Raw genomic sequence first — 546738 nt, forward strand, 5'->3', positions numbered from 1 at the left:
AACTCAGCAATGATGACATGAAATCCTAATTTTATTACATATCTTGGTCTCTACAGCTGTGCATTATGAAGATCTGATTTGGTTACCCTGCATTCCAGATTTTAGGATGAAAGTGCATCACTGGGGGAGGGGCAGAAATCACTGGATGCCCCTCCTCCTGTGAAAGACTGGAGGAAGATTTTGCTTTCATTTCAACAGCATCTCCAGCTCAGGGCTGGCCAACCTGAAGCTCTTCAGCTGTTGTTAATTATTATTTTATTTATTTATCCTATTTCTGTACCACTTGATATGTACATCTCTAGGCAGTGTACAAAATTTAAAATATTTAAAAGTTACAAATTAAAACACATGACAATAAAAACAGAATAAAATAGATATTAGAACAAGTATTAAAATTATTAAAATTCATTCTAATTAAAAGCCTGCGAAAACAGGAGAGTCTTGAGGTTGTTCCTGAAAACAAACAGAGAAGGAGATGCTCTCATTGGGGAGCATATTCCAAAGCCCTGGGGCAGCCACAGAGAAGGCCCGGTCATGGGTCGCCACCAAACGGCTTTCATAACTGGACCTCTCCAGAAGACTACTACAACTCCCATCATCCTCAGCTACAATTTGCTGGGGGTCATGGCAGATGTCTCCCAACAACAGCTGGAGCGAGTGCCTCAGGTTGGTCAACCGTGCTCTAATGCAACAACCCTACTCTAGGATTACAGCAACTATCCACTTGGGTGGGAAAAAATAAAAGATGCCCCCACTGAGGAGTCGGACCTCAATTTGTTCTCCTGGGTTTGTTTTTGTCTCAAGCTTGATCGCAGCAGGCAGCATACAAGGAACAAGCTCGCAGAGAAAGATTCGAAGGAAGTAGCCTGGCAGGCACAGGAAAAAAAAAGGCTGCCAGTTCCATGTTCGGGTTCAGCCTGCTACCCGAGCCTCTTCGCCTCTTCCTTTGCCGGCAACTGAAACTGCCTGGCGGCCAGGGACGTTTCCCTGCTGCGACCCAGGCCATTTTCTCTCAGGAAAAGAAACCACCTTCGCTCCATTTCCACGTGAGGAAACCTCCACCCGCCTGCGGTGGCAGGAGGAAAGGAAAGAGGAAGCAGCCGCCGCTAGTGACTCCTCTGCCGCGCGAGGGCGCGCTTCCTAGCAAAGGAGGAAACCACATTCATCACGTCCTGTGACTCTCTCCCGTCTGAGCCGGCCTTGTGGTTAGAACCCAAGGCTGATGAAGTGCCGCCGAGAATAAATGCTCTCGTTTCCACTCCCCTTTCTGTCCCGACCGCCCTCCTCCTGTGCGATCAGCGTTACCGCTTTCTTCGCTTCTCGGCAGAGAAGGCGCAGCTTCAGTTGCGGGGGCGGAGCACAAACCCGCCCGGACGGAAAAACAGCTCACCCAGGTGGAAGGCACCTCCACGAACGGGTGCGAAGCCGGCAAGGACTCTGGGCGGCTGGAAGAAGGTACCCCGCTGCGCCCTCATCCTCTCCCGAAAGCTGTGGGAAGCGCCTCTCGGGGGGCGCGCGCGCGCCTGGCTATGCACTCAGGTAGGCAAAGTTGGCTGGGTGGCTCTTGGCTTTCCTTGCCTCCAGGCGGGGAGTCCAGCCCTCGCTTCCCGTATCTGGCAGGCGCTGTGTTACGCGTGCCTGCCCTGTGGCCGCCGTGTCAAGGTGAAAGTCGAACCTCTCTCTGAATTTCAGGGGCTCTCCATCCAAGGAGAAATGAATGTTGGGGAGTTTTCTCAGATGGCGTGTCTACCACATGCCCTTAAGTAAACGGTTTGTATGCTGGTTTGTATGTTTGTATGTCGGTAGCTGCTTGGCCAGGGAAGCTGTGTGGTTCCTGGTCGCCCACGGTTTGCTGTCGTCCCTCCCTAATTGAACACCATTCCTGTGTCTTCAGGGCTTGGTCCGGGCTCCCTACTTCTTGCAGGACCGGTTTGACAGCGCCAAGATTTAATCTAAACTTGGTTTCCTACTGTATGAGCAGTGGGTGCAGGTGCAGCCCGTCCACAGCATCCCCCTTTGCCAGAGTTGCCTAACAGAAAGGAGGAGAGATGCATGGAAGGGGAAAATGAGAATAAATAGAAAAGGAGACAGACAGGAAGGGAAGGAGCGAAGGGGAAAGGAGACAGAGGAAAAGCAGAATAGAGATACCTTGCCAAGCAAGAAAGAGAGAGTAAGCCAGGGACTCATACTGCTTTTGTAAAAGGGTATTAAGGCTGGAAGGCAACTGTGTTCATCTTTATTTTCTCTTTCCTTTTTAACAACTTACTTCCGTATTACAAGGACATGGTTTCTACTACACAATATCTGTTTTTTGCACTGCCTGAAAGATGTCTGAGTGCACATTAGAAGAAACCTTGCATGGTGCCAGTAGCTTATAGAAGGCAGAGGTGCCCGTGAGCAAGTTAATCTGGAAGTCCCACACTCCCACCTGGAACTACCGTGCATATTTACATAATCACTTTTCAACCAAAGTTTTCAAAGCGTTTCACATAGAAAAACAAACAAAAAGAGGGTTCTGTGTCCCAAAGGGCTCACAGTCTTAAAAACAAAAACATAAGATAGTATCCCTCCAGTGGCTTGCTGGTATCTGTGTTGGTGCTGGACGGGGGTCCAGCACCAACACAGGGTTGTTGGTGCTGTGTTGGTGCTGGACGGGGGTTATCTCCTGTTGCTAAATATAAAGAGAATCACCACTTCCAAAGTTGCTTCTCTGCTCATTTAGCACCTGAAACCCCTGCTCACGAATCTCACCACCTGTTTGTGTGCGAGGCTTCTCAGCAGGCATGGAAATTAACTTCATTTAGCTGCATCTCTCAGATCAGAGTCCTGAAACTGACCATAAGTCTTCAGTGTTGAGCCCTAGTGAACCTTGTAATCAAGAAGTTTGAAATCTGGCACATTCGTTAGTTGACATGCATCCTCTGCTAACTCATGCTCTTTGTTACTAGGCAAGTCTCTTGCTGAAGTCTCTGGGAACTCCCCAGAGTTCCTTGCTACCTTTTAATTTTGCAGAAAACGTTTTCAAATACTGTATCTCAGTATCTTATCTGCACAAATATATTTGATCTGCTTTCCCCAGAGTTCAAATCAGTTTATGTAAACATTTCCTCATTGACTTTGCTTTCTTTTCACTGGTTTACCTTTTCCTTTTTAAAAAAATTCAGTATATGTTTGTTCACCTTCAGAAATTCTCCTGCTTTAATCTTCTTTGATTACTCTGTCTTCCTCCTGGGTCTCTGGGTTTTCCTGGTTAGCTCTTCCTCTTAAATCTCTTGTCTCTTCCTCTGTTTCCCATATTTGTGCCTTTTGCTTTTATTCAGTAGCCCATATAGCTAGGATTATTTGTTTGTTTGATTTCTATACCACCCTTCCAAAAATGGCTCAGGGCAGTTTACGCAGAGAAATAATAAATAAATAAGATGGATCCCTGTCCCCCAAGGGTTCACAATCTAAAAAGAAACACAAAATAACCAACAGCAACAGTCACTGGAGGTACTGTGCTGGGGGTGGATAGGGCCAGTTACTCTCCCCAGCTAAATAAAGAGAATCACCACGTTAAAGGTGCCTCTTTGCCAAGTTAGCAGGACTAGATCACTAACCAGCAGAGGCGTAACTAGGGAAAACGGCGCCCGGGGCAAGCACTGAAATGGCACCCCCCCGTGCCCCCCTGCCCCCCCAACATACTACATTATACTTAGGTTTTTCCTCACAAGTGCCCGCCGCCGCCAAGCCAGGCCACTGACTGGCTGCCAGGCGCCAGCAAAACAATGGGGGGGGCGCAGGCGGTGCGGAAGGGACCGCTCGTGGGGAAGGGGGCACCGACGTGCTCCCTTGACTGCTGCAGCGCTGCTGCACTGAGCAGGAAACATTTGTATTAACAAAAAATTAAAAAAAATTAAAAAAAAAATTGGTCATGGTGGTGCCCCCCACGTGACCAGAAAAGATGGCGCCCGGGGCATGTGCCCCCCCTGCCCCCCCATAGTTACGCCTCTGCTAAGCAGCCATTATTTGTGCTAGCCACCAACCTATCTCTTCCGCCAGATGTTTTCTGGTAGACAGGCTTACGAGAGAAGCAGATCTTCTCTCATTTGCACTACAATATGAAGAAGGTAAGATAAGAAACAGTGGAAAGGAGTTGTCTGGAGAAGAGATCCGTATGGTGCTTGGTGTCTTGATTACCACAGAAGGCTGGCGATGCTGTCCCCTGGTGAGCTGGAAGCGGATTTGTGGATGTCTGCTCTTATGGCTCATTATCTATGGAGATTTGTTACCAGCTGATATTTGTTTAATTGATTCTATTAACCTTTTAAAAAAACTACTTTAAGGCTGTGATCCTCCTATGCACAGTTTTCTGAGAATAGATGTTATTTAACTTGATAGTACTTAATTCTGAGTAGGCATGTTTAGAATTGCATTTTCCCCCCAGCTGGTTTATCTAATCATTCTGGCCTTATTGTCCCTGGACATAGGAGGGCTTTTACACTGGCTCACTGTGGTGCAGCACTGCCCTTTGCAGTGCTGGATGGAAGATACAAGAAAATTTCTCTTCCAGTATGTTTGTGCCCCTGTGGTTCGGGGGCAGTAGAAACTACAGGGCACATCCTCAGCAAGTGTAGGATATCACTTCATTAATACCAAAATATTGATCCCAAATACTAAAAGTCCTATCAAATATCCACACATTAAAATGTAAATTAAAACATGCATAGATGTTTTAAAAAGTTTAAAGGTTATATATTGGGGTGTGCCCCAATCCATGCAGTCAAAATCCACAAACTGACTTTACACAAATTACATAGACATGACTAAAGTTTCCATTAGAAAATATCAACAACATATCTTAGTGCTCACACATGTAGGCTCCCATTCAAATGCAAACCATGGAGGACCCTGCTTAGCTAAGAAGACAATTCATGATAGCTACCACAAGGCCAGCTCTCCTCTGGGTTTCAAATTTGACCTGAATCCTCCACAAAATGGGTTGGGACTCCCAAATGCAAATCTGCAATATCTCTAGATCAAAAGGGGCTTATAATAATTAAAGATTAGGTAGTGTCTATTTGTCCTTTTATATGTTTGGTGGATCACTAGTCAATAATCCAAGAGGACAATAATTGTTCCAGAATGCATTCTTCTACTACGTAAACTACTTTATAATTGTTGATTGAAAAGCCAAAAGGGATCCAGGGGGATCTGGGAAACTACAGGCCAATTAGATTAGCTTCTGTGCTGGGGAAATTGATGGAAAGCATACTTAAGGAAAAAATTGTTAACCATCTAGACAGAGCTGCTCAACTTCGGCCCTCATGCAGATGTTGGCCTACAATTCCCAAAGTCACTGGCTTTTGTCATTGTGGTTGGGGATTATGGGAGTTGTAGTCACAAAACAGCTGTGGGGTCTAAGTTGAGCAGGCCAAGAATAGGCCTTGCTGAAGGAGAATGAGCATGGATTCTGCAAGGGCAAGTCTTGCCTCACTAACCTTTTTGGAGTTCTTTGAGAGCGTCAGCAGGAATATGGATAAAGATGATCCAGTTGACATAGTATACTCGGGCTTCCAAAAAGCTTTTGACAGAATTCCCCACCAAAGGCTCTTGAGTAAACTTAGCAGTGATGGGATAAAGGGGACAGGTTCATGTGTCGATTGGTAACTGGTTGAAGGACAGGAAACAGAGGGTAGGACTAAATGGACAGTTTTCACAGTGGAGGGAAAGAAGATTGTGAGGTGTTCCAAAAATACCTCTCCAAACTGGGTTAGTGGGCAACAAAATGGCAAATGTGTTTCAGTGTAAGCAAGTGTGAAGTAATGCATATCAGGGCAAAAAGCCCCAACTTTACATAGACTGATGGGGTCTGAGCTGTCAGTAACTGAGCAGGAGAGGGATCTTGGGGTCAGGGTGAATAGCTCATTGAAAGTGTCAATTAGGTGTGCAGCAGCTATGAAAAAGGCAAATTCCATGCTAGGGACCAATAGAAAGCGGATTGAAAATAAAAAATGCTGATATTATAATGTCCTTATACAAATCTATGGTGCAGCCACATTTGGAGTACTGCGTTCAGTTTTGGTCACTGTATTGAGGACATTGTGGAACTTGTTTTGGTCACTGTATTGAGGACATTGTGGAACTTGAAAAGGTGCAGAAGAGGGCAATCAAGATGATCACAGGCCAGGAGCACTTTTCTTATGAGGTAAGGCTACAGCACCTAGGACTTCTTAGTTTGGAAAAGGGGTGACTATGGGGAGACATGATAGAGGTGTATAAAATTATGCACCAAGTGGAGAGAGAGAAACCTTTCTCTTTCTCTCATAGCACCAGAGATCATCCCATGAAACTATAGGCCAGGAAATTTAGGACCAACAAAAGGAAATACTTTTTCACACAATGCATAATTAATCTATGGAGTTCTCTGTCATGGAATGTGGTGATAGCCACTAGCTTCGATGGCTTTAAAAGGGGCTTAGACAAATTCTTGGAGGACAGGTCTATCAATGGATTATAGTCTGGTGGCTGTGGGCCACCTCCAGCCTCAGAGGTAGGATGCCTTTAGATATCAATTGCAGGGGTGCAACAGCAAGAGAGGAGGCATCCCCTCAGCTCTTGCCTGTGGGCTTCTCAGAGGCATCTGGTGGGCCACTGTGTGAAACAGGATGCTGGACTAGATAGGCCTTGGGGTGATCCAGCAGGGTTGTTCTTATGTTATGTTAGCACTATATAAATAATGCTGCATGTTATCTTGGCAGAGAGCCATTGAGAGTTTTTAATTATTACATTTCTCTCACCAATGGGCTGGCTTGAGAGTGTAAGGTGACTCATCATCCTTCCCCCACTAGGGGTGTCTGTGTGGTCAGTGAAAAGGAACTACTGACAAGCTAAATGCGAGATAGGGACAGACACAGTCTGAATTTTTTAGAGGCTGAAATGGAGAAGCACCTAAGGGTGCAGGATTCTCTCTCTCTGGGGATCCAATGTAGCCCACTGGTAACTTGTAGAAGTGTTTTGTTATTTCAACTCCACCCAATGCTCAACTTGTATGTTTGTAAATAAATCAAATAGTACAGACACCATAAGCCTCCAGTGATCTCTCCCACAAAGGAAGCCAAACTTCAAGTAGCACTGCAGTCCTGGAACTTATCATCACTCAGGGAAGTGGGCATGTAACAATATTTTCCATAGTGCTACCATATCACTGAGATGATGGACACCCAGATGTGTAGCCTCAGAAGTTCCCCAGTGGGTCTATGTTGAGCTAACATGGCTGCTAAAGTTGCAATCCTAAGCACGCTTGTTAGGGAGCAAGTCGGTTAACTTCTGAGCAGACAGGTATAAGATTGTGTTAAGAGAGTCAGGAGAACTACAGTTTAATCTCACTTTAGCCACAGATTCTCTAGATGGTTTTAATTTATCTCAGCTTTAGTCCCCTTATCAGCAATACAAGCATAGTAATGCTGGCTTTCTGAGTAATCCTCACAGTATACCTATAAGGAAAGGAAGCGTTGTATACAAGGATAGCCTATGATCTCAGTAGAGATGTGTGCAAGATAGTTTGAACATTTTATTTTTGTTATTTATTTATTTATTTATTCAATTTCTATACTGCCCTTCCAAAAATGGCTCAAGGCGGTTTACACAGAGAAATAAGAAATAAATAAGATGGATCCCTGTCCCCAAAGGGGCTCACAATCTAAAAAGAAACATAAGATAGACACCAGCAACAGTCACTGGAGGTACTGTGCTGGGGGTGGATAGGGCCAGTTACTCTCCCCCTGATAAATAAAGAGAATCATCACGTTAAAAGGTGCCTCTTTGCCAAGTTAGCAGGGGCTCATTTAGCAAGAGCTATCCAAATATTCACCATAAAGTTCTCCGGGGTAGAATGACTCCAACAGTTTATCAGTTATACCAAATTTACCCTTGTGCATAATGCACAAAATGAACATATCACATAGCTACAAGCTATGCAGACTCAATAGGAAAACACTGATCATCTGTAGACCTGACAATGCTGCTGCTCCTCATTATTATTTGTGAAATGCTTAAAAAGAAAACTAGGTAAATGCACCAAAAATCTGAGCCCTGCAATGTAGATAGAAAAATATACATAAAACATGAGAAGGAAAGGCCAAAATGATAGATAGAAATGATTTATTTTGCTCTTTGACCAGCATAAAGTACAACAGATTTAAACACAGTTTAAATGTATTAACAATTGGCAATACAAAAAGTTGTACTAAGACTTATGACACTGAAGCATTAAAATGTTAAAAATACTAAACAACTTAAACATTGGCACTAAATTAACCCCTTAATTACTGTAATCACAAATAATGCACTATATATACACGTTAGAGCTTTTTGGCAGTTAACTTGCGACATATTTTACACACTGCAGCACAGTACCTAGCAATGTAGGTACTACATTGAAAAGAGCTGGTCTTGTAGTAGCATAAATTATCCCCTTTGCTAAGTAGGGTCCACCCTGGTTTGCATTTGAATGGGAGACAACATGTGTGAGCACTCTTGCATGCAGAAGGCTCAAAGTTCCCTCCCTTGCACCTCCATGATAGGGCTGAGAGAGACTCCGGCCTTCAACCTACACAGCCAGTCTGTGTAGCAGACAGTACTGAGCTAGATCAGGTCTGACTTGGAATAAGGCACTTCCTATGTTCCAGAATTTAGATCTGACATAAAATGGGGCTCGCCTTGATGTTGACCAGCCCTGCCAATTTTCCCTTCCCGAATTCCAAGCAAATAACGCACATTTTTGAGATGAGGGGTCACTAGCAGCACCGAGAAAGATTGCTGGAGAGAGAAATGATTGTTCAACTGAAATTGGAAGGAAGATTAATGTCCCTTAGTGCTGCTGTCTAATTTTAAGAGTCCCCTCCCTATTAAAAAGTGTATTAAAAATAAATTGGGAGATTGCAGATGTCTAGTGTCTCATCCCATTTGTTCTAGCCCAGTCTCTTGGCTTTAGGCAACTGGTGATGGAGTGAGGTGGGAAATAGCTGAGATTCTTGGACTTCGTTACAGCATGTTTCCTCAGGAAAGTTTTTCTTTCTTTTTTTCCCTTTTGCCCAGTCTTGAGGGTTGGGGAGGAAACAGTGACTGGGAGGGAAACTCTGTTTCTGGCACATGGAAACATAGTGATAGCAAAAGATAGACTGTTTTTGTTGCTGCGATAGACTTTTAAAAATCAGAACACTGTGCAGTTCTGCATTACTATATTCCTGTGATGTCTGCATTACTATATTCCCTGTGATTCCCTCTTGCACACATAAACACAAATCTTTCCTTCCAATTATAAAAACTGATTTTTCTTTTAAAATGTCATCTGTTAATGTTTAAAAAATTAAATACTGTTTAATTCCTTCAGCTGCCTGAATTCATTTTTTATTGTATTGCAGTAGTGGCATTCATCTTCAGTCTGAGGAAATGCTGTTTGATTTTTTCCGTCATTCTTACCCCTGTAACCTTTATAGTAATACTACATTACTGCAATGTTATTGACATAGAGCAGTATTTGAACACTGTCTGGAGATTGCCTCCAGTGTGCAGAGCTTGGCAGCCTGCCTCCTGACTGAGGTCAGGTCACTGAGAATGAACCTTACTGTAGTGCTCCAGGCAGGGTCTGTACTGGATTCCAGGAACCTTGTGCAATGCACTCGTTCTGACCTGTAAATCTCTAAACAGCAGTCATCAGGCAAAGGACCTCCCTTTATCAGATTCTGTGGCTCCCAAGACTTTGGGTGTTGGTAAGGAGAAGTCTCCCTCTTCCTTAAACTTTCAAATCAAGTAAGGACAAATAATTTTGTTAGTCACTTGCTTTGTACATAGCAAAGAGTTAGTGATCTTTTCAGTATTTCTAACGGCAGGGGTGTAACTAGGGTAGGGCAGGCAGGGCACATGCCCTGGGCGCCACTTGAAGGGGGGTGCCATTTTTAAAAATTAATTTTTTTTAAATGGCCACCGAAAACAAAATGGCCACTGTGCATTCTCAAATGGCCTCTGTGAGACCCTAGGCCATGCCATTTGAGCATGCATGGCAGCCATTTTGTTTTCAGCAGCCATACCACCGCACATGCTCAAATGGTCCCTGCAAAGCCCTAGAGGCCAGCGAGGGGAGGGGGGACCTTTGCAGACCCACCCCACAGCCCTTAGGAAGCCCCCGAAGGGGCTACAGATATTTTTAAAATTTAATATAATATAAGTCACTGTATACGTATTCAGTTTGGCACTATGTACAGAGAATCAAGGCTTGTGAATACTGAGCTGAAGCTTATGAGCTAGGATTGTATTCATTTGCTCTTACTTTGCTTCTTGTGATAAGTGAGTTCAATGTGATGTCTTAATAACATGGCTATTAATGGTGAGTTTGTATTTGAATCAGTGTGAAATCCTTTGTATTAAGGCCCACTGGGAATTTCTTGCTCTCTTTCTCTCATTTTAACTGTCTTTCTGAAATACTAGAATATATTCCAAGCAGTGACACAGTTTACTCTGCATAGCCTTTAATGATTTTCAGAGTATCTGGGAAAAGTCAAATTCTCCATTTATTTTTAAAACTTAAGTAATAGTGATGCTACAATGCATAGTAGAGAATTAGACAGTAGTTTTCCAAGTACACCTCCACATAGTATTTGGGTATTTCATGAGCCCCAGCATACTGAAATTTGTAGTTTTCCAGCACTTTTTGGTCTGGCTATGTCCACTGCTAAATAATTTTTGAAATATTAAAAGAGTAATGAGCTTGACTTGTATTTTTCTGCTGATATTATGGTAAAGTTATCTGAAAGATAAGTGTTGGAAGTTTGGACAGGGGGCGCAATTTTAGTGCTTGCCCTAGGCACTATTTTCCCTAAATACGCCTCTGTCTAACGGTTGTATATAAATAGAGAGTTGCTTCAGTAAAATCAAAACTAAGTAAAGGGCAAAATCCTCCATACTAAATTAGTCTAAACAAAGCACCATTGACATAAATGAGACAGGTTAGTCTTGACTGAATAGTATTTCTGCCCTGATCAGCTTAGTCTGAGTCCTTCCAGGGTCTGTAAAGGTTGCCCCCTCAGCCACTGGCTGCTGTAGTTGCTTGCTTGTTTGTACAGAGGAGCTTTCAGTCCTGTGAATTCTTACCTGTAGTCTGAGGTGATGCATTCCACAAAAACAATTCATCACTTCCAAGAGTAGCTGACCTCTACTACTTAGTGAGTTCATGCCTCAGTTGAGATTTTTATCAGGGACTTTCCTGCTCATTATTCTATTGTGCTACAAGTGTTTAGAATGTATTTTTGGTGTATGTTTGAAAGTGCAGCCAATGATTAGAAGTATTTTTGTTTCATTTTTAAAATATTTCTCCAGCAACCTGGATTTTGTTTTAAATCTAAAACAAAAATTTAGTAACCTGGATTTTGTTTTAAATGCAACTTGGTGTTTCTGTACTGTGCTTGAAAAGAAGCAGTTCTTTAAGAGAAGATGGACAACATTATTTTAAGCAGCTTTGGGGGCTGGAATTGGATATAGGCACTTAACCCTGCTAATGCAGTTTCCCCAGCTGAAAGTCTTGCCCAAACTAGTAGCCTCATTGTGGGGGCGGGGGAGACTGATTTCTTCGCCCCTCCTCCCATGGAGCCAATAGCAGCTCTTGTGAGGGGTTGGATTTGACTGGAGAAACAGTGCAATGGGTAAAGGTTTGTTTTTTTAATTAAAAAAATTACCCTCTGCCAGTATATAACTGCGTTCACATTTTATTTGTTGTGAAGTCAGATTAGATCAATCTTTGCATCAAATATAGCTTGGCCCTCCAATTCTGTGATCTGGATAAATATACAAATTAAGTAGATTTGCATATTCTTGCTGCATTTAATGGTAAAGTACTCGGAAACAGACCTTGTTGTTGCTTCCTCCCCTCCTTTTTTGTTAACAATGTATAGCATTACACCAAGGTTCTTCCTACGCATGGTTAGCTCTAACCATGATTTGCAAACCAGCTCTAGTTAAAAGTCAACCCTGTTTAATGTTAGCATTGGTGCAGGTGTGATGCAGAAAAGAGAGGGAGGATTTACATGGGATGGAAGTGAAAGGAGCATTTGAGCTCACTGCATTCACTTCATTACAGTGAAGAGATTGGGAATGTTGCATCTGCACTGATCCACATAGATATGAGCATATTTTCCAAGGTTCTTCGCCCATCTTTTTTGATATTGGCTGTTTTCTTGTAAGTATCAGTGTAATGACGTATGTATCCACTTGTATTTCTGCTTGTTCTTGGTCCTTAAATGTGGTTGAAGATCTATATTCTGAAGACTCTCCATAATTTTTGTCTCATATATGCATAATAAAAACAGGGTGGAAGGAAGCTGACTTAAAGTTATGATATATAATCTGAGCCTGTTTAAGAGTATAGATGACCAAAAAAAAAAAATTCCAGTCTAGCAAAAAATTCCCTTGAAAGGAAGCATTGGGAATAAATAATCACTTTCAGGCAGCTGGGGTTTTTCTTGTGTTTGTGGTGATCTCAGCTGACACTGATCCTCCATATTGTCTCATACAGTACATCCCATATTTTCAACTTATTGGCAAAGTTTTGATTCTGAGTCTTTGGGCAGTTCAGCTCAGATTCATTATGGGTTATCTCTCTATTTACTGGAAAACTATATTTTTTATATGTAGATAAAAGGTGATCAGAACACTTGTCTATGTTGGTTAGGTTGACTGAGATGATCAGCTGTACTTTTTTGCCTGAGGTACAACTGAGTATTTATTAACTACAGTGTTTTCATTCTGGTCGTCTTCACATAATTATTTTGATGAATTTGCCAACAGCATTTTTAGTAGGTCTTCATCTATAAAGCCTGAATGGCTTGAACGGGATGAAATTTTCAGACTGAGTTTTGGACTCTATGACAGACTTTGACAAGCTTTCTTTTTTTTAGACATTTTTTTCTTTGATTATAGAAGGCAGCCCCAAAACTTAAGAGGCAAAAATGGACACTTGACAAAATTACCAGGAGGCTTTACACACAGGGCTTCTACCCCTAATCTACTTCAGAAGAGAGAGTGTGCGTTCACACGCCAGCCAAACTTACCCCGAAGTTGCTTTAAGATTCTTGGACCACTCTGCACGCAAATCAGGCTTTGTGATGCAAATTCTAGCTTATCTCAACATATTTCTGGATTTTTAAAATGCTGGTTTTAAGCTACTTTTTCTGAAAATGCCGGAGCATATAGGGAGAGGCACTGACGTAGAATCATTAGCATGATAAGAGGGATGTTCTCTTTAGATATGTGGATATCGCTCTTTAGGAAGCTCTCTCTCCCCTGCCCCGCCCCTGGCGTTGGCTAGAAGGAAAACACGAAGTATGCCATGTGAACCTGTTTCAAAACAAAATCCAAGAGCAAAGGGGAGGTGCTGCTTCCCTCAATGCCGCAAATATAGTTCGAAGTGGCTTTGCTCAACATTTACCCCGAAGCTTGGTTTGCTTTGTAAAGCCCTGCGATGGGTTCTTGCAAGGTGGAGAGCAAGAACAATATTTTAGGGCATTGGAGTGATGCAGTTGTGATTGTACACTGGAAAGGCAGATTCTGATCAGCTGGTGGCTTCTGGGCGGCTACATTTGCTGACTGGCCACTCGGTAGATGAGCCCAGTGTTCCTCTAACAGGTGTCTTAAAATATGTACCTTCTCAGACAACCTGCTTTTCCCCCTTTGCTTCTATGAAGATACCCCCAATTCTTGCTGAATGGCTTTGACCATTCAGTTTGCCTGGGCTTGCTTGCTCCTTAGCCTTGGAACATGCCTGTTCTGTTTTCTGAAGAGAAAGTTGATCTGATGTGTGAAAAACTAGGTGAAATGTGATCTGTGACAGGTTTGAGCTTGGTTTAGTGACCCCCCCCCCATCGCAGGAAATAACTACAGGGGAAAATGAGCAGAGCAAGCAAATTATCATGTATCTCGCTTTATGTAACCCTGTGTGGAAGTGTGAACAGCTGAGTTAGTTTCTTTTTCTTCCATCTTTATATGAATTGTGCAGCTGCTGCCACAGTGGTCAATGTATTAAGCAGACACTTTAGAGAAGCAAAAGTATGTTCATTTCCTCCCAAAAGAGGATAGGCCATTCAGAGCTTCATCTCTGGAACATTAAATCATGCTCAGTATAAACTTTTAATAAAGAAAAGCATGTGCCAGGTCAGTAGTGTGACCAGGTCAGTGTGTGGTTTGATTGAAGATATGTGCCATACAAGTGATGCTACCCTGAAAAAATTTTTTTTTTAATTTTCCCTATGTATGGTAAGAACAAAACATATTTTAACACTAGAAATAGCATCAGGGGTTAGCACCACCATGCTGTGCAATGCACGCTTGACAGAATCACCAGACTTAGTGATGGGAGGGTTGTCTTTCAGTCATACGACTGATGAGGCAGCCTTTGGGAGCATTGTTGGGAAACTAACTACAAGGCAAGGGGGTGGGGAGAATGAAGACAGGCAAAGTGAAGTGGTTGCAGAAGATCAAGGCTAGGGCCAATGAGAGACAAATTTGAGAATTCTGGGTAATCAGAGCAGGCAGCAGGAATTGGGGCTCCCTAACCAAAGGAAGCAAAGATGCCATTTTGTCTTGCCACTGTCACCAGGCCTCACCCAGTTTCAGAGTGTCTGGTTCCCTATTTGGCTGGCCCTGGCAGATCTTAATATTTTCCATGCACACTTGTGTCTGTATATGGACACATTGCTGATCACTGACAAGTATGATACTTGTGCTGTTGCTTTGTGTAAATTAAGTTTGTTGTTAACTGAGACAACTATTGTCTCCAAAACAAAAACTTTAAAAGAAGGAACAATGCAACCTTGTAATTAGGTGAGGAAATTTTGATACCTCAGTGGGAGATAGCTTTCGATTCTGAAACCTGAAGTTTCAGCTGTAGCTACTATATTTAGTAAAGTATGTCGTCGAGTCGGTGTTGACTCCTGGCAACCACAGAGCCCTGTGGTTGTCTTTGGTTGAATACAAGAGGGGTTTACCATTGCCATCTCCCGCACAGTATGAGATGATGCCTTTTCAGCATCTCCCTATATCGCTGCAGTGGGGATTCGAATCGGCAACCTCATGCTTGCTAGGCAAGTCATTTCCCACTGCGCCTCATTAAGATATGCCAATAGCACCCTATTTTACACTGGCACTTTAAAAATTTGCCACCTCATTGTAGTACACCGCTCTGGGCTCCTTGGAGGAACAGTGGGATATAAAATGTAGAATCATAATAATAATAATTAATGAATAGGGCTCACACTAAGTAATGCTCTGGGGTGTTTAAAGAAGATACCAACATAACAGATGATACAGCAGTCCCAGCTGCTACCTCCTGCAGCAGATTTGATGAGCAAGAAAAACTACAGATGGCTTTCCCTCACCATATGTATCCGAAGTTAGCTCCTAATACCGTATTTTATGGACTATAAGACTCACTTTTTTCCTTGAAAAATATCCACCAAAATTCAGGGGCGTCTTATATGTTTTAACAGTTTAATATGTTAAAACTCTGAAAAACTGGATTAAAATTAAGGTGCGTCTTATATTCTGTAGCGTCTTATAGTCCGTAAAATACGGTAAATAGTTAGATTCTAAGAAGCACTGTTTCCGTCTAACTGTTAGGGATGTGAACCAAACTGCGGCGGGGAGGCTTGAAGGCGGTGGGGGTGCTGCTTAAGAGCAGGGGAGGGTGCAGTTACCCGTCCCACCACTTCTCCCCCCCCCGCCAACATCTGTCTTTTAAAAAGCCCATGGGGGTGGCAGCGTACCTCCCTCCCACCCCATTGCCCCCATTTTTTGGATATGACCCAAAGACTCTGACACGCTTGGGTGCATACACATTGTGTGCGCGCACGTGCCGGCACACGCCGGAGACTACCGCTCATATCCGGAAAACGGGCAACGGGGCGTCAGGGAGGTGTGGTGCTGCGCCGTTGGGCTTGTTAAAAAAAAACCCGATGCTGGCATGGGGAAAGTGGCAGAAGGGGTAAGTGCACCCTCCCCCCTGTTCTTGAAGCAGCACCCCCACCACCTTCAAGCCTCCCCATCTCCGGCGCATTCTGGCACATGCGCACACACGATGTGTGTGCACCCAGGCGCGTCAGAGTCTTCTGGTCATATCCAAAAAGTAGGGGCAATGGGGTGGCAGGGAGGTATGCTGCTGCCCCAATTGGCTTTTTAAAAAATGGATGCCGGTGGCGGGGGGAAGTGGTGGGGGGGTAAGTGCACCCTCCCCCGCTCTTAAAGCTAGACACCTTCCGCTGTCGAATCGGCAGCATTGCCGGTTCTTCAAACCAGTTCGGAGGCCCGTAAAGGGCCTCCAAACCAGTTCCATGCACATCCTTACTAACTGTGAGAACCAGGAAGAGGATCGTGCCAAACTTAAAACAATTGGTACATTTTAAAAAAAGGATTTTCCACAATGCTGGCGGACCTCAAACTTGCTTATCTTTTGAAGCTGGTTGTCTTGATGTGTTCATATAATGGGGATATTTCATATTCCCAAACTTAATAGAGAAGCTAATTTATTGAAACTGTCCTCCCTCCCACCAGAGAGTTCGCGAGTAAGCTGCTGGGAAAAAGCAAATGGGCGAGAGAAAGAGGTGCAAGGGAAAGTGCCAAGGATGGACAGGCAAGAGAAAGCAGCACGGGGGAAAGTGCTGAGGGCGGACGGGTGAGAGAAAGAGCTGGGGGGGGAGTGGTAGCGGTGGGAGAAGGTGCCAGTGGGGGTGGGATGGGGGGAGAAAGTGGCAGGTGGCCTGAAATGGGCCAAGAACTGAGGGAGGAGAACCGAGGCGCAGATGCTGTGCACCCGTGCCAGCTAGTACTATCTTAATATATTTAAACACTTATATTCCATGTTCTGCAGTTGTTTTGACGTAGTTGAACATGAACTCAATCATCTCCTACATGAATACATTTTATAGTTCTTCCTCTTTTATGATTGTTTCATTATTACTCAGGAATAAAGAATAGCATTCATTTGATTGCAAATGGAAATACTCCCCCTCCCCCCCGGTCTATATTCTAAAGCTATGTTTTATAACTTTAAAATTTTTAATACAAAATCCCTTGTGGTTCTAGGCTTCACAGAAGACTAGACTCTTCTAGAACATTGAATCTTTGAGACAGCAACTTGGATTATCTATATATTTAAGTCTCTTAGCCGGCATGCGTGTCCTGGATTTGACAGTGGAACTCTCGCGACACATTGCGAGAGTTGTGAACAAGAGAAAATGGCGGTGGCTGTGGGCCGCCGCCCAACCTGAGATGGTGGTGGTGGAACGGCCTGGCCTGGCCAGGCCATCCTGGGTGAGAAGGAGTCGGAGGCCTCAGCTGGCCGCTGGGAGGTGAAGGCAGCGAGATGGCCTAGCCTGGCCAGGCCGTCCCGGTTAAGGAGGAGGTGGCGGCCTCGGCTGGCCACTGGGAGGTGGAGTTGGCGGCGGATGAGGATGAGGTGGCGGCCTTGGCTGGCTACTGGGAGGCAGCGGCGGCCCGGCCTGGTCTGGCCAGGCCGTCCCGAGTAAGGAGGTGGCAGCGGCCTCGGCTGCCCTCTGGGAGGCAGTGGGACGGCCTGGCTAGGCCGTCCCAGGAAAGGAGGCAGCAGCAGCCTCGGCTGGCCGCTGGGAGGCGGAGGCGGCGAGATGGTCTGGCCAAGCTGTCCCATCCTGGGTGAGGAGGAGGTTGCGACGGCCCGGCCTGGCTGCCGGGAACAGGAGGCAGTGGCGGGTCAGCCAGACACAGGCGAGGGGAGTGGAGGAGAGCCAGTGTGAGGGCGAGGGGGTGGGGATGCGAGTGAGGCAGCCTGCAGCGAGAGTAGGGCAGGGGGGAGGGGCAGGGGGGAGGGGCGGGAGGGAGGGAGGCAAGAGAGGGTGGGACAGGATGGGGGGGAACAGCCGGCCCCAAAGAGCGCACAGATGCTCTGTACGGGTTGGCTAGTTGTAGTAATTAGCATTTGCTCTATATACGGAGTGCAAGTGTGCCGAGCCACTTTCTTAAAGGCAAATGAATTCACTATAAAATGCATATGGGACTTGGGTCTCTCTCTACAGTGACAGATAAATGTAAGGATTTTTTAAAAAGACCCTAGACCTTTATTAACACCAGTGAGCAAACACGTACAAGGGTTTGTACGTTTTCTCCCCATGGATAAGCTGGAGTGATGCATCCCATTGTCTCCCCATGGATAAGCTGGAGTGATGCACCAGTACTTTGCTTGGTGCTTATGAGTATGGCAGGTAGTCCTTACTATGAGCATGATGGAGGAAGGGTACTAAAAGAAGACTGGGACGTTGTGGTGAATGGCTTTAAATTGGACAGCAGTTGCCTATAATCTTTTAAATAACTCTCTCTTTTGTCTCAGAGTCCAAAGCTGGAGGTGGGGGAACAGAAGTGTCATAGGATCCAGCTACATTGAAGAGGAGCTGGCATGAGTAAGGTGAGCGGGGGCGAGGGGAGTAAATTCCTATAATAGTGAGGGAGCAGAACGAAAAATTAAACTTACTTGCTTTCTTCCTTGAACAAGTTGGAAACTAGTAGGAAAAATGAATCGGAGTTTCCCCTTCTACAAATGTATTGCCTCTCACTTGTGGGAAATAATTTTGGAGAATTGAGCTTTGCAGAAAACTAATTGATGGGAAATGACCTTAGAGGGATTTGAGAGGGAGAATCTGGGGTGTGTGTGTGTGTGTTGGGGGAATTAACTTATTAACACTGAGAATATCTTCAGGGCAGAGGAATGGTATTTAGACTTTGTTGATACATAAGAACAAGAGACTCTCCTTGCTGGGTTGGGTCAGAGCAAGGCCTGTTGGGTCCAGCATTCTCTTTCCAACTGAGCAAAGAGGCACCTTTTAAAGGTGGCAATTCTCTTGTATTTAGCAGGGAGAGAGAAACTGTCCCTCTCCAACTCCAGCACAGCATCCTTCCATGGTTGTCTATCTTGTGTTTCTTTTTAGATTGTGAGCCCTTTGGGGATAGGGAGCCATCTTTATTATGTTTCTATGTACTGCTATTACTGTTTATATACCGCTTTTCAACATAAATATTCCCAATGATTTACATGGAATAAGGATAACAATAAGATGATTCCCTGTCCCCAAAGGGCTCCCAGTCTAAAAAGAAACACAAGGTAGACACCAGCAAAAGTCACTGAAGGAATACAATGCTGGGGTTGAATAGCACCAGCTGTTCTTCCCATGCAAAATACAAAGAAAATCATCACATTGAAAGATGCTTCTTTGCCTCAGTAGTACAGGGTCACTGCTCTGAGAATGTTTGTGTTGAAACTTCAAAAAGAACTAGAAAATTTCATAGTTACCGTCAACTGCTTTACCCATGATAGCTTAAGTGGAGCCTCCAGGTTCAGAGGAAGCAATGGAATCAGCACTGTCTTTATGTCCTGCTTGTGAGCTTCCAGAAGCATCTTAGTGGCTGTTGCTAGAACTACAAATAGAGTAATTCCAGCAGCAGCAATTTGAGATGGTGCCCCTTCCATTGCTGATTGTCTTCCAGCATAATATTCAGAGGTACACTGCCTCTGAACATGGAGGCTCCATTTTAGCTATTGTGGGCAAAACAGTTGATAGACTTTATGATTTTGTCTAGTGGCTTTTAAAGCTGTCAACACACGTTCCAGTGACAAATTCTGTAAGTAAATTATGCATTCTGTACTAACTGGAGTGAAGTCTGGTGGTTACCAGCATATGTACCACTGTTCTGTAGCCATTTATCTCAAAAAACAGATGCAGCTGGCATATCAGCTGAAGCTTATAGAAAGTACCTCTGAGACACCAGGGAGAGGTTTGGATCCAGAAGCACCCCCAAACTGCATACATGTTCCTTCTGGGGAAGTGTGACCCCATCTAGAAACGGCAGATCAGAATCATCCCCCGGGTTCCGATTCCACACAATAAGTACTTCCATCTTATCTGGATTCAGTCTGTTTGTTATCCTTCATCCAGCTCCTTACTGCCTCCAGGCAGGGATTTAGGGAGGCTATGCCTTCCGCTGATGAAGCTGACATGAAGAAAAAGATTTCTGTGTCATCAACATACTGATAACACCCTGCACCAAATCTCCTGACAATCTCTCCCAGCGACTTCATGTAGATGTTTGTTTGTTTGTTTTTATTAAAAGATTTAATATACTGCCCAATTCACAGACTCAGGGTGGTGTACAAAGCAAGAAGAGCATCTGAGATTTAAAAAATAATAATTAAAGGATAAATGCCTGGCAGAAAAGAAATGTCTTCAATAAGGTCAAAGGCAGAAAGGGAGGAGGCAGACCAAATCTGTTAAAAAGCACTGGAGACAAATGGAGCCCTGGGGGATACCATATAAAAGTTCAAAGATTGAAGAGCAGCAGTCGTCAAGGGGCACCATCTGGAGTCCTGTCCAAGAATTAGGCGTGGAACCACTGCAAAGCAGTTGCTCCACCCCCAAACCCTTCAGATGCGTCAGAAGGATACTATGGTTGATAGTATCAAAAGCTGCCGTAAGATCCAAAAAGACCGACAGAGTCACACTCTCACGGTCAATTCCTAATTGGAGATCGTCCATCAGGCTGACCAAGGCAGTCTCCACCCCATAGCCTGCCTGAAAGCCAGTTTGAAATGGGTCCAGATAATCAGTTTCCTCCCAGACTGTCTGGAGCTGAGAGGCCCCCACCCTCTCAGTTACCTTGCCCAACTGTGGAAATTGGAGACAGGCCTAACATTCCTAAATTCTGAGGGATCCAATGCAGGCTTCTTCAGAAAAGGTCTAATGATTGCCTCCGTAAGGCAATGGGGTATCCTGCCCTCCCTTAGATAAACATTTCTAATATCTACCAGGCCTTCTACAATAACCTCCCCACCAGATGGTATAAGCCATGTCAGACAAGAATCAAGAGAACAAGTGGTAGGCCTTACCGTTCGAAGCAGCTTATCCACATCCTTGGGAGTCACAAACCGAAACTGATCCAGCCTAACAATATAAGAGCTGTTGCTAGACACCTCTGCATCAGACACTGTAGTAATTGTGGGGTCTGAGTCTGTCAGCCTGAATACGAGATATTTTATCCACAAAATTCATTACATTAAAAATGTCATATTAGGTAATTGATGGTTCCAAATTCGGATTCAAAAGAGTGGTTTCATGTACTACAGGTTGGGTATCCCTTATCTGGACACCCAAAATCTGGACAGGATGCGGGGGAAGAAAAAAAAGCACCTCAACTCACTTTTAAAATGCGGTCAAGCCGCCTCAGGGCTGGGCTGGGCCAGGCCATCCCACCGCCGCTTGCCTACCCCCAGCACCACTGCTCACCTACCTCCACCGCCACTGGTGCCTCCAGCCCCCTCTGCTCGCCTCTTCAGCTTTCCGCCTCCTCCTTCTCGCTGCCACCATTGATTGTACCCCTGGAACTCTCATGTGCTCCCGCGAAAGTTCCACCTCACTATAGAATATACCAGAAGCTTCCAAAATCTGGAACACTGCTGGTCTGGAGAAGTCCGGATAAGGGATACCGGACCTGTAGCCCTCTGAACTAACCTTGAACAATTATGTTGGACATGAGCTTGCAGATGCAATATAGGCAGAAAAGAATCACTTCTTTGCCGCACGTATCACCTGAGCATAGATCTTCCAAATGTGCTTGTGTTTTTAATTTGTTGGGTTTGAGTTGAGACTTCCTCCATTTATACTCCCAGTATATACTCCTTGCCACTTCAGCTTCCATAGTTCTTCCATATACCAAGAACTAGTTCTGAAGTGGGTTGGAGAGGATGCTTAGGAGTGATCATGTCTACTGCCCTGGTGAGTTTGCTATTCCAATTCTCCCCCAGGGTCCCAACAGGATCACTGGCAAAGCCAAAACTAAATTTTTCCAAGGCTTTTTGGAATCCTATTGGATCTAATAAGCTTCTCGGGCTGATCATCCTAATAGGCCCTTCACCCCTGCAAATGTGGTGTGTGACTGTGAGTCCAACCTTAACCAGATGGTGGTTTGTCCATGACAGTGGGGAAATCACAGGAGTCCTCAATCATGGAACACCACCCTGATCAGAGTAAAATACCAGATCAAGCATGGGACCAGCAACGTACATCTGTCCTGAGACTACTTGGGATAGGCCCATGGTCATCACGGCCACTATGAACTCCTGAGTTACCCCGGACAAATTGGTCCCGAAGTGAACATTGAAGTCCACCACCACAAGCCTGGAAGACTCCAACACCAAGCCTGAGACCAAGTCCATCAGTTCAGTTAGGGACTCTGTTGGTCAGTGGGCTGTTTGGTAGACCAAAAGAAGCCCCAGTCACCAGACTTAAGTACAATATTCAATATGGTTTGACAGGGATCTTGGTAAGGGAGGGATCCCTGGTAAAGAGCCAGCATGGTGTAGTGGCTAGAGTGCTGGACTAGGACCAGGGAGACCTGAGTTCAAATCCCCATTCAGCCATGATACTAGCTGGGTGACTGGGCCAGTCACCTCTCTCTTAGCCTAACATACTTCACAAGGTTGTTGTGAGCAGAAATCTGTCGTTCTGTAGTACACCACCCTGGGTTCCTTGGAGGAAGAGCGGGATATAAAATGTAAAAATAAAATAAGGGATCCTGGTATAGATCACAGCCACTCCGCCTCCCCACCCACGCCCTCTCACCTGCTCCTCAACAGAGTACCCTGGAGGGAGAAGCTGGGACCAGACTGAGCCACCATCCTCCCCCAACCAAGTCTCTAGTTCATACCAGGTAGGTCCCTTCATCCATAATCAGATCATGGATTATTTCTGATTTATTCTGGATGACCTTGCATTTACAAAGGAGCAAAGTGAGGATCTGTGGTTGGTTGGCACTGCTCCCCAAGGTCAAAGAGCTGGCAGGACAGCTGGAAACAGCTAGTAGATTTGATTTCCTGTCTGCTGACTTGTCTATGTTACTACTTCTATCCCTCCACCGGAATAGCCGCCCCATAATCAACGGTGATGCCCTCTGTCTCCCCATCTCCAGACAAATCTACACACATTATAAACCAATTGCACCCAAGACTTTAAATAACAGAAGCTAAATTATAAAATACCCACCTACCACTACCACACAAGCAGAATGAACACACACACACACACACACACACACACACACACACACACACACAAGTTCCTGGGCTGGGGGGACTGGCCCTTTTCTTCATTGTCCCCCAAAGGGGCAACTCCTTTTGGTGTCACCCCTTCAGTGGCAAACTCCCCTCTGCAGGCAATGTCCCTATATAGGCCCAGAGATGGCTAGTCTGGGCAAGTGGAACACAGGAACTGCTGACTCACCCGAGCCCCAGCCCTGCTCAAACACGCCACGCAGCAGCAGCAGCAGCCATCAGTCCCCCAAGACGAGCAGCAGGCAAGTAGCAGCGGTAGACAGTCAGCAATGTAGGCTCTCACCCTGAGCTGTCTGGGAAGCAGCTCCTCTCTTCCTTACTGCAGCTTCCAGCAATGGTCAGCCAAATGCTTTGTAGCAGCTTACAGGGCATGAGGGTTCATCTGCCTTCAGAATCTGGGATGCAAGTAGGAGGAGCTTTGGGAAGGAAGGGTCTTGGTGTGTGTGTGGTAGGCATGGCTTAGCAGGGTGGGAGGGATGTGAGGCACCGCCACTTGTTTGGAGCACCAGTCGCCATTGTAGAAATGCTTCAACTGAGGAAGTTGTAGGTGCATATCTGAATCCTGGCTTTTCATAATCTTCTGGTATATAGATGGGGAATTTATGTAATTAGCATTGTTGGGCAAAAGAAAGCAGGAATGAAATATGCTGCTTCTCATTTCTAGTGACTGCTGCTAACTGTGAGAGAGACCTGCATATACTTTTCAGGTGAAGGGAGACTTGGTGTGTGGGAAACTGAAACTAATGGTACCTATATGCATCTTGTGATGGTGCAGCCACTGGGGAGGATACAATAAGTACCACTTGAATTAGCTCGTAGTTGATTTCAGGCACTGAAAAACATTGGTCCAGTTTTTCCCCAGTACAAGGCATGGGTTGTAATGACCTGGGAGATAATATACCACTGTAAGTGAAGGTCAAAGATTCTATGCATTTCATAGCAGTTCTGATTGCCTCTGGTGGCAGAATGGTCTCTTTGTTAAACTAGTCTGAGAAAATTAGAACTTGCAGATCAAACTGTATATGCTAAAAGAGCAGCAAGAACTGGGATCCACAAATCCCCTGTTAGAACAATACATTATTATGCTCTGTAATCAAGCAGTAGACTAAATGAAGAGGATATTTCATAGGGGCCATATTATGCACTTGATTCACAGTTGTGAGCACAAAGCCTGTAATGACGGAGATGGATCTGCATATGGATTTTGAGTGTTGCGCTTCTTCAAGAGGCAAGGCCTTGTACTTTATTTGTAGGAATAGTTTGTCCTTTCAAATAAAGGATTAATGAGCAACTTATAAAGACCAAAGTTCGCGAGGACAGTAAAGCAATATCTTTATTAGTACCAGACAGTGGTTGACATCCAAACTGAGTTACTCAGGAATGACTCTGAAAGTCTACTTAATTTCAATAGGACTTCTGTCAAGTAACTTGGTCAGGATGTCAGCCAGTGTTCCTAAAGCAATATGCAACCTTTTGAGTTGCACAGAATTGTTCTCAGGCTAGGTGTTAAAATGTTTCTGAGAGCACAGTATTAAAAAAAACCTTATCTGCAGCTTATTTCAATCTTGAGAGAGTAATCCAATGAGATTCTTGCAAACTAGTTACAGCAAAATTGTACCTTGTGTGCAAAGAAACCCACCAAAACACCTTAGTCACCTAGAGGCAGAGAAGCAGTAGTCTCTCTCTTCCTCTTTAATTTTTTGTCTCTCTTTCCACAATACAGAAATAAGCTGGGACTTTCTGCTTTCATTTTATTTTAAATACACTGCAAACTTCCTGGAACTTCTGACACATCTTAATACCAGGCACATTTCACTTAGCTCCTCGATTAATTTTCTTGAAGGTGGGTAAAAACCAGTCATAATAATCTGGACTGAGGCTTTTTGTCTCCTGTTCACCAGCCAGAAGCACTCCTGCAGCTGGAACTAGGGATGTGCATGGAACCGGGTGGGGGAGGTTAGAAGGCGGGGGTGGTGGTGTTGACTTTAAGGGTGGAGGAGGGTGCACTCACCCCTCCCTCCGCTGTCCCCCCACCGGTGCTCTTTGCAAAGGGGCCATTGGGGCGGCAGGATACCTTTCTGCTGCCCTGTTGCCTCCTCTGTCCCTACGTCACCGGAAGTACCTGATGTGCCTGCATGCAACGTGTGCAGGCACACCAGGTACTTCTGGTGACATAGGGATCGAGGAGGCAATGGGGCGGCAGGGAGGTACACTGCCGCCCCGATGGTCTCTTTGCAAATGGAGCACCGGCACGGGAAAAGCGGAGGGAGGGGTAATTACAACCTCCTGTGCCCTTAGTCAGCCCCCTGCCTTCAAACTGGTGGAATTGCTGGTCATTCGAACTGGTTCGGAGGCCTATAAAGGGCCTCTGAACTGGTTCCGTGCACATCCCTAGCTGGACCAGCTACAATGCTTGTGAAGATGACTGTTCAGGACTACTGTCATAGTTTACAAAACAGGACTTATGACGTGTCATACCAAATTGGCTGGCTAGCATGACCCTAGAACAGGGCGCTTTCCAGATTAGACCCTGCAATGGGGTCACGTCGTATCTCGGAAATGTGCTTTCACACTTCCTGCATTCCGACACTGCAGTCCCTACGGGGACAGCAGGGTGCTGTTCACATTGCCAATGCTTTGTCTTGAGTTTAATTACTGCAATATAGAGCTAGGACTTCATATATCCGCCATAAGGAAATCACTGTTTTTTCGGGTTGTTAATTGCTGCGAGACTGCTCCCCCCTGCTGTTTACATTTTCAGTGTGACTTGCCTGAATGGAGGCATTTTGCTGCTGTGGAGCAGCTAGTCTGGAAGGAACCCAGGAGTTCCCAATGGGGAGAATACTAGTATCCTAGGGTACTTGAAGGGCTCTCAGGAGGTACTTGGAGTCCTCCTGCCTCCCCATGCTGCAGCTGTGCTATTTCCCACCCCCACACCTGAGAATCGGCAACTTGAAGCCAGTGCATCCTCAGTGAAATGTCTGCTGCAGAAGGAGAGGAAGAAGACCCTCCTCTTCTGCTCCTGATTGACTGGCTACATCAGCATACACCTCCCCTCAGCCTGACTGACAGGTTCCAGAAAATTAGCACAGGACTCAAACTTGTCCCATCCTTGCTAAGTTATGCATAAGTTACTTCTTATGAGTAACTCTGACTCACATCTGTGACTGTATTAACCAGTCTTCCTAACTTGTGGACGAATTTGGCCTTCCAGCTGTTGCTGAACTAAAACTCCTATCATTCCCAGCCACAATTTATGGATGGAAATGATGGGAGTTGTAGTTCAACAACAGCTGGAAGACCAAATTTGCCCACCCCTTCCATAACACTTAAATTTGTGTGTTTATGTGTACACACTCTCTTTAAAGTTACAGTTAGATCCAGGCCATTCCAGTCACTGGCTTACATCCAGACTGTTACTCATAAGCAGTTTTATTGAAATTAATGGTAGAAGTAAAGTTGTCCCATTAGTTTCAGAATCCCTGCTGGTATAACACCTATATTGGGCAGCAGCAGTGATATAGGAAGATGCTGAAAGGCATCACCTCATACTGTGCGGGAGATGGCAATGGCAAACCCCTCCTGTATTCTACCAAAGAAAACCACATGGCTCTATGGTCACCAGGAGTCGACACTGACTCGAAGGCACAACTTTACCTATACTCATAAGTAACTTTGGATGTAAGCCAGTGACTGGAGTGGCATGGCTCATACTGCTAACATTCAAGTTTGTGTGCACATGCACACTAGAATTCTCTGTGGGGTACTTGAGCTGAAGGTTAGTGACAGAAGGGGTACACTTTTTTAAAAACAACAACACTGGGAACCTGACTTCAAATATCATTATTTTATCAAGGACAAAATATTTATCAATTTTATCAAGGTGATCCAGTTGACATAGTATACCTGGACTTCCAAAAAGCTTTTGACAATGTTCCTCATCAACGACTCCTGAGGAAACTTAGCAGTCATACTATGCATAAGGGGACAAGTACATGTGGGACAAGTACATGTGTGGATTGCTAACTGGTTGAAAGACAGGAAACAGAGGGTAGGTATAAATGGAGAGTTTTCACAATGGAGGGAAGTAAGAACTGGGATCCCCCAGGGATCTGTTCTGTGACCGGTGCTTTTTAATTTATTCATAAATGATCTAGAAGCAGGGGTAAGTAGCGAGGTGGCCAAATTTGCAGATGATACCAAACTCTTTCGGGTAGTGAAATCCATAACTGATTGTGAAGAGCTCCAAAAGGATCTCTCCAAACTGGATGAGTGGGCGACAAAGTGGCAAATGCGGTTCAGTGTTGGCAAGTGTAAAGTGATGCACATTGGGACGAAAAACCCCAACTTCAAGTATATGCTGATGGGATCTGAGCTGTCAGTGACGGACCAGGAGAGGGATCTTGGGGTCATGGTGGACAGCTCGTTGAAAGTGTCAACTCAATGTGCGGCAGCTGTGAAAAAGGCCAATTCCATGCTAGGGATCATTAGGAAGGGGATTGAAAATAAAACAGCAAATATTATAATGCCTTTATACAAAACTATGGTGCGGCCACACCCGGACTACTGCGTACAATTCTGGTCACCACATCTCAAAAAGGACATAGAACTGGAAAAGGTGCAGAAGAGGGCAACCAAGATGATCAAGGGCCTAGAGCACCTTTCTTATGAGGCTTGGCTACAACACCTGGGGCTATTTAATTTAGAAAAAAGATGACTGCGGGGAGACATGATAGAAGTCTATAAAATAATGCATGGTGTGGAGAAAGTGGATAGAGAGAAATTCTTCTCCCTCTCCCATAACACTAGAACCAGGGGTCATCCCATGAAATTAATTGCCAGGAAATCTAGGACCAGCAAACGGAAGTACTTTTTCACACAACGCATAATCCACTTGTGGAATTCTCTGCTACGAGATGTGACAGCCAACAACCTGGATGGCTTTAGGAGGGGGTTTGGATAACTTCATGGAGGAGAGGTCTATTGAAGGCTGCTAATCGGAGGGCTGTAGGCCACCTCCAGCCTTGGCGGTGGGGTGCCTCTGGGTACCAGTTGCAGGGGAATAACAGCAGGAGAGAGGGCATGCCCTCAATTCCTGCCTCTGGCTTCCAGCAGCATCTTGTGGGCCACTGTGCGAAACAGGATGCTGGACTAGATGGACCTTGGGCCTGATCCAGCAGGGCTGTTCTCATGTTCTCATGTTGGAGATAAATAATTTTATCATGCATTGCAGGTAAGCTGACTTTGATGTTAATAGAATGCTCACTTAGATGTAAAATGTGTGAGATGCCCTCGCCTCTTGCCTGTAGGTTTCTCGGGGGTATCTGATGAGCCACTGTGTGGAATGGGGTGCTGGATTGAATGGGCCTTGGGTCTGATTCAGCAAGACTGTTCTTATGTTCTTATGTATTATAATTTCAGAACAATGACTTCAGAAGAAACAACTTGGCGTGTCCCAATGAAAGCTATTGGAGCACAAAATCTACTGACAATGCCTGGAGGTGTTACCAAGTCAGGATACCTGCACAAAAAAGGAGGCACTCAGTTTCAACTCTTAAAGTGTGAGTTGGCGAGAAAAGATACTAACTTTGACTTGAGGCCGCCTCAATACTGTGATACAGCATGTATTTGTATTTACACTTAGGCTTGCACTTTCTCTCAGCCAAAGTGAACTAAACTACTCTATACTGGCATGTCTTACTAGTTTGTGCAGTAAGATTTCAAAAGAACAATCAATTTTTAATGTTTAAAATGGGCATTTGGAACTTATTTGAATCCATGGCTGTGCTTCTACTGCACCCATATTGAAAAGTCTGAATATTGGATGCTGTGTCTAATACATGGGGAAATGTGATTCTTTCCCAGATAGAATATCTATTGTTGTATTGCTTTCTAGAATGTGGTGGTGTTTTTATCCACCATAATTTAGTAACACTGCCTCCTTGCAAACTGTGACTTCCAAATCAGAAGCCAGGAATACAGGCTCCCTCCCATTCCCAGCACAATTTCTCCCTTTCTCTTCCCTGGTTGGCCTGACTGTTTCATCTGCGCTAATGTTAACCAGAATTTACAAACCCTGGTTTCCAATCTCTTCAGCGTGGTATAGTGGTTAGAGTGCTGGACTAGGACCGGGGAAACCCGAGTTAAGAACATAGGAAACTGCCATATACTGAGTCAGACCATTGGTCTATCTAGCTCAGTATTGTCTTCACAGACTGGCAGTGGCTTCTCCAAGGTTCAAATCCCCATTCAGCCATGGGACTTGCTGGGTGACTCTGGGCCAGTCACTTCTCTCTCAGCCTAACCTACTTCACAGGGTTGTTTCGAGGAGAAACTTCAGTATGTAGTACACCGCTCTGGGCTCCTTGGAGGAAGAGCGGGATATAAAATGTAAATAAATAAAAAATAAATAAATAAAAGTACTAGTCAGCATTAACTGTTGGTTAAGGGTGGTTCAGATGTAACACTATACCATGTTTAAGGCTGACAAGGTAAGGGAGGTGGAGATTCACACCAGAGAATAAAGGAGGGATTTGGGGGGAAGCATATAAATTTTCCTGAAACTGGCTTCCTATTTGCAAACTATGGTTTACAGGGAACCAACATTTTACCTGAATTGTGGCCCATGGAAATGATTAGCCACATGCTCTGAAGCATTTCAGATGGGAAGACAGAGGGCTGCCGGTATTTTAGTGGTATTACATATAAGTGGGAATGGTACAGACTTGTAGTTCTTGTCATCAGTCAGCGTCACTTGATGTTAACATGGGCTCAGCTTACTTCATAATTTGTTACTTCATCTGACTACCTCTTTCTCTTGCTTTGGCTCCAGGGCCACTGAGGTTTGTGATTATCCACAAGGGCTGTGTTTACTACTTTAAGAGTAGCACATCTGCATCTCCACAGGGTGCCTTCTCATTGAAGGGCTATAATAGGTGAGTGGTGCAATATGATACAACTGTATTTCCAGTGTCCTTATTTCATGATGGAATAATGTCTATCTACTTGAATATGTGTATGTATACATTCCCCCCCCCCCTTGGTGATTATTGTATGCAATCACTGACATTTTTACAAAATAAATAGTTGCGATGTGAGATTATTTGGGAATTGTAATTAGGTGCTTGAGCCCTCATTCATAAAGCAAAGCTACAGAACCTACTCTGATGTAGAGGCATATATTTATTCTTGTGTTCTGCTTGGGTTCAATAAATATGCTGGGTTGCCTGGAAATAACCTGTTGTAAAAAAAAACAAACCCATTCAAAGTGGCTTATAGGACAGGAATGATATTTCATTCAAATACTGCAATGTTTTGTGAGAAGCTGTCAAGACAGCTTTTTAGGTAATAGACACAGTAATTGCCATTGTTGTATCCAGATTTTTCTAATGATCTTCACTGTTTTTCAAGTGGGGGCAACTTGGGCAACAACTTTCAAAGTAAGAGCCATTTCCAGAGCAGTCAGTGAGGCTTGCTGCCCGGTGGGTAGTGAGGGCAGGGAAATACAACTGTGGCAAACTGACCTGCTGCCAGTACCTGGTCTGCTTTACACAGTGGTGTTGCATCCAGCAGAGAGTCTGCCCCAGCCGGACTCTTTAAATTTAAATTAAATCCTGCATAGATTGCTCTTTATAGTTGTAACCCACAGTTTGTTAGCAATGGGATTGAATACACTGGGCTAATCAGTAATATGCAAGAATATTAATTTTTAATTAAATGAATATGAATTTAAGTCAACATAATTCAGACAAGTACTTTGCAAAACAATAAATTGTTTAAGTAAGAATATACATAAAGAAGAAAAATCCAAACAGGAATTTAAACAAACTCGTTATTTTCCTCTTGACACAATGGCTCCAGGAAAAACATGAGTGAGCTCTGGCATTTGTAATCCAGCAGGCACCAAAAGGCTGTTGTCTAGCCTAGCAAACAGACTGCTTGGAGATCAAATTTGCAGCTGAACTTAAGCTCGGAATTTATTTTGCTGGCCCTTCTCCCTCTTTATTTATTTATTTATTCGATGTTTATACTGCCCTTCCAAAATGGCTCAGGGGTGGTTTACAATTAAAAACAAAACCATTAAAATCAGTGGGTTTCTTGGGTCTCTTATTACCCCATCTCTCGCAATTGCTCTTCTCCATTGACTCTCCAGCATTCCATCCTTCCAGCCCCTCCTTTCAGGTGCAGTGCAGGCTACTTCACCTCTACCTTACATAGTATTTCATTCTGGATTATAAAAATCAATGCAACATTCAGTAGCACAAGCCTGAAACAGATAATACTTTGGCACCAAATGTTTAGTATAGAGGCTTACTAAGCATTTACAGCATCCAAAGGTACTGGTCTCATAGATTCTCTTTAGTAGAATTAACAGGAGATGTGTCAGTAGTTCAGCAGGAATTTTTAAAATGACTGTTTCAATAAGATGACTTTTTCTTTCTCTTTAATGCGGAAGCCTTTTTTCCTTCTCCTGTGGGCAAAGCATTACAGGTATGGCAACATGGATTTTATTGCTTTAGGGGCAGATTTTCTGAAAAGGTTGGTGTAATTGTGATTGTACATTTTGCCACCTAAAAGAAAACAAATCCATGATCTAAGGTGTGTGTAATCCTTTTTCACTGCTTCCCAGAGTAATGCGAGCAGCTGAGGAAACGACATCAAACAATGTATTTCCTTTCAAGTTGGTTCACATTAGCAAGAAACATAGGACCTGGTTTTTTTCTGCCGCCTCCGAAGATGAAAGGAAGGTAAAATAATGTTTATTATCCTAATGATATTTAAATGAGCATGACATTTTAAAGGAAATTGAGGGGTTATGCCACATAAGTGACAGTAAAATTGCATCTGATACTTTCTAGTTAATGAAGAGCTAATTAATGGTGTTACCCTCAGGGAATATGTGAAATCAATTCACTGCTCTTGCCATCAAGCATCATGACTATTGGAAGAAAACAGTAGACTATATTCTTTTGACTGATGAGAAAGGCAGCTGGTGTTTGGTCCTGTTATTTGCTATGTCTCTTTAGTAGGATTGTGCAGAGACTTGGATTGCTGTTTCGATCCAAATTGGTTAGGCGGATTTGTTGGCAAGCAGGTTGAATTGTCCCAGTTTGGACTGGTTTGATGATGTGGAGAGTTCTTCTTATAACCTCCCCCCCCCCGCCCACTTACCAGGCAGGTAGGAGACATTCTTTTAACTTTATTTTGCTCCTGGCAATGAAAGAGTAGCATCTGCAGCAACTTCATTTTTAAAATGTTCATGACAGACTTTTAAAACCCCACGTCCCTTCAGTTCTGTGAAGCGCACAGTGTCTGTTGAGAATTGTAGTCTATTCAGGGGCTGCTGCAATGGCTGAGGCTTTCCCAAGGCTGCAGGGTGGGGTGGGGGGAAAGCCCCTCTGCTGTGAGTTGTTTTGAAATGAAGCTGCTGCAGATGCTACACCCTCACTGTCGGAAGCTAAACAAAGTTAAATAGTGACTGACATCCAGACTAAATTACTCCTGAGTAACTGAAATGAAGTAGTCCTTTCGACTAGCCCCTAAGTAGTACTATTCAGTAAGTTAGCCTGGATATTGGCAAATGTCTTTTATCCCTTAAGTAAAGGGGCTGGGAGAGTATGGGTTCAGGTCACAAAAGCACAGAATCTGATTTGAAGGGATGCCTCCAAATTGGTTTGAATTGAAATGGCCACCCAAAGCACTGAACTGGGTTCCCCCCAGAGTACCAATCTAGCCTCCAAATAAAACATAGTTCTATTGCAGAGCCCTACTCTTTATTATTATTTCTTATTTACACAGTCAGAGAGGTGTTATTGACTGGTTTGTTTTATCCAGACATCGAGTCCTTCCCAAGGTCCTGGGATGGCTGAATTTTATTATCAATGTTGTTGCTGTTATTATTATAGATATTGTTGCAGAATATAGGCTGTTCCTAGTAAAGTTGCTTTTTGTAATTGGCTGATGGTGATTTCTGTGGCCCCTGTGGTGTTGAGGTGCTCTTCAAGTTGTTTTGGAATTGCACCTAGGGTGCCAATTAAGAACATAAGAACAGCCCTGCTGGATCAGGCGCAAGGCCCATCTAGTCCAGCATCCTGTTTCGCACAGTGGCCCACCAGATGCCGCTGGAAGCCACAGACAGGAGTTGAGGGTGTGCCCTCTCTCCTGCCATTCCTCCCCTGCAACTGGTACTCAGAGGCATCCTGCCTTTGAGGCTGGAGGTGGCCCACAGCCCTCCGACTAGTAGCCATTGATAGACCTCTTCTCCATGAAATCATCCAAACCCCTCTTAAAGCCATCCAGGTTGTTGGCTGTCAGCACATCCTGTGGCAGAGAGTTCCACAAGTGGACCACACGTTGTGTGAAAAAGTACTTCCGTTTGTTGGTCCTAGACCTCCTGGCAATCATTTTCATGGAGTGACCCCTGGTTCTAGTGTTGTGTGAGAGGGAAAAGAATTTCTCTCTCTCCACTTTCTCCACACCATGCATGATTTTATAGACCTCTATCATGTCTCCCCGCAGTCGTCTTTTTTCTAAACTAAAAAGCCCCAGGTGTTGTAGTCTTGCCTCATAAGAAAGGTGCTCTAGGCCCCTGATCATCTTGGTTGCCCTCTTCTGCACCTTTTCCAGTTCAACAATGTCCTTTTTAAGAAGTGGTGACCAGAATTGTACGCAGTACTCCCAAGTGTGGTCGCACCATAGTTTTGTATAAGGGCATTATAATGTTAGCCGTTTTATTTTCAATCCCCTTTCTAATGATCCCTAGCATGGAATTGGCCTTTTTCACAGCTGCCGCACATTGAGTTGACGCTTTCAACGAGCTGTCCACCACAACCCCAAGATCATTCTCCTGGTCTGTCACCGACACCTCGGATCCCATCAGCATATACTTGAAGTTGGGGTTTTTCATCCCAATGTGCATCACTTTACACTTGCTAACATTGAACCGCATTTGCCATTTTGTCGCCCACTCCCCCAGTTTGGAAAGATCCTTTTGGAGCTCCTCACAATCCGTTTTGGATTTCGCTACCTGGAAGAATTTGGTATCATCTGCAAATTTGGCCACCTCACTGCTTACCCCTTCTTCTAGATAATTTATGAATAAATTAAAAAGCACTGGGCCCAGTACAGATCCCTGGGGGACCCCACTTCTTACTTCCCTCCATTGTGAAAACTCTCCATTTATACCTACCCTCTGTTTCCTATCTTTCAACCAGTTAGCAATCCACACATGTACTTGTCCCTTTATTCCATGACAGCTAAGTTTCCTCAGGAGTCTTTGATGAGGAACTTTGTCAAAAGCTTTTTGGAAGTCCAGGTAGACTATGTCAACTGGATCACCTTGATCGCACACTCGTTGACACACTCAAAGAAGTCCAAAAGGTTGGTGAGGCAAGATTTACCTTTGCGGAAGCCATGCTGGCTCACTCCCAGCTGGGCCTGTTCTTCTAGGTGCTTTACAATTTTATCCTTGAGGATGCTTTCCATCAATTTGCCTGGAACGGACGTTAGGCTAACTGGCCTGTAATTTCCCGGATCGCCCCTGGATCCCTTTTTGAAAATTGGTGTTACATTTGCTACTCTCCAGTCCTCTGGTACAGTGCCTGATTTCAGGGATAAGTTAAATATTTTAGCAAGGAGGTCGGCAATTTCACATTTGAGTTCTTTGAGGACTCTTGGATGGATGCCATCCGGCCCTGGTGATTTGTTAGCTTTCAGTTTTTCCTGCTTCTGATGTACTTAAAGAAGTTTTTGTTCTTCCCCTTGATACTTTTGGCTAAATGTTCCTCAAACTCTCTTTTTGTCTCCCTTATTGTCACCTTGCATTTCTTTTGCCAGAGTTTGTGTTCCTTTCTGTTCTCTTCGTTTGGACAGGCCTTCCAATTTTGGAAGGAAGTCTTCTTCCATTTTATGGCTTCCTTGATGGTACCCGTTAGCCATGCTGGCATCCTCCTGGACTTAGTGGTACCTTTCCTCCTTTTGGGTATACAATCTAACTGGGCTTCTAGTATTGTGGTTTTGAGTAAACTCCATGTACTCTGGAGCGAAGTGACTCTCCTTATTTCCCCCCTCAGCTTTCTTTTCACCATACTCCTCATTTTGGAGAAGTTTCATCTTCTGAAATTCAAAATGTCTGTGTTAGACATCCTTGGTGATTCTCTCCACACATGTATGCTTAATTTTATGGCACTGTGGTCACTGTTCCCTAAAGGGTCGATGACACTGACATCATGTACCAGGTCCTGGGTGTCACTCAGAATTAGATCCAAGGTCGCCTTCTCTCTGGTCGGTTCCATGACCAACTGTTCTAGGGCACAGTCATTTAGCGTATCTAGAAATTTGACCTCTTTGTCCTGACTTGAATGTGAATTTACCCAGTCTATGTATGGGTAGTTGAAATCACCCATAATTACAGCCCTGCCTCTCCTTGACGCCTCCCTGATTTCCTCCTGCAACTCCCAGTTACTGTCGGCATTTTGATCCGGAGGGCAATAGCACGTCCCCAGTAGTACATTCCCTTTCCCCCCTTGTATAGTCACCCACAGGGTTTCTGTGGAGGACTCCAGTCCACCTAGGTTTTCTAGCTTGTTAGATTCTATCCCTTCTTTAACATACAGTGCTACCCCTCCTCCAAGGCGCCCCTCCCTGTCCTTTCTATAGAGTTTATACCCAGGGATAACAGTGTCCCACCGGTTCTCACTGTTCCACCATGTTTCTGTTATGCACACTATATCTATTTCTGCGTTAGCAACCAAGCACTCCAGCTCACCCATCTTGGCTCGGAGGCTTCTGGCATTGGCATATAAGCACCTATACACTGAATCTCTCCCCTGATGTATGCTATTCTTTTGACTCTTTGACCTGCTGGCACAGGCTCCCGTCTGCTCTTTATACGGTTCTGCTCTGTCCCCTTCTGTTTTATCTGAATTCTTTGCAGCCTCACACTTTAAAGGATGGCTTTTGCCAAACGGGATACTGCCCAGCTCCCATCGGCTGTTCCCCAGGTGTCATTTTAAAAGTTGCTCTGCAACCTTTTTGATTTTAAGCGCCAGCAGTCTGGTTCCATCTTGGTTCAAGTGCAGCCCGTCCTTTTTGTATAGGCCTTGCTTGCCCCAAAATGTGTCCCAGTGCCTAACAAATCTAAACCCCTCCTCCCGGCACCAACGTCTCATCCACGCATTGAAACCCCTCAGCTCTGCCTGTCTCACTGTACTTGCGCGTGGAACAGGTAGCATTTCTGAGAATGCTACCTTGGGGGTCCTGGACTTCAAAATGCTACCTATCAGCCTAAATTTGGCTTCCAGGACCTCCCGACTGCATTTCCCCACATCGCTGGTGCCGACGTGCACCACGACAGCTGTCTCCTCCCCAGCACTGCCTAGGAGCCTGTCTAGACACTGCGTAATGTCCTCAACCTTCGCACCAGGCAGGCAAGTCACCATGCGGTCAACACGCGGGTCACAAACCCATCTCTCTATCCCTCTAATGATCGAATCACCAACTACCAGGAGGCCCCCACCCCCAGAGGAGTATCCCCTGTGAGAGAGGATATGGGCTCATCATCCACGGAAGGGGTCCCTTCTAAAGGAGCATTTCCCTCTTCCTCAGACCGATGTCCTCCTTGCCCAAGACCTTCATTCTCCCTGACAGCAGAGGAGCTACCAGCCCTGGAGTGGGATGCCTCTATCACATCCCTGAAGGCCTCGTCTACATGCCTCTCTGTCTCTCTGAGCTTCTCCAGATCTGCCACCTTGGTCTCAAGAGAACGGATTTGTTCCCTGAGAGCCAGGAGCTCCTTGCATCGAGCACACACCCATGACTTCTGCCCATGGGGCAAATAGTCATACATGTGGCACTCTGTGCAATACACTGGGAAGTGCCCCTTCCCCTGCTGACCTTCTATCTTCATACTGTTTTAGTTGGCTGTTTACAGTATTTAGGGAGCTTATTGTCTGTTTATTAGATAGTTTATTAGGATAGGTCTCAGCTGTAATGGTCAACTATTTAACTGTCCAAACAGTCTTTCCCAAGAATATGAGGGATACAAGGGAGGGATATGTACTTACATTCTCTTCTCCACCAGGCTCCTTGTGATCCTTGTGATCGCAGGGGCTTGTTCCAGGCTCCCCCGCACACTTCCCGCTAAACTCCTGCAAAACTCCTACGTTCTGTTTGCTATCCCTGTCCGCTATGCTCTCGGGCCTGCACCTCATATGTAGAGTAGCCTTCCAACTGTCACACAGGATGTGTTACCACTGGGATTATTTTGGTCTTTTTCTGCCACAGCCTTTCAATTTCAATTTGTAGATCTTTGTATTTTGTGATTTTTTTCTATTTCTTTTTCTTCGATTCTGCTATCCCCTGGTATTGCTATGTCGATTATTTTCACTTGTTTTTCTTTCTTCTTGACTACAGTTATATCTGGTGTATTGTGTGGCAGATGTTTTGTCTGTTTGTAGTCGGAAGTCCCATAATATTTTTACATCTTCATTTTCTACAACTTTTTCAATTTTATGGTCCCACCAGTTTTTGGCTACAGGTACCTTGTATTTTTTGCAGGTGTTCCAGTGTATCATCCCTGCTACCTTGTCATGCTTTTGTTTGTAGTCAGTCTGTGTGATCTTTTTACAACAGCTGATTAGGTGGTCCACTGTTTCATCTGCTTCTTTACAAAGGCGGCACTTGCTGTTGTTGACTTTTCTACTTTTGCTCTTATTGCATTTGTTGTTAGTGCCTGTTCTTGTGCAGCCAGTATTAAACCCTCTGTTTCTTTCTTTAAGCTGCCATTCTTAAGCCATTGCCAGGTCTTGGTGATGTCTGATTTTCCACTTATATTGTGCAAATATTGACCAGGCAGTGGCTTATTTTCCCATTTTTCGGCTCAGTTCTTGACTTGTTCGTTCTTGTAGGCCTGCTTTGTTTCATTGGTGTTGAATAGTTTCTCATTATTGACCATTTTAAGTGCACCTTCTTTACTGTCCTTTATATATTCTGCAAGGCCTCTTTTCTCCTACTCTACTGTTTGATGGACTTGCAGCATTCCTCTTCCACCTGAGCTGCGAGGGAGGTATAGCCTATCTACATCACTGCGGGGATGCAGAGCATGATTGATGGTCATGATTTTCCTGGTCTTACGATCTAGCATCTCTAACTCTGCCTGGGTCCAGTCTATTATTCCTGCAGTGTATCTGATAACAGGTATAGCCCAGGTGTTTATGGCGTGTATGGTGTTCCCGCCATTGAGTTTGGACTTTAAGATTTTTCTAACTCTCTCTAAACTCTAAAATTTTCTAACTTTGTTGTTGTTGTTGTTGTTGTTGTTATTAATTCGATTTCTATACCGCCCTTCAAAAAATGGCTCAGGGCGCTTTTACACAGAGAAATAACAAACAAATACAATCTTGGCCTCTTTATTCTTGACTGGGATACTACTTTCTTCTACTTCCTCTCTGTCACAGGGTGACTAAGAAAGGGATGGAGAGAAGAGAAGATGGAGAGGGTCTATGAATAGGATTTAGTCCACTGGCTGCTGGTTGTATTATATAGTCTTCAGTAAATACTAGCTAATTGATATGACTTAAGCTATAACTGTTCTAACTAAATAATCTCTGCTCTTCTAGATGCTGTGACTGTGAGCTTTAATATGTTAGGAATTACTACTGAGTCAAAATAATTAGTACATGTTAATTTTATCCAGGCTTTGACAGTGTACAGCATTTATTCTATTCTTGACAGTGTGGTTTCTGCGTCAATGATATTGAATAAAACATGTAGTCTAGGATCAGATGTTTATGGCAGGAAGTAGAGAAAGAACACAGAAAAAAATTCTCTGTAGAGAAAATACAACATGCTTCAGAACAGAATACAGAAACTCAGTAAGGTAAAATGTGCCGTCAAGTCAATTTCCACTCCTGGCGCCCACAGAGCCCTGTGGTTTTCTTTGGTAGAATACAGGAGGGGTTTACCATTGCCTCCTTCCATGCAGTATGAGATGATGCCTTTCAGCATCTTCCTATATCACTGCTGCCCAATATAGGTGTTTCCCCATAGTCTGGGAAACATACCAGTAGGGATTCAAACCGGCAACCTTCTGCTTGTTAGTCAAGAATTTCCCCGCTTTACTCAGACTCAGTACTACTGCCCAAAACTTGCAATGCTAAGTGCTGTATATGATACAGAAGTACAGAGTCCAGAAGTACCAGAGGGCTTACAGTAACGTCACACTTGAAGCATCTGCTTTGAAAGTAAGCATAGATGTGTTTAAAATCAAGGTGCCAATAAGGGTCCACTATCTTGATCTTGGCAAACACACAAAAAATGACAGTCCTCCCTGCCCCCTCCAAGTCAATACCTTTGAAGGCTTATGGTAGTCTGTTTGACTGTGCTCCCTGCATGCTAATGATTGGTTTATTATCCTGAACTTTTCATCTTTCCACAGGAAGGAATTTTCCACATGGTGCAATTTCTCTGTGTAAACTTTGGATACATACTTGTTCTGCAGAGATCAAATTACATAGAATAATTACAGTATTGTTAGATGATAGAATCTTAGGCAGTTCACAGCTTGAAAACATGTCTGTTTCAAACATTTTGCCTTGTGATTACCAAAGAAAAACACCTATGGAATAATATATGATGATTGTCTTTCAGGACTGGATGGCCTCAGTTAGGAAAGAAATAGATTACCACCATGAGAAGGAGGAGACATGCATTGACTTAAGGTCTGTACCTGTTAGCATATGGATCATGTTCATGATCATGCTTGTGACTTGCATTAAACAATTCTTTGTAAAGTAGCTTCCTGCTACTGGAAACTGGTAAAAGGCTCTCAAATTTTACAACTTAATATCTTTTATATGCTCAGTGTTTCTTTATATTGATAGTACCTTAGTTCCCTACCAGCATGCATTTGGTAAAATTGTGTACTTATAGTTAAAGAGCTGCTTTTCTCTTTTAGCTTGTTCAAATGGCGGTTCTTTGTCTGCAGATCTATAGTGGCTCCAAGGCCGCATAGCTTTCACCTGGGCTGCTCACAAAATGTTGGAGTTGTCATTTTTTTAAGTGTGCAAGTTTTTGGCATAAAAGTATATGAAGTTGTGGTTGTGTGGCCAACTCTCCAATCAATAGCATCAAAGTGCATATATCGCCACAGTATTTGTAATGTGCAATCGCTATCAGAAGTGGCATTTGCTACCTTTCATTCTCTTTTAAACCTCTTTTGATTTGTTGCTATGATGTTTGGGAAATAACAGCAGAATAACTTCTTATTTTTAAAAGTTACAAAACTTAAATTTCATGTCAGTAATAGAAGTAGACAGTTTTCCAGCTTCTGTAATTCAATGTGCTCTAGTTCCCTCCCCCCCATAAGACCTGCGTGGAAGTGTCATAACTAGTCTTTCCCTCTTTTTCCAGTGATTCTGGTTCAGATGTCGACAGCTTCTATGGCTCAATAGAACGACCAGTTAATATAAGCTATTCTCAGTATTCAACAGAAAATGCAGGTGAGAATATAATTTTGAATTATTTTCCCTTCAATAAAGCCAATGTGCCTGATAGGAACCCTCCTGTGGAACCCTCTGTATTGCTGAAACTTCTAGTAAACACAAACATGAGAAATAATCAGAAATGCAATGTTGTTTGCTGTCTATTCCAACCTTTAATCTGGAGTAGTGTCATAACTCAGTAAGTGTGTTGCAGAGGGGCCACTGGAGAATGGTTTAAGCCACTAAAGGAACAAGCATTGCCAAGCCACTCTTGAATTATCTGCATATCTCATACCATTTATTCTTATGCAGACTTATGATCTCCCTCATTGAGCACACAGGCTTTGAACATCCCAAATAACGTCTCCAAGTACTTCTGTGGACAGCGAACTCATTCTGTTTGGACTGGGAATGTATTATTGCTGTTTTAGCCAGACTTGCCCATAACGCTGCTGACGTGTGCCCCACACATATTTTACAAGGGCTAAGAATCAAATACAGATGAAAATTACATCTGATAAAAGCCTTCACTATACTAAGGATATTAGTAAAGTATTAAATTTATAAATGACTTTATACTACAACTTGGTCCAATAATGTTAATGTTCCTATAAATAGGCATTGATATCTACATGTAGTGGCATTGTACAAACCTTCTAGGATTTGGTCTGCAAATAAATAAGCAAAATTCTACACCATATATGTTTAGACCCTCCTCCTCCCAAATTTGTCATAAATACTTGGTCTAGAAATACTTTAGGATGCTGCTTGCTGCCCATTTAGAACTTTCCTTTTGTTGGAAAATGTTTGTTTCATGTGACATGATGGTATCCCACACACTCTGATTTAGCTTTAATGGAAAAACTGACTCAACAAATTAATTTGGCATACCTGTGTGTATGTTCTGTTGTGGAGGACCCATTCTTCTTCTTCTTCTTCTTCTTTTTACATCTCAGTTGTTTCAGCAGGTTCTCTTGATCTTGACTGAGAAATGTTGTGTTCATCTCTTATTTGTAAGTCTGTAACTTAGTCGGAAACAGGAGGATCTCTTGACTGCCACCATCCCATTTTACATTAAGGGAGATTGGGAGTTATTCTTGGGTGTTATATTTCTTCAGTATTATTTTCTGAACATTTTTATAGTAAATTTTAATACATTTTTTATACTTCCAAAACCAAGTGTCTCATGGTGACTTACAGAAAATAAGACCACAGTTAAAACCAAACAAAACAGTTTTTAAAAACAGTAAAAACCCACTTTCAGCTGAACAGAGTATTGGTAAATGCATCTTAAGAGCTCTTTTAGTCCATTGTTATGCTATCTATTATACAGTCCTGTTTCTCCTCCTTGCTCTATTTTCACTTATGTATTTTAATTTGTAGCATATTTGAGGCCTTCTAAGTTCTTCTGGTTTGCCACTGGGTGACTAGAATATGTAGTTCTTGCAATAGCCTGTCTTGAATCTTCTCATAGACTTGCCAGACATTTCAAGATTTCCCGTTGCTAAATAGAAACAAAACTTACAGATAAGAAGCAATCTCTTTGTTTAAACTTCCCTCTATTCCTGATCTTTTTAAAATGGCCCCCATATTTGGTTGTGGACTGGAATTTGTCTTGGATTACAACTACAATTGTAAGTATGCTAAATAATCAAAAACGTTAATTTCATCTGAGGTGGTGATTTGTTTATATAAGGAAAAATCATTTCATTTTTGGAAAATGGAAATTTGTATTCCAGCTTGGTCTGTTGTGTGAAGACATTAATTATTTGGCCTTATAGCCCTGGTCAGGCAGTAGCCCTTGGATGTCTTAGGCCGCTGGCTGCAAGCCCATGCTTCAGGCCTGCCGAGCCCCTCTAAGTAGCAGAGTTTTTCCTGGCCTTATCATTCCTCTCCTGCTCCTAGAATTGGCTGCTTTTTATAGGGGCTGTGCAATTCTCCCACAGTCCAGCAGTGAGAGAACTTGTGTAAGGATATGAGAACATAAGAATAGCCCTGCTGGATCAGGCCCAAGGCCTATCTAGTCCAGCATCCTGTTTCACACAGTGGCCCACCAGATACCTCCTGAGAAGCCCACAGGCAAGAGGTGAGGACATGCCATTTATCCTGCTATTGCTCCCCTGCAACTGGTATTTAGAGATATCTTGCCTCTGAGGCTGGAAGTTACCTATAGCCACCAGACTAGTAGCCATTGATGGACTTGTCCTCCATGAATTTGTTTAAGCCCCCTTTTAAAGCCACACAAATTAGTGGCCATCACCACTCCCATGGCAGATAATTTTATAGATTAGTTACATGCTCTGTGGAAAAAGTACTTCCTTTTGTTGGTCTTAAATTTCCTGGCCTTCAGTTTCATGCGATGACCCCTGGTTCTAGTGTTGTGAAGGGAGGGGACATTTCTATGTCCATGTGTTATTTTATACACCTCTATCATGTCTCCCCGTGGTTGCCTCTTTTCCAAACTAAAAAGCCCCAGATGCTGTAGCCTTGCCTCATAAGGAAGATGCTCCAGGCCCCTGATCATCTTGGTTGCCCTCTTCTTTACATTTTCCAGTTCCACAATATCCTTCTTAAGATACAGTGACCAGAACTGTATGCGGACGCCAAATAGATTTGTATAAGGACATTATAATATTAGCATTTTTATTTTCAACCCCCTTCCCAGTGATCCCTAGCATGGAATTTGCCTTTTTCTCAGCACATAATGTCCTTATACAATTCTATAGTGTGGCCATATTTGGAGTACTGGTCACTGTATCTTAAAGGGGACACTGAGTCGACACTTTCAAAGAGCTGTCAACCATAACCCTAAGATCTCTTTCCTGGTCGGTCACTGAAAGCACAGACCCCATCAGTGTATATGTGAAGTTGGGTTTTTTTGCCCCAATATGCATCAATTTAAACTTGCTTACACTGAACTGCATTTGCCATTTTGTTGCCCACTCACCCAGTTTGGAGATCTCTTTTTGGAGCTCCTCTCAATCTGTTCTGGATTTCACTACCCTAAATAGTTTAGTGTCATCTGCAAATCTGACCACTTCATTGTTTAACCCAAACTCCAGATCATTTATGAACAAGTTAAAAAGCACTGGTCCCAGTACAGATCCTTGGGGGATGCCATTTCTTACTTGCCTCCATTGTGAAAGCTGTCCTTTTATTCCTACCCTCTATTTCCTATCCTTCAACCAATTTCCAATCCACACATGACCTGTCCCATTAGCTCATGGCTGCTAAGTTTACTCAAGAGCCTTTGCTGTGCAACTTTGTCAAAAGCCTATTGGAATTCCAAGTATACGATGTCAAACAGATCACCTGAGCAAAATGTCAATGGCTTTGTGTTGGTTACAGCCCAGCCATATCTACTCCTGACTTGGCCAAACAGTGCTATGAAACTGCTAGTTAAGTCTGCTGCAGCAGAGCTCCTAACATGATCATCATTTAAAATACAATTCTTCCCAATTGGGTTAACTCCCTTGGTCCTCTCAGATAACCATCTGTCCAGGTGGAAATTGGAAATTACAAAGAAGTTACTGGCACTGGGTCTTTCAATTGAACTCCTTATTTCTTTAGGCTACGAGCAAGCCAAACAGATATTTTCTGAATGGGTAGATAGATAATCTAGAATATCAAAAGGATGTTAATTGAATACCCCTGTACATAAGGGACTGGGCAGTAAATCTTGTATGGGAACCTGTGAATTATTTAACGCCTTCCTTCCCCAGGCTGCAAAAGGAATTCTTCAGGGCAAAACATAATGTTCTTCCCTCCGTACTCTTGCAGGGTAGTTACTCAAAAGTGTCATTGGCTGATGCCCATGTGGGGCAGAGGAAACAGAAATGATTCAACATGTTCTGTTATACTGCCCTTTTTACAAGCACAAGATATATTTCCCCTCTATTGCACAGGTACCCAGACTGATTGGAGGGGTTTTATATCAAGCTATTGCCAGGGGCGTAACAAGGCTGGAGTGGGCCCAGAGACAAAATTTTTAAATGGGCCCCTCGCTGATACACACACACACACACTTCACAATATATAGTCATGTGACTTGCCTCTGGGGGGGCCCTCGAGGTGTGGGGGCCCCCAGGCAGCCGCCTCCCCTTGCCTAATAGTAGTTACGCCCCTGGCTATTGCTTTCTGATACAAATCAAGCAATAACCTGCACAGTAGCTAGATTTTGGGTAGCAGCAGTGAAAGTACGACAATTGGCACAGTCATGATCCAGTTGGTTGTAATATTTTTATGTATTTATTTGTTTTTAAACTCTGTATTTGATTGAAGTAAACATTGATTGATTGAACCCCTAACATATGTTCCAAGCAATCTAGCTGTATTAAATTAAATTAAATGAATTAAACTTATTTTCAGATTATGACCAAGATGAAGATGAAGAATACTTGCAGCCTGATAATGCAGATGGTATGTAGAACTGACAACAAATCAATGGTGGTAGAAATTTGAGTGTTATAGGATAGTTAAATGGGCAGTCCAATTATTTATTTATATAACATTTTCCAGCAAAAAAAGGGCTCAAAGCCATTTAAAAGCAGAATAATTTAGAAGATGGTTTCCTAGTGCCCCCCCCCAAAAGCCCTTGCAATCTAAAAAGAAATGCAAGGGAAGCCACAACCACTGGGCAGAAAAGGAGCCGTTGCTCTTGCCCTGCTCAGCATAGGAGCCACTACTTTAAAAGGTACCTCTTTGCTCAGTCAACAGGGATAAGTGCTGATGCATGGCTCTAAGGAACTTATGAGGATTTGTGATAGTGTGTACTTGTGGGGACAGAAAAAGCCTTACTGGATTAATGAAAAGCTTTCTGTCTCCTTAGTGTGAAGTACTATAACATTCTGTCCTCTTTTGGTCATGTTACTGCTCAAGGAATCCATCATTTGATTTCCTTATATGGTTGGCTGGTGCCCCTGCCCCCCAAATTGGCAATGCTTAAAGCTTGAGCAAAGAGGCACCTTTTTAAAGTGGTGGTTCTCTTTATTTAGCAGGGGGAGAGCAACTGGCCCTATCCATCTCCAGCACAGCATCTCTCCAGTGGCTGTTGCTGGTGTCTATCCTATATTGCTTTTTTAGATTGTGAGCCCTTTGGGGATGGGGAGCTATTTTGTTTTATTTACACCTATGTAAACCACTTTGAGAACTTTTGTTAAAAAGCAGTATATAAATATTCATTGTATTCCTATTTGTACCTCTCAAACTCTGCCCACTACAGATGTTTTCACGTGTTTGAATGAATAAATTATTGTGCCTGCATAGGGAATTATGTATCTCTTTCATTCACACAGTTTTGCTATCCAGAACTATACTCTTGCATTAGAAAGATTCAATGATGAGAGGAGTGGTTGAATGCAGACTAGTAGTTGCAGAAACATTTTTAATGGCAAGCATCCTTGTTTAAGGGGGGGGACTTCCTGAGCCCCTCCAAATATTATTTATTTATTCATCATATTTATGTACTGCCTGACATATGCATCCTTAGGTGGTGTGAAGGCATAAATGGCATATCTATCTCTCCTTCTGGATCATTGAAACTGCAGATTGTATGACTGATATTTGGGTGTTTGTGTACTTGATTCATTTCCGCAACAAAATATCACTTTTGAATGCATTCCAAAGTATTCTTCTAGGCAAACCAGACAGATTTTGGTCACTGGATTGGTACTTGTCAATTAGTTTCCGGAGCTTATATTCCATAGAATAGTTACACAACAGTATCCAGAAAGTGAACGGCTGTGTGGACTGGTCCAAACCTAAATGACCAGTAGGGTGGAAGTTGTTGAAGCCCTGGTGGAATTTCTCAAGGGCTTCCTGCTTATGGGTTCAGATAACTATGTTGTCATTTATGTACTTTGGATAAAGATGAGGTCTTTGGGAACCACAGCAAAAGAAATGTTGTTTTGAATCCTGCATATCCTGGCATACTGTGGAGACATGTGAATTGCTGAACTGGGGGGAAGAGGGTTCAGCTGCTCTGGATGGGGTAGCACTTCCGCTGAAAGAGTACGTTCCAGACTTGTGGATTCTCCTGAACCTAACTTTTCTCCTTGATGTCCAGGTGGCAGCAGTGGCCAGGAGAGGCTTTGTACGACTTTGGCTAGTGAACCAGCTGCGATCTTTCCTTGAGCAAGCTGATCTGGTCACTGTCAGCCATGCCTTGGTCACATTGCATTTGGATTACTGCAATGCTCTGTACACAGAGCTGCTCATCAAGACTATTCAGAAATGTGCAAAATGCAGTGGCTAGGCTAATATCCTGTGCCACACAGGGTGATCATATCACCCAGATGTTGAAAGCGCTGCACTGGCAGTTTGCTTCCAGATCCAATGTGAATTGCTTATTGTTTCCTTTAAAACTCTAAACAGCCTGAGCCCAAGTTATGTCCGAGACTGCCTACTCCCAGCTGAGTCTACCCACACTATAAGGTTGTGGGTATGTGTGCATGTGGGACAGGGCCTTCTAGGTGACTTGCCCAAGACTACACTGTACCCAGGGATGTCAGTTCTCTCCCTACATTTCTGACCTTTCACTAACACTTGAAGACTGTGCTTTTTATGCAGGCCTTCGGATATAAGGATTTTGAATTGGTTGTGGCCAAAGAGTTTCTCTTCCATTTTTAAATGCTGCTGGTGTTTGTGTTTGTGCCCAATCAGTTGGGCGCTGGGACGCACATTCCAGGGCACACCCAGGAGAAATAAATATATAGATAGATTTGCTATTATAGATTGTATGTGGTATACTGCCTTGAGGTCAATGATGAAAGGCAGTCTATAAAATAAAAACAAATAGAACTTAAGATTTTTTTTCTTATTTTAATCAAAAGAATGGTTTATTCTCTCTGTGTACAGATGTATCTGTTCAATAACTGCCAGCATTTCATGCATCTGGTAGAGTGGGCTGTAGTCCACGAAAACATTGAGACTAACTAGATTATTTATTGTTACAAACAAGAATTAGCTTTTGATGGCAGCAACCATCAACTGCTAAGTTGAAACTGGGGGAAGCATGGTAGAGAGTTCTGTTGAGGTTCTCTTTCTACCCCTCATATCTGCCTTTCAACTGATGGAATGTCAGTTATGCTTCTCCCAGTTCCTACTTAGCAGTTGATGAAATGGATCATTGCTCAAAAAATCTACTGAATGTGATAGAATTTTTTGATGGTGTATATATACTGTCTATTGCATGCCAGCTATGTATTGTATTGATTTATTTGATCCTCTGTGTAGAAAACACAGATATTCAGACTTTAATTCTCTGCATGTGTTGTTTGTTTTTACACAGATCATATGGTTTTCCCACCAGCATACCCACCACCTCCTGTTCCACAAGTCAGGAAAACATTCAGTTCAGAAACAAAAGTGCATTCGTTCTCTGGCAAGTGCAGTGTTCCTGTGCTTCCACCGCCACCCCCCGCAAAAACCTTGCCTGATACTAGACCTGACATTCTTTTAAGTATCAGAGGAGATTGCAGAACAGAGTATGATGTGACACCCCAAGCAATATGTCGACAAGTAAGTGGGCCAAGATCACCAGTGCCTCCAGTTCCTCTGGTCAGAAAACCCACCTGCCTCTTAAACACTATATCACCTGTACGTGTGCCACTACCTTGTGTGTTACCTGCTTCTGGAGAATTTGAGAAGCTTAAAGAGCTAAAACTTTCTGCACAGTCCCTACCTCCACTGCCGGGTGGCAAGCCCAAATTATCGCAATCTGTTGTGAAACCAGTGAACAACAAATCACCAAGAGATAATATTAAACCTGGACAACTGACACCAAAAGTACCACCTAAACCTCAAGTGTTTAGTAACAAACTACCTGTGCCTGTCTCCAAACCAGAGAAGCCTCCACCTCCACAGTAAGTTGGCAAACAGAATTAATGACATTATTATGTGGGTTCATTTTCAAATGTAGATTCTAATTCAATTAGCTGGTTGGAATAAACTTCCCTTTCCCTCATACTTGCCCTAGAATCAACAGTTGAAAATATTTCTATTCAGTTCAAGTTTATTTGTATTGGTCATAACCAAACTCAAAAAATAAAACTTATTAGCTACATTGTGTTCAGAATTTCAGATTCATGTAAAACTACTCATACAATGTGCACAAAATACTTGATGGATAGGTTATGCAGAAAGCACTGGGACCCCTTTTCCCACGTTTGCGGGACTTTAAAAAAGCGGGCAGTTTCCCAAGGAAATCTCAACCACAGGTTTAAAAGTTTAGAGTGAAATAAAATGTGTTATTGATAGTGGGGTGGCTAGTGGATGTTATTGCACACATTGGTCTACAAAGCATGAGATTTGGCAGAAATGTGTTCAGAGCTTTAACTAAAAACTAATTTAACCCACGCAGATCATCTGCATGCTAGTACATGATTTATCCCCCTCACCCCTGCCACAGCCCCCTTCACCTGAGTTGCACTCCTGATCCTCCTCTGTCTATTGGCCAAGCTGCAGCAGCGGTTGACCGGGGCCTTCCTCACTGTCCCTACCGCCATGGCTGCTCATCCCCCCTCAGGCCGCTGACAGGCTCGGGCCTGTCCCTTGCTCTTCCTTTTTTCTCTCTTCCCCCCCGCTCTCTCTCCCACCCCCATCCCTTCCTGAGTTAACAGATATTGTTCATCTTAACCATCACAGGCTCCTCCTCCCTATCTGCATATGGAATCCCCACTGCCCAATCACCACAGTGCTTCTGCTCGCAAACTGTTGCGATAGCTGCCACGCATGGGATTAGCCATGGGTATGCCTTAGGGAATTTTTATATATTCCCACGTTACAGTGTTGCCAGACAGCCTTATTTTGGGGGTAGCACAGAGAGCACCCCTCCATGAGAATGGAACTGTGGGATCACAGTCTTCAGTTCATGGGTTCATGAACTCTTCACATGCCTATATTTGGGCAAGACTTACAGCTGGTTGCTTAGCACGAGCAAAGCATGGGGCAATGAGCAAAGCATGGGGAAAAGCATGGGGCATACGACCCCGAGGTCGTAATAGCTAAGACCACAAGGGGCCATTCCCAGCTCCTCTCTTTTATCTCAAGCGAAGGCAATCAGCCAGCAAGTGGACTTAATTCAAAGGTACACTTCAAGGGAAGAAAATACTCCCCCTTTGCAAGAAAGATAGTATTGCTAGCACTCTTTGCAGCAACCCAGATAAGAGCATTTCCCAACCCACCATTTAATAGCTTACCTGGCTGTAAACGACCTGAGCGGAGGCAGCAGGTTGTTTACAGCCAGGTTCTGTGTTAGCAGAACGTACTCGTTACACTGGTTAGATGCTCCAACTGTACTTTTGGCTTAAAGTGGGAAAATAAGCTTGGCTAGAGGGAGAAGTCCTGTTAAAGTGTCAACTTGAGCAGAATTCTGGTTGTGGAAAAGATGAGGAAGCAGAAGTGCAGTTTAAAAGTTTTATTAAAGATAAAAAGGGATACGGGAAGGCAAAGGTTTGATTAAATAAGGCAATAACTCCTAACTAACATTCTAGGCAAGACTATAGCTGGCAATAACTTAGCTTAAAGATCTAATTATGAATCAGTCGGTTTGGCTAAGGTGCTAAGACCAATGCTTGGCTTGAGGTTTTCTGTGGGGAGACAAAGAAGAGAAGGGGACGAGAAGACTTGGCAAGGTAAGAGGTTAGATTTACTTGGTGGTGCGTTCAGTACACTTGCAGGTCTTCTCACAGGGAAAAGAGGGCAAGGAATGGAGGGCTACCACATGCATGCTTGAGAACCAGCAGGGTATAGATCAATATAGATTCTGAGGCCATGTGGCTTGGCCAGGGGTATATATGCTAAAAAACATGAGCGGAGAAAATTCACAAGCCCTTCTCCTGCGCCTGAGGGGCAGAAACTCAGGTAGAACAATGAAGTTCATAGTTGCATGAACTAGGCAGTCTTGGGTGTGACTTGCCAAACAAAAGGCAATAGTGGCTCATGGAAGAGTGTGTGTAGATGTGAATAGTTGGACTTAAGGCTTACCTTGATATGGAGATGCCACTCCAAATGCAAAGATATATGCTCTGATGGTTGACAGACAATTAAGCTGTTGACAGCGGGTTGGGAAATGCTGCTCTTATCTGGATTTCTGCAGAGAGTGCTAGCAATACTATCTTTCTTGTGAAAAGGGGATGTTTTCTTCCCTTGAGGTGTACTTTTGAGTTAGTTCTGCTTGCTGGCTTATTGCCTTCTCTTCTGATAGAGATAAAGAAAGAGAGGGGTTGGGAATGGCCCCTTGCAGTCTTGGCTATTAGGACCTCGGTGTGCATTGCCCCATGTCTTGCTCATGTCAAGCAATCAGCTATGAGTTAGGGATGTGTACAAAACTGGTTTGCCCGGTTTGGTTTGAGTTCAAACCGGGGTGAGGAGGTTTGGTTTTGGTTTTGCTCAAACCCCACTTTGGTTCAGTTCAAATTAGAACCTGGTTTGAACTAGTTTGAGCCTCTAAATCTGGGTCAGGGCTGCCCCCCCCCCGCAAGGCACTCCCAAGTTGATAGGATTTATTGTTGATCAGGAATTCTTAAAGAATTAATTTTTGTCTCCATAGACATGCATTGGCTCAATAGGAAACCATTGCCTGACCCTCCATTCAGAAAGAACACTGTGTTCCCTTTCCCCTTAATAGCTTAATTGCTTTGACATGAACTCAGAGTTCAGAGCAATAAGCAATTAAGGTCAGTAGGTGAATGGGCACTCTGTTATTTCCTATGGAGCTAATGCAGGTCTATGGAGCCAAAATTAATTCTTTAAAAATTCATAAATAAATAACAATAATTCCTATCAACTTGGGGGTGGCTGGGGGGAGTTGAGGCCAGCCCTTCTGTGCCCCCATACCCACTGTGGGGTGCCCTGGCACCCCCAAAGGGGGGTTGGGGCTGCCTCAAATCCCCATTATTCCCTATGGGAAATTGAAAAATACTTCAAAAATTCACCAATAACCAGAGAAATGTTCGATTGCCTTGGGGTTTGGTGAGTGGTAGGCACCCCTGGGTGCCTACCACCCACCCCAGTTTTTTGCCCCTAGGTACTCCACATAGTGAGTAATGGGCAATAGGCCAAGGGTGCCTACCACCCAATCCAGTTTTGGAGGCTCAAACTGGTTCGAATCGAACCAGGATCAGTTTGGTTTGAATTCGAACTGGCAGGTCGAACTCAATGCCTGATTCAGTTTGAATTTGAACTGTCAAACTGAACCGGTTCAAATTCAATCCGGTTTGCACATCCCTACTGTGAGTCTTTGCACATATGGGCAGGTGAAGAGTTCATGATCCCATGAACTGAGGTATCCAAAATGGAGACACTGATCCCACAGTTCCAATCACATAGAGGGGTGCTCTGTGTGCTACCCCAAAATAGAGCTGTTCTGGCAACACAGAAGGGACAGAAAAATGAGAAAGGAGACCCAATAGCATTCAGGGAGTAGAGGAGAGGTCTGGCCTGAAGAACCAGCACCAATATTGGGAAAAGGTGGGTGAAAAGTCTGAGAGCTGGGAGATGGTAAGGGAGAGGGCTTCCCAAGTCACTGGGAAGGCAAGGAGACCAAACAAATTTGGGCAAAGGAAGGTTAAGGACCAGTCGAGGGAACCAGCAGGAGACTGAGAAAGGCAAGGCAGGGAACCTGAGAGGGTTTGGGGATAAAGAATGGGCAGAGCTAATCAAAAGGATGGCAGGAGATCAGGATAGGTGGAGACAAGAACCCAAACAAGTTTGGGTAAAGGACAGAGGCAAATGCCAGTCCAAAGATACAACGGGGAGGAGTGAGAGAGGGGGGCAAAAAGAGAGTTAAAAAGCAAAAGGGAGACCAATGCAGGAAAACTGACTAGATCAAGCTAAGGAAATTGACAAGAGGGAAACTACTTCTTCTTACTAGACAAGGAGAACTGGCTGCCAGCTACCTGTAAGGGGCTGTTCTTTGGGATGGGCTATGCAAAATACTGGAGGGCTACTGGGAACTAGGAAGCGAAATAGGAGAAAATGGCAACCCCAGTGCCTCCAAGGGCTGCTGACACTGAGCAGATGGAGACAATGGAAGGGGAGGTATGTGGTTGGAGCCACTTATACTGGAAGGGACAGCATGCAGATACCCCTGGTAGAGCATTATGGCTGCAATTCACTCTGCTAGAACAATGTTGCTACTCTATTGCCCTGCCATGACTTGCACTCTCATGAGAAAATAATCTATCTGCAGATGGTTGAATTTTTTCATGAAACAAAATTCATAGCAGGAGTGCTTCACACTTTCGTGGGTTCTTTGCCTGGTGGAGGATTGATCTCTCACAAGCTCATGGTCCTTTAGTGGCTCCTAAAGATCAGGGCCCCACAAAAAGAGGCTGATGTTTTAACTCTAGAAAGGAGTTGACTGTCCTTTCCACCTATATATACCTGGTGAAAAACAGATAGACCCTAACCAAGAACTCACCTAATCTGGTGGAACTATAGGTGTGCTCTCACTCGCTCTCGTACCCAGGGCTGAATGGGGATGAAATATAGAAAATTATCAGGAGCAGAGGAAGGATGGAGGGATGGAGTGGTTCTTATTTCTCCTCCTGAACTTGAAGGAAGAGAAGTTGGATTCTTTGCACAGAAGATGGCATGGTAGAGGGTCATGATCTCAAAACGAAATACTAAAGATTGCAGTAGGTCGGAGTTTTTATAGGGTTAAAAAGGCACTAAATCAGTGTCCTTCTGGGTTAATAGTTTACTGGAAGTAGTCTCTGATAACGAACAATGGGATCCAGGAGATGAAATAGGGGGATGAGATTATCCTGGAAGTCAAATAGTGACTTGAGAGATTTTGGTCTGTTTACCCTTAGGCTTGGAAGGATTCGGGAGGTATGACTAAGTGGCTTAGCACCCAGGTCAAAAGTGCAAACTGTTGAGGGGTGTGAGGAGAAACATTTAAGTGCTCACACAGTAGAGCACTGGTGGTCTACTCTGGTGGTAAAGAAGTTTAGATATATTAAACTAAAAATAACATACTAAGAGAGAGCCATTGAACAACATACCCAAACAGCTGCAGCTAAGCTTCCTCCCTAGCTGGCAACCTAGGCTTCTCTTAGCTTCAGGAAGGAAACAGTGAGTCCCACTGGACACTCTCTCTCAAACACAAGCAAAGCCCGACTGGATGCCTCTATGGGGTGCCTGGCAGGGTGTATACAGGAAGCCACTTCTGCAACCCTTAACAGAACCATTTTGTGTTTAGAACAGACTTCTGTAATCTTCTACACCATTAGATCAAATAAATAAAAACTAGTCTGTCTATATAGATGGAGGCTTCCTATTATTATTATTATTATTATTACCACTACTGCCTCCCTTGAAGTTGCTGATGCAATTGGCCTGTAATCTTAAACAATATCACAAAAGATTAAAAACCATACACTTGAAAACATAGTATCTCAGACTTGCAAATCTTCCCATCTTTCAGTCAAGGAATCGGAGGCATTTAAGAGCAAAATTAGACTTGTGTGTATTCAAGATATTGTTGAATACTATATCTTGAATTTGTTTGGTAGGAGGCTCTTTTTCAGAAGAACTGGGATTTTAGATCTTACTTCTCTTACAATATCTATATGAATACAAACATTCTAAGATGCTGTTAAAAGAAATGTGTGTTACTATACAGAACTTGTGTGGTGATGTGATTATACATCAGGTATTCCTTAGATCCATGGTTTTCAAACTTTGCCTGGGAACTCCTAGGAAGCTTATTGGGTGTTGGGGAAGTTCAGTGGGCTGGTTTGGTAGGCACAACTTGTCCACTGTTGCCTGTAGTCTAGGGGGAGTACTTTGTATTTTGTGTAGAATGTTCTGTACTTGGTTCACATGGGTGAACTATGATACTGAGCAGATCTGTCCAGTACTCTGCATGAATTGATTTACACTCCAGAATGTGCCTCAGAATCTTCTGTAATGTTCAGGGATACTATGGTACAGGATTAGGAACATATTACTTACAGCTAACAAGTCTGAGAATCACTGGGAAAAGATTATTAAGGCAACCATATTAAACTGAACTATTACACATTAATTGACATCTCCTTTAACGGTACAACACATTGTTTCTCATTCCAGTCTATTAGGGTCTGTTTCTGCTAGGAGACTACCTCCAGATGGACAGAGTTTCCGAGGTGCCTCATTTGAGAAACCGACATTGTCTTCAAAACCAAATGTATCTGAAGATGGCTCTGATGATGACTATGAAAAAGTAAGACAGCACATTCCCAAAGATGACATGATTTCAAATGGATTTGGATATCTTGCAGGCTTGTATCAGATGCACGTGGTCCTTGGAATTGTTTGGTAAAACTCCCAATGACCAAGTGGTGCTGTTGTACTGGTTGCCCTATTTTCAGAGCTTCATCATATGTTGCAAAATGATTACACAAAAGGCACTTCGGGATTAAAGATCTGCAGAAAATCCACTTATAGATCACCATATAATTGTAGCTCTTTCTCCCACCTACCCCTTTTGACTGCATGGTATACATGGTAGGAACTTTGCAGTGTGTGCAGCAGCCTACAAATGTGTTTGCCCATGAATTCTTGGGTGTGTATATATGAAGAAGAAGAAAAGTCATCTGATTTTATCCAATACAGACTGGGGCACAGATATTGATACTAAAATGTCTGCTACTCAATTATTTTGTATTGAATACTGCAGCGCTTTCAGTACCAGTACTGCCCTGAAACACATTTCCTTGTGAATGTAACTTGGCCTTATTATGAAATCACATGTGTTGTCACTTGCTGCACGTGTCTGTGTGTGTATATATATTCACACACATGCATGCACGCGCGTATGTATGGAGCTATTGCCATGTTTTTGTTCTTGTTTTTCCCCATACAGGTTGAACTACCTAATTCAGTATTTGTCGAAACATCTGAATCCTTTGAAGTTGAAAGGTAAATTACTCTTCTTGCAAACACTTGTGGGATGTTGGAAGTTCCTAGAGTTAGCTGCAAAGGTGGATCAGAAACACTGATGGCAAGTGAGGCTGGAACAAAGGATGGAGACAAAGGTCCATCCTAGAAGCCCACAATCTGGGCACTTGAGTACTGGGTACCGACTGGATTATTATAATGAAACAGTGCTGAGAGCTTGGAAGAGAAGAGTTTGTGGCAGCTTATGTCTATGTTAGATTGAATTTACTGTTGTCTTGTGTATTTTTCTAATAATAATGAGGTCCATATCTTGGACATATGTACACATTTTTATCAGTTCAGAATAAGTGCTCAGAATTTGACTGGAAGTTTAGGCATAATTGCCCTATTGTAATTCTTTGGTATTTTGCTAAAGTGAAGCCTTCATTATTTTCACACAATTTCAGGATGTTCAAGTCTGAAAACCCCACTGGACGTCCGAAAAATGGGTTATTCTGTGTTAGGAATTCATCTACAAAAACTGGAAAGGTAATAATGTATACTCTATATAAAAATAAAGAGTAAAATATTCTATGCTTTTACAAATGAAATTGAATATGTTATTAATGCCAGATGAGACTAACTGCATGTTTTTGGTAGTTTAGACATTGAGTTGTTTCTTGGGGAATCTAATCCAACAAGGTTTATGTGTATTATAATGTATAGCTGCTTCCCTGAAGATTTTAAATCACAGTATTTGTAGCCATGGTGAAAGTACTGTCCCAACCAATTGCTTGCTTTTTTTTTTTTTGCAAGCTTTCAAACCCTACAGCAGCCTAGCAAAAACAGTTTAAAAACCAGTTGTTCACATTCTTCACTGCTGCTATGATGCAACTTGTGTAGCTTCACTCTTCAGAACTAGACCATGAAATATGTGTGTCGTTGGTCCTGAGAGGACACTATAGCCTGGTTCAGCCATCGAGCCAGGATTGAATCCTGGTTTTCTATGATATCCCCTTGCCTTGGGCACGAGTGCTTTTACTACCTCTTCCCATGCAAGGTTTAGAACAAGTCTGGATTTGTCTTGCTTTCTGAAATGGATGATCCTGGATTCATTTTAGACATTAAAAAACAAACAAACCTGGATCTGAAGCTGGAATTCGTCTAAAACAGAATGGAAGTAGAATCACTCCTCCCCATCACACATGAAGGAGAGCGCATACTTCTAAGGCTAGGGGGCATCATACAAAACCAGGATTCAATCCTGGTTCTGCATGATTCCTAAATCATGTCTGTTGAAAGATGCTGGACATGGTGCAGTATATTTATCTTCTCTTCCCCTCCCCACTACCAAAAAGCACCTACTTGAGGCTTTGTCCCTCTTCTGGTTTTTTAGGTTTTTGTTGCATTTATGTGCTATTTCCAAATAAAATGGAGGCTTCTGGTGCATAAATAAAATTCTTCCAACTTAGCCTTTTCTAGTCAAATGGTCTATACTCATTCTGAGCCATATTATACCATTAGTAGAGTTGAGATCATTGTTCCTTCTAATTTTTTATCATCAGTGAACGGAAAGAGGTTTTTGTTCTGGGCGGCAGTATCAAGGCAGTGTGTGCACATCACACACACACACACACACACACACACACACACACACACACACACACTCTGAAAGAATTAATGTGCTGCGGAAAGTGCGGTGCACAATTTTTTATCTCCCCTCCTTGACAGGTTTTAATTTTTTAAAAAATTTAAGCCACAGCGGCAGTAGCTGCGTGGGGGGGCAGGAGCTGCTGCAGGCGGAGGGATGGGCATGGTTGTGGTGACTGGCTGCGTGGGGGGACCTCTCAAAGCCCACCACTGTATAGTGTGATGGGATGGGGTTGGCGAGCTCCTTCCCCCTCCCCTCCCCTCCTCTCCTCTCCTCTCAAGTAACTGCATGGGCTCTGCTACTGCAGCCCGTTTCTGGCTTTCTGGAAATGGGGGGTGGGGGGAGGAGGTGGCGGGGCGGTCCGTCCAGGGAGAGGGGAAATGGGGTGCCAGGCAGTTGGGCGGCAGTGGCTGGTGCAGCAGAGACTACGCACCTGCCAGAAACTGCTGTGTGGGGGCCTGGGGATTTGTGTACACACGCACACACCTTGGAGGGAACAGTGGTTGAGATAGTGAACAGGAGACTCTCCACAGCAGACTTTGCTGTTTGTACTTGGGTACAGAGTAGAATATTATAAATAGGTGATGTGGGAAAGGCTCTAGTTTAGTGTTTCAGCTAGGTTGCATCTACTCTGCCCACTGGACTGAATCGATAGGACTACTGTTACTGCTTGGTTTACAGATAAGCAGCCTCCTTTTCTTCTAAATGTATATCTTCGTTGTGTTCCAAATATACTGGCTCGGAGGATACTTGGGACATAGTTAAATTTAGTAAAATTAACATTCTAATGCTGATTTCCTCCTCTACATGTTTCAAGGTGTTAGTTGTATGGGATGAATCCACTGAGAAATTGAGAAACTATCGAATCTTTCAGCAGGTAAGTAAACGGATTATATTTTAAAATGTGGTTACATAATACAATATGCAACTTCAAACTATGTGCTTCTGCCCCCATCCCACCAGCAGTCTTGAAACTATCTTGAGCTGCAGAAAGGCTTGGACCAATTTTCAAGCTTAGGTCTTCATAGATTTAAAGTTGGGAGATGCAGTATGTCAATCTGAAGATAAACATCAGCTTGCTAACATTCTGGAATGTAGCTAGAACCAACTACTAACATTTTGTTTTTTATATCCAAGTTGCTCTCACTTGTTTTGTTTTCATGAAATGTTTCTGAGCTGGTCAGTGACTTCAGATTTCAATTTCAATTTTGCAACAGGACTCAAAGTTTTACCTGGAGGCAGATGTTATGTTTGTGAATCTTGGAAGTCTCGTTGAGCACTACTGCAGCCATGTCTTGCCCAATCATAACAATCTGAAACTCCAGTTTCCATATGGCTATTCTCGACCAAGGTGACAGACATTTAATAATGTAAAATCAAGTACACTTCGTAAATATGGGGGCATAAGTTAAAGTGTATACCTTCTTTGTAAATGAACCATTAATATCCATATTGGTTTTGATTCTCCCCCATCCTGTACTTTCATGCAAAGCCTGAACCCATTTCAACTGCAGGTTTTTCAGATTCAGTTGCTGTATTCCATATAGTAAGCAATAGGACACACTAATAGAGGGCTGATGTTGGTTTTGGTGTAATGCTGTCTCTGCAATCTTGAGTATTCAGCAAAACTGCTGCTACACTTTGTAGAGTTGCTTACACCTAAGTATGAAGCTGAATGGATAATAATGGCCAACTGACAGAACTACTAAGAGAATTCTAAAAAGCAAAATGCTAATGACAACTCAGTATTCATTTGTTTTTCTTGCTGGCTGTTGAGTTGGCAGTAATGTTTGATGAAAAATATCACCATAATTCATAAATGAATCTATACATGTGGGGGGAAATGCTTATTTCATTTAATGCATATAAAGCCTGCTGACTTTATATTAAAAGTGTATCATGTCCTGTTACCTCACAAGACTAAAAATAGAAATCTATGCAAAACCTGCAACTTACTTATATAGTGCATTCTTTCACTATAACATGTAACAAACCTGGAGATGGTTTATCTATGAACTGCAAAACAGCCCTATGATGAATTGTTTGAAACTGCCATTCAGTTGAGAATGAACTGTAATATTTGGAAACCCTGCTGTAAGGGATATTGGGGGTGGGGGGCCGTTTTGCTTTTGGTATTGATGCCAAATACCTGAATTTAAATAAATGATTACCCAGATGATTAAAAACATTAATGCAAAGGTATTACTATGGTAGTAACTGTTTTTTTAAAAATATTCTGTTTAATAAGAAAAGTAAGTTTTGATGTCCTGTATTTCACAATATTTATAATGTAGTTATGAACTACGATTCCTGTGAACCCAAATGATCTGGGTTTAAGTACAGTTTTTGAATTGGGTATCTGTATTAAGTTCTGTGACATCTTATGTATTATTATCTGGTCCAATATTCAGGTCATTGGTTCATTAAAATATCTTCCATTATATTTTCATTGGAATCCTGTTCTTCAAGACATATAGATTATGAGCATAGGTCTTGAAGACAGACCACTTTATGCAAGTTATGCAGAATATCATAACAAGGAAGACTTTATGTTAAGTGCAGAATACAGATGCTTTGAGGGGTTAATTCATTTCTCAAATAGATTGTTAGCCCACATGACACTTTAGTCTTGGCCACAACAACATAACTACCTGAACCCTGGCTGTCAGTCCCTTGTAACCAAGTTGGTGTATCAGACTGAAGGAGGAATGGAGTGCTCAGCCATAATCCAGTTGTGAAACTGATTCAACTAACCTCTCATGTGCAAAGTCTAAACACCAGTGAGGTGATGGCTCAGGTATAAAACATTTTCTAAGTTACTTAAAACATGTGCGTACGCATGTAAACACACAATTGCACATTATCCCTATTTAAGAATCAGGAAACAAATTTGTTTTTGTTTTTTAAACTGTTATGTCTTGTCTTTGACATATACAATTGAACTGAGCAAAACTCCTAAACACTGGATAGTATGTGCATTATATTGCAAGTGTGAGCTATTTGTTTTCTTGTTGACTAATTTCATTGTAATTAAATCTATAAATGTATATTCTTTTGATGGAAATACTTCTATGGTTGATGTGTACCAATAAATAACTTATTTTTTGAAATCTATAAAAGCTGTTTATTGTGATCTAGCCAATAGTGACTTGAATGTGGGAATGCTTTCAGCAGTTAACTTGTGGTGGGGAGGAGCCTTGGGTGAGTCCCAGTTCTGCTTTCCAAAAAGGGTAAAATCAGCATTCCACATGGTAATTAAAGGGCAGGGTAATATGAAATATGAGCAGTTGATTGGGCAAAATCATTTTGCACTGACTAGACTTATAGGAAAGTTCAAGTAATTAAATACCTGTCATAGAATTTTTTAAAAAGATGTCCTTGCTCTTTTGCAAGGGTAAAAAAGAGAGTAAAAACTGTACAAAATTTGTAGAAACTTCACACATTTTATTGAATTGCCATATATGGTAAATTTTAATCTGAGAAAGATCTTCTGCTTTTCTTGGTCATTATGTTTTGGAATTATTGCTCTGGCTGAGTGTTAATCTGACAACAAAAACACTAAAAATATGATTAACTCAGCATTTCTGTGGAAAAATTTTTAAATGTGACCCCAAGCAGATTCTGGCATAAAAAGTAGTACATTCAGTTAACTTAAGTGGCAGGATTATTCATGCAAAATTTGGTATCTGTAGGTCACTGGAAACTATGACTTTATTTTTCACACACAAAAACTTTATTAAAAATATATAATAAACTGCCATATATGGATGCAAGCTGTGAAATATTCTTTTTAATGTTTCCTTTTATTTATGAATACAAAAACAAAAACTTAGATGTTGAATTCCAAAATCTAATAAACTTTTCAATTGTCTAAATTTAGGCAAAACCATTAAAAAAAAAATCCAAAAGAGAAAGGGAAGCAAGAAAGAAAAACAACTTCTTTTTGAAGTTTGAAGGTCCTCTGGCATACATGATTTCAAACTGACAAAATACATTTACAGTGCAACAGGCCTTGCCTTAAATTTCCCCTAATAACATGAATGACTGTGTGCTCGAGTTTTTTTTAATTCCAATAATGCATAAAAGGGTACCATTTTTTGTTCAATTGTCTTCCCTCTCTTGTACTAATACAGTTGGATAGCAGTCAGTGTGGGCGGGATGGTGTATGTGGTAAATGAGCAGCAAGTACAGCTCGTTCTTGATCTTCTCTCCTCTCCCCGCCCCACACTCTACCTTGTCTCACCTACTGTGGCACAAACCCCAGCCGCGCAGGCTGGTTATTCACCCCATTGGGAAACCAAGCAAATAACCATCCTGCACGCCAAGGAGACAGAGGGACAATTATGTCTAAATCAATTCCCATTTTGTTTTATAACCATTCCTTTTTGTACTTAGCCGAGTAAGCAATTTATAAATAATACTTAGTTGACTCTCTTTCAATCCTCCAAGTCAATACTTCAAACTGTGTTGAGTTTTATAAGTGGCCATAGTTTCAAATTAGTTTTTGCACAGCATGTTGAATCTGCAGGTATTAAAACCAAGGAATCTCTTTCTAATCCATATTTTGAGTGAAAACTCCTATTATTACCAGCTTGTATTGAATCAGTCCATATTCATGCCACAACTGAATATTACCCCAATTTCTGAATTTCAGCTAATTGAGATAAAGTGCTCTGATGCATGGATTAACTTTCACAATTGCTAAAGCTTTATTTGCACCATGCCACAGCATTTCTCTTAAAGAGATAGTGATCTGTCTCCAGCAGGCATGGGGTAGGGAGAGGCTCTCCCCACCTGTGTGGTCTTTGCTTCCCATGGTGGCATCTGGGTTCCAGGAGGTGATCTCTAGCAAAAGGAAGTGATATTGATGCAAGGAACCATTGGTTGCTTGCCGGGGGGGACTCCCAGGCTGACTGGTGGAAACCTAAAGTGGTGGGCAGAAAGTGGGTGGGGATGGCATCTCCCTACCCTGTGCCTGCTGAACAGCTGGCTGCTACCACTCTCTGCCCACCACTTTGGATGCCCACCAGTTAGCCCAGGTGTCCCCCCTGGCAAGCAACCAATGTTTTCTTGCATTGAGTTAAGTGGGCTGCTTGGTTTTTTTAATGCATAGTAATGCTGAATCTCCCTTATCCAGTGGTTTATATAAAGGTTTGTGTAGATATTCTGTGGGGTTTATGAGCCCACACAGTTTATCAGTTGCTGCCATTCTTTTAAAATTAAAATTGATATAAAAGAATATTTACATCAATCCAGGACAAAATATTCATCTTTAGAGTAGCAAACATTCCGAAGCAAAAAAAATTACATCTTAGACCATCGTACGAAATTCTTTTAGCATTCATTTATTATGACCAAACAGTACCAGGCTAACCATTGCGTAATCAATATTCCAAGCTATCAATATGTGTATCTGACCATGGTATGTGAAATAAACTGGCTACTTTATCTTTCACATCTCTAGGTAAGAGCAATCAATTGGTTTATTTGTTAAGCCATACTTGTGTAGTTAAAACAACATTAAAAAAATCTCATGGGACTCTAGGTAAGATAAATACAAACCATTCTAATTTCCCAAAATTAATTTGATACGTTGACCTAAAAGAAAAAACTATTGATGATCTTAATTACATGAGGAAAAGATTTTCTGGATCCAACAAAGATTACCACATCCTGCATATAGCTGGGTAAGTCTTCATCGCATAACTATTGGTCATTTAAACAAAAACAGCTTTACAATAGCTAAAACAAGAAAACAACTTAAACATTTTAACTTAATTTTTAGTGTAGTTTTATCAGTCAGTATCCTCAAACAACCAAGAGGATTTCTTCATCTTTCCAGCAGCATTTAGCAACCTGTATGATTTGGAAAATGAAATAATCCTGAAGCAAAAACAAATCTACTAATGTCATAATAAAACACAGAAGTCTGCATAAGAAAGAAAAGTATCTATCCTTATACTCAGTCAAAAATTGATTATTTATCAAATTTATACCCCGCCCAAACTTATGTCTCTGGGCAGCCAACAACAATTAAAAAACATAAAAGTTTTAAAAGTTCAACATATAACACTTATAAAAATTAAAACAATACAATAATTTAAAAACCATAAAATTAAACAAACAGCTTTTTTTAATTAAAAACTTGAGAAAGCTTGGGTAAAAAATGGGTTTTCAAAGGTTTTTTAAAAATAGCCAGAGATGAGGAGGATCTCAACTCAGCAGGGAGCACATTTTACAATCTCGGGGCAGCAACCGAGAAGGCCCGTCTCTGTGTAGCCACCAAACGAGTTGGCGGTAACTGGAGACGGACTTCCTTAGATGACCTCAAAGGACAGTGGGGTTCATAGTGAAAAGGACGTTCTCTTAAATACCCAGGACCTAAGCCGTTTAGGGCTTTATAAGTTATAACTAGCACTTCACATTTTGCCCGGAAACCTATCGGCAGCCACTGTAACTCCATCAACAAAGAAGTAATATGGTCTCTCCGAGATGACCCAGAGACCAACCTGGCTGCCGCATTCTGAACCAACTGAAGTTTCCGGACTATGTACAAAGGCAGCCCCACATAGAGCTCATTACAGAAGTCAAGTCTGGAGGTTACCAACAAATGTACCACTGTTCTGAGGTCATCGATCTTGAGAAACGGGCGCAGCTGGCGTATCAGTTGAAGCTGATAGAAAGCACCCCGGCCACCGCCTCAACCTGAGAAACCAAGGAGAGGTGTGGATCTAGTACTCCCAGACTGCGGACCTGTTCTTTCTGGGAAAGTGTGACCCCATCCAGAACAGGTAGATCAAAATCGTCTCTGGAGTTCTGACCCCGCACAATAAATACCTCCGTCTTATCTGGATTCAGCTTCAGTTTATTCTCCCTCATCCAGCCCATTACTGCTCCCAGGCAGGCATTTAGGGAGGATATGCCAGCTCCTGAAGAAGTTGACACGGAGATGTAGATCTGGGTGTCATCAGCATACTGATAACACCCAGCTCCAAATCCCCTGATGATCTCTCCCAGCAGTTTCATGTAGATGTTAAAAAGCATTGGAGAAAGTACGGAGCCTTGAGGGACACCATACTTAAGCTCAGATTTTGAAGAGCAACAATCTCCAATTGACACCATCTGGAACCTGTCCAAGAGGTAGGAGTGGAACCACTGTAAAACAGTGCCTCTCACCCCCAACCCCCTCAGATGCTCCAGAAGGATACTATGGTCAATAGTATCGAAAGCCACTGAGAGATCCAAAAGGACCAACAGAGTTGCACTTCCTCTGTCAATTCCCAATTGGAGATCATCCATCAGGCCGACCAAGGCAGTCTTCACCCCATAGCCTGCCTGAAAACCAGTTTGAAATGGGTCTAGATAATCAGTTTCCTCCAAGACCGCCTGGAGCTGAGAGGCCCCCACCCTCTCAGTTACCTTGCCCAGCCATGGAAGATTGGAAACTGGCCTATAATTGCTCAACTCTGAGGGATCTAATGCAGGCTTCTTTAGAAGAGGTCTAATAATTGCCTCAAGACAAGGAGGCATCCTGCTCTCCCACAGAGAAGCATTTATTATTTCTACCAAGCTGCCTACAACTGCCTCCCTGCTAGATAGAATACACCATGTTGGACAAGGCTCAAGAGAACAAGTGATAGGCCTCACCACTCCAAGCAGCTTGTCCACATCCTCAGGAGTCACAACTGAAATTGATCTAGTCGAATCACATAAGAGGAGTTGTTGGGCACCTCCAGTTCAGACATCAAATTAATTGTGGAGTCTCCATCTTGGTCGGCCCGAATCCGAGAGATTTTGTCTGCGAAAAATTCATTAAACACATCACAGCGGATGACTGATGCTTCTGGTTCAAGGGGGGGGGGCAGACTAGTCCCCTCACAACCCTGAAGAACTCTGCCGGACGTGAACTCACAGAAGCAATACAGGCAGAAAAGAATTGCTTCTTTGCCACACGTATCTTCTGAGCATAGATCTTTAAATGTGCTCTATGTCGTAATCTGTCAGATTCGAGTTGAGTCTTTCTCCATTTGCGCTCTAGTCGCCTACCTTGCCTCTTCAGCCCCCGTAGCTCTTCTGTATACCAAGGGGCCAATTTTGAAGCGGGTTGGAGGGAACGCTTAGGAGCAATCATGTCTACTGCCCTGGTGAGCAAGTTGGGCATCAACAGGATCACTGGCAAAACCAACATTAAATCCTTCCCAGGCTTCTTGGAATCCTACTGGATCCAATAACCTTTTCGGACAGACCATTCTAATAGGCACCTCTTCCCTGCGGAGGTGGGAAGTGGTTGTAATCCTAACCTTAACCAGATGGTGGTCCGTCCATGACAATGGACGGACAATCACAGGAGTCCCCACCCACGGAACACCACCCTGATCAGAGTAAAAGACCAAATCAAGCGTGTGACCTGCAGTGTGCGTCGGTCCAGAGACCACTTGGGATAGGCCAAGATTTAAAAGAACACATGTCATCCTTCTGAGTATAAGCACATTCACTTATTGAGGATTCCCTGTTCTGGAATTCTAAGCCTCTTTAGATAGATTTTACAATAAACTGCATGCATTCACGGGCTGTTCTTAAATAGGTTAAATGATGTTTCTGTAAATAAGGAACAGAACCAATAAAACTTAAAATTTGCATACCATTTTAAAGAGCTTAGTCATCTTAAATTATACAAATGGCCCAACATTGCTTTATTCTAAAATAGTCTTTATCAAGGTTATGGCAGTATCCTTAGACAGAGAGAGTGAACATTTATGCAACACAGAGAATTCTTCCAGACATTTTTTTTTAACTATACTAGCAACTCCCAGGGATTACAGTGATGAAATCTTTGAATTGCTTTCCAGATGTAACTTAATAACCAGGAATCATCTATACTATTAAGCTTTAACTAAATCAGAATTATTGTCTTTTCAACGTAAGAAATACTGATCTAGTTTCTGCTCTAGCTTTTGAATTGGCTGAGCCTTTATATAGAAAAAATCAGATTTAAAAAAAAATTCCTAGCCACATTCATAGTCTTCTCCTTTTCTTTTTAAATGCTCCAGATAGGCACACCAGCCTTTCTATTGCTGGGGGGACTACACCACTTCCCAACTCCTTGCTGAAACTTTAAGATTGTCGTAGCTCAGAGGTTCTCAAAACCTTCCTAACTTGGCAAAGAGGCACCTTTTAACGTGGTGATTCTCTTTATTTAGCAGGGAGAGAGTAACTGGCCCTATCCACCCCCAGCACAGTACCTCCAGTGACTGTTGCTGGTGCCTATCTTATGTTTCTTTTAGACTGTGAGCCCTTTGGGGTCAGGGATCCATGAGCCATTTTTGGAAGGGCAGTATAGAAATAGAATCTTCTATATTATTAATTCCTGTAACGGACCAGGGATGAGTGGGGATGTGTCAAGCTCCACCCCTACTGCAGCTGTGACCAATGGCGGGCCCAAATGGTGGCAACATGTGCAAGGGAGGGCGGAGTGTGTGCCAGGAGGCGGTTGGTGAGACTCCACAGGGGTTGTGGCTGAGGTGAACGGTTGACCGTCAGGGAGGAGAGGTGCCTTCAGGAGCTGCTGGGCCACCCAATGACTGACAAGCACCGGATGAAAATGGCGGCCCGCTGCCCGGTGAGGTGAGAGGCTGTGTGCAGGGTCAGCAGAGGTGGGGGGAGGGCAGGAGCAATAGGGGCAGGAAGTCGGGGGAAGGCAAGAGAGACTGGGGCAGGAGGAGGGAGGGCAGGAGTGACTGGGCAGGAGGTGGGGGGGAGGGGAATCACCGGCCCCAAAGAGCGCACAGATGCTCTGTGTGGGGTCGGCTAGTAATAACTTGGGTCCCTGGAAGTTGAACTACAACTTCCATAATTCCTAGTTCCAATGTCAATTGTGGCTGGGGATGATGGGAGCTGTAGTCCAATGATATCTGGGGATCAAAGTTTGAGAACTGATGCCATAGCTGCTGACTCAGCAATATCATCTGCATATAAGCAGATCTTGCATTGTTTAGATATTATCAGACTAAAAAACTAAACTTTCTCTAATAGCAATGATTGCAAGCTGTGAAAGATTCTAAATAGACACAAAAAGCTTGTCCTGCTGTTTTGACAGATTCAGGCAGCCAGTAGATAACTGCCTTATAAGTAAAACTCCTTGGCACTGTGTGTGCTAAGTAGCTTTGTGAGTCCCTAAGGGGACCACCTGCATTCTTCCAAATCTCTAGTAGGGTTCTAGTGAATTCTGCATTATCTCATTCTGCTTTTTAAAAACAGCATTGCATTGGTTTATAATGTTAATCATTCCCTTTCCTACCAACAATTAAGCAGGCTGATAGACAGCTTGAGCATTGTTGGTGGAAAATTTAGAATGAATGTGACTGAACACAAGCTAGAGCCCATATTAGGGCTTATTCTTTGGCAGTGATGGTGGCAAATAAATCCTACTTTTCTGCCACCATCAGGTCTGCTCAATGTTGTCCAGTGGAGCTTTTTCAAGTGATTCAGGGCCTCTTGTGTGAGGGCCCCAAAGACCATTATACAGAACTCTCGGTAGCCCACTGTGACCATTTTGTTACATTTTGAAGATAAAATCGCTCGTATCCATTCTGACTTGGATGCTAAGGTTTTTCCGGCATCAAAATTGGATGTTGCCAATGCACTGTCTGGTCTTGAGTCAGTGGGTGGCAGGGGGGGTGAATGCCTCTCTAAAGCAGGGGGTAGTGCCCCCTCAGCTGCAGGAGGCAGGCCCCTCCTTTTAAAAAAAAGCCCTCATTGGACCCAGATGATTTAAATAGCTTTTGGGCAGTTTCTCACCCCCTTCTTAGGCAAGGTGGTGGAGAGCATGGTGGCATCTCAGCTCCAGGCAGCCCTGGATTAATCTGATTACTTAGATCCTTTCCAGTCTGGTTTCCAACCTGGCTATAGGACGGAAACTGCCTTGGTCACCCTGGTGGATGACCTACGCCAGGAGATAGACAGAGAGAGGATGTAGATTCTCCTGGACCTCTCAATGGCTTTCGCTACTATCAACCATGGTATCCTTCTGGGATGTCTCTCTCGGTTGGGACTTGGGAACACATTATACAGTGGCTCCACTCCTACCTGGAGGGTCATACTCAGAAGGTGCTGCTGGAGGAAGCCTGCACCACCCCTTGCCTATGGGGTGCCACAGGGATCTATTTTGTCCCCTATTCTACTTAACATCTACTTGAAACCTCTGGGAGAGGTCATCCATAGGTGTGGGCTGTGGTGCCATCAATATGCTGATGATACCCAGCTCTACCTACATTTTTAAATCAGCAGACACGAGGGAGGCAGTGGGTGCTCTGAACAGCTTGGAGGCTGTTCTGGATTAGATGGGGGCAAACAAGTTGAAACTTAATCCAGATAAGACAAGACTTGGGGTTGGTAAAACTGATCATTCAAGCAGTGAGGTAAATCTGCCTCTGAAAGACACAGTCTGCAGCTTGGGGATGTTTCTGGACCTGACACTATCCTTGGAGGCACAGGTGGCGGCACTGAGCAGAGGTGCCTTTTACCAGCTACAGCTGGTACACCAGCTGCAACCCTACTTGGAAAAGTCGGACCTGACCTCTGTCACTCATGCTTTGGTAACATGCAGATTAGACTACTACAATGTGCTTTATGTTGGGCTGCCTTTTGAAGACTGTTCAGAAGCTTCCACTGGTCCAGAATGCTGCTGCAAGGATGCTCGTGGGCGCAAGTCGCTTCATGAGTGTCACACCCATCCTGCAGCAGCTTCATTGGTTACCAGTCCATTTCCAGGCTATATTCAAGGTTCTTGTATTGACCTTTAAAGCTCTACACAACTTTAGGCTGGAGTACCTGTCAGACCACATTCACCCATATGAACCTGCCAGGGTCGTCTGCTCAGCATCTCAGGCCCTGCCACTAACAGAGATCTGGTTGGTGGGGACTAGAGATAGGGCCTTTTCAGTTGTCCCCTCAGCTTTGGAATGTCCTCCCAAAGAGCTTCACCATGCTCCCTCCCTCCCTCACTGTTTTTAAAAAAATTAAAAACTCATCTTTTAAAGAGGCTTTCATCTGCTGCTTATATCTGGTAGATTCTTTAGTTTTTAATAGTGCTCAGTTTTTATCTTTTAAAAAACTTTTAATTTGATTCTTGTTTTTAAAAAATGTAATTGTGGTTTTAGCCTGATCTTTTAGCTTATTTAACTTAATTTGTTTAACTTAATTAGTCTTATTTTACATTGTATCTATTAAGGTTGTGAGCCACCCTGAGCAGTTATTTACTGGAGGAGCTTGGTATAAATATATATATATTTTTAAATAGATAAAGCACACAACCAGGCAGCTTTTCACATGGGGCTTTTGAAGCCCTTTAACTTGCGTCTCCTCACATATTGGCTAGATTTACCCCGAAATCCCTGCGGTTTATCGAGGAGCAGTTCACACACAACTCAGGTTTTTCACTGTGCATTAGAGTGTAACCCAATTTATATCCAGGATTAAAAAAACACACCACTATTTTTGTTGGTTTTTTTGGACAACTTCGAATTTGCAATAAAGCCTCCCTGTACATTTACGGTAAAACCTGCTGTGCGTAAAAGCCCCAGGCTGTCTCTAAATGTTCACAACTGCCATGGTCACCCCACAAGCTGGGAAGCAGAGAGGTTCTGAGCAGCACCGCAGCCCTTTTACCAAGAGAAATGTTAGGGAACAAAGAGAAAGAAGGGATGTTATTACAATAGTCAACCAATTCCATAGCCCTCCGGAGAGAAAATATTAATGAAGAGTCAACCCCCCTGCAGCCCCTAGAGATGGGTTCAGATATTGTTGTGAGGACAGTGGCTTTGTGAGCGTAGCAGGCTTTTTGCAAAGGAGAAGGAAATGAGCTCCTGGGACGAGCAACAATGGAACTAGGAGGACAAGTTCTCAGGAAGCAACTCTGAGCAGCCTTGCATCATGGTGATGACAATAATTGCAGGGGGGCATAGAGAAGTATATTGGGCAGAAGCTGTATTTACATTGCTATGGTATGAAAAGATTACCTTCTTGAAAGTCTGGCTGGGAACAGTATTTGTAAATGGCAAACACGGAGGCAGTGTAAATAGGATCTGCATCTTCTACTCCACAGAGCAAGGAGTTCTAGCCATTCAGCCACAGGAACAGAGAGAAAATAAGATCATGATACAGACTTAATACTCTCTGGAACTTGATCCCTCTCCCCACCCTACCCTTCTTTGAATAACCTTACATATAGCCTAGTACTAAAGAATCCCTATAATGGAATAGCACAGGCACAACCCACAGATTCAATTCTTGGCCATGGACTCCCAGGAGAAAGGGCTAGGACGGGACACACTAACACAGATGTATTATACAGCACAGCTGTATAATAGTTGGCAGTTTATGGTAAGCATCCTTAATTGTGGTTTTATATGAATATACTATGGTAGATTATTTTTGGCAGGCAAATTGTGTGTTTCATTGAGAAGGCTCTCCAAAAGATTTTCACAGCAAATTGAGAGCTGCAAAGGGCTTGGATGGTGGTGTGTTTGAAATTCCATATTTCATGGAATATGGCACATAGAAGAGCAACTATGGTGTCGAGTCTCATGTTTTCATAGAATTATTTTGACAAAGTTGTGGTATCTCCTCCTTTTTTAATCAAGTAGGAATCTCCAGTTCTTGGAGTTCTAAAAATTTGTTTAGTTTTTCACTTATTTTAAATTAAATACAATTAAAATTTTGAAATGTCTTAAGATTGCATCTATTTAAACAAGTACATATAATAGTAAAACACTTTGCCTCACTGTGATGGGGAAGATTATGTGGGAAGTCTAGTCAGGGGGCATAGTGATAATTGAATAAAGGGAACAAATGTCCCTGTGCTGCTAGGATGGGGGGCTTTGGGCAGCAGCTCATTCTTCACTCTCCCCCTCCAACTTCCCCAACTCACTGGCATGCTGTTAGCTTATGATCAGAGGATTATGTTGGCTCATGATGGGATCCTTCTTGAATTCTGCCTTTGTTTAAAAGGATCAAGGTAAAACAATTTCTCTGCTCTTCCTTGTACCCCGCTAATACACATTAGCAACTGGGTTTAGTTTATCCCTATCCTGGGGCAAAATCTGGACTCAGTTTCCCACAGAAAGAACATTGTTGATGTTGCATCAATGTAGGAAGTGATAGTAGTAGGTATAGAAGTACAAATAATGTTTCAGAGTCAGGGGAGTGCATATGCACAAGTGTGTTCCTGGGGAGTGTGTGATATGATTTGCATTGGAATGAGCATGTGTGCAAGAATTTGTTGTTCTTCACCATGTCCTTACCATTCTTCTGCAGCAAAGCCACAAGGATGGGGGAGGAGAAGAAAGTGGAAAATGGTGCATCTTCATTTGTTGTCCTAGGGCTTAGTAATCTAGCCTTGCTACACCTTTGAGCCAACTGTATTGATAATCTTGATGTCAACAGTATTAAGGATTATTTTATTTTTAGTATTTGAAAAATTCCAATGGGGAATAGCTGAGTTAGTCTGTGTGCAAAAACGTCTACCAAGTGATCTTTGGTGGCATCTTTGAAGAGCATTTACATGCTTGCATGCAGAAGGTCCCTGGTTCACTCCCTGGCGTTGCCAGGTAGGGCTGGGAGATAATCCTGCCTGAAATCTTAGAGAGTCGCTGTCAGTGGCCAGTTCTGAGCTAGACAGACCAATAGTCTGGCTCAGTATGAGGCAGCTTCCTATGTTCCTAATGTGTGTCTCCAGAGGCGTATCTAGGGAAAATAGCGCCTAGGGCAAGTACTGAAATTGCGCCCCCTGTCCAAACATCTGACACATCTTTCAGATGACTTTACCATAATATCAGCAGAAAAATACAAGTCAAGCTCATTAATCTTCTAATATTTCAAAAACTATTTAGCAGTGGATGTAGTCAGACCAAAAATGCTGGAAAACTACAAATTTCAGTATGCTGGGGCTCATTAAATACCCTAATACTATGTGGAGGTGTACTTGGAAAACTAAACAGAAGTGCCTGTCTAATTCTCTACTATGCATTGTAGCATCATTATTATATAAGTTTTAAAAACAAATGGAGAATTTGGCTTTTACCAGATACTCTGAAAATAATTAAAGGATATGCAGAGTAAACTGTGTCACTGCTTGGAATATATTCTAGTATTTCAGAAAGTTAGTTAAAATGAGAGAAAGAGAGCAAGAAACTCCCAGTGGCCTTAATACTAAGGATTTCACACTGATTCAAAGACAAACTCACCATTAATATCCATATTATTGACATCACATTGAACTCACTTATCACAAGAAGCAAAGTAAGAGCAAATGAATACAATCCTAGCTCATAAACTTCAGCTCAGTATTCACAAGCCCTGATTCTCTGTACATAGTGCCAAACTGAATATGTGTACAGTGACTTATACTAATTTTTTTTTTAACCTGTAGCCCCTTCAGGGGGCTTCCTGAAGGCTGGGGGGGGGGTGTCTGCAAAGGTTCCTCTTCCCCCTGCTGGCCTCTTAATTCACCGCCGCAGCCCGTCCCGGGCTGATTTTCAGGCCTGTTTGGGCCTGCAAAGATCGGTGTGGTGGCCATTTTGGAGGCTGCGATGCATGCTCAAATGGCCTCTGCGAGGGCTGGCATGGCCTAGGGCCTCGCAGAGGCCTTTTGAGCATGCGTGGTGGCCATTTTGTTTTTGGTGGCCATTTAAATTTTTTTCCCCATTTTTAAAAATGGCGCCCCCCTTAAAGTGGCACCCAGGGCACATGCCCTGTCTACCCCACCCTAGATATGCCCATGTGTCTCTTCCCCACGCTACCCTCTGGCTCCTTATTTACTGCTTTCAAAAATAGCACTGTTTCCTCCATTCTCAAAAAACCATTTCTTGACTCATTATCCAACTTCAACTACTGGCCATTTTCCCTTCTGCCTTTTACCTTCAGACTCTTCGACTGTGCTGCCCATTCCCACTATCTTGATTTCTCTCTCTCTCTCCTCCAACCCTGCTTCTGATCCCTGCAAAATCTGGCTTCTATCTTCAGCACTCTCATGAAATTGCCCTCACCAAAATCACTGATTATCTTCTCACTTTGCCAATTCTGAATGTGTCCATTTGGTCTTTATTCTCCATGGACTCTTTGTTTTTGATACAGTAGTTCACACTCTGTTGCTTGACTGGTTTTTCTTTGGTTGCTTTCCCTGGTCGTTGCTTCTGTCCTCAGTTGGTTCTCTTTCTGCCTGTCTAATCGCTCTTTCAATGTTTCCATGGGAGAAAGCACTTCCTCTGCTTTTCCTCTCTCTTAGGGTTTCCTGGGGTGCTCAGCTGCCCCCCGCCGCTCTCTCAACACTGTCAGTGGGTGATCTCATTGCATTTCATGCATTTCAGTACTACCTGTGCGTCCTGGTCACCAACTCTGTCTCTTCACTCCAGTTCTTTCTCCCTTCATCCCATTCCACATCTCCCAGTACCTTTCTGGTGTTTATGCTTCAATGCTTCTCCAGCATCTCAAACTTCATATTCAAAGTCTGAAGTTGTCAATTTCCTTTCCAACTCATGGTCTCCTCTCTTATCCATTGACAGCATCACCATCCTCTCTGTTGGGCCACTTAGCCTTGGCTTTCCCTTTGATTCCTCTATCTCTCCTCTGCCACTGTAATCAATACATCACCAGATCCATGTTGCTTCTCTCAAAATTACAAAAAAACAGAAACTTTCCCCCTCAACAGAAACTTTGATCCATGTTCTGGTAATCCCTTGCCTTGGCCAATGTAACCTTCAGGCTGACTTTCCATTGTTTTCACTTCTGTCCAGCATTGTCCTGCTAAAATAATTCATTTCTCTTGTCACTCTGACATGACCACATGATATCCTTCTTTAAACCGTTCACAGTGGTTTCCTGGATCCTGTATATGGTTCTCATCCTTATCTACAAAACCGTCTGTGGCTTTCCCCCCTTCCCCCATTTCTCCACTCATATCCCAGCACATCTTCAACTGTCCAGAGCTGTTCTGCTCCCTTAAACAATACTGCCCTTGTTGCTCATTGTGCCTGGAACTGCCTCTTGTATGCCATCTCTCATTTACTTTAAATTCCTCCTAAAAACTTACTCCCCCCTCCCCATGAAGCAGAGCCTTTGGCCCAGCTCCCTAGTCCCTATGCTCTGTTATGATTGCCAAGTATGTGTCAATGAAATAATTACACATTCTTCCCGGTTTCCTTCCTTTCCCCCCCTCCTGTTGATTGAGCCACTTGCAACAGGACCTATCTACTAATTAGTTGTAAAGTACCATACTCACATATTATTAATAATTGGATAGTTTATCACATTGTTAATAAAAATGTGATAGATGTGCTCACAGGCCAGAGTCTACACTGTCAGGTCCATGAATATTTGGAAAGTGTTTTTATAAACCCTCCAATAAAATTGTTGGTAGAAGATAAATCCAAACTGCTGTTTTCTAGAGACAAGACTTTCTGGCTAGGAACATGGGAAATAGCTTTATACTGAGTCAGACTACTGTTCGCTCATATTGGCAGCAGCCTCTCCAAGGTTTCAGGCTGGAGTTTCTCCAGGCCCTACACGGGATTGAACCTGGAACTTCCTGCATACAACAAAGATGCTCCAACCACCGAGATATGACCCTATTGTTTTTTTATATCTGGTGGTTGTTGTTTTGGTTTTTCCTAGGTTGTAGACCCATTGGAAACAATTGAAAAATCCATGACTATAATGTAGCTTTCATAACAGCAAGCTTTATGTGGAAAATGTAGGCTTATGTTTTTGTTCACTTTTGAACATTTAAAAAATGCTCTGCCAGTGAACATGTAAATGCAGTTCATTGTTGTCACAAATTTGCAGGCTTTTGGTGTGTCTGAAAAGTGACAGTACTGCAGTGTGGCTGATAATACATGTTATCAGTACTGCATGACAGTACTGCAGTGTGTCATGATAATACATGACAGTACTGCAGTGTGGCTGATAATACATGTTAGAGGCTGAGTTGGAGAGAGTAGTGTATGGCAATCCTGCAGTGTAGTCCATGGTTGCCTAATTTCTGTTTGTATGAGACAAGGAGGAAGAGAGCGCAGAATGTAAGCAGGGTTTTGTGAAGTTGATCACAATAGCAATGCTGGGGAAGGGAGTAATGAATCTCTTTTCTGTATACCATTTCTTGGCAAGCAAAACTAGCCCCACCTGCCTTTCCCCCCATAGGAGTTCCCTACTCTTCTCTTCTTTCAGGCTGCAAAGCAATGGGTAAAGTGTGCCATCAAGTTGGTGTTGACTCCTGGTTACCACAGAGCCCTGTGGTTATTTTTGGTAGAATAATACAGGAGGAGTTTACCATTGCCATCTCCTGTGCAGTATGAGATGATGCATTTCAGCATCTTCCTATATTGCTGCTGCCCGATACAGGTGTTTCCCATAGTCTGGAAACATACCAGTAGGGATTTGAACCAGCAACCTCTGGCTTGCTAGTCAAGTCATGTCCCACTGCGCTGTTAGATCCCGCTGCAGGTTATTTGATCAGAAAAGCAGTCTGCCAGAAAACGGTTGATTCTGCTTCCCTCTTGCATTGCTGCTGTGCTCAGTTTCACAGCCCCCATCCTTATGGGGCATTGGGATTAGCCAGGTTGAGCATTGTCCAGAGGCCATGCCCATGATCAAGCAGTCCATCTACCCAGGCTAGTGATAGAAATCAAATGAGTCGGCCGACAGACTTGCACCATTACTCTGTCTACTAACTGGAGCGTCCATCAGAGGCCCCTACATTGTCTTGGGGCCTCTACAAGATGTGCCCCTTTGTTAGCCAGAAAAGTAGGATGGAGGAAGGCGCCACTGCCAAGAGACTTGACTTAGCAGTAGCAGTGCTTCCTTTTCTTCCTACCCTCCCTTCTCAGTGGTTAATGGGGGGTGGCAGGAGCTACCACAATGAAGAATTTCCTTCGTTGTCTGACGGGAGTGTGGGAGGAGCCACCATTCACTGGTAACAATGTGCCTTGAGGCATCAATTGTAGGGGTTAGTCTAAGGGGCCCCCTCCCCATGACTGGCATCGGTAGATAATGCCCTACTGTAGTGCTGGGCATTTTAAAAATTGACTTATCATATTTTTATACCGCCTGATATGTAGGCGGTGTAAAAAATTTAAAATATTTAAAAGTCAACACAGATTAAAATACACGACACAATAAAAACAGTAGCATAAAACAGTTATTAAAACAAAATATTAAAATTAATTCTAATTGGATTAAAATTAATTATAATTAAAAGCCTGTGGGAACTTCCTGAAAACAGAGATGGCGATGCTCTTATTTCAGCAGGGAGCATATTCCAAAAAGCCTTGGGAACTTCTTGTCCTTTTCCTGGGGCGTTTCAGTAGCACTGCTACAGAGCCCGTCTCATCACTCGCTACCTGGTGTGCATGTAGCGGATTTGCACTTTCGCCCCCAGTGAAGCGCAACGTAAACATTCCAGGTCAACTCGGAAGCTGGTGAATGTGCTAGTCTAGGTTTTTTTGTTTTTTTAAAAAAAGATCTCTGTCAGCGATAGACTTATTCTGGGATTTGGGAAATCCACACGACAGAAAGCGACAAGCGCAGGGTGCGGTCGTCATTAACGGCCCCACTGCAGCATTTTAGAGCACGAAACTCTCCTACGAAGTATCAAATGGCAAAGAGCTTTTTGAGGCAGCGGGCTCTGGGGAGGAAAGGCATGCAGGATCGGGGCAGGTCGTCGCAGCTGTGTTGATGGGTGGGAGAAGGAGCCAGCAACCCTTCCTTCCTCCTCGCCCTCAGTGGGGGCCTCAGCCAAAAAATGGGGGGTTGAGGGAAGAGTGAGATATCAATGTAGTAACACACTGATGCGATGGAGAGAAGTGCGTTTGTGGGTGGGGGAGAGCAGCGCCCCATTCCTAGATTTCTGGAACAGAAATGAGGGGCAGGTGGGTGGGAGCTATTGGTCTGAGGGGGCGCCCCCCACGCCCTCCCGCCGTTGCCAAAATTACTTTCCACCCTTGGTTTCCCCCGTAGGGAAGTCTCCCTCTATTTCGCCTGGGTAGGGAGGGGAGCAGATGGGGCAGTTTGGGTCATAAATGCACACAGAGAATGGCTAGTCGTGCCACGCCGTGATAAGCTTTGTCGCCATTTAGCCTGCAATTTTTCTTATTTGAAACGATGACAACCACCCGCAAAACCCCCTGCAAATGACCGGACTACATTGCAGGGTTATCGTACGCTCGATTGAGCCACAGGTCTCTTTCCCACCCTACAGACAGTGGACGTCACTCCAGCGCTGTCCTCCTAGGCCAGTCTCCCCGCCGCAGCCCGCTCCCCCCGCCCCGCCTCAACCGTAAAATCCCGTCGATAGCGATGAATTATATTTGTATTACTTGTTAGGGCAACTTATTTTGAAAGAGGTTTAAAAACTGGACGAAAACACATTTCCATACACAATGAGACCCGAGTTTAAAAAGAGCAAGGACGTCCTTACGTAGTGTCACCTTTTATTTGGGTGAGACGGGGAGGCGGCGGCGGCGGCACTACTCTGTCCCCCCCCCCCGCCCGATTGTTTCCTTTGCGCAACTGACAGACACCCTTCTAACCCTGGAGGAGGCGGTGACTAAAATGGCGCTCAAAGGGAAGTCTCCTCCGCAGATAACGGAAACGCCAGTCTATGCATTTGTAAGTCTGCGATGTGGGCTGTGTGGTTTCTTTGCTGACCAATGAGCAACGCACTTGGTCGCGACGCAGACACTCGCCAATGGTCGCCGCGCTTATTGGCCTGCGGACCCTCCGAAGCCGCACCCTGGCGCGGAGTCTGGTGGGGTGGGGGTCAGGCAGGCAGGCAGGCGGGCAGGCAGAGGTGGCTTTGCACCGGCTCCGTGGGACGCATCTTCACAGCAAGCGCGGTGCTCCTTCCTCGCCGTTCCTGCAGCTGTGGGTGAGAAAGTGGTGCCTGTAATGTTGGCCAAGTTGGTGCTGGAAAGGCGGAGGGGAAAGGGGTGGTCTCCCCCCCCCGCCCGCCTGCAGGGGCCTCCCACCCCTCTCGGGTGCTTCTCCTTCGCTAGACTCGGGTGGGATAAAATAAGCCTGTCGTCAGTCAGCGAAGCTCCGTTTGGCTTGTGATACGGAGACCGCCGCGGCTCCATTGTGTTCTTTAATGTGGCGGCGCCTCGCCAAGATAGGAGGGGAAGAAAACACCCCCGGAGGCTCCGGCGGGGTGGTCTGCGCGGGGGCGCCTCCCCTCCCTTCTCTTCGGAGTGTTGCTCGCAAATAATTCTTGCAGTTCGATTCTGCGGCTGTTTACTCGAGAGGGAGCCGCACTAGGCGACGTGCCTCGGATTGTGTAGCCTTAGGCGGCATCTTTAGCAGGAAATAAATCCCATTGAATCCGAAGTGGCTTAATCTCCGCGAGCCGGGTTTGAACCGACCTTGTAAGGCCGCGTTGGTCGCCTTTTAAGAGTCTGGGGGACGCTGAAGAACCGGCCGCGGCAGGAGCCTGTTGAAAGGGCTGGTAACGGTCCCTTCTCTCCCCTTCCTCCTTTTTTTGGCTTTCTGCTAGCCATAACAGTGGCTTTTATTCTTCGAGTGCTGTTTTAAATAGCGTGCCGGTTGTCTGTAACTTGGCATGTTTCACGGAGCTAGAGGTGAAATCGTAGAGATGGTTTCGAAATTGGTAAAGCAAACGCTTCAGATTATTTGTATCAGTCTTTTGTATTTGTCTATGAATACATCTTGCAGAGTTTTTCGTTCCCTGTTGCATATCTTATCTGCATAAGAGTAGAACATAAGATGGTGGTCCTTTTTATTTTATGTAACAAGTAGCTATATTTGTCTGGAAAAATACAATTCCTGGGGGTTTAATTAACCAGCTTTTAACCCTCTGGAGATCAGTGGCCTAGTGCACACTGAACTGTACAAAATACAGTAGTGGCCTCTTGCCCATGCCTCTAATTTTCACTGTTCTAAAATAGGACATATTTTCTTACTGTATGCTCTTGATATTGTTCCAGGGCTTTTATTCTTGGGTGTATGGTCTAGAGCTAAGGTTTTCCTTTCAAAAGACAATACAGTATATAAATACGCATGTATGGCAGTGCATAACCATTCAGCAATCATTCACTCAAACTGTAGCAGGCCCAGCATGTAGTATAAAGGTCTTTTATTGCACTTGTCGGAGGCAATCATGTAGGCCCATAATTAAAAGCATGGTGCCAACATCTAGAACTAAGTCCTACTGAAATCAGTGAAACTTTGGGAGGATCCCCCATCCTCTAGACCAGGGGTGGGGAACCTTGGTCCTCCAGCTGTTGTTGAACTACAACTCCCACCAATAATTGTGGCTGGGGATGATGGGAGTTGTAGTTCAACAACAGCTGGAGGGCCAAAGTTCCCCACCCCTGGTCTAGACAATGACAGGCTGAATTAGAACATAGTAGAATTAACACTTCATTCTGAATATCTTGGTCTGCTTTACAAAAGATGCACCTTTGCTCAAGAGTACACATGATCATAGTTGGGTGACCCGCAGAAAATGAGTGGAAAAATTATTCTGCATGTGAAGAGGCTGTTTGCAGGTTAACATTTAGCATAGAGATTTTCAATATGTTTAATGCCAGCTGGCTGAATGAAATAAATCTCTCTCATTTGCCACTGTGCTGGGTCAGTTTGTGACTTCCACCAGGCATCAGTCTAGTCTGGATTAAGGTTCTCTGAGATTTCCTTTAATTTCTAGGCTGCTCTTTGGCTGGCAAAAATAACTGGACAGCTGTGTTCTGAACCCGCTGATGTGACAGAGCAGGCTTCAAGGACAGTCCACGTAGTCTGCATTAAAAATTAATTTGAAAGTTATCAAGGAATGTAGGACAACTTGTTAGATCCCATGTGTTAATTCATGGAGTATATCTAGTATACCAGCTGAAACTTGTATACTCTTTTTGCAAACACCATCCTTTTGAGAAGAACTTCCAAGTGACAACCCTTGTGAGGGGGATTGACCCCATGACTTCATCTTGAACTTGCTTGCCCCTTATTGTGGCCAGCTTCACACGACTGCCCAAAAGTAGTTAAACCAGCAGCCTGAGGTTCCTGGTAAGAGAGGTCTCCAGCTGACACATTGTCTGAACCTACCCAAGTCTGGTTCCTACTCTGCATTACAGAAATTCTCTCATCCAACTTCAAATCTTGCTTACAGAAGTTGGGAGAATTTTAGAAATGTAGCGCAGGGACTCTGGCTGATTTGGACAACGCGTTCTCTGGGGGCACACACTCACCAGGAACCTCTGGTTCCCTGCTTACCGTCTTTCCGGCAGTTGTGTAAAACTGATCTGTGAAATCAATAAGATCACTTGTAGCCAAGCTTCAATTTGTTGTGGACTGAGTTGCAGCTTAACCTTTGTTTAGTTCACTACTGCCTTTGGAAATCTCAGTGATTCCACTGTCTCATCTAGATGTAGAAAAATTGAAGCGAAGCAGGATATCATCCACTCCGCACTTGTCTGGGAGGTTTTGTTAATATATTTTAAAAGCATGCGAGAGAGCATTTAACTTTGTATCAGCCCCACATGGTAATTCTTGTTGCACCCCACTTTTCTAGTCTTTCTAAAAGGAGCTAGACAAGTATATGCTGGAACAGGCAGCCAAAATCTGCTGGGTTAAGCAACATAGAACGTTGTTGTTAAATTATGATCTAACCGTACTGCAGTCATATTGACCAGAGTAGAGTCCAAGACTATGAAAAGTTTTTAATTTGGCAAAGATTCTCAAGTGGATATGACTGCTATGTAGAACGTCCATTATTTGTACTAGTATAATCATATAAAGATGGACCATAGCCAGCAACAACTTTTTCAATGCCTTGCATTCTACTCTTTGAGCTTTTACAAGATTGTCTCTGCAGTATGTTATGAAGTGTATCCTTTCCCCCCTCCCCCCGTTAATCAATGTTTTGGACTTCCTTTTTGTTGTAGCTGAAGCCCATTCATGTGGCTTCTTACCCCCACACCCGGCCCCAATTATCATGGATGTATAAAACTTTAATTCTTAGTTGCCTTTAGTTTCAAGCAAGTGAATGTAATGAAATGACTGGAACTGGGAGGTGCTGAAGTCTGCCAAAATCACCTTAAGCCAGGGGTTGCCAACCTAAGGCTCTCCGGCTGTTGTTGGCCTACAACGCTCATCATTAAAGATTTTCATTTTATTGTACATCTAAGAGATTACTCTAGATGCATTGTTTCCCCATTACTTAAAGCAGAACCACACATCTTCGGCTCTCTTACAACTCCCGTAAATACAATGGGGTTTTTTGGTCCAGACTTTTACCCCATGGGGTTGCCAGCAGTGTTCCCTCTAACAGGGATTCCCAGATGTTGTTGACAACAACTCCCAGAATTTCCAGCTGCAATGGCTTTTGCTTGGGGATGATGAGATTTGTAGTCGTCAACATCTGGGAATGCTGTTAGAGGGAACACTGGTTGCCAGTCTCTCTGCTGTCCTGCTACTCTGTCTTTGCCTCTTTTTTTATTTTGGTGTGTTTATGGTTCATATTATGTTTAACTCATTTTAATGCTATTTTATGGAGTTTTATTATATTTTAATTTTTGTAAACTGCCATGGGGTGAATTTTATGAAAGCTGGCATAGAACTTGAGCCATAACTAAATAATCCCTTGCTATTGACCACTTTGGCTGGGGATTATGGGAGTTGTCAAAAAATTTTGGAGGGCCAAAGTTGTGCAGCCCTGATTTAAAGAGATCACCTACTCTGTGTCTTAACTACAGTTAAGGAATCCAGACTAAGTTAGTCATGACTAAGCATCATGGAAATCAATCCATTTCAGTGGGACTTAGTTTGGATCCTGCCCAGTGCCTTAAAATATTTATTTTATTATTATTTATTTATTTTATTTAAAATATTTCTATACCGCCCAAAACTTGCGCCTCTGGGCAACAGGAAAGTGGAACCTTTTTGACCTCTTGGGATGCTCCTATATTTGTGTGAATATTTATTTATTATTTATTAAAACATTTTTATACCGCCCAAAACTTACGTCTCTGGGCGGTTTATGTAAGATATGTAAGATACTGTACTACATACATATGTAAATACTTAAAATAGATTTATAGTTTTAAATAATTTTAATACTGGGTTTTAAATGTTTTTAATCCCCAGTATTAAAATTATTTAAAACTATAAATCTAATTAAAAGCCTGGGTGAATACATGTGTCTCCAGTGCCTTTTAAAAAGTTGCCAGAGATGGGATGGCTCTTATTGTAACAGGGAACGCATTTCAAAGTCCAAAATATTTCTGTAAACTTAGCAAATCCTTCTTTAAAAATGCTGCTGCTTTTTCTCTCTAGGATTCAGATCAACCCTGACTTTCCCAACAATTTTCACACACAACATTTTTTCTAGTTTAACTGAGAAATGTTTACTCTTGCTGTTTTGTTGCAAACGCTATCAAAAATGACAAGAACATTGTGACTTTCACAATGACCTCACAGTACCATATGAAAGTTGTAATTGTTGCTGGCCTAAAATGTTTACTACTTTCCCCTTCAAATTCACATCAGTTATCAGTCCTAAATCAGTCCTAACCTTTGCTGCATACCATAATGCATATTTAATGGTTTTGTCAGATGCATCTGCATTTTGTTAAACAGCATGTTCTGTGTCTGGAAAGAGCATAAGCCATGCTGCCTTGTAATTTAATATTTTCTCTTCCTTTGAGTTCAGTGTACTCTTCCTATTCTGGAGATGTAGGCGTTTTAATTTATCATTGCTCTTGGCCTTCATTCAGGGTGGGGCTTTTTGGCTGAAATCTGTAATGAAGCTGTATTTCATGCAGTTTCTTATTTCAAGATAAACTATTAAGTATAATGCTACAGAACTCACAGCCATTATTCCCATTAATGTAGACATTTTATCTTTGCCAGTTGGCATTTCAGGCTGCTGCAAAAGTTTTCCTAACCCCAGCTTTCTTTCTTTCTTTCTTTCTTCCTTCCTTCCTTCCTTCCTTCCTTCCTTCCTTCCTTCCTTCCTTCCTTCCTTCCTTTCTTTCTCTTCTTCAAAGTCTATTTGCACACAAAAAACAAATGCCTTTGTTTTGCTTAATTTTGTTCCATAACAAGTCATCATATTCACTCACACTCGCACACTCTTGCTACACATGGACTGATCTAGTTGAGCCAATGTGCTTTTCTTTTTTTAAAAAAATGGTATTTTCAGTTGACAAAAAAAAATAGAAAGGTCTGTATTGGTGGACAAAGTGGTAACAAGAGTACAATGGACAATATCCACACTTAAGTCCCATTGAAACTGATGTGACTTCAGTTAGGTATTGCCAACTTGTCCAATTCATTTCAGTGGTACTTAGTCATGACTACTTTAGTTTGGATCCTACCCAATGTTTAATCAATAAGCAGGGTTCATGTGTTACAATCTGGCATTCTGTCAAAATTCTGTAATGGTTTAATTTTGTGAATATTTAGATTTTTTGGAAGGAATTGTTTATAAAGCTTCACTCTGTTTTGTATTTAATGGAAAAAGAAAAAGATAAAAAAAGACTGATTTCAAAACTTCTCCAGTTTTTGCTATCTTTACACTGTAGTTTTCTTGAAGCCATTTTGTTAAAAATTGCCTCCAATGGACCTCTGGACTCTTTAAGATTTTCAAATTATCAGTTGATACTGTAACTTCAGTCAGTACAAATAATAATGCTCATAATTTGGTTAATAAAAACTAGGTTCTCATTTACCTTCCAAAACTAGGTGTTCAACAGTAATATTTACTCAATTAATAAGTAATTGGTTCCAGTTAATTGGGACAGACAAAATATCCTGCAACCCCTGCCTTTGCTGCAGAGCCAACCTGTGCTCATTAGAAAGCTCATGGCTTTTGCTTTCCACAGCCTGTTCCTTAGCTGGCTAAGCAAAAAATGAGGAGGTGCTGACTCTGACTCCATCCTGGCCTTAATGCTGTGAGCACAAAGTCTGGATTCCATGTGAAGGGAAATGCACAGGGGAGAGGGCATTGCTATTGCTATTGCTACTGCTGTTTAAACCACCTGCTTCTTAGACTATGAGTCTAACTGCATGCAGAGAGCAAAAATGAGAGGAGAAAGCTGAAGAACCAAAGCAAGAGAGGTAAAATAGCCTAGTATCTTTCCTTTCCTTTTTTTTTTTGTCTTCCCCCCACCCCCATAAAAAAGAGGGAGAGAATGGGATGGGGCACTGAGAACTAGAAGAATACTAGTTGCTAGGAGACATGAGCAAAAGAGAGCTGGTGCTTGTAGGCTTCTTGGGGACATCTGGCTGGCTGCTGTTGGTGTTATAACAGATGGATCTTTGGTCTCGCCCGATGAAGTAGGTAGGTCTTGCCTTGAAAAGAATGCATCAAGAATGGAACCTTCATATTCATAGGCAGTGTACCTGTGAAGACCAGGTGCATCTATTATAGACTGGATAGGTATGTAATTGTGAATTTGATCAGGTTGCATATTTCTTTGTTATTTCTGTATGTAAATTGCCCTGAGCCATTTTTGAAAGGGCGGTATAGAAATTGAATTAATAATAATAATAATTATTATTATTATTATTATCATCTTTTTTTTGCAGATAATGGAATAATTTATGAAAATGTGCATTTTTAAATCAACTGAAAAATATACCAATTGATCTTAAAACTTTAATCATTTTTGCCACCTCCAAAAAACAAATAAAACCCCCTAATCTTGGAACATGTCCACCAAACCGGGGTCAGGGTGTGTGTGTCCAGCATAATAGATTTGCCATCAGTTCTGCTAATATTTGTTTTAATGTCCAAGCTATATTATTCCATTGAAAAATCACTTTAAAAGTGGTTCTTGGTTGCCATATGAAGATCTCTTAAGAGAAGCTTTCAGTTAACATAAATCTCAAACATCTTGCCCCAGTTGCCTGAATTGTTCGTATTGCACTTAGTGTTCTCTATTTTGTGACCGAAATAGAGAACATTAACATGTGCGTCTCTAAACATGTTTAGAGAGGCACTACTTCCTTCCTGCTGCTGCTGCTGACCTTCTCTCTCTGCTTTGGCCTCTTTTCTAAGGCTGAGGCCAGGTTGGGGAGCCAGCCTGACTGGCTGTGTTCACTTTACATAGGATAGATAGGAAGCTGCCTTATACCCCAGTTAAATTATTGGTCTGTCTGTATTGTCTACACTGGCTCGCAGCCGCTCTCCAAGGTTTCAGTTGGCTATTTCTCAACCCTACCTGAAGTGCCAGGGATTGAACATGGGGCCTTCTCTATGCAAAGCTTTTTCTCTTCCACTGAACTACAGTCCTTCTTCAAGCAAAGAAGATTAAAGCAATACCCTGTCACACTGGTGCTCCTACAAGAGCACTTGCCATTGGTGAGCTGAGGAGGGGATGTGTGGCTGAGTCTGTGGTCTGCCAGCAGTTAGCCTACTCCCCTTTCTGTGAGTTCTTGAAGGTCTGAACTTGCCAGTCTTCTTGTTCTCTCTTTCTGGAAGGCTTCAGTCTGCATCTGTTTGTGCAATGTGTCTGTTGATCTGAGAGGAAGTTTAGGGCTGATCCAGCAGGTCTGTTCTTATGTAGGTAAGAAAAAAAATTGAAGGAATAAAAAAGACCTAGGTGGGTCCAACCAAAAGCACAAAACCAACCCAAAGGACCCGCCACAGTCAAACCACCTTAAAACTGCAATTTGAAAAAATATCTACACATGGACAATGGCAAAAACTGTCAGAGCTGCGCACAGTAAAGGTAAAGTGTGCCGTCAAGTTGATTGCAACGTTGCAGGACATTGGTCGGAGCTCTCCTAATGCCCCCCCCTTCTTCACCTTTGATTCGGTGCGCTGCTAGCGCGCTAGTGGATGAGAGTGCTAAAGCCACACACTCTCTGGCTTAAGCAAACTCCCACAGTTTAGGCAAGATGGTGGTGCAGGGGTTGCCCATTGTGGTGAGGCCCGTCAGCTGGCGGCTCTTCTCTCATAGTCCTGCTACCGTGGCTCCTGTCAGCGCCAAGCAACTGGTGCAGGAAATACGGGCTCAGAAACTGGGAAAGAAAAAGATTCCTCTGCAGAAAGAAGTGAGTCTGTTGACCCACCCGTTGACCTGGCCTGCCCGCCGGAAGGAGGGGGGGGGAAGAGGTGGTGTCGTTCTACCCTGGCCCTAGTGCCTCAGCCGGAGAAGACCTTACCGAGGATGGGTGGGTGAGAGGAGGCGCCGCCGGACAAAGCAGGCAAGAGGCGGCAGGGAGAGAAAGTGGTGCTGTAGCTGGAGCACTGGGGCTGATAAAGCACAGCAATAGGGAGGAGAGCATGGGCAGGGATTACCAAATGAAGTGGGGGTGGGAAGCTGGAGGGGGGAGTACTGTGTGTGTGAGAGAGTACTATTTTAAAAGCAGTATGAACATTGGAAAGAGGCCCCATTTGGAAAGGAGAGCACACTCCCCGATTCTGCATAGAGAGGAGAGATTGAACATCAGCCCCCACTCCCTGGTGCCCAATGCACCAAACCTGCCTTGAAGGAGCGGCTTTGCTCTCAGAATCGCTAATAGTGACTCAGTCCATTTCCCCCTTTCTTTTCACCTTTTGATCCTCTCCACTCTTTAATCTTCTTTTGCCTCAAGGGACAGTAGGCTCTGCTTTGGGAATGGGGGTGTATTTGGGTGTGTGTGCTGGAAACAGTCCCCAGCTTATTTCCTTTCCTCAAACCAGCCCCAGGCCCCCTGCAAACCACGGGGCCAGTAATTGCTTTTTTCAGGCAGCCCAGTGCGGACTGGCGAGCAGACAATCAGCACCTTGTTTACATCGGGTGATGGACAGCGGGCTGGAGAGCTGCCAACCAATCAAGGCGCCTCCTGGAAGTGGGGAAGGGAGGGTGAAAGGACAGGGGGGAGATAGAGAAGAAACTCAAGGCTATGCGGTTAACCTCAACGACGCCAGTGCAAAATCAGTTGGATTGTGTGTATGCCTGTGCGCACATATGTGTATGTGGAGTGTGTATGCCTGCGCACGCACCATCTACTTATTAAAAATAGATTTCAACAAATGTGTGAGAAAACTACACAGCAGAAAAGGTAGGATAAAACTATGTAGCCCTTTTAGCAGTTAACATGCTCGCAAGGCGATGCTCCCCGCACTCCCACCCCTAGAAGTCATTTCCTTGAGTTTTTAAAAGAGAAACCTTCAAGTGCTGAAGACTCAGTGAAGTATAAGGCAGGGCTTGGGACCAATGCGACCGTAAATCTCCAGTTTGTAAAAGTCTGTGCTGCATTGGACAGTGTGGGCCGAAGCAACTCTCCCTGCCTTTTGGATGTATAGCAGCTGATGTTGCTGTGTGGGAAAAGAAAATCCGAAGCTGCAAAGACAGAATTACAATGGGAACATGGAACATAAGAACCATGAATAAGGCAAAGCTCGACAAAGTGAAAGATGAAATAAATCGACTACAGATTGACATCTTGGGCGTTAGTGAATTAAAATGGACTGGAATAGGGCACTTTCAGTCAGAAAATCATACTGTTGACTACTCAGGACACAAAAACCAAAGGAGGAATGGTGTTGCTTTCATAGTCAGGAAGACTATAGCAATGACAGTACTTGGGTGCAATGCGGTCAGTGACCGGCTAATATCAGTTAGAGTTCATGGACAACCCTTTTAACATGACAGTTCATCAAGTCTATGCCCCAACAACTGATGCAGAAAAAGAGGAAGTTGATGAGTTTTATGCTCAAGTTCAGTCTGACACTGACAGAAAATGCAAGCAAAATGTGATTCTGGTGGTTGCAGACTGGAATGCCAAAGTTGGAAAAGGTAAGGAGGAAAACACAGTTGCCCTATATGGCCCAGGAAACAGAAACGAAGCAGGAGAACGACTTATTAGTTTCTGCCAAGCCAATGATCTCTTCATTGCTAACACATTCTTCAAACAACCAAAGCAGCGCCTATACACATGGACATCATCAGATGGAGTACAAAGAAATCAAATTGATTACATTATTGGTGCAATGAGGTGGAAGAGCTACACAGCCAAGACATGGCTGGGGGCCGACTGTGGAACCGATCACAAACTGCTCATGTGCAAGTTCCAAGTCAAGTTAAAGCAGAAAAACAAAGCTATCCAGTTTACACAATATGATCTTGAGAATGTACCCACCATTTTCAAGGAGAACATCAGGAACCGCTTTGAAGTTCTGAACCTCATTGATAGGGAACCAGAGGAACTGTGGAATGAAATCAAAGAAGTTGTTAAGGATGAATGTGAAAAGAGACTGCCAAAGCCCAAGACACAGAAGAAAGCAAAACGGATGTTGGAACAGACAGTGGAAATTGCCAAGAAGAAGAGAGAAGCCAAAGTCAAGAAAGATAAACACTTCAGGAAGGAACTTAATAGGGAATTTCAGAAAGCTGTTAGAAGAGACAAGGAACAATACTACAATGACATCTGTAAAGACCTTGAGGGTGGAAATAGACACGGAAAAACAAGGCAAGTTTTCCAAAATATCTCTGAACTCAGAGGGAGGTTCCAACCTTGAATTGGTATGTTAAGGGATGCCAAAGGACAGATAGTAATTGACTCAGAGAAGCTCAAACAGATGGAAGCAGTATACTGAAAATCTGTACAGCAGGGGGGTCAACATCCAGCATACTCTAGAAGGTATTCCCTACTTGCAAGAACCTCTAGTAGGGGAAGATGAAGTTAGATCTGCACTCCGGTCATTACCAAGTCGGAAGACTACAGGAATTGATGGAATAGCTATGGAAATATGGCAGGCAGCAGAAGAAGAATCAGTCAAGGCTCCAACCAAACCATGCCAGCAAATTTGGAGAACAACACAGTGGCCAACAGATTGGAAGAGGTCAGTCTGCATACCCATACCAAAGAAAAGAGGCATAACAGATTGTGCAAACCATCGCACAATATCCTTAATTCCACATGCTAGCAAAATAATGATCAGGATCATCCAACGCATATTAGAGCTGTATGTGGAAAGGGAAATGCCGGATGTTCAAGCTGGTTTCAGAAAAGGCTGAGGAACAAAAGACATCATTGCTGATGCATGCTGGATAATCGAGAAAGCCAAAGAATACCAGAAAGAAGTCAATATGTGCTTTATTAACTTCAGAAAAGCCTTTGATTACGTCAACCATATCAAGTTGTGGAATATCCTTAGGAAAATCGGCGTGGCAGAACATCTCATTGTTCTCATGAAAAACCTATACACAGGACAGGAAGCCACAGTCCAGATGGAACATGGTGTAACAAAGTGGTTCCAGATCGACAGAGGAGTAAGACAAGGCTGCATAGTTTCTCCTTCTTTATTCAGTTTATATGCTAAACATATACTGAGAGAAGCTGGATTGGAAGAAGATGAGCGTGTTTTTAAAGTTGGAGGAAGAAACATTAGTAACCTGCACTACGCTGATGATAGCTGATATCTCACTCTGATAGCTGATAATGTGGATGATCTGCAAGCTCTAGTAATGAAAGTCAAGGAGCACAGTGGAAAAATGGGACTACAATTAAATGTAATGCAATTAAATATCCCTTCTGGATCAGGCCCAAGGCCCATCTAGTCCAGCATCCTGTTTCACACAGTGGTCCACCAGATGCCGCTGGAAGCCACAGACAGGAGTTGAGGGCATGCCCTCTCTCCTGCCATTACTCCCCTGCAACTGGTACTCAGAGGCATCCTGCCTTTGAGGCTGGAGGTGGCCCACAGCCCTCCGACTAGTAGCCATTGATAGACCTCTCCTCCATGAAGTCATCCAAACCCCTCTTAAAGCCATCCAGGTTGTTGGCTGTCAGCACATCCTGTGGCAGAGAGTTCCACAAGTGGATCACGCGTTGTGTGAAAAAGTACTTCCGTTTGTTGGTCCTAGACCTCCTGGCAATCAATTTCATGGAGTGACCCCTGGTTCTAGTGTTGTGTGAGAGGGAAAAGAATTTCTCTCTCTCCACTTTCTCCACACCATGCATGATTTTATAGACCTCTATCATGTCTCCCTGCAGTCATTTTTCTTCTAAACTAAATAGCCCCAGGTGTTGTAGTCTTGCCTCATAAGAAAGGTGCTCTAGGCCCCTGATCATCTTGGTTGCCCTCTTCTGCACCTTTCCCAGTTCTACAATGTCCTTTTTAAAATGTGGTGACCAGAATTGTACGCAGTACTCCAAGTGTGGCTGCACCATAGTTTTGTGTAAGGGCATTATAATATTTGCTGTTTTATTTTCAGTCCCTTTCCTAATGATGCCTAGCATAGAATTTGCCTTTTTCACAGCTGCCGCACATTGAGTCGACACTTTCAACGAGCTGTCCACCACGACCCCAAGATCCCTCTCCTGGTCCGTCACCGACAGCTCAGATCCCATCAGCATATACTTGAAGTTGGGGTTTTTTGTCCCAGTGTGCATCACTTTACACTTGCCAATACTGAATCGCATTTGCCACTTTGTGCCCACTCATCCAGTTTGAAGAGATCCTTTTGGAGCTCCTCACAATCTGTTTTGGATGTCACTACCCGAAAGAGTTTGGTGTCATCTGCAAATTTGGCCACCTCGCTGCTTACTCCTGCTTCTAGATAATTTATGAATAAATTAAAAAGCACTGGTCCCAGTACAGATCCCTGGGGGACCCCACTTCTTACTTCCCTCCATTGTGAAAACTCCCCATTTCTACCTACCCTCTGTTTCCTATCTTTCAACCAGTTAGCAATCCACACATGTACTTGTCACCTTATCCCATGACCGCTAAGTTTCCTCAGGAGTCTTTGATGAGGAACTTTGTCAAAAGCTTTTTGGAAGTCCAGGTAGACTATGTCAACTGGATCACCTTGATCCACACACTTGTTGACATTCTCACAGAAGTCCAAAAGGTTGGTGAGGCAAGATTTACGTTTGTAGAAGCCATGATGGTTCACTCCCAGCAGGGCCTGATCTCCTATGTGCTTTACAATTTTATCCTTGAGGATGCTTTCCATCAATTTGCCTGGAATGGACATTAAGCTAACTGGCCTGTAATTTCCCGGATCTCCCCTGGATCCCTTTTTGAAAATCAGTGTTACATTTGCTACTCTTCAGTCCTCTGGTACAGAGCCTGATTGCAGGGATAAGTTATATATTATAGCAAGGAGGTTGGCAATTTCACCTTTGGGTTCTTTGAGGATTCTTGGATGGATGCCATCCGGCCCTGGTGATTTGTTTGTTTTCAGTTTTTTCAGACAGTTGAGAACATCATCTCTTGTCACTTCTATCTGACTCAGTTCTTTAGCCTCCATCCCTAAAAAGCCTGGTTCAGGAACAGGTATATACTCAGTATCCTCTACTGTGAAGACGGACGCAAAGAACTCATTTAGCTTCTCTGCAACCTCCGTATCCTCCTTAATAATCCCTTTCACTCCCTCAACTAAATGACAACTAAACTAATGACAACGGGTACAGCAACCAGCCTCAGTTGACAATGAAGACATTATTTATTTATTTATTTATTATTAAAACTTTTATACCGCCCTTCCAAAAGTGGTTGATAGCTTCTTCCTTTTAGGATCGACCGTCAACAGTAAAGGATCCAGCAGTCAAGAAATACGCCACAGACTAGCACTTGGTAGGGTTGAAATGAAGTCCTTGGAAAGGATATTTAGACATGTCTACATCTACAAAGATTAGACTTATTCGGACAATGGTTTTCCCTGTAACACTCTATGGATGCGAAAGCTGAAGAAGCAAGATAGAAAAAACTTTGATGCTTTTGAACTTTGGTGCTGGAGAAAACTTTTGAGGATACCATGGACAGCCAGGAAAACAAACAAATGGATCACAGAACAAATCAATCCAGAATTTTCACTCAAGGCACAAATGACCAGGCTCAAACTGTCATACTTTGGACACATTACACAAAGACCCAGCTCCCTTGAGAAGTCTACAATGCTGGGGAAAGTTGAAGGAAAGAGAAGAGGACGACCAGCAGCAAGGTGGATGGACTTGATAACGACAGCAATGAATGTACTGCTGAAAGAGCTTAAAGGCCAAGTTGAAGACAGATCATCCTGAAGAGAATCTATCTATGTGGTTGCTAAGATTCAACACCAACTTGACAGCATCCAATCAGTCAATCAGGTGATAGCCTTTAAAGAGCCAGATAGTTGCCCCAGGGCTGTGGAACACACTTCCTGCTGAGATTAAAGTTGCTCCATCCCTGGTGGCTTTTATGAAGCAGCTGAAGACACTTCTTCGGCAAGCTTTTTAGTTGAAGTTTTAGCTGATGGTTTTTAATTGAATTTGATTGTTTTAACTTTAAATTTTATATATGTTTTAAATATGTTTTTGTTTTGTTATTGTAAATCACCTAGATACTTTGGTAGTGGGCAGTATGTAAATGTATTTAAATAAATGTTAAATGGCGTTAGTGATAACACAGAGCCTCAGATATAAATAAGAGCTGTAATTTTTCTGACACTTCTTGTGTTAGTCTGAAGTAAATGAGGTTTTGGATTTGAAGCATTTTAAACAATAGTCTGAAGCTTTTGTGCAGAACTTCTTCTTTGTGCCTGACAGTACTAGGGCTTTGAGTATTGGCTGGCTACTCTAATCCTCCCAAACCACTTTGCTTGTGCCAACTGCATTAATTTAATTGGGGCATGTACTGATTTGAACAGTCCAGTCATAAACTGATTTTTATTAGCTCCCAGGCTTCCTGTTATGATGCCAGCTTTTCCTTTAGAAGTTCATCAGGAAGCATCAGAAATGGAAAGAACACAGTGAAGGGAAATATTGACAGAAATATTCATTCAGAATTTAATAAGCATGATAATAAAAGGCAGAAGAAAATTCTCCACAGTTCTTTGAACGAACTGAAGAAAATATCTGTGGGTTTTGAAACTTTAAAACATAAATTAATAAATACGTTCTTTTTATACACAAGAGGCCTAATTGCTTCAAATTACTGTAATTATGAATTAGAAACCATACTCTAAATTCTGTTCAGATATCTGTAACTCCATTTTGTATACTGTGTTGTGGTTGTGTTGCAAGATTACATTGGAAGAAAAAACCCAAACTTCAGAAAGAGAGGGTAGCGAATATGAAAGAGATGGGAAAGGGGACAATGTGGAAGTTTGTGGTGGCAATTTTTATGGCTTTGGGCAAATATTTGATGGGAAATGTAGATGAGGCTAAGGATTTAATTTTTCTCTCTCTTTTGAATCTGCGTACATCCACAGTAAAAACATTAGGAGATTGTCAACTAAGGACAGAGTTCCTTGGGGCTTTAAAAATATTCGAGGATGAACTAAAATCTACTTTGAGATGGAAAAAAGAGCCGATGAGGAAAGAATGTCTTAAATCATGATGTAAGATGATAAAATGGACACTGTTTAAAGTGCTCATGGTTGTGTGAAAATAATTTGATCAAACTAGATTGGAAAGGATTGCGAAAGTTACAACACCACTAGGTGATGGTGGCAGCAGACATAGGCCATAGGGATGTGCACAAAAACGGGTTCCCTGGTTTGGTTTGAGTCTGGGCAAGACTCGAACTGGACCTGGCATGTTCGGTTTTGTGCACCTTGAACTCCCCTTTCGTTCGGGGTGTTCATGAGTCTATTTTTAAAAAAAAATTACTTTAAAAAACAGAAATAGAATTTGCTGCTGCTTCTCTGAGGCTGAGGGGGTTGGAGGTGTGTCTCTAGAAGTTCCCTTCCAGCCTCCATTATATTCCAAATTGCCCACTTCGGGCAGTCTTTGCTCATTCTGGTGCAGTGGCCTCGAAAATGGCAACTGCCACAGGGGTGAGGCCCAGAATGGGCCAAAGACTGCCCGAACCGGGCAATTTGGGATTATAATAAAGGCCGGCAGGGGGAGAGGAACTTCTGGAGACCCCACCCCTGTGGCCTTGGAGAAGCCTCTGGAGTGGCAGTGGTGAGTTCTATTTCTGTTTTTAAAACCTTTTTTTAAAAAATCAACTTTTTTTTTTAGACTTGCAACCCCCCACAATATCAGACCGAAACGGAGGGTGGGGGTGGTCTGATATCGAGCCATCAAACTGAACAGGTTTGTTTCAGACCTGTTCGCACATCCCTAATAGGCCACACATTCTGGGGATGAAGAGGATAAAAGAGAAGGAATGACAGTTTAAAGCAAATGAGAGAAACTTTGGGATGAGCTAGTGGACATCTTTAACAAGAGTTTAGCATATTTTGTTAATGCAATTTCTCCTTTCTGTATTTTTATTTATGATGTGTGTACTGCCTTTCAACCTGACGGCACCCAAGGGTGGAGCCATGTAATTTCATGGTTTTAAGGTTTAAATTAGGGATGCGGACAGAACCGGCTGACCGGACCAGTTCAGTGAGGCACACCTTAGAATCCCCCTGGTTCGGTTCTATCCGGGGGCGTTTACGATTTTTTAAAAAAACAACACATTTTTTAAACCTTTAGCTCCTCCTCTAGGCTGCAGGGGTGGGTGGGTGTCAGTCCGCGAAGGTTCCCTCTCCCCCACAGGCCTCGGTCAGCACCTCCACGGCCCATTTTGTTGGGGTGGCAGCCGTGTATCCTGCCTCCGCATATGCACAAATGGGCTCTGCAAGGCCTGCCATGGCCCAGGACCTCGCAGAGGCCATTTGTGCATGCATGCCAGCAGGCAACATGGCTGCCGCGCCAACATACAGCACTAAAATGGGCCGTGGTGGTGCTGACCGTGGCCGGTGGGGGAGGGGGAACCTTCGCTGACCCCCCTCCCCCCACGGCCTAGAGGAAGCCCCCCCAAAGGGGCTAAAGGTTTTAAAAAAACAAAAGTGAAACATTATGCATAAAGAACAATTGCATAAATTACATGTATTAGCACTATATGAAATGATAGGATCATGAGAAGTTGCCTTATACAGAGCCAGACCAATGGTCCATCTAGCTCAGTATTGTCTACATTGCCTGGCAGTGATTCTCCAAGGTTACAGGCAGGAGTGTATCCCAGCCCTACCTAGTGTTGCATGTATGACTATCTGCCTGAGGGTCAGAAGTCAGTGTGTGCATTTGGTGCAAAGAGCGCCTGGCTCTCAGGAAACAAGTTCGTTCCCTTGAAGCCAACGTAGCTGACCTGAAGAAGCCCAGCGAGGCTGAGAGTTATGTGGATGAGACCCTCAGAGATGTGATAGAACAGTGTTTCTCAAACTTTTTGGAGTCAAGGACCGCTAAATTCTTCGTGCAGAGTTTCAAGGACCGCTACATTCTTCATGCGCAGTTTCCCGGACCAGCAGTTAGTAAAGGGGTTTCAAGTCTATCTATCTATCTGTCTGTCTGTCTGTCTGTCTGTCTGTCTATCAGACTTCTATACTGCCCAAAACTTGCATCTCTGGGCAGTTTAGAATGAAAATAATATAAGCATTAAAATAATTAAATTTGGAATCTTTTGCAAACATGGAATATTAGGGGTTCTTAACCTTGGGTCCCTCAGTTAAACTCCCATAACCCCCAACAACAATGGCATTTGGCCATTATGGCTGGGGATTATGGGAGTAGAAGTCCACCAACGTCTGGGTACCCAAGGTTGAGAACCCCTGAATCTAAAAGCCTGGGTGAACAAATTTGTCTCCAGTATGTCTGGAGTGGAGGTGCTTGTGATTACTCAATGGAGAGGGGATGTTGGGCCATTAGAAAAATTCAAAAGCTACATGGGGCCAATGAAAACAACATACAAGCAAGCCCCACTGATGCAAGAGGGAAACAGCGTTCCCTCTCAAGGCGCCTCGACCACAACAGGCAGCTAGGTTTCAATCAACCAACCTTTGGCTGCAAACAAGGAGCATGCAAGAACCAGCAGCCCTTCAAGTGGCGCCCACTGCCATACTTTTTCCTCCATGCCCCCGCATCGCATACAGTTTGAAGCTGTAAAGATAGGGAATAAGATAGCTGTAGGAAGATCTCAGCAGCACGTGGAGGCAAGGCACAAGAAGGGTCCCACGCCTCCGTGATACTCTTCTTCTTCCGTGCCATGTGCAAAATTGAGGAAGTGAGTGCCTTGATTTCAGTGGGGGGGGGTTTGACTCCCAGTCAGGGACCGGCACTCAACCCTTCGGGGACCGGCAGCGGTCCAGGGACCGGTGGTTGAGAAACACTGTGATAGAAGATTCCCACTCCCAGGCTGAAGGAAGGTCTCGGGGAAGGACATCAGTATGAGCAGGATGCTCCCTTAGTAGGGACTGCTTCCTTGGTAACACACATCCCATATCCTCCTGCATAGAGGATACTCTTCCAGGGGTTGGGTGCCTCCTAGTAGTGGGTGAGTAGATCATTAGGGGGATAGAGTGATTTTTTTTGACCCACGTGTAGACCACACAGTGACTTCCCTGCATGGTGCAAAGCTTGCAGATGTCACACAGCATCTAGATAGACAACTAGGCAGTGCTGGGAAGAAGTCAGCTGTCATACACGTCTGCACCAATAACGTTGGGAAATGCATTTGGGAGGTCTGGAGCCAAATTTAGGTTGCTAGGTAGCTTACTGGAATCTGATACCCCCAGTATAGCATTCTCTGAAGTGCTACCTGTTCCATACACAGGGCCCGTAAGACAGGCAAAGCTGAGAATTCTCAAATCTTGGATGAGACAGTGCTGGGGTTAGATTTGTTAGTCACTAGGATAAATTTATGGGCAAGTGAGGCCTATACAAAAGGGATAGGCTGCACTTGAACCAAGATGGAACCAGACTGCTGGCACTTAAAGTCAAAAAGGTCACAGAACAGCTTTTAAAATGACACCTGGGGGATTACCAACAGGAACTGGGTAGTATCTGGTTTGGTAAGCAGAATCCCCCCCTTCCCTAAGGTGTGAGGGTGCAAACATTTTGGAAAAACCAGAAAGGGACAGAGTAGAACCAGGAGTAGAGCAGAAGGAAAGACATGACAGCTGATAGTAAGGGAGATGGCACACGCCAATGCCAGGTAAGAGGCTCTGTGTATAGGTCTCTTTATACCAATGCCAGAAGCCTCTAAGCCAAGATAAGTGAGCTGGAGTCCTTGGTTGCTAATGAAAACATAGATGTACTGGGCATAATGGAAACTTGGTGAAATGGTGAGAACTAGTGGGATGCTGTTGTTCCTGGATACAAACCCTACAGAGAGGAGGTGTGGGTGTGGGTTGGGGGTGAAGCAGCACTGTATGTTAAAGAAGGTATAGAAACCAACAAGCTAGAAAACCTAAGAGGACTGGAGTCACCCACAGAATCATTATGGGTGGCAATACGAGGACTGAAAGGAAATGTGTTACTAGGGACATGCCATCACTCTTTGGACCAAAATGCTGAGAGTGACCTGGAATTGAAGAAGCCAATCAGAGAGGCATCAAAGAGAGACAGAGTACTGGTAATGGGTGATTTGAATTACCCTCACAGACTAGGCAAATTCACATGCAGGTATTGACAGTTTTCAAATTTCTAGACATGCTAAATGACTGTGCCTTAGAACAGTTGATTGCATAACCAAACCAGAGAGATGTCGACACTGGATTTTTTAATAATAAATATAAATATAAATATAAATATTATTTCAATTTCTATACTGCCCTTCCAAAAATAGCTCAGGGTGGTTTACAAAGAGAAACAATAAATAAATAAGATGGCTACCTGTCCCCAAAGGGCTCACATTCTAAAAATCCTGAATGGTGCCCAGCGCCTGGTGCAAGATGTCAGAATTGTAGAACCATTGGGGAACAGTGACCATAGTGTGATCCAGCTCAGCTTATATGCAAGTGGAGCATTGCCAAGGAAATCCAACACAAATGCATTGGATTGCAGAAGAGGAAACTTGTAAAAAATGAGGGGACTAGTAAAAAAGGAAGCTGAAAGGCAAGGTCAGAAGGGTCAAATCGCTCTAGAAAGCATGCAACTTACTTCAAACCACAATAATAGAAGCTGAGTTGGAATGCATACGAAGGAGGAAAGGTACCAGCAAGCTCAGGATGACACCAGCATGGCTAACATAGTCAGGGAAGCTATAAAAGGGAAGAAAACCTTTTCCAGAAAAGGAAGAGAACAGGAAGGAACATAAGCTCTGGCAAAAGTAATGCAAGGAGATGACAAGGGATGCAAAAAGAGTGAGGAGCATAGAACTAGAAGTTACAAGGGGAATAACAAAAACTTCTTTTAAAATATCAGAAGCAGAAAAACTGCCAGGGAGGCAGTTGGTCCTTAGATGATGAGGGTGTGAAAGGGATTATTAACCCATGCTAACTGAGCAAAGTGACACCTTTTTAAAGTTGTGATTCTCTTATATTTAGTAAGGGGAGAGCATGTGGCCCTATTCAGCCCCAGCATAGCATCCCTCCAGTGGCTGTTGCTGGTATCTGCCTTATGTTTCTTTTTAGATTGTGTGCCCTTTGGGGGCAGGGGACTATTTTATGTGTGTTTTTCTTTGTAAACCACTTTGGTTGAAGAGCAGTATACAAATATTCATAGTGGTAGTAGTATTAAAGGGATAAGGAGACTACAGAGAAGCTGAATGAGTCCTTTGCATCTTCACGGTGAAGGATACTGACCATATATCCACTCTGGAACTGAGCTTCTTGGGCTTGGGGGCTGAAGAACTGGGGCACTTTGAGGTGATGGGAGGATGTTCTAAACTGTCTTGAAAAACCAAAAATTAACAAATCACCAGGGTTAGATAGCATTGAATCAATAGTTCTAATGGAACTCAAACGTAAAATTTCTGATCTAGCAAAAATACGTAACTTGTCCCTACAGTCAGACTCTGTACCAGAGGACTGGAAAGTAGCTAATGTCACATCAGTTTTCAAAAAGGGATCCAGGGCTGATCCAGGAAATTAAAGACCGGTTAGCTTAACGTCCATTCCAGGCATATTGATGGAAAGCATCCTCAAGGATAAAATTGTAAAGCACATAGAAAAACAGGCCCTGCTGGGAGAGAACCAGCATGGCTTCTGCAAAAGTAAATCTTGCCTCACAAACCTTTTGGAGTTCTTTCAGAGTGACGAGAAGTGTGTGGATCAAGCCGATACAGTTGACATAGTATACCTGAACATCCAAAAAGCTTTTGACAAAGTTCCTCACCAAAGGCTCTTGAGTCATGGGATAAGGGGACAGGCTCAATTGTGGATTGGTAACTGGTTGAAGGGCAGGATACGGGGTAGGAATAAATGGACAGTTTTCACAATGGAAGGGAGTAAGAAGTGGGCTTCCTCAAGGATCTGCACTGAGACCAGTGCTCTTTAATTTGTTCCTAAATGATCTAGAAGTTGGAGTAAGCAGCAAAGTGGCCAAATTCAGATGACACTAAACTATTTAGGGTTGTAAAATCCTCAACAGATTGTGAGGAGCTCGAAAAGGATCTCTCCAAACTGGATGAGTGGGCAACAAAAATGGCAAAAGTGGTTAAATATGAGCAAATGTAAAAAAAAAAATTGCATAGTGGTGGCAAAATACCAAACAAAACCAACTACACAAATACACTGATGGGGTCTGCGCTGTCAGTGACTGCCCAGGAGAGAGATCTTGGTGGTCAGATCGTTGACTGTGTCAACTCAGTGCGCAGCTGCTTTGAAAAAGGCCAGTTCCATGCTAGGGATCATTAGGAACGGGATTGAAAATAAAAATATTATTATGCCCTTATACAAATCTATGGAGCCACCACATTTGGAGTACTGCATAAGTTCTGCTCACCATATCTCAAGGAGGTCATTGTAGAACTGGAAAAGGTGCAGAAGAGGGCAACCAAGATGATTGGGCCTGGAGCACCTTACTTCCAAGGCAAGGCTACAACACCTGGGGCTTTTTAGTTTGGAAAAGAGGCAAGTGCCGGGAGACATGATAGAAGTGTGTAAAAACAATGCATTGAGTAGAGACATGAAAGAGGTGTATAAAATAACGCATGGACATAGAAATGTCCCCTCCCTTCACAACACTAGAACCAAGGGTCATCCCATGAAACTGAAGGCCAAGAAATTTAAGACCAACAAAAGGAAGTACTTTTTCCACACAGTGCATAATGTTCAGTTCTTGCTCCTGTCCTCTTTAACATCTATATGGAGCCACTGGGTCAGGTCATTTCCCAGTTTGGGGTGAGATTTCACCAATACGCTGATGATACTCAGCTGTATATTGCCATCCCAGACCATTCTGAAGAGGCTGTTTCTGTGCTTACTTGATGCCTGGAAGCTGTTAAGGTCTGGATGAATCAAAATAAGCTCAGACTGAATCCCACCAAGACTGAACTACTCTTACTCAGCCCTCATACCGGCCAACAGCTGGATGTGAACCTTGTTTTAGATGGGGTGGCGCTGCCCCCGAAAGAGCTTGTACGTGATTTGGGGGTCCTTTTGGACTCGCGCCTCCTGCTTGAACAGCAGGTGGAGGCTGCAGCCAGAAGTGCCTTTGCCCAGCTCCATCTGATTTGTCAATTACGCCCTTACCTTGATCGGCAAGCATTAATGACAGTGACCCATGCCCTTGTTATCTCCTGCCTAGATTATTGTAACACCCTCTATCTAAGGTTACCTTTGAGGATGACCGGAAAGCTACAACGGGTCTAGAATGCAGCGGCTCGTTTACTTATGGGTGCCAGAAAATATGACAGGGTAACACCTCTCCTGCAGTCATTGCACTGGTTGCCTATTCGCTACTGAGTTCAATTTAAGGTCCTGGTTTTGACCTTCAGAGCCTTGCGGGGTTTGGCACCTGTCTACCTACAGACCCGCCTCTCCCATCCAGTTACATCCCGTCCAGTCAGATCTGCTCAGATGGCCCTTTTGTCCGTCCCCGATTTCCGAGAGGTTCGGGATGCTAGGACCCATGAAAGGGCTTTCTTGGTTGTCGCCCCACTTCTCTGGAATTCCCTTCCCCTGCAGATTCGTTTAGCTCCTTCTTTGTTGATTTTTAAAATCTTTATTGAAGACTTTTCTTTTTCGCCAGGCTTTTACCCTGTAGTTTATTTATCCGCCCCCCCCGCCCGCCGTTAGTTACTTTAGTTTTATTTAGAATGTAATTTTAATGCTGTCTTGTTTTGCATGTTTTTGTACACCACCCAGAGTCTTCGGAGTGGGCAGTATATCAAATGTTTCAAATAAATAATCTGTGGAATTATCTGATGTGCTGATGGACGCTAGTCTGAATGCAGAGTTCCCTCTAATTATTATTATCATCCATGAGCGGAAAGAGTTTTGTTCTGGGTGGCAATATAACGGCAGTGTGCGCACATAACTCTCTGACACACACCTCCACACACAAAAATAATTGCTGTGCCTAGTGCCGGGTGCAAACATTTTTGGGCTGCCAGGGTGGGGGTGGCAGCTGGGGCACTTTGAACCTGTGCCTAGCAAACGTTCCTCCCTGGCTGTTCACAGAAGATCTTTTGAACCAGCAACAGGGCAATGTACATCGCCTAACTGTCTTGTAACAGAAGCACATTGCAAATAACAGTATTTGGCAACCTTTGCAGCACCAAAAATACGAAACTATACAAGATGGGGTGAGGAATTAATGGCTATCAAACAGTATGTGAAGGAAGAGGGAGCCGGAAAGGAGGTGGAGCGGGGGAGAGAGAGAGAAGGAACACATATATGTTGGTATAAGTCCATCAGCTTAGATAGCACTAGGTTTTTTCCAGCATGCTTCTTTATTTACAATGTACTGAGATGTTACAGATGGCTGGGAAATGGATCATTTTGTTTAAAATGGACTGCTTGCATATGATCAAGGCCACTGTTCTTACATCTTTTTTTTTTTTTTAAAGGCTTTCTCTGGTTAGAAGTAGCTCTGCACATGCTCAAAAACACTCTCCACTCAAGGTTATTTTTAAGGGGACAGACTCAAAACATAGGAATAGGAAACAGAGTCTATACTCTGTATTTCCTGGGGGAGAAATTCTGACAGTGACAGAAAAATTAAGAGGAGAGGCTCTTTTGAGCCTGCCTCCTTCCCCTAACAACCAAGGTTGCAGCAGCCACCTCCGATCTTCCCACTCCTCAGACCAGCCAAGCCAAGGGCGGAGTCCTTACCTGAGCATGTGCCATCCCCATAGCCCCACAGCTTTGCAAAGCGAGATGGAAGGGCAGAAAAAGGCTTAGTCACTGCTCACTAGCCCCAATGCACGTGCACAGCAAATGCCTCAGACGCAGAACCTACACCAGGCAGCCATGAAAGACCAAACTTTCCACTCCCGGACATCTCCAATAGGCTGGACAAGGGTGGGGGCTCACAACAACCTCCCTGAGCCATTTTGGAAGGGCCGTATAAAAATCAAATAAATAACCACCACCAAGCTCGGGAGGAAAAAGTGCTTCCGAAAGCAAGACAGATGCACAAGAGATTTAAAAAACTGCGGGGACTCACAATGCTCGGGAAATATTGTGGGTGAAATATTGTGATAGGTATAAAGTAAAGCTAGGCTGTTCTCGATAATTCTCATCTCATCCCTTATATATTATTGCAAGTTAAAGACTGAACGGAAATGGTGCCCGCCATTGCACCCAGCGTTCTGTCTGCCTCGTAGAAACAGAAAAAAGTCTAGAGTCAAATTATCTGCAGGCATTAAAGATGCCCAGGAGGTGTCATTAATGCCTGCAGATAATTTGACTCTAGAGTTTTTCTGTTTCTATGAGGAAGACAGAATGCTGGGTGCAGTGGTGGGTGGGAAAAGCAAAGACAGAGGTGGAGGAGGGGGGTGGGTGGGAGGAGCAGTTGGAGCCAGGCAAGGACCAGACTCTGGAGTCTGAGGTGATGGGGGGAAGGCGGTATGGGGAGAGCAGCCGCTGCAGAGGAAGCGGCACTTTCTGAGGAGGGCCAGAGCAAGTGTGCAGCTCTGAAAAATTGCTGCATGGGGGGCTTGGTGAGTGTGCACGTCCATGCAGCTGCGCACCTTAGAGGGAATGGTGCCTGGGTGGCTTTAAAAGGGACTTTTTAAATGGAGGACAGGTCTGGTGGCTATAGGCCCCTTCCCGCCGACTTGTCTGGTGGCTATAGACCACCTTCAACCTCGGAGGCAAGATGCCTCTAAATACCAGTTGCATGGGAACAACAGCAAGAGAGATGGCATGCCCTCACCTCTTGCCTGTGGGCTTCTCAGAGGCATCTGGTGGGCCACTGTGTGAAACAGGATGTTGGACTAGATAGGCCTTGGGGTGATCCAGTAGGGCTGTTCTTATGTTCTTACCTGTAGATGCCACGGAATGAACTTGGGACCTTTTGCTTGCAAGCAGATGCTCTGCCACTGAGCTACAGTTCCATCTCCCTGTGAGAAATATCTTAGCACAGATAGTGCTCACATGTAGTCACCCATCCAAATGAAAACCAGACAGATTCTGTTTTTCAAGGGGACAGCTCAGGCTTGCTACCACAAGACTAGCTCTCCTAACATACTAAGATAGGTCTTGACAATTTTTTCCGTACATTTAGCAGCCTGTCAACGAACGTTTTACAAAAGTATCAGTCTTAGTAATGGAGATGGAGGATGAATGGGCTCCTCTGTATCCCTCTTACAGGGAACATACTTAGAATAGAAATAGGGCTACCTGGAGCAAATAAAGATTTTATTAAATAACTCTCTCTTTGAATATCCAAGTCTAGGCATCAAGGTTAAATTTCTAGTCACCATGGCTCTCTGGTGCTTGGGATTTGTCAAGCCCTATACTACAATCCTAAAAGCACGACGTTGTTATCGAACAGCTCCACTTGGCCTGAATCAAAGTCAGGGCTGCTTAAATCAATATACTGAGCTTCAAAGACCAGAAATCTTTACAGCTGAGACTGTTCTTACCGGATTTGATGTGAAATGCTAAAAGTGCTGTTGATATAGTGAGGAGTTTCAAAGTCTTATGAACTTGAAAAACTCAGTGGAAGGCTGGTCAAGTTTTATCATTTTTAATGATTGGGCTGGTTCTCAGGACCACAACAAGCCTGACGGGAGGAGAAGTGAGATTGCCGTGGTTTGCCTGCTTCTGATTTCCAGTTGTAAGAACCTGGGAATTTTCATATATGTTGAGCTGCACCAACCCAACATTTAATGGTGATGCTCCACCCTAGATCAAATCCCAGTTTACGGATCTTAGTTAAATATCAGGTTGGCACAGTGCCAACCTGACATTGATGAAAACTTTCCAGTTCTCATGATCGGAAATTTGAAACATGCAAATGCTCCCACTGTGATCATAAGAACCTGCCCATTATCTTAAATAATTTGCCAACTAGAAGCACACTTGAGTTTCCAGGGTTGGAGACGGTAACACAAAAACAGAGGAAGGAAAGGTTGAGAAGGAAAGGGTGCAGGATGGAAGTTGAAATTAATTAAAGAGCAAACTCTGAAATTAATAGTATAGAGTCAGCTAGTTTTTTCAGAATGGTTGATGAATAGGTAAAGAGGCAGGTGGGAAGGGAGAAAGATGGAGAGATACTCAGCTTTTGCTTGCAAAGGGAGGAACAGGCAAAAGTTAATGGCCAACTCCAGACTAGTCTTGCATTAGCACAAGGATGTTGCGCAAAGAAAAGAATGTCTGTCCAGACTAGTCCTTGCAGTAGCAGAATATGTTAAGTTGTACAACCTTGTATATGTCCTGGAGAAGGTCCTCCACTAGCACTTTCACAACACTGGGAGCACCACAGGACTGCAAACTTCTTATGTGTGTGCAATGTCTCTCAGTGTTACAACATTGTTTTGACTCTTGAAAGCAGGCATCTTCTCACCTGAGAGCTGTGTAATCTGCAGCTCCTAGCTCCTCCTTGTGACAGGGTGAACACATGTTTTAAATTTACTGATTTCATAATCTAGAACTTTCATGCCTCTTGAAAGTATCCTTTGGGGGGAGGAAGGAACAGAGTGCTTTCTGATGTTCTTTTACTAGCCAAATTCTCATATTTTCCCCATCGAATTGTGGGAGGTGAAAGCGAGCTAATCTTTGGCAGACATATTAGTAATTCTTGATCTTGTTTTTCTTCTGTAGAACCACTGAAATAGTGCTATGAATGGTGAATCTAGAGCAGAGGTGGTAACCTCACCACCTCCAACAGCCCCTCATAAAGAGAGGTATTTTGACAGAGTTGATGAAAATAACCCAGATTATTTACGAGAGAGGAATATGGCACCTGACCTTCGCCAGGATTTCAATATGATGGAGCAGAAGAAAAGAGTCTCTATGATTCTTCAAAGCCCAGTAAGAATAAACTCTTGATGTCATACATTCTAGTTTTTGTTTTGATTGTAGGGGAATCTAGCATAATGAGAAGAGCTGCGTGAATAAAAAGCAATGGCCCACATTCTCCACAATATTGCAAGGGTGAAGAATGCCATATTTCTGGTAGCAAAAGGGTTGTGTGCAGGAAGGGGAGAGAAGTGAAAATAGTTTCCCCATCTTTCTCCCCACATGTTGGGCTGTATGGGCAAGCCTTCACTGCAGCTAGTTTCCTGGTTCTCTGTGAGGGCGGAGCTCTTGCTCCACAATGCTGCAGAGAATGTGGGCCAATATATAAAAGTGTATGTCATAAGAATCAATGGTATAAACTTAGATGAGTGGCAATAATTTGTGTGCGCTTTTGCTTTACGTTTGAGATTTTTTTTAAAAAAACAGGCTTTCACAATATTATGTGTGGCTAGAACCAAAGAGTCTTAAAGCACGTGTAAGCACTTCTGTGGCAAACACTGGCCTTCTCCATTTTTTTTTTTCTGGTCACAACTACCTGTGTTGAGCTGAAGACCACTCCTGAAGTTGCCCCAAGTTTTAGGAATAATATATTGTGGGGGAGCTGCTTTTGGGAAGTGGAAGGCAAGTCTAAGCCCCATGTTGCATACCCTAAACAGCCTTTTGGATTTCAGCTATAGTCTTTGTCCAGCAAACATCCTTTCTTCAGGATGTGTTGGTTGAAGCACTATAAGAAACAGTTACCAAAGAGTTTGGCTCTGGTGTCATCGTGGTGCCTGGCTATCAGTTGCACTGCAGCTCGGGGCTTCTTTAGAATTGTTCTAGATCATTATACTACACAAAAATAACTTCCATGGAGGAAATTAAAGATTACACAGTAGCCTGTAGCAAAAGCCTCTGTTCTGTCATCTGTTCATATGGAAGGAAGATACAGTTGGTTATAGATTCTTGCAACGTAAGTATGCATTCAAACAGAAATGTTAGTTTTGGATGTCAATGTGATTTTGCTATACTTATGATAAATGTGTAGGAAAATCACCTTGTGTGAAACTGCCCTTATCAGTGTTGATTTTACCAATCTGCACTAAATCTGTTCCTCAGTTTATTTCCCCCCAATATTTTCTATGTCTTCAGTGTCAGTGTAGTAAAAATACACCCTTGTCCTTACAGAAGGCAGTTGTTAGAACTTAAGTGGTAGGAAGTCACAGTGCACTCTTGTGCCCATCTTCTCCCCTCCAGTCCCTACTTTGGACAGTGCACCTAAAAGATGACAGCTGGCTCAGTAGCCTCACCTGTAGAGTTGCTTCTGTGAAGTGCAAGAAGGAAGTATTAGGTCTGTCATGTTGTTGAAGTTCCACTCTATTGCAGTAAGTAACCATAATGTTTTGTTGTTAGGCATTTTGTGAAGAGTTGGAGTCAATGATCCAGGAACAATTTAAGAAAGGAAAGAACCCAACAGGCTTGTTGGCTTTACAACAGATTGCAGACTTCATGACAACAAATGTACCAAATGTTTACCCAGCAGCACCTCAGGGTGGAATGGCTGCCTTAAACATGAGTGAGTTCAAATGGATCTTTTGGGAATTGCTAGATATTTCAGTTTGTTCGTTCAAAACTTAAAGTGCTGTAATCAAAACTAGGATATAAACAAGGCAGTTACTTTATTTGTGAAGTAACAACTGTAATACATGTGTTTAACTTCCTAATTTTGTCTTGACTGAAAATGTTAATACATGTCAAAAAAGATAATGCTCAATGTTGCCATTAATATTTATAAAATTGATTTGTTATAATGTATTGCAACTAGGAATAAACGTCATTTATGAAATTTGGTTGCCAGTGGGAGAAATTTGCATTTCAAGAGGAAAGTTTTAAATTGATGTACCTCAGTCATTTGTGGTCAGATTATTCTGAAACTGTGCTAGTTTATAGTGTTCTCTGTGCCAAATTTCAAATGGTGAGGACAAATAATCTCGATTTCATAAATCCATCAGAACGTTCAGTGTTTATAATGGTAGAATGGTGAATGCTTGCTTCATCTTGATGATAAAGGCACACTTTAATATTATAAGCACTGGAAGGTACGCCACCTCTTGTAGTTTGCATAACACTGAATAAGCATGCATTCTTGTCTACAAACCAGCCTGGACTGGTTTTGGAGCACAATAATTTTAGATGCTTGTCAGTAGCATTTTTTCCCTACAGCACTAATTCTTGCTATTGATTATGGCTACAAGGCAATAATAACTTCTGCGTCTCCCTCCCTTGCATTCAGCATTGAAATATTTTGCTGAATGTATTCAAAGGTTGGCACACCTCTGGCCTATGTGATTTTCTGTTACTGGGGTGGTGGTGCTCAAGAACTCTAATAACTCAAGAAGGTAATTGAACAGATTGAAAAGATTTGGGAGTTTGTTTTTTATGTAGTGCCCTCAATGGACATGGCACCTTACAATACTTAAGAGAACAGGACTGTGTTGCCAGGGGCTCACCATGAAAAAACTGACACGGTGGAGACAACAGAGGAAGGTGAGGGAATTGGAAACAGGGTAAATAGAGTTTCCCCTGCTAACGGAGCAAAGATATACCTTTTAAAGTAGTGACTCTCTTAGAAGGGAAAGAGTAATTGTCCCTATCCAAGCCACCTAATGGCGCAGCGGGGAAATGACTTGAATAGCAAGCCAGAGAAGTTGCGGGTTTGAATCCCAAAACACCTATATCGAGCAGCAGCAATATAGGAGGATGCTGAAAGGCATAATCTTATACTGCATGGGAGGAGGCAATGGCAAACCCCTCCTGTATTCTACCAAAGACAACCACAGGGCTCTGTGGTTGCCAGGAGTTGACACCGACTTGACAGCACACTGTTCCTAATCCCAGCACAGTGTTCTTCCAGTGGTTGTTGCTGATGTTTACTTTTTAAAATAAGATGTTGAGCCCTTGTAGGACAAGGAATGTCTACTTATTTCTTTTTCTATGTTATCGATTCTATAGAAGATAGATGTCTGGTTTTTTAAATTGAAAAGGCATTTTATAAAGATCTGTAGTAATAATAATAGTTGGAGGAAGGATATGTGATTATTTCAGGAACAAGCACTTGGGCTTAGTTGCAGTGGGGTATGGGACTAGGTCATTGTGTTAAAGCTTTATAATGTGGTTTGACATGACTCAGTGTCAGCTTCCTCTTGGTTTGAGAGTGAGAATGCACCACTCAGGGGAAACTGTGGTTAAAAGATACTAACTCTTAGCTGCAATACTTGGCATGTCTTTCCTTTCCCCCCTCTTTTAGGTCTTGGCATGGTGACACCTGTGAATGATATCCGGGGATCTGAGTCCATTGCTTATGACAAAGGAGAGAAATTATTGAGATGTAAGCTGGCAGCTTTCTACAGATTAGCTGACCTCTTTGGGTGGTCACAGCTTATTTACAATCACATAACAGTGAGTATTGACTCATCTGTATTTCTCCTTTTATTCATTGTTTAGATTAGAACAGGGATAGTCAAGTTTTCCCTGGTGGTGGTGGTGAGTCCAGCCCCTGAAATGACCTCATCCTGCCTCCACTGGCCTACCAAATTTTAATCAAGAATAGTAGAAAAAATTATTCATAGTTCATTGCAATAAAAAGGAGGCATTTATTGCATATCAAATTGATTGTATTGTCATCTCATTTGCATTCTGAAAAGGCAAAGGGCTGCTGCCACTTTGCCTCCTTGAAGGGAATCTTACACAGAGCCCTTTCGTTAGTCAGTGAATGACCTCCTACCATCTGAGTGCATGTGTTCCATGCCTCTGAAGCTCTTACTGCTAATTGATGCGAGATTTATTATAAGTTCCGAGCATCCATGAGAGGTTGGATTGTGTTAGCCCCTAAACTAATGTCTGGAGAATATGGTGACTCCCACCCATATACAGAAATTGCCTGTCTCTTTTCAATAACCGATGAAAAGATAAGGGGGAAAGTATTCATTTCAGAAATTCAAATTGCAACTTGGAAATTTTGAACACCAGCCAATATGCCCCGAATAGTTCCATGAAAATGCAATTGAAAAGCCCTCCCAGAAACTGCATCTGAAAAGACCTCTCATTGAAACAAGAATTTTGGAAAGGTTTAAGCTTTTGGTTTCTTAAGCAGAAATGTAAGAAACAAGAACACTGTTGACCATACAATGGGCAGTGATTTATGCTTCTTTTCAGTGTAGTAGAACATCTGCTTTTAGTATGCCTCTAAAATAGAGTGTAAGCGTTAAGCTTGGACAGAAAGTCCTTGGTACCGTAGATCCTAAAGCAATGAGAACACTTAGCCTAACTGTCTGTGCCAGCTGTCTGCACTGTGCACTGTGAATAATGTATTGGTGTTCAAAGCAATAATGCTTGAGAGAATGACCAGCCTTACAATGAGCTTTCATATGCTAAGGGAACATTAAGCTACAGCTGTAGTGACAAATGAAGTCTTCTGTATTTGTAACAAAGCTCAACTGTGAAGGGGTTTCCAGACTTCTGAATTTATCTTCTTGCATATAATTTATCTTAACCACTTTGCTGCTTAAGTTGTCAGATAACACTATTGATAGAGATAGGCTCAAGAAAACAATCAAAGACACTTGGAGAGAACTAAATGAGGAGCTGTGCCTTCTCTTTGATAAAACACAACAGCAAACCCAGGTTTCCATGGCGTGACTGCGGCTTCCTGTTCTGTGAACAGTCTCTGTTCTCTAAATAGCATACATGTTTGGATGCATGTGTTTGCAAAAACAGATTAGTCTTAATCACACTTTGCATTGGGAGTACACTCGGATGTTTTGTTGAAGCAGCTCAGATATATTAAGGTTTGTGGTTTATATCAGGTAATAAATTAGCTCCCTCAGTATTACTGTTGGCCTTGGAATTAGAAATAAACAATTGAACTTGGAGGCTATGGGCCTTGTACCATCAAAACAGGAACATTCTGAGATTTAAAAAGATTGATTTATGGATAATAAAAGAATTGCGTTTGAATAAATGAAGTTAACATGACTTGTTTTATCAGTATATATTTATATTATTAAAGTAAATGTATCAATATTACTAAATATTAAAGGTTCATTTACCTAATTATAGCTACATTTTTATTAAATATTAAAATTCCTATACTTTTATATCTATATTTACTTTAAAGCTTAAATGAAAAAAAGTGAGAGAAGAAAAAGTGCTTTTGAATGAACCCATTATAAGGGAGTGGGCTGTATATTAGCAGACCTATAAAACCTGTTTCAGCAATTGCCATGTGGACCAGATTACATGCAGGTCAAACTACAGGTTGCATTAAAAGTGTAGATTTAATGCAACCCTGCGTTTCTGTTACTTTAAGTTAAAAAGTAGCCATAGTGGGGAAGACTGGGATTGATACTGTGGTGTGAAGGGATGGGGGGAATTTAACCCATTTCTCTTGCACTCCATTCCCAATGAGAAAAATGCCCCTGCAAATGCTGTTAGCCGCAAGAGGAAAGGTTCTGTTCTCCCATGGCTATGATTTAAGTTTTAAAAAAAGAAAACCGTAACAAAAGTGTAGGGCCATACCCCTCCTCCTCCTCCTCCACCACCACATTTAATACAGCATGGTTTAGCCCTCTGTCTTAAACTCCTTTCCCTCCTCCATTAACCCTTATATGTCCCTTCCACTAATTTCCATCACTCTATTTCTGTTGTCCTAAAAATTCAAATCTTATGATTGGTTCCTACACAAAGTCTGGAAGAAATTATTTCTCTCACAACCTAACTTCTACACAAGCTTAGTTGATGAATGACATCATTTCATAGCATTCTTTAAGTAGGCAGCCTACAGGCACATAGCTATAGGCAATCTGCTGATTAAGATAGAATTTAGATGCCTGGATTGAAGGGTGGGTGGAGGCAGTGGAAATGACTACATGGAATTATACTATTGTGTAATGTTGTGGATCTTGAAAAACTGTGGGTTTTGACTCTGAGACAGACAAGTCATTAGTAAACATTTCTTCAGTATTCCTGGGGATTAATAATAGAGGAGAGTTTTGAGGAATAATTGAAATCAAGCACTGAGGGGAAATAATGGAACCATATGTTTTAGAAAGCTATTTTTAAGACTAGTACTTTTTTCTTGTACCAGAATTTGCAAGAGGTTGCTTCCTCTACCCTCCAAATGAAATAGAAATATACTAGCTGGCCCTGCACAGAACATCCGTGTGCTAGGACTTCATTGCTCTCTTTAAAGTCCCGCCACAGCCCCTGCTTTATCGCTCAGTGTCAGCCACCCCCTCTCCTCCCCTCCACCACTTGCAGCCACCCCCTCTCCTCTCCTCTCTCATCTCATCCAACCGCTGCTCACTCCCTCAGCTCCAACCACTGGTCTCTGACATCCTGCCGAGTTTCCTCATGAGGAGAATGGCCAGGCCAGGGCGGGAGACAGTACCGAGGGCCATCCGGGCAGGCCGGATGGGAAGCCCCGGCTTGGCCGTCCTCTTTGTGAGGAGACTTGGCAGGGCGTCAGAGCCCAAGAGTTGGAGCGGAGAGAGTGAGCTGCAGCTGAGGGAGTGAGTGAGTAAGCGATGTTGCTGCTCTTTCTTTGGCCCTCCTGCTCCTCCTTGGAAGCAGCTGCCCCTCCATCCACTCCTCAGCCATCTCTTCCGTGCCTGTTTCACACTCTCTCTCTCACCGATGGTTGTCAGAACTCTTGCTAGATGTGCCATGTACCATGGGATTTGTTACATGTGTCCTAAGGCTTTTATATATAAAAAAAGACAGAAAAAGATATATTTGTTGGAATTGTTCCTACTATAGTGCCTACTTCTTATGTGGTGAGAATACCCAGCTGAAAACAAAAATTAGTAAGAAGTACTTAATGATATTTATTTGAAGCTAGCAAATAAATAGCCCAGCAATTTATGGTGGAGAGGAGTGTTTCAGCCCTTTTCTCCAATTCCACGTGCCACCTGTATTAATCACCCTCAAGTCCATAAGTTAGGCCATTTTTAGGGATATAGAAAGAAATCTTGCCAGATCTGTGTTCCAAGCGTGATCCTTTCCTCTATTCCTCCAAACTGACAATGGCTTCCTGAGAAGGTAGCAAAGCATCTTCCCAGCCAGAAGCTCCGTTTGTGGGTTGGCAAGTATGCTGAAACTATACCAGCAGTTTTCATTAATGAAGCTACAGTTCCTTTGAGTGGAAAGAGCAACTTTATCACTATTCACACTGGTTATGCTGATTAGATTTGAGACTGCCAGATATAGGTGAAAGGTGGCTGTTTCTGAAAGGCACATAGATTTGAAATGGGTGAATGCTGTGCTTGGCCTACACACTTTTTTTGTCCCTTCCCTTGCAGAACATCTGGACTAAGTTAACAGCTGCTTCCTCTGTAGATTCCATTGCCTTTCAGTCACAGAGCTAGTAATGATCAGAGTGTGGGTGTTGTGATTGTGATCCAGAAACTGAAATCCTCTTATTACAATTCTGTCTCAGCCTTTGATATTTGTTTCAAAATTTGTTTGATACTTTGCAAATATGTAATCTTCCAATCTGTCTGATGAAACTGAATCATCTAATCTATCTAAAATCTTCTGTTAGGACTTCACTCATCAGAATTTTAGTGGATAATTCACCCATTTGGTCTACCGTTGCACTTCAGCACTTGTAAGCAGGATCATTTAAAGTAATATTTATGCATATTCCATTTTTATTTGTAGGTCAGAGTAAATTCAGAGCAGGAACACTTTCTTATTGTGCCGTTTGGGCTTCTATATAGTGAGGTTACTGCATCCAGTCTGGTAAGTCAAACAGTCTTTTCCCCCCAAAGAAACCAAAATTCTTGAATATCTGGTTCATAATCCAGGTCAAGTTAATCGTGAATAAATCCCTTTGAAACCAACTGAGCAACTCAGTCACAGCTAACTTGAGTCTCTTATTTTTTTAATTTAAAATATGTATACCTCGCTTCTTCAGTACACTACTGCTTGGGGCGGCTCACTACAATAAAATAGATACAATGTAAAACAAAAGTAACCAAATTAAGTAAACAAGTTAAAAGTCAGGCTAAAACGACAATCAGAATTAAGTTTCAAATTAAAAGTTATTTTAAAAGCTAAAAAATTGAGAATGATAAAAACTAAAGAACGTACCAGTTGCTTTCAGTGGGTCTTAGTAACAATTAACATAACTGGAGGTGGATAGGAGACCTGATTTTAAAGTATTTTCATGTGTGAGGAGAAGGGCATATATAGAAACATATGCTTGGCAAATGTTCTTTCTTCTGGAGATCCACTTGATAAGAAATTTTTAATCTAGCATACGTTAGATCAAAGTTAAAGTAATTTGTAACAAAAATAATCTTATTAAAACTAGTGAGAGACTCCTGTGTGGCCAAGTTATCTGCAGAGATGCTTCTAAAAAACAATTGCGCTCCAAATGTGAGAGTGGAACCCCTCCTGATTTCTCCTACAAGTAGGGCCATTTGTGCTTTGGAAAAACTGCTGCTAGGGATGTGCACGAACCAGGAAGTTCTAAGTTTGAAGGCGGTGTGAGTCGCACTTTAAGGGCGGGGGAGGATGTACTTATCCCTCCCTCCACTTTCCCCCCACCAGTGCCTGGTACTTCCCAAGTTCGATGGGGTTGCAGTGTATTTCCCTGCCGCCCCATTGGCTCTTCGGCCGGAAGTGGCTAGAATTAGCTGGCACACATGTGCCCGACGAGTGCGCGCATGACACGAATGCCCCCATGTATGTTGGGCACGCGAGCGTTTGTGACATGCTCATGCCCACTGGGCACATGCGCCAGCTACTTCCGGCCGAAGAGCAAATGGGGCGGCAGGGAAGTATGCTGCCACCCCATCGGACTTGGGAAATACCTGGTGCTGGTGGGGAGAAAGCTAGGGGAGGGGTAAGTTCACTCTCTCCACCTTCAAGCCACCCAGCGTGATTCCGTGCACATCCCTATTTGCTGCTGCCTCCCGCAAAAGCCCAATAGAAAGAGAGAGAATCCACTTCTCCCTTTTCTCACCTAAATTATCCCTGCCGGAAAGGAGAGGCAGCTTCTCTTGTGTGCGGAAGGAAAGGGGGACTACTGTTTTCCTCCCCCAGGTTCTCCCTGAAAGAAAGAGAAAGTGGTTTCTCACTCATGAACAGGGCTTTTGCTGGAAGTGCAGGAATACTTGCTAGATGGCCAGGTGTGGGATACTTGCCCCTTATAAGCAGGTGGGTGTATTTATGGAATCCTGCCAATGTGTGGTTATTTTATTTGTTTCTGTCCTTGCTTAGTGTTGGTGCTTTTGTACACATTTCCTGTTTGTTTTCATTGAGGTGCATATAAAGGATCTGTTTTCCTGCTGCAACAGGAAGATATGACCTAAGTTTTTAAAAAAATCACTTCTAGGATTAATACTGTTTTCTATTGTTAGGTTAAAATCAATATTCAAGGTGATGTAGTTGATCGTGGAAGCACTAATTTGGGAGTTAATCAGGCTGGCTTCATGTTGCATTCTGCGATCTATGCAGCTCGACCTGACGTTAAGTGCATTGTTCATATACACACTCCAGCAGGTGCAGCGGTAAGAGATTCCTCCTTGTTTTAGCTGTGAAGTGGTGCACAATGTCATGGAGAGTTGTGCAGCTATCATTAGTGAAGGGGGAAGGATGTGTGCAATTCTTATTTCCCAATTCCAGAAAAGGAGGCAGACATTCAATATTCTTTGCCTTGCAGCAGCTAATATTAGAGCTCTGCCTCTGACCCTACAGGACAGTTTTCAGTCTTCCTGGAAAAGGGTCGTATTGTTGCTCCATATTGTTGCACACACCCCTCCTACTTGCTGTGAACTGTGACCAGGCAAACACAGTCACCAAATAGAGGATAATGGACACTGAGCGCCAGGTTGACCTAGGCAGGGTTCCTGTCCTCGTACAGGCCCCTATACTCTGCCGCCCCCACCACGTGCCTGTTGTTACAGTTGGAAACCTCAAACCAAAGAAAGGCCTTCACCCTTGCCTGTTGTCATGCCCTCCTCTCTGCTATACTGGAAGGCAAATACAGAAATATCCCAGTTGCAGAGAGACTTTGTCCCTGTGACACTGGGGAGATAGAAACCACAGAACATGTACTACTCTCTTGCCCCTTTTACAGAGACATTTGGGCCAAGCTTATATTTCTGCTAGTTCACAAGTACCTTGGCCACCCAAACCATGTCTATACCTGGTTGCTGTTTTTGGATGAAGACCCGAAGTAATATAGTTTTATGGTTCCATAATTCATTTTTATTATTTTGAATCATGCTCTACTTTTCTATCTTATTGCTTGTCTTGGACCATAATAAAGATGTTTGATTAATTTGCTGATATTAGAGCTCTGTATCAAACAATAGAAATTATAGCACGTTTTTTAAAAGGTTGAAAAAAAATCTTACTTTGTGATTTATCTAAGAGAAATATATTAAATCCTGTCATAATTAAAATTCTCTGAATTGTCTTGGAAACTAACCTAAAGTAAGACTAGGACTTAGTTTGAATTAGGTGTCTGTATTAGGTTGTATCCAAAGGATCTGGATTGTGATCTGTTGCATTCATAAGGAATGGGTTCTGCGCCTGCGCAGGGCCCTCACGGAGAGATCAACTAGCTCCTCGCGACGCCTCCAACTGCCCAGCATGTGCTTCGTGCTTCCGTTATTTTCGGCGGTTGGGGCATGCCTTGTTCACTTTCTATTAGACCGCCTATCCGTCTATACCTCGTATTGTTAGTTCCTTGGTGAATTTCAGAAATTGTTTGGATAATCACGGTAAACGACTACAGAAAGGACTCAGATAAAGTTTATTAGTTTACACGATCTTGGACTGAACGATACAAACAAAAGAATAAAAATATGGCACTTTTCCTTGGACTTGTCCGGTGGATACACAACTCGAAATTGCTGGATAAAGACCAAAGGACTGCTTAACGACTAGGGGTGTGCACGGAACCGTGGAGCTCCTGTCCGGCACTGGGTTGGGGGGTTCTTTTAAGGGCGGGAGAGGGTTTACTTACCCCTCCTGCCACATTCCCCTCTCCAGCTCACGTATTTTCTGTAGTAATCAGGGCGGCAGGATACCTCCCTGCCGCCCCTTCCCCCCTACTTGGCTGCAAAAGGCTTTTAGAAGCCTTTTGCAGCCAAGCTGGGGGAAGGGGCGGCAGGGAGGTATCCTGCCGCCCCGATCACTACAGAAAATACGTGAGCTGGAGGGGGGAAAGTAAACCCTCCCCCGCCCTTAAAGGAACCCCCCCCCAATCTGCCCGAACCCGAACCGCTCATGTCCAGACCGGTCTGGAGGCCTGTAGAATGGCCTCCGGATCAGTCCGGGCACATCACTATTAACGACTATTCTGCAGCTCAATGGACAGTATATTACTAAGACAACTTTCAGACGCTGCTCAGAGTGCCGGACGACGCTACCGACAACGGATAGCCATGACGCATGCTTGCTTTGCTTGGGGGAACATCATAACCCCACAACCTGTAAGATATGCTGCTCCTTCTCGAAACAAACTCTTAAAAATCGAGCACTGCGTTTACGAGCAGCTTTATATAATGAGGCACTTCGACCACCGACACTGGCATACCCATCGACGTCGAGGTCAGTGTCGAGCACGGTATTGTGCATGGAAAGGACTCCTTTGATGGATCCTGCAATGTTGCAGTCTAAAGCCACCAAGGAGCAGGAGTTCAAGCGTCCGGAAGTGGTAGAAAAGAAATACCATCGATGCAAGAAGCGTAGACACCTTTCATCAACTGATGAGGAGGAGGATGACTGCCCTCCTTGGAAAAGAAAGAAGAAAACGCACTCCAGAAGCAGCATACCCTCTCCAACAGGTTTGCAATCCGAGGTTGAAGAGTGGGGTTCCTCGGTACCAACTTTGGCATAGAGTAGGACACTGTCAGCACCGATGATCATGGCATCACTCAAGATACCTTCGGCATCGATGACTTTGGCACTGATAGGCACGACATCGACCAAGTCCCCTTCGGCATTGACGGCTTCAGCACCGATAGGCACGGCATCAAAGGAAGTGCTCCTCTCGGTAACTACAGTGTTAGAGAGAAGTAAGCCATAGAGTTGACACCAGCGCAGATGCCAACTCAATCACTGGCGGCACCCCACAAAGGGCTTACCAGCCAGAGGACTGTATGGACTTTGGAGAGGAGGCAACTGGAGAAGAAGAGATTCCTTTGGACCCCAAGACAATGACTTTATTATTTGTGATATTGGAGTCCACTGACAGTACTCCGTCAGGCTCAACATTTCAGGGCGTCACAGGGCTTGATGTTGAGCACGATACTGAAGATGTAGCACTTTCGGTGCCAAAAACTCCATCGATGTTGCCTATAAGAGCTCAACCATTGACATTGAACCCAGTACGCTTAATGCTTACAACAACTAACCCAATAAGATTAATATCTCCATTGAGGCAGTCGACTGATCAGACGGGTGTGTCCAAACTGTTGTCTCAGTTTGCACAACCAGGTGCAGCTTATGCCCCCTGGAAGTCGCGGCAATATACAGCCGCACAGGTCTTAGCTTCCACTGGTGTATCTGGTCAGATTACGCATAGTTGTGGCTTCAGACACACCCTGACTGTGGTTTACCCTGCAGATTATGCCGAATACAAGATCTGGAGGCGTTGCAAAGTGTGCAGCAAGCGGCGTGGCAGGCGCCACCACCTAAGGAACCTGAGAAAGTACTCACAATGGCATCTACGGCGAGCCAAACTCAACCCCCCCCGTGCAACCAGAAGTGCCAGTGCGGCCTATACAGCCAGAGGTGCCAGTGAGGACAAAGGATAAGACACTTCCGGACTTACCTTCAAGCTTACCTTTAGAAGCTGATGATGAGGGAGACGCTGATCAGTACACCACCTACTCATCTGAAAAGGATGATGACAACACTATTGAGCCTGATCCACCAATGGAAGTACCACCAAAGACTTCTGTATCGCCATCAGAAGAACTAAAGGCTAAAGAGCTAAAGGCACAAATAAGAGAAATGGCTGAGGCCTTGGGATTAGAATTGAAACCACCTAAAGTGGATCTAAAAGATCCAGTTTATAATACGATGGCTAGCACAAAGGTGACACACCCGGTGGCGCTTCCCTGCAATTACAAAGGCAGCTCGGTTGGCATGGGAAGTACTACAAACATCTACGCCGACATCAAAGAAATTGGAAGGGTTTTACAGAGTTCAGGAAGAAGACAACACTTACCTGATGCGACATCCTGTGCCAAACTCCTTAGTTGTTGAATGCGTGGCTTCATCCAAGGATGGTCAGTGTCACACTACTCCTTCTGAAAAAGAAGGGCGGAAAATTGATGTTTTAGGTCAAAAAATATATGCCACTTCCAGTTTGGCTATAAAGATTGTGAACTATTCCACATGTTTTGCAAGATACGGGCATCATTTGTGGGATGTGCTCTTCCATGACTCATCGACAATGACACCTGAGGAGTTCCAAGATAAATTTGCTCAAACTTATGAAAAGACGACTGCTGTGACTAGACAGCTACTCAGTACTTTTAAACATTTGGCGGAGACGGAATCAAGGGCAATGACTGCAGCAGTAACCTTTCACCACCATGCTTGGTTGAGGTCCACGAACTTGCAACAGGAAATGCGGAATAGAGTAGAGCATTTGCCTTGCTCTATGGCAACAATGGAGACGTGGAAGAAATAGGTACACCGCAAAGTCGTTCCTGGCTTCTACAAGCACTACAGGGCTGTCATCCCATAATCACTCTTTTGGTAGACAACAACACCGGGCCACGTACAGACGGCAGGATAGGAGAGATTTCAGAAGGCAATACAGGCGTTTTCAATGGAATAAAACCTTTGGACTGCGACAGAAGGGACAGAGCTCTAAACAGAGTAGAGAGCAGAACAAGCAGACTCTTTAATGGCCAGATCCATTGCAGGCACAACTAGTAACACACAAGCATCCTTTCCCAAGGACACACGGCATCAGATTTGCAATTGTTGGCAAATCCATCAAGCTGGCATATCATGAGCAAGCATGGCACACTATAACATTAGACCAGTGGATTCTAAAGATTATAAGGTCAGGTTACGCAATAGAGTTCAAAGCTTTGCCTCCATTTTCAGGGGGTGAAGTTTACAAAACCAACCCTAGTGTTGGAGGAAATACAAGTGTTACTAGAAAAACAGGCAATGTGCGGGTGCAGTGGATGGAGAGGATGTCTGGGTTTTACTCCCGGTATTTCCAAATCCCCCCCAAAGTATGGAGGTATAAGAGCTATTATGGACCTGAGGGAACTCAGTCGGTTCATAGAGACTCGCAAATTCAGGATGATCACCTTCTAGCCAAGGAAGAATGGGCAGCGACACTGGACTTGAAATACGCGTATTTCCATGTGGGAATACGCGAAGCTCATTGCAAGTATCTAAGGTTCACAGTAAGCCATTCAGCGTACCAATAAACGGATTTCCTGTTTGGGTTGTCGACAGCACCACGAGTGTTCACAAAGGTCATGGCAGTTATGGTGGCATACTTAAGAATGGAAGGAGTGGTGATCTTCCTCTTTTTGGATGACTGGCTCATGGTCAGCAACGACAAAGAAAGGTTACTTTCACAAATCCAGTTTGTTCTACGTCTCTTGGATGACTTGGGCATCAGAGTGAACTGGAGGAAGTCAAACCTAATGCTGCAGAGGCGATTAAGCTACATAGGGGCAGAGCTTGATATGCAAGCAAAGAGAGCTTACTTGCCACAAGACAGGTACCAGCAAATCAGAGATTTGATACTCTGGTTCACCATGGTGACTCGTCAGCCTGCAGAGGTAATTCAGAGGCTGATGGGATTGATGGCATCCTGCAGCTCCACCGTGTGCAACACCCGTGTGCGGATGAGAACGTTGCAGATGTGGTATCTGCAGAACTTCTGTCCCAACCAAGACAGCCAACAAAAGATGCTCACTCTGCCAAGAAGAGTGCTGGAGGCGCTGGAATGGTAGACAGTGAGATCGCATTTACAGTTAGGGATGCCATTCGAACCCCGGACCCCCACACGCTGGGTGACAACAGATGCCTCCCTGTGGTGATGGGGTGTGCATTGCGGGTGCCATCAAGCACAGGGCCAGTGGTCAAGGCAGCAAAGGAAAAGGCATATAAACTACCTTGAGCTACTTGCAGTGTTCATGGCGTTGAAGGCCTTCAGACCACTCTCACAAGGAAGCATAGTACAGATTCTCTTGGACAATACAACAGCAATTGCTTATCTGAACAAACAAGGGGGAACGGTGTCCTGCTCCCTCTGCCTGCTGAGCCAGCAGTTGTGGAGTTGGTGTGTGAATCTGAATATATACCCAGTTGTGATACACATAAAAGGAGAGGACAATATGCAGGCGGACGAACTCAGTCGAATGCTTCTAAAGAATCAGCACCATGAATGGGAGCTGAACGAGGCCTATCTGAAGGAGGTGTTCGAAAGGTGGGGTTGGTCGACAATAGACTTGTTTGCAACTGCTGCAAACAAACAAACAAACTGTTCATGTGCAGGGCACGGCAACAACTTGTTGGGTGATGCGTTCCAATATCTTTGCACCAGGGGCCTATTCTCTCTGTTCCTGCCGCAACCACTGATAACTCTAGTCATATCTCAGATGCTCAGGGATGCCACGAGGAGAATACTTGTGACCCCTTGGCAGCTGGTGGCCCAGGCAGCTGTGGTTTGCTCCCTTGCTGAGACTCTCACGCAAAAGACATAACAGGTTTCCAGATCGCCCGGACTTGCTAGGTCAGAGTGGCAGGATGATCCAGCACCCGCAAGTAGGGGTGTTAAAGCTAACAGCGTGGTGAGTTGGTTATTAGACAAAATGCTACTAAATACTAGAAGACTGTCAACGAGGCAAAACTATAGTAGCAAGTGGAAGAGATTCAAGCTATACGCCAAGCAGCAGGGTTTCTTCCCGAGAAAAGCTATGGTTAGACAAATCCTCCTTTACATGATAACACTTAAGATGATGGGATTGGCAAACACATCCCTCAAAGTCCATTTGGCAGCTATATCGTCAGAGCACAAGGAATGGGATGGCACTATGATTTTTTCCCATCCAGACTGTAAAAAATTCCTGAAGGGATTAAACAACTTGTACCCATCTATAAAGTAACCAATACAGCAATGGAATTTATCTTTGGTGCTGAAGGCCCTAACAGAACAGCCATTTGAGCCATTGGCTGAGGCCATATTATGCATACAGACTTTGAAAACAGTATTCTTAGTGGCACTCACAACAGCACGTAGGGTGAGTGAACTAGCAGCTCTACGAGCAGATCACCCTTATACGCAATTTTTCCCGCATAAAGTGCTGGTGCGGTTGGACCCACACTTCAGGCCAAAGATTAAAAAATTTCACATAAATAAAGATATAGTGTTGCCAACCTTCTTCCAGAATCCGGAATCGCCATTGGAAAGAGCCACGTACTTGTACTCCTTGGATGTGCGGCGCTCACTGCTGTATTATCTGGATGCTACAAGAAATATACTTAGGACAAATCAACTTTTTGTAATATATAAGGTGAGGTCTAAGGGGAAGCCAGTGTCAAGGCAGAGGCTGTCCCAGTGGATTGTCCAGGTAACTAAGCTGGCATACAGGGCTCAGGGGAAGGAGCCTCCTAAGGCCGTTAGGGTACACTCCACGAGGGCTTATGCGTCTTCGGCTGCAAACCTAGCAGGAATATCAATCACAGAAATCTGCAAGGCAGCAACATGGTCTTCACACCAGCTGTTCATAAAACATTATGCCATTGATTTGCGGCTGATGAGAGAGGTCAGTTTTGGAAGGAGTGTTCTTAAGCAAGTTCTGCCTTGATGACATGTTACCTGGGCTCACCACCAGTACCAGACCTGGCTAATCACTCATTCCTTATGAATGCAATGGATCACGATCCAGATACACAGGTTGCTCACCTGTAACATATGATCTGGAGGTGATCCGTTGTATTCATAAAACCCACCCGGACCTCCCCACAATTAAAAATAAATAAATACATGGACCATCAACATCTGACAATCTGCAAGAAACTGATCAAGGCACGCCCCAACTGCCGAAAATAACGGAAGCACGAAGCACGTGCTGGGTAGTTGGAGGCATCGTGAGGAGTTAGTTAATCTATCCAGGAGGTCCCTGTGCAGGTGCAGAACCCATTCCATATGAATACAACAGATCACCTCCAGGTCATATGTTACAGGTGAGCAACTTTTTCCCCCCTTTGTTTGATGGAAGGAGCTTTCTCCAGAAGGAACCATTCCAGAAGAAAGGAACCTTTGGATGCAACCCACTGAGGTTTTATATTAAAGAACATTCTTAATAGGGACAGTAATGGGTTCACTTGGTGAAGAGTGGGGATTGTACTGAGCCAAGACCTAATTTCCCCAGTCCAGCTCTTAAATACTCTGTAACATACTCCCTTCCCTCACCTGCCTAGATTTGGTCTGTTTTGCCAGTGAATGGTGTGTGCGCACACCAAAAACTTTAAATTTTCTGCACTGGGAAGGATATATCCAGGAAGACATGCGGGAATACAGTGACTTGCTGTTAACTGAAATGTGTTGTCAAATGTGGGCAGAGATTTCCCCCCTCAAAATTTCTTTGAATTTTTTAATTGTGGTCATGTTTCAGTAATAAAAATACAGCACAGGAGAACCCTGTTATTTGTGGAACTGCTGTTCGCGGTTCTGTTTATTCACAGGTCTAACAGAGACATACAGCCCCTATATCTGCAGATACGAAAGGGTTTTAAACCAGATTATCCGTGGATCTAGACATCTGGAAATGACCATGGAGGTCCTTTCCAGCTGCCGTTTTGCATTCAGGAGCCATTTTGTGGCTCATTTCATTGTTAAATAATAGGGGGATGAAAAAAAATCACAATTTCCCTGCATTTGGGACTTTAGGGGAGCATAGCTGGACACGTACAGACCTGCGGAGCATGTTAGGGCACTTGATTTGGCCAATTTTCACTCCCCCCCACTTCATTTTTACAGCAACTTACCAGTCCAGGAACCTAACCCCCGCAAACCCATCGACTCCATTACTCAGTATCCATGGTTTCGCTATCCATGGTGCCCCCCCCCAATGGAAGCCCTGTATAATGGGGTTCTCTTGTGTGTGCATATGTAATATCCATCACTGATTCTTCTTGTTTTGCTCTTAATTTAAAAAACATGTAATATTCTCAGGTGTCTGCAATGAAATGTGGCCTCTTGCCAATCTCCCCTGAGGCACTATCCCTTGGCGAAGTCGCTTATCATGATTACCATGGGATTCTTGTGGATGACGAGGAGAAAGTATTGATTCAGAAGAATCTGGGGCCCAAAAGCAAGGTGGGTAGCTAAACAATCCAATGCACCAAAGGTATTTTAAAAAACCATTATACTTGCAACACCTCTCTCTCTCTCTCTCTCTCTCTCTCTCTCTCTTTTCTGCCAAAGGTTCTTATACTCAGAAATCATGGTTTGGTATCAGTTGGAGAAAGCGTTGAAGAGGCATTCTACTATATTCATAATTTGGTGATTGCCTGTGAGATACAAGTAAGCATACTAGATTTTGTTGGTTTTTGATTATCGGTATGATTAAAACCAAAAACAAGAAGCTGGCAGTACCATTCGAAGATGGTGAAATAAAATGATTCTGCTGAAACGAATATGTGGCAAGTTTTTAGTTTAGCAGTGTAGGTGAATGCTCAGTTTTAAAAACTGTATGAATTAATGGTTTTAGCTAAAAACAGTATTTTGATTAGACAGATTATAATCAAGTCTTGAGGTGAATAACTGATTACACATTGCAATATGCTTGATTTTTAAATTACCCATTATAACAGAAACTTGGACTGTGTTGATTATTTTAAGGTACGAACTCTGGCCAGTGCAGGGGGACCAGACAACTTGGTGCTGCTGGACCCTGGAAAATATAAAGCAAAGTCTCGTTGCCATGAGTCTCCATCAGGGGAGGGGACAACTCCTTATCCAAAATGGCAGATTGGAGAGCAGGAATTTGAAGCTCTTATGCGAATGCTTGATAATTTGGTAAGACAGAATCTGTTGCTGCATTAAGAAATATATTCCAATATTTGCCTTGTAATAGCCAATGGTCTTTGGTCTTTGAAAATTTTGTTTCTATTTAAGGCAATTTAACTAGAGAAGAGGCAGAAGAAAATAGCTTTTTCTGAGGACCAGAAATAGAAAATAGGCCTCTTTTCCACCTTGGGGAACTTGCCACAAGGCTGGAGACCTAATAGTGTTGATAAACTATATTTTGGAATTTCAAGAGTAATATAGGGCATTTGCTAATGCCTTCCATATTAGGTTTGTGCTGTTGTCCTAGCTTTAACAGTTACCTTTCTGTCTTATTGTATGTTACTTTAATTATTCCATTTGTCAATTTGTAAGAAGTGAGATATGATGCCATGGAAGTAATAGAGTCCTAGGAGCAGGCTCACATCAATAACCAGATAGTCCTTATTAGCTGCTGTGTCTGCTGTAGCCTTATAAATAAAGAAGAGGCAATCAAAATAAAGGGCAAGTCTTCCCCTTGCAACCATTATTGCTTGTATAAGGCAAACCGCACAGTCAGATCTCCCTTCTCCATAAGGGTCAATTCTGATATATTTCCTAGTAACATGAATCATTCACATTTTAAACTGCAGAATATCTGAAATGTGCCTTCTCTGATATTTTCTGTTTTGCTTTTGTTTATTTAAAATATCACTGTGGTAAAACCTGAGGCTGTATATTGCAACCTGTCCATGTTAGGACAGCACCATGAACTCCTAACTGGAATGGAATGGCTGCAGGCTTACAACTGTTAGCATCCTACATCCCCAAGGGAGTACTGACAGTCCCAGTCAGAAAAGAACCAAGCTTTCTCCTGATTAGATGTCTCTAGTCAGGGTGGATATGAGTGATCACTTGTGTAACTGCAGTTGTCGTCTTAGTACTGCTGGAAACAGGATTAAGCCCCTAGACCTGAAAAGAGTCAACTTTGGGAACTTCTAGTCAGGAAACCGATTATCACCCTAACCCCTCCTTCTCTCCCATAGCAGAGGTGACCATACCTCATGAGGTGGGGTCAATCCCTTACCACCTAGTTCTTTTCTAACCATGCGAGCAGCAGCTTTGGAGAACACTTCTGCAGCATTACACTTGCTGTGACTATACTTAGGTTTTTCTTCTTTTTTCTCTGTAACATAGTACTAATTTCCCCCTCTAATGTACTTCAGGGTATGCTTCACAACTTGTTTAGATATTTGTGTAAATTTGTATTTTCATGGTTGTTTGTGGGGCAGAAGCGGGCATCGGCAGTGAGAAAACTTCTCATGACTGTCCATAGCCCGCCCTTAACTGTTGGTTTTGAGATCCAAAATGACGATGTGTTTTGCTATGGTGTTTCCTTAGGGCTACAGAACTGCCTATCCTTATCGATGCCCTGCTCTGAGAGAGAGATCTAAAAAATACAGTGATGTGGAGATTCCTGCTAGTGTCACAGGGTATTCTTTTGCTAGCGATGGGGACTCGGGCACTTGTTCCCCTCTGCGGCATAGTTTTCAGAAACAGCAGCGAGAGAAGACAAGGTGGCTGAATTCTGGCCGAGGGGATGATGCTTCTGAAGAAGGGCAGAATGGCGGCAGCCCCAAGTCGAAGACTAAGGTGTGGACGAACATTACACACGATCACGTGAAACCCTTGCTGCAGTCTCTCTCGTCCGGTGTCTGCGTGCCAAGCTGTATTACCAACTGCTTGGTCTGTGCCTACCTTACTGTTCATAGTTAGATGATGTAGAGCAACTTTGGGTGGCAGGCACTGTGAGGCTTTGGGAATTTAAAAAATACAACATTAACTCTTTCCTTTGCTCACTTTCTAATCTGGCTTCCCTGTAGTGATAATACTTTGTATTTAAGTTGCACCCTGCATTTTGATTGGTAGTTCCAGTGGAGAGGAGCAGAGCTCTATATTTCAGGCTATCCAAATAGCAAAAATTAACATATTAATGCAATACCTTTTTAGTTACGTTGTATACAATCTGATTACTTAAATAGCTTTATGTAGAATTGGGCATCTGACCAGCCAAAGAAGATGTTGTCCACTTGACAAGTCAAATAGTGCAGTATTCTTAAAGCATTAGTTTTAAAGAGTTGGTGTGACATAGTGGCAAGTAGGAAGTTTCCTGTTTTGAATCTTGCCTCTGCCATGAACTCACTAGATGATCTTAGGCATACCACTCCCTTCATTCACAGCCCCACCCCCACCCCCTTTGCCGTTTGGGGTTAGTAATACTTTCCTTACAGGGTGGTTATAAGGAGCATAAGATGATACATATTAAGTGTTCAAGACACTTCATAGCTCTGTACAAATGCTTATGAATATGATTTAGAATCACAAAAAAGATGCTGGCTGGTATCCTGCTAAATTACTCAACAGAAGTCCTATTGAAATTAGGCAGTTATTTATGGTAACTTCTGAGTAGTACTACTGAGTAACAGTCTGGGTGTCAGCCACTGGCCACATTCTGATGTAATGTCAAATCATGGTTTGGCATTATGTGGACAAGGAGAGTCGAGGCTTTTCTCCCCTTGCATACTGTAGTTTCTATACTGTTTGCCGTATGGTTTGCTTTTTAAACCAGGGCCAAACTGGTTTAGAATCCTGTTGAAGAACAAGTTAGAGTTTGGATGCAGCAGCGAGCTGTGGCTTGCTAATAAATAAGAAGTCAACTAGCAATCATAGTGTGCAAAGTGGGGAGAGGGAAGAAGGGAGCACAAAAGCCTGTGCTCAGCTCTGTTCATGCATGTAATGCCAAACTATGGATTAGTGTAGTGTTGTCTAGTTTGCCAGCTCATTTTGTATTTACATGAATTTCAAAAACAAATTAATTAGTTGTGAAATTCACTTAAAAAATTGCAATGAATTATAACTTATAATAGTGCTGGGTAATGTTTCCATCAATGTGAAAGATTCACTGAAGAATTATTCTCCTTGGCATTTATCCTGGAACATCAGAATCAGCCTAGAATTCGGGGGGGGGGGGGGGGAGATGAATTAAAACAGATATATAAAGCAAATAAATAGCAACTATTAAAAAGTTGCTATTTAAAAATCATATTGAAAGTTGACTTGTAAAAAACAACAGGTTAACTTTTGAAGGCTGTAGTGTTAAGTAGCAGCAAACCAGTTCTCCAAGCATCATCAGCATTAAGATGCGTGGGATATTTGACAATAATTGGCCACAATAAAATATATGGTCAGTTGATGATACTTGATCAGTAAATTGGCTGGCTCTAGTATTATAAGAGACAGGTTTTGGCGATACTTTCTGGAAAACATAATCAAAAGGTAAGCAAATCAGTATTTGTAGTTAAAGCATGTTTGTCTAAAACGTGCATTGCTCAGTGTAGTAACCAATAGGGCTGCAGGATTATAATCAGGTAGCCTAGTCACAGCCTAGAATATGTTTTGAGTGCTTGGCCAGTTACCCCCATTTAATGAAATCGGTAGGTTTGATTTGGCTTATGTCAAAGTGTATCTTGGCTGATCTGTGGATCAGCAAAAAAGACTGGTTTTTAACTCTGCAAACCTCATTTCCTCTTAAGCACTTCTCATTCTTAATACTTTGACCACTTTTGCTCCACTGTCCACTGTGCTTCTACCTATCTATCCTAAAGCCTCCCAGTGTTCACAGCCTTCTGCATGAATTGTTGCATGTAAGTAGATGGCCATAAATTAGAAATCTTCTCTCCAGTACCAGCTGGGTGTGGCATGACTAAAGTGCAGCTCGGGCAGCCATCAGGCACTATTCAGGAGCCTTAGTTTGATAGTGCTGTGTACAAAGTTAAAATATGCACCTTGGTGCTGATTAAAGGCTTTCAAATGCTATCATATGGATAGTGATAGCTGTTTGGAAATGCTTCTTGTTATAGTGTATACTACTATATTTCTAAAATACAGATTTTATGCATGATGCAGGCTTTGTAATGGCTGATTAATATATAGCTGACAATATAGCAACTTGGGACTTTAAATGGAGACCTCCATAGCCACTTCAGGGATAGTTACAGATATATTTCAAGCATGAAAAGTCATAGTGATCAAAAGTTTTGTTTGTTAATTCCTGTTCTCTTTGCATAACATTTTTTGCTCTCAGTGCAAAGTCAATATTCCCCTAAATTTTGGCTGCTATCTTTTCCCTTTCAGAATTATTAATGAGGGATTGTAGGTGTTCTTAGACAATGTAGTGTCATCTAGAAATCCATGAAGAAAACACAGGAGAGATTCTCTGGCCGTGCGGTGATTTTTTTCTTTTTGCTATTCTGTATTTAGTACTTTCAAACCCTGAAATACCACTTCTTTTGTTCTAGACAGTAATAGTGCCCTGAAATTGTTTACAAGGGTTTTGTGTTTGTTTGAACACACATAGAAGTGAATGTTAGTATACAGTGAAAGTATCCCTTGGAAACATATATTGCTTTAAATATTTTGCTAGAGTAATCTGTAACCCATATGAGGTATCCCTGGTCTGTGTGTTTGAAATTTAATGCATTTTAGGTTTTTTTAAAAACATTTCAGTAATGCTAAGGTTTTTTAATAATAATTGTCATTAAATATCTTTAATAAAAAGCTGGAGTTATTTTTATGTGAAAAGATAAGAATCAGTGAGTATCCATAGCTCCATGTTCATTCCATTTTTTTACTTCATACTTGCAAAACATTTTAAAATTGTGTTGCTTTTCTAAGAGTTCTATTTCTGGCTATCTTTTTGTCTCGAAATTACTCGATGGCGGGTGGGGGGTAGCATCTGTGTGAAACAGGTTTGTTTCAATGTTCAGTGCATTTTCTGTGCAATAACAATTGGTATTTAACTAATGAGACTGAGCATTTAATAGATCATTGTGAAAGACGAAAGCTCGCAGTTGTGGCACAAAGCCCCCTTCCAACATATTCAATGTACTGGCCATATAAAACAACCTCCTGCAACAAAATCATAAAGTGCTTTTGTGTATGGGACTTTTTGTTGTAATCTTTTAAAGTGTAAGCTTTATATAAACTATTTTGACATCACCAAACTCTTCCCTTAGGCTGAGCCATCTATTTGCCTGTGCAGAAACGATTCTGAAAACAATACATTCTTGAGTTTTGTTTTGAATTCAAAACTTTGGTGATGCCCACTCTTTCCTCATAGTACAGAGTCATTCACTCAACCTGGTTATTGACATCACACTGCTTCTCATATTCCTGTCATCTTGTGCTTTCTGTTGGCTTTGGTGTGTGTTTGACTATCAGTGAAGTGAATCAATGATGTGAAAATTATAAGGCAAATTAGAAATCCTTGTATCGTTGCCGGATGTAGATTGCAGCAGCCCTTTCCATCTGATTTAGGTTGTTAGTTGTAATTGTTTTTAAAAAGTATATTTTTATTAATGTCCTATTTAAGGTTGTCTGTGTTGAGCATTATAAGATCTCTATTGTCTTATTGCTCTTCTAGTTCTGTACTCAGTCACCTTTTCATATTTCATACTTTCGTGATTCTTTTGAATATACAAAAATGCAGTTTGTCAGTCTGTGTTAAAGTGAAGAAATAGTTGTATATTTACAAATGCTGCAATGTAATCATTGATTCAGTTCTCAGTTATGTATATGCATGATCTACTGTGCTGTATACTTGGTGCTCTGACTGTTCTAGCCATTTTAACAATTTTGATTTATGTAATTGTTCTTGATGTTACAGTGGACTAAAGAGGATGGACATAGAACTGCCACCTCTGCTGTCCCAAATCTATTTGTTCCATTGAACACTAACCCAAAGGAGGTCCAAGAAATGAGGAACAAGGTTTGTATTAGCGATCAGTGTGCCATAAATGAATGATTTTATAGTTCTTGAAATCGCTGAGAATACACATCTTTTTGTAGTTGGATCTCAAGAGAATGATATGTTTAGATGTCTCTGGTTGGATATCATTAATCTTAGATAATGTTGAAGTTGGGGACCCAGGTTTAAATCGCTTCTCAGCCATGGAACTTGCTTACTGACCATGGGACAATCATTATCTCACAGCCCATTGTGCTTCACATGGTTGTTGTGAAGATGAAGGTGAGAACCATGTACACTACCTTGAGCTCAGGAGGAAGTGCAGGATATAAATGTTACATATAATAACAACAATAAAACTGTCCTAGCAAGACAATTGGGGGACAGGAAAAAATTGAACTTCCCTTACTATTAGGGATGTGCCTGAAAGTACTTGGGCGCCGGCGGGGGTAGTACTTTAAGGGCGGGGGAGGGTGTACTCACTCCCTCTGCCGCATTTCCCCCGCTGGCGCTCTGTAAGCTTTAAGCCCCTCGGGGTGGCAGCATCCTCCCTGTCACCCCGTTCCCCCTGTCGGCCGGAAGTGGACAGAAGTTGCGAGCGCATGTGCGCCGACAGGGGGAATGGGGCGGCAGGGAGGAACGCTGCCGCCCCAAGGGGCTTAAAGCTTGCAGAGCGCCAGTGGGGGAAATGCGGCGGGGTGTGTGTGAGTACATCCTCCCCTGCCCTTAAAGTACTACCCCCGCCGGCACTGAAACGCCGAATAGCCCCCCTGCCCCCCCCGCGCACGCACCGAAGTGTCTCGGAGGCCTTTACAGCGGCCTCCAAAACATTTCAGGCACAAGCCTACTTACTATAGCATCTTAATTAAAACAAATACTTCTCTTATCTGGGATTTGATTTTTCAACTTGTAGCCAATAAGCTGCAGTCTAAACTTGCTTAAGAAAGTCCCCATCCCATCCCATTCCTCACATGGGCAAGAAACAGGTAAAATAGATCAGTAGCATTTATTAACTGTGCCAGAAAAGCTGTCTATGGTAGCAAATGGCTTTTCAAACAACTCCACAAAGCCCACCTTTTATCTCCCTTTCCACTCTCCATTCATACTCCCAAGGTTTCTTGACCTTTTCTTTGGCTCGAAAGCACTGCTGGCCAGAGATGCTTTCCTTCTCTTTGCCCCTACACTTAATAACCCAGCTCCTGTAGCTGTTCACAGTGCCCCAGCATCCCCCTTTTAATTTGTATAAATCTGTATATGCTTTTCTGTGAGCTGAACCTCAGGGTGTTTTTTTAAATGTAATCTGATTGCAACAGATGTAATACATGCTTGTCTATGCCGTACTGAAAGAGACTTAAATGTTAGAAGTTCTTCTGTGTTTATCAAAAGTTTTCCCCAGATATGAAAGCAGCAAAAGAAAGCGCATGAAATTAATGGTTGTCCGAGACAATCAACCAATTGGCATGTCTGGCTCTTGAGTTTTTTGTTGAAAAAACAAGTTTCTAGTAAATACTGGTTGCAGTGTAAAAAGGCATAGACATGTTCTTGGAAAGTAGGTGGGATCTGGTGACCTCCAGTAGCATGTTGTTATGAGATTCACTCAGGACAGGTCCTCTATGTTCATTTCTAGAACACTTTGTCCCTCTGCAGAACAAAGCTACTCCCCTACACTGTTGTAGGAGTCTTATCTCTTCCTTCTTTTTGTAAAACAAATGCCCTTAAATAGCACATTCAGACTAAGTGTATGGCAAGAATAAAATCTGCAAATTTTCAGTCCCAAAATTCAGTGTTTAGTGCAGGATCGTCCGGGAGCTTCTGAGAGAGTGACGTTTGTAGTCCAAAAAGTTTAATAAGGTTTTAAACCAATATTTGACAGAACTAATTCCTTCTACATCTCAGCCAACTCAACCAATGCTAAGATGTGAAATGGCCCATATTTTTATACACACAAACTAAAAAGATTTTATTTTCTCTTCTATTCATTTGCACTGGGTATATTTTCTCTTTCAGATCCGAGAGCAAAATCTGCAAGACATTAAAACTGCTGGCCCACAGTCACAGGTTCTCTCTGGTGTTGTTGTAGACAGGAGCCTTGTACAGGTGAGGGCAGAGGCTGCTTAAAATGCGAGCTTTGAGTTCATTTATGGTATATTCCTGCTGTTGCCTAATGCATCACTATGAAATTATTCTTTAATTGGCAGAAAGTAACTGTGTACAAGGTAAGTGGTCGAGGTAACATTTTGCTGTCTTTATAACCATGCTCAGAATCAGAAATGCAGTGGGAGCATGTCTTTAGCAGGTGTGTTGCCTTTCATGCTGGTTGCTGTGCATGAGACAATCAAATGATGTTTTGTTGTGAGCTGCAACCCTCTTGAACTAGTCAGGCTTTGTGTCACTGACTATGTTTTGATAAATTGTTGAGTACAAAACCACTATTGCTACAATTCAGTTTATTGGCAATAAAATTGGTTGCAAACTATGGATTTGTAGGGAAACATTAATGTGAAGACATTATCTTGCCTTATATCTATTTAAAAATAGATTTCATCTGCCTTCTCAGATGAAGCATAGAACCTAATGACTTGGTTCTGTAAATTTCAGTGTTAGAAGTGGTGCCCAGATTACCTCTTACTGTATTTTATGAAGTTTGACTAGTCGTCGTCATGGCCAGGGAATATTAAGATGGGGCTAATGTATTGATGCATGTTGCTTCATTCTCATTGCTTCTGTATCAACAAGTTACTGCCTTTCTGCATGCTGCTAGCCCGTGACATAATGCTCTTAGTTGATAATCTGAAGCCCGAGCTTGGTTTGCTCTGTTCACTCAATTTACTGTTGCAGGATGCTCCCCTCTCAGACTGTACGGAAACAATTGAAGGGCTCGATCCCACAGAGCAGGCCTTTAGTCCCGCTAAATCTGTCTCTGTTAGAAAGGTACTTACTGCCCTGTCCTACTGCTCTAAATGCTGTTGTTTTTACCTTTCACTTTTACCTTCTTCTTACCCTGGTTTGTAATTTCCACTGATTTGTTTGTAAATGTGAAAAAGGCTAGGTGGATCTACAAATTATGCATGTGTGTGTATATGCTTGATATAAACAGTTAAAATACATTTCAAAGGTGTGCTGTTACTTTCAAGATTGTGAATAACCTGTGGAACACTGTAAGCTTGTCTCTGTGGGGGCATTTTTATTCAGAGAGTCCACTTCCGGTGTGGGCAGAAGGTAGATCAGGATCTACTGGTAGATCTCTGGATGATTTGCAACAATGAAAAGGGTTCCCCTCCTAAATTAGGCTGCTAAAATGAAGAAAGCTTGTGGGGGAAACTAGAAGTGGACTTTTGTTCAAAAGGATTGTGAGCTGTCTTGGTACTAAAAATTCCTGGGCTGAGCATGTGACCAGAGGCATCTTGTTCCTTCAGTCTACGTGTGAATCTGCCCTTCTGAGCTGCTGTTTTGTTTCTGGCTCTTGCTGACAGACCTTGGGGTTCCAAATAAAAAACAGTAGATCTCACAAACCTGAAGTCTGCCCACCCTGGTCTCTGTTAACTAACTGTAATTTGAAATCCATTTTCTGCTAGCCTTATTGCAGTCCCAGTTGCATCAGTGTAATTCCCCAAATATCCACAGTTTTAATCAGCAACACAAATCAACTGATAATAAAAGTAGCAATTTTACAGGATTTCCCCCCTGTAAGGAGAGTTGTGTGTGGGTGGACTTCAAATGGTGCTGCTTTTAAAGAGAGGTTCATAGGTGACTGCTAATACAAACTGCACTGCTCAGATTTCACATGGAGAGTGGACATATGTGTTATACCCATGGGAAAAATCACAAAACATAGTGGGCAGCAGGCTTGAAAACTAGCCTATCTCTCTAGGCATCCATGGTCTCTCACAACTGGGTCTTCTGCAGGAGGGACTTATGTGCAGTAAGGGTGCTTCCTGACCGGCAACTCCTAATGTACCTAGCCATTCCTTTTCCATTATAAATACCACATTTGGATCATTAGTATAGTTTAATTAGCCATGAGGGTTTCCCGGGCATGAAAGGATGCTTGAACAGGTTGTTGGCATTGGGGGTAAGGGGAACAGAGAAAGTAGCCCTAAGTTTCATCTATTTACACATCCTGTACTCTCCAAAATTGTAGGGGAGGATCCATAAAGAGAATGGGACCTAAAGCACTCCCCCACATGCAGGTGGCCAGAGTCAAAGGCACCAGGCGAATAGTTCAGAGGTCTCATGGGGAGATGTGGCGAGTAATGGTAGCGTTCTTGCCATGGCATGGAAGAAGAGCATACTAGCATCTCCCATGCAGGAATGCCCGAGAGCGTCTTAGGAATTGGTAAAGGAGATCTAGAGTCGTTATTGTCTAGGCCTTGAGAGAGAGTGAAGCCTTTAAATGTGGTATTGGAAGGAGTGGAATTAGCTGATCCTAGCAATCTTTTTAGCTCCTGTCTGAGTAAGAGTGATAAAGCAGGAGATTCTTTGGCAGGAGTATTCCCTTTTAGCATTTGACTAGGAGACAGCCAAACAGGGGATTGAGCTGGCGAGATAACAATAGGCAAAGGAGATCGTTGGCGAACCAGTGAAAGCCCCACAGAAGAGACTTGGATAGCATCAGGTAAAACTGAGGGTGTCAGAGGCACCAGTGCCTGAACAGTCTTTGGCATCAAGGTTGAGGGTGTCGAGGCTGGAATCTTCAGCGCTAAAGAACCATTCCTCAAAGATCTCTTTGCTCCCGACATCCAGGCACCTGGTGTCAAGGTCTTTGAAGTCATAGATTTAGAAGTCAGTGCCTTGGAGCTCAAGTCTCCAGGGGAGTAGGATGTCCCTGGTTGCGCAGAGGACGGTGAAGGGGTTTTGGCTAGCAGCAAGACAGATGCCGATACTGGAGTTGATGCAGATTTGTGGGTTGCAGATGCAGAAGTCAAGGGTGGAGAACATGAAGCTCTGGGCGTGCTCTCTATATCAGAGGTCACTGACTTAAAGTGCTTTTTATATGCATGCCCGAAGGAGGGAGATCAGTCTCTATTGTGCTTATGTTTGTGAGAGGCCTCTTGTCCCCTATCCATAGGCTTCTTAGAAATGCCTTCCCCATGCTTATCAGGAGCTGAGCGAGACGACGTCGAGCTGGATGTTGATGGCATCAAAAGGCTAGGTGTCGAGGTTCATAATGGCAGACTCGGAGTCCCGAGACACAAAATATTTTCATAGAGAGAAGCTTTTAAATGTAACTCTCTATTGAGCTGGGTTTTTTCCTTAAATGAAAGGCAAATTCTACAAGTATGGAGATACAAGAAACTAGGCAAGTTGCTCCAGAGCTTTTGGATGGGGCTCTATAAAAATATAGTAAGTAAGTAAATGATTGTTGGAGGATAGGAGGTACAAATTATTTCTAGCTAGTAGGAATTTAAGGGTAAAAACAAAAATGGAGGGGAACATGCCCAGTGGAACTTTGCAGCCAGAAACAATTAGAAGATAGGAAACATTAAAATCTGAAACAATGGATTCTCCCCCCCAGTTAACTGGAGACACTTACTCAATTTACAAATATGAATTAAATTTTATTATTGCTTACAAATACAAGTTCTCTCCAAAAATGAATACTTGCACTTGAAAAAGGCATACGTATGATAATATAATGTTGATTTCAAATGTATGTATATTTAGTTCCCAGAAACAATTCACAGAAACTTGGACCAACAATTATTCCAACCAGAACTAGATTTTGGCAGTCGGGCCTCCATGCCTTTTAAGCATCTGGGTAGAGAAAAAACCATCTAAATGAATATATTTCCACAGTCTATGTGTTAAAAGGCCTCCTTCCCAAATACTGCTGTCCACAAAACATGGTACTACAGTCTTGGAAAGTTAGTTATAAGTTATAAGTTTATTCGGTCATTGACCAGCAAAACTTGGAAAGAACATTATCTGCTGTCAGCCCAGTAATTGATAGCAGACTTACACTGTCTGTATGATCTGGCAACATACTGAAGGAGCATATTTACCTGGATATCTGGTGCTATATCTTTGCTACATAATGCAGGCAGAGGCCAAAACTAGATGCTTTTAGCATCTTGAGATGTTCTTCCCTCCCCAGCTCATTTAAAAAACAAACAAAAAAGCCAGTTAAAGAAGTCAGGTATATTTATCCTGGAGGAGAGAAGAATATGCAGTGGGGTAGAGGAGATAAGATCTGAACAGCTGTCACACAGAAGATGGAGTGGACTTGTTCTCTGTTGCTCTTGAGGGCAGAATTAGACCAATGGGCTAAACCGCCTTGAGTTTTTATGATTTGGCGGTATATAAATGAGATAACATTAAAAGGAAGCAGATTTTAGGCTTGATGTCAGGTGGAATTTGCTAACTGTAAGAACTGTTCAACAATCTGCCTTGTTTAGTGGTAGGCTCTTATTTGCTGGAAGTAAACAGAAGCTGGACAGCCATCTGTCAGGGATACTGTAGCATTATTCTCTTCTGACCTCTCCTCCTATAAGAATTTAGCTCTTCTACATCAGGTTGCTACTCCTTGTATTGTTCATACCTATTGTGTTAGTATGTTAAGTTTGCAAACAGAAGTGGTGTTATAAGAAATGCACATTCAATTCTGATAAATAAAGGAAACATGTATGTTTTATACATGTTGAGTGTATATAATTGTAAATATCTGTAAGGTATTATGGGTTATCCTGACCCTACCTGAACTCTGCTGCCAGCAGCTCCTCCTGCCATGTGCTGGCACCCATGTCTGGCTTCCCTAGTTGTACTCAGTGTCATTGTTCTCCTCCCTGAGTTAGACATCGGCTTTCAGCCAAGCCTCAGGGTGTGTCTCCTGCCCTTTCAAATACGGCACAGCAAGCCACACATACCCTCTGAGGACCTTGTTGTCCTGTGAGACACCTGGGGCCTTCAGAAGTGCCAATGCTTACTGTGTGACATGAGGGCCCTGGTTATTCTGGTAACAGCTGAGATATGCTACATTTGTGGTCACATTCACAGACCACCCCTAATCTTGGGCACACTTACAAATATGTATAAACACATATAAATACCATCCGGTAAAATTACAGTAAACACATATATTAAAGATTCCATTAAAGAAATGCATCAAAAATGAATAAAGTGTTCAGAATGAACAGTATTAATGTTTTCTGCCTCAAATAATTGTAGAAAGTAAGGTTACTAATTATAGAACTTTAAAAAGGGTTCCTTGTGATCAGTTGGGGCTATTCAAAAGAGAGAGCCAACTCCAGGAAGCCATTTTGAGTACTTGCACAGAAACGTTTCAGTTCTTTAGAGCAATGGATACCTCCAAAACTATTAAAAAATCAAACAGACCCCAAAGAGATTCTCCACATATCTGAATGCAGAAGCAGTGCACCCTTAATATTACTGCTGTTGCTGTGAATGCAAGATTGGTATGAAACACCACCATGAATTAACTGGCTTTGTGTTAATTATGCATACCTAGCTCTGTCCTTTTCATTCAACCCAGATATTGTAGGCTCAGTTTCGAAATGGACAGTTGAACTATTTTGATACATAAAAGGCAAAAAGGGTGTTTTGAACATACTTTCACTTACCAGAACACATGTCCCAGAATGTGCAATTAAACTAGAGTTTATTTAGTCTCAAGAAATAAGCTGTTTTGAACATTTTCTGCTGCTGGATGAGGACATCTCATGTGGGTTATCATTCCTACATGCTCTAAGCCTTTATAAGGCTGGGAAGGAAAAGCCCCTCCCAAGTTCTGTCTGTCCTGCATCCAGCTCCAGAGAAGGTCTCCTTGCATTTTAGCCAAGCTCGCTCATGCTTTCCCTCTCTAGTGTTTTTCTTATTTCATAAGTTCTTGTTTTCTTGTGTACTTTGCCCTCTCTATCCCTACCTTTTTTTTCTCCTCCAAAAAATAAATCCTTTCCCCTTCTCCTCCCCTCGCCTCTTCTGGCAATGGAGGCACTCAGGAAAATTGATTCAACACATCCTTGTCCTGAAGGGGAAAAAGGCGTCTTCATTTCATACCAGTAGGATCTACCACCACTGGGTGCTGGTTCACACACTGGTGCTAGGCCCACCAATGACCATACAGTCTTTGCTGGAGCTTGTAGAAGGGAAGCTCGTGCTGAACCCATGGAAGGGCCTTCAGGTCCACAGCCCCAAGAGAAGAAAAGCATCAAGAAGCACAGCCACCCCGGCTGCAGGAGATGCACCCAGGGACAATGCTGTACCCAGGCTTTCCTATAACCACATGGAGACCATGCCAGGCCCTGCAGCTCCTCCAGCGCCTTCGAAGTGGCCATGCCACACTGCAACAAAAACGGCCCCCAAGACCTCCGGAAACAAGGTCCCTCCAGTGGGGCTTCCACGCAGCATTCCAGATCCTGGGGATTGGGGAAATCAAGGCCCCGGCAGGGGGAGTGCTCCACAGATGCTGCCTCCAGACCCAAATATTCTGCCTCAGCTGCCTTCCAACAACAATTTCTTCCACCCCAGACAGTTTGCCTAGGCCTGAAGGTGGAAATGGCACACCAAATCCAGCAGAACCCACCATGCCAGAACTGACATGCAGGGCTTGCATGTCCTGCTTCCCCCCACCCCACAACCAACCCCACGACCTGGTCATACCCACCTATCTCTGTAGGGATCCATGGTCCTTCACAACTAGGTCTTTTGCACCTGCACAGAAGTTCCGCAGAGGAATTTATAGCTCCGATTAGGTGTTCTCCAGCCCTTTAAAGCATAGGGATACTGAGCCTATAAAACAGGTTGGGGAGCGCCTCCCTCTTCAGTTCTTTCTTGTCCGTCGCATGTGCTGCCTCATGAAGGTTCTGCTTTTTTCCCCTCATTCCTGCAAAGAAAGATAGAAATTTTTGACTGTTCTTTCATCTTGACTTGGACCTGCTTCTGACTACAATATTTTCTCTGCGTTTTTGACTTGGACTGGCTGGCCATTTTCTGGTGTTTTTCCCCTCCAATCTTGTGACCTCGGACTGCTCTAAGGACATTTTTTCGTTAACCCCTCTGTTTTGGCAATCTTCCTATTGGTTTTGGCTGACCTTGGACTGTGGCCTCGAATATGTCTTCCCCAAAAACTTTCAAACAATGTGCTACGTGCAGAGGCACCAAGCCTTCTTCAGAGGGCCATGAGGACTGCCTGATCTGTTTAGGTGATGGCCACAACACCAGCACCTGCAGAGTTTGCCTTTCATTTAAGGAAAAAAATTATCTGAGTAGAGAGTTGCGTCTAAAGGCTTCTCTCTGTGAAAATATTTTTTGCCCCAGAACTCCAAGGCCAAATTCACCGTTGCCACTGAAAACCTCAATGCCTAGCCATTTGACCCTGTCGGCATCCACTTCAACATCATCCCGCTCAGTGCCTGAGAAACATGGAGAAAGCACTTTTAAGAAGCCAATGGATAGAGGATGGAAGACCTCTCGCAAGCATAAGCGTGAAAGAGATCGCTCTCCCTCCTCAGAGCAGTGCATAAAAAGTGTTCGAAGCCAGTGACCTCGAGTGTCAAGAGCCACCCTAGAGCTTTGCAATCTTCATACTTGATGTTGACGCCCAGCTCTATCCACAAACCAGCATCAACGTTGACCCTGGGACTAGCATTGGTCCTGATGCCTGCTAAGACCTCTTCACCTTCCACTGTGCCACCGGGAACCTCCTACTCTCCTTGAGATTCAAGCACCAAGACATCAGCTTCTAAATCTACGGTGTCGAAGACCTTAAACTTGAGTGCCCAGACATCGGGAGACGAGATCTTTGGAGAGAAGGTCTTCGACATCAAAGCATCTAGCCTCAACACCCTTGACCTTGACGCCCAAGACTGTGCTGGCGCCGGTGCTTACTACACCCTCAGCACCGAAGACAGCTGCTTTGATGTCAACAGCTCCAGCGTTGGCGACACCCTTGATGCCTAGAGTCCATTATACAGACGTTGACCAATGTGTTGGTACCCCTCCATGAAAAAAGAACAACCCACAATTGTCTCTGAAATAACTTGAAACTGACAAACATAATTGACACCCATCATTGTTTATTCCACATTTAACAAAAATCAGACTTTGCTTTAGAGTTTTGATGCAACAGAATATTTCAAATAATCACACAAATGAAAATGGCATTGACAAATATGATGGGACCCTGAACCTAATAATTTGTTGCACAACCTTTAGAAGCAATCACTGAAAACAAGCGATTCCTCTAGCTCTCAATGAGACTTCTGCTCCTGTCAGCAGGTAGTTTGGCCCACTCTTCCTGAGCAAACTGCTCCAGCTGTGTCAGGTTTGAAGGGTGCCTTCTCCAGACTGCATGTTTCAGTTCTTTCCGTAGATGTTCGATAGGATTCAAATCAGGGATCATTGAAGGCCCCTTCAGAATAGTCCAATGTTTTGTTCTTAGCCATTCTTGGATGCTTTTAGCTGTGTGTTTTGGGTCACTATCCTGTTGGAGGATTCATGACCTGCGACTGAGACAGAGCTTTCTGACACTGGGCAGTACATTTACCTCCAGAATGTCTTGATAGTCTTGAGATTTCATTGTTCCCTGCACAGACTCAAGGCACCCCGTGTCAGACACAGCAAAGTAGCCCCAAAACATAACCGAGCCTCCTCCACGTTTCACAGTAGGTATGGTGTTCTTTTCTTTGAAAGCTTCATTTTTTCGTCTGTGGACATAGAGCTGATGTGACTTGCCAAAGAGCTCCAGTTTTGGCTCATCTGTCCAAAGGACATTCTTCCAGAAGCATTGTGGCTTGTCAATATGCATTTTAGCAAATTCCAGTCTGGCTTTTTTATGTTTTTCTTTCAACAATGGAGTCCTCCTGGGTCTTCTTCCATTGAGCCCTCTGTCACTTAAAAGGTGATGAATGATGCGATCAGATACTGATGGACCTTGACCTTGGAGTTCAGCTTTTATCTCTCTAGAAGTTGACCTTGGCTTTTTGTCTATCATTCTCACTATCCTGCCCATTCTGGGGTCGATTTTCCTCTTGTGGGTGTGTCCAGGGAGGTTGGCTACAGTCCCATGGACCTTAATAATATTTGCAACTGTTGTCACAGGAACATCAGACTGCTTGGAAATGGTCTTATAGCCTTTGCCTTTGACATGCTTGTCTATAATTTTCTTTCTGATCTCCTCAGACAGCTCTCTCCTTTGCTTTCCCTGGTCCATGTTCATTGTGGGACACACGATGATACCAAACAGCAGAGTGACTACTTTTCTCCATTTCAATAGGCTGAATGACTGCACGATTTGAGACATGTGTGATACTAATTAAAGAAAACAGCTAATTTGAAAAAGCACTCTAATCCAATTATTTATTATCCTTTCTAGGGGGTACCAACAAATGTGTCCCGGCCACTTTAGAATATCTTTGTAGAATAAGCAGTACTTTATCTCTTTTCACACTTTCTTTGCTTTACTCGATAACATATTAAAGGCATGCAGGTATACATGGAACAATTGCTTTTCATTTATTCGCTTTTCAGGAGGCATAAAACACTTTTTCAATGAGCCGTAAGGGTACCAACAAATTTGCCCACTTGTGTAATATTTTATTATAATATCCATTCTAATATTATCCAAATATTATTGGCAAGGATCTTGCCAATTTGCTCACGACCTCCTTCACCTATTGTTATTTCGTAATCCTCTATGCCAGCTCCGTCACCTGTCAGGCTGTCTCCTCGCCAGATGCTGAAGGGAAATACTCCTGCCAAACAGTCACCTCCACCTTACTCAGGTAGGAGCTGGAAAGGATGCTTGAATCAGCTAACTCCACGCGTTACAATAACACATTTAAAGGCTTCACTCTCTCTCAGGGTTGATGACTTCATGATGACTTCAGATCTCCTTTGCAAATTCCTAAAATGCCCTCCGGCAATCCCACATGGGAAACACCAATATTCTCTCCTTCCATGCCATGGAGGGAATGCTATCATTTCTCGGTGCCACATACTCCCGTGAGACCTCTGAACTACAGCAGTTCTCCTGGCACTTTTGACTCCAGCCATCTGTGCGTGAGAGAGAGATTTAGATCTCATTCTCTTTATGGCTCTTCTGACCTCCCCTACAACTTTGAATAGTATAGGCTGTGGAAGTCAATGAGACTCGGGGGTAATCTATCTGTTTCCCTTTTCAAGCATCCTTCCATGCTCAGGAATCCCTCAAGACCAGCAACACTGGCCCCGAGGGCTCCTCCACCTACTCCAGAACCACCTGTGGTCCCTACAGACCTGGCCCATCCTAGGGACCCTACTCTTCCAAGGGAACCACATCCTAAGGCTCCTGGTCTGGAAGACCCTGACACAGATAACGAGTCTTCAGCTTCCTCTGCCCCAGACTCCATCATAAAAAAATAAGAATAGCCCTGCTGGATCAGGCCCAAGGCCCATCTAGTACAGCATCCTGTTTCACACAATGGCCCATCAGATGCCACTGGAAGTCTACAGGCAGGAGTTGAGGGCATGCCCTCTCTCCTGCTGTTATTCCTTGCAACTGGTACTCAGAGGCATCCTTGAGGCTGGAGGTTGCCTATAGCTTTCTGATTAGTAGCCGTTGATAGACCTCTCCTCCATGAAATTATCGAAACCCCTCTTAAAGCCACCCATGTTGTTGGCTGTCACCACATCTTGTGGCAGAGAATTCCACAGGTGGATTATGCATTGTGTGAAAAAATACTTCCCTTTGCTGGTCCTAAATTTCCTGGCAATCAATTTCATGGGATGACCCCTGATTCTAGTGTTATGTGAGAGGGAGAGGAATTTCTCTCTATCCACTTTCTCCACACCATGCATGATTTTATAGACCTCTATCATGTCTCCCCGCAGTCGTCTTTTTTCTAAACTACAAAGCCCCAGGTGTTGTAGCCTTGCCTCATAAGAAAGGTGCTCTAGGCCCCTGATCATCTTGGTTGCCCTCTTCTGCACCTTTTCCAGTTCTACAATGTCCTTTTTTAGATGTGGTGTCCAGAATTGTACACAGTACTCCAGGTGTGGCTGCACCATCGTTTTGTATAAAGGCAATTAGCAGTTTTGTTTTTAATCCCCTTCCTAATGATCCCTAGCATGGAATTGGCCTTTTTCACAGCTGCCACACATTGAGTCAACACTTTCAACGAGCTGTCCACCACGACCCTAAGTTCCCTCTCCTGGTCAGTCACCGATAGCTCAGTTCCCATCAACATATACTTGAAGTTGAGGGGTTTTGTCCCAGCGTGCATCACTTTACACTTGCCAGCATTGACGCACACTTGCCACTGTCACCCACACACCCAGTTTGGAGAGATCCCTTTGGAGCTCCTCACAATCTGTTGAGGATTTCACTACCCGAAAGAGTTTGGTGTCATCTCCAAATCTGGCCACCTCGCTGCTTATCCCTGCTTCTAGATCATTTATGAATAAATTAAAAAGCACCGGTCCCAGAACAGATTCCTGGGGGACCCCACTTCTTACTTCCCTCCATTGTGGAAACTCTCCATTTATCCCTACCCTCTGTTTCCTGTCCTTCAAACAGTTAGCAACCCACACATGCTAAGTTTCCTCAGGAGTCTTTGATGAGGAACTTTGTCAAAAGCTTTTTGGATGTTCAGGTATATTATGTCAACTGAATCAGCTTGATCCATACACTTCTTGTCACTCTCAAAGAACTCCAAAAGGTTTGTGAGGCAATATTTACTTTTGTAGAAGCCATGCTGGTTCTCTCCCAGCAGGGCCTGTTCTTCTGTGTGCTTTACAATTTTATCCTTGAGGATGCTTTCCATCAATTTACCTGGAACGGAAGTTAAGCTAACTGGTCCTTAATTTCCTGCATCGGCCCTGGATCCCTTTTTGAAAATTGGTGTTACATTTGCTACTTTCCAGTCCTCTGGTACAGAACCTGATTGTAGGGATAAGTTATATATTTTAGCAAGGAGGTTGGCAATTTCACATTTGAGTTCTTTGAGAACTCTTGGATGGATGCCATCCGGCCCTGGCGATTTGCTAGTTTTCAATTTTTACAGACAATTTAGAACATCTCTGAAGTCTCCCTTGGCACCTCCCCAGACGGCAATGTAATTAATTCTCCTTCAAACCCACCGGCTGAGGAGACGAAGTCTTACAGGCTTCAGATCCAGGAAATGGTGAAGGCTTTTGGCCTTGAGCTACCTCCTCTAGAGTCGTCAGTTGAGGACTCAGTCCATTGATGTCAGTGGCTCATTCTACAGCTTTGCTGATGCTCCATGCCTTAATTGTGGCTTCCAAATCTGCTTGTGACTCCTGTTACTTCCACACTCCCATGCAAAAAATTGGAAAGCCTCTACGGAATCCAGGAGGCTTCATGCCCATTTTTATTTAAACATCTAGCCCTCAACTCCCTTATTGTGGATTGTGATTTACAATCAAAGTCCTCACGTAAGTATCCCGCTTACGTGACAAAGTAGACAAGGAGGGCCTGAAGCTGGATTCAGTGGCAAGGAAATTCTATTCTTCCTCCTGTCTCTCACTGGAGATAGCCAACTATATGGCTTGCATGTCAAAATATCAATAGTCTCGATGGGATTCCTTGAAGGATGATGCTGATGACCTGCCTGAGCCTTTCAAACCCAAATTTCTGACCTCTCTTGCCAAGTTGGTTGACCTGACTCATCAACACCTAAGCACTGCCAAGCACCTGATGGAGACCAAATCCAAGGTGTTGACAGGCTCTATTGTGTTGTGCAGCTATGCATGGCTAGGCACCATGCCTTTAGAGGTCAATATGAAGGACAAGATTGAAAACCTGCCCATTGATGGTGACGGCCTCTTCTCCAAAGAAACTGATGACACCATGGAGAAGCTAAAGAAGTCTTGGTACACTGCCAAGACTTTTGCTCCACCTCAACAGGCTACATTCCAGAACAGGTACCGTTATGATTACAAGCAACACTACCAACATAAACCCTCTTCAGACAGGACAGCTGTTAGACAGGGCTCCAGGCAGTTTTCCAGACACACCTTCCAACACCAACAGAGAAACCAGCAAAGGTCCAAGCAACAGGATCAGCCTAAACAGGCTTTTTAACGTAGTGATCCTGGAAATATTTGCGTCCCTCCCCCTTGTTTCCATCCTCCTCCCTCCCTTCCTGGCGTTGTATAACATCTGACGCTTAGGTGTTGTGCATAGTTGCCTCCAGCTATGCCATTGAATTCAAAACACTCTCTGCGTACTCGACTCCTATCCTTGAACAAGAAGTCTCTGCACTTCTACAAAAGGAGGCCGTAGAACCTGTTCTAGCCTGTTCTAGCCTGTTCTGTGTATTCCGGATTTTACTCCAGATACTTCCAGGTTCCTAATCACGATGGAGGCCTTCACCCTATCTTAGACCTGAGCAGATTGAACAAGTTCATTCGAACTAGCAATTTCTGTATGATATCCTTACAATCTATCCTTCCGATCTGTGGGAAGATGAGTAGTTTGTTTTCTTTTATTCAAAGGACTCACATTTCCATAAGGCCCTGCCATCACCAGTTTCGGCGCTTCTGTCTAGGTACATGGGTATCTGTCTAGGTACATGGGCATACCAATACAAGGTGCTCCCCTTTGGTCTCTGTACTGCCCCCAGAGTTTTTACCAAATGTATGGGTGCAGTGATTGCACATCAGCGCATGAGGGGCATTTTGATTTTTCCATACTTGGATAACTGGCTTATCACTGCCAAAGAGAAATCCCAACCTCTTGTATAACCTTCAGCTCATTCTCTCTCTACAAACAGATCTTGGTCTCAGTGTCAACCTCAAGAAGTGTGTCCTGATCACTCAGCACACAATCCAGTATATTGGTGCTGCCCTGGATGTGGTCACAAGACATGCCTACCTACCCAATGAACGCATACAGTCCATCTCAGCCTTGGTTGCAGCTTTCCAGGCTTGTCCAGGCAGAGGTCCCGCTCAAGACAGTGTCTTCTCAGCCCGATGGCCTCATGCACCACAACAATGGCCAACACACATCTCTGTATGAGGAGGCTTCAGATGTGGCTGCTCTCCATCTTCTGACCGAACCAGGACAGCCAATCAACGTGGTTAGTGATCCCTGATGCTGTCCTTCAAGACCTTACTTGGTGGTCTATGCCTGACTCCCTATTGCAGGGTGTTCCCTTCCATGTCCTGACCCCCATGACCTCAGTTACCATTGATGCTTCTCTGCAGGCGCGCATTGTGATTCCATACGAACACAGGGCTTGTGCCAATACTTGGAACCTTCACCGACAGGGGCTCCACATTAATGTCCTGGAGCTCTTGGCAGTCTTTCTGGCTTTTAAAGCCTGTTTTCCTATCCTACAGGGACAGGTGGTTCAAATTCACCTTGGTAACACCATGGCTATTGCCTACCTGAAGCATCAAGGAGGGACCATCTCGAGATCCTTAAATAACCTGGCCTTGCAGTTGTGGGAATGGTGCCTATTGCCCAACATCCATCCTATTGACATTCATATTGGAGGGGATGATAATATTCTAGCTGATTCTTAGAGATATCTTTTTCTCAATCCTCCATGAGTGGGATCTGAATGACTCCATCCTCTGACATTTTTTACTCCTGGGGAACAATGGTCGCTCTAATTTTTTTCCATCTCTGTGTAGAATGAGTTTTGTTCTGGACGGCAGTATCAAGGCAGTGTGCACGCACCTGCATTCAGAGTGGGGCCTTCCTGATTCAACCTGATCGGGATCTAAAATGAACTCAGCAGACATCCAAAAACTTGTGAAGTGTGCACACGCCTTAGAGGAAACAGTGCTGGAGCATCACTACTGTTGACCTCTTTGCCACCAAACAAAACACAAAATGTGATTTATTCTGTTCCAGAGCAAGCATCGGCACAGACTCCCTAGGAGGCTCCTTCCAGTTACAGTGGAAGCACAGGCTTATCTTGTATCTGCTATTGCAGTTCAATTCCTATTGTAGTTCCAGCCCCTTTGGATGCACCACCACCCGTTGATCCATACCGACAACATCACGGCCAAGGCTAACGTGAATAGTCCGGGGGGAACCTGGTTGAAATAGTTACACAAACAGGCGATGCTCCTTCTACAGTGGGTCGGATCTCATCTCTCCTTGCTCATAGCACATCACATCAGAGGATCCCCAAACAAGCAAGCCAACTGGCTCAGCAGACAAGAAATCCATCCAGCAGAGTGGAGCCTCCACGACCAGGCATTTGAGCGTCTGACTCAAGCCTTGAGCCACCCACAGGTGGACCTCTTCACATCAACGGTCACTTTCCAAGAAACTTCCCAGATTCTTCTCCCACTTCCCCTGCTTGCGGGGGAGAGGCCATGGATGCCCTCTCATCACTGTGGCCCAAAGAACTCCTGTATGCTTTTCCTCCTGGTATCTAGTTGATTGCTCTGCAGGATCTAGCTGCTCAAGGCACAGGTGATTTTCAAAGCACCTTATTGGTCATGACACCCATAGTTCCCGGAAATTCTTCATTTAGCAACAGCAGGTCCCTGGTTTTTTCTAGTGTCTCCCAGTCTCCTCAGACAGGGCCCCAACTTAGACTACAACCCAGCGTGGTTCAAGCTTGTCACATGGCAACTGAGCACAAAATCCAGAAGATCCATGGCTATGATTAGAAGGTCCTCAGCGCCATCTTAGCATCCAGACGTGACTCCACCAACCAGATATACAATGCACATGGCAAGTGGTTAGTGCAGGAGGCACAAGCTTTCGTCAGCTCAGTGTGGCCTTCCAGAGCTACTGCTGTTCATTCAGGACAGTCTAGACTGGGGCCTCAGGGCTAATACAATAAAACATCAAGCTTGCCAGCACTCTCTCCTTCCAAAACACGAGGTCTACACTCGCACCCACACCTCAAGTGGTCACTTAGAGGTGTCACACTCTAGCAGTGCACAGGTTCCCCTTCTGGAATTGCCATGAGGTGCTAAGAATACTCCCTGCACCTCAATTTGAACCCATTCATTTGGTACCATTTCACATCCTGTCTTTTAAACTGGCATTCCTCATTGCCATTACATCAGCTAGACAGGTTTCAGAGTTGAGAGCTCTGAATTCGAATCCCAGTTTGTGTATTTTTCATCCGGATGCGGTCAGGTTGATTCCTGATCCTTCTTTCCTACCTAAAATCTCCTCAGTATTCCATTGTTCTCAAGACCATGTACTACCTTCTTTTTGTCGCAAGCTGAACCATTCAAAGGAAATGGAATGGCACAAGCTAGATGTCTTTCACTGTCTGAAAACTTAATTTTCCTGGACTGCTTCCTTCAGAGCTACAGAGGCTGTTTGTCTCATTCTTACCATCCTCTATAGGCCAGAAAGTGTCTTCTGCTACAGTTGTGTGATGGATAAATTGCGTTGGCATATGAGATGCACCTAACTCTACTTCTCAAACTGATGGCACATTCCATGAGATCTGCAGCTATGTCTGCTGGATTTTCCACAAATGCACCACTAATTGAAATCTGCAAAGCAGCCACATGGCTGTCCATTTTCACAAAACACTACAAGTTTCATATCCATTCTCAGGCCCCTTTCAGCAAACTTGTTCTCCAACATGGTCTTCCTAGACAGCTCTTCATAGCTGTGCATGTCCCATGTGAGATATCCTCATACAGGAGCAGGGAAAGGAGTGTTGGGTCACTTACCTTGAAGGCTTCTCACTGGTGCTGAATTTGAGAACATCTCAACCCACCCGTCTGGGTGTCCATGTCTACTGGTGTACTCTTCTGTTATATTTAATTTACCTTTCCTTCTGTACCTTGACTTGGCTAAACAGAACTGGGAGGGGCTTATCCTTCCTGGCCTTATAAAGGCTTCCTTAATTAAATTTGTCTTGCCCTCTGGAGCACATGGGAAGGATAACCCACGTGAGATGTCCTCAAATTCAGCACCAAGAAGAAGCCTTCTCTGTAAGTGACCAGTGCTCCTTTCTTCCAAAATCCTATTCATGTCACACTTTTTCTTTCTCTCTCTCCTGCTCTCTTCCAACTATTTTCTACTGCCAGGATCTAAACTTTAGGGAAAGGCTTTGCGGGTTCCTTCATAGCTAACAGGGGCATCCTCTTCCAGTGAGCTTTGAGCACCTAGTGAGATGAGAGGAGCCTTGTGAGTTTGATAAGAAGGATTTGAAGGTATCCAAACCCTCATCTGAAGTAAGCTCTTTGTGGAGTGTTAGTTGGTAATAGGATGTATTTTGTCTGGGGGTAACTGACTGAATGCCTGTCTCTTCCAGGGTCTAAATTCCTCCCATTTGTCTAGTATCCTACTGAAGTCCTTTTTCTAGCATATTGGCTAGAAAGAATTGCCACCTTCAACACTTCCTATTTCTCCGCTTTCTGTTTCTATAGGCTCAAAGGTGCCTGAAAGAGTAGATGAGCAAGGCACACTGACCCTCACTGCATGTCCTGAAAGAAATGTTGTACTCCTTAGAGGAAACAGAATTATGACTACCACAGGTCTACAAATAAAGGAGGATTTGGGGGCTGCTTTTTAACATCTTTATTTTTTTTGTTTCCCGCCAACCATTGGTGAACTTAGGAGTGATGCACTCTTAACTTTGACAGTCTTAAAAAGCATACATTTAAAAATGTGATGCAAGCATTGCTAACACTTCTTCCAGTAGTCATAACAAAGGTAGTTTCCAAAAGGAAAGGTCTTCCTCTCAAAGCTGAGCCCTTCTGGAAAGCCTGACTATTTCCTCTCACAGAGGAAGTTAGTCTGAAAGATCCTTCCCTCCTAAGTGGTTTCTGGGCAAAGTTATTTTGACTATTTAGTTAGGTCTTTCTGCTGAACAAAGCATGCATCTAAACACACCAAGTATAGTCCAGTCTTGTATCCGGTACTACATTTGTGTTGCTTAAGAGTGGATATAGTCTGGTGGAAACACTGATGTATGTGTGGTACTACTCCTGAAATTCCTGGTCTCATGTAATCAGTTGAGTTAGTGGTTGGTTGGATGGTTGGTTCATTTTTATTTATTTGCAATATATAGATCTCCTTCTAACAAAAAGCTGTTCACAGGGGTGGTTTACAACAATGTAGTCCTGCCCCACTGCTGTGAACGGGAGCTGGATTGGTGCCAGCATCATGTGGTAAAATGAATAATCTTACCTTCCCAAACTAAATGAAAATCTTACTTTTTTATCAGACTTAAATAATCACTTCTTCCACTGTGTTAGCCCTCAGGCATTGTCAAAGTTTTGTCAATTAATTGGTGAAAGACCTATTTTTCCTTCTAATAGGGAGAATTGGTGACAGCATCTAAAGCAATAATTGAGAAGGAGTACCAGCCACGAGTCATAGTGAGCACAACAGGACCAAATCCCTTCAACAAGCTCACGGATAGAGAACTGGAAGAGTATCGCAGAGAAGTCGAAAGGAAACAGAAACAGTCAGAAGGTTAGTATATCACAACTCAGATTTGTCTTACTATGGAATGAAGATGTATAGTGACCGGCCCAGTCACATTTAATTGGCGCATAACATTGTTTTATGTGGTATCTTTGCATAGCAGACCTCAATCTGCAAACAAAAATAACTAAGTTGCAATATGGGATTGTTCTTGACTAGCATGCGCTGATCCTGCTGCACCTTTTGGATCACCAAGTCACAAAGTCTGTTTCCCATGTAACTCCCTCTACATGTTTAGAGGAATGAGTTACATAGGTAGAGATTATATCTATTGTGTTACCTTCCCATGCCAGCATGTCTGCATTAATTATTAGAGGAGTTATAGTTTAATATCTCAAGAAAAGCTTTTCCATGTGTCAGGAAGTGAAATTTTATTTATGAAAACATTGGGGATCAAAGTAAGGGGCACCAAGAGCTTTTGCAAGAGCTGCTGTGCTAAGAGCTCTGAATACTTTTCAGAACTGGAAAATAGCAGCATTATCTTCATTTTGAGATAAGTCCTCAATTGTTGACTGAGAATTTTCTTTCATAGCTATCAAGAAAATATTCTGCATCTTAGTTGAGAGCCAGATGTACAACACACACATTCCTACACCTGTCAGCAAAGCAAAAGGCTGCAACTCTGACCTTTTTGCTGAGTCCAAAGGTCTGCTTGCTGTTTAGAGCACCTGGACTTTCACATGTTCCATTTCTTCCTTGACCTGCAGTCTTTGCTATTTGTAAATACTGTATCTTTAGTTCATCCATAGGAATGGCATTATTTAATTAAACTTGCTTTTTGCCTTGATGGGCTTATGCTGAGCAGATTTCATTGTGACAATTTCCATTTAACTGTTCCTCTAATATGAAACTGTTCATTTCCTATTACAGGAACAAATCTGGAAGCACAATGAAATCTTCCTTTGTTTGTGATGTTGTTTACCTTTCCATGTTTTGCCTGCTGTGAATGGGTTTCAAAGCACCTTTGTCATTAGCCACAGCAAATTTCTGAGCTGAAGCATTGGACTAGCCTGTCATCTTTAACACAGAGCACTGTGCTTGCAAATATGACAAGGGTATGGCCAAGTTGCTGGTTCCATTTTTCTTCTGTAGAAATTATTCTCTAAGCAGAAGTTTCCCTTAGCAAAAGTAAAGCCCATTCATGCACATCACATTATTTTCTTTCTCTTACCACATCTTCTTGTTGGAGTGATCTGTTTAACCTTTCTGTGTTGGTACATTTTTCTAGAAGACTCAGAAGATGCCAGACAGCAGAAAGAAAAGAGTTCCCCTGATCACACTGCTGCTCATACTCCACCCAGCACTCCAATTAAACTAGAGGAAGGTATGTCCCTTGCAGCTAAGGGAGTTCATTCCCGTAGCCACACTTAACGGTTTCATGCTTTAGTTTACATCAGCTAGTACTCATGGAGGGGGGAAAGGTCATTTATGTCCTTTACTCTATAGGGCTATGTAGCTAAATGTGCTAGTGGTTGTGTTCACAATAATAAAGAAATGTGCATTGAAAATATGAATTGCCTTGCTGGACCAGACCAAAGTCCATCTCATCCAGCATTCTCTTTCCAGTAACAGCCAAACAGGTACCTCTGACACTTCACAAGCAGGACATGAACAACGCCATCTCATGTTGTCCCTAACAATTGGAGGTATACTGCCTCTGGTTAGTTCTCATGACTAATAGGTTGATCAGTTGCTATCTTCCATGAATTTGTGAAATTCACTTGAAAAACATACAAGTTAGTGACTGGCACCACGACTTGTAATTATTTCCATCAGTTAATTATATGTTGTATGAGGAAGTACTTCCTTCTGTCTGTCCCAAATCTACTGATAGTTGGTTATGGTAGATGACCCTGAATGCTTGTACTATGAAAAAGAGAGAACATTGTTTTCATTCCATACACTATAAACAAAGCTCTAGATCTGGATCGAGATCCATAAGTATGGGTTCTGTGCCTGCGCAGGGACCACGCGGTAACCATGCCTCAGCTTGTCGAGGCGTTCAAGCCCTGCCCCCACGCCGGTAGCGTGCTATTTAAGAGCGGGCTGGACGCCATGTTCCCCAGTTCTTTTTCAACCGCTGTCGCATTTGGACTTCGGTCTGCTGCCTCTCGTTGGTAAAGTTACGTCGTGAGTTCATCTTCAAAAGTTGTTTATTTGGACTGATTCTTGTGTATGACCTTTTTCTTCTGGCTGATGGACTGTGTTTGGTGCTTTGACTTGGACTGACTGATGCGTTTTAACTGGCTTTCTGACCTACGGAATGGACCTGACTAACCAATTGTGAGCCCCGTCATGGCTGAGGAGAAAAATCCTTCAAACACCGTGGAAGCTGTAATGCAAAGCTCCCCTTGAAAGATCTCCATGGTCAATGCTTGTTGTGCCTGGGCGAAAAGCACAGTGTTGCTTCCTGCAAGATTTGTTTTATCATTCTCCAAACAAACTCGCAAGAATAGGGCGCTTTGTTTACGGGCTGCCATTTATGATGAGATTCTGAGTCCTCCGACACCTGGCGAACCATGCCCGTTGGCTATGGTGTCAAAAATGCCTCCTAAGTTAGCTTTGGCCCCTTCATTGTCGATTCCTCATAAGTCGAAGGCGACGAAGTCGTAGACACAGTCTTCGATGTTGGCACATCTGAAAACAAAATCGTTGACATTGTTGACGCAACAAAAAACCTCGACACCAACCTCGACATCGAGACCTCCTCGCTCAGCGTCAAAATTGCGTAGGCGTCGCCCAGCGTCTAAGTCTCCTAAGCGTCTGTTATTGGCATTGGCAGCCTCGACGCTTCTGCAACTTCGTTGCCTCCACCGCCGAAACGCCAGAAGATTGTTGACCTGACGTGTACACCGTCTTCTTCCTCAATGCAGGCTCTGCCCTCAGCTCCCGTTCACTCCTCCACATCAGAGCTGGCACTAGTCTCCTTGGCATCGACAGCAGTCCGCCATCTCCAGACTTTCCAACCCTTGACACTGATAGTCTCAACTTCAAAGGCACCGCTCTCATCATTGCCACCTTCGACACCGAGTGCCTGACGTACAGTTCATCCTGCGTCATCTCTACACACACCGGTAGTGTTGATGTCAACTAGGGTATCGCCTTTGTGCCGAACTCCGTTACTGACCTTTGACGTCGACAAAGACGAGTCGGCTGCTTCGGCGACAGCACTCGACCCGTCAACGGCTTAGACCTTACTTTCAATTTTGGACTCGACATCTAGCACACCATCGACCTCCACATTTAAGGGGTTTTTGCCTGCTGACATCGAGGCAGTTACTACTTTGGCCTCTGCATTACCTACATTGTCAGCTGGTCATCTCCATGATACTTCCACCTGGTACACCTGTGGGTTTTCACATATGCCCCTTATAGGTGCCACCACAACTACTTCAGCACTGGGTATTTGCTCCCCTGGAGCAATGTTTGTCCAACCCTGGAGGCCTTATACTCTGCTCGTTCCATTTTTGCTGGTCACTGCGTTGGCACAACTGCCTTCCAAGCCCACAGGGGTTCCGTCCGTTTCAAGGGCATCAAAGACCTGACCCAGATTGCTAAATCAGAAGGCCACACAGACTGTTGCAGTATCGTTCAGTACAATTGGTACCCAAATGTGTGCAACGTGTCCCTCTCTACATGCTACGTTGGAAACTCAGACGACAGTTCCCTCTTCCCCGGTAGCTTCGACCTCTGAACATTATGGCTCTTCCGACTTCGAGTCAGATCCAGATGATGTGGACAGTTGAGCAGATCCGCCTGTGGATGTGCTCCCGACTACTTACGTGTCCCCGAATGAAGAGATTAAATCTTACCATAAGCATGTGCATGCCATGGCGGAAGTACTGGGCCTGGATCTACAGTCGCAGCTCTCCACAATTAATGACCCGGTCTATAACTTCATGCTCAAAACTCAGACCACTCAACCTATGGCTTTACCCATGCTCCCGGTAATCACCAGAGCTGCTAAGTGTGCTTGGGAAATGCTCCACACTTCCACACCCACTTCTAAGAGATTGGAGAACCTGTACCGGATACAGGAAAAGGATAACACCTTCTTGCTGAAACACCCAGCGCCAAATTCTCTAGTGGTCAACTGTGCTGCTTCCTCAAAATCAGGAAGACATTACACAACACCACCAGAGAAGGAAGGATGAAAACTGGACTTACTAGGTAGAAAGATTTATTCCAACTCTTGTCTATCCATTAAGGTGGCAAATTATGCAGCCTGTACTGCCAAATACAGTCATAGCATATGGGAATCGCTGCAAAGCGATCTTGAGACTTTGTCCCTAGAGGACTTTAAGAAGAGAGATCAACAGACCCTGAAATGATCAGCAGAACTGATGAGGCAACAACTGAGCATTGCGAAGCACCTTGCAGAGTCTGAATCCCAATCCCTGACTGCTGCCGTAACGGTTCGCCGCCATGCCTGGCTGAGATCAACCAACCTCCAGTCCAACATGAAGGGCAAAATTGAGGCTCTGGCCTTTGATGGAGCTGTGCTCTTTAGTGAGTCTATGGACGCAACTATGGAGCAGAACAAGAAATCAAAGTTCACGGCCAAAACGTTTACCACACAGACCTCGACCTATGGCTCTAAGTATTGTGCCTACTTGAACAGGCAGCGTTCTTCATTTTTGCAACAAGATCGCCGTGAGTACAGGAGGCCATATCCATCATATAACAAATGCCCTTTCGAGGGCAAGGCTAAGGCCTTCAGCTCACAACGCTCCAAGCAACCTGAGCCTCAGAAGCACCTTTGAGCTTCAGGATCACCCACTGGCACTACCCAATTCCTCATTCCCGCCTGCAGGGGCCTTAACATCTGGACTGACACCAACATGCTATCGGCGCTGCCATGCAACCACATCAGACTGGCAAGCCATGCCCCCGCATGGCACCACATAACATCGGATCATTGGGTACTGAAGATTATATCTTCAGGGTATGCCATAGAGTTCAAGGAAACCCCTCGGTTCACAGGAATTAGGTTCACCCCTCCGTCAAAAGCATTGAAGCATGAGGTGGTGGTGGAGTTGGGGAAGGGTGCTATCACCCCAGTGCCATGGGTGAGCAGGCAGGAGGGTTTCTACTCCCGCTATTTTCAAATTCCAAAGAGGGATGGTGGAATACTCTCCATCATGGATCTCCGCCTCCTGAACAAACTGACCAAAGTAAGGAAATTCAGAGTGATGGTGTTGCAACAGATCCTTCCACTTCTTCAGGGGAAACAATGGCTTGAGGCACTGGATCTAACAGACGCCTACTTCCACATCAGCATCAGAGAGCACTACAGATAGTATCTCTGTTTCACCGTAGGGCACCAAGTGTTCCAATACAACGTCTTACCCTTTGGGCTGTGCACCGCCCCGTGGGTTTTTACCAAATGTATGGCGGTAGTGATCGCCCATCTGAGAACCTGAGACATCACTATTTACCTTTACTTGGATGACTGGCTCCTGACCTCCAGAGATAGAAAAGAGTTACATTCGCACATTCAATATGTATTAACTCTTCTCCAAGACCTAGGGATCCAAGTAAACTGGAAGAAGTCGCCTCTGGAACCGGTGCAGGTTACCACCTACATAGGGGCAGTGCTGGACACCATAACCCGAAGAGCATAGTTGCCAGAAGACTGATTCTTGTGTAACCGAGATCTGGTTTATCTCTTCCAACAACGGCCAATACAACCAGCGTGACAGATTCAGCACTTCCTCGGCCTAATGGCTTCCTGCAATGTAGTTCTACCCTATGCTTGACTAAAGATGTGGAAATTGCAGCTTTAGCTTTTCTCCGTTTTCTGCCCCACTGTGGACAGTCAGGGGAAGTTCCTAGTGCTGCCTCCACAGGTTCTGAAATTACTGTCTTAGTGGGCAGATCGCATTCACCTTCTAGTTGGAGTACCATTCCAGATTCCGTCCCCCACTATTTGGGTAACAACCGATGTGTCACTTCTGGGATGGGGAGCTCACTGCCAGGACCACCTTGTTCAAGGACGGTGGTCCCACAACCAGTCCCAGTTGCATATCAACTTTCTGGAGTTGCTGGCTGTTTTTCTGGCTTTACAGGCGTTTTTACCTCTGATCCAAGGCAAAGTTGTTCAGATTCAGCTGGACAATACTACAGCCCAGGCGTACATGAATTGCCAGGGCGGAACTATATCTCGAAGCTTGTGTGCCCTAAGTTGTCAACTGTGGCACTGGTGTATCCTGGATCAAGTGCCCCCAGTGGCGATCCACATCAAGAGGCTGGAGAACATCTTGGCCAACAATCTCAGTCGTGTATTTCTTCAGGAGCATCAGCACGAGTGGGCACTCAAAATGCAATATGTCGCTTCCCTCTTTGAACTCTGGGGTTATCCAACCATAGACCTCTTTGCAACCTCCCTGAACAGGAAATGTACTCGCTTCTGTTCGAGAGCGGGTCATGATCCCCGATCCCTGGGCGATGCCTTCCAGCTGGACTGGTCCCAGGAAACACCCTACATGTTCCCCCCACAGCTGATTATCAATCGGGTAGTTGCCCGACTTCTGGCCTCACCAACATCGGGCATTCTGGTGACACCATGATGGCCCAGGCAGCCATGGTTTCTGCAGGTACTCAAACTGTCTTGGAATCACTTCCGTCATCTCCCTCGTGTTCCAGACCTCTTGTCCCAGGACGAGGGGCTCGTCCTGCACCCAGATGTACCAACTCTCCGTCTGACTGCATGGTGAATTGGATGTTAAACTGGATTCTGCTCAATCAACGGAAGCCTTCCACCAGGCGGAATTACTATGGAAAGTGGCTCAGGTTCAAGACCTATGCGAAAGCCCACGGTTTCCTGCCAAAGTGTGCGTCCATTTGGGACATCCTCCTTTATTTCACTACCTTAAAAGCTCAAGGTTTAGCGAACGTCTCTCTGAAGGTACATCTAGCGGCCCTGTCTTCAAAACACTTGGGCAGTGAGGGCAAGACCCTGTTCTCACATCCAAAAAGTAAGGCTTTTCTCAAAGGTCTCTCAAATGTTTACCCAGCCATTGGAACCCTGGAGCATCTCCCTGGTGCTTATATCGCTTACTCAAGCTTTGTTTGAGCCTATGGCCACGGCTACCCTACAGCTGGTTTCCTTGAAAACTGCATTCTTGATTGCTATAACGACAGTGTGGCAAGTGAGTGAGCTCGCTGCTCTGCGGATAGATCCACCTTATACGAGGTTCTACCCAGAGAAGGTCCTGATGCGTACGGACTCAAACTTCTTGCCAAAAGTCATCTCTGATTTTCAACTGAACCAGGACATTGTGCTCCCTATGTTCTTCAGGAGTCCAACAACCTCGTTGGAGTGCACCATGCACTCCCTAGATGTATGCAGGGCACTCCTATTCTATCTTGCTCACACTAGGGACTTCCGCTTGTCCACCTGCCTTTTCGTGTCCTATAAAGGCTCAACCAAAGGTTCTTGTATATCAAGACAAATATTGTCACACTGGCTGGTTGAGCTCATCAAGCTCACCTACAACCTGGAGGGCAAAAAGCCCCCGGAAGCAATCAAGGCTCACTCCACCCGAGCCCATGCTTCATCGGCTGCACACCTTTCTGGGGTGTCTTTCGTTGACATCTGCAAAGCGGCTACGTGGTCCACAGAGATGCCTTTTATCAAACATTACACCATAGATGTGCATACTGCTGCGGAGGCTAGTTTTGGGAGAAGTGTACTGAAAAGGGTGTTGCAGTTACCACTGCTGTTCCCTCCTCGACACCCATACTTATGGATCTCGACGGATCTCGATCTGGATAAACAGGTTGCTCACCTGTAACTGATGATCTGGAAGAGATCCGTCAACATCCATGAGACCCTCCAATCCTCCCCTCTGCAGTAGAGCTCCTCTATATGTGTACTTGTGTGCAGCCCGCTCCCCGTTAATGCTTCATTGTTGATGAACTCACCTTCGTACCCGGATGGTCGGCGTCCTTGGTGGTCATCCAAGAACTGAGGAACATGGTGTCCAGCCCGCTCTTAAATAGCACGCTACATGTGTGGGGGCGGGGCTTGGACGCCTCGACAAGCTGAGGCATGGCTACCGCATGGTCCCTGCGCAGGCGCAGAACCCATACTTATGAATGTTGACGGACCTATTCCAGATCATCAGTTACAGGTGGGCAACCTGTTTTTCTCTGAACCAAAAAGCCCCCAGTGTGTTAGCCTTTCTTCCTGGTGGAGGTGCTCCAGCCCCTGGATCATTTTGGCTGTACTGTTCTGTGCCTTTTCCAGCTCTAAGCTATTCTTTAAAAAAGAAAAGGAATTCTGTATGCCAAGTGTGATCACACCATAATGGCAATAAGTTTCTTCCTTTTGATCTTGCAGCCCCTTTCCTAATTATCAACTTTGAATGTATCCTTTTCATTGCTGCAGCACACCGAGTTGAATTTTCAATGAACTTTCAACTGTGACCCCAGGATCTCCTATTTTATGGGTAATAACAGCCAATATAGACCCCAGTAGCTTTCTAAAATTTGTCCCAGCGTGCACCACTTTGCACTTAACTAATATGAATAGAATTGTTCTGCCCCAGAATTTTTTTGTGGGTATGGGGGCTCTGGTGAACACATAGAGATTCCATTCAGTAGAGAGGCAGCTCTTGGTATGCAGATGGGCAAATATGCAGAACTGCCTCTTCTGTTGAAGTGAATTCTGTTTGTCTATGAACCCCATGTGGCTTCTAGGTTGACCACAACTTCAGTGAATTTGGCTTGGTGGTTGCACATTTCTTAAACATTATTGTAATTGGATTACACCTCGAGACATATTTTTCTGTTCCAATTTAGATGAAAGTTAAAGGTTTGTTCCTTTAATGTCTCTGCATAATGACAGCAAGGCCAGAGACATCTCTTAACCATGTTTTCAATGAATTGGGTAAAAATAAGTCGAATGTACAAATGGGTGTAATCTAAGTTGTGTTCTGTGTTTTCCTTTTACCCTGGGATTTATCACTTGTCTGTTACAAAGTTGTCTATTCACTCCACCTCATTCTGTATTCTATAAGAATGGTGCTGACCATTCTTTTAATATAACACAATGGCTGTGATGGATGCATAGATTCTCTACTTGTGCTTTTTTCTTCTTGTGGCTGCGTTACAAACAGGAGGTGGATATGCTAAAGAGTACCTGTTGCCATAGTAAGTATCATCCCATACACTGACCTGTCCCTGCTGCTTTCTTGACTTCTCTGTGCTTTGCTTCATTCTCTTGCATCTTTTGTGATGTTTCCTCCTTGTGTTGGTTTGGTCAGTCAGGCATTTACACAGTTTAAAGTATGCATAACTATTTCAGTTGCTTTACCAGGACAAACAGATCAGTTATATTAATGAGTACAAAGCCTGTACTGTAAGTTGAACTTGAGCGTGGCTTCCAGATACATATGAATATTTTGGTAGCTATACATCCCTCCACTTAAGAAGTTCACGTACTGATTTTTACCCAAACTGCTGGTTTCTCCTATAATGAGAGGAGCAGTGTGCTGCGTGTTGCTCCTTACATCAAGTAACACAAATCTTAAATTGTCTTTAATATATTAAAAAGAGGGTGATTCAAATAGACCCATCCCATCGCGCTTGTGTCACCTTTCATGGCTCTCTCTTTTTTCTAAATATTTTTAGTATCCCTACCGGCTCATGGCCTGTTGTCAGAAAGAAAACTTGAGCCCTTCTTCCCCTCCTCGTCACACTGAACAAGTGATCATCTGAAGTGAGGCAGAAGGAAGAGAAGCAGTACATGCTGCAGACTGAGTGGTCTGCATCTCTTGCCTAAGCTGAGGCAAAGCGCCTGCACATTGGTGCTCGGCAAAATATTTGTGGGATGGGAACATTCTGTCTCCTCCCTCTGTTGAACCTGTGTAGTCTCACCAGTTAGTTGTACTATAGACATCTTTGTCTAATGAAAACCATATGTTAAAGGGTAACTTCGTAGTGCCATTTTCATGAGGCTTTTTGTACCCAGAAAAATTGTTTATAGCACTTACAGTGCTGCTTCTCATATAACCACTAAGCTTCAAATTCTCTGTTTTTTTCCATTTTTACCATAAAGTCTTTCTAATTAGTAAAATCTAATTAGAAAGTCCCATTTGAGAGATTTGTGTTAAACTTCTTTTTAAAAATCATTTTGCAGTTTTTAAGATATGCTTATATATGTCAATTGTAGTCCAGGGAAAGGCAGTGCTGTCTTCCTGTGTTAACTACATGGGCAAGCATATAAACATAACTTTCTTCCTAGGATGACTGGGTGTCCACTTTACCGTGTAGTAAAGGCAATCTATATGCCAGTAGCTTTTCATTCACTTCTAAGAGACAAGTTTATTAGTTATTTAGTGAATAAGCAAAATATTCTTCTGTGCACGCTGGCCAAAACGATCAGAAAATAACTTTCTTTTATCTTGAATGGAGGGGAAACGAAAGGACTTACCATTACTTGTAATTTCCTCAAAGGGTACCTGTAAATTATTTTCATCAGAATCAATGACAGTATAGCCGTGTTACACAGCTTGTAAACTACCAAATGGCTTCCCCCCCTTTTTACCCTGCTTTTAAATTATCTTAATCCAGTTTAAAACTTCTAACATTTTGGTTTGCTGATTTTGGAGTGATTGCTGAGCTAACAAACCCAAAATGATTCAGATTCAAAGCTTTATATTAAAATGCACCACCTACAGAGCTGTAAACTACAAATACAAAAGAGAAATGTGAACTTGAGATTGCCTGGATCTTAAAAGAATATATTTCAATTCAATGGTAGTGATAAAACACTGACCTGAAGTCACTGCTCTGAGATAGAAATTTGATCGAAACCTTATTAACATAACCCCACAGTCTCAAAAATAAAGTGCTATACTTTCTGCTGCCATTTTTCTTCTGGTTTGTACATTACTGTACACCATCATGATATTTGTGTGGAGCGAGCAGGTGCTATATAGATTAAAATGCTCAGTAATTAGAGAACGTTTATGTGAGAAACATGAGAACATATCCTGTTTTTCAGAGGAGTCTTGACTCCCTTCTTGATGAGGCCTGAATAGTACTAGAGATAAGGGTAGTTTCCTACTGATTTTTAATATTCCAGTATTGCGTTGTATCATGGAAGGAGGTCTGTGTAACTTGAAAACTTCCTAAAGTGGTCTTTTTTCTAACCGGGTTTTCTGCTCCAATATCCTTCCATCATTTGGGGACTAAAATAGTCTATAGATGTAGGTTAGCCAAATACAATAGCCTTCTACAGTTAGCGAGCAAGGGGGACTGTTAATGTGAATTGCCCAGGGTTCTGTACTATTACTGCAGTGGCTGAAGTGGGAGACTCAGATCTCCCTTGTACTTAGAACTTTGAGCCCCAGGAGCTACTTAGAAGATGGCTTATGAATCTCTTTCAAATTTTAACATTACAATAGAAGTGGAGGAAGCAGAAGCAGGGTTCGTTCATGCCTCTGCTCTCCCTACTTCTGTAACATTTGAATAAGCTCTGAGGAACAGTTCTGTGAGAGTTGGCATCTTAAATTCTGCATTCTTAACAATTGATGGACCATCTGAATAAGTCTCACCTGCTCTGTCTTTAGCTGTTAAATTTGCCCTCTTCCTCCCTTAAGAACTCCTCCTTCAGAAGGCTCTTCAACCCCTTGCAGAACCTTTTGACTGGCACAGTGTTCTTACTGAGTATATTGTGTGAACCAGTCTCTTGGGCACTGAGAGAGGGTCCCCGTTTATGCAGTGTTTCTGAAACTACATCATGTACTCACTTTACCGATACATGAGCTGAGTATTATTGGTGTTGCTGGCACTGGACACAGGGACATGGGGCATCTAGTCCAAATGTTTGGCTGGATGCCCCAAACCTCCAACCTGCCTTCCTGGTGCTCATGTTCTCTAGACTGTGTTTGGCCAAAGCAGGAGGCAGTGAGGAGGAAGTGTGCCTTGGGCTGTAATTTTTTTTTTTTAATCCAACCAGCAGTTGGTCCCTGTCACTACCTCCTCTGTTGCTCCATCCCTCCTTCTCTGGGGGAGGGATGGAGCAGAGTGCCTTCTTCCCATTTCCTTTCCACTCTGTCCCTTCCCTTTCCATTTGTGCACAAGGGGAGAGGAATGTGGTTTCCCTGGGGCTTGGCTCCAATATGTAGGGCCTTTCACCCTGTTGCCCAACAGCAGCCCAGGACAGGAGAAGCAGGTAGGTAACTCTCATAAAAACAAAAACAAAAAACCAACTGTTAATGTCCCTTTAGATGCTCTGTTGAAAAAAACCTGGCATAGTGACAAAGTTGTTGCAAAAGCAAACAAAAGCTTGAGTGGTAAGATAGTAACCCCTCCCCTCAAATTTCACACAGTAGCAAGGTCCCCACTAGAAGTAATTGCGAAGAGAAGGGAAATTGAAAAATAAATCAACTACTGTGGGCCAGAGACCCAGTCCTAATAAGGCCCCAGCAACATGCTAGATCTATAACGAGGATGCACTGGTGATTAATGGCTTTGAAAACTGGAAGACTGTGTTAGATTGCTTTAGAGAGCATGAAAAGGCTTAGTTATCAAAATAGGGAGAAGCTGGCGACCTGAGTCCTGAATCTTTTATGTGCCAATTAACGTGCCTCCTATTTATGAAACTTCATTACACCATCTGTGCTGCTCAGTTTGAGGCTTTGGCAAAATGAAGGGAAACCAGCACAAACCACCTCATTTTCAGTTTGTATATACTAAGCAATCCCGAGTTAGGTTAACTTCAGATTTTAGAACAATTATATTTGATTAATAGAGGTAAAAGTTTGTACATCACCATCAGTATTCTTAGCATAAAATTCATTTAAAAATAAACTTAGGAAAAACCAGTGTAACAGTAAGTACATGGAAAAACAGCCATTTCAGAACTTGCTCTATATAGCAATAGCACTATAGCAATAGCACTTACATTCATATACCGCTCTATAGCTGGAGCTCTCTAAGCGGTTTACAATGATTTAGCATATTGCCCCCAACATTTCTGGGTACTCATTTTACCGACCTCGGAAGGATAGAAGGCTGAGTCAACCTTGAGCCCCTGGTCAGGATTGAACTTGTAACCTTCTGGTTACAGGGCGGCAGTTTTACCACTGCACCACCAGGGGCTCCTTGATGCTATATTGATGCTATATAGACCTGCATGATCAAATTTTGATTGTGAAAAAGACAGAGCTCAGAGGGAGACTTCATGTACTTCTCCCTACCCAAAGGCCAATTACATCAGGACTTAAATGCCTGGCTCTGCATGTAGTTTCTCGCACAGAGCTGATTTCTGTTAAGAGCGCATTTCAACCACTGGCACACACTAACAGACCTTTTCCTGTTGGTTGTTTCATTAGAGAGGCAGCCTAACCAGACTTACAGAGATGACAGTGATGCTGCAACCTTTAAGCAAAGCCTCCCAGACCTCACCCCTGATGAGCCTTCAGAAGCCCTCAGTTTCCCAGCCTTTGGAAAGGAAGATGATGGTAAATGTGACAAAGACCTGACCCCAAGCCAGACTGAGTGCCGTCCTGAAAACCAAGAGCCCCAGCCCCAGCCTCAGCCTGGCGAAGAGGCAATGACTCCACTGGCTGAAGAAGGCACAGCAGCCGATGCAGGCAGTGATGAGTCTCCTGGGAAGTCTCCGTCCAAGAAGAAGAAGAAGTTCCGTACGCCTTCCTTCTTGAAGAAAAACAAAAAGAAGAGTGACTCCTAAAGGCCTCTAAAAATGCTGTCATGTTTTAGAATCCAAGTTTATTAACCACTAGAACGTATCAGTTCGAGTGTTTTTTTGTCTTGTATGTAAAAAGCAGAACAAGCAACGCCCTCGAGTTATAGCTTGATTGCTTAAGATTATAATGGAAAATTAACAAGCAGAAGGTGCTAATCCTGTATGTGCAACAGCAGCTAACCAGGGTTAATCCCTAGTATGTAAACGAAACTCAATGACTTCCATGGAAGACACTGATCCACTGTGTGTAACTTTTAAAGCCTGTTGCTTTATATATGAAGACAAGCATTTTTCACAAGGTCCTGCTTACAGGGTGTTGCTCTCTTCTCACCCTAAACTTTGTTCTTGTCCCAGAGCCTACTGTTGTTGCAAGTGGCTTATTAAGTACTGACCGCTTGGAAATGACTGCATTTATATTTTTGAGAGGTTATATTCTTGAACTGAGCATCTGCTTCTGCACTGTGTAATTAGAAGTAATGTTACACTGAGGCTTTAAAGAGAGCTGTTTTTCTTCCCTCTTATTCTCTATTGTAGCATAGCTGAAATTTAAACCTAATTGTGTCAAAGAATGACAAGATGTGTTTCCTGCTTATCCCCCACCTGTTTTCTAATGGAGTTTACTGTAATCTGTTCCACAAAATAATTCACTCTTTTACTAATTTATTTTCTAGCAGAAGGTTTTAGCCAACCTCCTGTGAATATTTGGAGGATAATTCTGAGCCCTGAGAAAGAAAACTCCCTAGTGGCAATCACAAGCCTACTGCATTTATTGTCACCAAGGCATGTGGCTTCCTCACTTAAACACCATCATATGAATTGCCCTGCTAAATTTGTACAGCAGCTGCTGTTATTACAGTATCGGCAGTCAATAGTTATGGAAGCTGGCCCACTCTTTCCCCAGCAGCTTCAAGGCCACGTAGCTCACTTCTGAGAGCCCCCAGAAGGTTTGTTGTACTCTGGCAGCTATTCGCTTCTACTTCTCTGGATTCATAAGATGATGACGATACAGAGACTACACACTGAGATGTTACTGTTTAAAGAAACAAGTTTTATTCTAATAATTTGGATTCCTGCAAAACGTAAAGTTGGTTTATTTCTGGTTGTAACAAACATGCACACATCACTTGAGGTCAGGAGAGCTAGGATAGTGGGCTTTATGAATTAGAACTTAGAAATGGCTGATGCACCACTTCAGGATGGTGAGTTTTTGTTTTGGGTTTAAAAAAAAATAAAGCTTGGTAAAATTGAACGCCTTACAATTTGTGCTTTAAAAAAGCACAAAGTAGTAGAATGAATTCAGTGACTGGGTGCAGCATCTTTCTAAACCTGGCCACTCTTAGGCTCTAAATAGATGCCTTGGAGCAGTTTAAAATGGTAAATAAACTTTGTCTCTGTAACAAGTGCTGAAGGGTTACAGGGAGATGAGAGTTGATAGCAGTATAGCACCATAACAGGATAATGGACAAGCAGCAAGCACTGCGAGAGAGAGAGAAGCCTGAACAGTGATGTTTTGTATGGACTGCATGGCACTATGGCTTTAAGCTTGTTTCCTAACTTTGTATGTCCTGTGAACACTAAGATGCATACAGTACGTACTTTGTTCAATCGTGTCTCATTACCAGGGTTGAAATTGCATTACAAAAGCCATTGCTTCATGTTTATGTTATAAAATGTAGGGGACTTATCTTTTGACCACATATGCAATGATTTCGAAGTTCTAATTTTGTAGTTCTCAATTCTTTGTATTACAATATGAAATCTAGTTGTGTAAGGTGTGCTAACACACTGCAATGGGCAGGGTAGGGTGGGAAAAACCCTGTATTTTTTTCCTCCTTTTGATGTCTCATTCAGTTCTACTCACAATAAAATTCTTTAAAGGAACCATGTCTTTGTCTGTGTCTATGCTCAGAGAGGAGAGCTGGTCTTGTGGTAGCAAGCATGACTTGCATTTGAATGGGATAGTACATGTGAGCACTGTAAGATATTCCCCCTCAGGGGATGGAGCCGCTCTGGGAAGAGCAGAAGGTTTCAAGTTCCCTCCCTGGCTTCTCCAAGATAGGGCTGAGATTCTTGCCTGCAACGTTGGAGAAGCTGCTGCCAGTCTGTGTAGACAATACTGAGCTAGGTAGACCAATGGTCTGACTTAGTATACGGCAGCTTCCTATGTTCCTAACTGTTGTTGGGTGACATCCAGACTAACATGATAGTGCTATGGGGGAGGGTGATTTTTGCCAATATCCCCTCCCATATTGAGGAACCTCACTGTGCCTCTCAAAAATGTCCCTGAGGGTCACATGATTAAAATTGCCCACCCACCCCCTTTAGTACCAGTGCAACATTAGTCTGGATGGCAGTAGTGATTAACTATTTTAACATTTTGGTACATCTGCAGAATTGTAAACACAGCCAATGCATCCAGTCATCTGTATACAGATAAACACTAGTTGGCAAAGGTAAAAGCAAAGAAATATTCTGGAGAATGTTTATTGCTATGCTGTAAATTTAAACTAATATTTTTTTATGTGTGACTTGTGAATTGTAGGTGAAATTTGCAGAATGGCTCTGTGTAGGCTTGTGGGTCAAGATAAATGATCTAATGGTCTGTGGCCCATCTTGTTTAGGGACTGAGGGTAAAGCTGAGGCTTGACCCCTCAAAGTGTTCAGTCTCAGTTCCTTATTTAAGCCTGTATGAAAGGAGGGAAGTAGTACCTTGATTTCTGCAATGATTTCTGTTTTTGAGAAGCCTAGCCAGCCTGGCCAGAAACAAGTCTTCCTGCCTTTTAAAACATGGAGAGCTGTTCCTGGCCGCGTTGGCTGGAATTTGTTCGCAAACGGGGCACGTGGCCCCCTTTGCGAGCAAAACCATGCCCCCTGCATCTGACATCAGATGCAGGGAGGCGAGGGTGCTGTTGGCAGGCTGAACCAGGGCGGGCATCCCTATGCCACTAGTACAAATAAGTGTGATACTTTCTGCTAAAAGCTATGATCAACTTGTCATGCCAATTTTGTCCATCACGGAAAGTAGTTAATGTGAGATGGCTAGTATGTTCCATCTCTAACTAATACAGGGTCACTTGTACACAAAGCATATAAATCTGAGTTATTTTGCATGTCTTGTCATTGCAAAATGAGTTAAGTGCCTGGTGTGGAAATATTGAAAGAAACTCATTCTCAAACCATGTTTCCCTGATGACTAAAACAAGTCCCTGATCTAAACAAAAGCAACTTTGGCATCCCACTTTTAAACACATCTAGTTAAATACATTCATATGTGTTTATTTAGTTGGATTAACTTCCAATACAGTAGAGATTTTAGACAGTTGGGACAAATTGTCAAGACTTAAAATTTTCAAGATTTAACATGGTAGAACACAGTTTGACTTTACTATTTTAACTATAAAACTTTCCTTGTATAGTTCACTAATTTGATTGTAAGATAAACACTGAGCAGCACAAACAGTCTTTTCTCGTCCCTGCTAATGTTTTCTGGTGCATTATACTTTTAAGCTTATAGGTGTAGGTGAATCAGTAATTAATTTGGGATCCCTTTATATATTTGGTAACCACCTTTATGCAAATACCATTTACAAGAAAATGTAATTAAATATTTACAAGGAGGTAGTATTTATAATAAATGAAGAATTTTATTTTATTTCACATTGATTCTACAGATTCCATTAATCCAGCCATACAGTTTTCAGATTCTACCCAAAACACACAAACCCGTAAGCTGCCATAACGCTTGGTTTTAACCAACTGATGCCTTAGCACTTTGAAGCAAGAGGCACAGTATTAAGCCACCTTAAATCCTAATTTTACTTCTACCCCTCAAGTCATAACTGTAGGCCAGAAATTGGATGACATTCTGCTCTAGTTTTAACTTACTTTTTTTTTTTAGTAAACAGAATCAAATCTAGGCCAGCATTTAGAAATGGTATTAGCCTAAGTAATATGTTATGTGCAGGAATTTCCACCATCATTATATTTTCCCGGCCGTTCGGATCTCTTTTATGTAAGTCAGTCTTTTTCTATCGGAGCAGAAAGATGAGATGTCCCTATACATTGTACATTGCCAAGTTTTGCTTGACTGCTAGTAAAAATCTGGCAACAGACATTAGCTCCTGCATAGTGAAAGCGGCTCAGACTTGCTCTGTATAGGTGGATATCAGATACAGTATTAACTATGTTACTGTATTGTTTTTCCCCCCTTTCCAACCTCAGTTGAGTTATTTGTTGGTCTGTAACAAAGACTGATTGATTATAATGTGCTTAATCAAAAATGATAAGAATGTGAAACTAGTAGATAGAATCATAATTTAAATGTCAGAAATGATCTTGGAGATCTTCTAGTCCAATCCCTGCTCAGTGTAAGAATCTGCTATGGCATCTGACAGCCATCCAGTACATAAGAACAGCCCTGCTGGATCAGGCCCAAGGCCCATCTAGTCCAGCATCCTGTTTCGCACAGTGGCCCACCAGATGCCGCTGGAAGCCACAGACAGGAGTTGAGGGTGTGCCCTCTCTCCTGCCATTACTCCCCTGCAACTCGTACTCAGAGGCACCCTGCCCTTGAGGCTGGAGGTGGCCCACAGCCCTCTGATTAGTTTTAAGTAACAGTAAGGCAAACTGTTCCACTAATGAACAGCTCTTAAAATCAGGAGACTTCTAAGGTCTAGGCTGAATTGACTTCCTTGTCATTTTAACCCATTAGTTCTGGTTCTGCCCTCAAGAGCAACAGAAAACTAGTCTGCTGTCAGAGGAGTGAAATAAATTGTAGAGTCAATAGATTTCAAGTTTTCTCTCTTGACGATAATGAATACAGCAAGCAGGCCAATAGATTGCAGTATTTCTCCATGTAAACCGCTTTGGGAACTTTTGTTGAAAAGTAGTATATAAATATTTGTTGTAGTAGTTCTTTGCTTTCCATAGCTAAATGTGGGACACGCCTATGCCCTGTCTTCTGATTTGCAACCTAAGTGTTTGGTTTAAGGCAATAGCAGTGCTCTTTTCCAGCCTGTTAAAGTTGAACATGAAGCACAATCCTGTGCACTTAGAAATCAAGTCCCATCATGTTCAGTAGGCCTTACTCCTTGGAAAGTGTGTACAAGATTGCAGCCTGAGACAAGTTTTATGTTCAAAATATACATCAGATACAGCTGGACTCCGTAGAAAAAAATAGAACACTGTATTTCATATTTGGCAAACTTAGAGTCTTTAGAAAACATAATACATTTTTTAACATACATATCAGGCCCCTTAAAATGGTTTCCTGGCCAGCCACTTCTGCATTGCCTCTGGAGTCTGGGGGAAATTGTAACCAGAGTTGTCTATTCTTCTTTTGTTTGCTCTTGAATGCATCCAAGCAGAATGAGAGGGAGCAGAAACAAAGAAGCACAGAGAGTGAAACAAACTTCAGCTCCTGCTAGCCAGTATACTGGAAAGGAAATACAGCATTTAAGAACATTGTTAACCATTACACAAAGTGGAAATTCTCCTAAATTGATTTCCATGAACTACACAGCTTGTACCAGAGTAAGAAAGAGCTCCATTATGCCCAAAAGATTCAGTTTTTCTTCATCTAGCAAAGGCAACATTTAGTTCTCAACCTTCTAGATGACAGGAGAAACTCTGCTCCTAGTCCAGCAATATTAATAGTGCTCCTCATTCACGGCTCAGAGTCCTGGAATCCCAGGACTCATTCAAGAAGCACATGCAGGGTTAGGTCTCCTACATGCCCCTAAGAGCAGCACAGAGCTAGGGAGAGTGGCTAGAGCATGATTTGGCCCTGCAGAAGGAGCCTCGCCGTTTTTTGAAGTTTTTACCCATATCTAGCACAAGTTGTTTGAGAAGGCTCCACTGAGCTAACGGGTTCAAAGATTCGCAGCTCTCCTGTCAGCAATAGAAACAAGTGCTACAGTCGTTTCAAGTTCAACACTTTTCAATAGAGACAATTCCCAGTCAGCTGAGCATCCGAGTGATACGCATACATGTGTAAATTACCCACAAGGAATCAAATGTGCATTGCCCAAATGTGTTCCCAATTTTTTCCTTTCAAAAGGGATCCCTCTAGAACCTCCAAACTGTACTTTAAGTGACCGAGGGTGGTTGTTTTTTTTAACCAAACTGAAGATTGGATTGAAAGTGGAAACTGAGGAAAGACTGGAGACTCATACCACTGGCATTGGCCTTTAGGGAGTTCTTTCACCAAATTGTCAAGCTGCTTTTTAACCTTGGGGAGTTCAAAGATCAGTTGAGGAAGGGTTCCAGGGAAGGCACTGAAGGGCTTTCCCCACCTCCCTGAAACGGCAGCAGCCAGTGAAGTGGAGTGTTGGCAGGAGAACTGTGAGCACAATGACGGCATGTATTGCAGACTGTGTTTCATTTCTAGGCATTATGGGGGAAGAGGAGGAGACAGGTCTGCTGTTCTGGGGGGCAAACCGCAAAACTTGGGTGTGCAAGCAGGTGGTGTATGAGGGCACTCCCTGTATCACAGCCACTCTCCAGAATATAGCAAAGCCCACTATGTTGCTGACATCCTTTTTCTGAAGTAGTATTTAAAATGGCAGATTCCATCATGACAGGAACATTTCCATGGTAAGTCAGTGGCCCTGATCAGGTGTTACAGGAAATCAGGATGCTATAAAAGAACGTTGCCAAGAGCATATTTGGAAACACTGCCCCTGTGATGACAGTTAGAAACTCTCACTCACTCTTCACGCCTGCGTCATCTGAAGAGGCAAAGGCTGCACTTGTGGAGAGCTCCTCCGCATGAGACAACCTGATGAAGAGCCCAGCCTTCTACTCACAGGGGGCAATCTCGGCATGAGCACCGCACGTGCCTTTTCAGACACTGCAAGGGTGGATGGGGTGGGAAGACTTCCAAGTGCATGCTCAGGGATTCTGCACACAGAGTTCCCTCTTGCTGTAACACCTGAACCAGGCTAGTATATTTCATATTAAACAGACTTCACCAGGGTGAAGAAGGGACAAAACAAAATCTGTTCAGAACAACATAGGGCAACAACCAGACTAGTCTGTCAAGACTAAGCACCATTAATTTCAATGGGACTAACTTAATCTGAGTATTGCCCAGTAAATGTAGGCGTGCGCACACACCCCCCTCATGCAATAGCCTCATTTACCTGTTGCTGACATTATTGGTCCAAATGCTCTTGCAAGGGCCCCCAGACTCCTTAAGATGCCCATTACGGTTCCTTTTTGGCTTACTGACCCTGTGAAAAGAATAGATGGATGCCATTCTCTTCTTGCCAAATGTTTTTTTGCATTCTACTTTGAACCAAAGCAATTGTGCATGCTTAAATCACCTCCAACTTTATTTTTCTTTTTGACTAAGGCGGAGGAAGTGATGCCTGAGCAGGACCAGGAGTGAAAGCAATCATTTACTGCTTCTCACTTTGTTCCTTAGCTTTTCCCAGCAAGACAAAACACTTGCAGAAAGGAAGTCTCATTTTAATTAAAGAAATTCAAAATACTTCTAATTAAAGGCATGTATAAACAATCTGAATGTTGAAGTCATAAAGCAGAAGGGTTTCAATAAGAAAAATCAACAAGCGGGCTAAGGCCACCTTCTCCCTTTCTACCTCAGGCTGATGTTCACCAGCAAACACATATCTGGAAATCCAGGTGTGGTGCCAAACAGATGGGGTGAGGAGATGATCTGCAGTGGAGAAGCAGCAAGGTCTATATGCTTACCCCTTTTCCCAGTTTGCTAGGTCATGGCAAAAAGCTGCTCATGGGATAAGTGGATGAGGTAAGAAGGGTTAAGCAACCCACTCCAGCCCACCTGTCAGATGCAAACGAACCCCTCACCCTATCACTCTGACTCTGTGGCTGTTCAGCAGCAATTTGGGCTCCCATGCCCAGATCTGCTTCAGAACATGTAGTACAAGCCTCAGGAAAATCAAGGGTTAGTCAGCAACATACCCAGAATAACTCAAAATGAGATCAAGTCCGGGCCATTAAAACCACAAAACCCCAAGCTATTTCCATTTCATTCCTTCCACCTGGGCTTTTGGGATGCAAGTGCACTAATCATATTAGATGGTTTTTAAAGCCATGGCTTTATGATAAATACAAATATGACCAAAAAAAAGACCTCTCTCCAGTCTTGTTTCCAGCATGTCTCTTTCTAGCCAGCCCAAGTTTGCTTTTATTTTTGTACTAGGACTCAGAGTCAAGTCTTCAGGCCAAAGTCAGGCTTTCCTAGGTGAGAATGGCCTCATACCCTGCTTGCTTGCTTGCTTGCTTATTTATTTATTTATTATTAAAAGGCTCAGGGCGGTTTACATTAAAACACCATTAAAATCAGTTAATAATTAAAACAAAAGTTATAAAGCATAAAACAATGGTTAACAATTAAAAACATCACAAAACAACAATTAAATAATCAGAACAATTTAAAAACAAATTTTAAAAAGCTGAGAAAGCCTGGTTGAAGATATGTGTTTTCAGGTGTTTTCTGAAAATTGCCAGAGATGGGGAGGATCGTATCTCAGCAGGGAGCGCATTCCACAATCTCGGGGCAGCAGCCGAGAAGGCCCGTCTCTGTGTAGCCACCAAACGAGTTGGCAGTAACTGGAGACGGACCTCCTCAAGTGACCTCAACGGGCAGTGGGGCTCATAGCGAAGAAGACGCTCTCTTAAATACCCAGGGCATAAGCCGTTTAGGGCTTTATAAGTTATAACTAGCACTTTGTATTTTTGCCCGGAAACCTATTGGCAGCCAGTGTAACTCCATCAACAAAGGAGTAATGTGGTCTCTCCGAGATGACCCAGAGACCAACCTGGCTGCCGCATTCTGAACCAACTGAAGTTTCCGGACTACGTACAAAGGCAGCCCCACGTAGAGTGCATTACAGAAGTCAAGTCTGGAGGTTACCAACAAATGTACCACTGTTTTGAGGTCATTGATCTCGAGAAATGGGCGCAGCTGGCGTATCAGCCGGAGCTGATAGAAAGCACCCCTGGCCACCGCCTCAACCTGAGAAACCAGAGAGAGGCATTGATCCAGAAGTGCTCCCAGACTGCGAACCTGTTCCTTTTGGGGAAGTGTGACCCTGTCTAGAACAGGCAGATCAAAATAGTCTCTAGAGTTCCGACCCCGCACTATAAGTACGTCCGTCTTATCTGGATTCAGCTTCAGTTTATTCTCCCTCATCCAGCCCATTACTGCTTCCAGGCAGGCATTTAGGGAGGATATGCGAACTCCTGAAGAGGTTGACATGGAGAAGTAGATCTTGGTGTCATCAGCATACTGGTAACACCCAGCTCCAAATCCCCTGATGATCTCTCCCAGTGGTTTCATGTAGATGTTAAAAAGCATTGGAGAGAGTATGGAGCCTTGAGGAACACCATACTTAAGCTCAGATTTTGAAGAGCAACAATCTCCAATCGACACCATCTGGAATCTGTCTGAGAGGTAGGAGCAGAACCACTGTAAAACAGTGCCTCCCACCCCCAACACCCTCAGACGTTCCAGAAGGATACTATGGCCGATAGTATCGAAAGCCGCCGAGAGATCCAAGAGGACAAACAGAGTCACACTTCCTCTGTCAATTGCCAATTGGAGATCATCCATCAGGCCAACCAAGGCAGTCTCCACCCCATAGCCTGCCCGAAAACCAGTTTGATATGGTTTAGATCAGGGATTCTCAACCTTGGGTCCCCAGATGTTACTGGACTTCAACTCCCATAATCCCCAGCCCCAATGGCCTTTGATTGAGGATTATGGGAGTTGAAGTCCATCAACATCTGGGGACCCAAGGTTGAGAACCCCTGGTCTAGATAATCAGTTTCCTCCAAGACCGCCAGGAGCTGAGAGGCCACCACCCTCTCAATTACCTTGCCCAGCCATGGGAGATTGGAAACTGGCCTATAATTGCTCAACTCTGAGGTATCTAATGCAGGCTTCTTTAGAAGAGGTCTAATAATTGCCTCCTTAAGACAAGGAGGCATCTTGCCCTCCCTCAGAGAAACATTTATTATTTCTACCAGGCTGCCAACAACAGCCTCCCTGCTAGATTGAACAAGCCATGTTGGACAAGGATCAAGAGGACAAGTGGTAGGCCTCACTGCTCCAAGCAGCTTGTCCACATCATCAGGAGTCACAAACTGAAATTGATCCAGTCGAATCGCATAAGAGGAGTTGTCGGACACCTCCAGTTCAGACATCAAATTAATTGTGGAGTCTCCATCTTGGTCGGCCCGAATCTGAGAGATTTTGTCTGCGAAAAATTCATTAAACACACCACAGCGGGTAACTGATGCTTCCAAATTCTGGTTCAAGGGAGAGGGAGCAGATACTAGTCCCCTTACAACCCTGAACAACTCGGTTGGACGTGAACTCGCAGAGGCAATACGGGCAGAAAAGAACCGCTTCTTTGCCATACCTATCGTCTGAGCATAGATCTTTAAATGTGCTCCATGTCGTAATCTGTTGGATTCAAGTCGGGTTTTTCTCCACTTGCGCTCCAGTCGCCTACCTTGCTGCTTCAGCCCCCGTAGATCTTCCATATACCAAGGGGCCAATTTTGAAGCAGGTTGGAGGGGACGCTTAGGAGCAATCGTGTCTACTGCCCTGGTGAGCAAGTTGTTCTAGTTCTCAACCAGGGCATCAACAGGATCACCAGCAGAGCCAACATTAAATCCCTCCAAGGCTTCTTGGAATCCTACCAGATCCAGTAACCTCTTTGGGCAGACCATTCTAATAGGCCCCTCGCCCCTGCGAAAGTGGAAAGCGGTTGTAAGTCCAACCTTAACCAGATGGTTTTCCGTCCATGACAACGGGGAGATTGTAGGAGTCCCCACCCACGGAACACCACCCTGATCAGAATAAAAGACCAAATCAAGCGTGTGACCTGCAATATGCGTCGATCCAGAGACCGTTTGGGATAGGCCCATAGTCATCATGGCCGCTATGAAATCCTGAACTGCCCCGGACAAATTGGTCCCAAAATGAACATTGAAGTCCCCCAGCACCAAAAGTTTGGGAGGCTCCAATATATACAGTAACTCAACAGAATACTACAGAGGATGTCTGTGGGTTACAGAGCAAGGGCCTATCTCAGTTTCTACTTGAGCCATTGTTGGATTACTTATATCATGAGTTTGAACTGAGCTCATGATCTCCTTTCATCTTCTCTTGTGTATCTCTCTCTTTCTGAAAACGAAACAATAGTTTTCACCCACAAATATCTGCAATTTTATTTAGAGATAATTTCTTGGACCCAAGCCCTCAATGTTTGCAGGTGACAGCAATGCCCACGAATAATTGGTCTATATATACAGGGCACGATCTAGCCACCGTTAAGCAATTTGAAGCCCCATTTATCTAAAATGGGAGAGCTGAGCACATCCCAAACCTCCCACTCAAACTAGGAGTACGTAAAAGGCTAACATTTTGGCTGGACAATACCCTGCCTCTTTATTGTCTATTGTTTGGTACATAAGTGGAGTAGGGAACACCTACTAGAAAACCTAACAAAGGGAGAACTTAAGGCAGTAGATGGAATGAGCTGCTTCTGGCTGGCTGCCAACACCACCCTGAGGGTACATGCCAGTCCTCAAAGCAGGCTGGCCCACAAATGCTTACCTCCAGGTCCCCTTAAGACCTGACCCCTCCCCCACCCCACCCCTTGACTATGGTCCCTGTTCTCTACCCAAGCACAACTGGGAGAAGGCAACAAGCCCAGTTTGAATATTGCTCAACCAAATGTCATTGCCTTTGTCTGACAGGTGCATGCTTTCTGTAATGTAGAGGACCAGGAACTTCTAAGTGCAAAATCATAATAACGACAGGAGGTTTCAACAGAGCTCAATGTGTTCCACCCTCTTCTATGTGCCACTGACCTTAGAGTCAACCTCATCATCATCATTCTCACTTTTCCAATAGTTCCAAGCAGACTATACAGATTCATCCTGGGCCTGAAAATGTTCCTCCACTCCAGGAGGGCAGGAACTTGGCTTCAGATTTTGTTTTAGTGCTCCTTAATTGTGTGGACTTACAGCACTCCAGATCTAAGGGCTCAAGATGCAGTACTAGAACTCTTCAGCTGAAAAGAAAGGAGTTGTTTTGGAGATACGCTCTCTGCCTCTCTTAAATAGCCACTTACCATAGCCTGATACCACTGTAGACATGCAAGGAACAACAACGGCAGCAGCTGAAAGCAGGTTAATAGAGATTAGAATATCATAAGCATAGTGATAATGCAAATGAATTATGAGGGCATCACCTTAAGAATTTTCAAGCATTGCAGAAAACACACCAAACAGCAATGTACTACACTGCATCATAATATTTAATGATATCATTTCTGCAAAGCCAAACTGCACAAACAACAGACAGAACTGTGTGCACATCTGGCAGCTCTTTTGCATAAAACTGTTCTCTCTTGCAAACTCTGGGACAAGGGGATACACTGTTCAGTTCTGACTGGTAATGTTCCAGTTCCATGCCAGCTGTGCTAAGACAGACAGACAGTAAAAGTTGTTCAATTAATATAGAAACCAGACATAATGGAAGAGAGAGTAGTACAGGGCAGAAAAAGTAAATAAAATGACAGTTTCCTAGTGTCAAAAACCCAGCCAAGATCTGTAACGTAGATCTGCCTTCCTGTTGAAACATGTCTCTAGGAGAACTGTAGCAGATATAAGGCTTTCCCATTTAGCAAGGAAAGGGCAGTCAGGTGGTCTGAGGCTTGAGATGGTACATATGCATGATAGAAATACAAACATTACTACTAATCCAGGTGGGGCCAGAGGACAAGGAACCATGAGTGCAAACAGTTGTTGCACATGTGGTTCCTGTTGAGGGGTATGAGGAGAAACATTAAAATCCTCACACAGCAGAGTATGCTCTGGTGGTATAGAAGTTTAGCTCAAGAGATTATATGAAGACAGTAGGTGGAGTTCAAAGAAACAAAGATGTATTAAACTAAAACATCACACACTGAGAGAGACATAGAACAACATACCCAAACAGGCAGTAGCCTTCAACAACAACTGAACAGCTCTAACTGACCAAGAGAGATATTGACATCTCATCATGCCTCTAGTGGCCAGAGGAGGTTACTGCAATGCTACAAGCAATGCTTTGAATTCTCATTTCTAATAGTTCCTTCCCGACTTCAGTCAGAAAAACAGCAACTGTGCAAACCAGCTTTTCAGCATGCGAGTGGGGATTGAATTTGGTTTCTTCCTCCTCCTGCTGTCTGGCATGACAGGACCACATGTGCTCAGTACCAACTGCTACACATATCTGGTTGGATTGGGGCCCTTTGTTGCAACTACGAGCTAGTTTAGACATTACATTTGTCACGAGGATGCTGATCCCTATAGTGAAGTTGTACCCACCCCCAGTAGCTCACTGTGAGAGAGTCACTGTGAATTTCTGTGTACCTGATAGATCAATGGAGGTAGAAAATTCACCATGAAAATGCTGATGCCTATGAATGTAGTGTCTAGACATCTGTAACCATAATATAATCATAAGATACAGAACTTGCTAGTCTTCTCAGCAAATGACTTACAAAAAAATCTGCATTTCCTTCAAGATTTTATTAAGAAAGAAAGGCAGCTTTGAAGCCTAAATTCCTCTGCATCAATGAACTCAAGAAAATCAATGGAGCAGATTTAACATATTAAGCTTAGTTGTAGCGCCTGAAAAGATTTGCTTGATGAACTCACCAAAAGAGTAAAACAACAGTCCTGCACTCAGGATGATCAAATTAGTACTCCAGCCAATTAAAAGGAAAGCAGGAACAGAGAGCATTATTGCCTGCAATAAAGAGTGAGAAGTTTCCAGTGTTGGAGTACACAAGTCCTATCAGATCATGAAAACTTAAAGCCTGACGCTTTCCTGCTCTGTGAGCAACTGGACAAATGTTAAGGAGGTGGATCTTGCACAGCTGAATCCTCGCTCCCACTCTGTGCTCTGTTTCAGTTGCTGAACTGTAGTTCAACTGATGCACAGATGAAGAGATGGTGATGAAAGGTGCCCCTATCCCTCCCCCTCCCCCCTCCTTGCCCCCCTCCAAGCCCCTTGCACTGAATAGTGCAGGGGCTTTCCTACCCTAAGGGGAAAGGAACAAAACAGCTTTGTAGGGAGGGACTGTATCTTTTATTCCTGGTGCATTTTGAATTTAACTCTTTTACCAAGGACAAGTGTATTATCACGGTGTAAGTGTGCTGCAGCTCGCTTCATAGTGTTCCGACAGAAAGATTTCATAGATACAGATTAAACTGATCTTTAAAATTTGCATTCCAGATCTTCATCTTCACTGAATTGCTAATGTAAACAAGGTTGGATACCTCCCTCACCAAATACATATCCAAGACATCTTCAAATTCAGTAATTTGAAATAAGAATACGAAGAGTGTGTGTCAAGGACTACAGCCTTTAAAAGAAACCCACTCTTTTTACAGTCTTGACTTCATTTCCTGGCTTGATCTGGCGAGTGTAACCTCCTTGGATCACAGCCATTGTAATTCCAATGAAGAAAAACATCTTCCCTTGCTCCATACTAAGAGAAAACAGAGAGATAAAAACCAAACAAACCAAATCAGAAGAAATACTTAATTCCATGTAAACTACTGATGGAGACAGGCAATGGCTTTTAAAAAGAGAGAGAGAGTGTGTGTGCAGAAAATCATTTAAGATTGTTTTCTTCCTGTGGTGTACGCATACTCTTTTTTTGTCTCACTGCTTCCTCTGGTCAAATGGAGTTTGCAAGTTTTTGTTTTTTAAACTATAGTGTGATAAGCATATCCACCATAAGCAGCCTTTCAACTGCCTTTAATTATCTGGAGAAAGAAAAGGGGGAAAAACAAGCAGGAACCTGAATTAAAGAATAGATGATCAAATACTTTTAGGTACTCCAATATTCTTCCCTAGTGGAATTTAGTAAGAAGTAGCACTTAGTCATGAAAAGTAACAGCTATATGGATTGCTTTTATGCCTAGTACATTTCTCAAATTTAGCATGGCACAAATACAAGGTAGCTTGAACTGTCATTGTTCATACCACACTGCTGCTATGGAAGATCTCGAGCCTTTACTCCACTTAAACTTGTATATGCAAGAATTGTGCTTAGGCAACTGTTGATCACCACAGTTAAACTGCCGTTCAAAAATTACTTTAAGCCACCCAGATATCTCCATGATCAAAATTAGAAGCTGGTCTGCAAGTAGTTTCTTCTGCTCCCTCTAACAGTGGTGCAAAGGAAAGCTTTATGGCAATGCAATCCGAATGTGGGCAGTTATGTCTCAAATGAACTCAGCAAGTCAATTACCTAAACACTGGGAAGCAAATTTAAACAGTGGGAAACAAATTCAAATCCCTGCTCAACCATAAAGGAGAAGAGAGCTGGTCTTGTGGTAGCAAGCATGACTTGTCCCCTTAGCTAAGCAGGGTCCATCCTGGTTGCATATGAATGGGAGACTAGAAGTGTGAGCACTGTAAGATATTCCCCTTAGGGGATGGAGCTGCTCTGGGAAGAGCAGAAGGTACCAAGTTCCCTCCCTGGCTTCTCCAAGATAGGGCTGAGAGAGATTCCTGCCTACAACCTTGGAGAAGCCGCTGCCAGTCTGTGAAGACAATACTGAGCTAGATAGACCAATGGTCGGACTCAGTATATGGTAGCTTCCTGTGTTCCTCTCTGGGTGGCCTTGGGAAATTGTCTCACTTAGTTTCCGCACCCACTCCCCCAACCTCTCTCTCTCTCACACACACACTCTTATTTGCTGGAAGCTAAAAAGTCAAATTGAGCTTAATAATAATAATAATAATAATAATAATAATAATAATAATTCTATTTCTATACCGCCCTTCCAAAAATGGCTCAGGGCGGTTTACACAGAGAAATCAACAAATAAACAAATAAGATGGAACCCTGTCTCCAAAGGGCTCACATTCTAAAAAGAAACATAAGATAGACACCAGCAACAGTCACTGGAAGTACTGTGCTGGAGGTGGATAGGGTCAGTTACTCTCCCCCTGCTAAATAAAGAGAATCACCACAGTAAAAGGTGCCTCTTTGCCCAGTTAGCAGGGGTATGGCAGAATATGGCAGAAGGGCAGAATATACATTTAGCTAGTAAATAGCGGGATTATGGGGATGTTCACTCACAAGAGACAGGACTGTCAATTGAGTTTTCACTTTGGGTAACTTCTGTAAACTAACAGGCCAAATATTTCCAAGGAAAATTGCTCTCTTTAAAGAAAGAACACTAGAGGAATTTTCTGAATCATAGTCTATATTGCCAAGAGAAGCAGGAAGGATTTAACATTGCATACAATACAGAGCTTAACTGAGCAAACACAACTATGTTTTTGTACATGTGTTTGTACTTGTGCCTTTTAAGGCTCAGGGTTTCTTCTGATACAAAAAAAATTTTTTTTCAATACTTAGCCATGAATCAGCACTAGCTGAGTCAGCCAGCTGAACTGAAACTGAAGTGGTTTGTTTTCCTGATGCCTCTGCACAGTTTTTTTATATGAGTATTTTCAAAACATTTCCATCCCTGATAAAGGCAGAATGCTTTTTTCCTTGTCGATATACTTTGGCTTAGAACAGAGAGGTATTCAAAACCTACTTTCTGCTTAATTTAATTCTGTTTTTGTCATTCTCACTCTTCTAAGATATACTGTACCAAAATTGGAGGGGAAGACATCAAAGGAGCCTGTTTGATACTGCAAGTAACTAAATAGGTGTTGCATTTTACACAAACTCTATACTACCATACCTGCTGAACTGGAAGTGTTGATGGACTAGGAAACTCAGAGTGTATTCCAGACCAGAGAATAGGAAGAGATATAAGAAATACACCAGACCTAGGATCTTGAGAGCTGTTAAAACAATACAGCACATGAGCCTCATTGAAACAATCACAAAAGAACTGTGGAAAAACATCGACAGAATGAGTGCACAAAGATCTCTAAAACAAGCACCCCTACACTTTGCTAACTTCACCTCAAACTCTGGCTCCAGTTGTGAGATCAGTTGTGCAAGTAAATCAAATGGTGATAACACATTCAGGACCAGTGCAGATGCACTGTTGATATCTCGGAAGCTTTAGTTTGCAAATCAGAGGCCTGTGTTGATAATGCATGTTTTGACCCCTTCCTTTTCCCCTTTGGAGTTAATTTCTTGTTGGTCTCATGTCTTAGATGTATATCATATTTAACACTAACCATAATTAATGCAAGTCAGGTTTCTTCTTCCAGGGTATGCTTATCCAATTCAAATCCTAGCTTAATCTCCTGATTAAAATAGTAATCCTGATGAGGATTGGGACAAATATAACTTTAAGTCATGATTAAGGCTCATAGGAGATGGTGGAAATGCACATCAAAGAGGGGCAAGGGAGAGTTGTTATACCATTCCTGAGGCTGGCTTCCAGTGTGCAAACCATGATTCACAGGGAGCCAGTCATATCTACAGCAGTCCTCAAATACTGTATTTTATTTCTATATGTCTATGTTTAGTTATATCTATGTTCATGTCTAACTATGTAAACTGCTTTGGGGACTTTCATTGAAAAGTGGTATAGAACTATTTGTCATATTCATAAACAAATTAATTCTCAGAAAATTTTAAACAGCCTTACGTCTGGCTCACTTGTTTTTACAAGTTTTATACGTTAGATTTTTAATAAGTTACAAGCCACCTCAGGTTCTGGCAGATATAGGATAATAATGTTTTAAATAAATACATTCATTTTAACAGCTGAGAGATAAGGAATATTCTCTACAAATTCCCTCACAGGAAGTACTTCACCCTGAAATAATTTGTTAATCCCTCCACCTAGCAGAGGTGTGAGGGTAGGACGCCAGCATTAGTCTTCAGTAATCCAGGATAGCTGTGTGATAATCCACCAGGATTATCCAAAAAGTATACCATTTATCCTTATATTTCATTCTTGTGTGTGGAAATATGCAGGCAGGTTGTTAACAGAACAGAAACTAACCAAGCAGATGAGAAATTTCTGGCACTTAAGAAATCAGAAATTCTGGATTAATATTACATAATTACTGTGGATACAGATAAGATATTCAATGAGAGAAGGAAAGTCAGGTCCTTCTGGCCCAATATTTTTGCCCCGAGTAGTCTCAGTGAATGGCCTTTTCCAGTCCTCCTAGCCCAGAGCCTTTAAGCAGAGTTACTGAAGACTGAATAGAGGCTTTATGCATGCAAAGCATATCTCTGCTCTAGTCCTTTTGTATTAGATGTTGTATAAATGCATAACTCAAAGTGATTTGCTCAATGGGATGACTGCCAAATGCCAACAGAAAATGCAGCAATGCAAATAACTTCAGAAAAGCGTGATTCCCCATTGTGAAGCAAGATAATACAAGCTTTGCACAGTCAGGGTTGGTTAAAAGAGGAAAAAACGTGTTCTGAAATACTCAAACAACTTCATAACAAAAGGAAGCTATGTATATAACATAACATAACAGAAAGCTTAAGGACTTGCTCTCTTTTGAAGGTGGATCCATTCTTTGGCTTACTGCAGAGAACTGGAACAAGGCCCAGGGACTGAGCAGGCCAGCTGCTGACTGAAAACCAGACATCACCGAGGATACCTAACAGGAAATAAGGAATTGTCTTGAGGATCATGGACCGGGAAGATAGGAACTGAAAGGAAATCTCAAGTCCCCCACACAGCAGAACTTAACTGGAATTGCAGGTTATAACACTTCAGATTTAGATTCTTCCAGATTTTTAAAACATGTACATGTTTTCATTAAAAGGTTGCACTATATCAAACACATACATTATATTCTACAAGGTTTCCGCATTAAGCAGGCCCAACACTGGCTTCATGCGCTGATTATAGGGGAAATTAATAAATATAACAAGCACAGGCAAACATGTTGGGTTGCAGTGCATACCCAGAGCCATCAAGAGGTTGTGTGTGAACAAAAGACTAGGGCTATAGCTATGGTATCTAGCAATGGTATAGAACCTAGACAACAATGGAGTATAGGCTTTCCAGCTTCTTGCAATATGTTTATACTCCCAAATATAAATATTAACCCAAGAAAATATGAGAGTGCATTGTGCATGTACACACACCCGAACCACTCCTTGGGCTCCTTTCTTAAAGACCAATATTTTTAGCAATGACTTTTGGGAACCTCACTTTACCTGCTTCTCCACTATCATCCAACCCCTTTATCATCCAACCCAAATTTAACACTGGTGTCAGCAACAGCCTGGGAACCCAAAATGGGAAAAAAAATATTCCGACAATCCGAAACAGGTTCCCTGACCCCTCTCAATAAGGCTGACCACATGGTTATTTCCAAACAAGCCTGAAGACTTCCCCAGACTCTGCCTCCATTGCCTAGTCCCTTCAGGACACTTTCTTCACACTGCATGCATTCCTACACATAAAGTCTAAACTACCCAGTTCCTCCCAGATCTGCCCTAAAACCCCAGGGGTTAAAAAATCTCCAGAATCCTCCAAGATATTCCTGACACCACCACAAATTCCCATCTCTTGTATGGCTTCTGTCTAGCACTCTTTGGAACCCTTTCCCCCAAAGCTCCAGTTTTATGGGTTCTCTTTTGGTTATGTGATCTCATTGGGCTACGAACAGACCAGATAAGTCTTTGAAGCAGCGTATTCTTGATATTGAACATCAAAATGATTCGAGTTCTTATATCTGGTCATTGTCAAAGAGGAGCCAGCCAATTATCTTTATAGCCTCACAGTGCTGAAATTTCGGAGGGCGTTTTCCTTAGCATAGCAATAGCAATAGCACTTACATTTATATACCGCTCTATAGCCAGAGCTCTCTAAGCGGTTTACAATGATTTAGCATATTGCCCCCAACATTCTGGGTACTCATTTTACCGACCTCGGAAGGATGGAAGGCTGAGTTAACCTTGAGCCCCTGGTCAGGATCCAACTTGTAACCTGGTTACAGGGCGGCAGTTTTACCACTGTGCCACCAGGGGCTCTTTAATGCATGCTTTAATGCCCTATAATCAGAAGTGATGGACATTACTTTCATAAAATCCTCTATTCAGAACATATATGTCCTTGTGGGTGTGGTGTTGAAATGGGCATGTTTTATTATATTGTTCCTATTATTGTGATTTTCCTAATATTCTTATTTACCTTTTATATCAACATTTTTAGGCCATATTGAGGAATTCTAAGCTTCCTTTCTCTTATCTGATGACAATGAAACTGTGAAACATAACGTCACTAAGTTTTGCACTGTGGCAATCAGAGTGTGGAAGGATTTTTGAATGTAAATTGATTGTTGAGTTAGATGTTAATCATAGCTGGATCAACTGGTGTAGCAATTTTTGTTATTAATTTTTATGGTTGTATCTAGAACTGACGTTTGTAGTATATATAGTTCAATTGTTGAACTTTTGTTGACTGGTCAATGACCATTAAAAAAAATCTAATACGAATCTTTGTGTTTCATTAAGCACCCCTATTGCCTTCCTATTGTAAGTGTTAATGGGCAGTCGTTAGGGGCACAGAGAGATGGGTTTGTGACCCATATGTAGACTTGCCAGGTGACTTGCCTGCCTGGTGCAAAGGTTGCGGACATCATGCAGCATCTAGACAGACTGTTAGACAGTGCTGGGGAGGAGTCAGCTGTTGTGGAGCACATCAGCACCAATGATTTAGGGAAGTGATAAAAAGGAAGCTGAAAGGAAAAGTAATGTAAAACCATAATAACAGAAGCTCAGTTGGAATGTATACCAAGAAGGAAGAAAGGTACCACCAAGTTCAGGAGGACGCCAGCATGGTCAACAAGCAAAGTCAGGAAAGCTATAAAAAGGAAGATGACTTTATCCAGAAAATTGAAGTACTGCCCAAGTGAAGAGAACAGGAAGGAACAAACTCTGGCAAAAGAAATGCAAGGTGCCAATAAGGGATGCAAAAAGAGAGTTTGAGGAGCATATAGCTAGAAGTGTCAAGGTGAATAACAAAAACTTCTTTAAATATATCAGAAGCAGAAAGACTGCCAGGGAGGCAGTTGGACCCTTAGATGATGAGGGTATGAAAGGGGATAAGATGATTGCAGAGAAGCTGAATAAGTTCTTTGCATCTGTCTTCATGGCAAAGGATACTGACCATATATCCACTATGGAACTGAGCTTCTCAGGCTTGGAGGCTGAAGAACTGGGCCAGTCTGAGGTGATGAGAGAGGATGATCTAAACTGCCTTGAAAAGCTAAAAATTAACCAGTTGCCAGGGCCGGATGGCATCCACCCAAGAGTACTGAAGGAACTCAAATGTGAAATTGTTGATTTCCTAGCAAAAATATGGAAATTGTCCCTACAATCTTGCTCTGTATCAGAGGACTGGAAAGTAGCTAATTTTCAAAAAGGGATCTGGGAAACTACAGGCTGGATAGTTTAAGTTCTGCACCAGATCAATTGATGGAAAGCATACTTAAGGACAAAATTGTTAAACATATAGAAGAATAGTCCTTGCTGAAAGAGAATCAGCATGTCTTCTGCAAGGGCAAGTCTTGCCTCCTTGTTCTTTGAGAGTGTCAACAGGCATGTGGATAAAGGTGACCCAGTTGACATAGTATACTTGGACTTCCAAAAAGCTTTTGATAAAGTTACCTACCAAACTTTAAGTTTCTTGAGTAAACTTAGCAGTCATGGTATAAGGGGACAGGTTCATGTGTGGATTGGTAACTGTTGAAGGACAAGAAATAGAGGGTAGGAATACATGGACAGTTTTCACAATGGAGGGAAGTAAGAAGTGGCATCCCCCAGGGATCTGGACTAGGACCAGTGCACTTTAACTTATTCGTAAATGCTCTAGAAGTTGGGGTAACCAGTGAAGTGGCCAAATTCACAGATGGGCTGTCAGTGACTGAACCAGGAGAGAGATCTTGGGGTTATGGTGGACAGCTCTTTGAAAATTTTGACTCATGTGGCAGCTGTGAAAAAGGCCAATTCCATGCTAGGGATCATTAGGAAGGGGATTGAAAGTAAAAATGCTAATATTATATACAAATCTATGGTGCAGCCACATTTGGAGTACTGCATACACTTCTGGTCACTGTATCTTAAGAAGGACATTGTAGAACTGAAAAAAGAGCAGAAGTGGACAACCAAGATGATCAGGGGGGTCTGGAGCACCTTCCTTATGAGGCAAGGCTACAGCATCTGGGGATTGTTAGTTTGGAAAAGAGGTTACTATTGAGAGAAATGATAGAGGTGTATAAAATTATGCATGGAGTAGAGAGAGTGGACAGAGATAATTTTTTATCCCTCTCTCACCATTCTAAAACCATTGAGGTCAGGTCTATCAATGGCTACTAGTCTGGTAACTATAGGACACCTCTAGCCATTAAATACCAGTTTCAGGGGAGCAAGAGCAAGAGAGAGGGCATGCCCTCACCTCTTGCTGTGGGCTTTTCAAAGGTATCTGATGGGCCACTGTGTGAAACAGGATTCTGGACTAGATAGGCCTTGGGCCTGATCCAGGAGGGCTGTTCTTATTAACAAGGAAAGCCAAGCTGGCTTTCTCTACAACCTAAAAGTATATCTATTTTAAAAAATTGAGAGGGCAGGAGCTCTGAGGATTCATTCTGGAAACTGCCATACCACTCTTGCATCCCAGCTTTGTTCTCATCCCCAAACCTTTGTGACTCATCTCGCCTGGACAAAGTGACTACAGAGGGTGATCCATCCTTTCATGATCCTCAGGAGTCTTTTACATTTCTGACCTTATTTTCCACTTCCCATCCTGAGTATGCATGATTAGGTATGCTTGTGAGTGTGTAAAGTTCCAACCAGTCAGGCTAGAAGCTTCAAATCTAATGTTTCGCTAAGATACTGGGAAAGGGATTTTTCATGTTCTGTGGGGATGGAAGCCAACTCCTCACCAGAATAAAAAGTGGATCTCCAAAAAGGGACCCTCAACCCAAAGGTCTGCCCCAAGACTGTGCACCACATAAAGGAGCTTCAATCGTTAGAGAATGCTTCGAGCACAGCCAGAAAGCAAATGAGAAATATCTTTCACTTCCTAGAATCACCAGACTTCTGATGGAGAACCACCCTTGCTGAGAGTGTGGAAGGCAGTCAGAGGACCTTTTGAGCTTACCACCCAGCCAGAGGTGAATTCTAGCCGGCTTCCTTTGTAACTGTTCCGATCCAGTGTCCTTCCAGCCACCGGGACCCATCTATGATGAATTCTGGTAGTTTAAACCCCTGCAGTTTCAAAACTGTCATCCATTCTCCTGTAGGTGGCTCCCTGGCAACACAGGGACTGCCATTTCCTCAGGTTTCCCTTTCCAGAAAGCAACACTTCCCCTCAGTCTCCATAATTCTGCCCATAAGTTCACCCATCAGTCAGGAGGGCAGGTCAAAATTTTCCCGTAGGAGAACAAATCAGATTCTTAATGCTCTTTCCTGATTTGTTCAAGCTCCCATTTCAAATTGGTTCCATTGGCTTCTCCAGAGGTCCGGATGGGGCCAATCTACTTCCTCTCCCTGATCTCAGTTGGGCTTTGCTTGCTCCCTTCCCTGTTCCCTTCTCCAGTTCCTCAGGACAAAGCCTGCTCATCCCTCCTCTCTGATTTTGTCCAGTTATGTCTGTCCCCATCTCTCCCTCTGTCAACCAACCCCCATTTGTGTTTTGCATCTGGGCTGGTCTTTGTTCTATCTCCACTTTACCAACCTCCACCCATTTCCCTTCTCCCACTCTTTAGTACACATATTTAATGAGACAGTATAGTGCACACATCAAATAATCCATATAGCAGAGGTTAAGTGTTAGTGTTCATACACCTGTCCATCTTGTGTGTTCTGTGACACGTGAGAATGCTCAGTGTATTTTATTCTGTCCAAGCCTCATTTTTTAATTCAATGAAGTATATTTTTATCTGGATTTAAGCCTGTGGTTGTCAATTTTCTGGAAAACTGCCTGTGTTATAATATGCCTTGGGTCCCCAGGGATATTGTTCAAAATACATGCATAGTCTCCCTTGTTCTCCATGTCTTGTTCTGTAAGACGAACATGGTTACTATCTATTTTTAGAACATCTTACCCTTTTTTCTTTGGGAAGTGTCTCTGGCAACAGGAACATGATGAAAACCAGGTCAGTAACTGCAAACATGACAGCAAAAATAGCTGAACGAAGATAGAAGATGTCTCCCTTATCTGTCTCCATGGCAAGGTATGCACCAAGCATAGGACCAATAGTAAAGCCCAGGGAGAAAGCCACACCAATCATTGCCTGAGGAAACAGCCAATACTGACATAAAACTGTTTCATATAGTTATACATTATTTTTTGAAAAAATGTAATACTTTGTTGGAAAGAGGTACTACTTTGAGTACTAGCCAGAGATATTTTTAAATGCTTTAAATGATATTGATTAATTTCATGCATTTTTGTTTTTTGTGAGCCACTCTGAGGGCATTGCTAAGAAAAGAGGTAGAAATTCAGTTAAATAAGGCAACAACATAGATCAGTGGATGATAACAAGCAGCTATGATATACTTTCCTGAAGCTGTTCACATACAAACTTTTAAAAGATAATTCCTAGCAATCATGATTGCAGAAGAAAGCTTGAAAGTGTGATGGCAGGAAAAACAAGCACAAATACAAAATGAATCTCATATTCATTAAGCATTTTAATATGCCTGCACCCTGAAAGCAAGATTTCCAAGAGATGAAATGTTTTTCACATTTGCAGATTGTAATTTCAAAGTAAGAATGCTGTAGAATAAATGCAATGCACATGCAAACAAAAACTTGGCCCCTGTCATATTACTGAAAACACAACAGTATGCTTAATTATATTAAAACACTTTAGGAAGTTTTTCATCTCTGGCCTAGTGTGACCAGTTATGCACCAAGTGAACCACTCCCTTCTAAAGTTGCTTTCTAAGAAGCCACTCTACAAATGTTGCTAGACCACAAGCCACTGAAGACGCACTGTAATGTAGGCAAGTACTGTAGTAAGAAAGGAAAATGAGAAAGTGGAGAAGAAAAAGGATTTTCATGTTCACATAGCAGTACAACTTGCAATTCTAACTATAATATTTGCATTGGAATAAGTGGTGAGCAGAAGGAAGAGTGCTCACTTAGAGATCAAAAGATCCTTACAATCTAGTAGGTGCCATGCAATTCTCAATTTTTCTATAGGCTAGAAAGCAATATGAGGTTTGGGCCACAACCAGACTAGCCTGGTTCTGAAAGGTTCTAACCCACTTGCCCTCAGATTCTAGGGAAATTGTGTCCCAGTGACAGCAGCTCAATGTTGTGCAAATGCATAAGAAAAGGCCACTGAATTGCAGCCATCACCATGCCGAATTACATTCCATCCAAGCCCAGTCATGTCATTGGGAACACATTCATGTACATTATTTGTTAGGGCGGGGGTGACCCTGCAGTCTTTTGATTAAAGACTAAAAAGAAAAGAAAAGCAGAGATCTTTACCAAAAGCACAAAGCCATTCCAGTGACTCACCATGCCTTTGCTTCGAGCTTTTGGACATTGCAGGTCAGCAATTATGGCAGTGGAGAGGCTGACATTCCCTTTGCTTATTCCACCAACAATTCGGGAGAAAAGAAATATCTCAAAACTCCTGGAAATTGCCCAGAGGGAGTAGGATGCTATCAGACCAATCTGCATAAAGAAAAAAGTATTTTCATTGCACAAGATAGTCAAGACCGTTTCATTATAAAACCATCTGAATAGGATGGTATTTCAAAAGCAAACAATGCTTTGGATCATTCTGCTTAATGCACATTCACACCCAGAGAGTCAAACCAGGCTTGACTGAAAATGAGGCTGAACTTTAATTCTTCTCAAGGTAAAACAGAACCATTATTTAAATCCAAATGGAGACAGAACCTCAAGAGAAAACACGGGTCACTGCTTCAGAATAAGGGTTTGACTGCAAAATCCTGATGTGGTACATTCACTTCCCACAACCAGTATGAATAAGGAGTATATAATATCATTGTCTAAATGACAAATATATTTTGGGGCTGACCAAGTTTCCATTGGCTTCTGACCATCTTTGGAGTGGGCGGGGTGTGTGTGTAAAGATTTCACATTGTTCCAATATATATATTTAACTGGGGTCTGTATAATGGGGAGAAATGGCAGCTAAGGCCTACAGTAAAAGGCAGAGATAAATTGTTGGAGCAGTTAATTACTGGGGGATGAACTGTTGGTTTTTGGAAGGCACTTGTCTGAGTTAAATTGTGAGCATCTCCAGATATGCAAATCCTATGCCTTGAAAGTGGATGATTTTGGATTGGATGGGAAATGTTAAAAGAAAACAAAGTTCTAGACAAATCAAATGGTGGATACACAAACCTGTCCTCCAATCAGCAGGGAGTCTCTGAGCGAATACTTTCAGATGAAGATAGAAGAGAGGAGATTCTTGGCGTTACCTCAGGAGAGAAGAAGAGGCAGCCTAAGAGAGCAGGAAGCACCAAAGTGGCCAGGAAAGACAGCGGGTGACTGAGGAGGAAGAGATCTCAGGCCCCAAAGGGCTGAGCTATCCCAGACCAATACCCAGCAGAAAGGGTGGGAGAAAGGGCATGAAGGTAAGAAGTTCCTCAGGAAAAGTAACCCTTCTGCTTTGTTTTGTGAGGGGTGAGCTCAAGGAGGCTGTGAGAGAAGAATCCTTCAGGTTCTGTGAGTTAAACCAGGGTGGAGTCAGTTCATTTCAATGGGATTGGTAAAGGGAGGAGAATTTTATCAGGTAAAATGATGGAATGTTCGGGAAGGTAATTGGGCTTTAGAATTTGTTTAGGGAAAGTACCAATTCACACCACTATTCCTTCATTTCTTCACTCGGTAGCTGTAACAAGCAAGCAACACAAACATATCCTAAAATAATTCAAAACTTATTCTATTCCCTACCATAAAATTATTTTGTTTTGGTTCTTTTATATCTTGTCTCTGCCAGTCTATTCCTACCCCCCATGCCCACACAAACGTCATAACCAGGGTTTTTTAAGGGGATTGTTTTTCTCTCTGTTCTAAGTGGGTAGATTGTTGTGACAGGCAGTTCTCATGATCGCCAAGAGCGGGTGGATGAGGAGAAGGCTCCAAAGAGCTTACCTTCCCCGCAGATGATCCAGTTTGGTGATGGGAGAGACGAGCAACCATTGGGAATCCCCCAGTGCAACACAGTGTGTTGCATTGGGGGATTCCCCTGTCAGATGGGTGCCCTGTGTGTCCATCTCAGCCCAAGGACACACACAATACACATCCACCGCATTAAGAGTGCGAGTGCACTCTTAACCTTGGCTATCAGCCAGGTTGTTTAGGAGGGTTAGGTGGGTGGGAAGTGTTGGAATCTGTAGAGATCCACTTCTTATAACCAGCCTAACCCAGGCTGGGCTCCCCCAGGCTGCATTAGGTTGGTCATGAGAAAGCTTTGTTAAGTAGGAACATAGGAAGCTGCTATATACTGAATCAGACCATTGGTCCATCTAGCTCAGTATTGTCTACACAGACTGGCAGCAGCTTCTCCAAGGTTGCAGGCAGGAATCTCTCTCAGACTTATCTTGGAAAAGCCAGGGAGGGAAGTTGGAACCTTCTGCTCTTCCCAGGGCGGTTCCATCCCGAGGGGAATATTTTACAGTGCTCACACTTCTAGTCTCCCTTTCATATGCAACCAAGATGGACCCTGCATAGCTAAGGGGACAAATCATGCTTGCTATCGCAAGACCAGCTCTCCTCTCCTAGACCAGCTCTCCTCTCCCTAAGTAATTTAGAGAGAGGTATTTTTAGGGAAACAGTGTTCCTAAAGGCCTTCCATCACAGGGAGAAGTAGGCAGTATAGATGCCTTCTGTTTAAAACTCCCTTAAAGTTGCAAACCATGACATAAGACGACAGACAGCCTAGGGCAGGCTTCTCCAAACTGCGGCCCTCCAGATGTTGCTGAACTACAACTCCCAGCATCCCTAGACACAATTTTTTGTGGCTGGGTATGCTGGAAGTTGTAGTTCATCAACATCTGGAGGGCTGCAGTTTGCGGAAGCCTGGCCTAGGGGAAGAAGGGGAAATGGACAGTCTCCCCTATCCTGTGGTGCTCAACCAGTCCCTGGAGCTTTAAAAATTGCCGTTAAAACCTTTGCTTTCTAGTCAATAAGTCAGCATTTGCATAGCTTTTTATTAAAATGTTAACTCCCTTATGGAACCAGCTGGATCTAAGGTAGCTAGGCCTGCAGGATTCAGGCAGAACCAAGGATAGCAGCCTTTTAGTGTCCAAGCTTGGATCCAAGTAGCTCCAAAGGACTAGAAAGGGGGGAATATGGATGGACAGTATGCAAGTAAGAGCATTGGTGTGCTTTGTTTTATTTTATATTTAAAATTTCCATCACATTAGGTCTTTCAACAATAAGTAATAAGCCAAAGATTATATGGTTTTCCTTCTATTCTTTCCTGATTTTCTGCACCACGATGTTCCACTTCTGTACCTGCAGAAGGCTTTTTGGCCTCAACATTTAACCATTTAAAATCACTGCGATACTGTATCCTTAAAAAAGGGTTACTTCTACAATAAAAAATTAGCTGAAAAGGGTGTTCTTAAACTTAAACCAGAAAAGTTAATAGGGCATAGCTCATCAGCACGGCATCTGCTTTGCATGCAAGAGGTCCAGGTTAAGACCTTTGCACTTCCAGGTAGGGCTGGAAAAGACTGAAACCTTGGAGAGCTGCTGCCAGCCAGTACAGACAATACTGAGCTAGGTCTGACTCAGTATAAGGCAATTTCCTATGTTCCTATGACACAACTACTCACTATACGATTGCTGTATGGAAAACCCATCTCATGTTGGTTCTTCGGTCAGTGGTGAATTCATTGTGGAAGCCCAACAGCACTTCTGGCCAGTTTGGGCACTTGATCACAACTGAATGAAACTCTGCAGGACACTCTGAATTAAGTGTCAAAACCTGATCCTTGTTGATGTTGGCATGTGGCATTGGGTAGCTGGCTCACCATGGACCGAGGTCAGGTGAATACATCTACAGTCAGACATTAGAAAATATTTCCTTCACTAACGGTATTTAATTTGTCACATATTCCACACTAAATGTTTATGTTCTGCTTCCTTCCCCATGTGTTCAGAACACCAGTAAACCCGATAAATAGCTTGTTGATACTTATCCATGGCTCTTTCCAGTCAAATATCTTCAGAGGTGTATACTGAAAACTGTTTCTTAATAAGAGAAGACTAAAGCCCCACTCGCATGTTATGTTCAGCACTCGTACAGGGTACAGTGTTCACAGGTACAGTTATTTACACATTATGCTGAATGCAGTAAACTTCCTATCTGTACCATGCATAGAGGGACCTGTACTGAGGTTCACTTTTAACATGAATGCAAGTACAGCCATTCATGCAAAATTTTTTTTTTAAAAATGTATGAGTGTATAGACATTTGTACACTCGTACAATGTTATGTCTGAATAGGGCTTAAGAAGCCAAGGAAAAAGAATTTCAAGTTAAGCAATGCTTCTACAGCTCATAGGTATATGAGCAGAAGGTGTGATTTAAGAGAGATGCTGTCAAACCGCTTAAACTGACAGAATATGGACTGAGTGAATCTTTAAACTGCCACAAGCTCAACAAGACTAGTGCAGTGAATTTAGGCTATAACGGGATTATCTGGATCCTATGCTATTGGTTATTCTCTACAACATATAACTAATCTATAGGGATGTGCATAAAACCGGTTTGCCCAGTTCAGTTCAAATTCGAACCAGGAGAGGGAGGTTCGGTTTTGGTTTTGCTCAAACCCCACATCCTGGTTTGGTTTGAATTTGAACCAGTTTGAACCTCCAGAAGTGGGTGGGGTGGTAGCTGGCACCCATGGGTACCTACCACCCAAACCCCAAAGCAATCGGACACTCGTACGATTTTTAACGAATTTTTAAATTTTATTTTTTCCTCATAGGGTATAATGGGACTCAAACCATCCCATTATTCCCTATTTTGGAGCGGGTGCCAACAACCACCCAAACCCCGAAGCAATCGGACACTCCTACGATTTTTTATGATTTGAAATATTTTAAAATTATTTTTCTAATAGGGTATAATGGGACCCGAACCAGCCCATTAACCCTTATTGTGGAGCACCTAGGGGCACAAACAAAACCCCAAGGCAAGGAACCCAAAAGGAAGGTTGCTCTCCACAAAGAAGCATGGAGGTGTCAGCAGCCACATAACTGCTCTTGGGGGGTGCTAAGGTGGCCCAGAGCGAGTGGTGATGTAGTGCACAGAGGGTGCCAATCACCCCCATGGGTTGCTAACCCATGGGGTACTGGTTTTTGTTGTTTCTGAGGTGTTCTGAGTGTAGATTCCCTGGTAGCAAATGGGAGTGAATTCATGGTTTGTCATTGAACTATCTCATATGCTAGCAGAGTATCTACACCCAGAACACCTCAGAAACAACAAAAACCAGTACCCCATGGGTTACCAAACCATGGGGGTGGTTGGCACCCTCTGTGCACTACACCATGACTCGCTCTGAGCCACTCCAGCATCCCCCAAGTGCAGTTATGGGGCTGCCGACACCTCCATTCTTCTTTAAAACACCTCCATTCTTCTTTAAAAACCTTAAAGACATGTAAACTTCAAAAATTACTTTAAAATTGCCCAATTCCTTTCAAATAATTCTGGTAGCTTCCTTGCCCCCCTTGGGCACTACCACTCACCACACTCTGCTATAGGCCACCCCTTTGCCCTCAATGTGAAGCTATACATTTGCTGACACCTCCATGCTTCTTTATGGAGAACAACCTTAAAGACATGTAAACTTCATGGGTGCTCCAAAATAAGTAATAATGGGCTGGTTTGAGTCGCATTATACCCGATGAGAAAAAATAAAATAAAATTCAAACATTCATAAAAAATCATACAAGTGTCTGATTGCTTTGGGGTTTGGGTGGTAGGTACTCATGGGTGCCAGCTACCACCCCACCCACTTTTGGAGGTTCGAATCGAATCAAATCCCCCCAGTTTGGTTCGAATTCAAACCTGCAGCTTGAACCTGATGGCTGGTTCGGTTCAAATTCGAACCATCGAGCTGAACTGGTTCAAATTCGAACCGGTTCGCACATCCCTACTAATTTACATCTTTCTATGATTGATTGATTAAGTGCCATCAAGTCGGTGTCGACTCTTAGTGACCACATAGATAGATTCCCTCCAGGATGATCTGTCTTTCTATTTCCATCACAAGACATACCACAGTCAACAGCATGATTGGCCTTCTCCCAAAGTAATCAGATGTGGCACCAGTGAGTGGAGAAGCAAAAAACTGAAGGATGGAAAATATGGAGCCAATCAGACCTGAAAAAAGATTGATACAAAGTACAGAACAGTAAGTACTGAAGTTAATTCATAGACATATGTGCTTAAGCCCTGCCCCTTTTAAGGAGCGCACCTAAAATGTTACAAGCATTACACCTAAAAATGTAAAGGGTGAATACAACAAACATGTGTATCATTGTAAGTATGCCCACCAGGAAGCTTTGATTGCCTTTCCTTTTTTGTGTATTAACATTACCAAAGTCCACATAAAAACAACAGGTCTCTGTGATAGGACAGACTTCCAGAGTTATTTAAGTTTTAGAACCCTCCCTATCCTATCATAATTATTTAACCCATGGAATTATCTGAGGAACTGGCTTTGGTCTGGGCTAACAGCTACTAAAATAATGTCAGAATTCAGACTGGTATAAGTCAGGACCCATTTCCACACAGAATGATTTTCTGCTCTTAGTTACCATACCAATAGACGTTAATTATTCATTTCTTTAGCAGGCTACCAAGCAGGCAGGGGTGGACCTGAGTGCGAATGATGCCCCCAAAGGACAGGATTATAACTTTTTAAGAAATAAAACTGAATCTAAGGAATTCAGAGTTTATAATGGCATGAAAAGAAAAATGGAAGAAAATGTTTTAAAAATAGCAAACACATAAGAACAACAATGCAAGTCTTCTACACAACACAACACTGCCTCTGATGTTTGTTTAACCAGGTGGGTCCTCAACATACTTAGCTGCAGAAAACAGTCCTTTATTTAGCCCATTTCAAAAAATGGAGTCCAGCACATGCCTCCTCAGAACAGATTGGCATGAAAAAGGAGGAAACACACCCACACCTGGGCTCTCTCTCATCTGGTATCTTAAACAAAGAAAACCTCCTTTATTTCATCCTTTTAGTAGGACTAACAACTCCTATAATCATTTGTTGGTTGGAAAGGATTTAACCAATAAAGAGTGAGAATTGACAAATTGACCCAATAAGGAAAATAATTACATTCCCAAACACAGAAGAGCATCAAAATGTGTAGGAATTACCTGTCTTGAGCATTAGCACACATTTTAGCATTTACTCAACTAACAGGAGAATCAGAGAAATCTGCTGCGAAGTAGCAGTGATAAACAAACAGAAAACCAAAGAGAATGAGATGTGCACTCACATTCATATGGCTGTTTCCAATGAAGTTTCAGGGTTAAGACCTCCATAGAAATATGGAGATGATCAAATTAAGTTGATCAGACTTTAAAAATCCAGCTAATTCCCTTCATATCCTGTCAGGAATCTCGCACCTTAACCTTTTGATATGTACAGGGACATGTATACTATTGCTATTCCAAAATTCCAAATAAGCATAATTTCCCCCTCATATATTTAAATTACAGTAAGTATAAATTTTACCAGAACAGATATTCCAAAAACTGGAAGGTCAGAGACAGTGATCTTCTATAATATTATAGCTAGTTCTATAAACAGCAGCGCCAGCATACTAAGGGGAAGGGGAGACAACGACTGCTGTCTGGCACCTGCCTTTTCTGCTGGTGTTTATGAGCTACTTTGTATCAAGATTCAATTTCTGTTTCTTAGTGAAAATGAGTGGAGCAAATGGCCCAATTTCCATTTACCCAGCCAAAGAAGCCAAATGCTATCACAAACCTTTAGACTGTGTGACCCCTTTGGGGACAGGGAATTATATTCTTATTTTAATATAAACTACTTGGCAAACTTTTTGTTGAAAAGCAGTATTGTCTTCTTCTTCGTCGTTGTAGTAAGACATTTTAGAGAGCTTACAGTGATCCTAAAATGTTCGATCTTATAATTAGGATCAATCTGAAAGCATCAGGAGATGACTCAATTGCATTTAATACCAGGTTAACATGGTTCTGTGTACTCCTATGAATAAGAAAAATCTAACTACTGTCCTTAAAACAATCCAGTATTGAAATGTGATTCATACCTCCAAATAAGACACTGTTGTACTTCCTTTCGGCAGGCATGCCAATCACTTCAGCAAACCAATCTACCCCATGCTGCAATGTCATGTAGAAACCATCCTGTGGAATAAAAGTACTGTAGTCAGGGTGGACTGACTCGGAAGTGATTCAGGGAGGGCAAGGGGATGTCCCCTGCTCCTGTGTTTCAGACCATTATTTCTCACTTCTATCTACATCTTTGATTATGTACTGGGAGGCATAAAAGGAAACCACAACTAATGCATGTTAAATGCACTCTTTGTTTTGCATTTTCAATTGCTCTTGAATTGATTCAAAGACAGGTATTTGAACCTTGCCTTCCCACACTAAAATTTCTTTGACTTTCCCCACACCACACTACTGAAACTAGAAACAGTACCCCAAGTGAACTCTTTCAACCGATTTCCTTAGAAAATAAATGCTAATATTTTCAAAAGTAGGCTTTGATTTTGTACAATATTGTTATACCTCAAAACGCAAAACTTTCCTGTATGGGGGAGATTCCTGAAGTTTAGCTCTGTTAGTCTATTCAGCAAAAAGAATACTCAGTAGCATAATAAAGACTAATACTTTGTGGCATGTGTCTGCTTTCATCAGATGTGTATAGACAGGAAATACAGGCTGACAGATATCAACTTTCATGACACACATGGAAACAGAAGGATTTGAACCCAAGACCACTCAGTGCCACTGTACTGCTACTGGCATTGGCTATAGACTACAATTGCCTCAAGCTGACAAACAATATTAATTGCAACCAGATTGGTCACCAAATGCTTCTTTGGCAGCATCTGCAAAAGCCAATACAGATTGTAATGGTTAAACACACACTTAAACAAGAAGCTGTACAGCTGAGTTAAAGGCATGGATTTACTCGGAAGTCAGCCTCACTTCTTTTAATGAGATTTACTCCATAGCAAGTGTGCACAGTATTGTAGCCTTAGAAGAAGGCCTGTAGTCACCATCAGCAGGAGACGTTTTGCAGTCTCTGGATCACTTATCCTCTCATCTGTTAACTTTGTAGCATAAGTGGTTCATATACAGACAAGCTAATAAAAATAAAGGAAACAGCTTAAGCACACTCCCAACCCTAGGCTCCCTCAATTATGTAAGTGTGTCAAAAAGCAGGAACTAGTCACATTTTTCCTTTTCTAATCATCAGGCCTCACACCCACTAACAGAATAGTAACATTAATTTTGTTTACTTTTCATGTTCTATATTGCCTTCCTGTTACCGATACCCACACCAAACTGCAAATATTTAAAAATAAAACAATCAGCACAATTATAAATCTGCATTATCCCTATTAATATAAACAGCAGCTAAATTGCAATTCAGAGTTAAAACTCACTGCAGTGTTCAGGAGCATAGCAAGCTTGGCGTGGGCCCAGAGACAAGATTTTAAAATGTCCCCCCACCCCCTTGCTGAAGTTCTGAAGCTCAGCTCATGAAGTAAAGAAATCTTAAATGAGGCTGAATAGTGGTAACCAACCTATGTGCCACAACAGAACATCATCCTAAATGATTTTTTAAAAGGCTTTGTAAATTAAAAGGTTTTGTAAATCGTGGACGATGCAAGTCATTTAATGGTACTAGAGAAAGTCATGCTGTTCTGGTAGCTCCAGGTTTTAACACTCACATCAATTTCGGAGGATGAATACAACTGAAGGAAGCCCGGGCGGGTGCACGGCTGGGGGAGTCAGTCATGTGACCTGCCTCTGGAGGCCCCCCCAAGGTAGTGGGCCCCCAGACAACTATCTCCCCTTGCCCTATTATAGTTACGCACCTGGCAGTGTTACAGTCCCTATTCAGAATTAGTTTTGGACCGCACATTTGAAAGACATGTGATGAGGGTCTGTGGACAGGTGGGTGGCAGTTTACCACTTAGAAAAGGAGAATTGTGGTTGGAAACATGGCATATAACCTTACCTATAGAGGCAAATAAGTGCAGGAAAATGATCTATCAAAAATCAAGGCAAAGTGATGTTCACAGATATGCTTCCCTGTTCAAGCCTCAATATTTCCTCATCACACAAAAGAAGGTTTGGCGAAGGGGAGGTACACACCCCATGCATATCTTTCTCTTCTGATATATTTCATTTCATGTTCATTTCAGTTATCATCTCTCCTTATGACTCTTCATTTAAATTTCACTTCTGATTTTTTTTCCATTTTGCATACAATCTAAACCAAACCACAATGTGGAGAGAAGGAAGGCATCTTCCGAAGGCTCCCTGCTTTCATGTGTATATGGGAAATCCTTCAGAAGTTGCTCTCCTTTGCAAGGTATCCCAGTAGAGGTGATTGCTGATTGAAAATGAAATTGTCCCACTATTCTCTCATAACTGTGTTCAAGTACACAAAACTGTAGCTCAGCAGGGGCTGGATTGGGTGGATGTGCTCCTCATACAACCTTCATGTGTTGAGAATCTTGTTGCACTGAGTCAGTGCAGAAGTGGATGTTCTCTGCTTCCCCAGGATCTCATACCTAAAAAGAATCAACTTTACCAGTGGTATATTATGAGCAAGGCTCAGTCTTTTTGCCCAGTCATAATTTCAATCAATGGAATACCAGTCACAGCTGAAGTTTATATGACAAAATAATATAGATGGTATTCAGTTACATTGTATATGTGGGGCAAGAATGTTTTGAGCAAATATGGCTTAGCTCTTACTTACATCATTCTTACTGTAATGATCAAGTATTGAAGGAAAGAGTGGCAGGATGAGGGTGAAACCCAATAGATCTATGAGGAGTGCAATGAAGACAATGGTAATCACACGAGTGGAACTCTTTTCAAGTGGCTCCTTGACAGGCCTCCTGTTTTCCTTACTTGCTCCCAATGACATCTTGTCCTCCTGAAATACAAATTGTTATGAGAAAGGGGGGGAGAGGGGAATTAGGGAAGGTTGCTGACTCGTCCCCCTACATCAAATCTTGCTACAGTTAATATAAGGAAGTATTTGTACTTATTGCTCCGCTTCTGATTTATGAAGCTGAAGGACTAGAACAGTAGGGAATTAAAGCATAACTAAACAAGACTTTCAAGTATTATTATGTACACACACGATTGAGCTTTTCTTCACAGAAAATAGCTGTCCTTACAATTGGCAGGAAAAGCAGGTCAGTTCTTGGGCATGCCTATGAGCCTTTCCATAATCCACATGAGACAGTTAAGTCTTTTTTTATAAGTAAGCCCAAGAAGAAAAATGCATATTCTCCTTGCTGGTATTGGTATGGCAGAAAGATACTGAGAAGCACAGTATTCACTTGCTATCACCATGTTATTCTGCCAACATTTGCATATTGATTGATTGTTAAATTTATATACCACCTTTCATTAAGAACAATCCCAAGGCAGTTTACAAAAGTTTAAAAATATATAATAAAAATGACAGTTAAAAGTATTAAGCTAAAAATATAAAAACAAATCTGATTTAAAATATATAATATACAAACACAAAACCTGTACATGGATAAAGACACACAGAAGCAGCAATAAAACAATCATGTCAAGGCCTGTATAAAAAGCCAAGATTTAACAAGCTTTCTAAAAACTGTGATGGAACGAATGATCACTTGGAAAGCATTCAAAAGTCTGGGGGCAGCAACAGAGAAGGCCCTGTCCTGCATGCACGACAACCAAGCCTCCCTCATTGTTGACACCCGGAGCAGAGCCCCCCCAGATGATCTCATCAAGCGGGCAGCAACCCTTGGGAGCAGGCAGTCCCTCAGGTATCCTGGGCCTAAACCATTAAGGGCTTTAAAGATCAAAACCAGCACCTTGAATTGGACCCAGAAACACACTGGTAACCAGTGCAGCTCTTTCAAAATTGGTGTGATATGATCACATTGGGCAACTCCAGATAGAACCCTAGCTGCTGCATTTTGTACAAGCTGCAGTTTCCCGATATTCTTCAAGGGCAGCCCCATGTAGAGCGCGTTACAGTAATCCAGCCGAGACATGACTAAGGCATGGGTAACTGTGGCCAGATCTGCCTTCATATGAGAGTAGCAGGCTATGGAAGAGATTTCCTACCTATCTCCTCCACTGGGTTACAGCAGTCCTATAATCAATTTGTTCAATGTAACTGTTAGTCTTGCTAACAGCCGTAAACATGGCTCTCCTACCTTAAACAGGGTCGGAGGAGCACCCAGCCAGGGTAGGAGAGCCATGTGCACTCCTGATCTGCAGTCACATGAACTAAAAAACCAAGAGAGGAGGAGGGAAATGTGATTACATAGTGCAGCGGTTCCTAACCGGGGTTCCTCCAGCTGTTGCTGAACTACAACTCCCAGCATCCCCAGCCATAACAAATTGTAGCTGAAGATGCTCGGAGTTGTAGTTCAGCAATAGCTGGAGGAACATAGGAAGCTGCCATATACTGAGTCAGACCATTGGTCCATCTAGCTCAGTATTGTCTACACAGACTGGCAGCAGCTTCTCCAAGGTTGCAGGCAGGAATCTCTCTCAGCCCTATCTTGGAAATGCCAGGGGGTGAACTTGGAACCCTCTGCTCTTCCCAGAGAGGCTCCATTCCCTGAGCTTACAGTGCTTACACATCAGGTCTCCCATTCATAAGCAACCAGGGCAGACCCTGCTTAGCTAAGGGGACAAGTCATGCTTGCTACCACAAGACCAGCTCTCATCTCTAAGCCAGCTCTCTTCTGTAGGGTGTGGGAGCTGGGTAGCATGGGTATGCCATACCCATATTCTGTCCTCAACATTTTACCTTGATCTTTGAAAACACACGAGCACCAATTGGGACAGTTCTCCTGTCCTGACTTGGTGCTCCTCCCACCCTGTTTAGGGTCATGTGAATAAGTCCAAAATTTATTCAATACTGGCTTCAACCAGTATGTTGAGTGCTACAGAGGTTATTCATTCAATTGATGTAGTCTCTCAGAGATCTCTGGACAGGGACTATCAGAAAGGACAATGTTGGAGGGAAAGACCAGTCAGCAATAGGAGCAATACAGAAAGAATGCAAGAGTGCTGGTGAGGCCTTGCGCTACACATACAGAGCTAATTGTAGAAAGTCAGCCTTATTGAGAATCTGCTGTGCTTGAGGGTAAGCAAGCAGGGATAGCTGATGGCAGTCTGCTAACTAGGCTCCAAACATCCCATAAGATACCACGAACCTGTGCAGTGTGTATTTCAATAAGGATTTTGTGTCAACATTGTTTATGGTGACTGTGTTCTGTCATGCCTTAAATTCTTGATACTGTGACAGAGTAGCAACCTTGAGATTTCTAGAAGAATCCAGATTCTTTGGAATTCCACAATTATCTCCTGTATCAGGGTTGCCACGCTATGCTGCTCAAAAATCTATTTTCCAGATTCCAGACATTCAATGCAATGCCTAGAGGCTAGAGGATTCTCAACATACTTCTTAAAACGCAGATTAAAAATGCTTCTACATGTTGCCCATATACTCAATAAAAACCACTTTTTCTCCCTCTTCCCTCCTTCATGCTGTTGTAGACAATAGCAGCAAAACCATAATTATGATAAATGATCATATATGAAAAAGAAGGCCCACTCAACCCACAAACATTCAGGGGAATGAATACTCTGTCATTTTAACTATCTAGATCATCAGCCCAAGGATGTAGTTCAAAAAGGTAAAGGACAACAAAGCTGTAGTGCTAAGGATTCATGTCATTATGTTGCCATCTTTTGTTGATTGCTGTGTGCACAGTAGTGAAAGAAATGGTGAACATGTCATGCTCCTTTTTCTTCCCAACCAGTCTCTGGGTGAGGTGGACTTGTGAATGGAACCCATTCCTAATCTGGGTAACAGCACCACTTTACAAGATGGAGGCTATCACGACTAAAGGAAAGGATAAAGGCCAGGCACAGGCACTTCTATAGTCACCTCCATTTTAGGGAAATACCTTGTGATCAGCTGGGACTGTTAAAGAGGGAAATTCATCTGCAAGGTATCACTTTGGACTAATTCAGGTGAACAAAGGCCCTGCAGCAGTAGCCTTATACATGATAACATTGGGGCTGCTGGCATGAATGTGTCTGACTCAATGTCACTCAAGAACATGCTGATGTGCAAATGAGGGGTGCTAATCTGAGTTGCTGCTCTGCACACGCTACAAAACCCAAGGTTTGCTGCAGGACCATTAGAACATAAGAACAGCCCTGCTGGATCAGGCCTAAGGCCTATCTAGTCCAGTATCCTGTTTCACATAGTGGCACACCAGATGCCCAAACATAGAAGCTCACAGCAAGAGGTAATGGCATGCCCTTGTTCTTGCTCACCTGAAATTTGCACCTGTCAGTGTAGGGTAGGCACACACTGAGCCAGTCAGTGTAGTGTGCGTGCAGCCCCAGACATCAAAGGCCATCACAGACTTGTTATTGTTCAATCTCAGGTGGCTGAATGCCACTTGTCCCTCTAAGAACTTGGGGGCACATAACTAGTTAACATGCCAGAGCCTCATTCATTAACCAGACAAATCACTCCACCAGCTAATAACAGCCATGCACCAACCTCACAGGAAAGAGCTATTAATCTCTCAATCCTTTCCATGCCCCGGCTGGTTGCAGTTTCCCATGTTGAATCAAATTAATCTGCAGGCTCCACTTCTGGTGGTGCCCTTCCATCAATTCCTTTAATTTTCAGCTTTGCAATATTACTCCCCCCAGAACACAAAGGCTTGGTTCCGGAGGTTCCGGAGTACTTCTGGATCCACACCAGGAGTGGCCAGGAGTGCTTTCTATCAGCTTCAGCTGATACGCCAGCTGCGCCCGTTTCTCGAGATCAATGACCTCAAAACAGTGGTACATTTGTTGGTAACCTCCAGACTGGACTTCTGTAATGCGCTCTATGTGGGGCTGCCTTTGTATGTAGTCCGGAAATGTCAATTGGTTCAGAATGCGGCAGCCAGGTTGGTCTCTGGGTCATCTTGGAGAGACCACATTACTCCTCTGTTGATGGAACTACACTGGTTGCCAATAGGTTTCCGGGCAAAATACAAAGTGCTAGTTATCACTTATAAAGCCCTAAACGGCTTAGGCCCTGGGAGTTTGAGAGAGCATCTTCTTCGTTATGAGCCCCTCCACCCATTGAGGTCATCTGAGGAGGTCCGTCTCCAGTTGCCGCCAACTCATTTGGTGGCTAAACAGAGACGGGCCTTCTTGGTTGCTGCCCCGAGATTGTGGAATGCGCTCCCTGCTGGGATACGAGCCTCCCCATCTCTGGCAATTTTTAAAAAACTTCAGAAAACACATCTCTTCAACCAAGCTTTCTCAGCTTTTTAAAACTTGTTTTTAAATGGTTCTGATTATTTAATTGTTGTTTTATGATGTTTTTAATAGTTAATTATTGTTTTATGCTGTTTTATTATTTTTGTTTTAATTAATTGATTTTAATGTTGTTTTAATGTAACCCACCCTGAGCCTTTTGGAAGGGAGGTATAAAAGTTTTAATAAATAAATAAATAAATAAATAGGATTTGGGGGCCCCAGGGGCCATGGAGGCCCTGGATTTCGACCCTGAAGTCCAGGGGTAAAAGCACCTCTGGTCAGGAGTGGATAATTTGCACACCTGCTTCCTTCCTTCCTTGGATATGGTAGCCATTTCTCAGATTTCCTCTCTGGAATTGAAACCTGATTCCCTATTACCAGTGGTCACCATGGTAGGCGCAGAAGGTACCATCGAAAGTTGATAGAGAAGACGTTTGAATGCATTGCTACTGTCACGGGGGCATGCGATCGGCCCAAGGTAATCTAGAATCACCAAAGCGGCAGGGTGAGCTCAGGTTGGTTTTGGTTTGATAAATGCATGCCTCTCCGGAGGTCAGTGCTCCTTAGTATGCATTAGTTCTAGAATTACCACAGTAATCCAAGTAACTGTTGGAATGACCAAAGGAACCATGACTGATTTAATGAGCCATTCACAGTTTCACTGTAATGCCCATGTGTACATGCATGGCTTAATCTTTGAGACAAGCATATGCTATTGCCAGGATCAACCAGGTAGCCACCCTGCTGAGCGGAGCTCAGGCACAGACCCATGGTTGGGGGTGTCTGGCAACACCACCCTGTATCCCAATGCCGGGAGGATGGGACCAGTGTTCCCTCTAACAGGGATTCCCAGATGTTGTTGACCACAACTCCCAGAATCCCCAGCTTTTGCTTGGGGATTATGGGAGTTGTAGTCAACATCTGGGAATTCCTGTTAGAGGGAACACTGGACGGAGTGCTGCATGGTGGGTCAGACAATGAAGAAGCCTCCCACACCAGGCAGGATGGGGGGGATGGAACTTCGGGAGCCAGAGAAGGTCATGTCTGCAGTGCAGCAGTCCTGGCGCTGACAAGCTGCATCGGCCCTGGCTGTTGGGGTATGGGAGGCCCTTTCTGCTGGGGATGGGGGAGGCCCCCTGGGATGCTGCTGCCAAATCTGGGTGCCACGTGAGGAGAGAGAGGCACCCACTCCACCTGAAGCACCATTGCTCAGCTGAACCAGCCCTTTGATTATTTCGACAGAGAGGGCTAAGAAGTTAACAGAGACTAAGAAGTTAGTCATAGTGATTGGAATTAGTGGGCTTTTACATTAGTGATGACTAACTTGCCTCACTTATTTCAATGACGCTAAGTCATGACTAACTTAATCTGGACCCTGCCCAGAGTTTTCACCCACTTCAATTCTCCAGATGCCGAGGAACCTAAAAAAAAAAATCATACAGGACCAAGAGAGAGATCATTTACCTGTCCAAACACATATGTAGAGTAGTCCTAATACTTCCCTGCTGTTGTTGAATGAAAGGTTGGTGTTGAACACCACCATGAGTAAACTGACGTTCTGTTAAGTATAGAGACCTAGCTGTCTCTCCACTTTTCATCCAACCCATATCCTGCAAGCTCATTTCTTATTCAATGTCTAGCTGTAGTTGGGGACTGGATATACACATGAACTGGTGGGTGATGGAGAAGGATTAATGCCAAACTTCCGCAAATGGCAGCGTGCTGCTCTTCCTCAAGGCTGTGGAGCCTTCATTTCTTGCTGTGCTTAAATCTGCTCAATAAAGAACACTGTGCTGCTAATTCTGCTGGCCCTGGATCACACCTGCTGCCATTTTCTGGGATTAAAATTGGGTGCACATACTGTGCCTGCCAGCTCTTTGCCATAATGGTTCTGGGTCCAGTGTCCCACATCTTACAAACTGATTGGGGGATTTATAAAAGATCCTACTTAACTTGACATGTAGGACTGGTTCACACAGTCTCAAGTCTAGAAATACATTGACACATCTGTTTTTTCAGGCTTTTAATTAAAACTAACTTTAAACTGTTTAATCATTTTACTCTGTGAAATTGTTTTATTTTATTCTGAAAGTGTTTTAATTATTTGGTTTTTATTTTTATATTGTGACTTGGATTATGTATACTATATACATACATACACACACATGCACACACATATATAAATATGATAAATGAATGAATGAATGAATGAATGAATAAAATTTTCTCTGCCTCATGATGGACTAATTTTGTTTCGTGCTGGAGCCTGTTCTGAGTTAGTGCTAGATCTTATGCTTTAAAAAAAAATAAGGCAGTGGCAGGGGAGACATCTTTGTGCAACCTAAATCTATTTTGCAGCAGCAGAGTGTAATCCAATTAAATCTGCCTAACATCTCCTGCATTTCATTTTAAGAGCATTACAAACTACAGACTTGGGATTCATCATTATACTTGTCCTTTTCCTCTCCCCAACTCCACCTGTTTTGCTTAATGCCCAGTTTTGTTGTTAGCATTGTTCTTCTGCGGGCTCCCATAAGCCTCTCTGGTTTTGTCTGAGACCATGGGCATGTGGTACTCACTTTTAACATGCTCAGGTGTCTCATGGGATCATGAGCTCTTGGTTTGTTGGCACATGGGTATCAGCAGGCAGTTACCCCCAGATTTAGCAGCTGCCAAAGCCAAGTTGAAAAGGAACTACCCTCACATATTTTCATATGTTTGGGAATGCCTAAGTAGACTTCTGAAGTTAACTTTCAAAAGCTAGCTTTTTGTTCAAGGTCTCTCTCTGCAGGAAGGTTAACCTCCTCTTGGTCTACCTCCCCTCCATAGATATCTCAAAGGAGCTAAAAACCAATTATCTCAGCAGGGAAGTCTGATAAGGCTCTGTCATGCAACTCCCTTCCTATCAGAAGCGAAGTAGATGATAGAAACTCAGAGGTGTACTCATTAAAACATGGATTAGCTGCTCCATCTCAGCTCCCTAATTCCCCACAAAAAGCCCGAACACAGTTTTGGGGTGTTCAACAATCACACCAGGGCAGTTCCACTAACAGTCTAGAGCAGGGTCTGGAGAACTCAAGTTTACTCATTATTTTGTAATATGTTAGTTGATTCTAATTAAAGTATAGTATTAGCCTGTAAAAATCAGCCAATTGTGATTTCTAGGTTTTCTTTTTTAATGAACTACATGCTTACCTTTGCTCTTCTAATTATAATGAAAGCAATGGTATTTTTTTCTTTTAAAAAATACAGTATGTATTGAACACTTGCCTGATTTGAGTGTTGAGACATTAATGGCTTTCATGGTTCTTCAAAGAGAAATTTTCAAACTGTAGCATACTGGATAAGGAAGGAAATAGATGAAAAATGAACACCTGGCTGGATGAAAAGGACATTGTGCATTATATCAGACATCTAGTTTAAGGAAATCTACTGTACTTCCTTAACACTTTTGAGTTTCATTGTTGAACTTACTTCATGTGTAAACTTTTCTCTAAGCACATATAGAAAAAATGATACAAAAAAAGTCTGAAAATCATAAAGTCTTTCCACAGCAATTACATATATGGAAACTGCTGCATTCTTGCAATAACAACAAAACCATGTTAAGTTGGAAAACAATTCTATACTGAAAGAGTGAAGGCAAGTATAACAATATATTGTAAGTGCAGCAGAAGTGAACACACTAAAACACGTTCTGGGACTTGTATTTAAGCAGCTTTCACCCCATTTAGCATGGCTATATCTTTAATTTGAGAGAAGACAGGCCTATGGTGTGTGCGAAACAACCCTAAGAAACAGGAGTTTCAAGAAAGTCTCTCCTTCTAGAAAATATCTCTGGAGTAGGGTATTAGTACAATAATGTCCAGGCTCTGTTCTGTGGCTTTTGACTTTCGCAACTCCTAGGAAGTGGCAGTTATCAAGAAGCCTACCACAAAACTGACTTGCCTCCTTTAACAGGTACTGCATTCCTGTCCCAAGACATTTCTATCTATATTATTTCGATACCAAGTAGTCAAATTATCCCTCCACAATGTATATATATTTTTTAAAAATTAGGCATCATTTTGGAAGTTCAAAGCAGTTTAAAAATAAAATATTAAAGATAAAAATAGAGATAACAGCATCCATTAAAACAAATGCTGCCTGACAAAATTCCTAGCCAGCTAAACCAAAAGAGTGGTACATAAATTTATTTATATACCATTTACATAGCACCCTTTGTCCTAAGACCCCAGCCCAGGGTGGTTAACAAGATAAAACAATAAAATTCAACAAACAACAAGAAGATGATAAAATTAAATATAAAACATAATAAACGCTCGCTGAAAATGTAAACACAAGTAAGGATGTGCACTAACTGGTTCGAGGCTCCCTTCCTGGAGCACCAAGCCAGTTATATCAGCTGAAGTTTGAACTGGTTCGAAGAGCTGGGGTGGGGTGGCGTGGGGGTGGGAGGTTGCTTTAAGGGACAGGGAAGGCACTGGCTACCTGTCAGCCCCTGCCCCACTGCTTTCCCCCCGCCCAGTGCTCTCCAAAACAGCGGGCACGCTGGGCTGCAGCATTCCTGCTTGTGCCCCAATCAGCGTCACTACGCTCATGGCCAAGAAGCACATGTGTGCATGTGCATGCCATGCTCACATGGGGAAATGTGTTCACATGGGGAAATTATAATATCATTGATCACAGGCAAACCAGCCTCTTCCAAGGCCCAAGAATGTCCCATCAGCATCACCTTTGGCTTATCTGGATTGAGCTTCAAGCTATTTGCCTTTATCTAATTGACCACCACCTCCAAGCACATATTCAGGGTAGAGATTACAGCTCCCAGATACTAAATCACAGAAGTTGGTGACTCTACTGGCAGTATTTCATTCTAAAGCTACAGATTCTTTATTATTATTAAGAATATTTATATATCACTTCTCAACACACACACCCTCAAAATGAGTTATATAACAAAAGTTGTTTACATAGCTTGTTCACTGGAGTCAACAGTGAACCCTGTGAAACACTCTCTCCCATAGGACTGAGCTGGCCTCCCCACCATATGCAATTTGCCTGGACAATAATGAATAGAACTCTGGCTCCTCAACCAAATCTTCTAAGCAATGCAAGATAATGTGGTCCACAGCCTCAAATGGCACTTGAAGATCTAACATGATCAAAAGAGTAGCATCAAAGAATAGGGGGAGACCTGGTCTTGTGGTAGCAAGCATGACTTGTCCCCTTAGCTAAGCAGGGTCTGCCCTGGTGGCTTATAAATGGGAGACTTGATTTGTGAGCACTGTAAGATATTCCCCTTAGGGGATGGAGCCTCTCTGGGAAGAGCAGAGGGTTCCAAGTTCCCTCCCTGGCATTTCCAAGATAGGGCTGAGAGAGACTCCTGCCTGCAGCCTTGGAGAAGCCGCTGACAGTCTTTGTAGACAATATTGAGCTGGATGGACCTATGGTCTGTCTCAGTATATGGCAGCTTCCTATGTTCCTATAATACATGAGGACAACTGAAGCCATCTCTGTCACATAACCAAGTTAGTACCCAGGTTACAAGGAGTCAAAGATAAGGTCACCCAGAAGCATCTGCTCTATCACCAGATATCTGAGCCCTTCTCACCTAGCAGAGAGAAATAAACATTTACAACAGAGAGCCAGTGTGGTATAGTGGTTAGAGTGTTGAAGTAGGACCAGGCAGACCTGGGTTCAAATCCCCATTCAGCTATGAAACTCACTGAAGCTATTCCCACGACCAGGAGATAGGGCTAAAGGAGCCTAACTCACACGGGGCATCCTGGAACTTCAAGGGGCCAAGCGGCCCCTGATCCCTGCAGCCCTCATCGGTTCAGTGACGGAGCCGGTAGTTGTGTAGGCGGCGAATCTGGCCATCCTGGATTTGGAGGCTGCTTGTGTGTAGGGAGCATGGGCTAAGCTTGCTCACCTTGCACAAACCCTCCTGGCGCTTCACACAGGTCGTGTGAAGCACCTCACTAGGCAATTCTGGGGCATTAACTTGTCTCTCAGCCTAACCTACCTCACAGGGTTGTTGTGACAATAAACATAATCATGTATGGGTTATGTATGGGTTATGTCTGGGCTCCTTGGAGGAAGAGTGAGACATAAATGTAGTAAGTAAATAAACAAACAAACAGCCTTTGGAAACACCATGTCTGGGCTCCTTGGAGGAAGAGTGAGATATAAATGCAATAAGTAAGTAAACAAAGAAGCAGCCTTTGGTCCCTGGAAACTAACTGCACACAGGTCTCCACCAGACTGAACACAAACCATTTCCCTCCCAACTGCAAATTCCTTCCTTTCTGTGTGCTCAGCTCACATTTCAAGTGATGCCATGCCCAAACTACAGCAGCTGCTCTGAGTCACTGGCTGTCGGTTTATAGTCTTTGTTTCTGTTTTTGATTGATTGCATCTACAATGCTCAAATTTATGTCAATTAACTTCTGGTAAGCGGCCTTAGAAAGCTGTGAAAACATAGGCAGGATAATATAATTCCAATTACAAAGAGAAATTTTGTATTTTGTATTTGTCGGTGGACTGGAAAAGCAGGAGTCTCATCGGGGATGGGGAGGGGAAATCAGCCCGGTGCGCCACCAGTACAGCTCCAAGAATAAGATGTGGGGCAGGACTGAGACCTTCCCGGCTTATCCCTGTCCCCCCACCCCACTGCTTCGAACTCCATCTCCCTACACTCCCCCGCGCGCCTTTTCAGGCATCTTAAAGGACGGAGAGGCCCTCTCCAGGGTGCTCTTTCCTCGCTTTTCCGCCGTGATGAGGGAGAAGCAAGCAAGCAAGCAAGCAGCGAAAGCAAGCCGAACGAAGTCCGACGACAGGTCCCGGTTTGTTGCCCGACGGCAAAGACAACGCATCAATCGCTTTGCTCTGTGTCCCGCTTCCTAAACTCCCTCTAGACTGAGGAACGGAAGAGCCTGAGAGAGGCGTCAAGAGCCCGGGGAGGAGGAGACAAGCAGACCGGAGGAGTCCCTACATGCATCGAAGGCAGCAGCGGCAGCATCTATCACGATCAGAGCCCTCTTCGCTGCCTACTACAAGCCCACCTGCGGCTGTGCAGAATGCAGAGATGGGCTCAGGCGAACAGGCTCTCCTCTGCCACTCGCCCGTTCTTCCTCGTCGGCTGCTGCCGCCGCCTGAAAAAAGAGCCGGGTGATTCTCCTTCTTCCCAGCCACGCATAGCACTCGCAAGCCTGTCTGGACTGGAGCAGCAATTACTGTATCGCTTCCTGTTCCGGGCTGGGGCCGCTCCCTGCTGCTGCCGTCCAAGACCTCGCAAGACAGCGAGTAGGATGTCCGTCCGCCCGCCCACCGGCCGAGCCGAGCATCCCACAATTCTTCTTCCCTCTGAGTCTGACGCAGGATAGGTGCAGACGCACCACAGTCTTTTGGATTTTTCAGCCTCCTCACCCCCGACGCCTTTGCTCTAGGAATTTAGGAAAAAACGCGGGAAGCAAAGTCGCGCGCACGCAGCCGCCCCCGCAGTTTGACGCCTGTGCCGACCAGCTTAGCAATGCTGCCAGGCCGGACTGAGGTATCTCTCTCCAGTACGCATGGCTGGGTGCTCATTTCATTATAGTCGAGAAGGGATGAGAACGAAGGCCTGTCAAAAGGGCAACCCTGGAGGACCACAGACAGCTAAGGCGAAAGGACAGTTCTCCCCGGCAGCTGTTTGGGGGGAATATAGCCCAGTTCAGGGCTCTACTGCAGCAGATGAGCCTTCTCAGACATTGTTGCACACATGCATGCATACATGTACATGTGTTTATTTTAAAAGTGAACCTGGGTACAGCCCCACCCACTGCCCTGAGATGCAGGATACAGATAGGAAGAATACTGCTATATGCATGCTGAATGTAACTGTGTGTGTGTGTGCGCGCGCAGATTTGTATGCACATAAAAATCAAAATAGGCCCTATCTGCCTATGTTCTGTACATGCAAGTGTATAAACAATCCCGCTCCCGCCATCAAAGTCTGTTCTAATTTCTGACTGAATGTGGAGGCCAGGAAGGAGGTAAGAAGAGGGCTAATAGGATGGCACCAAGTGTGAGGTTGCACACTCATGGGCCAAAGGCATATGGTACTATAAACTTTGTAAAACGGGTCGATGTCTGATTAGTCCCCAAATGGGAGATTGTCGAGACACTCTTTGTGTTACCCAGATTGCCACAGAAAGTAGAGTTGAAATGAAAGTAGTAAAATACTCAGTTTTGAGTCCCCCTTGTCATTATCATCTTTATCATCATAATGTTAATCTATCAACATTATTCTTCCCACCGCAATCATATGCAGTTCTCCTTAATCCAAGTGAAAGGAGGGAACCCAGTATATACAGCACCACTTTGCCTCCTCACTCACACAAACATTCATATCTGACTTTCCTTCTCTCCCATAGACAGTCATGTGAAGCAACACCTCATTCTCTTTCTCGTATTCTTGCAGTACCCTTGAAGCTTGACATTACCTATACTGGCAAAAGGGTGTGTGTGTGGTGGGGAAGTATTATATGCTCAAAGTGGGTAGAAAAGAAAAGCAAGCAAGCAAGTATAGGAATCTGACACCTCAGATTGTACTGAAATAGGCCCAAACTATACCCCTCCTCAGATCATTTTCAATGCCAAAGCTGAAATATGACAAACACTAATGATTTTATGATGAAAATAAATTTTAGGATTTTTAATTTAGAATGTTCTAAACCAAAAATGCTTCAAAGCATGGACCTGCTCCTACACACAATACATACACAATTCGACAATAAAGAAGTAATTTTGGCATCTAAAAACTTAAGTATCCTTCTTACTCAGTTGCTTCAGTTAGAAAACATGAAGTGCATTGACCAAAATATGATTCCATGTAGTACAGTATCCACAAGAGGAATGTACTTGCCAGTAATCCTTCAAAATCGGATACAACCTGTATCCAACCACTGAGAGTATGTGTATGCAAACACGCTTGTTTGTGGGCAGGTGGTGGCAGGGAGACAATATAGATGCTCCAATATTTCAAAATGGAGGGTATAAAAGATCTGCATTGTATCCCCTCCCCAATATAACTGCCTAGTAACAAGACTGATGTTTTGCAGCTCACTCTATCAAATTCCAGCCTGCTGTTCATGTTAGCTGTTTTGAATCCTCTCCTGCAGGCATTGAAGATGGCAGGAGACCTAATCCTCTCTTTGATAAAAACAGAACTGAGAAGGAAGGTGTGAGGAACAGCATGCAGAACAGTTAAGAGGAGTGGTGGAAGAGAATATCTTTTGTTAGTCAACTTCACAAATTCCCATGGCTAGCCTGTGTATGCAGGTTCCAATACAGAACCACACAGAGGCCATAAAGAGGAACAATTCTAGAATTTGGGATTTTATTTAATATCTTGTGAATTAATAATTCTATAAGTATACATAAGGCATTCCTAGATGAGTTGCATGTGTGTAGCACACTCTACAAATCTGTTTTTGTCAAATACAAAAAGCATGTATTTGATGCTTTTCTACATCTCTTGTTATGGTATCCACTTGCCATTGTACTAGTATATTCAAAAAAGTCAGAGCAATTTGGATGCAGGCTGTGGCATTAATCAGGGCTTATGTATGTGCTGCAATATCATGAAATGTGGCACTCAATACATAACTGTTCTGAGATCAGGTAAAGATATATTTGAGGTGGAAAAACACTCAGTGTTGGGCTACCTCTTGTTACTTCTAGAAAATTATCTTATAAAAGTAGGTGCAAGCTAGCTCATCTCAAATATCTCTTTATCTTTGGGATTGAGACATTGCTCAATTTGGCAATATAACCAGTCAATTATCAAGACATTTGAGTATGCTGACAAATGTCAATTCACAACACCAGTGTCCACTGGCACTTGACAAAGAAGTATCTCAAAACAGAGGTTCACTGGGTCACCATACCATGTGGACTTCTTCACTCATATTTGCACCTTATGCTTTATTTTGATAGTTTGTTGACTCCATCATCTATGTGTTGTATTCATTTCTACTATGGATTCCATTGTTCCATTCATATTCATTAACTGATCTATACTGAATACATTTTCTATAATAGTAATACTCTTATCATATTGTGGTTATTCTTTTCCTCACTGGAAAGTTTGTTGGGGGATCTTTTTGTGGCATTGCTGTAGGGAAAGCCATTTTATGTGTTAGCTGAGCATTGGGTAAGCCACTTTGGCATCAATATTAGAACTAGAGGTAACTGAATGAAATTGATTAGATAAAAAGAAGCACGTCACACAATACATAATTAATCAGTGGAATTTGCTATCCCGTTCCCCAGCCAGATATGTATCTCTTCTTACAGTACCTAAATTTCGTAGGGCTTTAACTTTGGCCCGTTGTAACGCCTTGAATACAGCTGTGCTGCAGGGGAGATTCCAAAATATTCCTTATCATTGCCGTGTTTGTCCGTGTGGATCGGGAGAAGTTGAGACGACGGCTCATGTTCTTTTGTATTGCCAATTTTACAGTGATATTAGGAAGAAATACATTTCACCTCAACTTATCCTGTTTCCAGGATTAACTGAAACTGATTATTTAAATTTAATTTTAAAGGATTGTAAAGAGGAGAACTTACTCAATGTTGCTAAATTCTGTTATATTTGTGGTGTTATTCGGAATGAAGTTGTTAATTCTAAATGATTTTATTTTTGTAATTCTGGCCATTGGCTGTATTAATAAAGACTGACTGACTGGCTATCCCAAGATGTGGTGATGGCCTCTAGCTTAGCTAAGATGGCTTTAAGGAGCTTACAGGTTCCTGGGAGGACAAAGTCTATCCATGGGCTAGTCTTGATAACTGCAGACTATCTCTAAGGAAAGGAGGTAGTATGCATCTCTGAATACCACTTGTAGGGGAGTAACACCTGCAGAGGGAGTATGCTTTTATCACCCCTTTGTGGGCTTCCCTGAGGCATCTGGTTGCCCACTGCTGGACTACACAGGCTGGCCTGATCCAGCAAAGCTCTTATGTTCTGAGAGTATAAAAAGACAACTTCCTGATATGTTTGGTTCCAGAATTCATATCAGGAGTTAATCTGATATTTGCTTAGATTTAGACTGAGCAAGTGAAGTGTCTGCATGCAATACTTTATTTGGCTACCGGCAGCAATGCATTTAATTTCTATTTAGAGAAGGAAACGCTTGTAATACTTCTGACTACCTGTTGTGTTAGAGATTCTTGCAACTAGTGGCACATTATAGAGGAAATGGTGGGAAAGAATGAGATCACTCTTAGTGTATAATGTAATTTAATGTCAGACATCACACTATTCTTTCAAGAAAGTATATCAAATGTAAATGTAGATTTTATTCAGAATGATTTTTCACTTAAGTACCTTTTTGTCTCTCTTTGTCTGCTTTCCTACTTGGATTGTATCAATGTGTAAGATCTATGCAACATTATAAAAATATTACTGTTTTCTAGGCTATGCTAAAGATATAAACAAACCAATAAAAGAAATGGGGCATTTCTGTACAATATATTAACTATTTAAAGCTTCTTTCTCTTCATTGCTTTCCAGGCTCCTTCCTGGTCAGCAAGACTCCTGAAGAGTTGCTTCACTTTTCTTTTTCTTTCAGAATCCCTGAAAACAAGAATATAAAAAGATTACATTTGTATTTTCAAGTATGCTTAATGGAACACTGCAATAGATTCCTTTAGTTTAATTCTTGATGCAGCTTGAGTTCTAAGAAACATCAAATATCCTATCCAGTCTGAACTTTAGAAGAACCAAACCATTACAGTTGCTTCCTATAAACTTTTCCTCACTCATGGTTTTCAAACCACCTCAAGCTTTCAGAACTGATAATAGGTGGCTTCTCACAACCAAAAACTATTTTCCTGGATTGAGGAAGCTGGGGGAGCTAACCTTCCACTTGCCTCTGCCAATATGGGCTTCAGCTGGGGGGTGGGGTGGGTTTGACATTACAGCTAATCTGCACCGTGGCCTTTTTAATCAAGAAACAGGACTTTGGGTGTATGCGATCCCCATCAATAAAGAAGGGAAAAGGGATGATTCTGAGTCAGATCATGTTGGGCACTGTTGTACATCCCTGCCAGCAGCTCCATAAAAGACTGACTGTACTCAATGCTAACAACCTATTGATCTGGGCCTGAGGAGTCCTCAGGGGTTGCGTCTGACTGATTGCCTGTGTTCCCTGGACAAAACTAGTCTTCACCACATTCCCCTGTATGCTTCCTTCTCCAGATGATTCAGGGAGGGAGTGCAGCTATTAAGTGACAGGGAGTTGAGTCAAGAATCAGTCTGTTCTGCTCCCAAATGCACTGTGTGGGGTCATCCCTCTGTTTGGCTCTGCTGGAGTTGTAACCTCTAGAGGTTTTTGGTGTGACTCCTACTTATGTTGGCATCAGCAGCAAAAATGAGGAGATAGGGCCAACAGGCCTAGGGCTCTGCAGCAGGTGCAGAGCTCCCATGAACGCTGCTCTCTCTTGTCCATGGCAGGCTGAGTACTGGGAGGGGGTTGCTTCCAAAAGTGGAGGAGAAAGTTTACAAGTTAGCCTTGCCTTCAAGGTCTGACAGGAGGAACTTCCAGCTACAGAATATCCTCCTTTCAAAGGTGAACTCCTCTCCCTCTCCATTTGGTCTAATAAAAAGTCTTATTTCCACAACAACTGAAACTGTTGTAAGGGAAGTTATTACACATACCAACTTCTCCAAGGACAACTAACATTAAACATGGGCCAATTCCAATAGTCACAAGCATAACTGAAACACATTATGCATCACCTTTCCATGGTTTCTGCAAGCTGTATTCTAGCAAGAAACTGGTTATCTTTCCGGATCTCACGAACAGCTCCTTTAAATTCCCGTTTGTGTTTATAAATCAAGCGCTTTCGTTCCTGCTCTCTCTTATTGCTTTCTTGTTTTCTCCCAAATTCGAGACTGAAATCAGAAAATAAATAATATCAAACATACTTCTGTGTGATGGAACCCTTTTTTGCATCGTGACTTCTGACCTCTTACATACAATTTGCATTCAATGTGCAAGATATAATCCTCATTACTAATTATTTTAGTGAGAGACATTTGATTCAAACTTACAGGATTTTGCTTAAAAGTCACATGATACAACTTATTCTGTGTATTAACAAAAATCTGATGATGCAGCTCTTGAAAATGCCTTTCAAAAACTAATTTAAAAGACAGTGAATTAAGATATCAAAATAAAGATACAAGTGTAAGCTGGTACTACACAGATGTTGACAATAGCAGCAGGAGCAATATCACACTGCTTTGCAATTTTATTTCATCAAATCTGTTTTGTTATTACATTTTGTTTTCTTTTATTTCCCAAGTAAGAAAATTCTCAAATAGTTCATTTCTCTGATTTACAAAGATGCTAATTCTATTCTGCTAGCAAAGCAATTAGTTTTTATGTGTTGCCCATGCTGCAAAGTTGCAATTACGGCAAGTAATTGTCACTAGCCTATGTCGTGTCCTCAGTGCAAAACGTGATGTAACCATACTGAAAACATAGTGTCGGAATCAGGCCTTAATTGTATTTTTTGAACCATTTCCGCTTTCCCACCCATATTCAACTCAACAAGTGCAGTCAGCTGTCAGCAATGTCCACATAAAAAAGGACCATCAATTCAACTGCTGTTTTTAAACTGACAAAGTATTTCATTTGCAACACGTGCAGTTTATTTGTATTGGGAGATCAGGCACAAAACTGTATGTGTACATTTTGTCTGTGAGCTCCGGCTTTATTTCTAGTGGTGTTAAGATACTCACACTTTCACTATTTTAGGTGTGAACAGTTTCAATGGTACCACTTTTTTCTTTTCACACACCAGTGGATGATAATGTTGGCCTTGTATCTCCAGCTGTTTCAGAACACTGCCATGCAGCTCCTGAAAATGCACCAGAATCAGCTTTAAAAGGTATGAGAACACACCCCAATTAAATAAAATGCAACAGAATCAGCTTAAAAAGGTATGAGAACACAAACCAATTAAAGATAAGAATCTAGTTGATATATACAATTAAATATTCAATGAAATGTGGGCACAATTATATCTAGACTGCAGTGCTTTAAGGCATCAACTTGTCACTAAAACTAGTAGCAAGTAGCTAATGCAATGCTGATTTCTAGAAAGGTTTCCAGGGAGAAGCCCAGAAATTACAAGCCAAGGAACCTAAAGTCTGTTCCAGGAAAATTGGCTGAAAGCTTCAAAGATAGAATTATTAAGCCTAAAAGAAGAACAAAGCTTATTGAGAAAGAATTAGCAAGGCTTCTCAAAGGATTCTTCCTTTGAGAAGTCTTGCCGATTCGTCCTCAACAAGCCTTGTTCTTTTACGTTCTCCTCTCCAACCTTTTGAGTACTTTGAGACTGTCAGCAAGCCTGTAGATATTATATACCTGGACTTCCAAAAAGCTTTTGGCAAAGTCTCTCCATCAAAGATTCCTGAATAATATTAGCAGTCATGGGAGAGGACAGGTCCATTTATGGATTAGTAATTGGAGACAATGCTATTTAATTTGTTCATAACTGGTCTGGAGTTGGAGTGGGCAGCAGGATGGCCAAGGAGGGGCACTGGAGTCAGTCACAAAGGCTGAGCTGGACCAGAAGGAGGTGGTGAGCAGCATTTAGTAGAAAAGAAGCCCTTCTGGTTACAAGCCCATATCTAAATAATGTATTCATTGCCACATGTAATTTCGCCCTCAGACTGCATCCATAATAAGGTGGAAGAAAGTCATTACCTGCAGTTGTATAGGATACTCGTTCACTGGCATGTGTTTACTAAGAAGTATATGGATGGGCTGCATTATTTCACAGAAGGATGGAAGTGGTCCATAAAAAACTGCACATTTCTTAACAAGATCTAAGCACACAGCTAGGCATGATAACCTGGAAAACAATTGCTGACACTCACATCAAAGTCTTCATTACAAAACAGTATGTTGAGACATCATTGCATTTTCTGTAGATTTAACACATATGCAGCATTCACACTTGCCCATTAAAACTTTTTTGGGTAAACCATAGACAGTACAATTGCAGGGAGAATGTTCAAGGTGAACAATAACTTAATAGTGCACAGTGTTGGGGGCTTAGTTCCTACCAAGGCACCAGTTTATTTATATCCCGCTCTTCCTCCAAGGAGCCCAGAGCGGTGTACTACATACTGAAGTTTCTCCTCACAACAACCCTGTGAAGTAGGTTAGGCTGAGAGAGAAGTGACTGGCCCAGAGTCACCCAGCTTGTATCATGGCTGAATGGGATTTGAACTCAGGTCTCCCCGGTCCTAGTCCAGCACTCTAACCACTACACCACGCTGGCTCCTTTTTCCCCTTGAAAATTTCTCCTTCTTTCCCTTGAGAAGGGAAGAGTTTCTCCAACCAACTGGACCAGAGGTCCATGAAGCATTCAGAGCTCTCAACTGTTTAGACAACAGTCATCATATTACATTTTTAATTCTCCTTTTCAGCCAAGGAAGCCCAAGGTATGCATCCTACCCCATCTTTATTATCTTCACAACCATCCTGTGAGCTTAAACTAAGAGGTAGTAGTGACTGGCCCAAGATCACTCAGTGAACTTCATGACAACGAGTCCTGCTTAGGTATCCAACACATGAACAAATTGAAGGATGTTTTGGGTCTATTTGCTCTCTCTTATTTCACTCCACCAAGTAGTATGGAGAAATTCCCTGCTCTTCACTACAGAAACTTATATCTCCTCTATCTTCATCACTGGAGGAAGGAAGTGGTCAACAGGGAGCCAAAAGAGTGGGAGAGTATACATGTGTGGTGGCTGTTTTCTTGTCAGGTATTAAGGTAAGGAAGAAATTCCGCAGTTGGTCCATCTGAATCCTTACCTTTTGGGTATACTCTTACTGACAAAGAAATGGACTACCCCATAAAAATTCTGCCCCCGAAGCATTATGACTAGAGCTGCTGTGAGCAACCAGGACAGTGCTGTGGTGGTTGCAAAGCTGCTTGATCTCTGCACAGCAGGGATGCATCTAGAGGCAATTTTTACTCATCACGTTTGCTAAATTATAAGGCTGCATCTAAGAATGAAAATAGCCAGTTCTCTAATCAATGCAAAATATGGGCAATCTTCTGCAAAAGATCTTCTGCAGATTTGCTTGACAGGACAGGGGAATCATATAACTAATATTCAGTACTTCTGGGGCACGTTCACCACTATCCCATGCTCTACAGGTTAAGGTAGGAAAGTATGAACAGAGCATGACTGTTCAGCTGCCACCAAGTCAGCACAAGAGACAACTCATTTACACTGGATGTTCCTGCAGTGGTATCTGGACCATCATATGTGTATGGTATACTCTTGCTATGGGACAAATCCAAAATATATACTTCCATTATTTTAAGCAACTCTAGATTTAGCAAACTAGGACTTTCAAATGTAAAGGACTGTTCACAAGGGCCTGATTATTCAAAACATTTATACCCTACATACACTACAGGGATCCTTTCGGACTGAACACCACCATCAAGAGCCAGTTAAGCCTATGGGATTATTATAACTGCCTTCCTTCTTGAAATCATGTAACACCACCACATATTTGACTGCTCAAAATATATATACAGTATTTCATTCAATTTATAAACTGAAGTTTTAAACATATCCAAATCACTTAACCCAACTCCCAGAACACTGCAACTGAGATTAATTTCTTATACTATTTTAGCTTGCTCTCATACCTAATATGATTCATTTCTGTCCTCTCATTTTCTTTTGATCTAGTTATAATATGGAGTGGAAGATTTTGCTTTTGCCAGCTCTCTGCATCCACCTTTTCACAAACCACAAGTAAGTCTGAATTTTTTCCTAGTGACTTAAAAGGATGCACCAGAGTATAGCCTGGAAGAGAAGAATGTATGCAAATAATTAATATTAATTAAAATTATCATTGTATATATTAAGATATGGGAAGAGAAAGAAATTTCAAAGGATATACAGTGGGTCGGTTCTTATGTCACATGGAACCACAGTTAACGCCTGGTTCTGCACAACATCCCCAAGACTTGGGAGCACATGCTCCCTCCTGACTGTGCAAGCACCCCAGGAATTCTACTTCCAATTTAAGTCAGAAAAACTAAGATCAGTCATGTCATCTTATCTTGGTTTATTCTAACCAGCTTGTTTCAAATAAACCTAGATATGAACGCAAGGTTTTAAGTGGGTTACATATCTAGCTTTATTTGAAGCAAGTTGATCAGAATACACCAAGATCATTCAGTTCACTTGTTATGACCTAAATCAGAAGTAAAATTCCTGGGAGGCTTGCAGGGGCAGAGGAGGGGGAAAGCACAGAGTCAAAGCATGGGATCCTGAGATTTGGGGAAGTCCCATGAAATCAGGCTTTATTCATTCATTCATTCATTTTTTATACCGCCCTTCCAGAAAGGCTCAGGACAGTTTACATTAAAACAGCTTTAACTGTGGTTCGGCATATCTGAACAACTGGTCCAGTGTAAACATGCCTCCTTCTTAATTATGAAAGCATGTAACTTGTGCCAAGAACACAAGACACAAGTAACACAGCCAGAAAACTCGGATTCTGTAACTATACTGAACTGTGCAACCTAAACACATTTGCATACTTTTTTTAGCTCTATCATTTGTATTGAAAAATATGAATCACTGAAGCAGAGCAATGGTAACAACAGAGGGGAAATGATTGGAATGCATTAAGTTGGGAGAATAAAATTACCCAAAATGAAATTAGCCCAAATATCCTGTGTACCAAGAGATACCATTAGGCTTTTAAAAGATTAAATCCTATGGAAAAACTGTGCTGTGAAGCTGTATGTGATAACTTCACTATCATGAAGCAGCAATTTCGATCCTTCAATACAACCACTACATGCCAGAACTTATACTTTAGTCTGCTCTCCAGCCCAATTATGCTGAAGCTATTGAGTTTAAGACCATTAATTCAATGGTCAACACAACTAAATTAATTCAAATACATTAATTTAACAGAATAGTGGTGTTAGGGAGAAAGTTATTGTGTAAGATGCAAATCAGTGGCACGAAGCATCTTTATGCAGATTGTACTTGTCTCTGGCACATAGTCTGCAAAGAGAAAGAAAGCCATATATGTTGATTTGGCCATCCAAATAAAAAGTCAGGGTGGGGAGCAGAAAGAGGGTTGTGTGTCAGTATCACTCTCTCACACACTCTGATACAAAAGCAAATGTACCTTTATGAACAACCACCCTAATAACTCTACCTTGGACTCCTCTCTTGGGTACAGCCATGTGAAGAATTCCCAGGAGAAAATTTACAAGTTCTGGGATGAATCTTTGAGACAAGGACACATATTCCAGGAACAGACAACAAACAAACAGTCCTTTAACAACGTCTTGTAATGTTGTTACTGGGCACTAAAAAAAAAAAAAAATCCACATGAAGAAATACAAAGTCAATTTTAAATTAAAATAAGCAGATGTAAATAATTAGCTGGTTTTCAGTAAGTGTAAAGGAGACAGTTGCTTTAGCACATTTTTTCCTCAAATACACTTAAAATATTACGCCTTATCTGAATTAAAAATAAAAATATTTTGGAATCCATTGAAAAAATATTACAAGATGCAAAACTTATTGACATTAAATGAATGAATGAATGCAGTTTATTTCGGTCTATGACCAGTAATCACAACCACCACCAATACAGTCTAATTAACGAAAAAGAAAGGAAGAGAAAAATCCATATCAATATTGTTGATAACATCTCAGATTTATTTATTTATTTATTGTTAAATTTATATACCACCTTTCATTAAAACGACCCCAAGGCAGTACATACATTAATCCACATAAGTCTAATATGTACTATTATAAACCAATTATCAACCCTTAAAAATCTTTCCTATTTATAGCTCATAAGCTCAAACAGGCAGCTGCACAAAATTTAGCTGTCAATTGGCATTAAATAAATTTCTTAAATGAATATTCTGAGTTCTTGTTGCAATAGGTCAATGATCACTTTTATAAAGGAAAAGTTCCTATAGAAAATGTTGGACGTGAGAGACTGTCTTGTACAACAGAAGTAATGGGTTTGTGCAGAACAAATTCACATAGAATCAATAAATCTAATGAGGCAGGGCCTTACAGTAGGTGCATTTGGCTTAATACATTTCACCTTAGATTATGACAGAAAAGTTGTAAAGTGCAACATTCCGTGACAGGAAAAATATTAACATGCCTTTGTAAGCAGCTGGCTCATATACGTCAATGATGGTGTTACCACTGGATGCCAGAAATCAGAAGTTGGGAAAAGTACTGCAATTATTTTCAAATATACAAGCTGAAAGAACAAAGATTCACTGTCAATAACATGAGTAGTAACTACCTTAATACGCTTCTACTAAAGCAGCTAGTAAGTTGCTTAGACCCAATGCAGCATTATCCTTGCAAGAAGAGAGCAGCTCCCTGTAGTCTGGCGCCATGCTACTCCAGTAATGCAACTAAATGGAACAAAAGTGCTGAATAAGCTCAACAACTTTCCATGCCTGCTCCCTGCAGTTCCCAGACCAGAATGGTACAGAATCCAACGACACAGTAACTCCTGCTGTGCCATGAGAATTGAATTATGTCCATCAAAGATACTGGGACCGATTAGTGTATAAGCTGTGTTAAGTCAAAATATTATGGGGGTTGTACCACAGGCATGCGTAATATGTTACACATAAGGCAGGTATGTTATTAACTAATGAACTCAAACAACACTGGGTGGGGGTGTCATTTTAAAATGTATAAATGAGCTCTTGTATTCAAAGAGAGAGAAATGAGCACCATCAGTAATACTAATGGGAAACATCACATCAACCAGACACAGTAATGGTAGAGTGAGCTACAGTAGGATATAAAAGCCATGAAGATGGGGTTAATATGGTAATGGACTTCAACTTTTATTCATCTAGGTTAGGTTAAAACACAATTTCATTTCTAGCAGCAACATACTATATTTTGAATTACTAAACTATTTGTGGGGGGAAAGGAGCATTGGTCGCTCACTGTGAAGGCTTCTTCTGGCTGCTGGTGTCAAGGTCATCTCATGTGGGTTATCCTCCCTGCATGCTCCAGAGGACAGGACAAATGATCTAGGCAAAGCCTCTAAAAGACGGGAAAGGATAGCTCCTCCCAGTTCTGTTTGGTCAAGCTGAGCTTCTAGAAGGTAGAAAAAAGCACAGACAGGCCCCCAAGACAACATGAAAAAAAACACCAGAGGCTGAAAAGGAAAAACAAACAAACAAACAAACGAACACTGACTAGTAGCTGTGGATACCTGAGGGTGGGTCAAGATGTCCTCAACACCAGTAGCCAGAAGAAGTCTTAATGGTGAGTGATGAATGCTCCTTTCTTGGCTGCTGGGTGAGGACATCTCATGTGGGACATGCCACAGCTGGAGACTCAAGGCGGGAGCATCCCTGGCACCTGGTACGGAAGGACCTGTTGTAGGACTTGCCTGCTGAAGGCGGCCTGGGAAGAGTTGTAGAGGTCTAACTTGTAGTGCCTCATGAAGGTGGAAGGGGATGACCAAGTGGCAGCCATTCAGATTTCATTCAAGGGAGCACTGGTGGAAAAGTATGATGATGTGGCTGCAGAACAAGTGGAGTGGGCCGTGACGCGCAAAGGAGGCAAAAGATGCTGAACCTCATATGCTAGGGCGATGCATGCCTTGATCCAGCGGGCTAAGGTTGCACATGACACTAGTTGACCCATGGTGACTGGGAGAAATGAAACGAAGAGAGACTCCGTGGGGTGGAAGGCAGCGTCCCTGGAGATATACATCTTTATGCAGTGACGTACATTGAGTTTATGCCACTGTCTTTCCCTGGGAGTGGTTGGCCAGGGGCAGAAGGGGGGGGAAGGACCACATCTTGCGACCTGTGGAATACTAATGAGACTTTTTGAAGGAACGACTGGTCGGGAATTAGGCGAATGGAGTCATGGGAAAACTTGCAGAACTGGGAACTCTAGGAAAGTGCCCGAAGCTCTGAGATTCTTCTGGCAAATGTGATGGTGACCAGGAAGAGGAGCTTGAAAGAGAGTACCTGCAAGTGGATAGATTTTATGGGTTCAAACGGGGGAGGGGTGTGTGGAGCACTTGCAGGACTTTGTGGAGTTCCCAGGAGGGGAATCTGTGGACCACTGGAGGAGAGAACAGTGTGGCACCTCAAAGAAAAAATCATAGGTGTGGATGAGACTGGATGCTCCTATCCGTGAAGGTGGGTAGGAGAGATGCTAGTGCGGCTGCATGTCATCTGATGATATTCGCCTTTAGCCCCTTGTCAAGGCTGTCCTGCAGGAACTGGAGAGTTGAGAAATCCCACAGTTTTCCAGTGCCATGCTGTGTTATCAGCACCAGCGAAGGAAGACCCTTCAGGTAGTCTGGTTAATGCGGTTGGTAGAGGCTCGCCTGGAGGCGAGGACAGTGTCAAGGACCTTGGAGGTGTAGCCATGCTTAACATGGGGGGAGCACCACCAGGGACATCTTGAGGGCAAAGGGGTGCTGGGGGCTCCACAGGGACAACTGGCTCTCCAGGGTGAGGGTCTGGGGAATCATAATCTGAGATGTCCAAAGAATGATTGTTGGCCCTCCTTGTGTTTGCACTTAGCATGCCTCTTAGACCTTTTTACTTTCTTTTGTTTGCTGGCCTTTCTTCGCCTATGGGACTTCGGTTTTTTAGGGGGACTCTCTGAGGAAGAGGAGGAGGAAGGAGACTTAGACTTCTCACTGCACTTGTGTTTCTTTTTGTCAGGCTGTTTAGTTTGGAGTTGCTCTAGGGAGGAATGTATAGCCTCCACAAACCAAGCCTGCCAGGCGATGGGCATGTCATCAGGGAGGGAGGGAGCTGCCAGATTGAAGAGAGGTAGAAGGGGCCCCCTGGGTAAGGCAGGGGTGTGGGGGATCACAGGCCCAGCTAGCTGTGGACTTAGCAAACCCCAAGGTGCAGGAAGAGCTGGGCCTAGAAGTGCACTGGTGCCTCGGTCCTCAGATGGAGCCGGGTAACTGAGGGAGGAGTCTTCGGAGTTTCAGTGTCCCCAGGAGTCACAGCAGGAGCGGCAACATGGGCAGTTGCGCTGGATCTCTGGGTCCCGTAGGCTGAGTTGGCAGTGGACAGTTGATGCTGGACAGAGGAGGGGGCATCTCAGAGGAGGAAGGAGCAGGCAAGCAATGGCTGTTGGTCTTTGTGTCCATTCGAACCAGCGGGCGAATTCTCTTCCCTCAGGAGGGTGTTGAGGCCTGTCAGAATGTAGGGAATGTCTTGCTCCAGGAGTACTATGTCGGGCTCTGGAGGGAACAAGGGCCGAAAGCACTTGTTGGTGCACATTACTGAGGCTGCCCAGTCGTCTGTGGCCATTGGATACTGTGGATGGGCCCTGCCCCCCCCCCCGGGATCCGATGCAGACTGCATGGATCATGGCAGTCCCGAAGCTGCAGTGTGTACTTGTGTGGCATGGATGAGCTGTTTCCCATGGTGCTGTGCTTGCTTCTTGCCTTGGGCATCAGCACGTGGATGATTCTGGTTCTCTTCGGTTCCATGAAGAACAGGCAGGTGAGGTAGAGAACAGTGAGGGGAGAACACAAACAAAGAGGAAATACAAAGATTCTTTTTTTGGGGGGGGGGGAGAAATAAGGGCCAAAAGGTTGGTAAAGTGAGAAGGAAAATAGGAAGAGGAGAATTGGAAGACACAACAGAAGGCCTAGAAGGCCTAACAGAGGGCCTAGAAGCTGGCTCAGAGAAAAATGATCTTCTCTAGAGCAAAGCAGGACAAACTGACCTGGGAGGGGCTATCCTCTCCCACCTTTCAAAGGCTTTGCCTAGATCATTTGTCCTGCCCTCTCGAGCATGCAGGGAAGATAACTCATGTGAGATGTCCTCACCCAGCAGCAACAGGTTTTAATGCCTCTGTAGCATCTCATTCATAGCCAAAGCAGCAATCCATTTTGGACAAAATTTGTCACATACCATGTCTAATCCTGGAAACGCCGCATGACCTTTCACTTCTAGAACTTCCTCCATGTCATGAGTAGCATCTTGAAGGACATGTTTAACATGACGACTTGCAGCTTCAGAAAACATCTGGCAAAGATCATATAAGGTCCTGAAGAAGAAGCTCAAGTCAGTGTTACATTGCAGCAGTTGCATTAAAACATATAATATTTTAAAAGGCTAAGCAATGCTACCGGACCCAAGATCACCTGAATACAAATACAGACTAGGTGACAAATCTGAACAAGGTCATTATTGTTTGATTAGAGCTCTGCTCAGGTAAAATGAGAATAATGGATAGGGGCCTATAGCAGATTATTTAATTGTTATTATTTCTTGTTTACACAGTCAGACAGGTGTTATTGACTGGTTTGTTTTATCCAGACATCGAGTCCTTCCCAAGGACCATTTATTATTATTATTATTATTATTATTAAAACTTTTATACCACCCTTCCAAAAGGCTCAGAGCGGTTTACATTAAAACCTTAAGCATTTTTGTGTCTAAACATACCTTCCATTTATCCTTTTGACAGCTTAGATACTGTCAGAAGTTAAAGAATATTGTTTGTTGATGGGGTATTTTTGCTGGTCTAGTAAAAATTCATGGTGTATTGCTAAAATCTTGGTGTTTAAAACCTCCAATCTTAAATTATTCAACTAAGGGCACATTATGGAGCACAAGTCTGTTTGGCAAACTGAAATGTTACTGGCATCATCTGTTTTCTAAACAATAAACTTGGAGTCCAAAGTTAGATTGGCAGTCTCAAACAAAAAGCTAAACTAAGCAGGAACAAGCAAGCTCATCCTTCTAGTTGAAAGGTAAATGTACTTAACACTACCTAATCAAATCAGTACTTAATCATGGGGAAGCAGGTGTTGCTTTATATAAAGATTGAATTCATTCATTTTAAACAGAGAAAAAGTTGAGAAGGCCAATTCTTTACATGTTTATATACAAATGTTTCCCCCCTCTTCTTGCCAACTAGTTTGTTTTCTGATTATGTTAGACATATCCACCCCAATATCCATCTGCCCAGTCTTGCTACTTACTAATATTGCTCAGTCTTGCTCAGCCACCACATATACAGCCCATTACCCCTCACATTTCTTAACTCTCTCTAACCCAAATGAAGGCAGCAGAGGGCGAATGTGCAGTGACCTCTATCCCCAGAGTGTCTTGAGCATGGGTTTCTCCAAGCTGTTCAGAAAGAGGCTTGGGGCTTAAAAAAATAAAATAAAGAGAAAGTGGAGGAGCATGGAGGCTAGAATTCGTTAACTGCTTGCTTGCATATGTATGTATGTATGTATGCATGCATTCATTTGATTTCCATACCACCCTTCCAAAAATTGCTCAGGGTGATTTACACAGAGAAATAAATAAATAAGAAGAATCTCTGTCCCCAGAGGGCTCACAGTCTAAAAAGAAACATAAGACAGACACCAGCAACACTCACTGGAGGTACTGTGCTGGGGGTGGACAGGGCCAATTACTCTCCTGCTGCTAAATAAAGAGAATCATGTTAAAAGGTGCCTCTTTGCCAAGTTAGCAGGGGTTTTGTGGCATAGAAGTTAAAGCTGGCACTTCCATACTTTTTAATGCACAAATAAGTTTTCAAACGTTCTTGCACTTCTCTTAAACTGGTTTTTTAAATCTTGGAATATGACATTTGGGTATTATTGACCTACTATACTTACGGGATCAACTTGTCAATTGTTTTTAGTTCTGGTGGCTCCTTAGTTGCCAGTTCACCAACATATTCTAGTATGAATCCAAACAGTTTCTGTGGGACACAATTTGACCATTTTAAATACAATTGCACTCTCTCTCCCCCTCTCCAGTTAGTAAATAAGCCCTTACATGCAAATTACACTTTGTTCCCTTTAATTAACAGCAGACATTTGTTCCAGACAGCTCTTTGAAAACTATATTTGATTACAAAGAACATACTTCTAGTTTTGCTTTGTTTCCCACAGCAAGGCTTGCATGATTTGACTTCTGAATCCTCTCTATCACCAGCAGCTGCTCTTCTATTGTTCTTTCCAACAATAAAGCTTTAAGTTGTTCATAAGATTCTGGAGCTATTGTGAAAATGAGACATACATACAAGTCTTATAAAGAAGTTACTTCAGAAGCACTACAATTCCAAATAGAAGACTAAGTAGTCTTCTTCAAATTGCTACAGAATAGCAATCACTATCAGAGGGAAAGAGAAAACCCAACCCTCCATTTTTCACCACTGCTGCCACCACTTTAAGACAGTATCCAATAGAGTGGGAATCCACATCATCAACAAGATTAATCTCCTATGTGAGAATATTTATATTCACAATGAATTGCTGTAACTGTTTCGTGCCATGACAATTTTGACAGCTATACCAAACTGATCAGGATCAGTTGGGTATAGTGGATGGAATGTTGCTTTTGAATGCACAAGATATTGCCTAGCCATACAACTAACTCACTTCCCATCAGTAACATATTTTCCATTTCACAGGGCATAATGCGAGTTGGTTACATTATAGCCCATTGTTGGAATGCATATTTATTTATAACACCAGCTACCGTTCTAGGCACTGTTATTTGGACATTTAAGATATTTGTATCCCAACTTTCAGTCCATACCCATGTACAAGGCAGCTCACAACAGAGCTACTATACATAATAAAAATATAGCACTGTATCTCAAAATACAAGATGATAAAAAAATGGTCAACAAGAACCAGCAAAGCCAATGTAATGTATCAATAGCAACACTCAGCTCAATTATCCCCACAAAACCCTTTGAAAAAAGTACTGTTTTTACTTGACACCTAAAGCCAAAGATGAAGCAAGGCCAAATGAAACCAATTAGGTTTCTTAATAGACTTTTTCTTGGGCAATGGGTTGGCTGCTACAGATATCAAAACAAGCCCATAAAATGACAGTAGAAGGAATAGGACTACCTTATATTGGTTGCAGAGGAACACATACAGCCCAAGTGTTTTATTCTGATCTCTAATTACACATTACCCCTATGCATATTTGTGAGCATCTGATACTACATTGGCATTATTAAAGCTAAGTGGGTGTAGAAACAATGATCAGTGCTTGGATGGGTGATCCCAGATGGAAGTAGTTTACCATTTTTCTAAAGGAAGAACAATATAATAAGCGACATCCAAATCTTTGGCAGTGGCACACTGCTGATAGTGTGTTGCTGCAAAGGTTTGGCTATCACCCAGTACCTAACTCTTCTGCCATTTGTATTTAACATAATGCAAGTTAAGCAAGGCTACATTATTTTAGTTTTAAGTCTCAAAATTTTACAATACTTGAGGAGTTCTTGATACACAGTCAAAATGAAAACTTTTACATAGAGCCAAGATGTCCCTTCTCTTATTCAAAGTTTATTGAAAGGGACATAATTGAACAATATTAACAATTACAACAATGTCTGTAAAAACAGCTCCCCATTACTCATAAAAACCAGCCTCCACAACTGAAGCAAGAATTGCAACTCTCCCTCACTAGTCACCTCAAGGGAGGACTTGTTTGGGTTGGGGGGGATGAGGTCAGCTGATCAGTCCAGTACTTATTGTTGCTAGCTCATTCAAATAGGGTAGACACATTTCCAAGGCAACTGGCTTGGTGGCAGTGGCAGCAGCTACAATTGCAAGGCCTCTGCCCTTTCGAGAGAGAGATAGTTTGTGTGCATGTACAGACACACATATGCTAGGAGTATGCACAGAACCGGTCCGGGGCCATGTAAGAGGCCTCCGGACCGGTTCGGAATTGGGCCGGTCTGGCGGAGAGGGGGAGTGTGGCTTTAAGGGTGCGTGGGGGGTAGTACTTACCCCTCCTGCCGCTTCCCCCCTCTGGCGCTGCACTTTGCTGCAAAGTTTTGGGGGCGGCAGTGTTCCTCCCTGCCGCCTCTGCCCCCATCATTGTCTGGAATAAGGAAAAGTGGCCACCACGCACGTGCCCATCGTGGCATGTGCGCGGTGGTGGCAGCAACGGGTGCGTCTGCACCGGATGCATGCAACTTATTTCCTGTTTGTTAACTGTTGAGTATGTGCATACGTACTCTGGCACCATCACTCATTCTGAAAGTAGCTGGCAGTTTTAATATTTCATAGTCATTTTGTAATATTTAGATTTTATTGGAAGCAACATTTTAAGCAAAAGGTCTGGTTCTGGATTTCTCAACATTTTGGCACATATTTATTTATTTATTTATTTATATTTTATATCCCACTCTTCCTCCAAGGAACCCAGAGTGGTGTATTACATACTTAAGTTCCTCCTCACAAAAACCCTGTGAGGTAGGTTAGGCTGAGAGAGAAGTGACTGGCCCAGTCCCCCCCACTTTAAAAAGTACAATGTTATGGTGTCCAAATAATGGGGAGGAACACTAAGAGAGTCTTGCACTCACCACATTTTATGATTTTTTAGTTCCATTCTTTGCTAAAAAGTAAGCCACACCATTTTATATTGGAAAATATTTAAATATTGAAATTGTTAAATACTTTTGTTTTAATTGTGACTTTTGATTGTTTTATTTGTTTTGAAGATTGCCAACTGCCTAGATACTGACTAAGCAGTATATAAAAGTGTAATGAATAAATAAAATATGAACTCAACAGTTCTTCTCCACAGAACACACACAACCAATCTGCATAAAGAGGCTTCTTCTTACCAGCAAAAGTAAATGGCAACTCTGATTTGGCAGTTTCGTTCTTGGCATTATGTTCTTTAATTTGCAATTCATTTTTGTCTCCTTTCCTTCTCTTTTTCTGTTCTTCACTTGCACTGGCTTCCTCCTCACAGTCCTCCTCAGATTCAAGATCAGAGTGACTGTCAACAGCATCATCTTCGCTATCAGACTCTTCTTCGTTTCCTTCTTCTTCGCCATCACCCTCTTTTCTCTTTAGATTTTCATTCTCCTCATCTTCATTATCTTCAATGTTCAGTTTTCCATCCTGTTTAATAGGTGGTTACACATAACCAAAGCAACCCATGGTAAAACTGAGGATTTGCTTACTTGTGTGTTCTCTTCTTGATTGCCTACCAGTTATCAAGGCACTGGCGGTGATCTCCTCTCCACTAAGAGGTGGGTTCTTTCAGAAGGCAGATTTGGCCAGGGAGCTCCCACTTCTGGGTCCCTAGAGCAAGCTACTATTGACATAGCTAAAGTACAGTCAACAAAAACTGAAATGTCCAGAGCAGGTCCTGGACCACTTCCTGGCAAACAAGTGTACGGGAAATTTACGGGTATTTCTTGTTGCCATTTAGTGGTCCAAACTCTGGAGCTTGACAAAGCAGTGCCTCATTACTTCTAGGGATGTGCACGGAACTGGCGGGGGAAGTTCGAAGGTGTGTGAGTGTGTGTCTGACTTTAAAGTGGGGGGAGAGTGCACTTACCACCACCCCGCTCCCCCCACCCCTGGCTGATGCTCCGTTATCAAAGGCTCCTTCGGGGCAGCAGCATACCTCTCTGCCACCCCATCTTCTCTTTGCCCGGAAGTACCAGGAAGTACCTGGAGCGCATGTGCCTGGTACTTCCAGTCAAAGAGAAGACGGGGCGGTAGGGAGGCAAGCTGCCGCCCCCAAGGAGCCTTTGATAATGGAGTGCCGGGTGGAGGAAAAACGGAGGGAGGGGTAAGTGCACCCTCCCCGCCTTTAAAGTCAGACCCACTTCGAACCAGCGGAACAGCCAGTTGTTTGAACCGGTTCAGATGCCCTTAAAAGGGCCTCCAAACGGGTTCGTGCACATCCCTAATTACTTCAGGGTGGAGAGAGTATGTCTGTATTTATGGATGTAGTACACACTGAAGCATCTCTCAACAGAAGGGGAAGTTACTGATTTTGTGGTCTCTGGGGTAAAGGTGTGGAGGGACAACCACACTGCTATCCCACATACTTCTTCATTACAAGCTGGGGAATCAGCTATCTTTTGAGCTAAGAGTGGGCAACCTTAACACTCGGGGAAATCCCATTCTCTGCCCTGATACCTGACACTCAAGAGCTACCACAGTTCCCTCCTGATTCATAGGCTGCCCTCTCCAATGTGGAGAAGATGTGGTCATTTGAATGTGTTCAACTGTGTCAGACTGTCAGGCCATTGGTCCACCTTGCACAGAATTAGTTGGAATGGACAAGTTCTCCAAGTTAATAGGTAAAGTTATTCTACACCCTGCTTTCAAATATCCTTTACCTGGAAAAGATAAGGATTCATTCAGGGAACGGGGGCATGTACTTTACCACTAAGCTGTGGACTCTTCCTGGGATTGAGTTATTTGGCAATGCAGGAGTCTCCCCGGATGCTGCCCCAGGTAGGTCCTGCACTGATCACACCAATTCAATCTCCGCTCTCTCAAAGCTTTCCAGATGCAGGCCTCTGGTGCACCTTCACATTGGTCTCTCAGCCCAACAGTTTGTGTCTGGCCAGTATGGGACTCCAAAATGGGAGGTAATTTCACTTAACTAGCTGCTCTTGCATCCTGAAAGAGACAAGATACCCTGCCCAAAGAGGCGGTGGGCCTATTTGCCCCACAGTGGCCAGCTGCACATGGGGAGGCAACATACACTTAAAGCTGCCAGAAGACTGACTCAATAGGCCAGCAGCACCATGTTCCCAGTCCCCACAGCAATTTATGTTTAAGGCCTCTGTAACTTGTCCCAGTGCTTGTCATGGCCTGGATTGTGACCCGATATTGTGTTTCAGCTATTCTGGAAAACCAGCGAAAAACATACCTTGTAAGAAAGCAAACGTCGGTCATCTTTATCCAGGATGAACCCATCAGCCAGATCATCAGCTGATATATGCTTGGGTTTCTTTTTGATCTCAGGCTCATCTTCTCCACGCATTCGACGTAATCTGTCAGCCTGCAATTTAATACACATCCAGGACAAATATCAAAACAAATATAAATAAAGTCCTGCCCTATTAGTGTTACTCACTAAATTGCAGAAGATGACAACATTAAAGGCATTTATAGTTTTGTTATTACTGATGGATCCAACTAAGACCTTTGCGAAGTTCTGCATGGAATTTTAAATTAGATGTTTATATTCTATTTTCCTAAGTTTATATTGTGACCTAATGGGTAGCCTTAAGTAAACAGTGGTTTCTTAGCCTCACCTAGATCTATCCCACTGCAGTTCCGAAGAGAAGGCATTTGGTTTTAAAGCACTCTGAACTATAGAAGTGCTATTTCAAGCAGGTTTTAGTTTTGATACTCAGCAGAACAGTCACCAATTTTTCATATGCTGCCTTAGCTAAAAGTCCTACTAAGAGGTTATAGAAATGCTCCAGAATCATAATTGATGCCTCATGATTGCAAATCACCACACCTCTAAGTACAGCTCCAATCTCTGTTGTCAGGGCAACTCTGTGATGGCTTACAAAAGGGGAGGGAAACTCATTAGATTAAAGTGGTTTGTTTCTTGCTCCCGTGATTTTTAACCAAGATTACTAATCCTTTGCTTTCATATTTCGCTGCTAGTAGTGCTAGTAGAATACTAGAATTTAGTGCTAGTAAAATAGATCCTTATGAACAGCATTTGATCACGTAAGTATTCAGAAAATGAGAACAATTGCAAGTCAACGACTTTTATTTCCAGCTGTTGGAATCAGAAGTACAATTGTTTTTTCCCTGATCATCGATACTAGACATAACACAATACCATTATATATTCTAGGACTAAGCCTAGAATATCTCATTTCTACTGCTTGCTTGCTATTTATTATTATTATTATTATTATTATTGTTGTTGTTGTTGTTGTTGTTGTTTACATTTCTATACCACCCCAAACTTGCATCTCTGGGAGGTTTACAATTAAAATAATTTAAAACATGAAATCACTAAACAATTAAAAACATTAAAATTTTAAAAACATTTAAAACCCAGTATTTTTATTTTTTTTAGAACCATTCATAGCTATGAATTTGAACCTTGAGCAAGTAATTTTTCCAGGAGCAATAATAATGCTTGAATTGTATTTTAATATGCTGAACTTGATTTACCAGTACACTATCTATTTGGGAATAGGTATCAACATAAAATTTGCCATTTCATTTCCAATAGCAAATCAGTTACCAAAATAGAAATCAGTTAAAATGCCTATCGCATCACAGCACTCTGCATATCCTACTTTTACCTAAAATAATTAGTTCAAGATAATAAAGCACTGAAGATAGAACTTATACCAAGAATTCCTTAGTTACGATACTCATGATTAAGACTGGAACACTGAGTTGATGTGATCAGCAGGCAAGATGACTCTTTTTTACCCAAATGAAGTCAGTTTCACAGATAATCTGGAGCAGTGTAGTTGCTTCCATCCCATCCCATCACATTGGGTGTGTGTCTTGCCCGCATAATACATACATCACGCAGGAGGAAATTGAAGATGTTATTGGAAGCAACCTTGTCACTCCAAGTAACGTATGAAGTAGGCTCAGTTCTCTGTTTTTCAAGTACCTGCTAAGCGGCTCCATTCCCACTATAAAATACTAGTCTACCATGGGTGGGGTGTATGTGTGGGATTACAAAAATGTATTCAAGAATTGAGAAAGGCATATTTTAATATTCCATTACTGACTATAACAAATCAGTTAGTGGTGCTTTTGTTATGCTTCACTGGATGTACACAAAAGACATTTTCAAGCAGTTGAGGTACAATAGTCTATGACCAAAAAGAAATTGGGGGGGGGAGCACATGCAAAAGCAGCACTATCCACTTCTTGCCTTACAATGAACCACACAAACTGCAGTCAAGCTAATGCAGACCATCTTAAGGAGAGGGTCTTAAAAATCTTAAGACTTCTAGTCACAGTCACATAGTGATCTTTCCCAGACATTGCAACATCTAATATTGCAAAACTGATAAGTGTGTGGTTATGGTTCTAGCTGCTTGTTTCAGGTCTATAATATACACAAAGTCACAGAAAGCATATTAAGAACAGGGGAAATGCAAAATACAAACATACATTACCTCTAGTTTCTGGAGTCTCTCATGTTCCTCTTTTGCCAACTCTTCTTCAGTTTTCATCCTAGCACATGGTTGTGCCTTCATTTCAAATCCAAGCTCCCGAACAATAATATCATATTCATCAGCCTGCAGAACAATTCAAAACAGATAGAATGTTTATGCTGTATTATGTAGCAAGTAAGCATATGAGATAATCAGACTATCAGACTGAAAATATCTAACCTTTAGCTATAATGCAAAGTAGAAAGGGTACACACTTGTGTATTTATAAGACCCCCTAATTTCACACCAAGAATCACAGTCTGCACTCCCTCCCCTCACATTGCTAAAGGATTGTAAGTTATTCACATATAGCAGAACTTACCAATGTACTCTAGTCCATAGTAGCAAAAAGATTTACACTTAACTTCCAAATAATGGCAAAAATAAATCAAGACCAGTCAGATGCTCCCAAAACGTAGTGGACTGTGCAGAAGCAAGATTTCATCATGGTTCCATATGTTGTGATGAATATTGGACATGATCCAGCCAAAATATTAGATGGCTTTAAATCTAATTGCTTTCAATGGAAGGATTAAGCACATGCCTAGCTCTTCTCTGCTGAATTAACAGGAACTGAAGAGCAGTTACCATCATTTACTTTAATGTTACATATCAGGGCACTAAAAGTGGTCATATTACAGAACAATGGTTTACAAACTAATAGATGGGGCAGGGTGGGAAGAAGAGAAGCAAATCCAGACAGCATGGATACTTGATGAGAATTTGGAGAAGGAAGGAGACAAATGGAAATTAATCCCAGCCAGGTCAATGGAAGGGAGGCCTCATGGTTTCAGGTCTCCCTCCAAAAATGCCAGGTGAAAATCTTTGGTAGGTTCATGTCTGTTGGATTTTATTAAGTCAACTTTTTGCAGTGCAATAGTGAACTACATAAATGCTTCAAGACAACTAAGTACACAATGTAATACTATTAGAGTTTGGGTCCAAAGTATTTAAGGGAGTGCCCACTTGACTAACAAGCAGAAGGTTGCCGGTTCAAATCCCCGCTGCTACTATATTGGGCAGCAGCGATATAGGAAGATGCTGAAATGCATCATCTCACAGGAGATGAGAGGAGGCAACGGTAAACCCCTCCTGTATTCTACCAAAGAAAACCACAGGGCTCTGTGGGTGCCAGGAGTCGGAGTCGAAATCGACTTGACAACACACTTTACCTTTACCTCTTCTTTGGGATTTTCGCCGCTTATTATAATGATATTCCTGAGAGATCTGCCTGCATTTGCCACCAGCTCATTTGGTGGCAATTCAGGGCCAGGGCTTTTCTATAGGTGCCTCAAGACTTTGGAATGAACTCCCTGTTGTAAGAGCTTCCCCATCTCTGGTAGCCTTTAAAAGAGCTCTTAAAACCCATTTATTTAAATCAAGCCTTTAACCAACTGTAGGTTGGTCATTGTTATTGGGGAGGAGACCTGGTCTTGTGGTAGCAAGCATGACTTGTCCCCATAGCTAAGCAGGGTCTGACCTGGTTGCATCTGAATGGGTGACTTGATGTGTGAGCACTGCAAGATATTCCCCTCAGGGGATGAAGCCGCTCTGGGAAAAGCAGAAGGTTTCAAGTTCCCTCCCTGGCTTCTCCAAAATAGGGCTGAGAGAGATTCCTGCCTGCAACTTTGGAGAAGCCGCTGCCAGTCTGTGAAGACAATACTGAGCTAGACAGACCAATGGTCTGACTCAGTATATGGCAGTTTCCTATGTTCCTATTAGTGCCATTTTAAAATTAATTTTAATTATTTTATTTATTTTGTTTTAACTGTGGTTTTATTTCTTGTAAACTGCCATGAGAAACCAGATTTTGGTGGTATAAAAATGTAATAAAATAAATAATAAATAAATTACAGAGTGAAGAAACTTGTGGGCAAAAATACTGTTGTTAGGGATACAACTCAGAACACTTTTTAAACATGTCAGACTCCCAGGGGACATGGTGGGCTCCTAGTATGTCTTGGACTCCAGAAGAACTGGGTCAGCACCAAAAAAGGTCAGTCTCAAGAGCAGCCAGGAGAGGAGGCTAGTTTGTCACCAAAGTCCTCCTCCTGGCTCGGTGCATTCAGTCAGTTCCTTCTCCTGGCTCCCATACTCAGAAACAACTCCTCCTTATCAGCTGCCTTGTCTTTAAATGCCCCAGTGCAGAGCTGACAGGGCTTAAAGCCTACACCCAGCCCCCTTTCTGACCCTGCTTCCTGTTTCCTGCTACACCCAGCCTAGCTGTTTCCCTGGAGCTTTTTCCTGCAGCTCTCCCTGCCTTGTCCTCTCAATCCTATTGGGATCTGACTAGCCTGAATCCTTCTCATCCCTACTGCCCCCTGAAAAGAACAAAACCCCACAGGAGAAATGCCATGTCTTCTCCAGACTCCACAGGGCCACCCAAGCAACCAGGTAACATGGCATTCTGACAAAGCACTTCTTTACTTGAGCATTTGGATGTATTTATTTTCTTTTAATTTTGTTTATTGTTTCAGTCTCTTGTGTATTGTTTAGAGATGTATGGGGCAGTATAAAAATGTAATAAATAACTACAGAGTAAAAAAAATATATTGTTACTCTATAAACAGGAGGTGCCCTCCATCTTAGCCCCTCTTGAGAAAAACCTGTCCCCTTATGCATAAAGACCTCTTCAGTATATGGAAGTTGGGAGAAATCCCTATTTTCTGAGCATCAATCCTGTTACAGGCTCTGTTGATGTCACAAACAAATGAAACTGCCTCCATGGAGTTAGACCACAGGTCCATTTGGTTTAGTACTGTCTACACTGACTGGCAGTGGTTCTTCATGGCTTCCGACAGATGTTTTCCTAGACCTACTTGGAGATGCTAGGGCAGGAGTTCCCAACTTGTGGCTTTCCAAATGTGGCTATACTACAATTCCCATCACCCCCAGCCACAATTGTGCTAGGGATTGAACTAAGGACTGTCTATGTGCAAAGCACCTGCTCTACCAGTGAACTATGGCCCTTCCCTCGTGTCTTCCTCAGAAAGCCTCTCAATGTAAATGTCAATAATCCAGACTAGTAGCTTCTTTAGGAGGAACACGTGCATGCCCAAATAATTGCCTATTGTAAAATACTTACCTTGGGCTTCTCTTCTACTTGTTTTGTCTCTGACTTGGAGCCTTTGTGGGATAGGAAGCCTTGAATTTCTTTCCAATCACTGTTAAGTTTTTCAGTGAGTTCTAATATATTTTCCCTCTGAGTTTGGCGCTCTCTCTTAAAAAGAAAATAGGAAATGTGCCAATAGATCTATCATACAGTGAGCCCCTAAATGAGGAAGCTCCTCCTTAATATACTAAGAGAAAATGAAATCATGCATAGCCAAAAATTCACAAACTGAACATTATATTTTGCAGAAATATAAGACACTTAAGCCTAATTCACACAGGCATGTATGGACATCACTTGAGTTTTTTAATTTTAATTTTTTTATTTTTACATTTATATCCCGCTCTTCCTCCAAGGAGCCCAGAGCGGTGTACTACATACTTGAGTTTCTCCTCACAACAATCCTGTGAAGTAGGTTAGGCTGAGAGAGAAGTGACTGGCCCAGAGTCACCCAGCTAGTATCATGGCTGAATGGGGATTTGAACTCGGGTCTCCCCAGTCCTAGTCCAGCACTCTAACCACTATACCACGCTGGCTAGGAGTTCTCTACATATGATGGTTGGCAGCTGAATATGAAAACAGACTTCACTGAGAAGCCTTGCATTCTGGGTGATGCATGGAAATATGGAAGTTCAATCTGATGGTCCATTCATATATGTTATTACTTCATGTTGCAATAATTAAGTGATGAACGTGCCTCTATGAATCAGCCCTGACTGAAGTTTCAACTGCTACAAAACCTGAGAATTTTATTTTCCTACTTAAGGCAAGAGAAACAATGTATGGAAAAGACAAATCGGTTAATGTTGCCTTAAAAAAATAAGAATCAAAGGAATTCACTTTCAGCCAAGGAAATTCAAGTTTTACCTTTTCCTGTTTGGATTTTGCAATCAGTTCTTCAATGAGCTCCTTCCGTGACTTAGGTTTTTGGTCTGCTTCATTCTGGTGACCTGTGGGGACTTTCTTACTAAGTAGTCCACCACCTCCAAAGTGAGCAGCTGTCAATTCCGCTAAAAATGGAAGATTGAAATGACTTGTGAAAAGGTAGGTTGGTCAATTACAAATACCAGCTCAGCACAACATTTTTGTGTATATTAAGATCTTAACTCCCCACTCCCCTTTTTAAAAATAACCTAGAAAAGATTGAGGGATTTCACAGATCTCCAGGGACAACATGCAAAAATGTCCAGCAATACCAGAGGCTGGTTCAGTTAAACCAAAGACCAAATTCAAAGTATTCCCTAACTCTCATAAGTGTCATCTTAAACATAACATCAAATCAACCTACCAAGTTCTGCTACACTTGGGTATTTGCAGATTCTTTACAGTAGAATGCTATCCTAACTACAATTCTACCCTCAATACACTGACCATGTTTTGAGCAAGATACATAATACACCATCATGCCTTCTTGACTCTCTTTACCTGATAGCATGCCTTTTTCCTCTGTGTCACTGTCACTATCAATGATATCATTAAGTTTCTCAATGTCTGCCAGGGACTGGCCATAATGGGTTAAGTCTTCCTCTTCATTAAGATTATAGATATTTTTCTTTTCATAATTTTTCTGTAACAAAAAAAGACACATTTTATGTGGTTAGAGAGTGTATTGGTCCTGTGGGGGTAAGACGACATTTGTTTTTATTGTATTTAGTCAATTGCAACTTCCCTAGCTCAGACCAAGTATCCGTTTTATAGCTGTGTGGAGCTGTTACTTATGCAGAGTGAAATCAAGAAATGCTCCAGCCCACAGTGAAGTGCTTGAACTCTCTTAGGAACAGAAGCCATATTTTCAAGTTGGCATCTTCTGTTTCCCCCATGATCCTTGAGAAAGACTTGCACTGCATTCCTCTTGCTTTTGGTTACTAAAGGAGGCTGTTCTCATGTGCAGCCAAGACCGGGCTAAGGCAGCCAAGCCCAGTCGTGGCTACATGTGAGAAGCAGCGGGACGCGAGCGGCTGCTAGTGAGCCTGCCTGCAGAGCCTGCCTCTAAAATGGGGTTAAGGGAGTGAGTGCTCCCTTAGCCCAGGGGTTTCTTGCTTGTCTGTCAGTGCTGTAGCAATGATAAGCACCTGCCCATTTCTGTAGGGATCCCCACAATACTCCAGTGCATTATGGGATGTCCGAAGGCTGGGATGATGTGTCCAGGGCCCCAAACCTCCATGCTGCCAGAGGCAGCTGGTGACCATATGGGTGTGCAGCTGCATACCCAGCAAGGACTAGGCCCTCATCTGAGGGGAAGGCAAGTTTCTTCAGCCTTCCCCACTGCCCACCCAGTAGCCCTTCTCACTGATTGTAAGAAAGGGCTCAATGTTTGCTCTCTGCAGCTACCTCAGTTCTAGTCTTTTTGCACATTAAACAATTTCCTCTCTCCCAGATCACCTAGTCTTTATCTTTTCAGATAGCCTTAACTACCAGCCACCTAAGCACCATCTATCAATCTTCCCCAATTTCTCCCTTCCATTTTGTTCCATACCAGTCACGTAACCTCTCGAGTATTCACCTATTACATTTTGGGCTAGTTTTTTTTTTAAACGACATACTGACACAAGGTACAAGAATCACATGTCCAAGAGGTCTTATGGGGTAAGCTGTGATTGAGACCTCATTATTTAATCCCTCTTCAAATACATTTAGGAGCTAGTAGGTGAATAATTATGTCTACAGAGTCTAGAACTACTCCAAGCACTTTATAACAATAAAAGAATACCAGCCCTGCTAAACTTCTTTACAATCCAGTGTCCATGACATTAGCTGCTTGACTCAATCTCACTTAGTTCAATGGAACCAATTTGAGAGCAAGCATGCATAGGATTGCAGCTTGAAATGACTGGAGTTGTGACCTAGCAAGGGAGATGGCAGGGGGTGGCAGTGTTTATAAACCTCAAGAGTCAGAAGAGACAGTAGAACTGAACAAGATTCTGGACATCAGAAGCAGAAATTATCTTTGGTGTTATTTAAAAGGCATTTTTATTTTGTAAAAATGCAACATGAGTATCAATTTAGACTGGATTAAACATCTGAAAAAACTTCAGGGAGTTTATGTATAAGAATAGGAAACTGTCAAACTCATTTCACACATTACCTTTTGTTCCAAAGCAAACCTCTGCATCATTTTCTCTTCTGGACTTATTTTGGAATCATATTCACCAAAACGCTTATCTTTAAATACATTGGTTTTCCCTTTTTCTTTGTATTCTTTTAGCAAAGTTTGAGTGCGCTGAAAAGCAGAACATAACAAGGAGTAAGACAGAACAGAAGCCTACTCAGACAGAGCATCACCAAGCAGAATGTGTAGATCTTACTACCACAACCAGTGTATTTACCATATTTTCTTTATGTAGTTGAGATTTCAGCCTCTTCAAATGCCCAACTCCACTAGGTTTTAGTTTTCTCTAATATTCTTTTTTAAAGAGACTTAGTAGCTTTTTGGGAACCTATGCAATCAACCTGAGTAATTACTCTATTCCAACATCACAATGGAAGGGCCAATGAGAATTGTATTGGTCTCTCTAGAATTTATTATCTTGGCCAGTTGCCAGAATTAGATAATACATGGGCAGAAATATTTCAGCTGAGCTAGTGCATATGAGTGAGTACACTATTCTAACACACACCTGTGTATATCATCACGAAATGAGATGGCCGTGAACTGCATTTGCAGTGTAGCGTAAACTTGTGCACTGTGAAGGTTATGTCGGCCGGGTCAATACAAGTGTATGCACATTGTGTTGCCACACAGAACTCTAAAAAGAGTTTCTTTGATCCAGAAGATCAAACAGCACCATTTCCCAGTATACACTTTACAAGAGAGAAGAACGCCTGTCAGCCAGCACAGAGATGGAGCCTGAACCTCACCCCCTGGTCCAGTGGCTACCTCTAGGGATGTGCATGGGACCACAGCAGGGAGGCTTGAAGGCAGCAGGGGTGCTGCTTTAAGAGTGGGGGAGGGTGTACTTACCCCTCCCGCTGCTCCCCCCCCGCTCCCCCCACCGCCAGCATCCTTTTTTTGGAAAACTAATTGGGATGGCAGCATACCTCCCTTCCTGCCCGTTGCCCAGATACGGCCAGAAGTCTCCGACACGCCTGTGTGCGCACGCAGGCACGTCGGGAACTTCCGGCCAACAGGGTGGGAAGGTACGTTGCAGCCCCGATTAGTTTTCCAAAGAAAGGACGCTGGCGGGGGGGAAAGCAGCAGGAGGGGTACGTGCACCCTCCCCACTCTTAAAGCGGCACCCCTGCTGCTGTCAAACCGGATCGGCAGCCCATAAAGGTCCTCCAAACTGGTTCCATGCACATCCCTAGCTACCTCTGCCTGAGCTACTGCTACTCCAAGTTGACAAGCAGTAGGCAAAGTACAGCACTCCAGATTACACAACATACCTGAGCCATCTCTGTACAGGCAAAGAGGCACTCCATTCCAGGGGCGTAACTACTATTAGGCAGGGGGAGGCGGCTGCCTGGGCCCCCCCACGCCTCGAGGGGCCCCCCAGAGGCAAGTCACATGACTACATATTGTGAAGTGTGTGTATTTGTATCAGCGAGGGTCCCATCTTAAGATTTTGTCTCCGGGCCCACTCCAGCCTTGTTACGCCCCTGCTCCATTCACACACAAAAAGCATTCTGTATATGCACAAGGGCAAGGTGCAATTAGATTTTTCAGAACTTTCTCCTTGGGGGCAAAGACACTCAGCTTATGTTCGGAGGTACTTAAGGAAACAGTAGAGACAACAGTGCCGAAGGAAGCGTCAGTCGGTCACTCACTCACCTTCCTGTGGGCCTTGGAGCGCGTTACGCCCGGCAGCCCTACATCGTGCTTGGTCTTCCTACCCAAGATGTGGAATTTCTGCTTGTTGATCTTCACTTCAAAAGGATTACTACGCGCCAAGCCGGCGGCAGCAGCAGGAGGACCCTGCGCTTTGGCGACGGTGGCCGGGCCGCCGGCTCTCCTCCGTTTAGCCGCCTTGCCCATGGTCGGCCAGGGGCACCTGGAGGAAACTGTGCCCAGAGAAACGTCTGAATGAAGGGAAAAGAGGCGAAGCGGCAGCAGAAACGGAGATCGCTAGGCTGGTCTGCTGTTCGGTGGCCCACGTGCCCCTGCAACATCCGACTCCATCCGACAAGGCTCCTCCCACCAACCTAGATTTTCTAATCTCGCGAGGTTTCCCTTCAGGGAAGACCGGAGAGGAAAAAAGAAAGTACTATGACATTAGCGGCTAACATAGGACAGCTGCTAAGTAGGCTAGAAGAAGAAGTCGCAGGGAATCTGGGCATGACCACACGCATCCCGACCCAGAATACCCTACACTGATTTGAAACTTAAGCGATTTAGAAAAATGTCATCAGTAATCCCTATAATATGTGCCCATTTTCTGCGGGTTGCCGCCGGTCTCTAAAGGACAAATGTTTGCAAAGTGTTAGAACCATAGGCTGCCTACAGGGTAGACTCGCACGTGCTGCCTAGCTTTCCAGTTAACTCGCAATTTTATTTTAAACGTTGCTAAGGGGCAAAAACTCAAAGCGCCTGAATGCAAGGAAATGGAGCAGGAGGCTCTTAAGAATGCAATTAATTGAGTGTTAGATTGAGCATGACAGTGGTCTCGAGAGAAGTATTAATAAGATTGACCGTTCCTGCAATCTAAGGTGTGTTTTGTGTGCGGAATTTATGCGTAGAAATCCAAACCAGCCACCGATTGAAAGTGAAGGTCAGGGGAGGAAGCTGGGCTTTAGCGTCCACTGAATACATGCAATCATTTTCAAGCAGAAAAAAATGAATGGGAAAGCCGGCGGCGGTGGTTTGGAGAGCAAAAATGATATCAGGGAAAAGATTAATAATGAACTTCCTCCACCAGCGCTGTTGCTGCGATCAGCTTCGGAGCCTCCCTTGCCAACTAGATTTCACGTTTAAAAATCAACAACTGGGAAGTTGAGTAATAACATTGGACCATACTACTGCCTTACACTACTTTCTCGGGTAGCGAACTATATAGTGGGGCTGTCGTAAACCATTCTCAACCACAGCCCACCCTACCTACCTGCAATTTGGGCATAATGGGACAATTTAAACAAAGTTTTTTAAAAAACAAATTAAACCCACATTTTCACAAGAAAAATTAAAAACACATTTTCACACAAAAAAATATCTAAATTTTAGAGCAGGGATGGTTGTTTTTGATGTTTCCTTTTGTTTATTTATTCCTTTTGTTTATCAGGCACGTCGCTGTCCAATCACAGCTACAATCGTAGTTTGGATTTCGCCATTGTTTCCTTTAGGCACATGTCATACTCCTCGTCCCCACAATCGCCATCAAAAGAACCCAGAAAGTCCTGTCTTCATATAACTGAATTATCTCTCTCTCTCTTTTTGTCTCTATGTACCGGGCATGGTAATAAGACTAGAGTAACAATTCAGTTGTTAAGAGACAATACTTGCTGCTTCCTTTTGACCCCAATTCTAACTGTCCATAGAAAATAGTTTTCTTCCTTGTTTTCCTCACTTCCGCTCCAAGGGAGTGGAAAGATGGCGTCGAATGCCACCCGGAAGCTGGTCACCCGTGTTAGTCTATAGAGGTAGGAGCTGTCAGTGCTTGATGGAATTATTGAGGAGAGGAAACGGCGCGGAGAGATTCCGGGAGTAGCGCCGCCGGGGAAGACGGGAGGCTTCCAAGATGGCGTCGGTGGCGGATTGAGCGCGGCACTCCGCTGTCGCCCTCCTCGGCTTCCACGCGCTGCGCGGCTGACCGAGAGAGTTCGAGCGGCTAATTTTCCGGGAGGGGCGGCGTCGGCAGGAGGAGGAAGAGTCGCTCCCTCGCAGGCCCCCGCGTGTGTGGCCATGACCACCATGGAGAAGCTGATGAAGGCCTTCGAGTCCCTCCGCTCTTTTCAGCAACAGCAGAGTCCCGCGGCCACAGTCGCAGCAGCAGCGGCGGCAGCAGCAGCAGCAGCAGCAACCACCACCGCGACCGTCCCCTCAGCTGCCGCGGCCGCTGTTCCAGAGGAGCCACCTCAGAGACCGTAAGTAGAGGGAGATCGGTGCAGGGGGGCAGGCAAGAGAGATAGCTCGGACGAGGGGGCAGCGGCGCCCTCTGGGGCTTCCCGAGGGTCCCGGCTTTCTCGTCCACGCGTCGGTGGAAAGCGGTGCAAGTCCGCAGCGTGATTTGCTTTTTAACGTGACTCGTTTCCTGTTAGGATCCCTTGTTCGATAGTGTGATGCGGTGACTTCAAAAAGGAAATCGAAAGAGAGGTTTTCGCTCTGCCCTGGCCTTGCCCAGTAGACGCATAAACGCACACTCTATCGGTGCAGCCAGAGACGCTCTTTTTAAACACAAGAAAAGGAGATTTGGGGGGATGCTCGGCACATTTTGTATCCCTGTGCTTGTCTCTAAATTAAACGTGTCGAATTCTTGGATGCTTTGCTCTGTCTTTCTCCCCCCGCCCCAAAAGAGGGGGAAAGTGCAGACGTCCTTAAGTTTCTGAGACTCTCTTGTGAGGGTCACAGCTAAGCTGTCAGAGCCCTTATTACAAATACAAATTCTTGGATAAACTTCCCTCACTGTCTGGGAATAGAGGGTGTACTAGACCTTACCATTTCCCTTCTTTTATGCAGTCTTCTGAATTTAACTTTTTGTCTAGCTTCTTTGTTGAAAGGCTCTAACAAAAGAGCATGTTGTGTTTTCTGGAGAACAGGTAGCCTTGAGTAATTGCTACTGCTGCATCAAAAAGTATATATAACAATTAAACAGTGTCTCTAAGTGTGAGTCAGAATGTGGAAGAAGACAGAGGTTTACCAAGTTTGTTTATCTTCACGGCTGACTTTTTACTGCTGTAACAAGCAAATGATTACAATATATCATTTACTAATTTAAGAAAACATATTTAAAAATTAGAGGAAGCAAGAGAGGGATTGCTTTTTTAAAAACTGCTTTAGTCAGAAAGTTAACTTTCCCATTTCTTTAAGGCTTGTGCAGATGCTCTAACTTTTTCTGTCTAGGGTCAATAGGTGATACGGTAACAGGAGACATGGATATGTCTCCCATATTAATGATTTCACTAAAATGCAACTTTGGGGTGTTAAATTTGATTAGAACTGGGGTGTGTAAGTGTGTGTGTTTGTTCGAGTTTTCCCCCAGACAAAATGGTCTACTGCAGAGGAAAATATCCAAAACCTGTAGCTTTGTTTAGTTTCAGCATCTTTGAGATTGGAGCTATCTTTTCCCTGTGACTAAGCCCTTGTTCTGGTCACCACCTATTGTAACTTCCTCTTCCTGTTTTTATATCATGTTTATCTTTTGGTTAGAATTGGAATACCGTTTGGTAAATGGTAAAATATATTGGCCAATATTCTATTGAAATTAAAAACAGCCTTGTGTGAGTGACAGCCTACTGTTTCCATTACTTTAATTGGATCATTACGTCATCTGATGGTAATGGCCGGAGCATTGGATGCTTGTTTGCTAGCCGTGCAGGGACAGTGTTACAGATGCAGATACCCCTAACTTAAATTGTGGTACACCTGCCTTGTAAGTCTCCCTGGAGAGTTTCTACCCTCTCTCCTCCAATTAAGTCACATAGTCCTAGCTTTTTAGTGGTGTGCTGTAACTCTGGATGAGTTGAAATAGGCTGCTGTTGGGTGGGGGGGAGAGACAGGATTTAGTTCTTGTTATGGGGCCTAAAAGTTGTAGCAAAGAGAGCAACAGTCTTAAATGTTGCTCGTTTTTCTCCTCAGAACCTCCCTTTTGAACAGTGCAACATTATGACATAGCATCACTCAGAGGAGGTTATGGGGGAAACCCACCAAACCAGCCCTCAAGATGGTCACTGCTGTAAAACTGGTGGCAACGGTGGTAGCAGTGGTGGGACAAACAATGATTAAATTGAGTCAGAGCTGCTGGCATTTCTAAACCGCATACCTAACAGGTATTAAACAGGGTTCAGAAGGAAGCATGAAGGAGCCCACATGGTACAGTTACCACAGTGCCCTAAGTTTAGGGCTACAAGGTGATCAGAAGTTTGTCCTTTTTCCCTGTTGCCAGAGTTGGAGGATGTGAAGCCCGAAAGCAGGGGGACGGAGCACTTTTGCAATGAATTTGGGGTGGAGTTGTAGCTGGGGGTAGGCTGTAGCTCAGTGATAGAGCATCTTCTTTGCATGCAGAGTCTGAAACCTTGGCATCTCTAGGAAGGGCTGGGAAAGACTCCTGCCTGATACCATGGAGAAGTTGCTGGCAGTCAGTGTAGGTAATACTGAGCTAGATGAACTCATGATCTGACTGGGTATAAAGCAGCTTCTTATGTACTTCTGTAATGTGTATTCCTGCACTGTTCTCGTGTGCACATAATAAAGGCCATTGTGACTGGGAATGATGGATGGGAGTTGTAGTCCAGCAACATCTAGGGATCCCAGTTTGAGAACCACCCCTGCTTAAAGGTGTCACAAGCGGGGATCCCTGCACTTTTAGTGTTGAATCTTTGAGAATACAAATGGATGTACAAGAGGGAACCAGGAAAGTGGCTGACACACTTTGTAGACTGCATTTGGTGAGAGTGCATGCAAGCTCCGGCTAACTGGGCAAAGAGGCACCTTCTAAAGTAGTGGCTTTCTTATGGTTAGCGGAGGGAGACCTGTCCCTGTTCCTTCCAGCATAGTATTCCTCCAGTGACTAGCATCTTCTCCCTGAGGGCATAAGAGCTGGTCTTGTGGCAGCAAACATGAATTGTCCCTTTTGCTAAGCAGGGTCCACCCTGGTTTGCATTTGAATGGGAGGCTACATGTGAGCCCTGTAAGAAATTTCCCTCAGGGGATGGGGCTGCTCTGGGAAGAGAACCTGCATGCTTGCATGCAGAAGGTTCCAAGTTCCCTCCCTAGCATCTCCAGATAGGGCTGAGGGAGACTCCTGCCTGCAATCTTGGAGAAGCTGCCACCAGTTTGTGTAGACAATACTGAGCTAAATGGACCAATGGTCTGATTCGGTATAAGGCAAGTTCCTGTGTTCCTGATGTGTCTCTTTAACCCTCTTTGGAACAAGGAATCATTCTCATTGTGATTGTTTTGTAAACCACTCTGTGAGCTGAAGGGTTGGAGGAAACAATCACACTCAATCCAAAAGCAGTGTTTCATGTAGATTCTTTTTTTTTTTTTTAAATCTAGGGTTGGGCTCCATCCTATATAATAAAAGGCTTGAGTGTGATCCCATGCGCCAGAGTCTTTTTCGGCAGTTCTGAGCATGCGCAGAGCGCATGCTTAGAACTGCCGAAAAAGATACGGCCGCCCAGATGCGGGCGGCCATATTAGCTAAGTTTAAGGGCCAAATCAGCCCATGTATTGGCCCCTGCGGCGGCGCCCGCCCGCCCAGCTGATTTTTGAACCAAGCCCCCCCCCCCCTTGATTAAGGGCCAAATCGGCCCATGTATTGGCCCCCGCGGCGCCGCCCGCCCGCCCAGCTGATTTTTGAACCAAGCCCCCCCCTCGATTAAGGGCCAAATCGACCCATGTATTGGCCCCCGCGGCGCCCCCAGCCCACCCAGCTGCTTTGTGATCCAACCCCCCCTGATTAAGGGCCAATTCGACCCAGGCACTTGCCCCTGCGGCTTCCGCCGCCTCACGCCCTCGCAGCTGCCGATACCTCCTTACCCCCGGACCACATCCTTCGCTTGATCGGAATATCTATTTACAGAAGGAGAGAGGAGCTCGCATGCAGAGCTCCACTCTCTTTAAAGTCTCTTCCCTAACTGGCGCTATGGATGCGAAGGACGCAATAGGCGTCCTTGGCGCCCAAAGCGCCAGTTCGTAAAGAGACTTTAAAGAGAGAGGAGCTCTAGATATTCCGATCAAGCGAAGGACGTGGTCCGGGGGTAAGGAGGTATCGGCAGCTGGGAGGGCGGGCGGGTGGCGGCGGAAGCCGCGGGGGCAAGTGCCTGAGCCGAATTGGCCCTTAATCGGGGGGGGGGGTTGGATCACAAAGCAGCTGGGAGGGCGGGCAGCTGGTCGGCGGAGGGAGGGGGAATGGTGGCGGGGGGCCAGGAACGCTGTTACTAGCGCCCGTTATTCAACGGGCCGAAATTCACTTGTGTTTTATAGAAATTCTTTTCTCTGTTATGAAACCAGTCTTAACTGAAAAGAGAAGGAGCTGTATCTGCTCAGCACCAGCCATTTGTTTACTGCTGGAAGAATGAGAGAAGCCCAGGATAATGCAGAGAACACCCATATTGCAGCTTTTGAAAAAACTGGGTTAACTCTAGTGCTGATCTGAAATATCTTTCCAAATTCTCTGTCCCATTTCAGGTGGCAAAAATGGGGAAATAATACTGGCAATTTTTCTGTTGAGTGGGGCTGAAAAATTCAGATCCATTTTTCAGTCCCCCGACAACTGGTATTTTCCCACAGAAGCCTTCTCACAATGAGAGTATGTCATGGATCATTTGGGGGCAGAAATTCATGGCAAGCAGTGGGAACTGACAATGGAGAAGAGCTGTACACTACTGCCAAAGAGGCAAAGAAAAAATAATTGAAAGGGTAAAAGGACAACCACCTGTCTAACCAGTAGAAATCTGTACTTGAAATATCTTCAAATTGTGGGCTCTCCAGAGGCATCTGGTGGGCCACTGTGTGAAACAGGATGTTGGACTAGATAGGCCTTGGGCCTGATCCTGCCGGGCTGTTCTTATGTTTTTAAATATCTGCAGCCCCCATCCTTGAAATCATAGCCAATTCCACCTCTTGAATTTTGTATATCGTCCCAGTTGCTTCAATTGTAATTTTCAGCTAAGTGTTTGTTAACACTGATGTAGGGATAAACCACAGCATGGGCTCCTCCTGTGTGCTCCGGGCCTTGTCATGTTGCCCTGGCAGGACAGGAAGGAGCTGTCTCGTCCATGTTGCTGGGGAAATGTAAGTTCCCAGCGGAACTCTTCTTCTGTATAAGTTAGTTTTTACAAGTCTGAAGTACATTTTTGATATAATTTTCCCAAACAAGAAGTGGGGCAAGGGAGAGCTGAATAATGGGGTGATTTAAAGAGTGTGGGAAGCAATAAATGTAGTGGAAAGGCAAAACCAGTACTGAGGCCCATCCTTCTAAGGTCACTATCACACATATGTATCTATATATGGCACTGAAATGGTGTGGTATACTTCCTCTGCTCCTGTTCCTGCTTTGGCCTATACACTTAATGAACTGACAGCGAAGATGAGTCCTCTATTCATGTGGTAATCAACTGTGGTATTGTTATGTTCCAGTGTTGGGCAATCTGACACTTTGCAAATTAGTGGGCCGAAATAAACAAATACATACATACATACTTTGCAAATTAGTGCCACTTGTAGGATCCATTTTTCTTGTCCTACTAAGTTTTAAGCAACCAAGAAGTATCCTTGGGAGCAGTGTAGTAACAATAAAGTTCAGTCATGTTTCCAGAATATATTAATCTAGACAATTATCCTAGACACAAATGTGACTGGAATAGAATGTCCTGAGAAGTGTACAAGCCATCAGCTATCCCTACTGCAGCCACTGTGGGACTTCGAAAATGATTTCCCAGGGGCTGGATTCTTACTTTCACCCCCTTCCTCCCTCTCAAGCCTTTTCTATTATCTCTGAATCCAAGGGTAGGACTATAATATGCCTTTAATTATGTGCCCTGCCCATGTTTAAATGTTGTTTTTCTGTGAAGTACACTAGCATGTCCTATGATAAACTAGATGCTAAAGAAGAAAAAGTCAATTTAGAATGTATACAAATATCCTTTGCTGCCAAGGAGACCTGCAGCCAAATATTTGATTGGTTAATCTGGATCAATATGTAACAGGGACAGACACACACACAATATTTCTCTTTTTGGATGGTCTGCTCCCTGATACACAGTCTTGCAGCCTGTCTGCTTTTTCTGCATAGCTGTTCTTCTCCGCCAAAGAGCTTTCACATTTTTAATAAAAGCTGAACTGTTTGCCAATATTCTATTGCTAAGAGCTTTTTCTTGAGCAAATGGTGTTTGTGAATAGTTGGGACATTCACGCAGTACATGATCAGCAACAATGAGCTTTATGCCTACATATAATGATGCCTGCATGACAGATTCCAAGGGGTTAGCTGTGTTCGTCTGTTGCAGCAAAAAACAGAATGTCTTGTGAACCTTAAAGCCTAACATCTATTAATAAACATCGCTTTAGATTATAAAAAGCCTAAGATTCTGGAGCCCACTTCATCAGATGTATGAAGTATACTCTTTAGTAGACAGTAGGGCCAAAAGGCCATGAAATGGAAGTGGTACAGTTCTTGTGGCACTAGGCCTACTATGCTGCTTGGTCTTTTGGCCCCACTGTTTACAGTTTATTTTTGCTTCTACCTATTTGTGTATAAGACTTAAAAATGTTGTGTATATAATCTGCCAACCATAAACAAACACACACACACACACACACACACACACACACACACACACATATATTCCTATATATATATATCAGTATTCTGTCTATCACAGTTCTTTTCATTAGAGGAAAATGTTCATTACTCTTCTAATAGGCACCACATCTGGTTAAGTATTTGCATCTGCTTCAAATCTTCATGAAAGGTGAAGCTGTTAACCATATCAAAGATATACAGAAAAGGCCAAATAGAAGTACCTGAGATAGGAATCTCTCACTAGAGATGCAATAGTGTGGTTGGTATTTATTGGAATGTCACACCAAAGAATCTGTGGTGGATATGAGAGAGAGTAAGGAATGTGCCTCTTATTTTTTTACATTTAAATCCCACTCTAAGAGATTCTTAGGATACATGGGTGGGACTTCTCCCACTTTTACAGCCATTGTGAATGGTTTGCCATTCATCCTGGGAAGGAAGTACAGATGTTCAAGAAACACAAGTCAAAATTGCTGTTGGACACAAGGAACTAGTTATTGATGCTTTTACAATCATGTCTATAATTTAATTTCTGATTAAATGTTAACGTTTATGCTGAGGTTTTTTTTGTTGTCAAAATGAATATATGCCTGATTTTATGACACTGCCTTTTGACTTTAGAGCTATGTATCGGGGACACAGGCATGTTGCTATCTTAAACATTTTATAGGAAAACATTATAGAAATGTTCTCTCTGTTCATTTTTTGGAATGATAGTAGTATCAGTAGGAAGTTTGGTGTGTGAAAGATGATTTTTATGCCTATTTTTAATGTCTGTTTATATTTTTATGTTGATATATATTCTCAAACTATAGATTCATTTTTCCTCAAGGGCTCTATCTTAAGAAATATGTAGCCAAAATATCAGTATGTTTTGTAATGGAAAAATGTACTCCCAATCTCAACTAGGGTTTGTGTAGTATTTACAGTGTAGTTTCTTTCTTGCTTCTTGGGTCTGTTATTAAGGGAATAAAGGCAAACTAGAGTTTATACAGGCGGCACCTGTGACAGAGGTTAGAGGCAATTAATGTTCTTTAGCTAAAGAGCCACTTACCAAAACTCTTCAAATGTCTGATGATATCTCTCTCCTCAACAGACATTTGGTTATTCTGTCCCCACCAACAGCTATATCATACTTCCCAGTCAGCAATGTGTTTTCATGCCCTGAACATCTTTCAATTGCTTTCTGTTCTTCCCAGGTGCACACTCAAGCCCATCATGTAGCTAAAGGGTGGCTATGGTGAAACACTGAAGAGTAGGGTAGGGGTGTATTGCCAAGGCATATGAGACTTGCTTTATTAATTCATTACGTTAGCTGTCTTGGGGTTTGAGCACCTAATTTGCTCTTGCAGTTTGGTGTTCCTTAGGATATACTGCTTTAAGTACATGTCTAGTGCAGCAAACTCATTATTCCAGATTCATACACATAATTGTGTATGTATGAATACACATAGATGGGCCAGTGTATGAGGTTTTTCGTACTATCAAGGGAGCTAGCAACTGTGTTGCAAAATAATAGAATTTTAGACAGGGTGGATTTGATTTAAATCAAACTGATTTAATTCACGATTTAAATCACGATTTAAATCACTAGTCAGTAAGGCTTGATTTAAATAATAGTTTTCTACATAAAGACTAATTCTTGCTGGTATAACTTTAATATGCAAGTAGATGAAGATTTTTAGAATAACAACTTTTCATATTAGTTTTTTTATCCCCAGTTTAATAGGTTAATCATTCATATTTGGACAACTTTTCTGTTGTACTTAGGAAGGAGAAAAATAATCATTACCTTAATAATAACAAGTTAAATAGATTTATTCAACTGAAACAATAACATTACAGCATATGTTATTTGCTTAAACAAACATCCATGTTTGTTAACTAATTTGGCTAAACAAAATATATATATTTTAAGAAACTTAGACTGTCAGCCCAGCCTACACATGAAAAACTTAAATTCTGTCCTCTGTAGCTCACTCGTCATCTTCATCTTCTTCTTTGTTCATAATCTGGAAAAGAAAAACAAGCTTTCCTGCTTTATCGGGTCCCAAATGATTTCTCAATTTAGAATGAATGAGTCCAAAGGAAGAGAATATTCTTTCAATGCCTGCAGAAGAAGCTACTGCTGTTAAAAGTGAAATCATTACTTGAACAGTCTCTAAATCCAAGTGCTTAAGTGACTTCCACCAGTTCACTGGTGTGACTTTCTTTAAAATATCTTCAGCAAACATATATTTCTTGAATGGTTCCCCCTTAGCTTTGAAGTTTATTATAGTTGGCATTACAGATGGATGATTGCTGGATACCCATGTCATAGCTAACTCCTCTTCCTCAGCACTTAAGTTTTGACCCTGGTACTGGATATTGACAATATTTGCCAAAAAATGAGCTGGAGACAGTACTTGTCCCATTCGTTTTTTTAATGCTTGTAATTTAATTCTGTCCATGTGTAGTTCTGTTTTTAAGTGTTCACTCAGTTCCTTCCAAATTTCAACAGCATCAGCAATAAAACAGCTATTTTTCTGTATTTTGTTTAAAGATTCAGAGATGGGTTTCAGGATGCTCAGCATATGTTCAACATTTCTCTTAAGCCCAATGTTGAGGATTTTGGCCGTGACAGTGCCATCTATTTTATCTCAATTTTGTTCACAAACTGTCATCAGACTAGGCCAGTTCTTGATATACTGCTCAAAACAGTCCACCACAGAGTTCCATCTAACATCTTGTGGGAGCGTTAGCTTGGTTCCACCCATCCTTTTCAGAGCTGCTGCAGCAAAGTGATTGTTACGGAAGTATTTAGCAATTTCAACAACATTAGTCTTTATTTCTGGAACACTTAAGTCTTTGGCTAAGAGGTGCAGCAAATGAGCACTGCAATCATATGTTATTAGCTTTGTATTCCCTTCCTGCTCTTCTAAATTTCTTCTCATCTTGGATACATTTGCAGCATTGTCTGTGACCAAACTGCGTACTAGACATTTGAATTTTTGTTCACATGTTATTATAGCTTTTACTGCCACTTCTTGTAAGTATTCTGCTGTGTGTGCATTTCCTGACGTATCAATTGTTTGTGCAAGGAAGACTTTCCTTTCTTCTGTTGTTATACAAGCACATACAATAGGATCATTGTGGACATTACTCCACCCATCAATATTTAGGTTAACAATTCTGCCCTCCAGAGCTGTTGCACATTGCTCCATTTCTCTGTCATACACTTTATCCAGCAGTTTCCCTGCAACATCTGCTCTGCTGGGTGGACTGTATCCTGGTCTCAGTGACTGAACCATATTAATGAAATGTGGGTTCTCAGTCAGACGGAAAGAAGAGTTCGTTGCATAAACAAACTGGGCAATTTTTTCATCAATTAACTCTTTTTCTAATCTGCTAGTTTTTATCACAAATTTATCTATGGTGGTTCCAGGAGGGAAGGATTTTTTCTTTCTTTTAGGTGATAGTGATATGTGGCTGTGGGTGTCTGATGCTGCTGCTAATGAAGCACTATCCTGGATGGATAACTCTGAAACTGTAGAACAGGAGGATGGTGATCTTGAAGGTGGATAGTTTCCAGAATCCATGAATTCCCCTAAACAAAAAAGTCAATGCTGTTATTTTATTGTTTATACAATTTCTGCTTATTGTACACAGCACTGCCCCAAAAGGAATATTTGCTTTTCTTCATAACTGTACCAAATGACAGTAACATGCAGTAATAATAAGAAATATAATTTTGATCAAACATGACAGTTCAAGGCAGTCTTTAGAAATATTATATGATTCAATAAAAATGTTTACCAACCTGAACATCCTGCCTGTTCAAATGTGTTTCTTTGGTCATCTTCATCACAGCACTTCTCATGATGTTGCCTCATTCGGGCCACCAGGCCTTGCATTTCTTTGTTGCAGTGTTTACATTTTGCACGCATGCCTGCCTTACCGATAGGTAAAGGAACTTCATTAAAATATTGCCAAACTGGGTCTCTTTTACGACCTGCTGCCATTATAGGTTTTTTCCTCCAAGGAAAGAATGTGATAAACCTCAGATCATACACACAAAAAGATCCAAAGACTTGTCTGTCTGTGGCTATGCAGTATTGTGCTCAGAAAGTTTCACTTTCATTTTGTACTGCTTGTCTGCTTGCCCCTCCCTCCTCACACTTAGTTTCACTTTCTTCTTGTGCAGATCTATTCCACTCCAAACAATCAGAAAAATATTGTTTCTATTCTATTTCACTGAACTTCTTGAAACTTAGCACTGAAGGGGTTGATTCTGTATTCATAGGTTTGTAGAACAATAGGATTAAGGTCTTTTTCTCAACTCTGTTCATGTCATAACATTTTTGCTGTGAAGAAGAGGCATGTGATCTCTGCTGAGTCAAATTCAGTTTTGAGAACTGCAAAAGTAAACCAAGCATCTGTGATAATATCTTGTAGGCAGAGAAACTGCCCAATAATCTTACAAAAACCTCTGGAAGAGCATGACATTGTGAATGGATTAATGGAATTTATTTACCAAAAAAATTAAACATATACAGCCTTATTCTACATAATTAAAAAACTAATCTTTATTTCATGATGGAATAACCTTTGGATGGTAATATATTTTCCTCAAAAAGCATTTTATTTAAAAAAATCTGATTTAAATTAAAAAATCCAATTTAAATCAAAAAATCTGATTTTTTTGATTTTTTTTAAAAAATCATTGATTTTTATTCACCCTGATTTTAGAGCTGGTTCAGTTTCTGTAATTGTAATGATCTGGATTGTGATCCATTGTAACGTGTAAGAATGGGTACTGTGCCTGTGCAGGGACCTCGCAGCAGAGTGCTCTTGCTTCTCTCCGTGTCCAGACTCTGCCCCCACGTGCTCATCATGGGAGTATAAAAGGCAGGGCTGGATGCACTTTGTCAGTTCCTTTTTGACCACCGTAACACTTCTGGTTGCTCTGGCTCCTCGTTGAATTGGTTCCTTGTGAGTTTTTTCTGTTGAAGAAAAGAAAAAGGATAGTATATATAATTTCTTTTGATCCGGACTGCTTTTCGACTACTCATTGGATTCGGGCTGGTTTTGCCTATTCGTCAGAAAAGGGACTATTTTGGTGTGATCTTGGATTTGTGGGCTAAGACGTGGAACAGACATGGCTTTGAAAACGGAAAAAAGTCTTTTAAATGTTATGGAGAATGTGGAGCTAAGTTGTCTTCCCAAGATAGGCATGATTCTTGTCTGATATGTTTTAGGGAGCAACATAATACTTGGACATGCAAGATACGCATGTCCTTTTTCATAGCAAACAAGATGAAACTGCGTCTTCAGGTTGCGCAATACGCTGTATGGTGAAGCCCTGAATCTGTCAGCACTGAAAGCTGAAACCATGGCAACACCAAAGGCATTGGGGTCTGTCCAACTAAAAAAGTCTTAAGACCCAGATCCCGGTGTCCAGATCTACAAGGCTCTCCTATGAGATGGGATCTCAAGAGATACAAATTGCACCCGGAGGACGGAATGACTATAGCACCGAAGAAGCACAAGCATCGAGATGAGCTCTCGAAGTTGACCCCATCGCTGACTGGACTCCAGGTGACTCCCCTGATATCGAAGTCTGCTCCATCTTCAAGGTCTTCAACGCTGAATGCACTCTGGTGCCCAAACCCTCAACTCCTTTGGGGATGAAACAAGCACTAACCTGCCCAGCGTTGATCTCTCCAGTGATTACACCCATCAGATCCCCAGCAGATTCGCCAGGACCTTCAACCCCGACAGCGCTGGTGAGGGCTACCTCTCCAAAGCTGCACACTCGGATTCTTTTGGCATCGAAGAACGTCACCCCTCCTCTGTAGAATCCTGTTCAGGGTACTCTTTCTCAACTTCATTGTGTATCTGTAGATAGTCATGTAGAGGGAATTGGGTAATGCGAACTGAGATAGGAAGAAATAGGTAGAAAGTTGATAGTCTTGGATACCAGGAAGTGTTGGCAGAATACTTGAGAGAGGCTAGATAAAGCTAATACTTTTGAAAAACTTACTTTAAATGTTGAGATGTGTAATTATGTAAAATATTCTATTTTGTTTTAGAAAGAAAGAACTTTCCACCACTAAGAAAGATCGAGTGAATCATTGCCTAACAATATGTGAAAATATAGTTGCTCAGTCTTTAAGGTAATCAAACATTTTCTGAACTCTCTGTTAATACAAATGCTGTGGTGTTTTCAATGACCAATTAATATGAAGATAATTTCAGTTTTCTATTGGAAGCATTTAGCATGCTTTGTAAGTTGGACAAGTTAGTTGCCCTTAGTCTTACAGACTTGCAGAATGAAATCCGTAGTCAAAGGTTGATACCAGCTTGCAAAATTTTCTCCTTCCTCTTGTGAAAGTGCTATAAGACACTCTTAATTGGAAGGGGAGGGGGAAGAGTTAGGCTAACAAATATGTTTCAGGCCTTACTATAACTCTGTGCAGCTGCTTAATGTATTTGTGTTAGTTGGGCTTACTGCCCAGATAAATAGGCTTTTGTCAAATATACTTAGCCACTCCTGCTTTCAGCAGTGAGGTGTACCCACCATTGATAAAGGTGTTTTAATGGTTGGTTTTATATGGTACTCAGTTTAAAGTTGCTTTTTGGTTCTGGTTTGAACTGATCCTGCTTTTATTTAAAGCAATTTTAAAAATTGTGTTTTATCATGCTAGTAAGGGGTCTTTTCAAATACTGGGAATATACTGATGTCCAAGCAAGCATGGTACTTACAAATATATTCAGTTTTAAAAAATGAATTATGTGAATAATCAAACTGCTTAAGTTATGGGAAATAAGTTCTACTAATTAACTTTACTGCATTGTAATTTTCTTTGTTACTTAAGGAATTCTCCAGAATTTCCAAAATTGCTTGGCATTGCTATGGAACTTTTTCTTCTCTGTAGCGATGATGCGGAGTCAGATGTAAGGATGGTTGCTGATGAATGTCTCAATAAAGTTATAAAAGTAAGTACATTTCTTTCATCCATATATGGGTTTTCTTGGAAGAGCTGTTGTATTCTTATAAGTTAGGATGGAACCAATGGCTGGGTCTAGCAAGTGGGGATGATTGTGCTGATCCCAGCATCCAGTCTCCTCTCTGCTTCTGTCACTGGTCTAGGGAGCTGTGTGCACAATAGCTAGCTGCTGTGTCTGTGGAACTCTTTGCACCTTCCTTCTATCAATCAATCATTTTTATTACTGTCATAGACCAGCATAAAATGCAGGGGTGATTACACAGTACAAAGTATAATACATAACAATACATTAAAAGGCCTAAGGAAGCATTAAGAGGAGGAGAAATAATGGCAGCACTTCCCATCTCCTCCCCAAATCCAGCTAGGAAACAACTGAGCATGTTCTCCTTCACTGTTTGTATTACAGAGACATTTGCTCTTCCTTTATCCACCCATTGCTATGCAAGAACCCAGGACGTTTGCGTCATATCTATGTCTCTGTGCTGCTTTCTGACTCTAAGCCCGCCATTACCCGCAGTGTTGCCAGGTTTTGTGCAGCAGCGTCCAAAATCCGTCAGACACTGGCAAGTGGTGGGTCCAAGCAGCCCTTGTCTGACCTACTGGCTCTTGTGTGCTATAATGTGTTCATCCAACACAGTGCACCATCTGAAAGACTTACGCTCCTCCCACTTTTATGTGCTATAGCTTTGCACTCTTTATATATATATATATATATATATATATATAGTTATATAGTCTCGCTGTATTTATCACAGGCTTTTATGCAATTATGCCTTTTTGTGCCTTTTATCTCTTTTAATCCTTTTTTATTTCCTTTATACCTTTATGTCTTGTATGCCTTTTTGTTTTATGCCTTTTATGTGGTAAAAACTGCTTCAGTGCAGGATACATCTTGATTTCTTTCCTTCTCAAACATTGACTTCGGCACCAGCTTGTTTGTGGAGCAACAAGAGGAGTTTAGGTAAAATGGTTTCTAGAAGCATCAGAATTGTATTGGAAAACAAAATAAACCTCTTTAGCCTTTGCTGGCCAGTATAAAGTTATGTGGTCTGACACATGGATTAGTTTGTGACTGAGGATAGAGCTTAGGCAGCAATAAATCATTTGAGTCAGAGGACTTCTTAAGTTCCACAGCAAAGATAGGATTAGCCTCAATATAAAAATTAAGATCTGTGTGGTATAAATCGGTAGTTTTTAAATTCTCCTTGAGGGAATCCTGAAGTTCCTTGAAGTTTCTGATGTTCTCACACAAAACAAACCTATAATAGTAGGCAAGCTTGCCTGCGGCACAGCTTGCCAGCAGCACAGCTTGCCCACACCCTTCTGATTTCCCCTGCACTGGGCGGTTTGTAAGGGCACACTTTGAGTTCATGTGCAGCAACATGAATTCTAACAGGTGTGCCCAGTGTCCCACATGATTTGAGTGTGAGTCCTCTAAGCCTCTGCAGTATGCTGGGATTCTGTGGTAGCTGAGGTAGTAGACAGAGAGATTTGTAAACAACTTGATGTGAAAAATAATGAAGTCCTAAGACTGTCTTTGTCACCGTAAGTGGCGCAGCTGGGAAATGCTTGACTAACAATCAGAAGGTTGCTGGTTTGAATCCCCGCTAGTATGTTTCCCAGACTAAGGGAAACACCTATATCGGGCAGCAGCAATATAGGAAAGATGCTGAAAGGCATCATCTCAGACTGTGCAGGAAGAGGCAATGGTAAATCCCTCCTGTATTCTACCAAAAGAAAACCACAGGGCTCTGTGGGCTCCAGGAGTCGAAATCGACTTGACGGCACACTTAAATACTGTCTTTATAGATCTGGAAGTCAACTCTTCAACAACAAAGATCAGTGTATCAAGTAAACCTATAAGTTGTTCAACACAAAATGTACAATTTTGAAGGAATGTATACTATGCTGACCTTTTTCAAATTTTCCACTTGGCTTCCTTCTAGGCTTTGATGGACAACAGCCTTCCTAGGTTACAGTTAGAACTCTATAAAGAAATTAAAAAGGTAAGGAGGTTTTCTTTGTGAGTTATGCATTTGTTTGGATTTGTTACCTACCTTGTCACAACAGCTGTAGGTGAATTAGATGATAATCAGTACTATTATTATGCTTTAGTAACGCTAAAATATTACTTGCAGTTTAAAGAGTAAATATTATTCTGAATTATAAATATTTAAATAGAAGTAAATATTCTCATGTTCGCAAAACTATTTTTTATTGCCAAGTTAAGAATGGATTGGGAACAGGACAATATTTGATGTAGATGATGCTGATGCTGGCAAGAATTATGAACAAGTGAGTACAAAGATAAGGAAAAATCAGTACAGCTATTGTTGGGACAACGGAGTGAAAGTACAGACCAGAAAAGCAAGGACAAGGGTACTATATTGATGGCAAATATTATCTGGTACGCAGATACACTGTGAACACTTGACGCTGACCATCAGATTTGGTATCTGAAAATTTTGCAGTAACAGGCAGTCTCTGACTTGGAGCAATCATTTATTCAGAATCTGCCTGCTGACTTGCAGTAGAATTTAGTAATTCTTCCACCAAGACCTCCTTATTATGCAAAAATAAAATACCAGATGTCTCTCAAGATAAGATCATCCCTGCCTACTGTTTATCTTGAGAGAGAGGAATTTAAGCAATGCTCTGATACTTGATTTGGTAAGCAATTGACGATGGTAGGTTTACATTGAAACCAGTTTTGTTTTAACTTATAACATCTGGTATTTTATTTTTGCATAAAAGAGTTTTTGGTGGAAAAATTGCTTAGAGCCAGTATGCACATAGCATTGCCAACATCAGAATTTAGTAAATTTTACTAACTGTGAAGCAAACTAAACATTACACATAAAAATGTTATTAAAAAAACAGATGGTCTGCTTCTTCACTGTGGGGAAGTGGTGAGCAAAGAAAAGATGAAGCACACCCTCCTCCTGTATTCCAAATCAACCTTTTTCTAGAGCTTTGCAGTTTAAAAAAAAGTGGGTTGTCAGGCTTTTATGTTTTTTATTTATCATTGATGTTAATAATCAATGAGCCAGTTAAAACAACTCGATCTTGATTTCAAATTTGAACCTGAAATGGCATTTTGGATCTGCCAAGATGTCAAGCTTCATGAACTACAAGATTCCTTAACAGTGATGACAGCTGCGCCATGAACAGCCTTTATGCCATCAATTTGGGTGTGAAGGTCTAAGGAAACAAGTTGGAAACATTAGGATTTTTTTCTCCATTTGCCCCTGCCCGGACTGAAATAAAATAATTTCAAATTTTTCCTGACATTTCATTTTTTTTTTAATGAAGTGCTTTTTAGAGCAGTGTTTTAAATATTTTTATAAAGCCAGCTGATACTGCCATGAATCTCTCAAATCACATTCAAGGATGCCAGTGGTATTGGCAAAAGCATTGCTACTGCATGGTGTAGTACACTATGCCAGCATGGTGTAGTGGTTAGAGTGCTGGACTAGGACCAGGGAGACCAGAGTTCAAATCCCCATTCAGCCATGTGTCTTGCTGGGTGACTCTGGGGCAGTCACTTCTCTCTCAGCCTAACCTACTTCACAGGGTGGTTGTGAGGAGAAACTTAAGTATGTAGTACACCGCTCTGGGCTCCTTGGAGGAAGAGCGAGATATAAATGTAAAAATAAATAAAATAAAATAATTTGAGTAGTTTGCTAAACAACCAGTACTCTTAAGAGAAGGATTTTCAAATAGTGCAGAATATATTTTCTGGCATTTGATGCAGGAACATAATTTGTCAAGCATATTGTTTTTGGAAACTTTAAATCTATAGTCTTAGAAGGTGCCTTAGAGAGAGTGCCGCCTTCTGCATAATCCCCACCACACATTAAGGTCATCTGAGGAAGTCCATTTCCAGTTAACACCGGCACATCTGGTGGCGACTCAGAGGAGGGCCTTCTCTGTAACTGCTCCTGGGCTGTGGATTGCACTCCCAGCAGAAATCCGTAGCTTGAGATCTGGGGCGTGATCCATTGAATCCATTAGAATGGGTTCTGCGCCTGCGCGGAAGCCTCTCGGTGTCGAGTTCCACAGCTCCTTTCAGGTGCCTGCGCCCCACCCCACATGACCACGTGGCTATTTAAGGCGGGATGAAGTGCAGGCACCTCAGTTCCTTTGTGACCGCTGTGGAGATCAACACACCGGTTTCTACGGCTCATCGTTCTGGTTCCTTACCTATTGTATTCAATTTCTACTGTTTTCAAGTGATATTTGACTATGGACTGCCTTTGGATTACGCCTTTGGACTTACCTTTTAACTGTCAATGGATTTAACTGACATTTGGCTTTTGGACATTGGATGGTTTTTCTGACCATGTTTGTGAGTGACTGCTTGTTTCTTTCGTAACTCCAAAAAAAAAAAAAAAAAAGAAGATACCCCAAAATCTAAAAAGAACTTTAAACGCTGCGAGAAGTGTAAAGTGAAATTGCCCTCTCAAGATGCCCACAATCTCTGTTCTGTTTGGGTGAGGCGCACAACACTACGTCGTGTAAAATTTGTCAGTCTTTCTCCAAGCAAACACGGAGGAATCGGGAACTACACTTGAGAGCTTCGTTGTATGATGATGTTTTGACTCCTTCAACTTCTAAGTCGCCCCATCATTCTCATGGCTCGAGGGACCTGGATGCTACCCAGTCTAAAACCTCGAAGCCCACTGAAAAACCTCCACACGCCTTGAAAAGGCAGGGGGATAAAATGGCTGCCGCAACTGATCCCGCCAAAAGGGCCAGAAAGCTGTCGACATCGGGCTCTACCCCCTCACCCAGCTCGGCCCAGGATGTACTGTTTGTCTCTGAATCGAAACCTTTGACGCCGACATGTCCGGCATTGAAACAGCCACCCTCTGGATCGAAGCCTTCTACACTGACGCGCCCGGCATCGAAGAAGAGAAAATCTTCTGTGTCGAAATTGTTGACACCGACACAGTCGGCATCGATACAATCACCCTCCATGCTGAAGCCTTCGACACCGACCCACACGGAATCGAGACCGGAGGTGTTGACTTCGATATTGAGCGGGACAACATCGAGAGAGCCCTCCACTTCAATGCAGTCGGCTGAACCAGCGATACCCGATGCGTTACCGTCGACATTGACATTCTCGATACCGGTGGGAAGGGATTTGATGCCAGCACCGATGCCGATCAAGTCCCCTTCGACATCGGGAAATGTTGAGCAGGCATCGACCCTGAACACACCAACCCTTATGTATACAGTCACCCTCGCTTTAGGGCTCCTATGACATTCGCCCTTGAGCATGAGGATCTATCCAATAATGAGGGAGCTTCATTGGATCCAGGCACAGCTCAGTCTCTTCTGAACATGCTGGAGTCCAACACTACCACGCCATCTACCTTTAAAGGTTTTCCACGCTCGGAAGAGGAAGTACCTCCCGAGCCCGTGGTTCCTTCGTCATAAATACTGACTGCAGCACAGCTTGCTACACCTACACCATGGCACACCTGTGGATTCAGCCATGAGGTTTCTCCATCAAATGAAAAGGCTTTGCCTGGCACATCATCACCTGGCTTGGACTATGACTTTGGTGAAAGCAGGGTTTGCCGTGTAAATGCGTTACCAATTCGTAATCTCTTGGCAGGTGATGCACCTTCTGCCCCACACCGGAAACAACATTCTTCCGTTGCTACACAGACGCGAATGGCATTACAACATTCTTCCATTGCGACACAGACTCGAGTGGCATTGTCTACAACACACACACAAACTTCCATGCCACAACTGTCTTCCAAGGCAGTGCAAACAGAGGAATACATCCCATCTAGCCCACTGCATCAGCCAGTAACACCTATACCGCCAGCACCTCACTCTCCATCACTGCATGAGACAGAAGACAGTCACCACGGGTCTTCTGATTTCGAATCTGACGTCGAAACCGTGGAGGCAGATCCCTCACCGGATGTGGCTACACCTTCACATGTCTCCCCAACGGAAGAGCTGAAAGCTTATCTCCATGTCAAGAACATGGCTGCAGCCCTAGACCTGGACTTAGCCTCTCAGGTCAAAACAATTGATGACCCAGTGTATAATTTTATGGCCTGGTCTCAATCGGCCCAACCAGTCGCCCTGCCTCTCCTGCCAATTATTTCAAACACTGCTCAATGTGCATGGGCAGTTGCTCATACTTCCACTCCGACATCTAAAAGACTAGAAGGTTTTTATTGAGTACAGGAGCAGGACAACACATACCTTTTTAAGCACCCAGTACCCAACTCTTTAGTTATTGACTGTGCTACCACATCTCGTTCTGGAAGACAACATACTACACCCGGGGACAAAGAAGGTAGGAAACTGGACGTATTAGGCAGAAAACTGTATTCAGCTTCTTGCCTCACGGTCAAACTGGCCAATTACTCAGCCTGTATGGCTAAATATAGTTACTACCTTTGAGAAAACCTAGAAAAGGACTTGGACATGCTCTCACTCGACCAACTAAAAGCCCAGTTCAGGAAGACTCTGCAGAGGGCAGGGGATCTGACCTGTCAACAGCTAAGCACAGCTAAACACTTAGCTGAGTCAGAGTCTCGATCAATTACAGCAGCAATTACTTTAAGACGTCACGCTTGGTTACGCTCGGCCTCTTTACAACAAGATATGAAGGATAAGATTGAAGGGCTGCCTTTTGATGGCAAAGGCTTATTCTCCAAAGAGACCGATGCAACTATGGAAAAGATGAAGAAATCCAAGTTCACCGTGAAAACTTTTACCTCAACTTCCTCTGCCTCTACATCTTATACGATTAAACAGAGGAACTTCTGTCGTCCCCGTGTGGGCTACAGACCACAGGAAAGAAGAGACTACCGAAAAACCTATCAACCCTTTTCCAAACAGATTGCACAACAAAAGAACAAATACCCCTCTGCCCAATGCAACGAACAGGGAGAGGGCAACAAACAGCGTCTTTGAGATTCAGGACAGCCCACCGCACACCAAAACAGCTGTTCAACTGCTTCTTCAGACCCCACACAACAACTGGGAGAAGACATTGTCGGCCTACAGCATCCATGTGCTGACTCCAATAGCCAACACCACCACCAGATTGGCAAGTCATGCGCAAGCATGGCGCCACATAACGTCAGATCACTTGGTCTTGAAAATTATCATTTCAGGCTATGCGATAGAGTTCAAGACCCAACCACAATTTCGGGGCCTACGTTTCACGAAGGCGACTCCTGCCTTACTGCAAGAAGCACAAGAACTCCTACAAAAGAAAGCAATAGCCCGGGCGATGGGCCCACCGGTGGGAGGGGTTCTACTCCCGCTACTTCCAAATCCTGAAGAAGGATGGCGGACTCCGTCCAATAATAGACCGGAGACATCTCAACAAATTCGTACAAGTGAAAAAGTATCGGATGACAACGTTACAAGACATCCTGCCACTTCTGTTTCAGGAGCGCTGGCTTGTGATGTTAGATCTAAAAGATGCCTATTTTCACATAGGAATCCGCCCTTCCTACCAGAAGTACCTGAGATCCACTGTAGGCACCTCAGTCTACCAATACCAAGTCCTGCCCTTCGGACTCTGCACGGCCCCTCGCATATTCACCAAATGCATGGCGGTGGTAGTGGCCCACTTCAGAACAAAAAGCCTGAAGATATACCCGTATCTCGACGACTGGCTCCTGGCATCACGAGACAAAGGAGAGTTACTTTTGCAGATAAAGTATATGTTATACCTTCTCAAAGACCTGGGGATCTAGATAAACTGGAAAAAATCTCATCTGACCCCAGTGTCCACCATATCTTACATAAGAGCAGTGTTGGACACTGATGCGGGTCAGGCCTCCTTGCTGGAGGACCGATATCTGACTATTACAAGTGTGGTTCGTCAATTTCAAACCTCCCCACTACAGCCAGCACAACAAATCCAATGCTTACGGGTCTGATGGCCTCATGCAGTTTGACAATTCGTTACACATGACTGAAGATGAGAAAGCTCCAACTTTGGTTCCTGTCCTTCCCTGTCCATTTGCACAGGGACGATCCCAGGAACAAATTGTTGATACCTCTATCAATTCTGAGGTCCCTATCTTGGTGGACACAGAGTACCAATGTGCTAAGAGGGATCCCATTTCGATTACAGCCCCCATCGGTGTGGTTAACAACCGATGCTTCACTCAGAAGTTGGGGAGGCCATTGCAATTCAAGAATGGCACAAGGTCTGTGGACAAAGGCCCAGTGGCTACTTCACATAAATTTCCTGGAACTTCTGACAGTTTTCCAGGCCATGAAGGCTTTCCTTCCGATGATCTGGGGTCAGGTAGTGCAATTGCAATTGGACAACACCACTGCAATTGCCTACATCAACCGTCCGGGGGAACGGTGTCCAGATCTCTTTGCGGGCTCAGCATTCAGATTTGGCATTGGTGCATCAGGAACAGCATCACCCCCATGGCCCTACATATCAAGGGAACAGACAACGTCCTGGCAGACGACCTGAGCCGTACCTTCTGGACAAACACCCGTCACGAATGGGAACTGAACGACCTCTACTTGTGGCCGATATTCGACCTCTGGGGGTCTCCAGAGATAGACTTATTTGCTATAGCACATAATGCAAAGTGCAGACGCTACTGCTCGAGAGCGGGCCACGACCCCTTCTCCATGGGGGATGCGTTCCAGGTAGAATGGTCGCTGTACCTGAATTACATTTTCGCACCATTACCCTTGGTGAGCAGGGTAGTGGCGAGGATTCTAGAAGGACCGATGAAATGCATTCTGATCACACCGTGGTGGCCCCGCCAAGCATGGTTTCCACATCTACTCAAACTCTCTGCTCACACCTACAAGAGACTTCCTACATATCCAGAACTGTTGGTGCAAGAAGACGGCCTGGTGCTTCACCCAGGGATCCTGATTCTACAACTCACGGCATGGAGGATCGGGTTTTGAAAAAGATACTGCTAAATGAACGAAACCCCTCCACTAGGAAGAATTATGCAGGCAAGTGGAAGCGATTCACCACCTATACTGCAAAACATGGCTTCCGTCCATTGAAAGCATCTTTACGTCAGGTCCTTCTCTACCTTACTACACTTAAAACCACAAACCTTTCTAACGTCTGTATAATGGTACACCTAGCTGCACTGTCTGCTAAACATCCAGGATGGGATGACAAAATGGTTTTTTCACACCCTTCCTGCAAAAGCTTCCTGAAGGGTCTCTCCAATCTATATCCTCCCATTCGACAACCTATAGAACCATGGAGCATATCCTTAGACCTTTCAGCTTTGACAGAGCCTCCTTTCGAGCCTCTTAAGACAGCTAGTATAAAGTTAACATCCCTAAAAACTGCGTTCTTGGTAGCTTTTACTACGGCCCGTAGAGTGAGTGAACTAATGGCTCTCCACATGGATGTACCATATGCCCGTTTTTACAAAGACAAAGTGCTCTTATGCCCTGACATCTCCTTCTTGCCGAAGATTGTGTCAGATTTCCATATCAACCAGGACATTGTGCTGCCAACTTTCTTTAAGTCCCTTACTTCTGCTTTGGAAAAGGCCTTACACTCTTTGGACGTCCTCAGAACTCGGTTATATTACCTCTCAAAAACCAAACTGATGAGGAAAACAAAGAAATTCTTTATTTCTTACAAGGGAAAGTCAATGGGACAGGCCTTGTCCCGTCAAAGACTCTCTCATTGGCTAGTGGAAACCATCTTAATGGCCTACACGCCGCAAAAAGTTGCCCCCCCCCCAGTCCATTAAAGCACATTCAACAAAGGTGCGCTGCCGAAGTCCCATAGGCCCATCTGGCATATTGTTCCATGACATTTGTAAGGCCGCTACTTGGTCTTCCGAACAGCCTTTTGTGAGGCATTATGCTATTGATTTACGGTCTTCAGCGGAGGCAAATTTTGAGAGAGGTGTTCTCAAAAGGGTGTTTGTTACAAGAACTCTACTGCTCCCTCCTTTATGGAACTAACTAAACACCCATTCTAATGGATTCAATGGATCACGCCCCAGATAAACAGGTTGCTCACTTGTAACTGATGATCTGGCAGCAATCCGTTGACATCCATTAGACCAGGGCTGCTCAACTTCGGTCCTCCTGCAGATGTTGGCCTACAATTCCCATAATCCCAGGCTATTGGCCACTGTGGCTGGGGATTATGGGAGTTGTAGTTCAAAAACAGCTGGGGGAGCTAAGTTGAGCAGGCCTGCATTAGACCCTCCCAAATCACCCCTCCACAGTAGAACTGTCTCTACAGTAGAACTTACCTGCTACATCAGATGTCGCGATTGCTTCGGTGGTCTCCAAGGAACCAAGGTTCCTGTGCTTCCTCCTGCCTTAAATAGCCACGTGGTCACATGGGGCAGGGTGCAGGCGCTTGAAAGGAGCTGTGGAACTTGACACCGAGAGGCTTCCGCGCAGGTGCAGAACCCATTCTAATGGATGTCAACGGATCACTACCAGATCATCAATTACAGGTGAGCAACCTGTTTTTCATTGTTGACGTTCAGGAGAGCCCTTAAAATCTGTCTGTTTGGCCTGGTCTTCCAGGGTTTTTAAACCGTTTCAGATGTTTTAATTGTTAATGTTTTTATGGTTTTATGCTGTTTTTAAATTGTTTGTTTTTAAAGAACTGATTTGTGAGTTTTATTTTTGTTGTGCACCACCCAGAGCCGTAATAAATAAATAATAATCATGAGAATAGTGCAGCAATTTTGATGGCTAAGCAACTAATGATGTGAGGGTAGCATTATTTATTATGAGTTGCTGCTTTAAGAAGCTTGCATCCAAGAACGAATTCATGCATTGTTTGGTCTCTCATCACTTGAATATTCAACACTTCAAGTAGTTAGCTGAATGTTCAAGCTGAATTTCTTGAAAAATTATTGGTTTTCAAGTGAAATGAAACTGCTCTCTATGTGGTGTTTGGTCTGTAATGGCTCTTTCATACATTCCAGTCATTATATGAAGTTGCAGTTGACTTGTAATCAAAGCAATTACCGTATATACTCGAATATAAGCCGAATTTTTCGGCACCCAAAATGTGCTGAAAAAATCAGCCTCGGCTTATACTCGAGTCATCTATCTGCCCGTGCTAAAATGTCCCCCTGTAATAAAGTACTGTACATACTGGTCACAATATACCCCACTGATGGCTCAATTAATGTAATTTTATTGGCATTTATTTTGATTATTGAAACTCACCAGTAGCTGCTGCATTTCCCACCCTAGGCTTATACTCGAGTCAATCAGTTTTTTGGTTTCTTAGGTAAAATTAGGTACCTTGGCTTATATTCGAGTATATACGGTAGCCGTTGGTAATCACTGTGAAACATTTTGTTCTCTGGCTCTCGAGATGAGAAACCTAGAAATGTTAACATTTACTCAGTCCCATAGTTTGTTGCTGTCTGCACTAATTTGTGTTGTATTGCAAACATTGCTTTCTATTGTCTCTTCCTTTTTAGAGATGGTCTTCTCACCCTCAGACCACTCCCGCATTGTGCTGTGGTGGTGGCTGTTATGTTTGAATTCTGTAGTACAAGCAACAGACAGGCTGACCAGGCCACCTGAATGACAATTTACCTTGTTGGTAGGCCTTAAACCTGCAGGGTTTTAAAAAATGCTTTCCCCGATTTAAAATATAAATTGATGCTACAGTATCATTTGTTCTTCATAGAAAAGCAGCATAATAGCAAATCTTTTGAACTCTAAATCTTTGTTGCTACAGTATGTTCAAATGCACCCTTTGAGAATGATAGGAAGAAATTGCCATGGGTAGATTGAGGATTTGGCATCATCTCAGACAAATCAGTGTGTTTGAAGGGCAATATCCTAATGTTCTGTAATGGTCTTGTAGTGGCTAAGTATATTTTGCTCAAACATCTTTAGTTCTTTAATATTTATATATTCTACATTGCCTGTTATGCAATCAGTGTATCTAGTTGCATTCTTTGGTGAAAGCATGAATCCACATCCGTGTGTGTGTGTGTGTGTGTGTGTTCCCCCCCCCCCTCCATTTTAAAAGACAGTTATTTTCCTATTTTCATTTTGATAGCTTGCAGGAAGTAATGTACTATTTGGATCCTTGGATATGGTGTGTGGAATTTTATTAGGAATCCTGGTTTGGGATGGTGAAGAAAGGGGCTTTACAGAGCTCTACATCTTAAATTAATGGTTTACTGTGATTTTCCTGCTAGCTTTAATGCCAATGTATGTATTACATACAATGCAAACAGTGGAATAAAGTTAAGTGTGTGTGTGTGTGTATAAACCTTCAAATAAATTTTACCCTGGATTTGCTTCTTATATAGAACATGTCTCTACTGTAGCTCATATTTTCTTTTTAAAAATAAAAACCATTGTCTAAAATTGGTGTGGCTGATATATTTGTATTCTCAATTATATCTGTAAAGAATGGTGCTTCTAGAAGTCTGCGTGCTGCCCTTTGGAGGTTTGCTGAACTTGCACATCTTGTTCGACCCCTGAAATGCAGGTGAGATTTACTAATTATAATTAAATAATATCAAAGTATTCTTTCCTTTGGATAAATAGATGTATAACCTGTATTTAAAATCTATCTTTTAAGTCATTGTCTTAAATTTAGTCGACTTTTTGGGTAAATACTGTAATGTTTTGTGATCAAGCTCTTTCTTTAAAGCAGATGTTGGATTGGTTTTAAAGGAATATGAATAGCCAACAGTGACTGGCTCATAGTGTTGTGTCTAGTGTGTGAGGGCTACACTTTTTTTGGGGGGGGGGAGATGGTGTTTGAGAATACTTATATACTATATTGCTTTTTGACAAAAAGTTCAAAGAGCCGTTTACACAACAAAAAGAAATGAAAAAATAGTTTTCTGTCCCAAAGGTGACCCACACTGAAAATATCCTAGTCTGCCTGGCAACCAACAGAGAATCAACTTCCAGTGGATTCCCAGCCCTAAGCTGTTAGTCTCCCCTTTCCTTACAGTAGTTGCTGATCAGACCTCACTCTGAGGCCCCCAGGGAAGAACTGAATTCTCTCACATCCCTCCCCTACTTCACTATAGGCTGTTGTCCAGTAAAACATGCCCCTCACTCTGGACATGGGCCAGAGGGATTTGATACTTCTGGGCTTTCTGCCTTATTTGGAGAGGCCCACCTTCCAAGCAGTTACTCTGAGGCCTAGTTCTCCCTCAAGCCTGACTATCACTACAATATTCTATACTAATATCACACACACATACATACACACCACTGTTCAAAAGTTCCCAAAGCAGTTTAGATAGTAAGTAAGTAAATAAATATGACTCACCCTAACCCTTTTGACTCTCCCATTCTTTTCAAAGCTATTTGATTTTTCTGTTCTCTTCAAGGCCATATTTAGTGAACCTTTTGCCCTGCTTAACTCGAGTAAGCAAGCGAACTGAAGAATCTGTACAAGAGACACTGGCAGCAGCAATACCAAAAATCATGGCAGCTTTCGGAAACTTTGCATATGACAATGAAATTAAGGTATAGCTCACTAAATGTTTGTTTATTATACATCAAGAACTTGTAACAGGACATTTATCAACAGTAAACACATGATTTTATAGCATGCAAAACTTCATGAGCATGAAGGACAAATGGTAGCTTTCTAATCCTAAATGGGGGTGGTCTGATTTTCTTTTTTTCCTTTTCCTTTCTTGAATCAGTGCACTATAAACTAAACATACTATGGATATGTCAAGAGACATATTGGACATATATCGCAATTTTCAGCATTTCAGTTTTAGTTTTTTACATTATTTGTTGAACGAATATGATATATTTCTGTCTCTTGCTTGCATGTACAAGCCCAGCCCCCGCCCTTTTATATTCTGAACTGCTCATGCAAACTGGCAAACCTTATTACCACCTGTTTGATGCACGAATGCTTTTTAGAGTCCAAGTGGAAAATGCCAAAGGGTTGTATGCTTGGCTTGAGCACTGATACCAACACCAATGCGGATCATCCTTGTATACCTTTGATAACATTTTGATGCCGCCTAAAAGGTCAACTAGAGTTAGGTGATCAGTTGTGCCTTGTCAAACTGGAGCAGTGATATTCCTCTGCCTTTTTTGGTCTGTGATGGCCAAGTGGAAGCTGTATATCCTAGAATTTTTCTTTCCTTTCAGGAAAAAAAGGTTCTTCTAATTTATTGGAGGCATTGGCCAAATGAATAGGGACAGCTGAATTGCAAAGGAAATAGGAACAGGGTCGGATGTGGTCTGTAGCCCTTGGACTCCTCCATTTCTGAGGTGTTTCATTCAAAATATATTGTTTACTACTCAAATAATGCCCAATTCATAAGGAACTTGCATCTTTTTTCTCTCTTCTCTTCTGCTTCTGCAATAATGTATTCTCTGGCAGACCACTGTCTGCTTACCAGGATTGTTTTCTGGCACTGAGGATGGAAGCTGCAAGGTCTTTCATGTTCCTGTAAGGCAGGGCTGCACAACTTCAGCCCTCCAGCTGTTTTTGTACTACAACTCCCATTATCCCCATCCACAGTAGCCAATAGTCAGAGATTATGGGGGTTGTAGCCCAACATCTGCAAGAGGGCCTAAGTTGTGCAGCCCTGCTGTAAGGGCACTGTTGACATTAGATACTAAGGACCTGCTCTTTTGATAACTGCTGTGGTGGTGTTGGTTGTAAGATATTTTCTGCTTGTATGGCAGATAACTAGCATGGTTATTTAAAACTGTCCTTATTGCATACATTTTTATGCACAGTGTTTAAAATTGCATGTCTGTAATGGTTGGTCCTAAACTTTTCTAAACATTATATAGATTACTAACAAATATGACAAATATTTCTATACCGCTTTTCAACTAAAAGTTCCCAAAGCGATTTACGCAGGAGTAAGTAAATAAATAAAATGGATCCCTGTCCCCAAAGGGCTTGCAATCTAAAAAAGAAATATAAGATAGACACCAGCTACAATCACTGGAGGGATTCTGTGTTGGGGATGGATAGGGCCAGTTGCTCTCCCACTGCTAAGTATAGAGAACCACTACTTCAAAAAGGTGGCTCTTTGCTCGGTTAGCAGGGCGTAGATATCATTGTGTCTTTACTGTTAAATGAAACATTGAGAAAAGTTTATCTCATTTCAGGTTTTATTGAAGGCTTTCATAGCTAACCTTAAAAGCAGTTCTCCAACTATCCGTCGAACGGCTGCTGCTTCAGCAGTAAGCATCTGCCAACATTCTCGAAAAACACAGTATTTTTATTCGTGGCTACTGAATGTACTATTAGGTAAGATGACAAAAGTATTGCTTGCTTCAGATTTTACTATAAACTTGGAAAATAGGCTTTTTTTCTAATTTAATAGCAGTGTAAAGAGCACTTTGCACAGCAGAATGTTTCAGATGTAATGTGATTTGAGACTCAGGCATGTGTGCTTCTCCCTCATATTGTCCCTGGTATCTGATTTTATGGCAAACAAGTTTCCCATTATATCCAAATGAGGTAAACTAGATTGCACAAATGAGGCTTGTTCATGTAATGCCATGTAGGATTGCTTTACCATTGTCCTGGTAGGTGGGAAGCTGGGGAATATCTGGCTGTTCAGATCATTAGAAACAAAACTTTCAAAATAGTAAAATCTCTTTTTTAGGCTAACTTGGATAGTTTGAGGAGGGTAGAAAATGAAGGGGGAGAAGGTCCTAGATAATTACCTGATGCAGTATTGACTTGAAAATGTGAGAATTGCAGTTGGTACACACAGCTTTTTGGTGCAAGTGCTTTGCCGTTCACTTTAAAATGAGAAAAGCACTTTCCCATTCATATTCTTTTGTATAAAGAAGGGTGTGTATAATGTTGTCCACCATTAAAGCGAATTGGAAAACTTAGTTCTGTGGAAGAGTGTGTGGTATCAAACTGCTGAGGATACTAGGTTTAAGTGGCTACAGGTAATAATGGATATGGAAGAGATGCTACAGCCAGCTGTGTTCATTCCTGGCAACTCTGCTCAACTCTTTTCCGCACCCTTCCAGTTTTAAACATGGCCCATACATGTGCAAGCTTGAGCTATGTGCCAGTTCAAATACTGGCAGGCCTGGGAGAAGCTCACTTGTGATGTGAATGGGGCTCAGAGTTGCAAGTGTGCTGATGTGAAGAGTGGTGAGTTAACACACAGGAATGAACAATTCATTCAATCTCTGACGTTCTCTCTCTTCTCTCTCCCCACCTGCCCTGGCTACTGAATTGAAGCAAAGCAGAAATTGGGTAAACTCACTGCACATGCCTTTCTGTGTTTGCCTAGTTCTCATGTTGTTCTATGTGCAGTAATAGGGGCATGTACTCCTGAGACCCAGAGCCACATCATGACATGATGTGGCTACTAGTGAAAAGAGCTAGAAATGTGCTTCTCAGCTGCTTGGGTCAAGGACATCTCTATGGGTTATTCTCCTCACGTGTTCCTAGGCAGAACTATGGTAATTAGCGAAAAAGAACAGAAGCCTGCAAGAGCCTGAGGAGGATAGCCCTGCCACAGTTCCTCTAGTCCTGTGTAGCTCCAGGCAGCATATCAATCTTCTTCAAAATTTTGAGTAATTTCCCCTTTCTTTACTCGATTCCATTCTTTCTTCTTTAAGTTTTTCTTGCCTCTTTTCCTTTCCTTACTGTCTATGCTTAATTTTTTTTTTAAAAAAAATTTAAAATTCTAGTCTTCACCTCTTTTCTGCCAATCTTCCTGGCCCTTCATCCTTTCTCTGGTCTTGGAGTACACAGGAAGGTTTAAAATGGTTTTAGTCCCCAAGGGGAAGGGGCAGAGCGGCTTCCCCATGGCAGCCAGAGCCCTGGGATTGCCCCCACCGAGCTTGTCTCTGTTGGCCACGAAATCACTGTCTGGTTAGACACTCGACAAGGCCACGATGAGTTTCCTGCCTTCGGGATGTAAAACCCACAGTGGAGTGGCCCAGTGTGCCTCTGCTAGAGGCAGCGAGGCGGACAGGAGCGAGTCTTCAGGAGCCCCTTTGCTCCTCACTGCCAGGCTTCAGCTGGCTGCCGTCACCCCTCTCGTCTACCCCCTCCCACTGAAGCAGAGATGAGGGCTTGGATAACGGAAAAGGTGCCCGTAGCAAGGGTCAATACATTGGGCGCAGTGCAAGGGAGACAAGATTGCACCAGCAATGTAAATACTTACCAGTGGCCCATTCCTCTAAGAGGACAGAAGCAGAACCAGGGACCGACACGGACCGGGACCAGGGGTGCCCTCAGCCACGGGTGAGACCTCTCCTTGTTGAGGGTAACACCCCCACCCCCCACCCCCCGTGGGTACCTCAGAGCCAGATCCTAGCCTTCCCAAAACAGTTCCACCTGAATGGCAGGCTTGGTTGAAAAACACTATCGTAGAAACTGTACTGCTACTCAAGCCTGTAAAGAAAAATAAGGGGGGAAAGGATAGGTGAGCTTACTCTTCTTCTGAGGAATTTTCCTCATCCCAGTCTCCCAAAAAGGCAAAGAGAAAAAGAAAGCATTCCAAGGGTTTCAAGGAAGTAAGAATAAGACTATCAAAGGATCTAGATACAAGCACAGAGAGAAGTATGCATCTGAATTGTGAGAGGTAGACTGATAGGACCTTCAACCTGGGAACCCCAAACCTAATACTTTGGATAGGCACCCTAGCCCAGCAGCACATATAATAGATTTGGAAGCTGAACCTGATACAGCAGGTGATAGGGGAAATCAGGACCCAGACCATAATCCTGACAAAGAGGAAGGAGAATGGTCAGCGGGTGAGAAGCCAGACTCTGGGACAGCCTCACAGCGTTTATTTGTGTCTGAGGACTTTAACCCACTTATGACAATAACCATAGCCACTCGTGGGCTACAAACTAAATTAACAGCTGAATCATCACAGGCCTCAAAGGGAGACTTAGTCTTTTTAAAACCAAAGCCCAGAGACATGTTGTTACCGATACCTGAACCATTTACCGAAGTAGTAAATCAAGAATGGCTTCTCCCAGCAACAAATAGGAAGACTATGGCAGTAGCAAATCTATATTATTCCTTGCAACAGGAGCCATCAGACTTATTGAAAACATTTCCCACGGATGCACCTGTAGCTCAGCTCATTTCAGGTTCATTGTTACCCAGGGATGGTAAGGCCCCGCTAAAAGATCCCTCAGACAAACGGGCAGAATTCGCATTTAGGAGAGTACATAACATCTCCTCCTTTACAACCCGCTCTTCAGCAGTGGCCTCTGTGGTCACCAGGGCTTCCCTATTATGGGTGGATGATTTTACGGAACAATCTACCTTCTGATCCGATCAGACTGAGACAACAGTTAGTTAAGATCCAGAAGGCGCAGGCCTTTGTGGCAGATGCCACTTTGGATTCTATCATATTCTCAACTAGGGCATTTTCCACTTTTGTGGTTGGCAGAAGGCACCTCTGTCTTAAAAGCTGGCAGGTGAACTCTACATCAAAAACGAACTTCACAGCAGTTCTGTAAGACAGCATTAAATTATTCAGTGACACTGCCCTCAAGGACATTTTAGTTGAGTGCTTTAGGGCCCCCTTCGGGGCAGAGATAGGAGCTTTAGAACCCAATGTGGTTCCTGGAACCTCCACTATTTCTTCTCCAGAAGCTTTGGAGGCTACAGACTTCAACTGACAGAACAAGCAGATAAAACAGGAGTCCTAACTTGAGAATTCCCAGGCTGGGAGGCCTCCTACCAGCCCTTCCATGCATGGGAGGCCTCTACAAGAGACAAGGTTCAGATGAGGTACAAGATAGAATTGGATTCCGCGCCCCCCCCCCATTTCTCTCGACCCCGCGTTCTCTCTCTCTCTTCCTCCAAACACATAGAGCTCTAAAGGACCTTTCAACATCTTCTGGAAATAGGAGCAGTAGAGCCGGTCCCTCCCTGTCAGGAGGGAAATATATTCTATCTTGTTCACCATCCCCCCAAAAGGACAGTTCTGGATTTAAAGTTTTTAAACAGGTAGGTCAAATACAACAAATTCCAGATGGAATCACTCTGCTCAGTAGCGGAAGCCCTGTACCACCTAGACTTTCTGTCATCAATAGCTCTGAAGGAAGCATCCCTACATGTACCAATTCATCACAACAATTGTCATCTCCTCAGATTCAAATATGTGGGAAAGCATTATCAGTATTCAGTGCTGCCATTTGGCTTGTCATCGGCCCTTCGGGTATTTACGAAGGTATTGGTGGCACAACACTGATGGCACATCTTCACCTCCTGGGGATCCAGATATTCACATCTTTGGATGATCTTTTGATCCAATCCCATTCAAGAGAAACAGCAGAGAGTGATCCTCAAAGAACCCTTCAGTCATTACAAGAACATGGATTCCTAGTGAACATGGCCAAGGGTCAGATGGTTCCCGCTCACAGACTACAACATTTAGGGGTGGTGATCAGTACAATTCAGGACCTCCTATTGCTCCCTTGAGACAGGTCTCATACTCTCATCTCAGAGATCAGGGTGACCCTATCGACTCCTACAGTTCTACTGTTCACATTAGCAAGAATCTTGGGTCTCATGGTAGTGAACCTGGAAGCAGTTCCATGGGCAAGCTTCCACTTGAGAAATCTCCAGTGGTTTCTTCTACCTCACCAAGGAGCCATTGCCACAAGAAGGCATTTGCTGCTACATTTCCCTAAATTTTCCCTGCCAGGTCTATCAGTCTCTTCAATGGTGGCTACTACCACAAAATCTATTGAAGGGAAATCAGTTTTTGGATCCACCAAATGTGATAGTGACGACAGATGCCAGCACCATGGGCTGAAGTGCACACTGCCAGCAATTGTCTGCACAAGTAAAGTGTGCGGTGTAAGAAAAAGGCCACAGCATAAATTGGCTAGAGCTCAAGGCCATCTGCCTAGCTCTGAGAGCATTCCAGCAAACTCTACAGGGTCATAATGTGCTGATAAAAACTGACAACACCACAGCAAAGGCACAGATGAACAAGGTAACGATCTCTACATGTGGAAGCAGTCTTGTTGATGACTTGGGCAGAAGTTCATCTGGCATCCATGATGACACAACACATAAAGGGGGACCTGAACCAACTGGCAGACTGGCTCAGTTGGGAGGATCTGATGCCGGGTGAATGGGGTCTCAACCAGAAGGTGTTCTGACAAATAACTCAAAGATGGGAAGTTCCAGTGATGGATCTATTTGCGACACCTCAGAACACCCACCTCCTGAGATTCATCTCCAAGTTCCCCTGCAGGGAGGCGGAGGATACAGATGCACTGTCAGCCCAGTGGCCTGTGGTGTACTTTATGAAGTACAGTACCGCCTATTCAGCTGCCAGCAAGAGTTTTGAGACAAGTACGTCTACTAAGAGCTCAAGTGATACTGGTGGCTCTGTTCTGGCCCAGAAGGCCATGGTTTGCATTACTGTCAACTTCAGAACCATAGTTCTTAGCAGTAACAGAGGATCTATTCCTCCAAAGTCTGATCTAACACCCCAACCCGGGCTTGCTGCATGGAGACTGAGAGGTGACTATTAAAACAGAGTTATTCTGATAAAGTATTGGATACCCTCCTAGCCTCCAAAAGGTCAGCAAATAGGATCTATCAATGTACGTGGGGCGCATTTCTAAGATGTTTGGCCCTCCATTCTCTACCTTGTGGTGAGGCAGTTTCCCCTCTTCGAATCACTGCATTCTGTTCCAATACGGATTCTGTCTTTCAAGTTGGCCTTCCTCATAGCCATTACATCGGTGAGAAGGATATCAGAGCTTCAGGCACTATCCATCCACAAGTCATACTGCATATTTTCATAAGAGTCGGTTCGCCTTATACCAGATCCTTTCATCTAGCCAAAAGTGTAGTCCTCCTTCCATTGATCACAGGACAAGTTTCTTCCTTTATTCTGTCCTCACCCCAAGCATCCATTGGAAAAGGTGTGGCACAAGTTGGATGTTAGACAATGCCTCAAGAAATATATAAAGTGGTCCACACCTTTCTGCATCACAGATACCTTATTTGTTTAGTTCCTACCTCGATCCATGGGTAGGGCAGTAATCTCCTCTACCATTGCCAGATGGATCAGAGCTTGCATTGTGCTAGCATACGAGACGTAACATTTTCTTCTACTTACTTGTATCGTTGCACACTCCACAAGAGTGGCGGCTACATCCGCTGCCTTCTCAGTGAATGCTCCAGTCCATGAAATTTGTGAGGCAGCAACTTGGAAGAGTCCCTTGACCTTCACTAGTCACTATAAAATGGAAATGTATGCTTCAGCACAGACGGCATTCGGTAGACAGGTGCTACAGCAGGTGCTTCCCCAGGAGTACTCAAGGGCACTCTCTCCCAAGGTGATGTACACAGCTGTTGTATGTCCCACAGAGATGTCTTTGACCCCAGCAGCTGAGAATGGAGCATTGGTTCACTTACTGTGAAGGCTTCTTCTGGCTGTTGGAGTCAAGGACATTGGGCCCTCCTGGCTGAGCGCAGTTGGCTACCCATGAAACAGAAAAAATGTTAAACTTTTCATATCACACAGAAATTGTAGGGAACAAATTATTTGATGGACCCTGCCCCCCCCCCCCACCTCCGCATGCATATTGCATAGCTGGCACACAGTTATCAAAATTCCTTACTATTGTTATATGTATATATTTTTTGCTACAACAGAGTATGTTTTTAGTAGTAGCTTTCTCTACTTTGGCCTGAAAGAACTGAGGTAAGGCTATCCTCCTCAGGCTCTAGTAGGCATCTGTTCCTTTTAGCTAATTACCATGGTCCTGCCTAGGAGCACATGAAGAGGATAACCCATAGAGATGTCCTTGATTCCAGCAGCCAGAAGAAGCCTTCATGGTAAATGAACCAGTGCTCCTTTTTCTAAAGCAGATCAATTTCATTTCTCAACTGCTTGAGATTTTCACTTTTTTTGGTCTCCCTTTCTACTGTGTATGACAATGATTTACGGGAGTTGATCTGAATTAAACTATTGCATCAATCTAGGAGAATCCTAATATCCCAAGGCAGTTTCAGGCAAATATAGTATCTGTGAAAACCCAGAGTGTGCTTAAAACAAAACAGTGACTTTTAGGAGACTTGGAATGTTGATGTCTCTCTAATCAATAATTATTATGCTCTTTTCAGATTTACTATTTCCCATAGAAGATGAATATCCCAGTGTCTTAATTCTTGGAGTATTGCTCACCTTAAGGTATCTAATACCTTTATTGCAGCAGCAAGTGAAAGATACAAGTCTTAAAGGTAGTTTTGGTGTGATACGGAAGGAAATGGAAATTTCTCCCTCCTTAGACCAGCTCATACAGGTAGGAGTAGCACTGTAGATATTTAATACTCTTAGTTGATAAGCCAATCTTTTTCCTGTTTTGTAGTAGTTTTTAATGTATATGTTGGTTCTGAAATGCTCTGCTTCTTGTTACTTGAACTTGCTTGAGCTTAGATTAGGAAATTCTTGCTGCTCTTCCATTTATGCTATAACTTACAGCACACAATATTCTTGCAGTAGTTTTTGCTATCCCTCATTTTTGGGTCGTTCTTGACTTTTCAAGTTAACATGACTTTCTGTTTATACAAAATATTTCAGATTTGCAATGTTTACATGTTCAAGATTTTGGTATTTACTCCTGTGTAAATAAACCTATATTGTACTAAAGCTAGCACGTTCTGCAAATGAGATCAGAATATCTGAATAAGAGCCAAACTATATGCATACAATAGAAAATAACTGAAGTACAAATAGAAAAGTAAATCAAAATAACTTGTGTAGTGATCTTATTTATGTATGTTCTAAATTGGCCATTTTGGCATTCGTCTTGCAGTACTCCACTACACTAAAAACTTCTATTGAAAGCTTGGAGTATCCTCCAAAGCAGCGGAGCAGGGAGGGGGGAGGAATATGGAAGCCCACAGTACATGTAGAGAGGCATTCAAATACATGCACAGGAATCTCTGAATCCTAGACTAAGCATCCTTATTGAATCCTAGGTTTATGAATTGACTTTACATTATACTCAGCACCAGGATCATAATGTTGTGACTGGTGCCTTAGAACTATTGCAACAGCTTCTCAGAACACCACCTCCTGACGTCCTCCTTGCTCTGACTACTGAGGGTGGCATTGCACAAGTTAGTGTATCTAAAGATGAGACCACCAGCAGAAACCGCAGTGACAGCATAGTAGAACTTACAGGTAAGCTATAGATCTTGATTTCTCTCCCCACCCCCAAAGAATGTCTCCATAATAAATTACTGAAAAATCTAAAGTTAAAATTCTCAAGGATTATTCAATAGAATTCTGAATACAATATGCTTAATCAGAAGATCTAAATCACTTTCTGGATTAATTCCTTTAGCCTTTAGAACAGTGGTTCCCAATGTTGTGTGGCCCTAGTGGTAATTGGACTCTAGAAGATCTTGTTCATTAGCTCTTAACAAGAAATAAATTCTGTGGAGAATTCTATAATGCCACTAGATGTCAGTGTGGACCAATTAAAATTTTTTCAGTTGAAAGCCTTGCCCAGACACACTCTGTGTGAATTTAAGATAACTCAGCCAGTAGCTGGATACCTGGCAATATATCACAAGGGTCAATTTAAGACCTCTGTTTGAAGCAGAGACCTGCCCAGTTCCCATATCACAGAATTTATGATCCTTGCAGAGCAAACTCCAAGGACATTTCCAGTTCACAAATAAAGTCATCTTGGAATTTGTGTAAGCTCTGGAGCTACACCTGGAGTCAAAGAGTTAGAACACACTACCCTCTGGGGCTCTCTGGTTTCTTTGTGTGAGAGAGCAGTTTTTGGCAGAGGATGTAAAAAGCACAGACTGTTTTTTGCAATGTTTACTTAAGCTAAATAAAAGCATTATACAAGAAAGTTACATGAGCTAGCAAGGGGTGAGTGTTCAATGACTAATACATATATAGCATTGTAAAGAAGAAAGGACAGCCAGAGAGAAGGGGAGAAAGAGAGGAGAGAAACGGACAGGATGAGAGTAGAAGGGGATGGAATGAAAGAGAGCAGAGTCACAAATCTTGAAGAGGGCACACATATTGCCGAGTCCTTATGTGGCTTGATGAAATCTGGAGGCAGCTGGCTGGAGTTGATGAGAACATAGGCTATGGGTGTAGATGGGTCTTGGAATGCCTGTCTTGCACATAAAAATGTCTCCATACATATCACATGACCAGCTGTTCTCAAACCAGGGTGGCAAATCCAGAGAGTTTCATTGGCAAATCTTTATCAGTGCTTCGCTTGCTCAGGAAAGGGTCTCTATTTGTTCTACAGGGCAAAATGACCTCCAGATGTAAAACCAAGCCCACTTAGAATGGCAGTCTCTGGTCTTTTCTGTTTGAACTGCAAACACCTCAGAAGAGTGTGGGGAGCAGGGGAAGAAGAGATGGGAAAATATAGGAAGAAGGGAAATCAATCTATATGTCTTGCCAACTCAAGGCATTTGATTACAAGTTAAGCATAATACATGTATGTGCTTACAGAAGAAGTGCAGGCAATCAAAGCACTACAGTACTGTAAAACAACAGCAAACAAATCCCATTTGGCAGGCATTTTTCCAGGACCCAACAAGCTTACACAGAGTTCAGAATCTCCCCTTGATCAGGGAGTTTCTTGCTTCATGAACAGGTATCCTCACCACCTTAGGTGTTGGCCTGGTAGTGCTGATACAGATTCAGGCTAATCTAGTAAGCGCAGTTGTGAGGTGCCTCAAGCAGTAGTGTACTGGAGGGACGGAGTATAAATATTTTAAATGAATAAATAAAATAACGCCAACCTAGGGAGTTCCAGATGTTGCTGACCCACAACTCTGAACATAAGAACTATAACTCTGAGCTACAATAAATTGTAGCTGGGGGTGCTGGGTTGAGTTCAGCAACATCTGGAGGACCCCAGGTTAGGAACCATGCTTCTGGAGGGAGATAGCTCCCTCCTTGTGTTTAAAGCAAGCACAAAGAAGTCCAATGGGCACCTTAGAGAGTACAGTGAATTGATGCCACGATAAATCGGTTCTTCTTTGAGGTGACACAGGGCTCTTGTTGTGGTTTCTTTAAGTGTTGGTATCATGTGCTTAACTAAACTGGAATACAGGTAGAGTATATCTTATCCAGATTGCTTGGGACCAGCAGTGTTCCGGATTTTGGACTTTTCCAGATTTGGGAATCTTCTATATACAGCTATGTAATTCTGTTAGACGGGAGTCTAGAATTGGAGATGGAACTCTCACAAGAGCGCACGAGAGTTCCAGCGGTGAGAAACAATGGCGGCGGTGAGGAGGTGGACGGCTGAAGAGGCGAGCGGACAAGGCGGGAGGTCCCGGTGGCGGTGGGCGGGCAGCGGCAGAAGGGCCTGCAACCCAACATGCCATAACAATGTTGGCTGATACCCTTCCCTTGCGTGTGCCAAGTTTCCCATCTCAGAAAAAGTTTGCTTTTCAGCAGATCTTTCTGTTGAATTGTATACCCACTGACTCAATAAGTGGGTGTCTCCCAGTGCCAGTTTCCTATGTACAAAGTGAAGTTGAGGCATGGCAGGGAGGGACTTGGTGCCAGCGGGATGGCCCTGGTCCTGAGGAAGGTGGCTTGACTGCATTTTTAAAGTGAGCTGAGGCGGGTTTTTGTTTTTTGGTTACGGCGGGCGTGGTGTCCTGATTTTGGATGTCCGGATAAGGGATACCCGACCTGTATGTGAATTTAATTCTCTTATAGCTTTGCAAAGTGTCTTGGAAGGTTGCCTTGCATATTCCTGTTGATAAAATATTGCCTTATACTACAGTAACTCAGAGTAGCCCTTTTTGCAGTAGCAGCCAAAGAAGCTTTCAGTAGGCATGCTGACAGCCGTTTAGGCTTCAAACATAGATGGTTTAATGCTCTATTATATATACTGAAGTGAATAGTTTTTCCTTGCCTTTTACCTGTAGGATAGCTGTATAATTATTGTAAAAGCCTATAGCTAAATGCAGGAAAATGGAATTGATTAAAATATTTCTCCATTACTTCCTAAAATCTTACCAAATCATTAAAAAATGGTAAACAAAAACCATGGAGGATTGTGCTGGACTAATTTGCCCATGCAAAAAAAACAACCAACTTGCAGTATTAACAGTTTGCTGCTTTATATATTTATATATAATAATAATAATAATTTATATATTTATTTATTTATTCCTATTTGCAGAAGATAATATTTTAGAACATTATTCCTAACAGATTTATTCTTCTAACCTGCCTTTTGGAGACTTTTGGGAATTCCTTCTTGACATTCACTTTGATCCATACCTTGATTTGTTACTTTCTGTGATTTGCAGCTGAAGGGGTGTCTTCATGCAGTCCTGTTTTTTCCAGAAAACAAAAAGGTGATTATATATGAAATCAAAATCTGTGGCTTTACATTTTCTGATCTCCTTCATTTCTTTGACTTTTCATATTGGTTTTCATTAGCATTTCTTGATTGCCTCTTTAATTTCACAGTTGTCATTAAGAGAATTCTAAATGGTTTTTCTTGGCTTTTAACATAAAATCACAATTTCCCACTTTTTTTTTAATATCTTGCTTTTTGCTATTGTCAGTATGGCACTAGTCACTAGTACTAACCCTGTGACTTTGACTAAATGTCTGGCTCATGTATGAATACTGTTTTGCAATGGTACTTGTCTTTAGTGAACTGCACATATTCTTCTACCTACTTCAGGTTGTTAACTTTGATTTCAAATTCTGTGGTTTTTGCTTAATGCATGCCTTTGCATGACACATGGAAAATGCCTCTTTGTACATCATGTATCTTCAAACACAGCTATGCTTTCTGAAACTAAAAATTTGAATTTAATCTATTTTCACATGCTTTCAGCTCTTTATTTAATTGTTCATTTATGTTTAGAAATATCCTTCTATGCTTATTATTGCTACACTTAATATCAGAAATGTTTTCCCCACCTTAGATAGCAGATCTAGGTTACATTCCCTCCTGCCCTCACTCCCTAGTGTGTCTTGGCTTTTGTGCCATCTAGATAGTGGAGTGTTTTTGCCCCCTCAATATATTTCTTGAAGTGGATCAACACTGCTTGTTGCACATTATAATCTGGATCACTTGATTAGTCTGTAATGAACATAGGTTGATGTAGCAGATACTGCAGTGGGCTAGGAAATTGGATGATCTCTGGATACCTTGCAAGTCCTCTTTATTTTATGGTTTATTATGACTTTTCCTGCTTATTTCTGGGCAGTGGTCCATGCATGGATACTGATCTTCTCAAATAGAAAATAACCGTGCCTGTCTAGGAATATTTGTCCATCAACATAGACTCTTTTATCATTCAGAGTAGAGGACACCATCTACTTTTTGAAGACCTGGCAGAGGGGTAGTGCAAGCCATTCATTTTTTTAAAAATGGGATGTTTGTGAGAATTATTCTTTCTGAGTCTGGATCCATAGAACGGTGTGCCCAGCTCCAAATAACCAAGGGGGCTTTGGACTTAGGTTTTTTGAACAGCAGTCCCCATGGGGCATGGCAGACCATTTGTGAAACTTAAGGGACTTCCAAAAGCAGTTTGTTCTTTGGGTTTGCCTTTTTCTCACCACCCCTTGCCTTTCAGTGCAATATTGCACTGGCCATAAGCCCTTAGATGCACATAAATAAGCCCTTAGAATCCCAGCCCCTGTTGGACACCACCAGAGTTTTAAGTTGCTTATTTATAGTGTACCATCTGTGTCTCTTGGTAAAGAAAATGATGGCTTCAGTAAACTTGGTGAAAATCCTGGCTGCTACATCTATTCACAGCTAGCAAGATAAACTTGCTTCAGTCCTAAGGACTGATAGTGCAGGTGCCTGAAGAAGACAAAGAGAGATAAGGCCCCAGAAACTGAGTACAATAATCTTTATCAGCTTTCTCTCACCACAAATCTGGATGTAGAAAAAGTTGCAGAAAGTAAATAACAGGATACACCATTGTTCCTAAGGGTATGCAAAAACATGTCAAGCCTAAGAGAACTTGATTTATTACAAATACGACTACTTTTATTACAAATATGAATTATTGACATGGATAATATTTTAATTATTAAACATCCCCTACCCCCCTGCAAAGACCAAAGTTCTTTGTGTAGCTTCCTACAGCTCTGGAGGTAAGGGAGAAAAGAACCATCTTGTGGAATTTCCCCCATCTCTAGTGACAGCTATAAATTGCTAGTGTTTGTGGACCCGCACAGAGCATTACATTATTCTGAAAGATCCCAAGTAACTGCCCAACCCTTGTAACACTTTCCCCAAATCAGAAATATGTCTCCCTCCCCCTGGGAGAGCCAAGCAGGCAAATGTAGCCTGCAGATGTAGATTTATAAAACAGGCAAACCTATCATTCACTTATATCCTTGCCAAGTGCATGTTTTATATCTGCTATTACTGTTAAACATTGTACTGGCTTGTAGCCTCTACTCTCTTTCCCCATAATGGTATGTTCTTATATCTGAATAATATGACAACTGTCATCCTGCTGTATGTTAATTTTGATATATTTCTGTCTAAAACAACCATGTTTCCAAATTCATAGGAAGCTGCCGTATCCCAAATTAGACCATTGGTCCATCTAGCTTAGTATTGTCTACACGGACTAGCAGCGGTGTCTCCAGGGTTTCAGGCAACTCTGCCTGGAGATGCTGCCAGGGATTGAACCTGGGAACTTCTAACCACTGAGCTACAGCCACATCCCCCAAATTGCAAGTTAATGTAACTTTACGTGTTAGTCTGTAGTCTTTATATTGGTGGCACCTGGACACTTTTTCTCTCCTAAATTAAGTAATCGTAACAAAAACTATTCCCCTCTTTTTGTTGTTGTTGTAAGAGTTGTCTGAGTTCCTCATGGTAGTTTCATATGGCAGTAGTCAGAATAAACATCCTTCAAATACTACTTGCTGTTCCAGTTCCTACCTACTTCCCTGCCTAAAGCTGAATTGCAAACATAGTGGTCATTGATAATTTACCCACAGTAAAGTTGTTTAACTGCTTAGAATTAGAAGACCTACACTGCAAGTCTGTTATACAGGCGGCATAATCAGTTTCCGATTCATGGGGTGTTCATGCATGACATATGATGTAGCTCTTTGCAATCAATCAATCAATCAATCAATCAGTCAATTTTATTACAGTCTTAAGCCAACTAATAGCTCTTTGCATGGATCTTAGATTCTTGCTCTCTACCTGTTGCACTCTCGTGGACTAGGACTCTTGGATGCTTGCCAATCCATCCACTAGGAGGCAGGTTCTTCTGAAGAAAGACTGGTTTCTATGTGGAAAGGTGGCACCTACCATATCATCTCTGGAGCCAGACTTTCACCTGCCTTGACAGTGAATGAATGTCAGTTCATTTCCTGGCTAGAGTGTCTGGCTGAAGCCAGCCCCCCCGCCCCCCAAATTTTATTTTGGGTTGTCAATATAATGGGTATGTATTTGTTTACTGTAGGGCAACTTCTTTTATGAAAAGCTTTTGTTACCTGTTGCATTCATGTTAATAGACTTGAGTTTCAAGCTTAGCATCCTTGTGTTTCTTGTTTTAAAATTAATAATTGGAAAAACAAACAAAAAAGAACAGGAAAAATGGCTCTTTTAATAATCAGAAAAAAGCCTCTAAATATTTATATCCTGGCATATCAAGGGGGAATTTGTTTGCAAAACTGGATCCTCACCAATGTATTCCCCAGTGTCTGGGACTTACCTTAGCCGGGCTCAGCTGAGATGCAATCTCCCACTGCACTATGATGATGCCATCTTTCTCCGCGGAAAGAGTGACAACAACTGTCCTACCACTGCCCGAGCATGAGACACCAGCAAAGGGATAGGCATGCGCCCTAATGTCCAGCTAGTCAGCGGGTGGGCGAGGTTGGTTTAATGCACAGCTTCCTGGCTGCAAGGGAAAAGGGATCCTACTGCTTGCCTGAAAGCCCATTAGCAAGTGGAAGGGGCAAGATGAGGCTTTCAATGAGGGATGAGGCCTTGGCCCACAGGCCAGCAGGGGATTGGCAAGGCAACCGGGGGGTAAATCCAAAAGGGTGGCAGGATCAGGGAAAACTGCACAGTATGAACAAGTATTTAGAGTCTTGCACCACTGAGGAAGGTTGGTGGGGATAGGTTGGTGGGGATAGGCAGGTGAAAGAGACACCTTTTAAAGTGATGGTTCTCTTATATTTAGCAGGGGGAGAGCAATTGTCACTATCCACCCCAGCACAGCATCACTCCAGTTGCTGCTTACCTTATGTTTCTTTTTAGATTGTGAGCTCTTTGGAGATGGGACCATCTTATTTATGTTGTGTTTGTTTTTCAATGTAAACTACTTTGAGAACTTTGGTTGAAGACAGCTAAATATATATTTGTAGCAGGTGGAAGGCGAGCCTTGGTCTCCGAGGGAGGAGCAAGGCGTACTTTCTCCCTGGCTTGTGGAGGAGAAAACTGGGTGACTTAATCCCCTCCTCACACTTCTACAAGGTGTACAAGGACCAAGTGACACGGGGTGGGGTGGGGGAGAGCCAGAAGCACAGGACTTTACACCCAGATAGTAGTCTTGAAAGTCAACGTGAGATTCTGGACAAGCTGCTTGGAATGGTGCAGCCTATCGTCTGTTCTCTTGACCCTTGCCCGACATGGCTTATACTATCTGGTGTGTGTGTGGGGGGGAGTTGTTGTAGAAGGCCTAGTAGATTTCATAAATGCTTCTCTGAGGGAGGACAGGATGCCTTCTTGCCTTAAGGAGGCAATTATTTGACCTCTTTTGAAGAAGCCTGCGTTGAATCCCTCATTGTTAAGCAACTATAGGCCTGTCTCCAATCTTCTGTGTTTGGGCAAGGTAATTGAGCGCGTGGTGGCCTCCCTTTTCCAGGCAGTCTTGGGTGAAACTGATTATCTAGACCTGTTTCAGACTGGCTTTCGGGTGGTCTATGGGTTGGAGACTGCCTTGGTGAGACTGATGGATGATCTCCAACTGGGAATTGACAGAGGAAGTGTGACTCTGTTGGTCTTTTTGAACCTCACAGCGGCTTTTGATACTATCGACCTTAGTATCCCTTCTGGAGCATCTGAGGGGGTTGGGGGTGGGAGGCACTACTTTGCAGTGGTTCCACTCCTACTTCTTGGACAGATTGCAGATGGAGTCCTTCAGGGCTCCGTATTGTCCCCAATGTTGTTTAACATCTACATGAAATCTCTGGGAGAGATAATCAGGAGATTTGGTGCAGGGTGTTATCAGTATGCTGATGATCTCCAAATCTTTTTCTCTGTGTCAGCATCAGGAGAAGGCAAAGCCTTCCTAAATTCCTGCCTGGAGGCAGTGATGGGCTGGATAACAAACTGAGACTGAATCCAGATAAGACAGAGAGGTACTTATTGTGCAGGGTTGGAACTCAGGAGATTATTTTGATCTGTCAGTTCTGGATGGGGTCACACTTTCCCAGAAGGAACAGATATGCAATCTGGGGGTGCTTCTGGACATAAACCTCTCCCTGGTGTCCCAGGTTGAGGCAGTGGCCAGAGCTGCATTTTATCAGCTCCGGCTGATATGCCAACTACATCCATTTCTTGAGATAAATCACCTCAGAACAGTAGTACATCTGCTGGTCACCTCCAGACTTGACTACTGCAGTGTGCTCTATGTGGGGCTACCCTTGTACATAGACCAGAAACTGCAGTTGGTCCAGAATGCAGCAGCCAGGTTGGTCTCTGTGTCATCTCGGAGAGACCATATCACCCCATCTTAAAAGTTCGACACTGGTTGCCAATAAGTTTCCGGGCAAAATACAAGGAAGCATAATACTTGTTTATAACCTATAAAGCCCTAAACAACTTGGGCCTAGGGTATTTAAGAGAATGTCTTCTTTGCTATGAACCACACCACCCATTGAGATCACCAGGAGAGGTTCGTCTGCAGTTACCACTGGCATGTCTGGTGGCTACTTGGGGATGGGCCTTCTCCATTGCTGCCCCAAGGCTTTGGAACATGCTCCTTGCTGAAATAAGAGCCTCCCCATCTCTTACAATTTTTAAAAAGGCAATCAAGACACATTTGTTCACTCAGGCTTTTAATTAGATACTGTTTTAATAGTTTGATTATTTTTATTAGTTTTAACATTTTAAGTTTTAAATTGTAATGTTTTTATAGTTTTGTTGTAAACCACCCACTTGCAAAGACTTGCGTTTTGGGCGGTATACAAATATGTTAAATAGCTAAAGAACATGGTGCTCGCCTTGATTCATAGAACCGCAAGCACAGATTCCACTGCAGAACTTGCTTTTCAACAAAAGTTCTCAAAGTAGCTTACAAACATAAATGATTAAATAAATGTCTCCCTGTCCCCAAAGGGCTCACAATCTAAAAAAGAAGCCTGAGATGGACATCGGCAACAGCCACTGGTTGGATGTTGTCCTGGGAATGGATAGGGACAGATGCTCTACCCCTGCTAAATAAAGAAAATCACCAATTTTAAAAGGCTCAGCTACAGCATTTTACAGTCCAAGCATTTCCCAAACAGGTGATTAGAGCTCTGATCACCTATTTGGAAGGGCAAAAGGGAATGGTCACAGTTTTGTGGCATGGGGTTTTGATCCAAATTTTTGCCAAGAAACTTAAAATACACTTATGCAAATTTGTACATTTCTTGTAGCTACTTGTTCTTTTATTGAAGTTTTAAAATATGTTTTTGCATTGCTCGAGTAAGTATTGTTATGGTTCTGATGAACTTCTGATTTATCCAAATCATTGGTCTTTACTGACATAACTATCCTCTGTCCATTATTGTTCACTCTCTTTTAGGTGCTGTCTATTGTATTTTCTCACTCACATATATAATTTGAATATTATACAGAGTAGATAATTGAGTTGTTGAAAGTATGTAATGTTACAAGTTGTGTAAAATCTAAACAAATTACTCCATTGATTATCAGCTAAAGTGCTTCTAGGAGAAGAAGCTTTGGAAGATGATTCTGAAACAAGATCTGAGGTCAGCAATACAAGTTTTACAGGTAGATTAATTTTTATTTTATTAAACATAATTGAAAATCTGTTCATCCATTGCTGTTCTAATGAGTCATGACAGTGTGACTGATTAAACTCTTTTCCAAAGCTAAAAATTTATATTTCATGTTACATATGTTTATGTTAATCTCAAAATTTACAGATTTCACAGATGAGACTCTGGTGAAAAAATGCATATGCTTTACATATCGCCAATGCATCAACCTAGTTTTAGGGTGTTGTTTGTATGATTTTTTTTTCTCTGTAGTGTGTCTCTGATGCATGTATATCCCTGAGGTCATAGGATAATATCTTTTATATGGGAAAAATCAATATAACTGCTAAAAGGCACTGTCAAGCCTGGGTGGTTTTTTGTTTTGCTGTGGTATGGATTTGTCATACATAAGGGTAAGGGGAGCAATTGATGTGAGCATTTAGAACAGATAACTGGGTGGAGTGGGGAAGATAGCTGACTGTCCTTGGCTTCCTGCTGATACTAATTAAGAAAGAACAGCTAGCTACTCAGGCAGAAGTGTGTTTGTGCGTGAGCCTGTGTGTGTGTACACACACTGCCTACTCCCATAGCTGACGCTTTGGAAGACAGTGATGTGTCTTGCACTCAATTGCTGCTCAGGCTAGCTGGTTCCTCTGTTCTTCTCCAGCTCCTGTCTGTCTGTGTGTAACACACACACACACACACACACACACACCCCTCTTGACCACTGCCACGGCTGCATACAGCCCAGCACCTTGCTACTGAGCTAAGCAGTATAGTGGAAGCTCAGTTGTTTCTTCTGTCCACACTTCCTTCTTGTAAGCACACAAGAATGTAGGACTCGTTGAAAGTACATTTGGCATGTTGGTGCTGTGTAGCACAGTTGGGGGGAAGCACTACGCAGGATAACGCCTAGGACAGTCAAGTTGTCAACCTCATCATCTGACTGCTTTGGACTTGCAGCATCTTCTTACTTGACAGTTCTTCTCATCAGTGTTTTCTCTAATAGGGATTCCCAGATGTTGACTACAACTCCAATAAATCCCCAAGGAAAAGCCACTGCAGCGGGGATTCTGGGAGTTGTAGTCAACAACATCTTGGAATCCCTGTTAGAAGGAACACTGCTTCTCATCCTGGTTGCAGACCAGGCACTGGCTTATGCAGTGATGCACCTTCCCTTACCTCTTCTTTCCTCTCTGCAGTCAGACAGATCCGGTTAGTGATAGGGATTTTGTGATACCTATCCTCCAATACAGCCGATGGAAGTGCATTAAAGCATACAAGGGAGAAAGCCCTTCTCTGGTTAGTTAAGCTCATTAAATAGTGGGCTGGTTTAGGGTAGTTTGTAACAATTTCTGACAGGTTTTTAGCAATCTGGAGTCTCTTCGCTCCTGGGTAAATGTCTGGGTAGTGTCTTAGTGAAACTACTGCCCACCTGACTAGGCCTTCTGCCAGGGACTCCTGATCAAATTCTTCTGTTATATTTGGAGTGCTTCCAACAAAAGTCAGATTTCTCTTCCCCAAGGTCAGATTGACGTTTTGTAACAGCCCCAGCAGGGGGAGTATATTTCTGTTGAAGCAAGGGGAGGGCTTGAAAATTTGTATGGGCATAATGCCAAATTTCTTAAGGTGCTAACGACATTGAAATAAATTATCAGGAGCCTTGCGGGTTTTTAATATAACTTTTTTTTTTTTTTGGTAATAAGTACCTCTTGGTAGCAAGAAAAGAGATCTCATAGATAGTTGTGAAGCATTACAGCTTAACAAAAGACACAAAGACTGAGCAACTTGTTGATATGAATCCCAGCGTTTCCCATGCAAGTCCCCATGGGGAATACACAATACAATTTGATTCCTCTGCAGAACACGAGATGTTTTGATACTGCCAGAAACTGCATCTCAATTACTCAAATGATCAGTAGAAGAATGCTTCACTCGGGAGGCAGGTTTATAGTTAACTAAATCATTTGAGCGAATGTATAACACGGAGCGTTGGTTCACTCCCTTCATGCCACTCCTTAATAAATCAATTGCCTTATACAGGGTTTCAAGATTATCCTCCATTATGCAAAGTTTTTCAAAGACTTTAAAACTTATTTCAACCATAACAAAAGCCTGTCTGGAAAGCATCTCAAATATGCCTTTATCTAGTTATTCAGCAGGATGCTGTAAATTACCTTGTAAGGAGGGAGTTGGATCTGGTGGTAATGCTTGTTCTTCTCCAGCAAACAATTCCAAGGTTGAAAATCTTTTATTTGTGGGAAGAGAGGTTATAGTATAAGCCAGCTCCTTATTTGCCCAGAAACGATCTAATTTGAACTGTTTTCCTGCCTGGGCGTCCAGTGGTTGTTGGTGAACACAATCTTTTCTTTGGACCCATATCTCAGCTGGGCTAGGATCCCAAAGCATAAAAGAGGGCAGCAGCAGCTGGTGGCAATCTCAATCAAAACGGACCACTCTTATCACATCCAAGGAGAGGGTAATAGCAGTAAGATAATAAAATTTAACTAAAACAAATTAAATAAAACATTAATCGGCAGATACACTCTGGAGCATTTGGCTGGAGCTACTGCCTCACCACCATCTTTGCTCTTCCCCTCATGGTCTGTTGTAAACTGCCCAGAGACATTCATTTGGGGCACATATAAATATACTAAATAAATTTAGTGTATATTCAAATATTCTAAAAAAATAAAATAAAATGAGCTATTTAATCTACTTCAATTCTTGGTAAGACAGTAGTTCTAAACACTTTATCTCTTGTTTTCATGGTGTTGATGTTTAAAGCAAAAATTGAATATGCTGAATGTTTGCCAGCAATGGCAAGATGGTGTGTGGAATGATAAAAATGTTTCAACATGCACCTTTGGTGTGCTGTAGTGTGTTAAGCTGGAAGGAGCCGTTACCAAGGATTGAGTTACTGGTCAACGGCTGTTTAGATAAAAGTGTGAAGAATTGGTTAGGGATGTGCTGCTATTATTGACTCATTGTAAGACTCTTAACTTATTATCATTTTATCTGGTAGGCAAATAATGTTTACATGTTTTCCTGCATCTTTATGGGTTTCCCTTACTCTTTTCAGCTTCTATGAATAGTGAGCTAGCCAATGAATTAACTTCGTCATCAGGCGTGTCAACAGCTGCGTCAGTAGGAAGCTCAGTAGCTGATTCATCAGGGCATGACATCATAACTGAGCAGCCACGTTCTCAGCACACATTGCAGTCTGAGTCGGACTTGACAAGTTCTACTAACAAAGAAGATGCTGACGATAGTGGCGGTAGCAGAAGCTCCAGTCAAATCAGTGCTGTCCAGTCAGACCCTACAGGAGACATAAATGATGGCACTCAGGCTTCCTCTCCCATCAGTGACAGCTCTCAGACGACTACAGAAGGCCCAGATTCAGTTGTTACACCTTCAGACAGTTCTGAAACTGTAAGTGCTCAACCAGGGTGTGGAATTCCAAGTGACCACTGATAAGTCTTCTTCATTGTATCTCATAGTTTCTCAATGGAGGATCCAGACTTGCATATATGTGCTTTTTATCTTCTGCAGCACTGTTAACAGATTTACATTTTTGATAGCTTGACATCATTTTAACACTTCAACTGTAGCTTCTACAGTGAGGGAAATAAGTATTTGATCCCCTGCTGATTTTGTCCGTTTGCCCTCTGACACAGAAATGACCAGGCTATAATTGGAATGGTAGGTTTATTGTAGCTGTGAGAGACAGAATAACAACAAACAAACCCTCAAAAGCCCAGTGCCCAAAAGTCAGCAATGGATTTGCATTGTAGTGAGGGAAATAAGTATTCGATCCCCTATCAACTAGCAAGATTTCAGGCTCCCAGGTGTCTTTTCACTATATGCAGGTAACGAGCTGAGATGAGGAACACCCTCTGTAAGGGAGTACTCCTAATCCCAGCTTGTTACAGTACCTGTATAAAAGACACCTGTCCATAGAAGCAAGCAATCACTCAGCTTCCAAACTCACCACCATGCCCAAGACCAAAGAGCTGTCTAAGGATGTCAGGGACAAGGTTGTAGACCTGCACAAGGCTGGACTGGGCTACAAGACTATCGCCAAGCAGCTTGGTGAGAAGGTCACTACAGTTGGCACGATAACTCGCAAATGGAAGAATCACAAAATAACTGTCAATCTCCCTCGGTCTGGGGCTCCATGCAAGATCTCACCTCGTGGAGTTGCAATGATCATGAGAACGGTGACAAAGCAGCCCAGAACTACACAGGGGGAACTTGTCAATGATCTCAGGGCAGCTGGAACCCTAGTCACCAAGAAAACAATTGGTAACACACTACGGCGTGAAGGACTGAAATCTTGCAGTGCCCGCAAGGTCCCCCTGCTCAAGGTAGCACATGTACAGGTCCGTCTGCAGTTTGCCAATGCACATCTGAATGATCCAGAGGAGAACTGGGCGAAAGTGTTGTGGTCAGATGAGACCAAAATTGAGCTCTTTGGCATCAACTCAACTCGCCGTGTGTGGAGGAGGAGGTATGCTGCCTATGAGCCCAAGAACACCATCCCCACCGTCAATCATGGAGGTGGACACATTATGCTTTGGGGGTGTTTTTCTGCTAAGGGGACAGGACACCTTCACCGCATCGAAGGGACGATGGACGGGACCATGTACCGTCAGATCTTGGGTGAGCACCTCCTTCCCTCAGCCAGGGCATTGAGAATGGGTCGTGGATGGGTATTCCAGCATGACAATGACCCAAATCACACAGCCAAGGCAACAAAGGAGTGGCTCAAGAAGAAGCACATGAAGGTCCTGGAGTGGCCCAGCCAGTCTCCAGACCTTAATCCCATAGAAAATCTGTGGAGGGAGCTGAAGGTTCGGGTTGCCAAACATCAGCCTCGAAACCTTTCTGACTTGGAGAGGATCTGCAAAGAGGAGTGGAACAACATCCCTCCTGGGTTGTGTGCAAACCTGGTGGCTAACTACAAGAAACGTCTGACCTCTGTGATTGCCGACAAGGGTTTTGTCACCAAGTACTAAGACATCTTTTGTGAAGGGATTGAATATTTATTTCCCTCACTACAATGCAGATCCATCGCTGACTTTTAGGCACTGGGCTTTTGAGGGTTTGTTTGTTGTTATTCTGTCTCTCATAGCTACAATAAACCTACCATCCCAATTATAGCCTGGTCATTTCTGTGTCAGAGGGCAAACGGACAAAATCAGCAGGGGATCAAATACTTATTTCCCTCACTGTATATGTCTTTGGTAACTTACCTGTAAACCTGTTAGGCAACTAGACTGAGTAGTGAGCTAGTTTAGCCCGAACTCTGGGTAGATGCATCATGCCTCTTGTATCATCCCCACTTATGGTCCTTAAAACCTCTCCCCGATCCTTGGGTACTCATTGGGGTGAAAAGGACCAAGATTAATCACTGTTCTTCTTGCCATTGCTACCCCTTTAAATTAAAGGGTGAGAGCAACTGTAGTATAACTTTCCAGGCAACGTGATGCTGGCTGGACATAGAAAGTTGTTAAGCTTAATGTTAGAGGAAAGGGAAACGGTGGAATGAAGTGTGTAGTTGCTGGGCAATGCAGCAAGAATCTTGTTTTTAGATTTAGAATCAGAAACAGCACAGCTATCTTTCAGTTTTGTATAATTTTGAATAATAGTGAATAATGTGTATCAGGTATTCATGCAGAGACTGGAATTCAATTTAAACTTGATACCTACATGATTTTAGCTTGCATTCAGACATGCCAAACAGATTTCATTCACATAGCATTTAACTCTGGTAGCCCCATAAGTGCAGTAGCTTATTTTAATAGGATGCCATGTATGTAACTAATTACTGGATCTTGAGGGGGCATTTCAGTGTCTATTTGCATCATCAGTCCTATACAAATATTTACTTTTGTTGGCTTAAAGAGTAATTTTAAAAATCAAAGGGAGTAAATGCATTACTTTATTTAACAAAGCTGCTTGTTCATATGTCTTATTAAACTGTAGACATGGCAAAGCTCCAATAACAGTAAGAGCTAATTGATATTCAGTTTGTTCACCAATAAGAGAAATGTTAATCACTTCCTTGGTGGAAAGTGGTAAGTTGTCCAGCTATAACTAGATGTTAGTAATAGATGTTCAAAGAATGGAGGTGGGGAGAGGAAAGGCCAATTGTTGTATACTTTCTGCTCTCCTAAAGTCTCTAAGAATTGTACCTGAAAACCTGATTTTTCTTTGCAAGAGTCATTTTTAATTGTTTAAAAGTGTATTTATTACATACATACATGTTTGCATACATAAAATACAGTTTGGGGATTCAATCTCTGTAATACACTCTTCTGATCAAGGGATGAAGCTTTTAGTGGCAGTGTAGCAAAAACAACCCCCACAGTTCCCCAGACATAAAAATCCCTTCCATAATAGCCACTCTTGATTTTGTAGGAGCTTTACACAAACCTATGCATGTTTACTCATAAGTAAGTTTTCCTGAGTTGAATTAGATTTACATTGTAGCAAGTGAGTTTAGGATTGCTATAAAGTGTTCACGTCAGTCCTTAAGGCTTAGCTAATCTCTCATGTGCACAGCATGTGTATTAATGTGCAAGCTCTGGCTGGGTCCAGGTCCCTGGTAATTGGAATCAACCCGTTTGGCTCATGAAGTTCATTTCTTAAACAGTAAAGTAACGTTTCCTCTTCTCTGTTTCACTTTTTGCTCTGACTACTCTTGTCTGGCACTAACCTAGGCGAGGTAACTGCTATGTCTGTTCACATCATGGAAGGAGCATTTTTCCATTTTTACACAGAGACCATACAAAAGGCAGTCATTGGTACTTATTTCCACCTCTTAAGAACTGATTGGACATACTGCCCCCACCCCACTTCTCTTTCCCTAAGCCGAGAGAATTAAAAAGTGGCTTTTTCGTGATTTTATCACCTCTTTTACCTTAAAATAAAAAAAAAAAAAGAACATTGTCCCCCATGGTTTAGCAAAAAGCATTTTAAGGGTGACATACAGGCTTGATCTGGGTCAAGATAAAGTCTGTGACAAATACTGTGCAGTTAGGAGTTGGTTTGTTTCCCAGTAGCCCTTGCTGAGTTGTGTGAGGTGAAGTAAATAGACTATGTCCAGAACTGTTGTAGTTGCAAGGATTAAATTCCCTCCCTCTATGATGAGTCCCCAGTTCAGATACTCTACTGCTTGGCTGCTTCTCGGTTGCTGCAGTCAAAGCCATCTCGATGGGTTATCCCCCCTCGCGTGCTCCTGGGCAGGACTATGTAAATGAGCTAAAAAAGGAAGCCTTAAGAGCCTGGCGGGGGGGTGACCCCATCCAGTTCTTTCAGTCCAGCGTTGCTCCTGGCAGTTCCTCTTTATCTTCCTCCTGCCCTTTCCGCTTGAACTCGTCTCTCTTCCATTTCCCTAACGTTAACCTGTTGGTTTCTTCTCTCCTCTTCTTCCATCCACAGACCTTTTAAAAACAAAAAAACCAAAAAAAACACCTCTATCCTTTCCGACCTTCCTCCACCCCCCCTTCCCTCCTGTGTATGGAGCACGTGGGGCGCATTAGGACCATCTGCATCCCTGTGGGACGACCCCCAGCCTAATTCCTGGTGGGATCCAGACCCCCCAGTGCGCTGCTCCCGCCAGCGTCCTTGTCGGCAGCCGAAGAGCCTTCCGACCAGACGCAAGAAAACACGCTCGTTAGTCTTCCTCCAGAGGTGCTTGAGACATGGACCGTTACAAGAGAAGCCTCCATTAGTCCCCCACCGGCAGGTCACATGACGCCGAGTGCCACGGCAGTGAGGACTGAGAAGCAGCATTTGGCGGCAGAGGACTTCCGTGTCGGCTCCAGCAGCGGCTTCCATTTCCGTCGGAAGCGTCCCCTGGCTAATCCTCCCCCGACCCAGGCTGAGATACGGGTTTTGGGTGGAGCAGCGGCAATGGTGACAGCAAGAGCAACGCTAGGGTTGGAGGACAAACAAACAGACGCCCAGGCTGAAACGCCAGTGAAGAAGCTGACTTCCTCCTCACACAAATGGCCAGCACAGCAGTGAGCCAGGGGGAGGAGGATTCTGGCACAGGCCTCTCCATCTCAGCCCCTGCTCTGCCCAAATAAGTCCCCTCCCCCCGCCCGGAGTGGCAGGTGTGGTTCCGCAACACCATTGTAGAGACAGTATACCAGTTGAAACCGCCTAAGAAGGGTAAAAAATCTAAAAAACATAGACTTCCTCCTTCATCCTCTGAAGAGTCTTCACCAGAGCCATCTCCCAAAAAAGCCAAATATAAAAAGAAACACACCAAGCAGGCTACTAGCAAAGGGGTCCTTAAAAGCAAATTCAAGTAAACACATTCTTCGGACCTTTCTGGGGCAGAATCAGTAGACCCCACCTCTCAGGTCCTTGCTCCCCTTAAAATAAAAAAGCTTGCAGTCTCTATTTCTGGACACTATGATGACTCAGTGGGGATTCTAGGGGGCATGGGTGAGGACACCTTGGGGATCCTAGGAGGCACGGGTGAAGGTACCCAAGGTCTTGGCATAGCCCACGGTAAGGAGGATGGGGAGTGGTCAGGAGCAGAAGAACTGGAAATAGCACAGGTCTCTCAGCACCACTTTGTATCTGACGATTTTGACCCCTTAATGACTAAGGTCCTCTCTACCATCTGCAATCTAAACTGACCCCAGAAGCTGCTCCCTCTGGGAAAGAGGACCTGGTTTTTCCTAAGGCCAGACCAAAAGACATGGTATTGCCTATGCCTGACTGTTTTTCTGATACAATTAAACAGGAATGGTCCCTTTCAGCCATGTGCAAGAAATCACTGGCTGCCATGACTTGCTTCTACTCTTTTCAACAAGAACTGGCTGACCTTCTCAAAACTCCCAGTACGGATGCCCCAGTGGCGCAAGTGGTGTCGGGGTCTCTTGATTTCTTGCGATGGAGAAGCAGCCCTAAAAGATCTCGCCGACAGGAAGGTGGAACTGACTATGAGGAAAGTACATGACAATATCTCACTGGTGATCTGGGCATCGGCAGCAGCGTCCATGGAGGTGAGGGCCAGCCTCCTGTGGCTGGATGATTTGCTGAACAACCTGCCTTCAGACCCAATACGCCTGAGACAACAACTGATCAAGCTCCAGAAGGCACAAGCCTTTGTGGCTGTTGCCACGCTGGACTCAATAAGATTAGCATCCAGAGCCTCTGCGGCTGCAGTGGTCAGAAGACGCCACCTCTGGCTTAAATCCTGTCAGGCGGAAGCAACTTTCAAGTTGAACTTAACAGCAGTCCCCCACGACAGCTCCAAACTGTTTGGTGAGGTGGCACTCAAGGGCGTCTACGTGGAATCTCGGGACAAAAGGAAGGTTTTGCCCTCCACCCTGCGGCGGGGAGAAAGGGAAAACTTTCAAAGACCCACTCAGTCCTTTTGTTCCTTTCGCCCCTTCTACAAAGGCTGGGACAGAGAAAGCAAGCCGCAGCGCGGATCATGGCCCCGTCAATGCTTCCCTAGATACTCGGGGAACAGGCAGAACTTCAGTCAATCAAAGCAACGGTTCTGACTCGGGCCCAGCGGTCCTCAGAGGCCGTCTCTCGGACTTCTGCCATGCCTGGGAGCAGTTGACAACAGACAAATGGCTCCTCAATGCAATCCAGTCGGGCTGCAGAATAGAACTGAATGGTCCCCCACACTCTCGCTCTACTATAAAGCACATAGACTTAAAGCACACTATCCAACACCTGCTGGACATTAGCGCGGTAGAACGAGTGTCCCCAGACCAGGCAGGGAGGGGTGTTTATTCTGTTCACAGTTCCCAAGAAGGACAGTTGACCTGAAATTCTTAAACAAATGAGTCTGGCGCGTGAAGTTCAGGATGGAATCTCTCAGATCCATAACCGAAGCGCTCCAACACGGGGACCTTCTCTCTTCAGTGGACCTAAAGGAGGCCTACCTCCACATCCCAATTCACATCAACAGTTGCTCGCTTCTGAGGTTCAAGTATGCCGGCGTCAGTTACCAGTACAAGGCCATGCCATTCAGCCTATCATCGGCCCCCAGGATATTTACAAAGATCCTTGCCCCGTTTATGGCTCACCTGTGCCTCCAAAGCATCAGGGTCTCCGCGTACCTGCACGACTTGCTCATCCAATCAAAATCACTGGAAACTGCACAATCCTCCCTCACGCTCACCCTTGCCACCTTTCGAGAACATGGGTTTCTAGTGAACACCCAGAAAAGCCACTTAGTTCCCGCTCACAGGATACTACACTTTGGAGTTCTCATCGACACCCACATGGATCGCCTCTTCCTGCCACAAGACAAATTTCAGACCCTCTCCACAGAGGCCAACCGAGCACGGACAGCACCCTCAGTCTCCCTGCTGACGCTGGCAAGACTACGGGGCCTGATGGGATCAACCCTGGACTTGGTCCCGTGGGCGAGGTTTCACCTCAGGGAACAGCAGTGGTTCCTCATGCCACACCAAGCCAACATTGCAGCCAAGAGACACGTACTACTCAGTCTGATGCCACAAGTTTGCCTCTTCCTCCTATGGTGGTACTCCCCACAGAATCTACTGGCAGGAAAACGGTTCCTAGACTTCCCAAGGAACATCATGACAACGGATGCCAGCACAAGGGGCTCGGGAGCCCACTGCCTTCAATTCCCGGCTCAGGGGAAGTGGTCTCAGGAGGAGAAACAACACTCCATCAACAGGCTAGAGCTGAGGGCCATCTGCCTGGCGCTGCACAGTTTCCAGGAATGCCTCTCAGGACAAGATGTTCTCATAAAGACGGAGAACACAATGGCAAAAGCGCACGTGAACGGGCAGGGGGGCATGAGATCCAGATCCCTCCACATGGAAAGCGGTCCTCCAGACGTCCTGGTCAGAGAGTCATCTATCCTCACTGACGGCTCGCCATGTCAAAGGGGACCTGAATTCGCTGGCCAACTGGCTCAGCAGAGAAGACCTCCTCCCAGGGGAATGGACTCTGAACACCGCCATTTTCGATCAGTTGGCGTGCAGGTGGGAACAAAAAATCCTTGACTTGTTCGTGACTCCCCACAACGTGAGGCTTCCTCAGTTCTTCACCAGGTTTCCATATCAAAAGGCAGAGGGCACCGACGCTGTATCAGCACCATGGCCACAGGGAATCCTCTACGTATTTCCTCCAATCCCACTGCTAGCTCAAGTCCTGAGACACAGCAGATCACTCAGAGTGGAAATCATACTCGTGGCCCCATACTGGCCGAGATGCTCCTGGTTTGCAGAGCTATTCCACTTCAGCACGACTGACCCATGGCATATCCCAGTCATGCAGGATGTCCTGATGCAAGGCCCGGTCCCACATCCCAAACCTGGCTGGTGCAGCTAGCTGCGTGGAGACTGAGTGGTGTATCCTGACAGACCAAGGCATATCTGACAAGGTGGGCTCTATGACCCTCACCGCTCTCAGGCCCTCCACCAACAGAGTATATCAGTGCAACTGAAGGGCCTTCCTCTGCTGGTCAGCCCGCCATAACATCACAAAGCATCAACCATCTCCTACAATTTTTATAGGAAGGCTCGACAAAGGTCTCAAACCCAACACCTTGAAAAGACAGGCGGTCTCCCTCATGGGCTTCATTTCAGGACCCTTAGCAAGGTCCAGGACATCTCATCTGCTCATAAAATGTTTCCTGAGAGGGGCGATCCTCCTCTCCCCCCCTACAGCACATCACTTCCCAACATGAAATCTGAACGTGGTCTTGAAAACTCTTCAGCATCCTCTGTTTGAGCCCATCAGGGAAATCTCTCTCAGGTTATTGTCCCTAAAGCTCTCCTTCCTAATTGGCATCACCTCCTCGAGGCGTGTCTCCAAGCTAAGGGCTCTCTCAGTACACAGATCATTTTGTATTTTCACAGAGGACGCAGTTCATCTCATTCCTGGCCCCTTTATCCGCCCTAAGGTCCCTTCTCAGTTCCATATGTCCCAAGATGTATACTTGCCATCTTTCTGCCTGCATCCACAACATCCCCGGGAAAGGTTGTGGCATAAACTGGATGTGAGATGTTGCCTGAAAAGGTACATAGACAGGACAGTGATCTTCCGCAAAACAGACTCTCTATTCGTCTCTTATCTCCCGGCATCGATGGGAGAGGCTGTCACATCGATGACTCTGGCTAGGTGGATTCGGGTATGCATCACTTTAGCATATGAGGCACAGAGCAGCCGGCCTCCACAAAACATAATTGCTCACTCCACAAGGGCATCAGCAGCCTCCGCCGTATTTTCTACCAATGCCCCAGTTCACGAGATCTGCAAAGCTGTGACCTGGAAGAATCCTTCCACCTTCACCCGACATTATAAATTGGACTTGTATGCTTCCGCCCAAGTGGTGTTTGGCAGGCATGTCCTGCAAGGGGTGCTCCCCCAGGAGTAGGCAAGAGCTCCCTCCCTGAGACATACTGGCTTTGGTATGTCCCATCGAGATGGCCTTGATTGCAGCAACTGAGAACGGCACATTGGTTCACTTACCGTGAAGGCTTCTTCTGGTTGCTGCAGTCAAAGCCATCTCGGCCCTCCCAGCTTCAGACGCTTGCCCTACTTCTAGGTGACCATAGCAGCTTTCCCTTCGCCCCTAAGGGCAGCGGACAGTACCTGTTCAGACAGCCCTGAATTCCAGAATCTCTACAGCCTCAACTTCATGTTTTTTCTTTTCTCTAATGTGTCTCAGTACTGAACTATGGCTAACTTGGCCTGAAAGAACTGGGTGGGGGCATCCCCTTCAGGCTCTTAAGGCTTCCTATTTTAGCTCATTTACATAGTCCTGCCCAGGAGCACATGCAGGAGGGATAACCCATCAAGATGGTCTTGACTGCAGCAACCCCCATCAAGATGGTCTTGACTGCAGCAACCAGAAGAAGCCTTCATGGTAAGTGAACCAATGCTCCGTTTTAGCTCAAAAATGTGGAGATGTGATTGCATCTAGATCGGTTCTCAGTCAGGATCTGGAGGATATTTTGAACTAAGAAGTCTCTTCTCTGGGGTGGCAGGATGCAGGACCAAGAAACGAGTAACTGTAGTCATTGGGGAAACTTTCATAGGGAGGCCCTACAGGTACGCCTCTAACACTGGAAAAGGCTAAGCCCAAAAGATCTCTGAGTGAGGACAACAATTCAAGATGTTTTCCTGTTCTTAACTAGAATGGAAGCATGCTGAACTAAAGATTGTGGGTAACAGCTGGAAATGTCAGTTTGAGGATTTTGTGGTGTTATGAAACTGCAAAAGAACACTGGTGATAAATGGACTTTGAGTTGGAACTGACTGTGTACAAAAAATAACTTGGTTTTTAAAGTTCACCTCTTGTACTATTTTAGATTCTAGAGAGTGCTGACAACCAATATTCTGGAATGCAGATTGGACAGCTGCATGATGAAGATGATGAAACTGCAAATGTTCTCCAGGATGAGACCATTGATCCTTTCAGGAACTCTTGTCTTGGTATGTTAACTGGTAGAGGGAAACCTGTATAATATTCTGTATGCTTATTTGCAGCTAAAGAATCTCAGAACAAGAGTTCCTAAATTACCCATATATTGCTTTTTTCCTTTCTGAAGGCTTTCAGCAACCACATTTATTAAAAAGCATGGGTCATAGCAGACAGCCATCCAACAGTAGTGTGGATAAATTTATGTCAAAAGAAGAAATGGAGCTTGGTGATCATGACAATAAGGTAAGGCTGACATTCAAGGGTTGTGTTAGTTTGAAAGTCTTCTGCAATGCAGTATGTCGGCCAGAGTGAAAGACAAAGAGCAGTTCAAACTTTCTTCAAACTTGTTCAAGGATATTTCTCTCTGACCTGCATTGTGGGATCAGGAGTGGGACTTGGACTTGTGTATGTAATTCCCTTTGTTCATGCATCGTACAGAAAATAAAGTTCAAATTGGGAGATCCTGCATTCATTTGGATTTTCCTTGACTCTGTAATATAGAGCTAGTGGAATTCTGTGTCCAAATAGATGTACAGTCTCCTGGTTGGGGCATTCTCTTCTACATGTGGAAGAGAGATGAGGAAGCTCACAAGCCTAAGACTTGCTCCTGATTTCATTTTGTCTAGTGGGAGAAAGGCAAAAGTTTTGTCTGAAAAGATCATTTTTGTCTCTGGGTTTGATCAGATGATGCTACTGTTGTTTATGTACCACATTTCAACAAAAGTTTGTAAATTGGTTGACACAGAAAAAGAACAAGAGTTCCCTGTCTCAAGTGGTAATGCACAGTAACTAACAGGTTGAAGTTGGTAGTTCATATGCACTGCCAGGCACAACTATAGCTACACCCATGGGGGTCAGTGCAGCAGAAAGTGGCATAGCCCTATGATATGACCAGATTAAAGATCAGAGTATCTGGATGGCTTGGGGACAAATAAATAAATCTGGTGGATTCCTTCAAAAAGCCCAAGGAATTGGCTAGAACAGCTTCACTATCTTTTATTGGCACGCTGTGAAGCTCAAATTCTTATCGTTTATATAGGTTGGTTTGAGGCCATAAAAGCTACATATTCTGCTTATATACCTTCCCTTGACTGCAGCTGTTACAAACTATTTGCAGAATTATACTGCCAATGGGAAAAGTTCTCCAGTTTATTACAATTCCATTTGGCTTGGGTAGTGGCTGTGATCATCTCTTTGTTATTAGAAAAGGTAACATTCTCCACAGTGGCAATAATTTTTCACAAACCATATTTATTTCTGTTTTAGTTGTCTTAGAAACCAGAAATGTTGTACTTCTCAAGGTATGCTTTGAAAAGTTGCTCTTGTTGATATAGAGTAGCTTTAAACACTGACATCAAGACTATAACATGTGCATGGAAGAAAGTTTCACACATGCATTGGTGAGGAGCAATTTTTGCCAATCCTTCCTCCATGCAGGGCTCTGTGCCCCTCCCCTCCCAATATGTGCTTGAGAGTTGTGTCCCTCTGGGCTATAGTCCCACAGGGCTATATTTTGGGAGACAGAGTGAAGGGAGGACCGGCAAAGAGTCTCTTCCTCTATTGTGGTGTGAAACTTTTTTCCGTACATCTGTTGTTAGACTTTGTTGACCACTGTTTCAAAACTGTGCTAATTTGACTTAATATTTGTTACAATTTGCTTTTTGATCTTACTTGTTAAAAACAGCTCTCCAGGATAAAAGGAGATATAGGATGTTATACTGATGGAAGTGCTGCTCCGCTAGTTCACTGTGTTCGTCTCCTGTCAGCTTCTTTTCTGCTTACAGGGGAGAAAGGTGGTAAGTTGAAGAAAACTAATGTGCAAACAAAAACAGCATAATATTTTTCTGTTTGCTCTTCTCACCTGACATCTGATTGATTCCTTTTGTTATGTGTTTAAACTTTGAATTGTAAATACTGTGTCCCCAAACACAATTTAGATAATATTGTCTCAACTAGGTTATTGCCACAGCTGGAATTTGGACCAGATTTTGATGCTATGATTGGGAAGGAATGATATGGGTTGTGGTTCTAGACATTCATAACTGGGTTCTGCGCCTGAGCAGATCAGCTTCGGTTAGAATTCGTTAGCTCCTCGCGACGCCCATAACTGCACTGTGCACGTGACTGCAGTACCCTCTAGCAGCGGTTGGGTGTCCTCTTACTCAGTTTCCTGTTGACCGCCATTCGGATCAGTCCTCGGAAACAGTTTGCTCCTTGGAAAGTTGATCTGAGAATGTGGTAGGGGGCATATTAGAGTCTGTTTTAGGTTCCGTGGTTTCTGCAAGTCATACCCCAGTATACTAGGTCTCTCCTGATGTATTTAAATATTGATTAATAGCAAGAATTACTGTATCAATCCAGTTTGGAAGTCAAATTGTACCTAAAGTCATAAAACACCTTCCACCATTTGCAAATTAAAAAACACAGACCCTAAAGTTTCATTGAGTAGTTTACTTTTTCAGTAAAACAATATAGTTGCAAAGAGGTCAATAATGCTCTCTGGAGCTGCTCCTGGGCTGTGGAATGCACTCCATAGCTTGGATTCATGTTGGCTTTCAGGAGAGCCCTTAAAACCTGGCCTTCCAGGGTTTTAAAACTGTTTTAAATGTTTTAATTGTTAATGGTTTTATGCTGCTTTTACATTGTTCTGTAATGATTGTTTGTAGAAGTATTGATTTGTGGGTTTTATTTTTGTTGTGCACTGGCCAGAGCTGTTTGGATGGGGCAGTCAATGAATGAATGAATGAATGAATGAATGAATGATAAATACGCCACAGTGTATAGTGCATAATGGCCACAAGCACACTGTGTGGGGTCTATTTGACCACATTGTTTTTGTAAACATAAAAGAATGCCATTGCCACTATTTGATCATGTGGTTGGAAGTGTGTGGAGACCAGCTGGTCATAAATTTAGAGGCCTGAGAAAACACCTAGTGATGTGAGCTTTAGCTCACCAAGATATCTCTAGACAAGAGCCAGACAAATTCCTCTAAAGTAGAAGGAATGTTAGTGGGAATGTCCTAAAATCTTTATTTTCATGGCAAGTTTTCTGAAATGAAACTTGCTTTTGTTCATTTCCAGTTTTGACTATAGATTTGGACATTACTACCCTTTTAGCTTACTTTCCAGTAGCCTTATGAGATCATCCGTGTGCCCCCTCATCAACTTTGCAGTGCCTGGACCAATATGAACCAAATCAGGTACAGCTGTAGGGATACCCCAGTGGTTTCGTTAGTGATGATGTCATACACTCCGATCTAATATGGTGAATGCATGAATGTTTGAGGCACAAGTAGGCTGATTTGCAGACTTTCTAATCAATTTGAACCAAATTAGATACAGTTGTAGTTAGGCATGTGCAAGAACCAGTTTGGAAGTCTGGTGTTCAAGCCGTTTCGGTGGTCGCAGGTCCTTTAAGGGGCAGGGAGGGTGCCCTTACCTGCCCCACTACTTTCCCCTGCCGGCGCTCTCCCCCAAACTGCAGTTGAGGGGCTGCAGCATACCTCCTTGCAGCCCTGGTCAGCATTGTACCAGAACTGGCTGACCCCGCTTCCCGGGAGTGCACAAACAAGTTCATGCACATCCCTAGTTGTAGTGAGTGACACACATGGACTATTCAGTGGCGTAGTTTGTGATGTCATCCACCCTGATTCAAGATGGCAGACATGTAAACATTTGAGGTGCAAGAGGTATAACTTGTGGACCACCTAACCAATTCGAACCAAATTTGGTACAGTTGTAGGGATAGTGAAAGTAGGCAGGTTGATTCTTATTAGAACAACTTGTTTGATAAAGTTGGTCTAACTACATAGGAAACCATCCTCCACCATATTTTAAATAGATGCTCTGTAGACTACCTGTCATACTGCTGAGGTTGCATCAGTGTGATATTTATTATCCAGGTGAAGGTACTGCAGGCTGTGTTTGTAACAGAAGTCAGCATGATATTTGCCCTAGCAGGGCCCTTCGCAACCTGGTGTTTTCCCTAGTGTATAAATTTATCTTATTTTTATACTGCCTGATATGTACATTTCTAGGCTGTGAACCCTGTTGTGTGAAATTGTCATTCATCTTCTTTCATTTAGCACTGGTACCTGATAAAGATGTAAGAGTCAGTGTTAAAGCCTTAGCAGTAAGTTGTGTAGGAGCAGCTGTTGCCCTCCATCCTGAAGCTTTCTTCAGCAAGCTATATAAAATGCCTTTTGAAGCCACCAAAGAAGCATATGGTATGTTAACTTTTATATTGATGATGATGAGTGTGTGGAAAATCTTATTTCTGGCTTCAGAAATTGCCAGTGTGCTTGCCTGTATTGAAGAAATAATCTGTAATGTATAGCTAGCACACAGACATAAGTGTCAATTGCCGCCACCACCAGAAAGCAGTAAGTAACTTTTGCTCCTGTAGTACCCAGCAGTAGGTCTTGTAAGGTTCTGTCCTCACCACAGATAGTCTAGGATGTAGCTTTCTGTTCATCTGCCTTGATGCAAGAAGTGATTCCTATGAGGCTGTGACTCAGAATTAATATCTTTACAGTTGCCTTATTCTCCTTCTACATGTGAACATTAACATACGAAGCTGCCTTATACAGAATCAGACAGTTGGTCCATCTAGATCAGTACTGTCCATACTGCTTGGCAGCAGCTCTCCAGGAATTCAGACCAGGGTTTTTCCCACCCCTACCTGGCGATAGCAAAGACTCAACTGGGAACCTTCTGCTTACCAAGCTTATGCTTAACCAACTGATCTATGGTTCTTCTACAAAGGATAGGCAGTCTTTTTAGGCTTCATGTAATAGCTGCATATGGATTCTTCTTTGCCTCATGAGGTAGTACTGGATAAATGATACTTCATGCTCAGTCTGTGGTCTATATAGTATTTAGAACCACACACCATAAATCTTGGGCTTTGTGACCAACTGAGTGAGATTTTGGAACTAGAGATCGAAGTGTTTGAATTTCTTCATGAGTGCAATTAAGACATTGCTGTGTTGTGTTCACTTTTCACTATTAACAAGGAAACATGAGTGTGAATTATTTATTTTACAGATACTGTGGTCACTTTTCTCTGACTTTTCTTCATAGTTAGATGTTGGTTTTGCTGTTTAGATAACTGCTTGTCCTTTACAAAAAAATGTGCAGCAGATTTTAATAAGCATTGTGGGAAATGACATGAAACAGAAGGTTTATAATCAAGGCACAGAGCACTTATTATTGGTACGTAATTTATTTTTCTAGAAGAACAGTATGTATCGGATATTGTGAATTACATTGATCATGGTGATCCCCAGATTAGAGGAGCAACTGCTATACTATGCGGAACAATTGTTTATTCCATACTTAGTAAATCTCGCTTTGATGTGGCAAACTGGCTGGCAGGCATAAGAACTTCAACAGGTAACATGGGGATTTATTTCTGGAGATCTGAGTTTTGATCCATAGCAATAAGCTTTCAATTCTTATATTATTTTTGCTTCTCTTATTGCCAGGAAACAGTTTTTCACTGGTCGACTGTATACCTTTGTTACAAAGAACTCTGAAAGATGAATCTTCAGTTACGTGCAAGCTGGCTTGTACAGCTGTGAGAGTAAGCAGAAACTTCTCTAAAATAAAATATTTGAAAAGTGAAGTATGTATCATTATGGCCTTGCTTCAAGGCAAGGGACCACAAATGTAGTCACCAGATGGCAAGGGCAGCTACATATCTTTCTGGTAACCAATACTGTATACTTGGGTAACCAGTATAAACAAAGTGAAAGAGCCTTCCTGTTTCTTCACACAGTGCAAGAACTCAGAGAACACTGATATAACATTAGTGAAGATGCCAAATTTATACATTATTGCTTCCATCCTCCCCTTCAGAAGCTCCTCCTTTATTGCTTATCGTTTGTGGAGGACAAAAGGTTCCGCAAGAGATCCCTGTTAAAGAAGGAAAGGAGTATATCTGCAAATCACTGACTGGGTTAAATGCAGTGGTATAGTGCAGCAATATGGCTTGGAGCTACACGGTCTGAAAGTGTGAACTTGGAATGTACATGATTTGTAGTTAAAAAATAAATTAAGTTAGTCTCCTCTTTCTAATCAGTGTTTATAAAAGAGCATTTGGATGCCAAACTTAATGGATTTTACTGCTCTGAAATTTCAAACCATGCCCAAAAGTTAGGGGATTCCTATTCAAAGTTACCTGTTGACCAATGGCTTTCAAATATGAGGTTTTCTCCTATGTTGTCCAAACTTATCTCTAGGACAGAAATTTCTGACACTGATTTGGATGCCTGATGTAAATGATATGATAAAAATTAGAAACTTAACCACAACACAATACATTACTTACAAAGGGCCACATTTGCTGTAGCTGTGTATAAATGGTGATGTGCTTTTTTGCAAACAGACATGCTAAATTGTCAACCACCTTGAGACATGGTTACAGGCAGTATATAACTGTTAAAAATAAGAATTTGTTGATATGGCAGTTGTGTTTAAAGTTTTATTATGATTCCTGATGGGTGCTCTTTGTAACAATGGTTGGTTACACAAGAGATGATGATGGTTTCATCAGCTTGATTTGCCTCATTGGTGGTTCAGGGTAGGAGAGATGGATGTTTTAATTTCTCAATACAGTCTTGTATAAATGACTTGGCTCTGTTAACTATATTTTACTTAATGATAGGCAAATTCTCTAACTTAAAATTATACTGAAAAGTAAACTTGCATAAGATTTAGATGCCATCATTTATTAGTTATTATATTGGTTAAAGTGACAATCTTTTACCTTTTTAGCATTGCATCATGAGTTTGTGCAGTAGCAGCTATAGTGCCTTCGGTTTACAGTTGATTGTTGACCTCCTTACACTGAGAAATAGTTCCTATTGGCTGGTACGGACTGAACTCCTGGAAACTCTTGCGGAGATAGATTTCCGGTGAGTGTCTGTTTCAAAATTTAGTTCTCAATTTTTGTTTAAAAACATTTCCATGCTCTGCTCTGCTTAGTCTTTAACAAGGACTAGTAATATGGCTTTATCCAATTTGTCTATTAAGGTTAGTCAATTTTTTGGAAGGAAGGGCCAGCCATTTGCACAGAGGTGCTCATCATTATACTGGGGTGAGTAATTATTTTATTTAGCAGTTCATGTTTATGGTGGTTTTCAAATTAAGGATTCATTTTACAGAATGTGTATATTTCCCATGAGAATCTGGTGTGTGTGTGTTTTAATTTAAGAGGAGTACACTTCCATTATTGCATAGCATTTCTAGCTTGACCTTCATATCTCTGAAGTCTAAGAACTTTTGACTTGGTAGTTTATTGTGAATCCTTATGGTGTCTAGTAATATACCATCAAATGTTGTCTTTTTTCAGTGTGGAATTAGCTATAAATTGCTTGATAGTTGTAAAATGGGAAAAAATGCAATCTGTTGATCATTCTTTACTGTTGTATTTCCATAGTTATTGAAACTTCAGGATCGTGTACTCAATAATGTAGTCATTTCTCTGCTTGGAGATGAAGATCCCAGAGTGCGGCACGTTGCTGCAGCTTCTTTAGTAAGGTATTGGTTAAATTAAAGGATTTTTCTTTTAAACTATTACAAGGATATTTTGGTGGTTATATATTAAGCACCATCAGAAGGGATACTGATACAACTTGTAATATTTTAAACTTGTGTGCAGTAAAGGAATTGCTAGAATAAGTGTCAACATATAGTACATATATAGTGTGCATATGTGCACATGCATGCTCCCTTACCTCCTTCCCCAGAAATATCCCTCAGCCTTTGGACTTGAGGATCAGCGAAATTTCAGAAAGTTTGAATGTTTATATTATAGGATATAGAGAGATCCAGATATGGAGCATCTGGCTATTGGAACATACTCTCTCTCTCTCTCTCTCTTTTTTAAAGCAAAAACCTTCTAATCTGGATCGTGATCCATTGTAACCATAAGGAATGGGTTCTTCGCCTGTGCAGGGACCTCGTGGGTAGACTGAGTAGCTCCTCGTGATGCTCCACCCCACCTGCACGTGCTGTGCTGAGATCTTTAAGACTGGTGGTTGGGGCATTCTCCTTCCAGTTTCTCTTTGACTGCCTAAGCGTTTAAACCTTGTAGTGTAAGCTCCACAGTAGAAATATTTCTCTTGGTTATGACCTTGGATTTGGAAAACAGATTCTGATTGGGATAATGATTTGACTTTACTTGTTGATTTGGGGACTGGACTTTGGATTTGGAAGAACGGAATTGCTTTGCTTAATGATTTGGCTAGAAGAATAAAAACGGACCATTCATCTCCAGCAATGGAGATGAAAAACACTTTCAAATGCTGTGTAAAGCCCATTGAGGTCACTTGAGGAGGTCCGTCTTCAGTTACCGGCAGCTCATCTGGTGGTCACACGGAGACTGGCCTTCTCGATTGCTACCCCAAGATTGTGGAATGCGCTCCCTGCTGAGATACGATCCTCCCCATCTCCTTCTATTTTTAAAAAATGTCTGAAGACCCAACTGTTCACCCAAGCTTTTTCAGCTTTTTTAATTTGTAGGTTTTAATTTTATGCTGTTTAAAAATTGTTCAACTGTTTTAACCTTTTATATTTGTTTTAATTGTTTTTATGTCATTGTTAACCACCCAGAGATGAAAGTTTGGGCGGTATACAAGATCAATGAATGAAGGAATAAATAAAAGTGCTGGGCTAAACTCCCATCCACAGACCACCATGACGCTTGTCTGATGTGCCTTGGAGAGGAGCACAGTACTTCAGCTTGTAGGGTTTGCTGCTCTTTTTCTAAACTAACCCGGCAGAATAGAGCGCTTTGTCTTCGGGCAGCATTATACGATGATGCCCAGTCAGCATCGAAAAAATCAGTTGCTCAGTCGACATCAGCAGCAAGCCTGAGTGACCGCGGAACTGCACTTCAGCAGTCTAAAACCGCGACGGCTATTCACTCTAAGTTGGGAGACGGGGTCTTTAAGAAACTGATTGACGTCTCTAAGAAGAAGCATAAGCATAAGGAGCACAAGTGCCGTTGTGAAACTGGGAGTGATTCCTATGAGGACACTGTGCCACTGGTCAGTAAACAACAAACTCTCTCTCTGGTGTCGGCGCAGATTTTTGAGGGAGACTCAGATGGATCAGCCTCAATGCAGGTAGCACAGGCAACGTCTGCATCGGTGCAACAAACCATGGGCACTATTTCGACATTGAGATCGACAGCGTTGATGTTGACAGCAGCTTTGTCGAGCCTACTACATCAACATCGACATAGATATAGATAGCTGCAATTCCAACACTGGGTCAACAGTTTATGCAATCAGCTTCGACATCGACAGCTACTGCTCCAACATCAGTGTTGAGGATGTCGACAGGCATGATGCCGGAACAGTTGTCAGCATCAACAGCGAAAATCTACCATTAGCTGTCACCAACTCAGACCCCAATACAGTCACTTTCAACTCCAAGAACACCAAGGTACTGGGTGTTGGTTGAGGAACATGGTTGGCAACATGGAGAGCCACCTACTCTACAGGATCGAGGACTCGACATCGAGTACACCGTCGGGGTTGACATTTCATGGTTTCTTGAGCTCAGGTCTCGACATGAAACAGGATGATGATGCACCCGTTCCTCCACCAAAAACATCGTCCATATTGCCATTCAGAGCGCAGCACGTTCCAGTGCTTTCTACTGTGCAGCACCCTGTTTCAGCTGCATCGGCATCAACAGGACAGTTAGAAAGACAGAGTGTATGCTTACCCCCAACTCTACCATCTCACTCGTGTGGGTTTCACCATTCGCTACCTGATGACTATGCAGATCGCCTACGTTGGAAAGCCCAGCAGGTCCAACCTGCTGCTCACAGGAATTTACAACAGCCACTATGACTTCAACGGCCTGTGGAAGTACGTGCTATGGAACCTCAAGGACCTGCACTTCAGTTGCAGTCAGCACAACCCCCCTCTCAGGTTTTGTTGCCTGCTATCTCCCTTCCTCCAGAATAGCCATCGGGGAAGAGGAAGAGAAATTCTAGTCCTCCATCTCCAGATGAGCCCTCCTTGCCAGATGATGATTTGGCTGAAGATGAGGTGTCTGATGTTTCAGATTCAGATGTGGGTAGTCGGAGATCAGACCCACCATCAGATGTGCCTCCATGGCTCTCAACATCCTTAACCGAAGAATTAAAGCATACCACCATCTCATTAGAGATATTGCAGAGGCACTAGGTATGGACCTATCCTCACCAGATGCGTATGATGCAGACCCGGTATACTATATGATGATGAAGTCCAAGACATCCCATCCAGTGGCTTTGACAATGATTCTGGCTATTAGCAAGGTTGCCAAGACAGCATGGGAGTCTTTACAAGTCTCAGCTCCCACTTCAAAGTGATTAGAGAATTTATATAGCATCCGTGAAGATAACACCTACCTGCTATGCCATCTAGTGCCGAATTCTCTGGTCGTGGATTGTGCTTCCACATCACATGGTGGCCGCCGTCATACAACTCCTGCGGGTAAGGAGGGTAGGAAGATAGATGTGATGGGCAGGAAGATCTATACCACTTCTAGTTTGGCAATTAGAATAGCTAATTACGTGGCATGCATGGCCCGCTATACTCACCTGTTGTGGGATTCCCTCTTGCAAAATTCAACATCCATGACGCCAGAGGAATTCCAGCTGAAGTTCAGTGACATTTATGAACGGACAATGGCTGTAACAAGGCAACAGTTGAGGGCTTTTAAACATCTGGTCGAAACTGAGTCCCTCATAATGGTCATGGCAGTAAGCATGTTTCACCATGCTTGGCTTCGCTCAGCATCTCTGCAGCAAGATATGAAAGATAGAGTTGAGAGTCTTGCGTTTGATGGAAAGGGCCTGTTCCATGTCGACATGGATTCATCAGTGGAATCTCTTTTAAAAAAAAAGAAAAATCAAAGTTCACAGCACGCACCTTCATGTCGGCAACATCTGTGCCGGGAGGTGCGTTGAAGGGCCGCTCATTTCCTCGTCAAAAGCCCTACAGATAGGAAGAAAAGAGGGAATTTAGGAGACAGTACAGGCCCTATCAACGGTCTAAAGGATTCAACCAGAAATCAAAAGGCAATAATGCCTGCCAGAATAAGGACAATTCTAAGCAGTCCTTTTGATGGGATTGTCCACCCACTGCACAAACCAGCATTTCCCAGTACCCCAAACATCAGCATGAATACAACCAAAGTTGCTGATATTGCTAGGACCCCAAATATTGGTCCTGTAGTTGCCGCAAATACCATAGAACTGGCAAGCCATGCTCAAGCATGGCACAGTATAACATCAGATCGATGGGTCTTGCGCATTGTACAAACAGGTTATGCGATAGAGTTCAAGGCTATGCTGTCATTCTCGGGCATGAAGTTTACCAGAGCCATGCCAGTACTCCAGGAAGAGGTGAAGGTGCTACGGGAGAAATAGGCGATTGTTCCAGAGACTGATGGGATATTACTCCCTCTGTTTTCAGATTCTGAAAAAGGATGGAGGAATCAGAACAATCATGGATCTCAGGGGGCTCAATTACTATATCACGGTTAGCAAATTCAGGATGACAACGCTACAAGCAATTCTGCCATTCTTGGCCCAAGGGACATGGGCAACAATGTTAGATGTAAAGGATGCCTACTTTCATGTGGGCATTCAGGAAAACCAGTGCAGGTGTCTCAGGTTCATGGTAGGTGATCAGATATACCACTATACAGTCTTGCCTTTCGGCCTGTCAAGAGTGCCGAGGGTATTCACTAAGGTGATGGCTGTGGTGGTTGCCTACCTAAGGACACAGGGGATAATAGTCTATTCCTATTTAGGCAATTGGCTTCTGGTCAGCGACAACAGGCAGCAACTAATCGGTCAGATCCAGACAATGATACAGTTACTGCAAGGCCTTGGAATCAATGTCAATTGGAAGAAATTGAATCTGACTCCAGCAGGGCGACTGCATTACATTGGTACAGTCCTCAACATGCAAAAATAAAGGGCTTACTTACCCCGGAGTGCATCCAACAGATTCACCGGCTGATTCAAGAGTTTATGTGCAACCTGGTTCAGCCAGCCGTGCAAATACAGCGCCTGATGGGTCTGATGGTCTCCTGTACTACAACAGTCCGATACACGCGGCTACGGATGAGGACTTTGCAGCACTGGTACCTACACGACTTCCTGCCCAATGTGGACAGCCAGGGGTTGCATTTACATATTCCTCAGGTTGCTTTGGAGAGCTTCCAGTGGTGGTTAGGGCTGCACAACCTAACGCAGGGAGTCCCGTTTGCACCATTAACGCCAACCCAGTGGGTGACAACAGATACGTCACTGACTGAGTGGGGAGCTCATTGTGTGGGCCATTGTGTTCAGAGGCAGTGGACAAAAACACAGTCCCAACAACATATCAGTTACTTAGAGTTGATGGCTGTGTTTCTGGCTCTAAGAGCTTTCCAGCCAATGCTCAAGGGAAATGTAGTGCAGGTGAGGCTGGGCAACATGTCAACAATTGACTACCTCAACTGGCAGGGAGGCACAATCTCTGGGTCCCTTTGTCCCAGAAGATATGGTAATGGTGCATGGATCATGCCATCTACCCAGTGGGGATCCACATAAGAGGCAATCACCTAGCCGACAGCCTCAGTCGGCTCTCCTTCTACAACCACAGGCACGAATGGGAGGTCAAGTCATATATTGTGAAGGTATTCAACAAATGGGGAACCCCATCAATAAATATGTCTGCGACAAGTGCCAACAGTAAGTGTGTCAATTACTGCTCACGTGCAGGCATAGGACCGGGATCACTGGGGGATGCATTCCAGCACACCTGGAATGCAGAATTCCTGTATCTCTTCCCTCTGTTGCCAATAATAGCCTGGGTGCTGGCACAGATATTGCAGGACAGAGCAACTTGCATTCTTTTGACGCCATGGTGGCCACACCAACCGTGGTTTGCCCCGTTACTCCAGCTATCGAGAAGCCGCATTCACAGATTCCCACTAGCAATGGATCTGTTGCAAAGGGAGCAAGGAAGAGTTTTGTATCCTGAGGTCCGCATGCTCCGAATGACAGCATGGAAAATTGAATTTTAAAGACCACTCTGTCGAACAACAGTCGTCTTTCAATGAAGATGAATTATGCCAGCAAATGGAAGCATTTTGTGGCCTATGTTTGCGCTAATGGATTCAAGCCTTTGCATACCATGGTGCAACAAGTCCTGCTGTACCTGACTGTGCTGAAATTGAAGGGATTAGCAAATGTGTCAATCAAGATACATTTGGCAGCAATCTCTGCCAAGCACAGGAGTTGGGATGGGTCAACGGTGTTTTCCCACCCAGAGTGCAAGAGGTTAATGAGGGGACTTAACAATTTGTATCTGCCTGTAAGGGCGCCAATTGAGCAGTGGAGTTTGTCACAGCTATTATCGGCACTGACAGAGTGTCCATTTGAGCTGATGGCCACAGTGCCCCTCCATCTAGTCACTTTGAAAACAGCCTTCCTAGTGGCAATCACATCAGCATGACGTATAAGAGAATTGACAGCACTCAGAATGGATATGCCTTATACCCAGTTCTATCCTCATAAGGTGGTCCTGAGAATGGATCCGCATTTTCGACCAAAGATAATATTGGAATTCCATTCAAATCAGGAAATAGTATTGCCTACCTTCTTCCAAGGACCACAATCACCCTTAGAAGTGGTGCTTCATTCTTTGGACGTGCATCGGGCCCTTCTGTTTTACCTGCAGAGAATGCAGGAGTTTAGGAAAACGAGAAAGCTGTTAGTTGGCTATCAGGGTAAATGCAGAGGATGCCTTATATCCTGTCAGCATCTGGCGCATTGGCTGGTAGAGCTAATTTTCCAGGCATATAAGCAACAGGGTGTTGCACCGCCAAAGACAGTTCGTGCACATTCAACCAGATCATATGCAGCTTCTGCTGCACATCTGTCGGGCATCTGGATGTCATATATCTGTATGGTGGTAACGTGGTCTTCTCAACAACCATTTATTAAGCATTATGTGTTGGACTTGAGAATGGCATGGGAGGTGAATTTTGGAAGGGCTGTACTGAAAAGCGTGTTGCCATGAATGGGTCTATTGCACCCACGTCTATAGGAGAAGCTGGCTAATCACCCATTCCTTATGATTACAACAGATCACAATCCAGATAAACAGGTTGCTTACCTGTAACGCTTGATCTGAAGGGATTCCTTGTAGTCATAAGACCCGGCCATGCCAACCCCGCTGCTGTTGAAAGAAAGAAAGAAAATAACTGTGAAGCATGGTATCAGATCGTCTACACCGGCGGTCTGCAAAGAAACTGGAAGGAGAACGCCCCAGCCGCCACTCTTAACGATCTCAGCACAGCATGTGCTGGTGGGGTGGGGCATCACAAGGAGCTACCCAGGCTACCCGCGAGGTCCCTGCGCAGGCACAGAACCCATTCCGTATGACTACAACGGATCACTTCCAGATCAAGAGTGACAGGTAAGCAACCTGTTTTATCATGACTGGAGTGAAAGTGGTTCCTAACTGTCACACACTTAATAATAAAAGAAGGAAGTAAAGCCTGAATAGAAAACATTTTTATTCACCTACAAAGCTGTACTTTGTAGGAATAAACAACTTAAAACTCTTGGTTGGAAGCGTGAGTCACGAGTTAATTATCCTGTTTTCCCTTGGAAGTTTTTATTTAGCTGAGAATCAGCCAGGCTTGAGCAGGCAACCCTGCAAGCCTCTTTGCTGTATCCCAGCTGTGGGTCATAATCTGGTGGTGCTCATCTTGGAAACAGAGACTGCAAAGTGTTTGCAAAACTTTAGAACAAGGGTGTTTGCTTCTTGACAATGTCGAAATGTTTTCTCAAGGGACTTGGAGAATATTATGTGAAGAGGTTAGGAATATGTAATGGAGAATTTTTAGCCATCTCATACAACTTCAGGATAGAGGTCTCTGCGGGGGAAGTCAGGAAGACTATTCTGATTAACTCTTAGATTGTCCTTCAAATAAGAGGAAAGTGCATACCGCTAAAACTTCAATATTTAGAAAAGAAATGGTAAGTGAAATGACTTCTCATCTTGAGGACCAAAATATTAAAAAATTGCAGAATCAGATTTTTTTTTAAAATGTGTTGGTTTGCAAACTTGATGTGGCAATAGCACTGAAATAATTATTCAGTGTATTGTTACAAAAACTAGCCAATTAGAAATTGCCAATGAGAGAATGTCATTGTGTGCCCTCCTTTTTCAGAGTAAGCATACAGATGGTGCCAGAGAGATTATGTTGAGGTCTAGAGGAGAAAGATGACTTAAGTATATCAGTCTAAACTGATGCCAGGGAAAATATGAGATCTTTTTTTCTTGTAAAGAACTGCAATATGTTTTCTATGTTTTTTCTTTTTATTGCAGGCTGGTTCCAAAGCTGTTCTATAATTGTGACCAAGGACAAGCTGATCCAGTAGTAGCAGTGGCAAGGGACCAAAGCAATGTCTATCTAAAACTGCTAATGCATGAAACTCAACCTGCTTCTCATTTTGCAGTAAGCACTATCACCAGGTAGATCTGTGCTTTGTTCTTCTTGTTTTGAAAGAGAATCTTTGGAGTTAAATTCATACATTTAAAAATCTAGGCTCCATTTTTGCAAAGAATTCATTATAGACTTTATTGGTTTACAGTACTTCACTTTTGAAATAGGATATGTCTGTGCCACAGGTTTGTTTGTTGGTTCATTTAATTATTCGATTGATATACCTTCCTTCCTAAAGTGGCTCAGGGCGGTTTACATTAAAATTAAAAAAAAAACATAATAAAAGTTAAAATTTTAAAAAACCATTTAAACTAGATTAAAATTAAAATTAAAAAAATATATATCAATAAAGGTCAGGCTAAAAAGATGGGTCTTTAAAGCTCTCCTGAAGGCCTCCGAGGAAGATAATCCACATTGAGTACATTCCACAACCTAGGCTTGACAACTGAGAAGGCCTGATCCCAGGTTGCCACCAGATGAGAGACATTTAAGGGGCTAATACCATTTCCTGATATTGATGACTGGGAGAAATAGATTTGGGTGTCATCAGCATATTGATAACACACAGCGCTAAATCCCCCGATGACCTCACCCAGTGGTTTCATGTAGATGTTAAAAAGCATTGGTGACAGAATGGAGCCCTGAGAGACTCTATATAATAGCTCCTGTTTAGAAGAGCAGCTGTCACTAAGCGCCACCATTTGAAATCTACCCAAGACATAGGAACAGAACCACTGTAGAACAATGCCTCCAATCCCCAAATCCCTCAGGTGATCCAGAAAGATACCATGGTCGTGTGTATCAAAAGCTGATTGTGAGCCCTTCGGGGACAGGGTTCCATCTTATTTGTTTGTTATTTCTCCATGTAAACGGCCCTGAGCCATTTTTGGAAGGGCGGTATAGAAATCAAATGAATGCTGAGAGATCCAAAAGTACCAGCAGAGTCACACTTGCTCTGTCAATTCCTTTGAGCAGCCTGGTACAAACCACTAAAACCAAAACACTGCCCCCCCCCCTCAAAAACACCCTAGGTGGCGAGCACCTCTGACTTGCCTCAGTCCTTTTAAGCCAAATTGCCCAGACCCTACCTCTCATGTGGACTCTGGAGCCTGGCTAATAGATCTTGCCCCCACACAGCTGCAGCTTGTCAGGGCAATCGGTACCATGGTTCACGCTAGCTGAAGGAATTAAATTAAATTGAAATTAATTTCTCATAGATGCAGAGATTTGTTTTATGGCTTATATTGAAGGGGTTAAGACTTGTTTCAAGCTGCAACCAGAGGCCTGATAGTGATTGTAAAAATGGGTTGTGTGCATTTGGTTAGGGCAATTCCAGGCAAGTCGAAATAATAGGTTACTAGATTTCAGGCAGTAATTTCCCCTTTTTTGATGTCCTGTTCTCCCTCAGTGGGGGAGTGCATCCAATGCTGTGTTGCTCCTCCCATCTGCTCTGAGACAGGGCCGATCAAGAAAGGGTTTACCAGAGGCCATATGGGAGGAGCCACCCACTCAGCCTCCAGTTTCCGTCCTGTGTCACTCCAAAGTAGGAGCCTTTTTTGTCAATTGCTGGCAAAAGGGGAATCCTCCTTTTGGATCCCTTTACAAGCAGTGTCCCTCGCACTGGCTCGAACTGCTCCATATTGGACCAGGTCTGGTTTGAACCCTGATGGGCTGCTTTTTTTTTTGAGGCCAGCCCAGTTCAAGTTCGAACTGGTTGAACTGGCCTGGTTTGAATAGAACCCAGTTAAAATTGAACTGGTTCCACACACCCCTACTTAAGATAGACTCTGGATGTATGCGAAGTACAAACCCAGAAGTGACATAAGATATTAAAATATTACATATAGCAATAGTATAGGAATAGTAAGACAATTTACCACTGCTATGGGTTTTGCTTTGCTGCATTGAACTAGGTGCTCTTAAATTTTTTTATAGATTAATACATTTTGTTTCAGAACATACAGAGGATATAATGTGCTACAAAGTCCAACGGATGTCACAATGGAAAATAACCTTTCTAGGGTTGTTTCATTAGTTACCCATGCCTTGACAACATCATCAACAAGATCTCTAACAGTGAGTTTGTCAAAAACATTCATGACTTGGAATAGTTTTCCATTTGGCTTTCTAAATATATTGGGTTAATTGTTACCCTCTTGTTTTTGAGTATATAATGAAGGTTGACGGCGGGAGTTCTGTGATGTTCCATGTTTTCCTGTGTTAGTGATACTAATATGTTTTCTGTTTGGGGGTTTTAGTTTGGCTGCTGTGAAGCTTTGTGTCTTCTCTCCACATCGTTTCCAGTTTGCACCTGGAATGTAGGATGGCATTGTGGGTATGTTTCTTTCTCCAGTATACAATATTCTAGAGTTCATGTTTACAAAAACAGAGGACATTCATTCAGATATCGAAAGTTATGCTCTAGTTGGCTGCCATACCAAGGACTGATACTTCTGGCAATTAAAATTACTGTTTAATTAAGTGGTATGTAATGGTGTGAGGAAGAATTACTACTTTCAGTCAAGGCTGATGCTCAGTCTTTGGGCATGGGATAGGATTACTTATTTTCAGGAGTTTAAATGGTATGTGTTTAACTAATCCCCCAAAGGTGCTAAATTACAAGGCTGCTATCTAGCTGCATTTGCTTCTTTCTTTCTTTCTTTCTTTCTTTCTTTCTTTCTTTCTTTCTTTCTTTCTTTCTTTCTTTCTTAAAACATTTTTATACTGCCCAAAACTTATGTCTTTGGGTGGTTTACAACAGGATAAAAACAAAGTAAAACATTCATTAAGACAAAAATGGGGAGGGGGGAAACACACACATTACAACAATTTAAAAGTTTTAAAATAATATCTAAAACAGCATTAAAACCATTAAAACAACATTAATTAAAAGCCTGGGGGAAGAGATGTGTTTTTAAAGACTTTTTAAAAGCTGTCAGAGATGGGGAGGCTCTTACTTCACTAGGGAGCGCATTCCAAAGCCTTGGGGCAGCAGCGGAGAAGGCCCGTCCCTGAGTGGCCACCAGACAATCCAGTGGCAGCTGCAGGCGGATCTCTCCAGCAGATCTCAGTGGGCGGTGGGGTTCATACTGAAGAAGGCATTCCCTTAAATACCCAGGGCCCAAACTGTTTAGGACTTTATAGGTTATAACCAGCACCTTGTATTTTGCCCGGAAACATATCGGCAGCCAGTGTAACTCCTTCAGTACAGGAGTTATATGGTCTCTTCGAGATGACCCAGAGACCAGCCTGGCTGCCACATTCTGGACCAGCTGTAGTTTCCGGACTACGTACAAGGGCAGCCACACACAGAGTACATTACAGTAATCCAGTCTGGAGGTTACCAGCAGATGTACCACTGTTTTGAGGTCGTTAACCTCAAGAAACGGACGCAGCTGGCATATCAGCCGAAGCTGATAGAAGGCACTTCTGGCCACAGCCTCAACCTGGGACACCAGGGAGAGGCTCGGATCTAGAAGCACCCCTAGACTGCGTACCTGTTCCTTCTTGGGAAGTGTGACCCCATCCAGAACAGGCAGATCAAAATCATCTCTCGAGTTCCAACCCTGCACAATGAGTACCTCCATCTTAGCCGGATTCTGTCGCAGTTTGTTATCCCTCATCCAGCCCATCACTGACTCCAGGCAGGCATTTAGGGAGGTTATGCTCTCTCCTGATGATGCTGACATGGAGAAATAGATTTGGGTGTCATCAGCATACTGATAGCACCCTGCACCTGATCTCCTGATGATCTCTCCCAGCGGTTTCATGTAGATATTAAACAACATTGGAGACAATATGGAGCCCTGGGGAACACCATACAAAAGTTCAGATTTTGAAGAACAGCAGTCACCAAGGGACACCATCTGGAACCTGCCCGAGAGGTAGGAGCGGAACCACTGCAAAGCAGTGCCTCCAACTCCCAACCCCCTCAGACGCTCCAGAAGGATACTATGGTCGATAGTATCAAAAGCTGCCAAGGGGTCCAGAAGGACCAACAGAGTCACACTTCCTCTGTCAATTCCCAATTGAAGATCATCCATCAGGCCGACCAAGGCAGTCTCCACCCCATAGCCAGCCCAAAAGCCAGTTTGAAATGGGTCAAGATAACCAGTTTCATCCAAGACTGTCTGGAGCTGTGAGGCCACCACCCTCTCAATTACCTTGCCCAGCCACAGAAGGTTGGAGACAGGCCCGTAGTTGTTCAAGTCCGAGGGATGCAGGGTAGGCTTCTTCAGAAGCGGTCTAATAATTGCCTCCTTAAGACAAGGAGGCATCCTACCTTCCCTCAGAGAAGCATTTATAATCTCTACCAGGCCTTCTACAACAACCCCCTTGCCAGATAATATAAGCCATGTCGGACAAGGGTCAAGGGAACAGGTGGTAGGCCGCATCATTCCAATCAGCTTGTCCACATCCTCAGGAGTCACAAACTGGAACCGATCCAACCTATTCATACAAGACGAGTCGCTGGACACCTCCACGTCAGACACTGAGGTAATTGTGGAGCCGGAGTCTATGTTGGCCCGAATACGAGAGATTTTCCCCACAAAGAATTAATTAAACACATCACAGCAGGTAATTGATGGTTCCAGATTCTGATTCAAGGGAGGAGGGGCACTCACTAGCCCTCTCACAACCCTGAACAACTCCACCAGACGTGAACTTGCGGATGCAATACGGGCAGAAAAGAATAGCTTCTTTGCCGCACGTATGGCCTGAGCATAGGTCTTCAGATGAGCTCTATGTTGCAATTTGTTGGATTCAAGCCAAGTCTTTCTCCACTTGCGCTCCAGTTGTCTACCTCACTGCTTCAGCCCCTGTAGTTCTTCCGTATACCAAGGGGCCAATTTTGAAGCAGGTCGGAGAGGACGCTTAGGAGCAATCATGTTTACTGCCCCAGTGAGTTTGCTGTTCCAATTCTCCACCAAGGCATCAAAAGGATCACCAGCAGAGCCAACACTAAATCCCTCCAAGGCTTCTTGAAATCCTATTGGATCCAATAACCTTCTCAGGTGGATCATCCTAATAGGTCCCTCGCCCCTGTGAAGGTGGGAAGTGATTGTGAGTCCGACCTTAACCAGATGGTGGTCCGTCCATGACAATGGGGAAATAATAGGATTCCCCACCTACGGAACACCACTCTGATCAGAGTGAAAGACCAAATCAAGCGTGTGACCAGCAATGTGTGTCAGCCCCGAGACCACTTGGGATAGGCCCATAGTCGTCATGGCCACTATGAACTCCCAAGCTGCCCCGGACAAATTGGTCCCAAAGTGAACATTGAAGTCCTTCAGCACCACAAGCCTAGGGGACTCCAACACTAAGTCCGAGACCAAGTCCGTCAGCTCGGTTATGGACTCTGTTGAGCAACGGAGCGATCAGTACACCAACAGAAGTCCCAGTCTATCCCTGGTCCCCAAACTTAGGTACACACATTCTATATGGTCTGACACTCTAACAGGGATCCTGGTAAGGGAAAGGTGATTCTTATAGACCACAGCCACTCCACCTCCCTGCCCACGGCCCCTCACCCGCTCCTCAACAGAGTAGCCTGGAGGAAGAAGCTGGGACCACACTGGGCCCCCAGCCAGGTCTCTGTAATACATACCAGGTCGGCACCTTCATCCAGAATCAAATCATGGATGGTTTATGATTTGTTCTGGACCGACCTGGCATTGCAGAGGAGCAAGATGAGGTTCCAAGGATGATTGGCACTGCTCCCCAAGGTAAAAAGAGCTGGCAGGACAGCCAGAAGGGGAAACAGCTATTAAATTTCCAAGTCCCCTTCCCCTGTAACGGCCCACTGACCTGCTAACGTTACTTCTTCTGTTCCCCACCACAACCAGAATGGCTGCCCCACAGTCAGTGAACACACCCACTGTCTCCCCATCGCTAGTTAAGCCCAGACACATTCTAAGATTGTCTCACCCAGGACAAATTAAAATAGAAGCTCCACTATTAAATGCCCCCCCATACAAATACCTAGGCCAAGAGACCTGGCCCTCGCCCTCAGTATCCCCCAAAGTGGCTCCCCCAAAGGGCAACACCATTTGGTGTTACCCCTTTGGTGGCGACCCCGCCGGTAGTGGGCCTGCCGCCACTGGCAGAAGCCTATATAGCCCTGAGCAGGCAGCTCTAGGCAGATGGAATACAGGAAACTGCCAAGTCACCCTCCTCCCCGGCCCCAATCCTACAAGGCCTCACCTGAGCATGGCAGCCAGTCCTGGGGGGCAGAAAACAGACGGGGGCAGCAGGAGAAGCAAACAGGCAGGCACCCAGTCTCACACCCTGGGGTCTACCTAGGAGTAGATGTTGTCTCTCCTCTTGTCTCTCCTGCAAGCTTCTGGGGGCTGAAGTCACTGGCAGAAGCCTATATAGCCCTGAGCAGGGAGCTCTAGGCAGATGGAATTCAGGAAACTGCCAAGTCACCCTCCTCCCTGACTCCAATCCTGCAAAGCTTCACCTCAGCACAGCAGCCAGTCCTGGGGGACAGATAACAGACAGGGGGGCAGCAGGAGAAGCAAACAGGCAGGCACCCAGTCTCATACCCTGGGATCTACCTAGGAGCAGATGTCTCTCCTCTTCTCTCTCCTGCAAGCTTCTCCAAAATACTGTATATTGCATTGTACTTGCTGCATGTTGCTAGTTTTACCTCTTCTGGGAACTGACAATTCATAATTCAACTTGCAGCTCTTCCCTACTGGGCTCTGCAGAGGACTCTCAAAAGAGTTGCACTATTGGAATGGCTGGTTTGGTTCTGTCCCTTCTTTCATCAGCTTGGTTCCCACTAGATCTGTCTGCCCATCAAGATGCTTTGATATTGACTGGAAACCTACTTGCAGGTGAGTTTAACATCCAATGTTTAATCACAGTTAACAGCTTTATTGCTAGTACTTTGCCTGATAGAGTTTGGGTCACGTTTGTCTGTCCCACCCCATTTTCCTGTCTTGTTCTATGTATTCCAGGCATTCTTAATTTATAGCCAAACAATGTAATCTGAAGGCTGCTATGGTAACCCCTGCTAACTCAGCAAAGAGCACCTTTTAAAGTGATGATTCTCTTAAATTTAGCAGGGGAGAGCAACTGGCCCTTTCCAAATTCAGCACTAGGGATGTGCAGAATGTTCTGGAAATTGAACATTACAACTTGGAATGGGCAGTTCCAAGCCCAGACCAGAACAACTCTGCTCCGAGTTGGAACTTCCTGGATTATAACACCACCATGTCGACCACACAAATGGATGCTGCACACATGCAGCAGCCAGTATTAGCTATAGGCGGGCAGGCGGGATGCCGCTGCTCATTCACGAAGGAAATTACTTTTAAAGATAATTCCCCTCCACCCTTCACCTCCAAAATTTTGTATTATCTAATAATAATCTAAATTATTAGGGACTGACGGAACACCCTGTTCCATCAGGGCAATTGCCGCGGCCAGTTGTTCCAACGGAATGTCTCAAATTATTTGCATTCTGTTCTGAGCTTGGAACAGAATGCAAAAACCATTCTGTGTACATCTCTACCCAGCACAGCATCTCTCCAGTGGCTGTTGCTGATGGTTACCTTTATGTTTTGTTTAGATTGTGAGTCCTTTTGCATCAGGGAACCATCTTGATTGATTGGTTTATTGATTGATTTTTCTATGTAAACTGCTTTGGAAACTTTGTTGAAAAGTGGTACATAAATATTAGTGGTGGTAGTAACCTAGGTTGTCATTAATTGCAGCTGTTCCCCTTGAATCACTTGCTGTTCTTGCTTGATCTATACAATATGGATTGCGCTAAATCGTATAATATGGTTAAGATAAGTTGTTCAGAAAAGAACATAACGAAGATAAATTGAACTATCCACTATATCACTTGCAGAGACACCATAAGGACTTGGAAAATATTTGTTATGCCTTTTTAGTTTCTTCCCATATTATAACTTAGGCTTATCTTAAAATTTGACTGGGGATATTCCTGGTCTGTATGACCATGAGTTTCTGTCATACGTTGGTTATAACTAGTCTGTATATTGTAAACTCTTATTTCTTGTCCTAGTGAACCTTTAAACCAGTCTGTTAAAGAAGCGTGTGTAGCCTTTTTGTGCTTGTAGAATTTTATCCTTTAGGTGAAGGATGTCTCTGTATATTCGCAGTATGGAAAAAAAAGAAATTCTTCCTGTCTGTCATATTTATATATCACCTGATATATACATCTGTAGGTGGTGTACGCAATCCAAATTACAATATAAAAACAAACAAAGCACTTTCATACAAAAAAAAAATTAAGAGTGACAAAATAATTTCACAGGATAAAAACAGTTTAAAATTAATTTTAGTTAACAGCCTGAGAAAACAGGTGTGTCCTGTGGGTCCTTTAAAAAGCATTCAGAGATGCAGAAGCTCTTATTTTGACAGGGAGTGCATTCCAAAGCCCTGGGGCAACCACAGAGAAGTCCCAGCCCCGAGTCCACACCAGACAAGCCAACAGCAAATGTAATCAGACATCCACAGATTTTCTTAATAGGCAGCAGGGTTCATGACAAAGAAGGTGCTCTCTTAAGTACCCAAGACCCAAGCTGTTCAGACCTAACAGCTGGACCTGAGCTGTTCATTACCTAAGCTTTATGACCAGCACTTTGTTTTTTGCTCATAAGCATATCGGCAGCCAGTGCAATTCTTTCAGAATTAGTGTTATATGGTCACTTCTGGTTGTCCCAGAGATGGCCCTGGCTGCCACATTCTGTACCAGTTGTACTTTCCGAACTATGTACAAAGGCAGCCCCACATAGAGTGCATTACAGTAGTCAAGCCTGGAGGTCAGGCCACCAGCATATGTACTACTGTCTTAAGGTCATTTATCTCCAGGAATGGGTGTAGCTGATGTATCAGGCAAAGCTGATAAAAAGTGCTCCTGGCCATTGCCTTAGAGGAAGATGCACATGCAGCTGCAGTTTAGAGGAATATGCACATGTTCACAAATGTGTGTTCACTTGCTTTGTAATCTTTGTTCATAATTAATGATTTTTTAAAATGTATATTATTTTAAAAGGAAACTTGTTATGATTTCAGCTAGTGCTTCGAAATCTTTAAAAAACCCTTGGACTGCTGAGGATGACAGTAATGCTGGTGCTGCTAAGCAGGAGGAACCTTGGCCAGCTCTAGCAGACAGGACTCTTGTTGTCTTGGTGGAACAGATTTTTTCCCATTTGCTGAAGGTCATTAATATTTGTGCTCACGTAATGGATGATGTTGTTCCTGGCCCAACAATCAAGGTATGTCTCTATCTGATAGTAACATTGGGTAGCATCTAGAGCACCTCTAGTGCAACATGCACCAGTGCAAAGCACGTTCCCCCTCCTCTTCCTCTACTGAATGTTCCTGAACCCCCTAAAAAGCCATTCCCGATGGTCAGGTTGGCAACAGCATGAGATGGGGAGGCAGGGCTGGGCTGGGGGACTACCCACAAACTGCGAACAAAGCAGTGTCTTCACAAGCAATTTCCTTCATGGTTTCTGGGTATCTCCCGCTACAGCTTCCCTGCTAGTTGATTGGCTAACTACTGTTTGTGCTAACCATGGTTTTGCCTTGTATCTGAATGCATAAAACATGGTTAGGGCCATTGTTCCTCCTCAAGGGGTTGCTGCACCAGGAATGAACCTATAAAGCTGAGTCCTGAGCAGATAGGAAGCAGTCAAGCAGCTCTAAACCAGGGATTCTCAACGTTGGGTCCCCAGATGTTATTGGCCTTCAACTCCCATAATCCCCAGCTGCAGTGGCCTTTGGTTGGGGATTATTTGGAGTTCAAGTCCAATAACATCTGGGGACCCAGCATTGAGAATCCTTGCTCTAAACCATAGTTTGCCTACTTTATTTATGTCTAGAAGCCCAAATTTTGTAGTGTGGGTTCTTTACTATGGTTAGCATGAAGTCATGGTTTTGTGTTACATCAACTTAGCACGAATGTTTATGCATCAGTAGCATGAGAAAGAACTAGAACATGGTATGTCAAACTTACCCCGAGAGCCAGTCATCCAGGGCAGAGAGGAGGTAGTGCTGTGGCCACAAGCTTCTGTATGTTCCCCCACTCCTGCAGATTGACCCCATGGTTTGTGTAGCAGTTTAGGTGGCTGTAGTGCTAAATCTCTGCTGCTGGGATGAAAGTGACTTGGGCTTTGCTTGCTGCAGAATCTTTTCTCTCCCTTGAATTGTGTGGTCCTCCCTCCCTGTCCCCAAATGAATCTTGCTCCGCTCAAGGACCCACTTACTATTGAGAACCGCTAGTATCGATAGAGCTGGTGTAGCACAGTGGCTGAAAGACTGCACTGCAGACCAGAAAATGTCTGATTTGAATCTTGCCTTAGCCATAAACTTACTAGGTGGGCTTAGATAAGCCATTCTCTCTTACTTAGCCTCAGCCCCCCTCCCCGCTATCTTCAGCGTGATGCTGATCTGCCCTGTAGAGTGGTGATTCAGGTTATAAGAAGGTAATGTAGGTGAGAAAATCAAAAAGCACTGGATAAATACCAAGTATTTAATAATTGCTATTAATAATAAACACTTTGTTCCTTTTTACATTAGTGGCCTCAAACCTTTCTAAGCCCAATAATCAATTTAATCCTAGCTGCAGCATGGGACTGCTGATTACTTGGTTCTGAAGCAAAGGAAAGTATCCTGCATATGCTGAGAGATGCTCTTGTATCCCTCTCTGCTTTTCAATTCTGTCACTAAAAATTCCTTGAGCCTAGGTAACCTAAGTCCTGCAGGCAGATGATACTGGTCTACACCTCGATGTTTGGAGAAGCTTGCAGTTTCAGACCTCCTGACCCACAGTGGTAATCTCTAAAGAAAGAGGTGCTAGGTTTCAAGCCTGACTATCAGTCACACATGGAGATGTGTTAGTGTGTTCACTGAGTAACTGATATGGACTACATGTGCAGTCCTTAATTATTGTTGCATGTAAATATGTGAACTGAGCCCTGCTGTTAAAAATGAACTCTTTGGCACAAATTAAGCCCTGTGTGCCCCTTAAGTTGTGCAAAGAGGAGAGGGGCTTTTCCTTTTACTGGCTGACTCCGCACAGAGCATCTGTGTGCTTTGGGGGGCCGGCGGTTACCTCCCCCCCCACCATGTTCTGCCCCAGTCTCCACTTCCTAACCACGACCAGCCCATGCCAGGCCCAGCTATCTCTCTTCCCCACTGCCACTTCTGCCCCCCCCTTTCTTTCCCTCCTCCTGGGCCTTGCTTCTGTGGCCGGGCTGGGCCTGTCGCCACCTCTGGCCTCCGTGGCCGGCCCGCCACTGCCATGGCAACCAATTCTCCTGGGTGCACCTCAGCCAATCAGGCGCCTCCACCGCCCAGCCAATCAGCTGGGCACTGGGACACACATTCCAAGGCACACCCAGGAGAATTAATAATATAGATTCCTCCGGGAAGATTAAAGACTGTTCAGGAGCTATAGGGGTAAGCTTGATGCAGCCTCTACCTGTCCCTTCCGTGGGGAACTTATTCATGTGAGGCTGAACAGAGTAATTCAAGAGCTTGGGCTGTAAGCTGTGATTATTTGTAGTGCTGTTCAATGCCTGAAGCATTACCAGTCTGCTCTGCATTTTGGTGTCTTGGCATTGAACAGCAAGAGATTGTCTGCCCAGTGGAGCAAGCATTGCAATGAATGACTTTTCTCAGGACCTCATTCAATAGACCGTAGTTGTGGAGTAACCCCAGAGCTAAGGCCTAGTTGCTTCCAGCTTCACTGGGGACTTGTGCATAGCTCAGGTTGGTAGAAACTGCAAGTGCTCAGGCTACCTGTGGGGAATGAAAGAAAATATCTAGCATGCTTTGTGCACAATCTGTAAGTTCTGCTACATGGTTTCCTTCCTGAACACATCCCTAGCTGCTGTGACTCACCTAAAATGTAATAAATAAAATAAAAGTTGTGCCTTGTCCTGCCCATTGAACCCCAGGCTTTCTATAGGGATAGCAATGTAATTCTCTGTTGCTATGGGTCCAAGGGCATCTTACTGATGGGTTATCTTGACCCACATGACTCCAGAAGGCAGGACTATGTAATTAGGAAAGTTTTAAGTTCTGGAGGAGCAGGCCCCTCCACACTTCTTTTTGTCCTGCAAAGACTCCAGGCAGCTCCTCAGCGCTCAGTGCTGCTGCTTTCGCTTTCGCTTTCCAGCTTCGGTTTTATTGTCTTTTGCGTCCTCCCTCCTCTTCTCTTGGGCCACAATTGAATGGCAAGACCCCCCAGAGTACTCCACGTACACATTCTGAGGGAGTCTTCTTTGGCTGGCCATTTGACTCCACTGTCGCCTGCAACCCCTCTTAAGAGCCTGCAGTTGCGGGAGGGCTATGTGTGCCCCGCAGCACTTTCGGAGCCGGAGAACGGCGCTGATCAGCTGTTTGGGGGGGTTCCCACTCACTCGGGAGCTCAGCTGCTGAGCGGGAAAGTGGGCTGGGCAGAGCTCCCGCCTCCACGTTCCCTGTCTCCCTCCTGCCGCTCGCAGACACCCCAAGGCAGCCTGCCTCAACAGCATGGCCCCCGGAGCCTACCAGGCTCGCTCCGGATCGCGAACCGGCCAGAAATGGCGTCCACGCCCCCACACCCTTCAAAGAAGGCCTCAGCAAGGATGGCAGCGGCAGGGGAGGATATGGCCACGGATGCTGCACCTGCCAGGGCACAACAACAACGGGTGGTCACCAGGAGCACCACTTCAGCCCAGCAGGAGGTGGTGAGCGCGGCCCATGCCAGGCCTAGTCAATCTTGCGACCCTTCAACAGGGGATCCCTTGGGGTCATCTAGTCCAACCCCACCTAGCCCTTCTGCCAAAACCGTAACACAGTTACCATCTGATATGTCTGTCTCCTGGGGGTTGTGGATAGAGAACCTTCTCTCCACCGCTTTTGAAAAATATGATGCCTTGCAATCAAAAAGGTGTAAGCATTCTAGGCAGTCCTCCCGGGCCTCCTCCAGCGCTGAATCATCACCTTCTGAAACTCCTGCCCCTAAAAAGGCAATGAAAAAGAAAAAAATAAAAATAAAAAATCCAAGAAGTCCAGATCCAGGTCCAGACAGCGGGACCTCATGGCCCATTCCTCTGAGGGCTCTGATCAAGGGTCCCCTCTCCCTGGGCTCACCTCCCTCAGGGATATGGTGAACTTGGCTAGTGAGACTGCCCGGGTCAGGGCTCTGAGACAAACTCCTGGCTCTCCTGGGGATCCCATCCATTCAGCAGATCCTATAGGCCAGGAGGACCCAGACCATCCTAGATCCGAGGGCGAATGGTCTGACTCTCATGACCCAGACTCACCTGAGGCACCCCTCAGGCTTTTTCAGGTCCCAGATTTGGCCCCCCTGATGTCCAAAACTGTACTAGCCCTGGGGCTCCCCCCCCCCCCGCTTCTCAGGAGGCCCAGCCAGCCGGAAAAAGTGCTTTCGTTTTCCCCAGCTCAAAACAATCTGCCACGTCTCTCCCACTACCTAAGCAGTTTGTGGAAGTGGCCAAGGCCGAATAGTTGCTTTCCACCCCATATAAAACAGCTACTGCTGTGGCTAACAGATTTTACACCTTCCATCAAGAGGGCAGCGAAATATTCAATATGCCCCCTACATATGCCCCCATGCTCCAATTGATTTCTGTTTCAGTTCTGACCAGAGACTGAGTCCGCCCTCAAGGACCCAGCGGACAAGCGCATGGAGGGGTCCCTAAAACGCATTCATGATTCCTCAGCCTTATCTATGAGGGCCTCAGCAGCAGCCTCTATGGTAGCACAGGCTTCTCTTATCTGGCTGGATGATTTGATACAAAATCTTCCCTTGGACCCAATTAGACTGCGCCAGACTCTCTTAAAATTACACAAGGCGCAAGCATTCATGGCGGATGCCACCCTGGATGGGCAGCTACGGCCTCTGTTGTAGGCAGGCACCACTTATGGCTAAAATACTGGCAAGTAGATGCCACGTCTAAGACCAATTTGGCTTCTGTTCCATATGATGGCCAAAAATTGTTTGGGGATGCAGCTCTTAACGAAGTCCTTATCGAATCTAAGGACAGGAAGAAGGTTATGCCCTCTGCTGCTAAAAAAACAGGACCGTCCCCAAGGCAGATGGTACTTTCAGCCCTTTCGATCCTCCTTTGGTGGCAGGGACAGGGGGTCAAGGGCTCATCACCCCTACTGGGGTAGAGCCAGAACACCTAGACAGCAGTTTGGGAACCGGGCCTCCTTCTCATTCCAGTCCAAGCAGCCTAAACAGCAGGCATGACTGGGCGCGGGAGAGGTGCTCCTAGGTGGTCGCCTCTCCTCTCACTGGCATGCTTGGGAGGCCACCACATCAGATCTGTGGGTACTCTCAACCATGAGGGCTACTCCAAAGAACTGTCCAGCCAACCCCCCCCCCCCAGATTCCTCCCCACTCCCTCATCCAAGCACAAACAAAAGCACCAGGGCCTTCAAGAGGCAATTTGTCACCTTCAGGCCATAGGCGCTATAGAACCAGTGCCCATCCATCAGCAAGGCCTGGGTGTCTACTCGATCATCTTTACAGTGCCCAAGAAAGACAGGTTGTTGCGCACTGTACTGGACCTAAAGCACGTCAACCACTTCGTCTGTAAGCTCACCTTCTGCATGGAGTCCCTGAGACCCATTGCAGAGGCCCTGCATCACCTAGATCTGTTCATGTCCATAGACCTCAAGGAGGCCTACTTGCACTTAGGACAGTCACCATCTCCTCTGCTTCTTGTATGTGGGAGTGCACTACCAGTACAAAGCTCTTCCCTTTGTCCTCTCATCGGCCCTACACATTTTCACGAAGGCCCTAGCCCCCATGATAGCGTACCTCAGGATTCAGGGCGTAAGGATCTTTGGATATCTGGATGACCTTTTTCTTCAGTTGAAGTCACGTCAGTCTGCCCAGCTGGACCTGCAGACGACCATCCAAGTGCTCAACGCTCACGGGTTCGTCATAAAAGAGGCAAAGAGTCAACTGCTACCGGTGCACCAGATTCTTCACCTAGGAGTCCTGATAGACACTCAGCTGGACAAACTCTTCCTGCCTCAGGACCGAAGACATACCCTGGAATCACAGGTACGCCAGGTCCTGTAATCCAACTGCACTCCCATCATGGCCCTGTCTAGACTCCTAGGTAGTGAGCCTACAGTCTGTACCCTTGGGACGTTTCCACCTGAAGCCCCTGCAGTGGTTCCTCCTTCCATTTCATGCAGACATAGCTGCCAAATCCAGCAGAAGAGTGGGTCTTCCTCAGGAGGTTCGGCACTCCCTGCAGTGATGGATCACCGACCCACACCTATCGGTGGGAAAGGAGTTCCTAGATTCCCTCCAGAATCATTATGACTACAGACGTCAGCCGAAGGGGATGAGGAGCCCACTGTCAACATCTTTCTGTACAAGGCAAGTGGTCAGCAGAAGAACGCCAACATAGCATAAACTGGCTAGAACTCAGAGCCATTCTATGATAGCAAATTAGAGTGGATTCATGGTGTCTCATTGAAAATCTCATTTGCTAACATAGAATCCACACTCAGAAAACCTCAGAAACAGAACCCTGTACCCCATGGGTTAGAAACCCATGGGGGTGGTTGGCACCCTATGTGCACTACACCACCACTTGCTCTGGGCCACCCAAGCACCCCCTAAGTACACTTATGGGGCTGATGAAAGCTCCATTATGACTTATTATGAGGAAAAACCTTAAAGACGTGAAAACTTCAACAATTAACCAAAAATCAGCCCTCTGCCCAAATCCTTTGAAAAAATTCAGGTAGCTTCCTTGCCCCAACCCGGCACTACCACCAACCCCACCCTGCTCTAGGACACCCCTTTCCCCCCGAAGTGAAGCGATACACCCTTCACGGGGAAAACCTTAAAGACGCGTAAACTTCAGAAATTCACCAGAAATCAGCCCTCTGCCCAATCACTCTGTAATTGGGGTGGTAGCCTACACCCATTAGGCACTACCACCCCACCCCACCCTTTTGGCACAGATCCCACATTATGCCCCTATCTGCCCCAAAGACACTAAAACTTCAGAAATTCACCAGAAATCAGCCCTTTGCCCAATCCCTCTGCAATTGGGGTGGTAACCTCCACCCATTAGGCACTACCACCCCTCCCCACTATTTTGCCCCTGGCACCCGAAATTCGAGCAGATGTCACATCCAACCTTTTTGTATTGAAGTCAATGGGATGCAGAAAGGCGGGAAATTCAAATAGACGTCATAGCTCAAAACGGAGGGGGGGAAAGAAGGCAAAAAAATGGAGGTCCAAATCACCCGAATTTTCGGGCCTGAAATTCGGGTGATTCGGCTCATGCCCGAAATTTCTCGGATCTTTTTGTGGGTGATTCGGTTCGGCCCCGAATCACCCGAAATTCGCTGTTTCGGGCACAGATTGTTCTGTGCCCGAAACATTTTGGACATCCCTATCATCTACCCCACTTCTTCACGAGGTTTCCCTGCTGCCAGGCGGAAACAGTGGCTTATCTCTCTGCGCCTTGGCCGCGGGGCCTCCTCTATGCCTTCCCTTCCAACCCCCTTCTGACTAGGGTCCTTCGCAGAGTAAATCCTTCGAGCCCAGATTGTCCTGGTGGTCCTGTACTGGCCATGGAGGCCGTGGTTCGCAGAGCTTCTCAACCTCGCCTCGGAACTCCACCTGCTACTACCCGTTACACTAGATCTTCTGCAACAGGGACTGGTTTCCCATCCGGATCCAGGCTGGTTACAGCTAGCTGCCTGGAAACTGAACGGCGCCTCCTGAAGCGCCATGGATACTCAACATCAGTCCTAAACACTATGCTAGATTCCAGACGTTCATCCACCAACTGTATATATCAGTCTACGTGGAGAGCCTTCCTACACTGGTCAGACTGCCACAGGGTCCCAAGAGGGTCAGCCTCCATCTCTCACCTACTGCAGTTCCTGCAAGACGGCCTGGACAAGGGTCTCTCCACTAATACCCTGAAACGACAAGCTTCTTCCCTCATGGGTCTGATATCAGGTACATCTAGAGGTGCCGGCCATCACCATCCACACCTGAGATGTTTTCTGCAAGGTGCTACTCTCCTGTCTCCTCCAGTGGTTCATCATTTCCCCACCTGGACTCTGCATACTGTTCTTAAGGCCCTCCAGGGTCCCCCCTTCGAACCGCTGTCCTCTATCTCCTTAGGCATACTCTCACTCAGATTCGCTTGTCTAGTAGCCATCACCTCTGCACGCAGAGTTTTGGAGCTCAGGGCTCTTTCGGTTCACAAGAACCTCTGCATTTCCCCCCGAGGACTCTGTGAGGTTAATCCCAGACCCCTTTTTTCGCCCAAAGGTAGCATCTCCTTTTCATAAGTCCCAAGATGTAGTGCTACCCTCCTTTTGCCCTCACCCCGTTTACCCGGCTGAGAAGACGTGGCATAAGCTTGATGTCCGCAGATGCTTAAAAGCCTACATAAGGCGGACCAAACAGATTCGGACCTCCGAGTCCCTGTTCGTGTCATTTCTGCCATGATCTATGGGCCAGCCAGTAACACCCGCCACCTTTAGCTAAGTAGCTTAAGGTGTGCATTTCTCTGGCATATGAATCCTAGGGCACCCACCAAGGTTTTGGCCCATTCTACCAGGTCAGCGGCCACTTCAGCAGCTTTTTCCACCACCGCCCCCGTCCAGGATATCTGCCGAGCGGTGACCTGGCGGACCCCCTCTACTTTTACCAGACATTATAAACTAGATATATATGCATCTACCCAGACAGTGTTCGGGAGGCACGTCCTCCAGCAGGTGCTCCTTGCACGGTAGTCGCTGGTACCCTCTCTATTGGGACTGGAGCTTTGGTATGTCCCACCAGTAAGACACCCTTGGACTCATAGCAGCAGAAAACAGAGCATTGGTTACTCACCGTGAAGGTTGCTCCTTGCTGCGGGGTCCAAGGGTGTCTCAACCCTCCCTTGTGCCAGCTCCTACCGTCCAGGTATCAGGTTGTGCCTTATTTGGCCATATATTTTCTGTAGGTTGGCCTAGTTGGTGTTTTATCTGTTTGGATGTGGTTTTTGATTCGTTTTTTCACCTAGTTTACCTGACTTGGCTTTGCATCATTATACCTGTCGTTTCTGGTACTAAAAGAACGGGAGGGGCCTGCTCCTCCCGAACTAAAAGCTTTCCTAATTACATAGTCCTGCCTCTTGGAGTCATGTGGGTCAAGATAACCCATCAGTAAGACGCCCTTGGACCCTGCAGAAAAAAGGAGCCTTCACAGTGAGTAGCCAGTGCTCTGATCTATTGTAAAAATAGAGTCCTATAGTATCTTTTCATTTCCTACTTGCAAGAACCTCTAGTACAGGAAGATGAACTAAGATCAGCACCCTGGTCATTACCAAGTCGGAGGGCTACAGGAATCGATGGAATAGCTACAGAAATATGGCAGGCAACAGAGGAAGAATCAGTCAGTGCTCTAACCAAACTATGCCAGCAAATTTGGAGAATGACACAGTGGCCAACAGATTTGAAGAGGTCAGTCTACATACCCATACCAAAGAAAGAAGACTTAACACATTGTACAAACCATTGCACAATATCCTTAATTTCACATGCTAGCAAAATAATGGTCAGGATCATCCAATGCCAATTAGAGCCCTACGTGGAAAGGGAAATGCCAGATGTTCAGGCTGTTTTCAGAAAAGGCTGAGGATCAAGAGACATCATTGCTGATGCACATTGGATAATTGAGAAAGCCAAAGGATACCAAAAAGAAATCTATGTGCTTTGACTACAGAAAAGCCTTTGATTGCATCAACCATGTCAAGTTGTAGAATATCCCTAGGAAAATGGACATCCCAGAACATCTTATTGTTCTCATGAGAAACCTATACACAGGACAGGAAGCCATAGTCCGGACGGAACATGGTGAAACAGACTGGTTCCAGAACAGCAAAGGAGTAAGACAGGCTGTATACTTTCTCCTTATTTATTCAACTTATATACTGTGAGAAGCTGGATTGGAAGAAGATGAGCGTGGTTTTAAAGTTGGAGGAAGAAACATCAGTAACCTCCACTGTGCTGATGACACACTGCTCTGATAGTTGAGAATGCAGATGATCTGCAAGCTCTAGTAATGGAAGTCAAGGAGCACAGTGAAAAAATGGGACTATGACTAAATGTAAAGAAAACTAAACTGATGACAAGAGGTACAGCAAATATCTCAGAACTGATAATGAAGACATTGAAGTGATGAATAGCTTCTGCCTTTTAGGATCGACCGTCAACAGTAAAGGATCCTGCAGTCAAGAAATGTGCCACAGACTAGCACTTGGTAGGGTTTCAATGAAGGCCTTGGAAAGGATATTTAGATGCCATAACACAATAATACCTACAAAGATTAGAATTGTTTGGACAAAGTTTTTCCCTGTGACACTCTATGGATGCGAAAGCTGGACTTTGAAGAAGCAAGATAGTAAAAGCATTGACGTTTTTGAACTTTGGTGCTGGAGAAGACTTTTGAGGATACCATGGACAGCCAGGAAAAAAAACAAATGGGTAATAGAACAAATCAATCCAGAATTTTCACTTGAGACACAAATGACCAGATTCAAACTATCATACTTCAGACACATTATGCGAAGACCCAACTCTCTTGAGAAGACCACAATGCTGGGAAAAGTTGAAGGAAAGAGAAGAAGACGACGCCCAGCAGCAAGATGGATGGTTGATTACAACAGCAATGAATTAAAAGCCAAGTTCACCTTGGAGAGAATCTATCTATGTGGTTGCTATGAGTCGACACTGACTTGACGGCACTTAATCATCAATCAATAGTATCTTTTAAAGATGAACAAATGTATTGTGGCATGAGCTTTAGTGTTTTGTCAGCTGCAGAAGGAATGCTTCATCAGTTCTTTTAAAGCCGATGTTACTAAAAATTCTACTTTAGAATTCTACCCTTAGCAACAACTTGGGTCAACTGGGGTATAGGCCACACACCCCAAACCCATACAACTCCCTGTTTGTAGTGATGCGAGTTAACTAACAGATTTGTACTGCTGCTGTCTTTGCCACTGTTAACACTTCCCTCACCCAACACTGACCAGTGGCAGTATTACCCAGGCCCCTGGTTTATTGCTGGACTTGGGGAACACTCTCATTGGCCATAGGAACATAGAGAATTCTCTTATATGGAGACAGACCAGTTGGTCCATCTAGCTCAGTATTGTCTACACTGACTGGCAGTGGCTCCCCAAGGTTTCAGACATGTCTTTCCCAACCTGGGACCCTCTGAATGGAAGGCAGATGCTGTACCACTGAGCTATGGCCCCATCTCAGTCAGTGGGAGTGGGAAGAGTTGTTGCTAGAAGGAAGAGATGTTACTGCAGGAATAACATCTCTTCTTCCCATCCCAGCTTTGGAAGGTAGGAAGAAGTGGAACTGCTGCTAAAGAACCCGGCGGCTGATGTTGCTGCTCTCTTTTCATTTTCAGAGTGAGGAGCTGCCCAGTAAGCTGGAGTGCTGTATGGGCCCAGCTTAACTTGGTGCAGGCCCTGCTACTTTAAAAAAAAGGATTTTAAAGGCATGTACTCTTAAAAATTTTAAATCTTCTAACAAACAGTTGTTTACAGTTTGTGGTAGTTTTTCAATTCATATGCTGAAATTAAGGCTTATTCCTGTCCCACTTTTCTTGTTGGTTTATACCCTGTAATGCTAGCAGGGTTACAAATTCATTACAGGTCCTTCCTTTCCTGCGGCTTCATCTTAATGTGGATTATTTTGTGAGCCTGGAAGCATAGCCGACTCCTTAAAAACTGATTACATAAGCGACACCATTTTTTTGTTTTGTTTTTTAGACAACATTACCCTCCCTAACAAATCCACCTTCTCTGAGCCCAATTCGGCGCAAAGGAAAAGAGCGAGAAGTTGCTGAACAGACTTCTGTACCAATGAGCCCTAAAAAGAGCAATGAAAACAGTCCAGGTAGGAAGGATGAGGCTGTCTAGCTGTGCAGGTGACAACTGATCCATACTGAATTATGCAATCAGTTAATTTCTTTCTAGTGTTGTCCATTAATAGAGTGCTGTTTGGTAGCTGCAGAATGTAACCTCTTATTGAGTTGTCTTCCCAAACCTTTTGTTGTAACCTGATTTTTTTGCTAGACAAAATAGTGGTTGCACACAACAAAACTGACTAGTTTGATTTTCCCCACATTAAAATGTGAAAAGGAGGTAGTTGTGACTTCATAGGGAAAAGTCTGTGAAGTTTAAAACACTTCTGCTCACATTTAGTATTGTCTCTTGAGAGATTTAATTTGGTCCTTTTCTTATATTTCTATTTTATATCTTACACAGTAGTAATATCTTATGCAAATATAGATACTATTAAATATTCTGTATGTGTGTATTTGTTACAGGTACATGTATACTTGATTATCATTATATTCATCTATAGAATAGAATATTTATTTATATAATATTTCTATTTATTGCAAGTAAATAAAGTTCTGTCCTCTCTGTTCTCTTCTAAGATATTTAGCACTGTAAAATACTAATTTACTTAATTCAATAAGCTCCTAGGCAAACTGATGCTTCAGGTCCAGTTCCTACAAGCAAATCATCATCACTGGGCAACTTCTATCACCTTCCTTCCTATCTCAAGCTGTATGATGTTTTGAAAGCTACCCATGCCAATTATAAGGTACTATTTTCTGTTTTGCTCAGATCATTTGTGCATATGCATGTCCTAATATTACCCCCCCTTCCCCCTTCTCTCTCTATATATGAATAAATGAATAACATAAAACACTAAGGGTGTATGTAGCAAATCTCATAGTATGTGACACATCTCTCAAGAGTTCTGCCAACTCTTGGTGTGTGTGTGTGTGTGTGTGAGAGAGAGAGAGAGAGAGAGAGAGAGAGAGAGAGAGAGAGAGAGAGAAGGCATGGAGGAGGAGGGCTGAGGAGTGGATGGAGGGGCAGCTGCTGCCGAGGAGGAGCAGGAGGGCCTAAGAAAGAACAGTGGCATCATTCACTCACTCACTCAGCTCCAACTGCCGGCCTCTGACACCCTGCCAAATCTTGTGAGGAGGATGGCCGAGCCAGGGCTTCCCATCCAGCCTGTATGGATGGCCTTCTGTATTCTCTCCTGCCCTGACTCGGCCATCCTACTTGTGAGGAGACTCAGCAGGGCGTCAGAGGCCAATGGCTGGAGCTTGAAGGAATGAGCGGTAGTTGGCTGAGCTGAGAGGCAGGGTGGTGGGGAAGGAGTGGAGGAGAGGGGGTAGCTGCGAGTGGAGTGGCTGACACTGAGCAATAAAGCAGGAGCTGTCGGGACTTTAAGAAGAGCAATAGAGTCCTAGCGTTCAGGTGTTAAGAACAGGATAAGCTAGCTTAAAAAAAATAAATCTTTATTTAGACCAGTAAACAGTAGAATCATAGTGGCAAAGAACAACCCCTTGGATATTATAATTAATCTGGATGTAACTGTCAGATTTATTACTAATTCTAAAGCACTTTTATTTTACCAAGAGCCCTAGTAATTCATGTCGCTCTTCTTGGGTAGGTTAGCCCAAGGCCACGCTGTGAACTTCATATCTGTGGGACAGTTTGAACCTCCTACCTTTTGCCTAAACTTAAGTTGCACCCACGGTATCATACTGGCCCCTATAATCTCTATCCAAGTGACACATTCTCTGTCAAGCTTTCAGTAGCACTTCATGTTTGTATTCATGATGTCTTCTAGGGCATATATTTATTATAATTATGTTGCTGCATTTCAACAGCAGTATGAGACCAAACTACCTCTTTCACAACCTTTACCTATCTCCATGCAAGATTTTTTTTTAATGAAAGGCGGTATAAAAATTCAATGATTAATTAATTAATTAAATTCCAATGTATTTCAAGACCAGAACTGAGTTGAGTAAAAAATATTTTATTGATACAGAAGAGGGTAGCCCAACCTAGGGCTCTTGCTTAACTTGTCAGTTTCCCTTGAGAACAATGGCACTTGAAGGCTGAGTTGTTGCCAAAGACAGAGAGTGGAAGGCAAAGGCAAGCTTGCCATGCAGTGGGTCTCATGCTCACAGAAGAAGCCGGACTAATGTCACCCTGGACTTGCTTGATCTTTCTCCATCTGTGGTAGATCTACATGGCTACTTAAAATAAGTTTGTGAAATTTATTTACTGTCTCTCAGGCCTTTCCACTTCCTGTGGGTTTCCAAGTCTACAGCTTGAGAGAGCTTCTCTACTAGCATGTCTTTCACCAGATGCGGCTATTCTCACTGTTACGGTGATTGGAAACCTGGTCCCAGCTAAGTTTTCACTACTGTACATCTTTCAAAAGATATGTATAGGAGCACTCTCAAATTTGGACCGTGAAACGCTATGATCTGGATTGTGATCCATTACACTCATAAGAGTGGGTTCTGTTCCTGCGTGGGACCATTTGAGCAGAGTTGACTAGCTCCTCGAAGTTCTTAGCCTCGCCCCCTGCACCTAGTGCACTTGCTCAGTTTGGGCGGGCTAGAGTTCTCTCCTCAGTTCCTTTCTGACCACTATTGTGTCAGCACCTCAGACAGTGAGCTCCTCAGACTGGAACAGTTTTATTCTATGGAAAATGGAAATTCAAATATGATTAATAGCTTATCCTCTGACTAGGACCGGACCAGACTATTCTTTCTCTCAACATTTTAACTTTGTTCTATCTATTGGACTGTTTTTCTTGGACACGACTTTGGACTGTTTAACGGCTTATACACAGAACGGACTCTTGCTCAGCACTTGAGTATTATTGTCATTTTATTTACTTGCTATGGATAAGAAAAAGACCTTTAAATGCTGTCCACTGCAACACGAAACTTCTCTCAGCGGACTACGAGCTCTGCCTAACTTGTCTGGGGGAAGAGCACAATACCTCTACTTGTAAGATTTGTCTTACTTTCTCTCACCAGACCAGAAAAAATAGAGCCCTTTGTTTGCAGGCTGCCCTTTATGATGAAGTCCTGTGCCCTGGCATGCTGATGCCGAGATCTCCAGTGGACACCCCTGTACCTTTGACATCCAGTACAGTACTGAGATTGACATCGAGCTCAGTGTCGAATTTGGTGTTGGGGTCTGCCATTGCAGAATCTAAAAAATCACGCTCTGAATCCACTCATCGAAAGAGGCATAAATCTCGACATCAGGACTCTGATGCCAAAGGGGTGCCACCTTCCAAGAAGCATTGGGAGAAAGGTGTCAAGACTGGGCGTGAGCTGACTCCTGCCCCTTGGCAGGCTGTGCCTTCCCCAGTGACTCTTTAGTCAGCCTCGTTGATCCCTCAATCTTGCCTGTCAACACCAGAGGCTGTAAAGCTAGATTCTCCTGTATCTATAGCACTACACTCAGTTTCGACATCGACAGTGACAATGTGGTCGATGCCGACCAAGGTATTGACCTCTCAATGCCGTGAGTACTCCCTGTCACCCGCGATGACGCCAGTGCAATCTCCATCTCCAGCCACTCTCCAAACACAACATGCTCTCCATCCTGCATCTTCCCCAGTCTCTTTCGATGTTGAGGCTGATGATGACAATCTAGAAGCTGGCTTGGGACCCAGTGCTGCCCAACGCCTCTTGAATATGCTTGATTCCACTGAAGGTACTCCATCGGCATCGACCTTCTATGGGTTTTTTAGCCCAGGTCTTGACACCGAGGAGGACAGAACACCTTTTTCGATACCAACAACTCTGGGATCTTCACCATCTTGAGCTCGTCTCTTTACTCATTCAACGCCTTCGGCTTTCCAACCTTTCCAAACGCAAACATGTCCACATCCTTGGAAAGTCCCAACTGACTATGTTACCACACAAGGCTTAGTTCGTGGAGGTGGAGGAGGGGATGTATCACAGGCACAGCTGAGCTCCCCCAGACTACCGTCTGATTATCAGGAATATAGACTTTGGAAGGCCCATTGCCATGCCTCTGTCTCGATGGTATCTTTTGCCACACAAATGAGTCCTCCACAGGAATTGCTGAAGCCTGTGGCTGTAATGGTCTCAATGTTGACCCAGGTCACCCTGGTGACTACACTGACCACCACTGTAGTTTTGATGTTGACACAGGTTACTCGATGCTTAGATCTCCTATCCAGCTAACGTGCATGTCTACTCTCAGACAGTCAAATTGCCAAAACCTCATCTTCAAAAGAGTCAACCATCCCAGATGGTGGCCCTCGACGCCACTACTTTTTCAACTTAAATGGACCCTAAGAAGACGGGTTCTGCTCCTTCTGGGCCTTGTACTGTAATTTTAACAGATGATTCTGATTTATCTTCTTTGGGCTCCAGAACATCCTGACGACCCCCCTATCAAGGTGGTGCCCGGTGACAACATGTCGCCTAACGAAGAGATGTGTTCTTAGCATAAACAGATCTCTGAGATGGCTTCTGCACTTGGTTTGGAGTTAAAGAAGGAGGCTCAAGATGTGGATGAGCCGGTCTACAAGTTCTTTAACCCAACCCATCTCCCTATGCTGCCTGTCATATCCAAGGCTGCTGTGTCTTTGTTGGAAGCTCTCCAAACCTCTGCTTCCTCCTCTAAGCACTTGGAGAATTTGTATAGGATTCAGGAAGAAGATAATGACTTTCTACTAAACCATCCACTGTGGTAGTAGATCGTGCCTCGCCTTCTAAGACATGCAGGTGTCATACCACGCCAGGGGACAAGGATGGACAAGTTAGGCTTTCTTGGATGAAAAATCTACTCTACCTCCTGGCTGTCGGTTAAAATTGCTATTACACTGCCTGCTTTGCTAAATGTGCTCACTGCCTTTGGGATGAGCTTTTTCAAGAACAGGCCGACCTTTCACCAGAGGAGTTTCTAGTCAAGTTCAATGATATCCATTCCAAAGTTGAACAATGCCAAACACCTGGCAGAAACTGAATCTCATACATTGGCTACTGCTGTTTCTTTACGGAGACATGCTTGTCTGCGCTCTACTGCGCTTCAACGTGACATGAAGGATCGTGTGGAGAACCTCCTTTCCAACGGAAAGGGTCTCTTCTGTGAAACCACCATGGAATCCATCAGAAAGTCAAAATTTACAGCAAAAACCTTTTTGGCTCCTTCACAGACCTATAGCTCTAAATATCACCAGTACAGTAGAAGGCAATACTCCTACAGACAGACGGACAGGAGAGACTTCCGTAAGCAATAACAATGCTTTAATAGGAAGTCTTTTAACCAGAAATAGAGAGCCTCTCAAAGCGCCCACCTGAAGACCACAAATACATGCAAACAATACCTTTGATCACAAGGTCAGTCCACCAAATACCCTAGTCCAGGAGTCAACACCATCGACTTCTCTGCTACCTTCAATCCTCGCCTCCTCCAACATAAGGCTGGCAAATCATGCCTTCGCATGGCGCAACATAACATCAGACCACTGGATCTTTTGCATAGTCTAGATGGGCTATGTGATAGAATTCATGACCCTACCATCATTCAACGGGATCAAGTACACACCTGCATCCCAACTGCTAATGGAGGAAGTTCAAACTCTCTTGGACAAGGGGGCAATATCACCCTTTCGTTGGACAGATCAGTGGTGGGTCTTTTACTTGCACTACTTCATCCTGGACAAAATCTATCTATGTGGTCGCTAAGAGTCAACGCTGACTTGATGGCACCTAATCAATCAATAAATCAACTTCCAGATCCCAAAATGGGACGGAGGCCTACGACCAATTATGGACCTATGGTGGCTTGAACCGCCATGTGAATGTGTGCAAGTTTTGCATGATGACATTGCAGACCATCCTTTCTCTCCTTCACAGGGAGGAGTGGTTCTCCAAGTTGGATCTCCAAGATGTGTGTTTCCACATCGAGATCCAGCACAATCACAGGCAGTCCTCAGGTTCACGGTGGGCCACCAGATCTATCAGTACAATGTGCTCCCATTTGGTCTGGCAACGGTACCCCATGTATTTACAAAATGTATGGCTGTGATCATAGCGCACTTTTGACTGCAAGGATTAGTAATATTTATATTTCTCGATGACTGGCTCCTGGCAGGAAGGATAAAAAGATCTTGGCGTCCAGGTCAACTAGGGGCCATTCGCGATGCGGAAGCACAGCACGCATTTCTGCTAATGGAGCGCTTCTTGTGCATCAAAACCCTAATATCCACCTTTATGGTGCATCCCAGACAAAAGGCTCACGAGATACAGAAACTGCTGGGTTTGATGGCTTCGTGCAGCTCCACTGTGCACTATGCCAAACTTTGACTGAGATGTCTGCAACTCAGATTTCTGTCAGTTTTCCGACCCAATGTAGATAATGCTCAGATGCTGCTGACAATTCTGTACCTGATCCTAGTGTCACTTCAGTGGTGGACAAAAAAGGTCAATCTCCTGGAAAGAGTCACCTTCCAAGGACCGCAGCTGTCTGCCTGGATCACGATGGATGCTTCTTTGCAAGGCTGGGGAGCCCATTGCGGGGATCTTCGTGCACAAGGCCTGTGATATCTGAGCCAGCACCAAATGCTCATCAGCATTTTAGAACTCCTGGCAGTGTTCCAGGCACTCACATGCTTCCAACCATCGCTGATGGGAAAGGTGGTTCAAATCAGCCTAGACAATACTAAGGTGATCACTTATCTAAACTGCCAGGAGGGATGGTTTCCTGCTCCCTTTGCATGCCAAGCCTTTGAATTTGCAACTGGACCATAGCTCAATGAATGACCCTAACCGCTATCCACATCAAAGGTGTGAAAAACACCCTAGTGGATCATCTCAGCAGGTCACAACTTCTTCTGCAGCAATACGAATGGGAGGTCAATCTGACATACCTTCAACCACTGTTCAGAGCCTGGGGGACTCCAGAAATTGACCTGTTCGCAATGTCTGTGAAAAAGAAGTGCCCCCAATATTGCTCAAGGGCCGGTGTCAGCTCCAGCTCCAGAGGGGATGCCTTCCAATTCAACTGTGGTCAGAAGTTTCTGTACATTTTCCCTCCTTACCCCCTGTTGAACAGAGTTCTGGCGAAAATTCTACAGGAGTCTGCAGATTGTATATAGCTTGTTCCCAGGTGACCCTGACAGCCATGGTTTCAACAAGCACTCTGAGTTTCAGCGGGTCGCCACAGGTATCTGCCTCAACATGAGGATCTTCTGCTATAGGAGGATGGAAGACTCCGTCATCCTGATCTGAAAACTCTAAACTTGACTGCCTGGAGGATAAGCTTTTAAACGACATCCTCCTCAACAACAGGAAGAAATTGACTCCTGTCAATTACAATAGCAAGTGGAAGCGATTCAGGCTGTATGCACAATAGCAAGGTTTTTCTACCTCACTCTGCAACATCTTGCCAAGTCTTGCTGTACCTCACAAGCCTTAAGCAGCAGAAACTGGCCAACAAAGCGCCTTTTTGTTGGCTGCAAAGGCAAAGGTGAAAGGTCACCAAATTTCCAGACAAAGGTTGTCTCACTGGATTGTGGAACTCATTCTCCTGGCATACAAGCACCAGGAAGAAGAGTCCCCAAAGACTATACAGGCTCACTCTACAAGGGCTTGTGCTACTTCTGTGGCCCATATGGCTGGCATCAAGCTCAGAGACATTTGCACCTCAGCAACCTGGTCCTCTGAGCATACCTTTGTCAAGCCTTGGACCTTTGCGCTGCAGCTCAGGCCAATTTCGGGAGGGGTGTGCTGAAAACGGTCTTATCTTAGCATATTACAACTGCCTCCAGACTGACAGCTTGTTAGTCACCCACTCTTATGAGTGCAATGGATCACGATCCAGATAAACAGGTTGCTCGCCTGTAACTATTGATCAGGAAGTGATAAGTTGCAATCATAAGACCATCCTGCCGGCCCCACTGCAGTATGTGAAGTGACAAAACGTATGTTACAAGAATACTTCAGGTGACTTAACTTGTACTGTGGTCTGTTTCCATGCAATGATTGCATCCAAATGTTGGTCCTTCAGAAACTGAGGAGAGAATGCTAGCTTGCCCAAACTGAGCAATTGCACCACGTGCAGGGGGCAGGGCTAAGTGTTTTGAGAAGCTAGTCAGTTTTGCCCAGATGGTCCCATGCAGGCGCAGAAACCACTTTTATGACTGCAATGGACCACTTCCAGATCAATTAACAAGTGAGCAACATGTTTTCCCCTTAGTTCCCTGGCCTGTGGTCCTCCAACTTCCAGCACTCCCTTGCCTGTAGGTGTGCCAGATCCCCCCCCCCCCCCCGTTTCTGGTCTTTTTAAACTGCAGCTAATATAAATATATCAAACCAGTAGCATTTCCCCATCATCTTATCTTGCTGTTTGGGAAAGTGTGCACTGCTTCATGTCACGTTGCTTTTCTCAGTATTCGATGTCTCTGTTTCCCATGTCTCTTGTACAGTAAAATTATTCTTTTTTTCTTATTTTGTAAGGTTACATTGGATCTCCAGAATAGCAATGAAAAGTTTGGTGCATTTCTGCGATCTTCCCTAGATGTTCTCTCTCAAATTTTAGAGCTTGCAACTCTTCAAGACATTGGAAAAGTGAGTGGTTAATTGCTTATAATATTTAATTAAGAAGTTCTTTATGTTACATTGAATAGAGATAAAAGTACTAAAAATAATTTTTCAAATCTTCATTCTCAAACTTGTTAGTTTTAGAAAACCATTCTATGTTAGGATATTTGTGCTAAAACATTTTTTGCCCTGTTGGTGCCATACATTGGCTTTAAAATTTTGGTCTCTGTCCAGAGAACCTCTTATACCAAGCATACGGGTTTTCATTCTTCATTGAGGTGTTTGATTTATTTATTTCTAATGGCAGTTTTCTGTTCTGTATAGCAAAATGCTTTTGAATAGCCAAAAATGGCTTATCAAAATACGGAACTGTTGAGAGCGAGAGAAATAAATTAGAAGCCACAGTGCATGCACTAACAAATCTTGTCACATAGGCCACATTTTATTATTAATGTATTCCATTTCTATGCTGCCCATTCCAAAAAGGCTCAAGGTGATTCACAATAAAAAAAAAATAAAGCAATTAAAATTTTTAACATAAGACCATTTGAATACTGTTGGAAGACAAACTCAAAAAAATGAGTCTTTATGGTTTTTCTTGAATACATCTAATGTTGATATCCATTGTATTTATGTGGAGAGCACATTGCATAACTTAGGAGCACCAACTGAGAAGGACCAACCCCAGGTAACTATCAGAAAAGCTGGTGGCACCCAGAGATCAATCTCTCCTGATTATCTGATGACATGGCTACAATTTGCAACCAGAATCCAGTGTACACATGCCTGTGTCACTTGATTTCGGTTGAACTAAAGTATGCGTAAATCCTGCTGTGAATTACCCATCTTTCATCTCAATCAAAGGGGCTCTGTGGTAAAATTGTATGCAGCACTATGCAAGCGCTTTGTTTCCCCAGAGATTAGCCTGTATTGCATTCCACTCTTGGGACTCAGGAGACGAGCATGTTGTTCGCCAGCAATCTCCAGAGCAGTATGAAGAATAGTTGCTGCAGGGAGGGGTACAGATACTAAACATCATTGATTACCCTAAAGAGGCTTTCTGAAGAATGGGTTTAGACTTTGAGTAATAGTTTCAGTCCAGTTGTATTACCAAATGCCAGCACTGAAAGAATTTAAAACCATGGAACATTGATATGTGTTTTCACTGATCTACTTTTCAGGGAAAACTTGTGAAATTAAATACAAAGTTATCCCTTAATTTTTTAAAATTGAACAATATATACAGATAGTCTTTAACAATATATGTGTGAATGTTTAGATTAAGATTTCTGCCTTCCTAATTATTGGTTGAAGACAAAATTCGTTTAAATTGTTCTAAGGCTAATACAGCACTATCTGACATTTTGGGAGTGTTGTAGATTTATGCAATAATATCGTTATGAAGAAAGTTTGTTTAAGTGGCCACTTTTTTTGGAATTGTTTTAGTATGTTGAAGAAATTTTGGGTTATCTGAAATCCTGTTTCAACAGAGAACCAATGATGGCAACTGTGTGTGTACAGCAGGTAAGAAGCAAGAAAATGGCATGCTTTCTTTGATCATCAGTTCCTTCTTTGTTTCAGTAAAATGAATAATGGCAATATTTGTTCCAAGGCTTACAAAGGTGCTCTTTGAAATATTACAGGAGCACCATGAGGGGTAGTTTACTATGGGTCATTCCTATATTGCACCTGTAAGATTTTCAAGGCCTGCAATCATGTCAGTGCAGCCCAATTGTGGGACTTTACATGGAGCTGATATTTTACGTCCCAGCAAGTTTCTAATACCATTGGAAAGACCTGTGTGATCAGTTATGTTTGTATTGTAGTGTGCCTTAAATACTACACAACACCATGGGATAATAGGGAAAAGCACCTCATACTTCAGTAATGTAAAGAACTCTTGGGAGAAATGAAGCTTCATAGTCTGAGAATGAATCTATTTATTGAGCAGAATGAGGTAGTAAATTGAAATGATATGCCTGAGGCCATTTTAGGCTGCAATTGGGGAATGCTGTTTTTGAACCCAAATAAAGATCCCAACTTGTCATAAATCATTTTGGGATAATTTTATGCAAGGTAGTACAGGAGAACCTCATTACTCATGGGGGTTCTGTTCCTCACCTACTACTGTGAGTCAAAATGATGGACCCTCTAGGAAACACAGATACGTGGATTTTAACCCTTTTGTATCTGAACACTGGAAATGGGTGTCTGTTAGACACCACATGGATATGCAGAACCGTGAATAGTGGTTCAATGAATAACAAGGTCCTACTGTGTATAAATCTAACAAATAAGTTCATCAGGGAGAGGTTATAGCATAGCCCTCTTCCTATTGTTTTGGTTTACTATATCGAGAGAAGTTTTTGTTTTTAATGAGAGGACACATTTAAAAATGGCATCCCATACAACAATCTCTAGTACAATCCAGACTGTAACGATCAGTAAAGGTGCTCCCAAAATAAAAAACTGTTGTTTACAAAATAAAAAGAAAAGGGCAAACTAGGAATTTAATGTAACTTGTAGTTTGGCTAAGTGAACTAGAATGCTGAAACAGTTTTCACGATGGAGTAAATATAAGCTATGCTGGTTGGGACACTCTCCCTGCCCCCCCCCCACCACCACCGCCAAAGAACAGGAGTCTGTTTGCTCTTCTGTTTTGAAATGTATATCAATTTGCCTGAGTTAAGAATTGTTTTTCTTTCCTTAGTTGCTGAAGACATTATTTGGCACAAACCTGGCTTCACAATATGATTGCTTGTCTTCAAACACAAGTAGATCTCAAGGCAAAGTGCAGCGCTTGGGCTCTTCAAACCTGAGGCCTGGGCTTTATCATTATTGTTTCATGGCTCCTTACACACATTTTACGCAGGCGCTTGCTGATGCTAGTTTAAGGAATATGGTTCAGGCTGAACATGAACATGATACTTCTGGGTAAGAATAACTGTATATCAAATAGCCCACAACGGCAAGGTTTTCTGTGCATGTACATGGGATAAATACCAAACAGCAAAAGCCTAGTATCTTGAAGGCTACTGATTTACCTTAAAAATTGCTTTATTCCTGTTTGTCAGTTATCTCAGTGGCTTGGCACTCATAGGCCAAAACCCTGGAAGTTTAATTTCTTATATGGCAATTGGGTGGAATGCCATTTGTGCACTTTTCCTTATTTCCATTAGAAAATGGGCTAGAAAGGAGTGTGGGGAGGTGGGGGTTGTTTTTTGTGTTTGAGAACTGGAAATTGAAGGAAAGGACCTGGAATATCCCTGAAAGTGTCAGTCCCCTACAGCTCCTGCTGTGGCTATAGTCCTGATATCAGATGGAATATTTTGCTTTATTGTAAAAGACTACATGGAAACACACATTCTCAAAGATGATTTATATAGCAGCTTAATTATTGAAGTCTCAACTGAAATTATTTAGTTAATTTGTGGTGTTTTTCAAAAGTAATCTCATTTAGTTCTTGTGGTGTTCTTCAAAAGTAATACTGTGCTTTTTCTTCTTCTTTGTCTTTGAAATCAAAACTGTGGTCTATAAATAAAATAAAATTCACTGAGGGCGTTGTAGATTCTGTGAGATAGCACCTCTCTCTTGGAACAAGAGGCAGCAAAGTAGGTCCTTTCGTGCACCATATTGAATGCCTCTTGTAGATTTTTTGGGCATCCCCCCCATTCCAACCGCTTCTACTCAGCAGGGCCAGTGGACCTATAGCTTGGCATTTTGGTGCCCATTTAAATTAATTAGCACCTCTGTTGGTGGTTATTGCAGCTGCCTTGGTTTCTTGGGCAGAGCTGTCATTTTTCAGTGCCTATTGTTGCTTATCCTGTAGTGCTGATCCTGTCTGCCATGCCCAGCTTGCAGGGCAGGCAGGAACAATGCTATAGTCCTGCTTGGGATCAGATATCTGGATGGTGGCAACCTAAGGCACTGGAAGATTTGACAGCAGAAATGGCCAACTTTGTGGTGGTGGGGACAACTCTGATCATCAGACCCCAAAAGATAGATGGCCATATTCTAGAATATTAATATAACTATTAATATTTACATTTACAGCTGGTTTGATGTGTTGCAAAAGGTGTCTACGCAACTGAAAACTGGCATGACAAGTGCAACAAAGCATCGTGCTGACAAGGTACAAGTGAACATAATTCTTAAACTGCTACTTTCAATTTTATAATAAAGATACTGTGAAGAAAAATTATTTTGAATGTTTATCTGTTTGTCCTGTCTTACCCAGAAGGCACAGATTGAATTACAGTATAAAACATGTCTCCCCCACTCCCCATAAAAACAAACATAAGGACCAAAATAGACATGACACAGTAGATCAAGCTCCTTAAATCCTCATGTGATTGGGACATATCCACATTTATTAATATTTTTAAAATATGTATGTGCCATTTTCAACAATAAATGCTCAAAGTGGTTTACTTAATACAAAAATGAGAAAAGTGGTTTGTTGCCCCAAAGGGCTCACAGTCTAAATTTCTAAAAAGATTGGTGTGCCATTTTCCCTTATAGTTTGACTTAAGTATATTTAAAATATGTTAAGCTTACGCCTACATGAGCGCAACATAATTAAGACCTCAGTGTAAACAACTCTCCAGTAGCACCCAAAATGTCCATCACAAACCCATCCTCTCCCACCTCCTGATGCTGATGCAGCCAAACCAGCAGCTCCCTTGCTAGGACACAACCCATATTTTTAAATAAGTATGTTACCCGCTGAGCACTTGCTGGTCTATCAACCAAGAGAGAATCCTCCTCCAACAAAATTAACTCATTTTTCCAGTATGTTCCCTTTCCTTTGACAAAAGGATATTGTGACATTCTCCTTTACTCAGAATTTTCAGTCCACCTAAATAAGATGCACTATTTGTTCTCTGCACAGCTACCAGGAGCTACCCATAAGAGAGGTGGTCTTTGTGGTTCAGAATGATGAGAATTAAATGACATAGAAGTGGTTGGAGTTGGCACCACTTTACACAACCAATTAAAACATTTGCTTATGTTGATTTCTCTTACTATATTGCTTTCAAAATGGAATCCTTAGTTGAAGCATTTCCACCTTTTCTTTTTTGTAGAATGTCATTCATAATCACATTCGTTTGTTTGAGCCCCTTGTTATCAAAGCTTTAAAGCAATACACTACGACAACATCTGTACAGCTGCAGAGGCAAGTTTTGGATCTCCTTGCACAACTTGTTCAGCTACGGGTTAACTACTGTCTTCTAGACTCTGATCAGGTGAGTCTTTCAGTTTTTTGTTTTTTGGGTTTTTTTAGTTGTAATACTGTATTCCTAATATGTAGTTGATTTGCAGAAGAGTTAAGTTGGGCAGTGTGAATCTTAAGCTACCGTATCTGTTGTAAAATTAGAGTGGTATATATGTATGGAGGCATGTTTATTTTAATGTAGAAAAAAGTAACTTTACTATGAGAAACGGTGACATTATATTTATTTATAAATAAATATATTTTATTTATCATATTTCTATATTGCCTGATACATACATCTCTACATATTTATTCAAATATTTATTTTATAAAAACCTGTTTTAGTTGGATTCATATTTTGACTGGCTGACATTTCAATTCCTTACAATTAACTCCTGAAGTTTAGGCTCCTGATTCAGCCCAATCAACTCACTTTCCCAAACTTTCCCTTTCTGGAGGGTGGGGTGGCCAGGGGGTCTGTCAGCAGCCCTTACGGGCATTAGACAAGATAGTGAGAAGGTTTGAAAATCTGTCTCACTGCTGGCACTCACTTCCTCAAACCCCTGCCAAGGTTTCTCAAGAGTGCAAAAGAGTGCAGCTGTTGCCAGGTGATTTCTGGGCCTAATTTAACATGTTGGATCTGGGTCGTGATCCGGTAACATCCATAAAAATGGGTTCTGCGCCTGCACAGAACACTTTGGGCCGAATTTGTTAGCTCCTCACAGCACCGACCAACCTCCCACTGCACATGTCTCACGCTTGCTCATATTGGCCGTTTGGTGCCTCCATAGTCCAGTTCCTTTCTGACTGCCAGTGCGTTCGGTTCTTCATTAGTTCTTGGCTCCTCAAAGTTCTTTTTATTGCTAAATTTATTGGTTTTGACCTGAACTGTGACTGCAATAGTTGTCGGACTACCCTTTGAAAACCATAGTATGACTCGGACTGGATAAGGTTATTCTTTGTTTGACAGACGACGGTACCTCAGCAGTGTGATAGAAAGTGTATGACTGTGGACTGGTAAAGTTATTGATTTTTGAAATGTTGTTTGTGAGTCCAATGCCTAGGGAGAAGATCACCGCTAAGAGGTGCACACGAGCCAGGGGGAGGATCCCCTCTATGGATGGCCACGACCATTGTCTCCTATGTTTGGCAGAAGGAAATAATGCCGCTGTGTGCTCTGTTTGCAGCTCATCCGCCAAACAAACTTTGAAAAATAGGGCTTCACATTTGTAGGTGGCTTTGTTGGACGAAGCACTGACAACAAAAGGTGTTCGAGATCTACTGAGGCAGTGATTGCAAGTTTGAAATAGTCACGGGAACTGCAATGAAAACGTAGTCTAAATCCCTGATTCTGGGACCTTCAAGATCAAAGGACTCTCCCTTTAAGGATCCGTGAGTCCCAAAGGGGCATTCGTCTCACCATCGAGAGAAGAAGAAGAAGAAATGGAGGCAAAGGGACAGGTCAGACTCCTCTCCCCCTAAGAAACACAGGGAGAAGAGTGAGCAGGGAGAGAGACATCTATCGGTGCCCAGTGTTACAACCCCTTCCCTGTCTGACTTGCAATGCCTAGCACATCTGTCATCATCAAAATTAATGCCAGAGAGAGGAGGGGATGCTACAGTATCGGCAACGGCACCTCAGCATCGAGCGGCTTCTTTGCCACCAGCGCCTACCAGTGGTTCCTCTAATTTTTTTTCATCTCTATGCAGAACGGGTTTTGTTCTGGGTGGCAGTATCAAGGCAGTGTGCGCGCACATGCATTCAGAATGGGCAGGATTAAAAATTAACTGAGTGGACATCCAAAAACTTGTGAGCGCATGGATGTGTGCACGCCTTAGAGGGAATAGTGGGGCCTACCCCCATGCCTATCCCCATTAATACCGAGAACTCTGGTGTCTGTGTCAGTGTCAGAGCAGAGAGATCAATTGCTAGTGGTCTTCGATGTTGACGTCAATGCCGCTGATAACACTGAAGCAGTTTTCGATTCTGAGGCGGCACAGAACATCCTCTCTGTATTGGAATTGAATGAAAGCACTCCTTCGGCGTCGATGTTTCAGGGCTTCTTGAGCCAGGGTCTCAATGTGGAGGAGGATTTAGTGGAGGTGCCAAAGATATCTTCTATGACCCCCTTTCAATCCAAGATTTCTGTGACTGGCTTATTGCCTGTGGGTGGATTGTATGACGCGTCAAACTCCACCCCGATGCGCCCAGCTGACTATGCAGAGTTTTAAAAATGCAAGGCAGATAAGATGCACAGGGAACTGGTCCAGACTGCAACACAGATGACTCCTCCTAGGATTATGGGAATTCATACAAAACAAATCGCTATTCAGATAACTCCACTAAGAGTATTGAACCAGGATGCTGCTGTTCAATAGGGATGTGCACGGTCCGGAGAAGTCCGGACCGGCACCGAAGGGGGGCCTTGTTTTTAGGGCGGGGAGGGCTTGCTTAGCCCTCCCGCCTCCTTGCCCCCGCCAGCGCCCGTATTGTACAGTATAGGGGCGCTGGAAACCAGCCGCCCCCCCCCCCCGCCGCTGCCGCGGCGAAATAACCCCTAAAACCAGCCAGCCCTCCCTTCCTCCCAGCTAGCTGTCCGCCCGCCCACCCACTCACCCAGTCGCTCACCTGGTCGCTGGATAAAAAGCGAGAGGAGCTCCGGCACAGAGCTCCTCTCGCTTGGAAGGCCTCCAGCAGAATGGTGGCTTGCGTGCGCCGCAAACCACGCCGTTCTCCGGAGGCCCGGTCTACCCGCCGGGAAAGGGCCGGGTAGACCGGGCCTCCGATCGCTGGGTAGACCGGGCCTCCGATCGCCGGAGGCCCGGTCTACCCAGCGATCGGAGGCCCGGTCTACCCGGCCCTTTCCCGGCGGGTAGACCGGGCCTCCGGAGAACGGCGTGGTTTGCGGCGCGCGCAAGCCACCATTCTGCTGGAGGCCTTCCAAGCGAGAGGAGCTCTGTGCCGGAGCTCCTCTCGCTTTTTATCCAGCGACCGGGTGAGCGACTGGGTGAGTGGGTGGGCGGGCGGGCGGACAGCTAGCTGGGAGGGAGGGAGAGCTGGCTGGTTTTAGGGGTTATTTCGCCGCCACCGCCGCGGCGGGGGGGGCGGCTGGTTTCCAGCGCCCCTATACTGTACAATACGGGCGCTGGCGGGGGCAAGGAGGCGGGAGGGCTAAGCAAGCCCTCCCCGCCCTTAAAGACATACCCCCCACCCGGACCCGAACCAGGCAGGGCCGGACCGGTCCGGCAGTTCGGCCATTCTTTGGAATGGCTGCCGGACCGGTTCGGGCACACAACTACTGTTCAAGTTACTGCTCCTGATGCTACACAAAATATAAGGCAAATCCTATGGGAGTCAAGATGCTGGTATACAAGCATCTTTGCCTCAGTTGGTACCCAAACCAGCACGACAATCGTCTATGTCAACACAGACATGTTTGGAATGAGATGTAAGGAAGAAAGTGTGTACTGGGATTATTCAAACATCAATTCAAACTTAGTTGTGAGTCACTACAGGCTCAGGGACTGATAAGGGTGTAGGTTCTGGATCCCGTTCATCTTCCATTAATAAGTTGGGTGGACATTCTGCAGAACCAGTATCCTCAGAGGATGACTATGAATCTGATTCTTCAGAATCTGAATTGACCGGCCACAATTCAGACCAAAAGGACCATGTCCAAATAGAACCATCAATTTCTCCAGCAGAGGAAATGATCTCCAAATTGCAGGGATGGCAAAGGTGCTTGGCTTGGACTGGAAACAGAAAGTTAATGACCTGGATGATCCTGTATATAATTTTATGAAGAAAATAAATGTGTCTCAACTGGTATACTTAAATATGCTTTTGGTCATAGTGAAGGCTGCTCAAATGGCTTGGCAAGTGATGCACACATCAACACCAACTTCCAAGAGATTAGAGACTCGATACAGGAAGCGGAGAATGATTACCTGCTTCAACATCCTAATCTGAACTCCTTAGTTATTGACTGCGCATCCACTGCTGGATGTGTAGGGCCGTAAGGCGTATATAAATGCATGTCTAAGTATTAAGATCACCAACTATATGATGTGTTTATCCAAGTACACACATTCCTTATGCGACTCTCTCCTTCAAGAGAAAGATAATGTGACTAGGGATGTGCAAAAAATTTCGGGCACAGAATGATCTGTGCCCGAAACGAACAATTTCGGGTGATTCGGGGCCGAACCAAATCACCCCCGATATCCCCCGATATTTTTCGGGCACGAGCCGAATCACCCGAATTTCGGACCCGAAAAATTCGGGTGATTCGGTTCATGGTTGCTTTTTGGCGAATTTTTTAAGTTTTAGTGACTTTGGGGCAGTTCGGGGGCATAGCATGGGATCTGGGCAAAAGGAGTGGGGTGGGGTGGTAGTGCCTAATGGGTGGAGGCTACCACCCCAATTTCAGGGAGATTGGGCAGAGGGCTGATTTTTTGGGAATATTTGAAGTTTGGGTGTCTTTGGGGCAGATTGGGGGCAGTAAGTGGATCTGCCCCAAAGGAGTGGGGTGGGCTGGTAGATACTGCCTAATGGGTGGAGGCTACCACCCGTCCCCAATTTCAGAGTGATTGGGCAGAGGGGTGAATTTTGGTGAATTTATGAGGTTTGTCTTCATAAGGTGAAGTGTGCTAAATTGATTACTTCCTCATATTCATAGTGTGTGAAAAAGTGAAAGTGGGGTCATGAGAGTTGTTTAGTTGAAAAAAATCTCATTTGCTATGATAGAATGAGAATTCACACCTCAGAAGTTTTTTCTGAGGTGTGAATTCTCAATCTATCATAGCAAATGAGATTTTTTTCAACTAAACAACTCTCATGACCCCACTTTCACTTTTTCACATCTCAATTACTATGAATAATATGAGGAAGTAATCAATTTAGCACACTTCACCTTATGAAGACAACCCTCATAAATTCACCAAAATTCACCCCTCTGCCCAATCACTCTGAAATTGGGGATGGGTGGTAGCCTCCACCCATTAGGCACTATCTACCAGCCCACCCCACTCCTTTGGGGCAGATCCACTTTCTGCCCCCAAACTGCCCCAAAGTCACTAAAACTTCAAAAATTCTCAAAAAATCAGCCCTTTGTCCAATCCCCCTGAAATTGGGGTGGTAGCCTCCACCCATTAGGCACTACCACCCCGCCCCAATCTGCCCCAAAGACATGAAAATTTCAGAAATTTCCCAAAAATCAGCCCTTTGCCCAATCCCCCTGAAATTGGGGTGGTAGCCTGCACCCATTAGGCACTACCACCCCACCCTGCTCCTTTTGCCCAGATCCCATGCTATGCCCCTGAACTGCCCCAAAGTCACTAAAACTTAAAAAAATTCGCCAAAAATCAGCCCTTTGCCCAATCCCGCTGAAATTGGGGTGGTAGACTCCACCCATTGGGCACTACCACCCCACCCCAAAATTTTGCCCCTGGGCCCCTTTTTACCCACCCGAATCGATTCGGATTCGGATTAAATCCGAACCGAATCAAGGGTGATTCGGGTGACCCAGATTCGGGCACAAAACAGAACAGGGGTGATTCGGTTCGGGTCCGAGCCGAATCACCCGAAAACCCGAATTGCACACCCCTAAATGTGACGCCAGACGGGTTCCAAAAGAGGTTTACTGACATATTAACCAAAACGACTTTGGCAACGAGACAGCAGCTTAGTAATGCAAAGCACTGAACGGAAACAGAATCTCACTAGCTAGCTACAGCAGTCCTGCTACGGATACATGCATAGTTACACTCTACGAACTTGCTGCAGGACATGAAAGACAAGATAGAAGCCCTGCCTTTTGATGGCAAGGGTATGATCTCCAACGACACTTATACTACCATGGAAAAAATCTAAATACACAATGAAGACCTTTACGTCCACAGAGTCATCTTTTGAGACATCCAGATATCAACCATATGGTCGTGAACAAGGTAGCTACCACTAGAATGACGGGAGGGAATTCTGGAAACCTTTCTAGAAATATAATAAAAAGCCACACTACCAAATGAATAAGAACCAGGGGACCTGTGGTAAAGCTCCCCAGCAGTCTAAACAACAACTTTGATTGCTTAGTGAGCCCACATGTACAACAACCGATGGGAAGAACAACATCTCTTTCCTTTACAACATTGACATCAACCACACCAGTGATGTCTCCAATAATATCAAACATCAATGCTGGTCATAACATCAAACTGGCAAGTCATGCTAAAGCATAGCACCATATAACAGCGGACTGGTGGGTACTTCAGATAGTCCAGAATGGTTATGCCATTGAGTTCATAACATTGCCAGTCTATGTGGGCATGAAATACACACCTGCAACAACAGCATTGATGGAGGAAGTGGAGACACTGCTATAGAATGATGCAGTCTCTCCAGTACAGTGGGCAAGCAGACACGGGGGATTGTACTCCCGGTGCTTTCAAATCCCCAAACAGGACAAGGATATTTATCCTATAATGGACCTGCAGCGGCTAAATTGGTATGCTGATGTGAGAAAATTCTGTATGATTACGTTGCAAGCTATCCTGTCTCTTCTACATGGGGAGGAATGGGTTGTAGTGTTGGACCTAAAGGACGCGTATTTTCACATCGGCATATAGGAAAGTCACAATAAGTATCTGAGGTTCATTGTGGACAAGAAGATTTACCAATACAATGTGCTACTTTTGGACTCGCGACAGCACCAAGAGTATTTATCAAATGCATGGCTGTGGTGGTGGCAGACTTAGGCACACAGGGTGTGACAATGTTTCCTTTTTTTGATGACTGGTTTCTGACAGCGAAAACAAGAGAAGAGTTACTTTATCAGATAACTTGCATGACAACTCTCCTGGAAAAGTTGGACATCCAAATCAATTTGAAGAAGTCGCATTTAGTATGCATCAAAAGACTGCAATACATAGGTGCGGTTCTGGATATGGTTCAGCAGAGAGCCTTGCTGCCAGAAAAATGTTTTCTAAGGATTCGGAAATTGATTCTAGTGATGCAATTGAGTCCGGTACAAAGGGCTCAGACAATTCAAGGGTTAATGGGTTTGATGGCCTCATGCACGGCCATGCTCCGCTATGCCAGATTACGCATGCGGAAACTACAACAGTGGTACTTAGCAGCATTGCATCAGAATGTGGACAGCCAGAACCTGCAACTGTGCATGCCAGACGCAGTTCTGGATTTGCTGTTGTGGTGGACAAAAGACATAAACCTTCTAGAGAGGACTCCATTCAGAGTTTCGGTAATGGAAATATGTAATCGGATGCCTCTCTAACAGGCGGAGTGGGGGGGGGGGGGCTCACATGTCAGACTTGGAGGCTCAGGGGCTTTGGAACACTGCACAAAAGGCATTACATATAAATTTCCTAGAGCTGCTCACAGCTTCTCAGGCAATAAAGTTGTTTCAAAAACAGTTGCTGGGGAAGACAGTTCAACTGCAGATGGACAATACAACTACGATAGTGTAGGTGAACAAGCGGAGGGACAGTGTCCCGCTCCCTCTGCAATCTAAGCCAGCAAATATGGAACTGATGCGTACCACAGAAGATGCATCTGGTGGCAATACACATAAAGGGGATAAACAATACCCTTGTGGATGCCTTGAGCAGGTCTCAAGTGCTCCTTCAACAACACGAGTGGGAGATAAACTGCCTGATCGGCCCTTTCAAGTCCTGGGAACAATTCTCTGTAGATCGTTTTGCAACGAAAGACAATGCCAAACACAGTCAATACTGTTCAAGAGTGGGTCTAGTATGGCAATTGAAGGGCGATGCATTCCAGTTCCAATGGGCACACAGCTTATTCTATTTGTTCCCCCCATATCCACTGCTCAACAAGTTGATGGCAAAGATTTTACAGGATGGCACTCGTTGCATATTGATCACCCCATAGTGGCTAAAGGTACCTTGGTTTCAACAGGTACTCAAACTGTCAGCAAGGATACACATACTGTTGAAACAATTAATGGATTTGCTCACCCAGGAGCACAGACATCTGTTACATCCAAACCTGCAAACCCTGAGGCTTACAGCGTGGCAGCTGAACTTTTAGATGACATTTTTTTAAACGATAAAAAGGTGTCCATGAGAAAGAACCATAGTGCAAAATGGAAAAGATTCAGAGCACACACTAGGGCACAAGGCTTCAAAGCCAGGGATGCCTCTGTAATTTATTTATTTAAAACATTTATACCCTGCTCCTCCAGTTCACGACTGCTCGGAGCGGGTCACAACAATAAAATAAACGTAAAATAAAAGTAATAAAATTAACCAAATTAAGTAAACAAGTTAAAAGTCAGACTAAAAACCACAATCAGTGTTAAGTTTGTAAGGGACATCTTGCATTATTTGACAACTTTAAAGGCAGATGGCCTAGCAAATACTTCACTGAGGGTACATTTGGCTGCCATTGCCTCCTTTCCCAGAGATTGTGATGGGACACCTGTGTTCAGTCACCCTGGCAGTAAAATATTTTTGAAAGGGGTGAACAATCTGTACTCACTGATATGGAGACCCATGGATAGATGGAATCTTTCTCTGGTCCTATCAGCCCTAACAGAAAGGCCATTTGAACCCATGATTATGACTAAACTTAAAATGGTGGCATTTAAGACAGTGTTTTTGATTGCAATTGCTATGACAAAAAGGGTGAGTGAACTCACTGCTTTGTGTACTGATGAACTGTAGACAAAGTTTCACGATGACAAGGTAGTGATGCAATTGGACCTGGAATTCAGGACAAAGATAGTTTCTGACTTCCACATGAATCAAGATATTGTTCTACTCACCTTATTCCGAAATTCAGAATCACCACTGGAAAAAGCAATGCATAGTCTAGATGTGCAACATGCTATTCTGTTCTGTTTGCAATCTGCAATTAGAAAATCAAAACATCACTTATACTGTTGTCACTTATAAGCTGAAAGATGGGGGAAATCCAGTCTCAAGACAAAGGATTGCTCATTGGCTAGTAGAAACTACCTACTTGGCCTAGAAGGTGCAGAAGGTAGATCCTCCTAAGGCAGTGAAAGCCCATTCTACAAGGGCGTATGCATCCTCGGCAGCACATTTGTCTGGAATTAAGTTCGAGGATATTTTCATGGCTGCAACACTGGCATCAGAAGAGACATTTGTGAAGCACTATGCAGTAGACCTCCATTCAGCAGTAGCAGCTAATTTTGGGAGGGGTGTGCTCAAGCGGGTTTTGCAGTGGCTACATGCTCCCATCTTCAGGTATAGTGAAGCTTGTGAGTCACCCATTTTTATGGATGTTATCAGATCACCACCCAGATAAATAGGTTGCTTAGCTCTTAACAGGTGATCTGGTAGTGATCCGGTAACATTCATAAAACCTCCCATGCCTACATATTTAAAGGGAAGGCTGCATTGGAGCAGGTATCAAGAAACTGGACTAAGAGGCACCAAACCACCAATATGAGCAAATGCAAGGCACACGCAGTGGGCGGTTGGTCAGCACCACGAGTAGCTAACTAATTGTGCCCGAAGTGTTCTGCACAGGCGCAGTTCCCATTTTTTTTAATGTTACCGGATCACTAACAGATCAAAGCTCTAAACAGTCTGAGCCCAGGATAACATAAAAATAATGTGCTCCCATCTAAAGTTACCTGCGTGTTGAAATCCTCCTTGGAGTCCCTGCTTTGTACGCCTCCAGGCTTATAAGGAAAGGGTCTTCTCTGTAGTGGCACTGAAGCTGTTGAACTCTCTCCCTGGGGAAGTCCACCTTCCTCTTGTTTTATTAGCTTTAGATACCAGGCTAAGGCACCTATCTTCTTGAGGCCTTTTGTGTTGCTCTGATTAGCTGTTGCTTGTGTTTTTGCTTTTATGCTCAGTCATCCTGCTAATTGTAAACCGCCCTGAGCCATTTTGGAAGGGCGGTATAAAAACCAATCAGTTAGATAGATAGATAGTGTTTATATGATACAGTATGTTTAAATTTTGGTGTGTTCCTTTATGTAACAAGATTTTGCATTGGTTTTAATATGTCTTGTTAGTGGCCTTGGAGACATTTAGTCAAAAGGCGAGTTACAAATACTTAACCAAATAAAACATTTGGAGCCCTGAGCAGAATGCTGGGCTACAGCGGCAGGATGTTGATTTATAAAATAGCTTTGGGTGTGGCCAAGCACAAACTGCAGACCCACCAAATGAGATTTTCTGTTTCTGCATTCCAGGTGTAAAGACTGGCCTGTGTACTTTCAGAAAATTTGTTCTGTTCAAATTTCTATTGTCAATTCATATTCCTTTAGATGAGCAGTAGGCAGTCTGTGTTGCAAGTGTTTTGTCTGCACGTAAAAGCAGAGCAAAAAGCACTTTCCCACACTGGGAAAATATGGTAATGGTAAGGAAGAGGAGAGGAAGGCAGCGATGTTCTGTGTCTGTTTCTTCAGTGCTGTAGTGATAGTCAGGCTTAAGGGAGGACTAGGCCTCAATTAGAGTAACTAGGCCTCAATTAGAGTAAGAAAGCCCAGGAGAATCAAATCCCTGTGGCCCAATCCAGAGTGAGGGGCAGGGTTTACTGGACAATAGCCTGTCCAATTAGGAGGTGTACATTAGAGTTCAGTTCTTCCCGGGAGTCCTCTGAAGGAGGTCTGACCAGCAATTACTATAGGAAAAGGGGAAAGTAACAGCCTTGGGCTGGAAATCATCTGGAAGTTCCTTACCTGAAGGTAAGTAGGAACGATAGGGTCCAGTTTAGCTAGATGTGTCAGAGACTTTATTTTTGTTTAAGTGCTTGGATCTGACTGCATGGTTCTTTGTAGTTTCTGGGGAAGCGTTTTACTTGAATGGAAGCAGTGATTGTTGATGTCTCTTTAGTTTTCCTTATCCAGTTATTAATAAATCTTTGTTATAGAGTGTCACTCCTTATTGGATCCTGCCCTAGTCACACTCGTGAAGGCCTAAGACTGCTCAAGCCTACATAGAGAGGGGTTCCCCATTTTACACTCCCAGAATATTCCCTTGGAAGGGTGAATCTGCTTATGTAAAAAAGTGGGTGGTGGCAGCCTACCCGGGACTGCACACAGTTAGAGGGATTTTGTATCTCCACCTCAACCCTGCTTTGATCATTACAAGTGCTTATCATTTTTTATATATTCTCAGTGTTCTCTCTGAGTTTAGTTATGCTTTCCCTACCATTACCATATTGCTCCAAGGTAGAAAAGTGTTTCTTGCTCTGCCACTTCCAGGAGTGCTCTTCACCCTACTAAAGTTCTGCCTTTCTATGATCCTGTTGTCCTACCATGGGGATATGCTATTTTGGAGAGTGGGCTCTATACTTGTACAAAAATGGGCATTTGTTGTAAGTTAAATATCTCTTTTTGGTAGGCTTATTCCACAGGAGGTGCTGAAACACACATGGCTCTTGGAGCTCTGTACTTTGCAAGAATCATGAATTTCCTTTTAAATATATCGGTTGTGTTTTCTTAGTGATATTGGCTTTTGTGAAATAATCTATATGTGCAGCAAGTGACTTGTTTTAAAAGACAAAAGTCACATCACATTTCATTTTGGTATGTTGTATTAAGCATGGTGACTATTCAATATTTTTTGCATTGTTTATTGTGGTCATGTGCTTTTCTTGTAGGTGTTCATTGGATTTGTGCTAAAGCAGTTTGAATACATTGAAGTGGGACAGTTCAGGTACAAATCGAGTTTTGTACAGTTTCCTGAAATTGCATGCATTTGTGTAAAAACTAGGGCTGATCTGAAACAGGCACCAATTTTTTGAGAACATTTTCATGCCTTCTGAAAAATGCATCCTTCGTAATGAAGAGTGGGCTTGAAAGGGAAAAGAGATGTGTTTGTATGGGTGTAGAATTTATTCCTTTTACCAAGACAACCGGGCTGATGATCTTTTAGGCACTATGGCAGCTTCACTGCATAATGGCAAGGCAGAAATAACTGGCTCAATCACACTGCCCATGAATGCAGTGAGATTAATTTTCCCTGGATTTTGTGGTCATGTACAGTAGGGACAGAATAGTATTTCATTAACTAAAGTCTTAACACCCAGTTGAATATCTTCAAAAGGGTGAAAATATATGTATCAGGGATGGTCCTTCCAAAAACTTAGTCGCTTCAGCCCAATGCGTTCACTCCCTTTCTAAATTATCAAATGAGCTGCCAGACCTTTGCTCCAGTGAACTGGTAATGGAATTCTCCTATTATGCCTCGATTAGTAGCTAAGTCTTGCTACATGTAGCACTGTGACACCTTCACACCCAGTATGTGATCCCTGATTAGCTGAGTTGACACAATGGGGGAGGAGAAAATGGCATTGAAGGAACAGCAGAAACAATGGCTGCAAACAAATCCAAACAGGGACTCGATTGACTTTACTTTTTCATGGGACGTTTTGCACCATCTCTGAAAAAACCCTTTTTGATCCCCAGATTTTTGCTGGTGAATATTTGACACAGCCCAAATACAATTATATTAAGAATATTACATTTGACATATTTGGTTAAAATAACTAAGGGCCTGAAAAGACAACAGGAGAATGCTATTTTAGAGAAGACTTTTCTTCTTTGCCAAACCTCTAGAATCTGTTACCATGGATTAAAAATGCTTAGAATCAACTAAATGGGTAGAATGCAGTGGACCGTAGTTGCTGTGTCCTCTCCTTTGTATTACAATGTGTATTCTTTCTACCTCTGAACACATTTTATTTATTTTATTTATTTTTTACATTTATATCCCACACTTCCTCCAAGGAGCCCAAGTTTATCCTCACAACAACCCTGTGAGTTAGGTTGGGTTGAGAGAGACTTGACTGGCCCAGAGTCACCCAGTGAGTTTAATGGCTGAATGGGGATTTGAACTCGGGTCTCACCGGTCCTGGTCCAACACTCTAACCACTACACCACAATCTTAGGAGGTAGTGTATGTACTTTTTAACGTACATTAAACCAAGATGGGGTCTTACTGCTCCCTAAATGAAACAGCAGCACAGAAAGTTTTTAAAAAACCATTTGTAGGTTTTTGATCACGAGAAGTCATAGTATATGTACTACATAAAATATTTGATGAAATATTATTATTTGAGTATTTTGAACTTCCAGGCTTAATGCTGTTTTGCTAGAATTATGTAGACACATTTCCCACCATTTCATTCTGTAGGTTGATCATCTGTGTACTTTACTGCCTGTGAAAACAAGTGCTATGTGTGTGGCTGTATAATAATTTTCCTGCTCTAAAGTACCCATAGAGAAACATTGTACAACTGGACCCATGATTTTAGGAGCTTCCTCACAGTAGGATTGGATCTATGTGTCACCACAATTCACTTGATACTAATTAGTTTATTGTTCTTCTTAGTCTGATCTTTATGGGGGGTGAGGGGAATTAGGTATTTAACCTGTTGAATAATACACTAATTTCACATGTAGATTTAGTATGAAAAACCTGTTTTGGAGATTGCTAAATTCAGCCTAAATGCATGAAACTTGTTTTTTGTTTTTTTTAAAGTAGCAAAATCTACATAAATAAGGTTGTATATATTAATATTTCTCAATCATGGGAAGATGACATCCTGAAAAGGCAGATGATATTTCAAGGAGACCCAACTTTTGGAGGCTCCTGGAATCTCCTTTGGGAGAAGGAACCCTCTTGTTTTTTTTCTTCTCCACTGTGGATAGTTCTCCCTATCAACAGGGATAATTTGAATTTATCCTGATAAAAAAGAAAAATGAAACTTTGCTATGTGAAATGCATGAAGCCTCTGGGCTCACTGGATGTTTGGTCATAGCTGATTTTATCTTTGCAAGAGCTTTTGCCCTCTGAGCTGCAAATATTAGTGCAAATCTCTCCAGAGATAAAGTGTGTCAGAGAAGGGGTTAATAAACGATTTAAAGCTGGCACTTTTATGGTATACTAGTATTGATTCCTTGTGGTAAATTGAATTTGTGGCTTACTGCTGAAATGGGAGGAGAGCTGGTCTTGTGGCAGCAAGCAAGAATTGTCCCCTTGGCTAAGCAGGGTCTGTCCTAGTTGCATATGAATGGGAGACTACATGTGTGAGTACTGTAAGATATTCGCCTTAGGGGATGGAATCGCTCTGGGAAGAGCATCAGCATACTGCATGCAGAAGATTGCAAATTCCCTCCCTAGCATCTCCAGATAGGGCTAAAAGAGACTCCTGCCTTGGAGAAGCCGCTGCCAGTCTGTTTAGAGACAGTGCTGAGCTAGATCCAGTCTAGCCACTTTCATTTGAGACAGATGAAGTCAATCTGAGAAAATTAGAAAGTGATGATAATCTTTTTGGTGATATGGCCCCCTTCACATTTTGTCTTAAAAGAAATGCTCAAAACCTTATCATAGGTTCAGATAAAAACAGATGCTAGCCTGCTGATTTGCCAGATTATGAGTTAAGGGATATGATCCAACTATATCTTGGTATTCTTAGAGCCTTGAGCAACTGATCACTCTTCTAGCCATTATTATTATTATTATTATTATTATTATTATTATTATTATTATATCCCGCTCTTCCTCCAAGGAGCCCAGAGTGGTGTACTACATACTTAAGTTTCTCCTCACAATAACCCTGTGAGGTAGATTAGGCTGAGAGAGAAGTGACTGGCCCAGAGTCACCCAGTAAGTCTCATGGCTGAATGGGGATTTGAACTCAGGTCTCCCTGGTCCTAGTCCAGCACTCTAACCACTACACCACGCTTTAACCAATAGGTGGAGAATGAGCATATGCTTATCAGGAACCATAAGAACAGCCCTGCTGGATCAGGCCCAAGGCCCATCTAGTCCAGCATCCTGTTTTACACAGTGACCCACCAGATGCCCCTGGAAGCCACAGGCAGGAGTTGAGGGCATGCCTGCTCTCCTGCTATTATTCCCCTGCAACTGGTACTCAGAGGCATCCTGCCTTTGAGGCTGGAGGTGGCCTTTAGTCCTCCAACTAGGGCATATAATATAACTGTAAAGCCCTTGTGACCAGTCAGCAAGGAACAAGTTCATGCCTTCTAGAGAGCAGATCACATGCAATGATTTGTATTCAAGCAGATCAGTTGAGCTGCCATAAGCTGACAGGGAGAGTTAGTCTTCATTTTAAGGTGTTTGCAAGCATAGAAAACCAGGTAAAGCTTTTTCCCTTAAAGAGCAAACTGAGCTGCCTTTTCTTGAGATTCCATACCAGGAGCCCTGACATTGCCTTAGCTGGAGTGTATGCCATGCACTTCTTCCCTTGGTCTTTTAAAGCCTTATGAAAAGTGCTGCAGGAATGAGCAGGAGTGACATTCATTGCTCCCCTCTGGACTATGGCTGTTGAATATGAAGAATATGTTGTTGATATTTCTGGCATCTATCAGTCTTAGCAGACCTGCTCTCACAAAGTTCAGCAAATCATCCAGATCTGATTTGACTCTTCATCACCACTTGAAAGTTGCCCAGTGCAACTTGAGGGGGCTTATATACTATGATGCAGCTCTTGAGGTGGTGATGCCTTTGTTTAAAACTTTGATGATCAGAATGAATGAGATGATTTGCAAAATGTTTATGAGGTGACACAAGGGAAAAAGTGGTTCCAACCAGAGCTGGATTTTTTTGTAGGCCAATTTCTCTCTAAAACCACATTGTCATATTTTAAAGAGGCAGACTACATTGATTTCATCAGCGTAGCCAGGCTTTTACACCTTTCACCAGAAATCTCTGTTGGCAATTCTTGAAAGGCGCCAGGTCCATTAGCCCTTCTTGGCTATGCAAACTTTCTACATGGGATCTACGTCTGGCAATAAGATCATTGACAAAGCTACCTTTTGAGCTAAGATATTGTAAGATGTTGTTCAGTCATCTGGCACTAAGGATCCAGTAATAGCAACAAAAAACAAGGATAATGTCCAACCTGGGTGTTCTGTCTGAGAATAAAAACTTGTCTTCAATCCAGATTCAAGGTAGGTTCAGACAATACATGGGACCATGGCTTGTTTAATCTAACATGGTTTGTTTGTATGTATAAACCTATGCCATTACAAACTGTGGTTTATTTCAGGCAGTCAACCAAAGATCCAAACTTAAGATTTTAAGTTGGTTGGTTTGTCCTAGCCATGGTGTTGTGTAATATCTGAACCCCCAATCATGGTTTAATTTTGGTTTGTTTCAGTAGCTCCACCCTTCCAAGGCCCATGCATAGGGAGAGGCAGTCTAGAGCAGGGATTCTCAACATTGGGTCCCCAGGTCTTATTTGGCTTCAATTCCCATAATCCCCAACCAAAGGCCACTGGGGCTGGAGATTATGGGAGTTTGTCCAATAACATCTGGGGACTCAACATTGAGAATCCCTGCTCTAAAGCATGGAAGGCAAGGAGTAGAGGTGGGACCTAAACATACCACAATATGGCAAAACAAACCAAGATCTTGTGATAGTCTGTGACGCTAATCCAGGTTTTCTAAACCTTAGTTTAAATAATCCATGGCTCTGTGTAATGTTCTACAGTAAGTGGACATTACAAACTGCAGCTGCCCACACTGAGAGGACATAGCATAGGGACTGATGCTAAACATCCCATCTTTACAGGATGTCATCCACCCATGACCAAGAAAGGAATGTAGGACTTGAGGATTCTTTCTGGTTATGCAGAAGATGACATCCTGGGATAGAGTTACACATATACTAGGGAAACTGGGAGTTTCTTCATATAACCTAGAGGTGTTTCTCTGTTCAGGCATGTTTAAGTCATTATGTTCTAAGATTAAGTTTAGTCAGCTGTTGTAGCCTCAGAAACTGAGGGGACTCTTCTTCCCACACCTACCCAGAGATTTCAGTCTATAAGTCCTTCCTCCTTGAAGTATACAGGAAGAGTCACCTATCTTTACAGGATGTTTTCTTCTCTGACCAGAAAGAACTGTCATGGGTAAGTCCAACATTTCTCTACCTTTTTCCCCAGGGAATCGGAAGCAATTATTCCTAGTATTTTTTTCTTCCTGGTATTACTGTCTTATGAGCGCTACCACTCCAAACAGATAATTGGAATTCCTAAAATTATTCAACTCTGTGATGGAATAATGGCCAGTGGAAGAAAAGCTGTCACGCATGGTAATTAAAGAGCAAAAGTAGTAAAACACATTATACCAAGTGCTAAAAATGTTGTAGGTGTTTTGTGGTATTAAATTTGAGACTTAATTAGAGCTGAAAACCACTTCTGTAGTAGAGTTGAGGCGTTTCCTCTAAAAGTAATTATTTATGTCAATATGTTTGCTTTGTTTGATATCTTCAGGGGCCAGGTCTAAACTTTCTCTTAAGGAAGTCAAACTGACAGGTAGAGTTGTGGAGAGTAGAAAATGGGTTTTTCCTCCCAAGAAACCTCATAGTTCTTATTAGGGATGTGCACAGAACTGGGCGGGGGATGTTCAAAGGCGGGGAGGGTGTCTGTCTTTAAGGGTGCACTTAACCCTCCCACCGCTTTCCCTCCCCGCCATTGCTCAGGTTTTTGCAAGTCCGTTGAGGTGGCAGCACACCGCCCCGTTGTCCCCTTGACCAGAAGTACCCAACGTGCCTGTATGCGTTGGCTGCGTGCATGGCGCACGGATGAGCATGCAAATCCAACATGTGTGTCTATGTGCCCAGCGCACGCGTCTGGTACTCACAGGTGCATCAGGTACCTCCAGCCAAGGGGGCAACGGGGCAGCAGGGAGGTACGCTGCTGCCCCGATGGACTTTCAAAAACCTGAGCACTGGTGGGGGGTAAGTGCACCCTCCCCCAGCCTTAAAGGCAGACATCTGCCCCACCTTCAAACTGGCGGAACTGCCGGTCATTTGAACTGGTTCCATGCACATTCATAGTTGTTTTTTGTTTTGTTTTGTTACATTTTTTTATATCCCACTCTTCCTCCAAGGAGCCCAGAGCGGTGTACTACATACTTAGGTTTCTCCTCACAACAACCCTGTCAAGTAGGCTGAGAGAAGTGACTGGCCCAGAGTCACCCAGCTAGTATCATGGCTGAATGGGGATTTGAACTTGGGTCTCCCCGGTCCTAATCCAGCACTCTAACCACTATACCACGCTGGCTCATTTGTTGTCATTGCTATTCCAGTTCAGTTTACACACATCATCTATCTTCTTTTAATATTATGTTTTAGTCCTGATAAAGGACTGATGTCCTGATAAGGCCCAAGGAGCCTTACGTGAGATCCTTTGTCTACCAGTAATTGGCCTATTAATGGAATTGAATTATGTTGGAGTATTTTATTTATTTAAACTATGTTAGCTTGTTTCTACTCTTTTACTTTTCGAGGAATTTGGTTGATATTTGACAAGGATTATCTATTTCTATGATGAACCTGTTTCTTATCACCAGCAAGCTTTCAGCTCTCTTGATGGAATCTTAGTAAAGTAAATAAGAACATGGGGTCACTTCCACGAAAAACATAAGTTGTTTGCATTGACCCATGCTACTACTTCTACTTGTTGTAGTTGTATATCCACCCCTTCAGTATTCTACTGCTTGGGGCGGCTTACAACTTTAATAAAATAGATACAATATAGAATAAGATAGCATATTGAATACAATATAAAACACACATTTAAAAGGTTAAAAAGTTAAGACAAGGCTAAAACCACAATTAAAATAACAAGTTCTAAAAATTAAAAATTTATCAATAAAAAGCTAAGCACTGAAATGACTACCAGATGAATGCAGAGGATAAGTTAATAAAAAGCCCGACTAAAAATATGCATCTTCAGATTTTCCTTAACACATAAGGGAGGAAGCATGGCAAAGCACTTTTGGGCAGGCTTTCCAAAGTCAAGAAGCCACAGCCCAAAAGGCCCTGTTTCGGGTTCCTGCCACCCAGATTTCGGTTTAGTGGACATGAGCAGGGCCTGAGATGCTGGATGAAGGGCCCTGGCAGGTTCATATGGGCAAATGTGGTTCAGTAGGTATCCTGGTCCCAAGCCATGTAGGGCTTATAACATACAGGCACAATGTTTGCTATGGCTGGCCAAGTTAATTTCAGTGAAAATTGTGCCTCCTGCTTCTGCACACATTAGTTTTCCATCGGTTAAGAAATATACTGCTCCTACAATTAGAAGCTAGTCAAGTACTATTAAGTATCATTTGGTAAAAATGACACTTCAGAAACTATATAGATTGCCCTTGACTACTGGAGAGCATTTCATATCAGTTGGGATAGCAGCTTAACTTGATCCAGGAGGCAGGGTCAGACTTGTAACAATAGCTTCTCCAAGGAAAAGGGGTGACTCTTCTTAGATACCAACACCCACTAGTGACAGTGAAGTTTTTGTAACTTCTGTAGAGCTTGTCTCTTTTCTAGAATTTCTTATAAGCTTTTTCTTTTTCTCTGTTCTCCAGTGCACCTTAGAGTAGTTACTAGGTCCTAAATGATTAAGAGAAATTCATGTCATGTTCAAGGAGATGGAACCCTTACTATCGGAGGCAGGATCTGAGAACTTAAGAGGATGGGAATGACAGGGTGCAGGCCAGGGCAGCCCTGCCTTCCTCTGACCTTCCTTCTGAGGTTTCCTTCTCAGAACTCTTGGAAATGCAGAAAGCTCCCCAGCTATTCCAGAGCCAGTGCTTACTTTTAGGCATGGTTGTGCCTTTAAGCTGCAGTAGTTTGTGCATAGCGGGAGACATCAGTCTGATCACACAGTTATTTAAATCCTCAGTTGACTCCAGCTCATTACTGGAGCAACCTTCCAGCTTGCTGCTCATCCTTGTAGTTAGCCGTCATTGTTCTACCTGTCTCGCTCCACTCCCTCCATCAGAGCCTCCCTACAGTGCTTTGTACCTAGTCACCTTTTTCTGTCTTCTGTCAACAACCCTCCCCCCACACACTTTTTATATGTAATGTATGTAATGTTTTGATTAGAATTTCTGCTGGCTGCTTTTATGCTACTACAATTATAGATAGTTAGGGGTTGAGGGATTTCTTTTGCTCTTCCATTCCAGTCTTGGAGGGCAGGAGTTCCTCCGTCCTTTTGGAAGAAGCTTGACCCTGCCTCTTTATCAAAGGAGAGGTGCTGTCCCAAAGAATATGTCACGAACTTCAAGCGTAAGAGAATAGAAATTTAGAGAAATAAATCTTATTTAGTGGAAATGGCCATTAATCTGCTGTAGTGATCTAGATTCTTTATAATGCATGAGATAGCGAGCAGTGTTGCATATGTATAGATTCTGCATTGTGCTAAGCTGTGGCAGCTATACATCTTTGAATAAAGAGGGGGGTACATGCTATTTTTATGGTGTGAAAAATGAATCTTGAAATGCAAAATATTTTTTCCTTCAGCAATACCAGCTCTGCAACCCATTGTTCATGATCTTTTTATATTAAGAGGAGCAAACAAAGCTGATGCTGGTAAAGAACTGGAAACACAAAAAGAAGTGGTGGTCTCAATGTTGTTGAGGCTAATCCAGTACCATCAGGTAAACTGCATAGAAAGTGTTCCTTTTTATTTAGATTGGGGGGGGGGTTCATATATCATGTTGAACCATGATATATTTTAACTAAGACTTATTTATCAAACAGGGTTTGGCATCACAACCAGTCAAATCTTGTTTTGTCATATCATGAGTTGGTTTGGATCCTGCCGCTTATCCTTACCTCCCCATATCTAGGCTTGCCTCTTTCTGTCCAAGAGCCAAGGGTGAAGCTACTGAAACAAAATTAAAGTAAAATTGCAGGTTCAGACATGATTATTATTTCTTGTTTACACAGTCAGACAGGTGTTATTGACTGGTTTGTTTTATCCAGACATCGAGTCCTTCCCAAGGACCTGGGGTGGCTGAATTTTATTCAGTAAAGTTGCTTTTTGTAATTGGCTGCTTTACTGGAAACAGCCTATATTCTGTGACGATATCTATAATAACAGCAGCAACATTGATAATATTCAGCCACCCTAGGTCCTTGGGAAGGACCGATGTTTGGATAAAACAAACCAGTCAATAACACCTGTCTGACCTCCTCCTCCTCCTCCTCCTCCTCCTCCTCCTCCTCCTCCTCCTCCTCCTTCTTCTTCTTCTTCCTATTATTATTATTATTATTATTACATTTATTACATTTATATCCCGCTTTTCCTCCAAGGAGCCCAGAGCAGTGTACTACATACATGAGTTTCTCTTTCACAACAACCCTGTGAAGTTTGTGGAGAGGAGAGCTGGTCTTGTGGTAGCAAGCATGACTTGTCCCCATAGCTAAGCAGGGTCTGCCCTGGTTGCATAGGAATAGGAGACTTGATGTGTGAGCACTACAAGATATTCCCCTCGGGATGAAGCCGCCCTGGGAAGAGCAGAAGGTTTCAAGTTCCCTCCCTGGCTTCTCCAAGATAGGGCTGAGAGAGATTCCTGCCTGCAGCCTTGGAGAAGCCGCTGCCAGTCTGTGAAGACAATACTGAGCTAGATAGACCAATGGTCTGACTCAGTATATGGCAGTTTCCTATGTTCCTAAGTAGGCTAGGCTGAGAGATAAGTGACTGGCCCAGAGTCACCCAGCTTGTATCATGGCTGAATTGGGATTTGAATTCGGGTCTTCCTGGTCATAGTCCAACACTCTAACCACTACACCACGGTTTCATATTGAAACCATGGTTTCAGTATGAAACCATGGTTAGGACAGACAAAACTTGGGTTCAGATCATGGTTTGACTGCCCCAAATCATGGTGGAGTTGGGAACACACAAACTAATCAGAGTAAATAAGCCATGATTCCCTGTGATGTCTGAATCTGTCCATTAATTGGTTTGAGGATCTTGATTTCAATGCTTTTTAGAATTCAAAGCATTTTAATTCTGCCTGTTCATAAGCTTGAGGAAGGCTACAGCAAATCTAATTAAAAGTTGTTTATATTTTTTAAAGGTGCACTTCGTTGTTGTTGTTCCTGTAGCTTAACTGTGGTACAACTAACTGGAACTGGACCTTCAACAGGCCGTGTAGTACTAGGAGTAATTTTTAAAAATGCCTCACATAAGTGCAATGTGCAACGTGTATACACATTGTTCCAATCAATTCTGCATTATAAAACACAAATGTAGTCTCCCAGTACATGCTCTATGTTTAATTATATTTATGAGATTTTTTTGAAAATATTTTCATCCAGACTTCCAACTAATGTACAAATCAAAGCATTATAAATAATAGTTTAATAAAATACCACAAGATTCCATAATCAACAAACTAGTATAAGTATAAAATTAACGAATCCTATCTAACTAAATACCTGGGGCTCAGGGAGAAGGAGTCAGGGAAACAGCGTCTTAACCTGATGTCTAAACAGCTTAGGTAGAGAGACAAAAGCCAAACAAACGTTGCCATTGCTGTTCCACAAAAGGACAGCCCCCTTTGTTGTCATACCTCAAGTGGCATCATGTCACTTGTATCAAGGTCAGTGGAAAATAGCATCTTCAAGAAATCAGTTGTTCCTAAGGAATGGGCATCTTCTCTGCTGCTGTTGCTGATATCACACATCTCCACCTACTAATTCTCTCAGTAGCAGCAGACTGTAAGATATTAGCCAGTCCTTACCCTAGCCTTGATGACCCAGTTATGTTGCTTTCTCACTAGACATGTGGTCTAGTGAGAGAGCATTATTGAAACACAGCCCCCTATAGAAATCGGGGGATACCCATAGGGTCCTACAGAAGTCAGTTTTGCCTTTTTGATATAGTTGTTCATCCATATTATGTGGACAGAAGTACACATTATAAGAACATGGGTCTGCTGCCAAAAACATTAGCCCTGTGAAGGGTTCCTCCTTTCCCATGTTGTAACATGTAGTACAAAGTTACTTGTATCCTTACTGAATTTCATTGTTTGCGCTATTCCCCTCTCCCTGATCTACATAATTGGCTATTGCTGGTGAAAAAAATACTTAGTATGATGACGCAAGGCAATTTGTACTATGTGTTAGTAAATGGAGTGCATGAGATTTGGTGCATAAGATAAGACAAGCAAGAGAATAGGGAACTGACTTTACTAAAGAAATGTGATATATTCTGACATTTTTGTGTATTTTCAGGTGCTGGAAATGTTCATCTTAGTATTGCAACAATGTCACAGGGAGAATGAGGACAAGTGGAAAAGATTGTCTCGACAGATAGCAGACATAATTCTTCCAATGTTAGCAAAACAGCAGGTTAAATTGAGTTTTTAATATAAAAATGTGTATGTTTTGATTTGTTCACTGTGTGTAAATGAGTGTGTCTGTGTCTGTGTCTGTGTCTGTGTGTATGAATGATATGTGTCCCAGTGGGTGGTAAAATAGCTGTTTGTATGCGTATGCATATATAAATGTGTACACACACACACACACACACACACCAGAATACATAATTTTCATCTTCTGTTTGCATTGTGTGAAAAATATTTCAAATGGTGATAAGACAGTGCCTAATTTTTTCGAGCCATATTTCTGATTACGACACTACATCAGACATTTTGGCTAGCTGCGCAACCAGGCACCTGGGACTTTTTCCACCTTGCCTGTATGATTTGTAGTGAAGAATGTTAACTTGGTGGTTTCATGTTAAGCATCCTTAAGGGTGTTCAAATAACTTTTGATCTTTGAGGTGATTTGGGAGCTCACCTTCTGTTCTCTGGGAGAAAGGCTCTTCATTTGTGTGTCCAATATAGCCCTTATGTAGAGAATCCGTTTCTGTGGTTGGAAGTTTGACTTTTTCCAGCTGACCTGGAGCTCCAGATCTTGCAGTAATGTCAGGGTATATTGTATTTGGATACACAATATAACTCTGACTATGGAGGTTATTACAATATAACTCTGTCTGTGGAGGTTATCAATTGTCCAGGTATGGAAAGATAGCAATTTCTTAAGTTCTTAGATGGGCAGTGTCAGGAACCTACCCTGATGCCCCTCCTAAGTCCAGGGAACTGATTTGTTGTATATGATTTTTATATCAATAAGTTATTATTTTCTTTCGCTGCCACCATTTAACTGATTGAGTAGGTTAATTTTGTCTCTCTGTTAAGATTATAAAAGGGCTATGCTTATTTTTGATCCAGATGCATATAGATTCCCATGAAGCTCTGGGAGTATTGAACACTCTATTTGAAATATTGGCACCATCTGCCCTCCGTCCCGTGGACATGCTTTTAAGGAGCATGTTTGTTACCCCCAGTACAATGGTAAGCAAAATATTCCTACTTGGATATCTGTCCATTAGAATGCCTATCATAGCCTTTTAGAAAAATGTTAGGTAAGAATCATCCACCCCTTACCCCATTCTCCAAAGACCCTCTTTTCCTCTTCCTGTACACTGTTTTCCCTTTTCTCCTTGAGTTACTTAAAAGAGTAGAGCCTATAGTTAAATAAGTCACCTTTTCTGAGCACAAAATCTGCCACTGTTCTTGTTACTTCATATGCTGTGTTCTGTGATTTCCCTTTTATCTGTCTTTCAATAGGCCTCAGTGAGCACCGTTCAGTTATGGATATCTGGCATTCTTGCTATCCTCCGGGTTCTGATTTCACAGTCTACAGAAGACATTGTTCTTTCTCGTATTCAAGAACTCTCCTTTTCACCATACTTAATCTCATGGCAAACAATTAACAGGTTACGAAATGGTGAAAATGTAGTTGCCTCAACTGAAGAACAAATGGTGGAACAGGAAGGTAAATATCTGCCTGAAGAGACATTTTCCAGGTATGTACTCTTTTTCTCTTAATCTGTTTTTAAAAGATTCTCATATATTTTTGGATGAACTATAGGTGTCTGAGATAGTAAATGTGGGCTTAGAACTTTGGGTAACCAATGGATTGTAGCTCAACAAAATCTTGTTCAAGGCAGGTAGAATTCATTTTGTGTAGGGTTTTTTTTCCTCTGTGGCAGTGTTGACAGATAAATGTTAAGCGTATTTGTTCTTTGCTGGATGAGCGACATTAATGCTCTGTAAAACTCTGCTGTGTTCTTGTTTAGGTTCTTGTTGCAGTTAGTGGGTATCCTGTTGGAAGATATTACTACCAAACACTTGAATGTAGATATGAATGAACAACAGCACACCTTCTATTGCCAAGAGTTGGGCACGTTGCTTATGTGCTTGATTCATACCTTCAAATCTGGTAACTGCTTTTGAGATAATTGTCTCTATCATTTCAGCCAGTAAAATATTGATTTTTCAGCTCTATGTCAATTTTACTGAGATATAAATGTGCTGTTTGAGTAAGCTATTTCCCCCCACGAAATTGGAGCCCAAATTCTTTCTTCCTTTCTCAAGCTTCATGCATGTGTAATAACAAGGAAAAGTGTTTGGACCAGGGGGTTGCAGGTTCCTTCCACCTTTTTTTGAGTATTATATCATTATGTCGGATTATTTTTGACCCTGGTTCAGATGAACCAGAGGATTCATCCTAAACTGTGTTTCAGAACCCAGATTTTATCAGGTGTCTCTAACGGAGGTTAGCACCGTCTCCAAGTTCATGTTAATACAGGTTAATAATGGTCAGATATAGCAATAAAACCATCATGTAGACAGTTGAAAAAATTCATGCAAAAATGAGGATGCAAGGGGATTCTGCATGAAGAAACTACACATGAATGTGTAATTCTGTCCTTTAACTTCCATTAGAGCTGCATCTGCACTGTAATTCAGGTTTTGTGCATGTATGTACAACGCTTTATTTGTATGCCTGTAGATTAGACTTGTAAAATAATATTTTCTGATACATTTAATAGAATGTCTAGAATAATTCTCTGAAATGTTCTCCCCTATGCTAAATAATGCAGAAGAATATTCTTTTACAAGTCTGAAGATCTCATTCATTAATTTACTGAAGGGAATAGGCTTGATATTTGGAGATGATTGCATTTATCCAAAATATGGGGGAAACAATTTAATTTCAGTGAAAACTCCGCACCAAAAGTCAGACAAGAGAAAATACTGGCATGTTTAAGACTCTCTAGATGTATAATAGCTAAACAGAAATGCATGAATATTTAAAACTCAGTATTGTAATCCTTTGGTGGCCTAAACTATGCTGTTAGTTGGATCTCTGTGTTTTATGTCTAATTGTGTTTTGTTTTGTTTTTAAATAACTTTTTTAGGTATGTTCAGAAGAATCACAGCTGCAGCCACTAGGCTCTTCACAGGAGATGGATCTGGTGGTGGTTTCTATACCCTTGAAAGCTTAAATGATCTTGTTCAGTCCATGATACCCACACATCCTTCTTTAGTACTCCTCTGGTGTCAAATCTTACTGCTTGTCAATTATACCAACAGTAGCTGGTGGTCAGAGGTACATCGAACTCCAAAGTAAGGATGTCTTTCATTGTGATAGGAGTATAGTTAATTTAGGCCTTGTCCTCATGTACTACTCTTTTTGTGAGATACAGAATTATTTGAAGGACATCACAGCTCATTATATCCTAGCCTTTCAAAGCTAGGATAGCCACTGAGTAATTAAATCTTACTTTGGTCGTCGTTTGAGCAGTGTATCTTTTATCTTTTTGCATCTAATATACACTTTATCTTGATTGTCTTCCATTGCATGTTGAAACAAAATATTTTCTTGCAAGAATGGTCAGATTCTCCCCACAAGTTTATCCTTTCAAAAACTGCTTCGTTAACACTTTAAATCGGTGATTTTGTGCTGTGTTGGTTGGAACCCTGAGGTTCCTTGGAATCTTATAAGGGGTTCCTCAATGAATAGATTGGTAGTAGCATAAGGCTTCCCTGAAAGACAATTTGCATATCTTTCCCTTGCAGTGTGCAGCTGCAGGAAGATATTAGGCGTCTGTTAAGTTGCATGACGCAGTTCACACAGGGAAACAGTGAGGCTCAACAGTGTGCACCCTATAATATGAATCAGAATCCTCTGCAGTGTGTGAGGGTTCTGTGTCCGATGTACAGAGTTCCTCAACAGACAAATTAATGTGGGCAGGGTTCCCTGGAGATGGAAAGCTTGAAAAATACTGCATTAGAATATTACCCGTGGCTGATAGTTCATGATATGTATACATTTAGTACAGAATGCTGAGGGATTTTTCTTTAAAGCAAGATTCTAATGTTCCCTTGATCTTATTCACTTATGTGCCTTGATTGACTTGTGGGCTTGCATGACTCTTGACTGGCTTGGAGGCAGAGTGCCATATTAATCTCAACTTTTTTTTCAATATAAAAGGTTGTGCCCCATCCCCTGCTTTAGCTTTTACTGATGAGAGGGCAAAAATATATGGTTTGGGTTTGGATTTGCTTTCATTAAGACCACTGTCATGTGCTTGTGTGTTACTTGATGAATAATAGAAAAATTAACAGCAAAATGCAAATGGCCCCAAATGCAAGAATTTTCAGAAAGCATTTCTATAAAATGTCTGTGTTTAGCAGTAAAACAAATTTTATTTTTCAGGAGGCACAGTCTTTCTGCTACTAAATTGCTTAGCCCTCAGATATCTGGAGACAGTGATGAGACAAATTCTGAATGCAAACTTGGCATGTGTAATCGAGAGATTGTCCGAAGAGGGGCACTTATCCTTTTTTGTGATTATGTGGTAAATTCTGAATTAATTTCATTCCAAGTAGATTCTTTTCCCATTTGCCTTTGACATCCTTTAAATCTGTGTATTATTTTAGCCTTTGCTTATTGTAGTTAGTAGATACAACTATCAGATGTAGTATTGTCATCTCTTTGGCGCAGGGACCTGTTATCCTATGCTATAACAGACTACGTACTAGGGCTATACAGAGATTCTGCTTTGAAGCATTGAAGCCAAATCATTTTCACCTGCCCAGAGGTGGTTGCTCCCCCCTCATCACTGAGTGGTCCATGCACAGCACTTGCAGGGGTGGGGGTGGATTTAAGGGAACTGAAGCTGCTGGAAACCATACAGGGAGGCATGTGAGCAATGCTGGGGAAAGTAGTCCTTTTCAGTACTTTCCTAATAGAATTCTAGGCCAAAAGGTAATTCTCAGCCTCTTCTGCTTGATCTTCACTGCAGTGTTGCTGTCTTCAGTAAACAGAATGTGGATTCTTTCCCCATAGCTATCCAGTGGTGGGTATTGGTAGAGAAATTTGCTGTCAGGTGACAACATCCATGGCCATCACTTTTATGGTTTTGTAGTGATCCATGTTGTATAGTCAGGCTTTAGGGAGGACTAGGCCTTGATTAGAGTAACTGCTTGGAAGACGGTCCTCTTCAAATAAGGAAGAAAGCCAGGGAGTATCAAATCCCTGTGGCCCAAACCAGAATGAGGGACAAGGTTTATTGGACAACACCCAATAGGGAAGTAGGGGAGGGGTGTGTTTGAGATCAGTTTTTCTGTGAGGTCTGATTTGTAACTACTGTAGGAAAAGGGGAGACAGCCTTGCACTGGGAATCAACCGGAAGTTCCTCCGCTGGAAGTAGGAAGGAAGAGCCCAGTTTAGCTAGACACATCAGGGAATTTATTTTTGTTTAAGTAGTTGGATGACTGCATGGTTCTTGTAGTTCCTGGGGAAGGGTTTTACTTGAATGGAAGAAGCATTTGTTGATGCCTCTAGATTTTTCCTTATCCATTTATTAATGAATCCTTGTTGTTATCGAGTGTCATTCTATATTGGGTCCTGTCCTAATCACATGGCACTAGTGAAGGCCTAAGACTGCTCAAGCCTTTCTTGTAGGGAGGGGTTTTCTACTTTACTCTCTCAGAATATGGAAGGGTAAATCTGCTCATATAAAAAGTGGATAATGGCAGCCTACCAGGGACTCCTCACAACTAGAGGAGGGATTTTGTATCTCTTCCTCCACTTTGATCGTTACACATGTGGAACCACAGTTTAGAGTTGATAGATCAATTTCTTTTCCTTCTATAGTGCCAAAACCTGCATGATTCAGAACACTTAACTTGGCTGATAGTGAATCATGTTCAGGATCTTATTGACCTCTCTCATGAACCTCCCGTGCAAGACTTCATTAGTGCAGTTCACAGAAATTCAGCAGCCAGCGGTCTTTTCATCCAAGCAATTCAGTCACGATGCGAAAACTTTGCAGCTGTAAGTAGTTTGGTGTTATAAAGTTCTCCATCAGCTTTTCTGTGACTAACCCTAACTTAATAGAGTTCTGGTTTGTAGTAAAATGTAAGATGCTGAAGTGCAACAGAATTGAGACATTGAGGATAATTAAGTATGTTTGTAATTCAATTGAAATCACTCAGTCTAAATATGTAAGGGCCCTTTTATGCAAAGTATTGGTTTCAGGCAAGTCTGTCCTACAGATTCATAGGGTGGGGAGAGACAGCGAGCGCACTGTCTTAAACAAACGAAAAGCGTTGATCATATTCCAATGCCCCCACCCCAACCCAATGGTACAGTATAATGAAGTCTGTCTCACGTGCTTTAACAGACATTGTTGTGTATATTTGTGAGTAGTACATGGGATTAAGTAGTTTTGCACGTGAGGAAGGAGTAGAATATTTATGGCAGTATAATCCTTGAAGTGTAAATGAGAATCTTGTTTTCAACAATTATAGTGCTGAAATTGTTAAATTCTAAAGTAGTCTGTGTGAGAGAGCATGGTAAATGGCATAAGGGAAGAAAGTAGCAGTGGGAGTGGGGGTGGACCTAAGAGTTCATGAAAGGAAAGCTGCCTCTGATGTATGTACACACTAATTTTCTTTGCCTGTGAATTTTTGTGTCTTAGCAATTTAAGCAGAAGGTTTTAAAATGAAAACGCATAGAAAAAGTATATAATTGCCATGGTTTTTGTGTTGATGCCTCTGGATTGTGCTCTCTAAGTGATCCAAAACCATTCAGGAATGCATGGTTTTCCTATACTACCACTGCAACCCTTTATGTGAAGCTTTGATTGTGAGCCACCCTGAGCCATTTTATATGGGTGGTATATAAATGAAATAAATAGCTCTGCTTCTTGGTACTTTAAAAGACTCTAATTGTTTTTCCTCTGTTTAGCCAACCACGGTAAAGAAGACACTACAATGCTTAGAGGGGATTCATCTCAGCCAGTCGGGTGCTGTGTTAATGTTGTATGTGGACAAACTTTTATGTACTCCATTCCGTGTGCTGGCTCGCATGGTTGACACTCTTGCTTGCCGTCGAGTAGAAATGCTTTTAGCTGCAACATTGCAGGTACAGAAACGTGTAGTAATATATAAGTGTATTTTCAGTTGCTCATGTTTCCAGTTCAGTTTAGTAATTCTGTATAACTAAATAAATTAAAGATCACTCATTGTGTTAAGTCATTTCTGGGAACAAAACTGTTATCCATTTTTAACTTTATGTTATGGTTGTGTAAGTTAATGCTGCAATCCTGTCCATGTTCACATGTGACCAGTTCCAACTAAAAATGCATATGACTAGTCAGTAAGGTTATTGCACTGCAACAGTAACTTATATGGTGTGTGGTTCACCCTCTCTACAGCACTTGCCTCTTTGGAGCTGAGGGGTGCTGATGATACCTAACTCTGTCATTTCTGCTGCAACTTTGTGGGGATGTAGAAGCTCATTGAGGCTTGGAACCAGTATCTGTGGTCATTGATGGGCTGGATCAATGCTTTACCCCTGCTAACTGGGCAAAGAGGCACCGTTTTAATGTGATGATTACAGTACTGTATTTAGCAGGGGGAGAGAAACTGGCCCTATCCACCCCCAGCACAGTACCCCTCCAGTGACTGTTGCTTGTATCTATCTTATGTTTCTTTTTAGTTTTGTGAGCCCTTTGGGGATAGGGATCTCTATCTCTATCTCTCCCCGCCACTTTGAAAACTTTTGTTGAAAAGCGGTATATAAATGTTAGTGTTGGATGTGGCTTTTAGTGCTAGAGGATTTGAATGTCTGTGCTGAAGTGCATGAAGTCATGACCACCATGAAATCCTGGGCTGCCCAGATGTACATCTGGGGCAGCCCAGGATTTCATGATGGCCATGACAACCATGGTCCTCTCTCATATCATGTTGCAGAGTACACTCTGGATCTGGATTGTGCAACTGGGCAGGGATATGTCTATCTGGTAATGGAAGATATTAATATCATTCAATTGTGGTTAGATCACTTCCTGATAAGGTTTAGACTTATTGGAACTCCTAACCTGCAGGGCTGGGGAACCAATTAGGAAGGTTCACACCTGGAGAATTATGGATCCAGAGGGATTCCTCATAGAAGATTTTCCTGTCAATGTGGTTGGTGGTTCTATGGAGGCCTTGGTTAACTTCTGAAATGAAGAAATGTCCCAATTGATCCTGTGCATTATCTTGCCAGCCATAGAGCCAAGTTGCTCACTGGTTTATCAAGGAGCTATAGACAGTGAAACAGTGATAAGAACATAAGAAAAGTCTTGCTGCATTAGGCCCAAGGCCTGTCTAGTCCAGCATCCTGTTTCACACAGTGGCCCAGCTGATGCCTCTGGGAAGCCCACAGACAAGAGCTAAGGACATGTCCTCTCTCCTAGTGTTACTCCTCTGCAACTGGTATTTAGAGGCATCTTGTCTCTGAGGCTGGAGGTGGTCTATAGCCCTCAGACTAGTAGCCATTGAGAGACCTGACCTCCATGAATTTATCTAAACCCCTCTTAAAGCCACCAAGGACAACTGGAGCTCTGATAGAGGAAAATCCTCACCGACCAAACACAACCTAGAGTTAAGTGCCAGGCCTACTTTGTGGTGATGTTTGCAGCAAAGCAGACTTATGTTTCTGCCACTCTTGCATCTGTGGGAAGTAGAGGTGTGCACGGAACTGCACCTCCGCGGTCTGGCACTGGGTAGGGGGGGCTCTTTAAGGGTGGGGGAGGGTGTACTTGCCCCTCCCACCACTTTCTCCCTGCCGGCGTGCCTGTTTTTTAAAGCATTTGGGGCGGCAGGGTACCTTCCTGCCACCCCTCCCCCATTCCTCAGCAAAAGGCTTAATAAAGCCTAACTTCATGTGCGTGTCACATCTGCACGTTGCGTGCGCCCATACGTCAGACGTGTGTGCGCATGACATGCACACACGCAGTCAGGCTTTATGAAGCCTTTTGCCAAGGAACGGGGGAAGGGGCGGCAGGGAGGTACACAGCCCTTAAAGGTCTATTCCCCCTTCCCCACCACCAAACCGGCCCCATGTCTGGACCGGTCCGGAGGCCTTTAGAATGGGCTCCGGACCAGACCGTGCACATCCCTAGTGGGAAGTTGGTCAGCAGAGTGGCTTTGGGTAGTTTGAGGCTTATTGCATCTTGCCTCATGGAATGTTTGACAGTGTGTGAAGTTTTCTGCATATAAAATTGCTTGCAGCCAGCGTGACTTGGACTTAATAGTGGCAAAGAAGATTATATTGGCTTCTGCTTTCCCAATTGTTTTGAATTCTGTCCAGGTTGTTTGACCTGATGCTGGGGACAGGATTCTTAAGTTCATCCATCTCCACTCTTGCCCTTCTTGGCTGATAAAAGCTTCCAAAGGGGAACTGGCCAGATGAGTGGGGAGGGCAATTAATACTTCTTCTCCAGTGTAGGAAGCTATCCTTTCAAATGGGTTGTCATGCCCACTTGCTCCCAGAGGGCAGGATGAATTATGCTAATTCTGAATAGTCCCATGATTCCCTTCTGGAGACTCCTCCTAGTTCTGGTCCTGTCTTGCTCCTGTGTGCAGGACCTTTGAGAAGCTTCAGCTTTCTCATTGCTCCTTCACTGTGTGTTTTTCTCTTGGTTTTCCTTGCTCGCTGCCTCTCCTGCTTTCCTCTCTTAAAGAGATTTTTAAAAATCCCCCTACCCCACCCTGTTCTCTCTATCTTTCTGCCTTTTGTGCTATGCCTTGCTCTCTGAGGACCCTGAGCAAGACCTGGCAGCAAGCCTCACACAAGCCAGAGAGCAAACAAGAAAGTGTAACTACAACCATATGAACTGAAAAAAGACCACACAGCCCGCCTTCAAAGGATCCCACTGGCTGTGGGAAGTGTGTTCAGGCCCAACTACAGGCCCCTCAACCACGCCACACCCTAGCTGACCAGCCACCAATGATCAACGTGATAGCTACTGAGCTGCCAGGGAAGAAGCGCTCCTGACCCATCTGGGCCCATCCTGTCTATCACTACCACCACTGTGCTCAGTTCGCGGCCTCAAAATGCCGCACTTCGAGAAGGAGATCCAGCCATCCCAGGCACTCTTTAACGAGCTGCTAGATGAAGCTGGGGATCAGCTTCATCTAGTGACCCATCCTCAGTATCACTACCACTGCTGTGCTCAGTTCGGGGCCTCAAAATGCTGCACTTCTAGAAGGAGATCCTGCCATCCTAAGCACTCCTTAACAAGCCACTAGACGAAGCCAGGGATCGGACCTGCTTGCAGCACTCATTGTCCTCTGAAGCAGAAGAGTCAAACTACCCTTATACGCTAACTATTCTTGCTCTAATTTTGGCTCTGCCAGCATTGAATGTAATCATAATGTGGATGCTCTGATAACCCACCCACCACATCACCTCCTCAACTTCCCGCTCTGCAGAGACTTTCTCTACCTGTTGAACTTTCTCCTTCTCTCCCCATCCCTACATGGGGAAAGTCTGCCCCCACATTTGTCCCAGTGGATAAAGGACTTGGTAGCAGCTGAGCTGAGAATGCAGGAAACTCCACCTGTTGCACAACCCGCACCCCCTGTGCAGCCCATTCCCCAGTTGCCAGCTCCTCCACTGCCCACTGGCCATCCACAGAAACCCACTTATTATTCAGCCTATCATGCTTAGAGAGCGACCTGGCTATAGGAGAGAGAGCTCAATCACATCATTTTTTTCTAGCCCAGCCAGGCTACCTATCCCTGAATGCAAAAGGGCTAGGTTTCAGCCCCGGCACTGGGGCAGGTCCTCTAACAGTGATTGCAGTCATTCTCTTGCCCCAGAGTAACACACTAAGGGCATTGGAAGCCAAGATGGAAGCAGATCTCCCAGAAGAACTCTTAGAAGAGAATGGTCACCAACCTCTCACTGCCCAACCAGGCCTTGTCCGTTCATGTCATTCCTATCAGGCAGGACTCTTAACACTCACCCAATCCTCCTGTTCCAAGGCAGACTTTGCCTGGCAGGCCTACCTCCATCTACACTCCTTCTGATTTCTCCATGGGCAGCAGACATGGTTCTCACTCTATGGGTAGTGCAGCCAAGAGGGTTTTCCCTGACTGGTCCATCCAGACAGGTTCTGGCCTGCCCCTCCTCACCCAGGTACTTACCAGGCCACAGGCCAGTCTGATTCTGAGGCACATCATTCTCCTCACATGGTTCCCTCAGAAGTAGAATCTCATGAGATTTAGTCAAATAAAAGAGGAGAATGGTCCACTGATGAAAGTGCCACACATGCAGTGTCTGTTCCCAAACTCTTCAAGCACAAGGATTTAAAAATTCTTCACACTAACCCTGATTCATCTGCCACTACCTCTGAATCTGTGGCCTGAGAGGTTTTCCCCTCTTCTACAAAGTTTATATGTGTTGTGCCATTTCCACCCCTCTTCAGGGAAGTATTACAGGAGGAATTGAGTTCTCCAGCTTTGGCTAAGGGCCTTGGAACTCTCCCTAAGTGATCCTCTAACCTTCCCTTAGATGTACAGACTGGACTTTCAGTCCCTCTGGTAGATGCTCCTATGGCCTCGCTCATCTCGGGCACTGTTCCAGCTAAGCAAGGGGAAGAGTGTCTTAGATTTCCTGAGGACAGAAAGAGTGGTAATTTGTTACACAAATATCACGAAGCTTCTGCCCTCCATTTTTGCCAGAACCTTCATTCTGTGGGCCAGGAATCGCTAAAGGACACTTCTCAGGGACACACCAGACTAAAGCAGGATCTTAATAAATTAACCAAGGCAACCACCTTTATGGCTGATGCTAGCCTAGATAGCCTCGAATTCTCAGCCAGAGCCATGGCCTCTGATGTGGCAGTACGTAGAAGCCTCTGGTTAAAATCATGGAATGTTGATTCCAGATCCAAAATCAACTTGGCCTCCTCTGCATTTAAAGGTTCCAAACTCTTTGTTGACTCCTTAGACCCAGTCCTGGTGGAAACCCAGGGACAAAAAGAAAACCATACCAAAAGACGATTTAGACCTAACCAATCTAATTTTCATAACAGGAGCTTCTGGACCTGCACCAGAAACTCCAGATCCATAAGACCAGCTTGGCACACATTGGAATTCTAGGCCCAGACAACCCTTCAGACAGCCACAGTACAGCCGTGCGTATGGCACTGCCCAGTTCCCCAGGAACTTCAACAGAAAGCAACCTCAACAATGACTACTTACTTCCTCCTGTGGGAGGAAGATTAACCAATTTCCTGCAGACCTGGCAACACTCCACTCAGTACCAGAGGGTCCTTTCTACCATCAAAGATTGCTATTCTCTAGATTTCCAAACTGTGCCTCCAGATCACTTCACAATGCTGCTACTCTCCTGGAAACCCAAGAAACATGGCCTCATGAATCAGGCTGTTTATCACCTGCTCCAAATTAAAGCAGTAGAACCAGTATCATCAACCAACAGATGCTGGAGCATCTGTTCTATTTTATGCTTGGCACCCAAAAGAGACGACATCTGGAAAGCGGTACTCAACCTGAAACATCTCAACAAGTTCACCAGGAAGCGGAAATCCAGGATGGAGATGCTGCATACCATAGTCTGGGCCATTCAGACAAACTTCTTCCTCAGTCAGTTGACCTATAGGAGGCTTACCTACACATCCTGATCCTTCCAGCACACTGTTGTTTCCTCCACTTTGCCTATGTGACTCAGCATTTTCAATACAAAACCCTTCCCTTCGGCCTCTATTCGGCCCCCGGTGTGTTCATGGAGGTGATGGTTTCCTCTTGTGGCTCACACAAGGATCCAGGGACTTCACGTTTTCCCATAGCTAGAAGATTTGTTGGTCAGGTCAGCATCTCGCCAGAAAGCAGAGCCCAACATCAGTCATACCATCAGGATCCTGGCCCAACACAAATTTCTGGTGAACAATTCTAAGAGTTTGCTTTACACCTCTCAACAAATCGATCATCTGGGGGTAACAGTAAAAACACATCCGTGATGGTAACCCAGTCCCAAGAACGTGTGTCAAAACTACAGTCCCAGATGTTCAGACTCTTGCCTCTAACCGTAGTGGACCTCACTATGGCTTGCATCCTGGGGAGCATGATTTCGTTTCTAGACATAGTTCCATGGGCCAGGTGGCATTCCAGGCCCCTGCAGTTGCTACTTCTCCCTCATCTGGACAGAATCATGGCAAGGGACCACCTGAGTGCCATTCACCTTTTCACACAGTTTCACACAGTAGTGTCCACAAGCCGAAGGAACTAATGCACTAATGTCTCTTTGGCCTCAGGGTCAGCTATAAGTATTTATCCTGTTTGCTCTGATTCCACGGCTCCTCCGGGAACAGGAAACCAAACTCATCCTCCATTCTGGCCCAGGAGGCCCTGGTTCTCTCCATAGCACTGATGTGGCCCCTTGCACAGCATCCAGACTTTCTCAGCCAAAGGCCTCTTCATCATCCAGAACTAGCTTGGCTACAACTTCATGCCTGGAAACTGAGTGAACGCTATTAGCTGCTAAGGGCTATTCAAAGAGCGTCCAAGACACCATTCGAGCCTCACACAGCCAATCCATGGTGAGATTATACCAGATAATATAGGCAGTGTTTCTCTGGTAGTCAAAATGAGAAAAAGTCATCCCTCTGAAGGCTTCAGTTTCCCATGTATTATCACTTCTCCAATCTGGATTGGACAGGGGGCTTAAACCTTGTACCCTTCAGAGGCACACTTCGGCCCTATAATCAGTTCTCTGTCCGTCTGCCAAGTCATCGCTGGCATCTCACTCTGACATTAGAAGCTTCCTTTAGGGTGCAACTAACATTGCTCCTCTTATTATACACAGATTTCCATAATGGAACCTGAAAAAAGTACAGAATACACTTATTAGGGCTCCCTTTGTGCCACTTAAGACAGCTCCACTTAAGCTCTTACCATACAAAGTTGTTTTCTAGTGGCAATCACTTCTTTGCACAGGGTTTCCAAGTTAAGAGCCCTGTCAGAACATAAACATATCTGCCTTTTCCAACCTGACTCAGTAATTCTCAAGACAGACTTAACTTTCTGTCACAAAGTTAATTCTCTTTTCGACAGGAATCAGGACATTATTCTACCATTTTTCTACCCGTCACAACACCCAAAGAAAACCTTGGCATACCTTGTACGTCAAGAGGGCCCTCAAAATTTATTTAAAATGCACAAAGGACTTTGGCCAGACAGATGACCTGTTCATCTCTTTCCACCCTGCCTCCATGGGCTCCAAACCATCTAAAGCTATTCTGGTACATTGGATAACAGCCTGTATTTCTGCAGTATACACAAACATGAAACTGCTGGGAGACATCACCTGAGGGTGACATCCACTTCCAGGACTGGTATTGTACCAGTACCTCTCAATACCAGTTGCAGGGGAACAACAGCAGGAGAGAGGGCATGCACATACCTCTTGCCTTTGGGCTCCCCAGAGGCATCTGGTTGGCCACTGTGTGAAACAGGATGCTGGACTAGGTAGGCCTTGGGCCTTATCCAGCAGGGCTGTTCTTATGTTATTATGAGGATTTGGTTTGGGATGTTATCAGGATCCTGATAACATCCAGTTGTACATCTCATTACTAACCCCAGCTGTAGAGGCTGTGGTAGTTCTTAACTGGTTTTTGGAGCTGGTGGCAGGCTGGATAAAGGCTAACAAGCTGAAATTAAATCTTTCTCCTTGTCACCAATATCAGGAAATGACATTAGTCCCTTAATTGCCTGTCTACAGGCAGTAATGGACTGGTTGAGGGATAATAAACTGGAACTGAATCCAAGCAGGATGGAGGTGCTCATTGTTAGGGGTCGTAATCTGCTAGAATAGAACTTGCTGTTCTGGACGTGGTTCACAGAACAGGTTCGTAGCTTGGGAGTGCTCTTGGAACTGGGTCTCCTCCTGGTGCCTCAGATGGCGGCTGTGCTAGGAGTGCTGTTTGTTTGTTTTATCCGATTTCTATACCGCCCTTCCAAAAATGGCTCAGGGCGGTTTACACAGGTATAGAAATCTAATAAATAAAATAATAATAAATAAATAACAAATAAATAAGATGGAACCCTGTCCTCAAAGGGCTCACAATCTAAAAAGAAACATAAGACAGACACCAGCAACAGTCACTGGAGGTACATTGCTGGGGGTGGATAGGGCCAGCTGCAATTGATTTGACAACTCCACCTGTTCCTTGAGGAGAATGAAATGAAAACAGTGGTACACCAGCTGGTAACCTCCAGGTTTGACTACTGCAATGCACTCAATGTAGGGATCCTTTATACGTAGTTTGGAAACTTGCATTAGTGAAAAATGAGGCACCTAGATTGGTCTCTGGGATATCCTGGAGAGACTGCATCATGCCTGTGTTTAAACAGTTGCACTGGCTGCCAACATGTTTCCGGGCAAAGTAAAAAGTGCTGGTTACTACCTTTAAAGTCCTGAATGGCTTAGGTCTGGATAACCTGAGAGAGCACCTCTCTCTACAAGATCCCAACCGCTTATTAAGATCATCAGGACGGGTCCGTCTTCAGGTGTCACCGGTTCATCTGGGGCCAACCTGGGATCGGGGCTTCTCAGTTGTCACCTCTAAGTTGTGGGACACACTCCCCATGTATATGGAGGATTATCTTCCTTAGAGGCCTTCAAGAGAGCTTTAATGACCCATCTTTTTAGCCTGGCTTTTAATGATATCCAGTTTAAATTTTAACTAGCTGGGCCTGGCACAGAGCATCTGCACCTCTAGTTTGCTGCAGTCTTCATTTTCTTCCCTGGCCGGCCACTGGCCACCTGCCAGTGTCCCTGTCTCCCCCCCCCCCGCTGCCATTTTATTCCCGCACGCTGCTGTTGCCCCCACTTTCTTTCCTGGTGGTCGGCCATCCTTCCACCCCGTCTTCTCCCACCCGCTGGCTGCCCACTCACCCCCATCGCCATCCTGACCACCCGCCCCATCACCAGTTTCTCTGCCTGCCCACCTGCTCACTCACTGGCCGGCCAGCCGCCCCTGTTGGCAGTTTCTCCCGCCCGCACCCGTCGCCGGTTTCTTCCCCGCCCGCCTGTCTACCCACCTCTGTCACAGTTTTCTCCTTCGCCTGCCCATTCATCCCCATTCCTATTCGGCTGGTGAATCCTCGTGAGAACTGCCACGTATGGGATTAGCGACTGATACATTTAAGAAAAATATATAGAGAGAGATTTTAATCTGGTTTAAATGCTTTTTAAAATTTGTTTATTATTATTATTATTATTATTACTATTATTATTATTATTATTTTAATGTAAACTGCCCTGAACCACTTCAGGAAGAATGGTATGTAAATAAAATAAAATAAAATAAAATAACCAACACAACACAGAGATTCTCCTAGTCAGGAAACCTAAGATTCTGGATGGCATTGTACAACTTGAAAGAACAAATTCACAGCTTGGGAGAGCTGCTGAATGCAGCCTTATTACTGGATGCCAAGGTGTCTGTGGCTAGTGGCTCATTTGCCCAACTTCAGCTGGCGTGGCAGCTGTGCCCATTTTGGAGCCAGATGAACTTCACTATAGTTATCCATGATCTTGTCTTGATGACTGCAATGTGCTTTTCATAAGGCTGCCCTTGAAGACCCTACAGAAATTTCAGTTGGTACAGAATGTGGCAGTGATTCGATATGTGTCCATTACATCACAGCATTGTTGGCTGCACTGGTTACAAGTGCATTTCTTGGCACAACTCAAGGTTTTGACCTGTGAAGTGCTATATAGTTTAGGGCTAAGTTGCCTGAAGGACCACTTGCTTCTAAATCTGCTTGCCCTATCAAATCTTTTAGAGAGGCTCACTTGTGAGTTCCTTTGTCCTTTGAAGCTCAGTTGGTGGGACACATAAGCAAGCCTTTTTAATTACTGCCCCCAAGTTTTGGAACTTCCTCCCACTTGATCTTTGGGTGGCACCTTCCCTCATAATTTTTTTAAGGAATGTTAAAACACGTTTATTTCAGCAGGCCTTCCCCAATATTTCTTAAGCTCTGCTTGTTGTTAATCTTATTGACTTGATTATTCTACTCAGTAGCAATAAAATATGTCTTTATTATGGTAACATTTCAATCTTCTTTGGTTAGAAACCTTAAGTTTATGGGGAGAACTGATTTCTTAAAATACATAAATGTGGGTTAATGATCTTACGTTTAATCCAAACATGATTGGTTGATCTGCTTTGGGCTTGAGTGTGCTGCCTGTGTTAGATGAGATTGCATGCCCCCTGAAGCTTTAGGTTCATCGATTGGGACTGTACTACACTGCTGTTTTTGGATGCCCAGTGGATGATGGTGGCCCACAGAACCTTTTAGTAGCTTTGGCGGATGTGCCAGCTGTGTGTCTGCCTGAGAAAGGGAACTGGCTACAATCATTCACTCTGTAAGTGAATAATCCAAAATGGATTATTGTAATATACTCTGTATAAGCTGCCTTTTGAGTATTTGGAAACTGCACTTAGTTCAGAATGTAGCAAGCAGAGTGCTATGTCATATGAAACTCATCACTCTTGTGGTGCTTCACCTGCATTGGCTTTCCTTTATTCTCTGGAGACAATTCAAAGTGCTTTAATGCCAGAAGGCCTAACACTGAGATAGCTTAAGGGACTGTCTTCTCTCACTGTGAACATGCCTGTGCATTCAAATCAATAGACCTCATCTATCTTCCTCTGCTGTCCATTTCAGCAGACGAGCATATAAAACAGATTTATAGTTTTAATATCTTTAAAGTTTAAATGATTTTAATTATACACCGCCCAGACATGCAAGTTTTGGGTGGTATAGAAATATGTTAAATAATTTTTTTTAAAAAAATCAGGGCTTTCTTGTTCATGGTGCCTAAAATTTGGAGTAACTTTCCTTGTGCGTGGCGGGGGTCATTTGACCCTCTCTATTTACCTTGCAGCAGGCAGCTGAAAGACTTGGCTCTTTCAACAAGTACTTAGGCTGAATTCTGGCTGATCTTGTTAGGTGTGTGGTGGGGTGGGGGTTCAATTTTGTGTGAATCCTCTATAATAAAGACCCTGAGTGTGCGGCCGTGCTGCCCGTGTCTTTTTCGGTGGTTCTGAGCATGCGCGGAACGCATGCTCAGAACCGCCAAAAAAGATATGGCCGCCCAGACACGGGCGGCCATGTTGGCAAGGCCGAGGAGAAGCCGGCCGAGGAGAAGCGAGCCAGCCGAGGAGAAGCGGCTGCCGCCAGGTGGGCGGGCGGGCCGGCCGAGGAGAAGTGGCCGCCGCCGGGCCGGCCGGCCGAGGAGAAGCGGCTGCCGCCGGGCGCGCGGGCTGGCCGAGGAGAAGCAGCCGCCATCGGGCGCGCGGCCGGCCGAGGAGAAGCGGCCGCCGTTGGGCGTGCGGCTGGCCGAGGAGAGGCCCCGCCACCGGGCGGGTGGGATGGCCGACGAGAAGCGGCTGCCGCCGGGTGCGCAGCCCGGCCAAAGAAAAGCCCCTCCATCCCAAAACCAACTTGCAGCCGCCTATCTGGCTGCTGCTCCTGCGGCTGTTGTTGAGGGTCTCGGGCGACGGGACTCCGTCCTAGCAACTGGGAGGAAGGAAGTAGCAACTGGAAGAAGAAGGGAAGAGGAGCAAACTAGCACACACCCCCTAGAGCCCGTTATTATAACGGGCTTAAAAACACTAGTATATATATATATATATAGAGAGAGAGAGAGAGAGAGAGAGTTTCAAATGTGGTTTTAGCATGTTCTAGTTTTTGTTGCTTTTTATTGACCACCTGTGGGGTATTGTTGCTCTTAAATTGTTAGCCACCTTGGTGCAGTGGGGCGTCTACACATCCATAAGAAAGGACAGAAATATTTGTATAAATAGGCTGTAATTTACAGTCTAGAGTCCATGCAGCTGGTTGTTCAGCCCCAATTCTCTTCCTTTGTAAGGCTTAGTTTGCTAAGATAAACTATTATTTCTCTCTACACTTGAAATCTAAACCAAAGTTAAGACAACAAAAGTCAATGCCTGGCCTTTCTCTTACCTTGATATAGTGCATGCTAAAATGTATGTTTAATTCTTCATTCTTGAAACTATCAGTAAACCTACTGCTTTCTTCTGCTTTTGTACAGAACAGTATTGGTCAGTTACCAGTTGAAGAACTAGACAGAATTCAGGAATATCTTCAGAACAGTGGATTAGCACAAAGGTAATGTGTTAGTGATACTAACACATGTACTGCCATTTGTAATAAGTAATAGCTATGAATGTAATAACTATGAAAAGTGTGATCTTTTGTTTTAAGCTACTAACATGAAAAAAATGAGCTACACTAAACTGCTTCCTTTGAGAGAAGTGTAATTATAATAGTTCTTCCTCAACTTCTAACTGAATGGCCTTAAACTGTTTGCCCAAAAGACCAATTGAAATAATTTCTTTTAAAAATTGAATATTTATATGCTTTCAGTCTCAAAAGGGGACAGAAATAAGGCTAACAATCAAAGTGAAAACAAACCAAAATAAATAATAAAGCAAGACAATAAGACATCAAATAAATGTAAACAAATGAACAGAGACAGCAGCAGAAAATAACTTGGGGAGGAGTGATTCCAGTCCATAAACACGATGAATTAAGCCTTCATTAAATACCAAAACACCACTGAGGGGGGCAAGGAATTCTGTGATCTGGGCACTGCAAACTAGAAGGCCCTGTCCTGCACTGCATTCCCACCAGCTACATCTGATGGTAGTTGTGGATATGGAGCAGGGCCTCTGAAGATTACCTAAGTGTGCTGTGGGGTGGGGGCAGGATTACATGGGAGAAGGTAGCCCTTTAACTGTCCTGGTCCCAAGGTGTTCAGGGCTGGAAGAGTGATCACCAGCACTTTTGCTGAGAAATAGACTGGAAGCTAATGAAAACTGAATAAGTAGTTCTGAAAAGTGGGACCCTCAGAGCCTGGCGGCAGTATTTTGTACTGGCTGAAGTTTTAAACAGTTTTCAAAGGTAGCCCCACATAGAATGAACTGTAGTAACCTAATCTGGTGTGACCATAGCATGAGTTGCAGTAGCAAGATCTGCCTTCTCACGGAAAGGGTGCAGTTGACATACCATCCTTAGCTGAACAAATGTGCTTCTGGCTGCAGTTGCCACCTCACTATACAGGAGTGCATCTGGGTCCAGGAGCACTAACACTGCAAACCTGGTTATGCCCGGCTGTAGCAGGCTTTACAGCCTAAAGCAGGCTGTAGTCCTAACTTTGGATTGACTTTGCATTGACCACAGGCAGGAGAAGTTCCATACTCCTCATTGTCTTCATTGGGAAGACAGATCTCCTTAAGATCTTTGGAGGTCCTGTGCCAAGTGCCCTTGCTAAATGAGATGAGGTGGGTGCCTAACAGGGAGAGGGCCTTTTTGACAGTGGCACCCCATTTAAGGAAAGCCTCCTCAGTGAGGCTCACTTGACACCATCACTATGTTCTTTTAGCCATGTAGTAAAGACCTTCTTGTTGACCCAGACTTGTTAAAAAAAAGTTTTTGTATTGTAGCTTTTTGTTTGTAATGTGCTTTTAATTATCTATTTTATTCCATTGTTTTTTGTTTGTGAACCACCTAGAGAACGATAGTTATGGGGAGGCCATTAAATAAAGTTGTTTTTTCATTTTGCTATGTCAGTCGTAGGATTCTTAAGGCTACAATTCTTTGCATACCTACTATGAAGTAAATCAATTAAGTTATGAGACTTGGGACCAAGCTAGAAGATGTCACAGAGATCCTTGATCAGATCTCCTTAAATTCTCATAATAAGTAACCATAGTGTGTCTGTGGCGGGAACAGGTTACAATTCACATTTAGCAATATTGTACAGGTGAAACTAGGAAAATTAGAATATCGTGCAAAAGTCCATTAATTTCAGTAATGCAAATTAAAAGGTGAAACTGATATATGAGACAGACACATTACATGCAAAGCGAGATAAGTCAAGCCTTTATTTGTTATAATTGTGATGATCATGGCATACAGCTCATGAAAACCCCAAATCCACAATCCCAGAAACTTAGAATATTACATGGAACCAAGAAGACAAGGATTGTAGAATAGAACAATATCGGACCTCCGAAAAGTATACAGTATACTGTGCTTGACTGGCCAGCAAACTCGCCTGACCTGACCCCATAGAGAATCTATGGGGCATTGCCAAGAGAAGGATGAGAGACATGAGACCAAACAATGCAGAAGAGCTGAAGGCCGCTAATGAAGCGTCCTGGTCTTCCGTAACACCTCATCAGTGCCATAGGCTGATAGCATCTATGCCACGCCGCATTGAGGCAGTAATTGCTGCAAAAGGGGCCCAAACCAAGTACTGAATACATATGCCTGCTTATACTTTTCAGAGGTCCGATATTGTTCTATTCTACAATCCTTGTCTTCTTGGTTCCATGTAATATTCTAATTTTCTGGGATTGTGGATTTGGGGTTTTCATGAGCTGTACGCCATGATCATCACAATGATAACAAATAAAGGCTTGACTTATCTCGCTTTGCATGTAATGCGTCTGTCTCATATATCAGTTTCACCTTTTAATTTGCATTACTGAAATTAATGGACTTTTGCACGATATTCTAATTTTCCGAGTTTCACCTGTATATTACTAACTTAGTATGATGGAACTACTGAAGTTGCCTTTGGATAATGCCTGTGCTAAATACTGTAGACTTAGAATAGCCTCACATGGTTTACACAGTATAGAGTAAGCAGGAACTGAGTTTTTGGTTAGATATCAAGGAAAAGGCAATGTTCATTGGTTAGTGGGAAACTCCTTTCTCAGTTTAAAGAGGTAGAGCAAACCTAAAGCCACAACCACTAGTTTCTGCTGACCCTCTCTTCTTTCCGGACTGGTTCAGATGATACTCTCCACCACCCACCACCCCTCCCAGAACTGGCCCATACAATTAAGACATGCAGCGGATATGCTGAGAACATTCCATCCTCTTGTCCTTCCTGGATGTCTTGACTTCTTCCCTAGCACATTCCTATATCGTATATGGATTGTGCACCGTGGCAGTTTTCACAAGTGGCAGTTAGCATGGGAAAGAGGCCAGGACAGGCACCCACTCAGCATGGATCCCTGCTTAATCGCATGGGCCATTTCAGGGGATGGTGTTAGAACTGTCCCGTTCACAGTTCTGCATATCCTGGAAAGGAAGAAGGTACCAATAAGTTTATAACCCAAGGAAAGAATGTTGAGTAAAGGTTTTATTTTTCTCTGCAGCTCCTGCAGGTTGTGCTGCTTACTCCTTGAGCAGAACTTCAGGGCAACATTGAAGCATTTTATTATTTCTCAGTAGGAGGAAAGTCTTTGCATTCAATCTAAATTTGCCAAAAACCTTACCATATTTTAAGCACAGTCTTTTTAAAATTCAAACAAGAATGTGTAATAACTCCTTTCTTTATCAAGTGTACTTGATAAGTACTTTAGCTTAGTCTTTTATCTTTATTAGTCTTTTATTTTACATTGTATCAATTTTATTCATGTTGTGAGCCACCCTAAGAAGTAGTGTGTAAATAAAATATTGATTTAAATATTTAAATAAATAAATAATGTACCACCTACATTATCCCTTGTGGTGTTAGAATCCATTATTCACTTTTATCAGCTGAAAATATTGTTGAATATTTTTTTCTTTGTATCCCCTTATCCCTGTGTATGATCTGGCTGCATTTTTGTGTGTTTGTTTTCAGGCACCAAAGACTGTATTCACTCTTGGATAGGTTCCGCCTTACAGTAGCCCCAGAAACAATTAGCCCATCACGTTTGGTAACTTCACACCCACTGGATGGGGAGAACCAGCCAGCTCTAGAAACTGTAATTCCAGATAAAGTAAGTCCATATTAAGAACATCTCACATGAAAATGCTACATATACAGCAACAAGATGCAAGCTGTATATACATATACAGCAACAAGATGCAAGCTTTAACTTTCTGTAACAGCTGTATTTTAAATGTGCAGAAAGGAATTCTGAAGTTTGATCAGTAAATGTAAATTTCCTGTTCTGAATGCTAGTGTTGAAGGATTTATAGGATGTAAGTGTGTCTAACTCCCTGGATTATGCCCATTGTGTCGTCCCCTGAACAAAACATGATTTGGTCTCTTTTCCTCTTTGGACATAGCTTTGGCTAAGCTTTCAAATTTAGAATACTTCTGGAAAATTTTGAAGCAAGGTAATCTGCTTGTTTTTAACTATTTTTGTTCAATTTCAATTATTAAAGGGCTGGTATGTTTCACTAGTGAGCTCACAGTGCTACATGAATTCAACTTCAGCTCTGCTAGAAGGTGCAGAGTTGGTGAATCGGCTTCCTCAACCTGAATTGAGTTCTTTCATGATCCATAAGGTAATTAGCCATGCCAACATTGAAAAGTGAAAACTGCTTTAATGTATTTTTCTTTGAACTGGCTATATAAATTCATTTGCTAAAATGAAAACTCTGTGATATTTCCAGGCACAGCAAATGCTGCTGTTGAAATTATTATTCCACAGTGCACAAAGGTTCTAGCAATCACTAATCTTGCAACTTCTTTACTTTTAGTGTATTTTTTAAATACAGTGAGTGCACAAACATGGGAGCCTTAAAATTAGGCAATTGGCTATTACCTTTTGTTTACTACAGACATGAAACAGTTTTTCAGACTGATCTATTAATGAATCTTTTAGTCGGATACATGAAAACCCAAGAACGTAACATGTTATCAAAAGAGAAATGACTGCAACACTGTGCACACATATTTAAAAGCAAGTCCTATTTGAACTCACTGGGATTTAGTTAGCGTACAGCTTTGTGGCTGAAGTAAATTATGAACATAGGGCTGTTGGTTAATCCACTGCAATATCTTGGGTTGATACTCGATGTGATAATGTAAAATTTCCCCCAGTTTTGACAATGATTATGCATTGAGTTAAGTCTGATACTGCTGTTTAAAAATCATATTGTCTTTTATTCAGACTTCAGTTTTCTTTCTTGGTGTGAAAATATATTATTGACAACCTTTCTTTTGTTTTTTATTTTAGGACTTCAACATAAATTTGCTTGCTCCATGCTTAAGCCTTGGCATGAGTGAATTCTCTAAAGACCAGAAAAACCTTTTTGAAACTGCACGCAGGGTAACTCTCAGTCATGTGACTGCTGTAGTACAAAAACTTCCCATCAGCCATCATGTTTTTCAGCCATTGCAGCCAATTGAAACATCAACATACTGGAGCAAGCTGAGTGATATCTTTGGTAATAGAATTTAAGAGTGTGCTACATTTCTAAAATATGTTGTCATTTTATGTTAAGCAGTTAAATCTGTTTCATGACAAGTTTATCCAATAAGCTATTCTCTGATGAGTGTCCCTGCCTTGTCAGAAGAATCAAAGGATGACAGTCCTCCTGGTGCCCACTGTGGATTCTTCCTAGTGGAGTACATGGAGAAGGTATTTGACGAGAGTAACTATGCCAAGTGTGTGTATACAAAGGTGTGTTTTGCTGGAATGAGGGTTCACTTGTTCTCTATCAACCATCAGCCTGAGCACCACCATTTGTTAATGTTTCTAGTAGTCAAACCAAAGGATGAGTTGATCCCCTCTCTGCTGACTAGAGGAAATGAAACTTGCTGTCTGAAATGTGCTTGTACATGCAGAAAGTGACTGCAAGCTCATGTATGCTTGAGAAGAACCATGAGGAACAATTATTTATATGCTTTCTTTAGATAACTTGTCTAAATATAGCTTAAAGTTAGCCTGATGTTTTGCTTGCCTACCTAAAATATCTGTGTTTGCCTACCTAGAATAGTGGAGTATCATCTCAGTTGGGAGGATTCTGTGCAGTGCTGTTTTGCCCTAATGAATTCATCATTAGGATCAGCAATGCCTAGATCAAAGGATCCACTAGGGGTGTACACAAAACCGGTATGGCCCGTTCGGTTCGAGTCTGAACTGGACTCAAACGGAACCAGGCATGTTCAGTTTTGCGCACGCACACACACCCCGAACAGATCCCACTGGCTCAGCTTGAATTCGAGCTGGTCCAGGGCTTCTAACAACAAATAATTTTTTAAGAACTTGCCACCTCCAGGGGGTGCTGTCATGGTTGGGTGGTCTCCGGCGGTCCCCCCCCGGCTGCCCTCGCCTGGTCTTAAAACAGCTTGGTCATGAAGATGACCAGTGCACATGTACAGTGGTCTCCCAGGCCATATTGAGCCTGGAGGGAGGCTGGCAGGGGGGAGGGGGAACTGCAGGAGACTCCCCCACAGCTGCAGCAGCACCCCTCGAAGGCGGTAAGTTGTGTTTTTAAAAAATTCCATTAGAACCCCTGGATGAGCCAAGGGGGTTTGCCTCAATCTGAATCCAAAGTGGGTCTGGTTCGGCTCGAGGGCAAGCCCTCAAGCTGGCCAAATTCAAACTAGTCTGCACATCCCTAATCTAGGATCAAAATCTTCCAAAAAGAAATTTGTTGGACTTCCCAGAAAGTCTTATCTAAAAATCTTCCCAGAAAATCTTATCTATCAAGCTTATGCTTGTTTATGCAGGTGAGGTAGTAGTTCATCACCTAGGGGATTATTACTTACAGATGATGATAATGTAGACTGGTAATGGTCATAAAGGCAGAGTAAGCTCTTGATAAGCTTGAGTGACTATGCATACAGTCTGTTGTGAAGGAATTTAGACATTAATTGTATTAGCACAGTTAGACTAATTTGATCTGTGAGAATCAATCAGTAAACTTTTCTTTAGAGAATGTGATGTTGGAACTGGATTGATCAGAAAACAGAATAAGGCTAGAAATGTCCTCTGTCACCCTTGTTTAATTTTTATGTTGAAACATTGGTTGTTTGTCAGATAGAATGACATTATGAATTGAATGACTAGTTCAAGTGATAACATTTTGATGTTTGCAGATAACATTTTATTTGGATAGTGATTCCACAACAATCATAAACTATGGGTTCTGCATCTGCGCAGATCAGCTTCAGGTAGAACCCGTTAGGTCCTCAAGATGCCTTTAACTGCCTTCTGCATGTGCCCTGCAGTACCTTATAGAGGCAGTTAGGCGTCCTCCTTTCAGTTTCTTTTTGACCGCCTAAGCAATCACATCTTCGGTTCATTAGAGCTCCTCAGAATTAATCAAAAAACAAACAAACAAACAACTTAACAGCTTGAAATCAGAACAGACGACTACTCTTCCCTCTACTCTCGGATTTTTGGTATTTTGTAGATAAATCGGAATTTGACCTCGGCATGACAAAACAGTAAAAGAGACGTTCATCGATTTAAACTTGTTTTCGACTGGATTTCTTGGCTTGGCCCTGGACTGGATTTAACTACCCTTCAGTGTAACCCCCCCCTGCTGTAATACCTCCCATGAGTTTACTAGGGGTGTGCACGGAACCACACAGCTGCGGTCCGGCACTGTGGAGGGGGTTCCTTTAAGGGCGGGGAGGGTTTACTTACCCCTCCTGCCACTTGTCCCCCTCCAGCGCTCGTATTTACTGTAGAAATTGGGGCGGCAGGATACCTCCCTGCCGCCCCTTCTTGCTCCTCAATGCAAAAGGCTCCGACAAGCCTTCTGCACACGCGCACACTGTGCGCGAGCTTCACGTCTCCCCGACGCCGGAGGCCCGGTCTACCCGGCCTCGTCCGGGCGGGTAGACCAGGCCTCCGGCTGCTGGAGGCCCGGTCTACCCGCCGGCAGGGGCCGAGACCGGGTAGACCGGGCCTCCGGCGTCGGGGAGACGTGAAGCTCGCGCGCGGCGTGCGTGTGCACAGAAGGCTTGTCAGAGCCTTTTGCATTGAGGCGCAAGAAGGGGCGGCAGGGAGGTATCCTGCTGCCCCAATTTCTACAGTAAATATGAGCGCTGGAGGGGGCAAAGCGGCGGGAGGGGTAAGTAAATCCTCCCCGCTCTTAAAGGAACCCCCTCCACCCGGACCGGCCAGGTCCGGACGGTCCGGAGGCCTTTACAATGGTCTCCGGACTGGTCCGGACCCATCCCTAGAGTTTACAACCTCCTAGGGAGAAGACGACCTTTAAAACGTGCGAAAACTGCAAGGGGAAACTCCCTTCAACTGATGGGCACCAACTTTGTCTGTTGTGCCTGGGAGAGGGCCATAGTGCAGTAACCTGCCCAATCTGCTCAGCTTTTTCAAAGCAGACTTTTAAAAACATAACTCACAAAAAAAAAAAATCAAAGCCAATCTTCAGATAAAACCCCTTCTCCTACGGAGTTGCAAAACACCAGAAGCCCACTGGCATCTTTATCGGAACACTGAAAGGAGTCACGTCATCAGGCAGTATCGCTCTCTCCAGCACAGACTCCGCAGCAATCTCATTCGACGCCTTGCTCGATATCGACATCCTCAGTATCAAGGCCAGATGGGCAGACATTGGAGCCCTCTAACTGCAGAACCTCTTTCTCATCGGCACCAGAGACTACATCAACGTTGAAGGCTCTGCCTACTATTCCATCGCCAGCGTCGAAATCATCCTCGGCATCGAAGTCCAGCAGGCACCCGTCTGAAAAAAGCAAGAGAACATCAGTCTCCCTCGACACCCAACTCAACATCAGCCACAGTGCCGAACGCGGTATCGAATCAGCATTCAAAATTGATTTAAGCACTACCCTGGCACGGGACATTGTGCAACTATTGCAGTCTGGAGAAAGCACACCATCAACCTCTACATTTAGGGGTTTTTTAAGCCACAGACTGGGCGTTGAAGACAATAAATCTGACCAACATCTATTGATACCGAAAACACCTTTGATATCAGGCACAACTCTATATAAGACCACCCTAGTTTGGGGACTATTACCACATGGGGATTGGGGTGATACCATAACCTTATCCCCCGAAGAGTACTCTTTGTTTAAACAATGGCAAAGACATAAGAATCAGTTGATGCAGACAGGAACACAAGTTTCACTAGACAAGCAGGACTTCAGGGATAGGTCTGTACAGATGCTTACACTGCAAGAACCAAGGACACAGATTAGAACAGTCTCCATTCAAACAAGTTACCCTCCCTTGCCATTGGCACCTACTCAAATGGTACAGTACTTGACTACCCAGACCTTACGGGTAGCGGACAACAAAAGGAAGGACGCAAGGAATCTGCTGACTTCTTTGGCTGGCAGCGCTACGGATAGTCGTGCTACCACAATCCAACTTATGGAAGACCAGATAGACTCCTCTGACGGGGCTGAAAGTTACATCTCAAGATTCCTCGGGAGAAGAATCTGAGGAGCATGTCCCAGAACCAACTCAGGATGTATCAACAGCACCATCAGTTTCCCCAACGGAGGAGTTGAAATCTTAACATCAACAAATAGCAGAAATGGCTGAAGTGCTTGGCCTAGACCTCAAGCAGAAAACATCTGATTTAGATGACCCGGTATATAACTTTATGAAGAAGATTGCAGGACTGCAGCTGGTGTCCCTACCAATTCTGCCCGTCATCAGCAAAGCTACAAAGTCAGCTTGGGAGGTTGTTCAGACCTCCACACTGACATCAAAGCAGCTGGAGACTCTCTGTAGGATACAAGAGGAAGACAATGAATATCTCATGAAACACCAAACTCGCTGGTCATAGATTGTGCATCTTCGTCCAGAGGAGGAAGACACCATATGACCTCATCCAATAAGGAGGGCCATAAGCTGGATGTCCTTGGCAGAAGAACTGATTCAACTGCTTGCCTTACAATTAAAATTGCAAATTATATTGTTTGTTTGTCTAAATTCACACACTGCTTGTGGGAGAGTCTGTTTGAGGAACGCGCTAACCTGACCCCAGCTGAATTTCAAAAGAAATTTGAGAAAACCTTCATCAGGACAACAACGGCAACGTGTCAGCCGCTGGCTAATGTGAAGCATTCAGCTGAATCAGAATCTTGCACCCTAACCTCAGCAATAATGATGAAAAGGCATGTATGGCTGCGTTCAACCACCTTGCAGCAAGATATGCGAGACTGTATAGAAGCGCTTCATTTTGATGGAAAGGGTCTGTTTTCTGAAGAAATGCCACAATGGAGCAGTGGAAAAAGTCAAAGAATACAACAAAGTCTTTCATGACACAAAGATACAGTGAGGGAAATAAGTATTTGATCCCCTGCTGATTTTGTCCGTTTGCCCTCTGACACAGAAATGACCAGGCTATAATTGGAATGGTAGGTTTATTGTAGCTGTGAGAGACAGAATAACAACAAACAAACCCTCAAAAGCCCAGTGCCCAAAAGTCAGCAATGGATTTGCATTGTAGTGAGGGAAATAAGTATTCGATCCCTTCACAAAAGATGTCTTAGTACTTGGTGGCAAAACCCTTGTTGGCAATCACAGAGGTCAGACGTTTCTTGTAGTTGGCCACCAGGTTTGCACACAACCCAGGAGGGATGTTGTCCCAATCCTCTTTGCAGATCCTCTCCAAGTCAGAAAGGTTTCGAGGCTGATGTTTGGCAACCCGAACCTTCAGCTCCCTCCACAGATTTTCTATGGGATTAAGGTCTGGAGACTGGCTGGGCCACTCCAGGACCTTCATGTGCTTCTTCTTGAGCCACTCCTTTGTTGCCTTGGCTGTGTGTTTTGGGTCATTGTCATGCTGGAAAACCCATCCGCGACCCATTCTCAATGCCCTGGCTGAGGGAAGGAGGTGCTCACCCAAGATCTGACGGTACATGGTCCCATCCATTGTCCCTTTGATGCGGTGAAGGTGTCCTGTCCCCTTAGCAGAAAAACACCCCCAAAGCATAATGTGTCCACCTCCATGTTTGACGGTGGGGATGGTGTTCTTGGACTCATAGGCAACATTCCTCCTCCTCCACACACGGCGAGTTGAGTTGATGCCAAAGAGCTCGATTTTGGTCTCATCTGACCACAACACTTTCGCCCAGTTCTCCTCTGGATCATTCAGATGTGCATTGGCAAACTGCAGACGGACCTGTACATGTGCTGCCTTGAGCAGGGGGACCTTGTGGGCACTGCAAGATTTCAGTCCTTCACGCCGTAGTGTGTTACCAATTGTTTTCTTGGTGACTATGGTTCCAGCTGCCCTGAGATCATTGACAAGTTCCCCCTGTGTAGTTCTGGGCTGCTTTGTCACCGTTCTCATGATCATTGCAACTCCACGAGGTGAGATCTTGCATGGAGCCCCAGACCGAGGGAGATTGACAGTTATTTTGTGTTTCTTCCATTTGCAAGTTATCGTGCCAACTGTAGTCACCTTCTCACCAAGCTGCTTGGCGATAGTCTTGTAGCCCAGTCCAGCCTTGTGCAGGTCTACAACCTTGTCCCTGACATCCTTCGACAGCTCTCTGGTCTTGGGCATGGTGGTGAGTTTGGAAGCTGAGTGATTGCTTGCTTCTGTGGACAGGTGTCTTTTATACAGGTACTGTAACAAGCTGGGATTAGGAGCACTCCCTTACAGAGGGTGTTCCTCATTTCAGCTCGTTACCTGCATATAGTGAAAAGACACCTGGGAGCCTGATATCTTGCTGGTTGATAGGGGATCGAATACTTATTTCCCTCACTACAATGCAAATCCATTGCTGACTTTTGGGCACTGGGCTTTTGAGGGTTTGTTTGTTGTTATTCTGTCTCTCACAGCTACAGTAAACCTACCATTCCAATTATAGCCTGGTCATTTCTGTGTCAGAGGGCAAATGGACAAAATCAGCAGGGGATCAAATACTTATTTCCCTCAGTGTACTTGGGTTCTAGGTACCAACCTTACCAAAAGAGGCAGTACACTTACTGCCAGAGTGAGCGAAAGGATTATAGGAGGCCGTATCAACGTTTTAACTGCAAAATGTACACTCCTAAAAACAGACCAGGTCAGCAGAATCACAACAAGGCTGTCCAACAGGCCAAACAGCATCTTTGATTGTGGACAGAGCCATCTGCACCCAACAGCAAGACAACTATAATGACCATCTGTGCAAGGAAAATCATTTTTATGCCAGCCAGAGTCACCCTCAAACTGGCAAGTCATGCGCAAACATGGCACCATATAACATCCGATCAGTGGGTACTATGTGTAGTCACAACGGGATATGTGATAGACTTCGTGACTCTGCCAGAGTTCACGGGGATAAAATACACTCCCAAAACTCCGACTCTGAAGGAAGAGGTCAAGGAGCTTTTGGGGAAACAGGCAATCACACCAGTGAAGTGGGCTCACAGTCAAGCGGGATTTTACTCTCGATACTTTCAGATCCCAAAGTGGGATGGGGGCATGTGCCCTATTATGGATTTACGTTGATTGAACCTGCATATCAATGTGTGGAAGTTCTGTATGATAACGCTGCAAAAAATCCACCCACTTCTACACAAGGAAAGGTGGATTGCAACACTGGATTTGAAGGATGCATACTTCCACATCAGGATACAGGAGAATCACAGAAAGTACCTGCGTTTCACGGTGGGCGCAGAAATATATCAATACAATGTGCTACTTTTCGGCCTAGTGACAGCCCCGAGAGTCTTCACAACAGTTATGGCTACCTTCGATTTCACCTTCGATTTCGATTTCAGTTATGGCTACCTTCACCATGGCCTACCTTCGATTACAGGGCCTCTCCATCTTCCCATTTCTAAACGATTGGCTCATCACTGCAAAGACAAAGACACAATTGGACTCCCACATCCAGGTTGTGACATCACTGTTACACAACCTGGGAGTGCAGATCAGTTGGAAAAAGTAACATCTACAACCCACCAAGCGGCTACAATACATTGGAGCAATACTAGATATGGACGACCAAAAGGCCTACTTACCAGAGGACAGGATAAGTTGCATCTAGATAATGGTGAGACTTTTCCAGGATGCACCGCTACAAAAAGCCAGAACAGGGCTTGATGGCGTAATGCACATCCACAGTTCACTATGCCAAACTAAGAATGAGAAGACTACAGATGTGGTATTTGTCAGAATTTTGTCCCAGTATAGATCCTCAAGGGAAACTCCTGCATCTACCACAGAAGGTATTGTCCTCACTACAATGGTGGAGCAACAGCAAGAATCTCCAAGAGGGAATGTCATTCAAGACTCTGATGCCAGCGTGGTGTAGTGGTTAGAGTGCTGGACTAGGACCGGAGAGACCCGAGTTCAAATCCCCATTCAGCCTTGATACTAGCTGGGTGACTTTGGGCCAGTCACTTCTCTCTCAGCCTAACCTACTTCACAGGGTTGTTGTGAAGAGACACTCAAGTATGTAGTACACCACTCTGGGCTCCTTGGAGGAAGAGTGGGATATAAATGTATAAATAAATAAATAAATAAATAAATGCCCACACTGACTCTTACAATGGATGCATCCATTCAAGGATGGGGTGCTCATCTGTTAGATCTAAGGATGCGGGGCTGCTGGTCGGCTCAAGAAAGACAGTTACACATACATTTTCTGGAGGTGCCTGCTGCCTTCAAGGCTCTGAACTCGTTTCAGAACATCATCAGGTACCAGGTGATCTAGCTTCAGATGGACAATACCACCACGATTGCTTATGTAAACAACCAGGGATGCACTGTACCGAAACCAATGTGTCAGGTCAGTCTGCAGATGTGGAATTGGTGCATAGTGAGAAACATTCACATGAGGGGATGTGAGGGCCATCCACATAAAAGGGGAAGACATGATTGTGAACCACCCCAAGACTTTGGTTTGGGGTAGTATATAAATGTATTAAATAACAATAACAATATTAAATAACTCAAATCACGGATGCATTGAGCAGGAGCCTGGTACTCCAGCAGCATGAATGGGAACTGAATCCACTACTTCTGATAGCCCTCTTCACCTCTTGGGGAACACCAACGGTCGACTTGTTTGCAACCGCCCAGAACAGAAAATACAAACAGTGCTGCTCAAGGATGGGTGTGGGAGAGCAATCCAAGGGCGATGCATTCCAATTTCAGTGGACTCAGAGTACATTTTACTTGTACCCACCGTATCCTCTATTGAACAGGGTGGTAGCCAAAGTGCTGCAGGACAAGACCAGAGGAATTCCAATAACTCTCTGGTGGCCCAGACAACCTTAGTTCCCGCAGCTACTCAAACTTTCTGGCCGTAACCACAAGAGACATCCACAGCAGCCAGACCAGATATCTCAAGGAAAAGGCCAACTGCTGCACCCAAACCTCACCATACTGAATCTGACAGCATGGAGAACAGATTACTGAAGAATATTTTGCTTAATAACAGGAAAGGCTCAACCAGAAGGAATTATCGGAACAAATGGAAGAGATTTTGTGCGTATGTGAAATTAAAGCATTTTATACCCAAGGATGCAACATTAAAGGAAGTGCTGCTATATCTTACATCCTTGAAATCAAACTGGCTCACAAATGTCTCTATCAAAGTACATTTGGCAGCCATCTCAGTGCATCACAGTGGTTGGGGTGGAAAATGGTTTACACTTTACTTTACTTTACACTTTACTTTACTTTACACCCACCCTAGGTGTAAAGAATTTATGAGAGGAATAAATAACTTGTACCCGCCAATTCGGCAGCCAATGGACAAGTGGAGCTTGTCTCTCTTACTTACTACTTTAACAGCAAGATCTTTTGAGCCAATGGCTCTGGCCTCTTTGAAGTTGGAGGCTTTAAAGATGTTATTATGTCTAGCGGCCATAACATCTGCAAAAACAAGTAAGTGAGCTTCTAGCTCTATGCATAGATGAGCCATATACAAAATTTTATCTGGACAGGGTAGTGATCCACTTAGATCCAGAATTCAGGCCCAAGATAGTTTCTGACTTTCAAATGAACAATGATATAATCTTGCCAACCTTCTTCAGGGATCCATCCTCGCCACTGGAACATGCTATGCATTCTCTTGATGTTCGTAGAGCCATTCTGTTCTATTTAAAAAGGACACAAGAGATAAGGAAAACAAAACATCTTTTTGTCTGTGTAAGCGGCCACCAGAAAGGCCAGAAGCCATCACGCCAGAGGCTATCATACTGGTTGGTAGAGGTTTTAAAGATGGCTTACAATCTGCAGAAGGTGGTCCCTCCAGGGTCTATAAAGACCCACTCTACCAGAGCATACTCAACATGTGCTGTACATTTATCTGGAATTAGATTCAGAGACATCTATATGTCTGTTTCCTGGGCCTCTGACCAGACTTTTGTAAAGCATTATGTTTTGGACCTTAGCTCTGCGATGGCGACTGAGTTTAGACGGGTGGTGCTAAAAAGAATGCTACAATAGCTTGCGGCTCCCACCTCCTCTAGGGAAGCTCGTAATTCACCCATAGTTTGATTGCCGTGAAATGACTATCCAGATAAACAGGTTGCTTACCTGTAACAGATGATCTGGTAGTGATTCCACAACATTCATAAAACCTGCCTGGCCGTCTCCACTGCAGAGCGCAAGCTAAGCTCAATTCAACATTGATTAGGATGCGATACAATATGTGCTATGCTGCACTGCATAAAGGGAATCCGCTAGCTGACCAACAAACTGAAAGGAGGATGCCTAACTGCCACTATAAGGTACTGCAGGGCATGTGCAGGAGGTGGTTAAAGGCGTCTTGAGCTAACGAGTTCCACCCAAAGTTGATCTGCGCATGCGCAGAACCCATAGTTTATGAATGTCGTGGAATCCCTACCAGATCATCTGCTACAGGTAAGCAACCTGTTTTCTTTACTCAAATGTAAAGTAATTTACATTTAAACGCAAACTTTACTTAAATTTACATTTCAGTAATAAAGTATTTTTATAAAACATTTATATATATAAGTAATATATAAACTATATTTAATATTTCATAGGAGACACAGAGATGTATCAATCTACAATGATCCTGTCTCGTGCTTTAAGTCAGTATCTTGTGCTGCTTTGCAAACTGCCAATCTCTCTTCGCATTCCACCTGACAAAGAGAGTGACATTCTGAAGTTTGTTGTAATGTCATTAGAGGTAAGACTAAAAATACAGCAGACAGAACATTGCTTGTTAATGCATGTCATCTGTAGCGTGATCCATTCATAAGCCTCGGTTCTGTGCCTGCACGGGGCCTCACAGGTGGAATATCCAAGCTCCTTGTGGTGTTTGTGCACCACCCCTCACACTCCTTCAATTCCTTTCTGACCACCATTGCGTGCACCTCATTGGGCTGTACTACTGAGTTTTCGGTTTGGTTCTTTGAGTGACATTGGACTTGGACTGTATTTTGCTTATTTTTGATCTTATTGGATTAGAAATTAAGCAGCAGAGCTCTGAACTTAAAGATCCTATTTGGTTTTATGACAGCATCCCAGTCAGCACAGCCAGTAACTCTTCCTATGCTCCCAGTTTATATCCAGAGCTGCTCAGTCACTATGGGAACACGTCTACACCAACCTCTAAAAAGCTGGAAGGATTTTACTGGGTGCAGGAGAATGAAAAACAGCCCTGCTGGATCAGGCCCCAGGCCTGTCTAATCCAGCATCCTGTCTCACACAGTGGCCCACCAGATGGCTCTGGGAAGCCCACAGGCAAGAGGTGAGGGCATGCTCTCTCTTGCTAACACAATGGGAAAGTTTTTAATAAGTCAGGTGGCACTTGTTATCTGCAGTCCCAGCACCTGTGGTTTTGCATATCTATGGTTGCGCAATGGAGACTTGATCTCGTTATCTGTGGTAAAAAAAAGACAAAATTCACTTATGAGTGGTTCCTTGGTGGCCGGAAATGACTTCCAATGTTATTTCTGGCCACCATTTTGTTAGGTAGAGCCATTTTGTAGCTCTTCCTCATCTCTGTCTATGTCTGTCTGTCTGTCTGTCCGTCTGTCCATCTATCTATCTATCTATCTATCTATCTATCTATCTATCTATCTATCTATCTATCTATCTATCTCCCCCTGTGATTTCTGCCTCTTCCCTACTCTTTTAGCGCTTTTTTAATTTCTAGGAACCTAACCCCCCAATTCCCATTGACTCAGGATCTTGTTATCTGTGGTTTTGTTGTCACTGGTTGTAGCTCAAAATGGAACCCCTGTGGATAATGAAGGCCACCTGTACAATGAAAACTTCTACATCTACTGGTGCCAGTCCTATTCCTTTTGGTCATGCAAAGCAATCGTACAAGCCTTCAGAGAGAAGAGATTACAAAAGACCCTATCACTGGTTTCAACACAAGGATCATGGGCTGAAGGGCAAGCAACAACTTGGTTCCTGCAATAAACAGCAGGATCCAAACAAGCAGAATCTTTGATACTCCAGCCATCAAACTACCACCTCCAAAAGACTAGCACGTTATGCACCTGGAAAAATATGTAACATCGGACACATGGGTGCTACACATTGTCACTACTGGCTATGTGATAGAATTCAAAACCCTACCTGTTTATGCAGGCATAAAATATACTCCAGCAATTTTCTACATGAATTGAGGATGTGAAGCTTTTATTGGAAAAGGGAGCAATTGCCCCTGTACGGTGGATATCTAAGAGAGAAGACTTCTGCTCTTGATACTTCCAAATTTGAAAGAGGGATGGCGGAATCCATCCCATAATGGACTTAAGATTGATAACACTGCAAAGTATCCTACCACTCCTTTACAAAGCAGAATGACTTGCAACGTTGGATTTGAAGGACACATGCTTCCATATAGGCATCCAGAAGAGCCACAGAAAGTTAAGAACATAAGAACAGCCTTGGTGGATCTGGTCCAAGTCTAATCTAGTCCAACATCCTGTTTCACACAGTGGCCCACCAGATGCCTCTGAGAAGCCCACAGGCAGAGGATGTGCCTGCAACCTTGGAGAAGCCGCTGCCTGTCTTTGAAGACAATACTGAGCTAGATAGACCAATGGTCTGACTCAGTATATGGCAGTTTCCTATGTTCCTATGATGAGGGCTTGCCCTCTCTCCTGCTGTTGCTCCCCTGCAACTGGTATTTAGTGGCATCTTGCCTCTGAGGCTGGAGCTGGCCTAAGTTCTTAAGGTTTACCATAGGAAGTGCAGTGTACCGATACAATGTGCTTCCACTCAGATTGTCAGCTGCTACAAGAGTTTTTACAAAATGCATGAGTGCAATCCTAGCACATCTGAGAACAGAGGCGTTAAGATATTCCAATATCTCAACAATTGGCTCATAACAGCAAGGGAGGAAAATGAGTTACATTCTCAGGTAACTTATGTATTACATCTCCTGAAAGACCTTGGGGTCTATGTAAACTGGAAAAAATTGCATCTGGACCCTGTAAAGAGCATACAATACATTGGGACAGTCTTGAACACATGAATAGCAAGGGAATACTTACCACAAAGGATGCACCTGTTGATAAAATAATTAATTCAGAATTTCTGGGAGAAACCAACACAGAGCACATCAAATTTAAAGATTACTGGGACTTATCTCATGCAATGCCACTGTTCAATATGCCCAGCTAAGAATTCAGTCTCTACAATTATGGTTCCTCTGTTTTATATACCCAATATAAACAGTCAGCAGATAAACCTGCACATTCTGGAGTTGGTCCTAGACTTGGGTCGGTCCTAGATTTTCCCTGTGGTGGTGGATTTTGAACAGAAACTTTCTGGAGGGGATTCCGTTCAAGGTTCTACTGCCAGAGTTACAACAGATGTGTCGCTTTTGGGATGTGGGTGGGGGGTGCACTGTTGGGGTTGTCAGACACATAAAATATGGACAACACAACACAGAAAATTTCACATAAATTTTCTGGAGCTGTTAGCTGTGTTCCAAGCATTGAAATCTTGCCTACATTTCCTTCAAGGAAGATAGTAAATATAGAACTAGATAATACTACTGCCATTGTCTACTTGAACAGACAAGGGGTTACAGACTCCCAATCCCTCTGCACCTTCAGTGTCCAATTGTGGAACTGGTGCATTGCTCATTGGATTTACCCAACTGCTCTGAACATAAAAGGGGCAGACAATACTTTGGCGGACAATGCCACCCAGAGCCTTGGGATTGATAGGGAAGTATAGAAATGTAATAAAGAAATAAATTGTGCAGGGCAACAATGGGCTTGCAGCACCATGAATGAGAGATTCATCCAAAGTACATAACAAAAATACTCAAATCCTGAGGGAGTTCAGCATTGGATGATGACAAAAAGTGTCCCAAAAATTGCTCCAGAACAGGATTGAGAAAACATTCTAGGTGAAATGCATTCCAGCTGAGTTGGAAGAACGCATTACTGTACAGTACATGTTTCCTCCTTATCCTTTGCTGAGCAGAGTAGTAGCCAAAATTATCCAAGAAAATGTCATGTATTTTTCTGACCACTTGGTGGCCACACCAAGCGTGGTTTCCGCTTCTGCTCCATCAGTCAGCACTCAGGTACTGGTGCCTACCTTAATTTCCGGATCTACTGTCCCAGGACAAGGTCAAATTCTACATCCCAATCTAAGGACTCTAAAGCTGACACCTTGGATAATCGTCTTCTAGACAGAACTAGCTTAACCCACACAGAGCATCTGTGCACTAGTACTTGATTGCTCCCCTCACCCCCTGCCACAGCCCCCCTCACCTCAGAAATCTCTCCACCCTCACCTGAGTCGCGCTCCTGCTGCTCCTCCTGCTCTTCTTCCATCCAGTTATCTCCATCCCCCTCACCCCTCTTGGTCACGGTTGCAGTGTTGCTGGCTCCTGTTGGCCAAGCTGCAGCCCCCTATCCCCAGAGACCTCCTCACCCAAGCCCCGCTCCTGCTCCTCCCCACAGGAGCAACAGCAGTTGACCAGGCCCTTCCTCACTGCCACGACCATCATGGTCGCTCGTTCCCTTCAGGCCGCTGACAGGCCCGGGCCGATCCCTTGCCTGCCTGCTTCCCTCTGCTAATGGCTTCGGTAGCCCCTAACAGCAGCAGTGGTTGACTGGGCCCTTCCTTGCTGCCAATAGACACCACCATGGCCGCTTGTTCCCCTCAGGCCGCTTACAGGCCTGGGCCCGTCCCTCGCCCTTCCTTCTTTCTCTCTTTCCCTCCCTTCTTTTTCTCTTTCTCTCTGCTCCGCTCGCTTTCCCCCTTTCTTATCCTCCCTTCTTTTTTCCTTTCTTTCTTTCTCTCTCTCCCCCTCGCTCTCTCCCTTCCTGAGTTAACAGATCTTGTTCATCTTGTTTCCTCATCTTATTCACACAGTGGCAGCCTCCTTCTCCTGAAGGGGCTATTTCCTCCCTCATGACTCCTCTCTTCACAGACCCCTGCCCACTATCCTCTCTCTCTATATATATATCCCTCTCCTCTACAATCAAGAACATCTTCCAACCAGTAACAGTTGCATTCCAACTGACCTTAACCATCACAGACTTCTCCTCCCTATCAGCATATGGAATCCCCACTGCCCAATCACCACAGTGCTTCTGCTCCCAAACTATTTCAAGAGCTGCCACACGTGGGATTAGCCACAGTTTCACCTTAGAGAATTAGATAGATAGATAGATAGATAGATAGATAGATAGATAGATAGATAGATAGATAGATAGATACTCTGAAACAAAAGAAAGGTCTCCACCAGACATTATTATTCTTACAAGTGGAAGAGATTTAAATTGTATTCACATGTGCAGGGTTTTTACTCCTGAGGATGCAGCTATTAGACAAGTACTCTTATATTTGACAAGTTTAAAAAGCAGTGGTTTGGCTAATGTTTCCCTGAAGATCCACTTGGCAACAAGATCTTAAAAAGATATGGGATGGGATGGCAGGACTGTGTTTTCTCATCTGGATTGTAAAAGATTCCATGAGTTACATAATTTATATCTTCTAGTTAGACAACTGATTGAACTGTGGAGACTTTCAATGGTTTTTTCGACTCTGACTGAACCACCTTTTGAGCCAATGGCTACCATTTCTTTGCAATTACTTCCACTGAAAACTGCTTTTCTAGTAACCATAACTATTGCAAAGAAAGTTAGTGAGTTAACAGCTCTAAGAATTGACTTGCCATGTACAAAATCTTGTCCTGACAAGGTGCTTATGTGGATGGATCCTTTTTTCCATCCTAAGATGGTGTCAGATTTTCACCTACCTGCATTTTTCAGAAACCCTACAATGCCTCTGGAGACATCTTTACATGCATTGGATGTTTGTAGGGCACTCTTATTTTACTTAGATAGGACTAAGAGCTATCTTAAGAGTAAACAACTTTTTGTAGCCTGTAAAGGTAGATCAAAGAGCCTCCGTATATCAAGGCCTGTCCCATTAGCTGGTAGAACTAATCTTTCTAGCTTACAAGGTTCAGAAGATAGAACCACCACACACAATTAGAGCTCACTCTACTTGTGATTATGCAACATCTGCAGCATATCTTCCAGGTATCCAAACTGAAGACATCTGTAAGGTGACCTGGTTGTCTAAACTGCCTTTTGTTGAAACACTATGCAATTGACCTTCATTCTGCTGTGGAAGCAAACTTTTGAGAGAGGTGTCTTGCAATAGCTTCCTGCTCCTTCCACCTGGAAAAGCTTGCTAAACACCCAGGCTTACGAATGTCCTATGGATCATGCTTCAGATAAACAGGTGGCTCACCTGTAAACTATGATCCTAGTGATCCAAGCACCACTAGGAGCTTGATATTGCACCCACGAGGTCCTGTGCAGGCACAGAACCCAAGCTTATGAATGTCTACAGATCACGTACAGATTATGTTACAGGTGAGCAACCTGTTTTTTGTCATCACATCCTTAACCAGAAAGACAGCTTAAGTTCTAGTGATTAAGTTATAGTGATTTTTGAGTCTGCGAATTTATCCATTATACTTCAAGTGTGACTGCATGTCTGGACATCATTTGAAATGATGTTAAAGGTTATAAGAAAGAGAGTTACAAAGCTTGCTTGGAAAGTGAGTGTTTATACGATGGACTTTCACAGTCTTAAAACAACTTGGAATTTTGCTACTGACAATGCATTCTACTTATTGTCTTCCAAGTTAGGATGGATAGAATATAACTACAAGGATAATTTTTTTCCCCTTCCACAGATACTTTCATGGCATTTAATACATGAACATATTCCACTAAGTATAGATCTTCAGGCTGTTTTGGATTGCTGCTGTTTGACATTACAACAATTTAATTTATGGAACTTATTGGCTTCGGCATCATATATGACACATGCCTGCTCCTTAATCAACTGTATCAGATTCATCATAGAAGCAGGTATGTTAACCTCCTGGAAGCAGCATGGGAAGCTCTTAAAACAAACTGGTCATGCCAAAAGCATGCATCTTTGTTTTGCATGCATCTTTGTTCATAGATAAAACTTTAGTTTGTCTATGAGCTAAGTCATCTATTGTATTAAATCCCCGAATAGATCTAGCATCACATGCCATTTACTTACTTACCAGAACAGTCCAGGGTGCTTGAGATGTGTTAAAAATGGCATTTTCAGAATTTTATGGCATGCCATAGAATGCCAATGTATCACAAAGAGTGAGTGGCAGTGCCTTGCTTTTAGGGTCCTGTTTAGTATACAAAAACCCTGGAGATCAAAAGCTCATATCACTCATGCACCTAGGCAAAGGGTTATGTGACTCATTCTTATGAAACTATCATACTTCCCTTTTCACTCTTTAAAAGCTAAAACTTAAGCATTAAAATACTTGTCATGCTTGAACCTTGATAATTCCAGTGTTGGGAAATGCTTGATGCTTGTGTTTTTAATTTAGTGGCAGTTGAGCCTGGAAATCGGCTTCTTAGTCCAGAAAGGAAAAAAAATCTTGCAAAAGCTGCCAGTGGGGATGAAGTGGATTCACAAGCATCAAGTAAGGCTAAAACAAGCTCCAAATGAAAATGCAGTGGTGTTTGTATTTAACTAATATAAAGTTTGCCAGCTTTTGTTTTTATCTGTAGTTATTTTATAGTAGTAACTATAGTTCTATATTCTTGTTGCTAGTGAAACATGCAGGTGTCATTTCAATATTATATTGTTTTCAAAGTAGATTTAACTGATTTCTAAAGCATGCTGAGATGTTTTGTAGAATGCTTCAGTTCTTTATCTTGTTTCTATAAAATCTTTAAAGATTTCTTTAAAGATTTAAGGATTTAAAGTGTGTCTTTAAAGATTAGCTGATAACTTAAAGATTAGCTGATACCTGAAGAGTCCAGACATGAATTTGGCACTGTTTAGAATTTCGTTTGTTCATATGGGTTGTGCACCGCCCAGAGCCTTTGGATGGGGTGGTCTATAAATGTAATACATAAATATTTAGTGGAGTATTCTATAATGAATTGTTTTATTTCCCATTTAAGAACTTGAGCATATTACAGCAACATGTGAAATAGTAGCTGAATTGGTGGAGTGTTTGCAATCTGTCTTGGCTTTGGGACACAAGAGAAACAACCGTATCCCAGCATTCCTCACCCCTGTTCTGAAAAACATCATCATTAGCTTGTCCAGGCTGCCCTTAGTGAACAGCTATGCAAGAGTTCCTCCTTTGGTATGTGTTAACTGCTGAAGTTGATTTTGACAGTTATTGCTGCTCATTGTTGTGGCACGTTTAATCTCTTTATATTTTGACATTTGGTATAATGTGTGTCTCATTCTCAAAATATAGTTATGTGCTCTTAATGGTTACAAAGGTGCTTGCTTAAAGACTTTCTTCAAGATTCCACAGGGGTCCTTGGAAAGTCTCTTCTAAAAGAGAAAAGAACTGGAATGTGCCTCTGTTTTTGTTTTGCATACAAGTGTTCATGTTTGTAACACGCTAAGAAATCAGTCGGCCAGTTCAGACACATGGAATCAGAATTAAACCTTGGCTTTGCATGCTCTTGGGAGTAGGTGCTTTCCTCTCCCTTCATGTACAAGCTTCAGATTGTTGTCAGGAACAAGCTAGGATCAGTCATGATGTACAGAACAACTGGTTAGCTTATTCTAACCAGAGCTTTTCAAATCACAGTCTGAATTGGTCAGTTCAGATGTCATGACCAATCCTGACTGGTTTATACACAACTGGAAGTAGAAAACTTCCAAAGCTCATATGCAAAGTGGGCCGGGGCTGGGTGGGTAGGGATTACACACTCTCAAAGCTAAGAGATGGTGTGAGAAGCAAAGACTTAACCTTGGTTCTGTGTGACATTTGAACCAGCCCATATTGTCTTCCCTGTTGCCATCTGATTTCTGACAGAACAGTCAAAGGATGTTATTTTAAACATGAGACAGTTATCTTGGTGTCGGAAAAATGAGAGTCTCAAAATGGGTAGAACATGCAGATCTTTGATGTTTAAATGTAAACCTTAGATCTAGATAAGCAGTGAGAAAAGCATTACAAAAGTAGTTTGTTTTGCGCACGCCACACCCCCCCACTATTTGCATAATTAGTATTCTATGATATATTTAAGTACTAAGATGGTTGCCTGTAACTTTATTTCATTTGGAAACCAACCACCCCCAATTATTTTCCTCTAGAACTGTTCCACAAAACGGGTGAGGGCAAAAAATCTGCTGATTCTTTTCCTTCTAAGGCCTTAAGGAAACTGAGAAGATCAGCTGCTGAAGGCTGAACCATTGTAAAATCTGTGGAGTGCAGTGTTATGGCCACATTTCAAAGAAACTACACCAGTGCTTGTGACAATATGGCCTACTTGCTATTGTACCATAAACCCTGAACTTTGATGAAAGGGAGGAAGATTACATATGATGTGGGGACTGACCTTCACAGTGGCCATTGGTGGCCACTTCTATGTCTTAATCTCTCCTGCCTAGGGAATGTTTTACAATGTGGAAAAGGGCAAGGCTTGTCAGCTGTTACAGAAAAATGACGTGCCATAATAGAAGCCCTCATATTTTTTGCTACTTTAAAGAAAGAGTGCAACTACATTCAGTGACTTGGTGGACAAGTATGACAGAGAGAGAGAGTAGGTTTGGAATGAATGTGTCGTGCCACTGAGCTCAATAATGATCGTCTATGCTGCTTCTGAAGGCTTGCTGTTACCTCTGCTGAGAGGTAGACCTAAAATCTGATGGTTAAGCCATCCCACAAGAGGTCCAAGACTGGTCTACCTGGTGGTTCTTTTGTTTTTCCCTGGGCAGGCTCATTGTTGTTTTTTGTGTTTGCTTCCTCAGTCTGCTCTCATTGCTTTGACCTTAATGGAAGCTTACAAATTAAGACGAACTTCACTTGCTGAAACAGCTTTACGAATATGCACCATGTGAAACATGCAGCAAAGCACTGCCTCATCACTGCAAGATATTAATATTTCTATTTCTCTTTGTATTATAACAGGTCTGGAAATTGGGTTGGTCTCCAAAGCCTACTGGTGACTTTGGCACAACTTTTCCAGAAATCCCTGTAGAATTTCTTCAAGAGAGAGAAATATTCAAGGAGTTCATATATCGAATTAATACGCTAGGTAAGTAGATTTTAAAAATGAAATTGAACTGAATACTTAAATGGGAAAACGGTTCATAAAGGGTGAAATGTATTTTAAACTGCCTGGATCAAAAGCCTTGGCCATGAATGAAAGACCTTCACTTGTTTCTGTATTTTGAAGTCAGAGGTCTAGGTCTGTGTTGCATTGCTGATCTGCACAGCATCTGGGATATCTCAATGGATCAGCTTCTGAATACAATGCCTTAGTGTTATTGCTTTATCAGTTTTCAAAGCTAAAACTCAATGTGTTTCTGTACATGCAAAAGAAGCCTTTCACTTTTTTTATAGAGAAATGTTTAATTCAAAATTGAATGTATATTTTATGTTATCTATATATTAAAACACTTAGGTGACCCGTGGCTAATTTCGGGCAGTTCGTGGCACATCTCACGAGACTTCCAGCAAGAGAGAGAAGGCAGGGAGGAGGGCTCACCAGAGAGGAAAGGACAGGCGATGAGTGGGGGGGGGGAGAAGAAAAGGTGGATGGCAAGTGGGTGGCGGGGGGAGAGGAAGGCGGGCAGCGAGCAGGGGCAAATGCTCTGTACAGGTTCAGCTAGTTTTATATTGCATTTCATTTTCCATTTACCTGAATGTTAATTTAAAAGAAGGTCTTATTTCTACAAAAGTGTGTAGGGATGGGGAAAAACTTTTAATGAACCTGCTGTGACCGAACAGAACTTTTGGTGGGTTTTCCAGATGGAGAACTTTTTTCTGTTCCTGTTCTATGAGTATTGAACTGCATGTGGAAGAGAAATGGAGCTTGCATATGTAGCAGTTCCACCAGGCACTTTTTCTGGTACTGATGTTGTTTTTCTATCTGCACTAGAGGCTGAATGTTGCCCAGTTGGTTGTCGTTCTGTTCCCATAATGGCTTTAAAAAATAAATAAATCTGTCATATAGTTTGTGTGTAAATCTGTCATATAGTTCGTGTGTCAAGTTAATGAACTCTGTGGGAAAAGTTATCTTCTTTTCTTAGATATATAACACTTAAATACCTACATAAAATGTCCTTGATTAGGTGTGTAACATTTAAATATATAAACTACCCTTGGGGTAGGGCAGGATATACACAGATATACAGATTTCACTCACTTCTGAGTTGTTCATGGGGATATCAACATGGTTAGAGTATTTTTCTGTGAGCTAGAGCTCTGAAATTAGATATGTGCATAGACTTGGCATGCTAATTACTACTGCTACGTTATATACTGCTTTTCAACAGAAGTTTCCAAAGCAGTTTACGTAGAAAAATAAACAAAAAACAAATAAAATTACTAGAGAAGAAAATCTGGAAGTAGTATATTTTTAAACACTCCTTCCACAAAACAGGGAACTTGGTATAACCCTCCCCCTGCTCCCGCCAATTGGCCAGGTTATTTCCACACTATCTAGGAAGCTAACATCTGGTTTGTATAGCCCATGACATACTAGGAAAAATTCCTCAGGGCATGGAGGAAGAAGTGTACCCCTAAATAAGTAATGTACATCCAGACCACCTAGCAAACTGAAATTAATATACATGTAACCCAAGACACACAGACGACGAGAACAGTAAACAGGGACAGCTTTATACCTGACAGTCAAAACTTAGGGCATGAAGTTTAACTCATAGTAGAGGCCAGCATTCCAGCACAAAGCAAGCCAGAGCTGCAATTGGGATGAGATATTGGGGTATAGGAGTTTGGCTGCTTCTTCTCGCAGTTGTGAAACAGACTGTGACAGAGGAAGAAGTGCTTCCAATAATAGTCAGAAGCAGGTATCGCTGCTTACAGAATGCAAATTGTATATGTCAATAATACACCAAAAGCAGGGTTGTAGCAATCATTCTCTACTCCTCCACCAGCCAGATGGACATCCTTAATTGCTCAAGAGATCTGAGCGTCTATTTCTACATTGTTAGCAAATGCATGTAATTCTTGCTAACATGTCAATGATATGGTTCTCCCTGTAGGCTGGACAAACCGCATGCAATTTGAAGAGACTTGGGCTACGCTTCTTGGTGTGCTTGTAACCCAGCCAATTGTAATGGATCAAGAGGAAAACCAGCAAGAGGTAAAGTCATCCCTTGAGTGATTTTATTTTGCATTTCTTCTCTGATTTGTAATTTCAATTCTGTACCATGCATATGGTGTCTAATACATAGTTTTAGTTTTATTAATTTATTTAGGTGTTATTTCAGAATCCATATATCTGGATTGTGATCCATTGTAACCATAAGGAATGGGGTTCTGCGCCTGCGCAGGGACCTCGTGGACTGATTGATTTGCTCCTCTCGACACCCCTCCCGCCTGCACGTGTTGTGCCGTTAAGATTGGCAGTTGGGGCGTTTCCTTTTCAGTTTCTCTTTGACCGCCTTAGCGATCATACCTCATAGCTGTTGCTCCTCGTTAGAAAATTACCTTAAAACTACTAGATTTCTTGGCTTTGAACTTGGATTTGGACTGGATTATGCTTTACTCTAGACGGACAAATTTGTTAGAAAGATCGTTTGCCTTTTCCCCTTTGACCTTGGAATGGACTCGGGACTGAGTTTGCTTTACAGACTATCTGATTTGGTGAAGGGATTGTTTGCCATGGTTATAAGGCTATCGCAGTGGAAGTGAAGAAAACCTTTAAAAGATGTGTGAAATGTCGAGCAAAACTACCGTTGACTGATTACCACAACTCGTGCTTGATGTGTCTGGGAAAAGAGCACAGTACTGCAGCTTGTAAAGTTTGTTGCTCGTTCTCGAAACAAACAAGGCAGAATAGGGCGTTGCGCCTCCAGGCAGCTTTGTATGATGAGGGCCTACGCTGTGGCCGGGTGCTTCAACGGGCTCCCCTTCGATGTTGGGCACTCGGTCGGCATCGGGCTCCCCGGAGTCTAGTAGCAGTGAAACTGCACGAAAGCAGTCTAAAACCACGCTGTCGAGTGCTACCAAGAACACAGATGTAATTTTCAAAAAGCCCAAGGATGTGTCAAAAAAGGAAAGACACAAAGATCGGGACTGCCAACAGAAGGGAACTGCTAGGGGCTTGGAAGCACCAAAATTAAAGGGGCACTGTACCCTTTCCCTTGTATCGGCACAGGCTTTTGATGGCGACTCGGATGAGTCTGCCTCGGCCTCGACATAGACCACGGCATCGACAGCTCGTTTTCCGGCCTCGACATCGACAGCTCGTTTTCCGGCCTCGACATCGACAGCTCGTTTTCCGACTACGGCATCGACAGCTCGTTTTCCGACCACGGCATCAACGTCACAACATGCTTTTTCGATGCCAACAACGACATTGACAGTATCTGATCAGGCTTACAATGGACCCACGACGTCGACACTGGTGCCTGCGGGGGGAAGACTCCCTCATCTATTGTCTCCAGCACGGACCCCCTTTCAGTCCCCCTCTACACCTAGAACATCAGGCTTAGGTGTGCAAGATGGAGGGCATTGTGCAGGACTACATGATTTACTTGACTCAGCTTCAAGTACTCCTTCTGGATCTACCTTCCAGGGGTTCCTGAGCACGGGGTTGGATGATGAACATGAGGAGGAGGAGCCAGTTAGGCTGCCTAAGACTCCTTCCTGTGCACCTCTACATGTCCAGGGACAAGAGATATGTGTACCGGCTCCAACCTTGTTGCAAGGGGGAACCCTCTGCATCGGTGTACCAGGGTGTACCTTCAGGGCAACCTACCCACAGCTGCGGTTTCCGACATACTTTGCCAGGGGACTCTGCAGATTACCTGCTCTGGAAATCCCTACAAGGATCCTCTGCTCCACAGCCGGTGTTGCAATCTCAAGGGCCTGTTATTCAGGCGCTGCCAGAAGCTGTGCCACAGCTACCGATAATGCAACTTCAGCCTTCAGTAATGCAGCCCCAACCACCAGCTGTACAGCCGCCACAGAATCGACCACAGGACAAGCAAATTCCGGAAAAGCCTAGTAGCAAGAGGAAGCGGAAGCCTACTCCTCTTCCCTCAGAGCCGCCATCTTCCCCGGGTGATGCTAGCATGGGGGATGACTCTGAGGCTAGCTCAGAATCTGACGATGTCAGTCGGAGATTGGATCCCCCCTCGGATGTTCCGCCTAGACTCTCTACTTCGCCAACTGAGGAATTGAAGGTGTATCACGCCCTAATAAGGGATATAGCGGAGGCATTGGGAATGGATCTAAAATCTCCTGATGCAGATATTGTAGACCCAGTGTACAGTATGATGGGGAAATCAAGAACGTCCCATCCAGTTGCACACACTATGATTCCGGCAATCAGCAAAGCAGCCAAAACAGCGTGGGAGGTTGTGCACGTCACATCCCCGACTTCTAAACATTTAGAAAATCTTTGCAGAATCAGTGAGGAGGACAATACATACTGCTGCGCCATCCAGTACCCAACTCGTTGGTCGTAGACTGTGCCTCAACGTCTAAGGGTGGTCGCCGCCACATCTTCCTGCGGATGAAGAAGGAAGGAAGATAGATGTCATGGGGAGAAAAGTTTATAGTATGGCTAGTTTAGCAATTCGGATTGCCAACTATGCGGCCTGCATGGCCCGGTATAATCATCTCTTGTGGGATGCCCTATTGCAGGACTCCACATCTATGACACCGGAAGAGTTCCAGTGGAAGTTTAACGAAACCTATGAAAGGGCCACAGAAGTGACAAGGCAGCAATTAAGTGCCTTCAAACTTCTCGCGGAAACGGAGTCCTGTACAATGGTTACAGCAGTAGGCATGCGCAGGAATGCATGGCTCCATTCCACTACTCTCCAACCGGATATGAAGGACAGGGTGGAATCTCTGTCGTTTGATGGAAAGGGACTTTTCCATGAGGATACAGACTAGGGGTGAGTCCGAACCGGTCCGGCGGCCATTCTAAGGAATGGCCGAACTGCCGGACTAGTTCGGCCCTTGCTGGTCCGCGTCCGGGGGGGGGTATAACTTTAAGGGCGGGATGGCTTTCTTACCACTCCCGCCTCTTCGCCCCCTCCAGCGCCCGTATTTAACTGAATAACGGGGCACTGGAAACCACCCGCCGCCGCCGCCCCCCGAGCAGATTTATATGCAAAGGTACCCATACCCCTGCCGCCGTCGCCCGCCAGCCAGCCAGCCCTCCCTCCCTCCCTCCCAGCTGCCCGCCCGCCCGCCCGAGTCCTTACCCAATGCTTTAGGAGAAAACGAGAGGACCTACCGAACAGAGCTCCTCTCGTTAGGAAGGCCTCCAGCAGACTGAAGGCGCTTTGCGAGCGCCACAAAGGACACCGATTGCCGGAGGCCCGGTCTACCCGGCCTTCTCCCGGCGGGTAGACCAGGCCTCCGGTGATTGGTGTTCTTTGCGGCGCGCGCATGCGCGCGCTCGCAAAGTGCCTTCAGTCTGCTGGAGGCCTTCCTAACGAGAGGAGCTCTGTTCGGTAGGTCCTCTCGTTTTCTCCTAAAGCATTGGGTAAGGACTCGGGCGGGCGGGCAGCTGGGAGGGAGGGAGGGAGGGCTGGCTGGCGGGCGGGCGGGCGGCGGCGGCGGCAGGGGTATGGGTACCTTTGCATGTAAATCTGTTCGGGGGGAGCGGCGGCGGGGGCCGCTGGTTTCCAGCGCCCCGTTATTCAGTTAAATACAGGCGCTGGAGGGGGTGAAGAGGCGGGAGGGGTAAGAAAGCCCTCCCGCCCTAAAAGAAAGGGCCCCCCTTTGGTGCCGGTCCGGACTGGTCCGGACCGTGCACATCTCTAATACAGACAGGTCTATGGAGACGTTAAATAAGTCGAAATTTACGGCTTGCATTTTTATGGCACCCTCGGGTGGGGCCAGTTCTACATCAAAGGGCTGCTCTTATTCTCGGCAGAGGCCCAATAGATTTCAGGACAGGAAAGATTTCAAGAGGCAATACTGGCCCTATCAGCGCAATAGGGGGTATAACCAAAAGACAAAAGATAAGGATTCTTCCAAACAGAGCTTTTGATTGGATTGTTTGTTCACTGCACAACCTTGTGAAACCTTACAACCAAACCGTTGGCCTGATTCCACCTCCACCGGCCAGTCTATCCAGGACCCCCACCATCGGTCCTGTGGTTGCCAGAAATACCATCAAACTGGCAAGCCATGCCCAAGCATGGCACAATATAACATCAGATCGGTGGGTCTTGCGTATAGTGCAGACGGGATATGCGTTGGAATTCGAGACCAAACCTCCATTTTCAGGGCTGACATACATGCCCGCCACGGAAATACTTCAGGAGGAGGTCAAGGTGTTGCGGGAGAAGCAAGCAATTACACCTGTGCAGTGGGCGAACAGACTGACGGGTTTTTATTCCCGTTACTTCCAGATCCCGAAAAGAGATGGTGTGATCCGGGCTATAATGGACTTGAGGGGTCTCAACTGTTACATTCTGACCAAAAAATTCAGAATGATCACTCAGTCTATCCTGCCTCTTTTGGTTCGCAGAACATGGGCAGCAACATTGGATCTGAAGGATGCCTACTTCCATGTTGGCATCCAGGAAAACCACCGCAAGTACCTCAGGTTCACGGTGGGAAGTCAGATATATCAGTACATGGTACTCCCATTTGGTCTGTCAACAGCACCGAGAGTTTCTACAAAGGTGATAGCAGTTGTCGTAGCCTACCTGAGGACACAAGGGATGATGGTCTATCTGTATTTGGACGATTGGCTCTTGGTCAATCACAGCATGGAACTCTTGATGTGACAAATACAACAAATTATGCACCTGTTGGGAGACCTTGGAATCAACATCAACTGGAAGAAGTCGAATCTCAATCCAATGACTTGGGTGAGCTTCATCGCAGCAGTACTAGATTTGAAAATAGAGAAGATGTTCTTGCCATTGGAGCGCATTTGCCAGATACAATCACTCATCCAGCAATTTGTGGAAACCCCACAGCAACCGGCTGTGTGGATTCAGAAGCTGCTGGGTCTAATGGCTTCATGTACCACAACTGTGCAGTATACATGGTTACACATGCGCACACTGCAACTGTGGTACCTCTGCAATTTTTGCCCCAATGTGGACAATCAAAACATGCGTCTGACAATGCCACTGGTTGTTTTAAAAAGTTTACGCTGGTGGATGGAGGAGTGCAATCTAAGTCAAGGTGTGGGATTCGCGGCACGGGTTCCCACGTGTCAGGTGACAACGGATGCGTCCTTAACAGGATGGGGGGTGCATTGCTTAGGCCACTGCATCCAGGGAACTTGGACGCAACCCCAGACTCAACAGCACATCAACTACTTGGAGTTGATGGCAGTATTCCTGGCCCTCATGGCGTTCGAGCCATTGCTCACAGGGGAGACTGTGCAGCTGCAACTGGACAATACAACGGTGATTGCTTATATCAATCACCAAGGAGGAACAGTCTCCTTGACATTGTGTCTGCTCACCCAGAAGATATGGGATTGGTGCATACAGCACTCAGTCTACCCGACGGCAATCCACATAAAAGGGGTGGACAATTGCTTGGCTGACAGCCTCAGCAGAATCAATGACTATGGCCAAAGGCACGAGTGGGAGATAAAAACCGAATATCTCAGAGAGGTGTTCAAGGACTGGGGGGTCCCCTCGATAGACTTGCTTGCAACTCTTGCCAATAAAAAGTGTGTCAACTACTGCTCTCGTGCAGGCATAGGTCGGGGCTCCCTAGGGGATGCATTTCAAAACACCTGGAATGTGGGTCTGCTGTATCTGTTTCCACCGCTGCCTCTGTTAGGATGGACAGTGGCGCGGGTGATACGGGACAAGGCGAACTGCATTCCGCTGACCCCCTGGTGGCCACGCCAGCTGTGGTTTGCTCCGCTTCTGAAGTTGTCGTGGGGCAATTTCCGCAAATTCCCACACAGAGCGGACCTATTGCAAAGAGAAGAAGGAAGAGTATTGCATCCTGAGGTTCAGGCTTTGAAGATGACTTCCCGGAGAATCGAGTTTTGAAAGATATCCTGCTAAATAGCAGGCGTGAAACTACAAGGCGCAATTACGCTTGCAAATGGAAGCACTATTGGACTTATATGAGAGAAAGGGGGATCAAACCCTTGTGTGCAACACCACGTGAGGTTTTGATGTACCTAACTTCGCTTAAGGTAAAGGGCCTGGCCAATGTCTCTGTTAAGCTGCATTTGGCTGCCATTTCAGCAAAACATTAAGGCTGGGATGGTTCATCTGTGTTTTCCCATCCGGAGTGTAAACATTTCCTAAAGGGCCTCAACAACTTGTATCCACCTGTACGTCAACCTATGGAGCAGTGGAGCTTGTCTTTGGTGTTGTCAGCTCTTACAGAGCATCCATTTGAGCCACTGGCAACAATACCTATTAAGCTTCTGTCGTTGAAGACTGCTTTCCTGATAGCAATCACATCGGCGAAACGTGTAAGCAAATTGACAGAACTACGTATGGATAAGCCTTACACACAGTTCTGTCCTCACAAAGTTGTAATGCGGCTCCATCCACACTTCCGTACAAAGGTGGTAACTGAATTTCATTTGAATCAGGAGATAATCCTGCCTACCTTCTTCCAGAACGTAGAGACAGATTTGGAAAAGGCACTCCACACACTGGATGTGCGGAGGGCTCTTCTATATTTTTTGGATCGGACCCATGACTTCCGAAAGAGTAGAAAACTTTTTATCTCATATAAAGGGAGTTGTAAGGGCCGTCCGATATCTCGCCAACGCCTAGCGCATTGGCTAGTGGAGCTTATCTAAGGGAAGAGAGCTGGTCGTGTGGTAGCAAGCATGACTTGTCCCCTTAAGCTAAGCAGGATCCACCCTGGTTGCATACAAAAGGGAGACTAGAAGTGTGAGCACTGTAAGATGTTCCCCTTAGGGGATGGAGCCGCTCTGGGAAGAGCATCTAGGCTCTAAGTTCCTTCCCTGGCATCTCCAAGATAGGGCTGAGAGAGACTCCTGCCTGCAACCTTGAAGAAGCTGCTGCCAGTCTGTGTAGACAGTACTGAGCGAGATGGACCTATGGCCTGACTCAGTATATGGCAGCTTCCTATCTTCCTATGTATCTTCCAAGCCTATAAGTGTCAAAAGGTGACACCGCCCAAGATGGTGCGTGCCCACTCTACTACAGCTTATGCAGTGTCAGCAGCCCATCTTTCGGGCATCAAGATGTCAGATATCTGCATGGCGGCCACCCATCAAATATTACGCTATAGATTTGAGGATGGCACGAGAAGCAAATTTTGGGAGATCTATTCTAAAAAGGGTATTAGCATAAGCTACGGGTCATCTGCACCCACCTCCATAAGGGGGTAAGCTTGCTAATCACTCATTCCTTATGGTTACAATGGATCACAATCCAGATAAACAGGTTGCTTACCTGTAACTTATGATCTGAATGTGATCCATTGTAGCCATAAGTCCCTCCCGAACCATCCCCGCTGCAGAATCAGTTGATGGAGGGAGACTACTTGTCTTGTGGATCGTCCCTATGGGCGGTCTGCAAGAAACTGAAAAGGAAACGCCCCAACCGCCAATCTTAACGAACTCGGCACAGCACGTGCAGGCGGGAGGGGCGTCGAGAGGAGCTAATCAATCAGCCCGCGAGGTCTCTGCGCAGGCAGAACCCCATTCCTTATGGCTACAATGGATCACATCCAGATCATAAGTTACAGGTAAGCAACCTGTTTTTTCTAATAGTTATCCTTTTTATTAGTGAAATGGGTTTGAGTTTGCTAATGATCCTGGGGCTGGGGCAGGGTAGAAGCAGGTCATTGTTGAAGGTGGGCACTCCCTATTTTTACAGAAAAATATTGTGTGGGAGGTGGAATGACCATCCACCTCAAGCTCTGAAAGCTATCGGGGCAGAGTGCTGTGCATGCAAGCTGCCAATGAATGTTTGCAGCAGGGCACAGGTGCAAATCCACAACTAACCTGGCCTGGGAGTTAGATCGAAGCCCTCCCACACATGTATTCTAAGCCAAATCTGCCTCCCCACTCCACAGGTCACACCCTGTGCATCTCACCGTCACCACCACCACCATCAAGAGTCCTAATTGGTATTTCATACTAATAGCTACTGGAATTGAAGAGTCTGAATACAAAGAGGGAGGAGCTGGACTGGATAAAGTACTTACTATATAATCTTTTTAACACTTCTCTTCAGCTCGAAATTTGAGTTCTGCAAAGTAGTCTATAATGCTTTCTAGCCAGACATAAAGCTGTACTTCTTTGTCCATTTTACCTTTCTCATAAAGACCTATAACTTGCCTATAACTTGAGGTTCATAGGAAGTGTATGGACTAAAGTTTGGTTACACTTTGAACTTAGTATGTAGTTTGTTTGTTTTTCCCCAGGAAGACACAGAAAGGACCCAAATAAATGTTTTAGCTGTTCAGGCCATAACATCTTTGGTACTGAGTGCAATGACGATACCCCTTGCAGGCAATCCAGCAGTTAGCTGCTTGGAACAGCAACCTCGAAACAAAGCTTTAAAAGCCCTGGATACAAGGTATTTCATATGTTGGCATTTTCCCTGCTTGTCTTTTGACAATGTTTATCCCAGCTCTGCTCTTCCCCAATCCTTTTCCAATTTGAGCTAGATTTCGCACATCACTCCTGTCTTTCCGATCAGTAAGCTTCTTGCCACGCTGTTTCACATCACTCCTACTGTTCTGTCCAACTTCTCTCCACTTTTAAATACCTTCTTTTAAAGGTATTTTCATGTTCAGAGTGGTATTAAAGTGACTTTATTGAAATTAAGCCACTTTAATATCCCTTTGAACATAAAAAGAGCCCTGTTGGTTCAGGCCAAAGGTCTATCAAGTCCAGCATTCTGTTCCACACATCGACCAGCCAAGTATCTCTGGGAAGCCCACAAGCAGGACATGAAAGCAATAGTCTTCTCCCAGCAACTGGCATACTGCCTTTAAACATATTGCTGCCTCTGAACCAGGAGTTTCCATATAACCATAATGACTGGTGTAATCAATGACATTGATTCGTGTTCTCCATGAATTTGTCTAAGCCCTTTTTAAGCTATTTAAGCTTGTGGCCCATCAGTGCATCTTGTGATAGTGATTTCCATAAATTAAATATTCGTTCTGTGGAGGTCTATCTTTTTTTCTGCCTTGAATCTCTTGCCAATCAATTTCACTAATTGACCCTGAATTCTTATACTGTGAGAGGGAAAAACACTTTTCTATTCATTTTTCTGTGTTATGCAAAATTGTATATACCTCAGTCATATTCCCCTTCAAATAGTGGCCATTTTTTATTTTAAAATGCAGATGTTAGCTCTGTTTTCACCTTTTCCAGCTCTACAATAATCCTTTTTGAGATGCAGAGATCCAAATGGCGCATAATATTCCCCATGTGACTGCACTGTAGATTTGTATAATAGCATTACAATACTGGCAATTATGTTTTAATCCCTTTCTTAATAATCTCTGGTATGAAATTCATATTTTTCCACAGCTGCCATGCATTGGGCTATTTTAATTATCCACATGACCCCAAGATCTCTTTCCTGATTACTCATTGCCAGTTAAGGCCCCATCAGTGTACAGTATACTGTATGTAGAGTAACAGGTTTTTGCCTCACTATCCCTCATTTTACAATTACTTAGATTGAACCTCATTTCCCATTTTGTTTGCTTTTGTTTCACTCAGTTTAATTAGATCCTTTTGGAGTTCCTCATGGTCCACGTGGAGTCTTAACTTCCTGAGTAATATGGTGTCATCTGTATTGAAATCTGTAGTTATCTATAGTCTTGGTTTCCACAAAAGTAACCAAAACAGTTGTTAACTGGTCTATAATTTCCAGATCACTTTCTAAAAAGTGGTGTTATTGATTACTTTCCAGTCCTTTGGTATGGAGGCTGATTTTTAGGAACATTTCATACTTTTGTTTGATAAGCAGTTTCATATCTGAGGGTTTTTTAAAAGAACTCTTGAATGGATGCCATTCAGACTAAGTGATTTTTTTTTTTTAAAGTCCATAAATGCTGGAACTTTATCTCATAACCTCTGTTTTAACTCAGCTTTTCAGACTCCCTTACTTGAATCTGTCAAGTTCAGGCATGAATATCTGTCCTATGGATGTGCACGAATTTCAATTCATGTACTGATTCAAAGGACCGTTCAGGCACCTTTAAAAGTGAGGAGAACAAGTCCATACCTTCTTCTCCACCGCTCCACGCAGCTTCCTGCTGCAGCAGTGCGTCCCCCCCAGCATCCCTTGAGTGATGGCATGCATATGGCCTCAGTGCATCTGTGGTGGCTGTTTGCATGCACAGCAACCATGCTTACCACATAAATGGCTGCCACACATGCGCAGAGGCCATATGTGTGCTGCTGCCACATGAACGGTATGGGGGGGGGCATGTGGAACCACAGCAAGAAGCTGCATGAAGCAGTGAAGGAGCAGGTACGGACTTGCTCTCCTGACTTTTAAAGGTGCCTGAACAGTCCTTTGAATCAGTCCACGAATCTTGATTCATGCACATCCCTAATTGGACCTACATCTTCTGCAGTGAAGACAGATGCAAAGATTCAGCTTCTCTGCAATCTTATCCTCATTTTGCATGTCTTACACTCCCTTGTCATCTAATGGGCCAACTGCCTCCCTGGCCGGTTTCTTCCTTCTGATATATTTCCCTTAATATTTTTAGCAATATGCTCTCCAAACTCCTTTTTCATTTGCCTTGTCAGAGTTTGTGCTCCTTTTCATCCTCATTTGGACAAGATTTCCATTTTATGGAGAAAGCTGCTTTGTCTTTTATAGTTTCCTTAACTCGGCACGTTAGCCCATATCCACAGCCTTTTGGACTTTTTGGTCCAATATAGTATACATTCTATACTTTATGGTATACGTTCTAGGTGAGCACTGAGACGTGGGGAAAATCCCACCTGTGATCAGTTCATTGAGTGGAGGCCTTTATGCCATTTGCTGTAAATTCAGAGAAGAACTTTATTTAACGACATGTCGGGCTCTCAAAATGGAGACACCCTGGAAAAGGAAACTACAGGGCTAATATAGTAATACTGACGTCATTAGGCAAACAACCTCAGAAGAGGTAGTTTAGTCCAATCACAAAGCATAGCATCTATGGCCAATCAGAGAACTAGTTCAGTTTTATTGAATACAACAACATATTAACCATGTGCAAAAGGAATAACTCAAATATGGTTATTACATTCATTTCAGCACTTCCGTTCATTGCCAACTTCCGATGTGCATAGGCCAGAACCAGCCAAACCTGTTTTTCCTTCATCAGCACCTATTGTGGTTTTAATTAACGTCTGTGTATGTAGGAGAGATTTGACTATGTGAACATTCTTTTAACTAGTACTCTCATTTTTCAGAAATTTCATATTTTAAAGTAATGTGACTGAGCTTTCTTAGAATTTTCTTTACAACAAGTTTAACATCTCAGCATACCTTCACTATTTCTGTCAAGTACTGTATTCTTCCCCTTATACAGTTTGCCAGCCCTCTGTTTAGTAACCCTGCTTAGCTCCTCTCTACAGCTCAGCATGATATTTGAAGTAAATGGTTAGTACAAGTGATCATTCTTGATATAGTCTAGTTTTCTATTTATGACTATTTGATGGACTGTGTAAAATAAGTTCTATTATATTTTTATAGACATTAGATTATATGCACATCAGATGCCTTTGTCATAGAAGGAAACATGGCACTTATATGCAGTTAGCCATTTGTTTTCATAGTAACTAGCAAGTTTGAGACTTCTTAGTTTCAGCTCTAAGTAAAGCAAATCTGTTTGTTAGCTTAACACATTTTTGAAAGTATTCCTTTTTAAAATATATATATTCACTGATATAATTTTACTAACAAGACTTGTCTGATTGTAGAAAATGCTTTAACTATTTGTAATTATTTCTGCTGAGCTCCAGGTTTGGTAGGAAATTAAACGTTATCAGAGGAATTGTGGAACAAGAAATCCAAGAAATGGCATCTAAGAGAGACAATATTGCCACCCACCACTTGTACCAAACTTGGGATCCTATTCCATCTCTGGCCCCTTCTGCTACAGGTATGTGTCAGTTGCTTCTTTTATTTAGCCCTGAAGTTTCTGAAACAGCTTATTAACTTGCAAAGAAACCTTGGGCGTTGCCATATCCCAACCCATTACAATGGCAGAATTCTTCAGACAAACTGTCCATGACAAAATATCATCCACCACCTAAAGATTTGTAGGCAAGGGGCTTCCATTATTATTTCTTGTTTACATAGTCAGACAGGTGTTATTGACTGGTTTGTTTTATCCAGATATCGAGTCCTTCCCAAGGACCTGGGATGGCTGAATTTTATCATCAATACTGTTGGTTATTATAGATATCGTTGCAAAATATAGGCTGTTCCCAGTAAAGTTGCTTTTTGTAATTGGCTGATGGTGATTTCTGTGGCCCCTATGGTGTTGAGGTGCTCTTCAAGTTGTTTTGGAATTGCACCTAGGGTGCCAATTACCACTGGGATTATTTTGGTCTTTTTCTGCCACAGCCTTTCAATTTCAATTTGTAGATCTTTGTATTTGGTGATTTTTTCTATTTCTTTTTCTTCTATTCTGCTATCCCCTGGTATTGCTATGTTGATTGTTTTAACTTGTTTTTCTTTCTTCTTGACTACAGTTATATCTGGTGTATTGTGAGGCAGATGCTTGTCTGTTTGTAGTCGGAAGTCCATTTATTTATTTATTTATTCAATTACTATACCGCCCTTCCAAAAAGGGCGGTTTACACAGAGAAGTAATAAATAAATAAGATGGATCCCTGTCCCCAAAGGGCTCACAATCTAAAAGAAACATAAGATAGACACCAGCAACAGTCACTGGAGGTACTGTCCTGGGGGTGGATAGGGCCAGTTACTCTCTCCCTGCTAAATAAAAGGGAATCACCACGTTAAAAGGTGCCTCTTTGCCAAGTTAGCAAGTTTTCCCCAGCAGTTTCATCCCATGAGCCAACTGTTCCTATGCGTAGGGCAGTTTTGCTTTTAAATCTGAGTGGGTCTTCCTTCTACTTGAATTCACTATGTATTTTGTCTTTCATTGGCTCCAGCAGATTACAGTTCTTAGAGGCTGCTTTCATAGTATTTTACTAAAATCTGATATATCCCATGTTAATGCCATAGGTCTGAGAAATTTAGTCATAATTGCTCATTTTTTCTTAATTTATTTACTGTGATTATATTTAAAACATGATGACCAAATTAGGACATAATAATTTTATGTTCCTTGGCTGGTACATGTTAATGCAGCTCAAAATTGTAATAACACTTTTAAAATTGGTGTCTTGTTGCTGACTTAATTGGGTTGTGACCCAGTAGAATAACTAGATCAGTCTTATCCAGGCTTTAGTAGCACAAGCGTGCTCTACTTCAGCTTTCCATTTCTATGAAACTAGTCACCTTATTCTTACTGTTGATGCATTCTGCAGCAAGCCAAATCTTCCTTTGCTAGTTTCGGAAAAGGCAGGTCATGGAAGAAAAGCTGTCTGAAAAATATCTTGTCCATGATTGTCAGTCTTCTCATCATATAACCCAGTTTAGAAAATTCTGAGTTAAATGCCGATTGGCTGGGTTTGGGGGTGGGAATCTCCACTGATTACCTGGAAATGCTTTGTTCTGCAAGTTATAGATTGTTTAGAGTCTGCAAGTGTGTTTATGAGGAAGTTGGGAAGGACCTTTCTTGGTTAGTTTTAGATCAACCAGTTATTAAAGGGATACTGAGTGCCCCTTTATATAAAGCAAGTAGCGCAAAAAAAAAAAAAGAGGTTCTGCCATAATAAGCCTCAAAATCCTATTGCTTATAAATATGACAACTTTTGAGCTAATAACTTGAAACCTGGTGTATGTGATCTACTTGATGAGGTCTACAAATATGTGTAATTTGAAGGAGATCTGATAATTGCCTCAGCTACTAGAAGTCAAATACAGCTGAAAATTGACACTTTGGTTTCTCTTTCTTTCCAATCTTTAGAACATAAAGACTGCAAGCATAAATTGCTTGCAAATTTTTGTGAAAATGACTGGTGTACTCTGGCTTGTCTAGGAGCAATGCCCTTTAATGGTTTTGTTTAGTTTTGAGCAATGGTTCAAACACTATTAAGGTTTTTCTGCCTGATTAAAGTCTGTGGGGAAACAAGTGCTGGCAAAGTTAAGTACAGTGTAACTGTTTTGATAATGAAGCTAGAATGCTGACACCTTTTGCCAGTCCTCTAACATCAGCAGAGGTGTCAGCTAGTGGATTCTATTGCACATCCAGTGCCTATTCTTTTAATGATGGAAGGTGAACTCTCAGGGAAGGGTGGAGAAGACACATGGAATGGACAGTTGGGGAAAGCCAGGTGGGTAGTTAGAGCAGTGTGAGGGAGAAGCAGTTTGAGGTCTTATTCTGAGTAAGTCTGCCCAGAATTGTTGCATCCTTTTTCTTCTGCTCCCCCATCCTCTTATTTGTCAGGCAGAGTGTGTCTCCCTCACACCTTTTAGATTTAACTTCTATTGATATTGTCCTTGCTGCCCATCCCCCACTGTCAAAATGCTGACAGGAAAACTACATTTGACTTCTGCAGTAAGAATATCCCATTGACTTCAATGGAAGAGCCACTTTAATTATTTACACCTATTTCATAAGAAGCACTGGGGTGATCTCAGCAAAATTTAGCCTACTTGCTGCCTATTTACAAAGCTCAACTTATCCCACAGATCAGGATCTGTTGCATTCATAAGGAATGGGTTCTGCGCCTGCACAGGGACCTCGCAGATAGATTGACCAGCTTCCCGAGCCGCCTCCAACTGCCCTGCATGTGGGTTGTGCATCCCACAACAGTAAGCAGTTGGGATGTAATCAGAGGGGCACAACTCTGGCAGTTGGGGTGTGTCCTTCTCTGTTTCTTTTTGACCGCCGTTGCCTGCTCCTCATAAGAATAAAACTTGATTGTCTCTCGGTTAACTGACCTCGGAAAGTAATACAATCATGTACTGGAACTTCGACTCGGACTGCACACGGACACAGCTTTGAGAAATCCTTAAAACAACAAGAGTAAGAACGTGAGACTTCCCCAGACTTGTCTGGGGGATACTCCGATCAGGCTGTTTTCAGGCTAAAAATTGATTAACTTATTGAACCATACCAAAAGCATATGTTTTGCAACTTCTTTAAAATGGCACGACAAACTGGCAATGGCATCTAAGCCGCCAGTAAAAACAACTTTTAAACACTGCAGAGAATGCCAGGCAAAACTGCCATCAGCGGACAGCCACGAAGTCTGCTTAGTGTGCCTAGGGGGAACAACATAAACTAGCGACTTGTATGGTATACTGCTCATTCCCTAAACAAACACTCAAAAACTGAGTGCTGAGATTGAGGGCAGCTTTATACGATGACGCTCTCCGCCTGCTAACTTAGAGACCTTCGCCATCAAGGTTGGTGTCGAGCCCACTGGCATCGAGGTCGGCATCGAGTCCATCAACACAGAGACCTACAGAATTGAGGTCGGTGTCGACAGGAAAAGGCGCCACGAATGTGTCGGTGGACTCTGCAAAACTGCAGTCGAAAGCCACCAGGGAAAAGGAATTTAAGTAACCTGAAACTATCGAAAAGAAACGATATTGCCACAAAAACCAGAGGCACTTCTCATTGACAGATGAAGAGGCTGAATCCTCGCCTCCTAGAAAGAAAACAAAGAAGACACATGTTAGAAGTGGAACTCCATCCCCAATGGGCTTGCAAACAGAGTTGGAGGAGTGGGATTCCACGCAGCATATCACACAATCACCTTGGGTGCAGCAATCACCTACTTCTACGGAATCTCCCTTGGCATCAATGTCTACATCGGCGCTGACCCCGAGGGAGGTATCGAAGCAGTTTTTACCTTCGACATCAACTGCATTAGTCCGACGCAGCAGAATGTTATTGACTCTGGCACAGACCCCTATTCAGTCGCCAGTGACGACACCGACTCCGCAAACTTCGTACCAGCCAGAGGATTATTTAGACTTTGGAGAAGGAGCACTGCTGAACATGAGGCGGCGTTGGACCCAAAGGCAAAAACATCACTCATGGCCATTTTGGAGCCCAGTGGGAGTACACCCTCGGGCTCGACATTCAGAGGCTTCTCTAGTCTCAATGCTGAGCGCGCTACTGAAGATGGGATGCATACAATACTGAAGACACCCTTGATATCCCCAGTTAGGACACAGCCATAGAACCTGGTGCAACTGTCTGTTGCTGCTCCACTGCACTTAGTATCGGCTGCAACTTGTCCTATAGGACTACTAATGAACCAGGCAACTGACAGACTGGGGTTGGCCAGGTCTATATCCATGTTTGCTCGGCCAGGCACAACCTATACTCCATTTGCAGCAGCCCAAGGTTATTCTTCTTCTGCAGGACCTAGCCAAATTTCCCATAGCTGTGGTTTTCTCCATAACCCACCTGTGATTTACCCTGCAGACTATGCTGAATATAAAATTTGGGAAGCCCGACAGGAGGCACTACATCAGCAAGTAGCGCCACCACCTCAGAATGACCCAGTAAGGGTTACCCAATTCACGACCACGGCAAACCAGATGCATGCTTCAGACTTACCAGTAAAACCAAGAGAATGACCCTCTAGGAGAGCACCTAGTCTATGTAAAAGCCCACAGGAGCCGCCTTCTGAGGAAGCTGATGATGATACCTCTTATGTGACAGATACAGAGGAGGAAAGCATTGTAGAATCTGAAGTTGCACCTAAAACCTCTATTTCGCCAACTGCGGAACTTAAGGCCTATCATACACAGATAAGAGAGATGGCGGAGGTGTTAGGACTTGAGTTGAAACAGCCAGAGTTGGATCTTAAAGATCCAGTTTACAACTTGATGGTGAGGGCAAAGTTATCCCATCTGATGTCTCTTCCCATGCTTCCTGCAATCACTAAGGCAGCGCAGTCAGCGTGGGAGGTATTACAAACGTCTAGAGCCACATCAAGGAAACTGGAGGGGCTGTATTGTATACAGGAGGAAGAGAACACCTACCTCATGCAGCACCCAGTACCAAACTCCGTCGTCATAGAATGTGCATCCTCTAGAGGAGGACAATGACATACCACTCCTTTGGAGAAGGAGGGGAGAAAACTTGATGTTTTGGGTCGGAAGGTTGATGCAACTTCTAGATTGGCGATTAAAATATCCAACTACTCAGCCTGCCTGGTGTGATATGAACATTTCCCAGATCTCGCCTTTCCCAGATCTCGCCAACAATGTCCTCCTCGGAATTACAGGATAAGTTTGCGCAAACTATGTGGTAACCAGACATCTGCTCAGCACGTTTAGGCACTTGGCGGAAACTGAGTCATGAGCAGTGACCACTGCAGTGACCCTACAACGCCATGCATGGCTACGATCCACGAACCTTCAGCGGGAGATGAAAGACAAGATAGAGTACTTACCATTCAATAGAGAGGGGCTATTTGCAGAGTCCACTGATACTGCCATGGAGTCATGGAAGAAATCAAAATTCACCATGAAATCGTTCATGGTGTTGATGTCAGCAATGGGACAATCATCCCGCAATGGCATGTATGGAAGGCCTCAACATCGTCCTTCCTATAGGCAAGATGAGATAATTTAAGAAACAATATAGGCCTTATCAACATGATAGGTAATGGGCAAAAACCAAAAGGCCAGAAACAAGGCAGAGACCAGTCTAAGCAGTCTCTTTGAGGGGCAGGTCCACCATGTGTTATCACGAAAGTAGTGGCAGTTGTTGTGGCATACTTAAGAACACAAGGGATAGATTTATCTTTATTTGGACGCTGACCTCCTGGTCAGCAGCAACAAAGAAAGGTTACTTTCGCAGATCCAGTTTGTCTTACGACTCGTACAAGACTTGGGCATCCATGTGAATTGGGAGAAGTTGAATTTGGAGCCACAAAAACGAATAAGCTACATAGGAGCAGAATTGGACATGAGTGCAAAAAAGGCTTACCTGCCAGAGACCAGGTACTTACAAATCAGAGACCTGATACATCAATTTGACAAAGAACCGCAATAGCCTGCGGAAGACAGTACAGAGGCTGCTGGGGTTAATGCCTTCTTGCGCTGCCCCGGTATGCAACACCAGACTACATATAAGGGTGCTTCAGATGTGGTATTTGCAGAACTTCCGCCCACATCGGGACTCACAGCAGAAGACCATGTTACCAAGGAGTGTATTGATGGCTCTGAAGTGGTGGACAGTAAAAGGCAATTTCCTGTCTGGAATGCCATTTCAGCCCAGCACCCCCACTCAATGGCTGACAACGGGTGCTTCGCTTTGGGGTTGGGGGGCTCATTGTAGCCACCATCAGATACAAGGACAGTGGAAAGCAGCCCAGCGAGAGAGGCATATAAACTATCTTGAACTTCTTGCAGTGTTCATGGCATTGAAAGCCTTCAGACCACTTTTGCAAGTCCAGATGGACAATACTACAGCGATAGCTTATCTGAACAAGCAGGGAGGGATGGTGTCCCGCTCCCTGTGTCTGCTGAGTCAGTAACTGTGGAACTGGTGTCGCAGCATTACCCCATTGGCAATACACATAAAAGGAGAGGACATTGTACAAGCGGACAAATTCAGTCGCACACTACTAAAGAACCAGAACCATGAATTGGAACTGAACGGAACCTATCTACAAACATTATGCGTCAAATGGGGTTGCCCAACGTAGATTTGTTTGCAACTGCTGTGAACAAAAAATGTCAGAAATACTACTCATGTGCAGGACATGGTAGGGGTTCTCTAGGTGATGCATTTCAGAACCAATGGATCACAGCACTTTTCTATTTCCCCCCGGCACAGCCATTGATAATTCGGGTGGTATCTCAAATGCTCAGGGTTGCAACAAGGGCATCCTGATAATGCCTTGGTGGCCAAGGCAGCTACGGCTTGCTCCTCTGATGGAAATGTCAACAAGGAGAATACCACAGGTTTCCAAACAGGCCGGACCTGTTAAGTCAAAGTCAGGGACTAATACAGCACCCACAAATCGAAACGCTAACGCTAACTTTGTGGCGAATAGGCTACTAGATAAAATTCTACTTAATAGCAGAAGACTTTCCACTAGGCAAAATTAGAGCAGTAAGTGGAAAAGATTCAGAATGTACGCGAGAAAGCAAGGGTTCTTCCCAAGGAAGACAACTGCGAGACACATTCTCCTCTACATGACTACCCTGAAGATGTCAGGGTTAGCAAACACATCTCTCAAGGTGCACTTGGTTGCAATTTCTTCAGAGCACAAGGGCTGGGAGGGCACAACAGTTTTCTCCCATCCTGTCTGCAAAAGGTATCTCAAAGGAATGAACAATTTGTTCCCACCAATAAGGAAGCCAGTGCAACAGTGGAACCTGACTCTAGTGCTATATGCACTGTTGAAACAGCAATTCGAGCCCTTCACAGAAGTGACATTGAGATTTAAAACCTTGAAGACTTTGTTTTTGGTAGCAATTACAACTGCGGAAAGAGTTATGGAACTAACAGCTCTGTGAGCAGATAGGCCGTATACCCAAATATTCCCACATAAGGTCTGCTGTGCCTAGACCCCCCTTTTAGACCCAAATTGATAACTGATTTCCATATAAACAAGGATATTGTCTTACCAGCCTTCTTCCAAAACCCGGAATCACCACTGGAGAAAACCATGCATACCTTAGATGTCTGGCGGGCACTATTGTGCTATCTGGATGCTACAAAGGGCATTAGGAAAACAAATCAGCTTTTTGTGCTATATAAGGTTGGTCCATAGGCATGCCAGTATCAAGACAAAGGCTATCCCATTGGATTGTTCAGGCTATTAAGCTGGTGTATGATGCTCAAGGAGGCACAGGCTCTGAGTACTCTCAAGCACACTCCACAAAGGCCTATGCGGCCTCAGCTGCTAATCTTGCAGGAGTGACATTGCCAGAGATCTGCAAGGCAGCAACATGGTCGACACTCCAAACATTTATAAAGCACTATGCACTAGACCTACAGCAGTCTAGGGAGGGGGCATTTGGACGGAGTGTCCTGAAGCAAGTCCTACCTTGATTCCCGCTGCCTTGAAGGGGAGCTGGCTAATCACCCATTCCTTATGAATGCAACGGATCACGATCCAGATAAACAGGTTGCTCACCTGTAACAGATGATGTGGAGTTGTATTCATAAAACCCGCCCAGACCTCCCCGCGGAAATCAAAGCAGGATAATAGGGTTGTTGTTTTTTAAAAAGGAGATTGTCAATGATTGGCGGTCTACAGAAACTGAGAGAGACATGCCCTAACTGCCAGAGATAACGGAGGCACGACCCACGTGCAGGGCAGTTGGAGGTGGCTCGGGGAGCTGGTCAATCTATCTGCGAGGTCCCTCCACAGGTGCAGAACCCATTCCTTATTAATACAACAGATCACCTCTAGATCATCTGTTACAGGTGAGCAACCTGTTTTCCCCATATTGCTAATGTTTATGCAGACCTCTAGGGATTTAGCTGGTGGTTCTGCCTGTAGGATCTCACAAGCTGTCTGATGTGTTCTGTTTGCATAATAAAGGAGCTGGATTCATATCCAGTGTTTGGTGTGGCCTGCTGATTTAACAGTGGTGATGAGGATGAAATCTTCATGTGGTGGTAGCACTGTTGGATATTTCTGCACTGGAAATATCCATGAAGTATGAGTAAACTGTTGGTTGGTTATTTTATGCCTAGGAATAGGTCTGACAAGGCCTTTTGCAAAGAGGACACTTTGGACAGCTTGCTAGATCCTATAGAGAGAATCACTGCACAAGCTCCCTGGAGGCTTGACAGGAACATATACAACAGCTAATTTCTCTCTCCTATCTCCAAGGCCTTGGAGGGCTGGAGTGTTTTTTACAATGGAAAAACATCCATAGATCAGTGACCTGCACTATTTTTCAAGTGTGAGTACTTTGGTAAAAGATTTCCAGTGTGGGAGCCATTTCCCACTGTCATGCAGTGCTGTGCTTTTCTCAGCATTGGGGGGGAAGTGGGGAGGGCTATAAGAATAACAGAGCCCTGTAAAGCCCTGGCACCATCTTTAAAGGCACACACAGAATGCAGGGAAGTGTCAGCCTTCCCAACACTACAGAGTTCAGTTGTCAAAGTGCTGGGGAGGGTGACACTTCCCAAAGCTTTGCGTGTGCCTTTCAAATGGGTGCTGGGTCTTTACAGGGCTCTGTTGTTCTTATAGTCCTCCCCTCTGCCCTCCAGTGCTGGGGAAAGCACAGCACTGCATGGAGGTGGGAAATGGCTCTCACGTGGAGATTTTTTTTTTTTAACCAAAGTGGCCCTCACATGCACCTTCCAAGATTTTGTTGACCCCTAAGTATATTTTGTTGATGTTGTTTTTACATTTATATCCTGCATTTCCTCAAGAACCTAGAGCAAGTACATGGTTATGTTTATCCTCAAAACAACCCTGTGAGGTAAACTAGGCTGAGAGAAAAGTGATTGGCCCAAGTTACCCAGTGAGTTTTATGGCTGAATGGGGATTTGAACTCAGGTCTTCCTGGTCCTAGTTCAGTGCTCTAACCACTACACACACTGGTTCTGCAACAGCATTGTAATTCAGAATATCCTACAGCTGTTTCAGAAATATATAAAATATAAGGCAATTCACTGCATTATATTATACAGCATTTAATGTTGATTAGACAGAATAGACACTAAATGTCACATTGGGGAGGGTACTGGATTGCCAACACTGTAATTTTAATTTCTTCTCACAAACCACAGAAATTAGATAGTCAAAAAACCCCTGCCTGTCTAAGACCATAGTTAAGGCTATCTCATTTTGGTTCAAGCTCCACAAAGACAGGAAATTGGAACTTAAGACTGATGCTTTAACAGATGTGCCATGTGATCAGTAATGATTTGCAATGTCACCCAGTTGTGCTTGCTTGCAATTTGCCTTTGATGCACGCAGGTGGACCCCATGGGGTATCTTTGCTGGTGCCAGGCACTCCATCCTCCCCATTTTCAGTTGGGCCTCAAAGGCCAAGGAGAAGTGTGGGTGTATGAAGGGCCAGTTGTCAGCAAGCACGGTTGGTGACATTGCACATCATTACTTATCACGCAAGTAATGATCTTTTCCTCCCTCCCAGTGAGAGAGAGGGGACAGAAGCAGTGCATTCTCACTTGTTTTCTCTCTGCCTGGCCTTCACTCCTGGTGGTTGGCAAGTTTCAGTAGAGCCATTGGCACTTACTCCCATGACTCAGATTTCATTGTGTCTTTATTTCAGGTACTCTTCTTAGCCACGAAAAACTTTTACTGCAGATCAATACAGAGCGTGAAATGGGCAACATGGGCTATAAACTAGGACAGGTTTGTTCAACTGCCTCTATCGAACGAAATTCTCTTGTGTGCTTCACTTTCCAGTTTAAGAAGCATAATTGAATGACAACTTCGGGATTATTAATAAATGGGATTATTAATAAATGGGATTATTAATAAAAGCATGACTTAAAGCCTGACTGAAAACAAGATGAAGTAACAGAGCTACCAACATGTGATCTCAGAACTTTGTAGATGAAAAGCGGTAGCCACACATCCGACCCGGTGTCATTATTCAGGCTTTCTGCGGGGGGTGGGGGAGCTTCACTCCAGATGCTTCCCTCATTCTCCTTCAGGACAGAAGAGAACCATTTAAGCCCCCTACCACTGCCATTCCTAAAAAGAACACTGGTGCTTGGGATGAGAAGAGGAAATAAACCTTACTTCTCTATGCTTCCTCATACATATTGGCACCAAAGCATTGCAGTAGATTGTCTGGATCCTGAAACACAATTTGTACTTGTCAGGGAACAGAAAACACCAAAGTGTCCTGTAGAGGAAGCAGTGCATGTGTACTTTAAAGGGATGCCACATGCTGCCTGATAAAAGATGCATCAAGAAACAAAATATTAGTGATTGCAATAGAAATGTACCTATACTATGTAGATAATGTCTAAAATTATACAAATGTAATTGTATACATGTATATTCTAAGAGAAACTAGTATTTGAAAGATGGTGTGTGTCTGTTAGATTAAACTACATGGACAAATAGATCTGTGAAGGAAAATGTTGCTTAAAGTCCTGTTGTCTGCTGTTCAAGGTCTCCATCCACTCCGTGTGGCTAGGAAATAACATTACACCATTGCGGGAAGAAGAGTGGGATGAAGATGAAGATGATGAGAGTGAGATGCCCGCTCCTTCCTCACCACCATCCTCTCCCCTCAATTCCAGGTTTTTGAATATTTTTTGTTTGCCACTTGAATAAATCTTCAATTAGCAGCAATTCTTACATTTTGAAATTTGAGAAGAAGATTTGCCCATGTGAATTTGCCCAGAGTCAACCAGCAGACTCACTTAAATTAGTTTAGATTTAACAGTTGCTGATATATTAGCAAGCTAACCTTGTTTGTATGTGATTTATAGGAAACATCGTGCTGGTGTAGATATTCATTCTTGTTCTCAGTTCTTGCTGGAGTTGTATAGTCGGTGGATCCTACCATCAAGCCCAAGCAAGAGGACACCAGTTATTCTGATCAGTGAAGTTGTTCGATCTGTACGTATTAAGGTTTTCAGTGTCATAAATAATGTGAATAATGTTTTAAAATATTTTGAATACAGCAATCTGTGTTAAATTTCAAATGTCTTTCATACTTATATTTTTTTAATCATAGTGGTAAAATGCTAATCATTTTATTAAGAAATTCTGTTATTTATTTATTTTTATTTATTTTACATATTTTTATACCGCCCAAAACTTATGTGTCTGGGCGATTTACAAGAAGATAAAAACAACATTAAAACATTAGCTAAAAACAAAAACAAGAAATTTAAAACACAACAGTTAAAAAATTTTTTAAACAATATTCTAAAACAACATTAAAAACAATCAAAACAGTATCAGTTAAAAGCCTGGGTGAACAGATGCGTATTTAAAGACTTTTTTAAAATAGAGATGGGGAGGCTTTTATTTCACTAGGGAGCACATTCCAAAGCCTCAGGGCAGCAACGGAGAAGGCCCGTCCCTCAGTAGCCAACAGACGAGCCGGTGGCAAATGCGAACAGACCTCTCCTGATTATCTCAATGGGCGGTGGGGTTCATAACGAAGAAGACGTTCTCTTAAATACCGAGGGCCCAAGCTGTTTAAGGCTTTATAAGTTATAACTTCTGTATGTATGATCCCCATCACTCATTGAGGTCATCTGTAGAGGTCCGTCTCCGGTTGGCACCGGTACGTCTGGTGGTGACTCGGAACAGGGCCTTTTCTGTAGCTGCTCCTGGTCTATGGAATGCACTCCCAGCAGATATCCGCAGTTTAGGCTCGCTGTTGGCCTTTAAGAGAGCCCTAAAAACCTATTTATTTGGCCTGGACTTGCAAGGCATGTAAAGTGTTTTGTTTTAAAATGTATTTTAATTGGTTTTAAATAGTTTTAATCATTTTGAATTGTTTTTATATTGTTTTATAGCATTGTTTTAATTGTGGGATTTATGTCTTTTAAAACTTGTTGTACACTGCCCAGAACCTCTTGATGTGGCTGTTTATAAATGTAATAAATAAATAAATAATAACACCTTGTATTTGGCCCGGAAACATATTGGCAGCCAGTGTAACTCCTTCAGTACAGGAGTAATATGATCTCTCCTAGATGACCCAAAGACCAACCTGGCTGCCGCATTCTGAACCTTCTGTAGTTTCCGGACTACATACAAGGGCAGCCCCACATAGAGCACATTACAGTAATCCAGTCTGGAGGTTGCCAGAAGATGTTCCATTGTTTTGAGGTCATCTATCTTAAGAAATGGACGCAGCTATGGGGTGGAGACTGCCTTGGTCGGCCTGATGGATGATCTCCAATTGGGAATGGACAGAGGAAGTGTGACTCTGTTGGTCCTTTTGGATCTCTCGGCGGCTTTCGATACTATCAACCATAGTATCCTTCTGGAGCTTCCACTATTGGATAGTGAAGGTCTGGACACTGCTTGCTATGTCATGGCCTGCTCCATCACACCCATCACTTGTCTGATGCACTTTTTGTTCAGTGGATACTAATGTCCCTATTCTGATAACCATGTTTTCTTACAATATTCTATGTATCTGGATGCTGCCTTGCTTGATTACAAGCAGGGTATATTCCTCTGTATTCTTAATATTGTATAAGGATAGATGTTAAATGGAACTGGGATACTGGCAGACACCAAGGCAAATGGTGGAGAGACTGGGGCAATCGAAAGGGGAGGAAATGTAGTGTTCTGTGCTGCCAGACATCATACTAATTAAACTTGTTATAACCATGCATACTAAATGAAAGATTTGATGTTTCTGTAAAACCATATATTTAAAGAGCATTTAGATCTTTAAAAATAGTCAAAACTCAGGGTACACACATATTGTAAGCTCTGGCCTTAAACCAAAGATTTGGCTATTTATTTTCAATTAATACACAGAGTTCAGATCTCCTCACTTCTCCAGGTAGCAGCCAAGCAAAGAGGCTCTCCCACAGCTGCCTTAACAGTGTTCTGGTGTCCCAGCTTAGCTTTGAAGTCACTGGACTCCAAAGTTAGAAAGAATGAACAGACCGCAGACTGAAGGCCTGCAATACTGAAGTAATAACTTCCCTTCCATTAGGGACAGATAGGTACCGTTTTTTAACACTGGCACCACATTCCTAGATAAAATGGCTCTCACAGTTTGTTTGTTTATTTATTTATTTAAAGTTTTTTTATTATTGCAGAGAAAAATAGGAAATCCGTCTCTTGAAATCAAAACATACAAAATTTGTTTATGCCAGAAATCAATTACTAGAATAAAGTAAATAGAAAAAAGGCATAACCAAAAAAAAGCTAACTTCCACTGACTGGACTAAATCGTAACAATCATTGAACCAGAAACCACAGATCAAAACCAGATCTCGGAAATAAACAATGACCTTTTTGAACATTATATTTTATAAAAGGTTCCCAAATCAATAAAAAGGACTCTGAAGAATTATTCACATATGCCGAAACTTTAGAAACAGAAGCATAGTCCCATAATTTAATAAACCAATCAGCTAAGGAGGGAGTTATGGAGGAATGGCAATCAACAGCATAAAGAATCCTAGCTGTCGTAATCATATATAAAGATTGTTCAGTATACTTCTCAGGAATATGAGGTTTTGTCATACTTAAAAGAAAGGTTTCTGGTAAAAAAGGGAATTTGATATATAAGATTTGCTCCATTCTACAATGTATTTGCTTCCAAAATGATTGAGCAGTACCACATGTCCACCACATATGATAAAATGTCCCTATTTGATGGTTACATTTCCAACATTCTTTTGGAAAACTTCTGTTGATTTTATGTATCGTCATAGGGGTTATATACCACTGAAAAAAACCTCACAGTTTATTTTAAAATATATAAACATCTTCAAAATGCAATACTTTAACATGTTTTCCTCTTCAAGCTTTTCTTTGGTAAAATTGCATCTAGATGTTTAGCAGTTACTGCATTAAAACCACTTACCATAAACAGTTGTACAAAAACATAATTTTTATTGTGTGTTTGTATTTGCAGCTTTTAGCAGTGTCTGACTTATTTACAGAAAGGAATCAGTTTGAAATGATGTATACAACATTAACAGAACTGCGAAAGGTGCACCCATCAGAAGATGAGATCCTTATTCAGTATTTAGTACCAGCTATATGTAAGGCAGCTGCTGTTCTTGGAATGGTATGGCTTATTAATATTCATAAGTCATTTTAAGACCAGTTCTAAGAGCCAGTCTCATGACCAGAACAATCATGTGGTGCAGCTTGTGCTGGGCTGCACCATTTTAAGTTGCAGCCAGAGAATCGTATCTTTAAACATACACACAAACTTGGTGTGTGTATGTGAGAGAGAGAGAGAGGGCTTAGCTAAAACCATTCTCCTTGATATGTTAATTTTGTGTGTATTCAGTATGGGGAGTATATAAATGCATTTCCCCACCTTCAGCAATCTGAAATGGTAGAAGCTAACAAAAGCTCTTCATGACTGTCCAGGCTGTCTCTTTCAGCTCAACTCCAGCAAACAGTTGCTTGGCATGAAGTGTAAATGGAGTTGTGTCAGCACAATATAACAAAAGTACAAAATTTGGGTGATGAGAAACAGATGTGCCATGCAAATATTTTACACAAGGGCACCAGTAGTTTGTATTATTCTCTGAAAGCACTCCTAGAACTCTTTTACCCTTGCAGTACTGTGTTCATGTCCCAAAGCAGTGTTGGGTCAATTTTGATGAGGGGGCACTGAGCAAAGTAACCTCTGATAGGGCCCCCACCTACATTAGTGGGGCCCTCTATGTGAGTGAGTCCTGGCAGGTTTCATTGGACTCAGGCAGAAGTCCTCCCAGCACCAGCATAGCTTGAGCCACCATCCCCCACATTGCCCCCACCTCCAGAGCAATGCTTTGTCATGAGCGTTCTGGGGATAACAGCTCCATCTGTGCTTTCTCTTGCCACCATGGAGTGCCTGCGGTATTATGACTGTAGCAACAGCTCTCTGTGGAGGTGTGGCTGCAGCTAACATTTTACTTCCTCCCAGTGCACCCAACTTGGCATCACTATGCACAAACGAATTTAGCACACTCAAATTGGCATTGCTCCAGAAGTTGAAAGGATAAAGGGACAAGGCACCCAAGGAAAAAGGATGGGTGGAAGGAGAAGATAGGGCTCCGTGCTAAGAAATTGACACCTGGAGCGTGGGGGAGAGTAGGTCGATCACAAGACAACAGAGAGAAAAGGTGCAGGGGAGCCAGGAACTGAAGGCATGTGTTGGGAACCAATGAGAGAGAGAAGCTAGGAAGGAAGTCTAGGAAAGAGCAGCTATTGGTGAGGGTGGGGAAAGGAGGACAGGAACTAAAGGGGGATGGCACCGTTAGAATGATCCCTTGACAAGTGGTGCCATTTTTGTACTTGGTACCTCACATACCGTGCAGCGTTCTGCAGGCACTTTATGCACCATGGATGCTGCTGTGTCCTCCAAATGCAAGTTGTGCTAGAGGCACTTGCACAAATGCTGAAATCATGTGAGGGCGTTGCATGATCTTACAGCCATTGGAAATAATGGTTGTGTGTTTGAACAACTCTCTTGTGTGATTTCAACATTTGCATAAGTGCACTCAAGCACAATTTGTATTTGGAAGATTCAACAAGTGTCCATGGTATGCAAAATACTTGCAGAACACTACACGGTATGTAGTAATTCAGTGTAATCCTCTCTAAGGAAAAGTACTTTAGGAAAGCACTTTAATGAAAGTTGTATTTAGCTTTGTTAAACTATGTATTGTGATATTATAGCAATAAACAGAAACTTAAAAGTATAGTATAGCACTTTCTTAATTTAGACATGTTTTAATCATGGTATGGAATATCTCATGGTTTGGAGAAAAACGTGTATTACATAATTTATGCCAATAATTGTTAACTTGGAGCTGTAGTCACCAACTCACATACAAATTCATCTTAATTTTCCATGCATTATTTTGTGTCGGTTAGGATAAAGCTGTAGCAGAGCCAGTAAGCCGTCTGCTGGAATCAACACTACGTAGCACTCACATGCCAAGCCGAATAGGAGCTCTGCATGGAATCCTTTACATCCTTGAGTGTGACCTGCTGGATGAGACAGCAAAGCAGCTCATTCCAATTATCACTGAATATCTCCTTTCCAATCTGAGAGGAATAGCCCAGTAAGTATTATGTAATGAACTGTCTGCTGTGGCCTTTATTTTGCAGAACTTCTAAGTTGTGGAGTTAAAAATGCATTGATCTGGTTGAATTAGCATTTTAGTAAGATTTTGATGAGCATTAAACCATATGGAAACTTTAGAAATGGTTATTTCTTCCAGTCACACACAAATCTCATTGAAAAGAGCTTTAGTTCTTAGTAATCCTGTCTGTGTAGTAATGATAGCCCTTGCTTTTCAAACCTTAAGTAAAGACTTGTGTTCTATATACTGACAGTCGGGTTTTTTGCTTGTCCTTCTTATAGCTATGTGAATGTCCACAATCAGCAGCATGTCTTAGTAATGTGTGCAGTGGCATTCTATTTAATAGAAAACTACCCACTTGATGTAGGACCTGAATTCTCTTCAGGAATTATACAGGTATGTATGCTTGTACTTTAAGTTTGTTTTTACCTTAAGATATGAAATAGATGTAATAAATAAGTATAACTGAGCCTGACAGAATATAAACTAAAAGGAAATGGCATCTACCCCATAACAATGCCCTTGTGCATCTGTTAAGTTACTGTAGGCCTACACAACATATGGCCCAGGGGCCGGATCCAGCCCACAGGGACTTTGTTTGCTAACCCCCACCCAGGTAGCAACAGCAGGAGCCATGGAGAGCTTTTGGATTGTCCCACTGACAGGCAGCAGCCACTGAATGCATTTGGCTGCTTTAAACCAGATGAGATACATGTGGCAGCAATGGGCTGACGAGTGAGTGAGCCAGTTGCTGCTGCTTGAGCAGTGCCAGCGCCAGCGATGGATGGAATGGGCTGGAGCGGCAGGCAGAGGGTCAGTCTTTCAGTCAGTTTCCTCTTCTCCAAGGGGGGCCATCCTCTTGGGAAATTGTCTTACAACATCATCTTATGCATATCTGTTCATTTGTTTATTTATTTATTAAACTTCTATACTGCTCAAACTTTTGTCTCTGGGCGGTTAGTCCCCTTCTGACTGAGTAAACCACCCAGAGACGTAAAGTTTGGGGCAGTCTAAAAATATGTTAGATAGATAGATAGAGATGCCTTTTAAAAGTGGTGATTCTCTTTATTTAGCAGGGGGAGAGCAACTGGACCTATCCATCCCCAGCACAGCATCCCTCTAGTGGCTATTGCTAGTGTCTATCTTATGTTTCTTTTTTAGGTTGTGAGCCCTTTGGGTACAGGGAGCCGTATACGTACGTGTGTGTGTAAAAACTGCCTTGGGAACTCTTGTTGAAAAGCGGTATATAAATATTTGGCGTATTTGTATTGGAAGTATATCCCAGTAAGGCTTACTCCCTAGTATAAACATACCTAGGATTGCAGCTTAAAAGCAAAAGCGATTTAGAGAGAGGAGAGGACTTGGCATTTGTTTGCAGCTGGCATGCATTGCAGGTGCCCAACTGACTGAGCAGGGACAGGCCTATTTTCTGGCCACTATCCTTGGTTAAAATGTGGGTTCCTTGACAGGAAAAGATCCACAAGTAGCTAATAATTGCTTTCATTTAATATTGTTAAATGAATTTCATTTTCATTTAATATTGTCAACTTTTGTAACAGTGTGCTTTGAAAAGACCTTGACCCTTGCACACCAAGTCATGGTTAGTTCCCGCGCACCAGAGCATTTTCATTGTATGCCCCTGTGTTACTGTATAATAACAGATATGAATATAACATGCATTTCACTTGTGACATCCTCACAAAACATAGCTGAATGTTGCGAGAACCAAGTAACCATGTAAAAAGGTTACCATGTTCTGAATATAGGAGGGGTTGCATTTTCCAGTTGTGAGGTAGGAGATTTTTGTTGACTGTTGTGAAAGTTTCTGGTGCAGATAAGAGCTTGACCTTTTGTTGGTTGCCTTCTGGTTCCCCTGCAGCCTTTGTCCACTGACTGTTGAAGAAAATAATAGATGTACGCCACTCATCCTGCTTTGCACTGGATTCACAGAAGGTTTTGTGGTGCTGGGGAATTTTTGTATGTGTATGCTACAGTTGGTTATCAACACAATTTTGCAATTAACAGATGTATTAAATCTTTGCGGTGATACCTCACAACCTGGGTTCTGCGCCTGCAGAAAATTATCATGTTCCAAGAGGCACTCTTCGGCTCCGCCAAATCACACATATGGCACATCTTTTATTTTCAGCAGGAGAGCACCTTCCTCCTCAGTTCCTTCTTGACCACCATGCTGCACGGTTCGGAAGGTTGTCACTCCATTTGCTCCTCATTCCTTAATTGTTCCTTTCCTTCTGGTACCCTGACCCTTGTACTGATTTTTCAGCTACTTTTTCTGTTCTTGATTTCAACTTGTTTCTGAATACTATCAGCTGACTCGGATGGTTTTTAGACCACTCTTCGTCTTTTATCTCCAACTTGTTCTCTGTTCTTTCCAGCATCGACATGCTCCATGTACATTTTTCACTTCGATTTTGGTGCACCACTCTCCCCAATGGACATTAAAACAAATTCAAGAAGTATACTTCTTGTGGCTTGCACTCTTCCCTCTTCAGACAAGCACAGGGAGTGCCTGCTTTGTCTTGGAGAAGGTCATTAACGTTAAGGCCTGAAATATCTATTTGGCCTTTTCTCAGCAGACTAAAAAATGCTGGGAACTTCGGCTCCGAGTAGCCCTCTACAAGATGGTTCACAGGCCCCCAACACCAATGCTGCACTAAAATCTGCCATCGACTTCATCAGTGTTGATGTTGGCCAGAGATTGCCCTTTGAGCTTGGGAGCAGTATCAGGTTCCTCTGTATATTGCCCAAAAGGGGACTCTGGCTTCTCCATTGGCACCAATCTTCACTCTCAGCACCACAAGAACCAAAAGCAGGAATATAATAGTTCAACATAATAGTTCAGGGATTCTGAAGTGCTCTCAGCCCTCGACTTCAACTTCAAGAACTTCATCTTTCACCAGCTCAAGATCTCTTCCCTGATGTCCAGCCCATCAACATTATCAAGATCCAGCTCAGTGCTGATGCTGCTGAAGCGAACTACTGTTTCAACACAGACAGTTCCTCCGCACACACTAGCCCTGTCTACTGCCCATGGCGGGTATAAAGTGGATCAGCCTTCAATGTCTTCTGCTTCTCAGCCTCCCCCATCAAGCCTTTTATCAACACAGACACCAACTCTCTCCATTATCACCTCAACCTCACTCATCATGGGTCATCGATTGTCTGACAGTTCTATCCTATGTACCAAAGACTCTACCTCTCACTTCAGTGACGTTGACTTCTGCATCAGCTCTGCAAGTACCTACTACAGCGCCTTTTCAACCACCATCACCACTTCTTGCTGAATTTTCTCCTGCCTACTCCAGGGATTCTTCCCTGACTCATGTACACCCTGCTGCTGAGAAGGCTTTGGAATCTCTACTAGATTCTAGCAATAGTACTTGGTTGGCATCTACATTCAGTGATTTTCGTCTTCATGGACTTGATCACGATGATGACTCTGATATCCCTCCAGTGCCGAAGGTGCCTTCTGCGTCTCCAGTGAAGGTGACTCCTCAGTGCTCCCCTTTTCCTTGAAGGGAGCACCCAATTACACTTCGCTTACACATCCAAAAGATTACTAGATTACTAGGGTGCCCTGGATCCTGGCTATATTAGAAGTCTGTAGTGTTATCGTGATCCTTACTACTTACCATCCCCATGGGTGCCTTATGACTTGAGGAGTATAAACTAGGGAAGTCTAATAAGTTAAAAGATAATCTGACTTCTTCATCTACCAAGAACCCTGACACATAACCAGTACTGTCACATCTTTCTCCTTTTAAAAGGCCCTTGACTCCACCATCTCCAACTGCTCCTGCAAAACCATCTCAGCCAGCACCTACTTAACCTCCACCTAATCTAGAGTGTCCTCCTGCTGTTCCAGCTCTACTTTCTTCACCTGGGAAAGATAAGGATAAAGTCGCTTTTGATGGTGACTATGACTCGAGCTTTTCTTCAGATGTGAGTCTGTTCTTACCGAGAACCCATCTGACCCCTTGCCTGAGGCTGTGGCAAATGCTCCATCAAGTTCTCCAACTGAGGGGGCCTGTTCTTATGGAGTCTAAATTGCTGACATGGTAGCTGCTTTGGGACTCAAACTAAAAACTCCTCAGCTGGAGATTGGTGATCCAGTCTAGAGTTTTATGGCTAGTTCATGTGCAACTGAGCCCGCTTCTCTCCCCACGTTGCCCATGCTAATGAACTCGGCGAAGGTGTGCTGGGACACTCCCTTTGTGTCTTCTACCACTTCCAAGAGACTGGAGAATCTATATAGAGTTGAGGAGGACTCCTGTCACTTTTTATTGAAGCACCTCCCACATAACTCTTTGGTGGTTGGCTGTGTGTTTAGTTCTGCCAAATTACATTCAGCCCTAATAGACAAAGAGGGAAGAAAACTAGACTCCATGGTCCAAAATTTTTATTCTAAGTCCTGTTTGGCCCTTAAAATTTCTAAATCTATAGCATGTATGGCCGAATATTATTCAGAGTCCATCTGGGATCTCTCAGGGATGATCTCAAGGATGTTCCTGAATCCTTCCATGAAAAGCTCCAGCTGGCTTTAACCAATTCAGCAGATATCACAAGACAGTCGTTAAGCACCGCGGAGCACCTTGAAGAAACAGAGTTGTACTCATTAGCAGGCTCCATTACACTTAGAAGACAACGTGTGGCTACATTCTGCACCATTGCAACTTGACATGAAGGACAAAATTAAAACTCTTCTATCCAGTGGTGATCCAATGGACACCCATTTTCCTAAAGATATTCCACAACTTGACATTGAAGCAATCGAAGGCTTTTCTGTAGTCAATAAAACACATATTAACTTCTTTTTGGTATTCTTTGGCTTTCTCAATTAGCCAGCATGCATCAGCAATGATGTCTCTTGATCGCCAGCCTTTTCTGAAACCAGCTTGAACATCCAGCATTTCCCTTTCCACGTAGGGCTCTAAACTAGGGGTGTGCAATTCGGATTTTCGGGTGATTCGGCTCGGACCCGAGCCGAATCACCCCCGTTCTGTTTTGTGCCCGAATCTGGGTCACCCGAATCACCCTTGATTCGGTTCGGATTCGGTGAATCTGAATCGATTCGGGGGGGTAAAAAGGGGCCCAGGGGCAAAATTTTGGGGTGGGGTGGTAGTGCCCAATGGGTAGAGTCTACCACCCCAATTTCAGGGGGATTGGGCAAAGTCCTGATTTTTTGTGAATTTTTAAAGTTTTAGTGACTTTGGGGCAGTTCGGGGGCATAGCATGGGATTTGGGCAAAAGGAGTGGGGTGGGTGGTAGTGCCTAATGGGTGCAGGCTACCACCCCAATTTCAGGGTGTTTGGACAAAGGGGTGATTCTTTGAGAATTTTTGAAGTTTTGGTGACTTTGGGGCAGTTTGGGGGCAGGAAGTGGATCTGCCCCAAAAGAGTGGGGTGGGGTGGTAGTGCCTAATGGGTGGAGGCTACCATACCAATTTCAGGGGGATTGGGCAGAAGGCTGATTTTTTGAGAATTTTTGAAGTTTGGGTGTCTTTGGGGCAGATTGGGGGCAGAAAGTGGATCTGCCCCAAAGGAGTGGGGTGGGCTGGTAGATAGTGCCTAATGGCTGGAGGCTACCACCCATCCCCAATTTAAGAGTGATTGGGCAGAGGGGGGAATTTTGGTGAATTTATTTTTATGAGGTTTGTCTTCATAAGGTGAAGTGTGCTAAATTGATTACTTCCTCATATTATTCATAGTAAAGGAAAGTGTGTAAAAGTGAAAGTGGGGTCATGAGAGTTGTTTAATTGAAAAAAATCTCATTTGCTATGATAGAATGAGAATTCACACCTCAGAAAAAACTTCTGAGGTGTGAATTCTCATTCTATCATAGCAAATGAGATATTTTTCAATTAAACAACTCTCATGACCCCACTTTCACTTTTTCACACTTTCCTTTACTATGAATAATATGAGGAAGTAATCAATTTAGCACACTTCACCTTATGAAGACAAACCTCATAAAAATAAATTCACCATAATTCACCCCTCTGCCCAAGCACTCTTAAATTGGGGATGGGTGGTAGCCTCCAGCCATTAGGCACTATCTACCAGCCCACCCCACTCCTTTGGGGCAGATCCACTTTCTGCCCCCAATCTGCCCCAAAGACACCCAAACTTCAAAAATTCTCAAAAAATCAGCCCTCTACCCAATCCCCCTGAAATTGGTGTGGTAGCCTCCACCCATTAGGCACTACCACCCCACCCCACTCTTTTGGGGCAGATCCACTTTCTGCCCCCAAACTGCCCCAAAGTCACCAAAACTTCAAAAATTCTCAAAAAATCACCCCTTTGTCCAAACCCCCTGAAATTGGGGTGGTAGCCTGCACCCATTAGGCACTACCACCCCACCCCACTATTCTGCCCCAGGCCCCACTTTCTGCCCCAATATGCCTTGCCCCAAAGACATGAAAATTTCAGAAATTTACCAAAAACCAGCCCTTTGCCCAATCCCCCTGAAATTGGGGTGGTAGTCTGCACCCATTATGCACTACCACCCCACCCCACTCCTTTTGCCCAGATCCCACGCTATGCCCCCGAACTGCCCCAAAGTCACTAAAACTTTAAAAAATCGCCCAAAATCAACCATGAACCGAATCACCCGAATTTTTTGTGCCCGAAATTCGGGTGATTCGGCTCGTGCCCGAAAAAATTCGGGGGACATCGGGGGTGATTCGGTTCGGCCCCGAATCACCCGAAATTGTTCGTTTCGGGCACAGATCGTTCTGTGCCCGAAATTTTTTGCACATCCCTACTCTAAACTGCATTGGATGATCCTAAGCATTATTTTGCTAGCATGTGAAATTAAGGATATTGTGTGATGGTTTGCTCAATCTGTTAAGTCTTTGGTATGGGTATGTAGACTGACCTCGTCCAATCCGTTGGCCACTGTGTCATTCTCCAAATTTGCTGGCATAATTTGGTTAGAGCCTTGACTTGATTCTTCTGTTGCCTGCCATATTTCTGCAGCATCAATTTCTGTAGTCTTCCAACTTGGTAATGACTGGAGTGCTGATCTAACTTCATCTTCCCATACAAGAGGTTCTTGCAAGTAGGGGATATCTTCTAGAGTAACGTGGATGTTAACGTCCCTGCTGTACAGATTTTATTTATTTATTTATTTCACTTGTATACTGCCCCAAACTCATGTCTCTGGGCGGTTTTCAGTATACTCCTTCCATGTCTGTTCTATGGTCATTTTGTTGCTGGACTGATTTGTGGTTCTTGGGGAGAGGCATGCCATTCTCTCTGCTGCCCTCTTCCATAATGCTAACCACGGATACCTCCCTAGAGGGCTGGGGTACACATTGTAAAGGGCTTCATGTAAAGCGCACTTGGACTACATGTCAAAGAATTCTTCTCATCAACTATCTGGAACTCCTGGTGGTGTTCCATACCCTGAAGTCCTCCTTGCTTCTTCTAAAACATCGACTGTTCAGATTTTACTAGACAACACCACAGCAATAGTGTACCTGAACTACCGGAGGGGGAGGGCTGTCTCTCGCTCCCTATGCACTCTGTCACATCAGCTATGGACCTGGTGCCTGGAATATTGCATCCACCTGGTTGCATTGCACATCAGAGGGACAGACAACATTCTGGCGGATGCCCTGAGCAGAGATTTCACTCTGAATCATCAGCATGAGTGGGAACTGAATTGCAGAGTTCTCCATGCCATCTTCTATTTCTGAGAACACCAACAGTAGATCTTTTCATGACCAGCCATAACAAGAAATGTGTTCTGTATTGTTCTTGAGGAGGTATGGGGAAGTCCTATTTAGGGGATGCATTCCCAATGTCTTGGAATGCCCACCTGTACTACCTTTTCCCTCAGTTCCTACTGCTCAGAGTTCTGAGCAAAGTGCTAAAAGATCGGACACGCTGCATAGGGATGTGCACGGTCCGGCTCAGTCCGAACCGGCACCGACGGGGGGCCCTTTCTTTTAGGGCGGGAGGGCTTGCTTATCCCTCCCACCTCTTTGGCCCCCTCCAGCGCCCGTATTTAACTTAAAAGCGGGGCACTGGAAACCAGCCGCCGCCGCTACCCGCCGCCCCCCGAGCAGATTAACAATTAAGGGTGCCCCTGCCGTCGCCAGCCAGCCAGCCAGCCCTCCCTTCCAGCTGCCCGCCCGAGTGTGTCCTTACCCAATAGTGTGTCCTTACCCAATTGAAGTAAACGAGAGGAGCTACCGAACGGAGCTCCTCTCGTTAGCAAGGCCTCCAGAAGACTGAAGGCGCTTTGCGCACGCGCGCATGCGCGCATCGCAAAGGACGCCGGAGGCCCGGTCTACCCGCCGGGAAAAGGCCGGGTAGACCGGGCCTCTGATCGCCGGAGGCCCGGTCTACCCTGCCGGGCCGGGTAGACCGGGCCTCCGGCGATCGGAGGCCCGGTCTACCCGCCGGGAAAGGGCCGGGTAGACCGGGCCTCCGATTGCTGGAGGCCCGGTCTACCCAGCCCGGCAGGGTAGACCGGGCCTCCGGCGATCGGAGGCCCGGTCTACCCGGCCTTTTCCCGGCGGGTAGACCGGGCCTCCAGCGTCCTTTGCGATGCGCGCATGCGCGCGTGCGCAAAGCGCCTTCAGTCTTCTGGAGGCCTTGCTAACGAGAGGAGCTCCGTTCGGTAGCTCCTCTCGTTTACTTCAAGCATTGGGTAAGGACACACTCGGGCGGGCGGGCAGCTGGGAGGGAGGGCTGGCTGGCTGGCTGGCGGGCGGGCGACGGCAGGGGCACCCTTAATTGTTAATCTGCTCGGGGGGGGCGGCGGTAGCGGCGGCGGGGGCGGCTGGTTTCCAGCGCCCTGCTTTTAAGTTAAATACGGGCGCTGGAGGGGGCCGAAGAGGTGGGAGGGGTAAGCAAGCCCTCCCGCCCTTAAAGTCATACCCCGGACCCGGACCACCAAGAGCCGAACCAGTCCTGCAGTTCGGCCATTCCTTAGAATGGCCGCCGGACCGGTTCGGACTCACCACTAACGCTGCATCTGGATCACTCCTTCGTGGCCTAGGCAACCATGGTTTTTCTCCCTAGTACGTCTGTCCAAAGGGAATCACCAATGTTTGCCTCAACATTAAAACCTTCTATCATGGTTACTGGGCCACATCTTTCACCCTAACCTGGAGGTGTTGAACCTGACAGCCTGGAAGGTTAATTACTAGACACTGTCCTCTTAAACAAGTGGAAGGAGTCAACTTGGAGGAATTATATGTGTATGTGGAAGCATGTTTTCCTCCATGCTGCCGTGAAGGGTCTTGACCTTTTCTCTGCTACCTTTCGCCAGATCCTTCTGTACCTAACAGGTCTTAAAAGGTCAAGGCTCTCTAACACCTCACTAAAGGTCTATCTAACTTCCCTGTCTGCCCACCATACAGGCTGGGAGGGCCGTACAGTTTTTATCCAGATTAAAAAAGATTATTGAAAGGAATTAATAATCTCCCTCCCACCCATCCCAAGAACCTATTCAACCTTGGAGCCTGTCTCTGAGGCTCGATGTGAGCCACTACCCTCGGCCTCCTTCAAGAATCTTTCTTTGAAAGTGGCTTTCTTGGTGGCTATAACATTGGCTAGGAGGGTCAGCAAATTGACAGAACTTTGCACTGACTCCCCCTATTTGAGATTCTATCCCACTAAGGTGGAGCTCCGGACTGATCCCTCCTTCACTCCCAAAGCAGATTCCATTTTCACTTAAACCAAGATATAGTTCTACCTATCTCTTTTTCTGGATCCCTCAGCGTCACCTGACAAGGCAATATACTCCCTTGATGTCTGGAGGTTGTTGCTCTATTACCTGGAAAGGACAAAGCATTTTAGAAAGTCCAACCAACTTTTTATTTCCTACAAAGGAAAGAATAAGGGCCATCCTATCTCAAGGCAGAAGTGTTCTAATTGGCTTGTGAAACTCATTTCCAAACAGCAAGGGGTTAAGCCCCTATCTAAAATACGGGCTCACTCCACTAGGGCCATGGTGATATCTGTGGCCCATATGTCATGTTAGCACAAAGGACATATGTAAAGTGGCCACATGGTCCTTGGACTTCCCATTCATCAAACACTACATAGTAAACATTAGGGGTGTGCAATTTGGGTTTTCGGTGATTTGGTTCAGGACCCAAACCGAATCACCCCCGTTCTGTTCTGTGCCCGAATCTGGGCTACCCGAATCACCCCTGATTCGGTTCGGAATCGGATTAAATCCGAATCCAAATCGATTCGGGTTAGAAAAATGGGTCCCAGGGGCAAAATAGTGGGGTGGTGTGGTAGTGCCTAATGGATGGAGGCTACCACCCAAATTTCAGGGGATTTGGGCAAAGGGCTGATTTTGGGGGAATTTTTGAAGTTTTAGTGTCTTTGGGGCAGATTGGGGGCATAGCGTGGGATATGGGCAAAAAGAGTGGGGTGGGGTGGTAGTGCCTAATGGGTGGAGGCTACCACCCCAATTTCAGAGTGATTGGGCAGAGGGCTGATTTTTGGGGAATTGTTGAAGTTTACGCGTCTTTAAGGTTTTCCCCATAGAGAAGCATTGAGGTGTCAGCAAATGTATAGCTTCACGTGGGGGACAAAGGGGTAGTCTAGAGCAGTGTGGGATTGGTGGTAGTGCCAGGTAGGGTCAAGGAAGCTAGAGTAAGTGAGGCCCAGAGCGAGTGGTAGTGTAGTGCACATAGGGTGCCAACCACCCCCATGGGTTTCTAACCTATGGGGTACAGGGTTCTGTTGTTTCAGAGGTATTCTGAGTGTGGATTCTATGATAGCTAATGAGATTTTCAATGAAACACCATGAATCCACTCTAATTTGCTATCATAGAATCCACACTCAGAAACCCATGGGGGTGGTTGGCACCCTATGTGCACTACACTACCACTCGCTCCGGGCCACCCCAGCACCCCCCAAGTGCAGTTATGGGGCTGCTGAAAGCTCCATGTATACCCTATGAGGAAAAACCTTAAAGACGCGTAAACTTTAACAATTCCCCAAAAATCAGCCCTCTGCCCAAATCCTTTGAAAAAATTCAGGTAGCTTCCTTGACCCTACCTGGCTCTACCACCAACCCCACACTGCTCTAGACCACCCCTTTGCCCCCCGCGTGAAGCTATACATTTGCTGACACCTCAATGCTTCTCTATGGGGAAAAACCTTAAAGACGCGTAAACTTCAACAATTCCCCAAAAATCAGCCCTCTGCCCAATCACTCTGAAATTGGGGTGGTAGCCTCCACCCATTAGGCACTACCACCCCACCCCACTCTTTTTGCCCAGATCCCACACTATGCCCCCGAACTGCCCCAAAGACACTAAAACTTCAAAAATTCCCCAAAAATCAGCCCTTTGCCCAATTCCCCTGAAATTTGTGTGGTAGCCTCCATCCATTAGGCACTACCACCCCACCCCACTATTTTGCCCCTGGGACCCGAAATTCGAGCTGATGTCACATCAGACCTTTTTGCATTCAAATCAATGGAGGCAAAAAGGCGGGAAATTCAAAGAGACATCATCCCGAATCACCCGAATTTTTCAGGCACGAATCAGGGGTGATTCGGCTCAGCCCCCAAAAATATCGGGGGACATCAGGGGTGATTCGGTTTGGACCCGAATCACCCGAAATTGCTCGTTTCAGGCACAGATCAATCTGTGCCCGAAATTTTTTGCACATCCCTAGTAAACATCCATTCTGCAGTGGAAGCCAATTTTGGTTAGGTGGTTCTAAAGAAAGTACTCTAATTTAGGTCCTAGCACCCGCCTCCATCTCTGGGAGTGAGCTAATCACCAAGATTGTGAGGGAACATGGATCACCACAAAGATAAACAGGTTGCTTACCTGTAACTGATGATCTTTCTGGTGATCCATGTTCACTCACAATACCCATCTGACCGTCTCTGCTGCTAGGACAGTTTTGTCAATGTTAAATGGATTCGCCTGACCTCGTCTCACCTTCAATCTTTATCATCACTGCAGCTGACCAGGAACTGAGGAGGAAGGTGCTCTCCCGCCAAAAATAACTTCACACACAACTCAGGTTTTCCCTTCCTAACTTAAGCTTAGCCTGATTTATGTCCAGGGTAACATAAGCTACTTTTTCTGGATAAATCAAGACTGGCTGCCAGTCAAGCTTTTGAGATACAAATAGGAACCTGCCTTTTACAGATTAAAATAGTGGGAAAACCAGTTTTCAGGCAGCAAGCTATATTTTTCCCTGTCTTACTCTAGGAAGCCATTGGCTACAAGGAAAATAGCAAGCAGTACGAACATACACAAAAGAAAATGAGGGGAGCTGCTTCTGTAATGCTGCAGTTCCTATTCAAAGTGACTTTGCTAGTCTGATACACCAAGAGCTGAAAGCACTGTGAAAAAGCTCCTGGCAAAGGAGTAGATCTTGGGGTCCTAGATTTCATAGCACTTCATGCTGGAAACCAGTGTTGCTAGTACATGCCTGTAATTTGACATTTTATTTTTATTTTATCATTTATTTTATAATTTTATTGGAGCCTACTATTATATTCTAAATTGAGTGTTGTATATTGGCTACCTAGTGAATCAACTTTGCTATGGGTTTTTACATTTATTTATTTTTCAGATGTGTGGAGTGATGTTGTCTGGAAGTGAAGAATCAACACCATCCATTATTTATCATTGTGTTTTGAGAGGTTTAGAACGGCTACTTCTTTCAGAGCAACTCTCTAGACTGGATAGTGAAGCACTAGTCAAGTTGAGTGTAGACCGAGTGAATGTGCAGAGCCCCCACAGAGCCATGGCAGCACTGGGGTTAATGCTGACTTGCATGTATACAGGTATGGATGTGTTCATTTGTTTTCAGTCCTGAAAATACATACTTTCAATGCATGAACACTTCCCAGAAACTGTTCTTTTAACCATCTGGAATGGTGATTGTTTAGATCAGGGTTTCTTAACCTTGGGCCCCCAGATGTTGTTGGACTACAACTCCCAGAATCCCCAGACATAGCCTTTGTGGCTGGGGATTCTGGGAGTTGTAGCCCAACAACATCTGGGGGCCCAAGGTTAAGAAACCCTGGTTTAGATAATGCCCCACTAAACAGTGGAATAAATATTTCAACAATATGGGGTATATAATTAGTTGCATTGCCTCCCATCCCAAAGAAACGCTTTGGGTAAGGACTTGCACAATCCCTGTCCAAATGGATTAAATCTCTAGTTACTCCAGTCTTTACCTCTTTCGTGTCTAAAGGGCACTTACCATATCTTGAATAGCACCTCCTGGTTGAAAGGGAGGGTGAACTTCCAGCCCCATCATAAGGAGGAGCTCCCCTGGCTCCCAGACTAGCACTATGTATTGATGAAAATCTGCTTAGTTCTTCATGCTTATAACAGACCAAAAGTCGTGGGGGTGGGGAGGTTTATACAATTTTATTTTATTTTTTTAAAAAAAACTTTTAAATATCAGTAATGATAAGATCAAAGTTTTAGAATTTAAAAGGTCTTAGTGAACAAAAAGGCCATTACCTGGTATCTAAAAGAACAAAGTGATGAAGCCAGGTGAACCTCCCGGGGGGGGGGGGGGGGCTATTCCATAAATCCATTCCAGATGCCACCACTGAAAAAGCCCTCTCCCCAGTAGCCAGCCACCCACCTCACCTCATTTGGCAGGGGCAGCCGAAGGAGGGCCTCTGAAGAAGATCTTAAGGACATACGGGGCAGGGCGCGCTCTCAAGTAACCCAGTCCCAAGCCATTTAGGGCTTTGAAGGTTAGAATCAGCATTTTGAATGGGGCCCCAAAACAAACTGGGAGCCAGTGCAGCTGATGAAGCACTGGCATAATATGCTCAAAACATCCAGTCCCAGTTAATAATCTTGCAGCCCCATTTTGTACCAGCGGCAGTTCCCGAACCGTTTTCAAAGGCAGCCCCATGTACAACGCATTGTAGTAATCTAACAAGAGGTTGTCAGAGTCTGAGTAACTGTGGCCAAGCTATCTCTGTCCAGGTAAGGTCGCAGTTGGCATATCAGCTGAAGCTGATAAAAGGCACTCTAAGCCACAGAGGCCACTTGAGCCTCTAGAAACAATACTGGATCAATGAGTACTTTGATGAAGCAATGAGCACCCAAACTCTGAACCTTGTCTTTCGGGGTAGTGCACCCCCATCTGGAACGGGCTGAACATCATTCACCTTGGCAGAAGAATCACCAACCAACAGTACTTCTGTCTTGTCTGGATTGAGTCTCAGCTTATTCACCCTCATCCAGTCCATTACTGCATCCAAGCACCGATTCAGGACAGTCATCACCTCACCTGTGTCTGATGAAAAAGAGAGACACAACTGAGTGTCATCTGCATATTGATGGCACCTCAGGCCAAATCTCTGGATGACATCTCCAAGTGGTTTCATGTAGATGTTAAACAGCATAGGGGAAAGGATGGAACCCTGCAGAACCCCATAGCATAACTGCCAAAGGGTTGAGCAGTAATCTCCTAGCACTACCCTTTGGGAGCAGGCCTTGAGGTAGGAGCAGAACCCCATCCAAACCACCCAATTCTGCTCTTGTAGATGGTACTGTGTAGGATCCAGATGGTGATCTAATCCAGTCAGGTGTTCACCAGGCTTCTGAGGGACTGAACTGAGGGACTGAACTACACTATCACTCCACAAACCTTTCAGGGTAACAAGCAAAATCCAAACTCATTGGGGTAGTCTACTGTTGGCCAGAAAAATCAAGGAGCCAAAATCATGAGGGGGAGAATCCAATAAGCCTCCCTCACAAATTGGGTCTAATGAGTCAAAGAAAAAAGTCTTTTAAATCCCAGTCCCACCACCAGAACCACCCCAGTAGCAGTTAAAGGCATTAACAACATCACATTCTGGAGTCATATTTCTGTTTTTCATATTGTTGCCAAAAAATTTAAGACTGACAAAAGGAAGTTTTTTTTCACACAGTATGTAATGTATCAAATTATTTACCACAGAATGTGGGGATGACCAGCAGCTTGGCCGGCTTTAAAAGGGGCTTAGTAAAATTCATGGAGGACAAGTTTATCAATGGCTACTAGTCCTGATGGCTATAGGCTATCTCCAGGCTCAGAGGAAGGTTGCCTCTGAGTACCAGTTGAAGGGGAGCAATAGCAGGAGAGGCAGCATGCCTTCAGCTCTTGCCTGTGGGCTTCCCAAAGGCATCTGGTGGGCCACTGTGGGAAGCAAGATGCTGGACTAGATAATCCAGCAGGGCTGCTGTTATATTTATATACTGCTTGCAACAAAAATGTTGTCAAAGCAGTTTACATACCTAAAGATGCTAACTTGGTAACGAGGCACCTTTTAACATGGTGATTCTCTTTTATTTAGCAGGGGGAGAGTAACTGGCCCTATCCACCCCCAGCACAGTACCTCCAGTGAGTGTTGCTGGTGTCTATCTTATGTTTCTTTTTAGTTTGTGAGCCCTTTGGGGACAGGGACCCATCTTATTATTTCTCTGTGTATATGGCCCTGAGCCATTTTTGGAAGGGCGGTATAGACATCGAATAAATAAACAAATAAATAAGATGCTTAAAAAGTGTTTTTATGCTCCCCAGTGGGTTTACATGGATAGCCACATGTCATCTGTGGCACTTCGGGCCTAAGTGCGAGTACTCTCTAGATTATGACCCAGAAATGAATTATCGTGTTCTATATTACCTTAATTATTTTTGTTTAAAAGAACTTTGTTTAAAAGAACTGATAATCAATGGAAAAATATCTGGAAGTCCTACTCAATGCTTTCTTCTTCTTTAGACATCAGAGGAAAATTATAAAATATTAACCAGATGGCACCTTTCCCCCTCAAACATAGCTGCGGCAAATCCAGACATGCTCCACTTGTGTTGGAAAGGCTGCAGGAAAAATGGTTCTTTCTATCACCAGTTGGGGTCTTGTTCATTTATATACAAACTAGCTGACCTAGGTGCAGAGCGTCTGTACCCCTAGTTCTCCCTGACTCTTCCCCAGGCGTCTATGACGCCAGCCCAGCCTGCTTTTCCCTGCCTGCAGTTTCTGACCAGCTTTCAAGTCCTCTCCTGCTGCAGCCTCCTCTTCCTGGAGGCCAAGCCACCTCCTCACCCCACGGGCCGGGCCCGCCACCACAGACTCCTCCCGCAGGCCTGCGCAGCTTTGCCCGCTGTCCGTCTGCCGCCTCAGGCTGGCACGGCTTTGCCCACCAGTCAGCCGCCTCCTCAGGCTGGCGCGGCTTTGGACGGCGGCCGAAGTCAAGAACTCTCGCGAGAGGTTGCCACGCATCCCCACACATCCAATACCGGCCCGTCTTAGAGAATTAATTATATAGATTTTGGCTACAAGTACACAAACATATTAAAGCAATATTAAACATAAATTTAGAGTTAATCCCAATGAATTATTTACTGGACTTAGCACTACAGTCTCAACTCACCACTTCAAGCAAATACCTCTTTAGTCTCCTAACTATATCAGCAAAATTTGTCATCGCCTCACAATGGAAGAAAAAAGGGCACATTTCAATTAGAGCATGGTTCAACAGAATATGGTCTACAATGGTTATGGATAAAATTTCTTTACTGCTGAAAAAGATACTGATCCAGAACTTAATTGCACTATACTATGCCATGTGGAAATATATAGAAGAGGGTAAGGACCCAATGCATGACCCTAATGCTCTAAACTACATTTACTCTTGGTGAAACTGAATGTTCATTTGCAGAAACCAGCTGATTATAGTCTGTGTGTTCAAAACTGTTTATTTAATTGAACGAAGTAGGGGGAATTGATGTTATAAATGTGTCATTGTTATTCCATGATATGATACCTATTTGTCATTGTATTTTGAAAGGAAAGATTCTAATTAATAATAATAATAATAATTAATAGGTATATGTTCCTTAAATTGTTTTCAGTTTATTAAACTATTTTCATGCCATTCTGTTTGACTTTAGGGAAAGAGAAAATCAGCCCAGGACGAGTTACAGATCACAATCAAGTAGTCCCAGATAGTGAATCTGTGATTGTCGCAATGGAGAGAGTTTCTGTTCTTTTTGACAGGTAGGAAATGATAATCTGGAAAGCTTCTAGGCCTTGAAAAGAAGGTCTAGAAGCCTCTTCCAGAGGCAGTGGGGAGAGAGTTCCTTGTTCTGCATGTTTGGACTCCTTGCCAGTCAGAAAAATTAGGGACTTTGCCAGGAATTTACTTCCTGCACTTTGAAAGCTTGGTTATTCGGGAATTTTTTCCTTGCATTGTTCCCTTTCCCTACCTCACACACATGAATTCTTCATCTTTTACCTTAGCTAAAGCAGTCTTCTTTTTAATTTTTTTTAAGAATAATTCTAAAAAAGGCACACACTTTTGTTGATCAGAGGGCCTGAGAAGCTCAGTTTCTCCAAATGTGTGATGTGAGGGTTGCAGGCACCATTATGGATCTGTGCGAGAAAGAGATCTTCTTCTTTGTCTTTTAGCTGAGGGGGCCCTATAGGAACTTGCCCTCATCACTCCAAAAGGATTCTCGACACTGTTGGGGAGGGAGAAAGAATCCTTTTGATTCTGGTTATTGACTGAAATTAAAACTGATTATCTAGACACATTTCAAACTGGTTTTCAGGCAGGCTATGGGGTGGAGACTGCCTTGGTCAGCCTGATGGATGATCTCCAACTGGGAATTGGCAGAGGAATTGTGACTCTGTTGGCCCTTTTGGATCTCTCAGCGGCTTTCGATACTATCAGCCATAGTATCCTTCTGGAACGTCTGAGGGTGTTGCGGGTGGGAGGCACTGTTTTACAGTGGTTCCGCTCCTACCTCCCGCACAGATTCCAGATGGTGTTGATTGGAGATTGTTGCTCTTCAAAATTTGAGCTTAAGTATGGTGTCCCTCAAGGCTCCGTACTTTCTCCAATGCTTTTTAACATCTACATGAAACCACTGGGAGAGATCATCAAGGGATTTGGAGCTGGGTGTTACCAGTATGCTGATGACACCCAGATCTACTTCTCCATGTCAACTTCTTCAGGAGCTGGCATATCCTCCCTAAATGCTTGCCTGGAAGCAGTAATGGGCTGGATGAGGGAAAATAAACTGAAGCTGAATCCAGATAAGACGGAGGTACTTATTGTGCAGGGCACTCTAGAGACGATTTTGATCTACCTGTTCTAGATGGGGTCACACTTCCCCAAAAGGAACAGGTTCACAGTCTGGGAGTACTTCTGGATCCACACCTCTCCCTGGTTTCTCAGGTTGAGGCGGTGGCCAGGGGTGCTTTCTATCCGCTCCGGCTGATATGCCAGCTGCGCCCGTTTCTCGAGATCGATGACCTCAAAACAGTGGTACATTTGTTGGTAATCTCCAGACTGGACTTCTGTAATGTGCTCTACGTTTGGCTGCCTTTGTACGTAGTCCGGAAACTTCAATTGGTTCAGAATGCAGCAGCCAGGTTGGTCTCTGGGTCATCTCGGAGAGGCCATGTTACTCCTTTACTGATGGAGTTACACTGGCTGCCAATAGGTTTCTGGACAAAATACAAAGTGCTAAGTAAATACAAAGCCCTAAATGGCTTAGGCCCTGGGTGTTTAAGAGAGCATCTTCTTCACTATATGCCCCACCGCCCATTGAGGTCGTCTAAGGAGGTCCGTCTCCAGTTACCGCCAACTCGTTTGGTGGCTACACAGAGACGGGCCTTCTCGGTCGCTGCCCTGAGATTGTGGAATGCACTCCCTGCTGAGATACCCCATCTCTCGCAATTTTTAAAAAACACCTGAAACCCCATCTTTTCACCCAAGCTTTCTCAGCTTCCTAAAAAAAATTAGGTTTTAATCTCTGGTTTATTTTTAAACTTTTAAATTGTTTTAAGTTTTTTGTATATGTTTTTAACTTGTTTTATGCTATTGTTAACCGCCCAGAGACGAACATTTGGGGCGGTGTACAAATTTGATACATAAATAAAAATAAAATAAATAAAATATGTTGTGACTAAATCAATTTGAATATTGTAAAATCAGTTGGTTACTAATAATTATACTCTTTGATTTTTAGGGTCAGAAAAGGATTTCCCTTTGAAGCAAGAGTAGTAGCTCGCATCCTCCCTCAGTTTCTTGATGACTTTTTCCCTCCACAAGATGTAATGAACAAAGTTATTGGAGAATTTTTATCTAATCAACAGCCATACCCACAATTTATGGCAACTGTAGTATATAAGGTTAGATTTTTACACTTTTATTGTAAATGTAGTTTTTTCTTTAACACTACAGTAGTTTTCCTTAAGGATATTAAGCTTATGAAATCACTCAGCTTTGTTTGTGTGTACGTGTGTGTTTCCATGTCCCTATCAACTTTGTAATGCCTGGACCAATTTGAATCAAATTTGATACTTTTGTAGAGACATATAGGGACACCTCAATGGAACAGTTTGTGCCATGCACCCCATTTCAAGATAGTGGACACGTGAATATTTGAGCTGGGAGTAGGCTAACTTGTGAAGATGGTAATTTTCAATTAAGATTATAATAAAAGGGAAGTAGGCAGATTAGTTCTTAATAGAACTTCTTGTTGTCCTTCTGTTTAGTTTGCTTCCTTTTTATGCCTTGCCACTTTTCACTTAGCTTTAAACTTGTGATAGCTCTAAAGTTGAACCAAATAATAAAGTATTTTTTTCTGCAAAGTAGGTGGCAAATTAATCACAGCAGGCAGATTATGACTTGGTCTTGGAGGACCAATGCAGATGTCAGAAAGGTTCATACACTTAAAGTCTAGGTTCGTTTGGACTGTCCACCTCATAGCCATAGTCTTTCCTCCTAATGGAAACATTCACACATAGACTGGCATAGGGAGACTCCAGAAAGTCTAAGTAAAGCTTGGTTGACTTTATTCAGAGAATTTTTTCTGAATAATAGGGAAATGAAGCATTTTCCATAGACATGTCAGCTTTCAGATTACATATATAACCTTATAGTAGAAAACTGTCAAAGAACAGGAAGCATCTTCCTGAGTAAAAAGCCTTTCTGCTGACCATCATCTTTACATATTAATTTGTAAATGGGTTGTAAGCCGCCCAGAGACGGAAGTTTGGGGTGGTATACAAATCTGATTGATTGATAAATTAATTAAATAAAACTTGAAGATGTAGTGAAAGAGTCCTGAGTTAGCTGAGGAAGTTGTTTTGTTTACGGAAATAGTCCTGTTTCATTCTTGCACCCTATCAAAGAATACCTATTCCCAGTACATGGCCCATGAAGAGCTTTTGGTTTCTTCACGACAATGGCTTCTGCATGTTCAGTTAGAATAACTCTCTCTAGCAAACTCTATCCTTAGCTGAAGTAACCTTTGATTATAAAGTGTGGGGGGTGGGCACACTTTACTACTCTGATTTGTGGACAAATAGACCCCAAAAAGTCAGTTTTGCTTTGGTTTTAAATGACATATATCTGACAATTACTTCAGTTTAAAATATATGAATTAGTGTTAAGGACTTCTCCCTTGTTCAGAACCTCATAAGGCATTATCTACCATGAGAAACATATTTCTCATTTATGGAATCTCAGCACAATCCTCAGCTGGCTCCCCAAGCTAATTTGTAATCATACATATAATAATATGACACTTTCCAAGTGTTCAAAGTGCATTGCTTTGCATTTTAAAAGTAGCCCTCACCAGCCCGGAAGTTAGTCCTCTATTAGTAAGCCAGATAAAGTGGGGTTTGAGGTCAAGCAATGGTGAAGCTCCGTAATGAGATGCTTCAAATAAAAACTTCACAGTTCATAGCTCAAGGTCATCACCACTGCATACTTAGGTTACTAGTATCTTCCTTGAAAACTTATTCGTGGTTGCTGCAACCTCTGTGTATGGTTTTAGTGAAGATGCAGCCCTCCAAACAATTATATTCTCCTCTGTGCATAATGAAGATAAGGAGAACTATCTTTAGAAAGTGTTTCATGTCTTCCAGTTTAGTTGTATTCTCCCACTCTTCATAAAACCATGCACCTTTGATGTTAACCCCTTTTGCACCTGGACATTTAGTTGACTTCACCAATCCGTTCAGGCAAACTAATCGATAAACTGTAAAGAGGCTGCTCCAAGGTGCCATCAGGTTGCCCCTGCCATCTGACAGCTGATAACTTCCATCTACAAGTGCTACACCATGCCTGCTGGCATATTCTCTCAGCACAGCTTTGAGAGCTGCTTTCATTCCTATCCTCATCCTGGTTACTTACAACACAATATAGTTCTTGGATGTCTATATTATAAGACATAGCATGAAAAGCAGATGAGCGGAGTTCTTCTGGAGTGGTTTCCTCTTATTTGATTCTCCTGTCTTATGGAGGGAGCTAAATACTAGAAACAAGCAGGATCCCGCCCCATTAGATTTTTCTAATGTAGCTGTGACCCATTAGTGTGACTGGAGAGACCTACTCTAGAGGAATCTCACTTAATGAGAGAAGTAACACCGTAAGTGCTATTAATGCTACTGTTTCACATTTATTTAGTGCCAAATGTGTGGGATGCTCGGCGGAATATAGGAACAGCCACACAGATAGTGTTATGGCTCTGTTTATTTTAAGAGAGGCTTTAATAAATTGTCCATAGCTGATTAATTATATATTTTAACTTTTTGCAGGTATTTCAGACATTGCATACCACCGGCCAGTCATCCATGGTTCGTGACTGGGTGATGCTGTCGCTCTCCAATTTCACACAGAGAACACCTGTCGCCATGGCAATGTGGAGTCTGTCTTGTTTCTTTGTCAGTGCTTCCACCAGCCAGTGGATTTCAGCAATGTATCCTATGCAGTATATTTATCTGAGAGCCTTTTTCTCCCCTTGCCTGCCTTTAATTTAATTAGGGACTTGGTTGGGAGGGAGACCACTTGTAACAGTTCAAGTTTACTTACCTGTTTTGTTCCTCATTTTCTTTCCCACATCCCCAATGTGAAAAAGATTTCCAAGCCTACAAAAAACTCCAGTGCTTGGGATCACTTTCTACTGCTGTGTCTCACCCCTTCTCAGGGCCCAGAAGGAAAACAAGGGGCACAACCACTTCTGCTAAACTTCTGTGTTGCCCCGTGCTGGGTAGGATGGCAGGCAAGATGCCTTTGGATTGCCAGATTCCACACAAGGAATGTTATAAAAACCTTTGCAAAGGTCCAGTAGCTACTTGGATAGACCTAGGCACAAGCAGAGTTGCTTGAAGCTAGTTCCCCAGGACCCTCACCATGCACTCATAAGCGGAGTTAGCTTCATCTGCACTCTATCAGCAAATAGGTTCCACTGAAATAAATTGGATATACTACATTATTGGCCCCTGGTGCGTGTTTATTATTCCTAAATAGCAGCCATAGGATGCTATTTAGGAATAGCATAATTCGGATCAGGGCTGTGAGGGGTGAAAGAGGGGATCAAGCTCTTTCCTGCACCACAGGCCTTTATCTGGATTCTCACCTCCCTTACCCGCAGTGACTATTTGCACCAAGAGGGAAGCTGCACTTGGCACCTGTTGTAGAGTGGCCCTAAGTTAGTAAGCAAGCTTAGATTCATTCTCTTAAAGGCTATAAGCAGTTAAACCTCCTACATACTTGGGGCCATAACGTACATCAAAGGTATATTAAAATTTATCTTTTTCCTCTCCTTAAACCTTCTGCATGTATGCAACCATGCAGATTCTCTTCCCAGAACAGCCCTATCCTACAGGGCGAATATCTTGGGAGTGCTGCTAGTGCTCACATTTCTTCCTACTCCTTCCTTCCTGTTCGTAGTCTTCAGACAGCTGTGCTCTCCAGGCTATGACTGCTCTGTCCTCCTGTCTCTCTGTGGCAGCCATAACAGAAGGAAGGAAGGTTTGATTTTGTGGTTTTTTCAGCAATGAGTATAATATACTGTGCTCTTGCTGCTATAACTATCTGGCTTTGCTGGATCTCAGATTGACAAAGGCAGAACTTGGGTGCTTGCCTTCTTTTAGTTGTGGTTTGTTCTGTTTGTGAGATAGTGTTGTGGCTAGAAATGGACTGTGGCAGCTGTGCATGTGTGTGTGCGCGCTCGTGTGTGTGTGTATAGTTATAGTTATTAATTTCTTGGTGACTGCTGTGATGAGCTCCATGTGGCCTTGAGACTCTTATGCTTCACTCACTGCTTGCCCTGCTTCACAATCTGCATTGCAAGGCATACTCAGTCAAAATGTGGTTGAGGTTGCTCTAGTCGAGCTTATGGCTATGCCTGCTACTAAGAGTGCTGCTGTGGCAGCTGTTGCAATGCTAGGAAGTAATGTAAGGAGTCATGATTGTGTGTGAGAGAACAACTTGTACCAATGATGTTACTGCAGCGCAGGCACTGGCTGGCAGTGGATTCTGGGTCAGTGATTCTTTTTTTGACCATTTTTGGACTGTGTTTGAAAGGTGTGTACTGTGTTGCGAGGTACAGCTTCCATTTTACTATGTGCTACTGCTGAGCAAAGGGGCACCTTTTAAAAGTGGTGCCCCTTTGCAACACTTTACAACAAAGTGACTATCTTTAATAGGGGGAGAGCAACTGATTTTATTTATATCTATACAAACTGCTTTGGGAACTTTGGTTGAAAAGCAGTATATAAGTATTTGTCGTATTTGTATATCTCTTCCTATTTGCATGAGCAGAGTCTCTTCACTTTTTGGAACTACCAGGTCTGGATACTGCTCCCTATTTCTTATAAACCTTCCAAATATTTGTTCATCCTATCTTGTACTAATAGCAGAGGAGGCTCCTCATTTGGGATAAGGGTGGCATTGCTCAACCCCACATTCTTGCCAGCCCTCCATTCTCTCAGCAAACATACCATCTCTTCCTCTTTGTCTTTCTCTCTCTGTGTCTGTCTCTTACATGAACCTTGCTTTTGCATTTTCATTGCTTGCCAGTAGATGGCACCGGCTCTTGGTCTTTTTTCTAAATTCCTTTGTAAAGCCATTGCCTCCCTTTTAGGCTATTTAATGGGATTGGTTGCCCCCAAATGAAATAATTACCATACTTGGTCACTACCCAAATTGCATATTTAGTGCCTCAGCACCAATCAAAATATGCCTTACTTTTATTTTATTTTCCCTAAGAGTGGGTAGGGGCTAGCCCAGCCCCCAACCAATCAGGAGTCAGAATAGCCTACAGGCACCTATTGTTACCAATAGCCAGCAAACCAGGTTAGGCCAGTCATCTGATTTCTCAGGGTCCTTCAAAGCAGGCTTGAGATCTGTGTGCTAAATTGGAGTAATTAGTCTCAAAGCAAATGGAGTTCAGAACAGGTAGGAACCCTGGCTACCTTTCTCCAGCCTCCCCTTCTCCAGAGGGAAGCCAGCTCTTGTTCCCTCACTCAGCACCCTGACCAAGCCCTCGGGAGGCATTGGATTTCTTCCAGCATTTGTTGGGAGCTCTTTTTCCTTTCCTTAAAAAAAAAAAATGCCACCGACAAATCTTGACAAAATTCAGAGATCTAGAGAATGAGGGGGGAAGTGGGGGATAAGTTGGGCTGGCACTTCCTCTGTTAATTGCCAGTTAGTTCCTTTACTAACAAGCAAGCAGCCCCCAACTTCCATCTTCTTCTGGGACTTTAAGCAAAGCCTCTTGTTAGCTCCTTTGTCTTTCTCTTGCTTTCTCACCTCTCTTGAGGGTGAAAAGGTTATAGCTTCCAAATAAAACAAGGCATTTTTACTGAAATTACTAATGGGCAACTTCAGACTTATCCTGTTTGAAATGTGTGTGTCTTTAATGCAGAAATGTGTTGTTTATTGTTTAAGAATTCTGAGATTTTCAGTTCAATCTTTATTGAACTTTATATGAACTTTATTGAAAATGGGCAAGGTACAAGGTTTTGGTTATAACCTATAAAGCCCTAAGCAGCTTGGGCCATGGGTATTTAAGAGAACGCCTTCTTTGCTATGAACCACACCGCCCACTGAAATCATCTGGAAAAGTTTGTCTGCAGTTGCCACCGGCTCATCTGGTGGCTACTCAGAGACCAGCCTTCTCCATTGCTGCCCCGAGGCTTTGGAACACACTTCCTGCTGAAATAAGAGCCTCCTCGTCTCTTACAACTTTTAAAAGGGCAGTCAAGATGCATTTGTTTCACCCAGGCTTTTAATTAGATATTGTTTTAACTGTGTCGTAATTGTGTTTTAATAGTTTAAACATTTTAAATCTTAATGTGTTAATCTTTTTATTTTTACAAAGGAGAGTTCGTTTATAATATTTTATTTTAAAAAACTTTTCAGATTTCTTGGTTACATCCTTGACCATTTGGTAGTCTTCCACATATTATCAGCAGAATGGGAAAATCAGAACAAGTGGACATTAACCTCTTCTGCTTAGTGGCTGTTGACTTTTACAGACATCAGATAGATGAAGAACTAGATCGCAGAGCCTTTCAGTCTGTGTTTGAGGTGGTAGCATCACCAGGAACTCCATATGATCGCCTGCTAATTTGTCTGAGAAATGTACACAAGGTCACAGCATGCTGAAGAAGTGGCAGAGTGATAAAATGGATACATGGGATATTGAAATTTGCTGGCTTGTCTGGACTCTTGCATATGAGAAAATTTACAAATGTTCAGGATCTATCCTGAGTTTGTGCTTTTGTGTCTGTTTCCATCCTTTGCATGAAGCTGAACCAACTTCTGCCATGAAACTACTTCAAATGTGTAGATAGAACATGGTTGTTAGTGGGAGGTCATGCTAATAGGATTATGGGCCCATTTTCTGTAATGTTTGGGAGAAACTTGAGCATCAGCTACTGTGTAAGATACATATAATACTGAATGCAAAGCAAATATGTTCAACTGAAGTCACATTGCTATGGCTAATATTGACCCTGATGAATATTCAGTCCCACAATGCAAGCTGCATTCATTATAAAGCAAAATGCTTTAGTTTTATGTAGCTGTATATATTCAATTGTGGCATAATAGTAACCAGAGGTTCTTTTTCCTAATGTCTGTTATTAAAAAACAAAATGGGGAAAAATTAACACACCCGCCATGTACTAGTTTCTGTGTCTGGATACTCTCTAAGATACTGTGGTGTACCTGTTGGTGTTGGTGGGTGCAAGGATGGAGGAGGGAAAGGGTGGACATATAAAACCCACACTTCCTTTTTTGCCTCAGGATTTAAAATTTGAAACAATATATTGGTAAAAGAAATTTTAACTTCTATAAATATTTCTATATCATGTATAGTATGTAAAGTGGTGTGGCACAAGAAAAGCGCTTGCACTTTGAATTTAACAATGGCCACTCTGACTGAATGTCTTGACATCAATAGTTCTGCCCTCAGTTTCATATTGTTTGTTCCTTCTCATGTGTATATATATATATTTTTTAAAAATCACATTGATGTTCAGGTTACATTTTAAGCCCTATATTTCATCTTTTGTATGTTACTGTTTGAAAAACTGGAATATATATTGATTAGTTTAAATTGGATACAAGAGGTCATTAATTTTTTTTATAGATGCTTTGGGTTTACTCTGAGAAAGGACTAGACACTCGGAAAGCCTTTTTAAGTGCACTGCATGTTTTAGGAAAGAAAGGGTTTTTGTGGAAAGCCATTCACTGCTACACCTTTTCCCGATAAGTTCTCTGACTGTAATCATGCAGTCATCTGAATTGAGAAAACACTCACTGTGTACTGCATGTAGATTAAGGAACTGGAGTTTCTTTATGATGATTCTGGAGCTGACTCAAGTATTTGACAGCAGGCAAACATTTATTCTGTGTTGGAGCACTTTGCCTGTGTGTGTGTACAACACAAATATCAATACATCTTACAATTCTACATGAATGGTGCACTCTGGGAAAGAGACTGTTGACTTGATATATGGAAATAACGGGGCGGCACAGTCCTACATAGTATTGGTATCCATTTCTGGGTGTGGTGAGTTCAACACAACTGGTTTTCAGTAACATTACTATATCTTTATTCATCTCCTAACATCTTTTGCCAATAAAACTATAGTTTTATCAGGAAGAATATGAACTATATGCATTTGTGTATATAATGTATATGTAAAATTATACATGTGACTTCATTTCATGTATACAGATGTGTATATTTGTATTTATTAAACTGATGGATTTAAATGAATTCCTGTTCTTAGACAAGCCATTATTGCACCTGACCATATTTGATTAAAAAGCAATTGCTCCATATGGTGTAATTTCTTCTTTTCATTATTGTAAGAACAGTCAGTAGGGAAAAGACACTGACTTGGGTAGTGTCCCCACCCATTTCCAACTTTGCAACAAAATATAAGTGAATATTTATTTCTCTGTGGCTGACATACAAGGGCGTCTCCTTGAGTGGGTTATGTTTCTCCACGTGGCTCTCTAAGGTAGGACTATAGTTAGTATCTAAGAGGTGGAGTATGGCCCGATCCAGTTCTTTTAGTTTTGCGTGGCTCCAAGGCAGTTCTTCTCAATTTCTCTCTCTGACAAACTTTCCTTCTCTCTCTTGTTTCCTTCAGGCTTGTTGTGTGACCTAGATTTTAAAAAACAAAACTCCAAGCTTTAATTTGTTTCCCCTCTTCCCTCTCCTTTCCTTCTTTCTGCTGTTACTGGGCTCCTTTGCCTCTTCTTTCCCCTCCCTTGCATGGGACACGCCAGGTGTGTACTCCACATTCGCATTTGAAAGGGGAAATTTCAATAGGGCCTGCCGAAGACAGCCAGCAAGCTGGCCTGGAAGCTGCAGAGCTGTGCTTACTGATTAGAACGGGAGAGCCCAGAGCAAAATGTGTGCCTCGCCAAACAAATGCCAGGTGAGATTCTGCCCACTCTATCAGATTTCCATGCAACAGGAGAACAGAGCTCGGAACTGAGTGTGTGCCCCACTGAACAGCTGATGGGTGGCACTCCAGGGCTCCACCTGCTCAATCAGGCGTGTGTATCGGGGGGGGGGGCAGTGCGAACCAGGCCTCAAACTCATTCCTGCCCACTGCAGGAGTAAGTAAACCTTTCCGCCGCTTTCCTTCGTCGCCCGTACTTTTTCTAGTAATTGGGGCGGCAGGATACCTCCCTGCCGCTTCTTCCCCCGTTTCGCTGCAAAAGGCAACCAGAAGTCTTCTGCGCGTGTGCACATCGTGCGCACGCTTCACATCTCCGTGACATGCGTGTGCGCACAGAAGACTTCCAATTTCCCAATTACTAGAAAAACTAAGGGTGACAGAGGGGGAAAGCGGCAGGAGGGGTAAGTAAACCAACCTCCTCCGCTCTTAAAGCAACCCCCCACCTGAATCACCCGAACCCCGAGCCGCCCAGGTCCGGACCGTTCCGGAGGCCTTTAGAATGGTCTCCAGACCAGTCCGGCCACATCACTAGTAGACACCCCAGAGACCTTGGGGGAAACAGACCCTGACCAACCAGACAAGAAGGGAGAGTGGTCAGATGGTCAGGAACCAGAGGACTCCAAAGCCCCCCAGAGACTTTCCCAGTCATTAGACTTTGCTCCACTGATGTCCGACTCTTCATACATTCAGTTTGACCCAACCTAACCCTCAGGAATCCCAGCCTCTGAGTAAAAGTGCTATGGATTTTCCTAGGCCCAAATCAAACACTATGACCAGTATTCTTTCTAAGGCATGCACATGCATGTGCACTCACTATTTTTTAAATATCTGCTCAGTTCATTTTAGATCCCGCTCAGGTTGAATCAGGAAGGCCACATCTGAATGCACACACTGCCTTGATACTGCCGCCCAGAACAAAACTCATTCTGCACACAGATGAAAAAAATTAGAGAGAAATCTATGACACTCCTGCTCCCTAAGCACTTATCTGAGTCTGCTAAAGGGGAAATGGACTTTTTCTACATCTAATAGAAAGGCAGTAACAATAGCCAAAAGATTGTATTCCTTCCAGCAGGAGAGGGAGAGATGTTTAATATGCCCCCTACAGATGCCACAGTAGTCCAAATGATTTCTGGCTTGGTTCTCTCCAGGGATGGTGAGTCCACCCTCAAAGACCTGCAGACAGGCTTCTGAGACTGATGGTGGCAACCTTGGAATCAGTTCCGTGGGCATGTTTCCACCTGAGGTCCTTAACAGTGGTTCCTGCTGCTACCCCATCACCCGGAGATTGCAGTAACATCCACCAAACTGGTGAGCCATCTACCCCCGGTGCTACAAACTCTTCAACGGTGGACGGCACCCCTACACCCCTCTGTGGGGAAGGAGTTCTTGGACCCTCTGTGAGTCATCGTCACCACAGACAAGCAAACACAGGTGAGGTGCCCACTGTTTCCACAAATTGGCTTAAGGAAAGTGGTCAGCTGCCAAAAAGCAACACAGTGTCAATTGGCTGGAGCTCAGAGTGATCTGGTTGGCACTTCTTGCATGCCATCACATAGTACAACACTGGTCCTCACGTACAACACGGCAAAAGCACACGTGATCTGTCTGGGGGGGGCACCAGGTCAAAGTCTCTGCAGGAGGAAGCGGTTCTCCTGTCTAGTGGGCCAAACTACATGTGGCATCCATAACTGCCCACCACATGCAGGGTGATCTGAACATGGTGGCAGACTGGCTCACCAGGAAGGAGATTTTCCCAGGAAAATGGAGGCTGAACCCGGAGACCTTCAGGTTATCGGACCACTTCGGCCGGCTGTCCATGGATCTGTTCATGACTCCAGCCAATGCTCAGGTACCACGATTCTTCACCAGGTTTCTCTGCCCGCAAGCGGAAGCAGTTGATGCTCTGTCGGATCCATGGCCGGCAGATCTGCTATATGCCTTCCCACCTACGCCACTCCTTGCCCAGTGTCTGTGGCAGGTAAAACTTCTCAGGGCCCAGGTCATGCTAGTAGCTCCCTCCCTGGAATGGCACTCAGCTTTTCCATCTTGGGAAGTCAGTGTACTGGATGAAGAATACCTCAGATCTTACAACTGGCACATGAAGATTCTGGGTATTTTAATTTGCTTGCTTGCTTCTGGTACTTAGTAATCTAAAATACAAGGCACATGCCAGCGATTTTCACTGTTTTTTGAGCAGGGGCCACTTTGGCAAAAACAAACAAACAAACAAACAAACGTACTTTTCCATGTGAGAACCATTTCCCACTGTGCTGACCGCTGCACAGTACTGCATTTTTCTCGATGTTGGGAGGGCCCTTTAAGAGAAGGAACTCTCTTTTAAGAGCTCTATGGGGATGGCTCTGGGAAGGGCTACACTTCACAGTTCTCGATGCACATCTTCCAAGAAGGTACAAGAGAGCTGCGTTTTCCTTAAAGGACCACCCCACACACATACACTGATGCTGGGCAAAGCACCGTATTACATGGCAGTTTTCATCTTTGGCCAAAGCTTCACATAGGTCCAGTAATTAGGCATCACATTTTGGATTGATGGGGGACACCAGATAGGGTGTGTGGAGAGACAGGAGGAAGAGGGTAATTATGCAGCATGACTGCGGTGTGGTAGTTCCTCCCTCATGATTCTCTGTGTTCCCGGGCGGCTCAACTTTGGCCCTCCTGCAGGTGGTTGGGGATTATGGGAGTTGTAGTTCAAAAACAGCTGGGAGGCCTGGTGTATGCCTTTTGTGGGTTCCAAGCCCCATTTTGCAGGATAGAAACTGAGTCAGAGAGTGACTGCCCAAGGATTTGCAAAGGATTACCATGCATTACCACAGTGGAATGGAATCCTTTCCAGGTATGTTTAAACTCAATGTAGTGTTCTCCTACTTTGAAGGTGAATTCTCTTTAAAATAGTAGCAAAAATAGTACCAAAACAGTATAGGTAAGCCTATACTTACTGTGCAGTCCCAGGGCATATTCATACTGCAAACATATTGGTTTTATATCAATTTAACTTGTACCAAAGATTCCTCAGATTTGTATTTTGAGGGGAGGGTGCTGAGAACGCTCTGATAGGGATCCTTGGCCTCCCTCAAAGAACTAATTTCCTGGAGAGAGGGAATTGCTTTTAAGCCACTATATACACTTACCTGGGAGTAAGTCCCTTTGGACTTCCTTCTGAGTAAATATGCCTAGTGCTTCAATGTACAGCAGTAGCATAGAAAATTCCTTCAATTTTCAAGCCATATTACTGGTGGATAAAAAGAGACGAAAGTGTGTGGTTCTCTAAAATGCTGTCTCAGCCATGGTTCTCTTTAGCAGGAAGCAGAAATAATTGACAGTCAAGTGGTTCTTTAAAAAGTGCTTAAGACTAAGCAACTCTCAAGAGTGAGAGGGGAGAACTCAAGAGATTGGACAGTAGCAGGTGAAAGGAGAATGTGAGCTGTTTCATGGTGCACTAAGAAAAAAAGAGGACTATACTCCACACACTGCTCTCTTCCAGACTCTACCCTTCAGTACATCCTCCAACGGCTTGCCCCACAGCCTTGTTTTCTGATAAATTCAGAGCGAAGCCACTTATCTACTGCCAGCCCAGCTCCCCACTCGCAAGCATTACTTCCCCCCTCTACCCACTCCCGCTCTTCATTGTGGTGATGAATCCCTATTTTGCCATAGCCCAATCTTCCTGTCTAAGTTATATCTTAGCTTTGCACCAAGGAGATCAGCGCAGTATACAAATGCTCATTTAATTCTGTTTTATCAGTCCCAAGAGGTAGGTTAATCTGATGATGGGCCCATGGTCATCCAGTGGATTTTGTGACTGAGTACTGCTTTAAACCCCACTGTCCGTAGTCCAAGTCCAACACTCTGCCTACTGCACTACTGTCTCTTAACTCAGCCAATGAAGTTAAGATCTGATGCAGGCTATCATGGGATTGCTGCATTTGGGCTCCTTCTGCAGGTTGTGCTCATAATACAAACTTAATGTGTGCAGTCCTTTTGTCCAGCATGAAGACACAGTTGAGCAGGTCACCACATCAGAATTACCATTCCTTCATCATGGAGTCACAGGAGTCCCATATGATCTCTTGGTTTTTCATAATAAAGTCTGACAATTCTATTCATAATAAAAAACAAAGCATTTGTCCTACCATATTAAACTTGGTTTTAATACTAAAGAACATGAGCTACAATGTCGATTATGCGGAATCTTCATTTCTCCCACAGATTTTTGTACAACCCAAAATTTTGCTCTATTAGCTTTAGAGTGAAGCTATGATCCCAAGGGGTGTGTGCCTCTGTGTGTCTGCTGATTTCCTTCTCTAATGGTGCTACAATCCCCTATGAGTGCATCACATGAAATTCTGGCAGGTATCCTCAGGGACAACTTTTGTGGGTCTGCAACAGGAATGGTGCCCCTCCAAAGGCCCAGTGAATATGTGGAATCCCATACACGACTTTGGATCTTGGCTATATGGACAACTTGTTAATCCTCAGTGCTGTTTTTTCAGTGATGCTGAGACCCTGCATCTCAGAGTGATCTCCATCAGTGGTTGGTCCACCTGGTTGCATCGGAGGGAGAGGTGAAGCCCTATCCATTGGTGTCAATTGGCTTTTCCCTCCCAAAATCATTTCCTTGTAATGGACATGTCTTGGTTATGAAACAATATGATAGAGCTGCTACTTGAATTTGCTTATTTCTTCTTCATGGTCTCTAGGCATCACACTTGGGTTTGTGCCTGTGCAGAGCCAAGTTTTGGACCTTTCTAGAGCTTTACAAAATAAGGGGAAAAGTGAAGGGAAAAGACTCCTTCTAGGTGACAACCTACTCCTTTCCCTCAGTCTCTCACTGACTGCTGCAATGTCTCCACTTTGGTTATCTTCTTCTGCTTTGCCTTTTATATCTGCTGATGCTGACACAATTTCCAGTAATTAGCAAGTAGTTTGTCCCTCTTCTAATTTCTATTGTTTCTTTCTGTTTGTTCTGCCTGCTTGCCCCTCTCTTATTTCTTTCTTAAAGTTTTAGAATGTTGCCTGGCAAAAATACCCTCCTCAGATGGTCACTCCTTTTGCTTAGCCTGCCTGGGAGAAGCTCACCACACAGACTTGTGCACAGTGTTTCGCAGCTTCATGAACAATCCAAACACTCATTGTATCCCTCTAGTAATTCTTTTTGTAACCAACACCATTTTCAGCACCACAAGCCTACCAATTCTGATTCTGGCTCTAGAACTCAAGCTGCTCTCAGATCCAAGTCGTCCTGTTCAAAGAGACAATATACCACCTCTATCAACATACTATGAGGCATGGGCTGCTACAACATCAAGTGTATGTGTTCTGGCTAATATACAAAATGGCTACAAAATCTAGTTCCAGTCCCTACTGCCATATTCAAGAATTTGGATCACGTCCACCTCTCCAAATCTTTTGCAGGAGGTTTGATCCCTTCTGCAAAAGGGAGCCATAGAAAGGGTATGTCACAACTAACTTGCAGGTTTTTACTCTTGCTACTTCACAGTCCCCAAAAGGGACGGAGGGTTAAGGCTCATCCACTGAGATGTGTGAATCATTACTTATACTACAAAAGGTTTTGCATGGTTAACATCCTCATGATGCTACACCTCCACTTCCCCAAAGCCTGGTTTGCATCAATAGATCTGAAGGATGGCCTATTTTCATATTTTTATAGTACCCCATCACCAAAAATATCTGAGGTTCTGTATAGGTCCCTATACCTACCAATATTCTGTCCCCTATTTGGGCTAGCCTCACCTGCCTTCACAAAGTATATGTCTGTCATGTCTACTCATCTTTGCCTTCAAGACATCAGGGTGTTCCTATATATCAACAACTGGCTTCTGGTTGTGTCATCAAAGAGGTAACTTCTCATTCACATAAGACTGGCTTTCCACCTCCTCAACTCTCTAGGCCTGCAAAAAAACTACAAGAAATCAAAACAAACAACTGCTCAATCGATAGAATTTCTGGGCTCATTCCTTAACTTGAGAACCGCCTTTGCTTATCTTCCCTGCCAGAGAATTTAATCAATACATCTCACTGCATGCACTTTCTGCACCACATGCAGCGACAGCACAAGCTTTGTGCAATGACTGCTAGGCCTGATGTCTTCACTGACAGTAGCACTACCTCTTGCCTGCCTTAGCATGCAGACCTTACAATCCTGGTTCCTCGACAACTTCCATCCCCATAGGTACTCTCAACACAAAATCTTGCAGGTTCCCTGCAAGGTTCAGAATATTGTGCTCTGGTCGACAAAGGTATCCAACCTTGCCCACAGTAACCCCTTTTTACCCTGACCCAGACTAACCATCACCCTGGGTGCTTCCACCTTAGATTGGGGGCACACCAAAGAGACCTAGTTGTTGCTGGGACTTGGTCCCAAATGGAGCAGAAGCGGCCTACAAACTACCTGGAATTGTGGACCGTGTTCAAGGTGCTCAGGGCATTCCTCCCTGCATTGACAAGTAGTCACTGAAGGGTGAGATGTTTCTGACATGTCCAGGACTGCCCCTTCCAGTGTGAGTTCAGCTTGGAAGAGGTGTTCATCTCCAGGGATCCAGGTTGTTAGAGAGCTCAGGAGGAGAGACTTCTGCTACAGCTATAGTGGAAGTGCACAGATAAGAGAGCACTGCTAATTATTATTGCCTGGAAACATGGAGTTAAAGTTCCTAATAAAGTAGTTTATTTAGGAAACCCATCGGGCAGATACACTAAGACCTACGTGTCTCATTGGACCTCTTCTCTACATGTCTCATTAGACCTCTCCTCTACATACAGGAAGAGGGGAAGGGAGATGGTATATATTAGGTATGTATATATATAAATATGATAGATAAATAAATGCAATCAATTTCATGCAAGATATTTTCCTTTAAAGATCCTCTCATTGTTTGTCCCTGATGTAACAGTACATCTTTGAACTCTTTTCAATAGCCTCTGCACATGACATATTTGACTGAAATTAAACTGCTTTCAAGTTCAGAGACTTAAAGAGCTTCCCAATTCTGAAAGTTGTGCTCCTTCCCGTTGGCAGCTTGCATCTGATTTTTATTTTCCCTCTGCATTGATCTTTCTGCCATCTGTTAGGCTTACTGAGGTTTTATCATTCAAATCCAGCTCACTAAATAGTCTCTTGTGTTTAATAAGATTTGCAGTCGTGCCACTATCAGCAATTATATTCCTATCATCATTTAAAAAATAATTTTCAGCAAATTCAAAAGTTTCAACCATTTCTGAGTTTACTCCACCATATCCCCTTTTTGCTGTTTCTTTTGATTCTCTTTTAACTCTGTGTTCATGCATTGGAGTAATTTGAGCTCTGGGTACTGAGTCAACCCTCTTGGGTCAACTCTCTTGGGTTAACCCTCTTGGGGTTGACTTAGCAGGACTGTGGCTAGGGCCTTTGTTCTGAGAACAATTCACTTGCAAATGACCTGGCTTTCTAAACATAACATGCTCAGTTATTATTTATTTATTTATTGTTACACTTATATCCCACTCTTCCAACGAAGAGCTCAGAATTAATGTACATGGTTTGTTTTATCCTCACAACAACCCTGTGAGGTAGGTTAGGCTGAGAGATACATGACTGGCCCAGAGTCACCCAGTTAGTTTCATGGTTTAATGGGGATTTGAACTCGGGTCTTCCCTGTCCTAGACCAACACTCTAACCACGAACCAGTTAAATTATGTCCTTGTCTGAGTTTCATATTACAGAGTCTCACAATAAGATCAATACTAGTATTAGTTGTCTTTCTAGCATACAGGTGTTTAAACTTCCCTAGCCTGGTCATTTGTGCCTTGAGTGAAAATTCTGGATTTTGGTTTTTTTTCCTGACTGTCCATGGTATCCTTAAAAGACTTCTCCAGCACCAAAGTTCAAAAGCGTCAATACTTTTTCTGTCTTACTTCTTCAAAGTCCAGCTTTCTCATTCATAGAGTGTCACGGGAAAAACCATTGTTTGAACAATTCTAATCTTTGTGGGTATAGACACATCATGCCATCTAAATATCCTTTCCAAGGCCTTCATTGCAACCCTACCAAGTGCTAGTCTGTGGTGTATTTCTTGACTGCTGGATCCTTTACTGTTGATGGTCAATTCTACAAGGCAGAAGCTATCCGCCACTTCAATGTCTTCATTATCAATTTTGAGGCTGGTTGCTGTACCCATTGCCCAGGCAAATTCATATCCAGGTATTGACAGAGAGGCCAAATTTATAGACTTTCTAAAAGACTGTGCCTTAGAACAGTTGATCACAAAACCAACCAGAGAGAAGGCGACCTTCAATTTAATCTTGAGTGGTGCCCAGGACCTGGTGCAAGATGTCAGAGCTGAAGAAACATTGGGGAATAGTGACTATAGTGTGATCCAATTCTGCTTATATGCAAGTGGAGCACTGCCAAAGGGGTTCAACAGAGATGCATTGGACTTCAGAAGATGAAATGTAAAAAATGAGGGGATTAGTAAAAAGGAAGCTGAAAGGGACCCCACAACACATGGAACTTATTCAAAACCACAATAATTGCAGTGGAGGATACTGACCATATCCCTGCTCTGGAACTGATCTTCTCAGGCTTGGAGGCTGAAGAACTGGGCCAATTTGAGGTGATGAGAGAGGATGTTCTAAACTGTCTTGAAAAACTAAAAATTAACAAATCGCCGTGGCCAGATGTAATCCACCAAGTGAAATTGCTGATCTCCTAACAAAAATATGTAACAGGTCCCTATCAGGCTCTGTACCAGAAGACTGGAAAGTAGCTAATGTAACCCAATTTTCAAAAAGGGATCCAGGAAATTACAGACCGGTGAGCTTAACTTGTGTGCCGGGTAAATTGATAGAAAGCATACAAGGACAAATTTGTTAACCATTTGAAGAGGTGTTGCTGAAAGAGAACCAGCATGGCTACTGCAAGGACAAGTCTTGCCTCACTAACCTTTTGGAGTTCGAGAGTGTCAGCAGGTATATGAATAAAGGGTGATCCAGTTGACATAGTAAGTATACTTGGACTTCCAAAAAGCTTTTGACCGAGTTCCCCGCCCAAAGGCTCTTGAGTAAACTTAGCAGTCACGGGATAATGGGACAGGTTCATGTGTGGATTGGCAACTGGTTAAAGAACAGGAAACAGAAGGTAAGAATAAATTGAAAGTGTTCACAATGGAGGGAAGTAAGAAGTAGGGTCCTCCAAGGATCTGCACTGGGACCAGTGCTCTTTAACTTGTTCATAAATGATCTAGAAGTTGGAGTAAGCAGCGAAGTGGCCAGATTTGCAGATGACACTAAACTATTTAGGGTAGTGAAATCCAAAAGAGAATCTTAAGAGCTCCAAAAGGATCTCTCCAAACTGGGGAGTGGGTGACAAAATGGCAAATATGGTACAATGTAGCAAATGTAAAGTGATGCATATTGCGGGGGGAAACCACCCCATCTTCACTTATACACTGATGGGATCTGAGCTGTCATTGACTGGAGAGAGAGTTTGGGTTTGTGGTGGACAGCTCATTGAAAGTGTTGACTCAGTGCACAGAAGCTGTGAAAAAAGCTAATTCCATGCTAGGAATCATTAGGAAGGGAACTGAAGATAAAAATGCTAATATAATAATGCCATTATATAAATCTATGGTGCAGCTGCATTTATTATTATTTTTATTTGTTTGTTTGTTTTATTGCTTACATTTTTATACCATACAAAAAGTCCCTGGGCAATTCACAATCTAAAAACCATTAAATCAGACACAAATTGTGATATGTGTATATAGATAGATAGATAGACTCAGGTTGTATAACAACCTGAGTCTTGTATATACCTTGTATACCAACCTGAGTACACCGTGGATTGGGCAGTATATTAAATCTTTTAATAAATAAAATAAATAAATTAAAAACAATTTAAAGATACAAATAAAAATTCTTAAACCTGAAGCTTTAAAACTATAAACTAAACGTGTGGCTAAACAAGTATGTTTTCAGATCCTTCGTAAAATCATTCAGAAAAGGGAAAACTACTATTTCATTAGGAAGCGTGTTCCAGGACAACTCTAGAAAAGGCCCGGTTTTGAGTCGCCACCAACCGAGCTGGTGGCAACCGCAACCGGACCTCCTCAGGTGATCTTAGTAGGCGGCAGGGTTGATGAAGAAGAAGAAGGCATTCTCTTAAATACCTCGGACCCAAGCTGTTTAGGGATGGATAGATAATAACCAGCATTTTGTATTTCGCTCGGAAGCTTATTGGAACTCAATGTAGTTATTTTTAAATGATTGTAATATGATTTCTTGAGGCAACCCCAGAGACCAACCTGGCTGATGCATTCTGTTCTAACTACAGTTTCCCAACTATGTACAAAGGCAGCCCAACATAGAGCACATTGCAGTAGTCAAGTCTAGATGTTACCAGCACATGCACCACTGTTTTAAAGTCATTGATCTCCAGAAATGAACGTAGCTGGTGAATCAGCCAAAGCTGATTGAAAGCACTCCTGGCCATTGCCTCAACCTGAGAAATCAGGGAGAGATATGGGATCAGAAGTACTCCCAGACCAAGTACCTGCTTTTTCTGGGGGAGTGCAACCCCATCTAGAACAGGCAGATCTAAACCACTTCCTAAGTCTCGACCTCCCACAATAAGTATCTCCATATTGCTTGGATTCAGCCTCAGTTTGTTCTCCCTCATCCAGCCCATTACTTCCTACAGGCAGGCATTTAGGGAAGTTAGGGCATTTCCTGATGAGGTTGACATGGAGAAACAGATTTGGGTTTCATCAGCATATTGATAACACCTTGCACCAAATCCCCTGATGATCTCTCCCAGAGATTTCATGTAGATGTTAAAAAGCATTGGAGACAGTATGGAGCCTTGTGGGACTCCATACCGGAGTTCTTGGTTAAAGAGCAACAGTCTCCAAGAGATAACATCTGGAACCTACCTGAGAGGTAGGAGTGGAACCACTGCAAAGCCGTGCCTCCCACTCCCAACTCTTTCAGGAGCACCAGAAGGATACCATGGTTGATGCTACTGAAAGCTGCCGAGAGATCTAAAAGGATCAACAGAGTTATAATCCCCCATCAATTCCTAATTAGAGATAATCCTACAGGCCAACCAAAGCCATCTCAACCCCATAGCCTGCCCGAAAGCCAGTTTCTGCATTGGAATCCAATACAGATTTCTTCAAAAGCTATAGGCCACCTCCAGCCTCAGAGGCAGGATGCCTCTGAATACCAGTTGCAGAGGAGTAACAGCAGGAGAGAGGGCATGCCCTCAACGCCTGCCTTTAGGCTCCCAGTGGCATCTGGTGGGCCACTGTGTGAAACAGGATGCTGGACTAGATGGGCCATGTAGGGCTGTTCTTATGTAAAAGTGGTCTTATAATTGCCTCCTTGAGACAAGGAGGCATCCTGCCCACCCTCAGAGAAGTATTAATTATATTAACAAGACCCTCTCCAATAACCTCCCTGCTAGATCATATAAGCCATGTTGGGCAAGGTTCAAGAGGATAGGTGGTAAGGTGAAGTGTCCCAAGTATTGAGTCAATTATTAAATTTCTGATCTCCCTTCCTCTATAATGGTCTGCTGCCCTGCCAACACCACATCTTTCTCTATTCCCCAATACCACTGGAATCATCCCAGGAACAGTAAACACATACCTGCATAAAATCTAACAAATAAACATAGAAGTTTTTAAAGCAACAGCATAACTTGCCTCAGCCCTCTGTCTCACCCTGAAGCCAGCCCCCTACAGGTGGCCCACCCAGAGGCCTGCCAACGGCTGCGCCCTTGGCACAGCCCTCACCTTTATAGCTGCAATGGCTGCAAACCTCTCCTTCTAGCAGCACACCCAGATGGAAAGGTTTGTTACAATTAGTCAGAAGCTAGGAGGCAGCCCACAGAGTAAATGAGGGAGAGGATCTATCTAAGCATGTAAATAAGATGTAGACTTCACAACAGTTGCAAACCCATAGAGTAATTTTGCCTGATACAGTTCAAATTGGATTATTTAATAGTCTTCCTGAGCATTTTGAGCCTATTGTAAATGTATTGGAAGCCAAAGATTATTTGGGTTTGGAGTCTGTAATAAACTGCTTGGAAGGCTTCAATTTGTGCAGAGGCAATGGGCAGTGATTAAAGTGAAGTGAAGAAAATGCTTTCAAAGAACAAGAAGTGTGGGAGTCCCAGTCATATGGAGGCTCAATGTCCTCAAAACAAAGAATTTGACACTAAAAACGAGGTGATGCCTAAAAAGGAGTGAGTCACCTAGGTATACAAAGAAAAATGCATGGAAATAAGGAAAGAATAAGGCTGACAAATGCTGTTGCTAATACAGAGAGGGATTTAAGAGTTAGCTGTAAAAAACATAATGCTGGGATTTGTATTGATTCAGGCTCAACCAGCAGTTTGATTAAAGAAAGAGAAAGATTTACTAAGTAGGACACAACTTATAAGGTTCCCATTTTTCTAGCAGATGGGAAGCAGATGTTTGCTGCAGGCAGAGGTTCTGCAAAGCTACACTGCAAACTGCAAAAAGGAGAAACAATGAAATGGACTGTTGAGCATACATTGTGCCCACACTTGAGTCCAGCCTGATATCAGTTAAAATGCTCTAGAGAAAGGTTACGAAGTGAAATTTCTGTAATCTGTAACATTCTTCAATGTTACATAAGTTCTTCTTAGGGATTCATTATGAGAAAAAGTCATGAAAGAATCTGAAATACATAAATCCCACCCCCCACAAATCACCAGAGTGCCATATTTTCTGAAAAATTACACAGAACCTATGCCCAAAATGTCATCATGATCAGCAATAAAAACTCCTCTGTATATTACTTCTAAGAGAAACAATAATAAACAGACCACCTATGCACAAACAAAACAATATTCAGTTTCACGCAATCCTGAGGAATCTTTGTTGGAGTTCAAATATTTTGCTGAAGTTTAAATTCTGTTAGTGTGTGGATCTGAGAGATGCAAACAGCCAACAATGAAGCCTGGCTGCATGAACGAAACTGCTTGCAAAGACCAAACTAAGTGTGCCTGCCTGCCTGCGCTGCTGAACAAAAAGTTACCCCAAATACAAAAGACTATGGTTAAATAAAACTAAGGCACTTAAATTAAAATAAGCACACTACAAAAATACACAGTGAAGAATAAGGAAAAGAAAATCAAACCTGTGCGCGCGCTGTGCATAAGGGTTAAGAACATAAAAACAGCCCTGCTGGATCAGGCCCAAGACCCATCTAGTCCAGCATCCTGTTTCACACATTGGCCCACCAGATGCCACTGGAAGCCTATAGGCAGGAGCTGTGGGCATGCCCTCTCTCCTGCTGTTACTCCTCTGCAACTGATATTCAGAGGCATCCTGCCCCTGAGGCTGCAGGTGGCCTGTAGCCCTCAGAATAATAGCTGATAGACCTCTCCTCCATGAAGTTATCCAAACCCCTCTTAAAGCTATCCAAATCTGTTGCCCACACCACATCTTGTGGCAGAAAATTCCACAATTTGCTTATGTGTTGTGGGGAAAAGTACTTTTGTTGTTTGGACCTAAATTTCTTGGCAATCAATATCATGGGATGACCCCTGGTTCTAGTGTTATGTGTGTGAGAGAGAAATTTCTCTCTATCCACTTTCTCTACACCATGCATGAGTTTATAAACCTCTATTATGTCTCCCTGCGCAGTTGTCTTTTTCCTAAACTAAAAAGCCCCAGGTGTTGAAGCCCTGTCTCATAAAGATAGTGATCATCTTGGTTGCCCTCTACTGCACCTTTCCCAGTTTTACAATGTCCTTTTTTAGATGTGGTGACCAGAATTGTAAGCAGTACTCCAGGTGTGGCCGCACCATAGCTTTGTATAAGGGCATTATAATATTAGCAGTTTTATTTTCAACCCCCTTCCTAATGATCCCTAAAGGCCATGGAATTGGCCTTTTCCACAGCTGCCACACATTTAATCGACACTTTTAATGAGCTGTCCACCAAGACCCCAAGATTCCTCTCCTGGTCAGTCACCAACAGCTCAGATCCCATCAGCGTATCCTTGAAGTTGGGTTTTTTTGTCCCAATGTGCATCACTTTACACTTGCCAACGCTGAACTGCATTTGCCATTTTGTTGCTCACTCACTGAGTTTGGAGAGATCCTTTTGGAGTTCCTCACAATCAGTTTTGGATTTCACTACCCAAAAGAGTTTGGTATCATCTGCAAATCTGGCCACCTCACTGCTTACCCAAACTTCTAGACCATTTATGAATATATTAAAAAGCACCAGTCTGAGTAAACATCCCTGAGGGACCCCACTTTTTACTTCCCTCCATTGTGAAAACTCTCCATTTATACCTATCCTCTGTTTCTTGTCCTTCAACCAGTTATCAATCCACACATGTACTTGTCCCCTTATCCCATGATGGCTAGGTTTTCTCAAGAGTCTTTGATGAGGAACTTTGTCGAAAACTTTTTGGAAGTCCAAGTATACTATGTCAACTGGATCACCTTTATCCACACACTTGTTGACACTCTCAAAGAACTTCAAAAAGTTGGTGAGGCAAGATTTAGATGTTAACAGAGCAAAACCAACAATGCAAATGCCAACATTACATAATGAAAATCAAATCAACCCTCCTGCCCACTCTACACCACCGCCTCAGATGGGTGGGTGCTGCTTGGTCATGGCACCAGTACATCCACCATCATCATTGGCCTCACTGTGTGATGCATGTGTGCGTGCAATGCAAATTAAATAACATTCAAAAATCAAAACCCTCTGGCCTGCTCCACACCACAGCCTCTGATGGGTGGGTGGTACTGGGCCATGGTGCAAATCCATCCACCATAGTGGGCCTCACAGTGTGATGTGTGTTTGCCAGCAGCACTAATGGGCAGGCTGTAACACATCATGGTCAGGGTGATCTGCCAGTGGTATAGGAGGTGGGGCATGGGGCATGGGATGGTGAACATGAGTTACTCAATCTCCATGGCCAGCTCAGGGTAGCCCAGCAGGGGAAGGTTGACCTTCATGAAGACCAGCTGCTCAACTAATGTAGCAAACAGGCATGAGGTCATGAGTGATTTTATACCAGGGAAAAACCCAGATTAATAATCTTTTTCTTCTCTTCCAGCGCAGAAGGAATCAAATCTTCTTCAGTCTTTTTCCCAAGCAGCAGCAGCAGGTCAGTCCTCTAAGAAGAATCTTCCACAGCCAGAAGTTGAAGCCAGTCACAGTTGGTTCTTATGCCTTCTCTCTCGAGGCAGAAGCAGCTGTCCCAGAGGACGCTCTGTACTTAAGTACACTTGAAAGTGCCTCCAAATGCTTTCCCCCTCCTTTATCCTTCCCCCCAGCCAATTCTGGAATAGTTCTCCCTGGCAACACAGGATTTGAATGACAACAAGCCAACCAAGAAGCATAGGGGATTACTAGCCAATCATTGCACACTGCAACTGACCAACCAGAGTGGCAGAGAAGCTCGGAGGGCTGGAATTTTAAGGCACATGGAATGGAAGCTTAAGGACACTGAGAAACAAAGTGATGACTCAAACTGCTGAATCAATTCATGCTAGAATCAGGGTAATGATTCTAATCTAGCCACTGGATTGCAGGCTGATTCATTTTATGGCTGAATCACTCAAATCTGCAAGATTCGAGTTGAATCTATTCGGCCACAAATCAATTTGCATATCCCTAGAAAAAATCCACAGAAGAAGAAAAAATCCACAGCAGCCTCCTGCTAAAGTCATTGGAGCAGCTGGTACAATTTTAAAAAGGAGGCGGGGGGAGGAGCAAAGCAGTTGGTTGGCACTGCATAAAGTGGCACTCCACTGCCACTGCCACCACCAGTCTGCTCTCTGCTACTAGAGTTTCTGATCCTTCCTCCTCTCCTGATGTATCCTCTTCAAGAGAGGCACACTATAATGACTCTCTCTGCCTCCCAATCCCTTTAAATACATTTTGAAAATTCCTCCTTTTGGCTTCTTCCTTCCTCCTCTCATCCAACGAGTCACAGTTGCCCATTACAACACTTGATTTGTATGATGATAAGCCAACCAAGAAGCAAGGAGATTGCAAGCCATTTGGAAGCCAGTGTCAGAAAACCAATCAGTAAGGGGAAAATTGGCCTTCAAAATGGCACTTGAAACATTTTGAATCAAAATAGGGTTGTTTTGTTCTGAGTGCAAAACAGGCCCTTTTTAAAAAGGGTGCCCACCCCCAGGCTCTAAACACTCGAAATGGTCCATTTCAACATCAAACTGTTTTGACATAAAAACGGTTTGCACATCCCTATTGCTGCATGTTATTACAGTTATGAGAGTAGCTGTATCAGAGCAGTTTCAGACAAACTGGCCCATGTGATTAGAAAGAGGATTCATTAAGAGCATATTGATCATGACGTCTTCCACAGATTTCTTGATGCTCTCTCAGCCTCTTTGTCATCTGAACAGCTCTACATATGCTCCAAAGGTGTGTTTAAATTAGTACCTGCAATGCGTATAGAATGGCCATTCAGATGAACAGCTGCTCCGCCCTCACATAAAAAAGATACATGCTTGGAGGGTGTAAGGATGTCTATGAATGTCATGACTGATGCATTCTGAGCACATGCCCCTTCTAACAGCGTAGGCTGGTAATGTATTGTCTGAACCAATCCCTCAGTTAACATGATTGTGCCTGACACATTCTATGGGCAATCAGGAACGTAACAGAGGACTTTAATGGTCTCAAATAGGTTGGATTCTCTCTCCCTCTTTGGGAATGTGACATTTCTTAGAGTTTGGGGGAGGGAAAAGATATGACTAGAAGCCATTCAAAATTCCAGTTTGAATTTATCAGAGACATAAAGAGCTGAGAGTTTTTAGCAGGAGTTAGCTGGACTGGAAGCAGCCTGGGAGGTTGCATCTGGAGAATCTAATTCAGGTTCTGTCGATTTGCTGACTGCTTCTGGAGTCTATTTGCTTCCATTACCATTACTTATTATTTTCATCCATAAATGTCCTTCCATATGTTCCAAAAACTAAAACTAAATTTCCAGAACTAAAATAACTGTTTGGATGAATGTGTACTAGTTCTGCAAGCCAAACATAGGTTTTCCTGCTCTACCGTTCCTCACATTCCTGTGCCTGAGCAGCAAGTTGATGCACACCAAAATCCTTCCCAAATTTAGATTACTGTGTTAGGAATGGCTTCTCAGAGAGCTCTCCATAAAAAAGAGCTCAAAGTGGGAAGTGGCCTTATTTTTTGGCCGGTGATGGGGTGGGGAGAGAGGGAGATTCCTGATCTCCTCCCTGAAGTTTTTGTGCTGGTCATCTGAATTTAGGCGTAATGATTGGTGTAGTTTGAGACAATATGACTAAAGAAAAGCATCTGAAATATATACAAAATCAAAAGGAGAACCTGCCGCCAATTAATCCTCCTCCTGACTGCCATCTGTCTCCCAATCACATGATGCTTCCCTACTGGGTCTCTAGGAGATGTCCCCTGCCAGCATATGGTGCAATTCACCAGTCTTAAAAGGGTCATTCTACACAGTTGTACACTAGCTGTTCAAAGGGTACTTTTGTTTGGGTGCCAGATTCTTCTATAGAAACCTGTGACTCAGCAAGAGGGTTTCATTAGTTTTTATTTGGAAGGCAGTTCATTAAAATTTCCAAAATAAAGAGATTCTGACTTTCTTCCCTTAAAATGCTGCAGTGGTGGAGAAAGGATGTTTAAAGGGAATGGAAGCTAGGCAAGAAGAGAAGGTCTGTGTTTGCAGCCTGAAAGAGGCATTGTGTGAGCTCTCATTTCTTCCATTTTCTAGGATCCTGTGCAGTTGTTCAGACTGAGAATGTAATTAGTTGATAGGATACTTAAGTATGGACTAAAGCACATGAGAACATTTCCTGGGGATTAACAACCTGCTGGGTCCATTAACTCGTGCTCATCATTAATCTCTAGGAAACACCCTGCACCAATGTCCTTCTTGCTATGATATGAAAAATGAAAACGCTTGCACACACAAAAATTAGCCCTTCCTCCCTTCTCCTACTGCCTGGGATTTCTTTTAAAATATAAGCAGTCTCTTATCCATCAGCATGGCTTCAATGCATAAATCCTATGGATCGTAGAGTCGAGCCCATTTTGTTTAGCACAGCACATGCGATGGAATGATGCGTCAGGGAAATTAAATTGCGTTTTGCCATTGCAACAGTGAGCAGGATTTAGCTTTCTATGTAGAAAACTGCCACAGAAACCCAGCAATTTATTTACAGTTTCTAATCCTCATGCCATTCTCCTCTCCCCACCCCCTTTTACACAATAAATAATCTTTATGGGTTCACCATAAGGCAGGTTTAAAATGCCTCAGCGGCAGTCCTGTGGCAGCAACACAGGGCTGAATAAAAGACTCCAAACAGCATCTAAATTGCTCAGAGTGCAAATACATACATGGTAATATGAACCTACAAAAGGCAAATTCATGCTGACAAGAGCTGCAGGATGGGCTTGCTTAGCAGCAGAAAAGCATCTCAGAACCCAAACTGGTTGTGGTGTCTCTTTCATATATGCACACGTACTGTATACTGACACACAAATGTTCTTTCTGTGGATGTTGGGGGTGGGGGGATGCATCTAGCACTATTTTAGCTGCTTAACTCTTTTCCTTACTGCTGGAGCCCTTCAAATGTTAACTATGCTTTCACAAAGGTGTGAGAGAGACTTTATAGAAATAATTGTTGTAAAGGGGTGTTTTTGCATACATGGCCTCAGTCTTTGCCACCTCCTAGGGAGTCTGTCAAGGCACAACTTAAAAGCTCATTCAGGCAGCCATGACCCCCTGCTTGCAGCAGATTGCCTAAAAGGTAAGACAAATCTAAAAAGAAGTAAAAACTTAAAAGCAGCCTTCTCAAAAGCTGCATAGTGTGTGTCTGTGTTGTGTGTGTGTGTGTCTGTGTGTGTATGTATGTGTGAAACCTAAAGTGTTTAAAAGCTTTAATATTGATGGCCTGTCAACTTTGTCCTGATTCTTTGGCTTTCAGTTAAAAGGTTTTTGTTGTTGTAGCTTATGCAGTTGCTCTGTTGCTATGGAAACGTGACATCAAAATGACGTTTCTCTGTTTAAAAGCTTTTAACTAAATTCCTGCCTGTCAGATGTAGGCCCCATTTTGTGCACTCAAGCTTCAAGCTGTTGCAAAGAGGTTTCATGTGTTCTGTTGTCATTCAAATCCTGTAGCTTCATATGCATGCCTTGCACTGCAAAATCCTAAACTAAAAACTAAAATCTATATTAAGTGTTCTCTTTTAAAACCCTTTTAGGTCTCTCAGCAATGGCTGCAGCAGAAATCCCCAGTTATATTGTTTCTTCTCAGACTGAGAAGCACAGGAGGGCCAGGAACTGGACTGATGCAGAAATGAGAGGTTTAATGCTGGTTTGGGAAGAATTTTTTGATGAACTGAAACAAACTAAAAGGAATGCCAAAGTTTATGAGAAAATGGCAAACAAACTCTTTGAAATGACTGGAGAAATTCGCCATGGAGAAGAAATAAAGATAAAAATTACAAACATGACATTCCAGTACAGGTAAGTTTCAGTTAATTCCTTTTATTCTGAGAATTTATTGACATTAATTAGGTTCTTGTCTTTCTGGAAAGATCTTATAAAGATAGTCCATAGATGAAAGATTAAAGGCTGTTCATAGTGCTCTTAAAAATCACTCTTACCATACCATGCTATCATTCCTAATTTTTCTCCTGTGTATTTCAAAATGCTAGAATAGCTTTGGTTGTTAATATAATTACTGCTTTTATGAAACAAGGAAATACAAAGGTAGTATATTAAAATATTTTGTTTATATTCTCACATTAGCTTCTATTTACAGTTAAATCCAGAGCAGAGCAGCTTCATTGCAAACTGGTCTCCTCAATATAATTTTTTTTTAAAAAAAAGTAAAGTAAAAGAATTTTAGAAAGCATTCTCTAAATTTTGCCATTGCAGATTGAGGGAGTTACACTTCAGAGGACTAAAATAACTGCATGCCTCATCACTGAGTGACACACGTTGCTATAATTGTAACCAGCATTAGCAAATGAACAATTACATTTGCAGAAATAAATCAGTGCGCACTGTAAATTCTTTTCCAGCTGGGGGAGGCAACAGAGGTGTCTAAAAGGAGATAATGAAGTATAGTTACTGTCCATCAGGAAGGAAAGTTGATTTAGGAGAATGAAACGTTTGCTGTTGGGGGTGGGGGTGGGAGGGAACCCACAGAAAAGTATTTGCATGCTGTTGCTGAAAAATGGTTTCTTATATCTATGGCACAGAATTGCCAGATCTGCTTTTAGCTAAGTGATATTTTGAAACAACATGTTGTAACATGGAATGCATGAATCTCAAATATGTGTTTCCTTTATTTAATCTCTTCTCAAAGCATACATTAGTAACAATGAGAAAAAGTTACAGCAGGCATCCATGTTAAATCTTCTTGTTTCATGTTAGAGCAGCTTTCCTGTATTTAAATCATAGGCTATGCTATAAAAGGCAATCTGGGGAATCTTGATAAGCATTTTAAAATGTGCATTTTGTCTTTCGACTAGCCCATTTTAAGATGGTTTCCTCTTAAGTTGATTGGTGTTTTGCATACAACAGTGAATATTCCCCAAATGATTTATTTGCACTTACCTCCCACCTTGAGGCTCAGCCCTAGTGATTGTACAGATGTTTATACTGGAACATGGTGATTATTATGTGTTCAGACTCTGATAATGAGAGTAAGAAATCCAGAAAAAGAATGCTGATGTTTTTAATCTGAAGGCCTAGATTCAGTTCTTAAATTGTGATGGCTCCGACAAGATGGTGGCAGGGAATGGAATGAGCATGCTGATAAATGTCTATACATGTGCAAGTTTTGAAAATACTATGTGAGATGGCATTAAGGCCATCCTTGATGTACTTACCCCTGTTCCTACTGCTGATCCCATGATAGCATTATAGCTGAGAACACTATGATACATGTATATTAACACTTCTATTGCACTGTTTCCTCCCACAATTGCTCATGTGGGGTTGTGCAGAAGGTTCTACTTACAAGACCTTAATTTATTTGCAAAGGAGCTGGTATTTTGTGAAGAGTTCTGCTTTGGTCTTACAACTAAAGTTCTGCAAGGTTTATTAAATACCAAGAGTGGATTCAGGATCGCTAGTCAAGGATATTAACATATGACAGGAATGAAATACCTTTCTGTTGTTCAGTTTGGGTTTAGCTATGGCTTAGGCCTTAAACAATGGTAACCTCAGTGGGTTTAGCACACCTGAACCAGTCAGCTTTAGTTCTTGGAGAGAAAATCAAATATAAGGCCAGGTGGTATTATTTTGGCTTTTGTTGTTTTTAGGTCCTGGGTGTTTCAGATGTGTCTTAGTTTGTCTAGGGACGGGGAGACAGGGAGCGTGTCCACTGACTATGGGCTGACTATTCTGGTGGTGGTGGGAAATAGAAGAAATAAAGTTGGCAGGTCAGCGAGTTGTTACAGAGGAAGGGAAGTCAGAAATCTATTAGCTGTTTCCCCTTCTGGTTGTCCTGCCAGTTCTTTGACCCTGGGAAGCAGTGCCAACCTCCCACAGACCCTCACCTTGCTCCTCTGTAATGCCAGGTCTGTCCAGAATAAGTCAGAAAGGGGCAGACCTGGTATGTATTACAGAAACTTAGTTGGGGGAGGGTGGTGGCCCAGTCTGGTCCCAGCTTCTCCTTCCAGGATCCTCTGTTGAGGAGCAGATGCAGGGACATGGGTGAGGAGATGGAGTGGCTGTGGTCTATAAGAATAACCTCTCCCTGACCAGGATCCCTGTTGAAATGTCTGACCATACTGAATGTGTGTACCTAAGTTTGGGGACCAGGGATAGACTGGGACTTCTGTTGGTGTACTGATCGCCGTGCTGCTCAACAGTCCCTAACTGAGCTGACGGACTTGGTCTCAGGTTTGGCGTTGGAGTCCCCCAGGCTTGTGGTGCTGGGGGACTTCAATGTCCACTTTGGGACCAATTTGTCTGGGGCGGATCAGGAGTTCATAGTGGCCATGACCACTGTGGGCCTATCCCAAGGGGTCTCAGGACTGACACACGTTGCTGGTCACATGCTTTATCTGGTCTTTTACTCTGATCATGGTGGTGTTCCATGGGTGGGGACTCATGTGATTTCCTCATTGTCATGGACGGACCACCATCTGGTTAAGGTTGGACTCACAGTCACAACCCACATTTGCAGGGGTGAGGGGCCCATTAGAATGGTCCATCTGAGAAAGTTATTGGGTCCAATAGGGGTCCAAGAAGCCTTGGAGGGATTTAGTGTTGGCTCTGCAGGTGATCCTGTTGATGCCTTGGTGGAGAATTGGAACAGCAAATTCACCAGGGCAGTAGACATGGTTGGTTCTAAGCGTCTTCTCCAACCCACTTCAAAATTGGCCCTGGTATATGGAAGAACTATGGGGGTGGAAGTGGCAAGGTAGACTACTAGAGCATAAGTGGAGGAAGACTCGACTTGAATTCGACAGATTACAACATAGAGCACATTTGAAGATCTATGCTCTGGCAATATGGGCAGCAAAGAAGAGATTCTTTCAGCCCATCCACAAGTTCACTTCCAGCGGAGTTGTTCAGGGTTGTGAGAGGCCTAGTAAGTGCCCCTCCTCCCTTGAATCAGAACTTGGAACCATCTATTACCCGCTGTGACGTGTTTAATGAGTTTTTTTGTGGATAAAATCTCTCATATTTGGGCCGAATTGGATTTAGACCCCACAGTTACTGCAGTATCTGAATTGGAGGTGTCCAGCAACTCCTCTTATGTGGTCAGGCTGGATCAGTTCCAGTTTGTGACTCTGTTGATCTTTTTGGACCTTGCTGCGGCTTTCGATATTATTGACCATAGTATCCTTCTGGAGCATCTGAGGGGGTTGGGGGTTGGAGGCACTGCTTTGCAGTGATTCCACTCCTACCTTTCAGGTAGATTCCAGACAGTGTCCCTCGGGGACTGTTATTCTTCAACATCTGAACTTCGGTATGGTGTCCCTCAGGATTCCGTATTGCCCTTATGTTGTTTAACATCTACATGAAACTGCTGGGAGAGAAAATCAGGAGATTTGGTGCAGGGTGTTATCAGTATGCTGATGACACACAAATCTTTTTCTCCATGTCAACATCATCAGGAGAAGGCATAACCTCCCTAAATGCCTGCCTGGAGGCAGTGATGGGCTGGAGGACAGATAAACTAAGACTGAATCCAGATAAAATGGAGGTACTTATTCTGTAGGGTCGGAACTCAGGAGATTATTTTGATCTGCCAGTTCTGGGTGGGGTCACACTTCCCCAGAAGGAACAGGCACACAGTCTGGGGGGTGCTTCTGGACACAAACCTCTCCCTGGTGTCCCACGTTGAGGCAGTAGCTAGAGGAGCCTTTTATCAGCTTCAGCTGATACACCAGCTGCATTAGTTTCTTGAGATAAATGATCTCAGAACAGTAGAGGCTGCCTGACTACTGCAATGCGCTCTATGTGGGGCTGCCTTTGTACGTAGTCTGGAAATTGCTGTTGGTCCAGAATGTACAGGTAGCAGCCAGGTCTCTGGGTCATCTCGGAGAGACTATATCACTCCTATCTTAAAAGATCTATACTGGTTGCCGATAGGTATCCAGGCAAAATACAAGGTGTTGATTATAACCTATAAGGCCCTAAACAGCTTGGGCCCTGGGTATTTAAGAGAATGTCTTTTTTGCTATGAACCACACCGCCCATTGAAATAATCAGGAGAGGTTTGTCTGCAGATGCCACCGGCTCATCTGGTGGCCACTCAGGGATGAGCCTTTTCCATTGCTTTGGAACACATTCCCTGCTGAAATAAGAGCCTCCCCATCTCTTACAACTTTTAAAAAGGTAGTCAAGACACGTTTGTTCACCCAGGCTTTTAGATACTGTTTTAATAGTTTGATTATTTTTAATAGTTCTAACGTTTTAAATTTTAAATTGTTGTAATATTTTAAATTTTTTATTTGTTGTTTTTATTGTTTTGTTGTAAACCGCCCAGAGATCCTAGCCACTACCACAAAGCAGATTCTGGCTGAGATCCACCTTGCCAGATGGAGAGAGCCACCCTGAGGGTTGGCACCAAGCATCTGCTTTATGGGAAAGATGCAACAAAAGAGTGTTGTAGCTCTTTAAAAGCTAAGATTTATTGTGGCAAAAGCATCCCTGAACTAGAACTCTCTTCAGAGATTATCACTGAGGATTTAGTTACACAGTATGTAGTGAAAATCCAGTTTGCATCTGACAGAAGTGGGCTGTAGTCCATGAACACTTCTGCCACAATTAGTCTTTGAAGTGCTACAAGACTCTTGAGTCTGTTGTAAAGCAATGAATAGTTGGGCCTTAACAGGGCTTCCACTCTGGAATTTGATGGGGAAGGGGCAGTCTCTTTTTAAGACTCTGAGAGGTTGAGAGTGCATTTGAGACCTCCCTATCTTTCTCACTGCACCTTGTGTCAATTTCATTCATTCATTCATTCATTTGACTAACTCAGTTTGGGTGTGCTATTAGTCATTGTTAATTTGGCCCCCTCCCTATGTGAAACTGGAGCAATTGTTCCGCTTCTTGAAAAAGTGACTGGAAAGAAGGCTTCTCTACACACACACAATGGGCAGAGGGTTGTGCCTAGCAGCACAGTGGCAGAAGGCTGTGTGTGTGTGTAGAAAATGTCTTTTCCTCTGTTGATGAGCAATGAATATTTAAGCAACCACAGAAGAGAATGAAACAGGGGATTTCATGGGAGGCGGAGAAGCACTTGATGGGAGGGGCTGTTTGTTTATTTGAATCCCACTGTGGCCCCAACTTAACCAGTGGGCTAGCCCCTGTCCACACCACACTCAAAGATGTCACCAGCTGGCTTCACTGTGGTTATAAATGCCAGGAAGTGGCATCATCTGGGAGTACCAGCTAATAGTGGAATAGGACAGACCCATATAGGGCTACGGAGGCCCAAGGATAGCAGCAGGAAGGGGTGGTGGAAATGTTGCCCAGCCAGACACTGTAGGATAAGATGGCCTTCAGCAGTGGGAGGCATATGCAGCAGGGAAATTTGCAGAGTGGTGAAGCAAGAGGGAGAAGAGAGAGGCTGAGTTGTGCAGATCAAGGTGGCCAGATGGCTGGGGGAGGAGACCAAATTTCAGGGTACCAGGCTGGAAGGCTACTACTCCTTGCCATGGTTGCCAAGTGGCAGTCCAGTAGCCAAGCTGGGTGCACATGTACTCCTGAACTGAGAACCTGCTCTTTCAAATGGTTGTGCAACTCCATTCAGAACAGGTTGAATGCATACCACTGAGACAACAGGTCTCCTGACTACTGTATTTACCCAAATAGAATGCAACCCTCAGTTTAAGATGGCCTCCTTTTAAAAGATGAGTTAAATATAGGCTATACTATTTACCCAAAAGAAGAGGATCCTCAATTTAAGACAACTCCCCAAATTCTAACATTGAATCGGGGGAAACCTAGTAAATACTATATTGGTACTTCTGACTTGCCTGGATTAAGCCTCGATTTGTTGTTCACATCCAGTCCACTACAGCAGACAAACACCAATTCAGAACTTCCATAGTTACCCTGTGGAAACTAAGATGGAAGAGAAGAACAGAGCTGGGTCATCCACATATTGATGCTGCTGAATTTCAAACTTCTAGAAGTTTGAACTTCCAATTTGAACTTCCAGTGTTTTCATATCAATGTTAAACAACATAGAGGACAAGGTGGAACTCTGCAGGACCCCACTGACCAACAGTCAAGGGATCAAGAAGATATTCCTCAGCATTACCTTCTGAAAGACCTACCAGGAAAAACCAATACCATTATCAAATAGCACCCATAAGCACCATCCTAGAGACATGTAACCCAGAAGAGCACCATAGTAAATGATATTGAAAACCCAGGTCTTCTGAAGAACCAGCAGAGAAACACTTGCCCATCCAGTTCCAAGTGAGGGTCATCCATGATGGCAAGGCTGTCTTGGTCCCCAAATAGGCCAAAAACTCAACTGAAAAGGATTTAGATCAGGGCTGCACAACTCAAATGCCCTAGTGGGCCGGAACCATCAAAAACTTGGTGTGCAGGGGCCGAGGTCAATTTCTATCACATTACATTCAAATTAAAAATATTATTAGTTACTTGTGGATCTGTTCCCCCTGTCAATCGACCCATAGTTTTATCCTTTAAAGTTTTAAAGGATAGTGGCCAGAAAATGGGTCCTGTCCCTGCTCATCAGTGGGGCTCCTGGAGTGCATGCCAGCCCCAAACAAATGCTAAGTCCTCTCCTCTCCCTAAATTGCTGTTGCTTTCAGGCTGCAATCCTAGGCATGCTTATATAGGAGCAGGCCTCACTGGGAACACCATGGAGCATATTTCTGAGAAAACATGCAAAGAATGGTGCTATAAGGCAGTTCCCAGCTCCTGTGTTGCTGCAGGATACTTGAGGGCCAGTCAAACAGTCCCTGCAGGCTGAATCCGGCCCCCAGGCCTTATGTTGTGCAGGCCTGATTTAGATAATCAGTCTCATCCAGAACTTATTGGAGTTGGTTTGCGTCCACTCACTTCAGCATCTTGCTTGAAATTTTGGGAACTGACGACAAGTAACTATCCAACAAGGTGGGATCAAGGGAGCATTTCTTCAACAAGAATTTTATTATTGCCTCTTTCAGGCAAAATTTATTTTATTTATTTTTTATTTATTTTTACATTTTATATCCTGCTCTTCCTCCAAGGAGCCCAAAGCGGTGTACTACATACTTAGGTTTCTCGTCACAACAACCCTGTGAAGTAGGTTAGGCCGAGAGAGAAGTGACTGGCCCAGAGTCACCCAGCTAGTATCATGGCTGAATGGGGATTTGAACTCGGGTCTCCCCGGTCCTAGTCCAGCACTCTAACCACTACACCACGCTGGCTCCTCTCCTTCTCTTGAGCTATTTACCGCCCTCTCAACCCACTTGGCCAGCCCCGCTCTGGCGGCCAATCAGCTATGAAAGACAAGGGTTGAGCACACAGGTGGATGACATTACAGTTCCAAGCATCCTGTCTACATGCGTAGGCAGGATGTGTATCTTCAGTGCCATAACAGCTCAAACAATCATCCAGCACTGTAATCAATATAGAGTCTAAATCAAAACAGATCCGAGTGACTTAACTGTGAAGTATCTCATACATTGGTCAGAGTAAACCAGCAAGAACTTGTCACCTCTCCCTCAAGTGTCCATATGCGACAGACTTCTCTCTACTAAGAAAAGTTAACTGATTCTGCACAGATACTGTCCTGATTGGCCAGAAGATACTCTATCTGGGAACTTGGGGGAGGGGGAAACGGAGGAGAGTAAAATTTCAATTCTATGCTTATATATTTGGGAGTAAGCTCCATGGAATCCAGTAGTGCTTACAACTGAGTAAACATGCCTAGGATCAGGATGTACAAAAGAAGCTGTGTGCTTGACAGCACTGCAAAGACAAAACAGTAAAACAAAGCCAGCAGACAGTTTTCTCTCTCAAGTGGATGTCAAGTGTACCCCTCCTTTGTTTCCTCCATCATGCTGAAAAAACACCTCCTCTTCATTTTTTAATGCTGAGGCACATACCCCTAGAGCAAGCCTGCTTGTCCTTAGTGGCTTCAACTTTACTTGCTGCTCTTGCTGTTGTAATCAAGCAGTGGAGCCTCTGGATGCCTCCTAAAGATGAAACTGCACATATCAGATGAAGACACTTTTAAAAAACTAGCTGGATTCTGTTGTGCAGGTATGGATGGGAAGGAAGTCTGTTATCAGTTGTTCTCCTAGGACAGTTAATTACCCGGGATTATCACCTGATAGCCACGAAGATCGCATTCCCAGGTGATTCAATACAGTTGGAAGCTAAGATGTTTCCAACATTCCACATAAATAGGGCTGAAGGTTGCTCTGACCTATGCTTCCACAAATCAGTTTTTTAAGGTCCCATACATCTATTACTAAAAAAAACCCCCCAAATATACAGGTGGCCCTCGTTGTCTACAGGCCAGTACCTGTGGTTCTGCATATCCATGGTCAGGCCATGTACACTCGGCCTCGTTATCTGCAGATCTCAATATAGCTGAAATTATGCTATCCACGGTTTGGAAAACAAGAAGTTCCCAAAGCGGTTTACATAGAGAAATAAAAATAAATAAATACAGATGCATGGTGCAGTGACTAGAGTGCTGGACTAGGACCGGGGAGACCCAAGTTCAAATCCCCATTCAGCCATGAGACTTGCTGGGTGACTCTGGGCCAGTCACTTCTCTCTCAGCCTAACTTACTTCACAGGGTTGTTGTGAAAGAGAAACTCAAGTATGTAGTACACCGCTCTGGGCTCCTTGGAGGAAGAGCGGGAGATAAATGTAATAATAATAATAATAATAATAATAATATAGCCAGCCAGCATGTTGTTGTGATTAGAGTGTTGGACTAGGACCGGGAAGATCCGAGTTCAAATCCCCATTCAGCTGTGATACTTGCTGAGTGACTCTGGGCCAGTCACTGATCTCTCAGCCTAGCCTACCTCACAGGGTTATTGTGAGGAGAAACTTGTCCTGGGCTCCTTGGAGGAAGAGCAGAATATAAATGTTTTGAAGAGTGTGTAGCTGTAATAATGCCAAATCAAAGTTCAGCATTGAATATTTGCTTTGCTGAATAGACAAAGTACATAAGAACAGCCTTGCTTGATCATTCCCAAGGTCCATCTAGTCCAGCATCCTGTTTCACACAGTGGTCCACCAGATGTCTCTGGGAAGCCCACAGGCAAGAGCTGAAGACATCCCCCTTCTCCTTCAATTACTTCCCTGCAACTGATGTTGAGAGGCATCTTGCCTTTGAGGCTGAAGGTGGCCTATAGCCCTCAGACTAGTAGCCATTGATAGACCTGTCCTCCATGAATTTATCCAAGCCTCTCTTAAAGCCATCCAGATTGGTGGCTGTAACCACATCTTGTGGCAGATAATTCCATAGATTAATTATAGGTTGTGTGAAAAAGTACTTCCTTTTGTCAGTCCTAAATTTCTTGGCAATCAGTTTTATGGGGTGACCCATGGTTCTAGTGTTATGCAAGAGAGAGAAAATTTTATCTCTATCAACTTTCTCCATACCATGCGTGATTTTATCATGTTTCCCCTCAGATGTCTTTTTTCTAGACTAAAAAGCCCCAGGTGCTGCAGCCTTACCTCATAAGGAAGGTGCTCTAGGCCCCTGATCATCTTGGTTGCCCTCTTCTGCACCTTAAATGTCCTTCTTAAGATAAGGTGACCTGAACTGTATGCAGTACTCCCAATGCGGCCACAACATAGTCAGAGGCGTATCTAGGGAAAATAGTGCCTAGGGCAAGCACTGAAATTGTGCCCCCTGTCCAAACATCTGACACCCATCTTTCAGATAACTTTACCATAATATCAGCTGAAAAATACAAGTCAAGCTCAATAATCTTTTAATATTTCAAAAATTATTTAGCAGTGGACATAGCCGGACCAAAAAATGCTGGGAAACTACAAATTTCAGTATGCTGGGGCTCATGAAATACCCAAATACTATGTGGAGGTGTACTTGGAAAACTAAACAGAAGTGCCTGTCTAATTCTCTACTATGCATTGTAGCACCACTATTATATAAGTTTTAAAAATAAATAGAGAATGTGACTTTTCCCAGATACTGTGAAAATAAAGGATATGCAGAGTAAACTGTGTCACTGCTTGGAATATATTCTAGTATTTGAGAAAGACAGTTAAAATGAGAGAAAGAGAGCAAGAAACTCCCAGTGGGCCTTAATACTAAGGATTTCACACTGATTCAAAGACAAACTCACCATTAATAGCTATATTATTAAGACATCACATTTAACTCACTTATCACAAGACGCAAAGTAAGAGCAAATGAATACAATCCTAGCTGATAAGCTTCAGCTCAGTATCCACAAGCCCTGATTCTCTGTACATAGTGCTAATCTGAATATGTGTACAGTGACTTATATTAATTTTTTTTTAATTACCTGTAGCCCCTTCGGGGGGGGGTTCCTAAAGGCTGTGACGGGGGGTTGCAAAGGTTTCCCTTCCCCCGCTGGCCTCTAGGGCCTCGCAGGGACCATTTGAGCATGTGCAGTGGCCGTTTAAAAAAATATTATTTTTTAAAAAATGGCCACTGAAAACAAAATGGCCACCACGCATGCTCAAATGGCCTTTGTGAGGCCTGGCATGCCCTAGTGCCTCACAGAGGCCATTTGAGCATGTACGGTGGGCATTTTATTTTCAGCGGCCTTTTAAAATTTTTTTTAATTTAAAAAAGTTGTGCCCCCCTTCAAGTGGCACCCGGGGCATGTGCCATGCCTTCCCTACCCTAGGTATGCCCCTGAACATAGTTTTGTATAACAGCATTGTAATATTAGAAGTTTTGTTTTCAGTCCCCTTCCTAACAATTGCAAGCATGGAATTGGCCTTTTTCACAGCTGCCACGCATTGAGTTGACACATTCAACAAGCTGTCCACCATGACCCCAAGATTCCTCTCCTGCTCATTCACTGACAGCTCAGTTTATAAGCATATATGTGAAGTTGGGTTTTTTTGACCCAATATGCATGACTTTGCACTTGCTCACACTGAACCACATTTTCCATTTTGTTGTCCACTCCCCCAGTTTGGAGAGATCCTTTTGGAGCTTCTCACAATCTCTTGGATTTCACTATCCTAAATAGTTTGGTGTCATCTGCAAATTTGGACACCTTACTGCTTACCCCAACTTCTAGATCATTTATGAATAAATTAAAAAGCACTGGTCTCAGTACAGATCCCTGGGGGACCCCACTTCTTACTTTTCTCCATTTAGAGAATTGTCCATTTATACCTACCCTCTGTTTCCTGTTCTTCAAGCAGTTATCAATCCACACATGAACCTGTCTCCTTATCCCATGACTGCTAAGTTTTCTCAAGAGTATTTGAAGAGGAACTTTGTTGAATGCTTCTTCAAAGTCCATGTATACTATGTCAACTGGATCATAAGAACAGCCCTGCTGGATCAGGCACAAGACCCATCTAGTCCAGCATCCTATTTCACACAGTGGCCCACCAGATGCCTCTTTATCCACACATCTTTATCCACACATCTCTTGACCCTTTCAAAGAGCTCCAAAAGGTTAGTGAGACAAGATTTACCTTTACAGAAGCCATGCTGGTTCTCCCTCAGCAGGGCCTCTTCTTCTATATACTTAGCAATTTTATCCTTGAGAATGCTTTCCATCAATTTGCCTGCAAGAGACATTAAGCTAATCAACCTATAATTTCCCAGAGCCCCCCTGGATCCCTTTTTGAAAATCAGTGTTACATTGGCTACTTTCCATTCCTCTGGTACAGAGCCTGATTGTAAGGATAAGTTATATATTTTTGTAAGTAGGTCAGCAATTTCACATTTGAGTTCATTAAGGACTCTCAGGTGGATGCCATCTGGTCTGGTGATTTGTTAATTTTTAATTTTTTCAGACAGTTTAGAACGTCGTTTCTCATCACCTCTACCTGATGCAGTTCTTTAGCCTCTGTCTCTGAGAAGCCTGGTTCAGGCACAGTATACTCAGTAAATGCTCAGTATACTCTGCTGTGAAGACAGATGCAAAGAACTCATTTAGTTTCTCTGCAATATCCATATCCTCCTTAATAATCCCTGCTACCAGAACTGCACTAGAGTGCTGGCTAGACACTCCAACTCTGCTTTTTGCTTTAAGTGGGGAAATTAGCTACGCGTGGGGAGCAGTTTGGTTTCATTATCAATTTAAGCAAGTTTTGGTATTTTGGGAAAGATGAGGAGGCAGAAAATAGAGTTTAAAGCTTTATTAATAACAGCATGGGGATACAGAAGGTAAGAAGAGTTTTGTTATGCAAATGCAATAAATCTTGGATAATATTCTAACAGAGTCTTTCTGAAAACAATTTAGCTGAACTCCTAATGGAGAGTCAATCAGTTTGGCTAAGGTTCTAAATCATATCCTGGCTGAAGGCTTTTATTAAAGAGTGCCAGTGAAGCAGAGAGGGAGGCAAAGAGAGAAAAGCGGTTGAGGACTCTTAGAAGAGCAAGATGTTAGTTTTACCTTTTCCTTCCTTGGATTGTTGGTGTGTTCGTTGCACATTAGTTGGCCTCTTCACCAGTAGACAGGCGGGGAAAAGCAAGAAAGAAAAGTGTAGCAAAATATTACGTGTCTGAGAGACTGCCAGATAGTGTAATCCAGGGGACTCCCCTACATGATGTAAAGACTCTCTCTCTGCTGTGATGACTCTGAAAACATGTGGTGGGGTCAGGGCAAATATACTGAAAATCATACCAAGACTTGAATTGAATAAATCAAGGGTTCTCCTTCCCTGTAGGGCAAAGATGTTTGTGCAAAACAAAGATGTCCATTGCTAGCTGGACTGAGTCACTTTGAGTGGATTTTGCTCCACAAAAGGCAAAGGTAAAGCTATGCGATGTGCTGTGTTTAGTGAATGGAGCTGAACTTGGTTGCATATCTCAGGATTGGGATGTCTTCACATGTAAAAAATTACTAGTTGCTATTTTCTATGGGCCACTTCTCTACTAAGTCATCACCAGCCAATTTGTTATTTGTAACAAGTTGGGAAATGTACTGTATCTTTTCTACTCCAAGAAGGACTGTTTCAAACTGTTGTCTGACTAGTCAAGGAAATTCCTCCCTGATTGGTTTATTTCTTTGAAATAGGGTCTGCTTGCAGGCTGATGCCTCTATGTAAGAGAAAGGAGTGGGAGTGTCCTATTCAGTCAGATTGCTAGTAGGCTTGTGCATTTCGATTTGGGCACAAATCGATTTGTGCCCGGAAATGGCAATTTCGGATTATTTGTCTACAAATCAAAACCAGAATTAGACCTCCGATAATTTTCGTTTACAAACCGAAATGACCTCCTCTCTGATCCGAATTTTGTATACTTCGAGGAAAACCGGAACTCAATTTCAGCATTGCAGTTGCATTGCAGATTGTCCTTTTTGTCTCTCCAGCAGCAACTGACTGAGTGTTTGTCAGAAGGATTAGCATAGCAGAAGATAAGATATGCAAAAAGGGACAAATGAAGACAATGACATTCCCTTGGGCGATTTAGTTAAGAGAAATGCACTGTATTGTGATGCAATTGTGTGCTGAGAATGAAATGATTAAGTTGAGTTGAGAGCAGCCAATCCATTGTCAACTCTGTCTCGGCTGCTGAGATTGCAAGGCTTCCTTTCCTTCTCCCCCCCCCCCCCCAGTTTTCTCCCTCTTTATTATTTTGTGTGTAATGATTAAGATTCCACATGCCCCGTCCTGTTTGCATTTAAAATATCTAAGCCCGTGCAGAAAACAAAACAAATAAACAAAATGCCAGCAAGGACACCGCTCTTCAAGTCTCTTTCAAGGTATATGGGAGGCACAAGCTATTATCCTTGGTTAAAGCAAAAAGCATACACTTGCTGCTGGGTTATTATTAACACACTGGGAAATGGCTCTCTTTTACAATTGGACCAGCTCAGAGTGCACACAGTAATATTTTAATTTCTGAGCTCCGATGAGCTTAATTCCAAGCAGGTATTCAGTTTCTACACTTACAAGTGGGGCTACCAGATGTTCAAGGCCAATGGACTCAAAGGGGAAGCCCTACAAATATAATATTTAATATGAAATGTCAGTTTGGGTGTTCCACACAATTTCCTGGAGAGATCTTGAAAAACCTTCTTATTTAGGTTGAAGATCCAAACAGTTCCATACTTCGGCTCCTGCCCATTTAGCACATAACTAAGTTCTCTAATTGCCTGCCTAGCCTACTTCAAAGTGTTGTTGTGAAAAAATAAACTTAAGTATGTAGTACACTGCTCTGGGATCCTTGGAGGAAGAGCAGGATATAAATGTAATAATAATAACTAGCCAACCCCACACAGAGCTGTTTTCCCCTCCCGTTTCCTCCTGCCTCCGGTCTCTTCTCTCTTCCCCTTCCCTCCGGCCCGCGCTCTCCAGCCCTCCTCCTCTCCCATTCCTCCCCCCACACAGAGCCGCCGCCACTGTTTTTCATCCCTCCCTCCCGCCGCTGCCTTTCTCTCCCCTTGCCCACTGCCCCCCGCCGCTGCCTTTCTCTCCCCTGTCGGCTGCCTGCCGCCACCTTTCTCTCCCCCACCCGCTGCCTCCCAACTTTCTCTCCCGCTGCCCGCTGCCCACCGCTGTCTTTCTCTCCCTCGCCCACTGCCCGCCACCGCCTTTCTCTCCCCCAACCACTACCTGTCACTGCCTTTCTCTCCCCTTGCCTGCCACTGCCTTTCTCACCCGCTGCCCGCCACTGCCTTTCTCTCCCCCCTCCCGCTGCCCGCTGTCACCTTTCTCTCCCCCAGTCGCTGCCCGCCGCTGCCTTTCTCTCCTCTGCCCGCCACCTGCCGCCTTTCTCTCCCCGCCCGCTGCCCCCACCACCTTTCTCTCCCCCTGCCTGCTTCCCGTTGCTGCCTTTCTCTTCTCCCACTCGCTGCCCGCCGTCGCCTTTCTCTCCCCGCTCCTCCACCCACCAGCTGGCCGGAGGCCACTGCCAGCACTTTCTTCCCCCTCTCCTCCTCAGTCCTCACTTCGGAACTCTTGCAGCTTGTCGCGAGAGTTTCGTCGCCAAATCCTGGGCACGCATGTCCCAAGAGAATTAAATACATAGATAACAATGGCAGTGGGTTGGGTGGCCTGCCACAACCCAGACTCCCATGGAATTGGCCTAAGGGCTGCTTTCTTAGGAATTGTCAATGTTGGAGTGTCTTTGGGGCAGATTTGGGGCAGAAAGGGGTCTGCTGGGGCAGAACAGTGGGCTGGGTGGAAGTGCCCCAAGGGGTGCCTGCCACAACGCAGATTCCAAAGGAATAGGGCAAAGGGCTGATTTTTTGTGATTTAGGGAAGCTTTTCCCGCAGAGGGAATAATGGTGGTTTCAGCAGCCCCATAACTACACTTGGGGAGCATTAGTGTGGTGCTGAGTGAGTGGTGGTGTAGTGCACAGAGGGTGCCAACCACCCCCCTGGATTGCTAACCCATTGGGATACTGGGCTTTGTTGTTTCTGAGGTGTTGAGTTTAGATTCTCTGGTAGCAAATGAGATTTTTAATGAAAAACCATAAATCCACTCTCATATGCTACCAGAGAATCTACTCTCAGAACACCTCTAGAACAACAAAACCCTGTACTTCATGGGTTGGCAACCCATGTGGGTGGTTGGCACCCTATGTGCACTACACCGCCACTTGCTCTGGGCCACCCCATTGCCCCCCAAGTGGAGTTACGGGACTGCTGAAACCTCCATTATACCCTATGAGGAAAATCTGAAAGACGCGTAACTTCATTAATTCTTTAAAAATCAGCCCTTTGCCAAATTCCTCTGAAAAAATTGTGGTAGCTTCCTTGCACCAACTGGGCACTACCACCAACCACACTCCACTATGGGCCTTGTGAAGCTATACTTGTGAAGCTATACTTTGTGAAGCTTTGTGAAGCTAGCCTTGTGAAGCTATACTTTTCCTGAAACCTCCATTATACCCTATGAGGAAAACCTGAAAAACGCACAAATTTCAAAAATTCACCCAAAATCAGCCATTTGCCCAATTCCTTTGAGATTTTTGTGGTAGCTTCCACTAATTGGGCACTACAACCCCCACCCACTCTTTTGGCCATGTGACCCATTTTTAAATCCGAATTAATTCAGATTCAGATTCGGATTAATCAGGATACAAAACAAAACTGGGGTGATTCAGAAGGCTTAATTTCAGACAGAATACAAAATGGGGTTGATTTGTATTTGGTACAAATCGAAACAGAAAAAATACAAAACGCACAACCCTAATTGCTAGTTTGACCTGAGGCACATTGCCCCACACTTGCTCATGCAAGGGACCATTTGTTAATGCAATACTGCCTTTTTCACTTAGGCAGGGTGTTTGAAACTAAATGTTCCTCAGACTGTTCTTTTTCATCTCCCTTGTTGTCATCTTGCATTTCTTTTGCCAGAGTTTGTGTTCCTTTCTGTTCTCTTCATTTGGGCAGGCCTTCCAATTTCTGAAGGAATTCTTTTCCCCCTTGCTGAAGGAATTCTTTCCCCCCTTTATAGCTTCCTTTACTTTGTTTGTTAGCCATGCTGGCATCCTCCTGGACTTGGTGGTATCTTTCCTCCTTTTTGGTATACATTCTAACTGGGCTTCTAGTATTGTGGTTTTAAATAAACTCCATGCATTTAAACAAACTCCATGCATTCTGGAGCAAAGTGATTCTCCTGATTTCCCCTTTCAGTTATTTCTTCACCAAACTCCTCATTTTAGAGAAGTTTCCTCTTCTGAAATTCAAAGTGTCCATGTTAGACCTCCTTGGCGATTCTCTCCTCACAGGTATGCTGAATTTGATCACACTATGGTCACTATTCCCTAAAAGTTCCATGACACTGACATTTCACACCAGGTCCTAGACACTACTCAGGATTAAGTCCAAGACCATCTTCTCTTTGGTTGGTTCCATGACCAACTGTTCTAGAGCACAATCATTCAGCGTATCTAGAAATTTGGCCTCTTTGTCATTACGTGACTGTTAATTTACCCAGTCTATGTGTGGGTAATTGAAGTCACCCATTATTATAGCTTAGTCTTTCTTTGGCACCTCCCTGATTTCCTTCTGCAACTCCCAGTCACTGTCAGCATTTTTATCCAGCAGGAGATAGCACGTCCCTTGTACCACACTTATTTTCAGGCCTTGTATTGTCACCCTAGGTTAACTAGCTTGTTAGATTCTATCCCTTCTTTAATATACAGTGCTACTCCACCCCCAATTCACCCCTCCCTGTCCTTTCTATAGAGCTTATATCCAAGAAGAATAACAGTGTCCCATTGGTTCTCACTGTTCCACCATGTTTCTGTTATGCCCACTAAATCTGTTTTTTTCATAAAGTAAAATCATTGCAGAAAGTTACATTTGAATATTTTACCATTTTTCTCTTCCATTTGAATGATTCATTCATGACAGACACACAACTTAAGTATTGCACTTTTGCTCCTTTCTTTAGCCTTCAACTGGCACAAGAGTAGTGTTATTTATAATTTATTTTGAAAGCTTTTTTACAAGTCCCAAGAGATTAATCTTGTTTTCATTCAGCAGCTCAAATAGTAATAGTAAACAAAATACTGCCATAATAAAAAGAGACGCCAACAGCCAAGAGGGTTGGATTTTTAAAATGGAAATAAATCAAGATATGTATATTTTAAATTCTGTAGTGACTTGCACTCTGTGCACTAAAAATGTAAACTATACGGAAACGTGAGCTCTAAGGCCCCATAATTCTCACATATTTCAGTTTATGCATGCATGTAACATTACTTTATTGCTCACACTGAATGTGTGAACTCAGTCTCTTGAAATACACTGCATTTGAGATATGGTAGTTCCATTAGCAGTATATGAACAGTAGCAGCTCTTTCACACATGGAAATCATCCCTTGATGTTTTTACTATCAAGTGATGAATGGCAATGTGAATTCAGCCATCTATGTTGCAGTGTTAATAAAGGTGCTGTATAAATGGGGCAGTAAAGTTGTGTAGTCTACACTCATTTATCAAAATTGATTGTTTAACATCCAAAATACATAATTAAAGATTTGGATAAATATATGTGCTATAAACATGGAGTAATTTCACACACAGATGTAACTCTCTGACTTGGCACTTGTCCTCTGAAGCATACAATTAATATTTTATGTATAGTATTCTTAGTTATTTTTATTGTCAGTAATTTAGCCACAATACCAGATTTGCTGCAATTAAGCAAATACTTAATCTTATTGACTTCTTTTTGTTAAATCTAGTTTAAGGCTAAAAATTATTATCCTGAGGGCTCTATTTATTTATTTATAAGATGTATATACCATTTTTCTCAAAGCCACTTGCATGCAAAAGGAATGAGAGGTTGGTTCCCTGTCCCAGAGAGGATCACAGTCTAAAAAGAAACATAAGGGTGATATCAGCAGTAGCCTCTGGAAGGGATGCTATGCTGAGGAGTAGCTATCCGCCTACTAAATAGAAGACAGCTAAAAATGACCTAATGGCGCAGCAGGAAATGACTTGCCTAGCAAGCATGTGGTTGCCGGTTCGAATCCCTGCTGGTATGTTTTCCAGACTATGGGAAACACCTATATTGGGCAGCAGCGATATAGGAAGATGTTGAAAGGCATCATCTCATACTGTGTGGAAGGAGGCAATGGTAAACCCCTCCTGTATTCTACCAAAGACAACCACAAGGCTCTGTGATCGCCTGGAGTCAACACCGACTCAATGGCACACTTTACCTTTTATCTGTTTAAAAGGTGCCTCTTTGCTCAGTTAGCAGAGGCTATATACAAGGTTATCCTCTCTCCTCGTCGGAGCTGGGTAGGGTTGCCCTCTTTATTTATTTATTTATTTATTGCATTTTTATACCACCTAGCATAGAAATCTTATAGCCCTATATGAAAGATTACCACCTCGAGAGGGAGGATTTAAATCCTGCTCCCATTCATACTGTACCATTAGCTGGGTACGTATGTGTGGGTGGGGTGGGGTGGGTGGGGGCTGTGTCACAAAATTTATGTTTGAAAGAGAGTGTCTTCACCTTCTGCTCCCCTCTATAGATACAGTAGCTGCTATTGTTGCCTGTGTTATTAGTGTGTGTATGTGTGTGTGAGAGAGAGAGAGAGAGACAGAGACAGAGACAGAGAGGCAGGCAGGCAGGAGGAGGGTGCCTCAGTGTTTTTGTGTGCCTGTGTGACAGAGGCTTCACTCTGCATTGGTTCTTCACTCTGCCATGGTTTATTTGATCTGTAGTTTGTAACGTGGCTTTTTTTAAAAAAGTGATAAATCCCATATGGATTTTATTGTCTGCACCATATATTCATTGCTCTTGAGATTACAATTTTTGCCCGAGTTCTTGTTCTGTTGTGAGAAATGTCTTACTGAATGCCTTCTAAATTACTTAATATGTTGCATATATTAGTTATAATTGTGACTTGCAACTGCGCTCATTTGCTTGAGCTATCTGGTCTGCATGAAGTTTTAGTTCTTCTTTGGTGTCTTGACACAGATTGTGTTGATCTTTGGGGGCATGATATGTCTAAGTGGGAATGTCTTCTGTAAACACATTCAACAGTTGTACTCCATAGATGAACAGAATGATTTCTGTTGGTTCAACCACTGGGTTCTGATCCTAGATATGTATCAGTCTGGGGACCAGAGGAACAAATTGCTTCAGTGCTATACAAATGTTGACTTTGCAAATAAGTAGTATCATGAAATTCAGCAAATTTTCCTTTTCAAGAAACAAGGAATCCTAGTATTTAAAAGAGCCTTCCGTTTAAGAGAAGAATTATGTCTATACATCAAAAAACAAGGAAATTGTAAGCTAAGGTTCATGTTCACATGCCTTAACTTTGATTTCATGCAATCACATGCCTCATATATTGTAGTCACTTTTTCAAGATCATTTTATTTCAGGAAGCATTTCAGCCCCCTTGATAGTACAGTTATTTGCCCTTAAAAGATTTGCGGGCAGTGTGTGCAGTATACTTAAAACATAAATTAACATGCAGTGTACTCAAAACATAATTGAATAACCACTGCCATGAACTTAAACAGTTCCCTACCATGAACGTATACAGCAGATATATATCAATATTGCCATTTCACTGGTAAAGTAGTTCACCTTTTGCTCCACGTAAAATACTAAAAGTAAATTCATGAAAGAAGGAGCTTCAAATACCCACATATGTTTTCTTCTCTTTAGTGGCCCCAGTTTAATTAAAATACTAAGCTCTGAATAGTTTTACACACTAAAACATTATTGTTAATAGATTTTTTGAAAACTGCATGAAATGACTGAGTTTCTGAGTTTTCATGCATGAATGTGTTTCTTCCCCCTTCATTGCAGGAAATTAAAATGCATGACTGACAGTGAAACCCTTGCACCTGATTGGCCTTATTTTAAAACAATTGACAGAATACTATCAAAAGTGTCAGAGCACAATGATGTGAAAATGCATGACAGTCAGCAACCAGGCCCTTCAACGTCACAAACTGAGGCCTCGCAGTCACCATCTGCCAAGTCTACACCTCTCTATCTGCCATATAACCAGTTCACATATGAAGGGAGAGAAGAATTTTTCGAAGATGAGCATTCTGAGAGCTCGTCCAGCTTACTTTCTTATAAGTTAAGGTAACAGTTATATTCTACTGTGTATATGTTGTGTTTTGGGCTATCTGTGGTATAAAACATAAGCCACAGAAGCCTGTTTCCACAATGACCACTTACTTTAGGTTAAGGAGATGGTCCTGAGACCCTTCTAAAGAAGTCCTGTTTGGACCTTCAGACTTGTTTGGACTGTTGTCTGGTGAGATATACCCCTTTGGGGTAAGTTGCTTGAGCAGGTAGTGGCAATGCAACTCCAGGTGTTCTTGGGTGATACTGTTATCTAGATCCATTTCAATTCAGTTTCTAGCCTGGTTTTGACACTGAAACAACTTTGTGGCCCTGGTAATTCTTCTGGACCATTCAGTGGCTTTTGATACCATCAACCATGATTTCCTTCATTGGAGTCCACTTTTCAGTGGTTCTGTTCCTAACTGAATGCCAGTTTCCAGAAGGTGGTTCCAGGGGACTATTGTTCTGCCACATGGCAATTGATATGCCATGTGACTCAGTGTTGTTCCCCCCCGTGCTGTTCGACATTTACATCAGACTGCTGAGTGATGTCATCAGAGAATTTGGAGTGTGATGTAATCAATATGGTGATGACTCCAAACCTTTTTTCATCAATCTCAGATGAGGTCGTGCAGGTGCTAAACCAGTATCTATGATTTATATTAAACTGGAAGAGGACCAGTAAACTGAAGTGCATTAGCAATAAGATAGAGATCCCATTGGTGGGTACTTTCCCTGTGTTGGTAGAAGGTGGCTGGTCTCTTGTGGATAGGCTTGTGCTCCCCTTGAAACCCAAGATTTGTAAAGCTGGTGTACCAACTATGGCCTCATGATACACATGGAACATATCTCAACAAACTATATTGGCTCCTGATTTGTTTTCAAGCCCAGTGCAAGGTTTTGGTTTTAACTTTGGGCTTAATTTACCTTAAAGACTGCCTCTCCTTACAGGAGTCTATCCAACTGTTAACATTCTCCGTGGCATTTTTTGAGGTCTCTCTGCCTATGGAAGTGAAGTGTGTGAGGATTTATGAGAGGGCCTTTTCGGCTGTGGCTTTGGAGGTCTCTCCCCAGGGAGGCTTGCCTGGCCCAAGTCTGATGTCTTTCTGTTTCTTACTTGTCTAGGCCTTTTAGATGCTGTGTTCTTAAGTGCTGTTTCTAATCTGGTTTACACGATCTCTCCATTTCTCTGTCATTATTCTGTATTTCTGTGCATTCTTGTTGTGCTTTAAATTATGTATTAGCCTTTCTGAGACATTTCTGCCTGATTGAGTGGGGCATAAAAATGTTAAAAAGATAAATAAATGAAATGATCAGAACAGCAGCCTCACATGCTGCACAGTAAACTGAAACTGACGAGAATTTTCAAAGCAGTTTGCGATAGGGAATGGGGCTGCTGTTCAAAGAAAAAAATTAAGTATTCTGCTGAGTGATGCAGCACTTTGGGTTAGTTCAGATGTAAAAAGGAGCCATCAGCATATCCTTGCTTCACACAAAATCCCTTGAACCTCAGGAGCATGCATTCCCCCCTTGAGAGTAAAAAGTATTTGACATTCTGGTTTGTTTCAGACCTTTGTTCACAATAAACCAGGATTATTTGGTTCAAATGTAGCAAGTAATCCTGGCTTGTTCCTGATCTGAATCGGAAGCAGAATACTTCTGACTCTCAAACAGGCAGGTAACAGGGAGAGCACACAATCATAACAACAGCCCTGTTGGATCAGGGCCAAGGCCCATCTAGTCCTGAGGCTTGGGGACATTGTACAATGCCAGAATACAATCCTAATATTCTGCATTAAATTTGAATTGGCTGTTGACCTCTATGCTCCTGTTAACTTTTTAAGTATATTTGCTATGGTAGTTTATGTCCCCATGAAAGCTCTAAATATATTTTCTGTTGCATTGGGTGAGCTTCCAGAAGCCCCTTGTCCTCAAACATTCATTTCTGAAGACAAAAATAGGCCTGATTGATGCATGTTCAGGCATTCAACTTTTGCCTGTGCTGATTCTGTCAGCTATTAGTGCAGATACCTAATAGGTTTTGTGGGAATCCTGAATTCATAAAACACTGTTATATCCAGAAAACCCTTTTTTAGACATAGACATTTTTAGATTTTTAGATCTAGCTCAAGGACAGCCAAAGTGTAGCTGCTGTTGGACTACAGCTCCCGTCATCTCCAGCCGCAGTAGCCAATAGCCAAGGATGAGGAGAGCTTTGGTCCAACAGCATCCCAAAAGCCTCAGACTGGCCAACCCTGATCTAGGTTTTAAAATACAACTCACTTTCTACGCTGATTGATATTTGCCTAGTCCAGGAGAACATTACTGAGTCAGCTTGCTGAGAAGATTTATGACACTGGGCTCTTGATAATGACGCTGCAAGACCAGATTTGATGCTGAAACATTTGTATTTCAGAACTGAAGAGAGACCTGTGAAAAAAAGAAAAATGCAAAGCTGTAGCTTTCAAAAGAAGAAGCTAAAATTAATGGAAGCAATGCTAGAGGAACAAAAGAAGTTGAGCAGAGCTATGGAAGAAACATGCAGGGAAGTGCGAAGGATTCTGGATCAGCAGAACATAATCCAGGTTCAGAGTCTGCAGCTGCAAGAGAGAATGATGAACCTACTGGAGAAAATGATCTCCAAAGCCAATGTTTAGTCTCCTTTGCAATGCTCCTGAAAGTACAATATTTATCTATTTTTGAGAAATTGCATATTTCTAGGTACCTAGAAGCACCTAGGGTTGTTTCTTCCTTCCAGGTACATTAAAATTGTACTGTAAATATACTTAAATGAAGAGTCCAATCATTGTAGGACATGAGCCATCTAGACAACTGGGCATTTCTTAATGGAAGAATATTTGGTCCAGCTTTGTGAATTTGTTTTCTGGATCCTAGAGAGTTGCAAAATTTATAGAGTTGGAACACTCAGGATCAAGTCCAACAACATTATTTCAGGCCCCAACATAGGGAGAATGTTTTCACTCTGGTTTAAGAACATCATTCTGCATGCAAAGTTCCCAGTTTTAATCCCAAGAACCTCCAGTTTAAAAAAGGGATTAGGTAGCAAGATCTGAAGACCCTGGAGAGCTGCTACCAGTCAAAGTAGACAATACTGGACTAGATTGTCTGATTCAGTATAAACCAGTTTTGTATAAACATATTTGAACACTTTTTTAAAAAAGTCAAATTTTCCCCCATTATTGATAAAATATGCAATTAAATGAACATGTATGAATGAAACAGAAAATGGTGAATGTCAAATAAAACATGAAGAAGGATGTAAGGGAGATGGGCAGGAGGAAATCGGAGGGCCCAACAAGGTCTCGCTGTCTTTGGACAACTTCTGAAATTAGATGCCATGAAACATTCTGACTCCAGACTCTGCAGCTTCTGGTCTGAACAGTTAATTCCTCAGGGTCTAAAAAGAAAATATATCAGGTAAGCCCAGTTTTTCCTCTTTGTTATCCTGGAGGTCTACAGAGTGGAATGCAGCAGAGCAGTGCATACTTAGGCTTGGCTAAATGGACAACCAGAGGTTCACCTAGGTAATTTTGGAGCCTGGACCTAAAGGCCTTTTGTGCCCCTGCCCTGCCACCGCAAAATAAGCATCATCCCCCTACACACATGGGCACACACACACACACCCTGTGACACACTACATTTTTAACACGTAGGTTCTTGAGGGTCCAAACAGCAACACAAGAATGTAAAGAATATTTATTCAAATAATACACATTAGCAGAAACATTTCTACATGTGTATCATAACATATTCCCATTCCACATGTTTCTCTCACCACTCCCCTCTCTGTCTCTACAGGATCCAATATTTAGGCAACTGAATTTGCAAGTTTTTAAGGATGTGAGCACGAAGGCGTGCTCCAGCGTGATTAATGCAGCTTTAACAAAATGCCCCGATGCACACCTCTTCAGAAGTCACAGCCAGTCCCACCAAGCCCAATGGGGGTTGCTTAGTCACAACTGTGCATAATAGGATTGCCACCTTGGTTGTCATTCCAAAATGCAGGAAGCCCAATGCTTCCTGTTTCAAGCCAGGGGCTTTTTGTTTGTTTGGAAGATACGGGAGAGGGGATGACTCTTTTCACACACACCGTCCTCCCACCGCATGTGCTAAATGCAATTTATTATGTGATTGCCCCCGCCACAGGGCGATCCACAAGATTTCCCAGGAGGAAGCAATCTCCCCCCCCACCGCCGCCACCTTGATTGAGGGATGCAAAGCGATGCAGCCCCCCCCCTGCAGTGGGTCAAGACAGACAGATCCTTCCCTTGTTTCCTCTGCAAACAGCCCAGGACCCACTTCCATATGCCATCAATTTGGTTTGTATTGGATTGTAAACACAGAAGTCATTAGAGGAGGATGTGGACAGACACACAGAGAAATGGTGATCTCAGACACCCCTTTCCCTTTGGAAAGTAGCCTAGTAATGACCTCTCTCTGCTGTGGGAGCTGCTCCCAGCAAAGCAGGAATGACACCAGCTACCATGGTGCTTCCTTCCTTCCCAGCGGGCACTGCACTTTGGGCCCCACCGGCTGGCTCCCTTACCATCTGTGTCTTTTTCTGACTCCAGCACAACCTTCCTGCTCAATGAGGTAATTTAACAGGCACTCCACAGACACACCCCACCATGCTGATCTCAGCCCCCCGCACCTCTCCCCTCATTCCTCTCCCCACCAACAAGCCATGCCCCTCTTGCCCTCGATTCCCCACTCTCCGACCCTTATTGCAACTCCTGGCAGATTCAGAAAGACCCAGGACAGTGGGGTGGGGGGAGTAGAGCAATGCGGATGCAGCTAGGACTCTGAGAACTCCCTCCTTCCACCTTGAACATGTGCAAGTTCTTTCTGCAGGCTAGCTCTGAGGTCACCACGCCAGCTTATGCCCCTCATTTGCTGATGCAAAAAGAGAGAGGAGGAGATCAAATGAGCTCACGACTGATGTTATGCTAACTCACTCTTACTACATTACTGAGGAGACAGAAATGGGAGGAGCTACCACACTCTTCCCTCTCACGTAAAGTAAGTGAGGCAATGAGTCTGCCAATTTTTGCCTATAGATGGGTGTTCGGATACCAATCTCACATGCCGATATCTGTTGCATCTCCAGACTGCAGGACATTTTAAAGAGAATTTTGGGGGCCCCAGGAGGTGTGGGGGGCCAGACCTCCACCTGGAAGTCTGGAGGGAAGGGCACCTCTGTGTACAACATGCTCTGTGCTGAAGCCATCTGCTTAGATCTTCCTCTTCCTCTAACCAACACATCCAAGGCCATCTTATAAATCACTCTACAGTATTTAGTATAAGTATGAAGCGAGAGCAGCAGAGGGGCTTGGAAGATTTCTTCTGTGAAAAAGTAAGTCTGGAAAGCAGTAGTAATGGTTGCTCTCCTAAGCTACGGAGCTGTGACCTTTGCCACTGTCTCCAGAATTATATGCTTCCATTTTATATAGATTTTTTCAGTTATATATTTAGGAGGGGCCCAAGCACTCTCTGAGTACGCCTGGTTTAGATTTGGAAAAGGCAATATTTCTTTGAAAGTGCTCAGTCTTGATGAAGTGACTACCAGTCCCACTCACAAGCAAAATATGCCACTCCTTTGGAATGTATCAGATGCAGGGAGGAAAGAGGACTATACCAGTTGTGGATTCTGCTACGGAATGCAGTTTTGAACTTGAAACAAGGAGCTACTGTTGTTTGAGTAGTACTGCTGAGGCTCTGCTTTTCAGGACAATAGGAAAAGACAAGGAGGTGTGAGACAATGCTTTAATTCTTTCAATCTTCCCTGCTGGTTGGGTCAGTTGAAAGAACCCTTCAGAGTTTTGAACAGGCAGAGCTGTCTGTTTGACATGTGTGCAACCTTAACAGTAACCAGGTTCTTGCACCCAGAGTGGCATGGTTGGTGCTTCCTCTATGGCTGCTTCCGCGCTGCCTCATAATGTAGAAATCTTCTGTCTCTATGGTTTGGGTATACCAGGAACTTAGCCACTTAATGGCACAGCAGGAAATGGCTTGACTAGCAAGCCAGAGGTTGCCAGTTCGAATCCCCTCTGGTATGTTTCCCAGACTATGGGAGATACCTATATCGGGCAGCAGTGATATAGGAAGATGCTGAAAGGCATCATCTCATACTGCACGGGAGGAGACTATGGTAAACCTCTTCTGTAGTCTACCAAAGACAACCACAGGGCTCTGTCATCGCCAGGAGTCGACACCAACTTGATGGCATACTTTACCTATACCAGGTTACTTACATAGCAGGAGCTACCTACTTCTAGGGATGTACACAAAACTGGTTTGGCCTGCTTGGTTCAAATTCAAACCCAATTAGAACCAGGGTGGATAGTTTGGTTTTGGTTTTGTTCAGAATCCCCACCCCTCCGGTTCGGTTCGAATTTGAACCCAACTTGAACCGATTCTAAAAGGTTCTATATAGGGTATAATGGAGACTTGAACTGGCCCATTATACCCTATGCAGAGCACATAGGGGCACAAAGCTGAGTTGAGTGGTAGGCACCAAGGAGTACCTATCACCCACCAAATCTCAAAGCAATCGGACATTCCTGCGATTTTTAATGATCTTTTCAATTTCATTTTTTTCATTCCCCCCATAGGGAATAATGGGGATTTGAAGATGCTCCAGCTGCCCCCTTGGGGGGTGCCTGGGCACAAAGGTGGGTTTGGGTGCAAGGCAGGTATGGCCACAACTCCCCCTAAGAGCCCCAAGCCAGAGGGGTTCATGGTTTATTTTTTCTAATGTTCTAAACAAATTTTTAGCCTGTTTCAATGCAATGAACAGCATGTGACCTTAACTGCTGTGAATTCTGAGTTCAGTTTTCACAGCAGTTAAGGTCACATACTGTTCTACTTATGAATGAGGGAGAGACTCCTATTCATTGCATTGAAACAGGCTAAAATCTTTAAATATATATAAAAATAAACCATGAACCTCACCGGCTTGGGGCTCCTACCACCCACTCCGGGTTTGTGGCCCTAGGTGCTCTGCATAGGGAATAATGGGCCAGTTCGAGTCCCCATTATACCCCCCCCCGTAAAAAAAACCCCATTAAAAATCACAGGAGTGTCTGATTGCTTTGGGGTTGGGGTGGTAGTTGGCACCCATGGGTGCCTACCACCCCAACCCAGTTTTGGAGGCTTGAACCTTCCAACCGGTTTGAATAGAACCAGGCTCTGTTTGGTTCTTACTCAGACCAGCATTGCCAATTCAATGACCTGTTTGGTTCGAGTTAGAACCTTCGAACCAAACCAGTCAGATTTCAAACTGGTTCAGATTTGAACCTCTTTACACATCCCTACCTACTTCCTCTCATGAGCCTGGTGTAGAGAGGGCCATCACCTCCTGTGCTTCAGATCACATGTGATTATTCTTCAGGATAATTTATATTTCTGGCTAACTCTGTAAATCTCTGGGAGATTTATTTCTGTAAACTGTCTAGAGTCGTAAGTTTTGGGTGGTATAAAAATATGCTAAAAAAAACACCCCTCACTGATTCCACAAACTGAGTTAGTATTATAAACCATTTATTTGACCGTTATACTGAATTGCTTGCCAAAGCCAGAGATCCCTTCAGTTTAAAAAGAAGAGAGAGAGATTGCTATTGTTATAATGAAGTATAAAATAAACAGAACAAATACTCTTAAACTTCATTGCTTTTGTGTAATTGAATCTTGAATAGGCTCAAAAGTGGGACTCTAAACTGTTGAAAAACTTGCTCCCCTCCCTGAAATCCAAAATGACATCTCACATAGTATGCCTAAGTCACATGGGTGGCATTGGCATGAGAGCATCTGCAGAGATGGTGAAAACCACATCATTCTGAGCAAAATATAAACTGGGGCTAAGTTCCTTTTGCATGTCCTGTTTTCTTAATATGTAATTAGGCTCTACATTCATCACATGAAAGTAGCCATATGTAAGCTAAGCTCTGTTGAAAATCCTGAAGACTTTCCTGGCAACAGGCAAAAACACCTAGAAAGAATTGTACGTAGAGCTGCTAGCTATCTTTCTCAGTCAACTGTCTGTCTATGCTTATTTCTCATTTGCAAGTGAGATAAGATAGATAAGAGAGATAAACAATGGGTGGGAAAAGTTACCCGCCACTTCTGTCACCCCCATTAACTGTCTATCTCTAGAGGAGCCTTCAGAATTCTTAACAATCAGAGTATGATTTACATGAGGCTACATTTCTGTTGAAACCCAACATAGTCAAGGCTGCAAGTGTGATCAAACAGGCTGGTGGTTAAATTCCAGAGCAGGTATATGATGTACTGAAGGGCCTGAAGAAGATGGCATGGTCTGAGACAAGAGAGATCCAAGAGCCAGGGGGAGATAATATGATGTAAGGTAGTATAAGGACATCAGAGTGATTTGCGGCAAAACATTTAGCACTTTGTCCTAGAGACAAGAAACTCAGATTGGGGAGTCAAGCCCAGATAAGTTCTTGTGTCGGAACAGCAGATACCTTATTGGCTCCCCAGATCACCTAATGCTTCATGCGGGTTGACTCAGTTTCCTTTCTGACCACTCTCATTGTCCCCACACCCCAATCCTAAGGAGCACGCAGACACAAAAGGCTCAATAGACACAATAGGTAAAGGGGGCCAAATTTTATTGATGTGGTACAATCAGCAAACTGTGAGCAGCAACTCCACCCCCCTTGCAGTGCGGGCCTAACCAGGCCAGTTTTGGACATTGCTGTCCTCTCCCGGGCCCCCAAATGGGCGACACACCCTGACTCAGGATAGAAGCAGGACTAAGCCCGCTTCATCCCCTTCCTTGTGAACCTGTCCAGGTCAGGGCAACTCCTAGGGTTTCCAACACCCCAGGCTGCACAGCCTTTGAGGTGTAGGAAACCCTGAAGCATGTTTTCTGGTGAATGAGCCGCCAAGCGTCATGGGACCGATTGCCCAATCCACCTTTTTCCAAACTGCCCAAGGGTACTCACCATTCTCAAACCCATGTGCATCTCCACCCAGCCCGCACTGTACCTGCCATGCCCAGTTGAGGCAGCTACTAAGCCCAGAAAGGCACAGAACGGAGTAGGCGAAAAAGACCTCCTCAGCCCAGCTAATATGCCAAGAGACCAAAAAATTCCTACTCAGCCCCCAAAAGGATGAGCAGCCGAAGCCCGTTCTGCACTTAGGGGAGGGAAGCCGGCCAGACCCAAAGAGGAAGGGGAAGCGAGGGAGCCGCGTGAAGTGCGTGCGGTTCCCGCCCCCTGCTTAACCCTGACCAATCGGGGCTCTCCTCGTGCCTGTGCTTTGGGGGTGGGACAAAAAGCCTGTCCCCCAACACAAGGCTGTGGCCAGGCCAATTCCCATGTGCAGCATCAAGGCTCAAGTTAGCCACTTCCTCCCCCTGTCTCAGTGGTGAAGAGAATAAGGCATCGGATCCCTGTTGCCAGTTTGAGACTACCAGTTTCATGTGATGAGTGTAATAGCAATAGCACTTACATTTATATACCGCTCTATAGCTGGAAGCTCTCTAAGCGGTTTACAATGATTTAGCATATTGCCCCCCAACATTCTGGGTACTCATTTTACCGACCTCGGAAGGATGGAAGGCTGAGTCAACCTTGAGCCCCTTGTCAGGATTGAACTTGTAACCTTCTGGTTACAGGGCGGCAGTTTTACCACTGCGCCACCAGGGGCTCATAATACTGTATCTAGCTAGGCTCTCAGATTTCTCTGCTCTTCTCTACAGCTTTGCTAACTGCCATGAACTTCTTACTTCTTTTCTCTTCCCTTCCCTTTTGATTCAGCTCTCAATAGTCCATTACTGTGTTAAGGGCTCCTTCTGATGCTACATTCATGGTGAGAACCACTGCAGTGTGTGGCACTCCAACGCCATTATGGTAACATCAGAAGAGCTATGTTACATGGAGGAAGTCCACAACATGATTGCTTCTCATGGCAGCATTGTTCCCAAGAAAGGAAACTGTCAACAACCTGCAAGAAGCATTAGGTGACCTGGGGAGCCAATAGGGTATCTGCTGGTCGTACTGGGAAGGGTGCCTCTCATGTAGTCTAGATCAGGGATTCTCAACGTTGGGTCCCCAGACATTATTGGACTTCAACTCCCATAATCCCCAGCCCCAGTGGCCTTTAGCTGGGGATTATGGGAGCTGAAGTCCAATAACGTCTGGGGACCCAACGTTGAGAATCCCTGGTCTAGATCTTCTGACATTATTGGAGTAGAGAGAGAATAGGGGCTCTAAGTGACAGCCTCCAGGTTGTAGGGATGTGCATTCATTACTAAGACGACAGGAGGTTACTTGATATCTTAATCTTGTAGTACTGTGTATTTGAGAATCCAATCTTCTCTTGATAGAAAATGACACAAGATTTAGAGTCCAAGGGCAGTGACACAAGATCTGGAATCCAAGGGCAGTGTGGTATCTGTGGTCCATGCATGCAAAGTTTGCATGGAATTTTATACTAGACCCAGAAAACTTCAGCTTTAATTTTTAAAGTGAATTTATGTAGACCGTGTGGCTGCTGATATAGAAATGAAAACATGGAGGCAGAGTGTACAAAAGTGTCATAGTTTAGAGTTGAGCTTCTAAGCTCAATGCATACTTGCTCCTCCTTATTGATCTTCTGACACTTCCCCCCTCCCAACTATTCAGTGCAATTACCCATTCTCTTTCACACATACATACTTTTCTCCACATACCACTCCTTGGAAATAATGTGATCAGAGTAAAGCATGAAAAGTGAAAATATTTTTTTTTAAAATTGCATTTAGGTTGAACTGATTTGAATAATTTATTCTGAGCAAAATGTTCATTGTTTCAGTGCAAGAGAATGTTGGAAGTGTGCCTAGGCCTGGGTGGCTATTATAAAAATAAGTCTACACAGTCTGTAATTTTCATTTTATTTCATTTTATAGAGGGGCCATGATTCCTCCCTCCCAATACCAATAAAATATTATTTATGAATGATCTTAACCTTGGCTGTGTTTAAAGAGCTTAAAATTTTTCAGAATGTTCACAAGAGAGAGAAAAATGCACACACTGTGAATAAACCACTAAAAGCACTCTATAGCAATACAGTAAAGGCTAGAAGGCTAGGAAAAGCTCTGAATTTATTGCATTTGTATACCATTCTGTAGCAGTGGTATAAAAATCAAATAAATTTTGATTTCAAATAAATAAAATAAACACTATGCTAGATTAGTGCAGTGTTCTGGGACACCAGGAAAATGCAGAGCTTTTCCTACCTACTACTTTGTTCCCCACCAATTTATCTGATCCAATTTTTTTTTTAAAGTTAAAATAAAAATGTGGCAGATTACCACTACCTCAATTGCTCATGAGGCCACTGAGCAATGCCTTAAAATTCTCCTATAAAAATAATCCCAGTATTATCTGGGATCAGTCTGGGATCAGTCTGGTAAGTGGTGACATAGAGGAGACTTGGGCGGAAGGGGTGAATCAAGGTTCCAGATTGTAATTTTTTAAAATAAATATATTATAAAGGTATTTGGAATTTACATGGAATTTAAAAGGAAGAAAATATTTTATAACATGCAAAAATTATAAAAGGTAGAAAAATACAAGGGCTAAATTAAAGTTATGAGGGGCCTAAGACTAATGGGAGACAAGGGTCAGAATGGAGGGCTTAAAGATTTGAGAGCCTAAGGCTACAGCCTTATTATATTATTCAGCCTCATTAGCTTGTTCAGACATTATGTGGAACTTCAGTTTATTTCCTGTAACCTAGGTTGCTTTTATCATCTGAATCCAGGCCATGGCAATAAACATTAATTATAACTATCTAGCTGTTAAAACCCAGGTTAGACGAGGCAGCAAGGCATGGGAAGCAGGCAAGGCAAGGCAGCTAGAGACACAAGCTCTCACTGTAGCTGTTGAACCTACATACCTGCAGAAAGGACTGAAGGTTTATATGACTAGTAGGAGACCCTCCTGGATTATTACGGTAGCCCACCTCCCGAGGAGAAAACCAGACTGATTCTGAGTTGGATAGGGGCAAACTGAAGATTAATCTAGACAAGACTGAGGTTCTTTGGGTCAACAAAACTGGTGATTCAAGAAGTGAGGTAAATCTAATCTTTGATAGACTCGTACTCCCCCTGAAAGACCTAGTTTGTAGCTTGGGGGTCTCTTTGCATGACAATCCTTGGAGGTAGGAGTCCATTATCTGGAGTTTATAGTGCTTCAACTTACATCTATGGCTGTGTTGCCCAACAGAGATTATGCTTGTCCTCGTTAATCATATATTGACCCCTCATTTGGTTCAGCCGTTAGTTTAGAACCTTTGTAGGAGTCTGCAAGGATATGCTAACCACTGGCTGTTTCTAGGGCACTGGAGACCCTTCCATCCCCGGGTAGAGTGGATCTCAACTATTCACACTGGATGTTTAAGTGGATCTCAGCTATTCACATATGTCTGTTCTCTATCTATATACTATGTACAACCTGGGCTCTCACATATTGTACCAGATTTCCACTAAGGGTTTGCTATAATCACTTTGGAACATCTTTCAAAAGCTTTCCATGGTTTTGTATTTTTAATAATAGTACTTTTGTTTACCTCTTCTATCCTGCTAAGGGGACCATCTTCTCATAACTGCTTTGAGAACTTTGTGTGTGTGTTGAAAAGCAGTATATAAATATTATTATTATTAGTAATAAATATAGTAATAAAATGACAGTTTGATTTTAAATACCACTGGGCACTTCATTTATATTCAAAATGCAATTAAGAGCATTTACCTCTATCTATCTATCTATCTATCTATCTATCTATCTATCTATCTATCTATCTATCTATCTATCTATCAAACTTGTATGCCACCACAAACATCCATCTCTGTGCGGCTCACAATTAGACTAGCTTTTGCAATTACTTTCACTAAACGTTAAGGGGAAGTAAGATTATACTTACACTTGGAAAATTATATGTGGATACGCCCAGAACAAAGAACAAGATCGTTTGAAAACTTAAAAATTCAAGTTTGCAAACGTCCAGTTCAAGGATAAGAAATATACACATCAAATGTGCAATTATAAGAAATATTAAATTAAGTTTATAATGTATAAAGATTCTGAAACTGATTTCAGAAACAAGAAAGGGAAAATCAGGACAAAGTCAAGGACACAGAATAGCAAAGGAACTATCTAAAAAACAACAAATAAAGCAGAAATACACAAACATTGATGACTAAATTTAAGTTTTAGTTTAAGGAGTTGAGCTTCTAAGCTCAATGCATGCATACTTGCTCCTCCTTACTGATCTTAGTTACACTGGCTGCCAATAGGTTTCTGGACAAAACACAAAGTGCTAGTTATAACTTACAAAGCCCTAAACGGCTTAGGCCCTGGGTATCTAAGACAGCGTCTTCTTCATTATGAGCCCTACCGCCCATTGAGGTCATCTGAGGAGATCCGTCTCCAGTTACCGCCAGCTCGTTTGGTGGCTACTCAGAGACGGGCCTTCTCAGTCGCTGCCCCAAGATTGTGGAATGCGCTCCCTGCTGAGATACGATCTTCCCCATCTCTGGCAATTTTCAAAAAACACCTGAAAACCCATCTCTTCACCCAAGCTTACTCAGCATCCTAAATTTGGGGGGGTTTAAAATCTGATTTATTTTAAAATTTAAAACCTGAATTCGGAGTTTTTAATTACTGTAATGGTTTAATTGTTGTTTTAAAATATTTTTAAATTGTTAGTTATATTGTTTTCAATTTGTTTTAGCTCTTTATTGTTTTAGTGGTTTGTTTTAACTGTAAGCCATTTTGGAAGGGCGGTATATAAATCAAATAAATAAATAAATTTTAAAAATGCATTCAATAAATGTTATATGAAAACATTAAATATTAAGAAGAAGAAAAGGGTATCAAAAAAGTACTCTACAAAATGTACTGAAAAAGAGGCACAATTATTACAAATTAATAGCTAGATAGGAAAAAAGGATGAAGTTAAATTGATTGATTGATTGATTGATTAAATGCCATCAAGTTCGGTGTTGACTCTTAGCGACCACATAGATAGATTCTCTCCAGGATGATCTGTCTTCAACTTGGCCTTTAAGGTGTCTCTGTAGCGCATTCATTGCTGTCATAAAAAAATTCTGGTTTATATGCAGAAAAGCAGAAATAAAAGAAAGATCATGGAAGATACAAGAAAATAGAAAAAGGACAACAGCAATGAAACAGAGAACTAAATTTTATATGCATTAATGTTTGAATATCTTGGATGCATGATCATTGTAAAATAATGAGTAATCAGAGAACAACAAGAGAATCACTTTAAAAATTTAATATGTTATCTCTGTAGACTTGATGGTGCAATAATAGTATTGTAAATCATCTTATAAATTAAATACTTTTGCAGAGAGACAGTAAACATTGGGTCCATGGAGACTGGTAGCATAAGGGAAAGAAACAAAACAAGTGATCGACAAAAAGGTAATTGAAGAACAAAAGGGGAACTAATATAAATATGAAAGACAGCACCTTGTAAATAAGGTAAATCGGCTTTTTAAAAGGGAGAGGCAAGTTCCTCTAGTAACAGGACTCCAGTCCCACCACTACTCCTCCCCACTTAGTTTGGATTACTGTAAGTTGGGGAAGAAATGCTGCAGTAAGGAAAAAAGGCTGGGAAATTGCAGAAACCTAGCAAAAACGCTGCATCGGTGTAAACGCTGCAGCTAGAGGGGGACATCATGTATTATTTTTTCCAGTTGTGTTGAATGCTTAAAATTTTACTACAGCTTGAGCCTGAATTTTATTTATTTATTTTTATTTATTTTATTTATTGTTAGATTTATATACTGCCTTTCATTAAAAACAATCTCAAGGCAGTTTATAAAAGTTAAAACACATAATAAAAATGAATTAAAAGTGTTTAGCTAAAAATATAAAAACAATCTGATATTAAAATATATAATATACAAATACAAAAAACTATACATAGATAAAAACACACAAAAGCAGCAATAAAACAATCATGTAAAGGCCTGGATAAAAACCCAAGATTTAACCAGCTTTCTAAAAACTGTGATGGAGTCTGAGGAGCGAATGGCCACTGGGAGAGCATTCCAAAGCCTGGGGGCAGCAACAGAGAAGGCCCTGTCCCGAGTGCACGACAACCTAGCCTCCCTTATTGTCGGCACCCGGAGCAGAGCCCCCTCAGATGATCTTCTCAAGCAGGCAGAAACCCTTGGGAGCAGGCGGTCCCTCAGGTATCCCGGGCCCAAACCGTTAAGGGCTTTAAAGGTCAAAACCAGCACCTTGAATTGGACCCGGAAACACATTGGTAACCAGTGCAGCTTTTTCAAAAAAGGTGTGACGTGATCACACTGGGCAGCTCCAGATAGAACCCTAGCTGCTGCATTTTGTACAAGCTGCAGTTTCCAGAAATTCTTCAAGGGCAACCCCACGTAGAGCGCATTGCAGTAATCCAGCTGTGACATGACTAAGGCATGGGTAACTGTGGCCAGATCTGCCTTCTCAAGAAAGGGACACAGCTGGCGCACTAGCTGAATCCGTGCAAAGGCACCCCTGGCCACCACCTCCACTTGAGCTTCCAAACGCAGAGCCAGGTCCAGTAGTACCCCCAAGCTGTGTACTTGCTTCTTCAAGGGGAGTGCAACCCCATCCAGAACCGGTAACATCTCCTCATCCCGATTGGCTCTCTTACTGACCAACATTACCTCCGTCTTGTCTGGATTCAATCTCAGTTTATTAACTCACATCCAGCCCATCACGGCCTCCAATCCCCGATTCAGGACATCCACCACCTCCCTAGTATCCGGTGACAAGAGAGATAGAGCTGAGTGTCATCCGCATATTGCTGAAAACTCAGTCCAAGTCCCTGGATGACCTCTCCCAGCGGCTTCATGTAGATGTTAAACAGCATGGGGCAAACCCTGCGGGACCACACAGGCCAATGGCCACGGGGCTGAGCAGTAGTCCCCCAGAACCACCTTCTGGACCCTCCCCCCAAGAAAGGAACGGAGCCACTCCAACACAGTACCTCCGATTCCCATACTCAAGAGGCGGTCCAGAAGGATACCATGGTCGATGGTATCGAATGCCGCCAAGAGGTCCAGCAGAAACAACAGGGACGCACTCCCCCGTCTAGCTCCCGGCGAAGGTCATCCACTAGAGCGACCAAGGCAGTTTCAGTCCCATATCCAGGGCAGAAGCCAGGTTGAAAAGGGTCCAGATAATCCATATCATCCAAGACCCTCTGCAGCTGGGACGCCACCACACGCTGTATCACCTTGCCCAAAAAGGGAAGGTTAGATACAGGTCTATAGTTGTCCAGGTTGGAGGGATCAAGGGAGGGCTTTTTTAATAGTGGCCTTACCACCGCCTCCTTGAGGCACGATGGCATCTTGCCCTCCCTTAACGAAGCATTAATGATCACCTACAACCATCTGCCTGTACCCTCCCTGGCAGCTTTTATTAGCCATGAAGGGCAAGGGTCAAGAGTGCATGATGTCGCCCGCACACTGCACAGAATCTTGTCCACATCCTCAGGCTGCACTAACTGAAAAGAATCCAACACAACTGGACCAGATGGTACCAAAGGCCCATCTGCCGGAACTGCCAAAACTCTGGAGTCCAGGTCAGTACGGATGCGAGCGACTCATTGCGATCACAATGAGCTGTAGATGATTCCTCCCCCATTACCTGGGGGGATGTGTGGAGCAATGTTTTTACCACATGAAACAGCTCTGTTTGCCTGCACTGAGCAGATGCAATGGAGGTGGAGAAAAAACATTTCTTCGCCACCCCCACAGCCACGGAGTAGTCCCTAAAATGGGATCCAGCCTGTGTTCGATCGGATCCGGCACGACTCTTCCTCCAGTGTCATTCTAGCCGTCGTCCAAGTTGTTTCATTGTCCTAAGCTCCGAGGAAAACCAAGGAGCCGAACGGGCTCCACCAAGCCGGAGAGGGTGTTTAGGAGCAACCGTGTCAACAGCCCGGGCCGCCTCTCCATTCCAGAGATCAACCAGGGCCTCGACAGGGTCACCAGCTCTGGACACTGGAAACTCCCTGAGGGCTGTCTGGAATCCAAGCAGATCCATAAGCCTCTGGGGGTGGACCATTCTAATTGGTCCACTACCCCTGAAGAGGGCAGACGGAACAGTCAAACTAAACCCCACCAGATGATGATCTGTCCATGACAAGGGAGTTATCTCAAACTCCCCCACCTCCATATCATTTATTTCCCGGTCAGCAAAAACCAGATCCAGAGTGTGTCCTGCCATGTGGGTAGGGCCCGATACCAGCTGAGACAGACCCATGGTTGCCATGGAGACCATGAAATCCTGAGCCAAACCCACTAGGGGGGGCCTTAGCGCGGACATTGAAATCTCCCAAAACAATGTTAGGGGGAACTCAAGGGCACCTCCGAGACCACCCCCACCAGCTCAGGTAGGGAGACTGGAGTGCAGCAGGGTGGTCGGTACACCAACAGAATCCCCAGCCTATCTTGGAGGCCCACCCTCAAGGACGAACACCCAAAATTCTGAAATTGCCTGACTGGGCACCTGGAAATGGAGAGGGTCTCTCAATAGATGACTGCAACGCCCCCTCCCCGACCCTTGAGGCGGGGCTGTTGCACGATCTGGAAACCTGGAGGACAGAGCTGAGAGAGACCAACCCCACCCAGCTCAACCAACCAGGTCTCTGTCACACATACCAGGTCAGCATGCTCATCCACAATCAGATCGTGGATGAGAGATGCATGTTTTAGCATTGACTGACCTGGCATTCAGCAGCAGCACCCTAATCCTCGAGGGAGTGGTCTCAAAGCTCCCAGGGGTCTCAAGGTTGGGAGAAGGGCTGGAAAAAGGAACAGGCCACAGTTGCCTGGACCATTTCCCCCTGTAACGGCCAGCCCTCTCCCTCTGCCCAGTACCAGTGGTATTGCTGCCCCCACACCAACCCCACTTTTCTGCTCTCCCAGGCACATTCCTCAGTCCAGCCAACCACAGCTCCACTACTTAATGAAAACAAAATCCAGGACCCACACAACATATGCTGACTTCTTGATAGAAGAGATGTCTGGAAGATCTTCCCCCAGGCAGCTCGCCCCAACTGAATTCTAGTGTAAATGCTGCATCGGCGTAAATGCTGCAGGTGGCAATAAACAACTTTTAATAACGTACCTGCCGTGGCCTTTCTACCCCAAATTATAGTATATCAAAGAACAGAAAACCTGCCTGAGAGATTGCAAAAGCTTGGACCGGCCAGCAGTTCTTTTTTGCAGACAGGGCCTCAAATAGCTACCTTCTGAACAATCAGTGATGCAGCTGTTTGCCCCATTGCTCTTCCTGCTTAATGGATGCATATTGGGGCAACCCTCCCCACCACAACTTCACATATATGTTGGTGGGGTCTGAGCTGTCAGTGAATGACCAGGAGAGAGGTCTTGGGGTCATGTTGAACAGCTCTTTGAAATTGTTGATGCAATATCCAGCAGCTGTGAAAAAGGCCAATTCTATGCGTGGCATCATTAGGAAGGGAATTGAAAATAAAACTGCTAATGTTATAATGCTCTTATACAAATCTATGATGCAGTCACATTTGGAGTACTGTGTACAGTTCTGGACACCACACCTAAAAAAGGACATTATAGAACTGGAGAAGGTACAGAAAGGGGCAACCAAGATGATCAGGAGCCTAGAGCACCTTCCTTATGAGGTAAGGCTACAAAACCAGCTTTTTAGTTGAGAAAAAAGACATCAGAGGGGACATTATATTGCTCATTATAGAAGTCTATAAAATTATGCATGCGTGGAGTGAGCGGAAAGAGAGAGAATGTTTTCTCCCTCTCTCACAACACTAGAAGCAGGGGTCATCCCATGAAACTGATTGCCAAGAAATTTAGGAATGACAAAAGGAAGTACTTTTTCACACATCACATAACTAACCTATGGAATACTGTGCCACAAGATGTGGTGACAGCCGCCAGCCTGGATGGCTTTAAGAGGGGCTTAGATAAATTCACAGAGGACAAGTCTATCAATTGCTATTAGTGTGAGTGCTATAGGCCACTTCCAGCGTAAGAGGCAAGATGCCTCTAAATACCAGTTGAAGGAGAGTAACAGCAGGAGAGAGGGCATGCCCTCAGCAATTGCCTGTAGGCTTCCCAGAGGCATCTGGTGGGCCACTGTGACAGCATGCTGGACTAGATGGGCCTTGGACCTGATCCAGCAGGGCTGTTCTTGTTGCAATGTCTGCCACAAACACAGTTCAAAGCATTCTTCACTGTTCTGTTGTAGGCCTCCATTTGTTCCTGACCCCAAAATAAGATAGTGCTTTTTGCATGCTTAGAGGATGCCACAGATGTATAAAGGAAAACCTCGGTATTCACGAGGGTTCCATTCCCGAGCATTGCCACAGATAATGGAACTGCTAATACCGGGTCACTGCAGTCAATGCAATTGTGGGAGTTAGGTTCCTGGAGGCTGGAAAACCACAGTAAACACAGGCCAAAATGTGTTGGGGTGGGAATAAAGTGCCCTACTGTGGTCTGCTGACCTTCACTGATGCCACTCCAAAGTGCCAAAATCTGTTTCCCCCCCCTCAAAAATTGCAATTTTAATACTTTTTAAAGTGAAATGAGCCACAAAATGGCTTCGATGCCCAATAACCTTTTTTGTGCCAGCTTAACCTCGTGTATACTGAAGTCGGGTGCCAATTACCCAACTGCAGATACACAAAACCACAAGTGCTGGACCCATGATTAGCAAGGTCCTCCTTTTGTTGTAAATTACAAGAAAAATGGTGTGTGTGTGTGTGTGTGTGTGTGTGTGTGAGAGAGAGAGAGAGAGAGAGAGAGAGAGAGAGAGAGAGAGAGAGAGAGAGAGAGAGAGAGTGTGTTGTGGTCAAAGACTCATTTTCAGTTAGCTGAGGAAAAATATCAGCTGACACAAAAAGAAAATTCTGGGGAAAGAATTGGCCTGCTTGAGACCTCAACAGCCCCATGGTATATGATGAACATTTTGGAAGGAGTAAGGGAAAAGGACATATTTTTCTTTTGCCTCTCTCCAAAAGGGGGGGCAGTGTTCCCTCTTATAGGGTGTAATGGATTTGTATAGGCTGGAAGGAATTTTTTCTTTCCTTCCCCCTCCAGCCATGTTAATAGATAATCTCTCTCACTGGTCTAAACCAGTTCTGCCACATGAGGGAAGGCTCTAGTGCTGAGTCATCCCTTTCCTCTGCTTGGACAAACCCAGAAAGAAAAAGAAAATATTCTGGTAGGGTAAATCTTGCTGCCACTAAGCTACCTCTATAGAAAGTCTTTCCCAACAGGGTTTGGGGTGATTAGCAATCCCTGCTTCACTTTGCTTCCCCTTGCCAGTAGGCAAGAATAAAACCTCTCTCTCTCCTGTGCATCTGCCTGCACGTGGAGTTAATTCTTAATTGTTAATTTGGCCAAACTTGTAAAAGGTAAAGAACCAAGGGGGGGGGGACTTTTATTCAATTACTACAGACTGGTTCCATCTGAGTCTTTTCGATTTTTAGAAACAATTAAAACACTTAATTGGTTACAAGAATATTTTAAAAAAACACCCTGATGATTCCATAGCAGCACACTTTGAACTCTTAGTTACTCAGTTGCAAAGAACAGATATTTAGAACAATGCAAAGCACACACACCAAAGAAACAGAAATTCTAATGCAAATTCTTACTAAAACATTTTATCTTGCCCTAAATTTCCAAAGCCCCTAGCCTTGGCTTCCTGTTCCCTTGAACTCACCAAGCTCCTGATGAGAATCAAGCCTCCTGCAATCCTGTCTCACAAAGATCTACAGTCATCCTGCTTCAGCAAAACTCCATTGCCACATGCCCTCCTTGCTCCTCCAGCACAGACTTCCGTCTAGTCCACATTCTATGCCCAGACTTCCTTTCTTGTTCCCAGAACTCCCCCCTGCAGTTCTCATGACCCACCCACCTGTAGGACTGATTGGTCGAGCCCTGGAAGTCACCATTAGAATAAACTGGTAGGGGGCCCCGCACTGCCTGATTTGCCCCGGGCTCCATACCCCGCCAGGGCTCTCTAAGGACAGCTCTGGTGCTGTACAAGGGATAGGGTCTATGTCAGTGTGTCTTGGAGCTTGTCCCCAAGATCCAATATGTTTTCTCCCTGGGAAACTTTCTTCCCCTCCCACTGATGTCACAAGAGTCCCAAAGTGCCATCTCCCCCATAAACTAGCTCAAAAGGCTAATATCCTAGGCTCAGGTGTGACACAGCTCTGTAGGCTTCCAACAGCTGTGGCAGCCACAAGTGCTAGTCCTTGGAATGTTCCTTAATAAGCTTCTGGATCATGGCCCCCAAAGTATCTTTGGCCTCTCCCACTGATCCACTTGTCAGGTGCTGGCCAGACACCGGGGCAAGATGCTCCATGCTATTGGTGCTCCAATGCATCACCCCATGTATGAACTTGGCACCTGCATCAGTCAGGACTTCCCTCTGCCAACAAATCCTGGCAAAAATATCAAGAAAAGCCTGACTTACAGTCTTTGCATCTCAGCACAATCGCCTCTGGCCACCTGGTGGCACAGTCCACTAGAGTCAGTATGTACTGCTTTCCCTGAGGGGCCTTGGGCTGGATAGGCCCCAGGATGTCTCTTGCCACTCTCTGAAATGGTGTTGTATAGGTGTCCGCTCTTTATCCTGGCTCTTACCCAACAGTTGGCAAACAACACATGACAACATAGCCATGTCCTGGCTAACTCCAGTCCAGTAAAAGATCTTCCTTACTCCTTTATTGGTTTCCCCCACCCCCATGTATCCATTTGGGTGGGCATGTGCACCTCTAAGATGTGTAAGCGGTGTCTCTTTGGCACTATAAGTTGCCTCTGGGGTATAGTCTTAACTGATTTTAATATTTTAATGTGATTTCATGGGATTTTATTGTATTAGCTTTTATAATCCATCTTGGGATGTTTTATGCAAGGCAATATATTGAACAAGAAATAAACAATAAATATCCAGTTCACATTTAAATCATAATTGTTGAAAACCTCGCTTGTTTTCATGACCAGAGATTCCTGGGTTGAAGAGGGCTAGCTGGGTCATCTGCAGCAGTGGGAGCCCTCTTAACCTAGCAGCTCTGGCCTAGACTTGCTACCCAGGCTAAAAGTGAGGTAGGACATGAACAGAGCCCTTTTCTTTTTGTCCTACCTTTTCTTTTTGTCATCTGCAGCTCCAGTGCAATTTAAACTGCTGCCAGCAGCCATTTTTATCATAGTGTTGGGTTGAAAGAGGGACCAGGCAGAGAAGAACTGCTGCAATACTGAGGACTGCCTCTCTGCTGCTTCCTCAATGCACTGTGGTAGTTGGAGGACCCAGCTCTAGATTTCAGTATTGGAGATTGTTGCAGTCCCATTTCTGTGGGTGTGCGGGCAGCAGAGCCCAGAGTAGGCTCTGGTTGTCTGGGAGGAGATAGGTAGGATCCTGCCTTTCTTCCAACTCCCTCCTCCCCCTTTTGGTTGTAAGAACAAGTTCACATTCTATCACCTGCTTTCCCTTTTTCTACCACATCAGTATCAAACTATACCATGATTACTTTATCACATCATATGAGGAAACCAGGAGTTTGATTTGTTTGTCCATATTTTACAAGATTCCTCGATCAAGTACCCCAGCCTTTACTGATTGATTTTAATTGTCCTCCAACGGTGTACCTTTTAATGCTAATCACGGTTTTTCTTACAAGGAAAGGTTAAAGTGTCTGGGAGATGTGAAGAATGCAGAAAACTAAGGGGATGCAAGATAGAGGTTTTATATAAAACTAGTATTTTTAAGCCTGTTAAAATAACGGGCGCTAGTAGGCCAGTCCTGCCGCTGCCGTTTCTCTCCCTTCCGGGTCCGGTCCCGTCGCCACCACCTCTCCCTTTCCTGCGGCCGAGCTGGTCCCGCCGCTGTCGCCGTTCCCCTCCCCACGGCTGGTCTGATCCCGCCGCCGTCGCCTTTCCCTTTCCTGCGGTCGGGCCAGACCCGCCGTCGCCGTTTCTCCCCTCCATGCGGCCGGGCCGGACCCACCGCCGCTGCCTCGGCTTTCCCCGCGGCAGGGCTGATCCTGCCGCTGCCGCATCTGCTCTCCCCGCAGCCCGGCTGGTCCCGCGGGCGCCGCCTCCGGCCTCCCCACGGCCAGGCGACCAACCGGCCAACATGGCCGCCTGGTGCCTGCGGTCATGTCTCCCTCGGCATGTTCTGGGCATGCGCTCCACGCATGCCCAGAACAGCCGAGGGAGACACGGACGCAGACACCAGAGACACGGGCGCACACCCTGAGTTCTTATTATATAGGATTATGAATATTGTGGAGAATATTTGAGATATTTTTCTTCTCTCACACAACCTTTTTCTTTCATAACAATAATAACCCAATGGTTATCATTGAAGATTCAGGACAGACAAATGAAAGTACTTCTTCACACAGTGTATAGTTAATTTATGGAATTTGCTGCCACCAAAAGTGATCTTGGCCACTAGTTTAGATGACTTAAAACAGAGGCCTAGACAAATTCATGGCAGAGAGGTCTGTCAGTGACTATTAGTCATTATGGCTATGTGGAACCTCAGTGTTCAGAGGCATTACAGGTCTGAATACTAGTTGCTGGGAGGGGAACACCTGCGGGGAGCTATTGCCTTGATGCCCTTCTTGTGGGCTTTCCTAATACTGGTTGGATACTGCAGGAAACAGAGTGTTGGCCAAAGGTCCTTGATGGACTTTTGGTCTAATTTAGCAAACCTTTTCTGAGATATCTATCTTATATTAGATATAAGCCATTTTTGGAAATGTAGTATAGAAATCGAATGAATGAATGAATGTTAGATTACAACTTCT

The 546738-nt window shown here is 43.4% G+C and overlaps 6 protein-coding genes and 2 long non-coding RNA genes across 36 annotated transcripts; 4 read left to right on the plus strand and 4 right to left on the minus strand.

Annotated features, from left to right (window-relative positions):
* Positions 1 to 1157: 1157 nt before the first annotated feature.
* SH3BP2 (SH3 domain binding protein 2) lies at positions 1158 to 60258 on the plus strand. Of its 5 annotated transcripts, none has more exons than XM_053251301.1 (15): positions 1158 to 1539; positions 18386 to 18460; positions 22679 to 22752; positions 28574 to 28713; positions 29985 to 30087; positions 31782 to 31899; positions 39800 to 39870; positions 40562 to 40650; positions 45001 to 45051; positions 47921 to 48494; positions 54709 to 54841; positions 55484 to 55539; positions 55965 to 56046; positions 57966 to 58025; positions 58366 to 60258. In XM_053251301.1, exons 2-15 carry the CDS (start codon positions 18452 to 18454, stop codon positions 58501 to 58503), a joined length of 1698 nt encoding a protein of 565 aa, XP_053107276.1. In that variant the 5' UTR covers positions 1158 to 1539; positions 18386 to 18451; the 3' UTR covers positions 58504 to 60258. The 5 variants fall into 5 exon arrangements, with proteins under 5 accessions (XP_053107276.1, XP_053107278.1, XP_053107279.1 ...); XM_053251302.1 differs by lacking the exon at positions 1158 to 1539 and adding an exon at positions 17272 to 17334; XM_053251303.1 differs by lacking the exon at positions 22679 to 22752.
* Positions 60259 to 62199: 1941 nt separating this feature from the next.
* Positions 62200 to 77817, minus strand: LOC128325952 (uncharacterized). The gene is made up of 3 exons (XR_008307759.1): positions 77616 to 77817; positions 70165 to 70261; positions 62200 to 63004 (listed from the first exon to the last, which is right to left on the minus strand). It is a non-coding gene; the product is annotated as an uncharacterized LOC128325952 (long non-coding RNA).
* On the plus strand, positions 77714 to 166068 carry ADD1 (adducin 1). 17 transcript variants are annotated; one of them, XM_053251897.1, is made up of 18 exons: positions 77929 to 78065; positions 105058 to 105267; positions 106648 to 106810; positions 108542 to 108693; positions 112954 to 113034; positions 114660 to 114809; positions 123473 to 123616; positions 123725 to 123823; positions 124142 to 124318; positions 125687 to 126031; positions 130011 to 130112; positions 132099 to 132188; positions 132290 to 132307; positions 132930 to 133022; positions 150303 to 150459; positions 151700 to 151795; positions 159594 to 159627; positions 163818 to 163957. In XM_053251897.1, coding segments are annotated over exons 2-18 (2094 nt in total). In that variant the 5' UTR covers positions 77929 to 78065; positions 105058 to 105075; the 3' UTR covers positions 163819 to 163957. The 17 variants fall into 17 exon arrangements, with proteins under 17 accessions (XP_053107863.1, XP_053107872.1, XP_053107873.1 ...); XM_053251898.1 differs by having other exon boundaries at positions 151703 to 151795; XM_053251888.1 differs by lacking the exons at positions 77929 to 78065; positions 159594 to 159627 and adding an exon at positions 77714 to 77806 and having other exon boundaries at positions 163818 to 166068.
* Positions 166069 to 167451: 1383 nt separating this feature from the next.
* MFSD10 (major facilitator superfamily domain containing 10) lies at positions 167452 to 212240 on the minus strand. 6 transcript variants are annotated; one of them, XM_053251904.1, is made up of 14 exons: positions 211740 to 212235; positions 208013 to 208081; positions 200160 to 200339; positions 197464 to 197560; positions 195429 to 195532; positions 189680 to 189838; positions 188253 to 188441; positions 182684 to 182792; positions 180953 to 181055; positions 178623 to 178731; positions 177896 to 177986; positions 176323 to 176370; positions 171334 to 171423; positions 167452 to 169625 (listed from the first exon to the last, which is right to left on the minus strand). In XM_053251904.1, exons 2-14 carry the CDS (start codon positions 208031 to 208033, stop codon positions 169519 to 169521), a joined length of 1407 nt encoding a protein of 468 aa, XP_053107879.1. In that variant the 5' UTR covers positions 208034 to 208081; positions 211740 to 212235; the 3' UTR covers positions 167452 to 169518. The 6 variants fall into 6 exon arrangements, 5 of the variants coding, with proteins under 5 accessions (XP_053107879.1, XP_053107878.1, XP_053107880.1 ...); XM_053251903.1 differs by having other exon boundaries at positions 211810 to 212233; XM_053251905.1 differs by lacking the exon at positions 211740 to 212235 and adding an exon at positions 211071 to 211731.
* A 3772-nt stretch (positions 212241 to 216012) lies between these two features.
* On the minus strand, positions 216013 to 245065 carry NOP14 (NOP14 nucleolar protein). The gene is made up of 18 exons (XM_053251884.1): positions 244682 to 245065; positions 242999 to 243133; positions 241339 to 241480; positions 240781 to 240923; positions 239887 to 240021; positions 236763 to 236885; positions 234518 to 234649; positions 232461 to 232743; positions 229733 to 229863; positions 229480 to 229565; positions 227759 to 227894; positions 223987 to 224088; positions 223012 to 223165; positions 221477 to 221636; positions 219508 to 219655; positions 218538 to 218656; positions 217530 to 217685; positions 216013 to 216365 (listed from the first exon to the last, which is right to left on the minus strand). The coding sequence occupies exons 1-18, from the start codon at positions 244883 to 244885 to the stop codon at positions 216272 to 216274; spliced, it is 2583 nt and encodes an 860-aa protein (XP_053107859.1). The 5' UTR covers positions 244886 to 245065; the 3' UTR covers positions 216013 to 216271.
* Positions 245066 to 246507: 1442 nt separating this feature from the next.
* HTT (huntingtin) lies at positions 246508 to 481983 on the plus strand. Of its 2 annotated transcripts, none has more exons than XM_053251882.1 (67): positions 246508 to 246927; positions 259379 to 259462; positions 260165 to 260285; positions 262243 to 262302; positions 272707 to 272786; positions 273646 to 273784; positions 275408 to 275549; positions 282390 to 282568; positions 283248 to 283452; positions 286581 to 286628; positions 293195 to 293272; positions 296342 to 296691; positions 306591 to 306714; positions 306831 to 306946; positions 308388 to 308499; positions 310791 to 310931; positions 311941 to 312099; positions 312192 to 312289; positions 313483 to 313622; positions 313741 to 313804; positions 314147 to 314247; positions 322104 to 322250; positions 324177 to 324297; positions 324480 to 324556; positions 328915 to 329066; positions 331279 to 331481; positions 343047 to 343173; positions 343763 to 343890; positions 351611 to 351721; positions 353141 to 353218; positions 354405 to 354628; positions 355748 to 355826; positions 356779 to 356940; positions 368527 to 368582; positions 373838 to 373986; positions 377200 to 377336; positions 379924 to 380040; positions 380925 to 381047; positions 381324 to 381562; positions 381836 to 381978; positions 382961 to 383168; positions 384262 to 384403; positions 385705 to 385884; positions 386800 to 386976; positions 398971 to 399047; positions 402580 to 402718; positions 403110 to 403232; positions 403907 to 404117; positions 414638 to 414783; positions 420793 to 420970; positions 421480 to 421575; positions 422063 to 422250; positions 424036 to 424162; positions 426135 to 426235; positions 434458 to 434612; positions 438014 to 438159; positions 448371 to 448453; positions 449225 to 449355; positions 449548 to 449677; positions 452679 to 452834; positions 454640 to 454830; positions 455133 to 455247; positions 467443 to 467656; positions 471781 to 471886; positions 473866 to 474028; positions 476444 to 476604; positions 480086 to 481983. In XM_053251882.1, exons 1-67 carry the CDS (start codon positions 246746 to 246748, stop codon positions 480297 to 480299), a joined length of 9354 nt encoding a protein of 3117 aa, XP_053107857.1. In that variant the 5' UTR covers positions 246508 to 246745; the 3' UTR covers positions 480300 to 481983. The 2 variants fall into 2 exon arrangements, with proteins under 2 accessions (XP_053107857.1, XP_053107858.1); XM_053251883.1 differs by having other exon boundaries at positions 438020 to 438159.
* On the minus strand, positions 307969 to 333493 carry LOC128325953 (uncharacterized). 2 transcript variants are annotated; one of them, XR_008307761.1, is made up of 7 exons: positions 332225 to 333493; positions 320883 to 320945; positions 320363 to 320438; positions 317640 to 317705; positions 317309 to 317509; positions 317117 to 317195; positions 307969 to 308477 (listed from the first exon to the last, which is right to left on the minus strand). It is a non-coding gene; the product is annotated as an uncharacterized LOC128325953 (long non-coding RNA). The 2 variants fall into 2 exon arrangements; XR_008307760.1 differs by lacking the exon at positions 307969 to 308477 and adding an exon at positions 312245 to 312977.
* Positions 481984 to 501412: 19429 nt separating the features above from the next.
* MSANTD1 (Myb/SANT DNA binding domain containing 1) lies at positions 501413 to 525640 on the plus strand. 2 transcript variants are annotated; one of them, XM_053256921.1, is made up of 4 exons: positions 501413 to 501455; positions 501910 to 502174; positions 522586 to 522870; positions 525272 to 525640. In XM_053256921.1, the coding sequence occupies exons 2-4, from the start codon at positions 501921 to 501923 to the stop codon at positions 525510 to 525512; spliced, it is 780 nt and encodes a 259-aa protein (XP_053112896.1). In that variant the 5' UTR covers positions 501413 to 501455; positions 501910 to 501920; the 3' UTR covers positions 525513 to 525640. The 2 variants fall into 2 exon arrangements, with proteins under 2 accessions (XP_053112896.1, XP_053112897.1); XM_053256922.1 differs by lacking the exon at positions 501413 to 501455 and adding an exon at positions 501733 to 501791.
* The last annotated feature ends 21098 nt before the right edge of the window (positions 525641 to 546738 follow it).

This window comes from Hemicordylus capensis, chromosome 5 (genome assembly GCF_027244095.1).
Source record: "Hemicordylus capensis ecotype Gifberg chromosome 5, rHemCap1.1.pri, whole genome shotgun sequence".
NCBI lineage: Eukaryota > Metazoa > Chordata > Lepidosauria > Squamata > Cordylidae > Hemicordylus > Hemicordylus capensis.

Coding starts and splice junctions, on each gene's coding strand:
- NOP14 (XM_053251884.1), bottom strand. CDS start 244,885: ATGGGCAAGGCGGCTAAACGGAGGAGAGCCGGCGGCCCGGCCACCGTC. Junction 229,864..232,460: donor GTTGCCATTTACTTTTGCTG/GTAAGAAGAAGC, acceptor TTTTCACAATAG/CTCCAGAATCTTATGAACAA. Junction 229,566..229,732: donor GAAACAAAGCAAAACTAGAA/GTATGTTCTTTG, acceptor TGTGTCCCACAG/AAACTGTTTGGATTCATACT.
- MFSD10 (XM_053251904.1), bottom strand. CDS start 208,033: ATGTCTCAACACTCAAATCAG. Junction 182,793..188,252: donor CACTTCCCAAAGAAAAAAGG/GTAAGATGTTCT, acceptor ATTTCCTGTTAG/GTATCCTCGGTGATGTCTGG. Junction 171,424..176,322: donor TACAGTGGTATCAGGCTATG/GTAAGTGGCTAT, acceptor TTCTTTTCACAG/GGTCAGTAAGCCAAAAAGGA.
- HTT (XM_053251882.1), top strand. CDS start 246,746: ATGACCACCATGGAGAAGCTGATGAAGGCCTTCGAGTCCCTCCGCTCT. Junction 438,160..448,370: donor TCTGGCCCCTTCTGCTACAG/GTATGTGTCAGT, acceptor TCTTTATTTCAG/GTACTCTTCTTAGCCACGAA. Junction 449,678..452,678: donor TCAGTGAAGTTGTTCGATCT/GTACGTATTAAG, acceptor TTGTATTTGCAG/CTTTTAGCAGTGTCTGACTT.
- SH3BP2 (XM_053251301.1), top strand. Junction 31,900..39,799: donor CCTCCGAAGATGAAAGGAAG/GTAAAATAATGT, acceptor ATTGTCTTTCAG/GACTGGATGGCCTCAGTTAG. Junction 45,052..47,920: donor GCAGCCTGATAATGCAGATG/GTATGTAGAACT, acceptor GTTTTTACACAG/ATCATATGGTTTTCCCACCA.
- ADD1 (XM_053251888.1), top strand. CDS start 105,076: ATGAATGGTGAATCTAGAGCAGAGGTGGTAACCTCACCACCTCCAACA. Junction 130,113..132,098: donor TCCAAGAAATGAGGAACAAG/GTTTGTATTAGC, acceptor TTTCTCTTTCAG/ATCCGAGAGCAAAATCTGCA. Junction 133,023..150,302: donor AATCTGTCTCTGTTAGAAAG/GTACTTACTGCC, acceptor TCCTTCTAATAG/GGAGAATTGGTGACAGCATC.
- MSANTD1 (XM_053256921.1), top strand. CDS start 501,921: ATGGCTGCAGCAGAAATCCCCAGTTATATTGTTTCTTCTCAGACTGAG. Junction 502,175..522,585: donor AACATGACATTCCAGTACAG/GTAAGTTTCAGT, acceptor CCTTCATTGCAG/GAAATTAAAATGCATGACTG. Junction 522,871..525,271: donor TTACTTTCTTATAAGTTAAG/GTAACAGTTATA, acceptor TTTGTATTTCAG/AACTGAAGAGAGACCTGTGA.